Source organism: Chionomys nivalis, chromosome 2 (assembly GCF_950005125.1).
Source record: "Chionomys nivalis chromosome 2, mChiNiv1.1, whole genome shotgun sequence".
Lineage (NCBI taxonomy): Eukaryota > Metazoa > Chordata > Mammalia > Rodentia > Cricetidae > Chionomys > Chionomys nivalis.
This window is the reverse complement of record NC_080087.1, coordinates 94251660-94828375: the sequence shown is the minus strand read 5'-3', so window position 1 is coordinate 94828375 and position 576716 is coordinate 94251660. Positions and strand designations below refer to the sequence as shown.

General features: G+C 40.0%; 1 protein-coding gene and 1 pseudogene across 1 annotated transcript; both read right to left on the bottom strand.

The window, feature by feature from the left end:
• Positions 1-106743: 106743 nt before the first annotated feature.
• Fbxl17 (F-box and leucine rich repeat protein 17) lies at positions 106744-572693 on the bottom strand. Its single transcript, XM_057758272.1, has 9 exons — positions 571312-572693; positions 560831-560953; positions 551350-551607; positions 533276-533407; positions 437973-438080; positions 403743-403873; positions 272888-272964; positions 130688-130830; positions 106744-109411 (listed from the first exon to the last, which is right to left on the bottom strand). The coding sequence occupies exons 1-9, from the start codon at positions 572365-572367 to the stop codon at positions 109271-109273; spliced, it is 2169 nt and encodes a 722-aa protein (XP_057614255.1). The 5' UTR covers positions 572368-572693; the 3' UTR covers positions 106744-109270.
• Positions 534863-535869, bottom strand: LOC130866685 (60S acidic ribosomal protein P0-like; annotated as a pseudogene).
• Positions 572694-576716: the final 4023 nt, after the last annotated feature.

The window sequence follows — 576716 nt, the reverse complement described above, 5'->3', positions numbered from 1 at the left end:
GATATATGGGGTCCTGCTTTTGCTCCTGTTCCCTGGCATTTCCTCAGTTGTGCCGTCTGTGAAATGGGCTGATCTCATATATGGCAGGTTGTATGAAGAAAGTGTGATTCCTGTCATAGAGAGACACCAGATTGTTTGCTCTCAGCTCTGAATTTCATCATGAGCCAAATCTCATTATAACAAGGGGTATCTTTTTAAAGAAAATTTTGGAATACTGTTTCAATATGTGTAACTACCAATAGGAAGCTATAAAACACTGCTCTGTGAATTAGGCCCCCTCCCCCCAACAGTAACTAAAATGTACTTTAAGAAGATTGGGAATAATAGAGCGGCCAAAGAGAGAGGGTTTCAGATAAACTAATTAGGGCCTGGAGAAGTGGCTCGGATCTTCTCTGCTCTTCCAGAGGACCTGAGTTCAGATCTCAGGACCCATGTCTCACAACCACCTATAATAACTCCAGCTCCAGGGCCTATGATACCTCCTCCTGGCCTCCCAGGTACCTACACACAAGCTGCACACATTTGTTCCAACATACACACATACACGAGAGTAAAAATATATCTCAAACTCAGTAGTCACATTTTGAAATTAAATATTTTAGTGTGATCTAAATTTTTTAATAATATATTTTAAATTTATACATATATACAATGTATTTTTAGTATAAACCACCCGCACTCCCGCCTTTAACTCTCTCAACGCTCCAACCAATCCCCCTTCAACTTCAATGTCCTCTTTTTCTCCTCCTCCTCCCTCTCTTCTTCTTCTTCTTTTTCTTTGTCTTCTTCTACAACCCACTAAGTTCAATTAGAGCTGACAACATGTATATGGTTCTGGGGCCATATACTTACTGCAGCCTTGCATGGCTGGAGGGACAGACCTCACGAGGTCCGGTAAAAGAATAAAGAAATTACAGACAGACGGATACAGAGAAAAGGATAGCTGGGGCTGAGTGGACTGGGCTGTCTAATAGAGATGGCCCAGCATCCCAGAAGCTCAGCATCTCTATTGAATAGCTGGACAAGGAGGTGGGGCTATTGCCTATAGCTGAGCAAGGAGGCGGGGTTTATGGTGTACAGTTGGACCAAGGAGGCAGGTTTAGCTAATCTCGGTAGGAGCTGTCTCATAGGGGAGCTGTCTTCAGGCAGTGAACAACCAGGGGGAGAAAGCTACGGCAGATGTTTTCTGCACACACTATCAATATTTGCTTTTAGACCAGGGTGCGGGTTGGTGGGGTGGGGAGGCGCTGCCATTTTCCCATGGGTTGGGGGCCAGGGTCCTTGACAAGGCTGTGCCTCTGTCAAAAATATACATCCACCCAGGACTTTCACTCAGGGCTACCTCCACTCTCTAATACAGCCCTTAAAAAAATGGCTTTCCTCCCCTGCAGCCTTCAGTATCCAGCAAGGGCGGGGCCTCGTGAGTTCCTCCCCAGCCATGGTTTAATCTCCTGTAGATCTAGTCCGAGTAACCGCAGCTGCTCTGAGTTCACGAAAGCGATGGCCATGCCATGTCTAGAAGACACTCCACCCCACCTTCCAGTTTCTATGCTCTTTCCCTCTTCCACAATGTTCCGTGAGACTTGGGAGGAGGGAAATTGATAGATGTCCCAGTTGGGGCTGGGTACTCACAGTCATGTATTCTCATCACTCTGACCAGTTATGAGTCTATGTCTTAACCATTGCCCACTGAAAACACACAGAAAAACCTCCTCTGACTGAGGTTGAAAGCACACCAATCTACAGTTATAAACATAAATATTTAGAAGGCAGTTTGACAACAGGACCATTTAGAAAAACAACAATCACATGTTCCCCCTTAGGGTTTATGTCCTTGTCCTTCCTAGCTGTGGGCTTTGGACCAAGTTTATGGTACCAGGCCTGAATCATACTGTGTGGAGCAAACCTCACATCCAATCAAACAGCATTTGGTAGCCCTATGACATCATATTGTGTGAAGCAAACCTCACATCCAATCAAACAGCATTTGGTAGCCCTATGACATCATATTGTGTGGAGCAAACCTCACATCCAATCAAACAGCATTTGGTAGCCCTATGACGTCACATTGTGTGGAGCAAACCTCACATCCAATCAAACAGCATTTGGTAGCCCTATGACATCATATTGTGTGGAGCAAACCTCACATCCAATCAAGCAGCATTTGGTAGCCCTATGACGTCACATTGTGTGGAGCAAACCTCACATCCAATCAAACAGCATTTGGTAGCCCTATGACATCATATTGTGTGGAGCAAACCTCACATCCAATCAAACAGCATTTGGTAGCCCTATGACATCATATTGTGTGGAGCAAACCTCACATCTAATCAAACAGCATTTGGTAGTCCTGTGACATCATGCTCCTGTTGCACCAATGGGAAACTTCTGCTCCCCAGGCGAGTACTATAGCGGGCAGTGTAGAGCACTGGGGGAGACCACAGATGTCTTTTTCCCTCTAGGAGGCTGCATAGCACCTTCTGATGTTATGGAAGTCGGCCAGCAAGGAAGAGGTTTCCTAGGCAGTCCAGCTTGACCTCTCTGTCCTAAAACCCAAGCAAGTGTTATCTTCAACAGTAGAGCCTTGTTATCTAGTTCTAAAGGGAAATTAAGAATTATGGTAATAACCTGTGTTGTTTTGGGTGCCCCAGGAACCTCCCTGACCCATCCCATACTCGATGCTGAGATTTTTGTTTTTTAACCTGGAACTTCTGGCAGAAGCAGTGTCCATCCCCTGTTCATTCTTGCAGAGTAACTCTATTCAAGCTGCTTTACTTATTTTTTTTTTACTTTTTTATATGATTAGTGTGGGTTAACATTTACTTGTTTACATGCGCTGAACCATTCTTGCATCTCTGAAAAAAAATCTAATTTGTTCATGAGTGATATTTTAACGTGTTCTTCAATTTGGTTGGCAAGTGTTTTGTTGAGAATTTTTGTGTCTATGTTCATCAGGAGATTTGTCCATAATTTTCTTTTTGTTGGTTTTCATCTTTTCTAGTTTTCATATCAGGGTAGTAGTCCATAAAGTGAGTTTTGCTATTGTCCTTCCGTTAGTGTTTCTGTAATAGTTTGAAAAGCATTGGTTTTAGTTCTTTGAGGGGCTAGGAAAATTCACCAGTGAATCCATCTGGGCATGGATCCCTTTACACAGCAGATTTTAAATTGTTGCTTTAATTTAATATATAATGTATCTGTTTAAATTGTTCCTCTCTCCTTGTTTTAACTTCTGTAGACCATACTGTCTTGAAAGGCATCCTTTTTTTAGATTTTCCAGTTTAGTGTGATGTCGGTCACTGTTTCTGTTTCTCAGCTTGTTTTGGTCTTTGGTGACTTGGAACTATCGACAAAGATCCTGGGAGTTGAACTTGGGTCCTCTGGAAGAGCAGCAAGTTCTCTTAACTATGGCACCCCTTCTTCATCCCCGTGGTTCCTTCTTTCCTATGTCTTTTGGGTAGACTTATTTTTCCCACCAGTCTGAAGAATTCCTTCAAGTGATTTCTACAGAATTGACTTAGTGACCGCAGATTCCTTGGATTCCTTAAAATGGAATTTTAATCTTGGAAAGTTTTTGTTTTCCCTTCAATATGACAGATAGCTTTGTAGGATGTATAACCTGAATTAATAGTTGTTAATTTTCAAGACTTGAATATACCTTTCCAGTCTCGTTGGCTTTTAAATTTTTTCGTCAGATAATCTGGTGTTATTCTGATGTACCTCCCTTTCTTTGCCACTTAGTGTTTCTCTCTTGACACTTTCAATAGTGTTTTGATTACAATATGATATGTGTTCTTTTCTCCTCATCTGGGGTCATTAATTTTTTCCTGTATCTGAATTAGCATTTCATCTCTCAACTGGGGGAAATTTTCTGTTATGATTCCTTTTGAAAATATTTTCATTGCTTTTAGAATGTATCGCTGTTCTCTGCAGTCATTATTAATAGATTTGGGTCCTTTCGGAGAGTTACACGTATCTTGAAATCTCCCCTGGGCCTTCCCATTTGCTCTTCATCCTTGTTACATTGTTGCAGATGCTCAGCGGTCCTATGTTTTCTTTGATCCATTCTGTTATTGAGACTTTCCACAGGGCTTTCAGTTGACTTATGCTTATTTGTTTCCAGCCCTAGAGATCAGTCTTTCTTCAGTATTTCTCTTTATTGAATTCATTTCATATCATCCCCCATCATCTTACTTATTTCATAGAGCTGTTTGTGTCTGTGAGCATACTTAAAATGATTATTTTGAGCTCTCTGCCTGTACTGTCTAGTTTTACGTCTACTTGACACAAGTTAGAGTTATTCCAAAGGAAGGCAGCTTCAATTGAGAGAAAGCCTCCGTCAGATCTGGCGGGAGGCAAGCCTGTAGGACATTTTCTTAATTAGCGATCGATGGGGGAGGTCCTAGCCCTTTGTGCTTGGGTCCACTCCTGTCTGCTGGTCCTGGGTTTTTTTGGAAATCAGGCTGAACAAGCTATGAGAAGCAAGCCAGTAGGCAGCACTCTTCCCTGGCCTCGGTATCAGCTCCCAACTCCAGGTGCCTGTTCGAGTTCCTAATCTCACTGTTTTTGGTGATGAACTGTTATATGGAACTGTGAGTGAAAGAAACTGCTTCTTACCCAATTTTATTTTGGCCATGCTGTTTCATATCATGGCAATAGTAACCCCGAATAAGCCAATGTCTGAAATTGCATCTAACTCACTCTCTGTAGATAGCCATTTCTAAAGTGTAAGCGTCAGTAATTTTGGGAGGAATTATCTTGTTTTGTTGTTGCTGTTTTGTTTGTTCTTTGTGTGTGTTTCTTGTATTACAATGTTGGCATTTACGTGTCTGGTGCTATTTTGTTGCTTTTTTTTAAATCAGCTATATTTATTTCAGTTGAAGTACTCACAATGTTCAAATGGAATTTAGATGTAGTAGTTAGGATACTAGAGGTAAAAACAAAGATAGAAGAGATGTAAGAACAAGGGATACGATACAGTGGAAGGGTTTAGTAGAACATCTCATAGAGAAAACTGGGTGAGGAAACCTAAGGAACAGTCCTTATACCTAACCAAGCAATACACAAGCAAAAGTTCTACCACAATGAGACATATGCTAGAGTCAGCGTTAAATAATAGGAAATAAAAAATAAAAGGATACTATGGCTTGAATGGCTGGCAAAGCTGACCCGAGTTGAAAGGTCAAGCTTATAGTTGGGTCCATGAGGTGGTGTGTGCAGGAGAGGGGAGTAAGAGCCACCGGTCTCTGCAGCCTCTTGTTCCTGGGGTTCAGCGTGCAGGGAAAGAAGGCTATAGAGCCTCTTCCGCTAACTTCCTCAGATGCCTGCACTGTACCTGGCCATGGACTGTTATATGTCTGGCGTATGTGAGGGCCAACACTTTCCTTAACGAAAAGAGGACTTTGAAAGAAAGGATGGTCGAGTCTCGTGGGTGTTTTGATTTCTGGAAGCCTGTTCCCCTCTCAGACTCCCTGGCCTGGGAACATGACAGAGTGAGGGCTAACACAGGCAGGAAGCAAAAGCCAAGAGTGTTTAACACACACATTTTGTTTTTGTAACAATTAAAAAACCGTATTCATACTATTATACTTTGGCTTCCTTTGTGTTGATTCTTTTGAGATAGGTCTCATGTATTCCAGGATGATCTTGACTTTCTGATCCTTCCATCTCCCAAGCAGGTGTGTACCACCGCACCGTTGGATGTGTTGCCTTTAAGCCCAGGGCTTTGCGCATGTGCAGGAAACACTCTGCTAACGGAGCGCCAGCTCCAGCCTACTCTCGCATTTTTAAAAGCAAATCTGTTCTGTCATCATGTTATTTAAGAAACAGCATTAGGTTGGTGTAAATGAAAATTGCAGCTTTATGTGGTGAAGAAAAATAATTCAATACACTGTGACTTGTGATGTGACGGGAAGGAAACCTCTCTCTCTGTGTGTGTGTGTAAACCTCGGGTTCATTCAAGAGAGCTGAGAAGCCAAGGCCGACAGCTTCTCAGAGATATCATTTTTTAGTGACTGAGATATATTTCCTTACTGAATGAACAGCACGCTAATGCGACGAGCAAAACATCCCACAGAGTTTTGGTTCCTGAAAAAGGCAAAGTCTGCACTCTGTACTAAGAAAATGTGAAGTCAAGTCCATTGTTGATGCGAACTGAATCTTTTGTGTAATTGTTCAGGAAAACAGGCAAGGGTTTGTTGAGTTAAAAGCAAACAGTCCTGCAGAGCTTTGGCATGGTCAGGGGAGCTGGAATAGCTAGTAACATAGGCGTGTAGCATCCAGGAGACAGACAGGACAAGGCAGAGTCGTATTTGATATAAGATGCTGCATCCCAGAATTGCTTCTAGGCAATGCTTTGACATCTCGAAGGTCACCAATTCAGACGCCTTCTTTCCTATGAAATGAAAGTGACTGAGGTTGGAAGGAGTGAAAAATGAATAGGGAATTGTGGGAAGACGGTGCCTAGAAATGAATGTTTAATGAGAGAAAAATCTGCTTGGACTAGTACCTTATAGAAATGCAAACTACGCTTACCCTATTTGTTTTTAAATAAGAAAGAACAGAGCTAAAGTTGCCTATCAATCTTTCTCCATTTCAAAAACGTAGGAGCTTATTTTAAAATATTTAACTATCTTGAAAGAAAACCCTTGTTTGTAGGCTGCCTCAGTACATGACCTTATTTTCCTTACACAAGATGTCCCTGGTCGAGGACCACCATTTCCAGGACTCTCAGGGAGCCCAAGAACACCTGCTTCTGCCTTCTCTTTCTCAGGGAGAGGCCTACAGGCAGATCTGGCTGGGGTAGATGTTGGCACCACACCGCCAGTTTAAACATATCCAGACTAAAAAAGGGGAAGGGTTCCCGAGGCAAGGCTATAGTGACCGTCCCGTGTGTGCCACGGGGCTTCAACATATATGTGTTGTTTCTACGACACAACATCCCCTGCCCGATCCCAGGACCTCAGGAACAGAACTGCAGCCCCTGCCAGTGGACTGCTTGTTCTTGTACCAGCTGGGCAGAGTCAGAGAAGGTGTGGGTAAGAGATCCGAATATGGCATAATTAGCTTTTCTTTAAAATCCACTTAATTGACTCTAAAGCATTTCCCCATTCTCAAGTGTTCTCGCCGTAATCCAGCCCTTATTTATGTTAGCAAGTTTGTCCTTGAGTGTCCCTGAGTGAGTTTACTCTCTCTCTCCTAAGAGGCAAAAAGAGAGCAAATTCAATTTTCCATAGGCAGAGAAAGGAAAATATTGTCGAGCAGCTTCGGGGCAGCAATTGTGGATGTTTTCCACGAGGGGAATTTGAGAATCTGCTATGTAAAAATGACAAAAGGTTGCTAGCAAGAGTCAACAAACCAGTTTGGAAGCTGATGTCCCATAAAAATGATGGTCACTTATCATGGAACGGGTGCCGTTAAAGGACATTGGAACCCAGAAGGGACCTCAGGTCATGTTTATGATGAAGCAGGCATCCACTTACTCAGAATGGCTTACAACTCATGGCTTTGTTATCCTTATCCCTCATCCCCCTACACCTAACGGAGGGCCTTGCTATTTGAATGTTGAAGTATGAAATCAAACAAACCCATCAATCTTCTTCTGCTAGTCATTTGCATTTCAAATCAGTGAGATCATTTTAAATATTCATACCCTTCAACTTGGTAACACACCGCTCGTGTGAATTTGTTCCAAGGAAAGAATTCTAAACAACAGCAGAAATAAAAATGAAAACAAGTTAAATATTCAATAATAGCAGAACGCTAAGCAAAGCACAGTTTATGTTCTCAGGAAAATGTTATACAACCATTGCAAAGAGTATAAAGATTATGCAATAACATCGAAAATACTTAAGACGTTGTCAGAAAAATCAAGACACAAAATTCTAAATAGGCATGATTATATATTATATGCCAGGCAGCAAGCTGGTGTAGAAAATAGAAGATTAAGAGGAGGGGGGCTCACGGAAAAGTTAACAGTGGCTTCGTGTCGGAGCTGTACCAGTTTTCCCTGCTCCCTTAATTGACGGCACTTTTCTTAAATGAGCATGTATTACTTTATTACGAAAATTCTTAAGACGAGGCTTAAACACAAAGGCTGCAGAAGGTGACAGAGAACACTCAGCATGAAGCAGTCTCCTCAGCAAAGTGGGTTTTGTGTTGTCCTGAGTACGATCATCTAAAGCAGACATTTCCTCTGGTTCCACAATGGTCCAAAAGCAGGGTTTCAGAGGAAGGCAAACAAATCCAAACCTTCCCTCGGATGACTTTGCCAACACTCTGAACAGAATCAAATTAATCATTCCAGGGATGGTTTACAATTCAGAAATGAGGTTTTTGTTATTTTTGTCATAATCTCAGCTAAATCTGGTAGAAGTGGTACAATCAGTCAGAAAATTAACCTTATTAAAATCCACCTACAGCATCAAATTAGGATTTCTATGGAGGCAGATTCAGAAGGCTGAATGAACGCAATGTGAAGTGGAGTTCCCCTTCGTCTCCCCACTCCCGCCCTTCATAAACCTCAGCCCTTCTGCTTCATCAAGCGGCCCTTTGTGCTAGCGCTCTGGGCAGGAAGTGTGGTGCGAACCGATCCGCTTCCCTAACACCTCTCATGGTTTGTGAATATGCACGTGTTTGAATACATCAAACACATCTGCTTCAGGAGAGTCCCGTGAAGTAGTCTCCATATGTGTGATTCAGATACAAGGCAAGCTTCTTTCCAGCCTTCCCCCTATGTAAGACACTCACACACACCATACATACACCACACACACACACCACACATGTACTCACACACCACACACACATACACACACACCACACACACCACACATACACACACACCACATACACACCACATACACACCATACACACACACCACATACACACCACACATACACACCATACACACACACCACATACACATACAAACACTATACATACACATCACACACATACTACACACATCACACATACACACACTACACACACCACACACACACTACACATACCACACACATACACACCACACATACACACCACACATACACACCATACACACACACACCACATACACATACAAACACTATACATACACATCACACACAAATACTACACACATCACACATACACACACTACACACACCACACACACTACAGATACCACACATACACACACACCACATACACACACACCACACACATATACACATACCACACACACACATCACACACACCATACACACACATACGACACACACATCATACATACACCACACACACACCATACACACACACACCACACACATACCACACACATACACACACCCCACACACACTACACACACATGCCACACCCCCCCACACCACACCCCCACACCACATCCCCTCCCCCCCACATGCACAAACACATGCCACACCCCTCCCACACCACACCCCCACACCACACCCCCTCCCCTACACACACATGCACACACACACACTCCACACCCCATACCACACACATACACACACACACACACACACACCACACAATGGTTTTCCAGACAGGTTTTAAAAGTAAAGGAAAATCTGTGTCAAGAAAATGTGAGCACTGTGTCACTGAGGCCAAACCCCCGCTGTGAGTGACACAGCTAGAAGTCGGAAGTCGGAGGAGAGTTCGGAGGGAGCTGGCCTGGGGAGAAGAAAGCAACTCAGGTTTGGGCCCCATGGACTTGTTTTTTTCAAAGCCATTTCCAAGCTGTTTCCGTCTCTGTTATCACCTCACAAGCAGCCTGACTTGGCTGGGCTCATTAGGACTCAAACATGAACTTCTTCTCTTGGTGCTTGTCTTCCTTCTAAAACAAGGTGTTCAGTGGTTACTAGTCCGCTGCTGCTTAGGTTTCCTGAGTGGCAAACGGTGTGAGGAGATGGCCGGGCTATTCCTGCTGACACCATGTTGGCAAACTTTCACATTGGTTTTCTTGGTGTCCGGGCTCCTTGGTCAAGAGTTATTCCCAAGACCCTTCCACAAAGGCATGTATTAACTATGTTTGCATGTATAGGTACTAAATTTTAAGTAAGAAGTTAGTATTACTTTCCTTAATCATTCTCATCTTTTCTTTCTTTCTTTCTTTCTTTCTTTCTTTCTTTCTTTCTTTCTTTCTTTCTTTCTTTCTTTGGCTAAATTAATATTGAATGACTTTGATTGCCACTTTCCCGGTTTGCTAATTTGCATCAAGAGTGCCACAGCTTACCTTGAAAGGGACAGAGTCATGGGGGGGGAGGGGGATGAACATCCACAGAGAGGCTTCCTTTGGCTCTGGAAGCAATCTGCAATTGTTTTCATTCTTCAGGGTGTTAGAGGCAGGGTCCAGCTGCACAGCCCAGGGGGAGCTAAGCCTGCTGCGAGGACTGTGAGGAGAAACTGTTCTGTCTTTAGGCTTTGTTTTACTTATTTGAAGATGCTCTAAAAATAAGGACACTCCCATAGATCTGAATAGACTAGAATTAAGACGCTGGAGAGGACTCACGGAAATTTGCATTCAGCTCATCGTGCAATCAGCAGCACAGGCAAGAGCAGCAGTGAGTGCCCTACCTAACGCCCCTCACAGACCCCCTGCCCTTCCCTTTCCAGCCAGTTTTCAGGTCAAAAAGATCTGTAATTTTACCCTCTAGTTATTTATTTCCTTTAACTTTAAACCTGAAAAAGGGATGAGTGACCTGCCGAACTGCCTTACACAGCTATGCCCACTGCGCAGAGGCTGGCTCCCGCCCTAGGCTCCATTCACTTTCACTGGGAATTTAAACAGTAATACAGTTCCCTTCGTCTACCTGGAGTGCTCTCTTCCTCTTCCGCAGATGGTTCTGCCAAGACCAGAAGCAGTGAAATAGGAACGCTGTTCAATCTTGAGTTCAACAGCTTTTCAGATATCCCAGTAGCCACTCAAGTTTGGTGTGAACCAGAGAGACAAGGTTGCCTGTGAGAGGCTGAGGGATGGGGACCTCTTTGTGGAGTGTCCGCTTAGCATGTCCAAGGCCCTTGGTTGACAAAAATGGTTAGCAGATTTATACGCTAGTCTTAATATTAACTCAATGTAAGCATTCCTCCGTGAGATTCTTTTTAAGACAAAAATAGGGTTCCATAACTACCTACACATGTTGCTAAGAGCATCTCATACGGGGCTGGGAATGATGGATTATGCCTGTGGAGCTTGCACTTTGGAGGCTCAGGCAAGAAGACTGGACTGAGTATGAGCTAGCCTGGGCTACAGAGTGACGGCTAACTGACAAGCATCCCTTCTCAGGACAATAACAAAAGAACATTGTGTATCGTCAGCCCAATTTGGAAGATTTCTTGGCTTCTTTGGCTCCTCAGAATCCCTTCCAGACCTCTGCATTCTAGGAGGAATTTATGGTGTACCCTGCCAGTTACCCCAAATCTTGATTGGTTTTCCATTCTCAGTGATTCTGTAGACATCACCCTCAGAAGCTTTGGTGCTCTCTTTCTAGTGGCGTCAGCCATGCCCTACACAGTTCATCTTCTATGTGCACGTGTATCACGCTGTTGCCACATGCTTGTTCCTCGTCTTTCCCCAGATAAATTCTTCTCTGGCTTCCACACCAAAACACTTCCGTTTCCTTTGATTTTTCAGAGGGCCCACAAGAATATAAAGAGCTACACTGTTTTGGGGAATTTTCAGCGAACGGGTCATTTTCCTGCATTATGAACACCCTTGGTGATAACGGTTGATGAGAGGAAGGGTTTATGATGTGTCGAGCATCCAGTTTTCAGCCCTTAAACATTTTCCTATATGTGCACAGATCTTATTACCCCTGGGAGAGAGCTTATTAATCTCAGTGTCGAAGCTGTTTCAACAAATCTACTGTAATAATGAAAAGTCGTCCTCTCGCACTTTGCTCTCAGTAAATTTACCATCCTTTGATAAGGTTGCAAACAACTGGGAAGTAATTGATCTGTAATTAGTGTGGCCACTGCAGAGGAGAGCCTGCGTTGGAGCCCCATCATTTATCTGCCCAGCGCAGCACATCCTGCTTCAGAGCACTAAATTATTTAGTATTCTTTTCAAATACAAATGGTCTCGATGGGTCCTCCATTATTTTAAGAACTTTCTGAAGAAGAGACTAACATTTAAATTTCTGATTATCTGTCACCAGTGCAGTAGTTAAAGGAGCCGGGACTGGAAGGGGATCATTTTTCACACATGACTTGTCTGCTGAAGCCAGCCCGAGCTATGAATGGAGAAGGACAAGGGCCCTTTGATCTGCACCAAACTTGCACAATTTATCTTTTAAATGCACTAAAGCTTTTGATAAATGTCAATTTGACAATTAAATTCTTCAAGGGCCACAATATATCACCATCACAGTGCCTATTTTTGAGGGTCGGTCAACCATAACGTCTTTCAGCAGGCTACAGCAAGCGCAAGTTAGCCGGGAAATGATAGCTCTCAGGCCTGGCTCTTCTGCGCATGGTATTTTTATCTCTTGTTAAATAAAATAGCTGTGATCTTTTCCTTCAACACAGGGCACAGCTCCAATGCCAGAGTTCATGGTCGGCCTTGCAACCCAAAGTGACTGTGTTTTCTGTCATCTTTCTGATGGTGTAGGAGAGAAAGCAGTCCGTAGGAACCCTTTTCAATCTAAAGCCGTGTTGATTTTTCTTTCCTCATTGCAAAGGTGTTTTCTTGTGTATTTTATAAGAAACAAGCTAAGGCAAGTCTGTCGCTCTCAGAGGCCTCAGAGTCAGCAAGAGGGTCATGGGGTTGCTACTCTGGGTTTAGGGAAGACCCTGGTTATGCTTTGATTACAAGGGTCATTGATTAAGTCAAAGACCAGAGATGGTAGAGTCAAAAGAAATAGCTGGAAAACAGATAGCCGGTATGACTATTTGTGAAGAAGCTTCCCTTTTGAGGCCGTTCCACCTTTTTAGTGTATGTGAACTTCAAAGTTATTTCATGCCCATGCTCAAATCTTCCTGTATCTTTGAGAACAAAAATAGCCATCAGATATGAGGAAGAACTAGCCCCTGCCATCTGAGGGTTTACATTCAAAAGTTCTTCTCTTCTCTGCTCTTTTGGCCCCATTAAAAACTCAACATTAGCCGGGAGAATAGCAATTGTAATGTGACATTTTGAAATGCTTCTCATGAAAGATGACTGCCAACTCCACGGTTACTAAGGGGTTTGCGAAGGGCTGACAAAGGGACAGATCAACGGTGCCTGTGATCCCCTCTCAAGAGATAGTGTCTGCAGAGCCCAACGTGGCCCCACCACCCACGTATTTGGCATGGGATGATGCTATCTTTTGACAAAACTGACATTTCGGTCTGATTGTGAAGAAAATTAAAGCTCCCAGATCAGATAGCCGACCCACTGAAAACACAGACACCTGGTGCTCTTGGGAAGCCTGCATCGCTTCTTTCCTCAAGGCCAGGGGAAGCAGCATAACCCTTAAAATCCCTAAAGAGAAGTGAAAAAGAGCCACCTGACTGAGTGTCTCCAGGGTGTCTCACCATTTCCGACACAGATTAATTTTTTGGATGGGCTATCATGCAGGATTGTCAGTCAAACACTGCTAGAATTGTAATGCGGCATCAGCCTTCGGTACAGCTGAAGTCAAGAGCACTGTGAGGTTTCTCTTTCTCGAAAGGAGATGGAGGTCACTTTTCTGACCTTTATAATATCTGCGCTCTCCGACTTCTTGGGAAGAACTGAGACTAACGGCTATTTTGTAGATAGGGCTGACAGAGGCTGTGTGTCCTGGGCCTAGGATTGTTTCCTCAAGGTAAACCTGGGTGTAAGGATTCCAGAAGAGGCATCGTTTTGACCAATGCCCTTTCAAGACAGAGTTCTAAATAGGCCGGCAGCTCTGGCTGAAGTTTCCTTGCAATCATTATGCCTTTCAAGGGCCTCCTTATAGTATGTAGGTCTTTGTGGTACCATGATCATTAACTTAGGCGTGTAGTTGAAGTATACAGAAGCTCTTTTTTGTGTTTTTCTCATTGTATCACACTATTCTTTATTGGCTATATTTAAGAAATCCACTGATGAATAAACAATGGTCTGTTTTAAATACTGACATTCAGATTAGAATGTATCACAATGTATATTTTAATGTATATTTTTGTGAAGTTGGCAAAGTCCTTTGGGATGATATTGCTCGTGTAATAAGCTTCTTGTCTCACTACGTACATAAATTGTCTTTTGAAATATCACTAAATGAGTCATGAAGATTAAGCATATGGAAATCAGGTTGAGAAATTAAGCCAAAGTAGAGAATTCCATCATTTACACCAAAATAGCACTGGGTAAGCATTTCTACCATTCTCCACATATCATTTGGCTTCGAGAACTACTCCAAACTGTCCCTTTCATTGTCTTTTGTGAATTCTGTGCTATAGGCAAGCCCTTCTCTGACACAGTGGGGTCCGGCCTAGGAGCACAAGGGTAAATATATGTCAAAATATTAAAAGTTATATATTTATCTAAAATAGTAGAGGTAATACATTAAAACTAAAATTAAATGTCTTATTCTTCTACACTGATAAACATATATGGATAAGATCAAAATGGAGTAATAGATATTTGTTGTTGATTCTGTTTTTATTGAAAATTCATACAATATATTCTGATCATGGTTCCCCTCATCTCTGAGAGTCTCCCCACTTTCCCAAGCATCTAACTCCATTTGTTCTCTTTCGTTTTAGAAAACAAACAGGCAAATAAAAAAAGCAAACAAGGCAAAACAATTAACAAATGAATTAAAAAGGAAAAAGCACAAGAAACATACACACAAACCCCATAAAAATACAAAATCAGAAACAATAATATACAAACAAAAGACCAGTGAGAAAAAAAAAAAAAGCCCAAACAAAGCAATCTGAAAAAAAAAAGTCTACGAAAATACTGTTGAGTTCATTTTGGGTTGGCCATCACCTTCTAGGCATGGGACTCACTCTTAAGCGTATTGTTACGAACTCATTGAGACTCTACTGGAGAAAACTGATTTTCCCTTTGTAAGAGATTGTCAGTTGAAGATAATTTCACAGTCAGGGATAGGAGACCACATCCACTTCCTCCTCTCCATGCTGGGATCCTGTCTGGTGGGAACCCATGCACGCCTTGTGCATGCTGCCACAGTGTGGGTGAGCTCACATGTGCATCAGCCCTGTTTGGTCTGGTAGACACTGCTTCCTTGAAGTCATCCATCCCTGCTGGCTCTCACAATCTTTCTGCCTTTTCCATGAAGTCCCTTGAACCCTGTGGAGAAGGATTTGATGACGACATCCCATTTAGGACTCGGTGTTCTACAGTCTCACTCTCTGCATGTGTCCATCTGTGGACCTCTGTATTAGTTCTCATCTGCTGCTAGAGGAAGCTTCCCTGATGATGGCTGAGCAAGGCAATGATCGATAGGTAGAGCAGAATGTCAGTAGGAGTCATTTCACTGTTCTGTTCCTTTAGCACAACAATAGCATTTGGTTTTCCCTTAGGTCCGTGGCTTATCTAGTCTTTTGGAGGGTACCTTAAGCCCAATCAGAGAGTGGTTGGTCACTCCCACACTGTGCCACTATTACACCATCACATCATCCATGCAAGTCACCATTATGTATTGGAAGATTTGTAGATGGGTTCGTGGTTACTTTTCTCCTCTGGTAGTATGTAGAGTACCTTCCAGTACCATGAACACTGGTCAGTAGGGGAGAAGGCTCTAGTTAGGTACCATCTTGACTTTTCCGTGTTTCATGAGATACAAGAGTGTTGCCTTCAGCAATAGGTCCTCACCATCAGTTTGTGGAGAGCAACCAACAGCCTCGGCAATAGCCTGAGTTGTTAAGGCATTCCCATGGGGGTGCTTTTGCCTAACGATATCTATTTGTAATAGTTTGAATAGGAAATGCCTCCAGTAGTTCAACAGTTAAACCTTTGCTTCTCACTTGATAGTTCCATTTGGGGGAGACTTTAGAAGGTAAGGCCTAGCTGGAAGAAGCAGAAGGAAGCTAGACCTCATTCCTAGTCCCCTTACTCTCTGCTGCCCGTCTACCATTAGATGAACAAGCTAGTGCGCATGCTCCTGCCACCCCCTGGGGTCCTCCGCTTCACTGCGGAGCCCGGATCAATAGAGCCAAGGACTACAGACAGAAATTCCTAGGACTGTGAGCCAAAGTAAGTCCTTAAACCTTTACTGATCTGGGAGCCAAGTGAAACAGAGTATCGGTGTCAGGGAAGGCCCCTGCTGTGATTGAACCTGACTATGTGGTTGCTGAGCCTCTGGAAATGGCTTACGGGAGGAAGTTGGGAAGTGGGACAGAGACACTCTAAATGCTGTAAGCTCAATTTAATGAGAGGTTCCAGTATGAGCCTAGGAGACCAGAATGCTGCCAGGAATTCAGACAACGAAGCAAGGCCAGGCTCGAAAGCTTCTGAGCTGAAATAAGAATGTTATTGGGACTCTCACTAGAAGTCGGTCATGTCACATTGTGTCCTGAAGCTTGAGGCTGGATTTCAAAGTAATGGACAGATTAGTGCATGTGTGTATGTGTGTGGGGGAGTGTTTCAATACAAAACAGACCGTGGTTGTTGAAAATATTAGCACAGCTAAAAAGAAACCAAGCAGAGTATTATGGCTCATACCTGTTATCACAGCACCCAGAAGGCCGAGGCAAGAGGATCAAGCATGAGTTCAAGGCCAGCCTGGGCTACAGAGTGAGACCTTGTCTCAACCAGAAGAAAGAATAAAGAGAGAAAAATAAAAAGACTTTGCATCAGGCCAATGGGAAATGGAACTTGACGAAAATTCAGGAATTGGTCAGGCCTCTCCCATCGCATGATGACTCGGAGTATAAAACTTTCACTTATTGAAAACCCTTTGCTTCAAGAAGAGCGCAGCCCTGGTCTCAGGAGGCTGGCTGCTGCTCAACCTGGCAGTAGATCTTCCCATCATGCATGTGATGCCAGTATACAGGCGTGCAGAATAGAAGGATCGTATGGTCATGAGACTTTTACCCAGGTTTCAGTGGATGGCCTGGGAAGCCAAAATACGTGTGGAAGGAACAGAATCCTTCCTGGCAGCCCTTGAGAAGGCAATGCGCCCTGCTATGAGCAGGCAACCTGAGCTGCTGTGGAAATCCGTTGATGGCAGGGGGATGCTGGCTGTCTCCCGAGGAAGGCAGTAAATAGAGATAGCCCCAAAGAGAAGCCATCTGAGCTGCAAATGGAAAGACCATCAGGGTAGGGCTGCCCAGGACCACGCTGCCTTTTGTGTTTCACCCTGTACGCGAAACTACATGGTTTTTGACTTTTGTCCTGCTGGCTTTTAGGATCACTTTAGTATCACCCCTCCTTTCTACACCCCAACATCTCTCTTTTAGAATGGAAATGTTTATTGGTGGCTACATCTCAGAAATAAGAACAGTCCTTATTGCTTCCAGGGCCAAGAGTCTTTCTTAAGTTTCAAAGGGGACTTGGGCTTGGATTTCTAAACAATGTTGGAGTTATTAGGACTATAGTAGGTCGTGCAGATGTGCGTTATAGCAGGGCATGGGCCTTTAGGGCCCGGAGCAGAAGGTTAGGGTTTGACTATGAAATGTCCTGCAGAGACTTATGTGTTGAGCATTTGGCCACCAGCTGATGGTACTATTCTAAGAAGGAGTGGAAACTTTAGGAACCAGGACCTGCTTGGACAAAGTGTGTCCCCGGTGGCATGCCCTGAGAGGTTTCTCAGCATCCCTTGTCTAATCCTCTAGTCTTCTTCCTGTTGGCCCTGAGGCCAATAGCTTTCTCTTCTGCAGACTCCCTCACCATGATGTCCTGTCACAAGACCGGAATCAACGGAGCCGATCACAAAGGGCTGGAATTTCCAGAAGTGTGAGCCAAAGGAAACTCTTCTTCTTTTAAGCTAGCTATGTCATAGTGATACAAAGGTTGTTAGCCAAGACTTATTCCTTCAATCTTTCCCCTGGACATCCTTCTGCAAAACTATATATGCACTCAAAAGTTTTAAGCTTTAGGTTAAGTCCACTCAACATCAAGCGATCAGTTTAGGGGACCTGAACACAGTCACCAAGTCCTGCACTCACTGTACCTGTATTTACAGAACATTTCTGGGACTCTAGAAAAAAACAAAACTATTTTTCAAGCACTGAGTGCCCAGTTCCTTTTGTTTTCAGTCTCTGGGACCTATAAGGAAAATTATATTGTTAATAATTACGATTCTTATAAATTTCTTCCTATTTTAAATCTCAAGTTTAGGAAAAATCAATACATTTTTACCAAAAATTTAGATGAAAAATTAAATAGATATTTTTTCATTTTAAATATGTTTTTGTTTGAAATTTTTTTATTCTTAGAAATTTCATACATATATACAACGCAAATTGATCATATCCACCTCCACTCCATCCTTCCAACTCCTCCAGACCCCCCAAATGTGTCTTGATCATCATAACTACATGTCCCCTTTTGTCTCTTTTTTTGAGATTATAATATAATTACATCATTTCTCCTTGCCCTTTTCTCATTTTAAACCCTTTCATATACTCCTTCTTGTTATCTTTCAAATTCATGGCCTCTTTTTTAAATTAATTGTTACATGCATATATGTGTTTACATAGATATTTTTATATATAACCTGCTCAGTCTATAGAATGGTACTTGTATGTACATTTTCAGGACTGACCACTTGGTACTGGATAGCCAATAGCCGTGCTCTTCCCTGGGGAGGACAATGTCGTCCCCTCGCAGCACCCTTTGGTTGTCTCCAGTCCTTTGTGTAGGGTTGAAGCTTCCTTATCTTTCTCCCATCCACTTCAGCAGTCTATCAATGTCATTTTAAATGAATAAACCTTCATTGTTTTTTATGAAGATAAAAAATATATAACTTTAGCATCAAGTGGCTGAAGAGGAAAAAAGGATGACCTTCCATGAGTAGGAGGAGCTGTGCTGCCTGTCTGCCTTCCATCTAGAACACTGCTTTCGTTGCCCTTAGACTTGCACTGAAATATTGGCTCATCCTGAGTCTCCAGCCTTCAGAATAGAATGATACTTGCTTTTTTCTTGAGTTTCTGGCTTGAGGATGGAGATGCTAGTACTTGGGCCCTTCATACCAGTCTAGGATAATTCCTTATAAGTTCCTTCTTTCCCTCCTGAGTATGGTAATTCTTTTCCTAAGAGATCCTTGTTGTTTTGCTTGTTTGTTTATTTTACATGCCAATCACAGTTCTCCCTCCCACTCCTTGTCCTGCCACCCTCCCCACCCTCAACAAATCCACCATCCACTCTTCCCAACAGGTAAGGGCTCCCTTGGGAAGTCAACAAAGTCTGGCACATTAAGTTAGGGCAGGATCAAGACCCTCCCCCTGCATTAAGGCTGAGCATGGCATCCTCTAACAAGCTAACTCATGCACCAGGGATAGATCCTATCGCCAGGAGTCCCTCAGTTCAAACTTCACCTCTGTCTCCCATAAGGCACTGGTCAACATCCTTAATCATCAGGGAAATGCAAATCAAAATGACTCTGAGATACCATAATCTTACACCTGTCAGAATGGTTAAGATCAAAAATACTGAGGACAGCTTATATTAGAGAGGATGTGAAGTCAGAGGAACACTCCCACACTGCTGGAGGGAGTGTAAACTTATACAGCCTCTTTGAAAATCAGTATGGCGGTTTCTCAGATAATTGAGAATCATTCTACCCAGTGATACCACTCTTGGGCATGTACCCAAAGGATGCACGCTCATACCACAATGACACTTGCTCAACAAAGTTCATAGCAGCACTGTTTATAATAGCCAGAACCTGGAAACAACCTAAATGCCTCTCAACTGAAGAATGGATTTAAAAAAAAAAATGTGTTACATTTACACAGTGGAGTACTACTTGGCGGTAAAAAAAAAACCAACGACATCATGAAATTTGCAGGCAAATTCATGGAACTAGAAAAAACCCATCCTGAATTAGGTAACCCAGACTCAGAAAGACAAACATGGTGTGTACTTACTCATAAGTGGATATTAGCTGTAAAGCAAAGGATAACCAGACCATAATCCACAGCTCCAGAGAAGCTAGATTCAATAACCAATTGAACCAGATGCAGAGATCCACAACCAAGCACCAGGCCAAACTCCGGAAATTCAATCCAAGAGAGGAAAGAGAGAGAATGTAAGAGCAAGGGAGGTGGAGATCCTATGGAAAAATCTACAGAGACAGCTGAGCCAAGCTGAGGAGACTTGTGAACTCTAGACAGCTGTGGGGCCACCATGGGACTGAACAAGGCCCTCCATTGTTCTCTGTTAAATGACATTTTTAGAGTAGTTATTTTGTTAGTGTCATTTGTTTTGCTGTGATCTCTGGAAACAAAGTCATGCCATACATTACAGGCTGGCCTGCAACCTGTGGTATGCTTGCTTTCTCCCTAGTGCTTGGGTTACATGGGGAGAGCGCTACAAACAGCGCCTGGAATAGTCTTTACTATTGGCATTCTTTTCCTCGTGCTATGTTTGTAGCTTCTGCTTGGTTTGCTGAGCGGCCAGCTAAAATCAGGATAGACATTTCCTTAAGTTTCCAAGCCACTTTCTCCCAGTCTTTGCTGAGGAGCTCTGTGCATGTGCAATCGTAACAAGGCACACACCTTCAGTGTTTGGTAAAGGTTTAGTCTGACTAAGCCTTTGCTTCCTGATGGTGCAGAACTTCATTCCTGCTCACACAAACAGCCCATGAACACTGGCCGAGAAGTCTATTCCCAGTTCCACGTAGGGTCCCTTTCTCTGGTTTAGGATGCACAGTCATACATTTTCATGACAAACATCATTCTGAGGTTTTTCAGAGGCCTGGCTGAGCCCTCCACTGTCTCTGGGATTCTCCATAATTTGCCAAATTGTAGGAAGGAGGCCGCTTGTTTGTCCCGGCCGCTCAGAAACAATAATCACACAGAAATCATATTAATTAAATCGCTGCTTGGCTCATTAGCTCTGGCTTCTTATTTGCTAACTCTTACATATTAATTTAACCCATTTCTAGTAATCTGTATATCTCCACATGGCTGTGGCTTACCAGGTAAAGTTCCATCTGGCTCCAGCAGGGTCTTCTTTCTGACTCCACCTCCTTTCTCCCAGCATTCTATTTAGTTTACCCCACTTAGCTCTGTTCCCCTATAGCTCTGTTATAGACCCAAAACAGTTCCTTTATTAATCAATGGTAATCACAGCATTCAGAGGGAAATCCCACATCACCAAATCTTTCTAAAACCCTAAGTCCTTTTCATGATGCCCAAATCTTTAAACTGTTTTCTGTCAGTGTCTCAGTATGCTGAATGAGGCTCTTACAATTTTTAAATTTATTTTATCATTTATTTATTTGAGATGAGAGTCTCGCTATATAGCTCTGGCTAGCCTGAAGCTCTATATAAGCCAAACTGGCCTCAAACTCATCGGGTTCTGCCTGCCTCTGCCTCCCAAGTATTGAGACATGTGCCAGAATGCTTGGCCCTGAAAGGAGTCCTTAAGGGCACGGACAGTAGAGACAGTGCTCTTGTCTCAGTGGACGCTTTCAAAGAGGTCTAACCCTGGAGGCCTCTGGTGGCTGCTATAATCCTTTTCTCTGCTCTGTTATGGCTGTGAGGTGACTGGTCCTCAAGGCGTCTTAGTAGTTGTGGATGGAGAGATAAGAACAGAGAGATCTTTACAACCCACACTATCCCAGGTGGAGGTGACACAGGCCCTTAATGCCAGCATTCTGGAGGCAGAAGAAGGTGGATCTCTGTGAATTCGAGACCAGCTTGGTCTACAGAGCAAGTTCCAGGACAGCCAAGCCTTCATAGAGAAAACCCATCTCAAAAAACCAAAACCAAGAGACGCGGCGGGAGACCGGCGCACGCAGACGTGGGATAGTCCAAACATGAAACAGTGAAGCCCACACTGAGAGCACATTGCCCCACTACAATTAAATTAAGTAGGTTTTTGGGGGGCTGACCTGAAGAGTGGTAGGCCTTTTATTGGTGAGGTACCCTGGCGAACAGGGAGCCTGGTCCTGTCCCTGGAGACCCTCCTGAGTGGGGAGAGTGTTCTTGGCCCGTGGTGGGACCCAGGAAACGGAGCGGGGGGCATTCCCCGACCCCCTTGACTCCCTGGTCAATCTGCGAGGGCTGCTCCCCTTTGCTGGGGCTGCTCCTCCTCTGCTGCGACCTCTCTCTCCCTGACCCATCCCAGCTTGTGCCGAGGGGCCTCCTTCCTTCTCCCTCCCTTCCACAGGGCCACAGGATCACCCAGTTTAGCCTGTTTGGGTGCTGGGTCAGGAGCTCGGGGCAGAGAGCAGCGGGAGTTTCTTTGTTTTGGTGGCTGGCCTGCAGAGTGGTAGGCCTTTTGTTGGCAAGGTCCTGGCGAATGGGGAGCCAGGTCCTGTTCCTGAAGACCCTTCTGAGCAGTGAGAGGGATCTTGGCCCAAGGCAGGAGCCAGGAAACGGAGCAAGGGAATTTTGTAAGTGGGGCCTCTGGCCAGCAGGGAAACCTGATCCTGTTTTAAAAGACCCATTAGATAGCATCAATAGGAAGAGATGGGCAGGTGCCAAGGCAAGAATTCACCCAACAACCTAAAAAACAACATGAAAACAACAGAACCCAATGATCTTACAACAGAAGGACTTGAACACCCTAGCACAGAAGAAGTGGGAAAAATTGACTTGAAAGCAATAGAGTCCCTTAAACAACATGTAAAAAATGTCCTTACAGAAATGGATGAGAAGTATAACAAAACGTTTGAAGAAATGAGTAAATACGTAAATGATACCCTGGGAAACCAAGAAAAAACAATCAAACAGGTAATGGAAACAGTTTCAGAATTGAAAACTGAAATGGAAGCAAGGAAGAAAACATAAACTAAGGACCGGCTGGATATGGAAAATCTAGGTCAACGAGCAGAGACTACAGAAACAAGCATAATCAATAGAATACAAGAGATAGAAGAAAGAATCTCAGATTCTGAGGACACCATAGAGAAAATAAACACACTGATCAAAGAAAACAGCAAAGCCAACAAATTCTCATCACAAAACATTCAGGAAATATGGAACACAATAAAAAGGCCAAACCTAAGAATAATAGGGATAGAAGAAGGAGAAGAGTCACAGCTCAAAGGCCCAGAAAATATTTTTAACAAAATTATGGAAGAAAACTTTCCCAACATAAAGAAAGATGTTCCTTTGAATATTCAAGAAGCATACAGAACACCAAATAGACTGGATAAAAAAACTCCCCTCACCATATAATAATCAAAACACAAAATATACAGATTAAAGAAAGAATATTAAGAGTTGCAAAGGAAAAAGGGCAAGTAACTTATAAAGGTAAACCTATCAGACTTACACCTGACTTCTCTATGGAAACCATGAAAGCCAGAAGGTTCTGGATAGAGGTACTGCAGAAACTAAGAGACCATGGATGCAAACCCAAATTACTATACCCAGCCAAGCTATCATTCACTATCAATGGAGAAAACAAGACATTCCAGGATAAGAACAAATTTAAACAATACATAGCCACAAATCCAGCCCTACAGAAAGTAATAGAAGGAAAATCACAACCCAAGGAATCCAACATTGCCAACACTGCCTACAATAACTCAGGCATCTAGCGACCCTTCACCAGCACAACTCAAAGAAGGGAGACACACAAACTCTACTACCAAAAACAATAAGAATAACCAGAGTAAACAACCACTGGTCATTAATAGCACTTAATATTAATGGTCTCAATTCACCTATAAAAAGGCACAGGCTAAGAGATTGGATACAAAAACAGGATCCAACATTCTGCTGTTTGCAAGAAACACATCTCAACCACAAAGACAGGCATCTACTCAGAGTAAAGGGTTGGGAAAAGGTTTTTCAAACAAACGGTCCTAAGAAAAAAGCATGTGTGGTCATCCTAATTTCTAACAAAACTGACTTCAAACTAAAATCAATCAGAAGAGATCGAGAGGGACACTTTATACTCATAACAGGAATAATTCATCAGGATGAAGTCTCAATCCTGAATATCTACACCCCTAATATAAAAGCACCCACTTATGTAAAAGAAATATTACTAGAACTCAAGGCAGACATCAAACCACACACACTAGTAGTAGGAGACTTCAACACACCTCTCTCACCAATGGACAGGTCAATCAGACAGAAACCTAATAGAGAATTAAAAGAATTATTGGAGGTAATGAAGCAAATGGACTTAACAGACATCTATAGAACACTCCATCCAAATAGGAAAGAATATACCTTCTTCTCTGCAGCTCATGGAACCTTCTCGAAAATTGACCACATACTTGGTAACAAAGGAAACCTCCACAGATACAAAAAAATTTCAGTGTCCACCTGTGTCTTATCAGATCACCATGGATTAAAGTTAGAAGGCAACAACAATGCTACCCCCAGAAAGCTGACAAACTCATGGAAACTGAATAGTCAACTACTGAACCACACTTGGGTCAAGCAAGAAATTAAGAAAGAAATTAAAGTCTTCCTTTAATTTAATGAAAATAAAGAGACAACATACTCCAACCTATGGGACACGATGAAAGCAGTGCTAAGAGGAAAGTTCATAGCACTAAGTGCCCACTTAAAGAAAACAGAGAAAACATATATTGGAGACTTAACAGCACACCTGAAAGCTCTAGAAAAAAAAAGAAGCAGACATGCCCAGGAGGAGAAGACTGGAAATAATCAAACTGAGGGCTGAAATCAACAAAATAGAAACACAGAGAACAGTCCAAAGAATCAATAAAACAAAAAGTTGGTTCTTGGAGAAAATCAACAAGATTGACAAACCCCTATCCAAACTAATTAAACGACAAAGAACACGCAAATAAATAAGATCAGAAATGAAAAGGGGGACATAACCACAGACACAGAGAAAATTCAAAGAATCATTAGATCTTACTACAAAAGCCTATATGCCACAAAACTGGAAAATGCAAAAGAAATGGGCATTTTTAAAGATAAGTACCATATACCAAAGTTAAACCAAGACCAGGTGAACAATCTAAATAGACCTGTTAGTCGCGAAGAATTAGAAACTGTTATCAAAAATCTCCCTTCCAAAAAAAGCCCAGGACCAGACGGTTTCAATGCAGAATTCTACCAGAACTTCCAAGAAGAGCTAATACCTATACTCCTTAATGTATTTCACAATATAGAAACAGAAGAGTCATTGCCAAATTCCTTTATGAAGCTACAGTTACCCTGATAACAAAGGCACACAAAGACCCAACCAAGAAAGAGGATTACAGGCCTATCTCACTCATGAACATCGACGCAAAAATTCTCAATAAAATACTGGCAAACCGAATCCAAGAACACATTAGAAAAATTATCCATTATGATCAAGTAGGCTTCATCCCAGAGATGCAAGGCTGGTTAAACATATGCAAATCTATCAATGTAATCCACCATATAAATAAACTGAAAGAAAAAAAACCATATGATCATTTCATTAGATGCTGAAAAGGCATTTGACAAAATTCAACACCTCTTTATGATAAAGGTCTTGGAGAGATTAGGGATACAAGGGTCATACCTAAATATAATAGAAGCTATTTACAGCAAGCCGACAGCTAACATTAAATTAAACGGAGAAAAACTCAAAGCCATTCCACTAAAATCAGGAACACAACAAAAATGTCCACTCTCTCCATACCGCTTCAATATAGTGCTTGAAGTTCTAGCAATAGCAATAAGACAACATAAGGGGATCACAGGGATTCATATTGGAAAGGAAGAAGTTAAACTTTTGTTATTTGCAGATGATATGATAGTATACATAAGCGACCTCACAAACTCTACCAAAGAACTCCTACAGCTGATAAACACCTTTGGGAATGTGGCAGGCAGGATACAAGATCAACTCCAAAAAATCAGTTGCCTTCCTATACACTCAGGATAAGGAAGCAGAGAGGGAAATCAGAGAAGCATCACCTTTCACGACAGCCACAAATAGCATAAAATATCTTGGGGTAACTCTGACCAAGGAAGTGAAAGATCTATTTGACAAGAACTTTAAGTCTTTGAAGAAAGAAATTGAAGAGAACACCAGAAAATGGAAGGATCTCCCTTGCTCTTGGATTGGGAGGATCAACATAGTAAAAATGGCAATTCTACCAAAAGCAATCTATAGATTCAATGCAATCCCCATCAAAATCCCATCAAAATTCTTCACAGATCTGGAGAAGACAATAATCAACTTTATATGGAAAAACAAAAAACCCAGGATAGCCAAAACAATCTTATACAATAAAGGATCGTCTGGAGGCATTACCATCCCTGACTTCAAACTCTATTACAGAGCTACAGTATTGAAAACAGCTTGGTATTGGCATAAAAACAGAGAATTTGACCAATGGAATCGAATAGAAGACCCTGACTTCAACCCACAAACCTATGAACACCTGATTTTCGATAAAGGAGCTAAAAGTATACAATGGAAAAAGAGAGCATCTTCAACAAATTGTGCTGGCATAACTGGATGTCAATCTGTAGAAGAATGAAAATAGATCCATATCTATCACCATGCACAAAACTCAAGCCCAAATGGATTAAAGACCTCAATATCAGTCCAAACACACTGAACCTGATAGAAGAGAAAGTGGGAAGTACTCTCAACACATGGGCACAGGAGACCACTTCCTACGTATAACCCCAGCAGCACAGACATTAAGGGCATCATTGAATAAATGGGACCTCCTGAAACTGCGAAGTTTCTGTAAAGCAAAGGACACTGTCACTAGGACAAAAAGGCAACCCACTGACTGGGAGAAGATCTTCACCAACCCTGCAACTGACAAAGGTCTGATCTCCAAAATATATAAAGAACTCAAGAAACTAGACCGTAAAAGGCTAATCAACCCAATTATAAAATGGGGCACTGAACTGAACAGAGAATTCTCAACAAAAGAAGTTCAAATGGCCAAAAGACACTTAAGGTCATGCTCAACTTCCTTAGCGATCAGGGAAATGCAAATCAAAACAACTTTGAGATACCATCTTACACCTGTCAGAATGGCTAAAATCAAAAACACCAATGATAGCCTTTGCTGGAGAGGTTGTGGAGTAAGGGGTACACTCATCCATTGCTGGTGGGAATGTAAACTGGTGCAACCACTTTGGAAAGCAGTGTGGCAGTTTCTCAGGAAATTCAGGATCAACCTACCCCTGGACCCAACAATACCACTCTTGGGAATATACCCAAGAGATGCCCTATCATACAACAAAAGTATATGCTCAACTATGTTCATAGCAGCATTGTTTGTAATAGCCAGAACCTGGAAGCAACCTAGATGCCCTTCAATGGAAGAATGGATGAAGAAAGTATGGAATATATACATATTAGAGTACTACTCAGCAGTAAAAAACAACGACTTCTTGAATTTTGCATGCAAATGGACGGAAATAGAAAACACTATCCTGAGTGAGGTAAGCCAGACCCAAAAAGAGGAACACGGGATGTACTCACTCATATTTGGTTTCTAGCCATAAATAAAGGACATTGAGCCTATAATTCGTGATCCTAGAGAAGCTAAATAAGAAGGCGAACCCAAAGAAAAACATATAGTCATCTTCCTGGCGATGAAAGGAGACAGAGACCGATACCCACATTGGAGCGCCGGACTGAAATCCCAAGGTCCAAATCAGGAGCAGAAGGAGAGAGAGCACGAGCAAGGAACTCAGGACCGCGAGGGGTGCACCCACATACTGAGACAATGGGGATGATCTATGGGGAACTCACCAAGGCCAGCTGGACTGGGTCTGAATAAGCATGGGATAAAACCGGACTCGCTGAACATAGCAGACAAAGTCTGCTGAAAGTCAAGAACAATGGCACTGGGTTTTGATCCTACTGCATATATTGGCTTTGTGGAAGCCTAGGCAGTTTGGATGCTCACCTTACCAGACCTGGATGGAGGTGGGTGGTCCTTGGACTTCCCACAGGGCAGGGAACCCTGACTGCTCATTGAGCTGATGAGGGAGGGGGACTTGATTGGGGGAGAGGGAGGGAAATGGGAGGCGGTGGTGGGGAGGAGGCAGAAATCTTCAAAAAAAAAAACCAATAACAAAACAAATACTTCCCTCCACAACACACACACACACACACACACACACACACACACACTGTCTAATATTCTTACCAAAGTCCGGCCTTTTCTTCTTAAAGGCGTCTCTCTGATTGTTTCAAGCCTTTGATTAATTTCCAGAGCAGAGAAAAAGTTGGGTTTTGACAACTTCTGCCAGATTTTTTTGTTGCCTTCACACAGACCAGATTTCTGAATGCCCTTACCCTGCCAATTTGAAAGAACTTCTCTTATTTCCTGAGTTCTACATGTTCAAAACTTTTGTCTGTCGTCTTTACACTTGCTGGAAATAAAAAGTTTGGCTGAATATAAAATCATTGGCTGACACTTTCTTTCCTGAAGCATCTTAAATTGTTGAGGAGCTGGAAACTTCTCTGGAAGCTCTGAAGCCAGCCTAATGTTTTCCTTTTATAGGTGACTTCCCACCTTGGCCCTGCGCTCTCCAGATTGGCAGGGCTTCGTGGGTGTAGTCACACCTCAACGGGGATGCATCCTGAGGATGATGGGAGCTCTGTGTTTGGAACTCACCCAGACACTGCCTTCTGTGTCTCCTCTTTCCATTGATATTCTGCATTCTTTCCTAAAATTTGCCAGGCTCTGAGGATAATCGCTGTAAGCGAGTCCTTCTAGAGAATTAGCAAACCTCATGGTGACTTGGGAAATCCCCCAAGCTTGAAGCTGAATGTCAGAAACAATGGTGGCTCTGTGTATGGCCGTGCCTCCTGACTCGCCATTTGGATCAGTCCTGGAGAGGTTTTAAAAATGAGCTGTAGATATAGCAGGCATGGTGACTCACATCTTTAATTCCAGAACTCAGGAGATGGAGGCAGGTGGATTTCTAAGTTCGAGGCCAACCTGGTCTTCAGAGTGAGTTCTAGCACAGCTAGGGCTACGTAGAGTTACCCTGTCTTAAAAAAAAAAATACCCCCCCAACAAAACCAAAAACTACCCCCAAACCTGTAGATATTACATATAAAGTCTGAATAGAAGCACTTTTTCAATGTGTGCATGTATCTGTCTCTATGTGTCTGTGTATGCAATATATTTGACAAATATTTTCTTTGTGTGATTTGCCCTTTTTTAAAACAGTGTAATTTGACAAGCAAGAGTTTCAATTCTTTACAGTCTGATTCGTTATTATTTTCTTCTGTAGTTAGTGCTTTCTGTGTTCTGCCTAAGGAATCCCCCATCTGCCCTGGTGTCACACGGTATTTTGACATGTTTTCTTTGGCAGCATCATGGCCCTTCTATGTGCTCTAGAATGTAGATGATATTCGTTCCTATCTCTTCACGGAAATGGTGTTGACAGTGTTTTGCTCATTGACTTCGTTGCTCCTAGACAGAAGAAATGCTGACTTTCACTGCCCTGGTTCATACCAGGAGTCTATGGTAATGTCACTTCAATTTTGAAAACCGTCTCAATGTGACATCGACATTTTGGGACATGCTCTGTCACTCAGAAGCAGTGCATCTCCCCGCTGCCGAGGCTCACGGGGAAGCACACTTTGCTTGGGATTGTGGTCACAGCCTGAGGAGATGAGCAGATGACATGAATAAGGCACTTCACTTCTCAGGAGGAGACTATATGCTTTTCTCACAGGGAACGGCTAGGAACCAACATCCTACAGCCATTGGTAGGTTGTAAATTCATTACTCTCCTCGTTGGTGTGACCAAACACCATGTGAAAAGCCACTTGGAGGCCCAAGAGTTTATTTGGCCCACAGCTTTAACAGCCCACCGCGGCTCAGAAGGCAAGGAGCAGAAGGCTGGTCAATCCCATTCCACTGTCAGGAAGGAAGCAGAGAGCAGACAGGAAGTCATCCGCTCCTCCAGCAAGGCTCTGGCCTCTAAAACAGTGCCAGCAGCCCAGGACCAAGCGACAAAACACAGGGGCCTGTGTGGCGCCGCATCTAGGTCAAGCATGAGCATTGGAAGAAACAAGAACAAAAGGGAACCAGGATACGGTTTTTGGCACGAGAATTCTTATTTTTTTCTCAAGAAAAAAAAAAGAAAATCTATAGTTCCTATTTCTATCACAAATGCAAAAACTTCCTTTTGTGAACTTGGAGACTTTTCGAAATGCTAGTCTGATCCAGTTGGAGGAAGGAGAACTGAGTGCGGTTTGCATAGAGAGGGAGGGATCTGATAAACATAACCCAGAAAAAGAAATCAGGATAATGAGGTTGTAAATGCAGAGTGCTAGAGAGTTCACCCAGCTCATCACTAATAAAGATGTGGATGGACTTGAATGCCAGTCTTAGAAGTGAGGGCGACAGTTAGGAAGGGCAGCCGAGGCAGCAGAAGGAATGAATATTTCAGTGGGTTTAACCGTTGCTGACTATTCCAGGCTGAGCTGAGATCATGACAGAGTTTACTGCTGGGGACTTGGGAAGTGCCAGGAAAAATGTTTTGCATAGACATTTTTATTCAAGTATCAACCAAACCGGTACATATATGCATACATATATATGCATGTATATATGCATGAATGTTTGTTATTTGTGAAACACGTTTGTGATTTCTGTCTTCATCATTTCCTGCCCACCAGTCTAGGGCAAGTACGAGGCCTAAAGTAAAGCCAAGGAATTCTCCAATTGTATTTGTTTATTTTCCCATTTGATCTCTCTATGATAAAAGAGATTAATTTTAAAAATAAAGATGTTCTATGATCTATTTGGTCCCATTTGCAAGGCAGATGACATTTAATTTAGACTTTTCATAACATCTCCTTCAACTTCCTAACATGGCAGTCTGAGAGTTGATTAAATATGATAAAGCCTAGACTTTGCTCCTCCTATTGGCACTGAGGTATTTTATGTGGTTTCCTTGTACTTAGAAATCTCAATTTTGCCATAGGTTAGAAAACAATTATTTCCCTTTGGATATCTGCTGAGATCACTGCACCTGACCAACAAAACAAAACAAAATGAAACACACCCCTCACACACACACAAAAAAAAAAACCCAAAAAACAAAAAATAATAAACTATTCAGTGGATTCTTGTTGATGTGAGTTCATCGGGAAAAAAGAACAGAACACCTTGAAAATGGAAAATTATTCACTTTTGTTTTTCTACAAGGTGTTGAGTACATCAGCAAAAGAAAATGAGAGGACCAATGACCTGGCAAGCATGCAGAACGCCCGTCTCTCATCTGAGATCACAGAAACGCAGATACAGATGAATATGCCTTGAGATTTATATTTTGAGATAAAATTTTAACACTGCAATACCCTTGTTCTGTCATAAAATTAAATAACGCTCAGTTTTACCTTCAGTTCTGACGTTATCCTACCATTTATCATTCCTTTCTTACAACAGAAATCTCTAACTCCTAGCCAGGTGAGATCTAGGTCTCACACTCTTCCAGACTACTGCTTAGTACAAATGGTACCACAGTTTCCACCTTCAACTCAGTGGCCATCTACAGTCTTTACCTGGCTTGCATTTGGTTTCTTCCCCATTTCTATAAAAGGTCCTGTTGTCATAATGAACAATGAACGCAAACGAGCGTCACCCATTTCTTCCTGTCACCAAGTCACTTAGAGTTCTGCCAGAACTGCTTCCTGCTGGCTCCACTTCTGGCTCTCCTTTTCCAATAGTTCAAGGCTGTGGCCGCGATTCTGCAGTGGCTGCGGACTGTAAGAGTCCTGCCGGGCAGAAGAGGTCTGCAGCCTGAACCAAGGACAGAGGCAGGAGCAAGCACACCCGAAACGTAGTTAGCTGAGGTCTCCACTCTTTCCTACAGAACTGTTGGGATTTCTCTGGTGCTGATGTGCACTGTGGCTTCCGGAAAAGGCTGTGAACTCCAACGTTTCCCAAGCATTAGAGACCATGAAATCATTTAGAAATACAGTTTTCAAAAGAAGCAAAAAGAAAAAGAAAGCAGGAAAGGAAGAAGGGAAGAAAACAGCTCTAGCCGGTTTCGGCTCCACCCCTTTCTGTGTCAATATTAGAACGGTCTTAAACATATCAGTTAGGGAACAACTGGACACGTTAGATGGCTGCCACATGGATTATTGCACAACTGTCAAGCATAGCCTACTAAAGAGCTTTTAATGGTAGATAGATGTGCTAATTGTGAGTAAGAACAATGTAACTATGGAGAATTTGGCAATTTGTACATTGGAAATTCCTGAAAGGAATAGACACAGGACCTGGGGACTGACTGTCCGCTAGTTTAGATGCCACAGCTATTTCTGTCCTCCTTACATTTCTCACAATTTCTACTTTTCAATAATTAATATGTACTAATTTTATATCATGGCCAAAGTTAAAATTTTCACTCCTTTTGTCTGCTGTGATCAACTTGCTATTCTCTCTCCTTGGAACTGCTTACTTGAACCAACTTTCCCTTCACCCACAATCAGTCATTTCTATCCAAAGTCAGAGAACCACAGCCCACAAGCCATATTAGGAAGCAACCTGGCTGCCTAAATAAAGTTTTATAGGTACACAGACGCCTGCCATGCACTGTCTGTGTTGTTCTCACTTATCGGTGACAGAGTTGAGTAGTTTAGTGTGGCAGAGACCGTGCAGTCCACAAAGGACAATATATTATGTCACTGGGATATTACATCATTAGATTAAAGAGGCAAGAGAGTCCTCGGGTTGCAGAACTGCAGTGATCAAGGCAGGTAAGAGGTCAGTGAAGAGCAATAGTGAACGGTGCAGTAGATGCTGATGACCAGGCCTCTGAAGAGCAGAGTCAGGAAAAGAATGAGCTGCGTTTGAGATTTATTAACAACATGTCTATGAATAATAAACAGGAGAGTGCTGGGGATATGGTTCAGGGGATAGAGTACTTGGGGTATAAGAGCGATAGCCAAAGTTCAGACAGACGCTCGGCACCTACAGCAATGGTTGTTACGGCAACCTGCCTATAACACCAGTACTTGAGGTGAGAATTCAGGAGTTCTCAAAAAAAGCTGTCTAGCTAGACTAGCCCATGTTGTCAAACTCTGAGTTCAAGTAAGAGACACGGCCTGAAGTAAAAGGTAGAGAGATAGAAGAAGACTCCTGATGTCAACCTTGGGTTTCCACTTAGATGTGCACACATGTGACCCATAAACACATGAACATGCATCCGTGCACACCGCGCACACATAAAATAATTTGTCAAAGGAATAAAGATGAAGAGAAGAGGCTAAGGGATTGCCCAGGGTGGAATATGAGAGTAGTAGACTTTGTGAAGTTTGGCCCATGCTCTCACTTCACATGGGTAGGTAGGCTCACACTTGACATACCGGCATCCCATTCCTTAGGTGTCTCAGGTTCAGGAATACAGCCCGGCCTAGCATGATTGGTACCCAGCACAAGCATGGGGTTTGGACTCTTTGGAATCGTGGGGTTCCAAAACCTGTTCAACAAAACTTATGGACAGGACCATTGCTGTAGTGGAGTCTGAAGGTAGCACAAGACAGGACAGTAAACCTGAGAGATGAAGTATTGAGTCAGAGTTGATCAGCCATAAGTCTTAAGGTTGAAAGCAATTTGCCTGTTGACTTTCAGGTCTTACTGGGTTCTTATCATGCTATTCTCCCTTCCTTATAACTTCTTTCTTTTGGGATGAAGTGCTGATCCCGTGCCTCTCATCGTTGTGTTTTGGAACTTATGATGTGTTTTATTTGACATGTTCATGGTTGTAGAAAAATTTGTCTTTCAATGAATTATATTCTGAGTCTTATGCAAATATAATTTAGATGACATTTTTGTGAGACTTTGGATTCAGGTTTTTGACTCCATGCCTGAGTAGTAAGACCTTTGAGCCAATTTGGTGGAAGTTTGCTTTTAAGAAGTATGTTGGGGGGGGCAAGAATGAAATATTTGGATTGGCTATTTATTTCTCCCTTCTAATTCAAATATTGAAATCTTCACAACCAAGTTGTTGGCATAGGTGATAAGGCTTTGGGAAGATGTGTAGGACACAAAGGTAGCATGCTCATGTGTGGGGTCACTATCCTTATAAATGAGACCCTAGAAATGTCCTTGGTCCATTTCACATATGAGAGTAAATCAAGAAGATGCTATCCATAAATCAGGAAGTAGAACTTCATTAGATGCCATATTTACTTTTCTAATGTGATAAAACAGCATGACCAAGGACAGCTTATTTCATTTTTTTTAAGTATTTGTCTTATGGCTTCAAAGGATTACATCCATGATGGTAAAGGCATGGCAGCAGGAAAAGGCAAACACTCACAGTTTGATCTCTAAGAAAGGGCAGAGAGAACACTAGGAATGGCGCAAGTCTTTTGAAACCTGAAAGCCCACACCCTGTGACACACCTTCTGCAATAAAGCCACACCTCCTAATTCTTCCCAAACAGATCCATCAACTGGAGAAACAAATATTCAAACATTATGAGACCAGCAGGGAATTGGGGGGGCATTCTCATTCAAATCACTATAAGACACTGAATCTACTGACACATTGATATAGAACTTCTTAGTCTCCAGAACGTGGAAAATTTTCTAGGTTTTGTTTATTGGGACAGGGTCTCACTATGCAGCTCTAACTGCCCTGGAACTCAAAGAGATCTACCTGCCCCTGCCTCTCAAGTGCTGGATTAAAGGTGCGGTACCACCACACCTGGCCTGAAGTCCTGAATTTTCTTTTTCCTCCCTTTTCTTTTTTTCTTTTCTTTTCTTTATTTCTTTTCTTTTCTGTCCTTTTCTTTCTTTCTTTCTTTCTTTCTTTCTTTCTTTCTTTCTTTTCTTTCTTTTTTGAGACAGGGTTTCTCTGTGATGCCTTTGTCTGTCCTGGAGCTCTCTTTGTAGACCAGGTTGGCCTTGAACTCAAAGAGATCCGCTTGTCTCTGCCTCCCAGGTGCTAGATTAAAGGTGTGAACCACCATGCCTGGCCTGAATTTCTGTTTTTTATGAGCTACTCAGTTAATGATACTTTGTTGTGACATAGCAAGCAGGGCCAGGCCACTCAGGGAAGAACCAGTGTTGGCAAGTACGACAGAAAGTCCCTGTTATTTAACTGTGTTACAAGACCAGCCCGAGATGAAGGTGACACAGGGAACTGTATGCTCAGAGAGATGAAACTAGAGCTGGGCATGCCATGCCTGCACAGCCCATGAGAGTCAGGGATCTTAACTCTGCGGTAAAGTTAATTTTCTCTTTTCTGAATGTGAGTGATGCTACATGAATGAAAGGAATGGAAAAAAAAAAAACTTTACCGCCTTTAGTCTTTCTGAGACAGAGTGTAGCAAAATTGAAAATCAACCAAGAGAGTTCAGTTGCATTAACTGAGATCCACTTGGTTGCAAGTCACAAAAACATCTCTGTTCAAAGTGACTTAAACAATAAGGTATGGTATATTTTATAACTGGAAACCTGAAAGAAAGTCTCCAAGACCTCAGTGGCTCTTAAGTATCAAGAACAGAGGTTTGAGACAGAGAGATGCTCAGACACACTAGCTATAGCCTCAGTTTGATTCCCAGAACCCATATAAAAGGGAAAGTATAGGATCAACTTCCAAAGTTGTCCTCTGAGCTTCACGTGTGTACTGTGGAAGCTATGCCACAAACATCACAGAAGCACGTGCACACACTCACCACCATCAATGATGATGATGATAATGGTGGTGGTGGTAGTGGTGATGATGGTGGTGGTGGTGATGGTGATGATGATGGTGGTGGTGGTGGTAGTGGTGATGGTGGGGGTGGTGGGGGTGGTGATGATGATGGTGGTGGTGGTGGTTGTGATGGTGGTGGTGGTGATGATGATGATGACGATGATGATGATGATAAATCTGGGGTCTTTTCTTCTCCCCACTGTTTCAGCAGCATCAGATTTCATCCATGACAAAGATGCCTGTCCTTTGCAATGGACACTCCCTCAAACAGAAGAGAGTAAGAATGCAGAGTCTAGATCTTTTTCTTGAGTTTAACAGTGTCATGCTGGACCAGCAATATGTGGAATAGATGGCTGTGTAGTAGAACAGCAGGAATAAGATTTTGGAGTGCCAGATATGTGTTCATGTGTACACACATGTGTGTGCACACTCAGCTATATACCAAGTGTCTTTGTCTTTAAGTTCATAACAATGTGAGTCTAATGTATATGGAGACTTCTCATTCATTCCTGGTCACCCAAACCTGAAGTAACTATACAAAAACTGTATTAATTAAAACACTGGTTGACCAATCACTTAAACATATTGCTAGCTAGTTCTTATATCTTAAATTAACCCATTTCTATTAATCTGTGTATCACCATGTGGTTGTGGCCTACCAGTAAGGTTCTGATAGCGGCACTGGATAATAGAAAAAACTTCTGAATTAAATCAGTCGGTGTATTTCAAGGATGTTTTGACCTCACAATGGAAGTCAGGAGATGTGCTACGTTGGGGAAGGTGTTTTGCTCTTGTTTCAACAGGAGAAGAAAAGCTATGGATACCATCAAAATTAATAGAGATTCAGTTTGAAAAAGAGAAACCTCTTGAGAAAGAGAAATGACAGCTCATCCACAAAGGTGACAATCATACAGGTGGTAAGGAAACCTTATAAGGGTTGGGACAGGGTTCTGTTCTTGTCTTTGCAGGAATACACTCATCTTCACAAAGATGAGAGACCTAGAACATCTAGGTGCCTAAAGAAGAAAAGATAGCTATCCAGAAAGAATCACCAAGCAAAGAGAAATCTGACTTATGATGCTGTATTATCTGCACAGTAAAATTTCATTACCTGAACATGTATATATCTCTACTTAAAAATCAAAGCTGGCTTTGGAGTTGGACAATGGTTATACTTCTTAAAATCCAAGCATGTTGTTAAAAGAAAGAAAATCAGAGTTTCTGTCTCATATCATGAGCCATCTGGTATAAGACAGAAAGAAGGAAAAATTTTACTTCTCTCCATTCCTATTTTTGTCTCTATCATACCTTTATTTGAATTTATGTCTACATGAATAATATTTAACTTTTCCACAATGAACAAGAAATTTTCCTGCAGTAGTCTTTGAGATTTCTAGGAAGAAGATGGGGCCCCACAACAATTCCACCTGGTTGATATGACATCATGATGCTGATAGCACTTTACTTTAAGATTGCTTTTGGGTACCAACTGCTCAAGATGATTCCAACTTGGTTAGCTGAAATGGTGGACCTTCTTACAATATTCTGGCCCGAACTTCAAATAAGAACTTCAGAAAAACCCTATTGATTACTCAGAGACTATTTGCAATTATATCATACAGTATCTTGAAACTTAACCATCATTTTACTTTTACAGGATCCCATAGAAAGAACTTCAACCCCATGACTGCTGGAAGCAATTCTAGAAGACGACATCCCTTTTCCCAACAAAGTTTGTCCTCAGGGTTAGGGACTTGATTATATTAGGGGTTGATTATAACAGGTAGAGAGTTGGAGGCCGGGGTGGAAATTATGTAGGCTCAAGGATCTCTTTGGAAAAAATAAGGGAAATTGGTTGGATAATAGGTAGATTAGTATGAGCTTACTCACACTAATAATAAGAGTGAGTAATAGAGTGAATAATTGTGAACTATTATTTATAGACAATTTACATTGGTATAGATTCTTATATATTGATACAAATTCAAATTATATTTGTTATATTGAATATGTGCCTATTTCTGTTTATAATACTTGTACACCTAGGCAAAGTTATTTTGTCATATTGTATGCATGCATGCTTCTACCTCTGCTTAAGACATTTTGTTTATTGATACAATTTTAGTATATATTTATCATATTGCACTATACATTTCTACCTCTAATCAAGATACTTATACATTGTTTACATTTTGAGATCATTGTTCTCATTTGTTGCACAGATGTTTAAAAATTGTTTAATATTCTAATATGAAGTCTTAGTCTTTAAGCTATATAAATATTAAGAATTATAGGTCAATAGTCATACATGTTTGTCACACTTAATAGTTAGACTAATCAGGTTCTTTAGATACATGGAAATTGCATTCCACATATATAGGTAATCTTCAACCACTTCAAAGAACTGTATAATGTGGCATTTAAATAACTTAAGGTTCTATTGACATGAGACAAGATTGCTCCCAGCAGCACCGATCTATTCCTGACAGAATGTTGGGCACCAAAGACACTCTACTTGCAGTTTGTTTTCTTCTTGGCAAAACTGACCATTGGGCAAAGAACTGGCCATGCCTCAACCACTGACAAAATGCATGGTGTCTGGACAGGACAAGCAGAATATAAGAAAAAAGACTGCCAAACCTTGCCAAGAGAGGGTAAGATGGTTTTGAAAATTTTCCTGCCTCTGAAAATGGTCTGTCAGTTACTCTAGAACATAGCCAAAGTTGGTTGCTACAACATTGCAAATGAGACTTTGGGTGATTGCCCAGATATCCAGTTGTCTCTGTCATTTATTGCACATTTTGGAAGTTGCTTGATTGTACTTCCTGTTTACTCAAGGAATATTGTTTCCCTTCTCAGGTCAATGGGGTTGAAGACTAGATAGTCATAGTTACTTTCCTCTCATGACTTGGCCAAGCCATTTTTAATACAAGATTTAGACTCCTTAGAATAGGATAATTATTGAAGCATTTATCATGTTTCTTGCTTGATATTATATATGCTGGTCATAATTCTAATTTTTGTTCTTGATATTTATTCTTATTGTATATAGTTTTGTATTAGGCTTAGAACTCTCTTATTTAGACAAAAGGGGGAGGTGCTGTGGGAACTCCTTCAGCCAATAGTCTTTAAGATACTAGCCCACTTAGGCGTGGTCTCTTACACTATAAATGCAGTTGTAAAGCTTGTTTTCTCTCTCTCTCTCTCTCTCTCTCTCTCTCTCTCTCTCTCTCTCTCTTCCTGCTGGATTTGGTTCCTGTTCCCTGCTCATGCAGAGGATTGTGATCTGTGAGTCTACCCCTAAATAAAGAACCCTTTATTATACTCAATTCTGAGCTAGTGTGGGACTACTTTTTAGTGTCCATCTACAGTCTAATGCACTGCTTCCAGCAGGATGATTACATTAACTAATAATTGCTGAGTGTTACTATGTGCCCAGTGATCTTCTAACCATCTTTTCATGCACTATGCTATTAAAACCCTCACAACTGCAACAGCCTTTTGAGACTATTTTCATCATCATGTCTCTTTTACAGAGGAGCTAACTGTTTTATCATCTTTGACTCATAGAGGAAGCAGTTAAAGACACAGAAGTGTGAAATAATTTGCAGAGTCATACAGCCAGTAAGTATAAGCCAATGTTTTTGTCTCAGCATCAGACAGCTCTGCAAGGCTGTTTGACTCAGTTGTTCCCATCTGTCCAGTCAGGCAAGGCACAGACCTCTGTGCTTCACATTCCATGCAACAGGATCACATGACATCACCAGCCACACTGATCACTGTTCTATGGAGTGACCACCTTCTGATTCCATAATCTCCCAAGGACTCACGGAATAGAAAAGAATATATGTTTTACCTAAGGTAATAGTTTATTATAGAGAAGAGAGATACATTATAATCAGTAGTGGGAAGAGCTATAGGGAGAATCAGGGAGAGCAGGAGTTTTTAATTTACCATCTCCCTGTGGAAACTGTAGATTATTTTTCTTATTGATACCCAATCTCCCTCAGGAAAATCTGAGAGAGCCTGACCCAGCCCTAGGTAGACAAAAGCATTTGCAATAGGCAGAATATTTCAAAGACTTAGAAGTCATCTTCTGAGAGCCAGTAGGGTCAGGCTTCTCCTGGGGATCTGAAGGGTTTGTGCAACTCAGACCTGTGGGCTATCTCTTTATTGTACAGTCCCATCAGATGAAGCTGGTGCTCATTTCTTGGGCCTGTTTCAAGGGAGGAACTCACTTCTCTCTCCTTCACCCCATCCTCACAGCCAGGAAGGTCCACTTAGCATTTCAGGATTTGAAGGACCCAACCAGCCTCAGCACAGCTGACCAGAGTTCAATACTCACAACCCCTTGTTCCATCACTAATATATATCAACTAACTCTTCATCTGCATTTTGGAAAACTCACTTCCAAGACCCTTTAAAAGGAAATAGTCTTCAAAAGTCATAAAACTGATCATAATGAGAAACTATAATGGTTAGGTTTACAATCTATGATGCATCTATCAGATTGTTTCCTCTATAAATGGAATTGTTACTTTTATAATTCAAGAATATGTAGAAAATTGAGATGCTTCTGTTTGGATTCTCTTCTCATAATGATAAAGCCTTTTTAATTGCACACCTATCTAAACTATGCCTTTTCAACACAATTGCTAACCGATGAAATATGTGTGCAAGTACTGCTACGCCTGTACAATGTGTGTCTAATAAATTGTGTGCTCCAGTATAATTCTTGAAAATGAAAACTAAAAATAAATAGAAATTCTAATGCTATCTTATTGTCATACTGTCTAACACTGATCATCTGCAAAATTCCTCAAGGGCGGGTATCAATTTTCTCCACACGATAACCACACCCAATTCCTTACTGGAATCCATTGCACTCCCCAGGTCATTGCTATCATAACGTTGATGTATCAGCGCTGTGCTTTAGAGAATATGATTCAATAAAGCAATAGGCAAAAAAAGGTCTGAATGAAATAACTCAAAGTCACGGAATGTTAAGCTATGTGTGCAGGGATTCAAGGCCATCAAGATGTAGGATTTACTGCATTAGGGTACAGAGGAGGGCCCAGCAAAGAGGAAGGGCTCACATTTCCCTGTAAGATGGATGTGAGTGGGTTGGGAGGTAGAAGTCTAAAGGGAAAAAGGCTGGAAAGGAGGAGTAAATGCAACCAAAATTGTAGGGCGCATGAAGCCAACCCAACTGAAAGGCCCAATCCAAGGCGCCAAGAAGCTCTTAGCCTCTTTGCCCAGGGGTCACTAACATAATTCACCCTGATTCCCTTCTGAACTCAGGGACTCCAGAGGTGGGTGTTGTCTTCTCAGGCTTCATCCGTTGAGGCAACAAATGAAACTTCACAGTTCTGAGATGACAGCTCTCTGTAAACCACTTTCACTAGACTTTGGGCCTCTGGCTGGCTTTCAGGCCCCTTCTCTACACAGTCATCAATCCTAGGCTTTCTCTGAGCCAAGCCGTGTTGAGCAAATGATGGTAGAGGAGACTCTTGGATATGGTGAGCAGCTCATGTTTTCAAGCTAAAGGTTCATCCATAAACTACACGCTGTCTTATTGCGTGTAGCTTTGCAATAAAATTATAGCGCAGTCTGGCGCAAAAATAAGGCTGCCCTGACACCTCTACTTCCTCCCAAAGTTCACGGCGGCGATTGTGCCTTGAGAACCTTCCCATTGATGCGGGTGGATATGAGGAAAGACCTCTCTGAAGCAAGGGAGCCAGGGAGGTAGATGGAGTGGCAGGAAGTGAGCGCTAATGGAGTTAAAATTAATTGGCATGTGTGGGGTAAGAAGGAAAAAGGAAGGAGCAGATGTTGAGGCGATTGCCGGAGAGAGCACTGGGATGGATTGCCTGTCTTCCCGCCAGGGCTCAACGCAAACTCCTGGGAGAAATGGTTTTGCTACCTAAAGGTCTTAACAGAACATTAGTCAGGGCTGTGGAGATGGAACTTCTGCCAAGGACTGTCACTCTAGAGCAGATTTCAGGGAGGCCGCGGAAGGGCAGGGCTTTGCTCCTCTCTCAGACCAGCCATCTCCAGCTTCGGTTTGTGTGCCCTTGCAGCTGCCACAGAGGCGAAACTCGAGGGGATCCTGCAGGCTGCTAAACAGACACTAGATCTCCAGGTTGGGATTCAGATATACAGCAAAGCCTCAGGTCTAGCCCTGCTCTTCATAACATTATCATCTGTGGGAGCTTGGGGCTTCCACACTCAATCCGCAAATCCATCCACTCCTCACTGAGTGTTCCTGCTGTATTTCGTACCCACAAAAACTCTACACTGAAGTCTGATCAATAAGCAAATCAGACGATATTTCCACCTTCAGAGCCAGCATTCCAGTGTATTTGGAAATCAATAAACAATAGATAGAATGTGTCAATCCTCTATTTTGCTAAGAGGGTAGGGATTCTGGTTCCGAGAAAGCTGTATCATGAAAAGGTACCATTATAGTGAAGGAAGATGGACAAGAGGTTAGGGTGGAGCCCGTCATTCAAGGGGGTCGAGAACGTAGATTCCTTAGGGAAGAATATTCAAGATGGTGGGGATGGCCAGTGCCAGGGCAGAGAGTTGAAAAGTTCATTCACAGAGCGAGCAAAGAAGGAAGGGATAGGAAACAAGGTCAAGGAAGAATGGGTCCAGACACAGAGATTACCTAAGGCCTTGCCTTTGCCCCTGGGTGTAATGGAAGCCGTGGCTGAATTGGTAGGAGTGAAGAGACATGATCAGTATACCAAGTCCAGCTGCAGGGCTGAGAGACCCACCTACGCAGCCATCACAAATACAGGAGATGACTCAGGGGCTTCAGAATTCTCTGCACAAGAGATTCTGGGGACTTGGGCTGTGGTGGGAGGAAGCAGTTGAATTCGAGATAGAGTTCTCCAGATTGCCCTCTTCCTGTAGCTGAGTTTCGGCATCACCTCCACCATATCTGGTGCTTGTTCTGACTCTTGGGATTGTTACATACTCACCCAGAGCATCCTGGTAAAATGTTGTTTCAATGCCCAAGCTTTTTGGCAACTGAACATTAAAAGTCAGTGTCTTGGACACAATGTCTGTCTGTCTGTCTCTATCTCTCTGTCTCTCTTTCTTTCTTCTCTCTGTCTCTGTCTCTCTGTCTCTGTCTCTCTCTCTTCCCCCACGCCCGTGTGTGTGTATGCCTGAGTGCATGCATGTGTGTGTGCATGTGTATGTGTGTGTGGGTATGTGTGCATGTGTATGCGTGTGTGTGTGTGCGTGCGTGCGTGCGTGAAATGAGCTAGTCTCTGAAGCAGATTATTTGATACTACATTTTCTCTTGACAACCTTCCTTTGTGCCATCAAATCCTCACGTTCCCTACTTGATCCCCTTCACACACTGGTTTGACTTCCCTGAACCATGCAGGCACCATAGTGAGTGAACCAGTTCTAGAGGGTATGAAGACTCTCATGTTCTTGGAACTTCGAGGAGATGACTGTGTGGTAACCATTTTCTGCCTTCTATCAGGTCCTACGTCGTCCACATTTGCATGCAGGTCTCACTGTCAGACCAAATCTATAAACCTTGGGCTGAGGAACCAAAGTCACCTTTGACCCTTACCCTCTACCCCAGCACTCCCAAGCCAGGAGCTCCAAGAACCAAATTCCTCTAGCTAAAACCTGCATTTGCTTAGAGTTTCCTGTGTGACTCTGCAGTGCCTTGCAATAGTCAAAGAGCTGGTGATGAAGGAAAGAGTCGTCTTTCTACTTAAGGACTATTAGTCCTCAACTAAGTGTGTTTCGTGACTAGAGATGACCCCAAAGTGGCTGCACTCACTAGGAAAAGACAAAGAAACATACTCCCCTCCCCCCTGGCTCCTCTGTTCTTGGTACAGAACATGAAGAGGGAAGCTTCAGCACCTATGTTAGTGACTTACGGGGACAATGTCAAGAAGAGCATTTCTGCTATGGCCCTTACCAAAATCACCACCCCCTACACACACACACACACACACACACACACACACACACGTGGCGATGCTTGCAATTCTAACCTCTGCCTTTCCAAAGTTAGAAATAAGATTTACAATGCAAACAAGAGAAGGCTAAGCTTTCTGAAAAGCACTGTTCCGTATAAGGTCTCCAGACAGCAGCGGCAGCAGAGGTGATAAGGCAAAGATGCTTCAGTGCCCAGCCTTCCACACATGATGGGAATCAGACAACATCCTGGCATTCTAGGCTGGAGTCAGAGGGGAACCAGTCACAGAAGTCTCATGAAGTAGCCTCATCTGGTCCTCCCATCGCCATGGCAACCCACATCTTGGAAAGGCAAGGAACAAAATGTGTGAATCCTGTGATAGCTCCTCAACCTTCAGGCCTTTTGGCATTGTCTTATGCAGCACGTTCGAAGCACACTTCCTGCACGCACTGTGGATTTCAGAGGATGCCCACGAAGAGATGATAACTCCACACAGCATCAGAGACATCCTGTTAGTGGCTAGTCGCTCAGGGCTGTTCTACCCAGGGAAGATGCCACAGTGCATACGGGAAATACGGACTGAAATGTTCATGATCCGTCTAAGTTCACTCCAGCCCAGTTTGGACTTCCTATCTCTAATGTTTTCCTTAGCATGTTTAATTCATACCACAAATACATAGATACAGTTGAAGGAAGTAGTACGCACATTTTACTTCTCGCTAAGGTAGAAATGACTGGCGAACTCTAATTCAGTCCCTCGAATAGCTTTAAATATTGAAAGGGGGAATGAGAAATAAGAGCGCTGGAAAATACTGTGGGTAGAAGTCAACCAAGCACTCAGAAAAGTTAGTAGTTAATAAGAACAGACACCCGTGGAGTAAAGCATTCAAGTAGCTTGCTTTGGGGTTCAGGGATTGAAACGGAGTTTAGAGTAACTTGAGGAAGCAGGGACAAGAGATGGTCTTTATTCTTGGATAGAACCCAAAACGCGGAGCTGCACAACTTTGATCAAATGCATTCCTTATTCTGGTGAAGTAAGGAGTTTGTCTGACACTCTAGTCTCGCAGTAAGACTAGTGTAGTCTGTATGGGTCACAGGTGCCCTTTAGCAGCCTCTAGTCCATGCTGGGTGCCCAGCCTCGATAAACCCACTGTACCCAACGTCATCAGAACTATGGTACATGTGACATATCCGTTTTTCTAAGCACAAAGAAGCAGCTGATGCTAATTCAGGTCTTCAGTCTGACCCAGAGTAGTTGTAGGATCGTCTCGTCTCATTTGTGCACAGATACGTGTGTTACTCTCCACAGCCACGGAACTCTTTCCCCTAACTCCCTGGAAAGCCGAGGAGAAGTTTGGACCTAAATATACAAAGGCTAAGATGCAGTCTGTAGATGCAGACGATCCTGGACCTCCTCGTTGACAGAAGGAGATCTGGCCTAGGAGGTGTCCGAGGCCGAGGAATGCGCTGCCCCTGTCAGAGATGGTTTCTTGTCACCTCAAAACCAGCAGCAAGAAAACAAGTTCCATTTCTCCAGGAATCAGCAGAGGATTGAGTAGGGGAGGAAAAGGGCACGGACAGCTACCATATGGAAGAGGTTTAATTCGAGGAGAAGAAAGCCAAATGCAGGGGCTATTATTTCAGTTCTATCTAGTTTTCAGCCTTAAGTATGTTTTTGCTAATTCTCTTTACTTACGAAGCTGAGAAGACTTTCAGAACGAGAGAGAAACAGGGCTTACATGTGTAATTCCTTTTTCCTTGCACTGCAATTGCACATTTTCATGCAAGATTTAACTAGCTCAAAGACACAGGTGGAAAGAACCTCTCTCACACCAGAACATACCTGCTGAGCAACATATTCAGGCAGGTAAGCCCTACACCCAAGCATGTTGTGCAACAGTGCATGCAGTCACCAGCGAACATTCTAGAAAGAGAAATGCAACCCACTAAGAAGAGCATTCTGGGCTCTTATTAATTTTTACAGAGCTAGGTGACCTATTTCACCTTTTATTTCAGAAGCATTTTCTGCAGAAAACCAACTTAGTTAAGAAGAATAAATAGACCTGATTTAAAGCATTTTTTATTTCTGTACATCTTTGACGGGTCCTGGTTGGTATTTCAATAAATATAATCTCACATGTTCCTAGGGATAGACATATTCATGGAACCATTTTATGAAAAAGTTTTCACACTCCTCTTATAAATATTTTATTCATAAACAATGTGAATGTACTATATTATAAAGTATTTTAAAAATTTGTTTAGGACGCACAAAGTATTGTTTTCTTGGTCTCAAAGAAAGACAAAGTAATAGAAGAAAAATTCTTAGGCAAACACCTTCACCTGTCTATGTCCAGAACAACTTTGTGAGTGTGTGTGTGAAGTATGTGTATGAGTGTGTGTGTGTCTGTGAGTGTTGTGTGTGTTTATGTGTGTGAAGTATGTGCACATGTGTGAGTGTGTGTGCGCGCACGTGTGTGCATGTACATCTTCTGAAAGCAGGATACATTTTAGAGAAAATTTTATTTCTCCTAAAATTTGGCTTAAAAGCAAACCTAACAAAAGGTGCTAAGATGAATCATTTTATCTTATTGATAGTGCTGGCTTTGAGTTTGGTAGTGGTACTACCTTTGAGTACACAGTGTCTCTTGCTGAAGAATTCTCCTAAAGTAGCCTTGCTCTTAGAATTTATGGCATTAAAGTTAAGTGTATACATATGTGACTCATGCATCTATTAGATCACAAACATTTATGGTTTACCATAATCAAGAATTAAGCATGGAGCGGTAAGGAGACTTGGACTTCTCATGATCTGTGGGTTTTGAAGTCTCTTTACTTTCCCCAATTCTTGCCATAAAAGTCAGTCCTCCGGGATGCCCTAAGGAAGTCCTTTACTTCACCCAAAAAGCCTAAGTAGAGTAGGTGCTGGGGTAATGGGGTGGGGGAGGGGAGCGCACCATGACCAGGTGCAGGAGGCCCCTGCTGGATCTCATTGAGCACTAGTCTGAAAAAAACCCCTAGGAAAGTTGAGTGAGCATTCACCAGCTGGTGCCCAGGAGTTAATTAAGCTCCTAAACAATTATTTTAAAAGGTGAATAAAGGACTTGCATTTAAAACCCAGGAGGCTTTCCTTAAAAAAATCCGAAGTTCTGCTCTTCCCACACAATGAGGCAACCTGCTAACAGAGAATATGTGTTCCCACCTGGAAGCGCTGAGGTTGAAGGGAGGAGCCCAAGTTCTTGGGAGGACAAGGGTGATGGTCTGTCCTCCTGGGTCCGTAGGGTGTCTTCACATCCTGCCTGTCTCACTCACCCGACTCCCCTATAACATCTGTAGGATTTTAAGATGGCTCCAACCACGAACTGGGGCAGGAAGAGATGAGATCGTTTAGGCAAATATGCAATGGCAGGAAGTATCTTGGTGCTCTTCTGCTGGCAAAACTGCCTTTGGACTCTTCACTATCTAAGAACCTGCCCTGTTTCTTTTGCGATGAGTCTGGTGTCCTTCTTCCCAGGGGATCTTGCGTGCTTCTAGATGACTGCGCTCTCCACATTGCAATACCACGCTCTCTCAGCATCCTTGACACACAAAGGGCTGTATATATTAATAGGATGGCGGCTACTCTCTGCATATTGTGATAAGCATATCTTCCAAAGATACGGAAAGAGACAGGATTAGAGGCAAAAAGAAAAAAATAAACACTTTGGGATTGAGGAATAGCTCGGCTGGCAGTGTTCTTATCTCCGGCGCTGCCTCAACTTGGGGAGGTGCTGCAATCATAACCCAGCACTAAGGAAGCAAGGGCAGGAAGATCTGAAGGTCAAGATCATCCTCAGCTACACAGCGAATTTGAGGTCAGCCTGAAATACATGAAACTCTATGCAAAAATAAAATCAAAAGAGCCAGGGTAGCAAAATTCCAGTTATGAAGAACAATGAAATAATTTTATGTTCCGGGGGGGGGGTAGGGGGGTCACCACACCATGAAGTCACCACACTGTGAGGAACCGTGTTAAGGCTCTCAGTGTTAGGAAGGTTAAGAACCCTGCTCTACAGCCTGCCAGTTTCAGGTTTCAATGCCTTTACCATGTCCAATCATGTCCAATGGCCTTGCAGAGTAGGCTTACACTACCGAGATAGTCCCAGAGTGACCATTTGCCAATAGGAGCTTCAAGACCAGTTAAGAAATAAAACTACATCCTCCTTAGACAGTGCCTTGGGGTCCAGGCTGTGGGATTTTATGTGTTCTTGTCAGGACCAACGCTAAGGATTTAATTCCCTGATACAGACTTATACCCCTTGGCCTTTCATGGACACTAAATACACCACCAGTGTGGCGGTGTTTGTGAAGTTCCTTCTAGCCATAACCACATAAATCTTACCTCCTCCCCCCACTGCTACGCATTGCTTAGCCTGTAATCCTGAGCAAATGGTTTCCGCCCCTAGAAGTGTTTTTCTAGAAGCTTCCCTGTTCTGGTTTTTGCAGAAATGTCTAGCTGTATGAAGGAAGCTGTTTGCTTATAATTAACAGACTCCTGAAAATAATCCTAGGCTTTGCCTTGTGGTCTCTGGACTAAGCCAGAGGGTGCTTACATTAACCCTTAGGCTACTGAGGGTGGCAGCTGGGCACAAGGATACCCATTTTTGCAAAAGAGATTGGATGGAAAATATTGCTTTTTTGAATCCTAGATAGCTCACCGAGTCCCTATATACTGAGTACATAGACTGTGTCTCATTTAATCCTTACAAAATTTCCCATGGTACTTTTCATGCTTTGGAGGTGAAAAGGGTAGAGTGATGTATCCTACGGGTTATTATCTGAGCAGCAATAGAGTCAGGACACACCCTCAATCACTCTGTTACCTGTCCGTTACCAATCACGTAGGCACGAAGTCCCTCTGACCACTTTCTTTATAGGCAGATCACAAAGCACACATAATTATTTCATATGAATTTCAAGGTTATAATCATCCAGGTCTCAACAAAACCCTCAAATCCACACCCACAATGAATGCCAAACCTCTTTCCAACAGCTTGGCGGCGGGGCAGATTTGTTAGCGTTTGTCTGAGCCAAAGTCTCACTACATAGCCCAGGCTGGCCTTTAACTCACTAATAATTCTACTTGTCCTTGAGTGCTGGCAAAGGCAGGCACCACCATGCCAGGTTTTTCCATAGCTCTCAAAACATTTGGGTTGTAACTTTCACACGTATGTACCTATTGTCTCCGGTTAGGTAAGACCTGATGGAGTCTCACGTTGCTCCTGGTCTCCATGAGACCTGAGAACAACACGTGCCATGCATGCTCAGTGGAGTATATACCGCATACTTACTACCAAGTAAGAACCTGCGTTGATACCAATGTATAAGCATCGGGCAGGGTGAGCACGTTTTCCTTTCCTCTTGCAGCTGGAACAGATGGCCGCAAATGCAGTGGCTTACACAGCACAAACCTATTCTCTTACAGTTCTAAAGGTCAAAAGTCTAGACCAGCCTCACGGAGCTGCCATCAAGGTCTTGCAGGCCTTCTTCCTGTCTAGGATTGGAAAGTAAGGCATTTGCTTGCCTTTGTCCCTGTCTGGAGGAGAACCATGTGCCGTGCCTTGTGACTCTCTCTCCATCCTCAGAGCCAGCCACTGTGCGGATCTCTCCATCCTCAGAGCCAGCCGCTGTGGACCACTCCATCCTCAGAGTCAGCCGCTGTGCGGACCTCTCGTCCTGTCTTGTGCTCCCATGCTCGTGTCTTGAATGATCTTGCAGTTAGATTGGCCCTTTCTGAATAATCCACATGAAGTCAGTTGAATTGCCAGAGGAAACCTGAACCCCCTTGCCACGCTGCATGACATAGTCACAGGCTGCAGGGGTCGGTTTGTGGGCATCTTGGGAAGGACACTGATTGTCCTGACTAACACTCCAACAGAGAGGAGAGGACAGGGACGTGGATAGTAAATTGGTAAAACCCACAAAACCAGAACTCAACAAGACACCTGCTACCACTGCCCACTCTCTGAGCACTTAGGGGATACCCGAGTCTAGACTGAGGGCCGTTGACACATTTTTCTGTACACAATTAAATTCTCAAATTGCTAATTTTTATATTAGTCCTCTTTTCAGATTGGAGGAAGGCATGGAAAAGAAGTTGCATGACTTGCCTGGGGTCCATGGAAGTACCAAAGTAGTGCCACCTTCCCTAGGCTTCCCCAGCCCTGGCAGTTAATCCTAGCTTCTCTCTGTTGTCTGGCGTCTCTCAGCTGTACACTTCTGTAGCCTTTTACCCACCTCTGCTCACACCCCCTCCCCCCCCTGCCGCCCCATAGCTCCCAGACCTGCTTAATTCTACAGTGAGCAGTGGGGGTATAGTGAGACATGGCCAAACCCTCCAGCAGGGCGCTCTTAGGGGTTTGTTTTTCCTCTTATTCTTGTTGTTCAAGAAGACAGACGATAATTAAAATGTCAGAGCCCTTCATGCTTCCCTGATCAAGATAACGACTTTCCCACAGGTGAGAGAGAGAAAGGAGGGAAAATGTCTGCTGTGGGAGGAGGTCAGCCACGACGCTCCAACTGAGCCAAGCTGGGAAAACTAAGGCCCCTGTGCTCAAGGGACAGCGGATTGCAGCTCCAGCTGATCCAGGACAAGGATTCGCCCACCGAGGCCATCAAGAGGCTCCGCCCTACCCCTCCCCAGAGCCCCATCTGGAGCAGCTCCTCAGGAGTCTGCTCCCAGAGGGTCTGTCCAACAGCTTGCTAATTCCATCCAATCTCTTCAATTCCGTTAATTCCCAGTTTCAGAAGCAGAGGCAGCAGCTGTCAGGACCGGCAGCTGTGTTCCTTTCTACCTCTCCCTTCGCCCTCTTCAAGCTAACGAAGTGGATCACATGCAGCTAGAAGGGAAAGAGTAAGGGCCCTGGATGAGAAACGAGGGGAGAAAAAAAAAACCCAGAAAAATAAAATGAACTCACAGGAACACAAAAGGGCCAGGCTTCCTGAAGACAATGGGAGGAATTAATTCCCATGCCCTGGCTGTAAATCGAACTATCTCCGCAACACCTATGTACTCTCTACAGGGTAGTTCTCAAATTCACTCGGTTAAAGAGTCAATATTTTAATTGTTCAAGTCTGTCGCTGACTTGTTAACAGTTCTATTGTGCATGTAGCAACACCAGGCCTGTCTGCCCTATGTCTCATCAAGAGACAGCACACATTGATGTTGGGGACAAATTGCTACTAAAGTATACACACACATGCACACACACACACACACATTATAAGGAGTTATTTGTTCGTGTGTTAGTGCTTGCATGTATGTTTACATACCACACGCATGCTTGGTACCTCAGAGACCAGAGAGGGTGTCGGAGTTCCTAAAATTGGAGTGACAGGCAATTAATTATGAGTCACCGCATAAGTACTGGGAACCACACCAGTGCTCTAAACCGCTAGCCATCTCTTTAGTCCCCACACTTTAATTTCTGTTTATCTCAATGGCTAAGTAAACCTCTTTTAGAGGCCTCTTTGGGAACTTACATTCTATGCAAAGTGAGCCTCACCCGCCTGAGAAGGGAGCAGTTTCTGATACGGAAATAGATGTGGGGTTTATGGCGGTTCAGGGGAGGAACAGTGGTGGGTCATACTGGGTCTCTAGGATGTTCAAGGTTTTATCTTTGAATGAGATGGGGGGTCCGTGTGAGACCTTAGAGAGGGGAGTGTTACAATCCCGCTATATTTGGGGAGCCTGGGATAGAGGAAGGGAGGCTATTTAACTATTGCAGCTATCCAGGCAAGCAGATTACAGGAGCTCATACAAGGGTCCAAGTACTGCAAGGCTGGCAAGAGACATTTGCCAGATGCATTTGTTATTTTTTAAAGCAATCTTTTTTTTTATTTTACACGCCAATCCCTGTTCCCTCTCCTTCCCGCTGTAGTCCCGCCCCCCGACCCTTCCCTCCACCCCATTCCCCATCCACTCCTCAGAGAGGGTGAGGCCTCCCATTGGGAGTCAACAAGTCTGTCACATCACTTGAGGCAGGACCAAGGCCCTACCCCTGTATCTAGGGAATGGGCTCCAGAGAGCCAGTTCATGCACTAGGGTTAAATACTGGTTCCGCTGCCAGTGGCCCAACAAATTGCCTAAGACACAGAATTGTCACCCACATTTAGAGGACAGAGTTGCAGGATCCCCAGCTGTCAGTCCAGAGTCAATGAGCTCCCACTAGCTCTGATCAGCTGTCTCTGTGGGTTTCCTCATCATGGTCTTGACCCCTTTGCTCATAGTATCTCCCCCCTCGCTCTATGACTGGACTCCAGGAACTCGGCCCAGTGCTTAGCTGTGGATCTCTGCAGCCAGAGGCATTTGGGTACCAGAAGGTGGACAGTGTTCAAGAGAAGTGTCAAGGATGATGGACGGGTGCCATGGTTTTGAGCCTGTGTGACACCTGCTGTCGCCGAGTGAGGGAGCACAGCCCGTGAGGGGGGCTCAGTGACAAAATATCAAGAGTTTGATCTTCAACACCTTGAGACTGAAATCTCCACTTGAAGTCCAAAGAGACATAAGAGATGCCGGGCAATGATTGGATGTCTAAGTCTGGGGCATGAGAGAGATGTCTGGGCTGGAATATAAATGGGAGTGTTGTCGATATTTAATGCTATGGGATTTAATGAAATCAGCAAGGTAGTACATTTAGAGAGATAGACACTCTCTCTAAAAGGAGAGAAAAGGAGCAACCAGGAAAGGGGTGGAGGGATGGGGGGGGCGGCGAGTCATGCAGAGCTCAGGACAGTGTGGTCCCCTCAAGGCAGGGGAAAGACGCTTGAAGAGAGAACCTGGGCAGGTTTTCACTTTTCATATTCTATATCTGCTAAACGGGAATATTAATGTTCACATGAGGTTACTATGGGGATTATAAACGAGTTAATCCGTTTAATAAGGACATACTGAATGTGGTCTCTGTGCCAGGGACTTGAATTAGAGTAACAGATAGTTCCCCAGCTCAAGCAGAAGATTACATATTTGTAAAGCACCTAGCCCTAGCGCTTGACCCCAGTGTTGCCCAACATGGAGCTTTTTGCTCGGCGTAGTAATTGCCTCTGAGAGGCCTACATGGATTTACACTCTCCTTGGCTTCTTGAGACCAATTAAAATTACTTAGTGCTCATTAGTCAGAATGGGCAAGCAAGGGAATCTACTCCTCCTCCTGTTTGCAACCTTGACTTTATTGCCTTGATGCTCCATAGATCGTGTGGGTTCCTGTCTTGATTAGGGGGCTAGAAAGGACCACTTCGGGATATAGTAAGATATTATACCTGGGATGCCCAAAGGGCCTTTAGCCCTCACTCAGGGAAGTCAGCAGCCTAGACAAACCATGCACCCAACTCGGTCCCAACGTCCAAGTTTAGAGAGAGGGGCAATGAAGCAAAAAAGTAATTTCAAAAAGCACGGGGGAGGCTTAAAGCAGAAGAGGCAGCCAGAGGCCCACAGCCCAGTGGACACGTGTGGTCTGTGGCAGGAGGTGTCCCTTCCATCTATGTCCTCAGAATACACGCATGGCTTTACGTAAGTGAGATTTACGATCGTAACTAAGCCTTTCTCCTTTGCGTGATTTTCTCTGCGTCTCCCAGAAACCAGAGGCCTGGAAGAAGGCCTCATCGTTCCTGCTCCCCGCATCCCAGCATCCCGGCACCCTGATAGTGTCCTACAGGCTGCAGCTGACACCAGGCTCCACAAGCCATGTAACCAAGGTAACCCCAAACCCCAGAGCCCAGGTGGACCTCCCCGAGGACAGCTGGAAGGCCACAGGCTCCAAGCAGTCAAGGTTGAGTGAATCCCCCAGCTGCCTTGTACCTCCCTTGCCGCTGCCCTTCCCATCTGGGCCGCTGCCGAGGGAGGCTCCCTGGAGCCCCGCTGTTTTCTTTACAACCCTGGGTGACATTGCGCAGGCGATCCAGATTCTCTTACAAACGCCTTTGTTTTGATCTGCACAGCTCTGCCGAGCTTCTTCTGGGCCTTGTCATGTTAACAAAAACAAATGTAATAATATGCACTTAAAAAGGCTCACACGTCTTGATATTTTAATAAGCTTTTGATTCTGTAGGGACCTCTGAAGCTTTTAAAAGTTTAAAGTTAATAAAGAGAGTAAAAGAAAAAAATATGAATTGTTTTTAATTATTCTTGTACAGGATTAACCAAGCCAGTTGTGTATAATTAGACAGTAGCTACCTTGCATCGTGGAGGCAGTAAATAGGCCCACAGGGGGGCTGCCAGAAGGCTGAGGTGTTTACAAGGCACCGGGGATGCTTTCGCCAAGCTTCTAATTCCCGTTGCAGTTACTATTGCTTTTATAATGGATGTGTTCATTACAACCAGAGCCTAATATGCGAATCCATCATCTTCCGACCCCCCCTCCCCCCCACTCTGCACCGAGGATCCTGAAGTGGAGGATGGCAGGGGAGAGTGTGCACTTAAACTTTGGTGGTGCAATTATTAAGAGAGCCCATCCGTGGGCAGGTTGTGGTGGTTTTGTTTTTGTTGCCCTTGCGGAGAGGAATTTTAAGAGGTCAAATAAACAATTGCCGAAGGAGTGATCATTAAGAGATTGCGAAGACGGTTGTTTTTGTTTCCTTGCATGTGTGCCTTTAAGATGCCAGCAATGCCAGTGTCAAAAGCGCGGGGACCAGAGTTCGAGGGCTCGGTTGTGAGCTAGTCCTATGACTGCAGAAAGCTGATTCTCTCTCACTCAACAGTTTTGGTGCATTCCCACATATCTTCTTGGCCTTGTCTGAGGGAGAGAGATAAAACAGGGACTCGAGAAAGATTAGACTTTTTCCCCCAGGATTCGAGACAGGACGCACTTTGGCATCCTTTGAGAAGTTTTGAAACTGTCCTTCCTGGACCCCACCCGAGACTTAATGATTTGGGGTAGCATCTCCAGGGGTACCTTGGACATATAAATTTTGTGCATGTCTTTGGGCTATTCAGGTGGATTCTGACTGGGGGAAGTGAGTCATAATTAAAGGTTAAAATGTGTCACATGCTAGGACACGGGTTTTCTCTGAGCCTTCTGCTCTTGTAAAAATGCCTGTTCTGTATTTCTATCTTAAGGCAGAGCCCCCGGGAAGCAGTCTCCGAGAAGGCTAGGAAGCTTACCCAGGCATGATCTCGGGATAAAACTAGTTGGGGATAAACTAGTCAGCCAATGCCTGCTTCCAGGAGTGGGTGTGGCAATTCTGTCTACTCTCAGCCTTCTTTCTAGGGAGTCGGCGAATGACAGTTATCAGCCACCACCTCCACTCCAACTCCTGGAAGCTGGAGAACAAATGCCCCTCTCCATGTAAGGGGCATCGTATACTACACATCACAGTGTCCTACAGAGATTCAAAATGTAGGTTGAAGAGACTCCCAAAGATAAGAAACGATTCATTTTCTTGTCCCAATCCATAAATAAATATGCTCTTGACAAGGACTTTTGAATGCTATTCATTTTTTGTTATAAGAATCATCTGGTTATCATTGTTGGTCACACAGTGAATCCCAGTGCTGGCTGGATTGCCAAAAATCCTATTCGTTCCCCCAAACCTCTCCTAAACACCATGTCCTCTCCTAAACTTAACGTGGGATGAGGAGTCACAGTCCAGGGAGAGGAGACATTACTCTTGCTAACAAACTGAGAGGTTCCACTCCCTATCAATGATGAAAAGAGTGACTGTTCCTTATTTTGTACTTGCTAAGTATCTTCCTTGATCTTCCCACTCAAGGAGGAAATGTTTTATGCATTCAGTCAAAGAGCTTAAACCCTGTATATCTCTGTCCCGCGACCAGAAATGAAGGAGTTAATCTAAGCAGCTTGCATGGTTCCTCCTGCTCTATGGTTCTACGATTCCTCAAGCCTGCTATTTTGGGTGAGGAGACGCAGACTTCCTTGCAATTAAGGACAGGCAATGCAGGGAGATGTCTAAATAAAAGGCTAGCCTGCTAGAACGGACGTATTACAAAGCTCCTGCTAATAGACCGCACTGTTGGACGGGGACATTTATTCCCTTCGTTGTCGCCTTCTGCCCTTGCGGGGACCCTGAGGAGGTCAAAGGCTTACAGTGGCTGAGGGGATACACACGAGAAGGCAGTGGTAACGGGGAGATGAAAGGACTGGAGACTGAGTAACACATTTGGGGTCCTACTCTGTTAATCTTGGACAAACATCGAACATGTCGTTCTCAAAGTATTTTTTCATGTTCCTGTCTCAGTCAAAAAAAACTTAGGACAGGAAATCTCAATTACCTTTTTTATTTTATGCTTATTCAAAGAGAATTACCTCTTATGAAGCCACTCCATCCTCAGGCATGTTCAAGAATATTTAAACACAGAGCATCCCACAAAACCTAGAACTCTCTTGACTGGGGACCGCAAGAACAAATGAGTTTGCTGGAGGATAGTAAGCTGAAATACAAACACAGGTGGGAGTCTGGGCGCTGGCAGTGAGCTTGGTTCACAAGTAAGAAATGCATCTTCAATACATTCACTAGGAAAACAACCATTTGGTCTTCAACCATGGGCCATTGGGTTGGCCAAACATGCAAACAAGTTTTGTATGAGTACATATTTGCATAACGGGGTCCTACCATTCCTCCCACTTCCCTCTGGAATCAGAGATGAACCTTGCAAGGACAATCTGCTGGAACTGGACATCGGTGATTGATGAAAGCTGAAAGGAGATTTAAGAAATGGAACACCCACTAGGATCTAGGGATGAGAAACCATCTATAATGATGAAGAAATCTAAGAAAAGATTTAATTATTGCTTCAGAGAAGGACTGGCTCGGAGGATGTTAAAAAATTGTCTGACTTCGTTGTGTTGAAAGTAGCATACACACCACACACACAGAGAGACACACACACCACACACAAAGATACACACCAGGTCACACACCACACACCACACCACACACACACACACCAGGTCACACACCACACCACACACACACACACATACACACACTTATTCACATGGCATAACTGGAAGGAGGCATTGAAAGAGAAAAACTTGAGACAGGGATTAGGTATGAGCCAGAACATCCCTATTCCCAGAGGAAGGTGAGCACATTCAAGGCATTTAAAAATTGAGGTTGAATTAAATGCTAGGAAATATTTCCCATTGTCGGCAACAGTTCTACGCTGGCCTGCTGGGACGGTGTACATCTTCTTACAAGACATTTTCATTTCTAATTTCTTTAACTCACTGGAAAAATCCATCTTGATTTCTCCACAAATCTCTGTGGTGTTTACTAAGTGAAATAACTTAGTGCCCTCGACAGCCTTCACTAACTTAGTATCCACCGGTTTCTCCAAATCAATAATAAGCACATTAAATACTATTGGTCCCCAAACAGACCCCAAATGCACCATGCTATTAACCTCTCTCTACAGCAGGAGACCATCAGACACTGTTTCTTGCTGCTTAGCTGATTCCATAAAAATTTGCAGCTGTTGACTGCTCCTGCCCAGTTTGGGAAGACAACCTCCAGGCCTGTTCTTCCCGCATCAAGTCTACTTGGCCACCGGCATGCAGGGCCTGGGGTGATGCCAACCTATGTGATGTGGGAGGGCCAAGAGACTGAGCAAGGGTGGGGAAGATGACAGGGAAACCTGGTTGTTCTTGCTGCAAATCCATTTGCAGTGCCATTTTTCAATTCATTGAGAAATGTCAATGTTCTTTCCAGTCTGGCGGAGGCAGATTTGACCAGGTGTCTCTACACAGAGTGGGTTCTCGCAGTTTGGCTGCGTGTGTGTCATCAAGCTAAATAAGGAGCCAGTTTAGTCCGCCACCCCCCTTTGCTTCTGCCGGCCAGACACACTTCCCCATATGACAGCCTTATAAATAGCTGCGAAGCAGCTGGTCCTCCTCTCACCTCCTGACTCCGTCAGCTTCCCCCACCAAAAGCCCCTGACAGTCATACAGCTGGGATCTCCCCCTTTTCCTCTTTCTCCCCCCGCTACCCTCCACCTCTGGCATGCAACCACTCCCCTTGGCAATGCCCAATGTAACCATTTCAGGATTGGCTTCCATGAGAGGAAGGGTCAGGCAGGCTGGAGGCTGGATTTGACCACCAAAGCAAAGCCGTCACCCAATTAAATAAGGGGAAAGAAGGTTGGGAGATATTGCAGTCAGACACCAGACAGCCTGTAGTACAGGGGCCAGATGGCTGACCCAACAAAATCTGAGAATCATTCCGGAGTGAGTCAAATATTATAAATATCCATGGAGCTCTCCTCTCTCTCTCTCTCTCTCTCTCTCTCTCTCTCTCTCTCTCTCTCTCTCTCTCTCTCTCTCCTCCCTCTCTCTCCAAATACATGTAATATAAGTGCATTATTATTAACTTTTACAAAGTACCAAGTACATGTTCAAAGCTAAAGTAAGGATGGGGTTTTGGATTAGAACACCCTACAAAGACTTGAAGATTTGGAAGCCAATATATAATAAGGAGCGCACAAAATAGAAGTGCTGCTTTCTTCTGAAATTACTGTTGACGTCTATGGAAAGAAAAGGCTCTTGCTCTCAGTGCATCAGAAGTGCAGGAGTATTGAGACTCAACAGATTTTTATAAGAATTCATAGAGCGCTCACCTATGCTGGGCATAGGGTGTACAGTGCTGTCCCTGGACTCATTCAGCCCATTCTGGTGAGCGCTCACCTATGCTGGGCATAGGGTGTACAGGGCTGTCCCTGGACTCATTAAGCCCATTCTGGTGAGCGAGCCAGGTAAGTATATGTCATGGAAGATGCAATGACCAGTTCGCTTTTGGGAAAGAGTCTTGTGGAAGTAAAAAGAGAGGTCAAAGGACCACCGAGGTGATGTGGATAGAAGGCCCCTCAGGAAGATGTGTGAGATCCAGCAGGACAGAAAAGAGTGAGTGGATCCATTGAGTCATGGAGTACAAGCTAGAACTGGTGCGAGCGGACTGGCCTGGGGAATGCTGCTGTAGACACAGAATTATAAACACAAGAAGGCAAGGCCTTTGGATAAAGAGTGTAGTAAAAGAGGCTAGTACTGAAATCACCTATCTTGGTCATCAAGGGACAAACCCACCCATCTTCTGGCTTACCTTATGTAGGCTAATCTTCATGTTAAAACCTACCATAGTCACAATCTGCTATCAAAAAAGCATTCTTGAACTATGGTACCCCAAGAAGAATGTTCTCCAATGTAGGGGCATGTTTTGTGATTATACATAGCTGTGTTCCCCTCTAAAGGACCTTACACTATAGACTATATACACACACACATACATACCTCCTGTCATGTCCACATGGCACAGAAATCCCTCAAGGGTTAATTCATCATCTGATGGTTCCAGGGTAGCACTAAGGGCAGAGGGTGGAAGGACGCAGATTGTTGGCAACTGGCATCCTTTGGACAGGGTTTGGTGCTTGATTTCTGATGACAGAGAACAGCAGCCTTTGTCCTGAACATAGACTTAGCAGGGCTTAGCAGGAAACCAGGTAAATGTATGGACAGGCAGAAACTATCCTAGCTTCTTCTAACGTCAGCAGCTTGTCAGCCTCTGAGCAACCTTTGCAGGCCATTTGCTTTACGTCCTCCTAGAAGCAAGTTAATCCCCTTGCTTCCCACCACCTCATCACCCTGGAATCAGTGTCTGTTTCCCCTTCCTGGAGGACCATCATTCCTGGATGATCCTCTATTTTTAGCACGCTGCCTGAAATACCCCGCAACACCTAAGAAGCTAACGCTTTCTCGAAGGTTCATTGAGAAGTCTATTACCCAACTTTATCTTCAATGCTTACTAATTAGATAAATCACATCATTTTTATGCCTTCTTGTGGTGAGTACACGGAGAAACAAAGATTGAATAGCTGGCCAGATGCTATTTAATGGCAGAGATTGGATCCTAACCCAGAAGCCTGGTACTAAAGCCTGAGCTCTCTCACCTTGCTTGGGCAGACAATGTCTCATGGTCAGACCAAGTGGTAGAATGGGGGGGCGGGGAGTGGATCAGAAGAAGGGAGGCAGAGAAAGTGATAAATGTGGGTTTGGGGGAGATCCTTTTCCCTATTTATGCCCAAGGGATATAGATTTCTGGATCCAGCACAAGATCGCCTCCACTTCAGCTGTCTGGGGAGTATTTAGAACATGAACAAGGCTGGCTATCCTGAGAAGATGCGACCCACCCGCTTGGGGCTGGCCTCTCCAGCTGTTCCCTGATTAGTTCAAGCTGGTAATTACTTCCTCCTCTAGCATCCCCAGCAGCAGGTCCCTTCAGCATCCTCACGGCTTCTTACTGCCACCCTGACCCCAGGTTCTAGTCTTGGGAGAGGTTCCGAAATAGAAGAGTGGCTAGCTGACCGAGAGTTTAAGCTCACCTAGTTCCTGGAACTAGGCAAGATTAGTGCCTGCTTGCTTAAATCGGAAGCGCAGAGCAAGTTAGACGACTTCCTGTGAGCTGTCGCTTCTCTCAAAGCAACAGTCTCTGATGACAGATGAAAGACCAGGGTCAGAGGGCAGAAGGCACTTGTTTGACGTCACCTGGAGAATGAATGAATGAATGAATGAATGAATGGTGGATCTGGGATCAGAATCCTAGATCTTTCTGGCCGTGGAGTCAAAGATAGGCAACCAAAGTTTCCTGAAGCAATAGCCCACTCAGTAGGATATAATATGTATAACTTTTTCCACCTTCGGATTTTGAAGATGATACTTCTTTTGACAGTCTGACCCATTACCTCGGAGGTTAACGGAAGGATTTCTTTCTTAACCATGTAATTATATTGTGACCTTAGTCTCCATAGAAACAAATCTAGAAACCCCATGTTGTTCTGTATTCCTAATTCTGGAGGGCCTGATCCTCACCTCTCTAAAAAGTAATGCAAAAACCAAATGGAAAGTAACACTGAAGAGTTTCACTTTGAGAGTGTGTATGTGTGTGTGTGTATGTGTGTGTGTATGTGTATGTTGTGTGTGTATGTGTGTATGTGTGTGTATATGTGTGTATGTGTGTATATGTGTATGTGTGTGTGTATGTGTGTGTGTCTCTGTGTGTGTTTGTGTGTGTGTCTGTGGGGGTGGGTCTGTGGGAGGTCTGTGTGTGTATGTTTTGTGTCAGTGTATTTGTGTGTGTCTGTGTGTGTGTGTGCTTATAACGGAACAACAGCTTTTGTCTAAAAAATTAAATGTGACAAGAAATTAATCCACATTGTGATCTAATTATTTTTAGAATTATGAGAAAAATGTAAGATGTCTCAACTATTTAAGTTTGAAAAGTGTCTATGGAAATTAACTTTCCTTATCTTCTATAAGGGTTTTCGTTTTCTTGCCTTCCTTGGGAGGTGTTTCCAACAGTCCCTAATTGCTTTCAGGAAAGGTCACTAGCATCTAAAGTGGGGTTCTTTATCTAACACCCAACTTTAAAGAACATGTGACACGCAATATAAAGGCTTATTAAAGATCTAACTACTTAACCTCCTTTCCCACTCCTTGGTTTTGTGAGATAGGGTTTCATGTTGCCCAATCTAGCTTTGGATTCACTAAGTATCTGTGCCTGGCCTTGAACTCACTCCTGATTCTCCTTCCTAGACTTCACGAGCGGCAAGATTATTGACATGTGCTATTCTTCCTGGTTTAACTGTTTCTAAATATTATTATTACTCTAGAAAATCAGACTACAGTAAGACCAAAAGTAATGGAGGATTTGGTGGATAGAGTGGAATTCGCTAACTGAAGGAAAGAGTTTTCATACTGGACTAAACAAATTTGCAATTGTGATACATTCATAATAAATGTTCTAGAGGTGCTAACATCCACAATATTTGTCCCAAAATACATTGCCTACTTAAGTCTTGAATTAGAGCTGATCTTCTAGGAGGACAGATCTTCTGGATCCAGAAGGGGCAATGAAACTTAAACTAATTTAGGGAGAGTTCTGCTCAGGTCTCCTACTCCCAGGGGAGAGGAATTTATTCCACTACTTATGAGAAAGAAGATCACAGTTGAAGTACAAACTGTGCACGTGAAATTACACAGCAGAGAAGGAGCAAAGGGAAAGGAAAGAAACAGAAAGGAGGGTATGACCTTAGCAAGAGAGGCTGCCATTGAGAACCCTTGAAAACCAGTGAGGGAGACCCCACGGAGAAGGAGCTCCATAAAAAGAGATGGGAAAGCCAGAGATGGCTATCGCTCATTTACCCAAAGTTTAGGTAGACTCCTTTGCGTGTTTTATTTACCTGAATTATTTTTAATTAAAACATAATGGTATCAATTCCTCTGTCTAACCCTTCCCATGTCTCCTCTCTTCTTACCTTCCCATGTCAATCTTAGCACATGACTAAACTCTCCTCTCCTGAAAGGTATGTATCAATCTCAAGGAAACACTTGTTACACTTCTTGTTGTAGTTCCTACAGTAAATTTTAAAAATGATGACCGTATCCAAATGTCCTGAAGGTCTATGAAGTGCCATTCTCTATGATGGGAGATGCAGGACGCAGACTCCACTTAGAACAGGGAGGATTTCATCAGCAGAACCACTTAGGCAGAGAAAGACAAATTAATTAGCTTGTCAAATTCTTCCTCTCACAAAGCATGAACGCAATGGATATCAAAACACCATATCCCAGTGGTGCCAAGTTGTCCATTTATTGCCGCTTTTCTTCCTCCAGTGGGGGATTCCAAAAGCACCCCCACATTAGCACGGCAGTCATGACATGAAGCGCAGTTGCTCATGGTACTGCCTGAAACGTATGTATTCACATGTGTGGGTGCACTACCTGCATGCTTGGTGCTACCCTTCACAGGCAGCTTCCAGGATTTCAGCACCAGATGTGCAACGGTTTATATGATAAAATAAGTGGTGAATGCTTCACCAAAAAATGTATCTAGGTTTCGTGTCCATATTTTTTCTTTACATTTTTGATATTTAAAATTTTTAACTTGTATTTCACCATCATCTTGAATATTTTTAAAGTAAATATAATACTTTTAAAAGTTTTGGTGCATGTGTGATATACGTGTTGCATTTTGTGCGTGTGTGCATGTGGGTGCACGTACATGCTTGTGCACACGCATATAGAGCTGGAAGTTGATGATGAGTCTGGCCCTCAATCACTCCCCAACTTATTTGTTGAGATAGGGTCTCTCAGCGAACCTTGGAGTCACTGATTCAACTAGGTTGGCTGTAGAACGAGCTCCCGTGATCTTCCTGTCTCCAGCTTTTGCATGGGTATTAGGGATGCGAACTCAGGTCCTCGGGTTTGCACCGCAAACACCGATGCCTGAGTAATCTTCCCTGCTCAAGTATTGCTACTGTGATGACAGTGCCATAAAATCTACCATCTTAATAATTCGTAAGTGTGTATAACTGGACACTGTAGTAGCTCTAGCTAAATGTACCTAGTTGTGCAACAGGTCTCTAGAAACTTTTCACTGCACAAAATGGAAAGATTATATCCTTTGACATCAGTGTCCTCTTTCCCCATCCCTTAAATTTTACTTTCTACAAAAAAAAAACAAGTGATTTTTTTTGAAGATACCAATTTAATCTATTTTTTTAATTTTGAGCTTTCATTTCCATTCTCATGAAAATAAATTCAAAAATTGGCAACATCTAAGTATATCTTTACCTTACTATTTTAACCCTTGAGATAGCAAGCTCAGCAAAATATCCATTGTACGAACATCTAGTTATATTAAACTAGTGGTTTCGTTAGAGGGAAAGCATCATGGTTTCATGATAGTTTATGAATTATGCATGCCTTTATTTTATTACTCATCCCTGGCTCTTTCAGCAGAATACCCAGACATATGCAATAACAATTAATTCAGTCATTTTTGTCGTTTTGCCAACTTAAAGTCATAGAAAGGCCAACATTTTACTCACATTTTTCAATTTTTGTCTCTATGAAATATGATTGTCAAGGAAGGAAAACAGAACATATTTTGTTTGACAGTTTATTAGCTTTAAGCACTTAGGCATATGGTATGTGGGCCTCTATTTGTACTCTTGTCCTGGTCCCCAAAATATAAGCACGCCTGGTTGAACTGAATGTGTAATTATCTCTCTTCATTGTGCTAGCAGAAATCTTGCAGAGTCAGTTATTTGCTTTATCATAGTATCTCTGGTGGTGGGTCCAATCATGGTACATAATTGACCTCTAAAGAAATACATTGAATAAAACAAGTCCGTCCCCTTCATTGACGACAACTAAGCAAGCTATGGTATGTGAGCCATAGTTCTGGCATCAATGGGGCAAAGATGGATAAGGCACAGGCTCCCATAGGGCAATTGCCATGTGATTCGGAATGTCTCTAAAACTCATATGGGTGTGTACTAATGGTAAGTGTTTCTGAATCCCAGATGTGATTTTCAATATGGAGATTGCAGTGGGATCTACTTTGCAGGGCTGTGGAGATCAGAAAAGTCGATATATGAAATGCTTAAAACTGTCATGGACTTTGATCTGCTTAACGGTGGATGCCGGGGGAAATCCGTCGTAGGAGCAGTTTAGTGGCCCTAGCAGAAGTGGCCACAGTACTGGCGGTAGTCTTGGTAGTATTGATGATGATAGATGTGGAATTTCTGTGCCAGTGTCTATGGGCTCAGAGGGTTGTGAACGGCATCATAAAGAAGAATATATGGCTGTTAGAGTCAAGGGCACTTCAAAAGAATACACTTTTGAAGAGACAAGTCAAGGAGTCTACTCTGGATAAGAAAACAATTGGAGAGACGTGACATGCGGGATCCCGCAGGTCAGGAGAGAGCGCGGTGCGAAATGGGCAGGGGTTTCCTTCACAATGGAGGGGACTCCTAGAGAAGGAAAGTGGGGTGGTTACAATCAAGGCGTAGCAGCAGGAAGCAAAGAGGAGTCTGACCCCTCCTGCCAGCCATAGGCCATGCTGGACTACAGAGAATAAACAGTCGGACTTGAAAGGGCTGCTGGGGATTTCAAGTCATTGGGGAAGACCCAGGTGTCAATTAAAGGGAAGAACTAAGAGAGCGCTCTGGGGAGATGAGTGAAAGCCTTGAGTTACTGGAATCCGGCACCTGCACCTCTGGGAAGCAAGGTGGAAGCTTTGATGGTCCGGAGTTGAGTGAAGATCAGGAAGATGGGTCAGGAGCAAGAGAAAAACAGCCTCACTGGGACACGGGACGGTTAAGGAAGATGTGAGGTGCGGAGTTTCTTTGGCTTATGCCGCTGCACGTTAGTTCAGTTACGATGAAGACAGAGGAGCGCACTGAAAACTCATTTTCACTAGCTTCCTCGGCACAGATAATATATTATTGTCTTGTTGCCAAATTGCACAAAGCATTGATAAGAAATGTCCCTTCCTTCATTTAAAATATCGCTACACTACCCCTGGCCTTGCATGTCAATGAAAATAAAATTTATAAATGGTCAGAGATTAGAAAAGTACAATGGGCTTTGCGAGTCTAAGATATGATTATGACCGGCTGGAGCTCAGTGCAGATTTCAAACACCGCCGTGCAAATCCACAGAGATTCGCTCGCACCAGCTTCGACTGCTTGCTGGCATCATAAGAAACAGCAGCATCTCAGAAGACTGATTCTAAGACAGCATCACCCACCAGCATTTCAAGTCAAGCCCGATGAGGAGGGGCATGAAGAAAGAGCAGACTGGATCATGATCAAGACACCAGGCCAGGCCTCTAGAAGGTTCTTTGGAGTTATGGGATGAGTATAGTCACCAGCATTCCGTTGAGAGGGCTTCTGCTTCACTAGGGAAGTCATGACCCTACTCATGACAAGCAACACAAGGGTCTTGGGCAGGAAACAAAGAACAACTTGATGGAATACTAAATAAATTAGCAGCATGGAAGAATCCCAGTCACATTTAGGTCACAGAGTGATATTATTTTCCCGGCTCTGGTAATATCCCCCACCCCCCAAAGTTTGACTGTGCACAGATGTAGACATATATTTCTCTCAAAAGTTGCAATACACTGTAGCTTCTCATATGTTAACGTTTATCACAGTGGGTGTTGACAGGATGGGCATTTAATTGTCTGAGGACTGCTGTATTTTCATTGTTTCTTAGGTAATGAACTTGATTCTATACCAAAGTATAGGTACTCGCAGCATCTCAGAGACACTGGGGACCCTTCCGTAGGCCCCATGAGAATTCACTTTTCACATACTTCCCGAGAGGATAAATAAAGCAACTGTCTGGAGATTTCGGGAGAACTGCTGAGTCATCTTAATTATCTGGATTTACGTAAAATCTCATTTCAACAAACTTTGCTATCCTAATTATTTTGGTTCTTGAGCACTGTTTGAAAGAAGTGAATTTACCATTAGGGCATAGAACTCTGGTAAATAGGTCGTTACCATTGTAATAATGTGTAGTATAAGATTTAGTGGGATTAAATTAGCTAAAAATTGCTTTAAATGAAAATTTTATTTTTTAAAATTTATTCTTTGATAATTTCATACAACTGTTCAATGTGCTTTGATCAAATCTACTTCCACTCTCTCTCCTCCAACTTATCCCATCCCGTATTTCTTCCTCCTAATTTAATGTATTATTTTGTTTTTAACTCACTAATCATTCAGTGCTGTCAGTATGTGCATGGGAGTAGGCCAGTTCACAGAAGTGTGGTCAATCTACCGGGGCCACATCCTTAAAGAGAACTGACTCTCCTCTCCCAGGAGCCACCAACTGTTGGTATCTCTTCAACTGCTTCAGCCAGGATGGAATTTTTCCCTGCTTGATCTTGTACAGATCTTGTATGCCCAGCCACAGCGGTTGTGGTCTTAGATCTGGAAAACACTGCCTGGTAGCAGTTCTCTGCACACACGGGCTCTGATGACCCTTCCGCACCTTCTCCTGTGATAACCCCTGAGCTTTGGCAACAGAGAACATGACATATATGGCCCACTTGAAGCTGAGAACCCCACATCCTCTCATTCTCTACACGTTTTGAGTATCTGTATTGACCAAATCACTGTGACAGAAGCCCTTCTGATGATGGTGGAGAGCCGCATAACCTACCAGTGCAAAGATAAATATTTAGAGGGCAGTTTGGTACTATGCTTATTTATTCTTTATGAATAGAAGTAGGTCCTTTCCTAAAGCCTAGGGCCAATTCAGTCATGAATTATTGAGCTAACATACAGAAGCAGGCCTAAGTTCTTTTTGAGGGAGCAGACCTTAAATCCAAATGTAGAGTAGTTGGTTATTCTCATAGTGTTCATGCCACGATAGCAGCAATGGGCAAACCTTGCTAGGTTGATTGTTAACGTAACTTTCAGTTGGTGTCTTTTCTCCCTAGCAACCTGATGCCCCTTATGGTCCTACAAAAGCTAACTGGTAGGGAGGAAGTTTCCAGCTTGGTACCAGCTTGATTTCTTCTTGTACAATTCAAGTAGATGTTGTCTTCAGTGATTGGGCCTTCCTTTCAAGTTCTGATGGGTAGACAAGAGCAATGGCAATAGCCTCTATTTTGAGTGATGATCTTTGGGACATTCTTTTCCCTGGTCAACAACTTCAAGACAGGAAACTATGCCTAACATGGGGCTTTTGTTTGATAGTCTGTGACATCTAGGAGAAGTATTATACCCCATGTGTCAGCTAATTCCATTCAAACACTTCAAATGAAACTTTTATTTTTTAAAGTAATAATCTATCTTGAGTAAAAATAAGTAGAAAATGTCCATATTGGTAATATATTTACTATGAATTATATCATTGAAAAATTATGGTTTTAATTCAAAGTTATATTATCTGAAAACCCCTGAACAATGTAACTCAGAGGTTATCAAAATTGTATATATTGTCATTCATTGTTAAGACATCCAATTGTTTGCAACTTTCTTGAGAAACTTGCTTCCTTGCCTTGGGTAGATATCACCTTTTTCTGAACATCTTCCTCCTTTAAGTGTTTGAATATACCTTAAATTGTTTCTTATTAAACTAGAGTTTGCTTAAAAAAAAAAAAAAACCACAAAAAACAAAACCAAACTATGGTTCTTATTAAGCAAAGGGTTCTGAGTTTCGCTGAATGAAAGCAGCAGTGTGTTGGGATTCCCATCCTAACAGGGGCTTTGCGTGGAGCAGCTTGGGCTTGGTAGGGATGCTGTAAGATTTCCATCTGAGAGCTGCTCTGTCTTGTCCTAGCACTTCCTGTGTGGCATACAATAGGCTGCTTTGTCCTGAACTCTGGCCCTTCCTCTGGCCATGCTAGGCACTACACACAGGAGGACATGGAGATTTGCTGCCTAACATTCTTACACTATTACAAAAGCTTTAAAAATATCGCAAGACTATGATATGTTGAATGCCATTATGAAATAGAGTTAAAACACACAACTATATTCCAAGGCCCTACCATGGTGTGTAATGCCTAGCTAGATTTTTACTAGCTAAAGTGGAAGTCACTTCTGACATGCTCCACTCTCAGACATGACTATGGTAATAGAGCTTTCTAAAAGCAATTGCTTCATGCGAGAGTATAGTTTGTTGCAAATTTCCTTTTTCGTTTCAAACTTACATTTTATCTTATTTCTTAAAAGATGTATTTATTGTTGTGGGTACAGGTGTTTTGATGGTTGGGAGCCAATATGTGGGTGTTAAGAACTGAACCCAGGTCTTCTGCAAGAGCAGAAAGTGCTCTTAACTACAGAGCCATTGCTCTAGCACCCCCAGCCCATTCATTATTTTTTTGAGACGGGGGCTCTCTACACAGCCCTGGCTTTCCTAGAACTCACTATGTAGACAAGGCTTGCCTAGAACTCACAGAGATCCACTTGCCTCCTCCTCCCAAGAACCGGGATTATAGGCGTGGAACTCGGCACCTGGCTCCAAACTCATATTTAAAACTATCGCCATCACTACCTTGTGGTCTATTGGCAAATACGGGGCAACTGTTGTAGGAAGGACTAAAATGACTGCCAAGCATCTTGCCTCCTGGACCTCGTACTCTGTGCTCAACCCTTCCTTGTGAGCAGGCTGAACCTGTGTAAGTCACTGGACTTGCTTCTAAAAGACGACTTATGCTAAAAGGTAGGTGTTCCGGATTCTGGGCTTAGATTCCCAGAGGCTCTGGAGTGCCCTACTTGTTGTCTCTTGCCTGTTAGCCTCTTTAAGTCTCCCTTGCTTATCTGGTCCACGAGCCTTCTCTCAAGTCTTGGGTCTGACAAAAACCAGCTGCTGTATGGGTGATTCCAGAAAGAGTTGTAAGAGACAAGAAATTGATGTCTTAGTGAACAACCGGCAGGCACTGGGACCTGATAATAGCCGTGTGTCTGAGCTATGTGAGTTGGCTTCTGGGGGAAACTCACGAGTCAAATCTTGAGGTGACTGCACCCCTGACTGATACCTTGATTTAGCCGGGGGAAGCCTTTGAGCCAGTGACACTCAGCTAACTGCACCTGGCTTCCTAATCCACAGAACCACGAGACAATAAACACCTTGGGTTTCAAGCTAGTTTGAGGGGCAGTACGTTCTGGAACTTAAGTAACCAATGTTGCTTCTGTTTTCTTCAGTTGTAACAGTCTGATGAGTGCTGTCCTTCCTTCTATACCTTACCGCTGCTCACCAAAATCCAACCATTGCCAATGTTATATGTTTTAAAGTTTTAAACTGTTGTATGGTCCTTTTGTGTTCTCAAACAAATAACAACAACAAAAAGCAAAACTCCAAGCCCAGAAACTCCTGTGTTCTTAGTAGTTGGACATTTAATCAGCATATTTTCAATGTCTCCCTGGCTCAGCGTCTCATGATCCTGTCGGGATTTTCTGTGCTTTCACTTGGGGGGGGAGGGGCTACACAAAGAAGTAAAAGCAGAACTTCAGCCACCGTGAGCAACTGTTTTGCCTCCTCCAAAGACTAACCCTGAGTATTAGTAACACTAAAGTAACTACTGAGTTAGCAGGCAGAGGGGTACAGAGTCCGTTTGCTCGCTGTACTCTCTATCAGTAGTCCTAGACGAGAAGCTTCTCTCCACAGTAAAGGGAGATATTAAGGGGACGGAGCAATTGTAATCTTGAGTTGGCAGAAAATATTTCCAGTTTTATGAAAGAAAAAATATTGCCAGGAAATGCATGCGAGGGGTGTGTAGCGTCTGACAAGGCCTTTCCAGCTGCGGGGTGCAGTGGGAGGGGCATAGGCCGCACCCTCAATGACCTGGCAGGAGATGCGACTCTATCCTGGCTGCTGTGTGAGCCTTAGGCAGGCAGGACACGTGGGTACCATCTGTTCGGGGAGGGTGGGGTGGACAAGCCCGGTCTCCCTGACTCATGGCGATGGCTGAAGGAACAACAGAGATAACGCATGTGAAGACAATATTTGAGAGTTGAGGAAAACAGAGATGCATACTGTGTATATTTCTGTGGCTTCCCAGTTAAATAAGAAGTAGCCGGGCACGTGTGAGCACAGCAAGGGAAGCTATAATTGAGTCTGCTTATGTAAATGTGGTGTTTTTCTTAAAAGCTTTCCAAAAAATTCTAAAGGAAGTCATAAGACTAAAAGTCATTTTAAGGAACTTTTTTTTTTCTTTTTGGAGTAGAAAAGATTTTTCATTTTTGGAGCTAAAAGAACACACACACAAAAAAAATCCAGTATTTAGCATGAAGGAACGGAGGAACTAAGCTGCAAGGCAGGAGGCGGCAGCTTCTTCCCTCGCAACGTGAACCTTTGCGGATGCCAGGAGCAGGTACATTGCCTCCTGAGGGCCAGTGCTGCATCTCCTCACAATGGTGCTTAGCAACTTCTCTTCAAAGGGGCAACCCACCTGAGCTCACACCTTCGTTCTGAGCAGATATCGGGGTGGAACGACAAGAAATGGAAGCCTGCTACAGGTAACCGTGATCGCTCAAAAGTACCTCATTCCAACAGAGGAAACTAAGACATGCAAAGAGACAAGCGTTGCCCGCTAGATTATTCTCGAGAGACCAAATCCACTCTTCAGGATGTGGAAGAGAAGCAGGTAGATGTCTGCAATGCTAAGAGCCTCACGGAAATAAGGCAAAACAAGACAAGGCCTTCAGACCAGTGAGAAAAATCAATCTGATGGAAAATTGACAAGCTTGTTTAACTGGGGGCATAGGAGCCAAAGGCCGACCCCAGAGACCCCCACGGCACACGGCACACCAGGAGAAATCCTGTCATCTCCATTAACCTGTTCAATCACGTGACATCACTGCATTTTTTTAAAACTCAAACATCAATTTAAATTAACTTTTTTTTGCCATTGTGTTTTAAGTTCTGACTTCTTTCTCTCCTTTCCTCTATACTAAATTATTAAAATCACCAACTGCTCAACAATTAAAAATATTTCAGAGAGCAGTGATGCCAAATTCGGATCGACCAAAGTGAAATCCGACAGAAGGAAAGATATTTTCAACGTTTCCATGCTTGATGCATTGTTTAAGGATATGGCAACGTGGAATTAAAACCGAAGTCTTGCCTTTCAGCCCTGAAACCAGCACGCATGTTTGGTGCCATGGGAGCCTCGCTCCGATCAGGGGACACCTTAGTGAACCACACTAACGTGTCACAACATACGGGTTTTCATGTATCACTTCCTTTTTGAAGCACACTTGAGTTATTACAGAATGAGATACTAAATTAAACAAGGTTTTGTTTAGGGAACTCAGAATGAAGAGACATTAAAGAAGTTCTTTGTCTCATTTTTAAAGGGATTTTTATAATTTTAAAGAATTTTACTAAAATGCCATAGAGTTGTGCATCCATCTAAAACTGACCTGTGTTATCTCTTCTCTTAACGCCACCTAGTTACACGCTTGCACAAACAGAAGTGAATAGCCAGCATCACGGGGGAGCAGAATTGCAGTTTGCCTCTGCACTGCATCCAGATCATGTGAAGCACCGACTTCCTTTTCCAGTGGGTGGTAGTCCCCGAGCAAGATCTTCCCAGGTCAGGAGGTCATAATCATGTCAGAGAGCTCCTCCCCTCACCCCCTTTACTTTAGGGTATATTTTTCGATTCCATCCAGCTCAACAGCTGGGGTCCAGAAAACTTCCTAAACTTTCACTGTTTGTGGTGCTAAAGATGCAAAGATTGACCTCGCTTTTTAAAAGCCCATGGGTTGATGACTGCTTTCACAACACGGGTCAACATTCTAGGAAGTCAGTGGGCTGTACTTCACAAAGTTGGGGGGTGGGCTAAATATCGGATTGCAAATCGATGTATTTTTTTTTTAAGGAAGCAAACGTTCCCAACGCTGCTGGTGGTTACAGGGCTGATCAAATGAAGGTTTATTTGATGCCTAATGTGGTTGAAATCCTCTATGATGTCCTAGAAGTGTGTGATGAATGGAAACTACATGCTGTAGACATGGAACATTTCAGATCTGAGCTATCCTGGACCAACCTTCAAAGCATGGAGAAGACGTTCAAACATGACCTTGCTTGGCCACATGAAACTTGTTGTTGTCTTAAGTTTTAAAAGTTAAGAAATAAGAAGTGATAAGATCAAGCAAGAAGCTACTGCCTAAGGATGCACTAGTAAAGAAGGAGCAGGTCCAGGCCTGGAACCCGGGCTCCTGACCTGAGGACCTATGTTCTTCCTTCTGGTATATTCTGAGCCTGTCCCTGAAATGTCTCTGGGGTAACAGAGATAGTCACATCTAGGCACTGAATTTTACATAAAGTAGTAACTAAAATGTTCGCCTAGAACTTTGTAGTTTTCTTAAAACACTTGTTTTTTCCCCTGTGTCTTTGAAAGAATGTTGGGTTGTGGACAGGCTCCTCCCATGGTGGCTTTTTGGCAGGGCTGTGCTGTTGGTTAAGCAGATATTACTAGACTGGTTAGTTCTTGGCTCTGTTTCTATGAGCATCTTTAAAAGACTTTCTCTTCAGCGTTCAGGTTAGGAATTCCACATACTGATTAATTAGAAAACAGAAAACCAAGGTACCAGCTGAGGACATCTCCCTGGACACCTGCAAGCCCCTCTAGAGTCAAGTCTCTTGCCAACCCTAAGATGGCTCCCTTAGTTAGGATATATACTTCGCTGCTCCCGTATCCACCCTTCCTATATCCCAACCATCCCAATCCCCCGAGCTCCTCCCATCCTCCCCTTCTCATGTTTCTCATCCCATTTTCCCTTAGCCCCATGCCACCTCACCCGTAAGTTCCCAGTTTTTGCCCGGCAATCTTGTCTACTTCCCCTATCCAGGCGAATGACTATGCGTTTTTCTTTGGGTTCACTTTCTTATTTAGCTTCTCTAGGTGCTGGGAGCTGATTGAGTGGCTGCCATTACAAGATGGCGCTTGGCCCCGGCCTCGCTTGCTGGACAGCTCCATATTAGGCAATGCAGTGGAACGGTGCCTCTCGTATGTGCAGTGACGATGATGTGCTTAGGGCCAATCCCGTGGCCAGGAGCATCGGCAGGCGCACATCGGCCAATCCAGGCACGACTCGTTCCCTTACCCCCTATATAAGCAGCTGCCGTTTGGCGCTCGGGGCCCCTCGCTTCCACTCTCCCTTCAACCAAGAGGCTCCAATAAAGCATGATTTGGGAAGAATCCTCGTCTGGTGGTCGTCTTTTCCTGCTGGTCAGGGAGTTCGCCGCATCTAGGATCACAAATTATATGCTCAATGTCCTTTAATTATGGCTAGAACTTGGGCAACTGAGGAGAGGGAACCTGAAATGACCCTATCCTATACTGATGAATATCTTGCATACCACCTTAGAACCTTCATCTGGCGATGGATCGAGATAGAGACAGAGACTCAATTTGGAGCAACGGTCTGAGCTCTTAAGGTCCAAATGAGGAGCAGAAGGAGGGAGAACATGAGCAAGGAAATCAGGACCACGATGGGTGCACCCACCCACTGTGACAGTGGAACTGATCTATTGGGAGCCCACCAAGGCCAGCTGGACTGGGACTGAATAAGCATGGGTTGAAACCGGACTCTCTGAACATGGCAGACAATGAAGGCTGATGAGAAGCCAAGGACAATGGCACTAGGTTTCGATCCTAATGCATGAACTGGCTTTGTGGGAGCGTAGCCTGTTTGGACGCTCACCTTCTTGGACCTAGATAGAAGTGGGAGGACCTTGGTCTTCCTGCAGGGCAGGAGAGGGAATGGAGTGGGGGGAGGAGAAGAGCAGTGGGGATAGGGGGAGGGGAGTGGGGGGAGGGGGCAATATGTGGGAGGAGGGGGAGGGAAATGGGAAACGGGGAGCAGGTGGAAATTTTAATTTAAAAAGAATAAAAATAAATAAATAAATAAATAAATAAATAAATAAGAAAACCAAGAAGCTGCTAAAGACTGACCCTGCTTGATCTGTGCCCAGGTCACCTGAGAGCTTTTGGTCTGTCTATTGTGCGGTTTTAATGAAGGAACAAACATTCCAGGCAAATTATTAAGTTATTAGTTATGTAAGCCTTATATATTTACCTAGCATTTTAAGCAAAAGCTTAAATACTCAAGAAAGTTAGACCAAAGTAGGAGTTTCTTCCTTTCCTAAGAGAGACCAAATGAGGCTCTAGGAAGCAAAAGTGTTAACAAATGAGTAACATTTACAAAAAGAAAAAAGAAAAAAAATCAATTTTAAAATTAAAATGCCTGGATCCCAGATAGAGACATTTGTACTGCTAGCTGCTAATCTGAGTGTCAGAAGTGAATTCATTGTGACTGGCTGCCCAAAATGCAGCTTCTCTAGTTCTTTCTAAGCTCGTCCGCACATCTTCTGTGTGAGGACCCAGCCTTGCCCTCCCGCCCCACTTGCGTGCACACGTGGCTTATTAGCGTGGCCTACTACTTCTACTTGGTGGGGAGGATATTGCGCTTTCCCACACGTTACCAAGCTGCACTCTTTTGTTAGCTCTCTTGGGAAATTTGTGGCAGTGTGAAGTGAACTTCTGTCACCACTCAATGGATTGCAAAAATAGTTTAGTTCTCGCTAAAGACCTGGATCATAGCTTGAAAGGCTGCACGATCCAATCAGAATCTCTTCAGCAAGATCGCTTATAGCCAGTCTGGTTTCAATGTGTGAAATGGATATAATATGCTTCAGCGTGTGTAGTTGGCTATAGCCTTCCATTTTATGCCTTCAAGATAAGCCCTTGGCGTGGATTTTTATAAGCCCATAAAAAGAAAACAATGCGAAGTGAGTTTGCCTAGATACTGCTGTGCTGTGGGCACGGAGCTGACCGCCATGAGGGCGCACTGAGAAGAGACGGGGCTACAGAGAATGTCTCATTTGGATTCTAGGTCAAGCTGTGCTGATAAATATAAAGGCAGCCTTGGGTAAGCCGCCTCGTCCTTCTGGGCCTTTGTTCTTCTCTGTGCAGATGGAGCTAGTAACGTCTGCGTGGCTTGGCTTGACAAGCACTAAGCACTTAGCAGTACTGTCTGTTAAAGCTAAGTATGTTAACTTGGTTCTGCTCTCTCCGGTCACCGTTCCCTTTCCTGCTCCCTAAGAAAGCTACCACCCGAGAGTGTGCGCACGTGTCTAAAAGCTTGTACGTATGTACGGCTTTTGGATCACTGAATACTGAGCCCAGCATTGGTATTTGCGGTGACTGCCTTTACAAATTTCAAAATAACATTTTTTTATATCATTTGTCACAGGTCATTTTGAGTATTTTGGACAACTATTGTATTTCTGGTGTGTACAATTAATATAAATACTATATTTATAATAAGAATTATGACCCCAAAATATATAAGAGAATTGCAATTAAAAAGAAAAGTATGAAATGACAATATTTCTTAAAAAAATAAAAATATAAAAATGTGTATTTTGAAATTCATTTTCGTATCAAATAAAATAATTGAATGCTAAATGGTAAAAGTTAAAAAGAAACTGTTTTCAAAAGATGTGTCTGAGGATCGAATGGTAGCAAGATTTACTGAAGACCACAGTGTTTCAGAAGGCACAGAAACCAACATGCCTTCAATCAGGCTTATGTGAAATTCGCGTCCAAACTCAGAGTTTTCACCGTCCCTTCACTCAGATCTGCTATGTCTCACCCTTGAGCAAGCAAGCAGGGGTTATTAAGCTACTTTTTTATGGTAAGATAATACTTATTGCTCGATTCATTTTATATTTACTTAAGATTCATTTTGTTGGAAGAACACCTTTTACAGGATGAAAAGCGAAACTGTGATCCTGGCTTTTGTCTCCCCAAAGCCTGGGCTGACATCAATAGATAAAGAGACAAAGAAAATCTAGGTTTGTACACATATTACTGCAACGTAAAAAGAATGAAAAGATGGAAATTCTATAATCTGCAACAAAATGGAAGGGATTAGGGGTTCTTATGGGAAGTGCACTGTAGCGGGCTTTTTATCCTTTTGGGCCAACAGCCAAAGGAGACTTCTGTTATAAACGCTTGGCCTAGCTTAGGCTCATTTCTGGCTAGCTCTTTTAACTTAAAGTCACCTGTTTCTCTGTATCTACCCTTAGCCTCTGGGCTTATTTTCTTTCCTTCTGTTCATCTCACTTTCATTGCTTCTCATGTCTGCTGGCTGGCAGCTGCCTGGCTTCTTTCCCCCACGTGTCCCTTTTTCTCTCCTCCTCTCGTTCTTCTGTTCTTCTCAAGCCTAGGTTTCTCTTCCTATTTCTTCTCTCTGCCTGCCAGCCTCTTTTGTCCTTTCTCCTGCCTAACTATTTGTCCTTCAGGTATTTATTAGACCAGTCAGAGGCTTTAGGCAGGCAAGGTGAAACAGACAAGACACATCTGTACATAACAAAACATACACCTTACATCGTCAAACAGATGCAGCATAAACAAAAGGAACACACCTTTGCACAGTTAAAGTGATATCACACAGCATAAACAAATGCGACACATCTTTATGTAATTAAAATAACACACCACAACAGTGAACTAAGTCAGACACAGAAAGACACACACCGCATGTTCTCTCTCATACGTGGAAAAGTAAACATTTGATCTGCATGGAGAATCGTGGAGGGAGATTGGATAATGGGCACAAAAACACAGCCCATAGAAGAAACACATTCTAGTTTTGTACAGTGCAGGCAGGGTGGGAGTTCACAGCTCAAACAGTCAATGACATATTTATATATATTCTATACTCTTTATTATATAAATAAGCAGAAGGGGGGAGCTCCAGGAAGAGTCCAAATGAACAATAATGAGGAGGTGGAAGTACCAATTGCTCTCACTTGATCACTATGCTTCATACAGTCTTGAAATATACAGTGTGCCTTATGAGCCAATACATTTATTACACATCAATAAAACAGCTTAAATATTCAAGCAGATTAAAGTGTTAACCATTCTAACTGCATCAATAAACTATGTACATGCATATCTAATCATCACACTGCAACCACTAAGCGTGTACACCTGAAATTATAAACAGCAAAGTCCCAGAGCTCAGGACCTTCAGTCTCTTGAAGAAGGTATAGGAATCATGCCTTTGAGTGGAGACAGTCAAACATGTATTCTTCTCTTTCCTTAACTCCGCAGACGAGAATATGCTGGGCTGGGGAACCTGGAAGAGAGCGGGGAAGCATCTGCGAACACAGACAGGGTGTGGGAGGTCGGCAGATTGCTGTGTGCCTCTGACTCCCAGCGGAGGTCGCAGGAGGCAAAAGTAAATTGAAAACTCTGTTCAAAGTTTGAGCCCGGAGCACTCTTTTCCCACAGAGTGAAGCTGTGTACCCCACGACCCTAGAGACAGGGAAACCTCTCGATGGCTTGGGGAGATGCCCTTGCTTCTGCATGGCCCATGATATGAAAGGAAGAAACTATATTGCTGAGCATGACTTCAGGAAGCAGAGAGAGATGTTGACTTTGGTGGGAGGGACATTGAAGAGGAACGAAGGATCCAGGAAGAGACTACTGTCAACCACTCATCCTTCCGCTCCTTCAGTACTCATTGGTGTCACTGTTAAGTCCTTGCAACTGCCACCCCAGAGAAAAGTGAGGCCCAGACTCAGGCTTAGTATAAAACCCACCAGTTCCAAATAAGAAGTAACTTCTAGAGCTATTTCATACCTGGTTAGTGGTGCTCATATACTCAAGCAGAATGAAAAGTAGAGATGGAGCTGTGTAAATGTGAGATGGACAGAGACCAATCTGCCTGGGCTACTCGAAAGAGGGGTAAGACTGGGGCATGCTCAGCTCCCACTGTCAGAATTGCAACCTCCCTCCATCGTCCCAAGTCTCATGGATGGGTCTCTTGAAGTTGGGAAGCTGAGAGGAAAAGGAATTGGCGCCTTTCATGCCACACCCCGCAGTGTTCTTGAGGCAGTCATTCCCAGGCAGCAGCGTTTAGTAATGAACTGCGGCACTTGACTCTCGCGTTCAGGAACTTCAGTTAACGAATTCCTTTCACGTTTGTTCCAAAGACTCGCGTTGTACCTGAGGGGAGCGCTGGGTTTTTCAAGTGTTCAAGGCAGTATTTGTAGGCAGGCACAAAGTTTCCATTCCAAGGTGGGAGCGGTGAGACGGAGCCTGGAGCACATCAAGGGTTTCTTGGCAGGTTTGGAGCAGTGTTGGGGGGCCTCCCAGAAGGTGGCCTCTGAAGAGCTGGGGACTCAGACTCTTCAAATGGAGCCAAAAAGAACCCAGCTCTAAATGGTGTTCACCCTGCTCTTTAAAACGTTGAAAAGCGGAGCCAAAGAGATTCTATCACTAAATCAGAAGAACGTGAGCTTTATCGCGTACAGTATGGCATGGGTGTTGTCTACTAATATTGAGGAAGGCAGAGATGAGCCAATTATATCCCAGGGAGGGGGTCAAATGGGCTGGATTATAACCAAATCCCTTCTGAGGACAAAAACAAACACATTGGATGCTGTCCAAGGGCAAATCCATAAATAAAACGGGAGACACCGCTGCCCTGGTATGGCTCCAGAAGTTAAGATTGATTGCTTTGTATGTGGCATGAGAGTTGTGTGCAACGTACTTCATAGTTGTGCTCCTAATCACACCATTCTTGGCATGTGCCATGGACTCTGATCCCAGGAGCTTGCTGCCAAACCCCGGCAGATGAGAGAAATGGATGCACTCTGGATAGTTGCCCAATCATTTCTGGTCACGACGAAATCACTCTCGTCTTGTCTTAGGCTTCTTCCCCGAGTGAGGGAAGGAAGAGACAAAAGCATCGCCTGGGGCCTGCAGGGTCCTCTTAAACCTGAAATTAGGGGCATGGAGTCGCAGCTCTACCTGGTAATGTTTCAGGGCACCTAGCAGGCTTCTCTCCCTGCCTGGTCTAATTGCTCCCAGGTGCTCGAAATGCTTTTTCAATAAACACGCTTTCCCCTCCCTGTCAGGATTCTCGTATTAAGGGGTGAATGGCTGATGCAGCGGGCTGCTTTCCAGGGCTAGGGTTTGATTAAAGGAACACGCGATAGGTCATGAAGTTAGTCTTGGTAGCTCAAGTGGGCTTCAGGGAAAGGAAGGGGGTGCCATGCTGAGGAGTGGCAGAAAATGGAAAGAAAGAAATTGCCAAAATTGGTCAGTTCGGATTTTTTTTTTTTTTTTTTGCATAGGGCCGTTCTTATCTAAAGTAATGATATGGCTTTGCTGAGCTACATGAGAGTGTTGTCAATCAAAACAACCTATTCGCATGCACGCATGCACGTGCGTGCACACACACATGCATGCACACACGCAACATTTTACATTATTAACCTTGCCATTGACAAGACTCCAAAGAAAACACCTAAAAACATTGAGCTGTTTCCAGCTGTCCTTCTGGATTATGCAGCATCCAGGAAAACAGCCCAAACCTGTCCAAGAAAGCTCAGCGCTGATTCTACAAGACCATGGTCAGAAATTGTTCGACTCTCCCTGCCTGGACCTTTGGCAACTGGGAAGTCTCAAGATGTTCTTGGCCAAGCTGGGAGTGGATGTGGCAGGTCTCTCTTCATTATGAATTCAACATGATCCCCATGAAAGATCCAGCAAGCAGAGTCTGAACCTAAACAAGCTGGCTTTGGAGTTGAAATAGAAAAGCAGGCAAAAAATAACCTGGAAATTTCGGGAGGACAAATGGAAAAGGCAAGGGTGATAGAGATGATCTTTAGCAGATATTAGGACATAATGAAAACTCTGGATTCAAACTCTGTGGAGCTGCCGTACAAACAGACCGTGGAAGAACATAGAAACACAGAGAAGGACTCTAACACACGTGGTGTGAAGGATAGGATGGAAAGCGGCCTTTTGGATGGGGTCGAAACAGCCGAGAAGCATGGGGCAAGGAGGGAAATCGGAGCTGGGCTTGCCCCCATGCGTCCAGATCAGTGCCTTAAACACAGAAGCAAGCGTAAAGAAAACACACGGACAATTCTTTCATGTCTTGGCTTTGGAAGGGTCTTTCTATCTGTGCCTAAAAATTCAGAATCCACAAGGAAAAGATTGATAAATTTGACTATATTAAAAAACGCGCACCCTCTCCATGCAAAAGTTGTGAAAAAAAAAGTCACAAGAAGGGAAAGGATTGCAGCTCCCGTACAGCGCTAATTTCTCTATTTAAAGAACTCATAGAGAAGAGAAAAAGGCTAACAAACCAAATATAAAAATGAACAAATGACACGAGCAAATGCTTCGTAGAAAAAGGAACGTGAAGCCAAGCGTACGTCAGGATTATCATTGTCGCTCATTATAAGATAAATCAATTAAACCACGCAGAAAGGACGCCTCCCTAAAAGCCTGAGTCCACATGGTGGAGGACAAATCCCAGGCGTGAGGCTGGAAGATAAGTCCTCTCATTCACTGCTGGTCAGGGTACCCCCCTGCCCTAGGTCACTTGACAGTGACCTTCAAATTAATGCACACACCAAGTCTCCACTGTTGGCCATAAGAGACAAAAATAAAAACAAGCAATGCTCTCTCACCCTAAGTGATGGAGACAATATTTAGAAGGACAAAATACCAAATATTTGAGATGGTAATCTACAGTCATTGAACGGCAGAGGGCAGGGGACAACTTATTGGTTATATGTGTCAGCTTAACTGAGCCACCAGTCTAGCTAGCTGGGCAAGCATTAGCGTGTGCCCGTCAGGGTGTTTCTGGATGAGATCGACATTTCAATTGGTAGGCGGAATACGGCAGGTTGCCTTCCTTAACGTGAGTAGACCTTGTCGAATCACTTGAAGATGTTAAGAGAATAAGAAAGGCGAGAAACTGAGTCTTCGTCTCTGAACCTCTACACTACCCCACCTGGCTTTGACCATACTGTCTTTAAGCCTGGACATTATGGGTTTATCTTACCTTTGGACATTAACCGGCAATCTGCTTTACCTGGACTTGGAGACTGCTCCTTCACATGTGAGCATCGCTCAAGGTTCCCAAGACTCTGCTTGTCCACTGCAGACACTAGAGGCCTTCCATCTTCCACTGTGTGGCCAGATTCCTCAAACTTCTGGTCGATAGGCACATGTCCTGCTGGTTCCTTTCAACATGTTCTTTCTCAAGAGAGCCCTAATATAACCATGCGCATGACAGCAGAGAAATGAACAAGATGAGCCTACAGTTGCCCCAGCCTTCTGCCTAGAAAGAATTTCTAGGCTACAGTCCAAGAAGGGGACTCCCAACAGCACAGAAGCATAATTTAAGGAAAGAAGTTCAAAATTCAGAGAAGCAAAGAGAGTGGGACCCTCGGGACAAAGTACTGGTGACCTGAAAGCCCAGAAGGAACTTTGGGAAGTCAGAACTCTTCCAAGTTTTGCCTAAGAATTCCTCCAGATTCTGATGTCGGTTCTGGGAGGCGCCTGTATTTACTCTTGACTTTAGATGCCATCTTGCACATGATGGTGCCCCCTGTACCAAAACTACTACCTTTCCTACCACACAACTAGAGAATTACCCATGGCTTTGGTTCTAAAGGCAAGCCTGGCTGTTGGACTTGCTGGCATGTGCGTGGTGACTTAGCCAGGCTCTTTGACTACTTGCTATTTTTACCTGTTGTAGACTTCAGTTTTATTCAAAACACAAATCAATGAACAGTCCGGAGTACTAGAGTTTGAGTCAAGAAGCTTACTGTAGGATTCGATCTGTCCTATAACCTCCAGTTTGTGTTTTCGTCTTTGCAGAATGAAGTCGCTCCTTTCTGTGAACCCTCCTACCCCTTTAGTTCTAGAATTCCATGTAAATTTCTGACGATTGTGCACCACAGTTGCAAAGATTTACAACGCTTCTTGATAAGGTATAATTGCGTCGGTTCCAAAATGTATAGTTACGCTACTTAATTTTACAACGAGATTTAATTAACTCGCCCATCCTACTATCAGAAGCCCCCAGTGAACTAATTGTCTTTGCAAGTCGTGCTGAGCAGTGATGCTCTTGCCTTGGGTCCTCTATCCTGATTTGTTCCTGTCGCCGCGGGAGGGACTGTTGGACAAGGCTATATTCACTGGAGAGAGGGACATAATATTTTTCGTCAGGAACCTGTTTCCAGTCTCCCTCTTTGGCCCCAGAGGCCTCACGGAAGAGCTGTGGCACTAGGCACCAGCTAAATGTCAAGGGGAGTATTTAGTTCAACGGATACATTGTTCTTTCGGTTGTCTCACACAGGTGGGCCCATCTGAAGCAAATGTTACAAATTGGACTTTTTCATACAGCCCGTTGAAATAGCCAGTGTCCCTAGACCTGTGGAGTCAATGGGGAGTTGTCTGAAATAACCACGTTTTTAATCATCTTTTAGCTGAAGTAAACCTTCAAACATAAACTCAAGTCTTCGAGGGCAGGGAGTGGATTTGTGAGCTTCCCTTGAGGCTCTTGGCTCCAAATGCTGGGAATGTGTTATATGAAAAAAAAGTGTCTTTTTTTTTTTGCCATCTGTGAATGAAAAACATTCTTCATATGTTTAACTGTTTCAAATTGCCATATGTGACACTCACACACACTCACACACACACACACACTCCTGTTTGATGGTTCGGATGGAGTCTGTAAGCAGACTTTGGGCCCCTCTTTCAATTCCCTGCTTTTTTTTCTTTTAAGGAGACTAATGGTGAAAAGCTTACAGGTTTATACCCACCCAGAAATAGAGCAATTTTCCTGTTGAGGCTGACTTAGCCAGGGCAGTTTTCTGGAATTTCAACCATCTGCTGTAATTCTCTTCTCCCTCCTATCCGTTCACTTAAAGTGCCCCCGATGCTGGCCTCAAATCACAAACATCTGACAGCCAAACCACAGCAAAAAGGGAACCGTCACGCTAGTCAAATCGCTCGGTTTTATAAGACGACGAGATAGGTTGAGAGAAAGGTGGGAAGAAGTCAACTAAAGGGTGTCCCAACGTCAGCTGCCCCTGATCAGCTCTGCGGGCAGAAGGGACAGACATCTTGCCGAGGCGTTTATTATTTGGTCAGTTAGCAACCCGGAGCTTTTCCTTACTTCTCCACAGTTCCTCATTTATTCCCCTGAACCCCTTCGAGGTGAAAGCAAAATCCTTAGCAGCATCCGCTGCAGGATCCATTTGCCCTCGTCCTTTCACTGTGACTCGGGAACTGCCAACGTCTAGGGTGCTAACCCAGGGACGCCGTTATTCCGATATTCGAAGGAAGGCCTCCGGTGAAGGACCGGTTCGGCAGACACAGAGGAATTGCTCACGAAGTCCTTTCAGGGCAGCCGGTGTCGGCTGCCTACCTACTCCCTTCCAACCGCCTCGCTCGAAGACACAGGTGTTTCTTTGGCTTAGATTCTGTTGATCAAATCCACCTGGGTAAGACGAGAGCAGCGGCTCAGAACTTCTACGCAGGCTGTTTTAGACAGCTTTGCCAGTGTTCCCCATGTCTGGTTTTCTCTACTTGTAGGTACACGGTGGCTCTGTGGTGCCCATTCCTTTGAATTCAGGCAGGGAGACGGTAAAGAGGATGTTCTGCATATCACCCCGGGGCGGCGGACTTAATGGCAGGGTTAGCCTCTTTGTCCACAGTGAAATTTTGAAGACGAGAGCTTCACTTAGTCTGGGTCCATTTGTGAGCCAGAGAACCTGTGTGTGACATGGAACGCAAGCAATGCCTTTACACTATTTGTTACTAATAAAATATTCCGTGCAACATTTCTTCCTCAAACAAACAAACAAACAAACAAACAGGTATAAGATCCTAAAATAAACGGTCACCTTCCCCATTCTGGATTCTACATAGCCAGAGGGACATACTGTAAATCAAAAGTCTACCAGCCCAGACAAAACCTTCAAACAGGGCCCTTGATAACAGGGACACTGAATTAAGAGTCTGTCGCTAGTCTTTATTTGTGAGTTAATAAAAAAAAAACAAACAAACAAACAAAAAAAACCTCACTGTGTTAGTTTTTCTGTTGCAGTGACAAAATACAAAGAAAAATAATTTTTAAAAGGTAACGTGCTTTTTGGCTCGAAGTTCCAGACCAAGGTCAGCCGGCTCCACCCCTCTGGGGGGCAGAACCCTGTGGTGGTAGGAGAGGCTGGCGCGTGGAAGCAGAGGCAGAGAGGGCGGGGCCAAGGACAAGGCCGACTCTTCAAAGGCGTGTTCCTGGCAACTGCATTCCCCACGTAGGCTCCACCTCCTAAGAGCCCATTCATCTCTGAACTTAATGGGGCATTGATTAAGTCAGTCCCTTCACGATCCAGTCACGCTGGCAGCTGGAGACCAAGCCTTCCGTGCCTGAGCAAATCCACGCACTGGTGTGTGTGGGTGGGGCATTCAAAACGTTAACAAACCACACGCATCATTCTTCCTCGCGACCGGGAGTCTAAGGACTAACTGGGATGAAAATCTTCATTTCTTGAGTTTTTTGACTTTTTTTAAAATTTAGTTCTTTGACAAATGTGCTTTCTATGTGTGGCTTCTATGACAGACATAGCAGTAACCACAGGGAGTACCACACAATTGTCAAGAAGGGACAGAGTGCTTTGGCACGGAAGCAAGATAGACAAATCGATGGCCATCTGCGCTCCTGGTCTACCACTGTGATCTGCAGATAGCCCACCAATGGTTACCACATTATCTTCTGAACATCCTCTGCGCATCAAGTCTAGGGCCTATGGACCATGCAAGCAGGCCGTGCCTATCCTGTGTGCTCAACGATTTACCACCAAGGAACCAACCCTGGTAGTTGTTGACCCCCCCCCCAAGGGTGCTTAGAGATTGATCAGAAGCTTCTTCTCAAACCCTGTTCTCTATAACATGGTGTCGGTTCTCTGATTACCTCTACCAAAGACTGATGTGTTGAACAGCGCATTCCCTGCAGGGTGACTTCCAAGATAGTCTCCGCAAGGACTGGAAAACAACCCCTATGACCTTTCCTTGGTACCTCATTCTGGGGCCAAAGATCTATTCAGAGCTTCAGATGGGGCATTGTTGTCTAGAGGTAGAAGCTTGGATTGGTTTTGGTTTGTGAGATTTGCCTTAAAGAAAGGCTGGGGAGATGGCTCAGCTGTGTGTGCTAGGCAAACAAGAGGAGCAGAGTTCAGATCTCCAGAACCCACATAAATGCTGGGCTGACGTGGTGAGCCATCCAAAGACCCAGCCATGGAAGCAGAGAGAGGGGGTCCCTGGAAGAAACTGGCCATCAATACTAACCATATCAAGAGGTTCTGGGTTTGATTGAGAGACCCTGCCTCAAAAGCACAAGGTAGAAAAACAACCAATGAAAGATTTGGGGCATCAACTTTGGGTCTCCACATGCGTTCGAATGTTTACACATACACCTGCACACACACGCACCCACAAACAAGCATGTGTGTAGGCACCACATACACACACAGCCCAAAAGAAGGAAAGATAAAAGAATTGTAAAACAATAGGAAGAAGATGGGGAAGAAGTATTGTCCCGAGGAAGGCAGAGAAAGCAGGACTAGGCAGAGCTAGCTGTTGAGCTGGAATGCAGACCAGCTAAGGTCAGACAACCCAGAGAGTGCTGTGATGGGAACACTGCATAAGAGTGTTCTGTGGTGTGGTGACATGCTCCCTGGGGCCCAACCCAGTCATCAAGTAAGAGCTGCCCTGCAGAGAGTGTGATGTCACACGAGGCAGTCCCCTATAGCCGGAATAGCTCATAACAAAATGGCGAACAGAGTGACTTGTCTCACGTGTGCATGACCACTGAGTGTGCACTGTGACCTGCCCTTTGGGCTGCTAGGCTTACTTTGTGCGTGTCCACAGAACAGCAATGTCAGGCTCTTTCTTCCTAGAGGAAGCAGGGAATAATTGCATCCCTCCCGTGAGTACGGATCTGAGCAGAGTAGTCCACATGGGAGCCAGCAGCCCATGCCACGCCACCTGTCCCCAACACTGAGGCTAGATTTCATTGACCCTCAGGTACCGCATAGTTTGTCTCTAATGGGGCCTAGTTGGCACGCCAAGAGTTGTATTTCGGAGGGGGGCATAATTCTCCAAAGATAATAGGCTTTGCTACAAAACTCAAGAGTTTGTGAAGGCATACTCCCATGAGGAATTTCCTCAAGTCTCTTGGGTTAACCACTCAGAGGTTCATATTCAATGTATTTGGTTCCCACGTTTTCCTACCCTGGGACCTGACCTTAGGTTAGCAGTCCTGTTTGGCTATAGCTATTCTGAGTTAAAATCTTGAGGTTGGCCCTGGCTTTCTGTGCTGTAGAGTTGAAAATGAGATCATCTTGGGCCTACGAGTTCTCATCTCTGGCTTTCTGTTGCCTGTGGCCCCAGTGAGCTATTTATGTTCTTGCTGTGAAGCTTAGCAATAAACCTTCTAGTCCTGGTGTCTCTGTAGCTACATCTTTATGGGTTTAAGGTGCCCTACAGTTTATTTCCCTAGTTTGTTCCCTTGTACCAATCCACCATTCCCAGTCACAGCTGATGAAGGGTTTTAACAATAGGGCCGTGATGTGGAGGGTGTTTGGGCACTACCTGTCACCAGAAAACAGGTGCTAATTGCCAGCCAGAAAGGAAGTGAATCAGCTTCAGCACTGCGACTTCTCACCACCTGCTTTCTCAGTCGTCCTGGAAGCAACTGTCACCAGGCTGCCTCTTCAGAAGCCAGAAGCAATCGTTAACCGATATTTCTTAGAGATGAATACTCACGAAGGCAATGGGGTGGGGGAGGCTCAGCAAAGCCATGGCCTACTCTGTGGGGATGCTCTAGCATGGATATTGCCTACCAGGGTCTTATTTGACTTCCCTGAAGGAATGTGGTGGTGGCGGTGGGTGACATGGTTTCCACAGCTGAGACGCACGCTGAAGCACTGCAAGCATCATCAGCTAGCTCTGCTAGCTGTGGTCAGACCAGGAACTGGTCCATAGGCTCCTCCCTGCAGGAGATCTACAAAGTACACATTGACAGCTACCACCAGCCTCATCAAACAGCTTAAGGGACCTCATAAAGCCATGGTGGCATCAAGTGGGACCTGAAGAGAGGCTACAACCCAAGTCATAGGGTTAAGCTATGTGTTTTCCCACTATAGGGCGAGGGGGAAGATGTCAGGAGGGTACAAGAACAATCATGCAAGTTTAGAAGAGAGAAGGTACTACAGCAATCTAAGGTGCAGCAGCATGAACATTTAACCTTGCCTGCCTAAGGCACCTGATTGGTCTAATAAAAAGCTGAACAGCCAACAGCTAGGCAGTAGAGGGATTGGTGGGGTTGGTGGACAGAGAGAATAAACAGGAGGTGAGAACGAAGGAGACAGAGAAGGAGATGCCCTGGGCTAGCCAGTCAAGCAATGTCCAGCCAGCAAGATGGAGTAGGACATATAGAAGGAAAGAAAGGTAAAAATCCCCAGGGCAAAATGTAAATGAAGAGAAACAGGTTAAGTTATAAGAGTTAGCAAGAAACGATCCCAAGCTAGGCCAAGTATTTGTAATTAATAACTAGTCTCTATGTCAAGATTCGGCAGCTGGTTGGTGGCCCAAAAGAAAGCCTGTTACACTCATGTTTTTTAGACCAAGTCCCAGAATAAGAATCTGCCCAACACTTCCTTAAAAACTTTTGGGTACTGTGGACCCTCAGATCCTGAATTTCTTGTAAACAACTTGTTTTCCTGTGTTTGCAGCTGCTCTGAGCAGGAGACCCTTAGGAGTTCCTGATGGCAAGGGAGTGGTTTCTGGTGGGTTTGGCTGGGACGTGGCTCTCAGTTAAGTGTCCCTATATAAGCTGCCCTGGAACACAATAAAGGGGGCATTCTTGTTTCAAGGATGACCCGTGTCCCCATGTCTCTGTCTATGTGCACGTGTTTTTAAATCTTCAGCCTAGTTCCCAGCTTGCAAATTGTACTATAGTGTGAACTGTACTGTACTGTAGAGCGGAGAACAGGCGGACAGTACAAGTGGAGGCCCCCGGCAAGATAGGGAACCAGGGATCCTCTGAGAGATTGCCCTTGGGAATGGTGATGGTGAATTTAAGGCCTCAAAAAGAATGGAAGAAAAAGAGTAAAATTTCAAAGAGACAGAGTATAAACAGATTAAAAGAGGTAAAGAAATAATAAACCACATAAAAATGGAATGTGCACAGAGAATTCGGATTATGTATATTATTGTGTTTAATTTTTTGACTGGAGAGAGACATTTGATTCTGGGAACTGCTAAGAAAGGTTTCTGGACTTTAAAATATGGGTCTAAGGATTTGTTGCTTTGGAAAAGACGTTCTGCTTTTGTTTCCACAGAGGATGAGAACCTGTGGAATCCTTCCAGACTAATGTGGTTTGATGGACCAAGACCACCTGAAATGTCACTGTGAATACCCCCAAAGAAACTTCACCCAATAAACAGCAGGAAGTAGTATAGAGAATGATGCCCAAATTCCCAAAATTGTTTACTAGAGGTTGTGAGGCCATGGTGGGGTCAGGGGGGATGCAGCGGTGGTGCCAGGAGCATTGGCAACCGTGGCAACAAGTGCTGGAGCTGAGGCAAGCTGGAGCCACTCAGACCCCACTGGCCTGCAGGTCTGTGAGCGGTATATGGAGAAGGTGGCGGTGTTTTCCGGCTCTGTGCTCCTGAGAGTCTGAGGCATGAGCAGCAGGCTTTCCCACAGGACCCAAGCAACCCATGCAGTAGCCCCAAAAGGTCCTCGAGCCTGCCTGCCGCCCAGGCCGGTTGTGGTAGCACACGCTGGTAGGATTTGCTGAAGGAGGCAGAGGCCAGAGGATCTACAGCTCGAGGACAACTGCTGAGCCGTCCCAGCTGAGACTTTGGGATCACTGCTGTGGATTCCACAGCTCGAATTGTCATTAGCCAGACGGCTGCTGTGACTATCTTGTAGCCGGCACCAGCATTTAATACCATTCATGTGGAATGTGGAATGAGCATGTTCGCTAGGGCATTTTCCAACTTATTGCTATCATATTTGTGCCACACCCATGCCAGTCCAGAACACTGGTCTAATTAATATAGAAAAGAGAGAGCTGTTGGGGGCTGTAGACCCCAGACCCTTAATTTCCTGTAAACTTGTTTTCCTGTGTCTGCAGCTGCTCTGAGCATGAGACCCTCAGGAGTTCCTGATGGCAGGGAAGCGGTTTCTGGTGGGTTTGGCTGGGGGGTGGCTCTCAGTTAAGGATCCTTATATAAGCTACCCTGGAACACAATAAAGGGGGCATTCTTGTTTCAAGGATGACCCGTGTCCCCGTGTTTCTTTCTGTGTGTATGTGTTTAAATCTCCAGCCTAGTTCCCGGCTCACATACCATCCTGCAGTGCCAGCACTATAGAAAACCACCCGTCTTATATGTTGAATCTTTCAGGTTTCTCCAGAAGTTTGGATTTTCCAGGTTTCTGCAAAACGGTGGGTCAAAACATGGTTTCTCTTCCTTATATTTAGAAATACAAACAGGAGATGTGGAATTTTTAACCTTTTTGTATGTATACAAGCCAAAGAGTCACACTGCTGGTCCCATTCTCTCCCCTCTCCGCTAGCCACATTGGCCCACTCCATACTAATCACTCTATGAAGAGATGACCAACAATCTCTTCCCCCTGTGTGTGTGACAAACCACCAAAATCCAGCAGCACCTCCCCCTCTCCAGGTCTTCCACACTGCATGTTTTAAAAAAGCTAAGAGCACTTAAAGTACAAGGATTACTCTGGAAAAGTCCCTAATTAATAAATGTTCTACATTTTTATGTGGGAATGTTTAATATTTAATTTTTCAATAATTTTATCATTTATAATTTATTAAATTTATTTTGTGGCTTGTATTTATTAAAAATTGATATACTTCCTATTTCTTTTACTCCAATGTTAGGTTATTTTTATGCACAAAAAAATGAGCAAAAAGCAATACTTTTAAGTCCTAGAACTTTTTTCTTAAAGCCCCTGTTGGAACATATTAAGGCTGTAATATCCTAGGGTTCCCCTGTGATATTTTGCCCAGCATGGCCTTGGTGGCTGTTGCATTTGTGTAGGTCAGGGGATTATCAGTCAACCTTTCAGAACAGGGCTAACCTGGGCTGCTTCTTCCTTCCCCAATGATCTGAGCCCGGAGTGTTCATTTCCGTGTTGTTGGACCGGTCTGAACTGAGAGAAGTCTCGGTCCACAAGTCTCAGACTCAGTCTCAGCATGGATCACTGGCTCTCTGAGACTGACAGCTCAGTGTCTCCAGTCAGTCAGGCAGAAGAAGGGAAGGCCAGCGAGAAGAAAAAAAAAACAACCGAGAAAGAAAAAAATTTACAAGTGGAGTTGGTGGCAAGTGCCCCCATCTTTCATAATCAAACGTTTTCAGAGAAAGTGTCTGATGCCTCTGATCTGGATTCGGTCAGTGTGCAGCACCTAAGAGGAAGGCTTGAGTCTTTGAGATGTAATTGGATATAGAGAAATTTGCCCATCTTGGTGGTGGTGGGGGGGATGCTATTTAGACTTCTTTCCATAGTGGGGTTGTTGAGTTGAGCTTAATCCCAGCTCAAGTTGTGATTAAGGTCAGGAGGTAAAGCAAATCATAAATGGAGAGGGACCCCAGCCTAAAATTCACCCAGCAGACAGCATGTCCAGCTCATTCGCTGTGCAAATGTTTGTTGAGCATTTACTACAGGAGCTACTGGAAGGTCAACTGGAGAGAGAAAGGGCAGGGCTGAGAAGGGCAAGGCAGTACAGTTGGCAGCGTGAACAGCAGTGGGGAGGTGTGACCTTTGCTACCCTCACAAGATAGCTTTAGAAGTCCATCAAACAGCTCTGGAGTGCTGTGAGGTGCTGGGTTAAAAATACGACAGCAAATCGTGAATGTCAAAAGGTACCACTCACCGTATTTGGCATCATTTCATGGCTACCTGCGAGCGTGCCTTCTCGCCCCTATCAGAACTGAGGGCAGAGGTCACATGTGTTTGGGCTTTATTCCTGCCACCCTGCACAGTGCCTTGCTCATGGCAACCCTCATTTAGATGACCAAATCAATTGATGTTCATACCCAGTCCTTCACTCGCCTAGAAGTCACAGGAAGGCAGGTCAGATGTATCTCTCATCAGTGTGCCTCTCAAGGAACCAAGAACAATGCCCAGGGCAGAAGCTGCCGGACCAGTGTGGGTTTTATTGAAGAGGGGCTTCTGAAAGGCAACCAGTTTTTCTGATCCAGGCTTCCCCCCAGTGCCCTTCTTGAAGCCTGGCAATGCTTACTTGGGTCCCCCTCAGTGCCAAATGAAGCTCTTTCCTGTATTCTAACTGCTAAGACTCTTTGGAATTTTGATATAATACATTAAAACATTTCCTCAGCCAAGTGTTTTACACAACATAAAATATTTTTCTATGGTAATGTTTCCTTTATTGAGTTTATTTTTTACAAAAATTATCACACATTCTACAGATATTCAGCAACACTTACTCAACTGAAACACAAAATAAAATTACAGAAACACCAAATAGAGACATTCTCCAATTAACCAGAAAGAATTTGTTGTGACTGAGGAATAAATGCCCTGACCTGAAATGCAGTACAGGCATGCTTTGGGTCTCTTCCAGAACCCATCACATGGTTGGGACACCGTTATCTGCTGACCCAGTCATTAGGACAGAGGACCCGAAGATACTAATGGTTGTAAAAGAGGCCTCAGCTTCAGATACAGAAAAGGCGACAATCTGAACACTGGAGGAGCTCAAACAAATGGGCACAAGGAGATAAATCTCATGTGCAAAGCAGACAGGAACTGCTAAGTCGGGAGGGAGCTGAGCTGAGGAAACTGTGGTTGTTAAACCTTAGCAAGACCCACAGCCTAACAAAAAGATGATGCAGAGATGTTAGAGGTGGTGGCTCCAGGGGTCTGGGTCATCAGGACTTCCTGGGCAAGTGTGTCCAAGTTGGTCAGTAGTTGGGAAAGATCCGTGTAGGGTAGGGAGAGTCTGATCTGGGAACTGAAGCCAAGTTTGTGTCTGAAGTTCAGGAAAGCTGTAGATTAAGTATGCAAAAATTGACTCTTTATCCTTGCCTTTGCCTGTCTAAGTCAGACCACTGCTGGCACCTTGTGAGTCGGAAGCAGAGGTCAAGAAGCTAGCGCCCTGGGGTTAGGGCTCCCAGCACTGCGTGCATACACATATCACAGGGAATTCCCACCCGTCACCCATGAATTGGTCAGGATGTTTGTAATTCCTTCTTGGCAGATGCAGAGATGGGGCATCAGGAAATTCCAGGGGTTTGCACAATGTGATATACAGAGAAGGGGAGACCTGGAGCTAGAACTGACATTTTTCTCTCAGTGACCCACTAGTTTGTGCCTTATTTCCTCTGTACCTGTTCAGTTTTCAGTCTCTAGCTGGTTTCCCTTGATCTCTATTTAGAGCCGTGTTCCCCACCCCATCCCATCATTCTGTTTCCCTGCCCTAACCCTTAACACCACCGGAAAGGCTCCCAGCTGTGTACTTATTTATCCCATGTCCTCCCTCAATAGAAATGCCCCGTAAGCAGGGGGCCTGAGATATTTACTACTGGGTCCCCGAACCTACACTTGTGACCGGCATAGCCTCTTTACGTTTCTTTAAAATCTGTGGGGCCCCGACTCCTCAACCATCTGGGATCTCTTTCAGATGCAGATCCCTGTCTGGGCTGACACCTGCCGTTTTGGAGAGGTCTCCAGGGCACTCACTGCGACGTTTGATCTTCTCTTAGTTTTAGAGGTGTGGGGGAACCGGTCATAGAAGAGGGCAAGCGGGGATCAGAACCGAGGGGATGAGTAAAACCCATCGATGCGGTTTCCTGTTTGAACACATGAATATCTCGTATGTGACTGTTTCTCAGTCTTACTCAGAAAACATTTGTCTTGCTTCTGTCCCACAGCGCGGTAAGAAACCGGCAAGCCTCAGATCCACCAGGCCCCCTTATGACCACATTAGGAGCTGCCCGGCAGTCGCAAACCTGTTTGAATTCCTAAGCAAGACTTGAAAACAGAAAAGCCTCAAAGGCAGCAGCAGCTAGAGAGACCAACTCCCTCAAATAGGGATTTTTCTTTAGGGTCTGTTTGGCGAAAACACATGCGTCTTACTTTGAGGCAGGCCATGTCAGCGGTTTAATTTAAGACATCAAATGAGAAACAATCTGTCTGCTCTAACCTTTTGCCGGTGAAATGAACAGCCTCTGAGCCAGCTCCCAGAGAACACTCTCATTATCCTGGTCTCCGTGACATGGGACATATTGTCTCTTTCCTTGACTTGACCTTAACACATCATTGATGCAAAACATATTTCTAGTTTGAAAAATAGTCATCTAGAAAAGAAAACCATTTCCCTGTCTCAATTCACAGTCTCAGACTCAGCACTGGGGGGAAAATGTGTTTTACTTGTATTCGTGACTGGTTCTAGTCTCTAAAAATCAGGGAAATATTTGAGAGCAAAGTGGTACCCTAAAATTTATTTTTTGAATTTCTATTTTTTTGTGAACAGAATAAGATCTGTGAGATATGGGGGAGGACATTAGCTTTTCTATAATGTTCCTGGGAATTCAGGGAAAAGGGAGGTTTGCTTAGTAACTCAGGTTACATTCAACAAATTGCACACAAAGATAATGTCTCCACAGATCTTTAGAACTAGCCACAGCTAATTCTTATCTATGGTGAGGTCTACTGGAATAGAGAGTGGACATTAGGATGGCTTTGGTTAACATCTGCACAGCCGAGAAGATTTCAGCCCCAGGCACAAGCTGGAAGAGACAGGACTGGGGTTGAGAGCTCATGGCTGCAGGGTAGTGACTCTTTGGCCTCCCCTACTTTCCCTCTCTTTAAGAGTCCTACTTGAGGGATACAATTGTATTTATTGGTCCATGATTGATTTGTGTGAGGCCCCCTTTTGTTTATATCAGAATTAGTATTGGCAACCACCAACAAGGAGACAGTTTATCTGATTCATTAAAAAGAAACATTGTGTCGGTGAGCAGAATTCCAATCACCTTCCTCACCCTGCTAGACGGGATGAGAAGAAGGAGAGCAAAGATCTCCCTTCTGCTGTGTCGTTCTCTTTAAAGGAGATCGCCAAAACTTGCAAGGGTTTATATACTCTTCCCTCACCGGCTAGAACTTGCCTTGCCAAAAGGGAGAGAGGGTGGTATCGGAAGCTGTTTCATATCAAACTGGGCTTCTGGAGAGGGGCTGTGGCTATAGGGGGCGCTGCCTTACAGTAGAGACACCGTTTTGAAAGTGCTGGGATAGCTAAACATGGCCTCTTTGGAATAATACCACAGGAATATGGTTTGGGTAATGATAGATGAGCTTGCACTAGACTAATAGACACAACCATCAATTTCTTATGATGAGAGGTTCCTGAAATAAAAAGAAAGTGGAAGGTATTACAGGGGCTTCAGACATTTAAAGCCAGGAACCATAAGGCTGGGGAGATGGCCGATTGCCTGAGTTCGGCTCTCCAACACCCACATAAACAGTCTGTAAACTAGTGCCCATGGGAGTGGAGAGAGGCAGGTCCCTAGAGCTCACTGACAAGCCAGCATAGTGGAATTGGTGAGCTCCAGGTTGAATGAGAGGTCCCGTCTCAAAAATACAAAGTGGAAGAGCTGGGGAAATGGCTCACTGGTTAGGAGCCCTTGCTGTTCTTGCAGAGAACCTGGGTTTGGTTCCTAGCACCTACATAGTGGCTCACCGCCATCTGTAATTCCAGTTCCAGGGGATCCTAGGCCCTCTTCTGCCTTTCTCAGGCACGGACATACTTGCTGGTATACCCTCACTCATAGACACAAAATAAAATTTAGAAACAATAACGATAAGGTGGAAGGCAATTGAGGAAGATAGTTGATGTTTATCTCTGGACTCCATGTGTGCACATATGTGTGCATGCAGCGTCAGCATCAGAGAAGACAGAGGAGGGAGAGAGACAGACGACAGACAGACAGACAGACAGACACACGGGGGCGGGGAGAGAGAGAGACAGAGACAGAGACAGAGACAGAAGAAAGAGAGAAGCAGTGGCAGCAACAGCGGCAGCGGCAGCACTGGGTGGGCTCTGCCTTTCATGGCTTTCCCGTGAGAGAGCCTTCTCCCTGTCTGCAGTTTGACACAGAGAAGAAAGCTGTTGCCTTCTAGAATTGAAGGTCGAAAGAATGGCATTCAAGGCTGCTCAGGATACTGGAGACGGAGCGAGGAAAATCCTGGAAAGTAAAGAAGCCCCTCCGAGTCTGCACATAGATTCTGCATATCTTTTGCTAAATTTTTTCCATGTGTGGGGTTAAAAAAAAAAGATAAAGAGCCCAGTGAAAGCAAGAATTGGAGGACTAAAGAGATTAAACAATTCTTCAGCACAGCTGACACTGGCAAGAAAGAGCTGGGAATTTAAATCCCTTCAGGTTATGGGAATCGCCTGTTATAGCGCACATGTTTTTCTCTCCTGTTCTTTTCTTATCTTCGGATTCTAGCTGCACATGCATTGGCCGGCTTGCCACGGTACCCCAGCAGAGGAAAGTGCTCTCCTCCTCCCCTCAGCCTCTTTTCTCTCCCTTCTTCAGATTGGGTAGTTTCTATCGATATTCACACCTTTGTCACGTTCTTCTGCCAACTCGAATTCGCTCCTAAGCCCAGATTCAATGAATTTTCTATTTCAGATATTGTACTTTTCAGTTCTAGAATTTCTATTTTTCACTTAGTTTCCATTTCGCTTCTGAGATCCCCATCTGTTCCCTCATTAGGGCTGTTCTCCCACCCCGTCCCCGTCAGGACTTGGCTTTATCGTTGTAACACCGACGTCTACACCGCATGCATCCATGTCAACTGGCCGACTTTGGTTCCCAAATAAGGGTCAGATATTCCTCCTCCATCAAGTAGCTCACCACTGTTTAAAGTTGTGCAGATGACTTTGAAGACCAAGCACTTCGGGGATTAAGATTTCTGCTGTTTCTCTTTGTTCACATTTCTCTTTAAACCCCGGGAAGTGATTGGTTGATAGCCTTCAGTTTGTGGAGGCTTGTGTTTTCTGTTTTGTTAGAGATAAAACACAAATGACCAGTCCCAAGACAGGACAGGAGCAATGTCCCAGACCCTACCACCATTAACAAGATAATAAGGGACAGCAAACAAGCTCATGCCAGCAACTTCCACAGCTCAACAGCAAAGGGACACTAATCCGGCCAGAAAACCCAGGACTGGCCCTGTACAGAAAGTCTAGGTCTTGTGACTGCAGAATTCCTTCAAAATGCTTAAAAATTATTCTAATCTTACATCAATTACTTTAAGAAATAAAAGAATATTATGAGGCCATACTATAACACAAACATGATAGAATTTCTATTGTTATACTAATCCATCTTCCAGAATTACTAGCAGGAAGTTTTTAGGATAAAGAAAAAGAGCAGAAGAAAGTTATATAAATATGAAATAGTGAAGAGAACCAGAAATGTTCAGTGTGGCTGAAATGGGACGAAGACATTTGATGGGATTTACCCCCCTCCCCCACTTATAATAATAAGAAGTGGGTAGAGAGCATGTGACTGTTTTAACTTCATGAATGGCATGTACAAGTACTACCTCCAAGATGATGCTAATTTAGGAAAAGTTGAGGGATTCCTACAGAAGGTCAGACACAAGGACTCCAGTCATAGCTATTCAATATTGCCTTCACCATCACAGCCAGTGCAGTACAGCACAGAAGAAAAACACAAGACACCAATACTGGAAAGAAATAGGCACTGTTTTTCTTTGTAACATGTGGCATGATGTCTTTGAATTAAATAACATGTATACATGCTATTACAAGCAAATTGTGCTTCCATGTATCAGAGCAAGCAGCCTACAAGAGAAACATCATCAGTTCCTTTCATAGAAGCATCAACAAGCGTAAGACGTATAGGGATAACCTAACGGAAACAGCGTGCGACCTCTACTATGACAGCGTGGAACAGTGCGGAGCGTGGAGACTTGGATAAACAGACAAGGCTACAGAGTCAATAAGACCAAAGGGTCAGTTACCTAAAGATGAATGCAGTCATTGCAACAGATCTCAGCAAGGTTTTATTAAGTTTGTTTTAAAACTTGACAATATGATCGTGAAATGAATATCAGAAGAGAATAAAACTGGAAAACACGCTGCTGATGTAATGCTTTACTAGATAGGCATGGCATTCAAAGCCATATAGCATGGTAGTATTGTTCGGAGACAGACAAATAAATGAATATAATACAAGAGAAAATCTCACACAGATATTGGCAGTTATTTATTACAGAATGTTAGCGCAGTTAATCGAGGAAACATATCCTAAAAACAGCTACACTTTATGTAGCTCAAAGACAAACTTCACAAAAGGAGGTCAGGCAAGGACCACACACCCATGAGAATATCCTTGGCATTATTAGTCATCCAGGAGAAGCAATTACAAGCACACTCTACCACCACAAACACTTTTGGAAAGAGCTAGCTTGAAGGACTGATGACAAATGCCAGTGAGGATGCAGGGCAATCTGAGCTGTCACTCTTTGGTGCTAGGACATAAAAAGGCAGCACCTACTTAGGAGAACTTGGAAGCTTCCAGGTCTGTATGGATATACTAGACCCATGACTCTGGAATCCTACCCTTAGGTGTGTTTTCAAGAAAACAGAAAATAGGGCTGGAGAGATGGCTCAGTGGTTAAGAGCATTGCCTGCTCTTCCAAAGGTCCTGAGTTCAATTCCCGGCAACCACATGGTGGCTCACAACCACCTGTAATGAGATCTGGTGCCCTCTTCTGGTGTGCGGGCATATACACAGACAGAATATTGTATATATAATAAATAAATATTGAAAAAAAAAACCGGGCAGTGGTGGCGCACGCCTTTAATCCCAGCACTTGGGAGGCAGAGGCAGGCGGATCTCTGTGAGTTCGAGACCAGCCTGGTCTACAAGAGCTAGTTCCAGGACAGGCTCCGAAACCACAGAGAAACCCTGTCTCAAAAAACCAAAAAAAAAAAAAAAAAACCAAAACAAAAAAACCCCCAGAAAATAGTAGATAACCTGCTAAAGGGTTATGCAAAAATATTAGCTGCTTTCTGGCCCAGGTTTCAAGTAAGCAAATTCCTTTATTTTTTTTAGCTTTAATGCTCTGTGTGTGCATGCGTGGGTTCACTAGTTTTTAAATTAGCATATTTGTGAGTCAAACTGGGTAATAACACACATGTCCATTACCAGAAGGGAATGAGTAGTGCTACAGCTATGCAATGGCGAGCTGCTCAGCAACATTTGATAACCCAACATGGATGTCTTAGTGTTACTACTGTTGCCATGAAACACCATGACCAACCCAAGAAAGGGTTTATTTGCTTTACACTTCCACACTGTAGTTCATTACTGAAGGAAGTCACGACAGGAACTCAAACAGCACAGGAACCTGGAGGCAGGAGCTGATGCAGAGACCACGGAGGGATGCTGCTTACTGGCTTACTCCCCATGGCTTGCTCAGCCTGCTTTCTTATAGAACCCAGGGCCACCAGCCCAGAAGTGGTCCCACCCACAATGGACTGGGCCCTCCCCCATCAGTCGCTGTAGGCTTGCATAATCCTATGGAAGCAATTTCTAAGTTGAGGTTTCCTCAGAAGACTACATCTTGCATCAAGCTGGCACAAAATTGGCCAGTACAATAGATGAATCTCAAAAAGTCATCTGGGGGGAATAATGCATGCTGTATGATTTCATTTATGAAGGGTTGAGTAACAGGCATGATAAATACATGATGGTGTTTAAAAGAACCCTTGTCTTTCTGGGGTGGCATACACATGTGGTGGGAATTCATTCAGTCAATAGCCTTTCAGATACCAGCCCATTAGGGCATGGTCTGAGGTACTATAAGCACAGACAGGGAGCATGCTCGCCCCTTTAGTTCCTTTTGCTTGGTTGGTGGTCGGAGTTCAGTTCGCAACCCCAATGCCCACAGAGCAGAGGAACACAACGGCTTTCTATTGTGAGTGAGCCCCAGTAAACATTTGTTATCCTTTATCACGGGCTCCTGTGGGCCTCCTTTAGTTACACACACACACACACACACACACACACACACACAAAATCATGAGCTTTTACACGACATAGCTCTTGTAGGACACATGTTGCAGCAGATAGTCTTTAAAATTCAGACAGTTGGCTGCATATTTTGCTGTAGGGAGATTCTACCTTAATTCTAAAAGAGGGTTATCGGAAGACAGATGGGCAGATAGTGATTCCCCTGAGTTGGGCATCTGCTTTGTGCTGAGTGGGATCAGTGAAAACCTCTTCAGCATGGCCACATTAGTTAGTTGGTTACTTAATTGGAAAAGATGATTAAAACATTGAAAGGACATATATGCAGATAAATGCTTTCAATATTTAATGTTTCAATAAAACCGTGTGCATGCCCACATGTGCTCGGCACTGTTCTTTTAATGTGTGGCCCGGGCATTTCTCTCTCTCTCTCTCTCTCTCTCTCTCTCTCTCTCTCTCTCTCTCTCTCTCTCTCTCTCTCATAGATTTACATTCTTTTTCTCTGCTCTGCTCCCTGCCTTTCCCTCCCTTTCAGCCCTCTCCCAAGGTCCCCATGCTCCCAATTTACTCAGGGGATCTTGTCTTTTTCTACTTCCCATGTTGATTAGATCCATGTATGTCTCTCTTAGAGTCCTCATTGTTGTCTAGGTTTTCTGGGATTGTGATTTGTGGGCTGGTTTTCTTTGTTTTATGTTTAAAAACCACCTATGAGTGAGTACATGTGATAATTGTCTTTCTGGGTCTGGGTTACCTCACTCAAAATGATGTTTTCTAGCTCCATCCATTTGCCTGCAAAATTCAAGATGTTGTTTTTTTTTTCTGCTGTGTAGTACTCCATTGTGTAAATGTATCACATTTTCCTTATCCATTCTTCAGTCAAGGGGCATTTAGGTTGTTTCCAGGGTCTGGCTATGGTAAACAATGCTGTTATGAACATAGTTGAGCACATGTCCTTGTGGCACGATTGAGCATCCTTTGGATATATACCCAAAAGTGGTATTGCTGGGTCTTGAGGAAGGCTGTTTCCTAATTTTCTGAGAAATCACCACACTGACATCCGAAAGGGTTGTACCAGCTTGCATTCCCACCAGCAATGCAGAAGTGTTCCCTTTACCCCACATCCTCTCCAGCATAAGTTGTCATCAGTGTTTTTGATCTTGGCCATTCATACAGGACACATTCTCATTCTTGTCTACTATCCCCATATTATCTCTGACCTCTAATCCTGATCTCCTTAAGGCAGAGTTAGAAATCAAATGCACTTTTGAAGCAGTCTAAATACAGAAATCCTTCTAGGATTTTTATTCTAGTTTCCCCGCATTTTACACCCTCTGCGCTCCGCGACTAAATTGACAGCCTATTCTTTTTAGTACTTCACACCTTTCTACTGAATTTCCAAAGAATTCATCTTTGTTTCCACAGCGGAAGAACGGCAGCTCTTTCTGTTTTAACCATTCTTTTTTAGCTGGGTTGAGTGCAGTTTAGTTCAACTGCGTCATTGCCACCACCATTCATGCTGGATTGAGGCTTTACTCAAGAGCCCGCAGCTTCTCATTTGAGGGCAGGGCAGCGACACCCTTCCCCACAAGATCAACTAAAACCACAAAAAGGGTAGAGGGGAGAAGGCATTGACTCCTTCCTCTGGAAATCTCTTGATGGTCTCTCCCCTCCTTACTCTCTCCACACAGCGTTTACCTCACAGCTTCAATCCACTGTGAAGCCATGGCTTTTCTCTTTCCCTGCGTGTCCTTTCTTTCCTCTGAAATGTGAAGGGAAACACTGACTTAAAAGTGTTTTTACAAACACTATTTCCTATGTGGTAAATAAATCTATGAAACAGTATCCAGCTTTTTAAATGGTTTAAAGAACAACACAGCCTCAAACCGTGATAAAATGTCACTATAGGGCAAAGAGAATGACACAGGAGGCCACTGGGAGCTTCCGTAACCTTTCGGTGCAAATTAAATTGGTGCAACTCCTTTGGAAGATGCTGTAGCACCCCTTAAGAAAATTAAGGATGTGCAAATATTAGCAATTCCTCTCTTATGGATGTGACCTAGAGGGACACGTGCTTGGGTACAGGGAGACAGATAAGCAAGAGAAGTCTTGACAGTGGGGTCTGTAATTATCCCATCTAAGATCCCCAAAGATGCTGTACAGCGGTACAGTGGATAAGCAGTGACATGGAGATTTTTGTCAGCCCCTCAGCATGCATATTTAATGCACTTAAATCCTCACTGCCAATACTTAGAGGCAATACTTTTAGAAAGAGTGCAGGGACCCCAGGCTCAGGATTAGTGTCCTTATGAGGAGGTGCCAGAGAGCCTGTGTTCTTCTATCACATAATGATACGGCAGGAGCACATTGTCTACTGTTCGGAAAGCCTTCACCACATGTATGGGTCTTTCCAGCCTCCAGAACTGTTAGGAATATTTGGCCACTGTTTATAAGGTATTTTTTGTTTGTTTCTTTGTTTACAGAAGCCTGAGCAAATTGAGGCAATTGCACGACTGCGGGACTGGGAGCAGGACACACAACAAAGTGGACCTGTCCTGTAGAGACTTTCAACCAAAAGAAAGCATAGTAGGACTCTTCCAGGGAAACTTCCAGAACCGACAGAACTGAACTACTTTGCTAAGGACTCGAGGGCCACTGAAGGTCAGAGATATTTTTATGGAGCCAGGAGGGAGGCTACATTTGAAACAAAGGAGACACCTGTCCCTTGATATACGAAGCAGGGACTTTAGTATGCTGACCATACCTGTCTGCTGGCCTGCACAGCCCTTTGGCATGGTGTTTGCCTCCCACGGATCTTAGACCTGTACACCCCACCCCAAGGCTCCCACACACACCTCTCTCTTTGATGGTTTTCAAAGCAAAATGTTTCAAAATGTTGCTCTTTCACACAATTCATTAATTTCTCTCAGACACCAAGACACCTCTCACCTGCCAAAGTGTATCCGAGACCATCTGGAGGTGCGTCCCTAACTCTAGCCTCTGGCTGATTCAAGCGCCAAGTTGAAGAAGAAGCAGGGTTACACATTCAGCAGGACAGACTGATTCCAAGACAAGCTTCCTTCCTGGCGCACGCCTGCTTCAGAACATAGCCCTTACTTAGAATCTCTAGTAATGGAGGTGCCTGTGGCTTAATTTTCACATTAAGCTCAATTATTTGTTATCTCCAAGTGTGCTTCCCAGTGTTTGTCTCTCTACATCCATGAATCCTATATTGTAATCTAATTTTTGATTTACAATTGATGAAACAGTTTAATAAAAGCTCCATTTGAATAGAATTAGGAAGATGTCTTATCCCCACCCATTAGTAAGTGACTCAGTTGCAAGATGCGGCTTAAAAAGACAACAAAGATATTTCCATCACCAAAGTCAAGATTTCAGGCTTTTTTATACCATTTATTTGTATAATTTCTTTCCTTCTTTTTCTTTCTTCTTTCTTTCCTTTCTTCCCCCTTTCTTCCTCCCTCCCTCCCTCTTTCTTTCTTTCTTTCTTTCTTTCTTTCTTTCTTTCTTTCTTTCTTTCTTTCTCTTTCTTTCTTTCCTTCCTTCCTTCCTTCCTTCCTTCCTTCCTTCCTTCCTTCCTTCTTTCTTTCTTTCTTTCTTTCTTTCTTTTTCTTTGTCACTATTGTCTGTAGCCAGTCAGACTCATTGGGGGCAGCATCTATGTATGAGACTGTTCTGTTTAAAAAGCCTTTAGTTGGGGACTTATTTTTCATTTTCTACAATGTTTATTACAGAAAGCTGAATAGGCTGCATTCTGTAGGCATCATTTATGGCTGAATGGTGCATTTGGGCATGCGAGCGTGCATCCGTGGTACACACACACCCCAAGGCACAGGATGGAGAGATCTCAGGCTAGAGAAAAGTTAGCCAGCGCCATCAGCCTGCTTGAGTGTCCCCAGGCCACTTTCCGTCAACGCCTCTCATCTTCAGATCTTTCAAGTGACGCCAAACTGTGGAAAGAGTTTCGGAAATGCATGACCATCTCTTCCATCCTGTAACGAATAGAACAGCTGGATCAAACAAGGCCAGCTCTTTTGGAAGCCTCTCTCTCTCTCTCTCTCTCTCTCTCTCTCTCTCTCTCTCTCTCTCTCTCTCTCTCTCTCTTCGCAAGCCTCTTGCATCCTTACGATTATTAGGAAGCTCACAGGACTGTGTGCCCAAGGGTTACTTCTTAGATGGCTTTAGTTTGGGAAAATGTTTCCGCAGATGGTTGCATTTTGGTGACCGAAGAGTCCTGTGTAGTTGCAATGTGTCTATTAAAGGACTCAGGAAAGCAGAGTTAATTTTAGCAGAATGCCCACTAGAAAGAACCTTCTATTCACTGACAGTCACATGGCTAAACTGTGGTTTATTCATGTGATGAAAGGAGCAGGCCCGACTCTGACTGATTCTCCATTTTAATGACTGACCATCAGATTGCCAGCTGGCTTTGATACATGTTTATCACCCAATTAAAAATGAAGAGGACATGTTATCAGTGTGGTGACACTTTGGTTTCAGTGGTAATGATGAAATACATACGTCACATGAATTCTTTTCTGCACCTCACACACAGGCGTCCACTTGAGACTCCAGTAATGGCTGGACAGACAGGAGGTTAGACAGTGTTGTGCTGAGACCACAGAAGGACCACAAGGCTGTTCTGCCTCCTGCCTTAGACAGGAGACAATCAATGTAACCTGTTTGTCACACAACTAATGTCTACTTCTGTGTGAGTGGGAACTTTGCTAATAGGGTTAACAATTCTTGCTATCCAGTTAATCAGTTTAAACCAGACACAAACCTATCATTTAAAACCTTAGTATTTGAAGAAGATGGAGTTGTTATACATCTGAGCTGTATGCATAGTGAGTGCTGTATCGCTAGACATATGTATTACAAGAACACTGTCTTATGGTACAAAGGCAAATACTGTGGAAAGCGCCTTATTTTAACTTAAGTTCTGTCCTATATTCTCACTCTACTGCCCTCTGCCAAACGCATGAGTGTTTGCCATCACCTTCTTTCTCTGTAAATACACGTGCATATCAAAGGACATATTATTTTTGATTGATTTGAAATTTAAAAAGTGGTGCAAAGTTTTAAGATTCATCCAATATGGAGCTGGAATTTGTTTTCACGAGTTTGTTGCAGTTAATAACAACTATTAGTTGCCAAGCATGGGGCATACACCTTTACTGCCAGCACTTGGGAGGCAGAAGCAGGAGGATTTTTGTGAGTTCGAGGCCAACCTGATCTATATAGTGAGTTCTAAGACAGCCAGGGCTACACAGAGAAACCCTGTCTCAAAGGCAAAACAAAACCCTTATTAATTATTGCTTATGAATGTCATCCCTATGTATCTTCTGCAGCATGCCTTAGGGTCCACATGTGTATGCTTTTCTCTGAGGTACACCCGTGAGGGAGTGGCTGCATGTGTAGTCACCTTTGTAAGATCGGGGGCAAACACGAGAGCTATCTCCATTGCTTTGTTCCCTATACTTAGTCATGCGTGGCTTTGCTATTGGTCATCAACTTCGTATTTTGGGGTTTGTATTCATGAGAACACAGATTGGAGAATGCTTTCCACGATTATTTGGGCATCTGTATTTTCCCTTCTGCTCAGTGCCTATTCACATCTTTTGTCCATATTAACTCAACACTAAGGACCTTTGTATATTCTGGATTCTGTTCATTCGTGAACAACTTTTTGTTACAGATATTGCATGGTAGCTTCTGATCTTAGCAGGGCATGAAGCTTAGTTACATGTTTGTCCAGCATTTGTGAGGACCTGGGTTTCACTCTCAGCATTGGGGATGTTACTCTATGTATTTATTAATAAAATGTTTTGTTAGCTACCATGTGGGTGCTGGGAATGGAATCTGGGTTCCGTGCGACTGCAGTTAAGTGTTCTTAACTCCAGAGCCATTTCTCCAGTCCGTAAGAAGGAGTTTAAAAAGTCACATCTTTCAACTTCGCCATTGATCTAAAAAGATGTAAGTGAACATTCTATTGTAACACTATAGCCAACTAATTCTTAGATTATTTTATTGATTTTAATACATTCCTTTGAGCTTTTCGACAGTCTTGGAAGATACTCTTACTAGATATACCTAACTCAGAGTTTGTTTCTCCCATTCTAGAAGAATCGTCTTATGCTGTCAGCACTCTTCATTTCCTATGCTAAACGGTAATAAAACCGGCAAAAAGAAAACGTTCCTTAGGTTTTGGTTTTTTTTTGGGGGGGGGGGGGAGGTTTGGTTAACAATGCGTCCTATTTGTATTAGTTTCCTAAGATTTTTGTAACAGAAATAATGAATTATTTTGAACATTTTCATTATATCCATTTAAAAACCACTCAGAATTTGTCTTATTTGGTGTTAATGCATACTGTCGTTTGAATGTCTGTGTCTCTTCCAAGGATAATGTTGGACGTTTACCCCAACAGCAAGAACACTGAGTGAGCCACTAGAATGCGACAGCCGGCCATCTTCCCCATGGTAATAACATCAACGCCTTCTCAGACGGGAACAGAGCAGTTTTCTCCCCTCTTCACTCTGTCAGTCGAGGCCATGGTGGTCGAGGTACCTTCTTGGAAGCAAACACTGGATTTGTAGTCACCAAACTTGCCTGTGTGGCTTCCTAATCTCCAGAACTATGAAGGATAGCTTCTATTATTTAATTGGTGAATCTGTTATTATTTTTTTTAAAGAATCAATGTTAAAGCAGTTTACCTGCTAAGTTGTATTTAGGACTTCACTGGCTTATAGATTTTACCTATAATTTTGTGGTTAGACTAGCTTCGTAGAAATTAGACCCACTTCAGTAAGGCTTTGTCCACTGCAAACTATTAAAATTGTACTTATGAAACCTCCTAATGTTTTATCAGTTAATTATTTATTGGTGTGTGTGTGTGTGTGTGTGTGTGTGAGTTCATGTGCCATAAAGCACAGGTGGTCAGACAACAAGAGAGAATTGGCTCTGTTTTTCCACCATGTGGGTGTTAGGGATTAACCCAGGTCTTCAGGTTGGAGGTGAGTGTCTTCATCTGCTGAGCCATCGTGCTGGTCCCAGTGGTCAACTATCACGCCAATCTCCCTCTGCAGCATCACGAGGCTGGATAACTCTGTGTGAGCTTCTAGCCTGAACTTGACTTCTCTTCCTGCTTTCACATGTGCTTTCTCTGGTTTCCTTTGAGGTCTCCTTCTTCTCTCAGTCTCCCTATCTTTGGAGTGTCCAAAAACACAATGCTCACTTAAACCTCTTCGTTCTCTGTCTCAATAACAAATGATGACTTTAGACAGGTCCGTGTTCTGATGACAGTCCCTATGGCATCTCCTGCCCTATTTCCAAGCACACACTCGACATAGTCACTTGGACATCTCCATACTAACTCATCTATGACTGCAGTGCAATGGGCTCTTTCTGAATTCTGCCCGTTTCTACCTATGCCGTACTTCGATTCACTGCGTGGTGTGCAGGCTGATGCTTTATTCAGTATGAGCAACTTGAAGCTGGGAATAAATTTCATTCATCTTTAAATCCCTTGTACCTAGCACGTGGCTGCTACTCACTAAGTATTATATTTATTTACTTGCCTTTGGGGGAAAATGAATAGATGACTAAGCAAATGACTAACCACGTATAAAATGGGATTTTAAACAATTCACTTGTTTACATTTATGAGGTCTGAGTCTTGTTTCTGAATCACGCTTATCATTCCGGATTAGTCAAAGCTATGCAAGTCTGCAGTGAAACACACAAGGGCACCGAAGACCGTGTGCATCCCACCCAGCCACAGGGAGCTCATTTAGTGTCTAAAGTAAAACAAAAGACACGGAGTTCGGTTTCTCTTTTATTGCAACCCATTGCAAGGTCAAAAGATTCACAGAAATATAGAAACTACAAACTGGGTGAATTTTCTTTATCCACTCAAAAGGACATTAAATACAAAGGATCAGACTTTTCCACTGCAGCAATATATTTCATAGGCTTTATTCTGAAAGTATTGTTGACATTTGGAGAGGATAAAAAGCCCCGCATTAAATGTGTTCACATGTATTTATGACAGTCTAAGCAAAAAAGGAACTATATTGCCCAGAAAAAGTATTTTAAGCCTCATTTCAAAGCGTCTAATGAGAGCACATTCAACACTCTCCACAGGGTCACTGAGGTGATGCTTTTCTTGGCTGTTTTTTTGTTTGTTTCTATGAGATTAATACTTTGAGGCTGGATATGATACTTCTACAGAGTTCTATAAATGAGCCAAAGCAGCTTCCCAGTTCTGTTGCACAGCTTTTCTGTATTATCAGCATCTTAGAGAGTAAGTGCAGCCCCCACCCCCAAGCTAAAGCGTGTTAGAGTGCTGGGCTTCAGCATCAAAGAATGTAACATTTACAGAATTCATTCTACCCTCTGAAACCACTGACGACTTCACCAGAAAACTCCAAAGATGATCTCAACTTTGAACTGAAATCATGCCATCTATATCAAAGATGACTTTTCCTTCTTTTGTCCTTTTGTAGCTCTTTAAAATATAATGTGACATATAAAAATTAAACTTTTGTTTATTCATTCAAGCTACTATTACTATGCACATAGTCTTATAAATTACTTTTGGGTTAAAAAGCAGTTAAAATATTATGAAATAACATTTTTAGTAGCGGAGAAATGGATACAAAATGATATAGTTCAATGTATAAGAAGAAATGTAGTTTTCTAGTGGTAAACAACTTTTTCTTAAACAATTTGTGTTTCTTTCAAACTAAACTAGCAACCTGTTTGGCTGTTGAAAAAAAAATTCCTGATACTTGCTCAGTATTTATTTTTAACTGATTGGAATTAAAGCAAAAAAAAGAAAATGCCACATCAGAAGCATGTTGACATATTCGAAGGAAACCACCATTCCTACAGGAAAGTAGTTCTCGTCTGTGAATGGCATTCAGAGCTCGTATCACTTCAGGAGCATCGGGATTTATAGGAAATAAAGTCAGACCTCATTGTAATTGTCAAAGACCAAAGACTACACGAGGGGAGAATAAATAGCAAGTTCAAAGGTCAAGGTTTTGCTTCTCCTACCATGAAAGTTAATCACTCTTTAGCTTGAAGAGGCTCCCTGCCGCCTGATTATAGAGCAGACACAGGAGAGGTTACTGGAGCCCAAGTCCCTACAATGGATTAACTGGAAGGATGTGTGAAATCAAACATATACTCATTTTCTGATAGCAACTGAGAGAACTAAATGCTGGGAATATTTAATTAAACTAAAATACTTATTTCTGGCAAGTGCAAACAGAATCTTAATGAACAGATTTTCTACCTCTCTCCTTAACTCATATATTAGCTAACAGTAGATCTCTGCAGCAGCGTGAGAACTATTCAAAATTATAACATGCATATATCCAAAACCTGTTCTAAATCCCAATGCAAAAGAAATATTCAATAGGAAGATTGTCTACTTACATCTCATTCATTAATCTTCTACCAATGTGACTACTCCACCTCAGAATATATTTTCATAATTACCAATATTGCCAAAATAATGAAATGATCTCTAAAATTTTTAAAATAACTGCACACCATTAATTACATTCGTGGCTTCAATGTGGATAATGTTAAGATGAGCCCCAAATGTCACTAAAATATACCCTGGCCAATAACTACCCACAAAGTAAAAGCTAACAAGGTGTCAATGTAAAACCAACTAAAATATTTATTACTCAACAGAAAAGCATTTACAGAATAATGAATAATTAACTTTTGTGAGCTGGCCAGGGATTGTTGCCTCCATATACAAATTTACAAAAGGCTTTATTTATTCTCTCTAGTTCCTAAGGTACCCACAAGACAGCAAGTTGACCACCTGTGGGCACAGCGAGTCAGTCATTACCACTGGGAATGGCATGCTCCCCCCATGGCTTCCAGGAAGGTGCCTCAGTCAGGATATAACTTATCAAGACATTCACTGAGCATACGTGCACAGACATGAGGGTCCACGAGTGTGGAACTGCAGGTTTGTCTCCTGTTCTGGTATAATCGGAAGTGAACAGCGTATTCCATCACAAAAGAAAGCCTTTGGCTGAGCATCTCCAAGATGTGGCAGAACTTAGACACTCAAAATAATACACCCAGTTTTCTGACTTGAGATTTCACAAAGTCTTTTTTTTAGAGAAATAAACTTTTGGATTAAAAAAAAAGTTTTTATGGTTTTCATAATCTTCCATTTTTAGGAACACAAGGCAGCTCACCTGGGGACATAACAAGTGCACTTATGCTATGCAGTATGCAAACAAGACACAAATAGAACACGGGTCCAGACAGACAGGTGGTGGTTAAAACCGTTACCCCAGCCCCGCCCCCCACTGCTCTGCCCTGCTCAGGAGGAAGCAGCAGACATGTTGGGGGTCCAGCCCATCTGGTAGGCTCTCTCCAAGGTCCTCTTGCAGTCCTGCAGAACGGTGCTGAAGGTGATGTGGGGGTACTGCTGCACCAGCTGCTCAACCGTCACCTCGTTCACCTGGGAGCAAAGAAGAGCCACGGTCATACACAGGGACTACCAGTACCACATGGGGCGTGCAGTGCAACAGGAACTGGGCTCTCCCCTTCCTTTCCGCTTAGCGGCGTGAGGACGTGTTTGCTGGAAACATATGTTTTCCTTTAGTCTGACGCCTCTGATTTCCCAGCACTACATCTGCTCCTATGGATTTTTAATTAAACATGATGTCATGAAATCAAATGTACCTGCTAAACATAAACGACTAAATGACTGTGATTTGCCAAGACCTTAGCAACGACCATTAAAAAGCCAGAGCACGGAGGAAGGAAACAAGGAGGCGGCATGCTGGTGTACCTTTGACTTCCTCACCCACAGGAGAGCCCTTCAGGATGAACGCTTTACAGTGGGCGAGGGGCAGGGTGGCTACACAGGATTCCAGATAGAAGGGCAAGGGAAAATGTTTGTTTTTCTTCCCTTTAAATGTTAAGACATTGCAAACCCCAGTCCCTTTGTGAGATGGGCTGAAATGCGAGGGATCAATAATTAAAACACACATAGCTGGCAGGTCAGGGATGGCCCCAACAGACCTTAGCCGTCAAAGAAGCCACCGTGATTCTTGATTAGACAAGGCAATCAGACAGGCCTAATTAAAACTAACACCTTTACAATTGCTGTGCTGTGAAGGGATTAATTTGTCGATTACTTTTAAGCTGACTGCAGTTCATATCACAGAAGTAGACAGCTTCCTTCATCCTTTAGATAAATAAATGATTAACCTAAGAACCACAACTTATAGGTAGCTTTATTTAAAATCTTTATTGAACACTTGGGCATTTTCGAATATATCAATATTTCATTTGTACTGTGTAAGCTATACTGAGTTAAGTCTGAATGAAGATATTTGTGGTAAACATTTTTGAACATCTTTCTTGATGTTCATTATTGGAAATCATCACCACCGCAAGAAAAACAACAACAACAAAATCCCCAAAGCCTGAACAATCCTAGAAGCCCTAGCTGCTTGTCTTGAAAGTAAGCTTAGAAGTATACCAATCATTCGCTTATTCTCTTATCTGTACTTTTCCTAACAGGTGACTTGAAACTTAGGCAGGGCGTTATTTTTGTCTAATACTGAGAACTGCCATGGTCACTTTGTGCTGGTGACACTTAATCTTCATCAGAGGTTTTAAGACAGGGTCATTGCTATATAACCGGGCTGGCATCAAGCACAAGATGCTAAATCTTCCAAGAGCTAAGATTTTTAGATATGGACCTCCATGCCCTGCTATCAGGAAATTTTTCTAGTTATGACGTGCTTGTTCAAATCCTTCTCTCTCTCTGTCTCTCTCTGTCTCTCTCTGTCTCTCCCTCCCTCCCTCCCTCCCTCCCTCCCTCCCTCCCTCCCTCCCTCCCTCCCTCCCTCCCTCCCTCCCTCCCTCCCTCCCTCCCTCCCTCTCTCTCTCTCTCTCTCTCTCTCTCTCTCTCTCTCTCTCACTGGATTGCTCAGCTATGAAAACAAGGTGAAGAGACTTACACTGTAGACCTGTTGTGAGGCTTAGATGTAATCTTATGCCTAGCACCACGACTGACGCAAGGAGCCCCTTGAACGGCAGTGCCAGTCAGTGCAGCAGGTAATCGATGGAGAGTTACTTAATCCAGGAGTTAACTGGGGATGTGTATGAGATAACCCTCTCTTCCTAGTGCTAATCAGAATCATTCCACTTCTAGATGTATCCGAAGTAAGCCTTCATAAGGGTGGTCACAATGCTCTCAAGAAAACAGTCACAGCAAGGGCAATCTTTAGGGTATACTTCCTAGGCAGGACGACTGTTCTACTGGATGATTTCAGGAGTGGGCAGCCCAGCTTCTTGAATTGTGGACTGTGACCTCCACAAGTTGTATAGATAAATGTGAAGGTTTTAAAGTCTGGTGGCAGGTGGTTTCTGAGCATGCAAGGGCTGAACATTGATTTAAAATTAAATGCTATTTCAATCAGAGATGCTTCTGGCAGTGCTTGTCCATACTGTATAGTGTGAGTTCATGGAGGCCTTTGGTTCTGAACCCACAGCACATGAACTCTGCACTGTGTATGCCAAGCAGCACAGCTCCAGCGAGGAAGGCTTCCTAAAACACATGGTCTCATGGTCATGCAGCTAGGAGCTGCAGTGTTTCTACTGCACATTCAAGGTTTCTGCTCTTAAAGCTACAGAATGGTTTAATTACTAAAAGCAAAGACTTTTGTCTATTTTTCTACCACCATGTAAGTGTCAAATTTAGATTGTGCATTGTTAGAATGTTTGATTTTTTTAAGTTTCATTAAAAATTTTCATAAATGAATTTTGGTGTGGGACAGGACAATCTCTAATAATTTCTAAAATGGCTCTGGATATACCTCTGCCATTTTGAACTATGAATATGTATTTATGTTTCTGGCACAGACAATTATAAAGTCTAAGTCTCAGTCAATCTGAAAAGCACTGAAGATGTTCTATAATCCACAGTAGCTAATACTCAGCCAAGACTGGATTCTTCTCCTAACAAGTACACCCACCTCAGCAGGGTCAACTTGCTTTCATCTTTTAAAAAGTGGTAAGATTGTTTGTATGCCAAAGTATTGTTTTTAAATGAATTTCTCTGTAATCTCTGATCAGCAAATGTTTGATTTGTAGACCTATTTTACTAGTGGATATGCTGGGGTAATGTAACGTTCCGTATGATGAACAGGGATGTGCGTGGCCAGGGTTTGAGAAGGCCTGATCTACGAGGCTTGCGGGTTTAGGATCTCTGTGTCAGGGGGCTGTGTTCCTAACACACTTGCGGGTTTAGGATCTCTGCGTCAGGGGACTGTGTTCCTAACACATTTGCGGGTTTAGGATCTCTGCATCAGGGGACTGTGTTCCTAACACACTTGGATGAAAGCAGCTTCTCTGAGAGAATGCTGGGAAAGGAGAGCAAGATCACACAGTCCAGAAACTTAGCAGGAAGGGACTACTCACTAAAGCAGGCAGAATGGGGGACAGAGCACACTGCACCTCCTTCCCAAGCCACACACGGCAGGGCAGTTTTGTGTATACCGCCGACAGGTAATTTCTTTGGAGAATCAATTTTAAAAAGAAAAAAATACCAGTGTATAACTTCTCCAGAAAGAGGAATGTAATTCACCTTAAGCAAACTCGATACCCAGAGACACAGATTTATGAAATGTATAAATTAAGGTAAGTATTTTTCACATTAGCAAACCCTTTCAAGGGAGGGTTAATTTATTTCATCAGCTCCCCTAATATCACTTCCTTTGATTCAACGGAATTTAATTTATCTGTTTCTTTTTCATGAAATAAGGTAAACCTGTATTTAAGAATAGAGATGCTATCATGGAAATTCTCTGGCTTTCATAGGATATTAAGAACAGGTCGGCTCTGTAGCTGTGATGGCACAAACAACAATGGCGGGCCTCAGCAGATAACGTGCGTCTTCTCAGCAACCCTACTGCTAACTGTGCACTGTGAATTCCAGAGAACGCAGAAGAGAACACGCAGACAAACCATTTTAGACCTTGGCTGGGGAAATGTTACGCAGGGAGAGCGCCGCTATGCTCTGTTTTTACTTACAATGTCTCCGGGTGGTGCTAATGGTAGATTTTATATGCCGTTGTGTTCACTGGCTCCTCAGAAGTAAAGGTGATGCTTACTTCTTCTTGTAGACTCTAAACGTGCTCTTGAGCAGAAGAAGGGCTTGAGCTTGGCGTAAGTCACCAGGGGAAGCCAAGCCATCTTCAGTCTTATACTGACATACACACGCCTGCAGAAATTTTGTCATGTGCCATTCTACTTGCTAGGGTGAAGGAACATTCTCTAACTTATAAAATGTATGTAATATAAATGGGGGAATAAAGGTGTTTTAAACATAATCCCTCATAACATCTTTCCTTCAATGGTAACTAATTTACTTCACATGATATTTTGGAAAATGAAGTGTCTTCCTAAAGAAAAACTCAGAAGTGTTATTTGAAAAAATTACTGTGATTGAAAGGGAAAAAAAAAGCATATGCCCCAGGTTTTTAAAAAGTATACAAGAGAGATTAGATTTTGTCATTCACTCCAAAGACAGCATAACCACGATCTACATCTTCAAGATTATTATAACTCTTTTTAAAGTAGTACAATTTGTCTGGTATTTTAATCTATTTTGAGTTAACATCTATTAGCACTTTTTGAAAATGTGAGGCAATTTGCTATGCTAATTAAGGTAAATCATACCATAGTTTCAGTATATTGCTGCTGCTGTTGCTGCTACAGCGGGGTGAGGAGAGAACCTCAGAGTCCAGAGATCCAGTGTAAACTGCCCTCCAGTGCCTTCCCTTCTTATCACATCCTCATCAACATCATCAACAGGAAGTTCCTGCTAAGTACAAACCTAGGCTAGAATTCAACTATTCCAAAAAATATAAGATCTCATAAAATATGCCAAAGAAACCACAAGCATCGAGTGGTTCTACTTTCCTCATTAGCACAGAAAATGCTTGTTGGAGACAAGAAACCAGCAACTGGAACACATTAGGTCAACAAGAAGAAACTACTCCAAGTGATTTGTTCTTTAAACTTTTCTGACGAATTTTTTCATGTGTGTGGTACATGCATGTGACAGTGCGAATACGTGTGTCTGAGTGGCCTCATGTGGAGGTCCCAACACTGGGGTTACAGACACGTGGAGCCCTGGATGCTGGTGATCTGAACTCATGTCTCCATGATTGCAGAACTAGTTCTTATCTTCATCGAAGCATCTACCTTTCCAGCCCAAAGTGCTTATCTCTTTAATGGAGAAAGTTCTAGTCTAGTTTGAGATAGCGATAATAGCATGTTTTTCTTTATATCCAGACTGTAAGTTCCTTGACAACAAGCAGTACTTCCTTCAACTCTGTTTTCCACTCAAAACACACTGTCTGCTGTTCGCAGCCAACCAAGATGCAGATTCTACAAGGGAGCAGTCGTGTTTTGTTTGGGGCCTGGGGCACACACCTGCTATGCAGTACACACTCGATGTGTATCTGTTGGCTTGGTGATACAGGAGTGATCAGGAGAATTTGTTCTGTGTACACAAAAAGGGAACATGCCAGTACTGTGCCTAGTCAAAGCTAAGTCTTCACCAGACTTTTTAAAGTCTCCATCTGACCTCCATCCCAAGTCCTTTAACTACTGAAGTTTCTGTGATGTGAGATTCCCCTCTGTATGCTGTGAATATATTTATTACCACTGGTTAATAAAGAAGCTGTTTTGGCCTATGGTAAGGCAGAATAAAACTAGGCAGGGAAAACTCAATTGAATGTAGGAAGAAAGAAGACAGAGTCAGGGAAATGCCATGTAGCTGCCTAAAGAGAAAGACACTGGAACCTTACCGGTAGGCCACAGTGTCGTGGCAATACACAGGTTAATAGAAATGGGTTAATTAAAGATGTAAGAACTAGCTAGGGAATACACCTAAGCTATTGGCCAAACAGTATTGTAATTAATATAGTTTCTTGTAATTATTTGGGTCTGGGCAGCCAAAAACAAAAGTGCAGTCTCAGCTTTCCAATGGTGCCCACTGTCTGGGGCATGGATCAACATAAGACCTAAAAGAAAGTTTAAGAAACAAAAGAGGGCTTCTAGACTCACAAAAATGGGAGTCAAGCGCAACTTCTTGTAGCTGCATTTTTTTTTTCAGATAGACTGCGTTTGTGGGCCACAAGCAGAGACGCAGCTCCTTTAAGAAACTAAGGGCATGAATGGCTCTGGCTCTTTCAGGAGATCCTTCTACAGAGCACTTAAGTTTTTTGAGCAGAGTGCTACAAGTTGCTTATTGGTGACATAGACCCGCTACGTCCCTCGAGCTGGGGCAGTGAGCATGGCTTGCAGAGGTGGTAAATATACCTCCTTAAAATAAATATTAAAAAAGTAATAGAGTAAAAAAAAACATGTAAAGATGGAAAATACAACAAGAGTCTAGATTATGTATGTTATTGGGCTTTCTTTGAATTTTTTGACTTCTAATGAGTTAAATGAAGGGAGACATTTGATTGTGGGAGCTGCTAGGCTAAACCAACATAAAGGTGTCTTGACTTCAAAATTTGAGTCTAAGGATATGTTGCCCTGGAAAAGAGGTTCTGCTTTTGTTTCCACAGAAGATGAGAACCTGTGGATTCCTTCCAGGCTAATGTGGTTTGATGGAACAAGACCCCCTGAAAGGTCTCCATGAACCCTAAAAATACTTCACCCAAAATACAGCAGAAAGCAATTTAGATAAAAATACACCCAAATTCCCCAAATAATTGTTTATAAATGTTTGTTTTCATTTAAAAGGGATTAGGTATAAATGGTCACAGTCAATTTCTAAAAAAGATAATAATAAGGGGAATATAATATAGAGATGAATACTTTGCATTGTTATGGATCCTGGTCTATTGGTACAAGTTTAAGGTTGATTTTGGTTGCACTTTGTACATTATTTCTGCTCTTGTTTAAGGTATTGAGTTTATGCAGCTCGTTTAAAAATGTAATGAATAATTAAGAAATGCAGATGAATAGAAAGTCATCTATAATAATCAAACTTTTAGTTATGTTAGGTTTTCTAGATAAATAGAGATATATTTCAGATGGATAGGTATTCTTCAAACCTTTCAAAGAAAGACATAATGTGGCATTTAAAATGTTTTAAAAACTTAAGACTTTTCTCAACAATGAGACATGCCTGCTTTGGACAACACCAATCTACTTCAAGAGGTTGATGGGCATTGAAGAAACTCATTATGAAATTTGCTTAAATGTGACATGAAACTGTTCTTGCCTGCACTGTTTGATTGTATGCTGTACAAACTGGACATGCAGGGTCCACAGAAAAGTGACTGCTGAACTTGCCAAAGGATGGAATGATCCTGCAGGGGTCCTGCTTCACAGAAGAAACTGCCAGACAATCTGCAGGACACAGAATAAAGTGACTGACAAACTGCCAACACAGATAAAACAGACTTTCACATTTCCTGCTTCATGAAAAGTCTGATGGATGCTCTATACTATGAGCCTGTAGGTTGATGGGTGCCTACAATGTTACAGAATAACTTTGGGTGACTGTCCAGGCAGTGAGATTCTAGAACTTTGAAAGTTGCTTACAATGTATTTCCTGTAATATTTTATCCTTCTGGAGTCTTTGATGGAGTTGAAGATAGACAGTTACAGTTTTCTTTAGTTATGATAAAAGATAAACTAGATATGAAACTTTCCAAATACAAATAAACTAAATAATATAAGTGTAATTCTTACTTGATACCTGTTTTGTTATATATAATTTTACTATACTAAAGTTAAAACCTTCCATTTTATTTAGACAGAAAAGGGGAGATGATGTGGATTTCCCCTCTCTATGTTGTGAATATATTTTATTACCATTGGCTAATAAAGAAGCTACTTGGGCCTATGGCAGGGCAGAACAGAGCTAGGCAGGGAAAATTAAACCGAATGCAAGGAGAAAGAAGGCAGAGTCAGGGAGATGCCATGTAGCTGCCAAGGGAGAAAGATGTGGGAAACTTACTGGTAGGCCATACCCTCATGGTGATATATAGATTAATAGAAATAGGTTAATATAAGATGTAAGAGCTAGCTAGGAATATGCCTAAGCTATTGGCCAAACAGTGTTGTTGGAGGATGGTTCTTGTTCATTCCCAGATGCTCAACTAACTTAGACCCGAAATAATCACACAGAAACTGTATTAATTAAATCACTGCTTGTCCCATTAGCTCTAGCTTCTCATTGGCTAATGCTTATATTAATTTAACCCATCTCCATCAATCTGTGCATCACCACATGGCAGTTGCTTACGTGGAAATATTCCCAGCATCTGTCTCAGGCAGAGGATCCATGGCTTCTCTCACTCTGCCCTTCTTTCTCCCAGCATTCAGTTTAGTCCTTCCCGACTACCTAAGTTCTGTCCCATCAACAGGCCAAAGCAGTTTCTTTATTCATTAATGGTAATCACAGCACACAGAGGGGACTCCCACATCACAGTGTTAAAATTAATATAGTCTCTGTGTGATTATTCAGGTCTGGGCAGCTGGGAACGAAAGTACAATCTCTGCTTACATTCCTCCTCATCCTGACTCTTGGATTTTATTGTTTTGCTCCAACACCACCTGGTACTTCTTTACAGAAGCACGTTTCCAAGAGTTTAGTGATTTTGCACTCATAATAGTGGTAGAGAGACTGTTGCCCTTACAAGGCTGTCAGGCAGCTCTATGAAATGACTAAACTGTACTTTGGGTTGATAGATGGCAGCCCTCCTTCAATATCAGTTACACACAAAGCAACAAGAAACAGGTTAAATATCTTGGATGTAAACAGGTTTCCAATACTTTACAAACCCTACATCTTAGAAGATTTGATGATTGCAGCATTGTGGCTTACTTAAGATGGTTAACTCAAGAAGGCCTCATGGAAAGTCTGAAAATTTCAAGACACTTAAGGTCTCTTCTGATGTCAGTTATTTGGTGGTAGAGAGAACAAACAATGCCATCTGTACCTTTTCTTTTGGGGGGAGGGGGATGTCTTGGAACTGATATGGCTTCGCTCCTCCATGAGATAATGAATAGAGTGGTTTTCTCTAGTTGTTGTTGTTGGTTCCCTGTCACTGTAGTGTGACAGGCGGCAGAGAGTACAGTCCCAGGTTAATAGAAATTACTGAATCTTAACAACTGCTCCCAATACTCCCTGCAGATTAGATTTCATGTGCTGGGATAAGATGGAAGTAAGCTCCTTACTGTTTACCTTGGCAAAATATTTTTTTTTTTTTTTTTGGTTTTTCGAGACAGGGTTTCTCTGTGGCTTTGGAGCCTGTCCTGGAACTAGCTCTTGTAGACCAGGCTGGTCTCGAACTCACAGAGATCCGCCTGCCTCTGCCTCCCGAGTGCTGGGATTAAAGGCGTGCGCCACCATCGCCCGGCTCTTGGCAAAATATTTTAAAATGTGTGTTAATCTTTTAACTGTAATGAGCAGTAAGCTATAACAAAAGTATATCCCTGTTCTAGATAGTCTTGTACCCGGCAACAATTTCTCTACCACCATCATGAATGCAAAATCACTGAACTCCCGGGATGGAATCTCTACAAAAAAGGTACCTGGAGGTGTTGGAGAGAAAATAACCTTGTGTGTGTGTGTGGGGGGGAAAGCCATATGATGAACATCGACTACTTTCCAGTTGTCTGCATGCGAACATGTCATGAAAGGATGCCATGTGGTACAGTCGAAATCAGTAGTGTCCAGAGTGAGCCAGTTAGAGTGACCTCAGGATCTTAACACATAGTGCTCTGGCACCTGCCTAACACTGCTGAACATGAAGCGTGAGTCCGACACTCATCTGTCCTGTAAGACTTTCTAGCATTGAAAACAAAGATTCCAGTTGGGATATAAATACATTTCCAAGCACCTGACAATCTCTTCCATAGGGCTGTTCTGACAAATAATGGATGCCACTGGCCTGCAGGGACTACTATGGAGCTGTGCGTGCAAGAGACAACGAGGTATGGTTAAAACAGGGTGAAGCTCAGGGCTATAATGAGGGCCCTCTTGACAAAGCCAGCTTGGGTCCGGCACCCCAAAATCAGAACGGCTTTCTCTCCCTTCTTCCCAGCGAAATGTTTCCTCATGTTCCATAGAGAGAATGGTCGGCAAGATGGATACAGGATGTGCTGCCTTGGAGCTTATAACACAGCAGGAAGACAGGTAATGACTGCAGCAACAGCAAAAGCTGAGAGGAGAAATGCAAGCTGTCACAGAGGGAAGTCCAGAGCAGGTGCTCCAGCATGTTGGGAAATGCCTCCCAAAGACAGGGTATGTGCAGGACTTTCAAAAACAGTGTCTGTCCGTGTGCCACATATATTAAATGTATACATAGTGTGCAGATAAGAAGGAAAGCCTGTTCTGTAGCTAGTCTCTACTTTGTAAACTGCAGTGCACCCCTGGTTCCCAATGGCTCTGCTCTGAGGAGGTGAGAGGTGAAGAAAATAGTCCCACTGTGCAGGTGGGAAGTGCTCATAGCACACACAGCACACTCAGGGCTTGCCTCCTAATTCAGGACTCCAGTTCTGACACTGGTCTGTCACTGCTCACAGACTCCCTGGGCAATGTCACTCAATGCTAACAGCCCGAGGGGCTAACTCCAGGCAGCCCAGAGGCAGAGTGTTGTCTCTGGGGCAACTGACCCTGGAGTCTGCTTCTGTTAACTGGATCTCTGGGAAACTATACTGGACATCCATGGTATTCACTGGGTGCCGGCAAACGTCTCTCTATGCTCACGCTGGTGCTCTTTCAGCTACTTCCCACAGGCTCTGAAAGTGGTGGACAGTTACAGGAAGCTAAGTGTCACTCAAAATCTGCATGTGATGTGATGGCCCATCAGAGTGCAGTTTACGACAACAAGATACTGTTCCCCCTTGGTGCTGGTGGTTGAACCAGGACACACCAGTCAGCCGGGCAAGTAATCCACCATGATTTTCCAGAACCTGCCATAGCTAACAATGTGCATCGGTTCTCTGTGGAATTACAGAGATCTTAATGAATCCATTTCTCTCTCCTTTTAGCAGGATTCTTCATGTCGCCGGTCTAGTGACAAGCCACATTTTACTGTGCTTTCCCTATGGGCAGAACTGGAAACCAGGAATTCAATACCACTTGTATCTCTTTTGTTTAACATCAAGGTGAGTCTTAGAGTCCTGTTCCCAACTGTTATGTAAGCAGCTTTCCCTTTCTCGTCTTATCCAAGGCTTCAGCCAGGAGCCCCACAGTGATGCATACATAACAAACATATGAGACATGCTTCCTGATGTGGAATCAATTAAACTGTGTCTGTCATCAGGAACAGACAAGAACATAGTGGCTGTCATCCCAACTGATTATCAGAACGAGCAGGGCATCTCTTTAAAACCCTGGTGCCAGACCATCTCCCAGGCCACTGTATCAGTCTTTGTAAGGGATCAGTATTTGGAGGCTCTCAAGAGAGTCAGATGCACAGCACAGGTGGAGGGAACAGCTGATTCCTACCACTGGCACCTGAGAGCAAGAAGTAAAAGCAACAAGTACCCACCCCTTCTGTGACGCCCTCCCCACTGCACAGACTACGGGAGCTGGAGAAGGGGACTTGGAGGCTATAGTCATCTTTTTAAAATATTCATTGCTGTGCTGCACAAAAGGTTAAATACACAGGGTGTCTCTTTTCATGCCTGGCATCAGGCCTCTAACTGGTCACTACTGACTTTCCCAGCAGCTAATGGAGAACAAAGGGCCCGGAAATGCAGTTCTCATATGGACTTAGTGCTTCTGCAAGGAGCTATTCAGGGTGCGAGAGAAGCCACCAAAGACTGTGCAGTACCTTTAAAAGAGGAAACCTGTATATCTCATTGGCATCTTAAATGCTGCTTGCTAATCGCGGGGTCAGTTGGTCATGGAGCGCACATGATGCAGTATGTTTCCGACACAAAGCTCCATTTGTGGTTGAGCTCTTTAAAGACAGAACTTGGTTCCTTGGTATCTTAAGACTGTGAAATGCCCATGCAGGAGGGAGAGGGGCTGGGGGAGAGGGAAGGCAGGGCAGGCATGGGAGAAGAAGGAGCAGGGGACAGAGTGAGAGAAAGAGAGAACACAAGCACAGAATTCCTGAGTGATGACAAGCAAAATCCTCATCTAAAAATCCCAGAGCATAGGAAGAGACAGACCCAGAGAATGCAGTGACCCTGAGAGGGGCAGCCTTGTAAATTCAGTCAACTTTGTCAAATGCAGCCATTCCATTTCAGAATCGGCAATGATTGGACGCGCTATGCTAGCTCTGTCAATAGCACCATGGGCCTGGCTTCATGCTGTCTCTCTCCTGAAATGCAGGCTGCCTGTTAACACTAGCGCTGCTTCTATTCACTTGAATTAGCACAGGGAGAAAGCAGGGAAGAACCTGGGAGACGGGGATCACAGAAACGCCTGCAGTGTTAAGTGAGAATTGGCGCTCGAGGACCTGAAGCCTCTAATTAGAGATTAGTGTGACAGGAAGTCCAATAACCTGACTGTCAGAGAAAAAGTTAGTGACATTTTCATCCCTGGTCTCACCAAGCAATCTTCCACCGTGAAGGATGTTTCAAGCTGAGAGCAAGCTTTCCGGCCAGTCTGCCAGGCGTGATCATGGGCTTGATCAATGCTCCGGGCTACGCATTTGCACAGGCAGTACACATGAAAAACCAAAACATGGACGCAGGACACAGGGAGAGCTCGAGTCACCTAGAGGAGTCATCTGTGGTGCCCCCAATGCTTCAGCAAAAGAACAGCGATTTGAAAACCTGGGCCCTAATAGGATAATGAAGGTAGTCATGGTGGCAAGCACAATGTATTTATGGAACACATCTGGGTGTTTCTAAATTGAACTCTTAGAGCTAAGTTGAAAACATAATTGAGGGAGAAAACTCTCTACATCAAAATAAAAAAAGTTTCCTTTTGTACCTAATGGTTTTCATTTCTTATGCTTCTCAGTTTTTAGGTTTTATTGTCATATACAAAGGCTCAGGACCTGGTGATCACCAAGCAAGAGCCTGAGGAAAAGCTAGCTTCCTAAAACTGTATTTTCTGCCAGGCGAGACTGAGAGGTCTGACCTGCTTCCCCAAACAACTGATTATCAGCAAAAATATATTCTGGTTATATTCATCCAGAATCTGGGGGCTGAAGAAATGGCTCAGGGGCTAAGAGCACTGGCTGCTTTTCCAGAGGACCAGGGTTCAATTCCCAGCACCCACACGGCAGTTTACAACCATCTGAAACTCTGATTCCAGGGGATCTGACACCCTCATACCACTGCATATAAAATAAAGTTAAATAAATTATTTTTAAAAATCTGAAAATAAGTGTTTTTTTTTTTCTCTGTTTGGGTATGGTTTTGAGAAGCAGAACTGCACAGAAACCAGAGCATTCCAGGGCTGGACTAGCAAGAAGTTCAAGTGCAACAACACAGCAGGTGCCTGAGCTCTGGCTGGCTGTCCCGCAGGCCACTCCCAGAATCCTCTACATACAAGAAATGGATATTAAACCTAACTCAGCATCTTTTTTATTTGGTTATTTCCTTCAGTCTAGGTACCTTTTTTTTTTCAATCTATCAAATGGTTAAGAGGCAGTGGGTTCTAAATGTTGTCGAACTTGTTTTTAGCTATATAGTAATTTCAAACAGTAAGTCTTGGAGACTTTGAATAAAGACAGCAACAAAGGGCTGCTATGAATGAAGAGACCACATATGATAAACAGAAGGCAATCCACACAGCCACCCAGCCTCTAATACATATTTGTTTAACAAGTGATGTGGGCCTGATGCCTGTGTAGGTGCTGTTTTAAAGAACGAGAACTTTTTGTGTAATGAGGATGAGAAGGGTCAATGCCCCCACCTCAGCAAGTGAGAGCTAAGATTTGCTCACTTCATATGAGGGCAGTCCCTTCCTGAAATCCAGAGAATAGAGACACTGGGGGACAGGAGGGTGGTGGGAGATGGGAAAGTCAGCAGTGGTAATGGGGAAGACCAAAGAGCACCTCCTGGATTGGGATTTGCAATCATTTGATAGTTGCCAGGAGACAACAAAGCTGGAGACAGGGAGGTGGACGCTGTTTGAAGGCATCATATCAGAGCCAGGGTGAGGGTGAAACTGGAAAGAAAGGAGCAAGGAGAGAGCCAGGAGAACTGATCCTAGACAACCCTTTCAGGAGGTTTAACACTAAGGTGCCAGAACACAAGGAAGAGGATGGGGAAGGAGAGGAGGGTGCTAGGGGTAGGGGGTACCAGATGGCGCCAGCAGGGCTGATGCTGGACCAATGTAAGAGCTTTGATTCAGAAGAATCATTTGGATGTTCTCTTAAATGAGTGGACAACAAGTTGCTCAATAATCTAGTTCACGAGATTCAACTTGCCATTCTTTCTCAGGCTCCAGGGGCCGAGGGACGACTTCTTCACGTTTTCTCCTACCACAGTGACTGCAGTACATAGTGAGCCCGCAACAGACATTTATTGATGACTAACATACATGACAGAATTGAAAGAGAAAGGCTCTGCTCTCTGAAAACCTTACGAACAAAAGAAACACGATTCTCAGAGGGTAAGCAGGGCAGGAGCAGACAGCTTGTCACTGAGTGTTGGGACCTCAATTTTCCTTCCCGACTGTAGGAAGCCCTCAGTCTCATGGGCCAGTGAAGCCAGCCCTGTTGGTGCTTGGTCAAGGGTTAGTGAGCTGCCATTACCCCTTCTATAGCTAAATATAAAAATCACAATGCTATCCAGCCTCATTCTTTCATAGTATTACTGAAGCCAATTCAAAGCCCCAAGGCAAATATTGACTGTGAAGCAATGATGCTGTGGAGGTACCTTCAGGCAAACACGGCATAGGGCTACTGACTCTACAGTATTTGGGGGTGGAGGTGGGGCTGCAGACGCTCTTTCAGTTTGTGGAAAATAAGCTAATGTTTTCATTTACATCAAATCCCTAACAAGCAGCTATCTGCAGCACTGACATCTTACAAGATCCTACCAGAAGTCAATCTTCTCCAGAAGCAAACCCTAGTCTTATCTGGATCCTGACTGGCTTTTGATTGGCAGGTCTTTACCCTGCTCAAAACAGAGTCAAACAAATATAAAACCAAGTAGTCCTCAAGGGTTTTGCCTTCCTCTCTTTCCTTTTAATTAAACAGAATCCTGGTGACTGAAAACACATTCTATTATTTTGAAATATTGCTGCATGTGTCTCAGGAGACTGTTTTTTGCTTTTCAGATCTTAGCATGTAGCTGGGTGGTGGTGGCACCCAGCCTTAGTTCCAGCATTTGAGAGGCAGAGGCAGGAGAATCTCTGAGTTCCAGAGTTTGAGGACAGCCTGGTCTACACAGTGAGTTCCAGGACATCCAAGGGCTACACAGAGAAACCCTGTCCTGAAAAAAACAAAACAAAGCAAAACAAAAACAAACAAACAAAAAACAACCCTTAGCATGTGCATTTGTATTCAGAGCTAGAAATTATGATCCTGCTAGGGCACATGATGAATTTGTCATATAAAAGATTTCAAAGTAGGTATGCACACAAAAATAAGAACAATAGTTATACTAATGATAACCAAAGCTAATATTTATTTCTTGTTTATAGTGAACCTGACTTGTGCTCAGTGGTTTACTCTCATTTCAATTACTCTTGTATGACCCTCTGGGGCACAAGTTATTATCATCGTGTTTCAGGTCACTCTCAGGTGAGTCCGAGGCCCAAGATTAAGTTCTGAAAGGTCCTAGAGGTGGCAAAATGACAGAAGTGAAAAGCTAGCAGTATGGCACGGTGATGACCAGTGCTGCCTGTTCCAAGGAGGGCCACACCAGTGTTTTCTGGTTTAATGGCTGAGCTCGGGACAGGAGTGTCAGTGACATTCGGCAGCAGGGTAGATAGGATAGGAAGGAATGGAGATGGGAACACTTGACTGGAAGGAGGCTGAGAGATAACCTCCGAGTCTCAGCCCAAGGCTTCTCCCTATTCCATTACCAGGGATGATCAGGAGAGGGCTGTAAAAGGTATTTTAAAGCGCTCCTATGCGAAAATCCCCTGTGGAACTGTTTCATCAGCAAAAGGAAGATGCTGATGCTTCAAGCAAAGACTTCTGCCCAGAGCTTGGAGCCCCTGCCACCTCTACCTCTCACCACCTCCTCTCGCCCCTTTCTTTTGGCATACAAGGTGGGCTGTGCAGTGACAGGTCTCTCAAGACAGGTTGGTTACACAGGGTAGGTCAGTCACACCACTTCTGCCTTCGTAGAACAGAAAGTAAATTTTTTCAATGTATTTTTTTTTTTCAGCAAGGCATTAATTTTAAATTTTGGCTCAGGGCGATCTGAAACCAGCTGTGCATACGTGGGGGAAAAGGAGAGCCCGGCAGGTACTCAACTTTGTTTCATGGCTGAATTGCTACCAAAACAGTCCTGGACACAGTGCCCCACAAATTATTTTTCCCTTAAACTGATTTTTCCAGTTAGTTCTATGTATTAGTTACAGAACCGTCTATTATTTTCCCCATAGGGCTTTCCTGTTCACAATTCCTAAACAAGCTACTAAAAACCCCATTTTTTTCCCCACAGAAATATTTTGGTTGTTGAGGCCTTCTTGTCCCATAATTGTCTTCTGAGAAAAGCAGTTCAGTGGTCAAATTTTCCTGAATTAACTTGGGCACACAGTACTGGGCCCTCTGTATCTTCCGGCTGTAACCAGAGCTCTGGCAGACTGGTTCCTATCACTTGTTTTCCACATTAGCCATCCCTCTGCCACTTAAATAAGGAATTCTTCACGAGAGTCAGGCTTTCTTATGTCCTAGAGAAGATATTATAGCAAGCGACCTTTATCAAAATATATCACTTATTTCTCTCACCAACTGAGAATTTCAAGAATTGTGGCAGATTAGGAAGATGGTCTTGGGAAGTGAATTTTTGGTAAGAAATGAATTAATTTGATTATTTTCATGCTTTGGCCCAATAAGAGCGAGCCTCCGCTGGGCCCCTGGCCTGCAGGCAGCTGGGTGATCAACAGAGACCACAAAGGCAGCCCTCCTCCCCCAGCAGCTTCCCTGATCTTTGCCTGGTGGACGCTTCACGCCTGTGTAGTTCTAATTTATGTCAAGCAGAAATCAAAGGAATTCCAGGAGGCTTTGGTCATAGGACACTGGAGTGGACCATCACAGTCTATTTATGTCTAGTCCTGGAGTAACAGGGTCCACACAGCCTTCCAGACACCTCTAGTGGTCCAGGAGACAACGACAGCAGCAGAAGGCAGCTACTTGCCTAATGGTGAAGGGTGGGGGGGGGAGGGGCAAGGCAGAGTGGCCTAAGGTATAAACTGGGGTACATTTTCTCCTAGTTTCTAACTCTGCAGGAACATAAGAACTAAGCATTTTAAGTGAAAGCGTTGCCAAGAGTGGCTCCCTCAATAACGCTCTTTAATGATACCCCAGACGCTGGCATTTTCAAATCAAATGAACAGTGTGTAAAATTAGTTCTGCATGAAGTTAAAAAAAAATAGAAAGTGAAAGGGAGCTTTTAAAAGCTCCAGCATTTCTCCATCCAACTGCTTTTCACAAGGGTTTGGCATTTGAGAATTGCTACGTTTATGATGTTATTCACTGCTCATAATTCAGGCCTGTGTCTCCAAACTTTGGTATTAACACACACTGCAGAGGTTTCCCAAGCCAGCCAAGTTGCCTCTGGCGAGGTCTCCTTTTCCAGCCAATGCCATTCCATTGTGCCCTCTCTCTTCTCATCAACCTTGTTACCCCAAACCTTTTTCATTAACCTTGAACATTGCATTTCCATTTGCCCTACAGCTTTCCCATGTGCTTTTTTCCCTTTCAGTTTTGTTCTCTATCCAAATTGCCTTGTAAGAAATAAGGAAAATATCATAAGAAACAGATCTCTAAAGTCTAGAATTTACTGAAGTCGTGAAAACGATTTCTATGAACAAAGTCACCACTGACTGTTTATGGCTGTGGAAGCTAGAGTAAACACATTGCTTTTATTTCAGTCCCATTGATTACCTACGTACTTTTAACTAAGTCACTAAATAAATGTGAGTCAAACTGATAGGTGATTTCAGGTCAGCTCTAATTCCCAAGGTCAAGTAAGTCTTTGAACAGTGACTAAGAGTATAAGCTCCCCCCAATTCATCAAAGCAGTCTCACACAGCGTTTTCTTCTCTTGGTTTTTACAATGCATTAAAGTTTAGGAGATTATGTGGCGTCAGCTTCAAAACCTTTTAACATGCTTATCCATCCAGTCATCGGAAAAGCTACTCAGAGCCTTCTTAATGCACTTCCTAACTTTACAGCTGCGTGGGGAAGGCTCCAGTGGTTGGAGGGTTGGGGGACGCCTCCCCAGGACTCAGCAGTGTTGCAGCCAAACAAATTTACTGCAAATCTACTTAGACATTGATAATCGTGTACATGCTTTTTCAGCTGCAAAGAATATGTTTGATGCTTTGCATCTGGGGGTCAGGAGAGGAGACAGAGAGAGATATTGAGATTTTCCTACAGCAAATAAAAGACATTTTGTTATGATTCTTATAACCTTTTAGAAGCAGAAGTAGGGGAAAGTACAAGTTTGGCTAAATATAGCCTCCAAATTAAATGTAAGTAGTACCGAATGAAACCTATATATGAAAGAAAATGCAACTAGACTCTACCAAGTCTTTCTTTTCTTGAGACAGAGTCTCACTATGTAACCCTGGATGACCTGGAACCAGAGTCTATGCCTCATCTCTGTCCCCCCCACCTCAGTTCTAGGACTAAAGGAATTCACCCCCAATACTCAGCTGACTTTGTGATTTCTAAGGACCAGAGAACTCCAGAACATGATGGAGAGACTTACAAACTCACTGACATGTCTCCCCAGCTCAGGGATCCTGCTAGCCACATTCTTGGCCAGGTGTCTAACTGTATAATGTAGAAGTCTCTTGGCTGGCTCCAGACGGTGTGCCAAACAAGGTGGGGATCGCTAACTAATGACCTTTGTTAGTGGTTAGCAGGACTGGTTGAGCTATAGCGACACAGTGGTATGCACCACTTTGGTTGATGCTTTGTTGGCTTGATGACCAATGTTGGGGACACACAGCAGATCTCCATGCCGTGGCCCTGCTTTTACTGTTTCTTATTTCCACTCCTGTTTGCCTTTATTTCTCCTTGCTAGTTTCTCTACCCACATCAGTGTCTTATGTTCATACTTTCTTCATCTCTGTGCCTGAGCAGATGAGTTAGGAACTTTACTAAATGCAGTGTTCCATGGAGACATTTGTTTTTATCAATTAAATGTGTAGAAAGTGTGATTATTGGTGTCTTTCTTTAGAGCACAGAAGTTTAGATGTGAAAAAACTACAAAGGTATCTTCTATAGTTTGAGTATTTTATTTCCTCTTTAAATTTGCTTCCAAAATGTGATGTGATGTGCATGTGTGTATTATAGTCATAAGCTCACATACCACTGTATAGTACAAGTTACTATGTCATTAAAAAGAATAGTAATTCAGGGTATTTTATATATGATTGACATTATCCTAAGTACTTTATATTCATTAATTTATTTAAATGTTCACAATTCTACAAGATGGGTACTAGGATAATCCTCATTTCACAAATGCTGCAAGAAGCTGTGCTCAGGATTACTCTACTATTAAGTGTGTAAGCCCATATCTGAACCCACGCTCTGGCCCCAGAGGACACTCCCCTTATTATCAGAGTGTGTAAGCCCATATCTGAACCCACGCTCTGGCCCCAGAGGACACTCCCCTTATTATGGGCTGCTTTTCTTCTCCATGCAAATCTTTCTTTGGGTCTTGATGAGAATTTAAAGATGGGTGACATAAAGCAAAATTGGAAATCTGAAAAACTACTTTAGTTTGGATTTTCCATCCAACTTTCTGTTCAATACTTTGCTTGCACGTTGTGTGTGGCTTGGAAATGTCTTCTGTTCTCATTGAAGCCCTCATGTTTGGCTCTGAGCAAAGTCGAGTCTCAGGAAGCTAGACAGCAAGGCTTAGCTCCTTGGGCTGGGCTGAACTGCAGCAGGCTGAGTCCAGACGGTACTGTGTCAGAGGCAACAGACTCACAGAGCCGTCCTCTGTCTGAGAAAGGATGCAGAACCGAACACAGAATAGACTGCAAGCCTTAGGGACATCACGAATTGCTACGACCTCTCTATCTCATTTTGCAGTAATTTGTGCTTTTATTTAGTCTTTTTTTTAAAGTCCAGAATTCTTAAACTTAAAATCAACAAAATGCTGCTTAGCCTAAGGGATGGAATAGTGTTCTAAACTAAGAAACAAGAACATAAATGGTTGTAATTTGTATCTGAAGATGAAGCTAATGTTCAAGGTACAAACTATAAAGAAGACAGGCTAGAAAAAGTGGCTCTAAATGCATTCACTTTGGAGTCCTTGGTTGAGACAGCATTTATGTGGCATAGGTTTTTGGTGGATGCTGAGGAGTTTGCCTATTACTGTTTTGTGTTTCCAGAGATCTCTGCCTACTGCGGACCCTTTAACTGTAAAGTGACAAGGTTAGCATCAGCATTCTCTCAGCCAGCGATGAGTGTTGAGGGAGACTTGCTCCGGTGGGTCTCAGTGCTGTTGCTAAGATACAAAGCAAGTAGCTTTCTGCGCTGGGCTAAGATATAATATAGTCTCTAGAACATAACCAGCAAAGGTCTAGAGCAGTTGAAATTTTAAAACCTTGGAAACAACAATTAGATCTATTGTCAAAAATGACAAAGCACACAATGGATTTGGACCACTGTGATTTTTGCCCCAGATTTGTCTACACTTAGAAAATGTAGACAAATACATGGCCTTTGAGCAACATGTTTGTCTAGTATCAATTCATGTGACAGATTTGTCCCTACTCATTGCAGAAGTGGCACAGACATGTAAACTGGAAAAAGATGCCAGCACTTTGTTAGAGCACATCTCCAGACACACCTTTTCAAAGAAAGCTGCCTCGTGGCTAAAGGCTGCCTCTGGCACGTTTAAGAAATGTTGGAATCAGATGTCAAAGACTTTGGGTACGGACGCTTGTTCAGGTGTCTGAGATTTCTCAGCCTTTACTTGGCATTGCAAATAAAGAACTAATTCTTTGATTTGTTATAGGGAAATCATGGAAGCTGCAGAGGAGAGAACATCTGCTCAGGGCTGAGTGGGCTGCACAGATGCTCTCTGTTTCCTTCTCTGTCTTGTTAAATGCAGTCCCATTCCTAAACTCATGCTCAGTCCTTGACAACGGACGGCTCCATGCCACTTTGGCTAGGCCTCTGGGGACATTTCACAGCATGCAATAGGAGAGACAACCTGATGTGCACAGACTGGCTCCTTCTTGCCTCCAATGGCCGTAACACACACGTGTGCAGAAATGGAACGAACACTTACGAAAAGCCAATTGGACACTTTGCTGCTACAGGAAACTTAAACTCTAGAATTTAATTTGTTAAACCGTATAAATCGCAGTTTGCAGCAGCCTCTTAAATTCTGCTCTGTGAATTTAGGGATAGGAAGCTAAATTCTACGATATTACCACGTGATTGCCTCCTCCCCTTTAAGTACAAAAATCCATTATTAATCAGAAATACAAAAATAATTCCTGAATACTTTAGCAAATCAGGACAAAAACCACATGGCTAGCAGTGTGCATGGGCATGTAGGAAGAGAATATGGCGTTAAGCTAGTTACTATAGCAACTACATGCAGAAAACAAACAAGTCCATCTTACTTTATCACATCTCATCAGTCCCAAGTATCTCAGGGATTTGCTGCTCTGTGCAATCAGGGTGGCTCCTTGATCTGTGATTTCTTTACACCATCCAACGTCCACCGTCTCTATAGTCACGCTGTATCGCCCAATGGCGATCAGTGCTGCCGGGAGGAAGAGAGAAAGCCTTGACGTTAGCAGTGTTAGGGAACCTACCTCCCATCCATGATTGACTAGGGCTCATCTCCCCACTGAACCTGTTCCTGAAATGCTGTGTGCAAATGAATGTTTTATAAACTAAATTAAATTTGAAATGCTTTAAGAAAGCTTGCCCTATGACAAACCCTTGTGTGCGGTGAATAATCATTCTGTAATTTCCCTGGCATTGAATACAGTCTTTACCAGTTCACTCACCTCAAGGTCACCTATACTTTCAAGCATTCATATTTGCAGGAGAAATAAATACAAGTAAATTATAGATGGAGCATTATAAAAGTCCAAGCGTTATCTAAATTTTATTCAAGGTAACTCTAATACTTTTGAAAAGAAAAAAACCTGACCACATAAACACCATTTTGAGGTGTGTTATATTACATGCAAAGTTCTTTATGAATCAGTATAATTTTTTCCATCTGTTCATTACTTGTAAAATATAAGAACATATAATACTTTTCACATAGGTTCTTCTTGGGCTGTTGGGAATTAAGAGTATATTATACATATAGTAGAATTTAATTGGTGCCAGGCTAGAGTGCAGCAAAGGGAATGTATTTGTTATGGCAAATTTCCTTTCCATATCAGAAATCTTTCTATTCATTTATAAAAAGAGCCTGGCATCTGAAAACCATGACATTATCTCTGATGTTCTTGGTTCTTTACCCCTGTACCACTACTAAATGCACATGTCTATACTAGAGTCTCAGAGGTGCTTTAGTTACCCCTGAAAAGCTCCACAACCCACCACCCTGCTGGAGCCACCAGTCAGCAAACGGGGCTCTCTCCAGGGTATGTGGTTTGATAGGTGAGTATGGCTCTAACGTTTATGAAGCATAGAAAACAGATTTTAATACCTGCAGCCAGAATAATGTTAAGATGTATTATCTGTGAATGAAAACCTTGATGCCAATGCCACAGACATTAAAAGGGAAAGAACAATTGTTTGCTAGTTATTTCCTTATTCCGATGACACGGTTTGACTTCTGGAACCATAGAGGTGGGAGGTATTTTCTAAACTGTGCTGACTACATTTAGAAAGGCAGCATAAATTTCTCAAGGAAATAATACAACCCGGGAAATATCTCTTGGCAAGACTCCAGTAACCATCTCAGTGATTTTTTTTTTTTTTTTTTAAAAAAAACAAAACAAAACAAAAAACTCTTATCCCCATACCCAAGGGTTCCTGTAACAAAGTACTTACAGGAAGCCAATGTTTCTAGAACAACAGTCATGATCCCAGTGTTTTCAATTAAAAATACCACAGAGAGTTTTCTTAAGTTCCTCCTAAGATGGTATTCATTAACACTTTCCGATTGAGTGCATGCATGTAACAGTAGTAGCAGCAGAAAGAATATCCTACACTAACCCCACAGGGTGTCACTGGAACCATGCTGTACTGAACCAGCCCTGCCCTTCGCTGGCCCTGGGATAGCTGGCCTGCCCCTCAGGGGAAAGCTGCCCCTACTTACCTTGGGAAAGTGGCCCCACCCCTCACCAGAGATATGTACCTTACCTGGGCAGCACACTACAACTGACCCTGTGGTCAGGGGTGCAGGACTGAAGGTGTGAGAGCAGGAGAGCTGGTCCCTGACCCCAGGCAGTGGCATGGGTGAGGGAAAGATGCCCTCCACCTCTTGCTACCGGTGGCAGGCGAGAAAGCTGGCCCCAGGGTCATCAGAGGGAGAGAGCTCACCCTGTCCCACACCAGCTACAACACACAAGAGGGGCCCTGCACCTCACATGGGCAGCACACGCAACAGAGCTGGCCCTGCCCCTCACATGCCCCTGCACTGAGTGTGTGTGACCTGGAGAATCAGCCCTGCTCCCTGCTGCAGGCTGCACTGGTGAGGCGGCTGAAGCAGTGCTGAAAAGCTCACTTAGGGCAGTGACAAGGAGGGAAGCTGGCAAGTGACCAACCCAGCTGCCACCCAGGCCCAGAACCAGGGCTATGAGTTTGCCCACCCTAACATCCACCACATCTATGAACTGCTGGCACACGTGAAGAGGATGAACCTACAGATCCAAAACTGCAAGGTATCCAGGAGGAGCCCCAGTGAGAGCCCATTATCAGGGCTGTAGCAGAAACCAGAGGCCTAGGGCCAGACCAATGACTCCAATGACTCCTGGTAGTGAATACTTGAAAGTCAAGACGAACGGACAGACTCAAGGTAACCTGTGCGACACAATGGGCAACGCTACAGCTTCCACGACAAGGTTCTTCTCCTTTCTGTTTGTTTCTTGTTATGTTTGGTCTTTGGTTTTTCTTTTAAATTTTGTGGGTTTTTTCTTGGGGGTAGGGAGCTGCTGCAAGGGCAGAGGTCAGATCCGAGGGGACAGGGAGATAAGTGGGATTGGAATGCATGATGTGAAATCCACAAAGAATCAATAAAAGTTAACAGAATAAAACAAAGCTGATATTCTCTGGTATTGGCATCACTTTATTGGTATCCTGAAGATTGCCTCTGCTTAGGGAAGTAGGAGGTGCTCGAACTCCATCCCTCCCAGCACAGCCTGTGCCGACTGTGCTGTTTACAAGATGGAAATGCACAAGTTGAGGGAGGCCCAAGGTCAGAAGATTGTGAACAGCTGTTTCTCTGAGACTTGAGGCTAGAACACAAGAGTCCTGAACTATTCAGAAGAGGGTAAATCAAAAGATACAAGGCACTTTCACAGGTTGCCATACAAGCAAATAAGGAGACCACAGCAGCTGCTGACCTGGCTTGACAGTCACTTGTGTCTGGAGTTTTCCTTTGCTTTTTTTCTCCCTTGTCCAAATTAAATTATATAATAAAGGCAGCAACTGTGGGTAACTCAGGGCATTTAGTTTTGGTTTTGGCCTTGCTCTGTTTACTGAAGTTAGGCTTCAACTTCATTATTCTGACATAGCTCATTTCTTCAGTGAACCTCATGAGTGCTAAAGCATTTCCACCAATGGCTTATAGGTTACCTTCAATAAGTCAGGTTCTGGACTAAGGATTTCTGGCTAAGTATCTGATTTAACCCTCATAGTAAGCCTGTGGAGTCTTCTTATTACCACCTCAGAGGATCAGCAAATCAAGTTACCTAGAGATTGAATAACTTTCATAATGTGTCAAAACAGTAATGGTAGGAACAGGATGTGAAGATGGGAGCCAGCACCTCGTCCTGTGTACTATCAGATATGTCCATTAGAACCACAGGGCATGACGTCATTCTAACAGGAGACATCCCAGTGATGGAACTACCATGTGACGTACTGAGCCTAGGTGCTGGGGATACAGACAGAGCTCAAGGCTGGTTTAGTGGACGTGAGGGTGAGGTTGGGTAGCCGAGAATAACTAAGTAAGCAGACACAGTATCATGTCAATCCATCTTTATCCCTACTTCCTTCTCATTTTCCATATCTCATGTGATCAGAGTCACCGCCCAGTCATTTATTTCTCCTGGATACAGCTTTTACTTATTTGATGGCCTACCTCTCACATTAGAGCAAAGGCCACTATGCAGTGCAGTATGTCTAGTGCCCAGCACGTGCCCGGCACAGAGCAGGCTCTTAACCATGCTATAAATATGCAAGGAACCCTCTGCGGGGGAATGACAGAGAAGCCTTCAAAGAAGAGGTCAGCTGGGTCTTAAAAGACAGCCAAGAGTTCTCTGGAGAAACAAAGGCAGGCGCAATGGCAAGAGTGCTGGATAGGAAAGCAGCCTGTCCAAGGGTTGAGGGATGAAAAGAGACAGCACGCAAGTAAGTCTATGTGGCTATGCATAAACACACTCAAAGAGGCAAGAGGCACTGCAGAAACATTCTGTGAATAATAACAGATGCTGTGGCAAGACACAAAGCCTGCAGAGCAGGGTCCTCAACAGCCCAAAGCTAGTCCAGAACATACAGCTCAAAACAAGCAAACGTGTAAGTAAACTCAAGTCTGTCACAAGTGTTCTACAGAGGTCAGACTGGTCACTATAGGAATCAGTAACGACAAGACGCAAGTGCTGTTGGGATACCAGTTGGACCTGAGGTATTCCCAATGGAACTCTCCTTAATCCCTCCAGGAGCCTTGCAGGACAACGAGCATTTGAGAGAAAAAGAACTCATGTTAAATGGTTCACAAAGGCTGGCTCTACCCAAGAGGCACAACCTCCTCCCACGTAGAGGACATTTTCAATTGGTTGGGATGGAGACTGAGCCTACTCTCTTTGACACTATTTAAGACCTAAATATTATAGCTTAGAGATGGCCAAGTATTTAGCCTCTGTTGATAGCACTGGCTTAATGGAAAAGTCTCTGTGTGTGTGTGTGTGTGTGTGTATATATATGCATCTGTCTTAAAATATATAGCGCCTTTGACAACTTCTTCATTGTAGTTCATGAGCTAGCTGTGAAAATGTAATATAATCTAACTTTAGGTTCACCTCTAGCCACTGTATTTAGTAGATAACTGACCTCAGGGTGAGATTTAACTTTTGTGAAACACAGCTTCTTCATCCAGACAATACAGATATTGACTGTATGTCTCATCTACTTCACAGGATCAAATGAGATAATGCACATAGGACTTTTTGCTACATAAATGTCACAGCTTGTTTGGTGTTTCTGCAAGCCATTCTAGTGAGCAGTTGATACGAAATGGGAAGGCCTGACTCGGGCCGGGTGGTACAGGTCTGAAATGCACGCTGCTTGAGAGGCTTGGTCAGGAAGGCTGTACGCTCAGCCTGGCCTGGCCACATGGTTCACGGTTAGCCTGGACAACTCTGGGAGAGACTACCTCAAGACTGAAAAGGCTGAGGCTATAGCTCAGTGACAATGTGGCTTGCTTGGAGTGAGTGAGGCTCTGGGCTCTAGCCCCTGTGCCACAAACAACGTCGTGAGGCTAGACAAACGGAAGGCTCCGAGAGCATTATGTTCACGCTCTGCGGCGCTGTGAAGTCCTCGAACTGCACACTCTCTACTGCTGATCATGGATGTGTAAATTGCACCTGTGTTCAGAGGCCTGTAAATGTAAATATGTGATTGCTACTTACATCAGGGGCTGGTGACATACTTTCTTGTATTTGTATTGTTGAAAAAATATGCAATACTAACTCCCTAATTCCAAGGAAATTTCAATACTTTTTTAATGTGTTAAATGCAACTAGTCAAGAAAGTTACATTCTAAGAAATTTACACAAATTAGTAAGAACTGTTCAGTAATTTCTATGTTCACAAAGACTAAACATTCACCTACATACCCAGAGGTATATAGACAGCTGACAGATGACTGCAAGACTGAAATACATATGCACTTAATTTTGACAAAGAAATTCCACTTCGAGGGTTCTACCTTGAAAATATAGTTCTGATAATAAAAAACTTACCTCTGCTTTCCAAGTGCTGGGACTAAAGGTGTGTGCCACCACCACCCAGCAAATACCTCTTTTATTTTTTATTTTTTTTTTGATTTTCTGAACTATTGTAGTACTTTACATCATTTCCAAAATAAAAATCAATATGGAGAGCTCAAAGAGGAATACTGTCACAAATGAACCAACTGTACTGAGAATGAACAGCATAGCCCGGGTGAATCACACAGCTACAATAAATGGGGCGAGAGTTAAGAAATAGTTTGCTTTGGAAACAACATTTTGACTGAATATTAAGACAATCAGCTAGCAATTCAATAACTACTTTCTGTGTGAGCTAGGACTGTAAATTATGACAGGCAGTGTTTTACTGTTAAAGCCAGGATTAGAAATAGGGATAGCTGGAAGATGTTTATAATGAAGCTCCTCGCATTGAACTGGAATCTGAGTTATCAGGATGAACTCACGTTTTCAGAATAGGTGATAAGCACGGTGGATGAGTCGCCTGCTTTAGCAAGTCTGTACATATCCTTGGCACTTCTTGCTGGGAGAGCTTAGGAGCTACTGCTGTTGTCTGAATACCATTCATCAATAAAAACAGCTTACAAGAGAGGTGATTTCTTATAAAAAGGATTAGAGAAACTAAGTGTGGAACATCTTATGACATCAGAAAAAAGAATTTTTAAAAAGAATGAAAGTACATCAAGAGGATAAAGTATCTAATTAGAGAGAATAACAGTGGTCAAAGCTGGAATAAGATGACCACAAAAATAAACACAACAGTGTCGACTAATGATTTCTAAAAAATATACCTATAAATCCATAGATATAAACAAATAGGCACAGATGAACAGCCCATCCATACAGAAGAATTGCATATTTAAATAATGTAAATCAATGAGAGAAATACAGAAATATTATTAGGCAAAGACTACAGCAATAGTCATAGGCATGACAGAGCAATAGATGCACAAACCAGTTAGTTACACTGTATAAGAACAAAATACTGGAATAGTGACAAAGGTAGTTCTCATTTACAAAAGGAAAAAACTAACTTTGCAGTGAGTAGTCGATCCAGAAGACAGAGCCTTAAACAATGATCCATGTGAACTTAACTATGCATAACATACACACACATTTGTGTTTCCTGATCATTTCTTCAGTATTCCTGAAAAGTAAACAATTGCTATCTAATCATAAGAAAACATCACACTGTGGCCAGGTGAGATTGCTTGGCAAGTACAGGTGCCTGCTTTGTAATCCTTGCAATCTGAATTTGATTCCTGGAGGCCATGCAAAGGCAAAAGAAAAGAACCAATACCAGAAAGCTGTTCTTCTCCATCTACATGTGTGCTGGTATGCACACCTACACACACACCTCACACAATGATGATGATGGTGATGATGATGATGATAATAGAAAACAACAAAAGTAAACATTGCAACGCAGAAGCCCAGACGAGAAACATTTTACAGATGAACTCAGCAGTATTTATTCATTTAAGGGCCAGAGAAGTAGAAATAAAATCCCAAACAAAGAAACAACAAAGATGAGCACATGGCCACAAATCAGAGGAGACTAAGGATTTTATGACAACTAAGTATAATGCAGAATACCAGACTGTATCCTGGGCCAGACACGGAGATTAGCTTTAAAAGCACTAAGATTGTGGCTAGAGAGATGCTCAGCAGCTAGGAGCGCTGGCTGTTCTTCCCGAGGACGAGGAAGAACAGCCTCACGTGGCAGCTCACTGCTGTCTGTAACTCTAGCTCCAGGGGACCTGACACCTCACACACAGACATACATGTAGGCAAAGCACCAATGCACATAAAATAGAGATAAACAAATCATTTTTTAAAGCCAGTAAGATTTAGACAAGTTTAGTTCATATTCTTTTCAACATTAATTCTCCAGTTTTGCTTATTATAGCTGTATCTGTTGTCAACATTGGGGATATCTGGGTGAATGCTGCACGTGATGTCTACTACTATTTTTAAAGTTTTTGTAAAATTACTATTTGTTTACTATTGTACTATTATTTGTTTCCAAATAATAACTTACAGCATAGACAAATGCACGAAGGACAACAAGTGAAGGAACTAAGCTGAGAACTACAATGTTCTAAGTGAAAGTGGTGTTATTTCCACAGCGAAAGATCTGCTACATAAATGTTAGGACTAAAAATACATCCTCCCTCACGGGAGGAGGGTGAGTCATACAAGCACGCTAACGAGGGCCTGCAGATGCTGCTGCACACCCTTCCCAGCTCTTGCTCCCGCTACAGATCTGGGCGCTTCTAATAAAATCAGAAATGTCCTCATGCTTGAAAGGACAGGGGTTAAAATTTAACAGCAGGATTAACATCTTTCATGTAATACTTGGATAAAAGCCATTTGTAAAGAAATTTCTTGGCACACTTACAAAGAGATAAATATGAAAAAGTGCATGTCTCTGTAGATGTCACAGAGGCTACAGGAACAAAGAAATGACACTTTCAGGGACATTTGTTGCTGTGTTGCCAGTCCCTGACTAGACTCCCCCACCCACAGGGACTACAGTTCACCCTTGCTACCCAGAAGAGTCATAGTCTCCTACTCAAAGCACAGATGCCCAAGTGCCACCCCTGGAGGGTCCGATTTAGAAGTTGCAACAGCTCCTTGGATCTTGGTATGCAGCTGAGGGCTGAGAGCCACTGGATAGATTGACCTACAACTCCGGCAAAGTCAGTCAACTCAAAACAAAGCGCTCACTTTGCCGGATGTAAATAGCACCCATGTTCTGACACAGTAATTCTATGTGTCCTCTCACGTGGCGGCGACTGGTTTATGATCCAACACTTCCTAATCGCTTACATCTTGTCCACCTTACGCACTGCTGTTGTCTTAGTAGCTTAGCAGACACTGACTGCACTCAAAGACAAGTTTTGCTGAGTCTGCTTTTGTAAATATATATACTTTTTACTTTCTTGCACCTACTTTCAAACACAGCATGTAGCATGTCTTACAATAGCGTATCAATGCACCTGTCTGTCTTTAAATAGGTTGTGAGCACTTTGAGGCATTGAATTTGGGCTATTTAGGAACACTGAATCTCTGAAAATAAAATTTTAAAACTTAAATTATTTTTCATAGCTATAAAGCAAGTGTAGGAAGTTTGCATATGAGAAACAGCGTGGCAGCCCTGGTCCTTCCCTAGAAGGTTCACCCTGACTTCTCCATCAGTGGATTGGCCACTATAAGAATTTATACAAACAGAATTAGACAACAATGCACTCTGGCTGTCTAGCTGCTCATTACGTTTGTGAGGTACCGCCACATAGCTGTGTACGCTAAGATGGTATGTTCACGTCACGTTCCCTCCAGTGTGTATAAAGGGTCTAGTTTCTTCACACCGTTGACACTGTTTAACAAATAAGCCCTGACTGTAGCACTCCAGTGGGCACACAGTGGGCGTGAATTGTCATTTCCCTGGGAGGAATGAGTTTGTGCATCTTTCACCATATATAGGATGCCTTTAAATCCTGTAATAGATACACATCGATATCAATTAGGTTAAATAAGAAGAGGGGGAAGGCAGATGGTAACTTTTCAATGATTAGGCTACACAAAAGAATAATCTAAGTAAGAAATAATTTTCAATGTAATTTGAAGGAAATTGTTGCTAAAATAGACTTCTTCTGCTTTCAGAAACACAAATCTTAGAACAGGAGAGTGAAAGGAGAGGGTGAGAAAGGATATAGAGAACACCCCAAAGCTGTGTTACACGCGCGCGCACACACATACACACACACACTTTGGTTAGGGAACCGAGATCTTTGCAAGTCAAGTACAAAAATCCATGTAATAAGACAAACTGCCCGACAATTGTGGCTAACACTGGAATCTGAGAACAGAACTGTCTCCCATTTTAACAGTGCTGCACCTTGAGCCATCAATTTTACATAGCTGTGTGTGGAGTTCAGAGCAGCAACGTACAAGCATGGCTCACCGAGGAAAGCCTGCTGAGGTCTCTAACTTCCATGGCAAGGCATTCTTCTGCCCTTCACATCCTGAGACAGAGATGCAAGAATTATTGATAGGTTGCATCTACTATCTTTCCTTTCAGGTAAACAAGTTGGTAAAAAGAATAAGTTCAAGAGATTTTTCTTTAAAAAAAAGTCTTTTAATGCATGAGAGAAAAATTAATGCTGTCCTTTGATTCATATACATACATCGTTTCCCAGGCAGAAACATACAAATGTGGCTGGGTGTGTAGAAACTATTTCTGTATACCTAACTTCCAGAATGTAGTTAAGTGAGGGGTGCATGTAGATGCCAGTCTGATGCCCTGCCCTGCGCTCCACTGGAGGTATGTCCTGAATAACGAACGTTTGCGAGGATCTTGACTCCTCTTACAATCCTCTATCACATTTTAGAATTCAAAATGAAGAAGGAAAAAAAGAGCGTTACTACTCTAACATTAGCAGAGAATGTAAAATCCCTGGTTCAATAATTCTGCTTTATTCCAACCTTCATAAATACATATATCAAAGAATTATATAGCCTTTTAAAAATCTTGACATTACACTAGATTTCTTCACTTTATGAGAAGTGAATTTAGGTTTAGAGTATGTTAATTCACTAATATGGATAAGAACTTTAATGTCTGCCTACACCTTTCTGAACTGAATTTTCCAGACTAACCCTAAAGACAGAGATATTGGTTCTAAGTAGGCATGAGCTACAAACATGTATGTGACCCCATGTAAACAGAGTACGGTAAGGAGGCATGGAAGTTGGTGCAGGCACACAAGTCAGGCAAACCGCCAACACTAAAGGTTTTCTAAGTAGGCACAGAGGAAAAACAGAGTGAACACATTCTCTTGTTTCTTTCAGAAGATCTCAAAGTAAGTCCCTGTGGTAGCAGGAAGGCTGGTCTGTTCCAGAGGGTGGAGGACAGCTGTGATGAGATTACCAAGATAACAAAAAGACAAAAGTTCAGGGAAAATCATATTACAGGTCACTTGACAGTATTGACCTTGGCTCTAAAGAAAATATAAATCCATTGGAATATATTTAGCAGAGGAATGATGTATTAACTCAAATTATCAAAGGCTGCTCTGGATTCTGGACTGGGAATGAGAAGAGAAGCAGAGAGACGACTGAAGAGGCGGCCACGGCCATTTTCCAGGCAGGAAGCAAGAATGGATGGGCTGCATGGCCGAGCTGAAGGGAAAGGCTGAGTTCTGAACAGACTTCAAGGGTCTGTTGAATGTCTGGGGCATTTGTTGACGGATGGGGAAGGAGATTTTAAGATTGTCAAAAGAGCTGGGTGTGATGGCATATACTTCTAATGTCAACTCTTCTGGAAGTAAAATCAGGAGAATAGCGAGTTTGAGGTAGCCTGGTCTACACAGTGAGTTTGAAGCCAGTTTGGCCAACCTAGTGTGACCCTGTCTCAAAATAAAAGCAAAGGGTTGTGGGAAAAGCTCAGTGCTGTAGTGTTTGCTTAACATGTGCAAGGCCCTGTATTAATCTACGGTGCTGCTAAATGGCAAAAGGAAAAACAACAACCCACAGCACTTAGGCAAAAGTCTTATATGTATTTTTATCAAGTTGTTTCTTGTGTCCATGTGTGTCTAAATGTCTCTGTGTTACTGAGAATATATTGGTTTCCTCTACTACATATAAAGCCCAGAGTGGGATCAGGCTTGGTCATATCAGTCCATCACTGCATAGCATAAAGACTTTGTTTGTTAGCATTCTATAACCTGCTTATTTAAAAACGCACATTGCAATCACATGTGCCCAAGATGGGCTTCGGCATCCTGCGGAGCTCATAGTCAGTCTTCTACATTTAGAGCACTAACCAGGCAGCTTTAATATGTCAGCCACTATGGTGATTACAGATATCTTTGGAGAGATTACAGGGTAACACACAGAGCATTCAACATTAGGCTTTTCTAAAAAGCAAAAGTAAAGGCCAGAACTTAAAGGGTTGGAGCTAAGCAGCTGGCTGAGTTTTACCTGAACACAAAACAAAGACCTCTGCATTCCCTTCAGTGGGTTTTCTGTTGCGTCCAGAGTGCTCCCGACAAACACACTTACTTACTGGTGTCAATAGTCAACCTCTCAAATTATTTGCAATCACGTGGTAAAAGCACAGTTGCAAACAAACTGAAACTAAGCATGGAAGTGCAGCTCAGTTATGTGTCCCTCATGGCAACCATAGCAGCTGTGACTTGGGCTCTGATGGAATGTGAATTTTCTTGGTAATTTCTTCCTTATGGGTATATCTCTGTCGTTAGAAAAACAAAAACATTAAATTTTCTGCATTATCTTTGCTTCTGATTTCTTCTCTTTTTTTCTTCAGAACACTCCCCTTCACTGCTGGTTTACATTCTAATACGTCTGTTTATCTCCCAGTCACTCTCTGAATAGAAAAGAAGCCATTATTGGGAACCCAAGAGCAAGTTTAGAAAAACACGAGGAAAAATAAAAGGCATAAGAGGTTAGAAAAGAATAAACAAGAGGCAGAAACAAAGAGAAAGCATGTGCTGTGGTTAAGAAGTGAGGTGTCCTTGCAAACAGTGCATCCATGGAAGACTTTGCTCCTAGCTGCGGCACTAGTTTGGATGGTTCTGTACGTTAGGAGGTGGGATCTATTGGCAGAAATAGGCCAATGTGGGTGCCTTGCTGGAGGCTGCACTTGTCTGTCTCTCCCTGGTGAGGTGAGCAGCAGTTCTGCCACACCTTGGTGCCACAATGCTCTCCTTCATCACAGGCCCAGGAATGGTGGCAAGTTGAATGGTCTGTGGCTGAAACACCTGAAGCCATGAGCCCACACAGTCATTGCTCCTGTTAGGTCACTAACACCAGGTACTGTGTCATGGAAGTCCAAACGATGCATACAGGGAAGAAGGAGCAAATGCAGAGACCACATGTCAGGATCACAGTCCTGGATCTGCCCACTAGAGTGTTCGTGTGCGAGGATCACAGGAACGGTACATAAACGCACACCTATCCTTGAGCACTAAACCATGGACTGACCTTGGAAATTACATTTTGCATGACCGGGGCCTGGGTCCCAGAGATGTAGACACACAGTAATATATTTCTTTAAATATGTAAGAGTAAGACACTTTAGGATTACTCTTGTAGGGAACACTCCAAAATCCAATAAACTCCAGGGAAGATCTGCAAAACCTTGTCTCATTCCCAAACCCATAATACTCCGATTCTGTGGTCAGGAAACACGTGCTGTGTCTTTTAAACAGTTTTTCCGCATCATCAGATGACTGTGGTCCACAGTCAGGGTTAGAGATCATTGAGCGAAGAGCAGACTGATCTGTTTAATGAGTCCCTCACATCTAGGTAGTATTTTCTTTTTGCTACTTTGTCACCGTTGATTGGGACATAAACTATACAACGCTATGTAGTCTGGAAAAAGCTGACAATTGGCAATGCTCACTTCCACACTGCAGTGATGACTCACACAGCCCTCTGCACCGAGTAATTAACCACCCATTTGTATGGACTGACTGTATCAATATAGTTCTCTTCAACAAGGAAGGAAAGGAATTTGGACAGAACATTAACAGTTGCTAATACCAAGCAAATAGAGTAAATTGGATTTATTAAAAAGAGTATCTGTGTGGATTTTTACCCACAGAGTTGATATAATTTGTCTAGCTTTCTAATTATAGCTGGGACAGAAAATGGCTGAACCCTAGGACCTCTCACGGTATCTAATAAACTCTTACTTACAGGGAGAACATTTCTCGGGCTGGAGAATGACAAATACTTTACTAAGCTTTTCCTGAAAGATAGCGAGAGGTGTCTCACCTATATCCAGCTGATGAATTAGCTTTAGCTAATAATCAGTATCATGAGACAGCAAAGCAGCAGCCTGTAATTATTCTGAAAGGAATGAAGGAACAGATCTGATAAAGAGACTAAATCAGCTAATTTCTCTTGTGGCATACTGAGCAGGAAAGAAGCTGATTTTGCCAGGAGTTTAAGGGAGGCCAAGGTGAGGGACACTGGTAGTTTTTACCTGCCCGGGATCCATTGCGACTTTCTGGTAAAAACAAACTAACAAAAGAACCCAAAACCTCAGTTGTCCTTGCTTTGGGAGGCAATCTGAGGGCTGTCATCCCAGTTTCTCTGTATGTGCCCCAAACCTGAGTTCCTAGTCTTGGGCACAGACATCTAAATCTCGCTTGAAGTGGTGGCTTCACAAAATCCAGAGTCCACCTGTTCTGGAGGAAGTTCCCTAAAGAGACTGTCATGGCAACCTGGAAACCCTATGTTTTTGTTCTTTTTAAAGCTTACCATGCTACGTTTTAGTTTTTATTCTGTGCCTGAGGTGGTTTGAATAAGAATAGCCTCCTACAGGCTCATATACTTGAATGCTTAGTCACGAAGAAGCTTCACTATTTGTGTGGGTTAGAGGGTTAGGAAGGATTGCCTTGTTAGAGGAAGTATGTCACTGGAGAGCCCACACCGGCCAGTCTCTTCTGTTCTCCCCATCTCTCTCTGCCTACAGATCAGGGTATAGCTCTCAGTTACTGCTCCAGCTCCTGCCACGCTCCCCACCATGATGTCAGTGGACTAAACCTCTGAAATTGCAAGCAAGCGCCCAGTTAAATGCTTTCTTTCGTAAGAGTTGCCTTTGCCATGATCTCTTCACAGCAACACAACAGAGACTGATACAAGGAAGGGAGGGGGGTCACCTCAGTTTTGCCAATGCGTTTCTCTGCTCTTGTTCTGTATTGTCTTTCTTAAGTAGGTGCTGTTCACTCACAAAAGATGTTAGTATTTGTAGGGAATTATGAGACATTTAATATTGTCCTTGCTCAGCTTCTGAGGTCAAATGAAGGGTGCTCGGTGTTGAACGGCCTCAGACACCTCGTTCACTGTTTACAACAGCAGGGCCCTTCCCAGCATTTTCTCGGCACTTTATCCACACAGATAAATCAACCAACAAATAGAACCTCACTCAGTATATAACTATATGTGCCTTTAAAAATATATGACTGGCTTTTACTTTGTATCTAGCCAAAACAATGAAACTGAACCACAACAAAAAGATTTCTAGAATTTACAATGAGAGATAATTCTTTTAAAAACCTATATACTTAGGGATGGAGGGCTGACTCAGAAGTTAAGAGCACTGGCTGCTCTTCCAGAGGTCCAGAGTTCAATTTCCAGCAGCCACATGGTGGCTTAACAACCATCTATAATGAGATCTGGTGCCCTCTTCTGGCCTGCAGGCAAACATGGAGGCAGAACACAGCATACATAATAAAATCTTAAAAACCAAACCAAACAAACCAAACAAACAAACAACCTATAGAATTAGTACTGGCCTAGTGGTACATTCCTATAAATTCCATCACTTGGAAGGCAGAGACAAGAGGCTCCTCAGCCTAGGCTATATAATAATCTGTCTTAAAAAGAAAAAGCCTACATAAATGAAAATGTTAAGGAAAATATTAAACACTTGGAATGACTGTGAGCATCCTTCATGTTAATTTCAGACAGATTTCATGATGCCTCTGCAGGACAGGAGGGGAACCTGACCAACTTTTTCCCCTTTCCCATATTTGTCAGTGGTATTATTGTTTGTAAATTGTTGGGTTTTGATGTTCCTATCTGCTTTTGTGATCATAATTCTTATGGCTGTTTTTCCCTGGTTCCCACATTTGGGTGAATTAAATACTAAGTATTTACCATAAGTTTGCTTACAACTTTAGTTTAAAGCTATTTATTTTGATTAATCCATTGGGTAGCTAGATGTTATCATTTAAAGATCTGTTCTAAAGCAAGGCTCCACATATACTCCCTAAGTTCCTGCATGCATGAGAAAGACTCTTGCCCTTCTGCTTAAGCAATAGCATGGCTAAATACTGCATTTGGGAGTCACACCTATTTTTATCTTCGGGGCTTTATAAACAGGTACTTAGTGCTACTGTGCAGAAGCATATGTCTGACCTGATTTCTTCCCCTTCCATATGTGTCTTGCTTTTAATGTCTGGAAGCCATATGGCTTTCCCTTTGTCTCTCAGGATCAATATCTTTATCAAAAAATGTCTTCATGATTCAGTAGTGATTTATTTTCCTGGAACTTTGCAGGCTTCATTTTTTTTTTTTTTTTTTATTCTAAACTCTCGGGCTGCAAGATCTACGTACGGCCTTCCCTCTTGCTTTGTTGCTCTCAGGCTCCTCCTGATACTCACACCCCCAGAAATAATGCTTCCAAATGAATGCTGGGTCACAGACACCACAGAGGATCCTGTGATTGTTCCCTTCAAGGTGTTTCTTCTTTGACTGGAAATGGTTGTCTGTGGTGATCATGGGGTGAGGGGCTCAGTGAGCTAGAGCTGACCACAGCAGCTAATGGGAAAGTCTTGTGTCTGGTGTCTTTGGCAGGGAGCTATCATTTTATTTGTCCTGACACACCCTCTCAGGGTTCTCTGTTTAAGAAGTTATGTGATACTTAATATCAGAACTATTGGGGTCATTCTGAGGTGAATTCTGGAACTTTCTTGCCTTCTCTCTCTTTTATCCACATCATTTCTGGAAATCTCCCCAGTTGAAGGTGGCAGATGACAATGATGGCTACTCGGCATAGTGTGCTCTCCGCTGGAAATCTTTTCTCTAATATCTGTGGGTGGGGAACTGGGACCCAAATGGACAACCCAGCCTCTTCAGATTAAAGACTCTAATCAAGGAATTGTTGGCTAGACTTTTCTCCATGGGGATACCCATTTTTTATGTCAACTACACATATTTCCCAAGATATTTCTCCTCACAAAGTTAAATCAAGTTGATAAAAGTTGAAAATGAAATTATCTGGGAAATTATTGATCTTTGGGTTAATCTTAATAATATTTATTGCATGAGTACTACATATAACATAACAAAGGGGTAAAAAGATCTTTGCCCTCACTTTCAGTAAGAGAAAAAATATTTGAATATTATGACTATGTAAACATTGTACACTTCTGGGTCAAGCAGTATGCTATAAGGAACCTCCATTTATCAATTCGAGGTGGTTTGACTCCTATTTTATTTATGTTGTATTAGGAGCGGCGGGGCTGCATCCCGCCACCTGGTTAGCTTTACCCGGAATAATTACACGGAAACTGTACTCTTTTAAACACTGCTTGGCCCATTAGTTATAACCTCTTACTGGCTAGCTCTTATATATTGATCTAACCCATTTCTAATATTCTATGTAGCACCACGAGCTGGCTTACCAGGAAAGATCTTAACCTGCATCTGTCTGGAGTGGGAGAATCATGGCGACTCCCTGACTTGGCTTCTTTCTCCCAGCATTCTGTCTGTTTACTTCACCCACCTAAGGGTTGGCCTATCAAATGGGCCAAGGCAGTTTCTTTATTATCCAATGAAAGTAACTCCTCCATTATATTTACGTTGGTAAACATTCCCCCAGATGGACCCTTACATTTTGCTTCCTAGCTTGTACACATACCTTGTCCTACCCACTGAGATCTATTTCCTGCATGATAAATATCTTCTCAAGTGATAGTGGGCAATCAACTCTGAGTCCTTAAAGATCTAAGAGCATGCTTTTTCACTTACACGGTGAACACTCAAGGAGTGCACAGGATTTCAGAGTGAAACCACTTCTTCGCAGGGTGGAAGGTGCTGTTTCCCAGTCTCCTGGTTTCCCACGCTGCTGATTTTAGAGCTTGAGCTATTCTCGTCACAGATTTGCACGAGAATCCTGAGTTTTATTTAGGCAGCTTTAGAATTTGCATTTCACTCTTGATCTGAAATGTCACAATGGGGCGCCTCCAGACAGATCTAGTATCACACATGTAGCTGGGCATTTGGGGGGCATCCAACCTGAAAGTATTTTTCTTTCTTCTTTCTTTTTCTTCTTCCTCAAGGATGCAATTTCTTTTTATCTATATAAATAATATTAATGGTGATTTATTTATTTACTGCCAACTACTTTACCACTGTTTCCTCTTGGTTTCATTTTAATCTGTTTCACATCTCTTTTATGGATGTATTTTCTGTCATATGTCCATTTACCTAAAGATATTTTTACCTTATCACCCAGGGTTTCGAGGATCCAATGTCTTTGAAGGCTAGGCCTAGCCAACATTCTGCAGCCCATCTCTGTGTCAGGTAACTATAATTGCTTCAGTTGTGACTTCCATTCTGCTATAACAGTTATAGTGAGTGCCTCCTGATATGTTTTCTAAAAAAAGTGCTAGTATCTTATAATTTTCTCTACCCTTTTCCCTAATGTTTTGTCTTTTAAAAATACTCTTACAGGGTTGGCAGAGATGGCTCACTTGTTAAGTGTTTGTACTGCTCTGCAAAAGACCTGAGTTCAACTCCTAACATATACACAGAGTGACTCACAACCATCTGTAACTACAGTTCCAGGAATTCCAACCCTCTGGGCTAAATGTGGACCTGTATTTATAGGTTAACACACACACACACACACACACACACACTTACAAATAAACCTCAATGGAGGGGAGGGTACTGAAGAAGATGACTGGAAATGGGGAGTGTGTTTCGGTGTCAGGCAGAAACCTGATACAAGGGAAACTCCCGCAAATCTACAATGACAATCCCAGTTAAGACTCCTAGCTATAGTAGATATGTAGCCTGAACTGGTCCTCTCTTGGGATCAAATTGGTTGGTGACTACCCCAATTGTCACCAGAGAGCCTTCATCCAGTAACTGATGGAAACAGATGTAGAAATCCATTGCCAAACATTAGGCTGAGTTCCCTCCTGCTGAAGAGGAGGAGGAAGAGGAGCGAGGGGGTCAAGGACATCACAAGAAAACCTACAGAATCAACTAACCTGGCTCAAAGGAACTCACAGAGTCTGAACCAACAACCAGGGAACCTGCACGGGACCAACCTAGGTCCTCTACATATATATGACAGTTGTACAGCTTGGTCTACTTAAGGGACCCCTAACAGTGGAAACAGGGGCTGTCCCTAATGCTTTGGCTGGCTCTTGGGAACCTATTCCTCATACTGGGTCGCATTTCCCAGCCTTCATACAAGGGAGGTACTTAGTTTTTAGGAAACCTGATATGTCATGCTTTGTTGACATCCATGGGAATCCTGCCCCTTACTGGTCAGAAGCAGAGGAGTGAATGGGGAGGGGAGCGGGAATGGCTGAGGAGGGAGGGGAAACTTCAGTTGGAATGTAAAATACAAAATTAATTACATTTTAAAAATGTTAAAAATTGTCTTATATAAATTCTTGCATCCACAACCATTTTAATGGTTAAGAAAAAAGAGTTCATGAAATATACGGCCTTTCCTAATTGTTCCTAGTTTTAGGAGCCAGGATTTGTTTCCTGTGAAGTTGAATGGAACATGTGGTATGTACTATTTGTTAAAAAAACAAGAAAGGAAACAGGAGGCCTGCCTGGCACGAGCATGAGCAGTGTACTTTGGGAAATAACTGCAAGTCAAGCCAGTAGTTAACCACACCTTCCCAGTTAGTCTGCTGGTTGGGCAGATTTATCATAGAGCCCGGAAGAATGGACAGTTTTAGAAATGTGAATTTTCCACAACTGGGTCTATTTTACTACTTTGTCTATGCAATGTTTTTGTTATTGAATAAAATATGGAACTAAAATCTATTTAGTAGGAAAGTACCCACACATCCTCAACCACTTTCAATAGTTTCTGTAATTTAAATTGTTCCTTCGTAACATATTTGAAGTACATATGGTTTAACTAACACCTTACATATGCTAAATACCTTTATTTAAGGTATTTGGAAACAAACATGAAAACACCTGGTATTATATGGAGGAGGGAATTTTGGGTAAAGAGACTATTTTTGTAAAGCTAAATGTCTTACCAGGAGTTATTTCCTTTGCATTTTACTGGGACAATTCAGTTCGGCTTAAATGCAATAAACTTTTATGAAACAGTCTTATGCTTCCACTTGCTTTTCCCATCATCTACTCACAATATATGTAATGCGCATTAATTCAGCCAACCACTTCTCAGGTCCAGGGAGAGACTCCTTCAAGAGAAGTGACTATGATTGACAGTGTCCTCAAATCAGTAATATCATAAATATTTATACATACAGTTATAAACACACTATTATTAGTATAAGAAATACAATTTATCTCTAGTGATAATAGCTTTGAAAGTTAAAAAAAAAAAAAGCAAGCTCTAAACGATTTAGCTTTCTGAAACGCTAAGGTGGCAGCAAAAGCAAACCTCTCCAGCTGAAGACCAGCAGGTGATTTCCTTCTCCACCAGCTGCTTCAGCACATCTGCACACACATAACAGCCACATGTGCTGGGGGTTATTTCTGTGCATTACACACATCATTTGAAGAAGTGTTCTAATAGTAAGAAGCTAAAGGTTCTAAGCCAAACTCCTGCTCCACAAAGCGACTGTCTAAGTACTATGAATTTATTGAAACTTTGAAAACATAATAATGCCAAGTTTCTTGAGTTGTTTGTATATTTTGAAGATCAGTTCTCTGTCCAATGTGTGGTTGATGAAGATCGTTTCCCATTCTGTAGGCTGCTGTGTTGTCTTGTTGACTGTGTCCTTTGCTTTACAGAAGCGTCTCAGTTTTAGGAGGTCCCATTTATTAATTGTTGCTCTCAGTGTCTGTGTTACTGGGGTTATATTTAGGAAGTGGTCTCCTGCAACACTGTGTTCAAAGTTACTTCCCACTTTCTCTTCTATGAGGTTCAGTGTGGCTGGATTTATGTTGAGGTCTTTGATCCATTTGAACTTGAGTTTTGTGCATGGTGATAGATATGGGTCTATTTTCATTCTTCTACATGTTGATATCCAGTTATGCCAGCACCATTTGTTAAAGATACTTTCTTTTTTCCATTTGATATTTTTTGCTTCTTTATCAAAGATCAGGTGTTCGAAGATGTGTGGATTGATATCCAGGTCTTCTGATCAGTTCCATTGGTCCTCCTGTCTGTTCTTATGTCAACACCAGGCTGTTTCAGTACTGTAACTCTGTAGTAGAGTTTGAAGTCAGGGATGGCGATGCCTCCAGAAGTTCCTTTATTGTACAAGAGTGTTTTGGCTACCCTGTTTTTTTTTTTATATATATACATATGTATATGAAGTTGAGTATTGTTCTTTTGAGGTCAGAGAAGAATTTTGTTGGGATTTTGATGGGTATTGCATTGAATCTGTAGGTTGCTTTTGGTAAGATTGCCATTTTTACTATGTTAATTCTACCTACCCATAATCATGGGAGATCTTTCCATTTTCCGGTGCCTTCTTTAATTTCTTTCTTCAAAGATTTAAAGTTCTTGTCATATAGGTCTTTTACTTGTTTGGTTAGAGTTACCACAAGACATTTTATGTTATTTGTGGCTATTGTGAAGGGTGATGTTTCTCTGATTTCTTTCTCGGCCCATTTATCATCTGTATAAAGGAGGGCTAGTGAATTTTTTGATTTAATCTTGTATCCTGCTAAAGAACAAATAAACTAATAAAAAATGGGGTACAGACCTAAACAAAGAAATGGCTGAAAGACACCTAAGGAAATGCTCAACACCCTTAGCCATCAGAGAAATGCAAATGAAAACAACTCTGAGATACCATTCCTGTCAGGATAGCTAAGATATGAAAAACACTGATGACAGCTTATGCTGGAGAGGATGTGGGGTAAAGGGAACACTCCTGTTTTGCTGGTGGGAGTACAAACCGGTACAGCCACTTTGGAAATCAGTATGGTGATTTCTCAGAAACGTAGGAAACAAGCTTCCTCAAGACCCAGCAATACCACTTTGGGGTATATACCCAAAGGATGCTCAATTGTGCCACAAGGACATGTACTCAGCTATGTTTACAGTAGCATTATTTGCAATATCCAGAACCTGGAAACAACCTAGATGTTCCTCAACCGAAGAATGGATTTAAAAAAAAAAAAGTGGTACATTTACACAACGGAACTACGCAATTTGCAGGCAAAAAGATGGATCTTAAAAAAAAAAACAAAACATACTGGGTGAGGTAACCCAGACCCAGAAAGACAGATATCATATGTGCTTACTCATAAGTTGCCTAAATCAAAGAAAAACAAGCCTACAGTCCATAACCTCAGAGAATCTAGACAACAAACAGGGACATACATGGATCTACATAGGAAGGAGGAAAAGACAAGATCCCTGAGTAAATTGAGAGTGTGGGGGTCATGAGAGAAGGTAGAAGAGGAGAAGAGAAGCAGGAAGGGGAGCGGAGGAATGCCTATAGTTCAATAGGAACAATAAAATTGTAATAATGCATTTAACTCAGTAAATCAAAATATTATTCCAGTATGTAAGAAACATAATTACACATGATATGTGACATTCTTTCTATATATTTTGAGTTAAAAATAAATCTAGTGCATTCCTTACACATGCTGCACTTCTAAGTTGGGATCAGTTGCGTGCTTAGCAGCCTCGTGTGATCGTGGCTGTCCGCTACTGTACTGGCCAGTAAGTATACTACATGGCCAAATGTTTTACCAGATGGAAAACTTCAAATACCATTTAAAAAAATATACTCAGGGAGCTGTTGCTGCCACTAGAGGACTGCTTTTCTGACATGCTCAGGAACTGGGGTTTTATTCTAAGCACTGCTCACACTGGACACAGAGACCTCCACACCTGTAATCCCAGCAGTCAGGGGAGAAGAAGGGGAGGATCAGAAATCCTGAACCACATAATATATAAATGGTGTGCGTGTGCATGTGTAGTCAGTGATATCTCATCTATGACAGACTATACTAGACCATTCTCATTCTAACCTTAAAGTTAGTTCACACTGGTTTAGAGCTCTCTTCTCCAAACAGTAAACAATGCAATGAAACAAACTGCTCACTTAGAAAAAAACTTAGCAGCTGGGCGATGGTGGCGCAAACCTTTCATCTGAGCATTTGGGAGGCAGAGGCAGGTGGATCTCTATTGAGTTCCAGGCCAGCCTGGTCTATAGAGTGAGTTCTAGGACAGACTACAAAGCTGCACAGAGAAACCTTGTCTCGAAAAACCAACCAACCAATCAAACAAACAAAAAAACAGCTTACAGTAGATGTTCAATAAATATCAATAAACAAGATTTTAAAAAGTTACCGTTGCACTGAACAAATAGTCTGTATTTCTAGGATTTCTTTTCTAAAATTCATTTTTTTAAGTTATCATACCAAGCAATGGCGTCACCACAGCCCACACTCTCTTTTCAAGGGACTCCAATAATGGCCACAGGGTGTAGACACAGAGAACAAACAGTGCAATGTAGTTAATTTGAAGAACATACTTGATTACATGTCAACTAAAGCAAGCCTCTCCAGAGACAGCATGACATCCCAGGAGATTACAGAGCTTATATAGCTGCTACCTGCTCATAATGAAGGGCTTATCAACCACAAAATATTTTCAATTATCTCACTGAGAGTATACTATCACATGCATGAACATAAGCTATATTTCGGATGTAATGAAGCATGGCAGTGTGTGCTTTAATTGCTTCTATGAGATTTACATAATATTTACAGCTATGTTCTGTATAGTGTAAATTCTATTAAGTTGAATGGAGCAGTCTCACTCATTCGGTGTTGTGGCAAAGATGGGAGTCCACAGAAGGGAGCAAACAGAAGACACTGGCTATACTGCAGTGCTGCTTTGCAATAAATCTGCGCTTTCCTTCCTTCCTTTTTCCCTTTCTTTCACACCTTTCTTCTCCCCCTCTCCCCTCCCCTGCTATCTTCCCCACCCCTCCCTCTCACCCTCTCAGCAGGACCTTATTCTCTGGAGCATAGGTCTGGAATTGTATGTCGACCAGGTTGGCTTTAAACTCACAGAGACCCACCTGCCTCTACATCCCAGGTGCTATGACTGAAGGCGTGCATTCTTATACAAAGTAAGTTAAGAATTTGAGCAGTTAAAACTTACTCAGAAAATTTCAAAGTTTCTTGTTTTAACTATTTGGGGTAGAAATAGTTAAACACACACACACATGCACATACATATATGCGTCTGCTTCTTCATATATATATATATATATATATATATATATATATATATATATATGCTTTTGAAGAAGCATTTATTAGATTGAGCCTGAGTCAAACTTTTCCTTGACCACAGTTTAATGTGCTGTATTAAAAAGCTGAACTAAGAACTGCAGAATGGTTCCTGGTAAAGACAAATGCCTAAATATTACTAAAGGAAATCAGGGAAGCTACTTTATTGCATTAGTTATATAGATATGCTTGGTCTGCATGTTATACATAGTAATATTTTCCCTCCATAAAACAAAACCACATCCTTGATTCCTACATGATTCAACTTTCTAGGTCCAGTTCCTGCTGTTCACTTTTTGTTTTCAATGTCAGGTATGACAATACTTTGTTCAATTTCTTTGGAGGCAGACTGGTCTTAAAAATAAACAATGCGCCGGGCGGCGGTGGCGCACGCCTTTAATCCGACTCAGAAGGCAGAGACAGGTGGATCTTTGTGAGTTTGAAGCCAGCCTGGTCTACAAGAGGTAGTTCCAGGATAGCCAGGGCTGTTATACAGAGAAACCCTGTCTTGAAAAACAAAACAAACAATGATAAATGACAACCAACATAGAGCCCCAGTGTTGGGGAGATAACAGGGAAGGATGAGGACCATACTATGAACCAGGTAATGCATACTGAGGAACTCAAGTCTAAAAGCAAATGTTTGAGACTTGCACAGTGGCACATGCCTTTAATCCCAACACCTGGGAGGCAGAGGCATTAATATATTCTATAGGAACAAAGGACAAACAATTTCTTTAAAATATTTTAAATTACTGTGTCCAACACAACTCAAGGTATAGGTTTTTAAGAATGCTGTTACTGCTAATACCATTGGCATATTACTGATACAACCAGTACTGCAGTCAGAGGACAGAGGAGCAGCTACAATGCATGGTCATCCTACCACAAGAATCTTTACTAGGGTAGGAATTGTGGTCAAAACTGCTAATACTGTAAGATTTCAAGAAGCTAAGTATGTTAGTTAGTTTTCTGTTGCCGTGCTAAAACACCATACAAAATTTAAGGAAGAGTTTATTTTGGATTACGGTTAAAGAGCTAGGAACCCATCATGGTGGGAGGTGAGGCAGCAAGTTTGCTGCTGGCCAGAGCAGGAAGATGTCTTTGTAAGCAGGCAAGGCTATGAACTCGCAAAGCCTGTCTCCAGGGATATACCCCCATTGTAAGACTGCACCTTCTAATGGTCCCTGTCAGCACCACCAGCTGGGGAGCAGGCATTCAAACACTCGAGCCTATGGGGGACAGTTAGGATGCTATCTCAGAGTCAGAATAGCATGGTACCTCGGAGGCTGCCCTTCTCCTCCAGAAGGCAGAGTGGTGATCTGCAGAGGGCATGCCTTTGGAGAACACCAACAATATTCCTTAGTCTGTTCTTCCAATCCGCCATTGTTAGTTTTTTTTTTTTAAGTTGTTATAATATAAACTTAAGAACAAAAGAGATTTATGAACTTTGTGGTATCTATTTTAATTGCGTGAAGTATTTTAATAACTTTAAGGCTTTTGGTTTATGTTCTAGTTGGAGTTGGTTGATAATTAATCTCCAGACAATTGAAATTTTACTGTATTTTTTTAATATAAAGTCATTTATCACACAGTCTGAATATAAAGAGAAACTTGGTTTTGTCTCAAGTAGTAACTTATCAGACTGAAGAATTTTTCTTGGATACTTTATTGACCTCTACATAATAAGAGTGAAAACTACTAAATCATCTTAATTTTGTCTTTATGATTACAAACTGATTTGTAATATAATATTAAACCAAAAGAAATAGGCAACATGTTTCTGAAAAATAGTTCATATTTTATAATGCTTATTTGCTTGCTTTACATTTTCAATTTGAATGTTTACTTTCCTTGATATTTATACCCTTTCTTTGATATCAATGGATTCTTTGATATCAGTTTCTTTAAGAGAAATTATTATTGCAAAGAGTTAATTGAGATATATGGTAGTAACAGTAGTCAGGAATATAACGGTTATTGAAAAATGTATTTTGAGCATTTTCAAGGCACTTACAAGAATGATCTCATCCTTGCTAAAACAGTACAAAGCATTAGGCTGTACCCAATGATGCTGTGTTGGGGGCGGGGCTGAATTTCATCAGCTTTATGATTTAACTTAGCAGATAGCACAATCATAGCTTTTACTAACTGGAAGCTCACACTAAAGATGGAGGTACTGCAGCTGTTAGGACTCCAAGCTATACTCCTTCATGGGCATGGTGGGTAGTCAAAACAGAGCAAAAGGTAAAAATGAGAGTCCCTTAAACACAAGAGGTTTGTAATTCACTTGTGGAAATCAAAACAACAGAAAAAGTAACCATCAAACACAGACACTAGCATAATATAAATATAGTTGTCTTCACACCAGGAGCTGAGATTATCACTGTTACCGCTGCCTCTCTTTGCTCCCTCAGACCATACATATCCTGGCAAGAGAGACATAAGTCTTGGTCACATAACATAAATATGACAGGGGCAGGTTTCTGTAATACATATAGTCATCTACTTAAAGGAATAATATTTTGACTGTAATATCACTATAGTTCAGTACAAAGCAAATCTTTCTTTAAAAAAATACTCTAAGCTTAAAAAAAAAGACTCTAAGCTTATATACTGCTTTCAGAGGCCACACAACATTTCCCCCACCCCAAGTCTTTATCTGAGTGAAGAGGTCCTCAGATACACACATCCACAAATAAACTTGTCATTAAACCCCCAAATCTATTACATCTCTTTGCATTAAAAAATGTGTGTGTGCATGCATGTGTGTGTGTGTGTGTGTGTGTATGTAGCATTTGCATGTGTGCATAGAAGTCAGAGAACAGCTTACAGAAGTCAGTTCTCTGCGTCACTTTGTAGGTTCTGGACACTGAACTCAGGGTTCAGGTGAGGCAGCAAGCACCTTTACCAGTCCTGCTGACCCCTCCTTCCCATTTGTCATCAGGCGATGGCACTACTGAGTTGGCCAGAACAGAGTTAGCAGAGTCACCCTTCGCTCCTTCTTGTCCCCAAGAATATCAAGGCGAAGCCCTTGTCCAATTAGTGTCTTATCATTGACTTTGTCTCTAAACAGCTCTTCAGTCACCCCAGGCCTTCCATTCCCAAGGCCTCTGCTCCAATTTGAATCCTCGTCCTTTTTTGCTGATCAATGATCCAGTCTAATTGGTTCTCAGCTTCTATTCTGGGCCTACTCCAATTTAGCCTTCCTAGGAAGTTTCTTTTCTAGTTTTTAGCCATACAGTACATGTCAAAGATGAAAATTCCCTTCTTTCCTTAGTTTGGGGCTTGAACGCAAACATAAACACAACTCAGTGTGTTGTGGGTTGGTAACAACTACCGACAGACAGATTAAGCCTGAACACTTGGGCTCTTAGTACAACAGGTACCTATGTAATAATCATATGGACAATAACTACACCCACATTTTCCCATATACCAAGGACCAAATGTCTAATTAAAAAAAAAAAATCGAATTTCTCATATGCTGTCACTGTGGACAAACAGAGCTGTGCTGATTCTTTATTCTCACTGTAGGAGGAACATTCTAACACGATGATTAATAACACAATTTTCTGAACTACATCTTAGTCTACCAATTCCAGAGAGTGAAGAGGAGGGAGGAGGAGGAAAGCTGAGGGAGGACAAGGGCTATCCCAAATCCTCAGTAAACAGGACTCCTAGCTCCTGTTTCCAACCCAGGGCAGTTCATATGTATACACACACATCCTGGCCCTTCAGTGAAATTAATTGCCAAAGGGAAATGATGCTTAAAACAGCTATTTAAAAATGACTGCTTTATCGCCTAGAAAATTTAGAGTGGGCGAAAAAGATTCCAGTTCAATGTATATCTAATTGAGTGTGTGTGTAAAAATAGATTTTACCTAAGGAATCATCAACACAACTAAATTCCTTTATACATACACAACAGCCTGTTGTGAGCTAAGATGTACCGTCTAAGTCTGACAGGTTGACTGGCACCTGCAGCTGTAGGACCCAGATGCTGAGGGGCAGAAAGACAGTCAATTCAAAGCCTGCCTAGGTTATAGAGTAAAAGTGAAACTTTAAAAAAAAAATCTGCTTTTGAAATACACTCACATTTTTAAAAGTATTTAACTCAAACTCAGCACTTGATTCAATAACATTCTATAGTATTTTTTATTTGATTTCTTGCATAATTTATTTCTGTTTCCTAAGTACGGTAACTTTAAAATAAAAAGTGGAATATCCCATCAGATTTTCATAATAATATACTACTACATGTCCACTGTTTCTGGAAAAATAGATATTTAGTGTGCTCCTTGAAAATAACACTTTAAAATGCACTAGGTACATATACATTGTACCGATGATCAGACCCTTAGCATATACGCTTATGTCTTTTTGCATCTTATCTTTTTGAACTCACTCACATTAAAAGATCATTTCCAAGCAATCATGCATCTGGAATTATTTTTGTGATAGAATTTCTTATAATATTTTGGGGTGGAGGCTTGCCTTTTAATGAATTGTGTATGTTTTGCATTTTCTGCGGGCCTCACCTGCCCCAGGCAGCTGCAGCCTCCTGTGGTAATCTATGTGTCTACCTTTGTGCATATGCACCTCTGGGCAACACTGCTTGAGAATGAAGCACGGGATTGCACAAGTATAGGGCATGGCCATGCTGGGAACCAATCTCATATTATGCCCAAAGGACGGAAAAGGAAGAGAGGCAGACTGCTTGCCTAGAACAATTTTTTTTTCTCTCTCTCAAGGAGTTTAGCAAATCTGGTTAAATTCCATGGATCCAAATGTATATTTTGACCTTTTCATGGAAACTAGATGACAGGCTAGTCTAGTAGTCAGAATAATTTCACTAATACAGGGCTTTTGAAAGCATGCTACTTAAACATCACAGGGATTTAAAATGTTCTATATTTACAAGTGCTCACTAAGTGTAAATTAATATATATACAGCATTTACTATCATAAGCATCACACACAAAGTGATAGGAACAGAACCCATTTTATACAAGTCCGAGCAGCAAAGCATCCACTGCTGAGCAAATGAGGACAAGGAAGGGCCGTCTGTGGGCGTTCACTCTGCCATGGACCCTGCTAAGTGCCTCCGATCCCGCTCCTGAGACACAGATGATGTCTGCTTCATATAAACAAGGAAATGATGACGAGGATCTGAAGCACCACGGTTAATAATCGGGGTGTGTATGGGGGGGTCGACCTTCAAGTCTGCCTTACTGTGCCAGATTCCAACATCTCATGTCACATCAGCAGATAATAAAATAAAACTCACAGACATAAGAAAGTAGGAAGGGCTAGGGGGAGAACCCATCTAGGAACATGGCTAACACACGTGAGTTTTCATTTACAGGAAACAAAAGTGACCAAAGAAACACAAAAGCTGCTGAAGCGTAGATTAGTGCTTCATTTGAAGATTCTGAACGAGGCAAAGAAACTGCACGTTCTTATAAGCATTGTGCATTATCGAGGCAGCGTCTAATCCTACTGCCATGTCAAATGGAATCATCTTTCTCTTAGATACATCTCAAGCAAGTTCTCATTCTCCATGGCAAGCAAGAAAATACTGAAATGCAAGGGCAGACATTTCCCAATCAGATTAAAAAATATGGTCCAACATTTGAATAGAAATATCTCAGCAAAACAGATAAAAATCTCACAACATATGCAGTAATTCTTTGATGAATAGATCAAAATACCAACAGCCAAGCTGCACCTCCACACCCTGCTCTCCTCTCTTTTAGTGCGTCCGTCCACTTCTACATCACATGCTTTACCTGTAAAGAGCTCTGTCATCTGGCGACAGCACAGTGAACAGGAAGAGTTTCAAAAGATGGCGAATTTGAAGGCAGTGGCCATGATTGGATAGAAGATACTAGACTGTTGGTTAGCCATCACTCACGTTGTTTTATAGCTGTCACTTGTGCACTGCACATGAAATTATGGGGTGTACACAGTGTGTGCACTCAGACTCAGAGTTCAGCACCAGCAGAATGTCAGCACAGTATCCAGCTAGGGACAGCTGCAGATGACAACTCTTCAAAGCAAGACCAAGCAGACAAACCAGGCATACATGGAATACCACACTACAGGACAACACGAGAAGAGCTCACTCTTACATATTTTGGTAACTTAGTAATAGTTTAATTATTCACTATTTTACCAAAACTCACATACTGTAACCAACATGTAGAAGAATGATTTTTTTTATTCAACAAGTGGTCGTAAATATCGACTATGTACCAGAAACAATTCTGAAATGCTGGAATATAAAAGGGTAGGATACATAAAAAGTATATCATGTTTTCAAGTAAATAAAATGTCTGCTTATTCAAACTTAAAGGAGTTTTGAATCCATCTATCAAAACTGAGATGCATGACCAAAATCAGCATACGACTCTGAAGAGCTATGGACTCAAAAGCAAGGAAAAAACCAGTGTTGCTGGGACAAAAAAAAGACTTTAGGGTGTGGGCTGTGAGCTAAGCTGTAGAACACAAAAGGCTGAGACGCGGAGGAGGAGTGCATTCCAGACGTGGGCCTGGAGACGCATGGGAAAATAGAGTCCACCGGGCAGATCAGGGAGCCCAAAACCAGTGGTCAGAAATAGCCTGGGATGGAGAGTAGTATGGGATCTTCTGGGGGAAGTGTTTAAATGTCAGTTTGGAAAGTAAAAGTGCATTTAAAACCCCACAGCCTCATTCTCGAAGAATGATCTGCAGTGAATCAGGCCTTTCTGCTGAGCTGGTGGATACTCTGCTGGCCCTAGCATACCAAGTGGCTCTCGGGATAGATTCTGCTCTGATTTCAACTATGATAAACTGGACCTGTGATGGTTTTGCTTATAGACTTAAATTAACATAAATAGATATTTAAAACAATCCATATTGAGGTTCTAGGGAAAAATGAACAAAGTTCAACAGAATTCTATAGTGTAAATCAATACAGATTGAATAAAAGCACGGAGGGTGGAGCACTCCCAGCCAGATGGAGCACTCCCAGCCAGGGCACTCTGAAGACTCATTATTAACTCCTTTAAGTGGATCCCGAGACCTTCACAAAGAACAATTGAGCCAAGTTTCTGTGGAATGAACCACAATTTGTGCACAGTGTTTCCAGCCTGTCAAATTAGGCTCAAATAATGATGCCTACTACATGCAGGCAGTGTTTATTACTCAGTGTTACACCAAACTTGCATATTCTTCAGACTAACAGAGCTTTAAGCCATAATTAGCTGCCTTGCCTAATGAGCACAAGGAACTCTCAGAAAGTGGTTGAATGAAATGGTTCTGAAATCCTTAAGTAACACTAAGAATGATGGCAATACGAGGAGCGGCTGGCTATTAGTCCCAGGGCCTTTGAAGCCGCTCTCCTGAACTCCACACTTGTCTAGTACACCTTGCAGTGGAAGCCTAAGCAGCACACCCTTCCTTTCCTCACTAATTAAGTACTTTCTGCCTCAGGGATTTTCCAAGAACACATATTACAAATAGCAGTATCTCTTTACATACCCACCTAGTGAATTCTGAAGCTCTCAATAAAATATAAAGCTCAAATACAGAGACAAGAGAGGTAAGCAGAAGGGCCCAGTGCAGTGATGGGGGAAGGCTGTAAGGTAACTTCCCCAGGGAATCCCTTTCAGAATCCCACAAACATCTGCCTGGAGCCACAGGGACTGAGCCAGAACTATTGTTCATGTCCAAAGGAAGGCAAACATTTCAGAGATAAAAGTCCAACCCAAGGAATACAAACAAGTCCTTTTCTATTTGCACCTTATCATGCTGCTAAATGGCTTAACATACGCTATACATCGGTTTTAGTCTAAGAAAAGAAAGTCACTAAATCGTTCTTGGAGAGTTACATGGTATACTGAACTAAAGTGACCTCACTAGGAGCTGCCCAAATGAATGTGGCCCAGAGCCTCCACTGTTGTTGCTTGCAGTGTGGGATGCAGCGGTGGGGAGGAAGTTAGAGGAGAGTGAAGGGCTGGCCATGGGGGATTAGGGAGCAATCTATTCAAGGAGTTCAAGAAAAGAGCCTGTTAAAGGACAAAAAGAAATAATAGAATTGAGCCTGAGTCTTTTTAAAACTAAGAAAGAAGCAAATGAAGTAAACTGCAAAGTCCACACTTAAAATTTAATGAGTGAAAAAAATATAAAGCAAGAGTTTTTATAAGTACAGAAGGGTGACAGACTTTTACAGATAATTGGGTTGATTTTAAGGCCTGGTGTGGTAGACACTTAAGGGTGTCCACCCGAAACCTACACCAAGCGTAGGATTGAGGACGCAGCAGTGTGAATGACCACTGAGGCCAAGCAAGGACAGGCCGGACCCAGGACCCAGGATGCTCACTCATGGCCCTAGACAATGTCAGTAACCAAGAGAAAGAACAAATAATGACTCAAGGTGATCATGACTTCAAAGAATATGCTCGCTTTCTTAAAAACAAACCAAAGCCATATAGAAGACAGACACTGAAATAAATTACTCAAGACACTCACAAAGTGAGTCAACCACAAGAGGCAAGAAACCAACTGTGCCCCAAATATGAGTAAGAGCCACTCAGAATGAACAAGATAAAGAAAATAAATCACACGGAAAGCAATAACGAAATTATATAGTGTTAAATAGGAACAAACGCAACAGAATATGAGATAGCTTTGTGGAGAAAATTACAAAAATCTATTAACAGACATAAAGGAAGTTCTAAAATGAATAATAGTCAATTTATGGAAAATCCATAAAATCCATTGTGAGATGACATTTCTCTTCAACAAAATCTATACACTCTGTGTAGTCTCCCCAAAAGACCAACAGTCTTTAAATTACGTTTAAGAAATTTATTGTTTTTATTATGAAAGAATAAGTACATTAATGCCAAAAAAGGAATAAAGGGGTGGGGGCAAAGATGACTCTCCAAGATAACCAGTTGATATAAAACAGAAGTAATTCAAATAGTATCAGATTAGTGCCAAAATAGACAAAAGAAATCCCTGACACAGGCCCATAAATATATGAAAATTTTATCTATGAGAGCAGTACTACATCAAGTCAGATGGAAAATTAGATCTGAAAAGATGTAGAGATAATCATGGTCCTCTATTAAAATACACAGATCCCAAGTTCACATATAGAAATAAATTTCAGGAAGATTAAGGACTCAAGCATTAAAAGAAAAGTAAAATAAGATAATTGGGACACTACAGAAGATCTTCTTTGCTCCACGGTGCAGAGGGGCTACTTAATAAGGAAAATTATCCCTATTGTGTTGCCTTGTGCCAAGGGTTTTGCATACACTAATTCCTACACTTGCAGAAACCTAGGAAGTAGATACCATTGGTCTCACTTTATAGCTGAGGAAATGAAGGCACCAAAAGGCTACATTAAGTTGTCTAATATCTTAAATCAGGAACTGGCAGAGGTGGGATTCAAATTTCAACCCTCAAGACTGAAGGCACTTAAGAAACAGCTTGATAAATGTTGTCTCCAAAATTACATTCTTTTTAAAGATAAAGGTATTTGAAGCCACAGTAAATTTAAGTTGCATGGTGAGAAAATATTTGTAGCACATAACAAAATGTATTAGTGTCAAGAATATATATTTAACCAAAGTCTAAAAAAGTAGAAAAATTGGCAATTCCTATAAATAATTTAGAAAAGAAATAAAACTGGCCAATAAATACATAAAAAATATCCACCTTCACTAGTAATCAGGGAGATGCAAATTAAAAGGCTGCCCAGAAGACATTTCTCATTGAGCAGAGCAGCAAATGAAAAAGTTTGCTAATACAAGGTGTGGGCAAGAATTAGGAAGGCAGACACCCTCCCACACTGCTGAGGGAAGCATAAATCCACGCGGCCACTCGAGAGGGCGATTTGGAATACCAATTAGAATGAAAACAAGCACAGCAGCAGTGCACTCTCTGCGGAGCACCGGCTATGTGCGGAACTGCAACACCCAACATATTAATCCACTTAATTCTCATCATGGATATATGATAAGAAGAATGAAATTTAGATTATTTACATAACTTGTCTAAGGCCTTATGTAAGCTAGAGAGCTAAGAACTGGGAAGTAAACAGCAAGATATATTGCTTCTTTGTACCCAGGGAAATTCAATGAAGTAATCATTTATAATACAGAAAAATGAAAAAGCATAATGTTAATAAATATTGATATATACATGCATAATATACATATATAAATGAAATATGGTATATTCATTCCATGGGCAATGAACAAATGTGCTTTAGTTACAACTTGGTTAATAGAACAAACTAGATATATATGAATCAATATAAATGAGTCTCAAAGGAATATTGCTAAATGAATGAAAGCATGCTGTTGGAAGATGTATAAATTATTATTTCATTCACATAAAACAAATCAAAATAAGATATTCTGATAGACACATTCACATGAACACATAGAATAGTCTAGAAGATTGGCCACTTGGAAAGAAGGGAGAGTAGGACTGAGGAGAGGTTCAGTGGGCACTGCAATTACGTACAATCAGAGTTTAGATTCCCCAAATTCTTGTAAAGCCAGGTAGGTGGGACAACCCACCCAGTGCACCAGAGAAAGGGGATTCCCTGAGTAAGCAAGCTAGTCATACTAACTGACTTCATCTAGCCTCAAAATATAAGGTGGAGAGCGATTTAGGATGACATCTGTTATAAACCTTAGGCTTCTGTATGCACATGTGTACATACAGAAACATATATACACACATTTGAACACACATATACACAAGCATACCAACCACATATACATATACATGGCAAAACAAAATTGCAATGCTAAAGGAAGTGCATAGTATGGTGCCCTAAAAGGATGGGTTCCAGTTCTAGTCCTGCCACTAATTTCCTGGCCAAGGAATCTCATACTACAAGGCTATCTATGGGCTTAACAAAGGCCTAAAGTAGAGGTAGATATTGAAAGCCCTATGAAACCTTCTGGAGTCTTTGATGGAGTTGAAGAATGGTTAGTTATAGTTATCCTTAGTTATGATAAAAGATAAAATAAATATAAATATTGTAACTGTAATTCTTGCTTGATAACTGTTTTGTTATATGTAATTTTGCTATGTTAAAGTTAAAGCTTTCTTTTTTGTTTAAACAGAAAAAAGGGGAAATGATATGGGAGAGTCTTCTGTTTTGTGTTGATTTCATTGGTTAAATAAACTGCCTTGGCCCTTTAATAGGACAGAAAATTAGGTAGGCGGAGTAAACAGAACAGGATGCTGGGAAGAAGGCAGTGAGGTCAGTCGCCATAGCTCTCCTCTCCCAGATGGACGCAGGTTAAAATCCTTCCTGGTAAGCTACACAGATTATTAGAAATGGGTTAATCAAGATGTGAGAGTTAGCCAGTAAGAGGCTAGAGCTAATGGGCCAAGCAGTGTTTAAAAGAAAATGAAAAAGGGGGTATCAGTGGTTTGATTTGGTTATGACGAAAAGCAAGCAACGAAAGTGGTCATCCCGGGGTGCAGTAGAGAATGCCTTTAATCCCAGCATTTGGAAGGCGGGTCCAGGTGGATCTCTGTGAGTTGGAGGCTGGCCTGGTCTACATATTGAGTTCCAGGACAGCTAGTGTTACATAGTGAGACCATGTCTTGACAAACACACGTACACACGCAAAACAGATAAATTAAATAAAGTAATCATATTCCACTTACGTTGTATCTTTCCAGTGATGACCTTTTTCTCAAGAGACATTCAATGAATACTTAGTAAGCTGATGAGAGGTTTGTCTACGTGGATGTGTGGTTGTGTCTGAGGAGGACAGGAGAAGGCAAGTGGACCATTTCACTTACAGCCAGCAGAACAGTCAGCAGCAGGAAAGAGAAGGTGGCATTTTACAGCACTGACGGATTGAGAGCTGAATTAGTTGCTGGATTCACTGTGCCGTGAAGGCTGTATGGAAGGGTGTGCTGAGACATGGAGCATGAGAAACAGGCTGAAGAAGCAACGTTACTTCTGATACGGAACAATGGAGGGGAGGAAGAGGAGCCTGGAGGGAGAGCGGTGGTGCTGATGACCATCACACCACCACCCTCTGGTCCCCAGGGCTGCAGAGAGCTCTATTTTGGCACAAAACCTTTAAAGTTCCTCATAAATATTTAAACTGTGAGTGAAACAGGCCATCAGCTTCTACAGCACCCTCAAGACTACAGGTGTAGGTGAAGGCATGAAATGACATTCTAATCCTAATATCTATGGGCAACATTCAAGACTGAGCTTCCTAATGATGACACTGCTCCTTCTGTAAATGGTCTTAGTTGTGGGGGAAAGTTCAAGTCCTAGTAATGGACAAAATGGGGCACTGTTAGCATCACTGAAGACAGCTCACAAACACGCTAGATAGAACTGAAATCGCTAAGTTGGATAATCACGTGTAGAGACGGGAAAAACAGAGGAGAAATACTTCCTCCTCCTCTTTACGCGCGTTGAGCCTGCTTGTTTTGGTACAGAGGCACACAGCAACGTAGAGATAAAGTGCAGCTGCCAGCATGTCACACGACAATTGCGATCTACAGGAATATCCCTTATAGATTCAGCAAAAGGAACTCTAAGTACAAGTGACAGAAAATGTTTTCTGTAGTATCTATTTTTATCTAAACCCTGGAAAGGATACTCTCAAACTGGGAGATGTTTTACACCAGACAGTATAGTCAATTCAAATGGGGTTCACAAGGTCTGGGAGTAGATCCCTCATGTCTGATGACTCATTTTACTTCTTCTAACTGGAGACACCCAAATGATGATGGGACTGTTGAAAGATAAAGGAGATAACGAGCAAGATTAACATCCCTTAACACCAGCTGGGTACCTGTGACTTTTAGACACACAGGTGTAAGTGACACTTGCTGACTCTTCTAATTTTCAGCTACGATTCATTTCCCCTTGTCCTAAAAGCAGTGAGATTTTCCTTTCAGAATAAAATCTCTTTTTTTTTTTTTTTTTTTTGGTTTTTTGAGACAGGGTTTCTCTGTGGTTTTGGAGCCTGTCCTGAAACTAGACCAGGCTGGTCTCGAACTCACAGAGATCCGCCTGCCTCTGCCTCCCGAGTGCTGGGAAAATCTCTGCCAATTTTTCACCAGCATTTAGGTGGGACTGAAGGTGCATTCAGCATTGATGTTAAGCTCCAACAGGCCCAAGCACACCTGTGTATCTCATCCACATGGCCAGTGATTTTCAGGCATCTGACTTGATCCAGCTCCCCGAGTTGCTTCTGGCAGTAGTGCCTGTACACGAATTCTTCTCCCTCCAGGATGATGTTTATGAATTATTACATCTAGAGCTACTATAGCCCACCTCACTACTATAAAGAGTCCATCTAACGATACCACCACCTATACCTAGTGAGACAAAATACAAAGAACTGTAGAGAAATAAGAGAGGGACCTGAGAACTCAGTGGCAGGCATGTCCAACCTTTTGGTATTGCAACAAGATATGACTTGCAAATTTCATGCTCCAGAATGCCGCGACTGAGTTATTTTAAAAATTACAAAAGTATTTTTGTAAGGTATAGGTGACTTTATGATTTTGTGTTGGTCTGCATTCATAGTGAGCCATGGCCTCATGCAGCCCGTGGGCTGTGGGCTGTGCACGCTTACTCTGTGCGGAACTACAACTACCTCTCAGTCCATGTGTCAATAAAGCTGCCCTCCCTTCAATTCTTTCTTGAGCTAGACGAGGTAAAGCTTATATTAATCATAACCAAAATATTTCTAATTGTCAAGACTCCATTTATTTGGTTAATGTTTTAAAAAATTAATATGGACCCACTGAACTATATATTAGTACTTAATGAAGAATAATAATAGTATATCTTGTGTAGATAAAAACTAGTTTCTACTATAATTAGAAATTTTTAACTTATTTGCTTAGACCCAAGTATCTCTTCATTACTTTTGGTACTCCCTAAAATTTATTCCATATGGATTCTGGAGGGGAGTGTTTTAATTCTAAATGAAAAGTCTCAACCATTACAAGCAGCATAAAAACATAAGTATAACCTTTATTGCCAATTTTTATTTGTATACCCTATTTTAGATCTGGGAATCTGACACTAAAAATGGCCTCAGATTTAGTGTTGTTTGTATTCAATCCCAACAACTAAAAATAAAAAGCTAGAAAGACAAAGCCCCTAGTTAACATGTCTTTGGTGGCTGCGGGAGGAATGGTTGATTTTTTTGTGTGTGAAGAAAAATTTCCACAAGTAGCATGGAAAAAGTATTTTCTGTAAGAACTTACGAAAGTAATGAGATTTTCCTCTTAGCTTCCAGGAAATTTACAGTGACCCACACTGTTCTTGTGGAATCTAGTCCTGGGTCATGATTTCAGAACATGCACACACAGTTCTGCATGTAGAAATAAATGTAATTTGGGTACTTACAGCACACCAGCAGATGAACAAGAGGGTTGTTTACACTGGCCTTATCTTGACTTGTTCAGCTACAAACACCTCAATGGAAACCTGACTTTCCAAACATTTCATCATCATTGCTACTTCCTGCTGTCTCCACTCGGTTTACAATCAGGTTGACACCTTTTGGTTCAAAAAACTACAGATTTGACATGCAACAAAGAAAGTGGTACCACACCTCTACCCTCATTGTCTGCACCTCATCTCATCTAAGCTCTTCATCCTCAGCAGATACTGCATCTCACTATGTAAAGGCCAACTTAATACTTTCTTCTTATAGACAATATGGTGCTTTTCTTTGGGGGAACATTTATTTTTCTTTTATGTGTGTGAGTGTTTTGACTGTGTGTGTGTGTGTGTGTGTGTGTGTGTGCGCATGACTGATGCCTGAGGAGCCCAGAAGAGGGTGCTGGATCTCCTGGAACTGGAGTTACTGAGGGCTGTTAGCCCATGTGTGCGCTGGGATCTGAACCCTGCTCCTCTGCAAGAGCATTAAGTGCTGTTAACTCTGGAGCCACCTCTCCAGGCCCCGTTTGCTTTGCCAGAAGGGGAATCTAGTAAGAACTGAAACTCATTAAGGATCAGTGCAGACCTCACTGAATCCACATCTGGGGACATGGGCAGGGCATTAAACGCCAAGTCCAGTCCCCGGTGACACATCCATATTTGGTTAATAAAGACTAGGTAGTTTGGGCTATAATCACAAACTTTTTGTTTTCCCAAGGCTTTATGAACTGTAAAGTCACCTAAGCATGCTGTAAGGTCAAGCTTTCTAAAGCATGAAACAAAATTTTCAACAGAGGATGGGAAGATGCCTCATTAAAACTAAAACTCTGTTAAGAACCCAACCGGATCACACTTTGTATAAGCACAGTGTGCACATGTGTGTGCGCGTGTGAGCAGTGTGTGTTTGTGTGCGAGCACAGTGTGTTTGTGAGAGCAGAGTATGTGTTTGAGCACAGGATGTGTGAGCGGTGTATGTGTTTGTGAGCAGAGTGTGTGTGAGCACTGTGTGTGCAAGCAGTGTGTAATTGTGTGTTAGCAGTGTGTGTGAGCAGTGTGTGCATGTGAGCACATTGTGTTTGTGTGTGCAAGTGTGTAAGCACAGTTTGAGAGTGTGAACAGTGTGTGAACACAGTGTGTATGTTTGTGTGTGTAAGTGAGCAGCATGTGTGTGAGCACAGTGTGTGGGGGTAAGGTTGCCTCGCTCACTTCCTCACTCCAATCTTTTCTACTGTAATCTCCTCTAAACTGTATCATCTTCTGCCTACCTTTCAAATGTAGCTTCCCGATGAAAATGACACCGAGTAAAGTGATCTGGGAATATAAATTTCCAGCAAGGCTATTCTCTCCTCCAAGACATCCAACAATAAATAGGTATTCTGCTTAATCATTTCAAATGGAGTCAAGTCTAAAATTTTCTATTTTTATTCCAGAGCTCATGCTATACAAACACCGTCTTTCTTCTTCTTTTTTTTTTATAGGAAAATAAACAAATGTCTTAAATGAGCTCTTCCACTTTTTTTGTCTGTGGCTCCTAGGCATGAAACAAGCTGTTAGCTACAGACACTTGAACTTTTGTCTTTATCTTGGTGATCTTTCACCACACCATTAAAAAGTTTGTTTTCTGGCTGAATCCAAGCAAGTGAGAAGCAGAGACAGGTGGATCTCTGGGAGTTCAAGGCCAACCTGGTCTACAAAGTGAGTTCCAGGACAGCCAGGGCTACACAGAAAAACCCTGTCTTAATGAAACAAAACGAAACAATACAAAACAAAGAAAAACTTTTCTAAGTTAAAAATATTCAGAATATGGAATCATTTTTCTAGTAACACGCTAGAAATTTAGTCTTTGAGTACAATCAAAGGTGTGTTGATTGCTAAGACACACACCTAGCACCTTTGGAGCCCAGAATCCTATGTAGAATTTTCTATTTCAGTTTTGCAGGGCGTTTCTATGCTTTCCTAAGAATACTTCACAGAAACTTGCAAATGGTCAGTTTCTAAACCTCGAATATGCCCTGCTAACTTGGAAATACTAATAGGTTGCTAGTCCACCACTACAGATATTGCCACTGGCTGACAGTGATTGACAGCTCCCTAGCAGAGAACAAATATGGGGAGGGAGAAGGCGCCCCTATTTTCCTATTCTAACTTCTAGGCTTATTGAGGATTTAAAATGATCTTTCAAGGATGCTGCTAAGAGCAGAGCTGAAAATCCAGAGAGTGAGCACTCTCTAAAACCCAAGGATGAAATAATATCAAAGCTTCCATGAGCTGTGCATCTTCGTCTCAGAGAAGGTGAGAGATGAAAGGGAACGCACCAAGAAACAGATGGTCTTTTTACAAGCTGAACTTCTGCCTTCCACCAGTGTGCTTCTTAATTGTAGCATACTGAGCACTCTCATGCAAATGATTTCAATTGCTAAGCTCACAGCCGAATAAACAGGGTTAGCTCACTGACATTAAATGACACAGTGTGCTTGAAGCTCATGTACTATTTAGTCTGTAAACACTTGATATGCAAAATTGTATGAGGAAACTAGTGCCAAGGCGGTTTAAGATTATAACCAGTGTTCAGTAAAGATTTAAAAGCTTGGCCTTCGTTTTGCTGAAGACGCTCACTTTCATATTTAATCAATGAACTTCAGTTCCATTTTTAGTTCTTGATTCAGAATTTATGATTTTTTTTTGACTTATTCCAAAGTGAATTAAAGGAAGCTGAGAATTAACATGGGGGTAGAGAAGACACCTCAGGAAATTTTATGAGTTAAAAGTAACACTTGCTTAAGATCATCCCAGAAACAAGTTGATTATTGAATTTATCTTCCATCGGGAGGACAGAATGCTAATGGCTTAAATGTGTATTTCTATTTAGCAGAGGCGCACAGGAGCACCAGCAGTGGCCATGGGTGATCTTCTGTCTTCCTCACTTTTGCATGCTGGTATGATGTGCCTCCTCTTCTCTCACTGAGGATGTCTTTCAGTAGGGCACAGGCAGATGCGAAGACCCCAGGAGATGCGGACTGCCAGAGAAGGAAGACCTGTTCTGGCAAGGAGCTAATCTCCCTGGGAGGCTGAGGCAGAGCGCGATGGAGGCAAAGCCAAGTGACTCAAGATCTGTACAGTCATTCCCAAACTTCCCAGCACAGCTGTCACCCTACCAAAAGAGAGTTCTGGTCGACCTAGCACTTGTAGCTATTCCATGACTCAATGCAAAACTTTTTCATGAAATTTTGGCTAATATCTTATCATTAATTTGGATAAAAAAAAAAAACCTTTCAAACTGAACTTCAACTTCATGTGAACAAAGAACTTAAGTAGCCTCCATGAGCTCTTGGTCTGCCATTGCTCTTATTACAGTAGCTAAAGAATTTAAAATTGAGGAGTGTATGGGTGAGTTCATCTTTACATATCTATGCTGTTTATCTATGTACACATAAAACACACAGAGATAGCTATCTTTATGTATTTGCATTTGATACAGAGACGTCTGCATCTATATTTGAACTAGATGTGCTACTGAAACCCTTAGTAAAGAACAGAGCTCCTTGAAGCCCTCTGAGGTATGGTAGGCAAGTACTTTCATGAAACGCTAATGTCCTTATTTTAAAAAGGATGTGATATGCATCATATTTCTTTGTATTCCCAGTGACTGTCCTGCTGATTAATTGTAGCAAACAACTTTTGCTCAGACTCTCTCCAGAATGTTTCTTAGTCTAATGACATCTTGTACAAGTTCTTGCCTTTACTGTTTATATCTCATTCCTTGACTCCCCCCACCCCCACCCCCTGCTTGCATTATATGTGAACTGCACTTTAGGAAAGGGCATCATGTTACAGAGAATTTAATTTGGGAACTTAATTTCAGTAATATTGTCAATATTATTAAAGAGCGTCCCTCTTTATGTTATACAGTTGTAAACTTTCCTGACTCATCCTCTTCATGTTATAGACGGATATTCTCCTTGCACCAGTAAGGAAACAAATATATAGGCTACTGCTTAAATGGAGCCTGGATCCTTGTTCTGCATATCTAACAAAATAACTGGGGCAACAATACCGGTATCCTCTGCACTCCTTCCCTCTTGCTTATCTTTGGTCCTTTAGCAAGTCCTGTTGGCCCTACCTTATATCAGATCAAATGGCTTCTCTGCACTGCCCTGTTCTCTAGGGTCCAAGTTGTGACTATTGATTACTGATTACTGCAGCAGCCTGGGCATTTGTATGCACAGAATCTACTCTGATGGAAAGCTCCAGGGGTCCTTCCACAGTCCTTCTGGTCACAAGCAGCTCATGATCCTTCCTTCAGAGTCACACCATAAAGGCACAATACTTTTGGGACTGTAAACCTCCACTAAAGCTACATGCACATCACCGTTCCACAAGTGACTTCACCAAGATTGCTCTGTGCTTCTTACCTGGCTTTTATGGCCTACAGGGTCACTTTTTATGGGAAGCCGGGCAATCTTCCTTCGGAAGCTTCGGCTCATGTAACCCTCCCCTGACTAGATGCTTGCAACAAATGACACTTGCTTTCACTCCCCCACATCGTCCATTGTTGCACTTCTCCAAATCATGTATCAGTTGACTTTCTTTTTTTACTAGAATGGAAGCTATGTGTAGAAAAGGAATTTAGCTTGTTTCCCTCACTGCTGTATCTACAGCAAGTACGACAAGGCTTGAGAAGCGATACTAAATACAGAGTGGGGAAGTGGGGCTGGTTAGCACAACCCTGCAGTCTCCAAGACCTACCTTTCTACCACAGCTGCAAGACGCATGCTTGAACTTCTACATATAAGCAAAGTTATTTAACATATTTAGCAATTAAATGTTTAAAATGAAAAATTGTTCCTTATATAAAAATGTACAAATTGAGAACAGAAGTGACCAGACCTGTCAGATTCTTGTCTAAATTGCAGGCGTGAACATCAGCACACAATCTGTAAGTCTTCCTAATAGTGGAGGTGTTATCCAATCACCGAAACTCTGAGCTGGAAGAGTCAACGCACTTTCTTGGTGACCACTAGTCACAAAGTGAGGAGGCACTTAAGCTCACTACGGACCTGAGGCTTCGTTCCTGGCCAAGCTGACGGGACAGTGAAGTGATGACATCTGTCATGCACACAGACTCACACACCAAGTTCTGGATTGAACTTCTGAGAAGATTGCATGACTTCTGTAGAGCACCTTATATAAATCTAGCAGGGGCTAAATTTACACCAATGCCAAAGGCAGAGCGGACCTTTCTGCAAGATGTTCCTTATTCTGCAATAAACCTGTTGAAGAGACAGGCTTAATGTTCACCAAGGTTAAGTGTGTCAGAGGTCTCTGTGGTGTAATCTGTCACCACCTTGCCTTAAAGCTTTGAGAGATACCCACTGGAACTAAGATTCTCTTCTCAAAATCATGGTTTAAAATGATTTTTATTTTTATTGAACTTGTTTATAGCTTATTAGAAAATGTGATATATATATATATATATATATATATTAATTGAAAGGCCACAAGATACAGTTGTATGAAAATTCAAAGGGAAAACTATTTAAAAACTAACACAGCTTAACTATAGTAACTGGAGCAAAATGCCATAACACTGTTTAACCTATTGAACAGAAGGTTTCATTTGTGCAAGGGAACTGAATGTTTATCTCCAATCCAGATGAAAGGTTAATTTATTCACATACTAGGAACATACTGGCCATATTATAGCCCATGAAACTTGTTTAGAAATTTTTTTAAAATTAAACACCTACCTCTGTTTTGTGTGCCAAATAAGATAACAGAGCATAATCACTGGATGGATGCATTTCCACACATTCTACAACTTTTCACTCAGTACAGCATTAAGATATCAGAGGCATAAGACCCATAACAAACAGCTCTCCTAATAGATTTTTGGCAGCTGAGGGCAATAGGATGGATATACAGAAAGTAATATGGCAAAAGGCAGGAAGTGTGGCTCAGGGGAGGGGGCTGCTCACACAAAAGAATGTTCACAACAGAGAAAATACGTGGTAACATCAAAGGAAACACTACTCCACAAACCAGGTGGGGAATTAAACCCAGGTCAGCCATTACTCTGCTTGCTGGATACTGGGACGGAGCAAGAACAAGTGCCCAGTTTGAATAGCCCAACCCCTCTTCTTTATCCTCAACTGCTCTTCCTCCTAGACTGCTAGTTGCTCCTTCCTCCATCAAGGTAGCTGGGGAAGGAACAATCATAACCTTTGAACAGGATTTGGCCAAACTTTACCGAACACTGATCCAATATTGATGTCTGTGGAGCATTTTCGGAATACAAAGCTACGTTTCCTCCATGCACCAGGTAAGGCAGTATTGCTGGAGCCAGGAGATTGAAACTTGGACCCTAAAGCTAGGAGCAGAGGCCAGGGTACTGCCAAACACACTGAGAACAATGATGCTTACAGCTGCCTCCTCTACATGGGTACCAAGGGATGCTGGGGAAGCCAGTGAGAGACCAGTAAGTCCTGCTTTCTTCCCCTTTATCACATGAAACATATTTCTAAAATAGATTGAGGTCAGACAGAAATACCAGAAGGCATACTGAAACTCTGAATGTGAATGGCTTGCAATGAGTGCTGTGGGCGCTAGAGTCACTAATATGTATGAAAGTCCAGGGGACCATTTCTCCATGCAATACATTACAACATCTGAAAAATCAATGTCCTAGGGCAGAGAAAGATGAATACAGAGCTTTTCAATTATCTCTTTTCTTCTTTCTAAAAATACTTTCCCTTTCAAAAAGATTCAAAAGGCAATATGAGTTGTTTTCCAGGGTCTCTACTAGCCTCAACCCACAGGGTAATGGCCCAGCAGGCAAAAGACAGTGTAGACTCTGAAGTGCAGTAGGGTCCCTAAGAGCCAGGAATGAGGGCAGGTTTAGCAACTGGCCAGTCTGATTAACAGGACAGCTGTGCCCAATTTCTTCAAGATTGACACAGTCTTTATATATATATATATTTAAGCAAGCATCTTCTGTCAGTTAGTCTATGAATCACAGTTTGTTTGAAAGTAAGATTTCCTATCACATGTTCATCTTGGGAAATATAACAGAAGAAATCCTAAAAGCCCAGTTTCTTCATGTTGAATCAAAGAAGAAACGAGATTCAGCTCAGCACAGCAGTCATAGCCCAACTTTCCATCTCAATTACCGAAAAGGCACAGGGTCACCTGCCACTTTGAAGAAGCAGAAATCCACAGATGTGATACACTGGAAAGATTAAGGTCCAAGACTCCTAACTGCAGGGCAGGCACAAGGAAGTGCTGCAGGGGACGCAGAGCACAGCCATGTTGTCTTGCATGCAGTGTTTCCGAAGCAGGTGTTTCTGCCAAGCGCCTAGAGCACTTCCTACCAGTGTTTAATGAGCTGTGCAGAGGAGGCTTGTCCAGCTTGTCATAGCAGCAGAATCCTTCCAAATAAAGTTTTCCAGGAAAGACTAATAGCACAATCAAAAGCAGAATGACTCTAGCAATTGACATGCCAGGGAGTTGTGGGGAGGAAGAGAAGGAAGGGGATAAGGCAGTCTAAACAGTGCTAGCCAGCAGAATGTGCTCAGCGAGGGCCTGGTAGAACAAGTGGACACTTGTTTCAGTACAAATTGTTCTGGAGTCCCACAGTGCTTGTTTCAAATCCACTCAGCTTGTATTCCTGGTCTAGGTAAGTGGGCTCTGTAACCTGGGAATTGATGGCGTGTTTTAGTTATAAGAAAGCTAGAATTTACTGAGCATTTGATAACTAATGTTTCTGTACTGAAGAATGGAGTTTGAACTCCCGGATTCTTCCCAAACACAGTTAGTTGTACAGCCTCCTCCATTCTGGTTAACATCTTTTTATCCTGGCCAGTCCCTCAGCCTCTGTACCCTTATCCCAGACTCTGCTTTTTGACTCCTTTTCGGATTTCCATGTACTATGGCAGTGAGACACATGAGTTAGTCTTCCCTAAAATACCATGGTGCTTGATATGCTACATTTATTCTCAAGGACACGGGGCCCTTAGCATCTGTCCAAAGATTAACTGGGTACTAGCTACGGAAAGAAGCACCATTCACAACACAGGACTGCAGTAACTGAGGGGGTAGAAGCTCTCTTTCTGGAATGCTGTGATGCCTTCATAATAGGAGCCAGTTCAAGAAGAACAGATAAAGGAGCGGAATCTGAGAGTGATGAGCGCTAAAGAAAACAGACCAGGATGAGGAGTCAGACGCAAGCAAAGTAAGAGGGCCAGCGTCAGCCAGTGTTGGAAAGACAGAGGTGGTTCTGAGCTCAGTGAGAAATGGCCCTTGGAGAGCATTCCTGAGTCGGGTTTGCTGCCTTCATTAGGACTGGGGAGGGAATGAGTGATAGTCCCTATCTGTCTGCACTTGTGCAGTTTTGATTCGCCTAAAAACTGAGCCTCATGGCAGAAAGCCACATGCATTTCTATTTGAGTACAGTCATACTCGAGAAACATTCATTCTATGTAATTTGCTAGCAGTCTACAGAAGGTACCTGGGCATCTGCAGAGAGCTCTGTATCAAATTAATAATCATTAATTAAGGCTCAGATTATTCAAAATAAGCTGCATTGAAAAAGATAGATAAGTTGTCACGTGGGTTTAGCATAGAGACTGTTCGATTCTCTTTTTAATCGTATGTACTACAACATACCTGGAGGCTTCATATACCACAGTTTAGCAATTCTTAACTTAACCAGGTAATTGAAAAGATCTGCCCTGAAAAGATTCTGAAGAATCCTTCTTTTAACTGAAAAGCAATCTCACCCGATGATCTGTTTTAAATTGAGCAAACCATCCATCACAAAATTCTTGAGGTCAATTTAAAAATTCAACAAAATTTCATGTGCCTAATAACACCTGTGCTCAGCTGTAGGGTCGAGCAAAAAAGAGAAGGCATGGAGCTGAGCTTCTCTGGAATCTCTGCATTTTTTGATGGGAATGATGGTGACATACAATGAAAGAACTGCTTTTGACCCTGTAGAGATGACCCTCAAGGACAAAGACTTCACAGTTTTCTGTTCCTAAAATAGATGAAAGATTCAATGTTCATTGGAGAATCAATTGTTAGAATGACTGTGACAAAAGTTTGAAGTTTTCATATAAATATTACATGATCAAATTTAATTTGACAAAGGTGCTAAACAAAAAGTATCAAGCCTTCTGAACTACTCCCCAGAGTCAATGACTTGAGACGCAATGTTTTTAGAAAGAAAAACTCCAAATCCCACTTCAATAATGCAATTTCCATATTAATATTTTCCTCTAGTTCTTTAAGAAGAATTATAAAGCCGGTGTTTGCTTCCATCCTCTCCTCTCATACAGCTCTCATCCTGCCATGCCATTGCCTGATGCTGGGTCTCTGTGTCATGACGAGTATTTCTAAAAGGTTAAGAATTTGCTGGTGGAGGCTCCTGCTCTTTTGCTGAGTTCTCTGGCTCTACAGTATATCTGGATTATGGACAGTACAGCTAGAAATGCCACAGAAATAATTTCCAACATGTAGCCTTTGGTCAAAGAGAGAAAGATGATGGTTGGTAAACATGCTCTGCAGGAGGAGAAGTGTACGCCATGTGCTTCTCACTCTCCCCAGGCTTCTCCAGGGGGAAAGGGCCACGGATTTCTGCAGTAGCCTTGTGATCATTGGTATGCCTAATGGCGACTGATTGTTGGGCTGTGTTCATAACCAACTCCTTACTGGTGTTCATAAATATATCACATGCTTTTAAATCTTGCTTCAGAGGCTACTGAAAATTGGAATGTAAAGTATGCGGTGTGACAGTAATAAAGAAAGCATCTGACGCTCTGAGAATGTGCACTGTGCTGGGCACTGTGCTACTTTACTCTCTATTGACTTCTCCAACAACCTCATGGTATAGAAATGGCTCAAGACTTATTTTACTTGTCCTCCCCCAAATCTACTTCCTGGTTAAAATAACTGTAAAGTTGGGGGTAACCATTGTATTCTCTCCTGAAGAGTTTTTTGCCTGTACCATTGCCTCAGTGAACTAATTGGTAGTTGATGTCATCTAACTACATTAGTTCACTGCCGAACTCCAGCTCCCAGAGAAATGCCTAAGCATATCAGACACCCACAACTGTAATGGCTGAGCCTGACTTTATCAGTGATGTAGTAATGGCTGAGGAAAGTAAGGAATTTGCTGGTGCTTCTACAGATAAAAACGGAAGGACTCAGTCTAGAGTCCCAGCTCCTAATCTCACACTGAACTGAGAACAATGTAGTTAAAGAAAAGGAACAGGGAGTCTCCTTGATTCATTCCAATGTAGCTCACAGGTGCATAAATGATATGTTTCACATGCACACACACACACATGTACACATATACACGCACACACGCATATGCGTGCATGCACATGCACACAGTGCATTATCTGCATGCTCACTGATTACACTAGATACCCTTTTTGCCTGACTTCATCTTTTCTTCCCTTTTCCACACATCTCCTGAACAGGTAAGTTAACATGCTTGCCCTTGCATATGATGAGAAGATTCTAATGTTTAATGATGGCTATGTGTCATAATCTCTCTATGATAAGGTAAAGGAGTAAACATCTCCCCTTTTCTATTAAAAACCAGTATTGGTGAAGAAAAGTAGAAGGGGTAAAAATATTTATTTTCTTGTTCAAAATAAATTGAGTACATAGTATTTCATAAAATACTTTCCAGTTAGTTATTTATATACATTGAATACTTGATTTTTCTTATAAATTAATCACTTAGCCAACCCATCATTGAAAACCTATTTATTTTTACTGGAATGTAGATTTGAATTTTATTTGAAAATAAGGCACAATAAAATGGTTGACTAGACTTTTTTTTTTATAAAAGCAATTAAGGTGGTATTTAAAAACCATAGTCAAATGACTATGCTAAGTCAAATGAAATGCTCATAGGTGAATGAGCGGTTTTTTAAAAAGCCCCATATTAAACTATCTACAGAGTAGGTCTCAGTGGGTATTAAAATGATGCCCCGAAAGACCCATGACTTTTAATAAAAACACTAAATACAGAATAACTACTAATTCAATTTCTCCTAAATATTGTAAATGCCAAAGGTTAATCTATTTTGGCGAACTAGCTATGACCAAGTGACATGTTGTAAATAATAAATGACCTTCAATAATGAGAACTGTAACTACATTACACAACAGCATTATGTAAATGATGGCTCGGAGTCATGCGGATGTGATGGTTCAGTCAATTAACTATGTTAGGAAAGAATGCAATGGCTACCACAACTCTACAGTTACTCTATCCAGCAAGTAGATTTTGCGGATGGGCAAGTAAGTACTTAAGACTCTTTAAAGGGCTTTAAAGTCTTTGATTCTTGAGTGGGCCACATAGACAACCACTGTCAGCAATCACTTGCTTTTATAGAGATTATTAGTCATGTACAGAAAAGCAAAACATAAAAAAGAATTTTTACAGTTAGTAAGTTCTCATAAGCCTTGATAAACACATGGTGATTCTTTAATAAAGTTGATGTAAAGGGAATGTTATCTTTCACAAGATTATATACTTCATTAACTGATTTTCTTCAGAAAAGATTCTTTAATTTTAAAATTTGCATTCTTTGTAGAGAGAAAATATCAATATAACTCATCTTCTTTGTTGTTAGAAGTTTACTAGATTCTACATGTGTTCCAAGAAATTAAGAATGAAGAAGGTTGTATGTGACTTTAAAAAAAGAGTCAGCAATTATTCTTTTGATTTCACTTGCTCATATAACTGACCTCACTTGGCATTTGAATAATAAATACCCAAGTACTTTAACGATGGCATAAATGATATAAAAATGATTCAATTTTCTTACTATCTACAAAAACGTGCTACCATGGAAAAGGTTGTTCTTGGACAATCTCAGCCATAACAAAGGAAAGTCTAAATAACAACTAATATGGGAAAATATAGTTCTTCTTTGAACAGAGGTGTGGAAAATGTGAATACATCTCACAACCTGTTAAACAGAAGCAGCGTGGCAACACACAGGAGAAATCGTGCTCCTCTGGGCCTGCGAAGGCTCGAAGGCTCTTCCACGAAGATTACAGAGGTTTCTGACTAGTGGGCAAAGAAAGACATGCAGTAGCAATTCATCATGCCACTGGCTGTGAAGTGCTTATTCTTTTAAACCTTTATTTACTTAAAAAAGTTTGACTGTCGGATTCAGAACACACGAAAAGCTACTTTTAATTCTTTTTAAGTCAGCAAATATGACTCCTCCACCCTCATTAGATCTTCATTTTATAGAAGCTATATTGCATTTGGAATAATGTTATATTCATATTTACCTACAGAGACTCACTATTATTTCATGCTTGGATTTGAGAAGAGGCAGCTTTAGTTTCCTTATGAATAACGTCTGCATGCTATTTATGGGGCGGGGCACATTTTGAAAACAAAGAAGTAAACATATTAGTATGACTGATACCTGTCATGTTATTTACTATAAACAGCAGGAGACATGCTTCCTGACTCTTATGGGGGAAGGGTCTTTATCTGTCTGAGGGTCTGTCTATAATTATAGTCAACACTGCGAGAGCATGCATCCATTGGTAGAAAAAGCCACTCTTAAAACACTAGTCATGTATACCCTAACTGCCTCCCTAGAAGAATTCCTCGCTAGAAAAGCACATTTTCCCCGCATAAAATCCGACACCAGAAAACAGAAAATATTCTCCCTATGCAGGAGTAAACACTGCCCTGTGTTGCCATTTCACCATTTCCTTTTCCTTACATAGGTCGGCAGCGGGAAATAACAGGAGGCAATGAAAGGTGAGATCTCTCTACCTCAAAGGAACTTGCCATATTGGTACTGAAAAGAAGCTCATTGTTAACAGTGAAAACCATGACAACTACAGAGACACAGCAGACAACGTCTTTGGTGAAGAATTCATTTTAAATGCCCTGTCCTTTTATTTCCTCGTGGGTGGGGTGGTGGCTGTGGACCCAGTTCTTTTGAAAGCCAAATCTAATTATTCTGTGGCTCTTGATTTTTCCTGATGTTACTTTTCCTATCCTAGTCTTTCAACTTGAAAAGAGTCACATTTGTTTGGCATTATTAAGTCTGATGAATTAACCTTAATGCTCTGAAATTTCTTTTACTGTTGCTTAGTGGGAAAACATATTAAATTACAATAAGACAATGCTTGACTTATATGACATGGTATACGCACTGTGCAATAAATAACACAAATGACAGCATTTTAAAGACACACCGGATATCCAGAGCTTCTAAAAGCTTCCTTGAGCCTTACTACCAACTACTTATTGAAATATGAACTTGGAAAAATTAGGATTGGAATCAGATACCAATGAAACAATAAATCCTGCTGCTATCACTGCAGGAGCCTGTGCAAATTAAACAGAAGTTTGTTGGAGATGGTCTCAGTCAGGGCCCGTGAGGACTAAGGGGCAGGAGGACAAGGAGGGTGGGAGAAGCCGCTGCATACCTTCCTACACTCCTACAGCTCTAGACTCTGGATTTATATAATCTTAAAAATGCCCTTAACACCTCCACGTAAAGCCCAGAAGGTAATCTAGATCACCAGACTGTTCATTCTATGACCTGGATGAGCTTTCAAAATTCGCTATTTCTACTCCCAGGGCTCTATCTCCATGTACCATAGCAAAGGGTCCAAAAATGGTGATCTCCCACCCCCAACAGCTATTCTTTCCATACCTGCCCAACCAAAAAATTCTAAACACCAATTCTGTTTCTATGCATAATACCTTTCAATGCTTTCCCACTGAATTCAGAATAAAAACCATCATCATTACCACAGTCTGTGAGCCATGTTATCTAACCCGAATTATCTAATCCCTGTCACTTGGTTCCTTCAACTCACCAAACTCTTTCCATCTGGCAGGCTCTTGTAGTCACTGTGCCTTTTTCTTTGCCTAACCTGTCTCAAGGGCCATCTCCTCATCTTTAGGGTGGGGCACAGAGATTTCTTTCTAAGTGAAGCCTTCTCTAACAATACTGCATGTAATTCAGATTGTATGCTGCTGTTCTCTACCACAAAGTCTTGTCAATTCCCTCAGCCATGGTGTGATTATTGGGTTGGTTTACTTCTAGGGAATGAGTACACTTACTCTAGACACCAGACGTTGTAGATAATGAGCATAATTAACTAAAAGGCACGAAGGAGAGAAATGGGGGGGGGGCACAGAGGATATTTTTATGATTCAGTTTGCTTTGCTGGCTGTTTAATTAGTTAGGGCCTACTATATAGACTACAAGTGTACTGACAACATTGAAAGATTTACTCAGATTACCATGTTCTTACTAAGTACTATAAAACTACACTCAATTATAGAAAAAAAAATTGTTTTCACTTACATCATATCAGTATTTCCTGCCTTGACATTTTCTATTGACTGTTTGAGCATCTTTGAAATTTAGTTCAATTTACCACTTCATTATGGTGATCAACAAGAGCAAACAGAGGCACTTTTTCTTGAGGTTAGGCACTGTGCCTTAGATGACATCAACTGTCACTTCTGGCTGAGCTAACTGAACTGCCTGCCCTAAGTGGTCAGAACAATGGAGTCCAGGCCGCTGTATGTCTGAGACTTTTGACCGTACCTGGAACAAGTGGCCCCGTGATGGCCTCCCCAGGAGCCACCTGATGGTTTCCTAGAAAACGTGGAAGAAGTCAGTATGTCGTAAGTACTTCTGTGGCTGTTCATGCGAACACATTTTTAACTGAGTTGTTTATAAGCATCTTTCTAATGCATTTTCATGGTAATTTACTGCAACTCTCTACAAACATGACTTTACTCTGACGTTCCTAGTTTAAAAAGGGATTTCTAGAAAAACTTATTTAATATCTATTAAAATTCAAAGGCATTTATCCATGAACTCGCTCTGGCCTCTAGTTACAGCCATATGTTCACATTTCCCATTCATTGGAAATGTTTGAACTTAGATTATTTGTCTATCTTGGTTTTATCAGAACAATGAAAGCTCGGGTGTTGTTCTTTTGTTTTCTGTGTCTGTCTCCATGATGTACAACATCTCTACCATCAGCAGCCTCAGAATCTGGATGACGGAAGCCAGGATGCCAGGGTCCCTCCTCTGGATTTTAATATACTCGGCATGACTGGGCGGAGGTCCAAGAGTCTCCACTATTAACAAGTTCAGCAGATCATGTGCGAAGCAGTGATGAAGGCATATACTCTGAAAGACACTGGCTGGCTCTACCTTCCTTTAGAAGGGTTTTATCTAGCTCCTTTCTGTGTCTACTCAGCACTTTGGGAATTTCTGACATGACATACTTTTGCTAAATGGACTAGTCATATGTACAGAAAATTTTTCTTGTAACTTTAGGAGCTGGTAGAATATTCTCATTGGTTTATCTTCTGAATAGTGCTATCATTTACTACTACTTTAAAGGGAACACATCTAAGGAATGTTTACATTTAAAGCTCTGGCACCGGGAAGCACAGTGACCAACAGAAAAGTCCTCCTAACCATTCACTTTATCCTACTCATTCTATTGGAGACCTCTGTCTTCTGAACGCTGAATAAAAATATACTTAATAAAACATAGTTCATTTGTTTTAAAGCATAAATGTATCTGAAATTACTGAGCTGGAACTTTTTTCCTTTTTTAGTATGTGGCGATTGTGTATGTGTGTTAAAGCATCAAAGACAATCTTTAAAAGGTAGAATTAAACATACTAGTTTTCAAAATAAAATCACCTGTTTAAAAAAAACTGGAAAGAAGAAAGACAGAAGAGAGAGAGAGACAGAGAGACAGAGATAAGGACCCACAGGCTATCTCTAAAATAATGTTACTATCCAAATTACTCAAAGCCTGTAAAGTCTATCACTTCCAGAAGGCAACAAGCCAACTATGGGATGGGCAAGATGTCCGGTTCAGAGTGGATGATGAACACAAACTTAGAGAAGGCAGGGACTGGATATCAAGTGATGAAAGCTGTTATGAAAGCGGGAGAAAGGAAACACAATGACAGTGGTTTCAGAGAGAAACAAAATAGATCAGAAGAGGGAGGGGCCACAGTAAACAAAGCAAAGGATTTAGAACAGAAAGATACAAGGTTGAGGTCCACCAACGTGACCTCCAATGTGACCTCCACCAAACCCGTTTCCATTCTCACCTCTTTTAAAGTGCGGGTATGGGAAGATGCAGGGATCTGAGAGATTTATCACTGACTCACTGGCTGACTCTAAGGGCATGTCGCAATCTGTGGGAAAGTGCCTTGGAGTCAGCTGACTGCTGGAATGCCATCACTGAAGCACCAACATAGGAACAATAGGGAAAGGAAAAGATACTGGTAAGTTTTTCAATTTTGTTTCTGTTCAAAATTCACCTCCTTCACAATCATTCCAAGGTACTTTCAGGGACTATCCAGCATGGCAACAGTTACTTATCTTCCCTTTGTTCTAGAAGGATCCTTTTATTGTAAGACTCAGAAACAATACAGTAAGTTAAATGGTTGTTAAGCAAATGAAAATAACCTTCATAAGTGCTGTTTATATCAAGTGAACTGGAAGGAAGAGGAATGGAATCTAAATGTCTGTTTTCTGATTAGTTCAAATACAGAAGGAACTTACAATAAGTACATACACTTTAAACGGTAACTATTTCAATGAATAAGCCCAAAACTAGTCCCTGGAATGCAGCCAGTCCTATTTCCTTTTAACCAATTTGCTTTTGATTTTGCTAGTGCATTTTCACCTCAGCTCAACTCTTGCAGAGTGTGATACAGTGTTAAAGGCTAAAGATCTGTTTATCATAGGAAATGCCTTTCCTGTCTGCTTTCAACATTACATTACATTTTCAATAAATAAAACAAAAGAAAAGAATAGAGAGTGAGTTTTAGACAGGATGTGAACTCATCGTGAAAAGATCAGGTCTAATTCCTAATGCTCAGGAAGCTCCTCTCGGATGTTACCATGTAATGTGGACTCGAGGAGTCGAGCTCTACCCATCCTTTACGGTTCTCCAAGGTGCCGCACCAGGAGACCTATCATCGGCTCTAAGCACTCTACCACTTTTACTTTCTATGACAGCTTAGGAAGTGGAAAGAACTGTGTCCACTGCTGAATAGCATTAATCTAATAGTGAAGTGGGAGCCCCATTGCTACCTCAAAAATGTCATCTAACTATATAATGAACTGTAGATTTCAAAGAGAAAATTTTTATTTAAAACAATCTTTTTTCTCATTCAATATATTATGTGAACATTTCATATAAATTAGGTAATTTATTTTGATGTCAAAACAGTTAATTCAGAATAAACATACATGATGTTTTGATAGTAAATAAGACCTTAACATTACTACACCTATATAAAATTATTGACAGTTCGGTTGAACCTGATCTGTTTGAAGCAGTATGACTTTATCAAAGTTTTTTTTTTCTTTCTTCTGGAACTGGTAGCACATGATCAGCATTCAAGGTTTGTTTAAGCTTCTGTGTTTTGCTTTCTAACTTTCACTTTAATTCTTCATTAAGCACTCAGTTTTTCAGATTCACTCCACTTATAAGACCTAAAACGTAGCCTTGTTGCTCTCAGGGAAAGTGGAGAGGAAGATGCTCACCAATCTACGGAAGCGTTTCATAGAAGCCCTGACACCACAAGCTGTCAAGAGCTGGAATTGCTGACCCTGTTCTGCATTTCCTGTGAAAGTATGCTAATACACTGTAAATTGTTTCACTACTTACACAAACTTTATCACATGTATTAAGGTATTTTGTTAAGTATAAGGTCATCTTATAAACACAGATTCCAAATCCTAGCCTCAAACAATGTCCTGATCGAAGCAGTCATATGTGTGCAAAGGAGCTGTTTATGGTGTGTGCTTGCCATTTGTCTATAGATAGAGGTGGTCAGCATGATGATGCTCAGATCCCTTTATATACAAAGTTGCTATTTGAATACAAACTGGAGGGCTTGAGAGATGGTTCAGCAGTTAAAGAGTTAAAGCTGCTCTTTCAGAGGATCCATGTTTGATTCCTAGCACACATCCCTTTGTAACTCTAGTCCCATGGAATCTGACGTGCTCGTCTGGTCTCCATGACTCTAGGCACAAAGATGATGCACAGAATACATCCAGATAAGACACCCACAGGCATAAATAAACATAAATTTCAAATAAAAACTGGCATGTTTTATGAATTAAGTACTCATTCTTTACAAAACTTGCATAGGTTAGGCAATTGGTCAATGTGTATGAACTCAAGTCTTTGGAAATAACCCATAGCAATTGATTTGGCAGGAGACTATAACAAAGGCACGTACACACACAAAGACTGATTTGCTTTAGTTTTTCTGGGAAGTCAAAACTAGGTAGGTAGGTAGGTAGGTAGGTAAGTGTAGGTGTGTGTGTGTGTGTGTGTGTGTATACTAAGCTCAAAATATTGTGCGTAATATTTAACAAAGAAAAGTGTTGTCCATGGTGATATGATTCTTAAGTACATTTGCAGTGGTACCTAGAATCTTTAAGAAAGTGAGTATGCTTTCAAGGTTTTCCTTAAGAATATTAACACATTGGTACTTTTAGAGACAGTAGAGCAAAGAGAATTATCTCATTACAAAAACTGATAGTGTTGCAAGATGTAAGTGTGTGATCTAGTGTAAAGAAAGGGACACATTTCACTTAATAAATCAGACAGGTATGTGTGATTGATGCACCTGAACAGAAATGCCAGCAGCCGCCTGTCCAATAGGTTCACAAGGCCTCATTCTACAGAATAGACACAACAGGGAAGTGGTGGAAGGGGAAGGAGACTATATCTCCATAGCAACCTGAGAGGGTGGGGGAAAGCAGGGCACTGCACGCCACCTGTTAATCAATTAGGAGAACTGTTTGTAAAGCTGAAGAATTTCCTGGAGAATTCAAGGACAGCTTTAGGGTCAGAAACAGAAAATGTTAATTAGAATCTCTTTTCAACTTAAAGCATTCATATTGTCAACATCTATATAGTAATATTACTATACTTTATATTGGCCACTCTGCTCTATTTCTTATGATAAGAAGTCTTTTTAATGTCATTACTATGATAGCCGTTTACTAAAGTCAATAGTAGTTTTCTTCTTTCCATGTGTGTTCAATGTCAGGGGAAGTTTGGAAGAGAACTTTCAAATATATAATCTCTCCCTAAGACATTATTTAACTTTAATACTGATAAGCCTGTTTATACTCTTAAAATATTGCACACTTCTATCTTATAGCCTATTATATCTTAATAGCTCATAATTTCAAAGCGCCTGCTCTCTCTGTAGATACTTATTTCATGAAAAGAGACTATCTAACTTGTCAAGTGAGGTCAAGGAAGCTTGTGAATCATTTAATATACTATTTGTTTTTTTCTAAAATTCTTCCCAGGGCCCAGTCTCTCTTGTGCTGCTGGCTTCTGGGTGCCCCGGCCCTGCATATGTCTTTGTCTTGCTTTTCTTGAACTGGAGGTATCAATGGTGCTACCTTACGCTGGTGGATGTGTTAACAACAACTCCTGTGCAGGCGGACATGGGATGTGTTAAGCAATCCCTCATTTCACAGACAGACTTATGACAGTTACTGGAAACACTTTCACGGAACACAACATTACAGTCTCTATTCCTGTTTTATGCTGCCTTTTGGACACAGCATTGCACTAGTAAATCCCATGTGTAAACATGAGGCTGGGTGGCAAGACTAGCCTACTAAATATTTACAATGGTAAACTCTTCAGATTGTAATTTAAAACAGAAATAAGATAAACAGCTTCCCACACCACAAGTATGCTCTCTGCACTGTCTTGACCGGTCAACAGAAGTTTCTCTGTATAAAGAAAATCAAAAGAAAACAAAAACGAAACAATTCATCACTGAAAGTAACTATGAATGAGCAAAAGATGAAGAAAAATAGTGTTCAACCTTAGCTTGGAAAACTGTGCCTTAAATTAAGAAAAAGTCAGGATGACCATTCCTATTATTAAGAAAAAAATTCTATAATCTCACATATAAACAGAATGGGGCATGAATTATTTTAGAGACAAAAAGATTCTACAATGTATGTGAAACACCCAACAGTCATCTAAGCATAAATAAGCTAAGAAGCTCAGTCACCAACTGGAGGATAAGGGATGCAAATCAAGCCAGTCTTATTCAATCTATTATGTGCAGCAATTCTCTGGGGTGGAATAAAGGACTCTGAAGCCAGTGTTAGACTGTGATTTTTGTCCTCTGGGAAACTCCACTTAACAGCTCTGAATATCATTAAAAGCCTGTGAGACTCTCATTCAAGGGCTGCTGCTGTAGGCAGCCTGGGGAGCTTTAAAAATGCACACAGAGAAAGGCAGACCGTGATTACAGACTCTTGCTCAACACAACCAGTAGCCAAATGCTGGTACCCAGCTTCCCATGGAATTTGCTATGTGTCCTCTCATCATAAGATGTACTGTCATCATTCCACAATAACACTGGATGCTTCTGAAGGCATAAAGTGTGCTTTCTTTCCATCTCGTGGCATTTTGTGTATTTCTTGGCATATGGCAGGTGTACAATACAAGCTGAACTGATTTATGGCGTGAGATCACATACTTGGCCCCATCAACAGAACCCTACACACCTCTTACTGGCAATACTGAGATTACAGGGGTCACTGGCAGCACTCTGCCTAATGGTGTGCTGACTGACAGAGTAGAAAATCAAATCAAGAAGGCCAGCGTGACCTTTGAGCTGGTGGACAGGGTGTGCACTCACTGTAGCAACAAGGTCAAGATCAAAGTGACAAATGTCCAACCTTCTAGGACATGGCTAGAGACCCGACTGGCCACTTCTGATTATCTGCATGATTTCCTCAGCATCACAGGTGAGTCAGAGCTCGGATCCTGGCAAACAAAGAGAGGGACAAACAGCACCACGAGGCACATTTCCCAGGCTGAAGAAATGCTCTTGACAACAGGTTTCTTGCGGATTATGCAAGCCTGCCGATTAGACATGAAAACAACTGCTTTATGGTGACCTGAAATGGGATTAACATAAGCCGGATGAGTGTTCGGAATGCTGTAAAGACCCCGGTGAAGGGCCATTCAGAAATGATACGGCGAACGCTTTAAGGGGAAAAAAAGTCTTGCAAAACAGAGGAGCTGACATCAGCCTGCTTATCAGCAATCAGGAGAAGGGACAGCTCCTGCTGAGAAAACCTACGTGGGGAACATGATTCTAGGAACCAAAGACTCTAGTTTCTATGACCCAGGGTGGGAGGGTCATTTGTCACTTTCCTGCCTTTTAGTCACATCAGTTGTCACAAGCGGTTGTGAGAGTCAGAATATTACTTTGAAATAACATGGATAAAAAGGAATACAGTGTGTAAATACAAGCCTACTCACTTCCAGGCACTGTAAAAGCTCTGTTAATTGCTAAGAGAGACAGTCAGTAGGTGACTAAGGCATTGCAATTTACATCTGCTTAGCACTGATATATTAGTCAGATCTCCAGAGGGTGTCTAACCTGCCTTCCTCCATATGGTATGCATATGTTATATTTCTTCTTGAAAATGGCCATATGCATCTCTTTCATACCTAAAGAATGGCAGCCTTCCTTTAGTCTTTGTTCGTTATCTTTGCTGTAATGTATAAATATTTATGGAAATAATTATTTTTCAGATCATTAGAATATAATCCCAGTTATATGCATTATTTTCTTTCTTGGAACAAGAAACTTCTTTTAGATATTAAAACTCTCAAGCCCCAAAGTCAAGATATATTGTTATACAATTTTGATCAAAGAGAATTTAACATGGATTTTAGTTCATCACGCAAACGTAGGCTCTTAAATATGCTCTAGAAGCAAAATTTCCCCAGTTGCTGAATGAGTCATGGACAATCATCATCAGTAATCACTATCATCTATGATATTAAATTAACATTTTGTGCTTTGTGGCTACTGACTACATTATGCTAAAGGACACAGCCTGTCTTTCCCTACCTCCTGTTTTTCTTTTTGCAGTGTGAGGGAACACACAGAGGGCTCTTATATGCTAGGCTGGCAGGCATGCACTCTGCCACTGAGTATACTCCTAGGCCATCAGGTTTTATTTTTCCTAAAAGGAAGAGGTATAAACAAATGTAACGAAGCTGGTAGTCACTTGTTTCCAGCCGGAATCTGGTATCATTTGCAGTCATTTTAATAGTGCTTTTGCACACTGGGAACGGGCAATCCAGGGCTTTCAGTTTATAGAGAGTGAGGAAGTAAAGGACAGGAGTCTTCTGCTTAGTTTCCATCCTCTAAGTTACTGCTTCTTTTCCTTTAACAGGCGGAAAGTCAGCTGACTCAGAGCAGAATCAAGACCCACCTGGTTTCCACTAACACCTGCCGTCGGGGGGATGAATCTAGCCCTTAAATGTTAGAAGATAATTGCCCCCTTTTATCACCAGGCTGCCATACAGCCGGACATTTAGTTTCTCTCTACCCTTTGGAGAATCTCATAATTTCTTGTCATATAATGGGGGGATTCCATATTTGAGGGATTGTTGTTTCTTATATTTTCTATTTCTAAATTATATAGAATAATGCCATTCACAAAAAATTTTTGTCACCCCCTTGAGATAGCACAGCCTTTCAAAAGCATGAAACTCTTTCAGTCTACTGACTGGCGTGTGAACATGTTCAAGGCTTGCAAACATGACCCCGGAAGAGGAGGACAGGGAGATCAACTGATCAAGACCTAACTCATGCACATTTTGTTGGCTGAGTTTGACCTGTGTCAAGCTTTGTCTGTCACATCTGTCACCCACAGTTCCATCTGGGCAGAAGTTTAATAATGAAGAGGTAACAGGAGCAAAGGGAGCAGAGGACGGAGTAATGGTCTGCTGTTCTTGCAAAGGACCCATTCGGGCCCCAGAACTCACACCAGGAGGCCACAATCAGCTCACTCCAGCTTGGCATGGATACAACCACTATAACTCAAGTGTACCTCTACTTGAGAGCAAATACCCCCACACAGGAACAGGCCTGGTTTAGGGCATGTCTTTAGAAGGTGACTGGATTCAAGAAAGTATCATCAACTTGAAAAAAAAAGTGCAAGAGCCTTTCTGGGAGGCTGGTCTGTTTTCTGTAGATGAAGGGTTCTAAACAGGGACACACAGCTAGAGCTCCACTTTAAGAGGCAGGAGTTTCCAAACCTGGCTGCACATTAGAATCACCTGGAGAGCATTTACAGCTTTATTGCGAACTTGAACCTGGCCCCAGAGAATCTGATTCTGTCGGTCTGAGGGAGGGCCTGGGCACCATTCCATTTGCAAGTTCCCTGGGTGACTCAGAGACGCAATCTAGGCTAATGCCATGACTTCTAGTACCTGCCTTATGAAAGAATAGGACCTATTTTAGTAAACATGCCACCCAAATTGAAAATCAAATTTTACCTAAATATGGTTCTCAGCTTTGTGTAAACAAAATAAACAAACTAAAACCAACCAACCAACAAAAGCTCCTAATACTGAATGAGTTAAAACAACAACAACCACATTTGGCTTATGATTATATGTCAAGGGTTAAGGGCTTTCTGGCTAGACTGTGACAGAATCAGAGGGTAGAACAATGTGAAAACCCTATGGTATTTAACATGGTAGGGAAAACCGTCACTATCTACAAGAGGTTTTTCTCCTTCCTCAAGCACCACAAACATCCATCAATGCATCTTGGGTGACAATAGGTAAAAATCAGAGCATCTTTACTTTATCCCATAAAATCTTGACTAAATTGCATCCATGACAACTGTACAACATTTTTAGCTGAACTGATAACGGTTGAAAGGTATCCCAGCCCTTGGGTAGAATGGCAATACCCGCCCTTTTCACAGACTGGGCTATTATAAGCATGCATTCTACAGACACCTTCACTAACCTGGAGTTCTGGTGCGGTTTTCTGTGCACGGGGACTTAGTGAGGTTTGGGACGCTTCTCCTGGGTGCTTCAGTTCCTTCCATTAACACAAGTCTTGGCTGAAGATGGATATAACCCTGACTCCAAGCTACACATACAGAAAGAGGCAGTCTTCCATGTCTTCAAGTTAGCACTCTTCAAAAGGTAAGAAAAGCTTTTCAGCATTCAGGGACCCAAAGGCTTTATGAGACACTTTCCTTCCATGAGCTCATGTCTTTCCTTCTCTTTCAAGCAGGGAGTACCAGGCCTGAGGAGCACCTTCAGGTGTAAGTAGCTCTGCAGTGTTGCCTAGTGACCCCAAGCTGGTTTCACAGAACTTGTTTGGAACCTCACTGTTTCCCCCCATCTAGGACAATAATTCTAGTTAACGCTCTGAGCACTCTTACAGCTTCACCATAACCTAGCCTCTCCCCCAGTGGAGGATGCTGCTGCAGATTTATATCCTACACAACATATTCAAATCCATATCCTGCTTTGCTCCATAAGTATGATGAGGATACTGTTTAAAGACTGGTGTGCAATGCACGCCTGCAACACCAGCCTTAGGGAGGCTAAGGTAGGAGGGCAGACAGTTTGAGGGCAGTCTAACCTATATGATGAAATGAGAGCCTGTCTCAAAACAATGAAACAAACTACAAAAACCCATAACTCTGTCCACTTGCATATGTATAGTCCATGATTGCTTTTGTACTATGGTGGTGGCTCATAAAACCTAAAACATGAACTATCTGGCCCTCCAGAGAATATGCCTGCTAATTATGTTACTGCCCAGATAATCCTGATTGAAAATATAAATCTTATCCCATTGCTTTCACATATTAAACTTCGGTAGTTATGCTTGGTGGTGAGGAAGCAGTGTCTGCCAACCCCAGCATTTCTGCTTGCACTGAATCACCCTTTTATTCTGAAGGTGCCTGGCATGCTGATGCTAACTTTGTCGTCTTGTGCTTTTTGCTCTGTGTTATGTATATCATGTCCTTTAAATGTGAATTTCTATGTACCCTCTTAGGCTTGATTCAATGGTATCACCTTGTAGCCTTCTTTTGACTCCTTCTCAAGAGTCAAGTCCTTCACACATGCCGCATTTAAATAAGATTTATACACTTGTCTGTTTTGCGTGTATCACTATTGGTTTTTTCTTTCATCTATTTACATATTTGCTGCTTTGCTAAGTCATGCAGACTCAGCTTAAATATAGGACACTCAATATTTAAATAAAAACAATAGAAGTTTTATGTGCTTTTGAACAATTTCAGGCTGGTTTGGGAATTTTCTTAATGTGTCTGCTTTTAGGGTCACTTTATCCTGAGTAAAGAAATGCCACCATAACCATTACACATTATCATAAATTAAACCCAAAAGTTGCTTTTTTAATTTTCTCAACAAACATAATCTCAAAGATTTTTAATCCTTTCCAAATACCACATTTGCTATTAACAAAAGAACTTTGCAGGACACTCATTGCTAAATTATGTGGAATGGGCTCCGAATACAATTCTTAAAATGAGAATTAAAAAAATATATAGAGAGTTATGACGGCCATCTTGAAATAGCTGAGTACCTTTGTTAGGCTACTGACCTCGCCACAGATGGGATGGCTGATGGGGCTGGGAAGGAACACGGACCACTGACTCATTAAGCAGATATTCACATTTTCAAAAGGCAGCTGGGTACAGATGAACAAAGGATATAAATATAAAAAGAACACCATTAAGGAAAAATTATCTTTATAAATTTTGGATAAAGCAGAGTTCCAGAAGACAAAGATGAGGGAATGAAACAAAATGAAAGTTAACTGTAACTATCTTAAAGCAAAGAATCTGTTCCAGAGGATGGGTGTGAAAAATCAAAGCTCACAGACAACATCTGCAAAGCATCTAATGGTCAAGCAAAGAGCACGATGACTGTCTACAAATCCACAGAAGAAAACTCAATCTTCTAAATAGAAAGGTATGGATATGTGGGCAATTTAAAATACAGTGACGTTTCGAGGTCCAACAAGTATATATCATAACATGCTCTATCTCACTAGAGTAACTGTAAAATAAAATCTCAGTTATATCATTCTACATCAATAGGATTGGCACACGCATGTGCGAGCACACACACACACACACACACACCAAGCAGTATCTACCAACCACTGGCAAAAATTTTAAGCATGAGTAATCTTATACGTGATGGGATTCCAAATTAGCAAAAACTTACTTTGGAGGGCAAATTGTGACATCTAGTAAAGATTATAATTAATCCTATATTTATCATTAGACAGAATATTCAACAAGGCATTTATTGCAGCACCGTGTAGAAACATGAAAACAGAAAAAGTTAAGTTCATTAGTGGGAGAGAGAAATATGTAAGAGCCAAAACGAACGAATTAGGACCATATGCAGCTGGCTATATCTCAAGAACAGAATGCTGATAACAATAAAAAAGCAAGCTCCAAAGAACAGAGTATGCCACATCATACCATTTATATGAAGTTTTGAAACCCACTAAGGAATCTTATCTATTATTCAGAGATATAATCAGATGAATCAGAGTGTAGAGATGGTCCAGGAATGACAGATAACTCCAAGTCAGGAGGGTGGTTACTTTTGGGGGGAGGGCGCAAAACTTAAAATGTCTTTATAAACATTTATTTTGTTTTAGCTAATTTTCGTGACATATCTGATATTTTTACAAGTAAAAAAGTCAACCACTGCCAAAACAATTATTTTTTAGAGGAAATGGTTAAAAAACTAAAACAAAAAATATGCCTCATGTAATAATAATCCAATAGGAGATGTTTCCCGGTTGTTTAAGACAGATTTTTATACTACTCTAAAGTGCTATCCATTTGAGAATTAGAATTTGTCTTTACACTTGGTCATTCTATATGCTCCTGTCTGTAAGGCAGGAAACAGAAGCTATGCCCATTCCTCAACTCCATAGAACTGCCAGCTGCATAAAATTTAAAGTTAGGACCCATGTGCTATAACCACAGACAAAGGGTGTAACCACACAGGCATTCGAAGCAGTACCCCAAATCCAAGCATGCTCTCTCTGAACCACACCTCACCTAATCTCATAAGCACACAGACTAGGAGTTCTGTCAGAGATAGAAACCCCGCATCAGTTTTGGCCTTGAGATGACTGTACAATGAGGAACTGTTCATATTCATGCATGCATGCATTCACTCACTTACTCATTCATTCATTCATCATGCTATTTGATGAAAGCAGTGGGGTCACAGGACAGTATGTATAATAGAGCATGCTTGATGAAAAAGGAAAGACATCAGAAGTATTGTATTTGTTGGCTTGAAAAGGCCGAAAACTATCCACAGAGTGGTTACGAAATCTGGAGAGCGATGAGTAGGAACGGGTACTGACCGGGAGGGACCCTTGACAGCGCAGAGTGACTTTTACTTTGTATTCTTTTGAATTTTTACAGTTTGAACTCTGTAAATGTTTCATTAATTAAATTAAAAGGGAAGTCCCTAAAAGATGTATCAATCTAACTTTACTATATAAAAAGGCATCATTATCCTCATTCTTCAAATGCACTACATTTCCAGCTTCTTTCAAACCTAAACAAGCTTTCCCGTAATTTGGTTAGAGAATGATGGATGGTAACCAGGTCCTGACTGGTGCTGTCTGGTAGTCATCACCACCGCTTTACTGTGGAAGGATAGTCTAAGGGTCAGCTTCTTGTAAAGTAAAACTTGGGTTTTTGCTCCCAGGTTGAAATGCTTGAAGCCCATTTCTTCTGAAACACGGGTATTACATTATGGCAGGCGACACGGTCCTGGGCTTGCCTTAGTCTGAAAGGTGCCTACATTATTCCGTGTCTAGACTGTGCTGGCTCTCTCAGTTTTCCTGGTCTTGTCCTGACATCTAGGCACTCGGATGCTCACTGGTTCTCATCATCCTTCAGTTAGGCCAATCTTCACCGTCTGCTGATGCTCACCAGGGTGTCTATTCTAAGGTCCTACCCACCTCTACTCCGACTCCATTTGCTCATACCTAAAAGAGCGAATTCACATTGGCCCATCTTTTAAACTAATGAGCACTTCTGTCAACTGGAAAGCCCCTTGTACCTTAAATTATAACTTTATATCTTCTTTTATGGTTCTCCTTGAATGTAAAGGTGTCATAGTTAATCTTTATTGGCAAATGTCTGGATTCAGAATTGTCATGGAAACACGTCTCTGAATGGATTTCAAGAAATGGCTAATGGACGAGAGAACACTCACGAATGTAATTAGGATGGGTCAGTCTTCCAATCTCTATGAACCCAGTCTAGAAACTCCCGACAAACATTCCCAGAGGTTTGTCCCCTAGTTTATTCTAGATCCTGTCAAGCTGACAGTTCATATCCCCCATCGCGGTTACCACTTCAAGCTCTATTCCATCTTGTACTTAAACACTTTAAACCAATTCTTAACAGAACACACAACCTTAGAAACATGCACTTATTTAGCTTATAGTCATATATTAGAAAAGATTCAAAAGCCTTGGAAACGTAAAGAAACAAATGGGAATTGCTGCTTTCCAACTGCATCATGGGAAAAGTCTTTTTTTTTAATCCAAAAAAGTCTTCAAGGGACTTCGGTTCTAACAAACGAACAGGACGCATTTCACAAAGGGAAGTAACAGAATTGTTGTAAAGCAGAGCTTGAGCATGTGCCGTCCATCTACTTGCTAACGAGTTTCTAAGTTTTCAAAATCAGCGACCACTTACTTCTTAACTAATCTGCATTTAGCTGTACTGAGGCCAGGACCGCTGTGGTCATCCTAGTTCCCTTACCTCCCTTGACTATATCCACCCAGGCATCCAGTCTCAGGTGCTCAAACTCACAACAGAAGCCTGAAGCCAGGACTCCTCTATGTTCCTTGCTAAGTGCTCTGCAAGCCTTGTGGTAGCATCTCCTGTCTGCATCTTACCTCCACAGAGAGTCAAAGTCATTGTCTTTAGCTCATAAACCTGACTATGCCACTCTCAAGTGGGTTTCAAATTAAATCCACACTCTTTTCCTGGCTATCCAAAAATGTGGGATTTGATTCCTGCATACGTTAAGTAGTTCTGTGAACTCGAGAATGTCACATGATAAATTTCATGCTATAAAATGCAGCTGAGAACCAGAACTTGCCTGTAACATACCTAAGATAGTTTTCAGGGAACTGCAAAAATTAAGCACACTCCCCTCCCCACAAAAAGCAAAGTAAAACAAACAAACAGATTAAAAGAAAAAATAAAAACCTAAAAACCTGGTCGAACAAGAAATGGGCTGATAACATGAACAGGAGGTTTCCCAAAGAAGCACAAAAGGCAAACAAACATTTCAAGTGTTCAGCATCCCTTGTCATCAGGGCAATACAAACTGAAGCTACTCTGAGCAGCACTCTGGCAACCTCATGCAGTCAGAATGGCTATCGTCCATGAATACAACAGCAAATGCTGACCAGGATGCGGGGCAGGGCCCCTTATTCACTGGTGGTGGGAGAGTGCGAACTAGTGCCACTGTTTTGGAAATCAATATGGAGGCTTCTCAAGATTTAAAATCGGAGCCGTATTGTTCAGCTAGACCACTCCTGAGAACATACTCAAGGGCTCCATATCTTATTACACACTTCCACATCCGTGTTCACTGCTGCTCTACTCACGAGAGCTAAGGAATGGGACCAGCCCAGATGTCCATCAACAGAGACACGAGCAATGAAAATGTGGCACACATACACAAAGGGGTTGAAGGATAAAAAGGTAGAAAAGAATATGCTTTGTTTGAAATATAAAATGCACTTTGTTTGAAAGTGAAATAATGATACCTCATTGCTACGTGAGAATTAAAAAAAATCTAAAGACCAATCTTAGTACCCAGCAGGCAGTGAATGAGTGTTAATTGTGCATATGTACAGTTGCACTGAGGATCCAATCTGTGTACAATACTAACATAGGCACTTAAAACCAAAACAAAACAAAAATCAGTAAACACTGACAAATGTTTCTCCCGATATATACCCCGTTTCTCACCACTCTGTTGGTAAGAAGGGGATCATGACATTTAACTGAAAAAGACATTTATTTGGGCTAAAATAACAGTAATGCGAAAATATAGCCTAGTGTATTTTCACAAGTGGGAAGAGACCTTAAGGGCACAGTGAATTGCAAGTGGCTCAGTGTGGCCATTTTGACGCTGTCTTTTTTGGCAATGCATGCACAGAGAACAGCTGAATGAGCACAGAAGCCCTCCAAACCCCCTAGTCCAACAGAACACAGACTTGCAAACAGAAGAATACAATTTATTCCACTGGTCAGGCAATATTAAGTTTAATTGTGGGTTCCATATGTTGACAGAGTTATTTACCAATTTAGAGGAAGTAGGAAGGTATTGGGCCCAGAAACAATATATATGAAACAGTTAATAGAATTCTGGTAATTAGCTTCGAGAAGAACATAAGGCTAAAATATTTTAAACATCTGAAAATATTTTCCATGAAAACTATGTTTTAATGAGCAGAAGCCATTACTTAGGAGGAAGACTTGAATTACCAGTCTCAGAGGTGACTGGGAGAATAATATGGGAGACACTAACAACGGCTGTTTAAAGGGAGAGGGAGAGGTTTTTTTTTTTTTTTTTTTTAGGGTAAACTGAAGGATCATCTAGTAAGAACGGCGGTTAAAGAATTTCATTTTGGCTAATAGGACAGACTAGGCGGTCAAGATAAAAACAGCACCTAGTATTTATTAAGCACTTGACAATGTGCTAAAAACATTACAAAATTACTCATTTAAAACTCCTAACAATGACATAAAAAAAAGCATGGTTTTACTGATGAAGAAATTGATACAAGTTAAGTGCCTTGCTCACAGTCCAGCAAGGAGCAGTTGAAACAAGACTTAGAACCAGAAGAGTGAACTCATCACCCCCATGCCACGCAACTTTTAAAGTCGCCAGCGGACCTTGGAATGTCACCCTCTAACTCTCATCTTAGCACAGCTCAAATCCTTTCCAGTCAATGCTGACCAGTATCCTGCATGCCTGCAACTTCCGGCTACGTTAGCAAAGGCTTTTCTGCAATAATGAAAGCAAATGGTTTTCTAGAGATGCACAGGAATTCAAATGTACAAGAGGCAGTAGTTGGAGCAGGAACAGAATATAGGAATATTGATCTAAGCAAGACAAAGGTAGAGGGGGCTGTAGCCAGAAAGGACCCAGTAAGAATACCTTACTCCTAGAGAAAGAGGATTTCTGAGATCACTTCAGCTCATCAGTCATTTCAAAACACAGTAATCTAGATCCAAGAGAAACAAACACACACAACGCAAAGCATAGCAAACTTCACAAACCTTTTCTTGCTGTTGACTTCAAAAGCTTATGAGTTTAGGGCCAGAGCAAGGTTCAGAGGTTAAGATCACATACTGCTCTTGGAGGGGACCAGGTTCCTGGCTCCAATGCTTAGCTGCTCACAACTGCCTGTAACCAGTTTTTGATGATCTGAGGCCCGTCTTCCTTATGCACCTACAACCATATGTAAACCCATGGGCACTTGTGCACGCACACATACACACAAACAGAGTTCTAAAAAGTTTAATAATTCATGCATACACTTCCTGAGAGTGGGCCCTAGGGTTGCCTAAACATTGCTATGTATCACCATGGGTAGCCCTGAAATCAAGACTCTTCTGTTACAGTCTCTGAAATGCCAGGAAACCCAACAAGCTGATTAAAACAGTTAACTGCAAGAAGTTAGTAAACCTGTAACCTGAAAATACAGTAGTCACCGTCCAATGCTCCAAAGAGTGTACAAACGAAAATAGTTTGGAATAATTGGACCCTAGATAAACAGGGTAAATATATAAGTTAAGGACAAAGGACAGAATTCTATCCCACAATGCACAAACATTCTGTTCTAGTAAAAACTTATGGGTATATAACTATGCTCCAGTGTCTCATACGGTCTCATCTGGCACAATTTTTCAGAGATAGTAAAAAATACAATTTGCTCATTTAGAGCATGTTTTAGAGAAGAGTGAGAAATAATTTCTCTAAATTGAATATTTGGGAACCAATTACAACCCCAACTCTGCTATTAACCTCAAAATAGGTAATTGCAAGTTTGTGTCTAAATCCATTTGTCATAATAGAGCAAATTAAGAGTCACATGATGGATGTGATTAATGTGTGACAGTTATCAGGAGCACCATGAGCACAAACTAATAACAACATCACAGGGAGATTCCAAATGTGATTCAGCCATGAAGGCAAAACGAATTTTCGCATTATAATAGCAACGTCCAGGAAAGCTAATGTTTTCTTTGTGTGATAGTCACGGCTGGGCATCTGGAGAATGGCTGGCCATTAATGTCCTAATAAATGGCAGGCACACACTGGAAAGGCTGTCACCATGTGACGCATGGAGCACAGTGGCTGCTGCTATTGTCATAATGGACTGGCTAGGTGGCAGGTCACAGGGTGCTGTAAAAAAAGGGAGACTCATTACTGGCTCCAGCTCAGGGCCTGGATGTGTGCTAGGGTTCTGACCCAAGCTGCATAAACACAGTTTCAATGCATATAGGAAATATTCTTGCTTAATTTTCATCTTATATTCCTTACCTATTCTTCTGCCAAAAGAACTGGTAAGATTAAACCAGATGATTAAAATAGTAGGGTCACAATAATTAATGCACTTTGTAGATATGATGAACATGCATTTAGTAACCATCACATCGATAGTAAGATAGAAAACAGCCTGAAGATTCTGGCAAAACATGTATTTAGATACATGTCCCTTGATACCTGGGGGAAGTATCTGTTTTGGCAGCTACTGGTAGGCGTAGTTCAGTCATTTGGACCACATCAGGTTAGGCAGTAATTTGACCTTGCTAAACAGAGTCCTATGAGGTCAGGAAGAAAGCTGGTTCATCACTACATGCCAGGCCTGAGCATGGATGGTGCTCTTGCCCAGATGGCCAATCAGCAAAGGGTAGGACAAGAGAGCTAAGTCAGGAGGCTTGCAGTCCTGGCTCTGCCATTAATTAGCCCGTGCAACACAGGCAACTAACTTTAATTCTTTAAGTCTCGTTTTATCTCTGTGAAAAAATGAAAAAGTTATCGAGATACAAATTAATGATGCTGCAGGTAGGACACAGTATGCTAAAAGTAGCTACTTCTTACAGTAAATAGAAAATGCAGCACAAGATGGCCATTTTATCACAGCTCAACAGTGGAGGTGACAGTTCTCTGAGTGGCAAGCAGGACAGATACAGCTTGTACAAAACTAGGTTGTGTACAGACGGCTTTGCAGCACTTACAATGGTCGCATACTCTTCAGACCCCATAAACGTAAGCATAAGCAGGTTTTCTGATTTTAAACATAGAGATGTGTAAAGATATTCAGTGGGAGTTAGTGAGGGGGTGAGCCTTGAGGAACGCTGCAGGTTCTAACCAGAAGACACGGTGGCTGGTGGGTTTTCAGAGTGCTGAGAAGGACCCAAGAGGAGCCGTCTACAAGGGGCTAGAGGAAGGAAAGGCAGTGTCTCCTATGCTTCCTCTAATTCAAATGTTTTATTTTAACAATTACTTTTCAAATTCATTTGTAATCACCTTTCTGTCTTCTTTATGGTAAAAAAAAATGCACTTTTCTACTCTTTATTATGAATATTCTTGAAACTCAAATGAATAATTTTCAGGCGTTGGAGAATTTTCATGCTTGGACTCAGTATGACTGAAACTATCTCAGCATTGTGTTTGGCAAAGAACCTTATTTGTTTTGTGGAGATTTTAGGTATGGAACTGTTAGAAGTTATGAGTGTCTTAACATAATCATTGATAATTAAAGGGTTAAATTTGAAAGAAGTGCTGTTAGGCTCTGAGGATTTTTGTGAAGTGAAGGCCTTCAATGCTTGTTGAGTTTAGGGACCACAAAAGAGACTGTTATTTCAGCACATCATCCACACCTCAAATCACTAAGATTATGTATTTTTTCTGGGGGGGGGGAGTTCTATTTTAAATGGTACAGTTTAAAAATGCAGACCTAGAATAGGTAATCAGACATGAAAGCAAAATAATTTGCAGCATTATTTAAATAGCACAAAGAGTATATTAAAATGCTCACACATTCTAGCTGTACTACATTGTGTATGTGGATATGATTTCACTTAAAGGAGCCCAGCTTTTCTGAGCATAGTAAAGAAGTTAATGTTGCTGCCCCAGTGCTTCATAGGTAACTTGTCAATACGATCACTGTCAGGTAACACTAACACACACACACACACACACACACACACACATTGAAATCCACACAACAGGACACCTGACTCCAGACACAAGCACTGGACAAAGTACCAAGGGGACACGCCCTCTGCTACTGTCATTGTCTCTCCCTGCCTGCTCAGCAGCAGCCATCCCAAGACCTGCCATGCTGGCTCTTCCCCTTCAAACCAGCTTCTCTTTATCGTTGCAACACTCATCTCTTCTCTGTCTTCTTCCAGTTTGAAACCACACTGTCCCTCAAAGTTCAGCGCCCACTCCTTACTCCCACTAAATATTCCTCCCTTCTCAGAAGCGAGATATGTCAAGTCAGCGCTTGGGTGTGCATGGAGACTTCTGCAAGGATTCTTCACGGAGGCAGAAGGAGCAGCCAGTCCCTACTGCACCCCGCTGAGGACACGGTTCTGAACTGAGCAGGCTGGCACGTGCTCTGCTGCAGAGCTACAGCCTCAGTTCTAAGAGTCCACTGTGTATGGGAGAAAGTTGACTTTGGAAGCATGATGCCACTGTCCTAAACTTATTCATATAGTTGTGTTATGGAAGGAAAATAAGACCCCATAGTCTGCTCAGTTCTGTTTTCATGTCTAGCCCTCATGTCTCATCTGGTCTTCAGTACCCTTACCTTCTTGCTGGACATTGCCAGAACATGGTCTAAGACCAGAGCCCTGTGAGGAGAATTCGGACACTTGCGAGAAAACTCCAAGAAAACAAGACACAAGAGTCTTGTGGCCTCAGTTTCTTCAAAACCAGGGAATTATTGTTGGAATGTGTTTTTGTGCCCCTCCTGGGTGTACTAGATAGGAGTGAGTTTACTTCGGATTACTCATTATTGCTTGCTGCTGTTATTCAATTAAATATTTAAACTCTCTTTTATGTGCCTCTATGGTAATTTTTTCTTTTTTTGCCTCATGTGTCTTGTCCTCGTGACTGTACATAGCCAGAGCTCCTGAGCCCTTTACTCATGTGACCGACCATTCTTAACCCACAGAGCATACACTGTCTGATGCTCTGAATAAAGTCGGCTGTTGCGTGGGAATTCAGTCTGCCTCATTTTTAGACTCCCCTCCCCCAGCCCCCACCACCGCAGGAGCAGTGACAGACATCACACTTCAAAATGACCAAACTAGCTTTGTTACTTTCTCTCTCAAGCCAGGCTGCATGACATCTTTCTCCCATAATGACACCTCATTCCCCCAAGTTATCCTTGCATGAAACCTGAAAAGATCCTTGTCTTCTTTTCCTGCATGTAAATTAAATCAATAGAAGTCTTTGGTGTGGCAAGTATACTGAAATTGTGCCCATCTTTCAAGGACAAGTGCAAATACCAGATCTTTTCAAAATAATTAATTCACATTGATTTCCCTTTCTTCTGAAATAATAGAGCATTGACTGTGTTCATCAATTATTCTGATACTTAATCATACATAATTCTATTGTTACTAATGACAGAACTGTAAATTGTTTTGTATTCTCATAAGACCTTTCATACACATACACACACACACACACAAAGAGAGAGAGAGAGACAGAGACAGAGAGCTAACTTAAATTATCATTATTTTGATTGTTTCTATGTAACTTGTTACTGGCATATCTCTGAAAATAAATGAGATATTTGTCACTTTTATATTTCAATACTAAAAGCAAGGAAACTAAGTTCTGAATAAGTATGCCTTTAAGACATTTTATTCAATATAATATTTGTAAGTAAGGAAGATAAAGACTAGTGATATACAGAATGAAATGGGGGCTGTGGGTGATAGCTTGCCTTGCAAGCATGAGGACATGGACTAGAACCCCAGAGACCATAGTAAAACAGCTGGGCACAGGGCCTTGTGCTTGTAACTCCGTGGTATGGAGGGAGAGGCAGGAGAATCCCTTATGCTCTTTGACTATACAGCACAGACTACTTGGTATGTTGCAGACCAACAGAACGGTGACTCAAATAAACAAACAACACAAACATGTGCACTTGCACATCTACAAATAAACACATATAAAATAACATTAAGATGGATATAAAATAACTGTAAGATATTATATACTTTATGAAATGGGGCAATTTGAATACTTTTTCTGGCACAGAATCACACACACACACACACACACACACAAATTTAAATTAGTAATGGCTGTAAGGGACCAAGGCTATCACATTAGGAAGTATGAGTTCAGAAACTAGGCTGAATCACGAATGAAGGCAGAGGGCTTGAAGGCGTGGAGGAAGAGCTGTTTCAGAATGCAGGATTGTGAGAAGGAAAACACTCTATTTCAATTCCCATCATCCAATTTGAGGACTCATTAGTAGGCAAAGACAGCTGATTTTAATTGTTTAGACTGGTACACAGGGAGAATGACAATCTCTAAAGTCAAGAATCTCTCTCCTAATTAGACAAAGAAAGTTGGCATACCATGGCATATTTATGAGCCTACAGGAGAGAAAACATTTTAAAAGGAGAGATGAATGAAAAGAGAGCAGATGGAGAGAAACTGTATTTGATCACAGATGACTCAGAGTAAAGGGAAGTTGAGATAAACTAATATTAGAAGGATGAAATGGCTAGGAAAAGACTAATAAACATGAAAAGCAGGCGAGACACAGGAGGTTAATTATAGGAAAACTGAATCTCACAGTTTTATCATCCATAAATTTAGGCTCGAGAATTACAGATAGCATAATTTCTGCTCTGATCGAATAGAAGACTTTCAAGACAGAGCTTCAGTCTGAAGCCCCAGAGTAAGCTCACTCATCAATTCATGACACACTTGAAAAGCTGTCCTGTGGACCGCACGATGCATCTGGAAAACCGCCTCCTTACTATCACCGTGCACACTATAGTAGACTGTAAAGGATTTCATCCTCTGTCCTATTCCCTGATTCTAGAACTGTCTGCAATAAGTGGAATACTTTAAATGAGTAAAATTCATGCACTGATTGGAGAAAATGCAGGGCAAAAGAACTCATCATTCAATACAGTCCACAAGGTGCTCTGCTTGCCTGAACACATCATGGGCTCAAGAAAAAAAAAAAAGTTGAGTTGTTACATGGATAGTATCAGAAGTGTGTGTTGGAATTTTTAAAAAAATCAAAACAAATAACAAAGAATGAATGACTATGAACATGTTTCAACATATTTCAAAAGGGAATAACTAAGAAAAACCACAAGTGTCCTTCCTTCACTTGACAACAATCTGACTCTGGAGCCTCCTAGAGGTGGGCTTTACAGTAGTCATGCTGGCAGCTTCAGGGCCACTACAGCCGCCCTGACAAGAAGGTCCAAAGGAGATAAATGAGATCATCCCACCGACTGCAAAATTAATCTGAAGCAGACTATAAAAATGTAAGTAAATGCGGCAGCACTTTAGTGATACCAACAGCCCTTTTCAATAAAAATGAACCAAATTATAGAAACCTTACTTCATAAACTAAAAATGGTATCATAACAGTCTTGTTTCACATATTTTACTACTCCAATTCATTACTACTTCTGAGATAGAGGGCCCCAAAGTAACCTATTATATTGCTGGTTTCCGAACGGTCGACCTCTTCAAGATTTTGGATCTATTAATTTAAATTAACACTTAGGGCTAACAGAGTCAAAAGAAAGGTTCTTCAACTGATAGGTGTTAATCTTAAATTCTGATCTCATGAAAATGAGAACAACTTTAACAATATTTGAATTAAACAGAGAGAGAGAGAGAGAGAGAGAGAGAGAGAGAGAGAGAGAGAGAGAGAGAGAGAGAGAATATCAACTCTCGTTTTCTTGGGATGGAAACAGTGGACAGAAAAAGACTGACAAGTATGCAGATGGACATAAAACTATCAAAAACGTGAGCAGTCAGTGGGAAGAGAAAAAAATTTTGTTCATCAAGAGAAAGTTATTTTGAAAACACTCCCTGATATTATAAAATGGATGAATGAATTGAAGATGGAAATGGTATTTATACCTTTAGAAACTAATTAAGTAGAAATCTATTTCAGAATTTTAGTGTGCTCGTTAAAAGTTCAAGTTCCTGGAATCCCTGAGGGTACAACAAGAATCTGCAATTCTACTGTGCTTCTCCCTTGATCAGTTCTACAGTAAGGTTTCAAAGCTCTCCTTATGGAAGGTTGGTCCCTCCAGTCTACACAGCATGGTGTTGGAACACCAGGTTTTCTTTCCAAAGGTATAGGTATAGGGGTTAGAAGTCAGAGACTTCTAACATACTAAATATGGCTCTGCCCTTGGCAATCTAAACCAACTCAACACTTGGCTTCTTCATCTGAAAATAGGGATTATAACACTTTATCCAGGTGCTTTGGAGAGTCTAACACCCAGAATGTTCTGGAAGATAGTATAATTAGTTCATTCCCCACAGTGAAAATTAACTTGTTCTGTAGCTGATCTGCTGAAAATGTCTCACAAAAAAGAAATGAGTGACTCTGGAATCGCGTGCTCTTAGCATCAAAAGGAGATGTGACGAAAGCCCCGACAGTTCTACTAAAGCCGTACAAAATCAATTTTGTTGGGGTGGGCAGAATTTTCTGTTTACTAGATAATTTAGAAAAACAAATTAAGATAAGCAAAGAAAGTAATTGACTCTGAGATAAATTTTGGTTTGTATGAGTAATCAACTCCAGGCACTGACAGTGTTGAGAAAGTGTTAAACGAATTTGCATAGATTTCACAATTAGGCCGTAATTTGCAACTTTCACAATTCCTTTTATGTTCACATGGTCTTAATGTGTGCTTAATGCAGTCACTTCTTTATTAGTCCTTTTTTTCTTTAATGTTTTCTCAACTTTCTAGTGTCAATGATTAAGACTCCTTACACCAGAATTATGTATAAGAGGACCTGTATATAAAGAGCCCTGGTTTGATTCTAATCCAGGTGAGGGTAATGGGACAGACCCAGGAAGAAAGGGTGTGAACATCATCTGCTCCCACAGACTGTTCACTAAACTCAGCCAATTAGTGCTAGCAGGAAGTAGCGGACTAATAAACAGCTCTAACACTGGAATAGAAAGAAAGGAAGTCATCCCCCCATCACTGGTTGGAAAAAACTGGTTTCAGCTAAATTAAAAATCTAACTCAGGAAGAAGCCTTAATTATTCTGCAGGATTTACATTTAGAAGTATAGCATGAGGAGGAAGACATTCACACCGTTTTTCATAGCTCTGTTCATGGGTGATGTACAACTCCTAAAGGGGCTTGGGACAGTTTTTTACCTAGCAGAACTATACAGCTCTCTCACAGATCCCCCAGGTCCAGGCTGAGTTGCTTTTTATGGCCAAACTCCATTGGAGTGCACAATAAAGTTCAAACACACACACACACACACACACACACACACACACACACACCATCTTGATTGCCCTTTGGCTGCACAATGCATCTTCATGTTAAAACAGTGTTGCTGAGGGGACGGTTCAGAGAGCAAAACACTTGCCACACAAGTGTGAGGACCGCAGTTTGCATCCCAGAACCTGTGAAAAAGCTGGGCAGTTGTCACAACTCCTTGTAACACTTGCAGATACCAACACTCAAGAGGCAGAGGGAGCTCCCCAAGGCAATCCTGAGACTAGCTGGAATGGACAAGTTCAGAGGTCAGTGTGAGACTGTCTCAATAGACGAGAAGTTGAGAGTGGCTGGGGCCTTTACATGCATGTGTACACACGCCTGCACCCTCCCACATGCAAAGATGAACGCAGGTATACTCATACACAGCCTATACGGCCATATGTGTGTGTGTGTGTGTGTGTGCAGATTTATATGTGAGTATATGTAAGTATATAGAAATGGTGATTATAAACTTTCTATTTAATAAGTTTTTAAATTGAAAACGAATCTTTGCTCTCCATATTCATGGAACAGTTTTAGGATGATCTATCATTCCCATGGGTGACAGGGTAGTGATCAATATGTGGAATATATCCTTCTATAGCAATTTGTGTCTCGAGCATACTGTACATAGCTGAAGGTCTTGTGCCCATGCAATACATTCTAACTACTGATGTGGTAAAGGTACAAGCTGAAACAGTTCAAGTCATGATATAAAGGTAGAAGACATAATTCTCCCCCTCATGGCTATGACTTAGCCACATTTTACAGAGATGGGGTCTTGTAAAACATTGTAATTTGGTAAAATAAAGAAGGGAAAAGACAGCATAGGCTGTGTTAGTGGCTCTCGGCACACACGGGCATAGGACTGCTGCGATATGTCTGCCTTTCCCTTCCTCCTCTGCACTGGGAGAGGAGTCTCTACTCTCAGGAATGAGGAAGCTCTGTGATGGACAATGCAGTGAGCGGCACTGCTGCCAGTTTACAAGATTAGAGAGCCAGCACCACACAGCTCTTCTTGTGAAAAGGAAAATCCTAAATTACCTTTCCTTCTATAGCTGTGCCAGCTACTGGTTGTCTTCACAAAGCACCGTAACACAAGTCAGTCAGCTGTTTGATCTACAGATACCTTTCATGTGTGCCCTGTCCCATGGAATCACTTCCTTAAGGGACAGTGCAAGGGCTCTAAATGAATACTTACACAGGTGTTCCTGGCATGTCCGCTAAACAGCCTTTACCTTTTGGCAAATAATGTGGCTGCCAGCTAACCCTCCATAAGCCATTTTATGTACATATGTTGTGATATGTCACACACACACACACACGGCAAACTAGCATTTTTTTCCAGAAATATCTACACTTAAAGAATAACATTAGAAATGATATGTAAAATAACCCTGCTTTAATACTAAAAGAACTTTAAAAAAGGATAATTTGCATCATCATTCATATTTGTATGGATTATTGCAATTTTCAAAAATCCATACCTTTAATTTATGAAAAATAATAATAGATGAATCTTTTTCCTGGTGTCTGGCACATTTGAGTTGAAAATGTCAACTCTGGTCAAGGTTCTGTGGAAATTAGTAGACATGAACATCAGGTGCTTCAGCATCAGGAAGTGGTCTCCATGGTAACAGCCTTGGTGCTTACATCAAAGAGCACCTCTTACATACACGCCATCACAGTTCTGATGAATGCTTGGGCCATGAAACTGTTCCCCTACACTGGGGCCTTCGTTGTAAGGGCTCATCATTAAATTGCATTTAAGATGCTGATAGGTGAAATTATCACCCACAGTCTTGGTTTTAGCAGAGTATAAAAGGTACTTTCTATATAAAGAAGTATACTTAGAAGTATCTCATATATTCTCAACATTTTAGTCAGTTACACAAAAAATTTGTATGTTGAAACATCATGATCATTACATAATCTTGTAATGGTAATGGCCACATAGGGCTATCACACAAACATGCACATACACACATGCGCGTGCGCGCGCACACACACACACACACAGAGGAGAGAGAGAAAAGGAGAGAGGAAGAGAGAGTCAGACACACATACAACACACACACACACACAGAGAGAGAGAGAGAGAGAGAGAGAGAGAGAGAGAGAGAGAGAGAGAGGAAGAGAAGAAAGTCAGACACACATACAACACAGAGTGAGAGAGAGAGAGAGAGAGAGAGAGAGAGAGAGGAGAGAGGAAGAGAGTCAGACACACATACAACACACACACACACACAGAGAGAGAGAGAGAGAGAGAGAGAGAGAGAGAGAGAGAGAGAGAGAGAGAGAGAGAGAGAGAGAAACTAACCATTAGGATAAACTTTATGCCAAATATGCTGGCACATACCTTTAATCCCGGTATTTGAGATGCAGAGGCAGATAGATCTCTGTGGGTTTTGTGGCCAGCCTGCCTAAGTTCCAGGCCAGCTGAGTCTACATGGTAAGACCCTGTCTCAAAATAGAAGATGGATGGGTCAGGTGGTGGTGTTGCACACCTTTAATCACAGTACTTGGGAGGCAGAGGCAGGTGGAGCTCTGTGAGTTCAAGGTCACCTACAAGAGCAGGTTCCAGCACAGGCTGCAATGCTGTAGAGAAACCCTGTCTCAAAAAAAAAAAGATGGCTGGATTTCTGTGCCTATACTCTGATGTGTCTCACCAACCTCAAGCCCCCAATCACTCATTCATCAAACCCACACGACCACAGTGTGAGAAGAATGTTAAACAATCTTGTCTTATATTTTAATATAACACTTGGATCGTGCCAAAACGTTCATATCCCCATGGTACAAAGTTTTATAGTACATCTTACCATTACGGACTAAGTCTATCATTTATTGGCAAAATTAACTCCAGTTTTCATGTCCTTTCAACCTAGTGAAGATTAAAACAGGGTAAAGTGAACAGTAATTTGCTGAAACTGTGGCTAGAAATCTGTCCTAATCTGTCCTGAGTTCTCTGTGTCCTTTATTTATTGCTTATTCATCTCTGGATTAGCATGGTTTTACAGCAGCAAGGAAAGCTCTCAGAGGGTACTCAGCACTTTGCAGTAAAATCCATAGTTACTGCAGGGAAAGTCTCAGTAGATCTAATCCAGCAACTAAAATTAATCTATGAGCCTTTCTTCCCATTTCACAGACAAGTCCCTGGGCTTTATGTGGCTGCAGGAACTGATATCCAGATTAATCAAAGCCAGGACTGGTGTGGCCAGGGAGGCACACGCAGAACTCGGTGCCTGCTGCTGCTCTCGGTTCCTCTGCATTCCTGCTCACCTAGACGCTGGGGTTCTCGTGTGTGCCACAGAGTTCATCTATGCGCCAGGGGCTCTGGGGCACCTCATGTGTACAGCTGTTCATTCCCCTAGTCTCTTCCCCAGAGTAATATCAAACTCCACTGAATAAACAGAAGTATAAATCTAGGCATATAAATTGCTTGAGTCTGGCAGGCTGACAACAACAGAGAGATCTGAATGTATAGTTTCCATTTCACAATACTTAGTGACTGACTGCCTCCTTCTCGTATTAGACACAAATGTCTTATAATCCAGATCTTAAGAAACTCCAGACCTAAAGGAAGCCCAGAGGAAGCACTTTCAGCAGTGTGATGCACGGTGTGAACAGTCTGCCCAGGAGGCTGTGTGGAGAGAGGACAGACAGCCTTTCTACCGCCAGAGCTGCTCTGCGCTCTAAGCAGGGACAGCAGGCACCAGGCTGGCTACAAAGAAGTACCAGTCCAAGGTGGGCAAGAACCCTCAGTACATACATAATTAAAAATACACACAAGAGACACAGACACCGGATTCCAGAGGCAGTAAAGTTCTGATGAAGCACACAGAGGTAGGAAGCAGGCACAAGGGCTGGGTAAAGACAGAGGAAGTAGCCATTGATGATTCAGACTTGTGGCTAAAGCAAAATGAACCAAACCTTGACAAGATGAGAAGACCATGGAATTAGTGCAAAAACTTTTTCTCGATAAATATTTCATTTTTTAACATTCCAGATTTTAAAATGCTTCGAATTGTTTATGCAAAAGCCATTTCATCCTTGTATAGTTTTCTCACCTAAGCTTTTCATTTCATATACTCACAGGCTGGGGTAGAAGCATATATGAACTAGGAGGAGCAGACAATGAGGGCTCTTGGGACTTGGAGAAGCAAAGATGAACATCTTTATTTATTAATCACATGTAGTAAATATCACTCATTAGATAGTGAAATGCCTTTGTATTTATAAATGACAATATTATATACACTATAAATATGCTAAGTAAATTATTGTTAACTTTTCCAAAGGAGGTAATCATCTTAAAATTAAAAATAAAATACATTTTCTACTTGGAGTGATTAAAATTTTCTAGATATAGCGGTGATGGCTGAACAACATTGTAAATACATTAATGCCACTAAATTGTACACTTAAAATGGCTACAGCAGGAAATAATGTAAATATTTTTATCAAAGTAAAAAAATAACCAAGCCTAACAATTTATAAGACCTTTTTTTTTAAATGTAGTATAGAAGCATTAAGGACAATTGGTGATCTGTGCTTCCACTGAGTACCAACATCCCATTGTATGACTGACTATCCTGAGTGTGGCAAATTATACCCATATCATTTTTGACACTGGGAGCATTCTCACATTAAAGAAAGGAATACCGCTTACTTGCTAAATTTGGAAGACAATTAATAGAGGTTATTGCTATTATTCTGATGCCAAATGGTATTTTATCTTGTTTCTTACATCATTAAATATACTGAAGATATCTATGAATTTGTATCTTTAGAATTAAAACACTGGGAATTTTAAACTTTAAATGCTAGAAATTTCTTAAAAACAATTTTGCTAGGCAAGTGAGATGATTCATCAGGTAAAAATACCTGCTCTGCTATTCTGAGTTTATTCCTGGGACCCATGGAGGAAGAAGAGAACAGGCTCCCAGAAGGTCCTCTAATATTCACACATGTTCACATTTACTTACATGCACCAAACACACACACAATTATAATACTAATAATAATACTGTTGCTTTATTGGAAGAAATATAGATACATAAGCTAACTATATTTTTCATAAATCATAACATGAATTAATTGTATATCAATGATTTATATTGTTTTATAAATTTCTTGTAATAACTTCAGCTATTTCAACATCTATAAATGAATGTTAATGATGGGCTGGCATTTGGCAAAGTGTAACACTTACATGTGAACAGTTATTTTATTTATTATACTCCCAGTATGTATTATTTATTATACGTTATTATTTACCCAGGGCCTTGTGTATGCAGGCACACCCCCGTCCCATCATCATTATTTTAAACTATGAAAGCTGTATGAATAATTTCTTCTTTTCTCTCTCCATTTTTAGACACGGGTGTACTCTGTATCCTGGCCTAGCCAAGAACTCATTATATATGTTTCCCAGGCTGGCCTCAAAAAGTCCTATTGGTACTTCTGAGTCAGTCTCTGAAGTGGTCGGATTATCCTGCTGTGAACCACCACACTGTGCTCATCTGAACATGAAACCCACAAACTATTAGCATAATTATCATCTGAAGATGTGAGTTACAAGTTCACAGTGAGAAAAAGCCAAAAACCAAAGATCAACAACAAAGCTCCAATAAAACCCCCCAAATAAAAACTTCTAAGTATTTGAAAGAACAGGAATTGAACTATCAAAGAAGAAACAATTGTCTTATTTCTAAGGCACCTAATCCTAATCTTTTACTAAGATACACATATTTTTACAAATGAACATGAGTTTTACCTGAATATTTAAAGGTTATCATTGGAGTCAGAAGTCTTTTTGGCTGTGGTACCGGCACACCCATTCCATCTTCCACCTATTAAGGACCTACTGTAGGCAGGCTTTGTTAGGCACTGATGGAAAACACAGACATGCCCCCTGTCCAAAATGGGCAATAAAAAGTTAAACAAAAGGGCTGGAGAGATGGCTCAGAGGTTAAGAGCACTGACTGCTCTTCCAGAGGTCCTGAGTTCAATTCCAGCAACCACATAGTGGCTCACAACCATCTGTAATGAGATCTGGTGCCATCTTCTGGCATGCAGGCATACAGATAGAACACTGTATATATAATAAATAAATCTTTAAAAAAAAAAAAAGTTAAACAAAAAACAAAAGGTAAAAAAAAAAGTGTGCATGCGTGAGTGAGTGTGTAAAAAATTGTGCATGGGTGTGTGTGTGAAGTATACCTATAGTACAAATCATATAAAAGCAGAGGCCATTATCACTGCAGTCGTCCCCTTTACTCTCTCTACAGTATAAATACCTAGCGTGAAGCATGTTTTGCCCTGGGATCACAGATTTCACCTTATTTCTATATTACACCCTAGGTCATATTCAACTCAGCACAAAAATGTCAACAATTTGATTTTCTGGAAATTCCTTCTAGGCTTTAAAAGAAAGAAAATTATGAAGGGAGAGTCCTTTCTAATAATTAAGAATCATCAGGTAATTCACAACATCTAAAAATCCAGGAAAAATCAGTCTTCCTTCCCACTACAAAGGAGACCAAGCACACTCGTCACTCAGGCAAATGTCCAAAGCTGGGGAGATGGTGAGTAAAGTCGAGAATGACTTTGATGTCTGCAGAAGCATTTAAAGAGTGACTGTGATTGCACCCTCGCAGACTCGTGGACTCAGTGCACAGCTGCCGACTTTATTTCACTTGTCTAGGGTCAACCCGGCGCCATGCAAAGGTTCCCACTTGCTTTATCTGAATGGATAATTTTGTCCGAAGAAATCACTTTGTCCGATGAGCTTTTATGTGGCGAGTTTTCTATGATAAAACAGCCACAATAAAAAAGCACAGAGAATAGAGTGCATGGGCTCTGAATTATGCCTGGGGTAAATATTGTTACTTAGAGAATAAACACCATGAAATTAGTGATTATCTGTTCTTTCAGAAAATTACTCAAAGTGAGGAGTAATGAAATGTAACACAAACACCCTACCTGCATCCTAACCACACAAGATGATGCTGCTGAGCCTAGGTCTGTACCTGCCCAGCTCCCATATTTTATCTTAATAAAATGAATTTCCATTTAATGCTGTGTCATTATCATGAGTACACAGTTAATACTTTATATAGAATGGATAGCTTCATCTTCAAAGCTGTTTATAGGCTGCTAAGAATCGAGACCCCCAAAGACCTCAATTTCCATAAGAAGACGGCAAGGCTACATTCACTCAGGTACACAAATCACAGCCACACAGACAAAGGCTCTAAGAACTCATAATCTCCTCTTTGTGGATTTGGTCAGGGATGGCTGGCTAATTGGAGGGACTCATAAAAGCACCTTACAATCCAATTAGCACTTCAGTGCAATTAAGTGCTAGAGACTTCCCTATTCTACAGAGACAGGCTTTGATCTCTCAGTGAAAAGTGTCCTTCCTTAAAGCTGCGGGTTTGATTTTTTTCTCAGTAATTAGTGCTAATTGTAAACCCAAGCCTGACCTGCTATAAACAGAGTGTTTTACCGCATTTGACACAAGGACCTTAAATCAGTGTTCTCTTTTGTCTATATTGTACTTGCTTATTAGAAGCCTGGCTATTTTGCTCATCATTTGACGCACAATGGATAAGTACACACTAAAGTCAGCTGAAACAAATGCCTTGATCGTAAGAGCTTGTGTGGGTATTTTCACTCATGTCTTTAAGCCTAGTTACCACAAATTTAGTTGACTGAATTTCATTTAAGGAATATACTGTAGTTTTTCTACACAAAGAATGACTATTCAAAGGCAGTTTCTAAAGAGGTTTAGTGACCCTTGTATGTTTGGAAATAAAAACAAAAGAAGAAAATGGTCTTTTCATGGGAACAAAGAACTGCACAAATCAACTGCAGAAGTCTGATAAAAAAAAACTTATTATAACAATATCTGTTAAATCAACTCATTGTTGGGATTCATAAAAATGAATTAAAATATAGGGCAATGAGTGTGTAGACCAATAAGATATCTCTACATGGAAATGAGATGCTGCAAAATATAAACTCCCAGGCCCCCACTAAGGCGTAGATAAGATCCTTTGAAATTAGCAGGCAGTTTCTATGCAAATGCAAAGCAGCTGGGTGCTGGATGGGAAATTTCTCCCTCAGACAGTTTTAAATATACCCCATCCCACTGTTTAGTAAATGATTTCTTCATTGAAAAAAAAATAACACAAATGGAGCCAAGCATGAGAAGCTGACACCAGACACTGAATTAGGACTGATTTAGTGATCTGAAGTAGAAATAGTCTAGTGTGTTCAGACATATAATTATTAGAGGAAAAATATATCTAAATACATACATTACACAGAAAACGCAAAAGCATCAATTAGCAGCCAGAGAGGCGGATATATTTTTCCCTTGAGGGAAAAAGAAAAGGAGGTTAGAAACAATATTTTTTCAAAGGATAATATAGTTAAAAATGGCTAAAATAAACAGAAGGTGTGATGAACACTTAGAAATTTTCCCTAATTTTATGCTCTTTAGATTTATTAAGCCAGTTTAAACCAATGTATTGCATCCATATGGCTTACAGTCAAATAGTAATGAACTACTGTGATGCTTCCCCAGAGTTTGCTTTAGAGGTATGTCTCTCTTCTTTGAGCCATTTTTTTTTTTTTTTTTTTTTTTTTTTGCCGCTTTCCCACCAGAATTTCCAAGCAGCTAAGACGTCCTGGTTGAGTGACTAAGAGGGATATCTTTCATAGCTCATCAGGAGAGGAGGTGGTACCTTATGTTAGGACCAGGCATTCACCTTGGTTGGATATGGTACCTTGTATTAGGAAAAGGCATTCACCCTGGTTGGATATGGTACCTTGTGTTAGGACCAGACATTCACCTTGGTTGGATATGGTACCTTGTGTTAGGACCAGGCATTCACCCTGGTTGGATATGGTACCTCACCCTCTTCAGGCTCTGCAGTCTCTATGTCTAATCTGCTCGAATCTATCTTTTATTAACATCACCTCCAGCCAGGATGGATGTGATGAGGTGGCTTGATCAGGGATAGTGGGCATTTGGAATCAATGGAGATTGGGAGATGGAGCCACATTTGCAATCAGCCTTGTCGTCATTAATGTCACTTTCTTTTATTACCCAGTGTGATGGTTTGAATAAGAATGGTCCCCACAGGCTCATATATGTGAATGCTCAGTCACCAGGGAATGGAAATGTTTGAAAAGATTAGAAGGATTAAGAGGTGTGTCCTTGTGGAAAAGGTATGACCTTGCTGGAGGGACCCCACACCAGACCATTTCTCACTCTCTCCTCTCTGCTTGCTGCTCATAGTACTAAATCTCTGAGCTACTGCTGCAGTGCCTGTGTGTGGCCATGCTCCCTGCCATGATAATAATGGACTAACCTCTGAAAGTGTAAGCAAGCCCCTAATTAAATGTTTCCTCTTATAAGAGTTGCCTTGGTCATGGTGTAGCTTCACAACAGTAGAACCGTGACTAAGACACCCAGCCTCCAATTTATGAGACCTCCTGAGGAGACAAATTGGATACTTGCTCTCGGTGCTCTTGAGCCTAAAACATTTTCTTTGACTTTACTCTTTTCAGTTTTTGTACCTTCTTTAAATTTCTTTCTGAGAAAATCTATATAACAAAAATTTACTATTTAAACTGTTCTTAATTGCACAGTCAATACAAAGGCAATTCATACTGTTTTCAATTGTCACCACTATTCACCCGCAAAACCTCCTTGCTGTCCATCTTCATCTATTTTCTGGCCGCAGGTTGTTTCCTGGAGGCTATAATGATCTATAACTCAACTGTATGTGTTTCTCTTTTCCATGCATGGGAATGATTTCCCAAAGAAGGGAGCAGTTTGTTACTTATTCGTGGTCCAATCCATATCTCATCCTCTTAAACGAGAAAACAACTACTGTGAAGAATGGCCAAGTTATGTGTTCTTGGTATCAATGTGACTTGGTGGCATGACAAGATTAGGACCCAGTTTGCCCAGTCTATTCCTCATCTACACTTCGCATGTCCTTCCTGGGACTTTGTGAGTCTGCATTTCCCTTGATTACTCTCTCATCTTTTCTCCTTTCTATGCATAACTACACATGCCTAAGAGATGGGTAAGACTTTAGATGTTATTACAATACCAACAGTTTGACAGGTGCTGGTTAGGGAGCTAGATCTTTCTAAGCTATGCACTGAATGGAAGAACAATGTAGAGAGCTGAATTTATATCCCTTTACAGATGAGTGCTGTGGAATAATCCTTCTGTACATGTGAATATGTATTGCTCTCCGTGGCCAATAAAAGAGCTGCTTTGGCATATAGCAAGGCAGAATATGGCTAGGTAGGAAAGCAAAACTACAGAGAGGAGAAGGGCGGAGTCAGAGATTGGAGCCAGATGCAGTGGAACAAGATGTTAGGGGACAGGTGAAGCCACGAAGTCACATGGCAAGATGTAGATTAATAGAAATGGGTTAGGTTGTAAAAGCTAGTTCATAATATGCCTGAGCTATAGACCAAGCATTCTGTAATTAATATAAATTTTTGTGTGATTACTGGAGACCAGGCGGTTGAGACAAAAGAAAAGCTCCTCTCTGTTTACAGATGACCCTGCAGCCCATATATTAGGACCCATGAACTATACCTGTAATACCTAACATAGCATGCATTCCAAACTCAGTGGAAATAATACTACTAATATTTAAAAGTATGACAACAAAGTATCAATGTTTCCTATTATTGGAAATTACTTTTTGTGATACATTCTAATTTCCTATACTTCCCATATCATGTAACCACCTATTATTTCATGAAAGATATGCTTCAATGATGATTGAAAGGAAAAGGGTCTCTACAAGCCAATATAACTTAAACAGCACAGTCGGTCTTATTTTTAATATTTTTTCCAAGTTTACTGAATTAAATTTAAGAATAAAATTTGAATATACATCAGATAATGTTTTGGTTGAATGTTAAGTTTCAAAATCTATAATTTTATCTTACATAAAAGCAAAGAGGAATAATTAGGGTAACAATGTCACTGCATCAAGAAAGCACCTCTCAGGCAGGTGTCCTCGTGTCTCTATTTTGTGGAGGAAAAGCCTGGAACTCAGAAAGATGATGAATCTACCAGAGACAAAGCCACTACATAAACTCATAGCCTGTGCTTTCAGCCACTAAGCTGTATGTGTAGACTACGGAGCTCCTGAAAACTCAGAACCAAGTTACTGACACCAACAGAGTAAACTGGGGAGTAAGCATAAAAACTACAGTACTACTGATCACGGCAAGGGCAGGGCAGCTTCTTCTCATCTGAAAAGGCAATTTAGCTGCTTCTTTTAGAGAAGACACATCTGTTACTCGTGATAAACTATTCATAAATATGGAAAACACTGGACGAGTCACACTATACCAGGCCCATGAAAAAGTAGTTGAAACATTTGCTCTTGATTTTAGATGAATTTGATGAATCATTACAAAAATTCATTGAGCCACAACAAACTTGTCTTAACACAAAACTTACTTGATACGTCTGCAATTTGTTCAATAACTGAGAAACAAATAAAAAGGTCCTTTGAGCAAACACGGAGAAGAACACCATAGTAAATGCATGGTATGCCTTTGCAGCAGAAAGCCCTGGTTCTTACCTGGGAGCTCAGTGACTCTGATTTTGGACATAACTCTGACAAACAAGGTATTGTCCCCCTCCAGCAGTGCAAAACCGCAAAGCAGTAAACAGAAAGGTGTATTACAAAGCACAGGAGCAGAAGGACAGCAAACACCATGAGCTTGATGATCTCCTCAAAGCTAACTCTAGAAAAAGGATGGTGCATGCCAGTGCTTCGGAGTAGAGCCTGCAGGAGGAGCTGAAACCATGCTGGACTTAAGAAAAGCTGTTACAGGAAACCAGGCATGCCATGTGCGTGGCCTGTGCCTGCTTCCAGTGTAATGGCAGAGTGAGCAGAGCTAACAGTAGCCAGTGTCTTGTGAAACTGAAAATATTTCCAACAGCCCCTCAACCTCCAGGTCTAGGCCATGGAAAGCATGGCCCGATAGCAGCCAATACCTCGCTAGGTCCAGTGAGCTGGCATATTTGAGCCACTCACTTGGTGTACTTCTCTATAAAAGTTTGCTGAAGCCTTGAAGAATACAAAGTGTTCTTAAAAAGCCTTCCAGGGGCTTGGGCGATAACTCGGTTGCTCACAAGCCAAGCTGGAGGGTAAAATCTGGATTTCTAATGCCCATGCAAAACATCAGGTACAGCTACGTATTTCAGTAATCTTGGCACTGAGAGGCGGAGACAAGAAGATCCCCGGGGAGTACTGGCCAGATTCCTAGCTGATCCATGACTTCCAGATTCAGTGAGGATTGTCTCTTCAAATTATTTAGAACCTGGCTGAGGAGGACACTTGATGTTGATCTCTAGGCTCTGCTTGTACACCCAAACGTGTGCATGCGCATGTGCAAGCACATGCACACACACATGTGCACGCGTGCACACACACACCAACACCCACAATCTCCAGAAATAATTATAAGCATGCATCTAAGCAGAAACCCATTTACAGAACACTGAAAGAAATGGCATTTCTTCCTAATATTGCCAAAACAATATTCAGAAGTTGAGATCTTAAACTTACTCATTTGGCATAGGCAGATGAGAAAAGTTAAATAGTTTCAGATGCCCTTGCTAAAACACTTTTCCCCTCAAGATCAAAGTTTGTGGTCTGATTTCCTTCAGGTGAGCCCGCCTCAGGCCTGTAGGAAGCCTGTGCTCCCTACACTGAGCTCGCTGGCAACCCTGATCCCAGGCAAGGAAGGCAGCATGTTTGAAGAGTGCTGCTGTAATTTAAACTTCTTAATTTTTCCCCCAAAGCGTGCTGGAGAATCAAGTTTCTGTAAAACCTTCTGACCCAATTGGTCCCGCATAATATGGACAGTGGGGAATAAACGGGTTTGATCAATTATGAATTTATATAATATGTCAGTCAGCCATTCAGACTTACTCCTACAACTCAGTATTTTGAACACTAATGCCATGCTACCTAATTTTAAAATGCTGCATTTCAGAAAAATCTTCCTAAGGAATATTTGCATATTTGGAAATCTAATTAACCCAAGCATATTTTAAGGCTTTCAAGAGAGAACATACAATAACATTTTTGTCAGCTGAACGTTTGCTTGAGGCTATGTAAGGATTTTATCATCTGGCATAATTTAACCCTTCAGCTCTCTTATTTGTTTTATAAAAAGGCTGTCCAATCAGGACAGGAAGCTTCCACCTGCCCAAGACTGAAGATTTCAAACGGAGGATTCTGGCCACTTTAAGAGCAAACCTAGAAGCTGGGCTATGCTGCTTATAATCCCAGCATGCAGGCAGGAGGATCCTGAGTTCTGAGCCAGTCTGGACTACATAGTGAGACCTGTCCAAAACAAAACAAAACAAAACAAAACAACAATGTCTGCCTGGGAGCATAGTGATGACTGTGTCAAACCTCAACCCAAGATCCTCTTCTCCCTTTCTTTAGTAAGATTGCCTTTCCCCAGGACACTGGAATTAGGTCCTAAGAATTTCCATCGTAATGCATACATAGCAAAACACCCTCATGTTTTTTATGGAGAAATATTTACAAGGACAGGTGCCCAGAAAATGACACTGCCCAATCTGGCTCCTCAGTTGTTACCTTCTGTGTCCTTAATTTCCACTAGTGGGGCCAACAGGGCAGTTCATAGGACCTCTTGGCTCCCTACGAAAGGGCACCTCTGATTCCTACATGAATTGTGTATTTGGTAGAGAGGGCTAAACCATGGACAGGGACATACTCTACCATGTCTTTTCAGCTTTGGTCATTCATTTCGATGGAGTGAAGGCAGACCAGGGCTCTCTTCACTACTCCTCTTCAAAGATTATTGCACACACAGAGTCTCTAGCTACCAATTAATTAATGGGATTGCCCTTGTATAGTGCTCAGCTGTTTATCCAAGTCCCTGGAGATGCTCCCGTGACAGCAGAGCCCAATGTGAGATGTACGTATAGAAGAAATGGAAGCTGTAAGGATTAGTTAGGCAGACACAGGATTCATGAAGACTCTGGTATGCCCAATGGAATCTGGATAACAGTCTACTGTAAATCTCAGGAGCTAAAGTAAACTCAAATAATGAAAGGCTGGGCACATATAGCTAAGTCTAGAGCTTGCCCACCACTCCTGAGTGGTCAGGTTCAATTTCTAGTATTGAAAAGACCCAGGAGGAAGGGGAGAAGGAAAAGGAAGTGGGGGAGAATTATGAAATAAAGTTTTTTTTAAAAAATATGTAGTCGCCGGGGGGTGGTGGTGCACGCCTTTAATCCCAGCACTTGGGAGGCAGAGGCAGGTGGATCTCTGTGAGTTCAAGACCAGCCTGGTCTAAAAGAGCTAGTTCCAGGACAGGCTCCAAAACCACAGAGAAATCCTGTCTCGAAAAACCAATAAATAAATAAATAAATAAATAAATAAATAAATATTAAAAAAAATAAAAAATATGTAGTCAGTCCTTCAATAAATCTGTTTCCAAATCACAAATTTATTAGAAAAGGATTGATATATTAAGGAACTATCTGGGAGGCTGCAGAGATAAGCTCAGCAATTAAGAACACAAGCTGTTCTTGCAAAGGGCTGGAGTTTAGTTCCCAGCACCCGGGTCAGGCAGCTCACAACTGCTTGTAACTCCAGCTCTAGGGTGATCAGACGTTTGCATTACAGCAAATCAAGGAAGCTGGAAGTGAACAAAGCAGATGAAACACGAATCTGAAACATCTACCAACTACTGCCTTTCACCTGCGTGCCACCACCCAGGTGTGAGCTGAGTTCAACAACAACTGGGGTTCATCTTTCTGTCTGATCCCAGACAGCCCCATCGATCACCACAACTATCATTACTGTTAATTACCACACTAATACTCTGCTTGCGCTGATCCTCCCTCCCCACTCCCTGCTCCCACCTCTCACCTGGAGCCTTCTCCCTTTCAAGTCACATCTTTTATTACCTCCCCTTTTCCTCTTCATCTGCCTCTACAGTTTCATGAGCTGTAGCCGCTCTCACTCCCAACACACACATACATAAAATCAGAAGCTAGCATCCACATATGGGAGAGATGATATACTTCTTGACTTTCTGAGCCTAGGTTAACTTATTGCATAATATTTTTGAGTTCCATCAATTTGCCTGAAATTTTCGTAATTGTATTAGTTCATGGCTAAATAGTTGCATTGCATTTCAACCACAACTTTCTGATGTCAGCTCCCACAATACACACACACACACACACACACACACACACACACACGTATTACTATGTAATTATTAAACATTTGAAGCATGTAAACCTGTAGACATTTTGATCATTTCCTCCTGGTTCTATTATCTCATGAGACAAGTTAGTGTATAGAGCAATCACTTTCAGAAAAGTATGTATGCCGGACTGATGAGCGGCTCAGCAGGTCAGAGCACTTGCTGCCAAACCCGATGACAAGAGTTCACCTCAGGAGCCGTGCAGTGGAAGGAGAAAACGGACTTCCCCCGCAAGCTGTTCTCTCATCTTCACTCATGCCTTATGGGATGCCCCTCCCCACACAGTGAAAAAAAGTAATACGAATTTTGAGAAGCATGTATGTCACCTCATAACAGAGGTCACTATAAATAACATTTTATTGTTGTATTAAAGATCAAAGAAAGGGCAGAGGATAGAGTCAATAGCATTTTAGTGGATAACTGAGACAAATGCTTGTATACACTTCCTGCTAGCATGCATCTTGTTGGGTAAAAGCAATCAGTTCATATGGCTGTTGGTGCTTTAGGCTGCCATCCCACCCACACCAATGACACTCACATGGCATCTCTTCCAAACTTGTTCCAGTATCCACTGCTGCACCCACAAAGCCAGTGTTTCCACTGCCTCCCAGGATCCACTGCTGTACCCACAAAGCCAGTGTTTCCACTGCCTCCCAGGATCTACAGCTGCGTCCATGATGCTAGTGTTTCCACTGCCTCCCAGGATCCACAGCTGCATCCACAAAGCCACTGTGTTTCCAACTGCCTCCCAGGATCCACATCTGCACCCATGATTTCATGGCATTGCCATGATCTCCCAGGATCCATAGCCATCAATGAGGGCACAATGTTTCCCTGGCCTACTCATCTTTGGCACAGGGCTTACTACTTCACACTGCGATTCTCTTTACTTACAATCCTCATTTGCTATATTTTGAGCAATTTAAAACCTTCTTTGTACAAGGGTTAAGGTTCTGGATGTGTAGCATACTGCCTAAAATAAGGGAGGTGCCCAGAAACTGAAGTGAGGCAGAACAAAGGAATGCCATTTCTGTCCATCATCACTCGCAGCTTGAGTAGAGTGCTCTGCATACAATGGGCACTTAAAAGGCACTTCTTGGGTGAAGAAAATGGAAAAATAGTGCGCATTCAAGAGATAGGAAGATAGCATGCAATGCTATGTCTTGAAATGTTAAAGTCCTTGCCTAAATAGCATAATCTATATCCTAAGATGTACACAGAGGGAAGATAGCTATGCTAGTGTATAACGAGGATGGCACTGTTAACTCCAACAGATTTTCTGATTCCGCAAGTCAACTCTTAAGTCTTCTAGCAAGGCTCTCATCTATTCCATTTTGAGCATCTTCAAAGATTATGACTCTGGGTCGATATAGAAAACACTTAATATTTTATAATTAAGAAATCCCTTCATGTAAAAATAAGTTCTTCCTTGCTATTTCACAGTAATTCTCTCTTTTCTATATTATATGGAACTGGTAAATACTGGAATGGCAAGCAGCTTCTGTTTACTATTAAGTCTTAAATTGTCTCTTGTCTTTTCCTTTTTAAAAATATTTCTCTGTGACCTTTTACATTCCAAAATATTTCTGCTTTTCTTTTACAAACCTTTCCCAATTTTCATGCTTCCTCTTAAAATGTGGAAGTCAAAGTCAAACAAATAGTTTAATAGGAGCTTATGTAATGCCAAACACATCAAAGAATTATTTCCTAATTCCCTAAATCCTAGTATCAAATGAGTTTTACAGCACACTTTGCTAAAAGCTAGCAAGCCTTGAACACTTCCCTGCGCCTGTTTCATGTGTTCCCTGAACACTTGGTGTTTGAGGGGCGCCATCCTCTCTGGTTCACATCACAGTACAGAGATGCAACACTGGGCATTTGGATCTGAAGACTATTCAGGGTGCCCCCATCAGAGCTTCCTGTGGATCTCACCACAAGGGCTTATGTGTACTGACTGCAAAGCAGAACCACTCAGGAAGCCTTGTTTGCAAACAGGCTCCACTGTTCCCACCACCCCAAATTCATGGTCTTCTGGTCATGTCCGGACTGCAGGATCTCAGAATAACCTTGAATCTGTTTCCTATTGCTCAAAAGTGATTTATATAATTTGTTACCATGATTGTGAATTCCAGTTCTAGCTTTCCACGTGTTTGTGGCTTTGTTATCTTAGGGTAACCTCCAAAATGTATAAGGACGCCTTTAATTCTGTTGCCTATGCAAAAATGGCAATGCAGGAAGAAACCCATCGGCAGCACTAGGACAGAATCCTGATGGTCTGCAACCAGCAGGCTCCTGTGCTTTATGGCTGTCTAGTGGGTGTCTAGTGCTGTGACCAAACAGCAAGTTGGGGAGGAAAGGGTTAATTTGGCTCACACTTCATCATTGCTGTTCATCACTAAAGGAAGTCAGGACAGGAACTCAAGCAGGGTAGGTCCCTGGAGGCAGGAGCTAATACAGAGGCCATGGAGGGGTGCTGCTTACTGAATTCTTCCCATCATTAGCTCAGCCCAACCTTATAGAACCAAGGACCAACAGCCTGGGATGGTACTATCCACCATGGGCTGCGCCTTTCACCACTGATCACTAAACGGGAAAATGCCTTACAGCTGGATCTCATGGAGGCAGTTCCTCAGCTGAGGCTCCTTCCTCTGATGACTCTAGAGCTTGTGTCAAGTTGACTCACAAAACCACCCAGTACAATGATAAAGACTTTGGGGGAAGGGTTATATTTACCTAATTATTGAAGGATGTAGTCAGACAAAAATAATATTATCTATCGTTAAGTATGGCAATTTATGGAACTGAGTTAAAGGTGATACTAATATGATAATGATTTTATCCATTGTTATGCCTGTGTAGGTTACATTTCATCAGAGAATGAAGTTATATCACTCCGGGCATTTGCAAAACAGAAAAACAGAATTGTGTGTGTGTGTGTGTGTGTGTGTGTGTGTGTGTGCATTTATGTATTTATTTTAGGCTGTCATCAAATCCAGGAATTTGCCTGCCATTCAAGTGTTTGCCATCAAGCTACACCCCAGTCCTCTATGGAACTTTAAAAAACCTCAATGATTGGAGTGGGGGAGATAGTTGAGTTAGTAAACTGCTTGGCTAGTAAGCTGGAAGACCTGAGTTCATCCTCCAGTAAAATTGACAGCGTGTGCCTGCCATGCCAGGGCTGCAGAGAAGGACACCAGAGGTGGGCAGCAGTCCTAAGGCTGACACTCGAGCTTGTCCTCTGGTTCCTGACTGATTAGTTCTCATCAGACACTCGGTCGTGGGTGCTGCAATACTAAGAAACAGAAGTACCACTTCTCTGGACAAAGGATGCAATCAATGCCCTTTAGAGCATTCGGCCAACCGGCAATATTTACTGGTTCAAAGTTCAACTGCTTTAGGGAGTTTCCTAGTTGATTTCTTTAAAATTTCTTTCCACTCCAAGTTCAGTTATTTTCAGATTACCACGTTTCACCATGCCACTGCTTGTTACGTCTTTACTAAACTACACACAAACAACTCCAGGGAGAATTAAAACAGTTCATTGCAACTGACTCAGGTTTACTGGTTATTTGACAATGGGATATATTCCAATAGAAAACGGAACCTATATCAAAAGAAGGAGAGAAAAATTGAGCTCTGATGTTCAGCAGAGTTAGTGAGCTGACCTTGGAATTGTATAAACACACATTTCTTTCCCATTTAGCTTTCTGCTGGCATAGACAGTTCTGTCTGCAATAATGTTAATGCATCATTTATTTATATCAAAAGCCTGCCCTAGACGAGAGACCTAAAAATACAGTAAGATGACAGTCTTTGTTCAGAGAGTAAAAGCACCTGAAAAGGTCTCATTCCTAAATATGTTATTCTTCTATGAAATTAGTGCTCCAATATTCTGCTTCCAGTCATTGAGCCATGAGTTGCCTATAAATATGCTCAAACCTACACCTCCTCCTTCCTCTTCTGCATGTATTGTCTCTGACTGTGCATTAGAACCTCCAAGAAAGCAGAGATGGGGTGACAAAAATTACCAATTAATGAGACTTCCTATAAAATTTGGGAAATTTACTTTCTTACAGAAATTTGATTTTTCATTGTAATTGTTGCTTGCAAAGAGTTTAATAAGATTAAATCAATGCCACATAAACAGATTCTGTACAGAAGTACTGTATTTTCAATTCAAATCTAGCATCATTTCATAATCTATTTCTACTAAACATCTGATGCTTGTTTTTTTTCTATGTAAGATTCAAGGTTAAAGATGTAGGTAAAACTATACGTTTGTTTTGCCACCATGTATTATGTTAAAGAAAACCTTACTATGTCATTGCCTGGGATTTTCATTTTCTTTACTCTATGATGGCTTTCATTTAGGGATTTAGGATTGTGGATCATGACTAAGAACTGGAATGGACAAGACAAGCGTCCTGTGTCTTTGTATAAGACAATTCTGGGAATGCAAAGGAACGATGAGCCACAGAATCTAAGTTCATCCAGACGTTAGCAATCCACTTTCATTATGGTAACTCACATTTTGAGATAACAAGCCAGCTGATAATATCAAAGCTTTTGTTCTTGAAGTAAAACGAGGAATCCTGATCTTACCCCTTGCTTTGATTCTCCCAACTCTGATTTTTTTTTTAAAAAAGGAAACCTAAATATGGTTGATTGAATATGGTAACATTAAGTTTTATTGCTTAATCTTTAACTGTGAAGTGGTTGTATATTATCAGAATATACATATGTGGCCGGGCGGTGGTGGCGCACGCCTTTAATCCCAGCACTCTGGAGGCAGAGGCAGGTGGATCTCTGTGAGTTCGAGGCCAGCCTGGTCTACAAGAGCTAGTTCCAGGACAGGAACCAAAAAGCTATGGAGAAATCCTGTCTCGAAAAATCAAAAAAAAAAAAAAAAGAATATACATATGTGTATATATATACAATATGAATATAAATATTAGTATGCTCAAACCCTTTGTCTGAATGTAGTGAACAAAAGCAGTAATTTCAACCACAAGATTAGAATGATAGCTTGTTTGAATGTTGGGATTTTCAGTTTCATCTTCTATTTCTAAATCTTTCAGCTATACAAATGGATGTCCATTTTAACAGATAAAATCTCTTAACATCTAAACCTTTAAAGTCAAATGCAATTCTGAGATTGGATTTCTCTCAGTATTCTCCAAGGGAACATAAATCCTCAGATGTTATATATGATGCATGCTGACATCTTTTGTAGCTGACATATGGCCACTGGAAAGAATCATGACTTTACTTTAAAAGTCTATCTCATATCTGCTAGTTATGTGAAATATAATGAACATTTTAGATATTAAGAAAGCAGAACTATCTAGGTTCCTTTGTTTTAGATTTCTCTTCTCATTGTTGGATTTCCCCCAGTATCAACAAAAGAATGAAAAGATACTGCTTGAACTGTTGTGCCTACTTGAAACTAATATGTATTAGTTAATCAACCAAGAGTTATCAAACGACTTTGTTAATTTCATGAAGTATTACAGATTATGCAAAGGTGAAGACAAGAGGCACGGGAGACTTCATCTCCAAAGTCACTATGCCAATTAAGGGTAGGCGACTATTCATGATTTTCTATGATTATTTACTTTAGGCATTTGCTTTGATTATCTGGAAATACCCATTTCAGAAAATAGTGAAGAAACTATCATAAGGCATTTTAAAAAAATGCTTTCATGGTAATTCCCCTCTATTGCTTTTTGAAACATGTCATGATATGACAACCACCTGCAGAAAAACGAAAGATAAAAGATATGAAACAGAATTCAACATAAGTATTTCTACTGGGACCTCAAGTTACACTAGCCAGAAATAAGAGCTGGGTTAGTCTCAAGATTGTGTGTGTGTGTGTGTGTGTGTGTGTGTGTAGGAGGGTGGGTGAGGGTGGCTATGGGTATGCAGGTGGAGAGCATTATAAATTTTAGAATATACTAAGACAGTAAAAAACATTCCAAACTCTCTTCACTTTCACTCTCTCCCCATCTCCTGTTTCAGCTACGACTGAGATGGTTCTGGAATCTACTGGAGAAGGGGTTGGAAATTTAAATGGTAAAACAACAAAAATACTTTGCCTTTAGTAATAACAAGGGACTAGAATATCTAGTTGTGTGTGGGAAAGAAAGGGTATATGCCTTGTTTCTCACAGGGGTAGTAAACTTTCTGAGAATGTTTTCGAAGAGTTCTTCAGTAAAGGCAGGAGTCAGTAACCTATACTTGTATTTACGTGAGAAGCAACTATTACTATGTTTGAGTTATTTTATTAGTGGATTATTGTTCATTTTCTATTTAATTTCCAAAATGATACAGGGCATTTGAATCTGCAAGCTTTCTCTCTCTCTCTCTCTCTCTCTCTCTCTCTCTCTCTCTCTCTCTCTCTTGCTCACGTGTGCACGCGCGCACTAACAGTACCCAGATGCAATGCCAAGAAGCTTTCATTTACTCCAATCATGCAAGATGAATGTCTTATTATCTATTCCTTATTTACAAGAAAAGCCAAACCAAACCATTGAGGCTCAGATTTGTCTTACATATGTGTGCTGTGGAGGGTATTTGTGAACTTGGGAAAATCCCAGCATTCTTTACAGGCATTACCGGACAGTCCTCACAGAGAGATTATAACCATGCAAGGGATTGGCTCCAGGCTAACATGATAAACACATTCCACAAAGATTCATACACTGGCCACAACTTTCACTGGAAAATAATGAAAATATTTGTTCCAGAGGGAATCATAGTATAGAGTTTCCTGTTTGACTAAAGTGAGATATTTCTTGAATGTTTAGATTCACTAAATACAGAACGGTAATTAGAGGAGGGGTGTAGGTGACGGGAGGAGACAGACAGTGGCTGTCTCTTCATGCAGGTATAGGCTGGGAAAGCTGGATGGAGACCTCAGCTTGAAGGAACAATGGGGGTCAAACCTCAATGCCAGCAGAATCACCTGGGGCTGTGAGCACAGACTGCTGGCTCCTAACCTCAAGTCTCCTACTCAACTGGGCCACTATGTGGTCCAGATACTTGCATCTCCCCATTTCTAAGTAGTGTTCCTGCATCAGGCTGGGGCACCAAATATCAGGTGTGAGAAAGTTTTGGGCCCAGTGGGGTTTAAACCCTATGTCTTACTAAATGTGGGATTGCTAACTGATCCACCTCTCCCTGGCCCCAGTTGCTAATTTAGGAGATGGAGGTGACTGTGTTCTGTGAACACTACATAGGACAATGTAGTTAGTCTGGTGTCTAACATACATGGACAGCTCCAAAGGCTCTCACCATGAACCACTAAACTTTTATACATAAAGCATACACCGTTCTCCTTGGATTGAATGGAATTACATACATAGAAATAATTCTCACAAGACAGGATAATACCAAAGCAAGTTGGATATAATGCAGCTGTAGTTGTCTTTCAGAGGAATTACGGAGTCAAGCCAACACTATCACTAATATCTTCTTAAACTCACAGTGATTCAATCATGGTTGACACATCAGTGTTAAGGGAATCCATGGTAACCACAAAAGTAAACACCCCCTACGTATTAGTGCCAGCAATTATTTGGCATTTGCTACATTAGTTAAACTGTGTAATAGTATGTGAGATATCACTTTTTGCTTCCTGGACCTCTGGAAGGCCGTTCTTCTGGCCCAGTCTCCCTTCACCCTCTGGAAGGCCGTTCTTCTGGCCCAGTCTCCCTTCACTCTCTGGAAGGCCGTTCTTCTGGCCCAGTCTCCCTTCACTCTCTGGAAGGCCGTTCTTCTGGCCCAGTCTCCCTTCACTCTCTGGAAGGCCGATTTTCTGGCCCAGTCTCCCTTGTAGGGAGTAGAAGCTGACAGCTGTGACTTGAGGCACTGGTTCTCTCACAGGCCCTTTGAGAAATAAGGTAGTAAATATAAAAAGTATTAAGAATCTATTACCAGAGCTAGATTATTAAGAATAATCATTTTTATTTAGAAGAAAACAGCTAATTTCTTTCATAGGTAACAAGTATTTCTCATGAACACAAAACTAGGCTTCAGAAAATACCAATTTTAGGTGCATGTGGCACAATAGGAAAAAAAATGAGGATTTTTCATTTCAAGAAATACAATTGTTTGCTTTTCATTGAGATTTATACAGAAAAGCAAAGACCTTTAGAAAATAAATAATCTTGAACAAGAATAGCATTAAATGCAAATGCATCTTGCATGCTCTGACAATCCTTAAATTTAATCCTTTTCTGGGGGCCCTGGAGGATAGTCTTAGTTGAAGCACACCAAGAGATATCAATCAATTGACACAGCTCAGGTATGAAGCAACAGCAAGATGAAGTTGTCAAATGAATCTAAAGCTACATGCAATATCAGAAAAAAAAAATAAACATTTCCAGTTTTATTCTGAAAAATTCAGAAAACTTCAATCAAAGTAGAGTGTGAGGGCTCCTAAAACAGCAGATGATGGTGTCTCCCGGGTGTGACCTCCACCGAGGCCATGTGCTCATCTCCTTCTATGGCAAAGGCATTTGAGGGGAGGGGCGAGGATAAGGAAGTCATGACACCACTCTACTGGGCTCCAAGTATCCCACTGGTGTAGAGGACTCTTTGTCCCTCTGCCCTGAAGAAAGCACAGACATCTTCCTTAAAGACATCTCAGCTGGCAGTGGCAGCTTCTCTGTTATAGCCCAGCAAACTGTGGCACAAGGACAGGAACATCATATAATACAGGCACCCTTGCTGTTCTTGTCCCGTGTGAAGGGGAGAAAAGTCAGTGAACACACAGTATGAGCATGCATTCATCCCAAAGTCTCACCCAGCCAATCTCACCTCCCCACTCCACCCTCATGAAACATGGTTGCTTATGGGGGAAACCAGGCTTGAGCTGACCTTCATTAGACAAAATGAACAACATAATTTTCTAAACTAAGGCTGATAATGAAAAATATTTTACATGACTGCCAGCTCTCTGTGCAATGTTTTCAGTGTAACGGGATGTAGAGACCCAACTGTAATTATAGCTGAAAGAGGAGTTTCATATAATGTTGTTTGGAAAAAAAAATCAATGAAATGCAAAGATGAACCTTATTATAAAGAGATAACATATTTGAATATATGATGTTCTCTGTTTAATGTCAGAGAGAGAGAAAAATACATACACACAGAGAAAGAGAGGGAGAGAGAGTATTTTTCACTGATAGGTGAATAAACATAAATGAATTTTCTTTCTATTGCAACAGAAAGTTAAGGAGGTGTTCGTATGTTAAGGCACACTAGGGCACACTTTACAGGATTATTGTACTGGGCCATCAATGCCTTTTCTATACAAAGGACTTTTATATTAGGTTGTCAAGGAAATTCATCAGGTTCATAAAAATACAAATCCTCCAACATCAATAACATAAGTATCAAGTGAGTCCTCGGTGCTGTCATCCCTCCCCTCGCTGCTTTGACAGGTAGAATTCATGGCAATGAACTTGTTGTAAAACAAGTGGAGTTCAAGAGGAACCTTTCTGCTGCTGAGAACCCGAGGTAAACACACCCATTTGCTTCAAAGTGCTGCCTGGCTCTACTTCATTCACGCAGCGTTTAGGTTTAATTGACAGAACACATGGGCATGGTTTCCATAAACCCTTTTACTGAACATATATCCTGACTCAGTGTCACATTAAGAAATGGCAGGCAATCTGTCTTCATGTCATATTTAATAGATTTCTAGTAAACAGCCCACAAGTGCTCTTCCTAACAGGTGATAGGTTCTATTAATGTCCTGTTGTCCTTCCATAATTAAGGGCCTGGCAGCCTTTCCATTATAGTCAGGACCCCGGAGAGAGAGCAAAAGCGATGGTTTCCATGTGTCTTGGCCCTGGCAACAATGCCTCTCTTTGCCCCACTGACTTTACAGGCCATGGGGATCCACTGACAGTTTGTCTAAAAGCAAAACAAAGAGAAAAACCACAAACAAAGCAAAACAAAACCTGGAATGCTGGTTTTCCCCATGGTAATCTTTTTTTACTGGTTCCTTTTTCCTAGTTTGTTTTGGTCCTTCAGTCAGCCCCTGTGCCTACGTTTACTTCTCTGTGAAATAATACAGCTGCAGTTCTCACTAACACTATCTCTACCCGCATGTGGTGTTGGCCTGCTGCTTCTTCCAGGTGGGACTTGCCTGCCTTTCACGTGTATGTTATCACTGTTGGGTTTTGTTGTTGTTGTTTTGAGGCAGGGTTTCTCTGTAGCTTTGGAGCCTGTCCTGGAACTAGCTCGTGTAGACCAGGCTGGCCCTGAACTCACAGAGATCCACCTGTCTCTGCCTCCAGAGTGCTGGGATTAAAAGCTTAAAGGCATGTGCCACCACCTCCCGGCTTCAAGGTTGTTTTTAATTTAAAAATCAACATCAAAATGCCAAAGAGAATCAAGATACTGAAAACAGTAAACCTCTCTCCACAAAACAAATGCAAGCCCACCAGAAAAATCATGGGACAAAATTTGAACTTCTAGAGTGCATCCCAGAGGCACACTTTCAAGAACACAGCAACATCCAACCCAGCATCAGAGGACAGAGTCTAGGCTATGTTTCCCAATTCATTTTGCAGGGATGTGTCATACTCTAACTGCACCAGTCCACACCAGGAATGGAAACAGAAAGGACTGGGCCTACTGTAGATTAGCGGGTCCAGGGAAGAGAAAGGAGAGAACCGGCACGAGAAATGAGGAGGTTTTGGGGCAGGCTCTGGATTGCCTTCATTTGTTTGAAAGGGAACAAAATGAGTTTGGATTACCAAGAGAAGAAATGAGAGTCCTTTCTGGACCTGCAGTGTAAGTGCTTTCCGTAAGCTTTGTTATTTCTGCCACAGTGTCCCGTGAGCAAATACATTCTTAGTAGTTTGTGTAAGTAAGGTTTTGAATTCTCAGCTTTCCCAGACTGAACTAGCTGTATCTAAGTAGAGAAGGTAGAGGGAAGAAGTTACACAGGGCAGCAGATCAGCACCCCACAGCTGTTCTAAGGGTTGACTGAGGAACTGAAAATTCTTTCCAAGTGTCAGGGTTCAGTTTCCACTCACTCAACTTTCAAGCTATTGCATCTTATGAATTTGTAGCATGAACTGCACTCAATTATTTTGTTCGTATTTGCACACTGTGTGCTACTGCAAACAAACGGGTGCTTGCTGCTCAAACACCAAAGCTGACAGGGTCTTCAGAGTTAGGTTGTGTCCAGTTCCAGGATACAAGAAGCCAGCGGAGAAAACAGTTCTCAGGCACCCGTGGGCTTCTGGTTCTCACGTACTTTATTGCACACCAGCAACATGCTTTATTTATAAGTACAACCTTCCATTTATTGGCTGTTATTATTCAAGAATGACTTCCTTTCCTGCTAGCAAGAGAGCCTAGATAGCGGGTGAGTCAAAGTCAATTAAAAACTAAAATGTCTATCAGGTCATCCACGTTCCTACCTGCTCTACAGTGGTGTTAGGTTACCCTGTAAGAACTAGTTAAGTACTGAGAAAGATCACTCGGGACACTACTATTCACCTCAGCATACAATCAGGGCATGTGCATAACTTCATCAGCGTGCATTTGGGGGCAAAGAGAAGAGTATTTTTCTGCTGAAATTGTATGTACTTTCCTAGAGTAAAAACTTTATCCTAACCTTTTGTAGAAAATCAGAATGAATTAGCATGGTGTATACAATAACCTGCTATGCCATCATGCCAGGAGTTTGACCAATTCCCTTTCACGGAAGCCTGAAAATGTCAAGTTCATTTTCAAACCCATGGCTAGTTTCATCTACTTTAAACAAAACGTGACAAAATAGGAATTGACTGGGGTAAAATTCTGCTAGCCACTGCTCTTAATATTTGATAATCCATGGGAGGCAGGTATACCACACACTGCTGTGACAGAACAAAGATGACAGATAAACTCCTGTGACCAAATTAATTGGAAATAGATGCCTCAGTCTTGTGATCCCATTTCAGGTTTGGAGAGAATTATATGCATCTTCAGAGCACGCCATGTCTAAAGATGATTAGTCTGTGCTTCTGGCATCAGGCTGACATGGCTGGCATGTTGCCAAGGGTCTCAAGAGAAAGCTAAAAGTTCAGCGGAGGTGCTGCAGACCATGGAGCTGTTCCAGAATTACCTCAGAGAACATTCTGGCTTTTCTGTTGAGAACTCATCAGGTTGAGAGCTATTCCCTTCGTGCCTGGGCTGTGTTTCCACACTGCTCTAAGCAACCCTTCTTAAACTGGCCTCTTGTTTTCTTCATTTTCATCATGCAGCTGACAAACAGTCCGCTTCATGGCTGCCGCTCATTGACGTCTACCCACCTTTTCTGCCCTTACTATTCTCACAGACGGCGGAATGGTGAAGGAGGGTGACAAATTCCGAAGGGAATTCTTAACATTTCCCAATGGTGTGAAACACCACCAGCATGCGCAAGAGGCAAATGGCAACCAGCTAGAAATCGCAAATACCGGAGGAAAGAAGAACAAATGTCAAGCACAGCCCCAAAGCTGTTAATTAAATGACCACATATGATACAAGTTGTTAATTGTAAATAAATCGTTATCTTCGGGGGATTTGCTCTGAAACAATACAGCAGTGTTTATGAGGAGAGCGGAGGAAGGGAAAGAGGAAACACTTGGCGCCCATTGTCTCTGCTGAAGTTAAAAATAGGAACAGCAGACATGGTTGCTTTTGTGGAGACTTTAACACATAAAACTAATAACTTTGGAAGACTATAATAATGCCTACTGAGGTGAAATAATGTTGTGTTTCTGCTCAGAAATATAAACTGAACGCTTATCACTTGTGCTGCCCACTCTACAAAGTGACTGGAACAAATGTGCGAGAGGAAATACAGCTGCAGCAAACAGTCCAGGGTCTAAACAGACCTGTGTTTGTGTATGGATTAAAGTCCTTGCCTCGACAGAGCAGCTTTGACAAAGAGTACAAGAAATGGACAACTGTTTTAATAGATGTTTCTTATTGGCATGTTTGGTTTCTAATTACAAATGACATCAACTTTTACAAATTAACCACTGTTTTCAGGGCAAAGGAAAGTATGAATTAAATATAAAGGAAAATATAAAATCATGTTAAAGTAAATGTTAGAGCAACAGAATGGGACCTGGAGAATATTTCAGATATAGCTATCACTTTATCTGCAATATGAATAATATTATAAATATTCCCTTTTAACTCAATACCTCATCTTGTAGGGGTATTTTTATTGTTGATGTATTTTTGTACTTGATATAAAAATAAAAGCCAAATAAGTAATGAATATTCAACTTCTTACAGATAATATTAATTTTTAATTTATATTTACTATTGTGAAATAGAATATTTGTTTAACTAAGTAAAGATGTGTTGCGTTTGTTTAACCTTGCCTGTCTAAGGTTCCTGATTGGTCTAATAAAAAGATGAACTGCCAATAGCTAGACAGTAGAGGGATAGGTAGGGCTGGTGGGCACAGAGACTAAGAGGGAAGAGGACTCTAGGCTTGAGAGAAGAGAATGAGGATAAAGAGAAGAAAGCACCTGGAGCCAGACAGACACAAAGGAGACAGGAAAGTAAGACATACAGAATAAAAGAAAGGTAAAAAGGCCCGAGGAGAGATGTAGAGGAAGAGAAACAGGTTAAGTTATAAGAGCTAGTGGGACAAACATAAACCAAAACTGAGCATTCATAACTAATAATAAGTCTGTGTCATGATTTGAGGGCTGGTAGTCCAAGAACACCTGCTAAAATTACTCTGTTTTCTTCTTTTTTTTTTTTTTTTTTTTTTTTTTTTTTTTTACCATTTTGACATGTTTTTATTTATTTGCTCAATGGGGTATTCATAGACTACTATTCCACCCACTTCAAAAATGTGTCTCTAGGTTCTGAATCTTTCTAAGAGTCTAAGTAATTTACTCCGAAGAGCAGCAAAGCACATGCATTTTGTTATCCAGGCCCTGAAGATACACTGCTTTGGTTCAAACCATTTATTCCCTGTTGATCTCAGGCAAGCAGTCAATTATGAATCTAATACTGCCTGGCATAGAGCTGGCAGCACAGTAGAAGTAGTTACAGATGGCCCCATACCCAGCTGCATGCTTGGTGAATGTTCAGCTCACATACTTTTAGACTTTGAAAAAATCTACCGATATGGATCAACTACCCTTGTACCCACTCCCATCCTTTTGTCTTCATGTATTTAAAAAGCTGGTCCTAGATCCTTACTATAGATTTAACAATATTCTGAGAGGACATTGAACTAAATATACATTTTTTATATCCATCTTTAACTCTGGTTCAGTAATGAGTGCTTCAGTCTACTGCTCTCTTACACTTGACACAGATACTCGAATACTCACCTGAGTAGTCTGCCTGTCTGGAATGTGAGCATCTTTAGGAAACGGCTTGCTTTCCAGGTATTCATTCAGAGATGTGTGCTCTGTTGATGGTATCTAGTCAAGGCACTGCCTGACAAACATCTGTGCTTCTCAGATCTTTCCTCATTTCCTTGATCTATAGTTACCCTCCCAACTCCAACCTAAAACGACACTTCTTTTCACTCTTGATGTTCAGGGTTTGTGAGATATCTTCAGACAAACAGGATTTTGTTTGTCAGAGGCCAAATTCCATTTTAAAGCTTTTAATCCTTTCCAGCTTTTATCTGGAGCACTCACGGGTCAGGGCAACATCATTTTCTTCTGTTCCTTTCTTCAAATTCCCTCTTCCGACTTCCGCATTTATCTTCTTTGATCTTGCTTCATCCATTCTTTAAAAGTGGACGTTGCACTTTGAGTGATGTTTTTACAACACAGCTTGATGGTATGATGTAAAAATATTATGATATGGTATATGATAATAATAAGATGATGGATGAGTTTATATTAAACTCAGTGGAAATCAGCTTAAGTGGGGAGATACACTCCACCAGCAAGACATCACTGTCTGAGGAGACATGAGTTTCTTTCTTGTTGCTAATATAGGTTTTTTTAAATTTTTTTTATTGTACATTAACAAAACATTCTAATTTTACCCTCATTGCATATCGTTTCATGTTCTTTTTTTTTTTTTATCATTTTTTTTATTCTTTTTTAATTAAAATTTCCAACTGCTCCCCGTTTCCCATTTCCCACCCCTCCTCCCACACATTGCCCCCTCCCCCCACTCCCCTCCCCCATCCCCACTCCTCTTCTCCTCCCCCCAGTCCATTCCCCCTCCCTCTCGATACTGAAGAGCAGTCCAAATTCCCTGCCCTACAGGAAGACCAAGGTCCTCCCACTTCCATCCAGGCCCAGGAAGGTGAGCAACAAAACAGGCTAAGCTCCCACAAAGCCAGTTCATGTATTAGGATCGAAACCTAGTGCCATTGTCCTTGGCTTCTCATCAGCCTTCATTGTCCGCCATGTTCAGAGAGTCCAGTTTCAACCCATGCTTATTCAGTCCCAGTCCAGCTGGCCTTGAAGAGCTCCCAATAGATCAGTTCCACTGTCACAGTGGGTGGGTGCACGCCTCGTGGTCCTGATTTCCTTGGTCATGTTCTCCCTCCTTCTGCTCCTCATTTGGACCTTAAGAGCTCAGACCATTGCTCCAATTTGGGTCTCTGACTCTCTCTCGATCTATCGCCAGTTGAAAGTTCCTGTGCCATTCTTCTTGGCCTCTCGTCAGCTCTCATTGTCCGCCACATTCCGAGAGTCCGGTTTTATCTCATGTTTTTTCAGTAGCAGTCCAGCTGACCTTGGTGAGCTCCCAATAGATCGGCCCCAATGTCCCAGTGGTTGGGTGCACCCCTCATGGTCCTGACTTCCTTGTTCATGTTCTCTCTCCTTCTGCTCCTCATTATAACCTTGGGAGCTCAGTCCGGTGCTCCAGTGTGGGTCTCTGGCTCTATCTCCATCCATCGCTAGATGAAGGTTCTATGGCGATATGCAAGATATTCATCAGTATGATTATAGGATAGGTTCATTTCGGGTTCCCTATCCTCAGGTGCCCCAATGAACTAACTGGGGACATTGCCCTGGGCATCTGGTAGCCATTCCAAGTTCAAGTCTCTTGCCACCCCTTAGGTGGCTCCCTTACCTAAGGTATGAGTTTCCCTGCTCCCCTATCCAACCTTCCTTTATCCCCAATCACCCCGATTCCCCCATTTCCCCTCATCCTCTCCTTCACACTTTTCTCTCCCCATCACCCCTCATCCCCATCCCACCCCACCCCCAAGATTCCAATTTTTTGCCCATCAGTCATGTCTATTTCCCATAGCTGGGAGGATATCTATATGTTTTTCCTTGGGTTTACCCTCTTGTTTAACTTCTTTAGGATCACAAATTATAGACTCAGTGGCCCCTATCCATGGCTAGAAACCAATTATGAGTGAGTACATCCCATGTTCTTCTTTTTGGGTCTGGGTTACCTCACTAAGGATCGTATTTTCTATTTCCATCCATTTGCATGCAAAATTCGAGAAGTCATTGTTTTTTACCGCAGAGTAGTACTCTAATGTGTATATATTCCACAATTTCTTCATCCATTCTTCCATTGAAGGGCATCTAGGTTGCTTCCAGGTTCTGGCTATGACAAATAATGCTGCTATGAACATAGTTGGACAAATGCTTTTGTCATATGATAGGGCATCTCTTGGGTATATTCCCAAGAGTGGTATTGCTGGGTCCAGGGGTAGGTTGATCCCAATTTTTCTGAGAAACCGCCACACTGATTTCCAAAGTGGTTGCACAAGTTTGCAGTCCCACCAGCAATGGATGAGGGTACCCCTTTCTCCACAACCTCTCCAGCAAAGGCTATCCTTGGTGTTTTTGATTTTAGCCATTCTGACAGGTGTAAGATGATATCTCAAAGTTGTTTTGATTTGCATTTCTCTGATCGCTAAGGAGGTTGAGCATGACCTTAAGTATCTTTTGGCCATTTTAACTTCTTCTGTTGAGAATTCTCTGTTCAGTTCAGTGCCCCATTTTTTAATTGGGTTAATTATCCTTTTGAAGTCTAGTTTCTTGAGTTCTTTATATATTTTGGAGATCAGACCTTTGTCTGTTGCAGGGTTGGTGAAGATCTTCTCCCAGTCAGTAGGCTGCCTTTTTGTCTTAATGACAGTGTCCTTTGCTTTACAGAAGCTTCTCAGTTTCAGGAGGTCCCATTTATTCAATGTTGCCCTTAATGTCTGTGCTGCTGGGGTTATACATAGGAAGCGATCTCCAGTGCCCATATGTTGTAGGGTACTTCCCATTTTCTCTTCTATCAGGTTCAGTGTGTTCAGATTGATATTGAGGTCTTTGATCCATTTGGACTTGAGTTTTGTGCATGGTGATAGATATGGGTCTATTTTCATTCTTCTACAGGTTGACATCCAATTGTGCCAGCACCATTTGTTGAAGATGCTTTCTTTCTTCCATTGTATACTTTTAGCTCCTTTATCAAAAATCAGTTGTTCATAGGTTTGTGGGTTAAAATCCGGGTCTTCTATACGATTCCATTGGTCGACTTCTCTGTTTTTATGCCAGTACCACGCTGTTTTCATTACTGTAGCTCTGTAATAGAGTTTGAAGTCAGGGATGGTAATGCCTCCAGAAGTTCCTTTATTGTATAAGATTGTTTTGGCTATCCTGGGTTTTTTGTTTCTCCATATAAAGTTGATTATTGTCCTTTCAAGATCTGTGAAGAATTTTGATGGGATTTTAATGGGGATTGCATTGAATCTATAAATTGCCCTTGGTAGAATTGCCATTTTTACTATGTTGATTCTCCCAATCCAAGAGCAAGGGAGATCCTTCCATTTTCTGGTATCCTCCTCAATTTCTTTCTTCAATGCTTTAAAGTTTTTGTCAAATAGATCTTTCACTTCCTTGGTCTCTGTTTTCTTCTTAAAGGGAGGGAATAGGTATCAGAATCCTCCTTTGGTAATTAAGATGAGAGCAGTACAAAGATTGTTTTCCAAGACTGTATTATGTGTATTATTCTAATAGGAATAATAATAAACAAAAAACAGATAATCATGTAGGTAGTAGAGTTTTTCTGTAAAACCAAAACCTATACTATAAAAAATTTTTTTTAAAAATTTCAAACGAAAGGAAATGCTCTGAAGCAGGAGCTTTGTGTGAACTCCTTCATGTGCTCTCTCCTAGATATTTCAATGGCTTCTTCCACAGTGGTTCTCAATCTGTGGGTCACCCCATGGGGTTGAATGACTCTTTCACAGAGTTGCGGAACACCTTCAGAAAACACAGACACTTCTATTATTATTCAGAACAGTGATGAAGTAGCAATGAAAAGAATTTTCTGGTTGGGGTCACCACAACATGATGAACTAACTATATTAGAGGGTGGCGGCATTAGGAACGTTGAGAACCACTGTTGTCGATGAAGATGACTAAAGAATCTCAGAATATAATTTAGTGAGTCCTGGTAGCATGACCCGCTCTCTGCTCATTCTTCTAGAACACTATGTACCCAGAAGATACAGTGTGTTTATGGATTATGACCTTGTCTATTGTTTTTAAAAAGCAAGGCTTTAGGGTGAAGATATTTAAAGGCAAGAAATTCAGCATACATTAGCAGATCTTAAACAGATGCCCTGCAATCACGGCTGTGAATGAAAAAATGAGGAAACAGCCTTGGAGGCCCTTCGGCTTGACCAGGAAGCTCTTGTGAGGTCAGACAGTGACCACTTCCATACCTATTCTAATGATAAAAGAGAACACTTACACAGTGTTGAATTCATCACAGGACACATTAGAAGAACTGGAACTGCTGCTGAGAGGATTTCTGTTAACTAATTATGTCTGTTTAAAAGAATAAAACACTAGATTTATATATGCATGTTTCAAAAAAGCACATAAAAATCTACCAATGCTAACTTAAAATTATCAACAAAAATAGAAATGACTTTTTTAAAAAAAAAACCACAGGGAAAGTTTTAATGTATTTTTCATTATTTAAGAAAATAATCTTAATAGGACCCAATGACAAAATCTTTAGAAGTGATCTTCATAATATGCCCTGTAGACAAAACATGCACGTATTCTCAGCTGCGTGACTGATCTGAAACCAAGTAGCTGTATCAGGAGCCTAGCAAGGTATCACCTTTCTTTCGATTCATTACCATGTATGCTTCTGCAGTAGAAACAAGTTCATCTGGGAATTTACTGGTCAGCACTTCCCACTTCTGCAATTTAAAAGTTTTTTTCAGTCATTTTCCCTTGAAGATGTCACCCAGGGTACTGACACATTCATAAGCATAATCAACACCTTTGGAGCAACAACAACAAAAAAATTGCTATGAGTTGAATCCATAGACTGATACAAATAGTCTTTTTTTTCTAAGAAGTTTAGTTTTAGGAGACTTTTCTCTCAAGGGACCAAAGAAATAATTCTCTTAAAGCACCAGAATATAATTAAAGGTTACATATGAATGAAATACCACAAAAGCAATAAATGAACACTATCAATAATAGAGAAAATGTGAAATTGTTACTTATACAAATTAAAATAATTAAATTATTCATCTTGATATGGTACTATATTTGATTTTTTAATTTAAAATATAATGTGCTAGAGAGATGGCTCAGTGATTTGAACTTTCATAGAGCCTAAATTCAGCTCTCTGTACACCTACCACGTGGCTCATAGCTGTCTATAATTCCAGCTGCAAGGGATCTGATGTCCTCTTCTGTATTGCATGCACATGCAGTTAAATGCACAAACCAACACAGAGACATGCTTATATACACATGAATAAAAATAAAATCAATCTTTGAAAAAAGATAAATATCACAACAATCCCATGTTTTGTTTAGCTTAATGAAGGGAAGTTTTCACACTGGAATTTAACATCAGGATTAAAATTTCCCATAGCCAAGAATGAAACTGGTCAGCATTTGTGTCATGCGGTTAACTCCTGATGCCATGACATTGAGAAGGACAGCACCATGTGTCTGTATGTGCATGGAGTTGTTTACCCAGAACCACAGAGGAGGGGAACATTTGGAGTTCATACTGTTCCTAGTAACTCCTGATTCCATGACACTGAGGATAGTACACGTGTCTACAGGTACATGGCTGTCTTCCTCAAACCCCAGAGGAGGGTACAGTTGGAGTTCATACTGTTCCTAGTTCTCCCTGAGCCAAGAGGGAGAAGACAAAAAGAGCAGTTCATGTCGCTTCTAAAGATTAGAGTTCTATTAGATTCTGGGCCACATATGGTCACCATCACTTAACAATGACTAATTGTTTGGTGAGGAAGGATTAATTCTCTAGAAATTGGAATTATGGCTCCATCATGGAAAGCTGCATTTCGGGTTTCTGTGCCTTAGTTTCCTCATCTGTGAAACAGAAGTAATAGTCTATAAGCAGGTTATCAGGATTAAGTTCATAAAAATGAAGCCTTCTTAAAGCAAAACTGTCACACAGCAATAGGTACTTGGTGAATAGAATTTCTATTACTATTTAATGTAAGAAGTTTGGTAGTTTCTGTAGCAAGCAGGTAAGCAAAGGAAAGTATAATGTAAACATGAAAGATGAAGGTCCCTGATTCCCAAAGACTGTCTTTTGGCATCTTACCCATACATCGTCTTAAATTGGCTAGGTTTTGTTTCTGATGTGAAATGTCACAATAATGATCAATTTTCATTATAGAATATATATATCAATTTTATATCTATATCTATATATCAATTTTCATTATAGAACACTAGTTCTCAAAATGTGCTAGGTCCACATTTAAGGCTCACTGGCTAAATCTCCCAATTTTTTCCAAAGAGTTAATGTTATAAGTAATATTATGATTTTAGTCTGGCTTATTGACAGAGGGTTTCTGGAAATAACTTCCCAAACATGAAGTAGGATGTAGCGGCACATAACTGGAAGCCAAAAAAACAAAAGAGCAAAAGAGCTGGTCTTTCTCTTGGCTCACCATGTGTTTTTTCAAGCCTAGCATCTCACTTTTATAGTCTGTTTTGTTCAACATGACTACACATTGAATGGGCAGACAGTGTGGGCAGGGAGGAGGTGGAGCATGCCAGTGGTCTTTCTGAAAGCAGAAATGGTGGTACAAACAGCTGGTTCAAGGTGTACAGCTGAAGCTTCTCTTTTACTGGAGGTCTGAGCAATGTTATGGAAAACACACACACACACACACACAGAGTCCTGTGATTTTTAAGAAAGTTACCTTATCTTGATCAGTGATATATAAATCTAACCAATTATAAAAGCCACCAGAGGAACAATAAAAACACCTGGAAAACACTGCAGAGTTCTGGGCCAATACCTGCCTCAGAGCTAGCTAGCCTGCCCTCCTTTCTGTCTGCCATAAAAGATTTAGTAGGTCTGATATAGAGGTGAAAACCTGTACACCCTGTTCTTCAAAACCATCAAGGAATTGACTTGTAAAACACTGAGTGCCCTAGCCGTGATCTGATCTTTAGATACCTCCTTGTCCCAGCCCTCCACTGAAACCGACTTTACCATTCTGGCACAGGACCAGAAGGTGGTTGTTTGCTTGTTTTTCTAATTTAAATTTATTCTTAATATGCAGATTACATTTATAATAAAATGTTATTTAGTATATTTACCTTTAAATCAGGCTAATTAAATATACCACTTCATATACTGACTGGTTTTTCATAAAACATGTAGCTTGAATTAGACAATACAGGCTTTATTCAAAGGCATTCTTGAAGTTTACTATAATCTGTCTGATCTCTGTACTTTAGAACACACAGCACATTCCATTGTCATTACCATGAACGTCAGCACAGAGTATGGGCATTAACACAGCTTAGAGTATATAACCAATGATGGATAACACCGAATTACATATGACACTTCCAGAAAGTCCATGCGAAATTCCACGAGATAACTGTCAGTTAAACATCACTGTCATAGGAGGACGGGCTGAAGAGGGCAGCACAGTGAGGCTGCTATTTGTACTGAAGCATTTGAGAGTCAGGGAACAATTCAGGACTTCTCTGAACCTCAGAGGATACTTCCGCAGTCCTTCAGGAACAAACTGGAAGATACTTCTGAGTTCCCCCACTTCCCACGTTCTAGCATCATGCCCGCATTGGGGGGCCACATGTGCTGGGAGAGACAAGAACAGCGCACAAAAGCAAGCAGAATAACCTCATGTGGTGCTCACAGAACCCAGCTAGAAACGTGCCTGGGGGACTCGAAGCTAATGCCAGCTCCAAAGGAGGAGAGGAGCATGTAGACTTCGGACACCGGACTATCTAATCCCTGGGACTACCTACCTCTCTAGAGACATGCACAGATGTGACTAGCTAAAATGCCAGAGGCCTTGGGAAGGCTACCTGTCATTAGGTGAAGGTTCTGAGGGGAACTGAGCAGATACTGGGGTAGTTCACCATGGAGATAAGCACACAGACCTCAGTAATCCTAGACCACTATTTAGTAAAAAGGGGCTTTCAGTTTCATATTAGCTGACAGGCTTGGACTGGCTGGCTGGTAGACCCTCTTGGTTTGCAAAGGCAGACTGTCAGAGCCCCTTAAAGAGCACTTGGTACTGTCTTTCCTTCAGTCCCTGTTCGTTCATGGTTGATGCAGCTCCCTTCCTAACAAATTCACAGGTGAGTGCGGTCCCAGGAGTCAGGGAAGATGACTGTGCTGGTCTTGGCAATTTACTGTGTTCTTGCCTGGGTGAGGCTGTAATATATAGAAAAGGGAAGGCAGCCATTATAGGCAGACTGGCTATACTTACCTCTCCGGTTCCCCAGAGTTAACTTGCTTCTTCAGATCTGTTTTTCCTTCTAGTTTATCTCTTTCTGTCTTAAGCAGTTAGAAACTATTTATTTTGGGAGAAAAAATAATCTCTGAACTGTTTATCAGTTATTTTATAATATTCTTTCCTCGGCTTGGAAAATGAGGAGTCAATGTGACTTACTTTCAGGGTTACTGTGGATAAAACACACTTTTACCACACATAAGTATATCATTCCAGTGCTTAAGGTTGGCAGATTTAATCTAGTACTTAGTGAAATAGAATCTGCTGGACTCAGAATATCAGAATTTCTTTTAAATGAAGTCAGAGGACAGATGAAATATGATTTTACCTCTTCCAAATGTCCTTGGCTACATAGTGAGCTTGAGGCCAGCCCAGGACTTTACAAGCCCTTGTTTCGAAAAACAAGTTTAAAAGCCAACCAATTTCCTAAAATTACTATTTCCTAAAAATAAAAATTATACACACACATACAAATATAGACATATATAATGAAAACCTCTCTATCTGTGAGGCTTTTAAAAAATAATATATTGGGGCAGGTCTATAGGCCATTGAATTTTGAGATTTTTCTCATAACAAATAAGAACTGGGTAAAAATTCTTTTTCTTGCACCATAATGTTACATGATGATGAAGTCACTTTCTGTATGAAAGCATAATGTCTCACCAAATACCCTGGACTGACATGCAAAGGACAGTGTTAAATATAGAATAAAACAAGTTATTTTTTTAAATTTTCTATTATGGTTTATCGAAGGAGGCTAGGACTTTTCCAATTTCTATAATTATTTATTTAATATGTGAAAATCTTGCCACTGCCAAGCAGATTCATCTCATTTTTCTACAATGAAAAAGTTAATCAACTCTATAGAAATATAAAGACTTGCATATGTCAGTTCAGTATGTTTTGGCAGACAAAATTCTAAAACACAAAAACACAAGAAGTAAGGAAATAATGGTAACTTTCAGGTAACTGTTATCTGGCCAAATTGATTTCAGCAGTTGGCCCTAGCCTAACTTGGTATATGCCCACTCGCGCACCTGCATTAAGATACATTGCTACAGCGGCTTCAAAGCAAACCATAAACAGCATGCTAACTAGTGCTGGTCAGCATTTCATCAAGCCATTAGAGCCTGCATCTGAAAAAATTAGTATTTTTCTTTTTCAAGATCTATCTCTTGTATTTTTCTCAGACCCATTATTTTCCAAGTTTTAATCCATGCCTGCACCTGCTGGAAAGTGGAAGGAGTTTCTTAGACAGGTTAGGGAGACGGCGCAAGACCATTCTGTTCTCATCTGTGTGCTCCTATGTGCTCTGCTCTTCAGGACTATTAAGTCAACCACCAGATGAGAAATGAGAGACACTGGCTTTACTAATGCCCCACAGAATATGTTCATATGCAAATATATTTAGGCGAAACCTCTGCTGTCACAGACAACGCCATTGTCAGGCTAGCTTCTACTTTCAGTTTAGCCTGCTAAACAAGAATTTGGGAACAGATATGTTTCTGGTGTATCTAACAGACGTCTGGTTGTTTGAAATGAGAACATTTCTTAAATTTTCTCCAATACATAATCTAATATATATTTTTTCCTAGAATTTTTTATTTTTACACTAAAAAATAAAAAAATAAAACACTTCCCTTTGAGGTAGCTAACACTGACTGTCAACTTGACAGAATCTAGAGTAACCCTGGAGAGGAACATCTGGGGAAGCCTGTGGGGGAATTTATAGACTGGGTTGAAGGACGTGTGAAACTCCACCCTAACTGTATAAAAAGAAGTTTGCAAGTGAGGCACCACCAGGCACCTCTCCTGCTTCCTGGAGGCTCCTCTCCATGAGTGGCTGTATCCCACAGAACAGAAATGAAATAACCTGCTTTCGGAAGTTCCTTTTTGTCAGGCATGTTGTTGCAGCACTAGGAAAATAGCTAATACTCTACTCCACTGAAAAGGACAGAACATGTTTTATTATTCTTACTCAGAAATCTTCTGGTCAAATCATAATTTGTTTGTGTCATGGTGCTACCTAACATAAAATATAATAAGTCTAAAACAAAATACTGTATTTTATATCTGATAATGTCATACTGGATCAGTCTCAGTGAAGTATTTATCCTACTCAATCAATCAATCAATCTCTTAGACTAACATCCTTCCAAAAATATGTGTTCCCTTCTGCACCCGCGTCAGTGCCACGGTAGATAGGTTTAAGAAGTAGTATGTTCAAAAGTATATTAAAATCATACTAAAGATATGATTAATTATACATATTTAAAATTAAAATTTCAAAGTACGATTGTGTCTCATTAATCAAGAAGGCATGGAAAATACAGCAGACATATTGGAACAAGCTAGACTATTTCTTTTGATCATCACAGGTAGTGACTCGCTCCATGAAATGTTAGAAGTAATCAAAAATACTGTTCTGAAAAGAAAATCCTCCACTTAGATGTCAAATAACAATTTTTTAATTCAAAAAGATAATTTTTTCTATTAATATATTACTGTGAGTCATAAATTTTCCAGCAGGTATAAATCTTTTTATGGTGTATATTTATGTAAGTGTGTATGTTCATGTCTGTGTGTGTGAGATCAGCCTCCTGCCCATGTTCGCCCTTTGAATGTACACAGAGGGTATATGTTTATAGATGTGTGTGTCAAAGGTAGTCTCCTGCACTACCCTTGAGATTGTGGGTAATTAATGTACAGTTACCTTCAGGTTTAAATTTGTACTAGAACTGTATTTTTTCATGCAATGCTGAGGCCCGAACTCATAGCCTTGGGTGTGGAAAACAAACATTCTATTATCAAGTTACATCCCCAGCACTAATATTATAGATTTCAAACAGTTAACTTAAAAGGAATAGTCTACCACAAAGTATACAGAGAGATTCCTAAGATGTTTTATGTTAAAAAATAAGCAGAGAAGACAAACTTAAATACTGCCCACTGGAATAGGTAATAAAGAGCAAGGGTACAGGAGGACTGACACAAATTTGAAATGTTTCTTGATCTGGGAGCTGGTTCTTGGATTATGTTCAGTTTAAAAAGTTGTGTGTTTTTAATAAATGTAAATTTTCTCCATTATATATCATACACAAATAATAATTTTTGAAAAATTAAAAAATAAAAATTATCTAGACCATTATATAGGTTACTTAGAATATTCTACTCTTGATGTATTTTATATATTAAAACAATTAAAAGAATATCATATTCTTAGATATACACAAAATGTAGAGGTTTATCCTGTCAGTGCAGTGTAAGACTAATTATTTCACATTTAATCTGGTGTGTTTAATTATATGTTCCTATGAAAGAATAAGCAACAACAGTGCCTACAACTTAGCTTCCAATAAGACTTAGGTACGGCTGCATGAACTGTTTCCTAAGGAACATTTAAACTATCAGGTGAACAAAAACCCTGGGTGTATAAACTCCAGTGTGCTTTATTTGAGAGAAGACCAAATTCTCCTTTCTTAAAAACCAAATGTCCCTGGAGATGTGTGTACATCAATGTAACTAAAACCTAATAAAATTTCTGAAGGCTTTAATAAATTATTCAAAATCTTTAAAATACTTACTTTTGAAAAATGATATGAATTTCATACTAAGAAGTTCAACTGATCTGGCCTCATTTAAACTTTAACTTAATAACATTATCAAATAAAAATAAATACTATTAAGTTAAATAAATAGCATTATATCAATCAGCATTTAAATTAGTTCTGTGAAACCTACTTAAAGGCTTTTTAAAAAGCTAAACTTCTGTTCTTAAACAAAGTACAAGTTCAGGATATGGAATGTGGAAAAATAAAGATATTAAAAAAAAGAGGCACTGAAAGGTTAAAAATAATTCAAAAACAAGGGCGATGAAATACAGTGTGGACCCGAGTTTATAATCTCCTGTGTGTGGAGACAGAGGAAGCTCTTCTGCTTTGTGACCTGCTATGGCCCGCACCTCCACATCCCAGACTGTAGAGATGCCCACAGATCATGAGGAATGACAGGTCGTCCTATGCACCGCAGCCCAGCTCATCTTTCATCACAGACTGACAGTCTGACTGTGAAGCATTCCTATCCAAATTTTATCCTTGCCACACTGTACGGCATTTCATTTATATTTTAGTAAGTAAAGCTTGCCTGAAGATCAGAGACTAAAACAGCCCTCCCGCTCAGCCTTTCAGACCAGACCGTGCTAACGCACACCTTAATCCCAGTGACCACTAGTTGTCAGAGAACCTGGGAGGTGCACGCCTTTAATCCCAGCCATAGTGAGGATTATAAAACGGGAGGAGACAGCTCTCAGTCACAGTCCTATTCTGAGATTCTTGGAGGCAGGATGGCTCTTTCAAACTAAAGTAGAGGTAAAAGCCAGTGGCTGGCTGTTTTGCTTTTCTGACCTTCAGGTTGAACCCCAATTTCTCTCTCAGAGATTTTGTTAACTGTGCTTCACCACACCAACCTAAAATTCTTCATTCTGAAGTCTCCTCATCACACCCCAGTTTTTACTTAATTTTCCTTTTCAGAATTGCTATGATATTAGAAAGATAGCTTTAATAGGAAAGACTGTGTTACAAGTTCATCTTTCATTCTTGTTTGATGGGGTAAGTAAAGGGCAAATTATAACTACTGCATTTTCCCACTGTATCTTTACGACAGTCTAAACAATTAGCTTATCTTCCTTCATACACATATTTAGAAGCAGAACCTGGTTCTGAACTCAGGCCTTACTTACTCCAAAGCAATTAAACCTGTGCTTTCAAGCACACATGGATTTGGAGAAGAATATGATCCTACTGCCTGAAAACCATGTAGACTTTCACACATTCCGGTTAGTGAACAGAGCTGAGGCTAGAAACTGCCTCCTGAGAGCTCAGAACTGTTGCTCTAACCCTCACTGAAAACTGAAGTCAGAGCTTCTGGTGATGAACATGGTCACTACACTGCTAGCACAGTATTGTGGAAAGGGCATGGTTAAGGGTCAAAAGTGAAGGCAAATTTAAATCATGCTCCTGCTATTCATGTTTTATCCTTAGGCAACAGAGGGCATGCTTCTGTTCCAGTGTAACAGTAATAACAGATATTAAAAGTCTACAGGGCTGGAGAGATGGCTCAGTGGTTAAGAGCACTGGATGCTCTTCCAGAGGACCTGGGTTCAATTTCCAGCATCTATACGGCAGCTCACAACTGTCTGTAACTTCAGTTCTAGGGGTTCCATAGCACCAGGCATACATGTGGTGCAGATATCTGTGTATGCACAGAAAAAACATACACATATATAATATTATAAAAAAGAAAGTCTATAATTGTTAATATAAAATGAGTCTAGTTAGCTAGACTAACAAAGATCATACTTAAAACTAGTCTCATGGTCTCCCTTACAACCAACTGATATGTAACCCTGAAACCCTATATTCTAATTATTCTCCATCATTCCACAAACAGATTCATCACAAAGCAAAGTCCACAAGTACAAGACGAGTGTCTGTACATCCTTCACAGTGCATTTAATCTCTTTAGGCATCTCTCCACTATCCATTACTCTAAGAGTGTCCTGGCAATGACACCCGAGAACACCAAGAATTCATTATCACCCAAATAATACAGGAGTCACTACAAGAGGGCAAGAACTTATGACGCCCTTTCCTTCTGTCTGCCTTTCCTCTAAGGTATTAGACGAGCAGTCTGCTGTATTTATAAATGACAGCACAGCTGAGAACAAAAGGAGATTATAAAAAGAAGAAAACCTCAGAAGGGTGAGGCAGGAGGTAAACCTCAAGTCACTGCCTAGGTAGATGAAGGTTACTCCAGCCACCACCATAGTTTCAGTGACTGGTTTCATATTTGCCACAAACAAAAAGGCTCACAGTCATTTTCACATTTTATTAAATTTATAATGAACCTATTAAAGGTGGTGAATGTAGACAGAAGGCTTTTCTCTGTCTCACCTGGTCCCATTGAACCAGTTTCTCTCCACCCGCTGGGTCCCCTCACTAGTTCTCCCAGCCGCTTATGAAATAACCACTCTGAGGCTTATAGTCAGTTACAATTGTTTGGACAGTGTCTTAGGTTTCTTACTGGCTAGCTCTAACTATTAAATTAACCCCTTTCTATCGATCTGTGTATTGCCACAAGGCTGTAGTCTATGTGTGCGGCATGTTACTCCTTCAGTGGCTACATGGTGTCTCCTCAACCCTGCCTACTCTCTCTGTATCTTTGTTTGGACTTCCCACTTAGCTTTACTCTGCTAAGTCATTGGCCAAAACAGCTATATTCATCAACCAATAAAAGCAACACATAGACAGAAAGACATGCCACATCAGGCAAATCTAGAGCCACCCTGCCCAGCAGGGCATGCAGTCATGGAGCACCTGAAACACGGGCAGTCCTACCTGAGAAGTGCTGTAATCAAAGAGAGTATGGGAAAACTTTTCATAAGTAATATAAATCGACTATTGGCTAAAGTGGCAGTAGTTTCATTACACTGCATTAAATATTACTTAAATTAATTTTCAGCGTGTCTGTTCCTTTTTTGTCAATGTGATAACTAGAAAAATATGAATTACTTATGGAGCTTGCATCTGTGACTTCATTGTATTTCTGTAGGACAGGGCTGGCTTACAGTGAAAACTAAACATATTGCACACAAATAGCAACACATAACAATTACTCTCTTCAATTTAAACAGAAAGGGCTGGATTTCATTAAGAATCTTACTGGAAAATTGTAATTGAGAAACAGATGTTTATGTAATGCTAAGCAGAATGTAATTAGCATGTGAGAGAGCTACATTAAACATTTTTACCTTTTAATATCAATGCCCACAGATACACAATTTAAAGAATTTAATTACAGGGGTACGAGGGCTGGGGAGATGGCTCAGCAGATAAAGTACTTGCTGTGCAAACACAAGCACTCAAGTTAGAATTCCAGAGCCCTCAAAAAAGCCTGACATAGTGCCAGCACGGTGACATGGTAGCCTGTGTCTGTAGTACCAGCACAGTGACATGGTAGCCTGTGTCTGTAGTACTAGCACGGTGACATGGTAGCCTGCGTCTGTAGTATAGCATGATGACATGGTAGCCTGCGTCTGTAGTACCAGCATGGTGACATGGTAGCCTGCGTCTGTAGTACCAGCATGATGACATGGTAGCCTGTGTCTGTAGTGCCAGCATGATGACATGATAGCCTGTGTCTGTAGTGCCAGCATGATGACATGGTAGCCTGTGTCTGTAGTGCCAGCATGATGACATGGTAGCCTGCGTCTGGACTACCAGCATGGTGACATGGTAGCCTGTGTCTGTAGTGCCAGCATGGTGACATGGTAGCCTGTGTCTGGACTACCAGCACGATGACATGGTAGCCTGTGTCTGGACTACCAGCATGGTGACATGGTAGCCTGTGTCTGGACTACCAGCACGATGACATGGTAGCCTGTGTCTGAACTAGCAGCATGGTGACATGGTAGCCTGTGTCTGGACTACCAGCACAATGACATGGTAGCCTGTGTCTGGACTAGCAGCATGGTGACATGGTAGCCTGTGTCTGGACTACCAGCACGATGACATGGTAGCCTGTGTCTGGACTAGCAGCATGGTGACATGGTAACCTGTGTCTGGACTAGCAGCAGGGTGACATGGTAGCCTGTGTCTGTAGTACCAGCATGGTGACATGGTAGCCTGTGTCAGTAGTGCCAGCATGGTGACATGGTAGCCTGTGTCTGTAGTGCCAGCATGGTGACATGGTAGCCTGTGTCTGTAGTGCCAGCATGGTGACATGGTAGCCTGTGTCTGTAGTGCCAGCATGGTGACATGGTAGCCTGTGTCTGGACTACCAGCATGGTGATGGAGGAGATAGGTGACTCATCGCACAGTGTAAGCAGAAGAGCGAGCTCCAGGCTCAATGAGAGATTTTGTCTCAAAAAAAGAAGGCAGGGAGTGACAGAGAAAGATGTCTGAAGTAGACTTCTAGTCTCTAAACATGTGAGCACTAAAGAAATTGTGTATTTAGGGGATATAGCTTAATTTTTTAAAAAGTATATAGATTTTATTTTAATATAAATTACTCATTCTAAGAGTTTCACAACTGAGTTATTTTGACCTTGAAATATAAATCCCAAGTAACTTACAACAGTAGCTAGGTGTCAATAGAATAGCAAAGTACAACATGTATATGCACACCTAGGAGACCTTTCTCCGAACAATTATGTATCACCCTTGCTTGGTTTCCTTGCTAATCTATTCTCAGCAGCACCTATTCCCACATCAGTGCTGACTCTGTCTTTGGAAGGTAAACTTGTCTTTGCACTTTCTGCTTGCACTGTCAGTAACTCCTAATGTCTGTAGCAGAAAGTCTAACTCTAGCAAAGCTGTTAACGAGGAACTGTAAATTACCTATGCCCGCCACTCCTGAATTTGTCAAGATCCATCCTATGTGCTGCAGGTGAATGCCTGCCCCTGTGAGGGGAGCTTGCTTACAGCTCTGCACGGAGGCTAGTAATATGGGGATGAACTTCTCTATACTATCCAGGTAGCAGACAGATATAATCAAAACTCCCTCTCATCACATCATAGTGCATATGTTTACAGCCTACTGGAGATCATTTTGAGAGCAAGTAGGATAAAGTTGTGTAAGTGCAAGCTACACAACTGCAACATACAAGCAGAGTGCCTAGGTCAGTCCCACGCAGGCTCCCTGGTCATGGGTTCAGTCTCTGTGAACCCTTGAGTCCAGATTAGTTGATTGTGTGTCTTCCCATGGTGTCCTTGACCCCTCTGGCTCCTATACTCCTTTCTCCTCCTCTTCTGCAGGATTCCTCAACTCCACCTAATGACTGGCTGTGGAAGACTCACGTTTTCAAACCAAGTGACATGTTCCAGCATGGGTGAAATGTCTTTAAAATATGCATGTAAGTATAAATACATGTAGTATGTTTGTATGTAGGTATGTATTTGCTTATTTATTCTGGTGGTGGGGACAGAGCCCAGGGATGACTTTTGTTCCGCAAGTGGTCTACCAGTGAACTACATCTCCCGCCCTGTGTTTACTTATGCCAGATAACATATGGATAATGATTTCTGAAGAAGCCGAACAATATAATCAGCAGTTCCATGGTGAATTCCTTCTCATCCTCAAATCTAAGTCTCCTAAACTGACCATCTGAAACTTAGCTTTCTTGATTCTTTCCTTCATTCTCAGATTTCTAACTATACATATTCTCTGTCTCCCTTCATTCTTCCCCCCTCTCTCTCCAAGCAAAAGGAAGTAGGTCTATTCCTATTTCCATGACCTCCAAACCCTTGTTCTGGAGGACTTTACTCACAATAGCCATGCAGTACACACCCTTTTAAGAATGGGCATGTGCATGCACATGCTCTTTGGGACTTGAGTGTCAACTGTTGAAGAACCAAAGCAAAGAATTACAATGGCATACCAATTGAGCCCCAGCTAGGGGAGGGTGGAAGACAGGACATGAGGGTAGCAAACAGGAAGTCTTCACAAAGTCAAAGATCAGAGTACCCCTGACACAAATACCACGTGGATGAATCTCGAATCTGATAGCCCAGGCTCTCATCTTAGTTCAGTGATCTTGGATAACTGTACTAAAGTAACCCACCTTTCAGTGTCTCAGTTTTCTTATCTGTAAAGAGGATCTAATGTTCTCTATATCCAGGTCTGCTGGGTCTTATGTGATCTCAAAATGAGAGCTTCATTATTACTATTCAGCATATGCAAAGAACATTAAAGCGGTAAGCACCTGCCAATGTTGAGGGCAGCCTGACTTCTGAGTGCACCAGAATCTTGACATCCACTTGGCACTGAGACTTTAGCAGGTAGGGTGCAAAGTGAAGAAATGGTGTCGCCTGGCAGTGGCAGCTATGCAAGGCCGAGGAGAGGAGACTGGACAGGAATCCATTTGCTGAGAGTGCAGAGACCTGTGTGTTTGCCTCCGCTACTCTATCAAGGAAATCCATATCTCTTCTTCATGTGGACACTTACTCAGAAGCTAAAATAGTATTTAACAAATATCAAAGACACCTGATTGTTGAAATTTAACATTATGTATTTGGTGGAAATGTACATATCATAGCATCACCTGCTAACAGAATCATTCCACTGAATAAAATCTCTACCTGCATTGTCTTAAGGCAGTAAAAAAGATATTAAGTACCACATGCTGAACTCAATTTCAGCTTCTCCATGATGCTTGACTGTATTGATGTCTAGAGATTGGTTAAAAGCACTTAAATAAGACTCCTAGTCTTAAAATGTTTTATGAGTGAAACTAACACCGATTAAAAAAATCTTTCAAAAATAATTTGATGTGAAAAAGTACAACAAATTATTAATGCATTTGATAGCAACGAGATATATGACACAGGCTACGATTCTCCCGCTCAAACACACAAATGACCACCTCCTCTTATTTTAGAGAATGAAATTATAAAATTTGTGAACATAGTTTCATTAAACTAATTTGCAAATTCAAAGCCTCCAGGCAGCATTAGAGTGTTGATCTCAAATCCATACACCCTCCCTAAGGATAGAAGGAAGAAGAATTCTCTTCACATGTAGTGGCAAGTTTAGTTAATTTTGAAATTCTGTTTTTTATAACAACTACTAAGAATTTACTAGCTGGTATCCAAATTAGAGAAAATAAAATGATTGGTTATGAAACAAAAGTAGTTTGTATTGATGTTTCGGCTAAAGCATTATGTTAAGAGAAATATATTTTTCACTTAGTCAAATATTTATATCTATACTACTAAAATCTACATTTCCTATTTTAATGAGAATTCACTTTAAATTCTGTAATAATGAGTCATTTAATTTGAAATGAATTTCATTTTGGAGATTTGGTTTTGACTTGTCTTGTTTATTAAAATCTATTATATCACAGAAATAAAATTATAGAATATTACATAACAAGGCTTACTTGTACAATATGCATATTTCCATCATTTCAAGACTGGATAGTTTCAAAAAAAAAAAAAAAAAAAACAGCATGAATAAGAGGATGGAGGGAAAGGACCACAGTTAGATAGGGACAGGAAAAGTCTCCCAGCCTGAAAAAAACGGTAGTGTGGAGGCCCTGTTTGCCAGTTCATGCATATAGAATACTGGGGCCTCAGAGGACCCAGCATTCCCTAAGAGCTAGTGAGACTGGAAAATCTTCCAGCTCCACCCTGACAGATGCCACCAAAACTTCTGTCCTCCATGATCTCAGAACTGGGAGCCAAGCTAGTGAGAAATGCTTCTTGTAGGATCTGCAGCTTATCATGTGGGATTCCTGCAATGGTTTCCACTACTACTTTTATGAGCTAGAAGATTTTGATTTTGATGCTTCCTTCTGGCCCTAAGAACGTGGTACCACATACAGAGATTTTGAAGAGTTTGCTGAACTGAACACTTTTGGTCTAGAAGAGTTCTGATTTTTTTTTTTTTTTTTTTTTTTTTTTTTTTTTTTTTTTTTTTTTTTTTTGCTGGGGGTGGGGAGATGCTGGTTAGTGCTCTGCTGGGCTACCCAGTGGAAGCAGAGCTACAATGTAAACTGTCAAGGACTTTCTCATTTTGGAGACCAGACTGATATAGTAGGCAGAAATGTGTTCTTGGTGATCCAGCTGCCTAGTAGTGGTTGTTTTTTCCTCCCACATCTTAAAATAAAACGAAGGAAACCTAAAGTGGTGTGGTCCTGCGTATGAGGCCTCAGGCCATAGCCCACCCAGTCCCACTTGCATCACACGCTGTAAGAGAGTTCAGTGTCATCGTCTCTGTCTCTCTATCACAGGCAAGCAAGCACGACTTCTCAAAAGTAAAGAACTAGGCATAGGCAGAATGGGGTTAAATATAAGTCTTCCAATAACTACAGCATTGTTTTCAAGTTAATTCTGAAGCTGATTTGAAGCTTCCCATAGTAGGCAAAGGACTTACCGAGCCGAGCCTTTCTTTCTGCACTGTCTTCTGGCTAACCCCCAAGTCTGTCCCCATGAAGAGGAAAGGAGTGTGCTGATTGTGTCCCTGAGCAACCCCGCCTGGATGGAAACCAGCCAAAGTGTGGCTGAGGACACTGCTCCATCAAATCCTCGGGGCTGAGGTTTTGTCGCTGGAAACAAGAAGCCATGTACTGGCTTGTGAGCCGGCCTCCCTTCATGGGCTAGGTGAGGAAACAGGCATATCTGACTGCTGGGGCCGCTGAGGCATGGCGGCTGCATGCTCCTCAGAAGTGGACTGAAGGACAAAGGCCTCTAGTAGGCTGACTCCAGCCTCCTAGTTCTGAGTGGACGGTTCCAAGGGCAACCAGTAAGGGCTAATAAGGCCTGAGGGTAGTCAGGGCACCTGAGTGTTTAATTTTTAATATTTCTTTTGGTTTGGAGGCAAAAATTCCTTTCTTGCCTTTCTCTTTTGTCTTTTGTTTCTAAAAATAAAGGTTCACTATGTAAACGCCTGTCTGGCTTCAAAACCGGGATTCTCCTGCTTCTACCTCTCGAGCTTTACAGGTGTATATTATGGTAACTAGCCTAAAACAATATATTCCAAAAGGCACAAACAATTAGAAATATTTATTCACCTGCAAAACAGTTTTAGAAAGTTCATTATAGGTGTTCTGCGAAAGGTTCTCCCTCACTACTGTCTATATTAGATGGAAGGTTTCCAATCCTCACAACCCATTAGCAACTCTGATTAGGTGAATACGGGGTTTAAATAAATGTCTGCAATTCCGACACCCATTTTTCTTTTTCTAAGAATACACTATGCTGGGTTGGTGATGGGACAGCTGCTGCATGCCAGTCTGATAGTATAAGACAGAATGGCATGATCAGAGGAACAGAGAAGATAGATGCCTGATGGATATCAATAGAACAACTTTACTGAAGATATATTTTGTGAACAGATTCAGCCTGGCTTGGTCATGGTAGCAATGAGAGGTATGAAGGAAAGTGAGGCACCCAGGATACCCAGGCTTCAGCTGAGTAAAACCATGAATACTGAAGCACTTTCAGAACCATGTGAAACTGGTAATGGCTAGGAAGACTTTTTAAAAAATGCTGAAAGCAAACGTTCTACTCTGCATTTAGATTAACCCACTGAAAAGGAAATACTTCCACAGAGGCCAGCACAGGGAAATGACGCTTTGACAATCGTGGTAATATGGATCCAGGTTTATAATCAGTATTACACACCTAATTCCTGTACAGGAAGCAAGGGTGAACCAAGAAGAAACACTAGGCAAGGCAGGCGCAGTGTGAGCACGAAGCACATCATGTGTTAAATTGAAACAGCCTCAAAGTTCAACTTCCTTCCCTGTTCAAGAAGAAAATCTGCTGCTATGAACTTCAGGATAAAGGATTTGCAACTATATGGTGCTTGAGAAATATGCTATTGCTGTAATTTAACTCACTGTATGTGGGCTTCAAGATGCACAGTGGCATTCCAAACCAACTTTTAAAGAAAATTGCATGGAATTTTTAAGACATCAGGACCGTTCTTAAAAGTTATGCAGAGAAAAACGGATTTTTGATAGTTACGAATTACATTTAGTGCAGCCAGATTGTAGAGAACGCTCTTTTTGCCTCAGTATGGTTAGAATTACTGTTGACAAAGATTTAATTTAAATTTTTAAGGGTTTAAACTGGAGAATATAGGTCACTGAATTTTCATTCACTGTATAGTATCAGCACTGCAGAAAGCAAGCTTTGCTAGTGAGGGACAAATTCTGGCCCCAGAATCCATCGCTTCTGTAGTAGTTGGGGCTGAATGTGTGTTAGTGAGAATGATTCGGTTCCCAGTCAATCAGCAGCCTGAACATTCACAGCTAGAAACATGCCTGGCATGGAAGAGAATCTCAGGTCAGAAAATACTAAATGCATTTGTGAGACAGACCAGAGTCCACAGAAACCATTTATTTGAATCACAAGCTGGAAGAGAGTCCATCTTTCCTAGCAGGTTGCAGATTTATATAGATTTATAATAGTAGAAAATATACTACGTAGCTCCAAAGTATAATTCTATGATTGCTAACTGGTTTCCTATAGCTGAAAAAAAAACTTGTAGGATTTACCACATGTAAAAACATTTAAAAGAACCTTTCTGTACACCTAAGAAACCATGAGAACTAATAGTAGCTTTCTGATTTAAATACTATGTCATAAAACAACAGGTTTAATAGTATATAGCATTAAAATGAATACCACTTTCATGAATAGAAATTTTAAATTTGTAGTTTTCATAAACTGAGAGAGAGCCGATTTCAAATTAATAATCTATCAAACAAGAGATGAAATTTTGTGCAGAAAGCTACACAGTAATGTAAAGGATCTACCCTTCCACACGTCTGCACTGTGTGAGAAAGTTCTTGCTTCACTTGGATGCCTGGTGCTCACTGTTCTGAAGGGACCTCAGCTCTTCTGTGAGTCTATCCTGCGCAGACTAAGGAATGTGATGTGTGCAGGATGTAGAAACATGAATGTATGTGCTAACTGTACATGTACAGCACATTTCCTGAATTTATTTTGGAACAAGTATTAGCAAATACTGAATGTAACAGAAGTCTAGGGGTCGTGTATTTGAGTCAAGGTGGGCAGGTTTCCAATAGTTTCTTACACAAATATCTTAAGGAACCAATAATCGTTTACAGTCATAAGTACTAGATACTCAGAGTCTCCCATGAGGTAGAGCAACAGATGATGGGTGAATTTCACCAGCCTGATGAACTCATCTCTTTCACCGAAATTTAGGAAAATATTTTAATCAGAATACGAGAAGGAAAAGATATCTGTACTAATTTATAGTATTTTAGAAAGTGAATCATTGCAAGCCTTGATTGCAAGGTGTGTGTAGTGGAAAGACAAAGTTGAAAATGAGCACTGTGAGGATTTCGCCCAATTTCTTATGTAAACCAGAGCAGACGGCATGATTCTCAAAAAAGCCAAGTACATTTGCCTCACATAAAATAAGACTGATTGAATTTCAAGCTTTTCACTTATTTTATAGAGCTAAAAATTAAGTTCCCTTTTGTTGTTCAAGATGGGCAGTGTGACTCATGTGTGTGTTTGATATGCATGTTATTATAACTTATTTATATATCATATATATAGCATATATATCACACTATTGTTTTTTCATGTAACAGGTAGTTCATGCTATAGAATCAAAATAACTTAGAATTTTGAATATTTGCTCCTTGTGCAAGTTCAGGGCGTCCTTGCAGATGAGCCTTGCCCATGACCTGTCCCCCTGCAGAGTGTCTGCTCCTCACGCTAGAACAGCACTCAGGGACTCAGGCTTGTAAACATAGCTTTTCAAAACTGACTGCAGAGGAATTTCCAAAAATACAGAGGACAAGGAAGCGGCTGGATTCTATTAGGGGATTATTGTGAATTTTCAAATCTAATAGTAGAACAGAAAAACTTTATGGGAGGAAATAGTATACCTTCAAAGCAAAACTGTTTTCTTGGAGAAGCTCCTAAAGCCATATGTGAGCAAAAAGGAGATAGCAGAAAGAAAGAAAAACAAGTCATGTGGCATAAAGGAGATTTGAACCTAAAAAACAAGGGTGTTTAAAAATATGCCTGTATCAATCATCAAAAAGAATGTATATGACCAGTTTTCTACACATTTTCCTTCTGCACCAAAGAATTATTTACCATCTGAAAACACCATGACCTGTAACAATTATCAGTGAATATTAGTCATTCGACAAGGATAGATATTTACTACACACACAAACACACACACACAAGAAAAGCATCAGGCATTCTTAAAGATGGTGTGAGTTTTGTTTTGTTTATCTCCGTTTCTCAGTTTTTAAAAACCTCCTCTTCTCTGCTCGCTCACAGTCACACCTGGTGACAGTCAAGTTACTTTCAGGATGAAATGTGTGGCACATGGCACAGAGGCTGCATCAGCCATGCCAACTCAACTCAATTGTTAGCAAAGTTGAAAAGTTCAAACTATTTATTAAATGTCATGCGATAAACCCTCGAAGAGAAACACATATGACAGATAAATTCTGGGTGATTGAGTCTTAAGAGAATGTTTCAGAATAAGGGTTAAAATGAACAGTTGAATACCAGAGTTAGAAGTAAGTTTGATTTACTTAATAAAGTAAACTTGTAAGCCAGTCTTTCTGCATATGAGGAAGTTCTGTCTAACATCCACACTAGAGACATCATCAAGAGGTCGATGAATTATCCCTTCTTGCTCAACACAGTTGAGCTTGAAAGGGCTGAGACCATCTACCTCGCGACACACTCCATGTGACCCCACTGTAATGAACTGGTTTCCTGCTCCTGAACAGGTCATTTACAGACAGGCCCAGTACGTCATCTATACTTTGGAGAAAGTAGAAATGCACAAGACCATTGGTGCTTTCAATGATTAAATTTATTGAGTCATAGTCATTGAAGGACAAGGAATTTGAAGGCCTGTGTGGGAGACTATGGAAGATTACATAATTCATGCTGGGCGGGGGAGGTGAATGACTTGAATCCCAGTACTAGGGAGGAAGAGGCAGGCAGGTCTCTGTGAGTTCGAGGCCAGCCTGGTCTACCAGAGCTAGTTTCAAGACAGTTTCCAAAGCTACAGAGAAACCCCATCTCGAAAAAACAAAAACAAAAAAGACTACATAATTCAAGCAACTTTATACTGATTTCCAAGAGGTTGGATCCATAAATTCCAAGTAAAACCTGAACGGAATCAGAAAGTTGATGGAGTAACAAAAATATAAAACCATCTTTCTTTTTTGTTTGTTTGTTTTTGTTTTGTTTTTCAATACAGGGTTTCTCTGTATAGCCTTGGATGTCCTGAAACTCACTCTGGATGGCCTCAAACTCAGAGATTTGCCTGCCTCTGCCTCCCAAATGCTAGGATTAAAGGTGCGCACCTCCAGTGCCTGCTCTATCTTTCCTTCTTACGTCCCCTCCCTTCTCCAGAAGCAGGGACTACAACTGTGGATGGAGAGAGGGTGCTGTGTATTCTCAAATGATGATGCTTTAAAATTGATTTTTGCTGAGCTACAAAGGCTGTGCCTCTTGTGAGGAACATGCTAGGTTTTAGGCTGAACTTTCTAAGCAGAAAACCAACAATAGATGATTCAGAGTACAATTAGACTTGAGAAATTCACTACATAATCCACAGATTTTAGGAAAAAATTGTCTGATCCATGTGTTACTCTCAAAGTGAGTCCCACAAGTCAGGCCTATCTGCATATAATGAGTCCATGTCCAACTGACAGAGGAACCAGCGCAAAAAGCTTCCACTGTCAAAGATAGGACTGTCTAGATGTCAGTCAGGGAAAACAATGTCCTAGTTTAAAATGATAGTGAACACTAACTTATTAGTCACATCTCAAAGGTAGAATAAACAACTCAGCATTTGAAAAACTGCTGAAGGGAAATGGTGGTGATGACTCTGACCTTTTCTCCACAAAAACAAGGGAGTGTACCCGGAGGAGAGCGAGCAGCCTGGCGCTCTACAAGGAAGCACTGCAGGGGCTTCTGCTCCCCCTTCCTTCTTCCTCTTCTTATCTCAGAAAATGAGGAGCACTAGTATGAAGGAAGCAAAAACAGAGGGCAGAGCCACACCAATGACAGATTTCATTTTATTAGTGTTCATCAATGGGGGCAAATAAGGCCTACGAGCCTGTGAGTCTCACGCCTAAGAACTACAGGAAGAGAACAATTAGCCATTATTTTTCATGGCATAGTTACGGGTTTCTAAACAGTATACATCCTAAAAAAAAGTGATCAATTATCCTGTTATCAGAAATTGGTTTAAAATAACCAATTTTATTTTAAATGAAGAAATAATACCTGCCTGAAAAGCTAAAAATTCTGAAAAGTTACCTGCTGTCAGACGCCAGCAGTGATGGTGGCACTGACTGATTAAATTCTGCCTGGTTTCAGTTTGATCGTCTACTGAAAAGACATAATGCTTCTAGGTCTTTCACAAATTCATTACGGTGCTTTCAAAAAAGGGGAATTAAAATTTAATTCATTAAGATTTTACAACATTTTATTCATTGACTATTGTGCGTACCTGCTCATGCATGCTGTGTCACATGTTTACAGGTCAGAGAACAAGGTGCTACTGTTGGTAAAGGGCAGTCCTGAACAATGGAGTCAGGTCCTTGGGCTTTAGGCAAGAGCCTCTACCTAGCCAGTGCAGTGGTACCTCATTTGTATTTTAATAAGTAAGGCCAGCCCGAGGATAAGAAAAGTACAACAGCCACACTGGACAGTCTTAGATACCAGGCGGTGCTAACACACACCTTTAATTCCAGTAGCCATACTAGTTTGCCATAGAAACTGGGTGGTGCATGACTTTAATCTCAGTGGTGCACGCCTTGATTCAAGCCCTAGAGAGGAATATAAAATGGGAGGAGATAGCTCACAGCTTCATTCTGAGATTCCTGGAGGCAGGATTGCCATTTTTGGACTGAGGTTGAGGTAAGAGCCAGTGGATGACTGTTTTACTTTTCTGACCTTCAGGTTGAACCACAATTTCTGTCTCTGAGTTTTTATTAATTGTGATACAAGTGAGATATGTCATGGGCTCCAGAAAATTTAATGTATAAGAAAATTATACAAAAAATCTGAAGTTAAGAAAATAGCTGGGGGTGTAGCTGAATTGTACGGGGCATGCTTAACATGCATGGGGGTCTAGATTTGATTCCAGGCATCAAACATACCAGATAGAGTGCAGACAACTAATTGTAACTTCAGCACTATGGAACTGCAGGCAGGAGAACCAGACGTTCAAGGACATTTTCACCTACATAGTGAGTGTGGGGGAAGCCTAAGCTACAGACTCTGACTTAAAAAAAAAAAAAAAAAAAGGAAAATATTTAATACATCAATGAGTACTAAACAGAGAGTATTTTTAAGTAACAATAGTCCTGGGCACCATTGACCTATGAGTAATTATATAAGAAGTTACCTTAATACTGAATCCATAATACTGTAGTTTATAAACCCTACCCAATCTCAGTTTCCACATCTGTAGCTCAGGTATTAGCAATAACTCTTAAAATGGAATGTTTAAGGAATTAAAGCAATGCCTACAGAAAATATCACACAAACTCCAAATAGTTTATCATTATTATGATGAAAATTTATATTTGTTCTCAGTAGATTTATATATATTATTAATAGTTATTACCCAACATAATGTTTCCCTCTATATATGTTAAGTGAAGCTGTTGCCATGGGAATGATAAATTTGACAGGATAAGTTGCAACAAAAATTGGAACTTATTCTGAATTTTTAAATAGAATATTTTCATGAGGTTCTTCATTTGCCTGTATGCGCACATCATCATTTGGGATGACTTCTGTTCTTTCTTTAGATTAATCAATGCACACAAACTCATCCATTCAGACACCTGTTTATGCTCCAAGTCTTCGCATAGCATCTACCTCAGATGCCCCCTTCTGCTACCTCTCCCACAGACCATTCCCCAGCTAGGACAGTCCATGACGATTCTGTCTTTTCATACACCCTATACCTCACAGACCTGCCTTCTAAACTGACACCATCATATTGCTTAAAGTGATGGAAAGTTTATTAATATCTGACTATTGCTTCTTATCCAAGTTCTCTATTTTTGGATTTTCCATAGCATCTCACCAGCAGAGTGCACACATTAAGAGTAAAGCTTTGCTGAATGAAACAGTGCTGAATAAAGCCTAGGATTAGAAAAGGATTTAAAGATCATATATGACAACTGTCTTGTCAAGTTTCCATCCGCCTAACTCTTCCTCCCAGATTTTCTCTGCCTATATAGATCTTTCTGTACCAACCAAGAAAAGCATTTTCAAGAAATTGTGAACATCAAGATTTCCCTTTATTTTTTTTCATTGAATAAAGTGAGAAGCTAGTGTGGTGTGGGAGAATGCTCTTAAACACAGTAAATATTTGTCACTTGTATTGGTTTAATAAAACAATGATTGGCCAGCAGCCAGACAGCAAGTATAGGCGGGGAAACCAGACTAACAGAATTCTGGGGAGAGAAAAGGCAGAGACACAGTCACCAGCCCGACACAGAGGAAGTAAGATGAGAATGCCTTCCTGAGAAACAGTACCAAGCCATGTGACTAAACATAGACAACATGGGTTAATTTAAGATATAAGAGCTAGTCAGTAGTAAGTCTGAACTAAGAGGTCAAACAGTTTATAATTATATAAGCCTCTGTGTGCTCCTTTGGGACTGAATGGCTATAAGAGGAGGCAAGATAGAAACTTATGTTTACAAGCATAGTGTTCAGTGTAGGTGTCGCAATGCCACTAAAAAACCACTCAACACTCCTATCACACTGATGAGGAACAATCATGATTCTATTTGTAGTCATGCTTAGAACACAACAACAATAATAATAACAACTAAAAATGCTCAGTCTGCATAGTGGAAAGCACTAAGCAAAGAACTGTCAAAGTGGGCATGTGGCAAAAAATGTACTGTGATTTGGGGTAAGTTTTCCATATCTATAAAAGGAAACTCCTTCATTAAGAATGATGTTTTAAAAAGCTAATAAAAAATAAATATGGTACTTCTAAAATACAAGAGTAACGTAGAAAAGGAATGCTGAAAAGTTTGTAATTTAGATAATGGCTATACTAAATGAAGAATTATAACATTTAGTCATAAAAAGTTAATTAAGAACAATTGTATGCATGTATGTACTTGGAGGTATAAGATTATTCATGCACCATAATTATACACACAGGTTTATTTATCTTGAAAATATGGGTTAGGCTATTTCTTAACTTAAATACTAGACTAAAGGTAGAGTCAAAGTTAAGTTGGCTATTGTAGTAATTTTTTTCATAGAGAATGTTTAAATTTTTATTTTAAAAGATAAAAGATTTAATAAGTAAATTTAGCATGACAGAAAATACTGAGTCAATACACAAATATTGCCATTCTGTGCATAAGAAAAATCTATTAAAAAATTCTGTATGCATTTAAAATAATAGCAAATGCATACAACATACAGAGGTAAACTTAACTGAAAACCATAAAGTATTACTGATATAAATTGGATAAAAATGAATACTACACATATGTAAAAGGATTCTTAATATTGTTAAGATGGTGGTTCTCCCTTAAACAGCAGTACTGTTTGAAGAAATATTTTTAAAAATTCTTCTTACTAAATCTACATTATTTAGCTCATCATAGCAAATGGCATAAACACTGTCATTGCTGAATCTTTTATTTCAAGGGGAGCTAGCTTGTGGTGATGTACTAACCAAGGAAGGAAGTCAATTCTTTCTAGCAACCAAAAGTAGTTAGATAATGTATAATTAAATATATCAGGGCAGCAAAATGTCTCAGTAGGTCAAGTCTTTGCAAGAGTTTGGTCATATGGACACAATGGTAGAAGGAGAGAACTGACTCCCACAAATTGTCCCTTGTACACTGTAGTAAACACACACATGGGGGGGGGAGTAAATTCTCATTCATTCATATTCCCTCATTTTCTTCTAATAAATAAATGTAACACACACTAAATTTCAGGTGAGGAATCAGGCCCATTATTTAGAAGACAAGAGATCATCTTATCTTCTAAATGCAGCAGGATGGAGAATAAAGTAAAGTAGGAACAGAGAGAAAATTTTACATAGACATATAAAAATGAGAATTTGCAAAACAGAGTTCAGCAGAATAGTACTATTCTGCAAGCAACAATGAACGCTATTTATATTTAAATAATAGAATGGAAAATGAGAATAAGAACAGTAACCAATAAAGTATTTTTTTTGACTTGCAAATATCCGTTCTATAGTTCCTTTCTGTCACTTCCTAGCTATTAGAGTCAGGCCTGCTGACAAAAAGAGGGGAATCTTACCCAGCAATCCCCGAGCATATTCAAAGACAATTTAGAGTGAAACAAAGGGAAAGGCTAGAAGGTTATTTCAAATGCAACATCACTGCAGGTAATACACACCCAATAATGCGAAAAATGAGATGAAAGAATAAGAATAAACTGATTTTGGTTGTAAGACTTAAGGAAAGAGAAGTACTTTGGCTGCAGGGCTTGCAGTCCTTCTTTGGATTTCTTGTGTCTCTTCAACAGAACGGCTTACTTAATGCATCCCAGATCCTAATCTGAGTGGACTAAGAGCAAAAAAGATCCAGGATCCCCAGAATGGCTGGAGAAAGTATAGCTCATTAATCATTTAACAGTGGTAGGAGGTCGATATGGCAAGGGTAAAACATGGGTTATAACAAAGCAAAGATTAATCTTCCCAGACCACCCCTACCATTCTTCTTCCTGGGAGAAAGAGCTGTATTACTACCCCTAGCCTCAAGCCATGCAGGGCAGCCCTGGCCTCTCAGGAATAGAGAAACTACCTCTCCCCCACACACAGGGTCTTCCATGGTGGATGCTGACTTTCTATTCTACAGAATGAACATGTCTCAGGCCTGTAACTGTTGGGTCAACTGAAATCACAGCTTCCATGATAACAATGCCTGAAAACCCAAAAGTCTGTGTCATGACCTTGTTTTAAGCTAAAATATCCCAAATTAGAGAAGCAAAGTGACCAAGAGCAATATTTAACAGGAAAGACGTGGCTCAGGAGAGCACTCCTGGGCTTCTGAGAGCAGCAGAGGAGCTTGGGGAGTAGCACCAGGTGACTGCAAAGCTGAGGTGTTGTTCAGCACTAGTCAAAACCCTGGGCTCAACTCCAGCACTGAAAAAACATGTCAAAACACAGTGTCCCGGGGGGTGCTAGTGATCTTGTAGGGCCCTAAACTACAATGTCGGTACGTAAGTGTTTACAGTCCTCTTTAAAGGTTACTTGACAGTTTGAGAATGGAAACAAAATGGTATTTCTAGAGCATCAGTCTAAGGGTCCTCCGGAGGGTTAAAGTAAAAAGAAATGTACTAACAACTCTCGGGTACCCTGGGCCCTGACACAGGGTCACACAGGAAAGACTTAGTATCGAGACTCCAGTGGAGATGAGAGCTTTCTTCATACACTCCATTTACTGTGTCTTACGACGCTCTGTGCGCCAGGATAGCAACTGCTTCTGACCTCTGTAAACCTGGATGGTACAGAGTGATTCCCACTCTGGGTTCCCTTCTTAATTACAATAGACACGTCTCTGAATGAGAATTTTCAGAAGTAGTCATTAAAAGAAAGCAAAAAGATATTAGCTGACAAACTATCCTAGGAACATAGAAAGACATGCAAAAAACCAAGAGTTTCTAGGAAGAAATACAGAGACGAAAGAAGATAAAAGTCAAGATAGTGATGGGGCTTAAACACACTGGACTCTGTTGAACCTCTCTTCCTCCTTGCTGATGGAACGCATGTTCCGTACAAACAAGAGGCTATATGTGAAGGAGGAGAAGGGTTGTGTGTGTGTGGAGGGGGCAGTCTCTAAGAAATAACCATTAGTGACTGTCCAATATACCAGTGGGTACTGCACAGGTAGTTTTTATTCATCTTTACTACCTCCTGCGGAAAAAGTTATGTGACTTAACAGAGGGCAAAACTAAGAAATTAAGGACTATGCTTAAGAGTGATGAAGAAGAGACAAGAGTAGAATTGTCACCTGACTTGCTATGCCCCCCTCCCTGCCCCAATACTTCCTACAACAATTGTCCACTGACAGAGGAGCGACTGTATTGACTTTTCTCTAGGGGGCAATTTCCCAAGGCTGTGTTTTCCATTTAGATGGTTCTGACTTAGTGATTTGTTCATAGATTGTTATCTTTTACCATAAAGATCTGTTTAATTTGAAGAGTTAGGAGCATATTAGTTTGATGGCTTTCTGCATGACAACTGTGTCATGTATCAATTTTAATGAAGATAACTTTGGAACAGCCAGGCTAGGTGCTGCACAGCACTGTAGCCACATTCAACACCTGTGGGAATTTTGACAAAAATCATAAACGATAAGCCTGGGGAGCTGCTGCTTGTGAGTCAACTCACCCTGCAACACTGTTAAAAGTATCATTGTTCCCCAACCAAAGCATGTCATACCTAGTAACACAGAAAGAGGAGAAAAGGAGGAAACTGGTCAATCTGAACATGGGTAAAGCAGAAATACGTAGTAACCAAAAGAATGACATCCCTTAGGAATAAGGTGGACATAAAAATGTCCAGTTTTAAATTGACTTCAAAGTCAAATGGATTATATCAGCTGTTTCAGTTTGGTTGTATATAATCATCATTTATGCATGATCCCAGACTCGCTGCTCCAATCCTGCCACCTAGAAGTTCTGCTTTAACTGGCCTTGAATATGGCTCACACATTCATGGGCTTTTGAAATTCTGCAGGTTTTCTAGTATGCAGAGGGGACTGAGAACCATATCTACATAATTCAAAGACACAAGTAAACCAAGATGTGGTGGCAAGGTTATAGTGTGCTAGCACCACACTAGGAGATAAATATTATTTAAACCCGAAATACAGAAAACAATATCACAAAGAAAACTCCCAGGACCTAGGACAAGAAAGCAGTAGGAACATCACCAGCAAGCTTCATCTCTAGCTGTTCTCCAATAGAAACCAGCTCACTAGACTACTTACACAGAGGACTTAATTCTCTACTTCACAAATGAATAATTGAGTCTCTAATATGTGAAGGTACTTCCTAAAGGTCAAAATAAAAATTTAACGCTAAGATGTCCCAGGCTCAACATCTTTTCTCTTCTCTGAACCTTCTGGAAAGCTATCTGCACATGCCAAATTAACAGTTACTGGACAAAAGCTTTATCGTTAAAATAAACTTCCCAAACACAGTGTAACTGTAGTGACATTTTTCACTGCTGAGCTTCAGCAGAGTCCTCAAAAAGAAGAAGGGATTTAATCCATAGCTCTTGGCTATTAGTAATGTGACGACTGGCAGAGCTTGGAGAAGTGAACCACGTGACATGACTGAAGGAAGAGAGGGAGGGGGGTCTTAATAACTAATCTGCTATGAACATGAGTTCTCCATATGCATGTGGCGAACAGGAGACTCTCCAGGGACTGGACAATCATGGGCTTCATGAGAATCTTAAAGTCAGGTATGTAAGTATCAGTTTAACATGCCAAGAGAGTCAAGAGACTATAAAAAAGGAAAAGAAATCAACACATCTTTACAGGGTATAATTAGGAAAAAAACAACATAGAAACAGCATTTTTTTTTTAAAAAAAAATCTTTATCTATAAAAGGTATTTAAAATCTGAATATTTCTTGCCTTTTGTTTTGACAGAGTAGCTATAAACTAAGCATAGACTCATACATATTAGGTAAATGGTGTGTCAATGAGCTACATCCCTAGACTCCATGTTGTCCTGTTGTGGCTTTATTAGGTTTTCTAAATGGCAAACTTGGGATGTGACAAAGTACTTATCTCTCCGGCAGGGCAGGGCAGCATGACACTCTAGGATTGAAGTGAGTCATGGCAGGTATAAAAGCTAACGATAAAAGATTTAATGGGATATTAAGTTCTCTCAGATGGAAAAATTTCAGATTTAAATAAATAATTCAAATAATCAGAAAAAGGAAACAATTTCTCCCTCAGAGAATGACAACTATCAGGTTAAAACTATATATGGGTCAAATACATGCTGCTAGGAAAAGAATATAAAGCAGAACAAGATAGGAAAGGCGTAATTATTTCACCAGGGTGAGCTCACACTCTATATGACAAGGTGGTTCTGGCTGTTCTCAGATGATTCCAGACAACACTTACAATGCGGATGGGAATGGACGCCGCTGCTTCCTATCTCTCTCAGTGTGGATACAGATCTGCTAGAGCCGCTGCTTCCTATCTCTCTGTGTGGATACAGATCTGCTAGAGCCTCTGCTTCCTATCTCTCTCAGCGTGGATACAGATCTGCTAGAGCCGCTGCTTCCTATCTCTCTGTGTGGATACAGATCTGCTAGAGCCTCTGCTTCCTATCTCTCTTAGTGTGGATACAGATCTGCTAGAGCCTCTGCTTCCTGTCTCTCTCAGCGTGGATACAGATCTGCTAGAGCCTCTGCTTCCTATCTCTCAGCGTGGATACAGATCTGCTAGAGCCTCTGCTTCCTATCTCAGCGTGGATACAGATCTGCTAGAGCCTCTGCTTCCTATCTCTCTCAGCGTAGATACAGATCTGCTAGAGCCGCTGCTTCCTATCTCTCTCAGCATGGATACAGATCTGCTAGAGCCTCTGCTTCCTGTCTCTCTCAGTGTGGATACAGATCTGCTAGAGCCTCTCTGGCACTAACAAGGCTTGCCATTACAACACCAGACAAACACTTTACACAGTGCTAGTGTGAGCAAGAGACCTCAGTGCACTGACAGTATTATTCATGTTTATGAGATCAGAAATTTAATCGACCAAAAAATTATTTTCACGCCCTTCCTCTTCAACCCACATTCTTTAGTTCAGTGTGTTAGGAGCATATATGGAGCTGTGTGTCACCGTGAACTCAGGCACGCATGCATTCTACTATGGTTTTTAGACTATGATTCCTTTTCCTTTATTTTTGTTTAATCTGAATTAGCATAAATGAACACAAATTGTCTAAATCAGTTCTGGTATATCTTTAAATAATTCTCAATGATTTTTAAGACTTTATTCATCTAAGGGTAAGGATTTAGGACAAAGGATCATTACATACCATAATCAGTGATTTTACAGGACACCAAGTACAGCTCTTTCAGGTTTTGTCCCTCCTTTGCAATGACCTCCACACACCTGAAACACACAAAGTGATGGTGTTACACTAACGCATCCCATTTAAATGAGCAAGAATCGGGCCACGCATCCACAAGAAGAGGTCAAAGGTCAGTAGTGCCAGAATGCCCCAGTCCTCTCAGCTTTCAACACCTCATTCAAGGTATCCCAGGGAGTCTCTCATGTTCTCTGCTTCCAAGTGAAGTGCTCTGTTCCTGAATGCTCCCATTAAATCCTTGTCTGATCCAGGAGATACTCCTGTAAGACCACTGTGAATTTGGGTACGAAAAGCTGATTAAACCCACGTGGTATAATCAATGTATCACATATAAAATAACTAAAATTGCAGTATGTAGGTGACAGTTATTTTGAAAGAATGATAATTATTCAGAGTCTAATTTTTTAATTCTGAAGTTTGATATCATTAAATGCACACTTGCAGAAATTTTACTCAACATAAAATCGGAAATTGTAAAAATCTATAACTGATAAAGGATATAAAACCAGAACATACAAGAACGATAAAACTTTCACTTTAAACATATTTCATTTTTAATATTTTAAATAAATGGTTATATAGACTATTAACTATACACAGTCATATAATATTTTAAAAATCTTTTTTTTACTTAAGTTAAAAGATTTTTCAATACAGCCTGAGCAGCACTAGAGTAGAGAATTTAATGAATTTTAAAAATACTGTTTAACCACGCTACCTAATTCATAGCTCAGTTTGCTATACTCAGAAAGCTGGACTGTCAGACTGACATACAGGTATGGGTGCCCCTTAATGCAGTCCCTGTTTTAATCTGTATAGATAGCAGTTAAGTAAAAGGGTAAAAAGCAAAAGAGTCATTAACCTTTTCTAGGAAGTAAGGATCAAGCAATTTGATACCTGTGTGTACAATCTATCAAAACTCACTTGACATCCATCTCTGTCTTTTGGATATTTCATTTGCTGCCTAGCTTATTTGTAAGTATCTTCATAAAATGTCAGGGAATTTTATACAATTTTATCCCTTATAATTCATTATTGAAGGTTAAATTAGTAAGAAAGACATATTTTTCTTTTAAAGTACTTTTATAGAATTTGGTCCTAATGGAATGATAAACATTTCTTTCCCAAGGCAGCCAGGCAAACATGCTTCTTTGGCTATTTTACCTAAAAAATTCATGATTAAAACATGTTTTTCCATAACTATAGCAGAGAACTTAAAACACAATACAATTATGATTGACACAGATTATTGTGAAGGCAAACTTTAAGCCTAATTTCATATCATTTGGCTTTAATGTAGCATTTTAATAAGTTCATAAAAAGAAATGCTAAAAAAGAAATGAAACAGTTCAAGCAAAGTCCACATATTACATATGACTTACAATAAATTTTCTCATGCTAAGAATAAAAAATAAAAGCCACAGATTACTACAAATCCTAATCATTCAAAATTTCCTAAAACAGTTTCTGCAATATCAAAGATCCTTTTTTTATAATCCTTAATTGGATTAAAAAAGATAATTCAATATGTTGTGGCGACAATAAAAAAAGTAATTGTATTTTGTTCTCATTCTTCATACAAATACATCAAAATGTCTGATTTATGATTGACTGTGAGAGACACTAAGCAAATGCAGTCTCTTGTTGTATCTGTTCATCTTCAATCTATACTGGATACGCCACAAACCCATAAAAACATTACAGACTCACAGAGAGGGCTGGAGGGAGAAGATAACAGAAAGAATGCTGCTATACCAGAGAACCAAACACTGCTTCATAACAAAAGAACCAGCATGTATTTAAAACAAGACAACCATGGATGATGATTGCCCCCCAAAACAGCTGAATGACAGGGAACATTAAGGTTTCTCACGCCCCTCCCCCCGAAAAAATGACGAAGAAATGGACAGGATGTGTAGATGATTATGAGTAGATACTGCAAAACCATGCAATCTGCTTGAGAGGTAATACATTAACAAAAACAAACTATTTCTTGAAGGGATTACAGCAAAAATTTTAATTTTAAATCGTCCGTTGATGAGATATTTGATGACAGAATTTTCAAATTCTATGAATCTAGACAGAAATTTTCCCTTTGTGAGAGATGGCTGAGATAGGCCTTTTCTGTGTATCTTTGGCTGGAACTCACTATGTAGACTAGGCTGGCCTCAAACTCACAGAGATCCATCTGCTTCTGTCTCTTGAGTGCTGGGATTAAAAACATATGCCAACACCTCCAACTGAAACTGAAATTCTTAATACAATGTTAACACAAACACAGAGTTGAACAGTGAAAATAAGCAGCTAAGGCAGTATTATTGATATGTGAAAATGGAGTTGGTTTGTGTTACTCTGCTATTGTAAACTGGTAGAAATACCCAGCACCACTCATCCTTGGCTAGTTTCTAAAGACTTGTAATTCTGCCAAGTGCAGCTTCTCAGGCGGCACTGGTACCGGTCTAGAGGAGGCCAGGGTAGGGACAAACCTTTTCCCCTTACACTTTTAAAATCCACCCTGGAACACATTGAGAGGAAGCACTACATTGTAACACGTCAATGAAGCACGCTTGCCTTGTTTTACACAGAACACAGAGGAAGCACTACAGTGTAACACATCTATGAAGCACGCTTGCCCGGTTTTACAAAGGTTCTTGGTATGAACACACCCACCTCATTGTACAATATGCAAGTAGAAAAAAATGGCAAATAATACAAAGGATAGAAATTTTCATGACAGGTACTTATGAAAACTTTGAGGGGTATTTTCAAACACTTTTGAAAGATAAAAATGCTTTCCAGGTGATAATTTTTGACAGTCCTGAGCAGTGTGACTGAAACATACAGGGCATTTAGGACCTATGTGCCTCCATTCCTATCCCCATTCATATATATCACACAACAGAACACTCTCTCCAATGTGCCCCCCCCCCCAAAAAAAATTACATTGGTTCACAGAGGCAAGCCACGAGCACCTATAATCAGAATCTAGAATTTAAAATGTTTCCACCCTGGAATCTTGTCTACTTCCCCCTCTCCATGCGGATGACTATATGATTTTCTTTGGGTTCACTTTCTTATTTAGCTTCTATAGGATCACACATTATATGCTTAATGTCTTTTATTTTATGGCTAGAAACCGATTATGAGTGAGTACATCCCATGTTCCTCTTTTTGAGTCTGGGATACCTCACTCAGGATAGTGTTTTCTATTTCCATCCATTTGCACGCAAAATTCGAGAAGTCATTGTTTTTTACTGCTGAGTAGTACTGAGGTGGCATGGGGCAAAGGGGAAATGGGATGAGAAATATGAGAAGGGGAGGATGGGAGGAGCTCGGGGGATTGGGATGGTTGGGATATAGGAAGGATGGATACGGGAGCAGCGAAGTATATATCCTATCTAAGGGAGCCATCTTAGGGTTGGCAAGAGACTTGACTCTTGAGGGGTTCGCAGGTGTCCAGGAATATGTCCCCAGCTGGTACCTTGGGCAACTAAGGAGAGGGAACCTGAAATGACCCTATCCTATACTGATGAATATCTTGCATATCACCTTAGAACCTTCATCTGGCGATGGATCGAGGTAGAGACAGAGTCTCAATTTGGAGCAACGGTCTGAGCTCTTAAGGTCCAAATGAGGAGCAGAAGGAGGGAGAACATGAGCAAAAAATCAGGACCACGAGGGATGCACCCACCCACTGTGACAGTGGAACTGATTTATTGGGAGCCCACCAAGGCCAGCTGGTCTGGGACTGAATAAGCATGGGTTGATTCCGGACTCTCTGAGCATGGCGGTCAATGAAGACTGATGAGAAGCCAAGGACAATGGCACTAGGTTTCGATCCTAATACATGAACTGGCTTTGTGGGAGCTTAGCCTGTTTGGACGCTCACCTTTCTGGACGTAGATAGAAGGACCTTGGTCTTCCCGCAGGGCAGGGAATTTGGACTGCTCTTCAGTAACGAGAGGGAGGGGGAATGGAGTGGGGGGAGGAGAAGAGGAGTGGGGATAGGGGGAGGGAAGTGGGGGGAGGGCAATATTTGGGAGGAGGGGAGGGAAATGGGAAATGGGGAGCAGGTGGAAATTTTAATTAAAAAAGAATAAAAATAAATAAATAAGTAAAAAAAAAAAATGTTTCCACCCTTTCTATACTTTGTCTCCATCATCCCAAAGGACAGATCTCTGACTATTACATGACAAGCATTCTACAAAGATCCAGGAGTTCTCATAACAATATAGGAATTAAAAAGAAAAAAACACAAACTCCTTAGGGGAAGTAGTGAGATTATAAAGGGTACATTCATAACACAGAAAAAAAAAGACATAATAGACACCAAAAAAAAAATCAGAAACTGTTAAAAGTATTCCATGCAATCACACCCAGTTAGGGCATGACACCCTGCTCCTGGGCTCTGAGAGCTCACCAGGAAGCATATCCTTAGCGAGAGGAAGGAAAGGCCAAAGACACATTCCCAGCCGCATCTGTAAAGGACCAAGGAGCAGACTCCTACCTTCCTTTGAGATCTTAGATCATTTGCTTCAAAATGAGGCTCTGTGTAAACATTTTCTTCCAGATCAAATGTATTGGGTTCACTTCGATATTCTTTAGTTTATTCTGAATTGACTGCCCTTAGATTTTCTTCTTGCTTTTAGACTTCAGCAACGATGTGAAGAAAAAAACTTTAAAGTCTTACTATTGTAAATTACTAAGTAACAGCTATTGAGAATGAATATATATATATATATATATATATATATATATATATATATATATATATATATTCTTCTTTTTTCTTTTAGAATGAAGAAATGTGCCAGAAAGCCTTCTCTAAGATAGTCAGAGTCCAAAATTATTTTTGATAATTTTACACTCACTTGCTTTTAAGAATGTCTAAAATACACCTGAAACATTTTGTAAAATTTAAAAACTGAAAGGTTATTTTGTGAGATAAATAAGGTGGATTTTTTCTTTTTTCTTCTTCTTTAAGAAAGTATTTCTCAGTTTTGTTGGAGAAAAAAAATCTGTCTCCTTAGCAATAGATTCCTAACCACCTGATTTATGTGAAGGGTAAAGGTTAATGAATTAAGCTGTGTAAGCTTCCACATTATCAAAGGAATTCAAAAAAGTCTTGAATTATGGAAAACAATGACCCATTCTACATACATACCAAGTTTTTATGTTTTTTTGTCTCCTACTCAAAAGCCAGAACATGGCATTAGTGACAATTGAAAAGAACTAATGAGGAAATATGACTACGCTGTTTGCAAGAGGAGTGTCCTAGGAGACCTTGTTACTGTTTGTGATGTACTTGAAACCGAAAAGAAGCTAATTGGAGCTGCCAGACACTGGTTTGCAAATCTTACTTTAAAGGACAGGCTCAATCACCTTCGAGGTGTGAAAAGAAGTACCCCATTAGAGATGCATTAGCGCGGGCTTGGCGGAGCTCTACAGACACTTCAGGATGCTCCCTCCAAGCCGCACTCCTGTTTGAACAACAGACATGGCTATAAAGAGAGAAAACTGCAACAAGACAAAAACAACCCCAGAGATTAAAAAAAGAAGATGTACAGAGAATGCTGTAAAGAAGTTGGTAAATACGTACAAAGCTCGGTGTGTTTAAGGTTGGATAAACATGGAGCTGAAACCTCACAACTCAAAAGACACCATAGAAGTGACCTACATGAAGGTTCTAAAAACAGAGCTGGATTTCTGAGTAAACCTACGTTATATGGGCTGTCGATAGACAAACTGCAGTACACGTGAACGTACACCACACACACACCTGAGAAAGGAATTGACAGTTTACAAGCTCTAAACAGAGTAGCAAGGAGGAAGCAAGCGAGGCCTCCTTGTTGAAGGATGCCGTGCTAATTCACAGATGGGCTACTTAAGTGATACCAGAGGTTGCCAAAACATAATTTGGCATCTGACAAAAAGCATAAAGACATCTGATTGATTTTTTTTTGAAGTCTGAAATCGAGTTCTGCTGAAGAATAATCTAATCGCACCGATTTACAAGTGCACCATGCTTTTAGAATATGTGGAAAGATCGCAAGGTTTAAAGAAAGGAAAATTTATAAAAAATTTATGTAAATTCAAGAATTTATGACGAGTTCCCTTATTTGAATAAAATCTCATCTATGAGCATTCTATTTGTAGGTTCTTTTTCTAGCAACAGGATATCTTAGCCTTATAGAAACAGACTAATATAATTATTTTGTCTTTAGGTTAATCAATTGAACTTGGTGGACAAACAAGATTATTTCAGGAATTTGGCATATGATACACTGAGAACACTTTGTATTTCTCCATGTCCTTTCTCATAAATGCTCTTCTATGCAACACCAATAACTGCAGTTACCAAATACAAAGTCACGTCTAACTTTCATGAACGCTTGTCAAGATATTTTCATAGAAGATATATAAGCTGATTTTTTAAAAGATTGATTTGCAATTAAAATGCTAACTCATTTACTCAAAAAACATTCTTAATATACCACAGGGGTAGAAACTACGAGTGACATGCAAAATGTCACCAGCTCCACCAGTTAGCAACAATTATCTTGGGACACCAATTAAGTTCTCACTTACCAAATGTCATTCTCTAGAAAGCCAGTAACTGATTAGTGAATCTGAGATCTATTTAGGCAGACATTTCCCACTGAAACGGTAGCAGATTCATGCCCATTCTATCCCACAGAAAGGTTAGAAAATGACCATTGTAGAAACTTGTTCCTGTGGTTTTCAAACAGGAAAAGCATCTCAAAAGGCAGGCAAGACTTCAGGTCCCTGAATTCGTGGCCCTTCCTAGGGTTAGAGACTTCTGAGGAGGAGAAGGCAGAGCTCATTGGTAACTTTCTTTCCAGGCACTGGTAACTTGCCCTGAAGCACTCTCAACATCAGCTAGGTTCTGCTTATGAGTTATGGAACTCAGTAAAGAAAGAGTAACACGACAGCAAACAGAGTTTCTCTATGTAGTCATAAGTGTCATCGTGAACAACTCACATGGAAAATTGTTCTCTCTACCCATATATCAAATCATGCATTAATTGAATTTGAATGCTTAATACAATATTTAAAATGGTCTTCAGGCGGAGTAAGGCTTACATGTAAATGGCACATTTCTTTGACCTACCAAGAAACAAAATACCTGAAGTTTTTCTAAGAGGCAGAAAAGGAAACTTAAACTAACAAGTTTATAATAAATTTGAGTCTGGCATTAATGCTTTGGGTATTTTATTCAAAATCTTATTTCTAATTTAGCCAGTGCTCTGTCCTTTTTACCACAAGTTCATTAACAAACTATGCTAACTTTTGGGGAGCATTTCATAAGCCAAGCAAGAGGGCAGAAAATATGCTAACTTCTATTTATTTAATATCAACATTTTTATCAAATGTAAAATACGGTCAAGGTACATCATTATATAATGATGAACATAAGGCTGGTGGATCAAATACTATTTACTTTTGTTATTAATATTAGTATTCATAACCATGAATACAGAACTGTAAGTATCTTCAGAATTACTAAGATTCAAATATAGGCAGTCATTTTTAGGGTGAATGGAAACACTAGGAATCGTAAGACAAAAATGAAGAAGAGACATCCACTAATAAGGATCCTTCAAATGCTTAAGTTTTTTGTCACTGAGAGAGAAATATGGTGGTTTGGGAATAGTTACTGCTAAAAACCTTCTGTGATTTACTGTTGTTTGGGAGGCTCCATCAGTTCATCTTCAATGATTGAGGGGCGTCCAGACACTGTACAACATGGATAAAGCTAAAACTGGTGCTGTCCTTTGGTATCCTGACAGTTTAATACAGAGAGGAGATGAAAAGATCTTATCGGTCTATGCATTACACAAATTTACTGTGCGGAGAAAAGCTTAGACACTTGTAAATAACAGACATTAGAGAACAGTGTAAACATGAGCACTGAGATCCACCGTGGTGAGCTGCAGTCTAAACATGAGCACTGGGATCCACCATGGTGAGCTGCAGTCTATAGGGAACATTTCTTTACTGCACAAAGTCAGTCAGGGATAATCCTGGCCAGCTCCCACCACTTCTACCACTGATAATAAGTACTAACGATTATAGTAATGCCAGCAATATTTTAAAGGTATCTGTCATACTTGCCAAAACAAAAAGTTTGATGTCTGTGTAGAAGCAGGGTACAGAACATCTGACTGAGGACTTCCCCTTCGTTCTCTACACAAACCGCTGCAAATGCTGATATCAAAGTCTTGTCCACATTGTACATCAAACAGATATTTTATTTTTGACTGATCTTTAATTTAAAATGGCTGATTATATTATTTTAGTGGTTGATTCAGGATATGAGAGTTCAGGCTTCATTTAAGAAAGAGCTAAGCACGTCCTCACCCCAAGACACTCTGCTTCACAGTGACTAACTGCCTCTTCACTTCTCTCTCTGGGAGTCGGCCCGCCCTCCGCAGGAGCTCTGTGAAACAGCCGAAGACTGACGTTCAGCACAGACCTCCCTTGACCCTGTGTGATCAATGAGGCAACTGGGACAACACACTGACAACGGGTTTCCTTCTCCTTTGAGAAGGCAGAGTCTCAGAAGACTACAGAGCATGGGAGGTAAAAACAAAATGTAAATATTAAGGAAAGGGTTCCCCACTTCAGCTAACAATAGTTTTTAAATATCCCAAAACACTACTCAAAATTTTCTTTGAGGAAGCAATTGTAGTGATATGAAAAAATAATTTAGTAGTGTTGAAGAGAAAAGAAGAAAACAGTAATCTGATATTGTTGCAAGCTTGTAATTAGATGGCCCGAACCAAACACAAGGGAAAGTGGGTGAGCGCGTCCCCGTGCGTCCCATTGCTTGCGCACTTATCCTCAGGAAGGCTGCACTTTGCCACTAACTTTTAAGCCTCAGTTACCCTCTGGCCTGCCAAAAAAACCAACAAAATAATTCTAAGAAGAGATTTTAAGTAGAGATGACATACATGTAATTAATTCTGCAATTATGAGAACATGAGATTCAAGTCATCTTGGACTCTAAAACAGAAGCAACAGGAAGACTGTCTAGACCAGGCACCGGGAACAAAACAATGGACACATCTTTCACAAAGAGGAAGGAGAAAGGTAATGCATATGGCACAAATTTCACCATACTGAAGTACAGTTAGTTTGAACTCAGACTTCTGAGGCTCATCCACAATCACTGCTGAATACAGGGACTTGCATCCGAGACTCTGGACCACAACAGCTCTGCTTCCTGGCCTTATGATATTACCTTCCAATGTTCGTGTCAGGGGTGAACCATCTTTGCTCTAATATTTATAGAGAAGAAAGGCTGTAGGTCAAGTTTGGTTGTTTTAGCCATTATATTGACACAACCATAAACAATTTTACTTAAATAACAATTACATTTATATTAACTGCTCATATACTTCTATTTCTATGAGTGACGATAATAGCCTCAATCAAGAATTTTTAGTAGCAGCAATATAGTTTGTAATTTTTAAATACCAAAGGATGATAATTGATTTAATCTGATATGCATTTGTTTGAAGGGTGGAGGAACAAAGCCCTCTACACTTTCTTCTTAACATGGAGTCAGTACAGAAGGGTAGGGTTTAGAAACGCCAAGACAGCCTCTCCAATCTTCACTTCTTTGGCTATTGTGGTAACATCCCTCATGTCCCACACTCCACTGGCCTATACAATACATCTAAAGATTTTATTTCAAACATTTAAGTTATTCAACTATGCAAAGGCTAGATTATAAATGAAACCTTTAATTGAGAGGAATAAGTTTTATATCTGGTACTTATATTTACATATATTTATAAATATAATTTCTTTTTCTTTTTTATTTTTCTGTGTATACGTGGGGTTTCAAGATAGGATTTCTCTGACTGTCCTGGAACTCACTTTGTAGACCAGGCTGGCCTCATACTCATAAATTCGCCTGCCTCTGCTCAGTGCTGTGATTAAAGGCATGTGCCACCACCACTCAGTGAAATATAATTCTTTTTTTCTTTTTTTAAATATATTTTTTTTAAGATTTATTACATATATAATACACCTCTATGCCAGAAGAGGGCACCAGACCTTATTACAGATGGTTATGAGCCATTATGTGGTTGCTGGGAAGTGAACTCAGGACCTCTGGAAGAACAGCCAGAGTTCTTAACCTCTGAGCCATCTCTCCAGCCCTGAAATATAATTCCTAACAAATGTATGTGTCCATAGTCAACACTGTAACTAAATAACAAATCATAATTGTGCAGGTACACTAGACTGAGGAATTTAGCAACTGAAATACCATAATCACTAAAATTCTTGTGGCTTTGTCTGGACTAGTCATTTCCCCCAAATGAGAAAAAGTTGCAGAAAGCTGATGAAACTAGCTGTTGATAGAGACAGAAACCATAGCAATAGTGGGGGAAAGCTACCCATGATCTCGCGGCAACTCACAAAGAAAAGGCAGTGAAGAAACATGGAGAAGGGAGAAGGCACCTTTCACTTCTGCTTCAAGACAGTGGGGCTCTCTGCTGAAAAAGCAGGCTGGAGGCACAGGAGGAGCAAGCGACAGTCACGGGGAAGTACTCTGTTATTTTATAAAGGAACAAAGTCTAGGAAAGCAAATCTCCAGTGAACTCTCTATGACCAACTACTGGTTTCTACAGTCACTTTCTATGTCGACAGCCGTGAAAAGGAATAGAACCACAGGGTTAGGGTAGGTAGGTAGGTTCCTGCCCTACACAGGAACACACTTCTCTCAGGATCTAACAATGTAAACCAACAGGTTCAGGCATTCTGAGCAAGTGGGAGGGGTCAGGGGAAATAGGTTGTTACTTTCAAAAGTTATTAGTGAACAAAGACGTGACAACAAAGCCAGACACTGAAAGGATGTCACATAAGCATGCTTGGAGTCCGTTTCATGCTCCTAAAGACCCCAAAGAAATATACAATTTATACCCAGTAATGCTGGAAAAAATTATAGGTGTGTGTGTGTGTGTGTGTGTGTGTAAGCGCGCACGTGTGTGTAAGCGCGTGTGTGCGCACACTGGGGGGGTAACTGTGTATTGAAATGTAAGTAACCCTCATCACATACACAATATACTTAAGGTATCTGACAACTTTAGAGAATCTGGGAATTCAAATCCATGCCATAGTTCAGAAAAGAGGCAACTATGAAAAGGTCTTGTTTAATGCAAACAGTGCTACATCCAGGCAAGCATTAGCTTGAATACTGGTTTGATTTTAGCTCCTGGAAAGACTATATAAAGAGGAGCAACAATGCATTCACAGACCCAACAGTTACTGATGGCTCTAAATTAATTAACTGTTTATTTATATACAGTAATATTCTAAAAAGTATATAGAAATCTGAAAGGGACCACACAGGTTTAAAATAAAGGCAAAGAAGTGTAGTCTGAGAGTTATGTAATTCAGACGTGAAGGTTTCCACCCATGGGAGGAGACTAGAATAAGCTTTTGAGGAAGCACAAAAGAGAAAGAACATGAGTATGTATAAGATTCACAATACAGGTGCATTTCTAACAAGACCTGGTAGTCAGGACACACTGCAAAGATAGTAGGTGTGCTTACGATGTTCCCGAGGAAAGGATGCTTTAAAAGTATCAAAATATCCCGTCATTTGCAGAATTTCCTCCCATTCCTTAACACAGCTGTGTCCTTGATTGTGAGAAACTGACCCCACGGAAAAGCTATGGGGTGGGGAGGACGACACTGAAATACAACACAATGATAAAATAGATATTTAACGGCACCAGAATTTTATTAATTTCTAACGTTTCATGTAGAAAATCTATGAGGCAGAGGGACGGCTTAGTAAAAACACTTGCCATGAGCCTGGTTCCTTGGGCTTAGTCCCAGGACACACACAGTGTAAGGGGAAAACCCTCTCCTGAAAGCAGTCCTCTGTGTTCCACATGCAGACAATACCAGTCACTGCCTCCCCACTCCACACAGTAATGAACAGACCTGTAAAAAGGGCTTTGACAATCCTGGCTATGGAAAACAGACATGTTTGCAATGCTCAGCTATAGCCCCCGTGTCTGTGTGCCTGTTAACAACACAGTTCTGAAACCAAGATGGAACTTAGATTCCAGAAGTTTCTTCTCTAAGGCAAAAGTCACAACATCAACCTCCAAGGATTTAAGGCTGCATTTCATGTTCACAAAGATGCTTTTACTCACACAATAAGGATGTCCAAACACCAAAGTTTTCATTAAGTATGTGAATCCAAAGATGGATGAGTCTTTCCAGGGGACCCTATCTTATCCACTCCCACATCCGCCACAGGAGTAAGATGGTGTGGTTTACAAGGAGAGAGTTTCCTAAAGCACGTCTCTCAGAGCACTGACACTGAATGAGGCCTCCCCACTTTTAGTTTTTGATTACTCTGAAGTTTTAATAGTTGTCAAACACAAGAAAGAAATGCATGGTTTAGTAAGTTTATGTAAATTATGTCCATCCCCCAGTTAAGAAAATAAGTAAAATATATACAGTGTGTGTATAAAATATTATATAATATATATAGCAATATTTAGGAGACAGTAGGCAGTTAAATGATAAATACTATTTCAGTCCTTGCACAGCATCTCAGTTCTAAAAATGTTCACATAGCCTACAGATGAAAACTTACTCTGTATTCTACAGGCGGGTCCTACTGACCAGCAGAAGGGCACCTACAAGCTGGGTGGCAGCAGCATACAAGAGGAGGCCTCACCACTATGGGGGCAGCCTGCAGGGGCACAGCCTGCAGGGGCACAGCCTGCAGGGACACAGCCTGCAGGGACACAGCCTGCAGGGACACAGCCTGCAAGGGGCACAGCCATGTCACCATGCTTGCTAGCGGACACTGGAAACCAAGGGGAACATTCAGAGGTAGACTGACACCTTTTCTTCAGCTCAGGGAACACGACTTGTGTCCATCTATTGCCTACAACTGTGAGAGAATAAATTTTATTTATGTTTTAAGCGATAAGTTAGTAATCTGTTATATAGTAGTGAGAGGAAACTTCCCAGGTTCTTCCTTTCTCTCTTTCTGCTTTCCAACATCCATGAGATGAAGAGTTTGCACCTCTGCATGTTCCTCGCCAATGGCTCCAGGTGGGAGCTTCTGACAACACGAAAACCCAAATTACCTTTCTTCCCTACCCACAGAGCATTAAAAATGTTATTAATCAAGGGATTGTGCATATGGAATTTTTATTTATAAAGGTAACAACCTAGTGATATTTAATTAGACATCACAAATTTTAAAGGATAATTTAATTAGATATCACAAATTTTTAAAGATGATTTAATTAGATACCACAAATTTTGGTGCGGGAGGTCCTTTTGTATATGTGTTGCTTTTATTGTTTAATGAATAAAGCAACTGCCTCAGCTGTTGATAGGGCAGAGTAGATTAGGTGGGGAAACTATACTGAGAGAAAGAAGGTGGAGTCCAGAGAAGCATGCAGCCCGGTGTAGACAGACTCCAGACAGAACCTTGCTGCTGAGCCACATCCACATGGTCATGTACAGATTAGTAGAAATGGGTTAAATTAAGATGTAAGAGGTAGCCAATAAGAAGTTAAAGCAAGTAGGCCAACCAGTGATTTGTTAATGTAGTTTCTGTGTGGTTATTTCAGGGTTGAGCAGCTAGGAACGAACAAGCAATCTACTTACAACAAAAGATGATTTAATTAGATATCACAAATTTTAAGCTGTGATTGAGAGAGAAAAAAAGGAAAAATATGCATCTTCCATTTTAAAATAATCTCCCAAAAGTAATTCTTTTATACGTTTTAGAATAAACACTCATTTCTGTCAACACTTTTAGAAAGAAAATTTCAAAAGTTGAAGGAATTCTGCATTGATAATCCCACTACTCACCACTTAATTCTGTAAGTGACATTTTGATAAGAAGCATTCGGCTTTCTCTGTCTGTACTTTAATTCATGGATTTATCTTATTTTTATGCCTCGTAATGCAAGTGAAAACTAATCACTCTTAAACACTATAGTATATATCATTAACTGGAGTTCAAAGTCTGCTAGAGGACCTTTTATTTAAAAAAAATTAAAACGAGACGTACCTATTGTTCAATGAATGAATCACAAATACTATTAGTTTTAGCATGTGTGCACCTTGAGCTGCTACTGAAGTTTAGCCCTCAGTGAGTTCTCACACTTTCTGGGCCAATGCCCACAAATCCCATTCCACATACACAGTCAACTACTTTGTAGATGCCCTTGTAATTATGCATAACCTAGTCTGTTCTAATACGGTATTGCACTCTGTGGTGAGAGGCTTGCGTTTTCCATTTTTAGATTATCCTTCTTTCCTTCTTCCTTCCCCGCCTCCCTTCCTTCCTTCCCTCTTTCCTTCCCCACGTCCCCTTCCTTCTTTATCTGAGTAACTCAGGTACAATGTAGTCTAGGCTTGCCTCAAACTTGCTGTAACTTCCCTGCACCAGCTCCCAAGTGCCAGGAGAAAGTAATGCATAAGCATGAGCAATTTCCTGCTTGTCTCTTTTTAAAAAGACATCTATGTTGGGCTACAGATGCACAAAGTGGCAAACAAATCAAACGAACATAGCCAAGCACACCACAGGGTTTTGTATCTGAGAATTTCTGCTATGTAGGAAAGATTATTTTAGTGTAGAATGTAAAAGTAAGGAAAAAATATTTGGCACATTACTATACATGTCAAATTTCCAAATTCTAGTAGTTAAAGAGAGAAAAAAAGATATACTATTACTTCTCAGCTGTGTAAAAACACACTAAAAATTCTATGAGTCACTATTTTATTTTTCACAAGATTAATATTTAAAAATGTAAACCACTGGGAATAATTACAAAATTATTAACTGTATGAAAGCAATTTATACTTTTATATTACTCAATAAGGACATGCAAATTTCAGACCATTAAAGCTAATTGTTTTTAAAGTACACTTAGTATCATCTCAACACAGGCCTTGTTAACAAGGAGGTCACTCCATCGTCTCTCGGTTCTTTCTAAGCTTTGGCATTTCTAAGCAATGAAAATGCTATTTTTAGGTTCGCTCTTCCCAGTACATTACCTTCCACCCTGTTTCGGCTAAAGATATAATTTTGAAAGAGACACACAAAGTGACTCAAACTTACCTTTCACTTTCAAATTAAAAAACTGAGGATACTTATGCTTATACTTTCTTCTAAACTAATTGTAAACATAAAAGTCTACAAAGACACTAAGATTAAGGGTGCACTTACTGCAAAAATTAATAAACTCCAAATGTGAATGTGATAATATCCCACGTAAGTGTAACTAATGTCAGAGAGCAAGAAGCGCAGCTGTACTTGGAGGAAGTACTTCCATGTGGCTGGCAGAGCATGTATTCACACAAACGGAGTGGTCCATGTGCATTACTGAGCCTGCCTTTTGATGCCTATTCCCAATCATCTGGAGTCTGGCTCTAGGTGAACAGTAATCTCTGCAGCTTGATATCTGATACTTTGCTGTGTGATCCAGGCCACAGCAGGTGGGAAGAAGCCACAAAGTCCTATGGAAAAGGATTTTCCCTCTCATCTATAATTAAATTAACAACCACAAAACATTAAAGCTGTAGAATTAGCAAAGACAATATGAAGTCTTCATTTTTCCATGGAGAACTTTTTTCTATTTCTGAAAACAATGGCATGCCTTGTATGTCCTCTACAACTCCTGCACGGTGCTCATCTTGCAAGCAAACTTCTGATTGTCAATCTGCACAGACTGGGTAATACAGTTCACCTATTTATACTTTCATGTTCACTTCTCTAAGGACTGAGCACTTGTATCTTTTTAGAATGACTGTTGTCTTCAGAATTCCCTCTTTCTGCTTTGACCACTGGAGCAGTCACCATGCTAACTTGGTTTCAAGTTCTGCTGGGAATGTTTTGCTCATATTTGATAATATGGTCAATCAGGTTTGATGAATGAATGAGAGAAAGAATGTCGCATGCTAATAGGGCAAGTCATGCCACTTTATCAAATTAGCATTTGGAAAACCCCCCAAATTTATCACTTTTTAGTGAGACTATTTTGGCAAAGTAGTGCTTTATTTTTTGAATGATAACTCAACTACATGTAGATAAAAAGACCCATGTAGAACCCTTTTAATAATAATGGGAATTGAACTAAATAGCAACAAAATATAAAGGGATTTAAAAGGAGAAAGAAAAAAAAACCATGTGAAAACCACCAGCACTAAATATATAAATAAAACAGGAGGAGAAGAACATGGATTGGAAACACACAAATAGTTCTAAATTTCCCCCAGTTAAAATTCCTTCTGATGGAGAAGGCACAGTAACATTCACTAGTGTAACAGACAAAGAAAACCTAGTTTTTGAAAATATTATGGCTGCTAAAATTTATAAATTGCCATTAGTTTCAAGAAGTTCATTTTAAACTTCTTCAAATCAGAAAAGAAACATTTCTATTTAAATGGAAATGGTTTAAAAGAAAATAAATTTACTTCACATGAAATGCTCCAATGCAGGAAAAGGAGAATAGACAATTTGTGAAGGTGACAGTAAAGACCACAGACAAAAACAGGCTTCAAAGGGCATATCTTCCAGAGAAGGGAGATGGGGTAAGCAATTTATAATTCAAAAGTGCTTTCTATCACTTTAACATTTCTTTGCTTGAAGAGTCAAGACAGTGCTTTGACTGGAATGACTTGGACCATGACTGTGCTGGGATTCAGAAACGCCCACCTTCCGGAGGTAGAAGAGCTACCAAACACTGCATGTACAGGTACAGATGAGAGGAATAATTTATTTCTATTATGTGTAGACATTATGCACTTCCCAACTTACTGCAGAAAGACATAAGAAAAGGACATGATATTTCAGCACTATCCTGCCAGTACTTAGGAGGCCGAGGGACCAAAAGACGAGAAAGAGAAGAAACAAAGGAAAGACAGAAGACAACTAGGGTAATTCATGGAATACTTTCCTCCAAATCTGGAACCTAATATTAATTATCCCAAATTTACTGATCCATTTTAAGGAAATAAAAAGACAAATAGCAGGACATACTGAGTGGCAGCATGAGAAGACAATTAGCTAAATCTAGAATGTAAAATTTCTTGTCAAAAGAATGATTCACATTCTTTAACAAACCAACGACATGCAAAGGAAGGGAGGAACAATGTTAGTCATTAAGAGCCAGCGTGGATTAACGAAATGAAATCTTTGATCTCATCTTGATACATACTCAAAGATAAAAGGGCTGTGCATATGTTGTATTATAGTTCTTCAATGCCAACTTTTCTAAATTTTAAGAGCTAAACATAAAGTATAATAATAAAATATTGTTGTGGTGATTTGAAGGAGAATGGCTCCCATACGCTCATATATTTGAATGTGTAGTCCTCTGTTACTGGAATTTTTAGAAAGGATTAGGAGGTGTGGCCTTGTTGGAGGAAATGTGTCACTGGGAGTGAGCTTTGAGGTTTCAAAAGCCTATGTCAGGCGCAACTTCTCTCTGCTGCCTACTAGTGAGGATGCAAAGCTCTCAGCTACTGACCCAGAACCACAGCTGTCTGCTTTCCACCATGATGGAAATGGACTAATTCCTTACAGCTATAAACAAGCCCCCAAATAAATGCTTTGTTCTATTAGAGTTGCCTTGGCCATGGTGTCTCCTCACAGCAGTAGGACAGTGACCTAGACACTTGAATACTAAGTGGATCTAGAAAACTACAGTTGATGGTCACAACCATTATTTGGGTGCAGCCCCCAAACACAGGGTCACACATCTGTGATCATTTTAGTCCCTCTGGAAAGAGCTCAGTTAAACAAAGGCATCACTGATTTTCCCATCAGTTTTCTTGGGTTGTGTGGGAAGGATCTGAAAAGACATGTTAAAATGGCACATGCCGACAAAATCAGTGGAGAACATGGCCTATTACTCCTTCCTAAATTTATAGACTCCTGCAGTGGCACACATCACCCCCTTGGGCCAGAATCCCCAAAGACATTATCCCAAGACAGAACACTAAAATCCTGAAGGACTGAAATCCTCAAACCTATAATTCTGAAAGATCAAATTCTTTAGAAAAAAATTTAAAAGTATTAAAATAAATTCAATTGAATTTATGAAATTTGCAAACAGCAAACAGAGCTTCTTAAGTCACTTTACAGAATAAAATAGGCGACAATAGCACACATATTTCTGGACGTATGAGCATGCATACACAGTTGTATGATATGAAGGTATGAGAAAATGTGCAGGACTAAAAGTGAAACACGGATGAAGACGAATATGGTTGGCGACTGTGGGCACTCAGCTTTGTCACTTTGTCATGTTTACCATGGCTGACTACCTATGTCCTTTAACGTCCTAGATCCAACTCCACATGGCATTACTACTGTGGAGCTTTCAATGACAAATAGCCTCCATCCACTCATGTCTCTGAAGGCTTTTACTCAGCTTGTGATGCTGTTTGGGAGGACACGAAGGCTCCCTGGAGCAGCTATGTGACTGGGGCAGGCTCTAAGGCTTACAGGTTGGCCCCACTTCCAGCTCACTCTCTTCTGCTTCCTCTGTGATCCCTCAGCTCCACCACCATCATAGACATCTAGCCCTCTGTGACCACACGCCAAAACACACTCTCCCTCAAGTTGCCTTTGGTCACAGCATCTCATCTCAACAGCAGTAACAAACACAGCTAAAGGACAAGATCTTGGAGAACACTCATACTTCACAAACGCGAACATTTAAACAGGACATCTCTGTTTTACTGAGGAAATTTTGTTTTCTTCTTTCCTTTTTTATGCTTATTTACTGATTGATTTTTTGCATGTATATATGTGTGTTGGAGCATGCAGCTGTGTAGGTTGTCAGAGCCCAACTTGTGGGAGTTCCTTCTCTCTTTTCACTTGAATTTTGGAATCAAACTCAGGTTATGAGGCTTGACTGCAAGCACCCTTTGCTGAGCCATTTCACTGGCTAATTCTTAATGTTTTTATTTTATGCACAATGCTTATATATAAGATGGTATTTTAACAATGTATTATCAAGGAATCTAATCCGCAAAATGTATTAAAGAAATTAGAAATTTCTAAAAATCTTGATACTGCTTATACCTCCAGTTCAAGATATGAAACTAAGAAGAAATATATATTATGGTGAACTGTAAAAAACAACTGGGCAGAAGACAACAGCGAGAAACACCTATGAAAGGCAACTGACATAGAGGAAAGTGCATTACAGGACGAACTCAAGGCAATGACATGGAGGTAGTCTCTAAGAGCTGCCTGCTTTCATGACCATTAGCTACACTTTGACTGAAGTCTAGCTTCTTGATAAAACTACTATCCCCGCCCCCCCACCCCCCCACCCCCCCACCCCCACCCCCGGTGGGGTCCAATTCTCCTCAGGGAACACAGTTCCTTTCACTCCCTAACACGTGGCAAACCTTCCTTGTCTCCATACTCAGCTCACACACTCGGCTCCTCTGCACACACACCATGCAGGGCTTCGAGGTCTTCTCTGCACCTAACATGACACCAATCCCGTGAATCACCAAGGACACACTGACCCATTCCTCTAAACTGAGAAGTCTCTGCATTTCACAGATTTCTTTAGTTTAGGTATGTGTGGCAGGGGATGGGGGGGTTAGCATTTCCACCTTGGGTATTTTGGACTTCAGGGTGTAGGGACCATGATCTTTATGATCAGTCACAGAGATGTTGACTGGGGAAATTTTAACACTAGGGATTCAGCATTTAAGATTGTGTCTTTGATTATTGTCCTGGGAGTATATCTTTTCATTCTCTAATTTTTTTACATGGGATTGTAAATATAAATATATGAGTGTCATAAATATAAACATATCAGTGGTAAAGTGTTTGCCCAGTATGAGTGAGACCCTGAATTTTATCCTCAGGTTTTTGTTGTTGCTGTTTGTTTTTAAACTTAATTTTGCTGACTGTTTACAAGTTTTCCTTTTATGGACATGTTTTTATTTCTTACTGTCAAGTCTAATAATCATATGCATAGCCCATGATACCTAGTTTTATATTAGAGATCTGTTTTATAATTAAGTGGTTCATTTTCAAGTAATTATTATACAAAGTACGTGATTTAAGTTGAAGTTCATGTTTTTTGCCTGATGCTCAAGTTTTCTAGCCCCCGTTTTTGAAAAGAACACATTCTCTACGGAATTGCTTTCACAATTTGGTTAAAAATTCAGGCATGGAACAGAGAGCAGAGGACCTGTCTGGCAAGCACAGTCCTAGCATAGGAAACAAAAATCAGTCGTGAGGGCGGAGGAGGTAGTGCAGGCTGGCAGCCTGAGAGACAAAGAGCTTGATGTCTGGGACTCACATGGAGAAGGACCCACCTCATCTCCACACCCTGCTTGCCTCTCCCTCTCCCAGACACGAGATGGTAAATGAAAAAAATTCAAAATTCAGTTGTGAGTCCATTCCTGGCTCTGCTTCCTCAGCCTATTGCTGCACCAATGTCATATTTTTACCAGTAGCTACTTAGTTTTAAGATTGAGAAATGGGTGCCACCTTATTATTTTCTTCTATTAGTTTTAGCCATTTGAGTTCTCGGACTTTCCATCTATGTTTTAGGGTAATTGCCCACATGTATAAAAAGAACTCATCAGGAGTTTTATATAGGAATTTTGTCAAACTCATATTAATTTTGGAAATTCTGTTGTCTTTACGAAACTGACTTCTAGTAATTAAACAGGACGTTTCTCTGTACTTAGAGGTGTGTTGTCATTTATTCTGTTTCATCTCTGAAGTTCTGGCTAAACTCAGGACTCCTTGTGTGCTAGGAAGTGCTCTACCACTGTGAATGCCCCATCCAGATTTTTATTTTTAAGGGCTGTGGAATACTGAGGTTGTGATCATGAGGCATATTTTGTTAGCTTTACACTTGAGAATTTCTTCCTTTTTGTCCTTTGTAGTGAATGTAAATGATCTGGGATTTAATTTTGGTATCCATATGCTCACTACTACTTTGTAGGCAAACAACTGATTTTTGTATACTATTTTGCATTATGAAATCTTGATTATTAATGCTAAGTATATGTTATACATATGTAATTAGGCCAACAGCAAATAACTGTGGATTTTTTTTTATTATTTGTATGCTTTGGAGACATTCTGTACGTACTCACTGTTACTACTAGATTGCCAGCTTTCTGAGATCTCAGGGATATACCCACATTGTTTACCAGGTCCTAAGGAAACTGACAGGCTTCTCTTTCTCCACCCTTTGGCATCTCTCTGTGAATGTTTCATACACTCTTCTTTAAAAGGGGTGAGGAGCCAGGCATGGTGGTGTATATCTTTTATCACAGCACTCAGAGGCAGTGAGATCTACATACTGACTTCAAGACCAGTTAGTGTTAAATAGTGTCATCCTGTCCCCGACGAACAAGCAAGAAAGCAAGCAAACAATAAACCCAACAATAAAAAGGAACAAAAAAGTGTCTCTACTCCAAAATGATTTTTAAACTTCGGGTTTATGACACCTGATTTTGTTTTTTAAATGAGCGAGATTCAAAAAAAAAAAAAAAAAAAGGAAAGAAATGACATATAAAAAAGTGGTATTTAACATATATAAAAGAAAATCACAGGGTTGGAGAGATGGTTAAGAGTACTGGCTGCTCTCCCAGAGGTCATGAGTTCAATTCCCAGCAACTACATGGTGGCTCACAGCCATCTATAATGAGATCTGGTGCCCTCTTCTGGCCTGCGGGTGTACATACAGATAGAGCACCATATACATAAAATAAATAAATCTTAAATTAAAAAAAATTAAAGTTACATGGTCTGCAATGGAAGATGAATTTTAAAATTGAGAACCGGGGCTGGAGTTGTTGCAGACAAGTGCAGAATGCTTCCCCAGAATAAATTATGTAACCAAATAAACATTATTAAGTAAATAAAAATTGAGATGTGGACATGTAGGTTTGAAATTGTGTCACTATCTTTTCTTGGAGAAATCAAATGAACCTTAGTAAGCAGTCCTGCTCTTTTAAAAGATTTTCATAGGTAACTATCTCTTTGTAGGGGGTGGGGGGGACATGATACATGTTTGTTTTGATTTTTGATCTCATTTTCGGCCTGAGTTTGAAGTAACAATTTATAATAATAAGATAATGCCCATGATGATAAGGAACCTAAGACCCACTGGGAATGATGTGCCTTTATTTAACTGGCTCTGACCCTGACAGCTTTCTAAAATTATTTACGTTTATTTTCCAAAATGAATGATGGTCCAAGACAAAATAAACTCATTATAAACTTCCAATGTGTTTAGGGACATAGCTTAGGGGCAGACCATCTATACAGCACGTGGGAATTATCAGGACCCCCTGCTATGCAAACACACTGCTCAGGCACACGGGTGATCTCACTACTCCCCGTCATGCAAACACACTACTGCTCGCACCCAAGGGTGAAAGCCATTGCAAAACCTATGATGGCTTTCTTCAGCGTGTCAATGCTCCGCCCTTTCCTGGAAACTGCCCATCAAGAAAGGCCAGAACCTCTGGCCAGATACTTGATTTTCAATTGCTGTAGAGTATATGAGGATAGTGTGAAATTGCACTAAATTGGAACACTCAGGTTTTGTATTCCAGAGAATACAAAGTAAATTTTCTATAATCAGTTCTCCTAGTTTTGGCCACTTCCTTTCTGTGCTACTTATCTGCACATTATCAATTCCTAACATGATCCTTGGTGTGAGTAGTGGATTTGTGCTGTCTAAACTCCAGTCAACACATGATGGGTTTACAAACACACAAAGTAGGCAAGCCGTTAACACACTGAAGTACCTAAGAGACCTTTCTCACTGTGACAGAGGCAGTTATGGGACTGAGATGGTGTCTTGCAAAACAGAACTTAGTTTAGAAACCCCAAAATAACCTTCTAGAAAACCATCTAAAATCCACTACCATCACTCAAGGCCTGAACATGGATACTGATCTTCTGCTGTGTCATCAATGTAAGCACATCTAACATGGGACACTGATTTACATGCTTGGAAAGAAGTTTTCTTTCACTTTAAGGGTTTTCTATTATAAGAAGAATCATAAATCTCCATTAACTATCCCCACGTGGTGTGCAAACAACAGGCAGCTTAACAGACAGAGTAAGAAGTCAGATTTTAAAGGTGGATGGTTTGCGGCCTAGATGCTTAACAAAGAGACATGCAAACTGCAAGCATCACAGTATCATTCTGAAAAGGCTTTCAAAACTACCAGCCTGCTTGAAGAAGAAAACATAAATAAAAATTTGGGGCAAAACACATTTGACATAACAAATAAATACAGCATATCTCAAAATAAAGATTTTAGTTTGCAAAAGAGTCTAATGTTGGACACAGTGGCATATACCACTGTGATGACAGGTTGAGGCAGGAAGACCATGACTGTGAGATTAGCCTGGGCTAAGTAGTGAGTTCCAGACTAGTGGACCATAAACTGAGACGCCATCTAAAAAACAAAATGACTATAATTTTAACACTTTTTTGTATTAAGCTTTTAAAATTCCACAAGATACTAATTTTAATGAAATGTTGCTATTAACAGCATCTTTGCATTATAAGATCAATAAATTTAATAATCATAGACTTCAAATATGATAGGGAAAAAGGATGGCACTCCAAAGGACCTGGAGCTCCCCAGTATTCTGAAGTGTAGCCTTGTAAGCCTCAAAAAGAAAACAAACAAGAAGAACAAAAACCTCAGTTTTCATATCTCCCATTTAAGGATTGCCAAGATTTATAATTTTTTATTCTGTCTCCCAAGCTCACTCTGGAGCACTTCTGAGGCATGAACTTGATCTTTATACAACTCAGCTGAAAACTTAAAAGCTCTATCTTTTATACAGTTATGTAGTTAAAGATGAAAGAACTTGTGCCCAATCATCGAGATGCACGCAAACCTCCCCTAAAGGGAAATCAGGAGGCTTAGGGTGCCTTCTCGAGTTCATGCTAAGGGATTACGCTAAAAATAACCTATGTCAGCACACCCATCTAGACAGATAAGTAACTCAGAACAACAAGTTCTGCTGTAGCATTGGTATCAGGAATCTCTTGACTCCTGGTCGTATCAAGCACAATCAGCTCACATAGCTCAATCTGCCTAAGTTAACCACATATCTGGTAGTCAGTTTATCCTATAACTCCACCCAGTTGGTTTTATCTTTATCTGATAAATGATTAAGCTAAACAGAGATTTGCTCCTAAGGGGAGAGATTTATATTAGTATGTATTTAGTATGTATATTAGTATGTAGTTAGTGATGAGCTAGCACCGGATGAAGAGCAGACTCTTTGCTGCCTAGACTCAGGAGTACCTGCTAGATATATGGAAACAGCAATCAGCTGATAGAACAGAAGCTTCTCGACTTGCCAATATTTATCTATGTAACCACAACTCTACTGGTTTACCTTTCCTCTCCTCTTTCACAATCAAGGGCACAACCTGATCTAATAGTGACCGGGCTTATTATCTCTACTGAGAGGAAGACTTGGGCATATTACAAAACGTGTGGACTTTCCCTGAGTGAAACAAAGATAGGAATAATCGAAAAGCTGAAAGGTGCACCTCTTTCCTGTAATTTGTCCACACTCTTAACTTTTTATACAAGAAAAAAAAAGAAAAGGAGGAAGAGGAAAAAGAACAAGGGGGTGGCTAAACAGTACCCACTAATTACCTAACTCTGTAATGCCTTCTGCTCTTCCTATATGTATCCTCAACCCAGATTTTATTATAGCCCCTGACTCTCGAAGCTGAAGTAAATTACAAACCCAGCATTCAGTGTATTTGATGACTGCTTAGCTGACTATATTGTGAATAGATTGAGAACAATCAAAAATGACATTTCCATAACTGGAGAGCCTTTCAACATAATAAAGGGAGCTTCACTCGAATCCCGTGGAAAACCCCAGCTATTCTAGGCCTCACAGATTTGGGCCACAGCGGCACGTGCACATGCACAGAGAGAGCTGAGGGAACTGCAGGACGAGAGCGCAGTCCCTGGGTGGAGCCCGTGTTCACTGAGGCAGACAGATTGGTACTCCCTGGAAGAACTCTGCACATTTCAGAAGTCACCAAAAACAGACAAGGACTCAAGAACTGCAAACTGGGGAATCGGGAACCAGTGACAGCTTCTGACTGCCACACTTGACTGTGGTGACTCGGGGACAGAAGCTCAGACCCGTCCATCCTACATGGTGGAATTCTCTGCTGGCCTGGTCCTGGGCTACTGGGGAGAAGGTGAAATGAGCATAGTGGTTAATGAAGAATACTATCTCAGGACACTCTGATTCTGCCCACTCCCTCGCCCAAAGGGAACCATCTAAAACATCATGGTCAGGCTGCAATTTTGAACACGAAATGCTTGTAATGGGACACCATATAGGTATCTAGTATCCTGAAATGTTCACATGTCTGAGCAAATTCACAACTTCTACAAAATTACTGAATTGACAGGCATATAAAACATCTAGGGGTATGTATAAATTTAACAAGGAAAAACTAAGGGAAAAAACAAAAATATTCTCATCATCCTTATATAAAGACCTATTGCAAAGTCTGTATGTATATTGGGACTTGGGAAATCCAGTTTCTAAATATTTAGTAATATACTAACTATATATTTATATGTTACCTAAACATTCCTGTATTCATATAGTTGTTTATAGATAGAAGAGCAAATTATATTGATTGGTACTAGTGAATTCTGATCATGTAATTCTCCATTTGAATGGAAAAGCAAGCTTTTTCTGTAGTGGTGACTCGGCAATTTTACAAAGATTTAATTTGGTTTAGATGCTAAGCTAAATAGTGTGATATGTGCAAGTCCTTCTGGGGTTCAATCCAGCGTTTGATTTCACTTGTTCTCAGCTGTCCACTGCTAATGACTGCATGGGAAAATACCCTTTTCATATGCAAAGTCCTATGCCAGTGCCTTTGGCAATCTTGCGCCTGTTAGTATTGCAATCATATAACCATGTAGATATATTCTTCTAAAAAAAGTCCTTCTCATTAACCTGTATCCCAAAAACCCCTGCTCACAGGAAACCACGTGCTGTGCACTCTCCATCCTCCCCTTCCCGTTCTCCACTGCATCCTCTGGGACTCAAATGCCCCTGGCTTTAATTGTACTCACTCTCCTACTGCACTTCTTCAGTGGAAGTCACGGTCACACAATCCTTTCACACTCACTTCCACGCACATTCACTCTAAGAGTGAGTATGGAATACAGACTTTCAGAGTCCCCATACCTTTAAATTTATAAATCCTGGAAGAGTTTCCCATTGACACTGTGAAAGGCAGGTAGAAACCACACACTTATATTCCTACGACTTCAGAATAATGTGTTTTCTTACATTAAATTTTTATTTTTTAATAGCTTATTGCTTTTTAAACAATATCCATTTTTATTTAATTTGCACTGATGCTTTGCCTACATGTATGTCTATATGAGGGTGTCAGATCTCCTGGAATTGGAGTTACAGAAAGTTATGAGCTGCCATGTCGGTCCTGGGAACTGTACCTGGGTCCTTTGGAACGTTAAGAGCAGCTCCCAGCCCCCTCTTACTTACATGTTCACAACTACTTATCCACAATTAATTCTCTTACATTAAGATGGTTTACCCTTGGCAGAGAGGAGAACAAGGTGGGGGAAGTCTCCTTCCTACAGCCAGCTTTTCTGCTGCCTGACTCAATCCCACCCATCGGATAGCCTTTCTCTGGTCTGCTCATTTACAGTTACGTGATTCCTAAAAATCTGACCCTGAAACTTGTGTTTTAAATCCCCAGTCTAGTTACTTTACTAATTTTCATACTGAGAGGCAGTAAATGAAGTCAGGTTATTGAAATTCCCTGGAGTTGATTTTTGCTGCTATTCCCCTAACAAGGCTATAATAAGAACATGCTAGAGCCATCTCTGACTGTCCACACCTTTGCTATTCTTCAAGCAGAGCTTAGAACTTGAAATCCAGGTCAAGAAATTGAGTATGTTCACTGAACTGTATTTAATTAAAGTCCTAGCTTTTGTTGGTGCAGGTGTGGGCTTCCGAGTCATCCAAGCTCTCTGGGCTTCGTGCTTCCTCTTTAAAAGCCACAGGAAATGCTCCTTATGCATAAAACACTTGGAGCTCCCAGATGAAAGCCCACGTGTGAGTGTGCTGTGTATCTATTGCCTCTGTGCTGATGAAAAGTGGCAGCCTTCCGATAGAAACGGGAGTAGAGATTCGGACTGCAACAGAGAAGAGGGGGGCACAAATGTCTAACAAGCCATTAGAATAAATAAAATTGAGAAGAAGGGGAACAGTACTTTTACAAAGGAAACATCAGTTACGAAACTGGTGGTTTAATTTGGTATGCTTTCCACTTTTAAAAAATTGAGCTCAACTGCATGTATAATGAGCTACAAGCAGAAGGTACATTCAGTAGTACATGAATAAAAAATGACCTTTTCATTTGCTCTTCCGTAGCTTGGCATTCCTATATTATTAAAATATAATGTATTAAAGATTAAGTAAGCATATTAGCATACAGACATCATGCTTCTATGACCGTGGATATGATGGTTAGCCAATACAAAGCTAGAAATCCATCCCTATATTCATATTTTAATAAGGTAATCATTTATTAAAATGAACACAAGGTCTTCTAATAACAATTAAAGTCAATTATTTCATTGGGTATGGAAAAGAAGGCAAGGAGAAGCGACTATCTTAGATAGCCACATATAATAATCACAAAATATTTCACATTGCAGAAAACAATTAAACAGATAAAGTCCCTGGCTTAGTACAATGTAACATTCTCAGTCCAGAAATTAAAATAATAAAACAATTTTCATAATAATTTGAAACTCATTTATTAATTTCTAAAAAATAAGTTTATTTTCCTGTCACTTAAAACTATACAGTAGAGAGATGTACAGTGTTAAGAGAGTGCACAGGGAACTGCAAAAACACATGACATAAAATTATCAAATTGCAAAGGCCACATTTCCCTCTCACCTCATTACAAAAAAGCAAAGTAGGTTCAGAACAGAAAACACAGAATTGGGAAAAAGGAACAAAGGGAAAAGTGATGCTATGGGTTTGGTGCAACGGCTGTCGGCTATGTATCTCCCTCCTCTGCTTTCCTACTTTACTTTCTTCTGTGATTCTGCCTCCTTCCTTGTAGCTCCCTCATTGTTATACTGGAGTGGCACAATGCTCCATCATGCTCTCTTCAGCCGTACATCAGGAGTATTTTAAACAGGTACATCTCTCCTTTTCATTTAAAGTTCTTTGCTTCCCCCATCTCCAAACTGCTTCCATCTCTCACAATGGAAAGATGACTGCCTTAGCGTACAAAGAGAAAGTTCTGTGGGACCTAGAAATCTGTCACTTGTCCTACTATACAGGACACACTGCAGTGTCTGAGTGGCTGACCGTCATAAAGCACTCGGACTTCTCCAGGCCAAATACCTAAGATTTTAGCCCTGTGTTTCCACCACTAGAAACTGTGTGGTGTGACGAAGAATACCCTAAAAGCTAGTCAGTGATCTTCATGGTGGTTAGCTGTGGAGGCCCAGAGCTGTCCACTTCTCTCAGTGTAGGCCTTCTCCATGCTCAAGGACCCTCAGCTGACAACCCCAATGAGCAATGAGACAAGGGACAGTCTTTAAACGGCAGCTCCTAGTTTGCCACAGTCCAAAGGAAGGGCCTATAAGAGAATATAGAGTGTGTACTAAGGAGAACAGAATTCATTCATAAATGAAATTATTAAAATAAACTAAAATGTTGCTTATGTTTTTTAAAACATAGTTAAATGGAAATCATACAAATAGCATATACTAAATGAAATCTAAGGTATGTATGTGTGGTGGAGGCAAACACTTCTTTTTAAAATGATATAAATTTGAACAGACCTTTATCATACACATGGCTGCATTATGTTCTCTATGGTTTCCCTGGATGAACACATAAATGACTTTATTTTTAAAAATCAGTTTGCTATGAATAAAATTTATCATATACTGATGCATTATTTCTCAATTTCTTTTTCATATTATCTCTTGGAGATAAATGGCAATAACAGAAACATTAAAATGACACTAAAAGCAGCTTTTTATAGTTTTAATTATTTTTTCCTTTTTGGTAATAAAAATGATGGGGTGTGTTTGCATGTGTTATATATTGAGAAGCTAGAATACTGCTTAAATATTCATAATTGTGGAAATAATTCTCACTTGGTATTTTGAAAATAAAATAGATTGCTTCTGCTCCCTTAATATTATGTCCCTTTATTAATGCATATTGTGGGCACACCTATATTGATGGCAATCCATCACTGACTGTGCTTCATATTCCACCCTGACTAATGCTGCAGAAGGACAATTTTCTTTTATGAGTTCATTAAGCTTCACTTTTCTGAGAAATAATTCCACAATTTGGAATGTAGGTAAAGAGTACTGTTTTTGGACCTTAGCAAAGCCAACCATGTGTTCTTATCCATGCAGTCTCCCCTGCCCTGGAGTTTCTCCTGAGAAATAAAACCCACACAGATGAACCCACACCCACAGTGATGGGGCCCTCTGAAGGCCGCGCTTCAGAGGGCTCTCCAGTGAGGTCACACTCCTCACCTCTGCAGTAAGAAACAACTTTATAACACAGAAATGGAGAAAGGCCCACGAAAGCCAAACTAATTTAGGTGGCAATACCGTAATGAGAGCTTCGCATGTAGAAACTGACAGTACAGTGTCCACCCGTGGATGGACACTGGCCCCCACCTCAAGGGACTGGGAATAATCTCAGTTCTTTACCAAGCAATTCAGAGAACTTTCTGGTAAATTCCTTTACTCTTCATTATCTGAATCTTTTCATTTAATTTTAACTTAATTTTAGCTATTTCATTTTTAAGGAAATATTATATAGAAGCTACCATAGTGAGGCAGTCTACCTGTCTCCCGTGTCACCTCTAAATGTGATCTCCTCCCATGACGTTTATGTTATGGGAAATTTCTTGAAGAAACTTCTGAGGATAATTTGTAAACTTATAAATGAATGCATATGTACATATCTATGTATGACAGTTATGAGTGTATACATGCAGAAACACAATTTGCCTTCAAATAAGTTACATCCTGGCAGACATGCTTACTTTACTTAGCACATGTGAGGCACTGGGCTAATCCCCAGACTCAAAAGGAAAGAGGAGCCTTTTCTAAGACATACGGAAAAGAACACATACTGTATGGCCGTCCCTCTTACACAAACGTAAGTATCTACCAGTGAAATTTTACATTAAAGGGTATTTACACTTATTACCTGAAAAGAACACCTAAATTGATTTATATATTTTTCAATGCTAAATTATAATAACAAAATATCAATTAATATATAACACATTATGAATGCAAAGTGATTTACTATGAATTTTTATATGAGGAAAAAATTCAGAATAAATAAATTTGATTCTAATTGCCTTTCTATTCTAATAATTATTCTAATAATTCAAACTATATGATTAATTACTGATTCCTAGAAAACAAGACCATCATAGGGAATAAATTCCTAAACAGATAAACAAGAAATGAGAAAAATGTCATACACCCAACATCAAAATGTTTCAATTTGTTATTAGGGTGCAGTGGTACATGTGAATGTGTCTAGACTGGCACAGAGGGTCACTGGAACCCAGAAGTTCCAGGCCAGTGTGGTAACAAAGGGAGAACTTGTCTTGAGCAGCAGAAACCAGTTTCGGGGCAAAGCCTTCATAAGCACGAGATGGTGGGGGGAGCAGGAGTAAACTAAAAGCACCATCAATGACTAAGTTAGAAACCAGTTTCCAGATGAGGTAGGGATGGCTGTCACACACTAACATACTCAGGGCAGACAGCATGCTGTTAAAGTCAGGCTTCTATCTGGATGGACGCTCATTCTTGGTTCAGATCTCCAAGTAACAAGGGGAAGGGAGGAGGGAGGAAGAAAGGAAGGAGGGATGGGAAGAGAGAAGGAGGGAAAATGGGCAAAACTAAGCACTGAAACTTTGGACTACCAACGCAAAATGTCTTCACTGGGGGCACAGAGCACCATGACACTGACCAAGACAGGTTACTACATGGAAAGGAGAGCTCACAAACAGCTAACAGAAGCTTTAATTAACTCAACAACTCTGTTGGGTTAAACAACAGGACATTAAGCATGCAACCCAACAGTAACTAACAGGACATATAGACTAGATACATGGTTACCCTGACATTTTCTAGAAGATTTCTCAGGGCCGTGCTGCCACTGGGGCACTGGTGTCATCCAGATCTAGCTGCTACATAGGACCATGCCTGGGTCTGTGGTCTTACTGCAACCAGAGTCTGTAATTAAATCTGAGGCCTGCATTGCCACACAGAAGCCCGGGGTCAAGGTCTTTTTGGTATCCACGGGCCATGATCTGAGTGGCCTGTGCTTCCACCCAGACCTAGGATGTCATCTGGGCACAGGCCAATGCCGAAGCTATGTCTGGGTCAGTGGTCCTGCTGCATCTGGGGTCTGTGTTGATGTCTGTGGTAAGTGTTACCACAGAGGATCACAAGAAACATGCATGATGAAATCAGAGGGCCATGCAGAGGTGGCCCTGTACGTTGCTGGCCCTGCCTCTCACTGGACACTCCAGAGAGATGGTCTCCTACCATGAACAAGAGAGAACTGACCCTAATGACATGGGCTTAGAGGAGCTGGCTCTGCCTCTCCTGATGGGGCAACCCTAGTGGCCTAGACTAACCAGTTTAGCTACCACTCATGACCACAAACTGAGTGGGGTTGATCCACCCTAACATCTACACCATCTAGGGCCTGCTGGAGTTCATGAAGGGACTGGTTCTCTGGAACAATACCTGCAGGGGCTCCATGATTCTGAGAGGCTGTGAGATATCTGAGAGACATTTCAGTGAGGATCCAGTAATGATGATGCAGCAGGAACCAGAGGCCTTGAACCAGACCAGTGACTCACAGCAAGGAACATTAAGTAAAGCTGATCGGACAAAATGATACCTGTGTGATACACTGTGGCTCCTAATGCCACCAGAATAAATAAAGAGGTGTTGGAGAAGCGGGAAAGATGGAGGAGCAAAGAGATTTTTTTTTGTATGCTTTTTGTTTTTGTTGTTTTGTTTGCTTATTTGATTGCTTCATTGGTTTGATATTTTTAAAATTTTCTTTTGGGGGTCGCTGCAGGGGTAAGGGGAGGTTATGGAGGGACCGAAGTGTGAATGCAATTAGGGTATATAATATGAAATTCCCAAAGATTCAATAAAGAAATGTTAAATTAAAAAAAAGAAACACAAAATAACACACACACACACAAAAAAAAGTCTGGAAGATTTTGCTGTGTGTGTGTCTGTGTGTATAATGTGTATTTCACTCACTGCCTTCTAAGACTTAACATGGATAATAACAATTTCAATGTTAAAGAACTCCAAATAGTTCACATACCATTCTTAAGAAAAACAGCATCTCTTAATTAACTACATATGAATTTCCCAAAATAAAGAGGAATCTGTAAAATATGTTTTAGTTGTATAGTTTATAGTTACAATTTGAGAGCACTATCAAATATTCAGATTTCTTTTCCTTATATATCATTTTAGGAAGAAAATTGCTATAATGTTCCTCCATTTTATGACTTTGTTGTTTAGATAAACTTGCATATTTTCATAAAGCTATAGGGCTTGTTTTATGATTAGAATGTAAGAATTTCTCATTTGGGCTCTCAGTTCTTCAAAACAGAACAGATATGGCTTTAAAATATCTTTTTTTCTCATTTTTTTTATTCTTTTTTAATTAAAATTTCCAACTGCTCCCCGTTTCCCATTTCCCTCCCCCTCCTCCCACATATTGCCCCCTCCCCCCGCTCCCCTCCCCCTATCCCCACTCCTCTTCTCCTCCCCCAAGTCCATTCCCCCTCCCTCTCGATACTGAAGAGCAGTCCAAATTCCCTGCCCTACAGGAAGACATATCTTATTGTTATAAAAAGTAATTTTGACAATTATGCATGAAATAAAGTATAACATTCATATCTTGAAATTAAATGTGGAACATTTAGATTGCAATGGCTGAGTAACAATACAAATAAAGATATATTACTAAGGAAAATTATCTTCCAAAAATGAATTATTTTCTTCTTATATTCATGATAAAGAAAAATCATGATATGACATAATATTGATTCTATATTGTATTTTATATGAATGTTTTAAAAGAGACCACTAAAATATATCTTATTTTTGTTGAGTGAATAAAAATTTCTGAAATAAATATGATGCATGCCATTAATAAATTATATAACATGGAAAGCTCGATATATGACAATATGAATTGTGTATCATATAAGTCAGGTGAAACAGTTAATAAATGTCTCATATTAGTTTATTCTTATATGTATATATATTTTACCTCCTTTTTGGAACAAAAGCAATTTTCTTCTATTAGTAAGTGTTCCCATACATAGTCTGAGTTCAAACATTATTGGATGAATAGGCAAACATGTGAAAACATTCCTACAGGAAGTAACAAAAATTCTTTAAGTTCACTTCTATGCATGAGTGGGAAGAAATGTAAAGGAATAATTTAATTCTCTAGGTAGCTCAGTTAATATTGCCTCTCTCTGCTCCAGTGGGAAGCTGATCTTAGAAGCCACACACATGCCAGCAAAACACTCTTAACATTAGGCTTATCACCAGCCCTCAGTTTACAGAACTCACTCACTTGGTCAAAAACATTCAGAATTTGTTATATTTCAGCTACTTAAAGACCATATTGAGAACTAAATTTCCTATTTGTAATTTTGTGCTTAATTTTGTAAGGATAGAGAAAGGGTAAGTATAGCAATTTATAGGCCTCAGAACTTAGATTTGCTCCTCTGCATTTCTTAATAGAGTAAGCAGACCTTCACATAAGAGTTAAAAATGATGGATCATTCACACAAGAAAAAAAAAACTCTTCATTTACAATGGTAAATAACCTGTCACTTGTGGGGACCATAAGTAAGGTCAGTGGTAGGCTGTGGGCTAAGTATATAGTTCTGATGTACAGTTTATGATCTTACAAATTACTAGGGAGTTCTCAACTATGCACCAGTGTCTTCTCCAATGGTATCCTCTTCTATTGATCATGCTTGAACACCCCTAACAGTTAACAGCTGTAGTCTACGCTGCCTTGCTTTGTGAGCTCACATTTCACATTCATTCATAATCTCAGACAGCCTAAGGAACTCGAGGGCAACAAACTGGATTGCATTTTGTAAATTCTTTACATTTTATTCACCATGCTAAAGTATCACATAGTTGTTGCGTTTTGGCTGTATGACCTAACATGTTCACTTAAAAATGTGTATTAATTAAAGTACCCATAGAACATTTGATTTTCAATTAAATATTTTGACAATTCATTCAAGAAACTATGTAAAGTCAATTATCTTGAAACACTTTTAAGTCAGAGATGTTTAAAGCTAGCAAAACAAAGCTTTTCTTTTGAACACCAATAAAATATAAATAGTCTTAATTGTTAGCAGGTATCTTCTGACAAGTCCTCACCCAAAACAAAGGCTTATGCTTATATGAGCAATGGGTGTCTGGGAGAAAGATTTACAGTGGAAACATCGGCATGACCCAAAACAAAATCAACAAAAAAATATTGACCATGGGCACAGGTGGCTAACAGGACAGTAAAAATGCTCTCAGTATCCGAATACTTTAACAACACCTGATCATAAGTTTTTCAGCAGACGGCCAGAACCAGTACCTGCACAAACACAAACAGTCGGTACATACATAGCTTAGCTTTTTATGCTCTCAAACTTTAGAGGCAAAGCTACGAGAAATAAAAAAATACACATATTCTATAATTTATAACTCAAATCAACTTTGGTAAAATATTAATTTTACTAGGTGTTTCTTGTTTCTTCTTTTTGTGTGATGGTATATCTGCATTGAGTAAGTGACTATCTTAGGTGATATTAGGGGCTTTGGAATGAAGCTTTGTAATAGCTTAGCATTTAATCCCTAACACTGACATTTTTGTTTGCTTGCTTGTTTTAAATATAGGTAAGAATCAGAAGTTGAGCTGGTGCCTACTAAGAGCCTTCACGCCAAGGAAGCGACCAGAGTACTGAAAGGTACTCACTCTGCATGCTAACGAAGGAGAAAAGTGAACATCAACCCAGCCACAAATTCTTCCATGTACAATGATGTCTTCCTGCAAGATGCACTAGAAGCAGTAGTGGAACAAAGCTTGTGGGAGTCAACTTCATGGGAACCCATCCCTGACACTGCTCAGGTGGCCAAGAGGCTCAGAGCAGATAGGCTTCCCATCTAAGATCAGTGTAAGCCCCATGCCTAGCAGCAGATGGCCAACATGTCTTTGGAAATTCTTTGTCTCATAATGTTTTGTCAGGCCTTTTTTTTTTTTTTTTTAAATAATCTCACAAGTCCTTTGTGTATATATGCTGACTTTTGGTTTTGTAATTTTATGAGACGCCTGGGTGTATGTGAATATCTGTGTCTCTGCTTTACATACGCTTACATGTGTTTCTTGAGCTTTTTCTTGCTCTTTTTGTTTGTTTTATTTTTTTTTTCTGACTCTCTTTTTTCTTTGTGTTTTTAATCTTTTTTTTTTAAATTTAATTATTCTTTCTTGAGTGCCTATTTATTTCCTGAGGAGAGACGGAAAGAAAGAATGTGGCTTCTGATGAAGGAGAGGGTTTATAGGATGAGCATGCCTGGATTATACACAATTAATGGCATTCAAGGCCAAAAGTATAATTGTTAATAAACAGGGGGCAGGGAGTCTAGAACTATCACCAATCATTCCTTGTTATCCAAATGAACTTTAAAATGTTATAAATTATTTTTATGTATATTCCTCAAAACACACATTAATAAAATATTCAGTTTATAGGCAGAAAAAAATTAGGAGACCTTTAGTTAATTTAGCAAGTTAGCATATGTTTATGTCTAGGTTATCCAAGAATACATATTTTATTTTGAAAAAGGAATGTGAAAGACAGATCTTATTCAAGTCAAAGATGACAGTGAGAAATAATTGAATGATGTATGTACATAAGCAAACAACAAAGGGACTTTTTAATTTTTGGAGAAAAGAATTCTTAAAGGCTATATTTTGCTATATCTATTAATAAATTTTATGTATATGCTTTGTGCCACAGTATGCATAAAAAGGAAATACAAACTCACAGGCAACAAAGGGAATCATTTATATTAGAAAACTAGACTCTAGGAACTGTATGTCATTCAGGTCTAAGACCTGCCCCAAAGGTTATAAGGTAAACCAGACATCTCTTTCTCCTTTGGTTCCCGAAGATGCCATGCCCCTCACAGCTGGAGGAAGAAGAAATGAGAGCTGATGACTCCTAATGTTGCTTGTTCTCATTTCAAAACTTGCCACATGCAGATGCCTGAAGCCAAGGCCCATAGTACAGAACGGCGGTTTCTCACCTCATGTTCTTAGCTGGTACCTTCAGCCATTTTGAAGATAGATAACATTCCCTTGGTCAAACAAGAAGGCTAATCTGTAGAAACCATCTCAAATAGAGATTTGTACATCTAAGTTAGTGCCTTTATTCTGCTGCTGGTGTCTGTCTTAGTCACTGTTCTATTGTCAAGAAACACCATGACCATGCAACTCTTAAAAAGAAAAACATTGGGGCTGGCTCACAGTTTCAGAGGGTAAGTCCATTATCCTCGTGGCAGGGAACATAATGGCATTTAAGCAGACATGGAGTTCTACATCCTGTTCTGATGTGGGATTCCCCTATGTACGTTGTGAATACCATTGGTTAATAAAGAAACTGCTTTGGGCCTATAGCAGAGCTATAGGGGAAGAGAGCTAGGCAGGGAAAACTAAACTGAATGCTGGGAGAAAGAAGGGTGGAGTCAGGGAGAAGCCATGGAGCTGCTGCAGGAGACAGACCCGCTGAAACTTTGCTGGTAGGCCACGACCTCACAGTGATGCACAGATAAATACAGATGGGTTAAATTAAGATGTAAGAGTTAGCAAATAAGAAGCTAGAGCTAATGGGCCAAGCAATGTTTTAAATAATATAGTTTCTGTGTGATTATTTTGGTTCTGAGCAGTCAGGAAACCCACAAGCGGCCTCCCAACAACACTGAGGGAACGGGGGGGGGGGGGGGAGGAAGAGAGAAAAAAAAGACAGGCAGGCAGGCAAGCTGGGACCGGTGCCTCAAAGCTCACCCCTAGTGACACTCTTCTTTCAATAAAACCACACCACCTAATCCTTCTCAAAGGTGCCACTTTTTGATTTTTAAGAACTCAAATATATGAGCCTATGGGAGCCATTCTTATCCAAACCTCCACACTGTACCAAGCTCTTTTAATACATGGCATATATATTTCAATTAAAATATTTGTAGAACACCATTTTAAGTATAAGTATTTTCTCAATGTGTTGAGTTGCAAATGAATCTATCAATATTAGAAATCTTTTCAGAGGGCCAAGACTATATGTAGTTCAGTGGTAAATCACTTTCCTAATGCACATGATGATCACAGTACAATCTCTAACACCAAACAGAAAACACACACACACACACACACACACACACACACAAAGAATACTATTACTAATATTAACACTAATACTAATAAACGAAAACCACTTCATCAAAAATTAATATTCACTGTGCCATTCCATTGTATCAATTTGGTACTGCACAAGAATCTAATGCTTTGATTAGGTTACTGTTGGTTTTTGCAAGGACAATGCTCATCTCTAGAAGTGTATAAAACTCTTAAGAATACTACAATGAAAAAAAAAGAATACTACAATGTCCAGAGACATTCATTCTTAAAAGATATTTAAAAGACTGTCTCTATTAAGAATTTATTTTTCATGCTGGGAAATCTAGGGACCTTTTCATGACTGTATGTAGAAAGAAAATTCCATGAAAAAAATGGAAAAATTATAGTTTTCAAGTCAACGGACTTTACTTAATCAGGACATACCGTATCACTACAATTGCTCGAAAAACATCACACAAGAAGTATGTGCTTATTCTCCTGTCATAGTTACTGAGTAAATCAAATAGAACTCATTAGGATAAACAGTCAGGACATACCAAACCTCAATTACTAAGGTCTCAGCACTTCTGAAAACAGAGTTATAGCCATGTTAACGTCACTTAATTGAAAGTAGAGAATTTGCTTTGGACAGTTTCCTCTAACCCTGGTCCTTATTATCTGGAAGAGTGAGACTGAAATAATTCAAAGGTGACTAGTTCCAGTGTGAGCAGACCATAAAGGCTTCCAAAATAGAGGCCCAGATGTAGACACCCACAACCCTGTAAAACCACTGGCAATTGTAATTTAATTTGCAGTACAGCTTTAAGGAAATACCTTCATGAAAATAAATAAAAGGCAATCCTTTAAAACAATCCAGTTCTATGAATCCTTTAAATTCCATAATTTTGCTGAAAAAACAGATGGGAATGTCTGAAGCATTTTATTTAATAAATCCAGCAACTGAGGTTTCTTAAGAGGGAAAAAGCTGTCTCAGTTAAATAGAACCTTAAACACCTAGACTTAGGACAACATTTAACAGAAAGATGACAGAATTACGTTACAGGAAGCCAGCGCCACTATTGGGTGATCTCAGTGCGACCTCACTGCATTCTCCAAGTATGACCTGTGGCCTGACTGCCAACACATGGGACTTCCCAGTGTGTTCCCCAAGGAAGGAATGAAGGTCTGAGGATGCCCAGTTCATGACATCTTACCCATCCTGATGACTCTCTTAGGCATAAAGTCATGAAGGAAAAGTTGTAATATTTTCTTACTATTCATGTAAGAACAGAACAATTGAAAACAAGAAACTCCATTCATGTTCTATAGCTTGTAAGTATGTTTCAAATTAGATAAAACACAGAACTTTGTGATTGAGGTCTTCACCTGTGAGGACCACGAATAACAACATGCTATCTTAATCTTATTAGATCAAAATGATGCCAATTTACTTCCAAAGCACTCCCTTCCTTTTCTTCCCCCATCTTTCCTTTTCCCTCTTCCCCTCCTTTTCTTCCTTATGCCTCTTTCTCCCTCACCTCTTTCCCCTTCTTTTACTTTTATTCTCAAAACTTATTTCATAAGTTTTTCTCTGCATCAGGGAGAGACTACTACAGGAAACCACAAATAAAATGCAGAGTTATACAGCCAAATCCCAATGGATATATCCATGAAACACTCCCATCCCTAAGGCTCAAATAGGGGAGAAAGGTCCTGAGAGTCAGAGGATCAGGGACTTTGCTGTGCATTATGCCTCCTAGTGACATCAGAAGCTACACCCATATTCTCACCAACCAGACCGCCTAATGAGAGCTGAACGAGGACACTAACGAACATGTCAAACTGGATGGAGATTAGCCCATGAGGCCTCATCCCTATACAAACTACTACAGGCAACTAACTGAGTGTGGTGGGGGAGCAAGAGGGCTGCTCCTCTCCATGGAAGACCACACCAATTGGATGTCCAGTGCCAAAGAGTCAGCTTTAAAAACATATATACAAGTAACATTATATAGATTCAACAGGTATATTTGAGAATATGTGTGTGTGTGTGTATATGTGTGTGTATACAAATACATAAATGCATGCAATATATAGTAAGTGCTGAAGAAAGAGGCTATGGGTTTGATGGAGAGTGGAGGGGGTGTATGTGAGAATTTGGAGGGAGAGTGGAGGGGGTGTATGTGAGAATTTGGAGGGAGAGTGGAGGGGGTGTATGTGAGAATTTGGAGGGAGATGGGAAATGTCGTAATTAAATAACAAACGATCTCAAAATAAATAAAAAAAACAAAAGAACTTGCTTCCTAAATCCTAAAATGTAGTGATATTTGTTTCTGTTTTAACAAATAAAACTTGCCTGAAGAGCAAAGTGTAGAGCTAAGCCACTAGAGGCCAGGGAGTAGTGGCACACGCCTTTAATCCCAGCACTAGGGAGGTGGAGACAGGAAGGGATGTGGCTGGGCAAAGAGGAATAAAAGGCAGGAGGAGACAGGAGCTCAGATGCATGCAGTCTGAGGTTTTGTAGGAGGTGCAGTCTGAGGAGGCAGTCTGAGGACAGGATCGCCCCTTTCGTCTGAGGACTGGTAGAGGTAAAAGGTCTCTAGTGGCTGCCTGCACTGCTTCTCTCATCTTGAGCATTAGTACCTATGTCTGACTCCAAGTTTTTATTAATAACAATTAGAATTCATGATACATTAAGAGAAACTCTCCTCAAATTTGTGCATGCCTTTGTGACTACGAACTAAGGCATTCAGCTTGCTGCCTTTTCTTTCCTATCATTTATTTTTTCAATTAGTACATTAAATATCAAATTCTGGGGGCTAGAGAGATAGCCCAGTGGTCCAGAGCACTTATGTTCCTCCAAAGGACCCAGTTCCAGTTCCCAACACTTGCACACTGGGTCACCACCATCTATAACTCCAGTTTCAGGAGATCTGACCCTGACCACCATGGGCACCAGGCACACATGTGCTGCACACACATACACATGGGGGTAAAGACTCATATATAAAATATTCTAAATTTTAATTCATATGTATAAATTCTATATCCTACATTTTAGAGTATAACTCAGCTAAAGTTGCCTAACTAACAAGATTTCTTAAATTAAAGGCAAAGTTTGGGCTTTCATCCTACACAACTTCTGCAGAATCTGAATTTGCCAAATTTCTCCTACACGAAGCCATCTTTTCCTCTGGCAGCCTCAGGCTGACTCCATGATTGCTTTGTGCTGCCCTAGCACGGTGTCAGTAAGCCAGGGTAATGCCCAAATACATCCTGGATGCTGGTTCTTATCTTAATCTTGATGTTTGTTTCCAAGCACTTTAGTTTTCAGCTGGAATTTCATGCGTTTAAAAGGCAACATCTTTATCATTTCCTCCATGAATTTAGTTTTATGCATCTTACTTTTAAAAAGATCATTTGGCAAAATATAAAGACTACAATTACCATAGAGCTTCTTATAAAATCCCTGAAACTCTTACAATATAATGTTTGAATGAGAAAGTTGTTAAAACTCAAGTATGAGCAATAGCAAGCTAATCAAAGTCTCAAGTTGCAAACTGCAGAAGTGTTCCAAGAGAGTCTAATAAAGAAATCCTCACTTAGAAACAGAGTGGGACACTAACATGTGGTTGCCCATTTATTCGTTTTTCATTTGGCATTTATCCACTGTGGCAGTTTGGATGAGATGTCCCCTGTATCTTGGACAGATGAATACTTGGTTCCCAGTAGTGGTGCTGTTTGGGCAGGTTTAGGATGTGTGGGCTTGCTGGAAGAAGTGTGTCCCTGGGGGCAAGCTCTGTAAGTCTTGCATCATTTTTTAATTTACTTTTCTCTCCTTCATGTTGTAGTTTACCATGTGAAGTCTCAGCTTCTGCAGACTCCAGTTGCCATGCCTGCTCCTGCTGACTCTACCCCACCTCCATGAATTCTAACCTTTGGAACTATAAGTCCCAATAAATTCTTCTATAAGTTGCTTTGGTTGTGGTGTTTTTTCACAATAGAAAATGTCACTGACACACCCAGTAACTACCACACTATGTCGAGAAACAGTGAAGACTGGACCTCTTGCTACAGAGATAAGCATCAAGCAATGGGCTACTGGGAATTCTGTAGGGTTGAGTACTATGGAAATGTAGGGAGACATACCTAACCCAGTCAGTATCTGCTGAACGCAAAAGAAACCCCAGCTGAACTAACCATGAATTAGTGTCAATGGACTGGGTTCCACAAAAAGGAAAATGCATTCAGAAAAATGGGAAGCAAGGATCCTGAGTTCTACTTCTTCCTGCATTTTTCTAGTCCTACACTGGCTTCTCTCCCAACCTGGAACCATGAAAGTTCTCTCCATTCACACAATCTGGTCTTCCACTAGACTACCTCTCTTGATCTGTATTACAATTACTAATGGGCTGTGGTGATCTGAGTAAGAACAGCCTCCACGGGCTTATATGTTTGAGTGTTTGGTCCCAGGCTGGTGGAAATGTTTGGGAAAGCTGAGAAGGTTTAGACTTGTAGGAGAAAGTGTGTCACTAAAGCAGGCTTTAAGGTTTCAAAAGCCCATGCCATTCCCAGTAAGCTCTCTCTGTCTACTGTTTGTGGTCTAAAGTAGAAGTTGCTGGCTATGCTTGTTTACAGCTATGCTTCCCACAATGATGGTCAGGGACCCCAATGGACAATGAGTCTCAGATCAAATGCTTTCTTTTTTTTTTTGTCTCTGTCATAGTTTTGTTGTTGCTCGCTTCTCTCTCTCTCTCTCTCTCTCTCTCTCTCTCTCTCTCTCTCTCTCTCTCTCTTGTCATGGCAATAGAAAAAATACTTTAAAAATGTAACTAAAACATGAGCCATATCAGGAATATTACCTTAGAGATCTGAGGTTCAACACCTTTGCTATCGGAGGGAATAGTGAAACATGAACAAAAGAGCATACGTGGTTAGACACAATCCAGCAGGAGTTAACTTTACTGGGCATGCCTACTTGAAATTTGGATAGGTCCTCTCATGAGACCAGTGGGCTCTCTTGAAAATTTGACCACGTTGTGGAAAAATAACTCAGATAATGATGAGGCAAAGTTATTCTAACAGTCCTTCACAGAAAGCTGGTCATACTCCTGGGCTATAGACAGTTCAATATATGACTGTTGACTCCTAGTTAGAAACAAAAACAGAATTAATGTATGTCGTGTGATGAAAACCACTGGGTGGAGCTTATACTCTGTTAAAGGGAAAGAGTCCTTTACTCATTTCTATATAATCTCAGTAATATACAAGAACCAGAGAAGGTCATTAGAGAAAAATAAAATACCTTCAAACTCAAAAATCCCATCATTATTAACCTCTGCTTGAAAAGTTAAATGTGTAATTACAGGCTCTCTGGGGAAAACAATAACCAGTGTGATTATGTGGAAAAATGCATAGTTATTTGTGGGTGCCAGAAATGAGGTTTCAAGGATTATCTCACAGGGGGTTAGAAGCAGCAAACCTGTGACATGTTTGAGGCTGCAGAACCCAGGCTGGAGCCTTGTTTACTACCCAGCAATCGCAACGGGCCTAATTTATACAACAATTACTTAGAAGTAATTCCTTTGAAATGTGTTGTGTGATTAATTGACTGGGTTCCAGGAATGTAATGTTGTTCCCACAGTGTTGTTCACTTCAAACCAATGCCCCTAGAGCACAGATCCAATTAAGAAACAAGGTAGGGAAGCAGATAGTAAGCATGGTATTTCTATATTGCACAGCACTCTGAAAACTGAACACCACCACCTACTGTCTGCCGGTCATTCAACAAACCTCTGTGACAAAGTGATGTGGCCATGCAAATGAACAAACAGGACTTAAAGCAAACACAATAGAGAAAGCGAAGTTAATAAATGTAACTACTAGTTAAATATAGGAGGCTTAAAAAAAGGCCCAACTATATTGGAATGTTATATTTTCCTATAGAAATACAATGGATGCACTTCTCCATACTGACTTTTTCACACTACTGTCCATCTACAGGAGCCACCCCACCCCCATTCCCACCAGCCTCCATTCCTTGGGGACTCCACATCTTGGTGTGGATCCAGGGTTTCCCCTTACCTATTTCCAGGACCTTCTCAGCTTTCCTTTCTTGCTCATCTCTACTCCTCTGTGTCAGCTGCTAGTCTGCAGAAACACTTTCTACCAAGGACCACCCAGTGCTTGCACTGGGCTGAGATGCACAGCAATGCTTTTCTCAACACACATCAGAAAAGTTTCTTTCAGGAGCTGGGAACTGACACAGAGTCCCACAGCTGAACAATGTGCAGGGAGTGGGAGACTATAGAATACTCAGACCTAAATGGGATGCCTCCATCAAAGTCCTCCCGGCTGGCCCAGGGATCCATGGAGAAGAGGAGGCAGAAACATTGTAAGAGCCAGAGGTGATATACGATGCCAAGGAAACAGTGCCTTCTACACACCACAGGACTGCCACACATAGGAGCCAACAGAGACAGTGACAGCATACAAAAGACCTGACCAGGTTCAAGCCAGATGGAGTCCCAGCACTGCATGGGGAACCAGAGACAAAGGATCACACCCCTAACCAACAATCTATCTGCAATTAATATCTACTATCAAGGGGAAATTTAGTTTTTTCTAATTGAGTATTACTGGGTATATCAATCACACTCCAGGGCAGGCCCATGTCCATGTCCAGTGTATTTGGCCAACATGAAACAAGCTCATTGTTTTTTTGTTTGTTTGTTTGTTTTTTGATGTTGTGGTTTGGTTTCTTGCTTTGTTTTGTGGACTTTTTATTTCATTTTGCTTGTTTTTGTTTTAATTGGTCTTTTTGTTCTGATTTTCACTATGTGTATGTGTTTGTTGGTTTTATCTTTTTATTTCTTTTATGAAACAGAAGGATGAAGGGAGGGCTGGAGGGAGAGAGAGAGAACACAAAGTTTGATGGGGCGTGAGGAGGGGAGGGTCTGAGAGGAGCTAGAAAAAGAGAAAACATTCAAAATATACTGTACGAAAGTATCTTTTACAAATAAAAAAAGAAGAAATATAAAGAACAACCATTTTCACAGGCAAGAGTTGCAGTTTTGACTGATAGCATTTAAAAGAAGTCTATAGTTAGTTGCAGAGGCTACCGATTTCTCTAAAAATTCACAGGAATTTGAGTTCCATCCTCTTCCATTTATCCCTTGAGCACTCAATAGGCTCAGTTAGTTAGGGGCTATCAGATCAAAGCCAAAGAGAAACCAGTGGGAATTTTTTAGGCATGTAAAAGCTTTTTAAGAAATCATCCAAAAAAATTAAAAGGAAGGAAGGGAGGGAGGGAGGAAGGGGGGGAAGAAAGAAAGAGGAAAATAAAAATAAGAATACACAAGGATAAACTGGACATGAAACAGGAAATGTCCAGCAGCTAGGAGCACTGTGAAAGTCTGGCATGACAAGCCTGGCACACTTCCCCTTTGAGTTTGAGCTCTGCTTTCAGGGACCCAAGATGCAAGGTAAACATGGGATGCTTGATTCTTTAAGAGCCAAGAACTTTGCATTCTACTCCATCTGCCTGCACATGGTTCAGAATGTTTCTCTCCTCCTTGGATATTGATAATGGCCTGATTTGTTGACAATCAATGACTAGTTCCGTTTAATTCCTCATGGAATTTTCATGAGCGATTCCAGTGTAACTGTGAAACGATGATGTGAAGGTGAAGCCCAACAAGTTCATAGGTGAACTTCCAGTAATAACTATGTTTCTAAATACATGCTTTGGAAAATTGTTTAGAAATATCATTTAACTTGAAATTGTGGCAAATAATAGATATTTATTAAATATGTGACATCCTGATTGATTTTATTTTGTCAACTGACCAAAAAAACAAAAAAACAAAAACAAAACAAAAAACCAGACATATCTGGGAAAAGGGAATCACAATTGAGAAAATGCTTCCATAAAACTGGCCTATAGGCAGGTTTGTGAAGGCATTTTCTTTATTAGTGATAGATGTGGGAGGGGCTAGTCCATTGTGGGTGGTGCCACTCCTGGGCTGGATATCCTAGGTTGTATAATACAGGAACGAGCAAGTTACAGGAATAAGCCAGTAAAGGACATTCTTCCATGGCATATGCTTTAGTTCCTGCTTTGAGTTCTTCCCTAACTACTTTTGACAATGAACCAAATGTGAATTAGAAGTATAAGACAAATAAAGCCCTTTCCTTCCCAAATGACTTATAGTACATGTGGACTCCTTACTAGACTCCACCAATGCCTTCACGGCATCAGTAAAGGAGTCAGCCCCTACGCAAGGGAATGGGGAAAAGCAACTTGGGAATATAAGAGTTTTGGATTATTCTCATTAATCATTTCTACTTAGCAAAGAATTTATCTTTCATATTCTTTTTTTGTTGTTTTTTTTGTTTTTTTAGTAGAATCTTGAAAGCATTTCTCTTCTGTCATCTTAGTCTTTTTTTTTAATTAAAAAATTTCCAACTCCTCCCCTCCTCCCATTTCCCTCCCTCTCCCTTCCCTCCCCCTCCTCCCCCCCCTCCAGTCCAAAGAGCAGTCAGGGTTGCCTGTCCTGTGGGAAGTCCAAGGTCCTCCCTGCTCGATCCAGGTCTAGGAAGGCGAGCATCCCACAAAGACTAGGCTCCCACAAAGCCAGTACATGCAGTAGGACCAAATCCCAGTGCCATTGTCCTTGGCTTCTCAGTCAGCCCTCATTGTCAGCCACTTTCAGAGAGTCTGGTTTGATCACGTGCTCCGTCAGTCCCAGTCCAGCCTTGGTGAGCTGCCATTAGTTCAGGCATACTGTCTCAGAGGGTGGATGCACCCCTCACGATCCTGACTTCCTTGTTCATGTTCTCCCTCCTTCTGCTCTTCATTTGGACCTTGGGAGCTCAGTCCAGTGCTCCAATGTGGGTCTCTGTCTCTATCTCCATCCATCGCCAGATGAAGGTTCTATGGTGATATGCAAGATATTCATCAGTATGGCTATAGGATAAGGCCAGTTCAGGCGCCCTCTCCTCAGCTGCCCAAGGAACAAGCTGGGGACATCTCCTTGAACACCAATGATAGCCTTTGCTAGAGAGGATGTGGAGTAAGGGGAACACTCATCCATTGCTGGTAGGAATGCAAACTTGTGCAACCACTTTGGAAATCAGTGTGGCAGTTTCTCAGGAAATTCGGGATCAACCTACCCCAGGATCCAGCAATATCACTCTTGGGAATATACCCAAGAGATGCCCAATCATACTACAAAAGCATTTGTTTATCTTTCATATTCTTATAAAGTGGCTTTCTTCTGCATTATCAATAAAAACTGAGCGCTGCCCTTCTTCCTGGAAGGTTAAACTGCTAACTTCTGTTTGAAAAGCTGGAGTGCCGTTTCTCAGAAGAACCGCTACATATATGTGCCTCGAGCAATGAGAAAGAACACATCGTCTCTCCGACCCTTCATTAGGAAGAGGATCTTGGCAACAGCGATGCTGCCTGTACAGGGTCTCTGCAGGAAAAACTGTTTTCAAAGGTAACCTTGCCAAAGGCTATGTTCTGTCTTGGCAAAAGGAAGCAAATTTTACTTTTCTACCATTCGGTTTGCTCTGCATGAGAAACAGGTGTTAAAGGTATGAAATGGGGCTATGAGTAGAAGCAAAATAAAACTTACCCAAAATAATTTTCACGTAAAAAAAAATAAAAAAAACCCCACAACTCTGAGAGATAGTGAGCCTGCAGGGCCGACATGTTTTTGCAAAATGCAAATCATGAAAAATGGTTAAGGGATTAAATGCTCTTTTGCAAAATGACCATGGAGATTATAATCATTAATTAAAATCATGTAAATAATTTTCTGAAAGAACTCTCCCTTTTTATCTCATAGGTTTCAAACAGTCTAATGGTATAAAGGTTTAGTCTCAGAAGAGAGTCTCTAATTAAAACTAGAAATCTGGTATAATTAATAAGTGTCAGTCTGCAATCTTAGCCATTTAGTAAAGACATGGCAGTCAAGTGCTGCTGGTTCACAAAACTGAAGTAAAACAGAATCTCCCCAGAAAGCAAAGCTTTCATAGGGTCTACTTCCCATCAGCACAGAAGGTGCCCAGGATGAGCCCGGGGCCTTTGCTACAGCGGGTTAAGTATCTTAACTAAGGCAAGTCCACATGTGCAAGTTTTGTTCATTTTTCTTTTCTCCTTTGAGTTGCAAATTGACCTAAAAGTCAGCTTTCAGGGGCTTAATTTGTGCCAAAATTTTGAATTCTCTAAAACTCATTGATTCCTCATTATTATCTTCACCCAGAGGTGAACCAGAACTAAAAGAATAAGACAAAAGTCAAACATATCAATTTCAAATTTTGATTACCAGTCTTGTACCATTCTTGCATCCTGTCTCCTTGCAGTGGATGCCCAACTCTTTGACAGTTTCACAGCTAACAAGTTTAAATTTACCCCCAAGCAACAGCTCACAGAACAAGGAGAGCCAATTACTATGAGACAGCAGCCGCACAGCCAGGGGCATTTATCACCAACCCTCTTATCACAGGAATTATTGGTATCTTTCTTTCCCTAGTCCACAACCCCTGGCATCTACCTGCAGGCCATGGGGACCTAGTAAAAGATGAATCCATCCTAGGACCAAGAGTAGAGGGCAGAGCCTAGGTTCAGCCCTTAGTTCTCTCTTCCCCTGCTGCTGTACCACCCTACATCAAGGCTGAGTTCACAGGACTGCCTAACAGCACATCCTCCCTCTGGCTACAGACCACAAGGTGTGTAGAGGGAGAATCATTGCACCTGATAACACCAGACAATAAGGCCTACTTATCATAGAGAATTAAGTCAAGCAAACTCCAGAGGGTGGAGCTGGAATTGTAGACATAAGAAAAATCTGAAATCTATTCAATTTGTGAGATTTGTTTACAAGAGCTAGTTAAGTCCTAGACTGAATGAGTGTGAGTTGTTCTTTGCTGCTTGTAATACAGGTAATCCAACTCAAAATATGAAAAGCATTCAATCAATTATGTACAGGATTACAATACACTGGGATGGAGGTAGATATGCATTCTTGCTTTGAGCATGGACTTCCTACTCACTGAGCCAGGGGTAGCAGGTAGCCTTAGCTGATATCTCCTCCAGGGTCAACGTTATCTGCAGGGAGCCACCTTACTCCAGCAGTAACCACAACAGTGTTGGAGCCATGGGCAAGTAAAAGGAAGTCTATTTCGCCAGAAACAATACACTGACAGACAAAACTGCTCCACAAAATGCTTAAAAATAAATCAAACCAAAAGAGAAAAACATTTAATCCACTGGAGGCAAGGTAAAAACATGTTGAAAGGTTATGGTGATGGCAATTCATGACGGCCAGGAGACAGTAAGAGTGACAGGAAGAAGCCAGAGGTGAGGTGTAGAATTCAAAGGCATGTTTCCCATGAACTAACTACTCATTCCAACCTGGCCCCTCCTCCCACCAGTGCCTTCAGTATGGAGTAGCCACTGATGCAACAGCACCCTGACGGTCAAACAATCCTTTAGCGGCACCACAAGATGAGAGTCGAGCTGTCAATATACAAGCTTTTGGGGGTGATATTTCATATTAAAACCACAATAAGGAATCCCTGTGCCTGTATCATTTTGAATTTTATCTCTACCCAATCATTCTCCCTTTACGATTACTCTCCTAGACGCTGATTCCTAGTAAGACTCCCCAGTCAACCGACTTCCACAGATAGTCTCTTTCCATTTTCACATCGTAACAAGGTAAAAGAAGAAAATCAGTTAAACATAGAAGAAAAAAACTTCACTAACCTCCTATGACCAAACTGTGTAACCCTGCTTTCCACCTCAGCTCTCCCAACCATCCTTTAATAGCACCCGAGACAGAGGCCTATTTAACAACAGTAGCTGCTGAGACCATCCTAACACAGGCAAGGCTCTGAGGGGTAGGATGGTCTTCATAAGTCACCAGTTTTGCAAAAGTAATTTTAAAAGTAGCAATAAATAGTTCTTTGTTTTTCACAATAAAGAGACTGCATGTATAATTTAGGTAAGAAGTTTTGGTGATAAGGGTTTTGAACCAAAATGTGCTGTGCTGCAATTGTGTTTTAGGAGAGCCCCATTTTAAAAGAGTATAGTAAAGATGGTAATCCACTTAGCAATAAAATGCTAGTGATGTCAGTTTTCTTGAATATAGTTAAAGGAAATAGAAACTTTGATGAAACAATGATTTACACTTTCTATCCTCCTCATCTCATTAGGGCATTTCTTGCTCTAGTCTGCAGAGATATTCATGTCTCAAGACCCATAGACGCTCATCAACTCCTCCTTATTGACCTCTTCAAAACAGTCCTATGCCCTCAAAACTTCTGTCTTTGATTTTTACCATGGAGAACACTTGGCCCCTTTTCTGTGGACGCTAGACTTAGTCTTGTCTCTTTTATTCCTTTCCCCTAATCACTCCTTGAGCACCTTCTGGCATTCATAACCCTGCTCATGACTCTAAAGCAGTACCTTGTGTAGACCCTATGACTCTGCAGTACCTTACTGTAGCTGTGTAAGATGAACACAGATCCCTCTTGTAGCAGGACTGCCTCAAGAGACCTCATTTCTCTCGTGCAAAACTGAACTTCTCAGAGGCCTCTCTCAAGTCTCCTGCCTCTGATGTGTGACACTGCTATTTATTAAAAAAAATAATAAGTAAATGAATTAAAAACTAAACCCAAACCCAAGGGCCTGAGCTGATACTTCCTTCTCCTTCCATCTTCCTCAATCCAGTTCTGTCAATTCCTGATGGCTCTGCCCCACAGAATTTCTTGAATTCAATCCCTTCTCTATTCTTACTGGTAGAAACCATCCAAAATGTCCTCCCTCCTTTAGACTCCAATACACTGGCCTGTCTGGTTCTTGTTCACAATTCACAACCCATCACCACTATTAAAAGATATTTCAGGGAAACCACTGCTCTTGAGATAATGGCAAAATATCTTACTATGACTACAAAGCACCTTAAAGGTCTGCGTTCCTTGTTCTCGTCCCATACTGTGCTCTTCCTTAGGCTGTCCATGCCTATCACCTCAGAACCCGCATCCCCTCCTGAATCCACGACTCACCAGGGTAACCCAGGTTCCTCCTTCAATTTGTTCTTTAATTACCCTCTTTTTATAAGCTCAGATCTTTTATATCAATTAAAAGCTTTACTAGCGTAAACCTATTTCTGCTTGTGAACACTTGAGAAGTGTTCTTCGTTTTCATAAACTATTTGTTAACTTGGCTTTGGTCATCATTACACCTACAGCTCTTTATACAGAACATAGAAGACACTGTATTTTAAAAGTTATTCCACATCTTTATGTTTGATTATGGCATACTAAATTGGAATCAATCACCATCCTCCAAATTTCTTTATATTATCTTTCCTGGGTGGAAATCCCTGAGTCTAAGCACACAGCCTAGATTTCAACCAACTCTGCTAGGATGCCGTGCTAACTTTGGCACTCACTGGTCCCTCTCCTTTCAACCACAGCATTTCTTAGAGCAGAGGGTGGTAAACATTTTCTGTAAGGGTCTATTAATAAACAGTTTATGTTTTACAGGTCACATGCTCTCCATCACAATGACGAATCTGCTACTAAGACATGAAAGCATCCCAGACAACAAGGAAATGAATGACCATGGCTGTGTTCAAATAAAACATTACCACAGACAGTAAGTTCAAATTTCATGATATTTGTTCATCAAGAAAATTTCTCTTTAGAACATTTTAACTCCTGATAATGTAACAACCAGTTTTGGTGCTGACTCCACCAGAATGGGTAAGGTTGTCCAGGCCTGGTTTACGAATTGGAATCTGGCTCCACCATGCAAAACACAACAGGGGTACTCCAAGTGCACTCTGGTCGGAACACGGCCCAAGAACAGAGTCCTGTGAGGAGAATTCTGAAGGCCTGTGAGAACACTCCAAAAATTATCAAGACAAGAGTCTTGTGACCTCAGTCTCTTCAAAACACAGAATTTTTCTTGGAAAAATTTTTCCATGCTCCTACCAGGTATAGTGGATTCAATTAAAGGTTTATATACTTCTACGGAAAGCCATGTTTTTTATCATGTGTGACTTGTCCTTGTGATTGTACACAGCTTGAACTCAGGAGAACTTTACTCAGAGAATAAATTATCGGAGGTTCTGAATAAAAACGGCTACTGCATGAGACTAGCGCCCACTGCCTCTAGAACAGTGACACGTGCCTTGCAGTTTTATTATGTGAGGGCTTTTGGTAGCTGGAGTTTTCAAATACCCTGGTTTTATTTTGTAGGCAGTTGAGCAATAAAACAATACCATATATTTTAGCTTTATCCATACACTAAAATAACCTGTGAATTAACTGTGTCTCCCAAGTTTTACTTTTATTCATTTTCTTAACATGGAGGAACATTTAAAACAAAGAATATATAGAGTTCACTGAAATTGCCACAATGCAAATTAGAGAAGAAAGCTACTAAAACCAATTAAACTTCAGTGCAGACGTCTTACCATCTACAGCGACTTATTGGCAGACCACACATTGTTCACCCTGCAATGTAAAACCTGGACAAAAGAAAACAACAACAACTACACTTCTGAAAGTCGAGGCTCATACTGCACGGCAACTGCCACCGACAGTACACCACACACGACGACTACCAGTAACAACCGTAATTAACATTTATTGGGGCCTTACCACATGTTCTCCAGCAAGTCTGCTATGCCTTTAAATGACCTCTTTCTTGAAGAAACTCTTGGGTAAACGCTACATACATTTTAACTTGAATGACAAAATTACAGCCATAAAAAACCCATTTCTCTGTCTTCAGCTGCTGTTTTGCATGCACTTCAATCTGTAATGGGAGGTCCGTTTGGTTTGTTTCATTTAACACATCCCCCACTTGCAGACCTTCATGTGTGTTTCTTGTTATTATCTGTCTCACTGCTATTTGTTTCATGCAAACCTTACTTGTTCTCTATCAAGTTGTTAAACATGAGCTTTGAGGACAGGATCAGGTATCATGGCTTTGACCCATACCTCATACACCTTCACGCTGGTGGAGGAGGATTAGTACACAGTGAGTGCTAGGAATGATCCACTGCCAACAAAGGTCAATAAATCCTCTCCCTCTGTAATTTGATTAAATGTGTTTCTGTTCAAGTGGGAACTATGTAAGAATTCTTGTAACTTTTTAATGTATTTTCTATTCAATACAGTACAATTTAAATGTATGGTTGGCAAAATAAAATCCTTATTTTAGCAAGAGTAAAAATGATTTACAACAACTTGATTTCTTTTGTTGCTTTAAACACTACACACCTCTGCCTAAAAGATGGGCATACACCCCTCTGTTCATATGGGACACTGGCTTTGGCTGCTTTACCATCTGCTAGGCTGAGAAAAACTGTGGCTTCAGACACTGTGGTTCTGAGTCCCATATGTTTTTTCAGACTAAAACTTATTTGAATCTAATGTTAATTTCTGGTTTAAAATTACAGTATATTTGCTGTGGTTGAAGAAAAGACAAACTGTACAAAGTTTTTTCCTGATACGTTTGAATCAATCCATATCTTGTGATGTTTTCTGAGGCTCCTTAGTGAGGCGGGCAGGAGGGTGCAATGAGAGGCATTAACAACCCCGTAACAAAGGGGGACTCTATACTTATATAACTGTAAAACTATTCTATCTACTTCCAAGAATCATTGACAGGTCTTCCTACAAGATCTTCCTAGCACATATCCATGGGATGACACAATGAAGGTAGGGAGTAAATATTGTTGTGCATATTGTTAGGATTTAGGATGTATCTTTTGAAGAATTTGATTATTCTTGTTTTGCTATGAAATAAGAAAAAACTATGAATTGATATACTGACTATAATATCATTTATCTTATCTCCAAATTATATAAAAATATAAGTAATGTGAGATACATATTCTGGGAAACAGCAACAGAATTCCATAGGGACGTTCCTAAACTATATATTTAGATTGACAAACTATTAATAATTTAAAAACTAATCCTAGTCATAAACAGATTTCTTTACTAACTATTGTACTCTACATAAATTCATCATGCATAAGTCTAAACATTCCTTCAAAGAAGTTACACTTGAAATTCAATTTTGACAATTTGTTGACAAAATTTTAAAATATTTCAAATTTTCATTACTTTAGACTATAAAGTCTAAAGTAATCTTTAAAGACATCTAAATGATGTCTTGTGATATTGTTTCTATTTAAAATCTCAATCTACATTTTAAAGAAATGAAATTCTATGTATTAGTGGACTAGTCAGTTTCTACTGAGTGACCGGCCCACTTTCCACGACCAGAAGCACTCAATGACTAAAGATTTCATAGGGCTCCCAGTTAAGACTCGCTGGGAAAAGCTGAAAAGACACTTTCTACCACAGCACACTCCCTAAGGGTGGCCAGTGGGGAAGTCAAGATCATTATTATTAGGGCATGTTTGGTATCTTGGAAGAAATTCTTTTCCTGCCTTCAGGTTCACAAACTTACACTGCCCATTTTCTTTTTCTTTTTTTTTTTTTAACTCATTTTGTTTCATTTCTATCTGTAAAGCTTATATGCAGACCTCAAAAATTAAGTGGGTAGATCTAAGAGTAAGTAAAATACAGTAAGATCTGAAATCTTTAACTCAGTGGACTTTCTCTGTTTTATTCTTTATTTAAAATCTAATGTAAATATCTGATTTTTTAAAAGACATTCGATGCTTTGAAAAGCACACATTCAGGACGCTGGCCCCACAGTCCTTAACTCAAGTGAACACATGCCCCTTTGTCAGTCCTGGTCACTTGTTCTAAATTGCAAGCATAAAAAAATCTATGGTTAAAAATCAAAATCTGTACTTGCTTATGTCCTCTGGAGGTAGCACATTAAGCTTTGGGTTCCTAATTTCTGACTGATTAGTTGACTGGGGGCAGGAGCAAGCCAGCAGCCCTGCCCTCAGAAGTGCATGCTTTGTCACCACAGTCTGTACAAACTGAGCTCCTGTGGCAGTATGCTGAGGGAAAATACCTTCTATGAACACCAGTCATCTTCTTTCGATTGAAAAAATAAAAATTAATTACATCTCTCTACATATTTTATGTCGAGAACCTTGCTGACTACCTGTGAATGTGGTAACAATGTAAAGGAAGGAAATGTAACCTCATCAAGCTTCTAGGAGACGGGGAAAGGGTATATAACTGTGTAAGCAGTAAACACTGTCAAAAGAAAAGAAAGGACAATTTCTGCTGTACTTCATCTCACTTTCGTGTTTCTTTAAGGACTATGAAAACTACCTCTGAAGTTCTACTTATCCAGAAGGACAATATTTAGAAGTTCCTCCTTCAAGTGGAAACTGGATCGCCGTTCAGAGCACAAAGTGGCAGGGGTGCTACTGCTGGCAACTTGCATGAATTTAGAAGCTCAAAATTTTAATCTTCATATCGAAACGGACAGAAGTAAGGATGGAAAAGTCTCTGGTAACCTGTCTGCACACGCTGGCTTTTAAGAACTTTTCAGAACATTTGAGAGCCACTAGAAAAATAGCTCTGCCAAACGTCACAAGGCATAAAACAAAAGTTCGGGCTTCTTGGGCCAAATACAATGTAATATATATCCAGTTTTGCTCTAGCACAGACAAGAGGGTACCATTTAAAAGTAAATGCTGTAAACCTGGCTCCTGCAAAGTTCAAGGTCAGTTTAGTTTACACAGCAAGGCTTCATTTGAAAGGTGTAATGCCAGCCAATTATGGTCACTCATATCTGTAATCAAGGCACCCATTAGGCTAAAGCAGGGGCGTCGCACACTCTAGGACAGCTGACTATGAAAGCTAGATCTGTCTCAATATCTTAGAACAAAAACATAAACAAAAATCATACCATCACATGTCCACAGTGGATGGAGTGAGCACTTTTCAAATCAAGGTTTTCAGGGTGCTTACCAGACCCTACTTGGGATGACCTCCAAATAACACTATATACTAAGACAGCAAAGATGCTGCCTATACGAAAAAAGATTGAGATCAGAACTCAGAGTGGCAAGTTTTCTATCACAATACATGACATTTATTTAACATTTTCTACAGTGTTAAAAAGAAAAGGATTAAAAATGCCATTTGTGCCCTTTATGTGGGGAAATTCAAGTTACATAAAATTTAAGTAAATTATTTTAGTAAACAATTCACAAAGATACTAGAGAAGTCTCCCACAGTCCTAATCCTCCATCTCACAGAGCACAGATAAATCGTAGCTAATGAACTAAACAAAGGTTATGTAGCAATTGTCTTAATAATTTCCTGGTAATTTTTGTGTTATTTCAAACAACCTTAGGAACATGATATGTTAGAAACCTCTTTTATACAATTCGGCCCTGATTTTATCACTGCCAAGCTAATCAATAGCGAATCTTGCCTTATTTTATTCACAATAAGAGCTGATGTGACAATAAATGGCACCATTCATAGAGTTTTCTCCTGCTAAGTCAGATGCCAGGATGAAGTGACACGACTTCAGTAGCTGGAAAAGAACTGGGACTTTATGAAAAGAACTGTCTTTTTACAAACAAGGAAAACCGGTAAGTCGATTTCCTGGACAGGTAAAATCAATGGCTGACATGGACAAAGCCTCCAAACCAAAAATGACTTTAAAACTATAGACAACATTGGTTTTGAAAAATTATAAACTCCAAGGAGCTGAACTGCTCTAAAACTAAGAACAGCAGGGTTACCACATCAATCTAGTTACTGGCTTAACATTGCTACACTCAGTTACAATTCCAGAAAGCTAAGGAGTCTAAATATCAGGAAAAGAAAAAGGTAAAACAACAACAACAACCGGAAAAAAAAAAAACCCTCAAAAAAGTCATGAATAATTACCAAAACAAAAAGCATTGTATTTGATTTTATTCATAAATGTCCAATTCCTTTTACATACTCAGTGAAGCACTGACTCAGCGTCTACATAGGATACAGCTCGGAAGAGAACATCCATTTGTTATCAGTAACACTTACCATGTACAAGGGAAAAACACAGCGTTTTTCAAAGGTGTACAATAGATCTTAATTTACCCAAACAAGAGGACCTAAGTGTTACAAAACCCATTTGCCCCTAAAATATCTTTGGTAACTTTTCAAAATTATCATAACATACAGAAATTGTCTCAAAAAAGGACTACTAAAAACACGTTTATGGTCGTTACAGTGAAAGAAGATGAAGGAGTGAGGCCAAGTACAGGAGGAGACAGAGGAGAACACAGAGTTCACATCCAGCTCTGAGTATCAGACTGGATCAGGGTTAGTCCCAGGGAAACAGGGAGTTGGCACTTGAAGGCAGAGAAGCTCTTATGTCTTTCTTATTTGATGCTGCGAATTAGGTTGGTATGATGAGTAACCAGGCTAGCTCAAGAGAAACAGGAATGCTTTAATGGTTAAAGAGGGGAAACTTACACTATAAGAACGGGAGTTCTGAAATCCGATAGGTCCGGGGGGCACCGCAAAGACAGAGAGAGCAGAGCACACCTGCATCCCCAGGTTTTTCTACCTGGGCTCTAGGTGGCCACACCCTAACTAGATGTGACTGGCTGAAACTATCAGTTGACAGTTTCCCCATCAATTTGAGAGTAGGGAGTGCAGGCAACAGTGTGATTAGGTGGCTCATCATTTTGTAAAGAAAATCAGGAAGAGCTACCTGCACAACCAAGGATTTTACATAGTTCTGGGAGAGAGTCAGTCTCACATTTCATCACATCACGCTATTAGGATTGTTGTTAATACATCTATACTGACAATTGGATTTTAGTTTGTCTTTCTGTGGTACCTAAATGTAAGTTTCATATGATAGGGCACTTACATATCTTATTACCACGTGGTCTCTTAAACTCAGACACACAGAGTAAGTGTGAGCTGAAAGAGCGTGTGGGCACCTGTAGGGGCAGATAGACGGGTAAACTGCAACTCCAGGAGGGGTTCAGTAAATATGAAATTACTACTTACATTCTGAAAAGGACTAGAAATTTATAGTGGCTACTACGTATTACAGACCCATCTATGAACTCAGAGCAGAATTGAAAACTGTTTTACATTTTATGTCAAGTGTGCCACATTGTAGCTGTAGAGGTCAGAGGACAACTGCTGCAATGGCCCTTTCCTCGTGCCCTGCGGGTGCAGAGCCTGTGGACTCACTGTGCCCATCCTACAGTAGGGCAGCTTTCAAAGGTCTTGCTATGTAGGGGTGCAATGTTGTTAATTTTTGGAGTCAACCTGTCAGGAATTGAGTGTTGATTTCTAAGTATACTAAAGGAATGATGCACGGGGGTGGGTGGAGTGGGAGTGTGTGGATACCATGGCCTATATTACACAGCTAAGGGGACAACTTGCTAGAGTTTGCCACTCTTCTGCCATATGGTTTGGGAGTGTGTGTGGGGTTGTGGGTGGGTGGGTATGGATCAAATTCAGGTCTTCAGGCGTGGTGGCAGGGACTTCTATCTGCTAAGCCATCCTCCTGGCTTCTAGGCTGACAACTTGAAACAGATTTCTCTTGGCCTCAACTTCTCATCTTTAGTGAGAATGTTACTTCCCTTCTGGTATGGGCAGGGCCCGTTTTGCACAGGAATTTCATCTCTTACCTAAACAACAAGAAGGGAAGTTAGTTACAACTTACTGCACCTACAGTTTGTCTAATTCTTTAATTTCAAATTAGGTAAAATTGCAGGATGTATATTTGGAGATGATAAGTACCTAATGCCATCATCTTCCCTTCTCTTGATGCTACCTACATTAACCAAACATGTCCACAATGATCTGACTCACTAAACATGAGGACTCAATGACTTTCATGAACCCTTTACACAGAGATGCATGTGTCTGATATTGGTTTACTGGTATATGTTTCAATATACTGACATTTTCTGTGAATAATCTGTAGGACATTAAGACATTCTAATTATTTTTAATGGCCTAAACATTTCAGGTACCAAACTAATCGGCAGTATGATTTTAATATCCCCACTTGTAACGAGTATTCTACATCTTACAAGTAAAGAGTTGATCATTTACATCTGTAGCCTTACCTTCACAGCATAATTTAAAACTATTAAAGCATTTTAGATTTTTCACATTTTATTTCTCTAAGTGGAAAACATTTCATCTTGTGGAACTGTGATTTGGGTTTTTTTTTGTTGTTTTTTTTTTAACAATCCAGAAAACACCTTGAAACATTTTACTAAGAAGAATTTCAAACTACTAAATAGTAGAAGAAAGACTATGGAAGGCTGTGTGTACCAATACATTATAGAGTGATGTATGTATCAATCAGGTCAATCAATTTATGACTAATTTTGGTTGGCCTGCTTCCCCTCCACCAAACTGTTTTTAAATAAACAGCAATAGTTATTTCATTATATTTCTATTTCAACATGTATTTCTGGAACATCAAATTAGTTAATATTTCAATAATGAAGATTTTCATGGTTCTATCTATTTGCATCCTGACAGGATTTTGTTTTAGAACGCAAGATTAAAATATTTTAGATGCACCCGTCTTGATAATTTACATGTCAACGTTAAGAAATTCTATGACTGAAATGTGCCTGAATTCAGGTTCTTTCTGACAGGCTCTAACTATGAAATTTACATTCCATTTTTTAAAATTGAGAATGAGAAAAGAAAGGCAAGTTATAATGTCACATTTAATCAGTCTTGTGAGCTGAAAAATTCCTTCATTTCTTTGCATTCAAGGGGGAGCTGCTCATAAGATCAACTCATTCTTGGAATTGAGAAGTACTGAGACAAATTTAAACCTTTCACCACAAATACAGATGGAGCTGTAAACATAAAAAGTCAGAACATCAGAAGTTCCACAGCAAAAATCTGTGATTACCACAGCTTTCAGGGGGAGGCATTTTGAGGAGAGAAACAGTGAGTGTCGGCACTGCTCTCCAGTTGAGAGAGCTGGTTCATGAAGTCTTTGCTGTGAATTTCGGAGAGCTATCAAATAAAAATGTAGGGTTGTGCCATTTTTACATCCGCTCCTTGTTTTTGGGTATACTCAGAGGAGGCGTTAAGGAACCTCTTCAGAGCTCTGCTTTAAAGGTCTTGTGAATGGAATACCATAGCAGGAAGACAGAGAAGTCCAATGTGTGTACACAGACCTCTGTTCATGAGCCAAGATTTTATTTTCAAAGAGACACAAGGACTTCTTTTTGAACAATGCCATGGTTAGCTCAGCATACTGACACAGGGCCTGTGCCAGGGCATTTAAGTCTTTGGATGTTATACTATTCATTACTCCAAATGATGCTTGCCAAAGACCATACTGAATCCATTCAGTACAAAGTTTGCAATGAGCACAGTTAAAGGAGGTCAAGAAAACATGAACAAGTGTTTTGTATGCAGAATCCAGCTCCTGGCAGTAACTCTTAGTGTAAGGGTTCCCAGTCAATTCCTCTCTCTTAAAAAATGGCTTCTGCACTAAACTGAGTCACACCTTTGCTGTACTCCAGCATCAACTGATAGGAAAGGAGAGACATATTTGCAGTAGTCACTTCAAAACACACTGACACTAGTACAAAGTATGTGTACTAGTACAAAACTAGTGCATGATACTAGTTTTCCACACGTGCTTTTCCCAAGCTTCTCAACTGTACATGAGATGGTGAAAGCACCAACTTCTGCTCACGAGATAGACCACCCTGGAGCCTCTAATCTAACAAAGAACATTCACCAAAGTCACTAACAATACTAACAACATAGAACTGGGGTTTACTGTGCATGTCACTTCAAAGCCAGGAGAAATGCAGTGGTTACATGCATATGGGCGCACACACACACAAAATTTCAAACTAGACATCAGAAAATCAAGCACCCCTGGGAAAATGGCACATCTAAAAAAATCTATGTGAAAGGGCATGCAAGATTCCAGGGTGGATACATTTCAGGGGTGCAACACTCTGTGTGGTGCAGACGACTACACAAGTTGCTGGGGCTCGAGTGAGATGAGCTAAATCCATTTGAGCAGCCTGCATCGTATCCCAAACAAGGATTAAGCACAGCAGTTTTTGTTTTTTAGTTTACTTTTCTTTGAGAGGTGTCCATTACAAATGAAAGACTGAGGTTTGAGGAGCTGAATGGAACATGGAAAGCTGCATGACAGTATTAAACATCCCAGTCCCCAAACACACAAACTCAGAAGTAACATGTACCATTTTTAAATAGTAAAATTGTTAGCCCCAAATCATTTCCAGTTTCAAATTAGGAAAATAAGTTATTACAAGTTTAATTTCATTTGACTAAAATAGCTCTATTTCGCCCATTTTTAGAATCAACGCAACAAAATCAAGAATGTGGTGAGTAAAAAAACAGCTTTCCAATCAGATAGTAAACTAATCTTGATTTTACCACTTACTAGGACTTAGTCAAGATATTCAAATCTTTCTGAACAACAGATCACATGTCTGAAAGAGAATAATGCTTCCATTGTTGATTTGAATTTGAAGTGTGTAGGGTGAAGGGTGAGCCATCTTCCGACCTCAGCCCCAAGCAATCTGGAGACAGTCACTGGGTACCTACCTGCCCTTATTCAAGTTCATCACTGTTCAGACTGCTAGTGTATTCTATCAACAAGCAACACTCAGAAAATTACAACCTTCATGAGAATATATAGTTCAGGCAGAAAAATACTCAGGGATAAATGTTCTCTGGGTGTCACTAATGTTTAAGTGTCTAAAGAATACACAGCAGAAGAAATGTGTAAATAACACCTTTTCTAAGATAGAAAAATCTTATGACAAAGCAATTTTCTCATGACATTTTTCTGTCAATGATATTTACCATTATGAGGAATGTAAAGCAGACTTGAGAGAGTAAACGAACACCCTAACATTTGCTAATAGGATGTGATAAAGTATGTTGTAAATACCGAGATGAAGCCAATGGGGGGGGGGTATTTGCCTTCGAAATTACTGTGTACTCTACAAATGCATATAACATGTTGTGAAGAAGGGTAACTACTTCATTTTTTTCCGTCTCTAATGGCTTTATTTTATGTGAGCCAGTTAATCTGTCCATGTTCTGCTTAAACCCATCAGCTGTGAATTCACTTGGGTAGAATTCGGAAAGCAATCAGAGCAAAGGAGAGCCATTTCATCAACTTACACGAGTATGCTGAAGGGAACCTGTATTAAGTAGTTCACTTCCTGAGACTTCAGCTACTCCCTGCAGTTTACAGTTTGAAGCTTCAATCTCTCCACTCTTCAGATTCAAACAGCTTCAAAATTTAAACACCTTTCACTGGAAAATATAGAAAGCCAAGGCATGGCCTCTGTTTAAAAACGGGGTATTTGTTGCTGTTCTTGTGCAAAATTTTTTTTGATAGGTGATCTATGACTCACTTTCTTCAGTATAATCTTTGTCATTGAAGAAAAAACAAGGAAAATCAGAAGTATACAAATCTGGTGAGAAAATATCTTTTAGCTTTCATGTTAGCTGTATATTTTATCATGCAGTTTGTGCTCTTTCAACTGTTTCAGGACGAAGAAGCTATTTTCTCCTCTTTCCTACAGTGCTTCTCTCTCTGATGGCAGTGTTTTGGAAGTCAGTTTGGCTTCCTCATAGTTAAGAGGATAATACAGCCCTTGGTAGTGTGCATTGGCTGTTTGTATTTTACCTCTCAAAAAGTTCTTCATTCAATCTTGCTCTTGCTCTCTGACCAAGTCACTTCTATAGTTTTATCCTGTTGATTCTCTCTTTTTACTTCCCTTCTCTGATACCCTTTTCCTCCATTTCACAAATTGAAGCGTGTAAGCTATGATGCCTATAATAGGCCTTCCCCTTATTTTGTTCATCAATTGGATCCACTCCCTCCACTCTAAATATTAATTTACATGTAATTGTATTGCTCAATGTCACTTTCATTAGAAAGATGACCTGTGTTTAAAATAAAGAAATTAATCAATCTTCTAAGACTGCTGCATTTGTAGAACATCAATCTAAGCTACAGTTTCAAAATGTCCAATTAAATGTGCAATGCTTATTGAGTGTCTCCCATTACTCGCCTCTGTGAATCTCTGATAGGGAAGAAAAAGCTAAAGAACTTAAGATACAGTCTGTGCCTTCCACGAAGCTTATTTTCATTAGAAGACTAAACTAATACACATGAAAAGTTAACGGGGAACAAAATAACAGATGTGAAGAGTAGTGTCCACTGAGTTCAGAATATGAGGATCTGCAGTCCTACAGCAATAAATAAGTGCACAGTGCAGGTTGCATGGCCCTGTTTGTGTGAGTAGTGTATTTGGCCACATGCTACAAATAAGCAGAAGGATGCTCACAAGAGCTCTGTGCAGCAGAAAAAAACGCTCTCTTCACAGAGTTCTATTTTTGTTTATTTTGTTGTTGTTTGGGGGGGAAATATTGGTTTTTATTTATAATGAAAAGTAACAGGAAATAAAAAGAGTGGAGAGAAATTTCGTTTCATGGAGCAGATTGGAATGGACCTTGGAATCTAGGTAGAGAGGAAAAGGACAGGACGGTGATTCAGAAAGAGCAAATCAGGTGGAAAGAATGTTGCTGTGCCTTTGAAAGACTGTCATCATGCCAGCTTGGCTTCGAAAGATGGATCACGATCATGCAAAGCTGTAGTAGGAAAGTCTGGCTGTTGTGAACTGGCAAGGGCTTTGACGTTATGCTGTTACTGTGACATTAGACCTTGCATATGTTCTCAGAGTTGCCTCTCACAACAAAGAAGGCACAGGAGAAAACACTGTTCTCCTTGGATACATACCCAAATTCTAACTATAAACAGGAAAAATGTGGGCAAGGGCTTTTAAACGCTAGAGAATAAAGAGTTATGTTCAACCCAAGTATCTGTGAAATACAGTCTCTACTTCATCGCTCATCCTAGATGAACCACAAAATTCCTTCGCAAAGGGATAGGGCAAAATACCTTACTTTTCACTCTTTTCTGTTGGCACAACCACTTCTAATGTTAATCAGTGGACACAAAGGAAGAAGGGCCAATGAAAACTCTATGCTATTTTAAAAAGCCATCAAGTGAAAATTACTATTTCTTACTTACTCTAAAACTGTTCATGATTAGAGTAAAAAGGCCAGAGATGGAAGAGGAAAGTGAGTCTGATGTTCTCTGACGTTCTAATAGCGTTTCCATGGCATCTAGGGATCATCACCAGAAGCAAGGGAGTGATGGTGTTTTTAAATGTGGGAGATGGGTTCAGAAAAGTGAGGAGATGGATTTACTCATAATCGCTCAAGCAGAAAGGATTCAGTCAGAACTCAAAGCCAATTCTAATTCCAGGGTTACTTTCTCTACTCCTTAACTAACAACCCTACTGTGGTACACACCAGAGCACAATGGGTGTGGAACACACTTCAGCTAGGGTCAGCCTTAACTGTGCCAGGCATCCAGGGACCAGGAAAAAGAGCAGGATTGCTGACCTTTCTGAGTTTTTTTTGCTGCTTTGCCTGCTACACTGAAACTACTCAAATCATCCTCTTCCCCTTTGGTTAATAACTTTGGGATTTCTAGTTCTTTTTTGTTTGTTTGCTTGCTTGTTTTTAGCTGAAAACTGAACTGAGGGACCAACCAAGTGTTCTATCACTGAGCAAAATCCCAACCCCCTCTGCCTCCTGGGAGAAGGAATGCTGAGGCCATCCCCAAGGGGAGAACAATAGGCATCAGAGATAATCCACAACTAAATGGAATTCTTCCTAATTCTCAATTTTCAGTTCTTTTTTATTCTCTTTATATGAGTCCTTTTTAAAGTAATCCTTTCTCCAATTGACACGTAACCGTCAATCATTCCCCACTGTCCTACTTAGGAAAGGCTCTATGGAGCAGAAAAGAAGAAATATTTCTAAAAGAATTGATCTAAAATTTTGAGTGTATGTCTTTAAAACAAAAACAGTGAAATTTTCTATATTTATTATAGTGACAAAATAGAAAATTCTCTTTATATTCAGAATTCTGCTACATAGGAACACTGCACTATATATAGTGATATTGTGTTTATGAACTAGTAAATAAAGCTTGCCTGAAGATCAGAGTGCAAAGGAAGTCAGAAATCAGCCATACAGGCCAGGCAGTGGTGGCACACACCTTTAATCCCAGCAGCCACACTAGTCAGCCACAAAGGCCAAGTGGTGGTACCCACCTTGAATCCCAGCCCTAGAAAGAAATACAAGGTAGAAGGTAACAGGAACTCCTTCTCTTTTCAGTCTGAAGATTTCATAGTGCTTGCCTGCTTTGCTTCTCTGATCTTTCAGCTTGAACCCCAATATCTGTCTCTTGTTTTTTTATTAATTACACCTGTACCCATTTTTCTTTTTTTCTTTTTTTTATTAAATTTTTTTAATTAAAAATTTCCGCCTCCTCCCCGCCTCCCTTTTCCCTCCCCCTCCCCCCACTCCCCATGCCCCACTCCTCTCCCCCCTCCCTCTCCAGTCCAAAGAGCAGTCAGGGTTCCCTGCCTTGTGGGCAGTCCAAGGTCCTCCCCCCTCCATCCAGGTCTAGGAAGGTGAGCATCCAAACCGGCTAGGCTCCCACAAAGCCAGTTCATGCAGTAGGATCAAAACCCAGTGCCATTGTCCTTAAGGAAACAGCAAAAAATAATGAGCCAGAAAAATTTTACAAAGTATATCTTATCTAGGTTCTGAAACAAAACAAGCTTGGAGAAAGACTTAGCACCTGAAACCTTCATTGCCTATGTCCCATGGGGAGAAGCACCTCAGGAATGGAATATGTACCAAGACAGGCAGCTTCATCTGACCCTCCCTCTGGTCTCCACACTAATCTAGCAGCAAATGCTCCTGGCCACATCCTCAAAACACATTCAATCCAACCACCTACCCTAATCCTTGCTCCCACCACCAAAATCCACATTGCTGCCACCTCTCAGCAAACTCAACACTCCCTGATTTCTTTGCCTCCATCATTTACCCAATACTAGCTGCTCACCATATATCCTAAGTGATAGATCCTAATGATAGCCCTAAATAATTCTTGTGAGGTACACATCAGACTGTGCCATGTTCCATTCAAACCCTTTCTATAACTTCCCATCATAGCAAGAATAAAATCCATACGTTTTGATATGACCCATGAAATCCAAACTAACCTGCCTCTCAGACAGGACTAAAACATTATTTGCTCCCCACTTCTTCACCAACTCTGCTCTGGCTGTACATTGTCCCCTATATTCCTCACCAAGGCTCTTTCGTTTTAGGGATGTAGTTAGCCCTTGCTGTTTCCTTGTTTATTGACATGGCTCACTCCTTGCCTTTACCCAGTGCCATCTCTTCTACAAAGGGCAGTCGCACCATCCTTTAGAAGAACTTAGAAACTAGAATCTTTAGCTCTACACCAAATCCCTTATAGCCACTCAATCTGATCACCTTTTCTTACTGCTACCTAGTATTAAAAGAGTCCTTGCTTGTTCACTTACATCCATCCACTGTACAATAATTCCCCAGAGGCAGGGACTCTGTTTGCTTACTGGGGTATCTACAGTGCTACAGTGAGTGCTATATTTAGAAAGATCACAGAGTATTTGCTGAACAAATGCGTAAATATTCAAATGAACTTCAATGGGAGTTCTCAGAGAACTAGGAAGTGCAACTTTTTGGACATAGTCACTCATATAGCCTTTGAATTGAAGAATAAGTGGAACCAATACATATTCTGGTAAGAATTAGATGTATATCTTTAAAGGAAGCCACGAGTAAAGGCTAGGAAAAGCTTAAAACATCACTGAAGTTTCCTGCTGTAACTTGTTTTTTCCCATTGAGTAGAGAGGGCTCCTTAGAAATCCTAGGTCTGTGTCTTGAACTCAGACAACTAACTTATAGGAAGTCCTATCATTTTGGCTGGTTTCCCACAAACCTAAAGGCACAGTCCAAAACATAAAAGGGAAAAAGGGGAAGTACACAGCATCATTTGAAACAGAGGGCACAGAACTCTGGGGTAAACTGATGTACCTCAGAATGTATTTCCTCAAATACGGAGCCTTCATATCTGAGCAACAACCAGAGCAGATGGTGTCTTTTATTTTCCTCACCCACTTCTGTTCAGAAGCACATCACAAAGCCAGAGAAGAACTGCCCCGACCTTCCCCTGAGTCGTCCTGACCACTGCGAGTAAACCCTCCCAATCTCCAGAGAAAGCAGTAATTCTTATCACTGAAGATACAGAGACACCAAAAAGCTTCTGAACAAATAGGTTTTGACAAGTTCCCCCAAGCTGGTAAATGATGGTCATACCTCCTTTCCACTCAACTCCATGACTATCTTCTTATTCATCAAACCCCGCAGAAAAAGAACACATTGCTTTTCCATTTTCATAGGGCTTCATTTCAAAGGCTGCTATGCTGCACAAAACCTAAAATACTTTTCTCTTGCTAACCTGTCTCCTGTCACAAAATCCTCAGCTGTAAATGCAGCAATAGATAGGGAAGGAAAATATTTATTTCCCCTATGAAGTAGGATATTTCTATCTTACTGCTAAGTTTCTCAGGCATGCGGGGCTAGTCAATTAAAACTCTGTATATACTAAATAAAACAAGTTATATAAATACAAGACTAATGTATGATTGAAATGTGTTTCTTTACCTTTGATAATGTTACTACTTTTATAGAAATCACTTTCCTAATAATCAGTTCATTAAACCCATATGGGCGAGGGTGGTGGGATTTAAGGAAAGAACCCACTCACTCTAGTGAAAAGAGAAAAAAGGACTTCTTGTCTGATAGTAAAGATCTTTGTCTAGTGGGCTTTCGGGTGATAGATTTAATGCCTTTATTTTCTTCTGACTTCCAGGTCAATGAAGCAATAAAGCATCACTGGTCCCAGGTATGAAGGTGTGACTGTGTTCCCATCCAGCTCTGATGCTGAGGCCCTAGTTAAGGCTGGCTCCCTGCTCCCTGGCCAGCCAAGCAGAGCTCTCCTGCTGCTCTATCAGCTCATTTTCACTCACTCGTTTTAAAATTCATATGAGAGAAGCCATTTGATTCAAGAACACCCAGGCAGAACCTGAAGCATACTTTTGAATTAATCTCTTATATGGTCCTTTCTTTGAGTTTAATTTGAAATAAATTCTTCAATAATACATGATATTTGTTTTTGTTTTTAAATGCAGAAAATGTATGTGTATTAATAATTGAAATAGGCTAAAACAGAGTATTTCCGAATAGAGAACTTCTGAAATTTCTCAAATAGGTACTAATAAAAATGATTATAGTTCATTAGAGCTATTATTAACACAACGAAACCTATGAATTAATGCATGCATTTGATAATGAGAATTAATTTTAATTAATGGGCCCTTTATCGAGTTTGCTTAAATGTAGGTACCTGTTTAGCATGTTCATTTCCACACAGGATAGGAAGGTATAGGGTTGAATAATTTCACTTTTCAAAATCTGAATAATGAAGTTTTTTTCCAAAGTACTGTTCTTTTTCTTGTTAAAAGGTTTGTCATTTTTGATGAGAATCATCACTCATCAACCCTGTATCAGTCTTCTACCCTTTTATAGTATTTTAGTCCACTAAAAGTAGCAGGTGTGTGCAAAAAATATTTGATAGTATCACTGCTGACTATACTTAATCATTTAAGGAAAAATAATCCTCCAGCATCTTAATGAAGATGAGCTTCTATGTTCTTGTTATCAGCAAGTAGTTAGCAAGAATGTGCCAGCTGCTGTTAGCCTCGGAGCCTCAATTCCCCTTCCTCCCGAGCAGTGAGGATCCCACAATCAGTAGTGCCGAGTGAGTCTCTTACTTGGACAATGGCAACAAGAAATCTTCAACAAGTGCTGTCCCGACCCCTTTTCTTTTGCTTCAGATCCAGCTGAGCAGCAAAAACTGCTTGAAATTCAGCAATCACATTTCTCACTGTTCCAGAATGACCTATTTCGCACTAGAGTGAACCAGTGAATTCATACATATAAATAACTATCTACAGACACTGTGTTTCAAAATATGAACAAGGATAACTTCAAAGAAATAAAATATAAAATAAAAAGACAGAAGAAGAAAAAAAGAAAAAGAGGGTGAAAGGTTGAGGAATATATTTTTAAGGGTTGATTAAATCAGCATTTTTAAACTTTTAATATGATAATGGTGAATAACACAGATATCAACACTACAGGAGAGTACTTTGGAATTTTCTGTAAATATATATACGACAGTACATGCAAATACAGCGTTTACAGCCAAGTATTCCAAATGTCATGTATATAAACTGCCTTTTCTTGATAACTAAATAAAAATGTGTTAGCAATTCTCAACAGAATATACTAACAAATTACTGGATGAATACTATGGATATCAATAGTATTTACTGAATATTTTTGTGTACAAAACTCAATTATATGCCAAATTTTGCAAACCACTTTTCTAAAACTTTCTGATCCCTCAAAACTATTTTTAATTTTAAACAATCTCCCGGTATATAAAAATGCACATGCTAGTGTCCTCACTACACTCTGAACCACTGTCCACTCATGTACAAATGCACACTCTAGAGTCCTCACTATACTCTGAACCACTGTCCACTCATGAACAAATGCACACTCTAGTGTCCTCACTACACTCTGAACCACTGTCCACTCATGAACAAATGCACACTCTAGTGTCCTCACTACACTCTGAACCACTGTCCACTCATGAACAAATGCACACTCTAGTGTCCTCACTACACTCTGAACCACTGTCCACTCACCACTGTTTTTAGTGACAACAAAAGATGATCACATAGTAAACTCTCAAGCAGTATTTGTCAAGTATTTTTCAAACATGACCCTGTGGTTACAGACATTTGGGCAGTGTGTGAAGACCCACTGTGTGCCTCACATCAACACTGTGGCATAAACCTGCTGTCAGACAGTGAACAAAAGCAGATGAAGGCAGGATCTCAGAGAGGGAAATGAATGAAGAGCACCCTTCATCTAAGTCAATACTCACCGACTGGAGAATATGCAAATACTGCAGAGGGAGAGAGATCAGAGCCCATCAGTCTCAGCTGAGAGAATAAGAATACTTGCTACCATAGCTTTAGATGTCTAAGCTTACATGTCGATATATAACAAATTCAATCATTGCATAGAATTGAAAAACAACCTTTTGGGGGATAATTGTATTTTCTTAAATTGTGTTGTGTGCAATGTTTCGAGGGTGGGAGTAAATATGAATGGAGGCGAAAATGGAAGTCAGTTCAGTAAGCAGAAGAGACAAGGAGCAGGGGAAAGAAAAAGATGGTCCAGAACGAGACGTAATCCTCAGGAGTGAGATGACCACTGAGGAAACCCCGACAGATGCCAAGTCAGCCTTTCAGAGCTGAGCTGTCTCTCTGAGCAATATCCCACAGAATGAAACACTCAACACTTTAAAGGTTTTAACTCTACCTCCTCTAAAACTGGGAAGTGTTTTCCCAAGTCATTCTATTCAGTGTTTCCTCACTCTGAACCAACCCTGTAGAAAAATCCAGTCCAGAAATGAGGCTCTACTCTGCTGCTTTCAGAAAAGTGATTTTTTCAAAAGAAAAAGTACAACCAAATTGTGGAATATATATAAAGTAATAAAATTTAGTTTGTGATTTTACAGCTTTTGCAAATAAAAGACATTTGGAATTCTTATTATCAGTAGTCACTTAAATAAAATACCCATCTGCAAGTCTTTACACCTATAGAAACACACTTTGGCAATAGGATAGACTTCAAACAGCAACCCTGCATAATATATACGGAAGTCAAAAAGCTCACCTTGAATGTTGTTCTCTGTAAAACACACACACACACATACACACACAGCACCTACACAAAGTTTCTTCTCCATTTTGTGAAAATAAAATTTGCCCATTTCACATACTGCAACTTCCCAACTTTCACAATCAATTATGAATTTATTGTGAGTAGTGGGGATCTGTTTTGTGTTCTTTCTGTCTGAGGGAGCACCTTAAAATTCACTTTTTCTAGTTTCCAAATTATTATAAATTTGATATGACATCAAGCACAAATCATCATTTATATTAGTTGAATGTTGTCACTGAAAGACAATTAAGCACACATCACTAGTATGTGACTGAAACAAACTAAGCAGGAAAATAATATTATAGCCAATAATGAGAAATAATGCTGTATGTTCATGAACCTCATGCTGTTTGTGATAGTGGAGTGGGCTAAGTGACTTTTATATTCTTATGTGGACATTTGTCTTTCAAATCGAGTACATCAGAACTACATTTAAAGCTGCATAACTCTTCCTGGGACTGGGTGGAGCACACAAATGCTTGGCACATTGCAAATGTTTCACGTTGGGTAAGCTTTCACACGCCTGAGAAGGAAAGTAGAGGCAAGCTACCGAATGCTAATCACACTGCTGCAACTATCCAGCACATTTAAACACTCACAGGAAACATATTTGCCATGGACTTTGATACTACATCACTTTTTAATATTGCTCTCACACTGTTGGATAGAATTTCATGTCCTAAGCCCAGAGAACCACGGAAAATGACAAACACATTGCAGATTTCTTTTCTTATCTGGAATATTAAAAGAGTGCCTCTAATCTTATACAGAAATACAGAAAAAAAGGGGAGAAAGCCATTTTAAGCTAGCATGCACTTGTTGAGGGTAAACGAAGTCATAATCCCTAAGCAATTGATGATTGCATCAATCACCTGATAATTGGTAAATTTAAGAAGTATGTGAAAGAGCTGGGAGTAACTATTAGAAAATGTATGAAGCTATCTAGAGTATCCAGGTGCAATGCCCTGATAGGATGGGAACTCTCAAGTGACGTAAACAACGTGGTTGCTTCTTCCTCACACCAAGAGTAAAACATGAAAGTTTGCAGTACAGGGGAGAAAGATCTAGGAAAAACATGTGTGTTTTCAAATTCTGATAGTTGTATGTGTTGTTCTACATTTTAGTAAATTTTAATTTTTTTATTTAATTACTTAGCTAACATTTCCACAGTCACCACTAGAGTCATGTGCCTATGCCCATCTCACAGCAGTCATTACATACAAGCCATGTGAACTAGCATGGATGGGAAAGAACAGACCCACCCAGACAGACGTAGCCCAGAAGTTGTTAGAGAAATGTCGGCATGAACAGAGATTTTTCACCATCTTTCTATTTCTAAGGGGGGGGGCAAAAGTAAAATCTCAGGTTTCATATTTTTAGCACTAATTAAACACAGAAAATGTATTCCTTTGAGCAGTTCTACAAAATGCCCCAGATTTCTAGATGGCATCAGTGAAAATGCACTAGAGTAAGATGAGAAGGAAGAACTGAAGCTGTCAGAGGCACAAGAGAAGCTTCCATTGTTCCTCCCCACATAGCTCCACACATGCAGATACAGTACCTGACTAGTATAAAAGCTGCAGGGTAAAGTGAGCTTCACACACACACACACGCACACACACACACACACACACACTACACAGCAAAAACAGCACAGCAAATCTTCCAGGACTGTTTTGGTTTATTTTCAAGTTAAATAAACATTAGCTTAAATTTTAATGAATCAGACATGGCTTGGGGGGAAAAGATGGAAAGACAGAAATCATATTTAAAATAAAGATGCTAATGAATACAACTGGCCTAGAAAAAAAATGTGTTTCACAAAAGAAAAAAGGGGAACGATGAAGGAGGAAGAGAAGAAGGGGGTTAAAAGTCAACTAGAGCAATAGCAAAGTTAAGAAAGAAAGAATATGATGGTGATCATTACAAGGACCTCGGACGGCTCTAAGCACAGTAGTGAGAACAGAGTACTGGAGAAAGACAGGAGAACAACACCCAAATGAGTGGCAATCAAGTTGGGTAATCCTTTAGGGATAGAGAACTCCACAAACTCAAACTGGACAATTAGACAACAAGTAATGAAATGAGGGATGCAAGATCCAGTTTTCAAGAAAAAGTTATAGCAATGAAAACATACTATCCGCCAAGAAGCACTTCAGGCAGAGACACAGTGGAATACACCAAGCTGTTCAATCCCTAGTTTTAGGGCCAACCCCGCACCCATGTCTTTAGCATGGCTGACATGATAACTCTCAGGCCTCATCAGGTGAACAACCCTGCCTGCAACTTGAGAGAAAAAAACCACATGGAATCAAGATGTAGACCAAAATAATTCTTTTCATACGTTTGAGAAAGCTAGAAATATTTTGCCCAATATTTACGATGTTTGAAACATTTAAGAGGAATCTTACAGAGGAAATCTGATATTTTCATTTTTAATTTAAAATAACTAAAATAAGCTAACTAATGGTAATTTGTTATATTTAAGGGCATTTTATTTTGAGTAAGGTATGCAGTGCTTGATAATACCCGAGTAAAGCACAATTGAGACCTTTTCAGTCCACAGTAGTGTTCAGGAGATTTTGGTTAGATTTATAAGGCTGCTTTATAAGGGGTTAAAAGTGTTTGAGAAAATGAAACATATTGGTAAGGTTTAGTTTGGAATAGAAACAAATTTAATCAATATGAAAATATTTGAAATGTTTAGAGGAATTTAATCTGTCAGTTAAATAAGCTGATTTGATTACCCTGGAAGAAATAAAAATGTTTTACATATATCTCTGATAAATATATTTACCAATGTATATTTTGTAAATTCAGCTTAAAGGCTTATAACTATCCAGCTTTATGATTTAAGACTATTCAAAAAAGATTACTAATTATGATACTGGAACTGCTATTTATCTATCTCACCTATCAAAGACACTTAGAGATTAAAAGTTCAAATGACTCAGTGAAACCACTAATTTCTCCAATCAAGAGATGAGCACAATTCAAAAGGCAAGAACTTTTGAAAGATAATCATCTAAGAAACCTGAGATATCAACATTTTCCATGAAGCTATGAATGTATTATGTAATCTGGAAATTCCCCACATATACTACAGGTCTGTAAGAAGCTTTATAAGCTAAAAACGTGTTTCACTCATTTGTTTCCAATAAGGAACTTAATGCTCACAAACACATTACAGAATAGAAAATGTTAAAGAGAACAGTTTAGGTACTGCTGTATTAGAGAACTGGACAGAGATCCTTTTCAGGATGCTGAGCACCTTTAATCCCAGCACTCGGGAGGCAGAGGCAGGTGGATCTCTATCAATTTGAGGCCAGTCTGGTGTACAAGAGCTAGTTAGTTCCAGGTCAGAGTCCATAGCTACAGTGACACCCTGTCTCAAAACAACCAAAAATGAAAGAAAAGAAAATGGTTGTAGGTGACCGAAATTTCCATTACTTGGTGGTACCACATAACACTTGACAAAAGGCTCCCTTAACAAGATGGAATATTCCGCCCCATGACATTTTGAGGGTCCTCAGAGAGACAGTTTGCATTTTTCTCATAAAAATATTCCCTCTTAAAACCCCAGGCACACTCCTGGGCTCCACTAATTCCTAAACTCATACTCAATATGTATCTACCAATCAACTACTCAACAGAAGCTAGCACAGCTAAGAAGATACTAGGTCGGCCTGCCTGGCAGACACTGGTCCTGCCATCGAGTTTCCATCATGTTCACACACACTACAATGTGGGCAGTTTGCTACTGCACAAAACCTTCCTAATTGTGCTTGTTCTCTCTTGCGCTCTCTATCTCTGACTCATTCTTTGCATTTAAGGAAATCTTATGATTGTATTCATTCTTTTTCTTCCACTTCTTTCTCAATTCCTCCATGTCTCCAGATTTTTCCTGCCTTAAGAGCAAGCTATTGTTTCCTGTTTTATTTCTATATTGCATATACATTCTGCATATATTATTAATTCAAAGAACATATGTGTACTAAAAGAAAACATTCTAAAACTATTATTTTCTGATTCACACACTAATATCTTTAACAACTCACTGACTTAATGGATTTTATGAGGCAAGGCTCTCGGATAGATGCAAAGGAAGACATAGTATACATAAATTCAAGAGAGACTCTGACATTCCAGCCAACCCTATTGCTCTTGTTAAGTGCCCAGGGTGAAAATTCTACAAGGTCAAATGGGAAGATCCTACCTGACCCTGGTGTGGATAATCATGTCCTGAGGTTGTGCACGGGGAATGCCACTAGTCCCAAATCACCAAACGTATTCTATGCAGAGCCTGGAATAAATTGAGCACTTTGGGGAATGGAAACTGCCGTTCTCCCCAGGAAGAACCACAGCTCTATGAACAGGTCACAGTGCCTGCCTTGGGCATGTCAGGTGTCCAGCCGGCTGTGAAGTTCTTCCTAGCCCGTCTCAGCTGGAAACAGCATAATAGGGACCATTGTTAACACTGAGAAAATCAAGACCCTCAACTTCAGAAAGAGTTTGTTTCCCTCTCACCAAAGACTAAATGCAGAAAGTCCTGGGATACAGACCCACCAGGATTAATGAAACTGCATCATTCATATTTTTGTCAGACAATTAAATAAAAACACCTACTACTCTAATGAAGAAGAGTTGTCTCTCTCATAAGTTGTTTCTTGAATTAGGCATTGTACAGAAAGCTCTATGAAACAGTGGAGCCAGCACAGTCTATTAATTCTGAAATTAATTGACCCTCTCCATTATAACAATAGAAGCAATTTCTTATCATATCAACGTGTTTTTCAAGTAACTCTTGGGACCAAAATTCACTAAAAATGATCCCATGATTTTGTTTCCATGGTATAAATATCCAGGAAACAGAAATTTGACGAGTGCCACTGGCTCCAAGTATGGCTTGATCAGGTTCTGGCATTCACCTTGCTTCTAATTGTGTACTTGCCATTAAGTCTCTGTATTCTTAGCATATGCTGCACTGCGCTACCAGTGCTGGGATCACAATTAACATTCATGTACCCTTCATCTCATTCCAAAAGCGATGGGGTAAATGAGGGCAACTGACTTGAACAGCACCTTAAAGCTTCCTACGGGCAGAGGAGGGTCGAAAGTGTCCTGTTCCAGTTCCTTCGCCTTTTGGAACAAAGAGGGTGACCAACAGTGTGGTGCCCGGCTACAGGATAAAAGATCGGCAGAAGCTCATTCACGTCATAGAGAGCAGCACGTCCACGACCTTCAGAAATTTTTCTGAATTTGTGCTTCCTCAAAATCAGCATTCCACAAATGTAGTAAGCCTAATCCATCTACCAATGTGTTTAGGCTTGATTTTGTAAGGTATACAGCAACAACAGCCTACTTGGGAATCAGGTGTTGATTACAGAAGGAAAAAAAACACCCCAAAAGATTGGTACATAGATTAAACAGGCCTAGCTGAATTCAGGTGCTAAACATTCCTTATTATCCAAGGTGGGCTATATCATGGTGGAAATCACATAAGACCATGTGGTTAATCTCACTGTTGTAAAATATGCTTCAAATTTGACCACTGCATTTAATAACTAATTATTTCACAGACAAGAATAAGAACATTTTAAAGACATAACATAAATAACAGCCCTGTGGATTCAATGTGTTCTTTGATCTTATTAACGATGAAGATCAACTGGGAACGTAGCTCAGTTGGTGCAGTATTTGCCTAGCATGCAAAAGGCTCTGGGTTGAATCTTCAGTAACAATCAAAAACTTAAGAGCATGAAATCCCTGTAACACAGAGAAAAATAAACTTCTAAGCTAACGATCTCATCCAAAAGTTTCCTCAACATATCCTTAATGTCTGGTGGCATAAAAATAAATTAAAGAATAAATCTATCAATGCCACAACTTTTAGGTTTTTTAAAAGTGAGAACATAAGCCATTACAAAAAACAAACCCCAAAGTTTAAAGGATTAAAGAATTTAAATTCAGCTCTTACTTGTTACAGTTTCTAAATAAATGTAGTACATTAGGAGGATGCAAGGGGCTGGGAATCAGCAGAAGCACAGCCCTTCCTTTCATTTACACTGACCTGGCTTCAATTCCTAGTCCTACAAAGAAAATCGTTCAATGAAATTTGACAACAGGAAATATGACGTGATGGTGACGAATGCACAAACTGCACTCCAACCATGAAGATGTATAAGCCATCTATACCAACTGTACATTAACACACACACACATATGAACATACAAGCACACACAAAGGCATTACAGTAACATATATACTGTTGAGGACCAGCTTTGACAAAATTACCACTTACCAAGCTAGGGGCATGGGGATTAGAAAAATAAGTAAAAAGAATGAAGATGTGAGTGAAAATATAACAGAAACATTAGGAGATTACCAGGATGGAGCTCTAGGGAATACTGAAATTCACCTTGTTCAATTTTCCATACACTTTTATACCCCAATACAACAGGGGAAAGAAGACAAAAGACTGTCTTAACATGATACAAAGGACAACTTGAACAGTTATTTGCTTCAATACTTGAGACATCAAGTCATTGATCCTTGAGAAAAGCACTCCATTGGCTAGGCAGTGAACCCACCCAAGACCAAGTATCCAAAAAAGGCAGCCACTCCCAAGGTCAAAACCTCTTAATTCAAAAGAAGGAACAGAAGTTTGCCTGAATTTTGTGACCATTGGTCAGGGTGGAGGGGATCTACCTGTAAGGGCAATCTTAATGTCCAAAATACCAAGTAACCACACCCTAGGTCAGGGTGTGTAGCCACACTTGTTGTCAACAACTCTGAACAAGCAAAAACTCTCTGACATTCAGAAAAGATAAAAATAGGCTCACATTTTTGGCCCCCACAATACACAATGTCAATAAGGCAATACAAGTAACATTTTTCATGATACCCACCACAGAAAGTGTTATAAAAAAAAATGTCCACAAAGAGCTGTCCAGAAAATACCACCTCTGCTACTCCTTGGGGCTTCCACTCTGAGAGAACACAGAAAGCACATGGAAGGGACTGTGTCCCTAACAGCCCCTCTGGATGCTGGCAGAGCTATCACACTCATTAACCTAACATCCCCTTCTGAGCATCTGGTTCCAGCACTCCCAACACATGACCTCACTTTGTGGCCAAAGGTCAGAACCCAGGGGCTCCTGCCTGGCTGCTTCTCACCTGCCCTCTGGCTTTACTCTCAATCCGGTTGCCATATCACACTGCATCTCTTAGGAAAGACTTTTTGTGGTGGTTGTGGCTCTTGTGTGCATGTGTTTGGGTAAGAATTTTAGGTTTTTTCTTTTCAAAATTGTCACCATATAGTCTGCAGAAATACTTCTGCAGGAAAGTCAAGGCTGACACTATTAAAAAGGGGAGGAAGGAAAGGTTTTCTAGAAACTGCTAATAAGCATCTATGTGAAATAGCTTTTTCCCTCCCACACAGGTGAAGCTACAAAGAAGAACATAACAACAGCTGAGGAAGGCAAGGCGGCCTACCTTTACAAGGGCAGTGATGTCTTATCTACCCACAAATTTAAAAATAAACAGCAGTGGATGTACTAAAACATTACCATTTGATAACTTTGATGTAAAAACAAAACAAAACAAACAAACCAAAAACCCTACTTTCCAGGATTTTCTTTTTAAAAGTGAGATTGTGTTATTTGGTAAAGGGGGAAGGAAAATGAGAATCTGTGGTCCTAAAGTGCTCAAACTCAGTCTGTATACACAGAATGTAACATGTTACTGTCCTGTGTACCACAGTCTGGTTTTGCCTGCATCTAGCCTACAGAGCACACGCTAATCAGCTCCCATTTGAAACCACATCAGAGGATGAACCAAGCCAGTCAGAGTCAGCGACAGCTTGCTTATTTTGAGTAGAGAATCACTTCATGTTCCTAATGCTGACATCACTAAACTGCTTTAGCACAGTAAGACAAACAACGCATTTGTTTACTTTTTGTCTTTGTTTTCAAAATTCTCTTCACTTAAGTGCTTTAGATTTGTCTTAAACACTGGAGGTTCTGGGTCATATGGAGGCTAAGTGTGAGCTAAGAAGGAGAGATATCTCTATTAGTTGAATGCACTTTAAACACAGAGGTTTATAAGATATGAGGTGTACCAGAAAAGTAGCAAAAAAGCAGAAAAAATTGAGTTTCAGTTCCAAACATGCAAATTTCTAGGTCTTTGACCTTGACTTATTAGTTAATCCCTCCAAGCTTCAAGTTCTTCACTGTAAAATAGGAAGGCAGGCTGTAAAACTCTACAGTTCCTCAACACTGACAAACAATACACTTAAGCAAATGTATCTGAATTGTAAAGGACAGACATAATTACAGGTATTTAGGTGCTGCAGTGACTGAAATAGCAATGCTACAATACGTAATACTACGGAAAAATATTTCACTTTGACTCAAAATGCTGCACTTTATTAAGAATGCTACCCAGCTACTAAGCAAATACCTGTACACTGAAAATATTTTTACAGCAAGCATAAACAGTTTGACAGTAATTTGTATCATTCTCACGGGAAAATAACTTCTCCAATCTCATCTTTCTAGTCTATGTAGCAGTGCCAATTTATAGGCATATAAAATTTGAAATCTCTTCTGTGCATCAATTATAACTTACACAGCTCCCTGAGCAGCATTTAAAAAGCAAAGAAGTGCAAACAATATTCTGCTTGCTGACATAGTAAAAAATTTAGCTAACATTGCTTTAGAACTTCACAATTTAGCTGCAATCAAATATCCTGTTTTTGAAAAAAGAGAGCAGTTAGGGTAATAGCTTAGGTAGATTTTAAATTCTACATCCAACTAACCTGTAATTACCCAGCTCGTCACCTAAGGAAATGAGCAATGACCTGAGAACAAACTAACAATCATTTCCTTCTAGTTTCATGGGTAGTAAAAGATGCAAAACTCCTAAATTTTATTTTTTAAAGCTATGTTTCAAATCTCAGATCTACAAACAATTAAGAAAAATAAAATGTAACACAAGATACATAAGTGATCTTAACTTCTGGGGATATTTACTGCTCGGACTAGAGAGAAAGAACAGATAAATCTATACAAAAATAAACTGAAAGTTTGTGAAAGTTCCTAAAGAATCAATAAAGGGAAATCACATAACAAATAGCACACACTAATTGGAATTTAACTTAGAAAGAAAATGTTCTAGATGTGCTGTTTAGAGTTTATATGTAGCTCCCGTGACTACCGGTGAAATAGGAACTGAAGAGGTTAATGCACCACCATATTAGACCTTTTACAAGGGCAGATGGCTGTAACTGGTGGAGGTAGCTTTGGTAGGCTACACTTAGACATTCTGCTTGATATTTGCATATAACATTCATTAACATAACTAGAGCCTGGTAAAAATTGAAATGTGTGAGGAAAGGATCCTTTATAAACTGGGAGAGCAGAGATTTGTAACACAACGCTACCATTCAAAGGGCATCCAAAGCTCAGGAGTTAGAAATTGGGTTTCCTTTGTCCAAACACGATCTTCTGTCTCCCCAAGGCATGAACCCAAATGAAACACGACACCTGCAAGTCCTCACAGTCCAAAACGTCCAAAGAGTCAACATAAATTCTGAAAGCCCATGAGTAAAAATTCCTATTTCTCAACTCCCTAATTTTAGATTGCTCTGATGGAATGGGATTTTGAGAATTTCCCCTACAGCAATCATGGTCAGTAACAAGAGATGCAGAGGCAAGCAGCTTCTGGCCAGCTGTGGACCAGAGATAGTACTAGGGTGCCGTGTTAATGGAACATGGCTTGACTATAGTACAGAGCATAATTTAGCTTCTAATTTGATCAGTTTTAAAATCGGGTTGAGGGGGGTACCTTGGGCTCTAGGCTAGAACTTGGCATATGAGATATGAGCCCAAGGGCAAATTTCCTTGGGGACTATCTGGGTGTTCTGAAGGGTGAAGCAAGGTAAGATTCAGCACATCTCTCTTCACATTCAAGATTTGGTCTCCTGTGTTAGACCACTACATATTCTTTAAAATGTAGCTAATAAAGGAATAAACCTGAAATCTTTACCCAATTTAAATCAGAATATATATATCTTCATATTAAAAGTGAATTTTAGTAACTTTCTAGGGGGCTACACCACTAGAAAAAACTGCTGGTCTGTATTACGCCAATGGTCATGGGTAATATTCTATGTGTATGTCCATCACTGATTCTCATAGATAGCCATGGGCCGTCTACAGGATGAAGAGGGTTGTCAGCTCTACAGTCAAGGCACGGAATTTTACATTGCCAGGGTTAGTATGGTCTTCAGCTCACTGAAAGATTTATTTAGCTAATAATAATAATAAATACCTTAGTATTTAAAGATGTAACAAACGGTCAAGGAGTCCATTTGAGTTCACTGCAAGTCTTAGAGTGCCAACACCTTCCAAACAATGCAGTTTCCACCTTTCTCACTGTACTAGGCTCTTATTACTGTGTACATGTGTGTTTTGTTTGCTTGTTCACTTCCTTACACTAATAGATGAAAAAAAAAAAAGCAAACATGAACTGGTAGCTCTCAGGCTGCATCCTCTCTGTAGTTCAAGCAAAGACTGCAGTGAGGCCACTGCCAAGTTCTGACAACCAAGGTCTAGAATGATGACCAAACTGTTCCCGAAGTGTTGCCATCATACTGTCTGAACTATAATCGCTGGTATATCTGGGCTGGCACAAGCAGACAGAAATGTCCTACTCACTCTTACCGGGGTGAGTGAAATGCAGAACAGAACTGGCTTAATAGGAATGGGTTTCTGAGGTTAGTGAGGCCTAAGGATGGCTGCCTTGGAGAAATGGAGACTTTCAGAATCCTGAAGAAGGCAAGAAAGGAACACTCAGGACTGCTGGAAATTTAAGCCAGGAAAGAATTCCATAGAAAGTATTAGGGAAAACCTTGGATGACACTTAGCAATTTTTTTTTTAAGTTCAAGAAATATGTGGAATTGAAAATACAGTTTGTAACACCTTAAAAGTTTGCTTAAAACTAGTTTATTTTAACAAAATCAATCTAATAAAAAAAGAAAAATGAATTAAAATGGTTTTGAAGAATATGCCATGTGTAAATGCATCCACACAGTGAGACACGTTTGCGTAATAGCCCTCCTGGGGTTTTTCGAGAGTTGTCAGTTTTCATCAAACAATCCTTTTTCTTTTCTCTGCTTAACCGGTTATTAAAAAATTCTCCTTAAAACTTGATTACCTCAAAACTGTAATCATCCATCTATGATTCTTTGTCTCCACTGAGTTTCCCACTGTAATAGAAAGCCATATTTTATGTTCTTCATTGCAGATACTGTTTTCTCCAATATAATAATCACTTGAAGCAGCTTCACAGCTAACACCCACGTACACACACATACATGCACACATACATACACACACATGCATACATACATATACACACACACACTAAAAAAGGCAACGAAACAGATTAAAAGTGAAAGGGTTATTACACTGATAATAATTTGTCACCTTGCATAACTAACAGCTTAACACAGCACTTCTGAGGGTTTGCCATGATTACAGCTTTAAATAGCAAAAATCAACAAGCAGTTAAAAATTATATGGAGATCTATACTACAATTTTATTACAGGCAGTTTTAATTTTTAATGGTATATAGATAACACAACAGTAGCTACAGAAAGCAACTCTAAAACACAAGGGACTAAAGCTACCAATGTAGATTTCTACGTGACAACTACAGGGAAAGTAGTCTTGAGATAATATAGATAATTTCAACAGGAGCACCTGGATATTAAAATATCTACAATATTATAACACACCAAACCAAATTCAATGATTATTTTATGTTCATAATATATAGGGATTCTTTCCCTATCTGACTAAATGGAATCTTCTAGTTGATATGATTTTTAAGTGGGAGCAATTGAAGCTAGGAAAACTGCATTCTCAAAGAACTGCAGCAAAAAGATTAACTTTAAAAACTCAGTCAACAATCTTGATTACTGTTAGTAGAAAACTGTGGTTTAAGTATATTCTTTCTACTGTAAGCCATCAATCTACTTTGATTGCACTCTGATGGAGCACATAGTTAAGAAAGAGAAAACCTGAAGAAAGGCTCTTTTTAGCACCGATTTTTCATGAACTAGGATTTCACCAATTTGTTCTGTGGTCATATAGGCTATCAAGTATTAAGAAATCACCAATTTGTTCTGTGGTCATATAGGCTATCAAGTATTAAGAAATCAATGCGATGTCTTCAGCTGCAGTCACGGGGTGGCACTACTGGAAATTAAGGGAACACATCTTCAAGCAGAGTTGCACATACATATTTCTAAGGAACCCATTTGCAGTCTTATTTATGCTCTTAAAATAGACAACCTACCACTATCTGCTGAAAGTTCTCATGGGTATGAAATTATCTAATTGAGTATCATTTTCTTTTATAATCAAAGTACATTCACATTTAGCTTCAATCACTTGAAGCTTTAACTTTAATATTTTCTATACAGTGAAAATGAGTCAAAAGACTTCATAAATAATCCCAAATAAGATTATTTCTTTAAATATGTCTCTACTGGGAGGAAAACTGAGTGAAAATATGTCATGGTTACATAACCCCCCAAGAGTTTAATAAACAACATGCTTGGAGTAGTAATTCATTACAATGATAGATCGCTAAAACTTCTCAAAACTCGGAGTACAACAAAGGTTTTCAAAGGAAATGAAAGTAATGATGGAGTGGAAAATTATCATTCTTTATATATAAAGTAACCTTCCTACAGATCTTAAATAAGGTTTTCCGGAGTGTGCTGCACATCTCTGTTAACCATATTTACTCAATAACCTAATAAAAGCGACCAAAATGGGTCAGTACGAGTTCTGGTAAGTTCACATAGAAAGCCCATCATTGTGGTTGCTTATTAAAATAATATTACTACAGGAGAAGTTCGTTTAAAAGGAAGAATACTTATGTTGTGTAGGGTGCTTATTTTTCATGTTTACTTTAAGGCTTTGCCCTTTATTTTATATAAATATATATATGATAAACATAACTTATGATTTTATTATGTCTAAGAAAAATATTAAAAAGGTTTTAGTGGAGCCAAAGCTGAATTTTTAATTTGGAAACACATAAAAGGAATTAAAGCCGGGTGATGGTGGCGCACGCCTTTAATCCCAGCACTCGGGAGGCAGAGGCAGGCGGATCTCTGTGAGTTCAAGACCAGCCTGGTCTATAAGAGCTAGTTCCAGGACAGGCTCCAAAGTCACAGAGAAACCCTGTCTCGAAAAACAAAACAAACAAACAAACAAAAAAAAAAGGAATTAAAAACTCTATCATATAAACACATGAAATGAATTCTAACCTCAGAATCAGAAGCATGAAATGATCAAAACAAATCAATAAAATCCCACATATCTTCATAGTCAAGGAGCTTTTATTAAAAGCAGAATTTTAAAAAAAAAACATTAGTATTTGAATTATACAATTTGTGGAGATGGCCTAAAAGTGCAATGGAATGACTATCAGGCCTCTGGTGACATGCCAGGATCTGAGTGCGTACGGATTCAATATAAATTAAAAAAAAAAAAAATGAGAATCTGCTCAAGATTTAAACCAAGCAGGAAAATGTCAATGTGTGCATGCGCGTGGGACAAAGACACATATACATGTATGCACGTGCACACGCGCGTGCGCACGCACACACACACACACACACAGGGACTGGGGTGAGGCAAAACCAAGTCTTCTCATAAAGACATTTTTTGTATGTTCAGTATTTCAAGTATTTTTTCCATTGCTACCACATAGAGACATTTATTAATGTCTATGTTCATAAGTATGAGAGAAATTTTACTTTGCTTTTACATTAAGTTTAAAAAAATCCATACAGGCAGTCAATTGTGTTCTGACTGCACACTAAGATTTACAGGCTTAAAGACGGCATGGTCACATTAGCCAGGTGTGCAGAGAAGAGGAGAGCACTTATAATTGAAATTAATAGCATTATACTATGGTAACCTTACTTCAAAGTTCAGTACTTGTTTTAACATATTTCTCACACTTTTATTTCTGAAAAACAAAAACTAATCTTTTTCATTATTCCAGATAGCAACAATCTTTCTAAACCTTCCAATTTTAAAAAAAACTGTAAAACTCAAGAAACATGCAAGCCACATAAACCTCTATGTAACTCTTTACTTTGCTTCCAAGATACTGTTCCAAACAGGAACAAGAAGAGAAACAATTTTCCAGGTTAAGGTCTCCTATTATACTACTAGTTAACGCTTGTTGTAACAGAAAGTTCTCGATTAATGTTATTTCTGATGCCAGTAAATTACTTCCCAGTCCAATAAAAGACTCTTAGATGATAACTGTCTCTTGCCTACCCACCAGTGGAGGTTCTAAATCTTAGTCACAATAAGCACAATAGGTTATAATATTTTGTTGTAAGAGTGATTTGTCAAAAATTTGTAATTTGTCCAATAATTCAGTTGCTAAAATACCATACAAACAGATGCACAGTCCTCAAGAATGAGCATAAATGATTTGGAGTTGAAGTGAGGAGGATGAATCTATAGAAATGCAACTTGTATGTACATTATTGGTTTTAATAGTAGAACACAGACCTTTGAAGGGAAATCCTAATAAAGCATTCCATTAGGAAAAAAGGAAGGTGGATGTATTCCTTAAAAACTAATGACTACTGTGAATTCTCTGGTACTCTATGAGCAGCAATAAACTGCATTCTTATCAAAATATAAATCTTCACTACTGAGGGAATTTAGAATAATGGTGAGGAGAAATAATTATTACGATATATGTTATATCATGAATGTTAATTTTTATATGGCTGCAATAATTATGATTCCATTACAACTTCTAGTTTTCTCTTATGATTTCTAAAATTTATCTCAATAAATATAAAAGCTAAACCACATGAATCTTTCAAGAAATCATTTCAGTTTTTAAGAGTAACTGGTATATGAAGTTTCATGTACAACCACATTCAGCCTAGTGTTATACTACTAGGTTGATTATGTGTCTTAGCAAAAGGATTTTATATGCATCGTAAATGAAGACAGTGCCCTTTAGGATATCCAGGTATGACCACACGACTCTCTAAATCTAGCATCTCTTAAATACAGACAACAATGACCACTATTGTCTGAAGTATGCACCTGTTCATGTTCAGTAAAAACGCATGAAGTACAGGCACGCCATCTAGATACTAGGGATGCTGAAACAAGAAGATCATAAGTTCAAGACCAGGCTGGGCAACTCAGTGAGATGCTGTCTCAAAGCCACTGAATGAGAAAGGCTATGATATAACTGAATAAACAACACTGGCCAGTATGAACAAGGAAGGCGCTGGGTTCAATGATCATTCCACAAGAAAATTACAAAAATCTTTAATTAAGATCTATGTTCATATCAATTCTTTATTAATAGATATTAGCCAAGTAGATATTAACTAGGAAAAAGGTAATTTTTTTAAAAAGGTATATGCTATACTTTGGTTGGAAGTTCTGCATAGCCATCCTTGGATGCTGTCTGGACAGAAGCATTCTAAAAACCAAACAAATATTTTCTCTTTAAACATTATTTTCCTAGACTTAAAGAGATTTTGATGAATAATTACAAAAATGTTTGTCTTTAGCAGTCTTTTAGTCAAGTACAGATATCTACAAAATAGCTTTCCCTTCACTGTCTCTTTTTTGGATACTTCCTTATTAATGTCACCTTATACAAAAATATAATCTGGAGGCTCAGGGCAGGCTGCAGAGGTATTATTGGTTTGTGTCTTTTTACAAGTCACCAGATGATATGTTTGATGATGTGTTTATCAGTTTGCCTCTAACTCATCACGCAAACAAAGAACCATTTATTTAAAAAAAAATGTTGCTAGCAGAATTACATTAAGAAAATTTAGAAATAGTTTAAAATGCCTTCCAAGAAGAACTAAAAGAACAAACACCTACTTCCTCAGAGGCAACGACAGGGGCACAGTGTAATCACTGATCATGACTCCAAAGATTCTGGAGGAATTGTTAGAATTCAGGCACTGCTCAAACTGTACAGGGTGATTGCCATTTGAAACACTACCTACAAGAAGTGGTGGGAAATCACAAAATTAAAAAAATACTAGGGTACATTTTAACCTTCTCTCAAGTAACTAGCTCCTCCCTAAACTACTGCCTCTCTGTCTGTCTCTGTTCCTACATTTGTATTTCTAATGCCAACTGCTGTTCTTCTCTGAGGGGGTATCCAGCAAGGACTACTGTGTTCTAATAGTAGAAACAAACTGTAAATTATAACTAAAATAGAAAATCCCTATTTTATGGCTTCAACTTGTCACGCATTTAGTCATTCATTTAGAATAAAAGAATACCCCATTCTAGAAACTTAAATATTACTGTTTTTATTTCATATTTATGTGTACCTGCCTGTGTCCGTGTGTGTGTGTGTGTGTGTGTGTGTGTGTCCATGCTCCAAATGTGTGTGGTGCCTTTGGAAGCCAGAAGAGGACACTGGCTCTCCTGGAGTTAGAGGTATAGGAGGCTGTGAGCTGCCGAACATGGGTGCTGGGAACTGAATTCAGTTCCTCTAGAAAAGCAGCAAGTACTCTTAACTGCTGAGTCCCTACACACAGAAGTCCCTACCCAATAAGAGCAACACTGAGTCAGCTCTGAGAATCTGGACAGGAGAAGAACAGAGAGGGAAGGATGGGGAGAGAGGGAGAAAGCGTGCAAAGGGATGTCATCTGTGTGGAGACCTAGAGAAAAGACAGGAAGAAAAATAAGACAAAAAAACTGCCTCAGACTGTATGGTCAAGTACGTCAGTTTGAATCTACTCTCACTGGCTACAAAGTCTTTGCACTCAAACACTTATGGTCCCTTTTCCTGGTTCATAAAAATAGATGGAATGAGATGGCATGTAGAAACATTTTGCACAATTCCAACATACAGCAAAGATTTAGTGCATACCAGCACCTTAATAACACAACATACCTTCAACCATCAACAATGTGAGCTTTGAAAATCATCTCTCATATTCCAGTACTACAGCGCACTACACTCCAGGCCTTCTCGTCAGCTTACTTCCATGTCTATTCATATATTTTAAAACAACGGATAGATGTAATTTCAGAAATGACACATTAAAAATGCAACTAATTTTCTCCTCAAACTACATAACTGAGCAGATAGCTGCAGGTTTCTTTCCAGGGAACAGCGGGCACAGTATGGCGAAGGAAAGAACAGCACAACTGTGCCAACACATAGCCACAGGGTATGAATAAAGCGGCAGGAGTACACTCCCAAATCTATGCGTGACGGAGTGCATGAAAGCCATGCAAATGTGCTAAGATGTTCACCACACTGATGCTTCGCTGATGTCCCATTCAATTCTAACAGCTTCCTAGCTCCTGACCTTACCCTTGCTTCTGCAGTTAAGTGGGATCCTTGGGTCACAGTGCCCTGTCCTGTGCTGCTGCTACACACTCAACTTCTTCCGCAACTTGTCCTCTCTGTCCTGCAACCCCACAATGACCCTCCCCACAAAAAGCCATGAATTCAGTCATGTTTAATGTATTTATACATTAATAGTAACATCATCACCTAGACAGGTCTTAATCACCTTCTGTTTAAACAGAAAACAATGCTGCTGTAGAGAATGCTCTTGTATCATGTAAAGATTTGCCACTCATGTTGGTTTAATAAAATGCTGATTGGCCAGCAGCCAGGCAGGAAGTATAGGCAGGGCGTCCAGGCTAAGAGAATTCTGGGAAGAGGAAAGTTACCAGCAAGACACAGAGGAAGCAAGATAAGAAAGTCTTATTGAGGGGCTGGAGAGATGGCTCAGCGGTTAAGAGCATTGCCTGCTCTTCCAAAGGTCCTGAGTTCAATTCCCAGCAACCATATGGTGGCTCAAAACCATCTGTGGTGAGGTCTGGTGCCCTCTTCTGGCCGTCAGGCATACACGCAGAAAGAATGTTGTATACATAATAAATAAATATTAAAAAAAAAGAAAGTCTTATTGAGAAAAGGTACCTACCCACATGGCTAAACATAGACAAGAATTATGGGCTAATTTAACTTGTAAACGCTAGTTAATAATAATCCCCAGACAACAAGTCAAACCGCTATAATAATGTAAGCATCTGTGTGTTTCTTTGGGACTGAACAGCTGCAGGACCTGGCAGGGAAAAAAGCTTCTAACTACACACTGCTGCTATTTTTCTGGGAAAAGCCATGACCATGAATATACAAACTCAGAGGGGTAATAGACTACATATCCAGTGACAGCCTCAAGTATGATTACAGGTGGAACCAGGGGCTGACGATGGTGAGCATCTCATTGCTATGCGGGTACAGTTGGTTTACAGCGTTGACATGCTGTCTTTGAATTTAGTATAAGTTTATAAGGGGAAATGGAGTGTGGTTTGGAGGACGTTGGACCAGTAATTTTTTCACATTTGAGAAAAAAAAATTGAGAGAGATTATTTAATGAGGAGAAGTGAGAGGTGGAATTGTAGGTGGGATGCAGAGGAACACTGATGCACAATATGCTGTCTTCATTTCTGGGCCTTTAACCTTTACGTTTGAAAAGGGAGTGATGCTGTAAGTACCTGCATCCTGGTAAAAACCTGGCTGACTTAACACACTTGCAATTCAAGCCATGTTCCTAAGAGATTTTGTGCTCCCCTAAATATCTTAAGTTCTTATCAGCAGTGAGGTGAACAAGTCTAGTTTTTTCCCCAGTATCTATCTTCTTTCATAATTATCACACTGTGTAGACAATAAGAAACTGAGCACCTAGGCTATGTGTGGGAGCTAGGGGCTGGAGGGGGAGGGAAGACAGAGGAAAACAGATAAAAAAAATCCTTTGTTCTAAATGGTAATATTTGTTATCTAGTATTCCTTTCCTGCCCAAATACCAGACTTGGGTGGTGAGTTTAATAGCATACAGCTCTATTTCCTCTCTCAATCAGCTGCTCTGATTTCTACAATAAATGACACGTCTGATCTCCCATATAAAAATGAGATTTTGGATACCTGTCTTAGGAAATATTACCACAGTGGTAAAAAAGTAAATTCTAAACTAACCACTTCCTCTCACACCATCCAGACAGAAATCAGTACTTCCAGCATAGTTCTTTCTGAGCCATGGCAAGCATTAATGAAAGGACTAGCAAATATAAGCAAATGGTTACATCATAGAAACACGGCCTGTGCTGTTCTGTGGAAGTTTCTTCATCCTCACCCCTTCCAATAGTTATGCTAATACCGAAAACAGATTCCTTAGAAGAAAGCATGACAATAACAGTGAACTGGTCTTGTGAACAGTGTGTCTTTCTCAGCTATGCACCTTCTATGAGTGGTCACTGTTAGAAATGTGGTCTAAATGCCGGGCGTGGTGGCGCACGCCTTTAATCCCAGCACTCGGGAGGGAGGCAGAGGCAGGCAGATCTCTGTGAGTTTGAGGCCAGCCTGGTCTACAAGAGCTAGTTCCAGGACAGGAACCAAAAAGCTACGGAGAAACCCTGTCTCAAAAATCCAAAAAAGAAATGTGGTCTAAAGGCACCAGGAAACTCATGTTCCTAAATTAGCATGAAGAACTGATTCCATCATCCCGTATTTTTAACACAATAAGAATAGTATTTAGTAAGTCTAGGATATTGTTGATATTGTTTTGAAGCCAGATTTTTATTTGTTAATTACTTTGAAAATATGGCTAAAAATAAAGCTGTGGCACTGTCTCCTTTGGGTTTGTTAAAGCCATTTTCATCTTGACTTGGAGTAGCCCTGATCAACTGCAGGAAACACAAGATCTGCCCTCATAGCACTCTCTCATGGAGGGCCAGGGGAGGCTCTGGAGACCGACAGGTTCCTTCCAACCCCAGGCCTTGTAAGAGGTAAACAACTAACTGTGGAGGGAGAAACTCTTGGACGTGGAGCTGCCTATATGTCACCCTTGGGGAACTTGCAGTGTGCAGCTGCCATGGCTTGTCCTTGAGGAGGTGGGACTCTCCAGTGGTATACCTATTAATTGGCTAGGGGACCTTTAAGCTCGGTGTAGCTTGACAGTGAGTCACCCAAGCTTCTTCTCTTTTGTTCCCTAAGTTAGCCTGGATAGGAATCCTGTCTTTGGTTTGCCAAGGCCTTACCTATCTGATGTAAATAGAAATAGATGAGAATAGGCAGAAGAGACGGTAACACTCATCTAATATTCCAAGAAACTGATTTTGATACTGAATACTATCTAATCTTTTAAACTAAGAGTAATAGAAGCTAAAAAAAACAGTATCACAAATATACCTATAGTATTGTAAAGTTATTTCAGCTTATTTTCTATAGACTGAATACAAAATTAATCAATAAAACTCTTGAAATGTCTTTTCATATTTAAAGAAGGATAATTATTTTCAGTGTAATCTCTTCCAAAAATACTTAGCTTTATTCTATGGGAATTGGTTGTATGTGTGGTGTACGGTAGGTGTTGGCAGCCTGAGGTTGGATGTCTTAGAGTGAAGGATTCTGAGAAGCAGCCAGTGCTCTCTTCTGCAGACATGAAGAGCCTCTCCGTGCTCTTTGGCTCCATGCGGTAACATGCTGCCACATGTTTCTCCACTACCACACTGGCATCAGACACAGGATCCACAACCCATGAACCTTGACAAATTGGCACAATCACCAGCTGGTAGCCAAACATGAGAGGAAAGTGGCATGCCAGCTTGGAGAAAGCTGCTGTAGAGGACAACTGCACACAATGAGAATAATTATTCCAGAACTGATTACTGCCCAGCAATTATCAGAAAATGCACTGGACTTAAAAAGTCCTCACTGCACAAGGACGTTCTGATGTCAGTTTAAAATACAAAATTTCCGAAGGAATTTTAGTAGAGCACTTTGTCTTTCTCAGAATAAATACTTCAGTATATCCACATCCACATTTATTTCATATAAATCCTTCAGATGAAGTGAAAAGTCAAAACTGGGGAGAAGTAGAACATCACATTTGACTCTGGTCCAGTGAGAGTTGGAAATACACAGAAACTACCTCTGCCTAGACCATTGATAATCCAAGCATAGCATGTCCACAATAAAAACCAGACACTATTAAAACTATTTTCAGTGTTGTCCTTGTCAACTCACATTTGGGTAATCATGATGGTGAGACTTTATGAGAGTAGTTTCTGATACCGCTTAGAGATTACTATGCAATCTATGACATCACTACACAATCTCATAGCAAATTCCCTGATCCTCTAGTTCTTAAAATCTTTCCACCCTCCTCTTCTGGAATAGACAAACGGGGAAAGCTGTGTGCAGGAGACGTGGTCTTCCCCACAGAAGAGCACAATTGACTGTCAAGTGCCAAGTAGTCAGCCCAAAAAACACACATACAAATAACATTATACAGACTGAGCAGGCAATATTTAGAAGTATATATTTATATACATACATGCTTGCAATAGAAATTGGTGAAAATAGAGGCCATGAATTTGAAGAAGAATGGGGTAGGGTGTATATGAGGGCTTGGAGGAAGGAAAGGGAAGAAAGAAATGTTGTAATTCTATTATAGTCACAAAAAAATTTAACTATTTCTGGGGTTGGGAAGATGTATTGGAGAATAAAGGTGCTTGCTGTGCAAGAATGACTTGGGATTTCCAGAATCCACATTAAAAGAACCCATACACATCTAAGACCCCAGAACTGGATAGCGCAAAGGCAAAAGAAAGGATCACAGTGGCTTACTAACCGTAAGCACCAGGTTCAGTGAAGATGCCAGTTGCTCTTAGCTATGGTTTCTATTGGTGTGATGAAACACCATGACCAAAGCAACTTGGCAAAGAAAGGGTTTACTTGGCTACATATCCTGAGTCACAGTTCACTGATGAATGCCAAGGCAGGAGCTCAAACTGGGCAGAAACCTAGAGGTATGAGCTGATGATGCAGAGGCCTCGGTGCAGTGCTGCTTACTGGCTTACACATCATGGCTTGCTCAGCCTGCTTTCTTATAGAACACAGGACCACTGAACCTGGTACTAGAACTTGCAGCAAGTCTTCTGCCTCTGTCTCCCTAATGCTGGGACTACAAGCATGTACCATAAAACTTGGCCTAAGTCATGAGTTTTTACAGAAATTTTCTGTCCCTTTTAAGAAATAATTAATTCCTAAAAATATTCTTAAAAACAGAATTTAAGTGTGTCAATTCTTTGACCACCAGTAATAACCTGCTTCCATGTCTCTAAGAGTCACTTTATATCTACGTACCACTCTGTTGGTTATAACTTTCATCAGACAAGAGGATGAAATAAAAGTAAATAAAAAGAAGAATGACTAGACCTCACTGCTTGTCCTAAGGAACCCTAAAGTAAACAGAAATTGCAAAGCGTTATGGTAACTGTGATATGTGCAAGGCCTATAAAAGGCTGCAAGAACAGACAGAGATAAAACATCAGGCTGACCATCGAAGGGGACACACAAGTTTCTACAGAGCAGGTCACATAGGTAGCAGGCACTGAGAGAAGAATTACCTCAGATCTATCAGCTTATGAGGATGAGCATGCATCTCCTTCCTGATTGAGAGATCTCTAATATTGAATGAAATGATACAATGGAAACAAAGAAGTTTCCAGGCATAAACCAGGCACTGGGAGATTTAAGAACATAGCACCGGGTATATGTGGGTGGTAGGAGAGAAGCAGATGACCATACACTGATGGTGTACAGTATTGAAATATCATACCTAGGGCAAATGGTGTGGGAGGAGAGAAGCAGGTGCCTAGGTGTTGATGGTGTACAATATTGAAGAACCCAAGAATGTTCCTGAATAGTAAACAAGCTGCATGCACTTAGAGACACAGCATTTGCCAAGTGTAGAATTATTCCATCTATTCTGTCACCTACAAGTTTGAATTCACGGAATATGGTAGCTGACTTACAACACCCTGATTCACGATACCTTCAGGTTCAGTTTCAATCAGCGTTTTCTGAGTGCTCACAAGGAACTGCTGAGCTCTGCTGGAGGAAATGCAACAGTGATGTGGACTGCTGCCATATCAGATTTATGCCTTCCAAGCTCGCAAAACCACTCAGCAATTCTACATTCTGCCCCTCAGCTCCTTCTGCCACTTCCCATAGGGTTTCCAAATTGTAACTCCTGACATGAGGGCCCAAAACAAGCCTTTCTCTGCCTCAGGCTTTTAACTGGGAACTTGATTAGCTACAAAGAACAATTAAGGGCCATGGGCCTGTACTGTCTTGGCTTCCTGTTCTCTACAAGTACTGATGATTAATCCGCTCCCACCTGCCATCTCAGAGCATGAGAAAGTCTTCTCTTCCACAATAATTCTTCCCAACAATCCCTTATTTCTACACGTGCCTCCCAATCCCACTGCCCCCAATGTCCCCTTCTCCTTACTCGTATCTCTCATTTTTCACATCACCTTTGCCTTGGCCTCTGAACACCTTCAAGTCTCTCCCTCTTTAAAAAGTAAAACATAGCAAAGCTCCGGACACAGCAGCCTGGCCTCTGTCACCCATTTTAGGTGGCAGAATGCTAAGTCCAAAGTGCCCCCCTGGGTCCTCTGCCTCAGGTGATCTCTGAAGCTTCTGGCATTTTCTTGAAATGCTCCCTTCACATTTTCAAGGACTTTCATTTTCTTCATTACGTCTACTTCCTCTGCACACACATCAGCAGTGTTTCTCGGGACATGGTCTAGGCCCTCAAGCACCTTGATCCTGACCACATCCAACCAAGGAAGTAACAGTCACCTATATACTGGCATTGCCTTAATATCTGGCTTAAATTTATCTCACAACTTCTAATCCTACAATTAAATAGCAAAGCAGATACAAACTCGAGGGTAAGTCTGTACCCCATCTTATTTGCTGTGACAACCACGCAGTGATACACATGAGAAAGCTGTTTGTTCTGATGTCCTAGAGCAAATCATGAATTGTACCTTCTGTTAAGAGTCCTTAACTCCCACTCCCAATTCTCTATTTCTGCCTCACCTTAAACATTATCATCTCTTACTTGGACTATGTCCCTCTATCACTTTTCCTAAACCTTTATCATGAACTCTCCCACCTGTGCGAACCTGAGGTAACTCCTCTATTCAGCACTGGCTGCTGTCCACCTCTCCTACATCACCCCTTATCCTGTGTGCTCTGGGAACAATGAGCTTTGTCCTTCCAGAAGTGTATTCCCTCCTAGGCCCATCTTTCAGAACACTACTTTAACAGAGCAGTACAAAAACTCTGCAGGCCTTCAACTATCAGGCCTGGTCCCCGCTATGTGACCCATCCTTGGGTTCCTCTGCTTGTCCCAGCACACGAAGACTAAGATTCTGTCAGAATGGCTGCTGTCCACTTAGACTCTACAGACTTCCTGAAATATTTTTGCTTTATGACTCCAGCATCTCAAACCGTGCCCAAGTCACTGTAGGAAAGAATCAATATTTCTTTTTGATGAAAAATAAAAATAAAATAAAGCCTTCACCTATTTTCTTTCCAACACTGTCCCACACATCGACATTGAGCTCTGCTTCTAAAACCAGACCCGTTCAAGTTACCTCCTCAATCAATCTGAAGTCAAGGAACAGTTCTTGAGGGAATTTCTAAACATGACCAAAGCAGTCTATCCAGTCACTTTCTCCTATTTACCCTCAAACCAGAGGCAGCAAAAGCAACAGACCCTACAGTGCTTTAGGCCTCAAGGCATGGACTCCTGGGTCTGCATTCCCTCAATGCACAGGGGAAACAGCCTTCCTCATTCAAGCCTCTGCTCTGACACCACTCCCCTCTGGAGGAGATCTCAACCCACCACTCCCACCAAGGTTGCATTGAATAACCTGCCTCCTGACATATTCTAAGGTATCTTGTGAGTTGCAAAGTCTCAAGAGTTTTAATTATTTGTTAAGTGTTTCTCCTACAAGAATCTCAGCTCCTCAAAACAGAGGCTGCTATATTTATCTTTACAACACTGGCACTTCCATGTTCAAGTGCTAGTAGAATGAGCAAGGGGGTAATCATATACAAACACAGAAATATAAACACATTCTTATTTACCTACACTTAAAATATCCTTTCCCTCCATTCTTATAATTTTCACAGGCACTTTAGGAACCAAAAAGGCTACACTTGAATTATAATTATTTTTGAATTCCATGTTTTGCTTCCCCTGTAATCTTTTTTGTTGCAAACAGTAATTTTTCAAAGGCTGTTTAGGGAATTTTTTCCCACTTTACTTGAAGCAATAGAAGGTGTTTGATGAGCTAAATCTGCACGACACAAAATGATCTGCACAGAGGGGCAGCTGGGCCTGAGCTTCCAGAGACTTCCTGCTATCCATCCTCATATATCAGCTCATCCACCATCGCAAACCATCTTTCTTTGGTACAAAATGCTCTCTGCTTCTCAGTAAATACCAGTTTTCTAACTCATTTTTCCCCTGAAGTGTTTGTAACAGTAATAATTAATACTAATCATTACATTTGAAACTAATTAGAAATAAGGAAAATCACAGGGAGAAAATCTTGATGAGGACGAGGAGGGAATTTCGTTTAAACTGTAAAACCCCTTGTAAAATGAGTTCCATTGCCCACTGAAGAAAATATGACATTGCAGACATCACCACACAGAACTCTGAGATTCTGAACACATTACCCAGTGAATGCTCCATCACAGCAGCATTCACACACATACAAAGGACACATGATTGATAGATTTGTTCACTGGTAGCAGTGCTTTCTGGAGAATAAGAAGTGTAACCCCAAATATCTCAAGGCCAGGCTTTCTAAAATACTTATTTAGGCAAAATGAATCAAACCTTACCCTTATAATTATATGAGAACCTCTTCCACATATTTTTGCCAATGTCTATACCAAAATTCCCCACATTTTATTTAGATAAATGTTTAAGTATATTTTGAAGTGTCAACAGTCAGAGCCAGCAATCCCTCCTGGGCTGAATGAAGTGAAGGCACTTCCTTCTGCTCTTCGTGTTTGTGAACTCGCTTTCTAACATGGGGTAGGTGGGCAGGTGAGGAGGTGAGGAGATTAGCAAGTAGGTAGGTGATGTGGGATTTCCCTCTGTATGCTGTGATTACCATTGATAACTAAATGAACTGCTTTGGGCCTATAGCAGAGCTATAGGGAAGCAGAACTAGTTGGGGAAAACTAAGCTGAATGCTGGGAGAAAGGAGGCGGAGGAAGAGAGAAGCCATATAGCTCTGCTGGAGAGAGATGCCAGAACTTTAGCTGGTAAGCCACAGCCTCATGACGATACACAGATTAATAGAAATGGGTTAAATTAATATGTAAGACTTAGCCAATAAGAAGCTAGAGCTAATGGGCCAAGCAGTGATTTAATTAACACAATTTCTGTGTGATTATTTTGGGGGAAATGAACAAGCAGCCAAGCAGCCTCCTTCAAACGACAAGTAGGCAGATGAGCAGGTAAGCAGATGAGCAACAATGAAGGTAGGCAGATGAGCAAGAAGGCAGGTGGGCAGGTGAGCAAGTGGGCAGGTGGGCAGGTAAGCATCTGGGCAGGTGAGGAGGTGAGCAGATGGGCAGGTGAGCAGGTGGGAGGTAGGCAGGTGGAAGGTAGGAAGGCGGAAGGTGGGCAGGCGGGAGGTGGGCAGGCGAGAGGTGGGCAGGTGAGGAGGTGGGAGGTGAGCAGATGGGCAGGTGAGCAGGTAGGAGGTGGGCAGGTGAGGAGGTGAGCAGATGGGTAGGTGGGCAAGAAGGAACAACACTGCTTTCTCAGGTCCAGACTCATTCTGTCTATGGTTGCTTTTGCAAGTTGTCTCCATGTGAATTTTGGGCCAGAAAAATGTGTGTGTGTGTGTGTGTGTGTGTGTGTGTAAGTACATGCGTTTGTATGTATGTATATCGGTGGGGGGTATCATAAAGCCTTTAAGTCCTTAAAAGATAGAAAAGATACGGGGAAATAACAAAATAATCCCAAATTAATGGAAATAACTTCAGATTGAAAATCATAGAAAGACATTACAGAAGTGCCTGATTTACAGCATTTAGGAAAGAGTCCTCCAATTTGTGTTTCTGAAAACACAGGCCGAGCTGGTGCACCTTAGGAAGCCACTCCTTGTTCTGTATTTCTCTGGCATTTGTAACAAACTACATTAAGAAGAACCAAAAGCAAAATGAAAGGCTTTCTTTGCGCATCTTTAAAAACAGAAGAAAATAGTTTCTTTCCACAGTACACTCCAAGCCCCTCCAAGCACTAACACACTTGCTTCTGGGGAGGGCCATGTTTGGAAGATGTTTAACACACTAATTCTATACAGACTCAAAATGATATGATAAATGGGCTTTAGCACACGCGCACACACACGCGCACACACACACCGCATGCACAGGGTGGGGGAGAGGGGTTCTAACAGTGAAACACCCTTGTTAAATGGTTTTGTCATTCAGAGGAAGCAATTTTCCACAGCTAAAAATATTTTTTGAATCTGATATAAGAATAAAATTACATTAAGAGGCCAAGATGCATGGGTTTGGTAACTTGCCAAAGGTAGATGCCGACTTCTGCAGATTTCTATTTCAAAGATAATACCAAGCATTCCAACATTTCTAATTTATAATCAACTGCTGCAGGCAAGAAGACTGTTCCCAGTAATCTGTCCTGCCATATTTTAACCCATTCCACACACAATCATATAATACTATGTCTGAGAGACTCTGCATCTCTTTCTTAGCAGAAATCTCTGACACAGATAATCTACTGAAACTTGCTAAATAATTAAATTCAAAATATGACTAATACCGACAAAAATTTTAGTTGGTCTATTTTACCTCAACAGCCCAGTGAACTGTCCTCACATCTAATGACAATAAACACAATTAACAATTCAAGTAATTCAACTGATCACTGTGAGTGTGTGTATTTTAAAAAGCAAATGTGGTAGAAAAAACACTTTAAACACATTGTTCTAAAGTTGCACAGTTTTAATTCAGACTCAGTAGCATCAAGAAACAATGGCACCAAAGAAAATAGCTGCTTTGTTAACAGAGTTTCAAAGACATTTTTAATTTAATAATAAAACAAGACCCAATTTTCTGTAAACTGGCATATTCTAATTAATCACACTGTCGATGGCGGATTCAAGACTATAATTTGTGACTAGTAAAATGTATCTGAAGTTCAGACGGTCTGGGCTGAGTACTGTAGCCAAAGTGCTCATGCGGTAAACATGAAGATGCCAGGCTCAGCCCCTGAGGAGGCAGTGGGAAAGACGACAAGGGAGAAAGTGAGAACACATTCCTTGTCGGACAAACACGATACAGAGCAGCTTATTAAATGCAAGTAAAGGTTCCAGGGTGACAGAGAGAACTGCATTCCTAGAACAAGTCATGGAACACTTCATTCGCACAAGGGTTCGAGCCAGACAGAGCCTTGAAGTTCATTAATCCCTTATCAAGACTCCTGTTATCTCCTCACCACACCAGGTTTAACAGCTGTAACTTGCCGGCCCTCTGCTGCCCCACTTTCATTTGTGAACATATGGAAATATTAGTACCTTACAGTAATTACTATAGGAAAATCAAGGATATGGAGTAAGCTATACTTTAAGTTCCAATTCTACAAAGTTTATCATACAGGTAATAAAAAGGATTGGAGGAGGGGAACAAACCTAAGCGATCAGCTTGATTTAAAGCGCTATTTGAAATCAAAATTGTAGGTGCCTCCATTATCAGTATGCAAAGGAACTGCATGGCTCAAGGAGGAACAGCACTAAAGCCGCCATTCCCTAAACTAAACATGTGCTCTTCACAATTTTGAAGGCATCACTACCAACCTCAAGAGGGAAACACACACATACGTAGTAATGTTTTCAAACTCAGGGCCATAACCTGTGCCCAAGCAAGCTATGCTGGGCCTCCTGTCCTCAATAAACCAATTAAACTGCCAGTGAAAAGCACAAAATAGAGATCTGTTTGACACGGCAAAGGGAGAAGTGCAGAGGAGTGTCGGCCCCCGGCCATCTTCAGGGTTCTAACAGGAGACAGGGCTAGTAGTTGTGATAATGAGATGGCCAGCGCCTTCAGGACGCCGCCCTTCCTTCCCAGGCTTCCGACAAGATCAGATTCCCTGCACAGTGAATGGACTGACTGACACACTGTGAAGCTCCCTCCTGCAGATGAGTTCCATCTCTGCAGCTTTCCTTCTCTTAGTGGGAATTTCCTACGCAGGTATCCATTTCTTGGAACCCATCACTTTAGTCGTCTAAAGGGGGAAAGAGGTGGGTGGCATGAATCCTTTGTCCATTCCTCCCAGGCAGGCTGCAAAAGGGACAGTAAGACACTGGGCTCCGATCACCAGAATTGATCCACAGTCACAATCTCCATTATACTGTCACCTCCGTGGTATACAGAAAGGGTGAAGGTCAGGGGACTTGTAAATTCTCGGAGGAGGGTTAATTTAATTCATGGCCCCTAAAATACCTCTGGGGGTCCTTTCCATTCCCAACACACAGTCACTTTAAGGCAAGTGTTCCCCTACCTCATTCAGTTTCTGGATTTTTTTTTTCCTTGCTGATTTTTTTTATTAATTAATTAATTTAATTATTAAAGATTTCTGCCTCTTCCCCGCCACCATGCCCTTTCTCTAGTCCAAGTGGCTAGACCCAATCCAAATCACTGTCTCAGAGAAGCAATCATAGGAGAGCAAGAATTAAAGTTCTTTGAATTTCAGGAACTCAGGCTTTGTGTTACAATAATCGGTACTTAAGTTTAGGAAATGGTAAAACTAAAATTTAAATATGCCTATTTACCTTCCAAGGAGTCCCTTGGGAAATTGACCATTTCTTTTTCGCTCAACTATCTACTTTTTCTACCAGAAAAATAAAGAAAAGAAGAGGCTGCATCCTGTCATGGTCCACAAGAGAATAAGCTCAAAACTGCAATGAATGAGGAAGAAAAATAACCCTGGGGGGGCGGTAGGGATGCTAGAAGAAATTATATGCACAAGTTTTGGCAAATACATAGACAAAAATAATCACCAACTGTGTAAAACTGTATAAAAGATTAATTCCTACTGAGAAAAAGTATTAAGTGTGACAAAGCACACTTCATTTACTTTATGCTAGCAAATGTGAGAACTGACAGAAGGACAGCAGCCACTGGACAAACAGAGGTGAAGAGACAGAGGTAGGGACAGCACCAGAACAGAAGTAAACTGGGAACAGTGTCTAACCAGAGGAAAATGATCTAACATCTGATGTTATAACAGTTAATCAATTTGAAAATGCAAAATAATTTCATAAAATTAAATCTTGTATATTGGAAGTCTAGTGTATTGGAAGTTCCCTAAATGCAAAAAAAAAAAAAACTCAATGGGAGGGAGGGAGGGAGGGAGGGAGGGAGAGAGAGAGAGAGAGAGGGAGAGAGGGAGAGAGGGAGGGAGGGAGAAGAGAGAGTCCTAAATAAACGGAAATACTTGAACCCAACTCAAAAAAAAAAACAAAGATTAAAACTGATGAATTTTTTTCTACTTTAGTGATTTGAACAGTTTAAACCAAACCAATCAAAAACTGACGCAAACGAGGCTATGGCTCCACCTTACTCAGATTTCCTTCTTGCTTCCACCTTTCACCATGGAACACCAAATCACTGGCAGCCCAAGCTGCCTGATTAGAAAGATGTTTCAAAATTTTAATAAACCTTAGTATATATTTTATCAAGTAAAACAGGTCAAAGAGCAGATGAAGTATGGTACCTCTATGTAAATAAAGACAAACTGTATTATAGAGAATTACGCCTATAGGTGATAAAAATAAATTAAAAAATGTCAGAATGTTTGTGGTGACGTAGATCGTGGCAATGTGAAAATTCACATTCTAAGGATATGAACTAGTGTCTCCGGTAGGTCTCAAAGGACGGACAGACAGACAGACAGACAGACACACACACACACACATCAATTTCAACTTTTCTTTACGTAATTCTTAAGACTGCCACAAGGTGGCAGGTGTGGTGCAGGCTCTGGATACGACAGAGCATTGTGAACTATAAAATGAGAGTCACAACACTCTCCTGTTGACATAATCTCTTAAATAGGAAGTTATGTGCCTGCCATTGTCCTTCTTTGAACATTATGACTGAGGCAAAGCAAGAGCTTCTTACTTTGCTAACAATAAAACCAAAACTCAGCTACTGTAATAAAGGGATGTAATGACCCTCTACTCTCTTCCCATCATTAGCTGTGGCATATAGTGTTCCATATATGCTGACGATGACTACAGACATCCTTATCTCACGTCACAGTACACAGATACCCTGAGGATGGGATCTGTGTCCTATGTACCATTGTTGTATCCCGTAAACTAAATGTCCTATTACAGGTGCTTTACATATAAAGTAAACACTATTTTTGATAACTCCATTTATGAATTAGAGTAAATAAGGAATATTCTAAAATAAGGGAAGGCAGGTTCAGCAGTCCAGGATCAAATCCCACTGCAATACACAATTAATGTATACCTTGAGAATGCCAGATAATTTGCATTGGTATGCTTTTATAGAGGAGAAGATGATTTTATTAAATAGATAAAACAGCTAGTAAATGGCTGGTTAAACATTATTGTTTCATATAAACATTCAAATAAAGTACACCAGGTGAAGAACTGTCATGGCAATAGACTTTTTCCTTGGAACAAAACTCTTGTTGATGTCCAGGTCCTTCGTGTTGATGTCTCAATCACGTAAGCTGACCTAACATTTACTTCCTTAGGCTTGACTATGAAGATCACTGCACACCTGGTAAGCATAAAAGAGCCCGAATATTCTTGCCTTTGATGGGTGAGTCTACAGACAGGCCATGGGAGTGACTTCCTGTAGTAGCCTGTTAAGCACCTCAACTTCCATACCAATTCCAACATCACAATCCACACTTATTTTTTACACATGACACCGTTCCTGCTTATGCTAAGATAAAATAAATGATCTATTAATTTAGAAGGAATGGAAAAGAATAACTAATGTTAAGACATCCTACATCATCTAAGTGCTCTTTTCATGAAGCTTGTATTTTTTTTAAAAAAATATTCCTTTTTGCCTTGAATATTTTGGGGTGTCAATCAATGTTCAATGTTAGCTGATAGCCATTCACTGTTTTCCCTTGAGTCTGGGTCCCTCAGTTTTTGATTTTGCATGTGCTTGAGACCTTATGTTTGCTTCTTTCCTTTTTAATTTTTAATTATGAAACATTTCAAACATGCAGAAAAGAGGTTTTTAATGTATACCCCTGAATCTCTCACTGAACACATCAATTATTAATGTTTCACATCATCTCCTTCATTGTTTTCTCAACATGTATGTATGAAAATAAATTTCAAACACCCTGCCTAAGTACTCAGCATTTATCGACTAAAAGCATTCTCTTAGTGAGGTGCATTATACATCACAATCACGGCCAAGAAAATAACTCTGACATGATCTTTTTACATATATTTGTATTTCCACTTATCCCTATCATATTTTTCAGAGTTTTGTTTGTTTCGATCCAAAAAGCAATAAATAACTACACAATGCAAGTAACTGTCACGTTTCGTAAACTCCTGCTCCTGCCCCACACACCGATCATCCTAGAGTTCATCTCACTGGTCTTACAGGATGCCTGTGGTCACGACTGCTCTGACTGCACGCCTGAGACTCAGTGCACACCGACCATTTTGTGGAAGAACAACGGAACAGAAGCTGCACTTGCCCAGGCTTGCCTCTGATGGTGCACACTGTCCATTACTGGTGATGATGCTTGATTATCTGATTAAGGTGATGCAAGCTGGATTTCTCTGTTGAAAAAGTACTATTTAAACCAGGTATGGGGTAAATGATAGGAATCTCAGCACCTGGGAAGTAGAGGGGGAAGAATGAGAAGTTCAAGACCAGCCTTGGCTACAATAGCAAGTATGAGGGTAGTCCGAGTTATATGAGTGCCTATCTGAAAAAAGAAACAATTTATATATCATATATATCACATACATATTACTTTACATAGTGGTTACCTCCTGACTTCTAGCATATATTCTGGTATTGCTTGCCTTACTTTCTATTAAAAGAAAGAGGGGAAAAGACATCCAAACACAAGCAGAACTATAATAAGCCTATAAAACTTGAGCCCATCTGTCTCACTTGCTAATAAAGAAAATTCTCTTTCCTTTGCAAAATTATAGGGAAATCTGTCAATCAAACTTAGCTTGTCTCCTACAAGCTCTGTACCAGGTTGTCTGTCACATCTCTAGTTTCTTCATTTGTGTCAGATCTTACTTCATCAGCACTAATGAAGCAAACTAGATAAGAAGGTGAAATAAGGTTTCGATCAAAATCCTAATTCCCAAATCAGCAGTCAAGGGGGCAGTCAGGGAAGAGTAAAGCTATCTGCAGACACTAAGAAGAAACTTTGCTATGACAAATCATTATGAGAGTGGAAGTCTAAAGAGAGTCACTGTGACCTAGGCTCAAATGTTACTTATGAAACTCAAAACTGATCTTTCCGTTATGCAAAACAGAAAGGCAATTTAAATGCAGGAGCTTATGTTTCCATTTACATTATTTCTTTTGTACAGAGATGGTCAGACTTTTTTACTAAGTCATCCAGGAAAGACCAAGAAGCATGAATGCACCCAATAATGAACGCAGTATGCTTCAATGGCATGCATTTCAAGAACTTTGATTTCAAGGTTAAAAAAAGGGGGGGACATAAATTCTTCTAGAAGATCTAGATTTTAGGTGTGCCTGCAAGTAGAACTTCCTAATTTCCCAGTTCTTCATCCATAAACTAATTATTTGTAAATAAATAATTTTTCCTGCAAGATTCAGGTGTTAATTGGCACCAGAATAATTCATGACTTAAGAAAACAATAAAAGTTCCTAAAAACTATGAACTTTACACATTTTCATTGTACTTATTATAATTCTTTCTCTGAATTTTGTTTTCTGAAGTTAATTCATAGTGTACTAAAATGACCTGATACTTACACTTTTCCTATAGGTTGTCATTGAAAGAACAATGAGTAAACAAGGAAGGAATTAAATGAAATTAAACTTCAATTTAACAAGGACAATCTAGAGTTCTGATTAGACAAGTTTATAAGGTATTAAAACATGGTATAGATATTTGGTATTTAATAGGTTAGTATTATTAAGCTGGTATTATTACTTTTTGTAACTGCTATTAAAACAGGCACAAAGTTATGAGATGTTTATGGATTTTTAATTTTCTCTTCCCTCAGTTGTGGCAATAAACAAACCAGGCCAAGCAACTACTTGATTAGTTTATGTTTTTGCTACCAGCGGCTAGTACGTGTAGTGCTGAAATTTAACAGGGTCACTTTACTTGTGAGTTTGCGTGTGCCTCTATTTGTGTTCACAAAGTTAACTGGGAAGAAAAAAATCCTTTATCAAAAAGAAAATGCACACATATTTATATTAAATACAAAACATATATCTTTAATATGAATTTATAATTTCTATAGTAATGTAACAAGGATAGCTCGGTGTCTATTTGTGTATCATTGATCCATTCAAGGGGGGAAAAAATCTTTTACCTAACTTGGAATTTAAAATTTTCTGCTCTAAAGAAGTGTCAACACTTATGAAGAATTGCATTCTACCTGAAATCAATGCACTCCCTGCCTTTAGCTCACTTAAAGCAATAATAAATGTGTTGCTATGAAAACTTAGTATCAACCAGTTTTCATCCACTTTCATAAAAACATGTTTTGAGATTCATTTTATAATTCTAACTAAAATGAGCTTTTCTTAAAATATACTTCTAGCTTTACATATCAAATAAAGAACAAAACACAAAAAAATGATAGCATCAATTAAACTCCTATTCTAATCTGAAGTTCCAAGAATAATAATTTGCTTCTAATGCAAATATGTTAGCTCTTTTGCTTGGAAAATAGACGTTGAAAATTTAAAACAATATAGTGCAGGACAACAGAATAATTTGAAGAACTAAACTAAGTCTATTATGAATATGTTATATACTTTCATTTCCAATCATTTAAATGAGCCAGGTTATTTAAATTAAGAATTTCAAGAAAGACTGTTATTTACTGAATATAACAACAAGGATCAGATTCCACTGTTAGATATGCAAATGCCCACATCTGACAGCCCGCCTCTCCGGGATTCCATTTCCGGGATCATGCTCTTCTGTGCATGGCACCTGGCAAGCAGGACAGAAGAACAAGTTGAGGACAACACTCACGTGAGGGATAATTAGGGGAAATATTTTCTTAAAAGATCATTGGAAGGAGGAAAAGTTTCTCTTCAAAAGACTTTTCCATTCCAAATAGGTAATTTTGTATGGCTGCAGGGTACTACCGTAATTCTGATGAGAAATGTTTTCACATTCTAAATGACAGCTAAATATAGATCTAGTCATGAAAATACGCAAGTTATCATTACATGAAGGCTCTGGTTTTCAGGAAAAAAATACAAAACCTGGGGAGGGGGGGGATTTACTTGAAAAAATATCTTTTTTTATGTTAAGAACAGCCTATGAAGAGTAGACAAAGAATAAATTTAGTTTTCATTTTCCTTTAAAATAAAATAATTAAAAGTAATAATGAATCACTAGTTTAAGCATATTGCAAACAAAATAAAATTCATATGTAAGAAGTACCATGTTTTAATACTGGCTATTGAGCAAAAGAAAAGATAAAAGACAAAAACTCTGAAAGCAATGATTTATTCGTGATCATGAGAAAAAAACTAAACCTAGTACAGTTTAGTATGTCAAGGCTTAGTGTTAGACAGAACAAATGGACCAATTATTTCTACATAAGACCTTCTGACCCTAATTACAGACAGGTACCTTTCATTAACAATCACTGCGGTTATATTGAACTTAATATACCTGCTTTAAAAGAAAGGTTAAAAAATAAAAAGGGGAAAGTTTGCAATAAAATCGCAAAGTAGCATTAAGGAAAAAATTCCCTAAAGTTCTAGGAAACACAATTAAATATATTAAATAAATGAAGGCAAAGCCCCCAAAGCAGAATGTTTTCAAATGGTGTAATATGAATTCTAACTTTAAAATCCTAGATAATCATCTGTACAATCATCACAATTATCTAAGTTCAGAGAACAAACCAATTATGAAGCTAACATTCACAATTATATTTAAATGTATAGAAAGCATAGTCAATTATCAGGAACTAATTAGAAAATACTGAGGCATTTGCAATACAGATAAAATTATTAGATACATAAAACTACATTTAACATCCATTTTAAAGAGTTTTTAATTAAAAAGGAAAATCACAAAAGAGGGCCTTAAGCAAATATGAATTTTATGTCTTCCAATATTTTAATCATACTAAATTTCCATAATAAAACTCAAATTTAAAGCACTAACATAGTAAGGTGTGTGTGTGTGTGTGTGTGTGTGTGTGTGTGTGTGTGTGTGTGTGCATAAAGAAGCTTTTTGGGTCTGCTGAGGACTACAGAGGTGGCAGTCAGGCACTGCCCAAGACTATTTCCGTGATTTTAGTACTCAAGACTAAAGGTCCTAAGCAATTCAGTCCCACACGTGGTTCTGTAGGTCAGGATGAAAGTCAGGGATCATTCCCATCAACGTCAATGAAGAGTCTAAGCACTAGCAAGACTAGAATGCACCAGATCCACAAAGAGCTTTGAGTAATCAAGTCTAAAAGACACAGATCAGAGAATTAAGACAAAGACATCTGGAAGCCTAGACAAGAAAGCCTTGGTAAATAATGTCAGTCTTATAGTTTCCTGAATGTAGACAGCACTCGAGGAGGCAGACAGAGCTATATAGTTTCATAGTCTGTAGAGTCTTATTGATAATAGAGACATACTAGCAAAAAGTCTGTATACTGACTTATTGAATCAAGGAACAAGGACCAGGAAAATAGGGCAGTGCCTGGCAAATGAGTGGTGGTATTTCAATAATTATCTTCAGATTCATGATGTTAGCAGAGAATAAAGATCAGCATATCCTCTGCCCAAGATAACGAACAATGACCCTGAACAGAAAAATCTACAGTGTTCTCATGTCCCTGCCATTTAGGCCAAACTAACCCTACCCTCCCGTACACCCTTTTCATTGATTCAAATGACTAGTAAATTTGATGGAAAAAAAACCATACTAAAACAAATGATGTGGGAGGATAAAAATTCCTATTTCTAAGAACCTACTGAGATGAAACACATCAATCTCAGCCTTGCTTCGGTCTGCATATTGTGATCCTCTACCAGCATCTGGGAGCTGTAGGTCACACAAGCAGAGTACAGAATGGTACCCATGGTCTTATGGGGATGGGGATCCTTTACCTATCACTTTAATGGGTAAGGATGCAGAGACAATATACCAGCAATTAGCAAGGTTGGGGTTGTCACAGACTCAAGTCTGGTCAGCCCTCTGATCATTGACTTTCTCTCCTCCAAAAGTCTAAGAAATTTGTAGTTTATAGGACACCTAGCGTATGGTATTTTGTTACAACAACCCATGGACTAAAATAACATATAAAGATACTATATGGAAAACGAGGTTGAGACAAACTTTTCATAGAGTGAAATTAACAAAAGCATTATATTTTCCATTATATCTCAACATGCTACACACATGTCTTTTTATGAACAAAAGTAAGTTAATACATGAAGCTAAATGTAAAGACAGTAATGATAAAATCAGCTTAGGTTCTAGGATTACTTTCTTAATCAGGACAGGAAAAGCTTATACTTTCTACTTCTCACATATGAGAAACATCACAGCAACGAGACTCTTAGACTACAAGAAAATAAAAACATTTTAAAATTGTAAATCTCAACAGGCCCTTTCACTTTGTCACATAACCGCTAAAAGAGTGACCCAGTGATTAGGTCTGCTTATTCCCACCACAAAGAAGTTCCACAAAACCCAGGTAGGTCCTAAGGTGACGATGAGTCAGAGTGATAAGGCACCACTCACTAATCTGAGTGACCTGCAATACCTTCATTGCAGCACCAATGGTCTGTAGCAGGTTAAGAACACTGTAATAGAAAGAGCAGATTTACACATCCTAGGAAACAGTTACATGCTGATGAACAGCGTTAATTTGACATAAAGGATCCTAGTGGTTATAAATGTACCTTCTCCCTACTTTAATTGGCAATGACTACCCTGACCTTTCACCATAACTCTAACTACAGCACAATAATTAGACAAAGCACTACTTTGCTTGTGAAATAAAAAGTAGGGGAAGAAGCTCCCATCATTAGCTTTGAGAATATAAAACGGGCCAAGTGAGTTGCCAATCAGAAATATATACGTGTGTGTGTGTGTGTGTGTGTGTGTGTGTGTGTGTGTGTGTGTGTGTGTGTATAGTTGACTATCCAACCACAGGCCAGAATACCTGGTATTCTGAAGGTAGAGGCAGTTCCTACAACTAGAGAAGAAAACTAGACGGAAATTATAAGTCCAGAGAAGAAAAAAAGTCTGGTGTTTGGACAGCTGTAGAGAAAAAGGAGACAAGTTTTACTTCAACGGATTAAAAAATGATAACTATAAATTCCTAACTGTGATACACAGAAAAACACCTGCCTTGGGTAAAGCCATAGAGAAGAGGCAGCTTCCAGATACCCCTGGAAAATCACCCAAGTTCTTAAGACCCCCAAGAGCTCTAATGACCTCTCTATCCTGCGCTGGGCCAGAAGGAGTCAAATAGTCAGACTCAGGCAGGTCTTTCTGTCACCCACCTGGGAAATACTGGGTCTTGGAGAAAAAGGAGCAGGTTTTATAGCAGCCAAGAATGTGCCTAAGTGGTGGCATGCTGAAGACATCCTTGGGAAAGAAGCGTGTCATTAGAAAAGAAAGGATAACACAAGCTCAACCTTAGGTCCGTTTTCACATCACAAATTGCAGCCCACTGACATCCCTAAGACCTCTGCAGAGGTCACTCTTTTCTCTACCCACTGCAGTACTTGGAAGGTCATGGCACTGAGTAATGATAACTCAACTCAGAATCTAGTATTTTTTTCTCATTAGCATAATAAAAGCTTATTCATTTTTCTATATGTAAGAGGAAATACGATAACAGCAATTCTAGTAGTTAAATAATAATTCATGTTCATCACTGAAAGTCAGAAAATCTAAGTGACAACAATCAGTTAGAGTATGAAAATCACGCACATAAAAGGCTTTTTGAAGAATTACTCTATAACATGTGAAAACCTAGGTTATACAAAATATATCACGCTGTCATTAAAAACTGTCCAGAAATCCAAACGAGAGATCTAACAACAGATAACTATTGGATAAAGAAAATAGGGTATAAATAGATCATGGAATTTTCTTTAAGCTTTAAAAAAGAATAAATTTATTTCATTTGTAGAAAATGGACACAAATGGAGGTAAACATATTAAGCAAATTAATCCAGTCTCAGAAAGAAAAAATACTATGTCCTTTTCTGCAAGATATTAAACAGATTCTGAAAATCGGGGCACAAAGGTAGACGTAAAACTGGGAAGACAAAGAGTGAGAAGGGAAAGGTGACATGGGGAATATGCACAACATCTAGTACATTTGTTTTAGAAAATGATCTTAATGTGTAAGGGCATATAGAAACTGTGAAGATGTATACTGTATACTATACAATAAAAATGAAAGAATACAAAAGAAGGTAAGAAGACTCAATTGATAATCTAACACGAAGGAACAGACTAAGTTATCAATAGTATTTTCTTTCCTCTCTCATATGACCTACTGTGATACAGACAAGCTGTCCCTTACCAAAAACTCAACAAATGAGACCAAATCTTGAACTTAGGTTCAAAACTAAACAAACAACATTTTTATGAAGTACCCAGCTAAGGTATGTTCTTATAGTAACTGTGTGTGTGTGTGTGTGTGTGTGTGTGTGTGTGTGTGTGTGAGCTACTACAGCAGGTCGCCATATTACCCATCAAACGGCCCTTAGTGTTAGTCATCCCTCCCCAAAGTCCCTCCTTTATTCTCTTCTTCCCTCCTTGTCTCTATTTAGTCCTCCCACTCCAGTCTTCGTCTTTCTATAACGATATATCTATTTCTCCTTGTCCTAGGCACTTACTCTATACCTAACCTCTGTAGTTAGATGGGCTGTAGTATGCCTAGAGGGTGTGTAGTTGGATGGGTGGGGATATGGGAACAATCCGGGAGAAGATAAGGAAGGGGAAACTATAACTGGACCATATTGTATGGAAAAAATATTTTCAATTAAAAAAAGAAAATTCCAGAAGAAACAAAAATAAATAAATCTTTTAAAAAGTAAAGATTACTGCTGTCCCATTTTACAGATAAGAAAATAAGACACAGGGACAGCAGTTTGCCCAACAACAAACAAATAAGAGGAGGCAGAGCTAGGATTCAAATACAGGCTTCCTACTCCAGTAGCTGTGCTATACTCTCTTAACGGAAATCCATGTATGCGTCTGAGGGATTTACTGCACTGTTCCTTCCAGTTCCTCAATGGTAATACCTTCTGTCTTTTATTTCTGAGATTGACCCTACGACCTCACACATGCTGAGAGCATATAATGTGTGATCCTATAGAAGTTAAATAAGAAAGTGAACCCAAAGAAAATCATATAGTCGATACCCACTTCAAATGATCCAAAATACCATCTAGTACTGCTGTGGGCATAGAGACATTCTTCTGTAAGGATGCAAAAGGGCTGGCATTGTCTTTCCTTGAAGAAATTAGGCAAGATGTGCAAACAAGCAGGTTCTTAGACACATAAACACCTTTAAAGAATTTAATTGTTGGACCGGGCGGTGGTGGTGCACGCCTTTAATCCCAGCACTCCGGAGGCAGAGACAGGAGGATCTCTGTGAGTTCGAGGCCAGCCTGGTCTCTAGTTCCTGGACAGGAACCAAAAGGCTACGGAGGAACCCTGTCTCGAAAAATAAAAAAAAAAAAAAAAAAAAAAAAAAAAGAATTTAATTGTTAAGAGACTGAACTTTACAAAGATGGATTAACAATGTTTCCTCACATGGCCACTACTAGGACTAAAAGTCAGAAATAATTAGAATGCCCACCATTGATAGAAGAGTTAAATATAATGTGCTGAAATTTTACTAATATGAATGATAAACAAAGGATTCTGAAACAAATGAATGAGCATTAGCCTTAGACTGTAGTACATTACACACAGTGCAAGTGCACCACATATGTGGGTACGTGCACTATCAGAAAAGACACTCTCCGAAGCATCAACAGTGGAAATCTCTAGTGGTGTTCTACGTGGTTTTAGTTTTCCTTTCCAGAGTATTTACAATGTGTGTGGGTTTTTTGTCAGTCAAAGAGCAAAAAAAAGAAACACAAGACCCCATAATCCAGGGAAACTGCAGTCAATTCTAGTTCAGGACAGAAAGTAAGAGAAGGCAGAAGCTGAAGAACATAGAACTTGCAAACTCACTCGTGTGTGCATGGTGGGTGGGCGCACCCAGGACAACAGCACTTAGGTTCCATTTTTAGCACTATCCAACAGGAAGAAAAATGATGAGCCACCAAATTACATTTGAGTCTAGGCTTCAAAACTGCAAAATGAAAGAGACAGACAGAATGACTGTCCTCAGGTTCTTTACAATTCTAAGCGCCATACTGACAATTTTGAGAAGGAGTAGGCAGAAGTACAGTAACAGCTTCATCCTCTGCCAATCTTGAGGTCTACCAGCTGACATGTCACTCAGTTTGTGTGAGATCTGACATAGAAAAGGAGCCCCCAATGCTAGTCATTGCAGTCCCAGTTAGTGCTCAACAGAGATGGCAAAGAACACTAAGGCAGGTGCCCATGTAAGGCACATCGCTGTCCCATGAAGAGTTCAGTTCCAAATAGCTAACAGTTCCCTTGCAACATTTAACTTTACACAGATTTTTAAAAATGCATATGATCTATCTGACATTGTGGTACTTCCATTCCTCCTGACAAAAATCCAAGGGAAGAGCCAAGGGAGACTTTGATATTACATTGCACTGTTATTCAGATATATCAATAATCAAATCTGGGGAGCTGCCAATAAAAATAGAATAAACATCATTAGCATTTTAATAAACCTGCAAGCCACAGGGCAGGAAAGACAGAGCAAGCAGAGCAAAGGGAAATCAGCATATGCCAGGCTCACCTCTAGCAGTTTGCCCTCTGGCAGCCCGCTGTGTCCTGCCAGCACCATGCCCGCACCACTCCAGGGAGACACCTCTGTGTTTTAAATTCTTTCAAAGACCTCTCCATGCTCTCCCTGTCTAGAGGGTATGGTGTGGTATTTTTTTTTAAAAAAAAAAAAAAAAGGCTGGGAATAGATAACCTAATTTTCAAACTACTTTGGGAAAGTGCTGATCTGTTGGTTATATATAAGAAGCACTCTGAAGTCAGAATATGATTTTATATGTTAGCAAACTGGACCCAGATGACAGACGAAGAGAACTGGTGACACGTGAAAACAAGCCTGAGCAAAACCCACCCACTAGACATGCCAGGCTCTTGTAGGACAATGGAGAAATACGCTGGTCTATGATATCACTGATGACCAGCTCCCAGGACACTTGACATACGCCAAGCTCAAATTTACACGGAAGCAGAGTAAACAGTTAATTAGGATATTTTCTCAACCAAATTGGAAGTTAAAAATTGTGCTTCCTGGAAGGAACGTTACTGTTCTATTAATTTCATCACAATTGTGTATATGAGTATATGTAGAGAACCAAAGCGTATTTTTAAAACAATTCATTAAAATATATTCCTCTGAAAAATCCATGGAAACAACATTTTACGAAGTATATAACTATATATAAAAGGGTTTTAGTCAATATAAACTTAAAATATAAAGAACATTCCTTGTTTGCAAATCTTTATTCATGAACTGAATTCATTTCTTGTCATTTAATTTGAAGAAAAAAGTAGATGTTTACAGAAGCATAATAAGCATACTGTAGTCATCATATCTTCCTAAGATAATTCAGTGTTACCATACGTTAAGTAATAAGTAACCTTCAAGAACCTGCTGGTGTCTTTATGAAGTGTGTGATTTAAGGCCTTCAATGTCCGTTCATCTTCAGGTGACCACAGGCTAGGGTGGTAAGAAAGGACCGATGACGGACGATGCCATGCAAGATACCACTCTCATAATGAACTAATGATTCATGCTCAAGGTGCCTTTGAAACATGATTAAGCCTGCAAATATTACACTGAGGTGGGATCCCATTTGAGTCATTAAAAATAACTCAAATAAGTTTACCAAGGTTAGACAGTAAATGACCCCATATAAAAACACTGAACAAAGAAACAGAAATACAAAGGATCCCCTCCCTCAATTCCCATTGTACACTCAGTCCATTAGCATTCAGAGAAGACTTTCTGGGTAATCTATTTCCTTGTACCAAGTGTATGTGACCTTCTCTGGTGGCCACTGGCAAGTGTTTGCCAAAATGTCACTGACCAAAAACTGCCTTACAATGCTGGGTTTTCTGAAATGAATATGTCATGGATCAGATGAAAATGTCATCAGTGATACTGACAATGAAAGAAACCATTCCACAGAAAGAGAAGAAGATCCAAATTAATGGAAGAAAATTACCAGAGAAAATGTCAATAGTGGACATGGACAAAAACAGTCAACAGAATATAGCTTTTACAAAGAGAAGACGCAGCTTAAAGAGAGGGGAACAAAATCAGCCAAGAAGCAAAGCTATTTTACTGAATTCGGAGAAGAAAGGCTGTTTTTACAAAGGCTTGTCTTCTGGAAAAAGGACTCTCTTTAAGAGATTAGACTGTTGTTGTTCCTGGGAAAGGGATGGGAGGAAGGAGGTAGGAAAGGGATGGGGGAGAGGAGGTAATATGTCTAAGCATTGAGGAGGAGCTCCTCACATCTGAATCCCAAAGTTATTCATTTACTCATTTGCATGTCAAAATGAGTGATATAATTTGCAAATGTCAAAAGTAGTTACAGAAAATTAAATAGAAATTGAATAAAAAATTACTTATTGCTGCCCTTAAAAGAGAAAGTCAAAAGTTGTTGATTTTCCCACTGTGCAGTCTCAGAAAGTTTCACTTGTACCAACATTTCAAAGAACCTAAACCTAACCAGATACATTCATTCTTTTAGAATTTAAAGGGGAAAAAAAAGGCCTCACTGAGTCTTGGGGTCTTTTTCAAGTGGACCCTGTTTGTCAGTGTCATCACTGAAATAAGTGACTACAACTCATTACTGAAAAAATGTAGTTTATATTCTAGAGCTTTTATCTGAGTATGACTGGGGTATCCTAAAGAAAGGCTTTATTAGAACCTTGAATATAATACATGTGGAAAGCTACTTCAAAGCTGTCTGAGGGTTAAGCACAGTCCACACCAAGCCTAAAACAGTATGATCCACCTAAATGCTCTAAGGACAGCACTCCAAAAGCGACTTGGAGGGAAATCAATGCTAAGATGAGCATTAACACATCAGTTCCTTGCCTTTGAATTATTGTTCAACAGTATCCTCAACACACACCGCAAGAAGAGATCTATAAGGACCATCACACATTCTTAAAGTGAACACACAGAACCAGCTCAGACATGAGATACAATATAAAATCAACAGTGACAAATAATTAAGATAGAGTAACAATTATTTACACTAAAATTACAAACATGCTGTCAATGGGACAGAACTGCAAACCCAATATATGTGCATACCACGCACAATAGGAGCTTGCCATGATAAAGCTGCTGTGGCCCCGCCCTTTTTAAAAACAGGGACATTTTTCACAAATGAGAGATGACCATCAAGTACTAAGGAGGTCTGTGTGGATGACTAAAACTCTCTCAGAGATGACTTGGTGATACATCACATTCTTCTCCTGTTACCACTGGAGAACAGCTGCTGAGAGAGAACCCCAAAAAGCTTCTCTGTAGCATAATGAGGTCTGCTTACTGTGAAGAAACTTGTGAAAGAGAAATTTTAGACACGAAAAGATGATAGGGATTGGCTTAAAAATATGAACAGCTTCTCATTTGTAGTTCTAATAAGGTCACAATATTCAAGATATTAACTATATGGTAATATGCATTTATTCAAAGATAATCATATCACAAATATCTAAAGGCCAAAGAAAGAAACGTTACAGGAAAAAATCTACAGGGGTAACATATGGTCAGGATGAAATTGTACCTGTTTCCCTCACACATACACCACCATTCTATCTTGGAGGTTGCCTCTTTAATTCTTCCACTTCAACTTCAGAGCACTTAAAAGTCACCCTTCAAATTAACTATTCTGTTCATCTTAGGTTAACAATCTATATTACCTGTCCAACACGAGTAGTTCTTTATTTCCTTTTTATCTGGAACAAAACTCACTAGGTTTGATCACCAATCAATCAATCGTTCAATCATTGATCAAGAAGCAGTTTCTGAGATTCCAGCTAAATGTTTGGTGCTTTGGCAGAATCATAATTCTTGCCAAAGATTAATTCCAATGCTGCCATCTACATGATAATATATGAAACTTAAATCCATTTCCATAAAAATTAAAACTAAAAGAAAAAATACTCTTTTACACTTGTCCCAAAATAAAAGAATATTTACTTATTCATTTCACTAATTAACTATTAATTTATATGGGTGTATATTTGTGTGTGTGAATGTATGTGCATACTTGCCATGCATGTGTGGAAGGACCCAGGATATCATAGGATGGCCCCAGATGTTGCTTCTTGTTTTGAACCTTATCTGAGGCAGGGTCTGCTGCACAGGTCAGGTCAGCCTGCTGCCAAGAATTCGCCCTCCACTCCTCTCCCACAGGACTGCTGGCATTACAGATGCTAACACTACTGTCCTGAACTTCTCGTGGGTTCTGAAGATTCAAGCTCAGGTCATTATGTTTGTACAGTAAGTACTTTTACCCACTGAGCCATCTCCCCAGTCCAAAATTAAAATTCTCAAAATAGATATGCATTTTTAGCAAAGTATTCTTATATGTGGATGTGTGCACTATAATAAAATACTGCAATCATTGGTAATTCATTAGTGAAAATTAATTTTCACCTTAAGAGAAAAAAACCAACAACCCTGGAAACAGTATCTCCTAAATAAACTAAATTTCCACAATATCATAAAAAATTACATAGAAAAAAAAAGAGAGAAAAAAAAAAAGAAAAAAAATTACATAGAAAATGTTCCAAGGCTGTAACCTACAAGAGCAAAGACTTACAATGATCCTTAAAGATGATGAAGGATAAACATGTAGAAACTTTCTTCACGCAGTACGAAATTTTCGGCATAGGACAACCAGAAAGTATCTTTACCATGATATGCTGTGCAGCTTGAATAAAATTTGTCATTTGTTCTCAACTCTGCAGGTCAGGCATCTGAACGGGGCTCATCTGACATTCTTCCACTTTCCATACGAGACTGTAGGAGTCTGAAGGCTGAGACCACATTGTCTAATTTAGCTTCAGTTATAAGCTGGCAGCTGGCTATAAATGTTGGATAGTCGTCCTTCTTAATGAGGTCTCTCATGATCAGAGAAAGTGGTCTATGCCAGTGGCTTTCAACCTTCCTAATGCTGTGACCCTTTAATATACTTCCTCAAGTTGTGGAGACGCCCAAATAGAATTGTTTTCATTGCTACTTCTTAACTGTCATTTAGCAACTGTTATGAATCATGGTGTAAAGATCTGATATGTAGGATATCTGACCCATAGGTCGAAAACTGGTCTTTGCTACATACATGTTAATGGCAGAATTCCAGAGAGGTGAGCACGGAACTTCTAAGAATTCTACGAATCAAATCCTGAAGGTCCCACAACGTAAATTCCACTGTAATCAGTACAAATCATAAAGTGGTAAAGACATGCATTCCACTTCTTAATGGGGAAACAGGTCGTGTCACATTGCACTTCAAAGTGCACACACAGGTGGCAGGAGTCTGGGCTTACAGTTTGAAGAATCCAGGTGAGCTTTAATAGCTCTTCCTGGATTATCCCTCCCTAGCTTCCGGTGCTCAATGACTGCAGGGTTTTGTTCTGAAGAGGAAATGCAAGTGCTAATGTTCATCCTCTGCCATATGGAGTTACAAGACTTGGCTGCTGCGCCAAGGAGTTTCAAAGCATGAGCCACATCCGCACCAATAACTGATACTACCGTTGGGTTGGCTGGTTTTGGAGGTGGTGGGTCCTTTCAGGTCATAAAAGTCTTCAATCTTTTATGTTTAATCTAGTGAATAATATGTTAGTGTTTTGATTGTTTCTCATTTTTATGTATATGGGTGGGTACTTTACCTGATATATGTCTGTGCACTACCTGTGTGTCTACTGCTTGAGGACGCCAGAAAAAAGCATCAGATCTGGAACTGGAGTTACAGATGGTAATAAACTGCCACATGGGCGCTGAGAATCAGATTTGGGCTCTCTGGAAGAGCAGCATGTGCTTTTAGCCCCTGAACCATCTCTCTCGGCACTCCTGATTTTTACTTTTAACAAGCAAGCATTCAAATTGAACATTCGACAATAAATAGCATCAAGAGAAGAAATCCAGGTTACATATATAGCACTTCAACAAATTACAAAGTTCATAAAAGAAGGAAAACATACCATTGTAAAAATTAAATATACTTCTATTCATTTGTAAGATAACCTGTGGAGAAAGTTTCCATTTATATTGTAATTAACTAGCTGACCTGGAAATCCAGTCATACTGAATTATGAAGAGTTCAAATTTATTACACTAATTTTTGTTGTCTAGTAATAAATAAGAATGTTTGATTAAAAAGATGAAACTTTAACTTACTCCACAAATTCTCAATTTCTCTCATTTCACTGAATATATTTCTGAAATACCCAAGAGAGTCACAGAATGCCACAAAATGATAATTGCTACCTAGAATTCCTTGAACATGTTTGTCTCTAAAATACTTATTTCTATAGCCACGGTGCACTGTGATATGTCTGCTCTGGACAATTTCAAAGGGTAAAATATGCCACTGAACACACCACACAATCAGAACCTTTCCTTAGGGGAGGAGAGAAAGGAAATCGCTACTTGCTGCTTCACAATATGGTGAACCAAGAAGCAGTCTGAGGAAGAGCTAACGCCCACTAATGGCATCCCTACCATTCCCAATGAGGAGCCGGTTCCTAGAACTGCAGCTATTTTCGGCTGAGGATCTGTTACACAGCAGTGCTGCACAGAGACGCAGTTGGACGCATAAGAAGTGCAGAATTTCAGACAAACTGGTGCTGGCAAGATGATAACACTCGGTAACGAGGAGCATCTCATTGATATGGAAGCACTGATCTAATATTTAAGCCACTTTAATGTTTTTATTATAAGAGGTCAAATAATGCTCATCCAGAGGGAATGCCATTAACCAAGTCATCTTTCATAGCTAGCTTTTTCTTTCAAAGCAGTCTGGCATGATTTCCAGAAATCAGACAATTCTAGTGATTATTCAGGATTAACAATATGCCAGTGCCACAGTCCAGGAACAGGTGATCTACTTCTCAAATGACTGTGACATAAAAGCTGTGTATGTGTCTAAAATAACCTTCAAAGTCTTACAGCCTGGTAGGTAAACTATATAGTTAGCAGAAAATGGTAACTAGTCTAACATATTTAAATTATCTCACTTACTCTTCTCTTATGCTGGATCTCAAAAGACAGTTCCAAAGTGCACCTTGAACAAACAGAAAAGCAATTAGCCTGAATTAATTGCTCCATGCAGAAGGCATGCTTGTTGGCCTTGACGATCCTGCCACTGCTTTCACAACCTGATGCTCTGATGATAACTGCTGAAATGTGAGCTTAGCCTTAATCAGTATGTTTAGATACATATTAGCAATTAATCAAATATTAAATATTCATCGGAGAGCAGCACAAGAAGAACAAGAGAAAATGCATGATTTTCCCCTTGTACAGCCATATTGTTCTCACCAAGAAGCAGAGAAAGAACTGTAGCTACCTTTCTTACTCTTTTCTCAGTTAATACTGGCTACCACCATACACAAAATACAAATTAGTTAATAGTTCTTCACATAAAAAAAATCCCCAAAATATAAAAGGTAACCCTCAATAACTGAACACTAAAACTCTTTTGAATAAAAGAGAGAATATGACTTCCAAATAATAGCATGAAACACATAAAGCTCCATCTGTATTTAGACAATAACATTAAATCATTTTGGTATCAATTTTACTCAGTAAGTCTAGAAGGAAGAGGACAGTGGAACCAATTACCTGATTGTTTCCAAACTTTGAGTCAAACGTGAAAGTACATTTATTCACCCTAAGATAAAAATCAATATTCATAATTCTCTTAACACACATGAATAAATCATGTCTCTGAGCAGTGTACAATGTAAAGGTGATGGAAGATGAAGCCAGAGACCCAAGAATGAGGAAGACAGACGACTGATTTCCTTACCCAGAGAGTCATCAACAAAACAGCAGAAGCCACACAGTTGAGGCCACCAACAGGAACGTTCTCTGTATCCTGATGGACAGGAATGTCATGGTGGGCTTTTTGGTGTCATTTCATCTTGTCTTAACTACAAAGCATTCTTGATCATGTTAAGAGAAATTATTAGTACCCCTACAACTATAATTGTTAATGTAATCGTGTGCTCTCTTTTTTAACTTCAGTACGTGAAGACAGTTCACACTATCTTAAATAAAATATTTTATCAGCTGAGGAACGGCATGCATGAAACTTTTCCATTTTGCATGTGGGAAAAGGTTCAAGCCGAAGTATTCTGTCATTTTCATGTCTTCAGGAAACACCTCCCTTTCTTAATTTCTGAAAGGACTGTCACACAGAAAATAGCCCAGGCACGCGCAGTGTCAGGCCTGCCATTTTTAATTATTACCAATCAAGTTACAGCAATTTCCTCTCTGGTTAAACATGTGCGTACCTATCTTCGAAAGTATTTCTTTATGCCACTGTTCATAAAACATTTTAGGATGAAGGAAAATCCCCTGCACTAAATTAATAACTAATCACAGGAGATATTTATCATCTCAAGACTTTTACAGAGAAATTGTCAGATTTAATCACCTTGCCCATATTTTCACTATTTACTGGGCTTCATTTATCATACACTTTAGATTTTGACAACAGCGAGTTATTTTAATTACAACTTCAAGTTTGAGTGACTAAGAATAAGGCTATTCCTAGGAGACATGGGGGTGGGGAAAGTGGAGAAGTCATCTGAGGAACCAACAAACTATCACTTTCATGAATAAACCAAGGTTTTCTTCATTGTTAGAATTGAAAAACAGGCATGAAGTAGGAAACCACCAAATCATGGGCCAAATGACAGTACTGCATTATCATCATTCAAAGTGTATCATTTCTGCTCGTTCCCATGATATGATCATTAACTGATTTCTTAACATGGAAAACATTTTGTATGCCACAAATCTAGGTCATGGTTCAGTGGTTAGTGACAGAGTGCATATTTATTATGAGTAAAGCCATGACTTCAATATCCAGCACATACTTCCCCTAAAAAAGAAGGATAAACCTCACAGACTAAATACCTATTTTGTATATTTAGCCTTCCTTCTATAGCTTAAAACATAAAACAAGAAACTGTATTACAATCACACATTCAGAAAAATTCATGACGGTTAACTACAACTACCCTTCTATGGGCAGGGAGGTAGACTGGTGACTCAAATGCTTGTCGTGTGAACATGAAGACCTGAGTGCAGACCCCACCTACGACTGTATAAAGAGCACAGCATGGCAGTGCCTGTAACCCAATTCTGAGAGACAGAGCCAGGAGAACACCAGGGGTCATGGCCAGGCAGTCTAGCAAAAACAGTAAGCTAAAGTTCAGTGAGAACCCCCATCTCAAAAATTAAGATGAAGAAGCAAGTAAGGAAACTATCAAATATCAACCTTTGGTCTCTACACTTGCCTGCATGTACTCATGCACACAACATACATACACACATACACATGTGCATACACACAAAGAAACAACTTTCTAGAGATGATCTTACAAATAACTATTCCAGTAAAACATATTTATTCTTTTAAAAAAAAAAACGATTACATAATATTCATGAAACTATTCAGTGGGTTATGTAAGTAGTTTATGACAGAATTTTAAAATTGCTACATGAAAATGCCTATTATGAGATACCATGTGGCAGGTTGAATGAGGCTGGCCCCCCTAGGTCCTTATGTTTGAATGGTTGGTCCTCAGTTGGCGGAACTGTTTGGAAAGAAATAGGAAGCATGCCCTTGTTGGTGTGTCACTGAGCATGAGCTTTGATGCTTAAAAAGCCCATGCCATTCTCTGTCTGTCTGTCTGTCTGTCTGTCTGTCTGTCTCTTTCTCTCTCTCTCCCCTACCCCAACCCTGTGACTGCTGCTTTCAGCTACTGCTCCAATGCCATGTCTTCCTACAGGCTGTCATGCTAGAAAGGATGGTCATGGATTCTACAATATCTAGAATCGGGAGCTCTGATTAAATGCTTTCCTTTAAAATTACCTTTGTCGTGGTATTCTATAATAGTGAAAGAAAAGTAAGACACACTAGTATCCAAACTGTTCCACATCCTAGAGGAAGACTAGCAGCAGTACAAACACTACCGCATGGATGCCACAATGGTTAGCATCAATTAACTAGTTTCCGAAGAGATGAGACTGGCTGGTGCACAGGCTGGTGTGAGACTCTTTGGCTCAAATAAGCTCTCTGCCTTATCTTTCCAAGACACTGGCACTACACACAGCAATGGCACATTTTTATCTCCTTTTATTTCTAAGTTTCCAGGCTATGAGAGAAGAAAATTGCTCCAACTTCCCAATGTTCCAAGCTGAAAAGCATCTACTCCTCCAAAATGCTTAACTTTAATAGAAAGTAAAATAGTCTCAAGCTCAAATTCAACCATGCTAGCTAGGTCTGTCCCCTTGGGCAACCTTTAAACCTCAGGTTCTATGAGAATTAAGTAATATTAGGGGATTGAAATGAAATAAAAGTCTAAGTCCACTGTGACATGGCATTCACTGGAAGATGGTAGATTATCCCCTCAGTCCTTGAGCACTTATAAATACAATATATAACATATGTTCACAAAACAATTCTTGGAAATAAAACACAATGGGCACTCAGCAAATATTTTATACCACCAACACCTGCTCAAATCCTCTCTGAACTTTAATTCTAAATATCACTGCTTTTTATTGAATCAACGGAAATTTGAAAGAAGAAACAGAATAAACATCCAGAGATGATCAAGGGAGTTAGAAAAATCTTTATATAAAAGCTCATTGAGTTTTACATGAGCTGGGTGCTGTCAGTATCACTGAGAGGTGTACTGTTGCATCTGTCAATCTACAATTTTAAGTCACATAAACTCAAAAGCACTACAAAGGGATTTGTTGTTTTCTGTAGGAGAACAGAGAGAGAAGAGAGAAAAGAGAAAAAAGAGAGAGCTAGGACTTGATGCTAATGGCAAAGGAACCATGAATCAAATCTAAGCAATACCTATTAATTCTCTAAAACAAACAAGCAAACAAACCAAAATCCACCTAAAATGGCTGTAAACAAAGGATGTAGCTCAGTGGTAGAGCACATGCCCAGAATGCATTAGACAATGAGTTTAATCCCAGCACCAAAATAACTAAGTAACTCATAGCTTTGAAGCTGGAAATAGTTTAGAAGAGTAGTTCGTCTGTGCCAACAATCCAATAAATAGTTTTATAATAGCCCTGCTTACTTCCCAAATTGGAAGTCTGCTAATGAAACAAAATATTCACCTATTAAAGCTGAATTGGGTCTTCCTCTGTGTCTTCCACCTGTTGGGCAAAGTCCTGATGTCAGAGATGACAGCAATAACAAGGAAGAACTAAACGAGGCAAAAAAATCAACTCTATTAACTGTTAATGTATTTATTAGGATCAACTTTCAAAGAACTATTTGATTTAATATATGATATAAGAATCTATAAAGTTAAATAATATCTTTTAAGTGTATGTGTATCTCTGTCTATGTAAATATGCAATACATTTGGGCAGGTGCCCACAAGACACTGGATCCTCTGAAGCTGGAATTACAAGTAGTTTAGAACCAAACTCAGGACCCCTAGAAGAACAAGAAATATTCAGAACCACCAAGTCATCCCACGGGCCTCTACATTCTATAGTTTGATAAAATCAGTTTCTAAGATGACTAGGATAAAGACAAATAAAATATGTGGAAGAAACTGATCAACAGACCATTCTCACGCTGAAGACATTACTGATAAAAAGATACGCTAATCCAAAACTTACAAGGGAAGACTAGAGTTCGGAATTTTCATGTAAATTATCTTAAAGAAACAAAACAAAAACCTTACTGTATACCACATAGAAAGTAGACATAAGAGAGAAGATATAAAAATCTCCATATCTTAAGATTTATTTATTTACTTATTATGTATACAATATTCTGTCTGTGTGTATCCCTACAGGCCAGAAGAGGGCACCAGACCCCATTACAGATGGTTGTGAGCCACCATGTGGTTGATGGGAATTGAACTCAGGACCTCTGGAAGAACAGTCAGTGCTCTCAACCTCTGAGCCATCTCTCCAGCCCAAAATCTCCATATTTTAGAGTAAAGCCTTTTAAGGAAATAAAAGACTAGCCTAGGGCTGGAGAGATGGCTCAGAGGTTAAGAGCATTGCCTGCTCTTCCAAAGGTCCTGAGTTCAATTCCCAGCAACCACATGGTGGCTCACAACCATCTGTAATGGGGTCTGATGCCCTCTTCTGGCCTGCAGGCATACACACAGACCTAATATTGTATACATAATAAATAAATAAATATTAAAAAAAAAGACTAGCCTAACAAGCTATGGCAATGATAGTTTGCTTCAGCAACCACTGCTAAGGTTTGGGTATGACTGAGAATGTCATCCATGTTAGCAGCTGAGTTCTTAGTGTGCCTGTGTTGAACCAGTGGACCTTTAAGGCTAATGCTAGTTCTTGCCTGGCCTCTAATCTTTCTCTGACTTCCTGGCTTACCATGTGATCTGTTTCTGCCTTTATTAGGCATCCATTTAGAGAACCTCACCCAAAGTCAGGCACATGCGCCATTCTCCATTGGACTTTCGACCTCCAAAACCATAAACTACATAAACCTCCTTTCATGACATGCTACCGAATAGAGAGTAATCTGTTATCACAAGTGTTGAGCCTGGCTTTGCTGTACCTTTGTAACATTGGTTAGTAGCTGCCAGACAATCATTCATTTCTCTCACATTAATTACTTTACACTGTTTTCATCAGCAACATAGAGGACTGCCAATCAAAGGGTCATTTGATAAATGAAGATACAGATCACGAGAATGAGACTAACGTATTCTTTAGGACCACTGTTAAAAATTTAAAATAGAAAAATTACATTTTTGACATTAAATATTTAAGTCAAGGAAATTCCTTTTAATATTCTTGTGCACTGTAAAGATTTGTCATACATATTGGTTTAATAAAAGACTGACTGGCCAGTAACCAGGCAGAAAGTATAGGCAGAGCAACCAGACTAGGAGAATTCTGTGAAGAAGAAAGGCAGATATGCAGTCACCAGCCAGGTGCAGAGGAAGCAAGATGAGAATGCCTCACTGAGAAAAGGTACCAAGCCACGTGGTTAAACATAGACAAGAATTATGGGTTAATTTAAGTTTTAAGAGTTAGTTAATAATAAGCCTGAGCTAAAAGGCCAAACAGTTTATAATTCATATAAGCCTCTGTGTATCCCTTTGGGACTGAGCAGGTGCAGGACAGAAACTTCCATGTATAAACTATTATAATCATATTGCTATAAGAAGCTCAGAACCATTCAAATTTTTATATATTACCCTTTTATACCTAAATGTGCAGCTTTTGGATTCTGCGTCAGTTACACAAAAAAAACTGGAAAGACCAAACTGAATGTAAAATAACAAAAGATTTATATCAAATACAGATAAATACTTCAATAAGCTTGGAGTCAGAAAGAATAGAGAAGACATAATAACCAGGTGTTTAATTTAAATCACAGATACAAGTAGTTCATATTCTCTTTTCATAGACCACCTGGATTGTATTTGTATTTAACAGCAATGATAAATGTCAAATAACTACTTGACCATCCTTCTGACTTATAGGAAATCATGCTGTGCAATCTGTTCAATGCAAAAAGTGCTTTTAGGAAACAGCAAAGAAAGAGAACAGCATGTTTTAGTCACACAGATCAATTTCAAGACTACATAATGCTAAACTGTAAGCGCTGGGATGTGGCTCAGTGGCAAGACTTTAATGCAACACCTGTGAAACCCCAGATTTAATTCTACCACCACAAAAACCCAACCAAACAACAAACAACAAAAAGCAACCAGAGTGCTTAATCATTATACAATTTTAAATGTTTAGCTTTTTTTAAAAGAAGTCTCAGACAAGAACTTTAAATGTAGAAAAACTAAGACCACTAAAGTTTATTAACCCAGGACTGCACTGAAATAGTAATAGGGTTTTTATATAGAAATACATAAATAATATCTAAGGCTCTAGAGCAGTTGTTCTCAACCTTCCTAATGCTATAGCCCTTTTTAATACAGCTCTTCAAGCTATAGTGACCCGAGTCATTGCATTACTTTGTTGTTACTTGATAACTGCAATTTACTGTTATGAATTGTGAATATTTGATATTCAGGATAACTGATATGTGGTCCCCAAATGGATAATGACTCACAGTTTGAGAACCACTGTTCTAAATCAAAGAAAATAATAAGTTCTTACCAAAAACATAAATATAAGAATTTTCCATATATTAATAATGGGTTAGTTCCATCTATGAAATAGAAAACTAACGGATGATCCATTAACATTTTCTTGTTTGATCTCATACAGTTTTCATAGTAACAATTATAGAAAACACATTAATCTAAAATCAAAAAAAAATCCAACAAATGATCTAAATTTAATAGGAATAATTTGGCCTTTCCTTGAATGAAAGATGTTGAAAGGCTTAAATGAGAATGCGTGTAAAGCATCTATCAATTACCTGTGCAATAAAAGTTACATTCCTCCACTCTATCCTTATCAAACTCATTATTAATGTGAAGTCTTATATCACCTAAAGAAATGGATGACCCTTACAGCAGAACAAGCTCAGCGCCCCATTTTTTTGAGACATAGCACCAAGTACTTAGCACTGCTTCCTGATTTACTAAAGTATAGTAAGAATGAACAAATGTAAAACAGAAGCTAACTGATAGGCTAAATGCATTAGTGCACTCCAGTGCTCTCTCTATGAAAGGTTACTACCCCATCTCAGCTAAGTGCTGAAATCATAATTAAGTCTGATGGGAAGTCCTAGATTTATACCAATATAATTACAAATATTACTTAGCTTAGTAATACAGTATGGCAAGAACAATGAGATGAGTAATTTAGATGATATTGCAAAGTGGGTTTTAATGTCTGAAACTTCTATTACAGTACACAGGATAAGTGCAAGTAGTGTAATTAAAACTAAAAGAGTCTGATCCTTATAACTCTACTGCTCGGCTCATTAAAATGCATGTTTTCTCAATTAATCCAAACTTTTCCATTAAAAACATAAAAATACGCTTTCATTCCTTGGAAATAAATCTCCATGGTACTTATTATATTTAGAATCAAACACTAAATAACCATTACAGATAAGTACAAAAAAAAAAGATAGGGAGCAAGAAGTTGTGCCCATAAAGCCTGACAAAGGAAGAAAAAGCAAATTAAAGGCTGCTTATTTTTCCCATATAAGTCCCCAGTTTGGGCAAAGTGTTTGAAGAGCTAGAAGATTAAGATCCCTGAGCAAACCTATGTAAAGTGTTCACTTAGCAGATAATTCACATATCACTGACAGATTTCACAATATTTATGACTTACAGGATTCTCTGATTACTGATTCTCTTGATTTATATGACACCTCGGTCATGTGCACAGAAAACTGTGGAATAATCACATTGCTGCAGAATGACTGCTCTTTCTTTTAATTCAATATATTACTAAGAAACTTCTCTAAATATTAAACAGATAGAAACACACGATGTTTGTATATTTTATTACTTGTCATAAAAAGTTATAGAGTATGTTGTTATTAAATTGTCTACAAATTAGAATATTGATAATAGAGACACTTAACTTTTAAATTGATATCACTCAATTTGATTTAAATATTTAGCCTACTTTGTAAAGTAAATATTATCAGAAACAACAAAAAAATTTAAAATTGTTTGACTCTTTATAATTCTTTAAAAGGCCATTAGATTTTTAAAGAAAAATTGAAAAAAAATCAGTACATTTTAGGAGAAAATTGACTACATAAAGATGTAAAAGGGAAAAAAAAAACCAAACCTGTGAAACAGAAATAAGAAAATGGAAAGGGGCTTTATGATGCTGCACTAGGGAGGTGTCTGGGTAGACTCCAAAAGTGCAGGAAATGCAAGCAAAGAGTGACCAAGGAGATTACGTCCAACTGAAGCGTTCCACACAGCAAAGGAAACATCAGAGTGAAAAGAAATTCATAGACTCGGAGAAAGCACTCAAAAACTGTATATCACAACAGGGAAGGAACCCAAGTACATGTAACTCAACAACAAAACCCAAATAGCCTGGTTTTAAAACTGGGCAACAGACCTTTTTATAGACACACAAAGGGAAGTTAAACTGGTTAAGCCTCACTAATTGTCAGTCTCAGACAGAACTAGACATCGTGAGCTATGCCTGTAATCTTCGCAGTGAGCAGGACTGGGAGTTCTCCTTCAGTGGGAAGCAAAATAACCCCCCTATGTTACACACTTAGTAAAAAGGACTACTAAGAAAAAAGAAAGTAAAAAGATAATCTCTGGCAAAATCACAGAAGACGTAGGCTCTCCATGCATGGTTAGTGGAAATATAATTACACCAATTAGGGCAAGCAGAATGGTGCTCCTGACGAGCCTACAAATGGGCGACCACAAGCTCCCGTGATGCACTGCTGGACACTTGTCCAATGAAACCAGGAAAGAAAAGCGCACTGCGCTCAACATGTTTGTTATAATCAAGAAAGGAAGCAATCTCTGTATCCTTCAACCCAAATATAGAAAAAAAAATCTTTAAGCTTTTAAAAAACAGTACATTTTTACAGTGATATACTACTAATCACTCCCTCGCCCCACCCCATATTGCCTGCAAAAAGGGGTGGGGATATTGGTCAGTGATAGACTACTTAATCAGCATAATGGCACAGGTTAGTGACCTCTCATAGAGAAGGAACTGGAATGAACCTCACTTTGCCTTTGAAATCCTGTCATAGAACAACATGGATAGAACTGGACATCATGTTAGGTAAAGTAAGCCAAGCAAGAAAGACAAGAGTTGCATGCTCTCCATCATTAGAGGAAAATGCAAAAACTTGCCTTCTAGAAATTAAGAGGACCAAAGTAGCTGACCATAAATTACACAAAAGTCAGATGCTCAAGGCTCTGATGGTAGACAGCAATACTGTACTGTGGTATTTTTAAAAGACAAGAAGAATAGAGTGTGGCTGTTGCAGTTTTGCCTTTTTTTTAAAAAAAAAATGATAAACGCTTTAGGAGACATTTACTAACCCTTATTTAAACATTACATCATTTAAATATACATTAAAGCTTTACAGAAGACCCAATAAATATATTTAATTGTAACTTTTATGTATCAGTAAAAACTTTTAACTAACAAATAAATGCTAGAAAAATTACTTCAAAAATTTTATTAAAAATCACATGGAGACTATTATATAACTTAAAAGAATAATTTAGGGCAATCTAAAATTATTATAACTTGCTATAATTGGGAAAATGGAATCTATATCACTTTATTTTTAAAGAATAAAAAGAAACTGGAAAAATAAGAGGATAGAGAGCATTGCAGAATAATATTTTAATCTGGGTTACATTTGTTTAATGATGGAAAAAGGTGTTGCATTTTTTTTTTTTTTTTTTTTTTTGGCTTTTCGAGACAGGGTCTCTCTGTAGCTTTGGTGCCTGTCCCTGAACTAGCTCTTGTAAGCCACAGAGTAGGAAGTAGAGAAAGAAATACAGAAATAAAAAAGGTAAAAGCCCAGAAGGAAAAAGTAGACAGGATAATTCAAGGAAAGCTGGCTAGAAATAAGCCAAGTTAAGGCTGGGCATTTGTAAATAATAAGATTCCATGTGATTATTTGGGAGCTGGGTGCTGGGTCCCCAGAAAGCAAAGAGCAAAGAGCCAAAAGAGTAAAGAAAAACCAACTACAGAAAAGTCTTAATTTTAAAGCATTATTCGATTAAATGAGACATTATTTCTCCAACTTGTAAAACATTTCTATATAAATAGTCACTAATTTTAGATGGAACAGAATGTTTTATTCTGAAAGCAAATTTTCTGTAATGGCCTATCTTGCTACACAAAGATTTATGTCTCAAATAACAACAAAACAACAACAACAACAACAACAACAAAATCCCACCTGTTCTGAAAAGTTGGTGGATGGTGGGACCAGGCTCCAGTCTCATGACTGTACTCACACGCCTGCCTCCTCAGCATGGGTGGGGCCATCACACACTTGTCTGCATTATCAAAGTCTACTTGCAAGAGGTATGCTTTATCAATGTGATATTTTACGAGAAAAATGGGCTTACATTTATTTAAAAGATTTCCCATTTTACACATATTATGTATTAAATTGCTAATCACATGAATCAATTTAAAACAACTTACATTTATAAGAAATGTAAATTGTAAGTCAGGCGATAGTGGAGCGCACCTTTAATCCCAGCACTCGGGAGGCAGAGAAATCTCTGTGAGTTTGAGGCCTGTTTCAATTACAAATTGAGTTCCAGGACAGCAAAGATTATTAAACAGAGAGAAACCCTGTCTAGAAAAAAGAAACAAACAAACAAAAGAAAACCCAGAAAGAAAAGAAAAGAAAACAAAAGAAAGAAAGAAAGAAAGAAAGAAAGAAAGAAAGAAAGAAAGAAAGAAAGAAAAAATGTAAGTTGTAAGAAATACAATCATCATCATTAAGAAGAGGTCAAATGCTCAAATGTTTGAGGTAATTCCTCAGAATCATGGGTAAGGTAAACCATAACAAACAACACAAAACTCTCAAGACATTAAAAAAGACAAACAATATATGCTTCATGAATAACAAAAACGAGTTAACACAACCACTGTTGTATCTGTCCAAACACGCCAGTGCGGAAGCACATAAAAACCTGGCTGCACTTAAAGCAGCGAATGCATCAAAGTATGTGTCTAAATTTTTCTCCACACTCTAGCGCAGCAATTCAGAGACACAGCTGCATGCCGCTACACATGATACTGCATGTCTTGTTACAGTGATAAGCGTATCTGCCCGGCTTTCCTCTGGACACACGTCTAGATGTTCCAATGTTACCTGTCATTTATGATCCAGTTCAGACAGAGGTTCAGAGAGCTAAGATTTTTGCACCTCTTGACGATTTCCATCACAGTTTCATTGTCCAGTTCAGTGATATGACGGAGATCCAAACTGGAAAGGTTTCTCAGCTAATGACATAAATAAAATGAAAGATAAAAAAAATAAGTGCCAAGTTAATTCTCAAAAATTATACTATCATTTCTTATGCAGTAGGAATAGCACCTCTGCTGTACATGAGATAGTCTAGCATTCAATTAAATATCAAAGTATTTTACAGAGAATACTTTAAATAAGCATTGAAATCTATAATGTATATATGAATAGGCAAAACATAAAAAAGATTTTACTGAAGCACCATTAAAATGAAGAACTAGCAACCTGTTGTATAATAAGTAGAGAAGCTGCCAAACACATCACAGAAAGTACCTACAGCTGATAACTTCATGCAATGTTTATCTTCACAAATTTCGGTGTTTATCTTCAAGACTAAAACATCATTTTGTACAAGTTCTCTCATTTTATTCTATGAAATACACATAATCAACTCAGAGGTGTCCTGACAATACTCTCTGAATTGGGACTATGAGAGTCACACGTTTTACTGTACCATGCCAACCCCTACTGCCTCATTTTTATGATCCCTAGTTTTCCCTCATGTACAGTCTCAGAAGGTAAATTAATAATATTTACATAAAGGTGGCAGGATATTGATTATCCACTTCAAATAAGGTACGGTTTCAAAAATTTTTGCTTAGTAACAAACAAAAGAACTAACATGAAAGCATGTGTGTATATACGCATGCCTTACTCTGCCACCTTAAGGCAAGAGTGACTTCACAGATGCCATTAGAGGGACTGTCCTGAAATAGAGAGACGGAGCTAGATTATTCAACCAGGTCCAATTTAATTGGTGACTCCTTCTAAATGGAGAATCTTCTCTGGCATCAGAGAGATGTGACCGAAGCTACAGCAGCATCTGAATCATGAGAGCGGCACAGCCTGCCTTGCCCAGGAGCTGGAAATGGAGAGTGGGGACTTTGTACAAGGGGTTCAATGCTGGGAAAAGTCATGGCCCTTGGCTGACAGTCATGAAAAGTAAGGATAAAAACCTACAGCCCCAAAGGGCTTAATTCTGTCAATACCTGAAGAAGCTCTGTCATTGAGCTTTCACAAGGCAAACCAACCCTGACCACACCCCGACTTTACCTGAAAAGACCTGGGACAGACAGACATCTAATTTAGGCAACAGTGGAATGATAAATTTGTGCAGTTTAAGCTAAGTGAGTGTTTAAGCTAATTCGCCACAGCAGCAGTTAGAAAGTAGGACGCAGAATTTACACAACTTGAAGGAGCTCTCCTAGGACTAGTTTGTCTTCTCTAGACCACCATCAAATTGTTCTTAGGGGAAGGTTATCCCTACAGGAAGCAGAATTTTAAGTTTGACCCAATTGCCAAAGGCCTCATAGCAGACAAGTCTCACCTATGTCAATTCAGCTTAAATCCCCCGAAAAGCAGACACTAAAGCCATGGTAATGGTAATACACGCGCAGCTGCTGAGCAATTTAAACATGACCAGGTTTCCGAGACCTAAGTCTTCAATTCATTCATATTTTGATTTTTGTATCTGTGTATAGTTGGTGGCTACTGTGTTGTCACAGTTCATGAAAAGTCATGAAGCAGTTGGGGAGGAGTCAGCCAGGCAGCTCCCAAGCTCACTTTGTATCTCAGATCACATGAGAGAAGCTACACACAGAGCTGAAACACCATATGCAGGCTGCATAACTGCGGGAGAAAAGAGAAATGGAAAACCGGTCTCTGTGGACCCAATCCAGAGGCAGAAGTTTCCGCAGTGGCTCCTTCAAAGGCCATAAGGTTTCCTCTGCAGAGAAAAGCTCTTAAGAAGCCTCTTTGCAATCTGCCTGTCAGGTCAGACATTCAGTGAAGTGGAATCCAGCACAGCACCAGACCCAGAAATATCAAGACTGCAGAGAGAAGGCAAGAGCAGGAAAGAAGGGAGTTTTGAGGGGTTCCTGTCTGGTCGGCAGAGGCTGAGGGCCTCACTACCAGAAGCACATTATGAGAAAAGAGACTCATGGTCGCTGGGCCAATTCTGCACAGTGCTGCATGCAGTTAATTAAAGGTGTCACACACCTATAAGCCCAGCGCTAGAGAGGCAGCAGCAGATGACTTCTGTGAGTTCCAGGCCAGCCAGGGTTGTTTTTCGGCCCTATCTGAAAAACAGAATACCACCAAAACAAGAACAACAAAAATCCTTTGGGCTATCCAAACATCTCCAGGCAGCTGACCAGTCAAATGTCATATAGCTTCTCTAGTATCCCTTCCTTCTAGGGACTCCTCACTACAACCATATAACCAATACACCATGACAGGCCCCACATGGGAGCTGTCACCTGCAAAATCCTAACCTTTTGATCCTCGACCCTTACCTCTCTGCAGCTTACACTGCTGGGCGGTAAACAAAACAAAGGAAAAACTATATAAAATACAAGATAGAATCCAGAATCTATAAATCAATTGAAATTCAGTAAAATTCCAAAGGGCTCACACTCGTATTTCTGCGATGTCTGCACGCCTCCCAATACCTGACATCTTTCCATGTGGCAACTGGAAATTAGAGCAGCCTGCAGCAATAACCTGGGAGCAAGGTGCAAAGCTATGGAGACGTGCACTCCCTTTATGACAAGTGAACATACGAAGATTGCAATAGAGTCAGAGAGGACAGTATGGCAAGGGGACAAAGCTTTAAGTCCCAGCGTTTTCTTCAATAGACTGGCTACCATTTTTCAAGACAAGTAGCATAGTAATGATTTATAAGAAACTATGGGCAGGCAACAAAGAAAATTCAGCCCCCATCTTCTCAGTCAGAAGCACACTTGGAAAATAAACATGTGTCAGAAGCAGAATCTAAGCCCAGTGCCTGGGAAATGTCTTTGCTCTCACATATGAGAAGAAACTCTAAGTAGGAGGGGATTCTCCTTAAAAAGCAAAGGTGAAAGGATTCTGCAGCTGTAATCATCGACCAAGTGAATCAAAAGGAGAGCATCCTGGGTAGAACTGACCTGCTCAGCAGAGACACTGAGAGCCTTCGGTGGTCATTACAAAGGTCCTTTCGAAGCTAAGATCAGTTCCTGGCTATGGCCAGCAGGAAAGTAGGGCTATCAGTCCTATAGTGCTAACAGCTGATTCCTTCCAGTGAGTACACTCAAGTGAACCCAAGCTCTATGAGGAAATGCAGCTCTTTAGTCGACAGAAGAGGTACGTAGGCTATAAGAGAACTCCAGACAACTGTCAACAGTGAGGTGGCATCCATTCTTTCTGAAGCTGCTAAATTAATGGTTATGTATCACATACAAATAGAAGAATCCTGCATGTAGGTTGCAGGAGAAACTATATTTGAAAAGAAGCCAGGGTTGAATACATTAAATTAATGTAATGAATGCCAAAGAAATAAGCATTTTAAAATAGTTAAAATGGTAAATCCTTTCAATTTTTTTGGTAAAATATATTTTACCAAAATCAGAAGTCATTTTCAAAAAGAAGATATTGAATATGCACATAAAAATTGTTCAAAAGAAAAAGAAAAGGAAGAAAATATCCACTCGTTTGTACTAGTACTTCCCTCACAGCAATGAAGGCCTTGAGAATCACAAAGGTCTAAGCAACTGGTCAAGATGGATAACAGACTAGGAGAGAGATGTTAGCAAATCCAAACTATGTTACAAATGGTGCGGGACAATTCTGTATTCTGTCAATTATGTTTCAAATAAATGCTGATTGGCCAGTAGCCAGGCAGGAAGTATAGGAGGGACAACCAGACAGGATGAAGAGGCAGGGAAATGAGAACAGGAGTATTCTGGGAAGAAGGAAGGTCTTTCCACAGTCCTGGCCAGACTACAAAGAAGCAAGATGTAACCTACCCCACCCAAAAAGGTACTGAGCCATGTGGCTAAGATATACTAGAATAATGGGCTAATTGTAAGTTATAAGAGTTAATAAGAAGCCTGAGCTAATGGGCCAATCAGTTTATGATTAATGTAGACTTCTGTGTATTCTCTTTGGGATTTACTGACTGTGGGAACTGGGCACGACAGAAACCCCAACAAGCAGGCCATTATGTTACATACAGATTTGTAAAAATCCAGACATCCCATGGAACTAATCCACAGCAGGAAAATGCAGCACCAGGGCTGAGCTATGGGTAACATAAGTCTTGTTTGACTGACTTTTGAACTCTCCACATCCAAAAGATGGCACTGGCCATCTGTGCCTGTTACTGCCTAATGTTCATGATCCTGATGTTACAAGTTTACAGGTATACCACCTACAGGCTCGCACACCAGAGCTTTGCAGGACAACACAGAAAATTACTTGACCCATTAAGGCTCATTCTTTGTGATCTGGCAGTTCCTGACTGGCACGTGTTCACAGGGCCTTCCTGATGAACATTTTGACCAATACTAGTAGAAATATAACAATATCCAAAGTCAGCTGCAGAAATCTAAGCCCCCGTAGATCATCACAAGATGGACCCAACATCTATTCAAAACTCCACAAACAGCCCTGTCAAATTCATCACATCCATTTCCTTGATAGGGAATATTATAACAGTGCCCTCCAGTGTTTCATAAAAAGCTACCTAAAATAATCCCTCATAGTCTGAAACAGATAATTAATTTAGAAAACTGATATTTTAAAAAACTTGCTTTCCTTATAATTCACCAGTAGTCTTGGGTTATACAAATCACAAAGGATCTGAGTCAGTAGGGCCTTTTTACCAGGAACTTGTGAATGCCTCACTCCCATTTTCAGACACGTCATAAGGAAAAAAAAAAAAACCTAAGTCAGAATGTGGATGAAAGTAATCACAACAATCATAAAAGCATTGTTATGGAAAAAATTGTATCTATTTGCATAAAAGAACAAAATTAATCAATGATCGGCATGGTCAAGTCTGTACTTAAATATAAAATGAGATACCCAATCATTACCTAGGTAACATGGAATGAGGACTATAAAGATGTCTACAATGACTTCAAATTTTTCTTAAGATAAAGAAAAGATGAAAGAAAAAGAAAGAAGAAAAAAAAGAAGGGGTGGAAGTTGTGGAGGCCCAGACAGGAGGATCAAAATACATACCCAAGAAGGAAGAGAGAGAGAAGGAAAGGGTGGGAGGGAGGGAGAAACGGGGATGGCCGCATTATACAAGCTGACACAATAACTGCAACGAGTAGACTCAGGCTGTTGTCGCAAAGCCAAATGGATGTCCCACTCTTTTAGGCTGATTCAGTGGTTTGAGCCAGAATGTGCCCCATAGGTTCACATTTTGGAATACTTGGTCATCAGTTAGTGGAACTGTTGGGGAAGGATTAGAAGGTATGACCCTATTGAAGAAACTGTGTCATTGGGGACAGACTTAAGATTTCAAAGACGGGTGTTATTTTAGTGTGCTCTCTAATAATTTTTGAAAAGAATAAAACAATCTGTTTGTATAAATATATATAAATGACAATTAGTACCTAAATAACTCCTAGCTCTGTCACATTAGATTTATTAAGAGTATGTTCCTATGCAATCAGTTATAATTGCTGGGGAATAAAATCAAGGTTAAGACCGGCTGCCTGACTAATGGCATTGGTTCTGAAACTTCAGCAATCACACAGCCAAACTTCCAGAAGCCTGTAAAGATGAAAACCAGGCTGAAGCCCAAAGGCAAAGGCAGAGAGGGCTAGAGGAAGGCATCACGAGGAAAGAAATAAGACTGAGTCACAGATCTTGAAGAGTAAAACCACAAAATGAGAAAACTCAGAATGCTGGGAATAGAAAGGAGAAAACAGAAGCTGTCTATCTGGAAAACAGAAAGAGGTTCACACTGACCAAGTCTGACAGGTGCACAAGAGAAGCTGATGGACAGGGGCACCCTTTCTGTGCAGCACTTTAGTTCAAGGATGGCAATGCTATACACAGTAATCAAAAGATCCATACGTCACATTTATGACATCAGACAAATCCTTCCCGTGACATCATGAAACTGGAAGCACGACAGTAGAATTGGGATGTGTTTAAATCACTTTGAAGCATGGCACAAACAATAAGACCACTAATGCTAAGTATTAAAACAAGAATTCTAGAATCTTGTAATCTAGGGCAAGTCCACATTAGTACTCAGGCATGTTTCTATGTGTTCCTTCTATCCTCCTTCTCCTCCTCCACCTCCTCCTCCTCCTCCTCTGTTTCTATATGTTCCTTCCGACCTCCTCCTCCTCTTCCTCCTTCCCCTCCTTCTTCTTCTTTTTGTGGTTTTTCAAGACTAGGTTTCTCTGTAGCTTTGGAGCCTGTCCTGGAACTAGTTTTTATAGATCAAGCCGTCCTTGAACTCACAGAGATCCACCTGTTTCTGCTAGGATTGAAGGGAGGAGCCACCATACTCAGCCCTTTCCAACATTCTTTTAAAGTTATTTTTGATTATTATAGCTTTCTTTTTTCTTTTATTTTTGAGATTATAATATAATTGCATCCTTTTTCCTTTCCTCCCTCCTTCCTTGCTCTTTCAAATTTATGGGCCCTTTTTCACCATTAAATGTTGCTACATGCACACTTAATGTTTATATTTAGAAAAACTTATATATATTTAGGAATGTATGCATATGTTTAGGAATAATATCTACTTAGTAAATATATAATATAAGTTATTCCTAAATATAAACTGCTCTGTCTTTATGTTTTCAGGGCTGACCATTTGGAGAGAACCTACAACCACCACTGTACTAAATCAGCATGATCCCTAACTACATTCAAACATTCTAAACATTTATAGCCTTATATCCATAGCTAAGTGTGGTTCTTTCATCAAGGAAATGTCTCTTTGCAACAGATGGAGCCTACTACAGGAAACCACAACCAATCAAAATGCAGAATTGTAGTGTCCAGTACCAATGGCTACATCTACAAAACACTTCCTCACCTAAGACTGAGGGGACATTACAGAAGAGGGGCAGAAAGATTACAAGATTCGGAGGATCAGGGAGTTTGTTGTGAGACTGTCTCAGAAGCTACACCCATAATGTCTCACCAATATGACCACCCAAGTTTGTGCTCAACAAGGAAAACAATACACAAGCAAAGTGAATGGGGGAAAGAGCATGAGGTCTCAATCTGACACAAAGGACTACAGGCAGTTAAGGAATACTGAGACTGAGAAAACAGTCTTCTCCAGGAAAGAGTACACTGATTGGCTACTTAGTCACCATGACCTTCTGTCTCCTGCAGGTTGGGTTCTGCCATTCTCCTATCACATCTGAGATCTCTCTCATTTGATTCAGCACTCTGGTTTGCTTTTTAGGATACTTTACCACCCTGCTTCTCCTCAGAGCTGTCCCTCTGACTCTTTCTTGTATATCACTGTTCACAATGAACTTTCTTAAATCATTTTACTGACATCTCTCTCTCATCATATCCAAAGTCTCTAGGAAAGAAAAGTCCTTATGCTGCCTCCTTTAGTGTCTATGCCCTACCATTTTCTAGAATCAAATAAACTAACTCAAACTCCCCCCTCCCCCCAGCAAACTTGAGTGCTTGTCCCTGTGCCTAGTCAACTGTGGTCACTGCTTCAGGCTGGTCTCACAGGACTCATTTGGGATAAGTTGAAAATGCTGCTTCTTACTCTCCTATTATTTAATTATCTGCGTCAGATCTCATCTTCTCTGTAGGTTCTTGGTGACTTTAGGGAAAAGAAAAAAATGTTCTCAGAAAATATACTTACCTTAGCACAAGTTTTAAAGCAAGCAATTTCTAGTCATTTATGCCCTACGGGAGGAGACCACTGGCTGGCATGTTTCTACTCTCAAATACTCAGCACCCCTCTGGCTGCTCCAAACCTCCTCCACTTCCCTTCTCTGTACTCTCCCTCCCTCAAGCCCTGGCAATGCTCATGAGCAATTTCTCACATACACACATCTGAAATCAGCTTACTCCGCTCTTAGACTCTTTGTTGTGGAATGTTAACTGAAGATCTGCTTTTGCTATGGGGCATTTGTTTAATGATGCAAAGATGTGTTGCATTCCTTTCTGTTGCATTTGTTTAACTCTGCGAAGCTCTGTTACTTTGCCTGTCTAAAATACCAGATTGGTCTAATAAAGAGCTGAAAGGCCAATAGCAAGTCAGGAGAAAGAATAGGTTGGGCAGGCAGGCAGAGAGAATAAATAGGAGAAGAAATATGGGAAGAGAAGCAAGAAAAGAAGGAGAGGAGGACTCCAGAGACAAGCCACCCAGCTACACAGCAAGCCACAGAGTAAAAAGTAAAGAACGGTATACAGGGTGGTGGTGGTGCATGCCTTTAATGCCAGCACTCAGGAGGCAGAGACGGCATATCTCTGTAAGTTTGAGGCCAGCCTGGTCTACAGAGTTCCAGTACAGGCTCCTAAAGTTACAGAGAAACTCTGTCTGAAAAACAAAACAAAAGAATAAGAAAAAGAAAACAACAACAACAAAAAAAGGTATACAGAAATAGAAAACGGTAAAAGCCCAGAGGTATAAGGCAGATAGGTTGATTTAAGTTAAGCCAAGCTAAGGCTAGGAATTCATATGAGAGAATAAGCCTCCATGTATTTATTTGGGAGTCGGGTAATGGGTCCCCCACAGACTCCAAAACAAACAACTCTGGTCCATCCAGCAGTCATGGTGTCTTCTTCTCATCCTCTTCCCTGACACTGTTTAAAAGATTCTTTACATCTGGCCTGAACCTTGACTATACATTAGGAGCAGGTGGAAAACTTTAAAAACATTCATATGATCAGCTTCTCCTTAGAAATAAATATAAACAAAACACAAATATAAATATGTAACCACAATTAATAAAAAGAGGGCATGAATTTAAAAGAGAAAAAGGAAGGAAGGGTATATGGGATGATTTGGAAAGAGGAAAGAAATGGGAATGATGTGACTACGCTGTAATCTGAAAAAAATTGTGAAAAGTAAACTATGAAATTCTCAAAGAAGAATATTGTATTTTTAAAAGATATTTGAGGGAAGGTAATAAAGGCATTCTAATATTTTATGTCTGAATGCCTAGATACTCAAAGAACAGACTGAATAAATTTAGGCGTCATCAGTCATAAAAAAATATTTATGCTTCTAAATATAACATCTAACTGTATAAATTGTGTGTGTGTGTATGATTAAATTAGTTTTGTACAAACATTAGCTTAGCATTAATAGTGAATAAAATGCACTGATGTCTAGAAATGCATAATATAGTAATAAAACAAAATACATATATCTGTGGTGTTAAAGAGTGATTGACAACTTGACATCATAGGAGACAAATACCAGAGTCGCTCTGTGAGAGTATCTCTATCAAGGTATAAGCAGTCCTAGTCCATGGCTGAGGTTCCACACTGAATAAGAAAAAGAAACAAACTCAATTGTTTTACTATAAAAATGGTGGCAATGATGGCCCAGCTCTCTGGGGCAGGTACACAGGGCCACGCTCACACTTCACTTCCTTGGCTAGCACACGCCCTTGGAGGCAGAACTCAGCACAGAAGCCTGGCTCTATGCAAACCCAGCAAAAGTCTCATTCTTGCACCAGTGTGCACCATGTTGCTTTACGTTCGTATCTAGTGACGTATCTGCCCCAGCACAGAAAAGCATAAGCTGCAGCTCAGCACGGAGCACTGCTGTGCTGTGCTACCTATGCTTGACACCACAGCACACAAAGCACCAACACAAGTGTGTTTAAATGAGTAAACAGGATAAAAACGCTAGAAATCTCAAATTCTGTCTAGAAAAAACTTGCTTTCATGTTATTTTAAAGTGTTCTATACATTAACTGAAAAACGATTCAGACAAAAAGCAATGTAAACTATAAAAAAATACTTTAAAGATAACTTCTCTAAGATTCTGGAAGTCAGATCAGGTGCTCAATGTTTTTAGCAGCTGAAAACAGGTGTCACTAATGTGTAAACATTAAATAGTAAAAACCAACATTACCAAGCCGCACAATTAACAGCCATTTCAGAACAAGGAGTATAATGAATTCTCTATTTACATATTTGTTCTTAAAATGCAGAACATTAAGAAAAAGTCTCTGTAAGCTGTCAAGATTTTGATATGTGTGGTAAGAATGTTGAGTTCTTCACCAAAATTGCAATCACGGCCTCCTGCTGCAGCACGTGAATTTGTTAATTGGGTCTCTGCTCAGTGTATGGTTCAGAACGGATGTGCTGCTCCCTTAGTTCTGGCAGGCGGTGCAGTCATAATTGACTTTTTCTAGGCCTTTTCTTCTTGCAAAGTCCTTTTCTTTCTCCATATAAGGCTTCTGGAGCTCAGGATAAACTACAAACAGCACCTACAGTTACAAGTGTAAAGCAACCCTGTCACTTTACACACAGCGGGGGCTGAGAGTCAGGATCTCTCCTCAATTAAAAAATAACATGTTCACACAATTTCTGTTAAATAAAAATAAGGGAAAGCAAATGAAGGGTACTTCGAGTCAGATAAACTAAGGAAATTGCATCTTCTAACCAGAAACCTGTATTCTTCTTTCATTCATTTTCTTCTAACAGGCACAGAGACATATTAATTTAAAAAAAAAAAAAAAAGGAAGACATGGTTAATGAAATTCTGAAGCAACTTCAGTCGTGAGTCACACTTCAATAGGGTAAAAGTTTTCAAAATATATTCTAAAAGAGAAGTTTGGATTCTTACTTTTTAAAGTCGTAAAATCACAAAAATGCCATTGCCAGAGACAAACACTAATTACACCCAGAACCATGACTGGTGCGTTATCTGCTGGCCCTTACACTGCCTACTAAAGCAAAAACTTCAAATGATTTTATACTTTATTTCTAAATGTGTCAAGCTGAAAAACAAAGAAAGGAAATTAATGATTTTAAATTAAAGGACCATTCTGGCAAGCAGTTTTATTTTGGACATTCTAAGAATGCAAAAGAGTTATATATGTGTCTAAAATAAGATATAGTTCAGTGATAGCGTGTAGGCTTAGCAATACAAAATCTAGGTTCAATCCTCAACATCACAAAATTTAAATAAATTAGGTTAAGTGTCTATTTTTTTTCTTTCCTGGTTTACAATAAACACCTAGAGCTCATTTGACATCAAAACAATCCATCTGATTCATGACTCCACCATAAAGCCAGAGCAAAAAGCAAATAGAGCTGCCACTCTTCTTTCAGAAATGGACTGTTCTATTCTTGACTGCAGCCTAGGTCGCAGGCACGAATGCAAGTTCCACCATTTATCCTAAAGCTTTGGTGCACAGAACCTAACAGCTGGTGGAGCCTCCCCACCCCAACATTTAACACCACAAAAAAGGTTTCACAATATGGAGGCCGAAATCAGCAGGTCCCCACAGCTTCTCTTCACTTCACCAGAGGTCTGGAATCCACTACAAGCCAGATGACCAAGGCATTATACAAAAGCAATAAGCAATAATACATAAGCAATAAGCCACGTTTATCACAATAAACATGTCATCTCTTTCTCTCCCCTCCCTCCTTCTCTCCCATCTCCCTGTCTCTGGCTGTCTCTATATAATTTCTTATTTCTACCTTTTTCCAAAATCCACAAAAAAAATAGTAAATCTGATATTACCTAAAACTGGAGTATCAGACCACATATCTAAATGAGCAAGGAATCAGAATGTCTTAAAGAAATCTCAGTTCAGATTTAGAAATACTGTTTCTTAGACAAATCATATCTACTCACTCATAAGTGGTTTTAGACATAAAGCAAAGAAAAACATACTACAAATCACAATCCCAGAGAACCTAGACAACAATGAGGACCCTAAGAGAGACATACATGGATCTAATCTACAAGGGAAGTAGGAAAAGACAAGATCTCCTGAGTAAATTGGGAAAATGGGGACCATGGGAGAGGGCTGAAGGGGAGGGGAAAGGAAGGGAGCAGAGAAAAATGTATAGCTCAATAAAATCAATTTAAAAAGAAAAAAAGAAATACTGTTTCTTCAACCACTTTGAAATTACATTCAAGTTAAACATTAATGACTCTTACCATACTCCCAATCACCTAGCCATGAATACTTAAGGAGTGAACACCTCCAGGGGTTTTAAAACAATGCCTTACAAGAGCCAAATGCCAAAAAGGCTGGTGAGGAGTCATACTCCAGAGCACTCAGGAGTTTTCCAAATACTGACTCACATCTTTTTACTTAGCTTCACTATTCTACAAGCAGTTCCAAGACGCGACAATGTTTGATTCAGAAAGTCTTTAACTTAGGAATTAGTTAACTTTTTATTGGTGACTCTTCTCATTATACTAATGGTAAAAGCTCCAAGCAAAGAGCTAAAATTCCAGCATAATGACTGTGTGGTGAGTAGTAACTCAGTTATTTTTTTTTAAAAAAAAAACTTGCTTTCTATAGTTTTATTTGAAGCAAATATAATAAAATTGAACTATATTATCATTAAAGTAAATAACACAAAGTTTCAAAATGAATTGGGGAAATGTATAGCATTGTATAGAAACCTACTTTCTGACAGAAGTAACTGTCCATTGTGACTCCTAAACAGTCAATTAATGAAATGAAACTTAAAATAACAGTATCTAGTAAACATCTAAAGTAAAACTTTATCAAATTGATGGTTTACTTTGACAATTGTTCTGAATCTTAAACCTTCCTCTTATCTGTAAAAAGCAATGACTTTTGAAAACAGAAGTACTGAAATGGTATAATCTATTTTAATTACCAATCAAAGTCATCCAATATATAATATCAAATAACTGGCAACTAATAACCAATAGCACACATAAGTAGCTTATAATAGGTAACGTGTTGGCTGGTTTTCTTACATTTGCCTTTGTAGTCTGACATTACAAGTTTCAGCAATTAAAAAACACTTCATGTTTGCTCTTACTAAAAGACTATGTTAAAACCATCCTTCTATATTTAAAACACCATCTACACTGACACCCCCGCTCCGGAATTTCATAGCTTCATTATTCATAACTGTCATGTAAACTGGCCTGTCCTTATCTCTCCAGTACAGATTCAAGTCAGCACTACAGGCAGTGCTAGCATAGAGCAGTGTCAAATCTGAGTTACATCCTACGTCCAATCCTCTATTCCCTGAAGAAAAATAAAAATCAGTGCAGTCGTATGTGCTCTCATATAAGAAACCTAGCTGGATGCAGAGTTTAATCAGAAAAAAATTACTAGTAAGTTCATGTTACATGAGGGGAATATCAGTAAAGGAAAGAGATATTCTAGAAAAAGAGAAGTTCAATAAACTGGACTTGGCAGTATATGACTGAGAATTAGCCACAGCAAGAAAGTCCAACCACTGCAAAGTCAAGGGCAAAAGGGAAATTGAGCATGCCTGGAATCCACAGGCCATGTTAACATAGCAAGTTAGAGCTATCCAAGGGAAGGACACAGAGGAAAAGGGCTGGGACCAATGTCGGTACTAAAAACAGTGGAACACAGACAAATGTCATAGCCTCCCTCTTTCTTTTTTCTGTTCCATTAAATATACACTGCAGAGTGAAGTATAATGTACAGGTATAAAAGCATGTGCTTAGAAAAGATTCGTGTGTGTGTGTGTATGTGTGTAATATTTTTTATGTTAAGAACTTCATACCTTTTTTGATCACATTTACCACAATCCACTTTTCCTCCTAACTCCTCTCAGATCTAACCCTACCCCCACTTTTTCTCTTTTTCTTTATTATTAGTACATGAATGTATGCATATAAGTATATAATAATTATAAATATATAAATACAACCTGCTGAGTATGTTTAGTGTTGCTTGTATGTATCTGATTTTAGGCTGGCCATTAGGTATTGGAATACCAAGTAAGGGGCTTACCCCTGGAGAAGACTCATTAACTGCCTGTGGTCTTTACCTGGGGTAGGACCCCAGGGGATTTCACCCATCCACACTGCCATGTCAACTAGTATTATTATGACTCAGGTCTTGCTGAGTAATATTGGGCTACAATATTGTTGAGATTTCGTGGGTGTACACAATCTTGGAGCAGATGTGCTGGTCCTTTGGGTCCTACAATTTAAAAGGAGGATTCTAAAAAGCAAACAGTTCTTGGAGCAGCACAAAGCAAAGGACAAGCAGGGGAAAGGGTGGGGGTTTGCAGCAACAACAAAAATGAGGCCATCTATCTATGGAAGTTCTTACGGCAATCCAGAAGTGGGATGATTGCAAGGATATTATTGTATCCTGCCTAAAATCCTACAGTGCTCTTCTTTGAGGCTGCAGAAAGTATAAAAGTCACAACTTGAGCAGTTTTCTTGGGAACAAGTGTGCATGCTCCATTGTTAAGCTCCAAGATTAAATGCCAATTTCATACTGAAATAAGCACCTCTGATCAAAACAATCACCAATCATTTCTCTAGCTACATTAGGAAGCTGTTCCTTGGGTAGGTGGAGGGATGTGGTTTGCCAATCACCCATTGCGCTACAATCAGTTGAAAAAACTGAAAAGACATTTATAATGAGGAAAAATCTACGTTCGTAAAGGTTTTGTAAATACAATGATCAACAGCTTCTGTGTAAACAACTGAGGCAACACTTGGCTGCCAAGCAAACATTCAAGAAGCACAGCTGCCTTACAGGGTTTCTCTAGTGTGTCTAACAAACAGTAATCTCAGGACCAAATGCAAACCAAAAAGTCACAGTGGATAATGACAGAGGCCAAGATCTGGTTAAATGTTAAAGCTTTACATAGAAATGTCTGAACATCCTACTCTTCTATATAAGCTAACTTCTGAATCACAGGGAGACACCAAGGAAGGTAATTCTCATTTTCAAAGAACAAAAGAGGCACAAGGTAACAGCTCTTTTAGTGTCCAGGAACTCTTTCAGAATCTTGGAGTATATTCTAGACAACCATGATAAACTAAACATAATGTTACAACGATAAGAAATACATGATCCTTTGGGTTTTCAGTGTCTCAAGACTAGCATGGGGTGTATTGTGAAAACTTTTATGAGTGCATATGCAGCAAGTACACAGGGAGGAGCTTCTCTGCACTGACAAGCCTGCCCCAGATAACAATGTATTGCTTAAAAATGAGACAGTGGACTATAAAGAGAATAAATACTAAAGACAAATCATCAAAACTATCAAGTGATTGCCAATACTTTAATAAATCATCTTTTAAATTAAGTAGAATCTATTTAATTCTATACTCCACAATGTTTACTTGAAAGTAATAAATATATTCACCTTTATCTCAATAGTACATTTCCTGACTACATTACTAAGTTGCTATCAATGAGCCCTAAGTCTGATTACTTTACGCAGGCAGTTATATTCTACTGATTTATAAGTGGAACTTGATGCATTTCAACACCACTACTTTATAAGTCAAAAGAGATATGCAATAGAATCACATTGATCTACAAATAAAATTTCCATCACAACAGTATGAACTAATTTTAAAAGATAAAAACTGGCTGGAAGTAATACCTCACAATACATTTTTGAATAAAGACTGACCTTGTGTTTGATAGCTAATGAAGTAACACTGAAATCCTCTTTGTAAAGTTATTTACAACAAAATTCAAAAGCGTGTGATAAAAATCCAAGGAGTGAATGGAAGATAATAAAAGCACAGTAAAATAATATTTAAAGTGTAACTCCAAGAGTTAAGCAAAGCCCTTTCAAAAAGACCCATCAGCTCTTCTCGTTTTATGTCATGTATTTCTATTAAGCCTGAAGTAGCAACTGTATCACAGAAGAGGTTCCACGGAGAATCTCATTTGCTCATTTTATTTGTTAGAACTTTCATAGGTCAGTCATCACAAAGACAAACTCATTTATTTTACTGGTGTCACACTGATACATCTTGCTATTTCAATGGCTGAAATGAGAATGCAGCACAAACAAATAAATATATTAGAGCTAGAACAGGAGTAGCAGAGCTATGAAATGCGAAGAGTAGTCCCACAGAGAAGGTATTTCCCACTTAACAGTGACAACACTAGATGTGACAAATTACTGAACCTTCCTGGAAAAAATAAGTATCAGTCACTAATTTGGGAAATAAGAAGAAGCTAGAATAGTAAATCCTGTTTGTATATCACTATAGGACAATGCATGTTGAATTATTTTTAAATACTATCTCATCTACTCACTGTTAAACAAATCATCTTTAAGGGATGAGCAGAAAAAGAAAAAAAGCATAGCTCTGAGGAGCAACAGTCATTAATCTTAACATTCAGCAGTGACACTGGGTAGAAAACAAGACAAAGTTCTGAAGTAATGTTTGTCTTAAAAATTATTTTACTCTTTTAATATAATAGCTAGCAGCTGGAAGTAGAGTGCTAAGAAACTTTTGTAGGTCATTGTAAGTTCTTTCATTTTATCTAATTTTTAAATTCTTTACATAAATGGTAAGCATTCTTTCTTATATAATATAAAGTAGGTAAATGTCATTGTCATCACCAGCTTGCAAAGGAGGAAAGCAAGGCAGACGGATGAGATGTCCTGCCCAGTGTGGGTAATCAGCAGCTATAACATTAGCTTTGATGACAGAGAAAAATAGTTTGCTGTCCTTTGCAAGCCTTTAAGAAAAAAAGTCAATTAATAAATCTTATCAGATCTAGAGAACCACCTCCATCGTCTCGAACTCAGCTTCTGTCTTAGAAGGGAAAACATGGCAAGCCAGCGGACACCCTTTCTAGCGTTCGCTGGGTGACAGGCACTAGGGCATACTTCAAAGCAATTGAAGAACGTATTTTCTACATCTTAAAACATCATTCAGGCACATATAACTTACCAGAAACAAATGAAGTAATCATCTATGACTAAAAGATATCATCACCCTCTAAGTACTGAGGCAGTACATTCTATTTTTAGAAAAAGACACTAAAAGTGACCAGTTATTTGGAAACTTAAAAAGGCAAGAAAGTTCATCTTTCATTTCTGGTCTCTGAATAAAAAAGAAAAGGGAGACAAAAATTGAGTTAGCTGCATGACTGATCATTTTTTCCATTACTTATGTTAAATCGACTGAAAAAAATCAATTTTATTTTCCTTTAAGAAACAGTTCATATTTTCAACCATAAACACTTTTAAAAATAAGTATTTTTTATTTTCAACTTCTTTAAATATGACTGTGGTTCTAGAAAATTTCAGAAGTTTGGGCATTTTCCTTAGATTTTGAATATCATCTCAAGGAAAACGGGCTTTTAAACACAAACAACTCAATGCATACCTAGCAAGTCCCACAAAATTAACCAATGTTATTAATAAAATGAAAAACTGAAACAACAGTAAGACATTAAGTAATAACCAAACACTATCTTCCAACTCTAATATATATCAACAATGTAAGAAGAAAATAAATTCATATTTCCAACTCATAGAGAACACATAATTTTCTTTTTTTCTTTTCTTTTTTTTTTTTTTTTTTTTTTGGTTTTTCGAGACAGGGTTTCTCTGTGGTTTTGGAGCCTGTCCTGGAACTAGCTCTTGTAAACCAGGCTGGTCTCGAACTCACAGAGATCCGCCTGCCTCTGCCTCCCAAGTGCTGGGATTAAAGGCGTGCGCCACCACCGCCCGGCGACAAAATCCTTCAATATCTTCCTTAATGTCCACTGCATATCAATGAGTGCCTAAAGTCATCTGTGAGCTAATCGTTTCACTGCGGGTCTGTGATATACACTCTGGAGCCCAGGATCCCCAGGTTGTACTCCAGGCATATGCTGACAGTTCAGACTCTATGGAGACAGTCAATTAATTTTAACTTAATCTGTATACTGATACCTACTTTAATTATCACCCTACACATTTTCAGGTCATTATATAGTCATTGAAAGTATAATCTTGATTAGAAAAACTCTGTAATTTTAAATTATCACCTGAAGTTTTAATTTTATGACATAATTTATTTTACTATAGAAAATTTCAAATACAAACAAGCATACTAGAAACAAATAATAACGGCTAATTTTATTTAACTCAGCTCAATTATTACTACTTTATCATACTTATTTCCTTATATACCTAACCACTTCTTTCTTCTTAATCTCCTTATAGGTGGTGGTTCCCTAATTTCTTATCATTTCACCAATACTCATGTATTCATCTCTTAAAATTAAAAGTTTTAAAAGCATAATATAAAAATCATAAAGCTAACAATAGTCTCCTCCTATTCAACAGGCAGTTAATATCTGAGTTTTCTCAGTAAACACCGATATATTTTCAAGCTGTTCTACTTCAATGAAGACCCAAGTGGATCATTTACTCAGTCCTAAGTTTCCTGAAATTATTCACCCAATCTTTGGGGCCTTTGGTGAGCATCTATCTGATAGCTCTAGACTCGGTTATCTACAATCTACTCCCTAATTTTTAGTTAAAATTTTGTAGATTTCACTGACAAATGAGAAACAGTCTCTCTACTTAAGCTGGGCTTATTTTACTTAATAAAACTTTTTCGAGACTCACCATGCTGTCAGAAATGAATCTATGCCCTTTTTATTGGCTAAATGAAATTCTACTGTGAATATGTATTACGGTACCCTTTTGAAAATTCAACTAACTTTTTTTTCCCAAAGCAGGGTTTCTCTGTTGCTTTAAAGCCTGTCTAGGAACTAGCACTGCAGACAGACCAGGCTGGCCTCGAATTCAAACAGATCAACCTACCTCTACCTCCCAAGTATTGAAATTAAAGGTTTAAATCACATTCTCCCTTCGCTTTTATTCCTCCAAACTCTCCCATATACACCTCCACAACTTCCTTCAAATTCATGGGTCGTTTTCTATCAATTCTTTTTGCATGCATGCATGTGTGGATACACATTAATGTTGAAGAATACAATCATCTGTGGGTATAAATTTCCAGGCATGGTCTCCCTCTTACTGAGCAGAGACAGTGGTTACCACCAAAGTATGTGCACCACTACTGTACCTGTAGGGTTAATATGTCATATTAGTCACTGATACAGTTCAAAGATGTGATAGCTGTATGAGACTATTGTTTGCTTTCCTCCTTTGATTCTTTCATGGCGCCTTCTGGTACCATAAATGTTTGTCCTCATGGAGGTGGCATTCATGTCAGTACCAGCACAGGGAATTCTAGGTCCTGTTTGAAGTACACTGTGTGCTCAGCAATAGGATTTACCTTTCACCCCTTGGGGGATAACCAAGGGCAACGGCAACAGGCTGCATGTTTCGGATGTCTCTTAGCACTGACCAACAAACAACTCAAAAGTGGGCACCTGGTACTGAAGTGCCATCAGGCCAAATGAGAAGAGTTCGTTTAAACTATGTATATTTATACACTGAACTATATGTGTTTTATGTTTCAGGGGAGGTTATGTGGAGGGGGGATTAAGAGAGAGAGAGAGAGAGAGAGAGAGAGAGAGTTAATAAATAGTTACTGGTATGAAACTTTGGGACTTTTTCACACATCCATACAGTTATTTAACAGACTGCCCACCTCCTGTATTTACCTTTCTCCCCCTTCTCTAAGGAGCCCTTCCTTTGCCCGTTTTCCCCAGTCAGATTCCTTGTATCCTGTTATTCCCCTTTATTCCCTTCCTCCTTCCTAAGGAGACCCTCTTTTGCCAATTCCCTTTTTATCAGACCACTTATACTCCATATTTGCATCTGTTTTCCTAACTCCCTCTGTCCTAGTGATGGCCTCATTTTGAGTTCTGTGGCTCATGCTACATCTGCAGATATGGAAACAGGAGCCTCCAGGAAGCGAGAAGATGTGACGCTTGTCTTTCTCCGTCTAGGTTACCTCACTCAATATGCTCTTTTCTAGTTCAATCTATGTACCTGTAACGCTAATGATTTCGTCTACTCCACTGCTTAGTAGTATTCCACGGGTATGTGAACCATATTTTCATTCCCCATTCATCAAATGTAAGAAACACAGGTTGTTTCCATTTTGTAGCAATTGTGACTAGAACAGTGATGAACATGGCTGAGCAAACACCTGTGGTGTGTAATGTCATGTCCTCTGGGCATTGTAAACGGAGACTGTACTTTCATTTCTGGGCCACCCAGATCCAAATAATAATACAGAAACTATATTAATTACAACACTGTTTGGCCAAAGGCTTGGGAGTATTTCTAATTAGCTCTTACATCTTAAATTAATCCATTTCTATTAATCTATGTATTGCCATGTGGCTGTGATGTTACCTCATTTTCTACATGACTTGTTTTCTTGGCGGCTACATGGTGTCTCCCTGACTCCTCTTTCTCTCTGCATTCACACAGTTTTCCCGCCTGCCGTGGGCGAAGGATCAGTGGTAATAAACATATTCATAGCATACAGAGGGGAATCAGACATCAGGGCATGTGCCACAAAGAGAAACAGCTGGGTCACATGACAGATTTATTTTTAGCTTTTTCAAGCTTTTCCACAGTGATATCCATAGTGGCTGTCCCAGTTTACAATCCCACCAGAAGTGAATAAGGGTTCACTTTTCCACTTCCCTCCAGCACATACTGCTGGTTGTTTTCTAGAACTCGGCCATTCTGACGGGAATAAGATAAATTCTCAAAGTTGTTTTCACTGGAATTTCGCTAATTGCTAGCGACCATAAATGTTTTCTGAGATATTTCTTAGCCATTGGTTTTTTTTTTTTTTCCTCTTTTAAGAACTCTCTCAGCAGGTCACAAGTCCCTTTTTTAATAGGTTATTTGTTGAGGTTTTGTTTCTTTTGACCTTTTGTTTTTTTAATTCTTTGTATATTGTGGATATTAAGCTTCTGTCAGATGTCTAGCTGTCAAAGGTTCTCGCCCATTCTCTGGGCTACCTCTTCACCCAGCTTTTTTTTTTTTCACCCAGATTGTCTCTTTTGTTATGCAGAAGCTTTTTGGTTTCACAAAAATCCAAATATCAATTTTTGGCATTAATCCTTGGTCAAATGGTCTCCTACTCAGAAAGCCCTTTCCTACATACATCATATGTTTCCTTCCAGCAGTTCCAGTGTTTCAAGTTTCACATTTAGGTCTTTGATCAATTTGGAAGTAGCTCGGTACAAAGTATTTGATACGGGTCTAATATTCTTCTACTTGAAGACATCCAGTTTGTACACCATTATTTGTTGACGCCTCTTTTTTCTGGCGTATATTCTTGCTGTCAAATATTAAGTGTCTGAAATTAGGTGTGGTCACGTTTGGGTCTTTGGTTTGGTTCTACTGATCCAAAGGTGTGTATGTAAAACACCATATTGTTTTTTTATTACTATGGCTTTGTAATATATCTTAATATCTAAAATTATAATTCTTTCAGCATTTACTCCCACTCAAGATTTGTTTTGGCTAGTGGGGTCTTTTGTGGTTCCATATAAAATTTATAGTAGTTTTATTTCTGGGAAGAAGAAGATGCAGATTTTACTGGGATTGCACTGAATCTGCCTATGGTAGGAATGGTCATTTTTATACTGCTAATTCTACCAACCAATGAACATGGGACATCTTCCCATTTCCTAGTGACTTTCTGTTTCTTCTGAGATTTTAAGTTTTCATTGTAGAGTTCCTTCATGTCCTTGGATAGATTTCTCTCTAGACATTTGAGGCTACTACGAATGAATGGCACTATGTCCATAATCTCCTTCTCTGCATGTTTGTTGTTGGTATACAGAAAAGCCGTTGAGTTCTGAAAGTTGATTATTTACCCTGCTACATTGCTGAATTTATCATTTCTAGAAATTTTCTGGTAAAATTTTTATGAGCTCTATTATAGGGACAGTTTGACATTTTCTTCCCGTTTGTAGCCCTTTAATTTTCTTCTCTTGCATCACTGTTCCATCTAGTACCTTGAGTGCAATGCTGAAAAGGAGTGGAGACAGTAACCATCCCTGTCTAATTCCTGACCTCGGTTGAACTGTTTCAAGCCTTTCCCCAATTAGGATGAAGTTGGCTGTGGGTTTCTTGTATATAGCTGTTATATTGACGTATGTGTCCTCCAATCCTACATTCTCTAAGACTTTTATCCTTTAGGCATTTAGGCCTCGTAAGGCCCAATGTAATTTCCTGAGCCTAACTTGAGTTGGCATAGTGTAACTTCCTGAGTCTAGGTAGATTTTGGAGATCTGTCTCTGGCTACTCAACCTAGACCTGCCTCTGCTCAGCCACTGCTAGCATGGCAGAATCTTGATGGCCCTAGTTCCTTACTCTGCCTCAACCTATCCCAAGTTTCTCCACCACACAACAACCTTATATAAATCCCTGCTTGATACCATCAAACAAGATCCTGCTTTGACAGATTCCTGACTCAGTGGGTGTGTTTCTCCTGGGGCGAGAGGGAGGATGTTAGGGTAGCTGGGTCGTTCAACATTCACCATCCGGCTCTGTGCCACCCCCCTTTTCTGCCAGAGAACCCGGTAAGGTCGTATTTTATCAATGGCTTTTTCTGCCTTTATTGAGGTGATCAAGTAATATTTGTCTTGAAGTCCATTTATAAGGTTTATTCCATTTATTGACTTTCAGGGCTAATGACAACTTTGCCATAATGGATAAAATTTCTGATATATGTCTGTATTCTGGCTCCAAGTATTTTATTTGAGTATTTTTGAGTCTATGGTTCACTGGCAATGTTAGCCAGTAATATTCTCATTCTCTCTCTCTCTCTCTCTCTCTCTCTCTCTCTCTCTCTCATGTGTATGTGTAACTGGTTTGGATATTAAAGTAACACTGGCTTTATAGGAAGAGTCTGGGAGTGTTCCTTCTGTTTCTTTCTTTTAAAAAAAATTTTAAGAAAGAATGGCTGTGGATATTTGAATTCCCAGTAGAATTCTGCTGTGAATTCATCTGGTTCTAGACTTTTCTTAAATAGAAGCCATTTTTTTGTATTATTTCAATCTACTCATTGAGCCTGTTTAGGCTGTTGTATTTGTCTTGGTTTAATTTTAGTTGTTTACCTAAATCTAGAAAATCATCCAATTCTCGTATATTTTTCCAGTTTCACGGAACACACATTTATTTGTGCTTGATTTCATTTTTTAATGTAAACACTTAGAACAAAACACTTCCCTAATACGACAGCTTTCGACAAACCCCGGAGAGTGTTGTGTCGTGCTTTAATTTTTATTTAGTTCCAGGAAAGTTCTTTATTTTTCTTGACTTCTTGTTTGACCTATCCACCATTTAGTAATGAGCTGTTTAATCTCCATGAGTTTGTGTATTTATGAGAGAGCTTTTTTATCCAAACTTTAAGTTTTACTGCACTGTGGCCAGATTAGATACAGAGCATGTTCTCAATCCTTTGAAATCTGTGAAAATTTGTTTAGTGTTTCATGATGTTATTTATTTCAGAGAAGCTCCCATGTTGTGCTGAGCAGAATATGTATTCCTTGGTATTTGGGCACAATACTAAATTCATTTGTTGTATGGTGTCAGTGAATTATGATTTATTTATTTTTTGTCTAGACAACTTGTCTATTAGACATAGTAGGGTACTGAAGTAAATGTTGGAACACAGTCCAAGAATGGAGTCAACAAGAAAACTCAAAAAAAAAGACAAGAAGAGTCTTGTGACCGCTGTTTTATTCAAAATCACAGAATTGATCTCAGAATGTGGTTTCATGCTCCTCCCAGGTACAGCAGAAAGGTGTGAGTTTGCTTTATGCATTACAACTGGCTATTGCTATGTTTGTGCCTCTTGTCCTTTTGGCTGAGCACTTTACTCATGTGACCATTCTTAACCCTCAGTATAAAGTTCTGATGCTCTCAATTTAGTTGCCTATTGCATGAGACTTTAGTGTGCCTCATTTTTATACTTCTCTCTCCTAGGTTCATAATATCAACTAGAGCAGATGTTTATCTGTGTTTTAATTCCAGTACAAGATTTTAATTAAATTGGGAAATCCCGAGTTTGAGACATACAGGTTTAGAATAGGAATATCATCTTGATTAGCTGTCCCCTTAATCATAATGAAATATCCTTATTTATTCTCTTCTGCTTAGTTTTATTTTGAAATCTATTTTGTCATATGTTAGGATAGCAATGTCTGCTTGCAAACTGGTCCCATTTGACTAGAGTACTTTGTCGACCCTTTCACTCTAAAGCAGGGCCTATCTTTAAAATTATGCTGTTTCTTGGAAGCGGCAGATAGATTCTGTTTTCTGATCTATTCAGTAACTCAGTGTTTTTTGACTGGAGAATTGAGGCCACTGATATTTAAATATATTATTGAAATGTGCATGTTTGTTGTAGTCATCTTGTTGTTGATTAATGGTATTATTTGTGCTCTTAGTGGTATTCTGTTTTTATAACTATGGCTTCATATTTCTTCCCACAGTTTCTGTTATGCTCAATCTTTCAAAATAATATTTCCTCTATTTTTCTTAGGTTTGGTCAGATGGATATAGATTTAGGAGGATGTTTATGTCATGGAAAGTGTCTTTCTCCTTCAGTCACAGAAGATAATTTTGCTGGATATATTATTTTGGATTGGCTGTCACTGTCCTTTAGGATTTTGGATGCATTGCTACAGGCTCTTTGGCTTTCAGTTTCCTTTGAAAAGCTTAGCCTGTTTAGACGCTCACCTTCCTGGAAGTAGATAGAAGACCTTCGTCTTCCCGCAGGGCAGAGAATTTGGACTGCTCTTCAGTATCAAGAGGGAGGGGGGATGCTGTGGGGGGAGGAGAAGAGGAGTGGGGATAGGGGGAGGGAAGTGGGGGGAGGGGGCAATATTTGGGAGGAGGGGAGGGAAATGGGAAACGGGGAGCAGGTGGAAATTTTAATTAAAAAAGAATAAAAAAAAAAAAAAAAAAGAAAAGTCATCTGTTATTCTGATGGGGTTTCCTGTATATGTGATGTGTTATTTTCAGAGCTTTCAATACACTATTTTTGTTATATATAGTTACATTATAGTTATTATATGTGGAGATTTTGTTTAGGGTCTTGTCTATTCAGTGTGCTGAGTGCTTCTTGTATTCGTATAGGTATGTCTTTCTCTTTACTTTGGGGGACCTTTCTTCTATGATTCTCTTGAAGATCTGGCCTATGTCACTGACTTGGGATTCTTCTCCCTCTTCCATGCCTATAATTGGAAGGTTTGTTTTCTTTATGATGTCCCATATTTCCATGTGTTCTTTCCCCCCTCCCCCCTGCTCTGTGTGGTTTTGTTTTGTTTTTAATTTTTCATGTTCTTTACTTATATGGTCTAGATTCTATAGTTTAGCTTCAAGTCCCAATATTACATCTTCCTGATTCATTCTCTTTTAAAGGCTTTGCTTTGAAATTTCTAAGTGAGCTATTGGGGTTTTCTTTCTTTCTTTTTTTTTCTTTTTTTGATTTTTCGAGACAGGGTTCTCTGTAGCTTTTTGGTTCTTGTCCTGGAACTGGCTCTTCTAGACCAGGCTGGCCTTGAACTCACAGAGATCCGCCTGCCTCTGCCTCCCTCCTGAGTGCTGGGATTAAAGGCGTGCGCCACCACCGCCCGGCTAAGCTATTGGGGTTTTCAATTCAGTCTTCCTTTCAGTTGAGTCCACTTCAATGTTTCTATCTCTTTATTGAATTCCATGCCCACTACCTGTATTGTCTTTAATTTCCATCGAACTTTAGTTTGTGTTTTCTTGAGCATCACTCACATGTTTATTCTCCTTATACTCTTTCTTCTTGATTTCACTGAGTTATTTCTTTGTGACTTCTTTAAACTTTTTGAATTCTTTGGCAAAATGTTTCATGTATTTTAATTATGACTATTCTTTTAACTTCTGAATTCTGAGGTTTCTCTAGGTGATTCTCATTGGCAAGCATTTCTGTAGAATTGGTAGGGAGAAAACTAAAGGGAAGATGCTGCTTGGTCATGTGCTGGTGTTCCTGTGGTGAGAAGAGGACAGACCCTGGAGGAGCATGGCAAGTCTGGGCACAGAGCAGGGTGGTGTGCCTCTCAACACCTTTATCCTTCCATCTGTTAACAAACACTCACGTACTTCCATGCTCTGGCACTGTGAATAATGCTGTAATGAATATGGGGGTGGGACGATCTCTTCAGCACACTGAATTCAGTTGTTGAATAACTGGTCACGTGGTAACTGAAATATTTCCTTGAGATACCTCCATATATTTTACAGAATGTTATACTAATATAAATTACCATCAATAACATATAGAGTTCCCTTCTCTCCATAGCTCACCAACACTTGTTATCTTTTAACTTTTACATAATAACCATTATGGCAGGTATGGGATAATATCTCATTATAATTTTAACAAACATCTCTCTGATGATTATTAATAATAAACATCAAATCTTTGGCCATTTATGTGTCCTCTTTAAAATATTCACTCAGGTGCTTTGCCAGTTTTAAAACTAAGGTTAATCCTTTTCTTACTTCTGAGCTTTTATAAATTTTGGTGTTAATCTTTATTAAATGTGTAATAGGTATTTTTCCAATTCATTTTTTTTATTTGTTTGTTTTTTGAAACACAGTTTTAGCCATGGTTGTCTTGGAACTCTCTCTGTGTAGACCAGTTTGGCCTCAAATTTGGGGACTTCCGTCTCTGTCTTCTGAGTGTTGGGATTAAAGGGATGTGCCACTAGACCTAGGGCAATCTCTATTCATGACAGCGACATGCAATATTCTTAGCTTGTAATGTCTTTATCAGATTTTCCTACGAAGGTAATGATAGGCTCACCTCTACAGTAGTCATGATGAATTGGTTTCTTCTCTCTTAAATCCTTTGTAGAATTCACTATTGAATCCACCTACACTTGGAATACTCCTAGCAAAAAGCCAAGTAAAAATAGAACTTCTTTAAGAGACAGAAAATTCTGGTTATTCACAGCTCCATTTTTCTCCTTTATAGGAATGATAGCCTTGCCTTGTAGACTAGTTGGCACCCGATTCCTGGATTCTAATGATGCTGTGTCACTGACCAAGGTAGCGAGGGCTGAAAGCGCACACTGGTGTACCTTCCTGGGTAAGCTTTGGTACTTTGTGCTTTCGGGTAAAACTTTCCTCGACATTGTCATATATATATATATATACATATATATATATATATATATGTATATACATATATATACATATATATATACACACACACACAATTTATTCATAACAACACTCTTTTTATTCCCTTAATGTCTGCACCACTTGCTACAAGTCATGACATCAGCACTTTCATCTTTCCCTTTTCAGTCAATCAGACTATACTTCATCTCCCTTACCAAAAAATGAGCTTTTCCCAAGTCCAGCTGTCAGTACAAGGCACAACCTTGGCTGCTTCTAGAACACAGCTTCTCTGTGCACTCAGGAATCACTTCCCAAAAGATTTCACCTCATTGATGCTGGTCTCTTCTTAATCACTGCTAATTTCTTAGCTCCAGCCAACCAGCATCAAGTATCTCAGGAAAGCAAAATTTTGCTTTAGTAGTTCTGGTATCTTATTAATCACGGCTGACTCTTCAGGGGAACCAGGGGATCTTAATTCAAAAGAACAAATGACACTGATAGAGCTTTAAACTTCCCTCTCAAACTCTGCAAGCCAGGCTTCCATCTTCTGCACTTCTCTTAACACTCCTATCTTCCAAGTTCTTAAAGAACACGCCCACTACCCCTCACTGAGCTCTTAGCACTCAACAACCTTCCATAATCCTCCCAAACATGTCGGGACTGCTACAGCAATACTCCACCGTGCTGGTACCAATTTGTCTTAGGGTTTCTATTGCTGCGATAAAATGCCATGACTAAAACGCAAATTGGGGAGGAAAGGGTTTATTTGTATCACACTTCCACATTGCTGTTCATCACTGAAGGAAGTCAGGACAGGAACACAAACAGGGCCAGATCATGGAAGCAGGAGCTGATGCAGAAGCCATGGAGGGGAGCTGCTTACTGGCTTGCTTCCTCTACATTGTTCTGCCTGCTTTCTTATAGAACCCAGGCCAACAGTCCAGGGATGGCACCACCCACCATGGGCTGAGCCCTCCCCCACTGATGATCACTAAATGAGAAAATGCCTTACAGCTGCATCTTAAGACGGCGTTTCCTCAGCTGAGGGTCCTTCCTGTGATGACTCTAGCTTGCTTCGAGTCGACACACACCAGTCAGTAGTATCGTTACTGGTTTTCTGTTTTGTTGGCTTCCATTTGCATGTTTGCCACTTTCTTTCTTCTGTGCACTTGGGATTCCAGTCTGTTCTTCTCTCTCAAGTCCTTTAAAGAAAAACTGAGCTCACTGATTTGAGGACAGCTATTTAGTTCTACTCATTCTACCTAAGTAATGAGTTAGCAGCATCAGAGGAAATCTGAAACATGTGGTTTTAATTTCATTCAAACAGTTGAAAACACTTGCCAGTTTTCTTTGCTGCTCCTTACTCATGGACTGGGAGAGGCGGGATGAGCAGAGGGCATTCACACAGATGTCTGAGTTCTCCGTGCAGTTCTTCCACAACAGTGCTCCCTTCTGAAACTCATGACCTCCTCAACAGTTGGTTCTGTCTTGTCACCTCACATAATCTATTGGGTCTTTGTATGTCACCCTTCACTTTGCTGCCATCTGGAAATCCTTCAATGAAGTCCTCTCAGATAATCACAGGTGTTTTCTTCTTAGTTTCTCAAATCTTTTTTTTTGGTTTTTTTCGAGACAGGGTTTCTCTGTGGTTTTTTTTTTTTTAATTTTTATTATTTATTTATTTATTTATTTATTTATTTATTTATTTATTTATTTATTAAAGATTTCTGCCTTCTCCCCGCCACCACCTACCATTTCCCTCCCCCTCCCCCATCAAGTCCCCCTCCCTCATCATCCCTAAGAGTAATCCGGGTTCCCTGCCCTGTGGGAAGTCCAAGGACCACCCAGCTCCATCCAGGTCTAGTAAGGTGAGCATCCAAACTGCCTAGGCTCCCACTAAGCCAGTACGTGCAGTAGGATCAAAAACCCATTGCCATTGTTCTCGAGTTCTCAGTAGTCCTCATTGTCTATTATGTTCAGCAAGTCCGGTTTTATCCCATGCTTTTTCAGACCCAGGCCAGCTGGCCTTGGTGAGTTCCTGATAGAACATCTCCATTGTCTCAGTGTGTGGGTGCACCCCTCGCGGTCCTGAGTTCCTTGCTCGTGCTCTGTCTCCTGCTCTTGATTTGGACCTTGAGATTTCAGTCCGGTGCTCCAATGTGGGTCTTTGTCTCTGTCTCCTTTCATCGCCTAAATGTTTTTCTTTGGGTTCACCTTCTTAATTAGCTTCTCTAGGATCACGCATAATAGGCTCAACGTCCCCTATTCATGGCTAGAAACCAAATATGAGTGAGTACATCCCATGTTCCTCTTTTTGGGTCTGGCTCACCTCACTCAGGATAGTGTTTTCTATTTCCGTCCATTTGCCTGCAAAATTCAGGAAGTCATTGTTTTTTACTGCTGAGTAATACTCTAATATGTATATATTCCATACTTTCTTCATCCATTCTTCCATTGAAGGGCATCTAAGTTGTTTCCAGGTTCTGGCTATTACAAACAATGCTGCTATGAACATAGTTGAGCATATACTTTTGTTGTATGATAGGGCATTTCTTGGGTATATTCCCAAGAGTGGTATTGCTGGGTCCAGGGGTAGGTTGATCCCGAAATTCCTGAGAAACCGCCACACTGTTTTCCAAAGTGGTTGCACAAGTTTGCATTCCCACCAGCAATGGATGAGTGTACCCCTTTCTCCACAACCTCTCCAGCAAAGGCTATCATTGGTGTTCTTGATTTTAGCCATTCTGACAGGTGATCTTAGGGATCACTGTTCTCTGTTGCCGGATGTTCATCATCATCACCATCATCATCGTAAGTCTCTCTACTTAGCCCTGACTGTCTGCCCTGGTACTATGCAGACCAGGATGATCTCGAACTCGCAGATATTATCTTCCTGGTCTGTCTGCCTCCTGAATGTAAGAATTAAAGGCGTGTTCTACCATGCAGGACTTGAACTATTTTTTCCTTGTTTTGTATCTGTTGAAGAGTTGGTCCCTGCTGTGATGCTTTAGCTGGAAGGACCACGCATTGTTTGTGCCATTATAAACCACAGTGTTTACATGTTTGACTTGTTTTAAACCCTTCCCTTAAAGTGAGCTCTCTCTTTTTTACTCTAAGCATTTGAACTTAAACCCATGGCAGTCGTTCCCTGTGACTTCTGAGTGCTCTGATTTGTTCCTGAAGTTGCTCTAGTGACAAGTCATATAGAATCACTCTACCTGAGCAGGAGGGAGTAATTGTACACTTTCATTTGCTAATTTGTAAAAGGAGCAAGAAAAAGACATTTCATAGTTACAAGCAGGTAGAATAAGTGACAAAACCCTACAGTGGCAGAGGCCAGTTCTGCTAGAGAGGAGTTGGTGACACTCAACTCTCACAGGAGCCTCGGCTCTCACCTTACATAACTGGACATTTAAACACAACCCAGTGCACCAGGCTTTCTCAACCTGCCTCTCACTGACCGGATGAACAGGTTTAGCAGTGTTCGAAGGGATGATGTTTGATGTTTAGCAGAATCTCCTGAGTACCAGGCATGGAAACAAGAAGCATCACAAAGGAAGTTGAGAGTCAAGTTAAGACGGAGAATGTCAAAGTGGAATTGAACCAAAGTGAACGAACGAGGTAGTAGGATAACAATACTTTTCCATCTAGTACCAATCTTTTGCCCTCTGGCCCTTCGCTTAAGTTAAAGAAGTCACAATGCTCCAATTTTCTTTACTAATGTATTAATATATTTGCCATTTTTTTAGTTTAGCTAAATAACTTAACAGTCTCCCTGGCCCAACAACTTCAAAATCCTTTGATTCTTTAAGGTACAAGAAATTTTTAATCTAAGAATAGATCATTTAATTTAAGTGTGTAGTTTTCTACACATACAGACATTAATGTATAGCAATTTTATGCCATTTGCCTTAATTTTTAAAATGCAAAACCATGTACTAAAAGAAATTTTTTAAAATCATGTAAAAAGTAGACATATTTTAGGTGACTACTCTGAACACTGTATTTTACGTGTCCCTAATCATTTCATTAAAAATTACATAGTATAATGATAACAAAGAAAACACAATTTAAGGGGCACTTAGTATATTTAAACAACATTTTGTAAACATTTTAATAACTGGTTAAAAACACTGCAGAAGGCAAAGATTTTAAGTCTAACGCTTCAGTTTTATAAAACTTGACATTCACAGCTTTACAAAATATTTGCATGCTTATAATACAATGCCACCTTATTCTATCTGAGCACAAGAAAGTGACCATCATTATACCACAAGCAACTTTTCATCTAAGTGAATATACTGTTATGGAGAAATATGCAGGTTCAAACTCTGGGCTAGCTTTGATATGAGTTTAGAAGTTTTCACCTGTTAGCAGGTCACACCAGAAGCTCTTGCCTATCAACTTCAGAAGAGCCTCCCCAGCAAAGGAAGCTTTGTACATACATTTACCGCAGCTATTATTTCATCACAGATAATGGATCTTTTAAATACTACTATACCAGAATTTGGAGTCATCTCAAATGCTCAGAGGGTACAGTCATGTGGAAAACTTGTTTTGTCTTTGGTGAGCAAATTTTGAGTGATCATAAAAAATCACAAACATGGTCATTGTAAGAGTTTTGCCCTATCTATTTATCCATGGTATTTCTAACGACAGCATTAGAAGGCCAGAAAACACTCACCTCGAGATTTTCAGGTCAAGGTTACAGGGAATGAATAAAAATATGTGGTTATAGATGGTCTTGGTTATACTAGATGCTTTAGTAGATCGATAACTAAAATTAAGAATCCTACCTTTTCCTCTAGTGATAGGCTCCAGTGCTCAGAATCCAGGCAAATCTGATCTCTTTAAGATACACTGAATAAGAATGGTGACTTGAGAGTGAGAAACAAGAAAACAATAATGCTTGGTGCTATATCCTTCTTATGTTGTTACAGTGTGTGTGAAAAGAAGTCTCGGTTTTTCTTTGATCAGTTTTCTACCTTATTGAGCTTTCCAAACTACCAGTGCCCAGCCATGCGGAGCCCAACATGGCCTCCTGCTTTTCTTTCTGCTTTTATTTACTTCATTTTGCCACTTTAAATGAAAGTTTATTTAACCTTTTGTTTTGTTTTTGCTTTGTTTTTGTTTTTCTAGAACATCTTAACCTTGACAGTGAGCTTATTGAATTTCAGGTTTTTTTTTTCTTTTCTAAATTAAGAATAGTCTCTTGGGTTTATTTCCTGTAAAATGCTAACCAATCTATATCTGACAGGTGATTTTCTTTGAATTCTAATTATTTGCTATGATTTCGTCAATGAACTTATTAAAGTATAATTTGAAATTTCAAAAAAAAAAAAAAAAAAGAATGGTGACTTGATTTTTTTGAACCAAAGCTTACAACTAATTTTCTAGCAACTGGCTTAGAGTAGAATTTACTTTGACAGCAAGAATGACAATTTACTTCACTCTTACTGTGGTCTTAATACTGAGGAAATCATTTGCCATATATTGCCTTAGCTAATAAACTAGAAAGTAATTTGCACACTTAAGTTACTAAGTAGCAGAGCCAAGGACCAAAATGGAGCTAACAAAGGAACCAGGACAAAAACAGAGGTGACGAAAGACTCGGGCACCTACTCACTGCCCCAGCAGCACAGACTTACTGTAATTCAGAAACTTTTGTCCTTTTTCTGGAAGGAAAGCAATGTTACTCACTAAGCTGCAACCTTGGAGAGACCCAAACAGATCAAGCATAAAGAGAGCTGTGATCTTCCCTACTTATTCCAGCATTGTGCTGCCATCTAAGAGCTTTGTAATCATTATGAGAGAAAGTTGAAGGACGAGGCTATTCTGTTTTAAGTCAAAAAAGGCAATACCAGCACTCCTTTTCCAAGTACAGTGTGGTAAGAGTTAAAAGCTATACAATGCACAAGCGAGGCAGAACACGAGTTAATGTTATAGTAACCTGTTTGAAATGCTATCGCAAAGAAGCAAGTACCATCATCATTTCTAAAATACATGTTTGGTTGTAAGTAAACTCTGAGCGAACAGCAAATTTTCTCATTTCACCTTATACATTCAGATTAATCAATGAAACAGCCACATTCTCTTTGTAAGCTAATGCTCCTAGGACACAGTGAGAAAAGAGTAGTTCACACTCAATGTATCATCTATGTGCAATGTTTTCAGTTGAAATTTAAGTCAATCTTGTCATGTATCAGTTTCTTTAACTCATGTTTTTATAAGTATTAGCAATGAAAATGTAAAACACAAACTACTTTAAAATAAGGATTCTGTTTCAGAAAAAGGAAGTAGAAAGTTTTCTAAAACTGGTATTTACTTTATCAAACACTAGCCGACTCCTATAGTTATCCAACTATTCCTCATCAACTACATTTAGCAAAACCAGAAAGCCAGGCACAACTGGAAAATGTCCACCAGCCCAGCTACTCAGGAAAATGAGGCAGAACCTATGAAGATCCAGAATGAGGTGGATCCAGAACCTGTGAAGATCCAGAATGAGGCAGATCCAGAACCTGTGAAGGTCCAGAATGAGGTGGATCCAGAACCTGTGAAGGTCCAGAATGAGGTGGATCCAGAACCTGTGAAGATCCAGAATGAGGTGGATCCAGAACCTGTGAAGGTCCAGAATGAGGCAGATCCAGAACCTGTGAAGATCCAGAATGAGGCAGATCCAGAACCTGTGAAGGTCCAGAATGAGGTGGATCCAGAACCTGTGAAGGTCCAGAATGAGGTGGATCCAGAACCTGTGAAGATCCAGAATGAGGTGGATCCAGAACCTGTGAAGGTCCAGAATGAGGTGGATCCAGAACCTGTGAAGATCCAGAATGAGGTGGATCCAGAACCTGTGAAGGTCCAGAATGAGGTGGATCCAGAACCTGTGAAGGTCCAGAATGAGGTGGATCCAGAACCTATGAAGATCCACAATGAGGCAGATCTGGAATCTATGAGGTCAAGAGCAGTCAGGCAATAGAGGAAGACACTGCTTCAAAACAGCCAATGAACTGCACACAGGGCAGCAGGTCTGTGACTCCTGCGAGTCAATGGCTAATGCAAGAGGACCACAAGTTCAAGGATTTCCTGAGCTACATACTAAGTTCAACGCCAATCGTGCCGCAAAATAAAAAGTAAAAAGATGGGTTGGGATATAGATCAGTGTTGGGGTGCCTGCTTAGTAACTGGAGGATGGCTGACAGTGACAATACTATGGCCTGTCACCTTCATAATACTCAAAAACATCAGGAAAATGAATGAAGCTGTGGCGCTTACCTTGGTTAGGTGAATGACTCCTTTGGAAGTAACTGAACAACCCATGAAGCCAACATACTGGAGTTCAGGGCAGTGCTCGGCAAATGCCTTCACTGACTGGTCTGTCACCTAGGGGAAGATATGAGAAAGTTACCTGAGATGGTATCACAGTGAACTCATGTCTTTTTCACAGGGCTCGTTAATCTTTCCCTTTCAAATGGGTCACTTGAATCAGCACACAAACATGCTGCAATGTCACCTGTGTGACTAAGAATTACTTCCTTGGCCACACATCCCTTATACCCATGTTTTAATACTTCTTTATAGAAACAGAAGATACTGACAAAAGCTACTCTGTAAACAGAGACTGCGCTTTTGCTTCCCAATCACCCAGACCCAAATAAACACAAAGAAATTACATTAATTACAACACTGTTTGACCAACAGCTCAGGCATATTCCTAGCTAGCTCTTACATCTTAAATTAACTCATTTATATTAGTTTATATTTTACCACGAGGCTCATGATTTGTTATCTCACACCTTGCTTCTTGGGTGACTACATGGCATCTGCCTGACTCCACCTTCTTTCTCCCTGAATTCAGTTTAGTTTTCCTGCCTAGCTCCATAGGGCAAAGTAGTTTCTCTATTACCCAATGATAATCAAATGTATTCAGAGCATATAGAGGGGAATTCCACATCACTACTCCACTTCCTGTCCTGTGTCTCTTCCTCTCTCTTCTCTTCACATTTTTTTTAAAAATTATGTATTTATTATGTATATAGCATTCTGCCTACATGTATGCTTGCACACCAGAAGAGGACACCAGCTTTCATCATAGATAGTTGTGAGCCACCATGTGGTTGCTGGGAATTGAACTCAGGACCTTTGGAAGAGCAGGCAGTGCTCTTAACCTCTGAGCCATCTCTCCAGCCCCTTCTCTTCACATTTTATGGATACTATTTACATGCTATAGAATTTACCCTTTAAGGGTTCAGCTCAGTGATTAGTAATCTATTTGTAAAGCTGGGCTGGATCATCAATACCTAATGTCACATAGTTATTCCTACTGTCCTCTCTCTGGATCACTGTCTTCCAACTGGGAAACTGTCTCTCCAGCCTTCAAACTTAAGACTTTCACGACCATATGCTCTGCTTGGTCCCCAAAATGCCAACTATAGAGTTTGGCACTCTTCAATCGCAGAATCATGCAGGACTTTCTTGAAAGAAAAAGAGAAAAATCTCCTAATGGTTTTATTTCCCTGGAGAACCTCAATGTAATGTATACTGAAATCTTTTGAGAACTCTTTTGCAAACTTACAACTGAAAGGGATAGGACCCCAGGGTCTGTATTTTTAATAAGCCCCAAGTGACTCTCAAGTCATTCAAAATTCAGAGGCCCCAGTGATGCAAAGAACTTACAGTATTAATTCTGGATATTTCTAGCTAGATCTGCTTTAAAAATGAAAGGCAGAATAAAACTATTTCTTCCCAATCATATCTAAAACTTTTCTTCACAGATATAAATTTTCTTTCTATAATTATGTGAAATTTTTAAGATTCAACTTATAAAAATCAGTCCAAACACAAACACAAAACACAAACACAAAAACATTTCTGTTAGATTTCAGACATCAGTGATATCCACTGTTTCTACATTAGTTTTTAGTATGGGTGACTCTTATGTGTATCTTCTTTATGTTCTACAGACAGTGGGAAATCGAAGGACGTGAATAGCATTAATTCTAAGACAACCACAGGGACATTTCCCTAAAGTAATGAAACCAACAGCATCCATGGCAAGCCTGATAAAAGATTAATTCTGCCTTCAAAAGTAAAGTATGCTTAAGCATATTAGGACTGAGGGTGCCATTGATAAATTAAAAATGGACTTGCCTTACACTCAGTTTTCTAAATACATTATGTTAACATGGAATACAAAAGGCACTAAAATCGCTGGAAGCATCAATGAAACACAATCTTTAATTAAAAACCAAAAAGAAAGGGAACGGGGTTAAGTACATGGTCAGTATATTAAATGCTCTGCTCAATCTCAGACTAGCATCAAGTCTTTTTTTTGAGAAGGTTGGAAAGGAAGAGGAACTCAGATAAGGATAAAGAACACAAGAAAACTCAGGTCCCAAGATCCTCAGCTTTTAAAGAGAGAGAAAGGAATATTCAAAGTCCCTGGTAGGCTTTTCTATTTTAACTGAAGCCATTAGTATAAGACAGCTTGAGAGGAGCCTCTAACATCAACAGAGCCTGCCAAAGGGAGAACAGAGTGAAACTCTACAAGTACAGAAACACTCTGATTGGTTATGTTTGTTTTAGAAGACTAATAAAATAACCTTCAAATGTCAGAGGTGATTGATTCTTCTCCTACAAACAGAAGATCAGTGTCGTAGGGTTTCTATTATTCCAACAAAACACCATGACCGAAAAGCAACTTGGGGAGAAAGGGGTTTACTTGGCTTACACTTCCACATTGCTGTTCATGACTGAAGGAAGTCAGGATAGGAACACAAACAGGGCAGGGTTCTGGAGGCAGGAGCTGACACAGAGGCCATGGAAGAGTGCTGCTTACTGGCTTGCTCCACATGCCTTGCTCAACCTACTTTCTTATAGAATCCAGGACCACCAGACCAGGGGATGGAACCACCCACCAAGGATTAATCCCTTCGTCACTTATCACTAAATGGGAAAACACCTTACAGCTGGATCACATGGAAGCATTTCCTCAGCTGAGGCTCCTTCCTCTCTGATGACTCTATAGTTTGTGTCAAGTAGACACACAATAGAAACCCTAAGTAAGATAGTCAGTGAGAGACCTGGGGCAGAAGTTCTGACATAAACCCAAGTAGAGATTATAGGAAGGCAAGTATTAGTGGGTCTCAGCTTCTCTCAGAGCCTTGAGTCTAGGTGCCTCACTTTAAATCTCAAGTGAATGTCCCATCCCTTTGTGTGATTATTTAAAATAACTTCTCTGTATTATGTCTATGTCTAATACTGAGAATAAAAATGGTACTCACTTCACACAGTAAAATATGAAAGGGCAAAGACAATGCAAGCAGAACACTTTGAACAGTGAGAAATCATAATTTCTCAATAGTGGTTAAGTAGTATCATCACTCTTGATCACACTTCTGTATTGTGATTCACAGCCAGAACTAAGGAGCTGATGGGTTGAAGAAAATAATAATTCAAAACCAGCAGAACTAAAGGATGCTTCTTTATTCCTCCATGCACTCTGGAGATCCCGGTCACTGCCTGGGAGCTCTAATAACAAGTGGAACTGTGATTGAACAGTGACAGAAACAACTGAAAATCCATTGCTGTCACAGCAGACTCAAAGTGAACTCCTGGTTATCTCGGGCTAGAAACCCACACTGTTTTACTTTAAAATAGTCCAAAGCTCAGGTTCTGGTTAAAAAGGTCCAATGGACCTTCAACAAAGTCTGATTCTTCTGACAAGCTTTATTGTATCATCCTCATCTTGAAATGTGCTCAGACTGCAGAACCTGGGTCCTACTAACTATGTACTCAATCCCAATAAGCACTTAGTCGAATCTTCAGGTGACTGTCATGTACCTTACAGCTTAAGAAAAACTGCCCAAAGGATGAAGATTCTCTTTGGGGCTTAGAAGACACAAACCTAAATAGCTATATCCTAACCCAAATAATATGATGGATTTTGAAATCACATATTGAGGTACATTTTCCCCATTTTAAAATTAAACTCGGCATGAAAACACTGAGAAACTTACTTACAATGTATCATTGTGCTGAATAAATGCACTTTGTTTTAAGTGATGAAGTATAACTGAGTACAGTTCCTATCATTTTAACAAGATAATACCATCATGCAACCAATCCCCTTTGCTCTTTTGTGAGCACATCAGTCAAGCACTGCTCCACACCCAGACTCTGACAAGTACTGCAACACTTTCCTATCTTTATACCTTCACCTTATCTAGAAACCTTCCTATAACTATGAAACCACCATAAGTAGCCTTTTGTGTAATTCTTTCCCTTGTAAAATGTTTTTGAGACTTATCCATGTGTGCATATACATCTTTATTGGCAGAACTGTTACTGCTGTACAGAATTCCAGTATATACAATACATCTGGCCAGGTAATAAGTACGTGAAATCTTTCTAATTTAGGAGTTTGAAAGATGGTGCTCCTTACATACAAGTCTTTGTATGGAACTATATTTTTAGTTCTTTTGAATAAATGTCTATGAGTAGACCTGATAAATGAAGTCAGTATAAGTCTATATCAGTTAAAGAATTAAAATGTCTTACTAAATTGAAGGAGATTTTACATATTCTAAATTCAAATCATTTCCTAAGCTATGCCTTGTCTTTTCATTTTCTTAATGTTGGTATCTGTAGTATCCAAGTTCATGATGTTCTCTGCACTAATATTTATGTCTGGTGTGCAGTATGGATAAGGATTCACGTTTAATATAAGTATGTCCAATTATCTCAGCATCTTTGTCAAAATCACTTTACATCACTAAGGAATTTTACGTTTCCAACCTGTGGTTCATTTATTTGGAGAAGACAGACTATGGAAGATCAAGGTGGAGAGTGGGACTTAGTACACAAACACAAACACGACTGCATTGTGGAAGAATAAAGTCAGTCTGCAAATCAGATGCTGAGGTTTGAGTCAAAGCTATTGTGAAAACAAGGGGGAAGACGCCAGATTCAGCATGATTCACATAACATAGGTAGAACATGACTGGCCTCCTTTGCCAGACATGCTAATCAAACAAGCTAAGTTTGAAAAGGACATGGGTTCATGCAGTCTCCATCAGGAAAGTCCTGCTGCTAAGAATGACTGCTGTGCCCTCTTCAGTGAAGAGGAACATGATAATAAACTTCTGCAAAAACACTGGCAGGGCTTCATTTCAGAACCCTACAGGGACTTTGTGATGTGGGATTCCCTCTGTATGCTGTGAATATCACTGGTTAACAAAGAAGCTGCTTTGGGCCTACTGCAGTGCAGAATAGGGCAAGGCAGGAATTCCAAGCAGATAGAGGAGGAGAGAATAGGTGGAGTCAGAGAAGCCATGTAGCCACAGCAGTAAGGTATAACAAGCTGTGCTGGCATTCTTTTTGAGTCATTACATATCTGGCAAGAAGAGCAACCTGTAGCTGCATTAGTAACTTTTCCAAAGTGACTTTGGAAAAGAGTGGGTTCCAAAGGCCCACCATGGTAAGACAGTAGGCCACAGGCATGGCAGCATGTGTAGAAAGCTGAGGTGTCACATCTTCAACAGAACAAACTGGACATGGGGCTATGAACTCTCAAAGCCGACACCCAGTGCAAGCAAGGCTGCATCTCCTAAATCTCTCCAAAATGTACTACCAACCAGGGACCAAATGCTCCAACACCTGAGCATACGAGTCTTGTACAAACCACCAGAAGTATTAACTCTAAAAAAGTGGAATAATCTTTAGAGCTTTATACATAGCTGACAATGAGCTACTCTGTAAAATCCTAAATTGAGAGAACCAAATAGTAAAACAGCATTTCTTGCCCCTGATATAAAAACTGAAAGAAAAAAAAGTAAGACTTAGGAGACCTCCTCCTCCAATTTCAGTCCATATACACAGTTCTGGAAGCTGACCTAATTATAATTATTGAATCAGTCTAAACCCAGTAACATGAGAGAATCAAACTACATGTTAATACTGAATACTAATACTGAACATGGCCTTCAGAATATCTTGGGATCATCTCTGCTCATTCTACTTCACCCAATGAAATCCAAGATATACCATCCCCCCTCCTCTGAACATCTCCAACAGCCTACATATAGGACCCCATACTGTAACTCATGACCCTATCAACCTAACCTTTACACATCAAGCCACAGTGACTTTTCAAAACCATAAATCAAATCAATCCATCTGCCATGGAGAATCTTCCAAAGACACCAATTATTCTTAGAATAAAATCCTCCCTATCTCATCTACCTCATTTTAACCCAATATTCTATCTCTGTGCCTATATGGATATATCACATCTATACCATTCACTAGTCTACCCCCATGAATGTCTTTAATCCCAGCACTCAGGCAAGCCGATCTCTGAGCCTGCGGCCAGCCTGGACTGTTGGCAGAGGCTGCTTGTTAGTTTCCCGACCGCCCAGAATTGAAATGACCAAACATAAACTATATTGATTGCAATACTCTTTGACCAACAGCTTAAGTGTATTTCTGGCTAATTCTAATATCTTAAATATACCCATTTTCTTAATTTGTGTATCACCACATGGCTGTGGCTTACCAGGTAAAGGTCTGTCCAGCATTCGGCATCTGTCTCTGACAGGGCTACATAGCTTCTCCCTGACTCGACCATATAGATAAATAGATAGATAGATAGATAGATAGATAGATAGATAGATAGATAGATAGATAGATAGATAGATAGATAGACGAGAGAGAGAGAGAGAGAGAGAGAGAGAGAGAGAGAGAGAGAGAGAGAGAGATGTCTTCAGCCTGGCTATACTCTGCTAAGCCAGTTGGCCTTATTAACATTCTTATTCATTAACCAATAAAAGCGAAAGCAACACATAGAAGAACTTCCCACACCAATGGACTACAACATGAGTTCCAAGACAGCTAGAGAGAAAAAAATGTCTTGAAACTCCCCAAAAAAGAAAATGATTCTATAAATAATTTAATAGAAGTAGATTTCTTTTGAGCCACAAATAAGAGCATGGTCTTTCCTGACATAGATGTCAGGCAGGTAGTATTCTGTATGTCATGAACAGGACAAATGATTGAACCCACAGAGCTTGTGAACCAGAAGGGGAAAAACACTAAGTATTCATTTCCAGAGTGGTATTTCCACTGAGGTAAGATCACAATTTTCAGTGGTCAGTAATTCGGTGATTTCTTCATATCCCATAATTATGTGGAAAGAGACAAGAACATGACTAAAAATCATACACAATGTTCTGCTCAAACATTTTAAGTCTTAATTATACAAATGGTAACACTTCAGAGAAGAGCTACCATAAGTGTCACTTTTCCACAGCATGAAAATTAAAGACCTTTGAATATATTTCCTAATACAATTTTTAAATTAACACTATGCAATTATTTCATCAAGCAAATAAAAAACAGTGAAATTTTACCTTTTAGTCTCATTTAAAATTTGGAATAAGCAAAAGTAAACAAAACTACAAATGCACCTCCATATGCTAATCTTGTAACTTTGGTAATTATTAGTTTGTACGCAATGCTATTTTACACATAGGCCTCATACATGTACAAAATAACATATTAATCTCTTCATATCTCTTTATAGTGATACTACTTAGGCAACAACATCCATGTGAAATAATATGACCTATGTACAATTTGAATAGGAACAATCTAACAGTGAAATAGACCCTTAACAAGGGCACTGGAATTCAAAGCGAATCATTTACTAAAAGTTTAGAATCGCATTAGTGTTTAATGAAAATCTTATTGTTCATCTGACCTTTCATATTTTAACTCATCCTATCTTATTTGTTAATCTCTCTACTGAAAAGTTGGGATAGCTGACTTTTAAAAGTTTATAAATCCCAGGATGAAGAATTATAAAAAGTGAAGACTAGTCTCTTTCTAATGGTGTAGGTATCCATCTGTCCTGATTTTAAAAATCTTTAAGTGTAACCACTTTCTTTCAATTTGCTAAGTATCTTTAATACTGTTTTTTGTTTTGTTTTGTTTTCTGTTTTTCAAGACAGGGTTTCTCTATAGCTTTGGAACTCACTCTATAGACCAGGTTGGCCTTGAACTCTCAGAGATCCACCTCTCTCTGCCTCCTGAGCTGGGACTAAAGGTGTGCACCACCACCATCCAGAGACTAATACTGTTTTAGTTAACCAAAAGTTAATACTTGTATGATATAAATGAAATAGAAAGTTAGACTATTCTGGGTGTGTTCCTACTTGTGAAATGGGCATTCTAAGATATAATCTATGAATACAACTGTAAGGTACATACAGCAGGAAGAATTACAAATACTTGAAAGCAGGCACGTACATTAGCTTTGGAGATCAAAAGGCAGGTAAGTTCCATTTGATATGAATGAGCAAAGAGTTCAAGTACCTGCAAATAATTCTGTGGTTTATCACAGGAACATGCTTTAATTATATGAAAACAAAGGACTCTTTTTCTATTCTGTAAAATGTTATTTCATTGTTAAATAAACCTTTAAGTTAACAGATACATTCAGAGAACTCATTTGAAAAAGAAAAAAAAATTCATGAGCATGACTGAATGTTAAACTAAATCTGCCATGGAGATCACTTACAAAGCTAGGTTTTTTGTAAGAAAACAGGAAATGTGGTATAAAAAACTTGAACTCTGCATCAGCCATCTTTGAATGGTGCTTCTTCCTAAAACACAGAAGGAAGGAAAGAGCACAGAGAGTGAAGCTGTCTAAATGGCAGCAGCACTAACAAGTACTTCTGTAGGGATGCTCAAAGCCATACAGCAAATGGTTCACTTCTTGTCTGTCCTCCTCCCCTGGCCTCTGCCTCTTCTCCTCTCCACCTTCCCCTACCCTTTCGCCTCCCTGCTTCCTTCTGTCACCTATGTCCTTCCCAGGGCTTAGTGATTCCACATGGTCCTTGCAATCCTTCTGCCCCCTATACCACTCTTCTTTTGCTGACTGTTCATAAAATGGAAAGAAATCCTTTTAAAAAGTGTTATGTTATTAATTTAAAATATTAGACATTTACAATAAAGTTTTAATTACAAATAGATAAAATAGTGACAAACCTACTTATCTCAAAAAGAAATTTAAGATTATATAATTTTGCAACATTATTGTAATCAGACTGCCTAGGTTATAATCCAGCCCTAACTCTTTCTAACTATCGAAGCTTAAGTTATTCAGTATTTGGGGGCGAGGGGGACACAAACCCAGAGGGATCTCAGTATACAAGATCCTCCAGGAAGCACACCACTGCTCAGTGTGCAGGCACTCACTCCCTTTCCCAGATCCAGGATATGGTATTTTAGACATTATTATACAAAGCTACCTTACTCCTATAATTTGTACTCAGGAGAACATATATAAGCAGTTAATAAGAAGGGTATGCTATATAATGCCATACCCTCTCCCATGTTAGTAAATATAGAAACGTCAACCACTTTTTGTTCTATACTCAGTCTGCATTTATACATAAGGGGAGTGGGGTGATATGTATAATTGAAGTTAATAAAATTAATAAAGAGCAATTTTAACTATATGAAACAAAAAGGCATGTACTTTTCCATAATGCATGGAAAAGCCCCAAAAGAGACTGTCTAGTGGCTTTAAACACAGGCCTCCAGGAATAACAATGACAAATTTTCTTATTTCTGAGGGAATCATGTAAGGCAAGTTTTCAGTAACATGTTCAATTTACATGTATGAAAAGATGATTGAAATGTACAATATTTCATAACAGCAAAGACCACACCCAACTCAGTAAGTCCGACATGAAATATCAAAAGGGAAAGCACAGAAACACAACCTTCAAGAATCATCTGAGCTGAGAAAATGTTTAGAATAGACTTTAATATTTTAGCAGGTAAAGGTGCTGCCCAGGACGGACAAAATCTAGGTGAGGTATAAAGCCCTAATAATCTACGTTTTAATCATAAATGAAAGGCAATAATGACTTGCTTAAAAAATAATACACACAATCTGGTGTGTGAATATAGAACATTTCTTACATATTCATGTTAACATTCTTTAAACAAGAAAACCCATCATCAAAAACAAAATTTAAATTAGGTTATTCATTTTTCATCATGTCAGACAAATACATTCACAGCTCACTAAAAGTTCTTCCGCACATTTTAAACAGCTTATAAAATCTCACCTACTTTAAGTAAGGTGTCAACAATAAGGAGAGAGAGGATAAGTCTGCCATTTAGCCCAAACCAGTATGATCAGCATATACACCCTCCCTCCTACAAGGAAGTCAATTATAGAAAAGTAGAAAAAAAAAAAGGATTATGCAAGCTTCTCACATTTTAAAAATTAGAGACCCAAAAAGGACAAAGCTCATGATATCTGTGTCTCTGGACTGCGAGGCAAGTATGTATAGCTTCTTTCTGAGACGGGGCTCCCAAGTCCAGCTGCACATGTACCAGGAGCACAGGCCCAACAGACAGTCAGCACTCCATAAACACCGAAAATGCAAAGGAATGAATCAGTCCAGGCAAAGCAGTCAATGGAAACAGGGTATCACAGAAGCCAAACCCACTAATGCAATTCAGAATTAGTGCCATTAAGAAGAAGTGAAGATCTGAGTGCCTGCTTGTCAGGCATGATGCTAGATTATGTTTATTTATACAACAGTGCATCAGTCTTAAAGAACTATATACACTTTGTTTGACTCAGAAGTGCATTTAGGGATTCCTATGAAGTATGCTAAGCAAGGCAGTAGAGAGATTTGCACATCACAATACTCAATGCAATATGACTTACAGTAACAATACTTTAAAACAGGACATGGCCAAACAATGGTATATGTGGCCAAAAGGCTATTTACTAAAAATATTTATTAAAGTGCAAAAATAGATGCAACCTAAAATGAAATTAAATGGTGTATAAGTATGATTCTATCCATTGGTATCCATACATAGTGAATAACTCAGGTGGAATATTAAAAATCTCTTCACAGAGGAGTTACATACTTACCTTACCTTCCTGTTTACCTTCTGCTTTGTTCCACAGAACTCTACTATAGTGCTTAATGTCTGCTTCCCTTCTGGAGGTTCTGGATTTAAACCAAGAACCTCACACAGAAAAGCAAACACTATAACTAAGGCAAATTCTCAGCTCTCTTCTGACATTTCATTTTAGGCAAAGCCTCAACTCTCTTTTCTCAGGATGACCTTGAACTCACTCAGAAAGGCCTTCAATTTGTAATCCCAATTCAGCTTCAAAGAAGACATGAATACACACTTGCATCAACTTGTAATCCTGATTCAGCCTCAAAATAGACATGAATAGACACTTGCATCAGCTTTTGCACTCCCAGTCACAGAAAACAAAAACAAGAAAAAAATGCATGGCAGGAAATATTTTCAAATTTATCTCCTCTTGAAGCCTGACTAATTTCTATCAAACCTTAGAAAATAAACAAAATAAAATGGAATGTTTTATAAATTAAAAGATTACTCAGCTTCTAAATATTAAATAAAACTCAGTATCATGTTATTACTTGGTCTTTATTCTTTAAAAAAAAAAAAAAAAAAAAGAAGGTGGGTGGCCCACACCTTTAATCCCAGCACTCTTGAGGTAGAGGGAGGCAGATCTCTGAGTTCAAGGCCAGCCTGGTCTACAAGAGCTAGTTTCCAGGAGAGGATCCAAAGCTACAGAGGGACCCTGTCCCTTGTTTCGATAAAACCAAAAAATTGGGGGAGGGCTTCTATAAACCACAGGGAAAGAACATTATACAAAGCAATACACATGAAATCTGATTCAGCAGGCTATATCAGGCCAAAAGAAAAAAAGAAACCCACATACATTTTAAAAAGTCTGCTTTTATTTCATATATATTGAAAGTTTTTTGGTGTGGGATTCTACTCTGTATGTTAGGAATACCATTGGTAATAAAGAAGCTGCTTTGGCCTATGACAGAGCAGAATAGAGCTAGGCAGGGAAAACTAAACTGAATGCTGGGAGAAAGATGGAGTCAGTAAGAAGCCATGTAGCCGCCACAAGAGACAGATGCCTCTGCTGGAGCCCACTGAAGTTTGCCAGTAGGTCATGACCTCATGGTGATGTACAAATTAATGGAGATGGGTTAATTTAAGATAGAAGACCTAACTAAAAATACGCTTAAGCTATCGGTCAAATAATGATGGAGGAACATAGGTGGGTGGAGTAAACAGAACAGAATGCTGGGAGGAAGAGGAAGTGAGCTCAGACTCGATAGCTCTCCTCTCTGGGGCAGATACGATGAAGCAAGCCGCCATGTCAGACATGCTGAATCTTTCCCGGTAAGACTGGTGCTACACAAATTATTAGAGATGGGTTGATCAGGATATGAGAATTAGCCAGTAAGGGCTAGAACTAATGGGCCAAGCAGTATTTAAAAGAATACAGTTTGTGTGTTGTAATTTTGGGGCATAAGCTAGCCAGGCGACCAGGAGCTGGGGCGGCAGGAACACAGTCCGCAGCTCCCACAACAAAATAATATTGCAAATAATATAGTTACTGTGTGATTATTTCGGGAATCTGGGCAGCCAGGAAACAAATGAGTAGCCTCTGCCTACAGTTTGTCTTAAAAATTAAGGAATAAGAACAATACCATACTGAATTAATTTGCTAGTTTAAAATAAAAATATGAATGTGGATACAAACCACAGTCATCTAGTTAGAACCTATTATTAAAAAGCATTTTTGGGTGTCTGAATATGAGACATTGAACTGAGAGGCTCACCTGGGAACTTGTCAAAGCAGCTTCCTCAATGACATGGTAAGAATAGGCTTGAACTACACAGCTACTCATTCATACCCAGGCTGAAGATAATGCACATCAGATATTCCCCAGACTTACTGATATCAAGTAAGTGACCTACTCAGGGAGCTAAATTCCTGTTAGCCTGCCTCCTGGAAATCACATCTCTAAATTCCTTCCACAGTCATTTCTAAGGTGCCATCTTACTCCTGCTCAGCGCCCATCTTTTGGTTGGATCCTCTACTCGCTCTGGCTGAAGAATACCCCTATCTGCAACACCAAAGCCACTTGATGTCTTTTCATGTCTCCAATGTCATGGTATGATATCCTACAGCAACCAGAGCCTCCAATCTTTCAATGCCAGAGGGCTTCAAATGTGTATGCCTGGACCTTCCTTTTACTACAACTTCCTAGTCTGCACTAGACTTCACCTGAAACCCAAAGCCTGTGGTAGGGCCAACCACTCACAAATGCCTGTCTCTCTTACATACATTCTTTTTTTCTAGTTCTAACCACAAAAATTAAAACTCAAAAGAAGGAATTAAAGACAAGGGCCAAGGAATAGATAGTATCTTCAACTTGTACTTGTTTTCTTTAAAAATAAAATAAATTTCTTCAAAAAGTAATCAATAACCAAAATGGAAGTCACTGGTTGTTCTACACCACTGGTTCTCAACCTTCCTAATGCTGCAACCCTTTAATACAGTTTCTCATGTTGTGTGACCCCAACCATAAAATTATTTTCTTTACTACTTCATAACAGAAATTTTGCTACTTTTATGAATTTCAATATAAATATCTCTGTTTTCCAATGGTCTTAGACGGCCCCTGTTGAAAGGTCTGTCAAACCCAGAGGGTCATGACCCACAGGCTGAGAACAGAACAATGAAGGCAATTCAGGGGGAAAAAAATCTGCGGACTTTAAGACAGAGAATCAAACATAGCCCTGGACACATATGGCGCTGTAGCAGAGGCTGTCACATCATTGCCAAGAGTATTTTAGAATGAATACAGGAACTAAATCGATATTTAAAGAAACAATAGCAGAATTTTTCCAATTTGATGAATGATATGAACCTGCAAATTAAGATCAGTAGTTCCCAAAGAGAGAGACTCATAGAAATACACATAAAGATACCACATAATAATAAAAAAAAAAGATACCACATACTGAGGTCCCTAATACTAAAACAAAAACATCCTGAAAGCAGTAAGACTTCTCTGCAAATTAAAAGGTAATTTGAATGGCATTTTTATCAGCACCATAAGAATAGGGCAATACTTTTAAATACTTTGAAAGTATTAAAGAAATTTATATTTTCAAGCCAAAACTCTAAATTTAGCAAAAAACATACTTCAGGGATGAATATGAAATTAATTTCTCAGCCAGCCAGCCTGCCTACCAGAAGAGAACAAGAAGGGACATTCTTAACACAGGAAAGGACAAGAAAGGCTCTCATGAAAACTCATAAGGAGCAAGAGGAAATATAGGGCGATGGATAACACAATGGGATTCAGTTCTACCTGCAGGTTTTCTAAAATACCTTTGGAACAAGTAAGACAAGAGCAGGATAAGACACACAAAGCCACAAACATGCTTTGTAAATGTAGCGCTGGCATTTGGGTGGTAGTCAAAGCTCCCTTTCTTAGTTCCTTCTTTTTTTTTTTCAACTAATAGTAGATAGCCAAAGCAATGATGCCTTGGCCCAGAAACCTCTCCAACGCCTCTGACCGTGCACTATATTAATTAGCTCTAAGTATAGCCCTTATCCCACTACAGCTTTAATAGGAGGGATACTTCTGTGCCTTATGTAGGGTGGAAAAAGGAGCAACTGAGAATGCATCTGGCTAAAACCCCTCTGCCCATGAATTCTAATCATGAAGCAAGAAGTGGTTAAGAAGAAAGTTCTTCATCATCTGGCCAAATACAAGCGAACAAACTGCCCTATTCTGTGTCAACGTGTTTATAAACACACAGCTGTAGTAGTGCTGCATCTATCACCATGCAGACATCATAGTAAGTCCACCACCTACCACCACTGACAGGACCTAGACATACAGAGTAAGTAAGCCTCTTCGCGCTTCCTGAGTGTAGACTCGGGAATGTTATCTCCTCTAGCTTCAGTTCACAGTCCACGATTCCAAGCATGACGCCACAAGGAACAGTGAGAATAAGAGAAATGTGATCTTAGTCTCATGGGCATGCTATCTGGAGCCTGCGAGCCACCATTAGACATTTTACTAATAAAATGCAAATGTAGAGGACGCCCCACTGGAAACCACTGCATTAGGGTGGAGAAATCTTTCTTTCACCCACAAGTAAACAACAGTGAGTGAAGGCGCTGCACAACTGCGAAGAGGAGCGAGCTGGCATTTTCCCGCCCCATTTACGAAACATGTTTTTGGCATGCAAGCAAGGAATGACCTTATTATTTTTTAAGAACTCTTTCAAATCCAAAAGTCCATATAAATCTCTTCAAAGGTTTTTTTAAGGTTTAAAAGCCAGGGAATTTGGATGTTTCAGCACCATTAAGGCTAACCTTGGCACTGCAACTGCTACCAATCAATTTTTTTTCCTTTTAGAAAGAATGCATAATTTTGATGAATGCTATTGCAAATTACACACTGGAAACATAATTTTTCATCTGAATGGGGCCAATGTCTCTTGGCACGCTTGTCACCATCACAATATAACTGCTAATCTTCAGATATAGTTATTAACAACTTCAAAAAAGCATTCCGAAGACCAATTCTCCTTTTAAGGTCAATGATTGCCAGTTAATGACCAATTGGCTCGAACCACTGCTGTCCTGACCTTTACATCATGTTTTAAAATACAAGACAACAAATAACTATTAATAATGACCTATTTTGAAAACATAACTGCTTTGTGTTCATATAATCACTCAGTCGATTGCTGATGTTCACTTGTTTTCTCTTTGCAGCTGGTGGTGTCTGATCATTAAAATGGAAATAAGGGTGGAAGGTGAGGAGCCTGAAAAATCTGAGATGAGCTCAGTTGGCACTAAGCGGTGTTTTACTGGTGAAACGTACTGGGGTAGATAACAGGGCACTAAAAGGTACAAGATGAAAACTAAAGGCCACCATCTTCATTCCCAAGGACCTCAAAATGTCCCGGACAGATGCTTTCACACAGTATATTCATCTGTTTAGTTTCCTTCTGATTTCTATGCAACAGATTTATACTCAACATGTTTGAAACTGGATCTTCACTCACAGTATCTCAAGTCCCAGCCACATTGGCATGCACAGTTTATCTCATTTACTTAATAGTTGCACAGTATTCTAATCTGAAAGTAGGAATTTAATTACTCCTTTATTGAGGCACATCGAAGTCATCTATAGTTATGTGTTTATTTTGTTCTTATATTGCAAGCAATGTTCCTGTGGACATCCTAGTAAACATCTCTTGGGGAAAGTACACCAGGTAACTACAGTAATTCTCTGTAGTCTGACTTGTGTAAGAGGACAGTGGCTTTTTAGTGACAGATTTTGTTAGACTATGACTGGAGTGACTAAGACAGGTACTAGAGAGAAAGACTCCTTGGCAATACCCAGAACTATGTACAGGGAAACATGCATCAAAAAAGCTCACACATGAAGCATTTCTTTAATGACAACAGGATAAAACTCGGATATCTTCCCTCAGAAACAGTGTTTTTAAATTTACTCTGCTGTTCCTATTTAGTTGCCACAGAAAAATCAAGTTTGGTTGATTTATTCAGGGACTGGCTCACAACAGCTACAAACTTAACAGCTGTCTGCAGTCAATGACTCACATACCAGATTAGGAGATTGAACTGTTGTGCAGACAGACTGTGTTATTATGACAGACTCTAATGCTGCTTTTCACAAGCCACGAGATTCCTGAAACTGAGCCAAAAGAAGCTAGCAACACCACAGAGCAAGCGAGTCACACAACATGAGCACAGCACGGAGTCAGTCTCCTACAGACACAATCACAAACAATTTTCTATGGTGTTCTACTAATATACATATCTCCACATTCGAGAAAGTTTTTGTAAAACTGAACAATTCTATCTATATCTTCTTATGTTTTATGGGCTTTTCTTCATATATTTGTATTGCAAACCCTTCTATAATCAACTTTTATCTTTTTGTCTGGCATTATATGAATGAGATATAAGCATATTTTCATAAATTTTAACCACTTCTAATACATAACATGGTAACTTGCTGGCTTACGGTATATTTTACAAAGTTGCATCGAATGGCTCTAACCTTGCATCTGTTTGAACACACCTAGAGCATCCTCTATAAAATATGCATGTGTGCATACACCCAGAAAGTGTAATTATGAAGGTTAGGTTCTGGAAAGGACAAAGAGGACAAGCTATTCGAACACACACTGTCATGGGCACTTAAGACAGCGATGTGGAGGTAGACATCTGAGTTTCCTCCTCCCTAACTATGAACCCTCCTCCCTAAGACCCCTTTCGCTCTTGTTATTTATCAGGACAAACTGCTGTGATATCAAATATAAAACTGGCTTGGGTCGCATGTACTACAACTGGGCTCGTGCTGCTGATTTATGACTACAGAACATCCACAGTGCAAAAATCAAAAGAGCAACAGATTTGTTAAATACTATACTATGTTGATAAGAATAAATTTTGATAAACCTGAATACTAAAAAATCATTATTTAGTTTTCTCTACAGTATTTCTAGGACACAAAATTAATAAAACCAAATACAAGCATAGTAATATATTTACTGTGGATACAGCAGCCAATTGGTTTCTGAAAGCTGATATTATACAGATATATGCCTGAGGATTTAGTAGCACTTAAATATATTCTACCATGCAGAGAAAAACACATGATGCATACATAAGACCATGCCTGACTTTAACTCAAAGGTTAAAAGTCACATAAACCACACTAGAACAGAAGAGAATTTTATAGGCATAAGCTGTCCCAATCACAGAGAACGAAGAATTGTTTCATCAATTAAAAACTCTCAAATTATTGTTGTGCGTGGCAAATCTGCACTCAGACAGAATAGAAAGGCATGAAAAATTAGAAGACCATGGGAACAGAAAGGAAGCCTTCACTCTAGAGTCTGGATGAAGCTCTTGTCAGCTGAGTCAAAAGATCCAGCACAATTAAGAAAATGTACTGTAAAGATCCCTGATATAGAGTCAATATTCCTTTAACACAGAGATATTTCAAATAAGAATGACAACATAGCAATGAACCATGCTTGAGCCCTAAGCACATACGGCCTTCTTTCCCAAATGCTAACCTGTAATTTTCTTTTTTTTTTTTTTTTCTTTTTTTTTTTATTTTTATTCTTTTTTAATTAAAATTTCCACCTGCTCCCCATTTCCCATTTCCCTCCCCTCCTCCCAAATATTGCCCTCCCCCCACTTCCCTCCCCCTATCCCCACTCCTCTTCTCCTCCCCCCACTCCATTCCCCCTCCCTCTCGATACTGAAGAGCAGTCCAAATTCCCTGCCCTGCGGGAAGACCAAGGTCCTTCTATCTACGTCCAGAAAGGTGAGCGTCCAAACAGGCTAAGCTCCTACAAAGCCAGTTCATGTATTAGGATCGAAACCTAGTGCCATTGTCCTTGGCTTCTCATCAGTCTTCATTGACCGCCATGCTCAGAGAGTCCGGAATCAACTCATGCTTATTCAGTCCCAGACCAGCTGGCCTTGGTGGGCTCCCAATAAATCAGTTCCACTGTCACAGTGGGTGGGTGCAAATTTGAATCTAAAACAAGCTATAATTGTTTATGGGGTTGGGGACATGGCAGTGTCTTAACTCCTTTGAGCAACCCCGTGTGATATATTTTTCTTCTCTGTTGTAATCCTAACCATCGCATCCCAGGAATCATCCGATGATCTCATTTATCAGATTTAGAAAAAAAAAAGTTCCTTTGCAACACTTTGATATGTAATCAGAATCCACCAAAATAGCATATTTGGCTGCTATAAAAATGTAACACGTGACTTTCTCTTGAAAAACCCACACCCACACTTGGGTAGGAACTATTCTTTTCTCCATAGTGTCTCTTTTATTAACTGCACACTTAAGTCTGTTAAAATTTCCTCTTAATGAACTCCAACTCTGCCTACACCCACTCCTGAATTTACTTCTGAAAGTGTCAGAAGGACTATCAAGAATTTGGCTTCACTTGAATGGAGCTCTCTGGAAATTCCGAAGGATGCTCAGAGGGCAGTGCTGAGCTGTGCCGCTGGCTACTGACAGGACCACTACCAGAGGAATCCAGCACAGTTACTTTAGAAAAGTGTTTAAAAAATGGGTGAGTGTGTCCCTGCATTTATAGAAAAAGGGGCTCTATCAACGACCTGAGAGAATGAGCATGGCAAGCACAGCAGATCACCTAATCAACAGAGTACTCTGGGGGAGGGGGACCGTCTAACTTTGGCTGCATGATCAAAGGAACTGTAAAGTAAGTGTAGAAAATCTTTTCCAAGTTGTCCCAGGACATTTTCCTTTTATTTAAATCTGGCTCCATCAATTCTAGGAAGGGTTTAGCTTTCCCTGTTTTGTTTAAAATACCCAATCTGTGCCTCTGCAAGTGTTCTGAGAGTGAAGTTCTGGTATTTACATAAAAAAAAAAAAACCTGCCCTCTAAAGACTGTCTCCAGATGATTCAAACCTGCTAAATCTACTACTTTAAATTTTCATATTTATTATTACCATATGTTTATGGGCATGAATACCAACTGAGCATGTGGGGGACATGTCAAAGCACAACTTGATTAAATCAGTTCCCTCCCTCAACCTTTCCATAGTTTCCAGGGATTGACCTCAGGTCATAGCAAGCAACATTTACCAACAGAGCCATCTCACTCACTGGCTCTAAATCTCTATACATTACCAGCAATACTTTCCTACTTGTTGAGGCTATAATGTCACCTCTACATTCCAAGTCCTTCAGTCTCCCAAAACTCTGCTGGTCGGGTAAAAATCCACAGTCCTCCAGACACACTGTACACATTACTTAGTTACAAGATTCAAACTAAGTTCTGACTAAAAATGAAATCAAGAATGTACTATTGCAAGCATCTTCTCCAACTCTGCAATGTTGAAGAATAGGCTCCTATTTAATTACCTTCCAAAGTGATTTAAAGTGCTACATTTTTAAAGTGACACAAAATGATTTCCAGTAAGCCATAATTTCATAAAAATACATTTCCTCCATAGAGGTAAGAGATGTAATAATGATAAAGGGACAAGGGATGGTTCTGTCTTCTGCTTCCTCGAGCAGTGCAGCCACAGCACAGCATGATGCTGTCCAGGAAACCACTGTAGGCAGCTAATCTTTGTACCCTCCTCCTGTTAGCCTATATACACAGGCTACCGGATCACAACTTGTTGCAATAGAAAACTATGTAATCTATATATTAATCCATTGCTTTATATACCTATATATTAAATAACAATCCATTTTACATGGCTTTAGTAAATGTTCAGAGGACTTACACAACTACCTAAAAAACAGTATTATCTCCATCAAAGAAATTATTCAATTGATGTAGAAAAAGTGAAATACATGTATATATCACAATGCATATCTACAGTTTATTCTCTGATATAATAAAATAGTTTCCTCAATTCCTGAAGAATTTATCTTAATAGATGAAAAAAATCATGGCAGAACATATTTATTCTAAAACTAACAGTGACCAAAAGCTTATATAACACACAGCATATTTTAATTCATACACAGTATAAACAAATGTTAACCTTATTCATTTGTTTGTTCATATAATCTTTTAAAAGTTATGTTTTACAAAATCCTGATTCTAAAACTAATGCATTGTTTTATGTTTCTTCATCAATTGCTACATATTTGTAGACTCAAAAGTAAATTCATTTAAAAAAAAAAAAGGAAGTATAGGTTCCAGGTGCTTTTGTTTTTAAAACAATACAATAATTTATTTTTTGCTTATTAGAAATAGGTTTTCCTGGTTGAGGCAATTTAGAAGAATTTTGTTAAAGATTAAGATCAACCCTAGAATTCTTCAGGACTATGTCCATGCAAAGTCTGACTTGGCTCTATGAATGTTCTAGTCCACCTCCCAGAGTACAAAGGCCAGAGAGCTCCTCAAACGAGACACATTAGATATTGAACTTGGAGGCTCTGTCCACATGTTGCACTGTTTCACACTGACTGAAAACCAGACGAAGATGTAAATCCAGATGATAATGTAAATCCTTCCAAGGGTTTTATAGATGATTTACACCTGCCTCTTGAAAGACAACTCTAGACAAATCACTCAGGAAAATGGAGCTTTGAATGTATCTCTACAAATAGATTCTAAAGTTTTTGTAGAGTTGTTAGTAGGAAATGGAAAGTAATAAAGGTTGACTATTCTTTGTATAAAATCCTTAGGACAAAAAGGGCCTTAAATTTCAGAAGGCCTTTGATTTGGGGCATGGTTAAACATTCCTAATCTAAAAATCTAGAATATGAAATACTCCAAAATCTAGCATTGGGAGATTAAAGATAAGAAACAAGTTCCCATAGTGCCAAAGTTAGAAACTATGAGAAGAGGGTTAGCAAACTCCATGATCCTGGTAAGCATGCGCAAACATTAAGGAAAGCTTGACATATTGGCTTCTCTGTTGATTCTGAAGGGAGCCTAACATGTTACACTCAGATAAACCATTGCTCCTATATAGGTTCATTTTCATATATAAAACTGAACTCCTAGCCGGGCGGTGGTGGCGCACGCCTTTAATCCCAGCACTTGGGAGGCAGAGGCAGGCGGATCTCTGTGAGTTCGAGACCAGCCTGGTCTACAGAGCTAGTTCCAGGACAGGCTCCAAAGCCACAGAGAAACCCTGTCTCGAAAAACCAAAAAAAAAAAAAAAAAAAAACTGAACTCCTAGATTCTAACCCATCCATGTGTAACAGTCTGGGACTCAAAGGACATGTAAAGAAGACAAGCTGAGAAGGGACCCGGTTTCTGTATCACCTAAGAGAAACTTTTCAATGCCTCCATCTCTGCCCCATTGTAGGTTCTTAAAGAAAAATGTCAAAAAAAAAATGAAGATGCATCTCTTCTGACTTGAGAAAGAAGAAAATTAAGAGTTAAAAGTAGAACTACCAATGAAGGAGTTCTGTTCCTATCTATTGAATATCTCTAACTTGGCAAGTAACTGAGCTGAGTAAGCCAGGAGGAAACAGTCAAAATCAACAAGACTGGAAACAGATTAATACCTGAATGAGACCAAAGTAGCAAAGCCACAATCCCTGGAAATAGGAATTGAGCTGTTCACCCAAGGGCTGAGGCAAAGCTCAGCGTCAGGGCCTTTCAGAAGCCTGCTATCCCAGCAGGGATACTGTAAGAACTTCCATGGAGAATATTTGCATATCTCATCTCCTAATAGGATCCTGGCTTTCCTGGAAGCAAGGATTATTGTCTCGTTTACATTTACATCCCCAGCTACATCCAGCATACATTCATTTAATATTAGGCAAATTAATTAAGTATGACGCCTTCTCAAGAACTCAGTTCTTATCTTGACATTCAAGCAAAGCATCAGCTTGAGTTAAAGTCAAAATATTTATCATTAGGCAAGTATGTTTTTTCTTTATTTTAGCTTTCATTTCATTAAGACACATGTGCACATGGTTTTAATCATCAAATAACTCCAGGCTTATTTAAAAACATAGCAGAGTAGTCTTTCCCACATCATCCCACCATTTATCTCCCTTCCAAGAAGTAAGCATTTTCAGTTCCATCAGAAGATTAATCCAGAATATACTTCCATATTTCCAAATGCCATGACAGCATTTTCAGTTTTCAGTATCAAGTTTGGATTATCTAATGACAATAAGACTTGAGCTCTGTTTGTCTTACTTAGATCCAGTCTACACAGACTCCTTGACTTATTCTGTGGTCATTTACATTGGGTTCTTATCTAGCATTCACATAATCACAACTATATAAACAGTTCAGAATTCAGCCATCTTATTACTTCTTTCCAAGCACAACTTTTGTGTTGCGGGAGGTCCTTCCGCTCCTCCAGCCAATAGCCGCTGAGATACCAGCCCATTTGGGCGTGGTCTCTCTCCCTTTAAAAAAGCAGCTACTTCCCTCCTCGCTCTCTCTTACTTCCTGCTCCGCTTCTTCCGGCGACTAGACTCCCTTCCTGATTGCGCAGAGGGCTGTTGTCTGGGACGGTGATCTGTAAGTTTTTTCCCCTTTAAATAAATAACCATTATATTAATCATAATTCCAAACTAGCGTGGGATTGTTTGTGACTTATGCGTTCGCCTTCACTTTTGTTTATATGAAGTTAATAAGTGTTTGGAGTTATATTTTGTTGCTTTGTGTTTTCCTGGCTTGTGTTTGCTGTCTAAGTGTGTGAAAGGAACTGCATTCACAACAATGTCGTCTTTACTAGGTAATATCTCCTAAGTTCTACTGTACATTATATCTGTTCCCCTTTGGCATTTTAAGAGAAACAGAATGCTTAAACTGTTTTAACAATGTTTCACTTACCAAGGTCATGTTTTACTCAATTGGAGGCTGCCTGGGTTTGTTTATTCATTCCAGACATCGTGATATTACAGAACTTTCCACTGACTAAATGAAGAAAACAAACTGAAAAGCTAACAGAGCAAGACACAATACCTGTGACCCCAGCATCAGACAGCTTGGGGAGAAGGATCATAGATTTTAAAAAAAACAAACAACAGAAAACCATGATGATAAATTATTTTTGATGTGACACAGTGAAAGGAGCATGAGCTACAAAGACAGGTCTCATAGCATCCTGGCTTCAGTTTTCTTGACCATCAGTTTCCTTAGCTGTAAAACGGAATTGTTGGACATACCGCAGGTAGATTTCTCATAAGTATCTTGTAGAATAATTTAATAACAGTGAGATGTTTTAGAACCTTTACAGGCACACACCTACTAAGAAAGGGCACAGAATAAGTCTTCAAGGTCCTAAATAACAGAAAGCATAACTCTCAGATATGCTACTTAGAAGTCACATGTTAGAAACATTTAGATCATAAATTACCCTAAAAATAGTAAGTTTAGGTGATAACAATCATTATCATTAAGTGAGTATTTTTAATGGGGTTCTGTCAGGTAATATTCAATATCAGCTATTGTCAGAAGTACAATTCACCAGTGAGAAACTGAGGCATTAATATATCTATACCCACAAGTACCACTTGGCAAAACCAAGATTCAATCCAAGACTTCTAATAATGCCTGCCATAATCACTTGAATATAAAGTGATTTAAAATTACTCACATGGAAACTTAACTTTTAAAAGAAAAGACTCCTGTGACGCCAGTTCTTGCTGTAAGACTGAAGCAAGTATGGGCTACAAGGTGATCTACTCTCGAAAGACAGACAGAACAGTGGAGAAGAGAAGGAGAGCCTGGGTGCAGGGTGATAAGAACCTGGAGCAGAGCCACGGCAACAAGCATGAGAGCTGGGTTTTGTCCAAGGGAGCAGAAGAAGGCATGCTATATCAGCCAGACTCTCCTTGGACTGGTCATACAATGGTCTAGCTGTCTAATCACCTTAATAAGATAAGACAATAACTGTGAGGAATGCCATTCAAATCAAAAGTTATGATACAGATGCCACAGGATGGACTGAGTTGGGTCTCCCTCAAATTCATATTCTGAAGCCCTAACCCCCTCCCCCAAATCACTCTCTCTTGAGATATGTCAATAATAAGTTTAACAGAGCTCATATTCCCTAACCCAAGGACCACGACTCTGCTGTGAAAGGAGAAGAAAGGAGCCATCTGAAAACCAGAAAGAGCCCTCACCAGAAACCCAATGCTTCCAGGCATGCTTGGGTGTCTCCCCTCCAAACTGTTAGGAAATAAAGATTGCTGTTTAGTCACTTCTTACAACAGCCTGAGATAACAGACAATAAACTTAGAACGGATTTTGAATACTAGTTCTCTTTCTAGGCATTAATGAAACACACTATTTAAAAGAGAAACATACTAAAGATTGTGGTGGAGAGCCAATCATGTTGGTACATGCATGCCTTTAATCCCAGGACCTGGGAGGCAGAGGCAGAAGGATCTCTGTGAGTTCAAGGCCAGTCTGGTCTACATAGCAAGTCCCAGGACAGTCGGGGGTCCATAGAGACACCTTGTCTCCAAAAAATAAAAATAAAGACTGTTGTGCAGTTTACCATCCACTGATATTAAGAACCGCAGTTGGGATGAGAAAGTCTAGCTCTGGGATGATACAGGACTTTATTCAAATCACTGAACCTTTCAGCTTCTCTATACAAAGCCAGGAAGTTGGGGAGATTATCCTTGTCTTCTGCAAAACTCAACGGGAGCCTATTTAGTTGCTAGAAGAAGCTAACAGAATCTCTGCCCAGGATAATCACTGCACACTGAATTTAAAACAAAATCTTTGGATATAAATTAAATTCTTATAAACAATAAAAACAAATGAATGTAACAAAATAATGTGATAGATAACATTCAGACCCCATATATTTCCAAGCAGTTTAGAGCTCATAAAGAAAGCACTTACACGCATCCTGCAACTTGACAGATATCTGCTCCTATTGGCTGTTCTGCTATTAGCAGGATCTGAGTTGGAGAACAGAAACCACAAATACAGCTCTGAGCACTGAGAGTTCGGTATTTAAGAGATTTAGTCCAAGAAGTTGTCAGTACAAAGAAAGTATGTTAAAATTTCTAACAGTCAATATTAAATTGTGGGGTCAGGGATTCAGAATGTGATTTCTATATACAAGATTCCTCCAGTTCAATACTCAAAATACATAAAGATTAAAAAAATCAATAATAAAAAAAAGAAAAAGAAAAAAATTAAAAGGAAAAACTGTTCAATGTGGAGTTGGGGTGCTGGAGCCTACTTTGTGAAGAAATTTGAGAGAGGTTTCTGCTCTGGTATCTTCTAACGATGAGCAGAGAATGGACCATCACCATCATACCACAGCAAAGGTCCAACATCAGCAGGCAATGTGAGACCTTTTTAGGCATCTGATGGAAGGAAGGTGACCACCTGTGTGGAAACCAGCAGCAATTTCAGGGTGCCCTTCAGCCATTCTCCATTCATATTCCCGTAGAGAGTGCCTATACAATGGGAATCTGAACTGATCTAAAAATCAACTATGAAAAACAGCCACCTAATCATGTAACATTGGCATCCCCTTCTGGTAGAAACAAGGAAAGGGCAGAAGACAGTAAAGCCATGCCATCTTTAAAGAAGGGGTGATCTCCTATGACCATATTTCTCCCAGTCAACTGCTCCAATCAGGCTCACTAAGCAAGAGACAACAAAACAGTGTCTAAAACTGCCGCTGATCTCCTGAAGCTCATCAATGAAAACTAAATTTAGTTTGTGGAAAATAAAGCCAGAGGCTAAATGACCACTAGATGGCACCAAACCATGGCCAGGACCTGGACAAATTCGTTTCTGAGACAAACAAGCTGAGCTCCTAGCTAGTACACCACAGACATTTCCTCCAGTCATGTTCTTGTACTTTTCATAACTGAACACTGTAGGTTCTCACTGTCTACTACAGACTGTGGGACACAGATACTAATACTTTAAAATATAGTATATCTACAACAACAGCAATGTTTTTCAAAAATAATAGAAGAGATAACCGGAAAAATACAGCTAAAGGGCAGGTCAATGCCCTCAAGAATCAAGCTGGGGGCTGGAGAGATGGCTCAGAGGTTATGAGCATTGCCTGCTCTTCCAGAGGTCCTGAGTTCAATTCCCAGCAACCACATGGTGGCTCCAAACCATCTGTAAAGAGATCTGGCGCCCTCCTCTGGCGTGTGGGTATAAATGGAGGCAGAAAGTTGTATACATAATAAATAAATCTTAAAAAAAAAAAAAGAATCAAGCTGGATCCTAAAAGGCAGTAGGAAAGGACCATATAACAAAATGGAAGAAAAGTCAAGGCACTTAGCTGTGTCGACAGCTCAGCATCCTGGGGGGAAATGGAGAAGTCAGGAAGGCAGGTAGAGACAGCATAAACTCTGGATGCAATTATCAAAATAAACTCCCCAAAACTACAGGAGGACAAAAGACCTTAGTGTGAAAGGAATGACAGGAAAAGGAGGCAGAAAACTGTATAGTACCACACTACCTTGTGTTTAGAGCAAAAACATTCAGTTTCCTAATGTTTTCAGAGAGAGCTTTGAGGATGTTCACAGCACCCTTTAAAGCACAGGACAATCTGCCCTGGAGGTCTATGGCCTTCACTCCAGGACTCAGACAGCTGGGGAAGAAGACTGCCATGATGTCAGATTAGGACAGAATGAGTTCAGGACCAGCCTAGGCTACCGAATGGGACCCTGTCGAAATCAAGAGAGGAAGAGAGGGAGGAAAGAAGGAGGAGAGGCAGGCAAACAAATAGGTTCCTTGATATCCAGGGCTACAAGAGATTTTTCTTAACAGAGACCCAAATGGGAAAACAGCTGTGGAAAGAGTTTTCAAATTAAAAACAGGACTAGGAGAGAAGGGGTGGGCTGGAGAAATGGCTCAGTGGCTAGAGCACTAGCTGTTCTTGCAGAGGACCCAGATTCAATTTCCCATACCCACATGGATGCACATAACCATCTGTAACTCCAATTCCAGTGAATTTGAAGGTCCAATGCACCTTGCTCTGGTCTCAGAGGGCACTGCACTCACAAACACAGAGATTAATACTTAAAAATAAGTTTAAAAAAACTGGATGTGAGGGATCAGAAAAATAGCACTAACATATTTGATAAAAGAGTTACCAAATATTTTACCTGTTACTACTTTAGAGCCAAAACAAGACACAATGTAAAGAAAAACCTGAAAATCAAAATTGCTATACCATATTAATAGAAATGAGAAGCAAGGAAATAACACAAGCCAATGAAGTTCCAGGCAAACTAATAGAAGAAACTGACTAAAGTTGCTTCTCGAAGACTAAAAATATGAAATAATATTTACAAACATTTCTCAAGACTCATCAGAAACACAGAAAAGTGTGGGTGGGATTTAAAAAAAAAAAACAGCAAAATACCGAATTAAAGGGGGAATATAAAATATTAAATAGTTTACATGAGATTTTAAAAATATCTAATTCAAAAATCTAGAACAGAAAAACAGTTCAGAATAATAAAACATGACAAAATTGTCATAAATAAATACTTTAAATGAACAAGATTACAAACCTCAAAGTCAACGACCACATAGTGATATGTGGGTTTAAATATTTAAAAACATTAATAATTATCTAATACAGCCTAAACCAGCAAAGTGGAGGGCAACAAAACTGCTCCATTTGTTTTAGGTCAACACAATCTTAACTCTAAAACCAGATAATATAAGGAAAGAAAATATGGCTTCATTTCACTTACAAGGTAGATGAAAGAAAACAGACACAAGCACACTCTGGAGGTTTGAATGGGAATGGCACCTACAGGCTCAAACACTGAATGTTTAGTCATCAGGGAGTAGCACTGTTTGAAAGGGATTAGGAGGTGTGGCCTTACTGGAGGAGTGTGTCACTGGGAGTGGGCTTTGAGGTTTCAAAAGCCCAAGCCAGGCCCAGTGGTTCTCTTTTGCTGCCACTTTTCCAGCACCATGTGTGTCTGCATGTTGCCATGCTCCCTGTCATGATGAAAATAGACTAATCCTCTACAAATGTAAGAAAGCACCAATTAAATGCTTTAAGAGTTGCTGTAATCATGGTGTCTCTTCGCAGCAACAGAACACTAAGAAATACACACCTCACACACATAAGCACACTGCAACAAGATAATGCCTAAACATAAAGCCTAAGTAATTGATTACCCATTACAGAGATAATCGCCCAGCCATGTTCATTGCCACGCTATCACAATAACCAAGATATGGACACAACCTAAAAGTCCTTCAAGTGATGAATGAATGAATGATGAAAATATAATACACATACACAATGGAGTTCAATTTGGCTGTAAAGAAATATAAAATTGTGAAATTTTCAGGGAAATAGATAGAACTAGAAAATCAGGTCTAGTAACCCACACCTAAAAAGATACTGAAGGTTCTCTCTCACTTCTAGACCCTCGCTCTAACACAGACACTGCAGGTCCTCTCTCACTTATAGACCCTCGCTCTAACACAGACACTGCAGGTCCTCTCTCACTTATAGACCCTCGCTCTAACACAGACACTGCAGGTCCTCTCTCACTTATAGACCCTAGCTGTGCATCATTAGATGGAGCATAAAACTTGAAGCAGATGCAATAATCAGCAAAGTAAGAAGGCACCATGGGGGAGGGAGAGAGGACCTTTAGAGAGGGAATATAGTAGGATATAGGTACTATGAGAAAGAAAGGGGTGGGGAGGGAGGTTATTAACTGGGAAAGAAGGTGAGAGGGTAATACAGAGAGAAAGTAGGAAGGAGAGATAAGTAACACTAAGGATGTTTGGAACAGCCAAAGGGAAACATATCATTTTATAAAATTACCTTGAAAACTGACATAAATGTGTTTAATATATGTGTGTGTATATATGTATACATACAGAGTTTGAATGGAGTTATGTGACAAAGGGTGATAATATTCTCCCCAGGAGTCACAGACTACTACAGAGGTATATTATTTGTGTTTTAATAAAGTCTGCCTGATCATCAGAGGGCAAAGCAGCCATACTAGTCAGCCATACATATCAGGCAGTAGTGACACACAGCTTTAATCCCAGGTATCGAGAGACAGAGACAGATGGATCTCTGTGAGTTCAAGGCCACCCTGGGCTACACAAGATTGAATACGTCTAAAAAAAAAAAAAAAAAAAAAAAAAAAAAAAAACAGAGTTCACACAAAGGTGATCCCAGCACTTGGGATCCCATGCCTTTCATCCCAGCACTAGAGAAGTGGAAACAGGAGACAGGACAAAGAGAGGAATATAAAGGGGATGAGACAGGAACTCAGTGGAAAGTAGAATCTGAGATTGGTGGACAGCATTGCAGGATCGCCCCTTTAGTCTGATGATTTGGTAGAGGTAAAAAGTCTCTCCAGTGGTTGGTTGTTTTGTTTTTCTGATCTTCAGAAATATCTGTCTCCAGGTTTTTATTATTCGTGCTACAGACCTAACAAAAACCCCAGTAGGACACTAGAAAGCTCCTTTTCAAGTTGTTAGTAAGTGGGGTCCAAGAAACTTGCAAAACAATATAGGCTATTGTCGTGGTCCTTGGTTGCCTCTCAGAACTTGAAGGTTAGGCCCATATTGTTGAAGACAAGACACATTTTAGATACAGGACTCAGAAAATTAAACCTGGAACTAACCTGAAAGCCTCCTCCCTGAGTACTAACTTTGCAGTATCTGAAGGTATAGAAGATTCTAAAGAACAACCAGAAGTCCTAATGACCAAGCACCAAGTTATTCCTAATGATGCTATAGTGGCACTTTTATCTTGTGAATAACCACCAGCTACATCATTAGACTTAAGGCCCACTCAATAGGTAAGAATTCATACCTGGTACTGTAAGCCTAGTAAACCACCCACGGAAAGAGGTCACGAATTCTCAAGAAAAGCATAAGACTGACGTTTGCTAAATCAATATAATCCCAAACAGTATTCTAAATATGTATCCTTTTATCCACATCTAAATATAACCCTTCTCCCCTTATCAAAGAAGTTTCTTTTTATAACAGATGGAGGCCACCACAGAGGTCAACATCTGCAAAGTGGAGAGTAAGTGACCAAGTGACCCAGCCCAATCAGTCATCTATATCTAAGACTCAGTAATCGTTACAGAACACAGACTCTAAGAGCCAGAAGACCACAATGCTTGCTGCCAGAGAATGTCTTTCGGACTTAACAGGGAAGTTGTACCCAAGAAATATCAACAACATAGTTGACAAACATAATAACCACACCATTCATGTAAACATAGATAGGAAAATTTCACAAGGAAATTTTAGAGGAAAACAATGGCAGCTGAAAGAAGTGCATCTTCTATCTTGTTAATATTAAAAGCCATAGATCCTATCTCAGTAAATGAAATCTGAGCTCCTATATTTCTAAGACTTGTTTTGTTTCTAAAGTACTTTATAGCCTCTTAAGTTTTGTTTACATACTTATAGTACACAATGTGATATGCCAATAATGGCTATACCAGTTTGACTGGTACATCCATTACCTTAAATATTTATCATTTCTTTCTGTTGGTAACATTTAAAATCCCCTAGACTAGATATTCTGCAATACTCTCAACTGTTAACCACAGGCATCTAGTGTTACAGAACATCTGAAGGGTTCTTCCCAACCAACAGCGTCTGTTATCTGTTATCCTCTCTGCACATCCCTGACACCTCACTTGTCTCAGACTTGGGAAACCATTTCTCTGCTCTCTCCTAAACTGAGCATAACTTTTGGTCTTAGACACATAGAAAAGATTATGTGTATTTGAACATCTGTGTCGCAATTATTTCACTTAGTATAATATTAAATGTCCTCAACTCATCCATGTTGCCTTAAGTGTTAGGAGTTCACTAATTCTTTCTTTTTTTTGGTTTTTCAAGACAGGGTTTCACTGTAGCTTTGGAGCCTGTCTTGGAACAAGCTCTTGTAGACCAGGCTGGCCTCGAACTCACAGTAATCTGCCTGCCTTTGCCTCCCGAGTGCTGGCATTAAAGGCGTGCACCACCACCACCCAGCTAGGAGTTCACTATTTCATAGCCAAGTGTAGATGTGTGTGTCCTTCTCTTTATTATTCTTTCATCCACTGAGAAACAACTAAGTTGATTTTGTATCTTCCAAGCAAATCCAGTCAAAGCAAAACCTCACGGAAGTGTACCCTGAGCTTTCTTCTGGACATGTATACAGCGTTAGTTCCCTTTCTAGCCCTCTGAAGAGTCTCATCACTGTTTTTCACTGGTAGCTGGAGTAATTTTTTATACTGGTCCCTAAATACTCACAATACTCAGATCATACTCTGAGTAGCAAGATTCAAGACAAAAATTCCATTCTTTACAGAAAAACAATAGGTTTTTCATATAAATAAATATTATGTTCCTTATACTCTTTGTTCAGGGTACACATACTATCAGTTGATGCCTAAAAATCTGGATAGGATCTAACCTTATATATAATCTATTTTTATCAACACACATATTTATGGTAAGTTTAATTCATAAACTATGGTTAAAAAATTAATAAAAAGAACTACAAAACACATTATTATAAAATTTATGTGCCTGCTCTTTTGTGATATGAAATGACACGATCAGAAATGAGGCAAAAAAAACACAGCAACAGTGACGTGGCATTAGGCTACTACATACGAAGACAGTGTGATAATGCCACAGCACATCTGATAGCCACAGCAGCTGCAACATGTATAAAACGTGAGGGATGGTAGTGAGGGAATCTATCCAGACATGCTGGAGGAGGGCTCATTCAGATCACATGGGAAAAGGGACAGGAACTGCACACGATTTCATCTGAGAAGTCATTGCAGCAAGCAATTTAAAGCTTGCTTATTTCTGGAACTATCCACTTACTATTTTCAGACCAGTACTGATCATAACTGAAGCTATGAAAATATGAAAATATGGGAGGCACTACTCACTTAAGGTATTACTCAGCATGCACTCCACATGGCTCTTACCTTTGAACTTTAAAATGTGATCAAACTGGGGCAAATTGTAAAATATACATGAAAATCTTTTCAAGATTTAAAAACAGCACTTTAATTAAGGACCAATAATAAATTTGCTGAGATTATACTACTAATTTTAATTTTTGAATAATGAGAAATAATTTTAACAATGATTATTAAGTTTTACTATTTATTTTACAGAGTAAGTTGCAACTAAGGTCCCCACAAAATTATTCAAACATTCTTTTTTTAAAATATTTTATTTATTTTTTTATTTATACAATATTCTGTCTGTGTGTATTTCTGCATGCCAGAAGAGGGCACCAGACCTCATTACAGATGGTTGTGAGCCACCATGTGGTTGCTGGGAATTGAACTCAGGACCTTTGGAAGAGCAGGCAATGCTCTTAACCACTGAGCCATCTCTCCAGCCCCTCAAACATTCTTTAAACCATTAAATATATTTAACATCTAGATATGAGTAAAAGTTACAAAAACTGGCATAATACATTCATGATTTTCCAGAAATGAGTAATCAGGAAAATGATTTACATTATTATTAGATATCTAGCTGGCAGTTAAGAATCAGCTTCTCTGTTTTAAGAGAATAAAAAATTTGGATTTAGAAAAAGGCTTTCTAAACCTCTATATTGCTTATTGCCTTAATACTTACAAGTGTTCATTTACAAATACTCAAAGAAGTTCCAGAAAAAAAACATTCATAATGTATGCAAACTCCTTTTGCTGGACTGGATAGGCTATAAGCTCATCAGACTATACTGGCAAATGTAGCCTTGAAAGTACCTTGGGTTTGAGAATTATTGTCAAGTCTGTTTACCTTATTGCTATTTAATGTTTCTAACTTTACAGAAGCAAATCTAAATTTCCAAGTATTTCTATACAACAGAAAATCTAACACTTGTAAAACAACTATCTGTGGAATTCTCTAAATATAGCCAAGGCAATATTTCAAGAACATGTTTTGGAACATATTTATAAAACAGGCCAGGTTTTTACTACTGGACTAAAATTAAATTATCTCTCTCATACAGTTATGTATATAAAAATTATACATAATCTCAAAATATTCAACTTCTCATATGCCAATAAACAAATTTAGTAGTGGTAAATTTTTAATTGTATAATATTCAAGACATGCATTTTTTATTTTTTAAATTTTTTATTGTTTTTACTGAGCTATATATTTTTCTCTGGGTCCCCTCCCTTTTGCTCCCCTCCCCTTCTACCCTCTTCCATGATCCCCATGCTTCCAATTTACTCAGGAGATACTGTCTTTTTCTACTTCCCATGTAGATTAGATCCATTAGGGTCCTCACTGGGATTGTGAATTATAGGCTTGTTTTGTTTTGTTTTTTTGCTTTATGTCTAAAAGCCACTTATGAGTGAGAACATATGATATTGTCTTTCTGGGTCTGGGTTACCTCACTCAATATAATGTTTTCTAGATCCATCCATTTGTCCACAAATTTCAAGATGTCATTATTTTTTTCTACTGTGTAGCACTCCATTGCGTAAACATACCATATTTTCCTTATCCATTCTTCGGTTGAGGGGCATTTAGGTTGTTTCCAGATTCTATAAACATAGTTGAGAACATGTCCTTGTGGTACGATTGAGCATCCTTTGGGTATATACCCAAAAGTGGTATTGCTGGGTCTTGAGGTAGGTTGTTTCCTAATTTTCTGAGAAATCGCCACACTGATATCCAAAGGGGCTGTGCCAGTGTACACTACACCAGCAATGGAGGAGTGTTCCCTTTATCCCACATCTTCTCAAGAATAAGTTGTCATCAGTGTTTTGGATCCTGGCCATTCTTATAGGTGTAAGATGGAATCTCAGAGTTTTGATTTGCATTTCTCTGATGACTAAGGATGTTAAGCATTTCCTTAAGTGTCTTTCATTTTAGATTCCTCTGTTGAGAGTTCTCTGTTTAGGTCTGTATCCAATTTTTTATTGGATTATTTGTTCTTTTGATGACCAATTTCTTGAGTTTCAAGACAAACATTTTAAGATGCCTGTGGTGTATCTCCTATACATTCTGTTGCTACTGTTTGACTTTGGTTTTTTGAGACAGGGTCTCTCTACATAGTCCTGGATGTCTCTGAACTCACAGAGATCCACTCGCCTCTGCTGCGATGAAAGGTATGCACCATCACACCCAGATCCTCCTACTCATTATTAATGTTGCAGAGGTAAGTTATGTTTTTAAGTATTAAATCTATTTTCATACAGTGAAGTGAGTTGCCCCATGTTTTATTCATCATAGATGTTGGGATTACCCATTCCAGCTCCTATCCTCTAAATGAAAACTCAGACTAACACATATAGATTCAGAGACATGTGATGAGTGAGCAGAGTTAAGTACCGTGAAATCAGTTAAAGGAAGGGAATGTCTACAGCTACTATACAGAATGGGAAGACTAGAAAAAGCCTCTACTGGAAAAGACATTTTAGTTGAGAGCCATCTCTAGAATGTTATATAAAAAAAGTAATGATACTGTCTATCTTGCTTCAAATACATTGTCTGAGTTTTCTCTTTAAAAAATCAATATTCATTTATCTGTAATAATGATAAGCAGAGATGGTATTAACAACTAAGTGCCAAACATAATTTCCAAGTTATTTTGGTATTTAGTTTAATAACTACTAACAAAGAACAAAATGGTTAACTTAATTACCATCCAATCTCTGCATGGCTCACCCTGTAGTATGTTTGGTACCAAAAAGCTGTTAATGGGGAAAACCTGAGAGCAGAAAAATAAGAGAAATTAAAGCTCTGGTTCGTCCTGTACAGACTGAAGACATGAGCACTGAGGTATGGGGGCAGTTGCTGCTGCAGAGGGAGGGAACGGCCAGAACCATCAGAAGAGCCCACAGCATGGAGGAGAAGTCATAGACTGAACATGGTCGGCAGATTAGACTAGACGAAGAGAGGAGAGAGAAGGGGGAGAAGGAGGAAGACAGAGAGAGAAAAGGAGAGAGGGGACCAAGAGAGCAGATGGCTGAAATAGCAGGTTTATAGGGGAATGAGAAGCTGGGGGTGGAGGAAGGCCCAAGACCTAAAGAAGTTTAGAGTAGAGGGGGGCTGAGAAGAGCTGAGAGGAGCCAGGATGCTCTGCTATGCTCATAGGCACCACAGCCAGCCAGCCAGCCAGTTTCTTTTGGATCTGACAGATCCATACACTAAAATCTAGTGACCAGATACTCAATTCACCAATTAGACATAAGTAAATGGCATTTCTATTCTGGTTTTATTTCAAAGAGGTGACCACTTTAATGAGGGAAAGGAAACATACCCACATACCCATGTGCCTGCATTTGTGCCATGCTTTCTTATTTTTTCCTCTTTTACTGAAAATAGATTTTTTTAATCATATATGATTTGGTTTCCCCTCCCTCTATTCTTCCAAGTTCCTCCTTAACTCCCCTATCATCTGAATCCATCCACTCTCTTTCTCTTATTAGAAAACAAACAGGCTTCTAAGGGATTATGATATACTATGTTATGCAATGATATGATATGATGATATGATATGATATATGATAAAACAAAAACAAACACATCAACAAATCAGGATAGGCCAGAACAAACAGAAGGAAAAGTGAAAGAAAGGGCACAAGAAACAGATACAGATGCAGAGATCCACTCATTCACAAACTCAGAAACCCTATAAAAACCAAAACTGGGTAGCCTTAACAAATATCCAAAGAACCTATAAACAAACAAACAAACAAACAAAAAAGATAAAAAATAAAAAAGATAAAATGTTTAAAAAGAAATTTAAAAAAAAGAAAAGAAAAACTGACATGATATCATGAGATAAGGGCCTCCAGAAATGCTGCTGTGCCTGTTTTCAGTTGGTCACCTCCTGCTGGGTATGCAGCCAACCTTTAAAATGCATTTGTTGCCCCCAGGAAGACTCCCCTGGAAGAGCTAACTTTTCATCTGCAAGTGGTAATCAATTGGAGGTAGATTCTGGGTTAAGAATGGGAACATTCTCCACTTCCTCTTCATCTGTATGGACCCCCTCTGATCCAGACCCATACAGGCTCTGGCATGCTGCCTCAGGCTCTGTGAGTTGATATGTGTGTGGTTCTGCTAACTTTAGAAGGCCCTGTCTCTCTGGTGTCTTCCATCCTCTCTAGTTCTTTGCACCTCCACTGTGCAGGGCTCCCAGCAACCTGAGAGGAGGAATCTGATGAAGACACTCATTAGAGCTTAATGTTCCATGGTCTCTCACTCTCTGCATACTGTATGACCAAAGGTTTCTGTATTTATTTCCATATGCTGAGGATGGCCATTATTCTGTATTTGTTCCCATATGCTGACCTACTAGCATAGCAGAATTTCATTAGCTGTCATTTTATTGCTATATTCCTTTAGGACATAGTATTTGACTTAACCCAAAGCCCCAGGAATTATAGTCTCGGGTTCTTGGTCACCCAGGCAGCATCAGGTATGGGGTCCATCCCATGGAATGCCTTATCTCAGTTCTCATATCGGGTGGTGACTCCCATGAGTGCTGTGTCACCACTGTACTCACATATCCTGAGGCAGAACACCACTGTAGGTCAAAGGAGCTGGAACTGGTTTGGGGTTTCCATTTCTTCTTTGGTAGCATTCAGAGTCCCTCCAGTACAAGGAACACTATCCCACAGGGGTGAAGGTTCTATGTAGGCACCAGCTAGTTTCCACAAGCAATGAATGAGTGCTCCCACTGTTCCACACTCTCCAGTACAAGCTGTCACTTGTTTTATTTATCTTAGCCATTCTGATGGGTGTAAGATGAAATCTGAAGGTGGTCTAGATTTGCATTTCTCTGACGAATAAGAATGTTGAAGATTTAAGTGCTTTTTGGCCATTCAAGTTTTCTCTTTTGAGAATTATCTCTTTAGATCTGTTCTCCAGGGGCTGGAGAGATAGCTCAGAGGTTAAGATCCGTACTCCATTTTTTAAATTTGGTTATCTGTTTTGTTAATATCTAGTTTGAGCTCTTTATATGTTTGGATATTACAGTTTTTATTTTTTTTTTTTTGGTTTTTCGAGACAGGGTTTCTCTGTGGCTTTGGAGCCTGTCCTGGAACTAGCTCTGTAGACCAGGCTGGTCTCGAACTCACAGAGATCCGCCTGCCTCTGCCTCCCGAGTGCTGGGATTAAAGGCGTGCGCCACCATCGCCCAGCTTACAGTTTTTATTCTTAACATCATCCAACACTTCCCCTTCTTACTTCCAAGTACTTTATGTCAGAGTGTAAGACTTGCAGGCAAATTGCTGAGAAGTGGCACTGGCTCACCACTACTGGAAAAGGGGCAGAAAGCTGGGCTATACAAACATTGGTGTGTGATGCTGAGATGCATCAGCTACTTGGCACAACGCAAACGCCTGCTTCTTCGCTCCTTCCCTGATAAACTGTTCAACCAGAACTATGTCAAGTAGAGTCTGTTTGGAAAGGGGAAAAAAAAGCCAGAATTCCAACCCTGAAAAGATGGTAGGGTAGAGGAAAGTGCATTTTAAAAATACATATATACTACTCAGACATTAAGCCAGTTTTCACACACTGTGACATTTTTATGGAGTCCTTATTAAAGGACATTAGGATTTATTATATGTATTAAGTGATCTTACAATGAATTTTAGGGGAAGCAAAAGCTTTGCACTCCCTCTTAGGAATCATTTAACTAGGCTTGAGAATGAAGCTGACACAAGGCAGGATCCAGAAGGGAAAGCATAAAGTTCAGCTAACACAAGTTTGATGTGCCATAAGACCCTTTTAAAACATTTTAATTTTTGAGAATTTTATACATGCATAGAATTTTGATCATGTTAACACCTCATTCCTAACTCCTCCCAGATCCATTCCTCATGCCCATCCCAACATCATGCCCTCTCGCTCTCTCCCATAGCCCACTGATCCTAATTTGTGCTATCAATGTCTTCATGGGGGTAGGGGCATTCACTGGAGCATGGCCAGGACCAGGGGCCTCGTCCTTAAGGAAAATGATTCTCCCTCCCCCAGAAATAATCAATTATCAATAACTCATCAGCTAAGGATGAGTGCTCATGAGCCTCCCACCCCACACTGGAACAAGCAATGGCTAGATCTTGTGTACATCTTGTGCAGGGACAGAAAAATAAGTCAGAGAAAAGGACAAGGAAAAGGCTAACACTAAGGTTATGAAACAGTCATATGTAAAGTTACTATTTTATAAGATACACACACATGTGTATTTATAATCTGTCATATAAAAGAATTTAATTGGAGTTACCCTATATTGAAGCCATATGTTGACAAAAAGACCAGTGCCAAGTATTCAGTACTACCCTTGAGTTGGCCAGTGGTGTTCAAGAGACGCCCCTTGAATTGTTCTTGATTACCCACCAACACTTACTACTAAGACTCTCTTTCTGAAGACACGGTGCACTTTGGGCAAAAAACACAGAGTAATAAACTTGCTACTGATTAGGAAACTCCTTCCCTATTGGCTATGTGGGATGTGTGTGTGCGTGTGTGTGTGTGTGTGTGTACACATGTGTATATGCATATATATGTATACACACATAACCATCCTTCTATAAGGTAGTGTTATACAAGCTACTAAATGTTGTGGAGTGCCACCAAGAGTCCTACACAACTGTGAATCCTGTGAGCTACAATAATGAGTGGAATTAAAAATATAGCCATGAATGAAATAGTGGCACAAATGTTAAGCTGCTAACCAATAACTTTCTGTTTGGATTTAATGATAACACTACATGAGGAAAACCATGTCTGCCATCTAAATATGGTCAAGAATCCATGGCTGTGGAGCTCACACCTTTAGATGACTCTACTATTACTTTGCTAAACTGACATAGTATCAAACTGCCACTCAACTCTTATCTCTACCCATCAATAGTACATTTCCCAGACCTCATCAGAAAAATTTCTTTGTGTAGTGTATGGAAGTTAGAGCAGAAAATCCTAACTAATCAAAGTGCAAAGAATAAGTATCTGTAGAGTGCTCATCTTTACAAGGCTCGGAGACCATTGTAGAAAGGGAGTGGAAATATCGCTAGGAGTAAGAACAAAAAAACAGTCTAGACACAACTAGACTTCTGCAGTCATGAATTCACAACAGGGTAGGAACCTGTTAAATGACACACAGAGGTCACTGATTACTTAATTAGAAACAAATAATGCTAGTACTGAAAACTGATCCCTCCCCCAAAAAAGCTCACGCTTCAACTATCATAAAGTATTAAGAAATAAGAGTTTTAAGAGATGATGAAGGCATGAGTGTTCTTTCCTTACAAATGGATTAGTGCCATCAGTAGAGTGATACATTAGTTATCACAGTGTCCTTCAGTGAGCATCGATATCCAACTATGCACACCAGCTTTTCCTTCTGCCACATTTCAATACAAAATAAAGACCCTTTATCAGGAATCAGCAATATGCTCTTAGTCTTCCTAATACTGAGGACCATGAGCCAAAAACACTTCTATTACTACAGTAGTAGAGATAGTGGTAGCAGACTAAGACAAGAACATCATGGAAGACGACACAGGCAAAGGGGCATCACTGAACACAATGAGGTAAAGAAGCAACTCAGAAGATGAAGGATAGTTTGATAAGGATGTTTGATTGTTTTGTACAGATTCCTGCTTAGTCTCAACAAAATCACTTTTTTTTTCTGATACACAGAGGACATCTTTTCTGTAAGAATTTAACTTTCTAGCCAGGTATCGGTGGTATTCACCTTTAATCCCAGCACTCGGGAGGCAGAGGTAGACAGATCTCTGTGAAGTCTACAAAGAGGTCCAGGACAGCCAAGGCTACACACAGAAACCCTATCTTTAAAAAAAAAAAAAAGGAAGGAGGAGGAAGAGGAGGAGGAGGAGGAAGGAAGAAGGCGGAAGAAAGGAAGGAGAGGAGGAGGAGGAGGAGGAGGAGAACAAGAAGAACAAGAACAAGAACAAGAAGAACAAGAAGAACAAGAACAAGAAGAAGAACAAGAACAAGAAGAACAAGAACAAGAAGAACAAGAAGAACAAGAAGAAGAAGAAGAAGAAGAACAAGAACAAGAAGAAGAAGAAAAAGAACAAGAACAAGAAGAACAAGAAGAAGAAGAAGAACAAGAACAAGAAGAAGAAGAACAAGAAGAAGAACAAGAACAAGAAGAAGAAGAAGAAGAAGAAGAAGAAGAAGAAGAAGAAGAAGAAGAAGAAGAAGAAGAAGAAGAAGAAGAAGAAGAAGAATTTTACTTGCACTTTCTGCTCTCAAAGAAGGAAGACCCTACTGATCATCTTCAAGTGCCTTTGCAACATGGTGACGAATCTTTAATTCCTTTCACTCTCCTGGCCTCCATCTGCAACTTGCGATGAGAGTGACAGTCAAAGTGAAAGCTCTGAGACTGTATCTCATTATTTCCTGAGATACAGTCCAAGACTGCCGGAGCCTCAAGAACTTAAAGGAAATGTACACTGATACAATTTCAGCAAAACTTAGCAGTAGAAGATATTAACAAGAAAGTGTGGAAATTCCCACATTATTTTTTTTATTACATCACTGGATCAATGTGATAATAAAACTGGCTAACGAAAGAATTCTCAGGGTCCACACTTCTAATAAGTCTTAGATTAAGGAACATTATAATATGGATAAAGTATCATCCTCTCCGCCCTCTCCAATCACAGACTTTGGGGATACAAATTACTGATTTTGATATCACTAGCATCTAAGATAGTGCTACCACAAAACATTCAAATGACAATGTTAGTGAAAATGTTCCATAAGAGTTATATCTTTGCAAGGCCTTTTTTTTTTAATGGAAACACCATATAAAACACAGTGACTGCAATGAAGTGCATTTTCACCTACTGCTGCTACAAGTATCAGCAAAATGTGATGCTGACAGATTCCCCTCAATTCAGAGCAAATAGTCTCCAACAACTTTGGATTTCAGTTTCCAAGTGTGTATTAAAAGGACTAGAGCAGTAGCCCACCATGAGCATGTGGGAAGCAAACAAGAGGCTCAAAATGAATGCCATATATGTTCCCTTGACATGAAGTCGCATTCTGTGAGAATGTTGGCTTTTTATAAAAATGAAAAGTAAACCTTGAATTTGGAGACATTCTGTCAACGCTACAAAAAGGGGGCAGGTGGGAGGGTTTCCTTGCAGCTGTTTTTTTTATTATTTATTAAAGATTTCTCCCTCCTCCCCGCCACCGCCTCCTATTTCCCTCCCCATCCCCTGAACAAGTCCCCCTCCCTCGTCAGCCCAAACATCAATCAGGGTTCCCTGCCCTGTGCGAAGACCAAGGACCACCCATCTCCATCCAGATCTAGTAAGGTGAGCATCCAAACTGCCTAGGCTCCCACAAAGCCAGTACGTACAGTAGGATCAAAACCCAGTGCCATTGTTCTTGAGTTCTCAGTAGTCCTCATTGTCCCCCTCAATATTAGTCCGAACACACTGAACCTGATAGAAGAGAAAGTGGGAAGTACTCTACAACCCATGGGCTCAGGAGACCACTTCCCACGTATAACCCCAACAGCACAGACACTAAGGGCATCATTGAATAAATGGGACCTCCTGAGACTGAGAAGCTTCTGTAAAGCAAACGACACTGTCACCAAGACAAAAAGGCAACCCACTGACTGGGAGAAGATCTTCACCAACCCCGCAACTGGCAAAGGTCTGATCTCCAAAATATATAAAGAACTCAAGAAACTAGACCGTAGGGCTGGAGAGATGGCTCAGTGGTTAAGAGCATTGCCTGCTCTTCCAAAGGTCCTGAGTTCAATTCCCAGCAACCACATGGTGGCTCACAACCATCTGTAAAGAGGTCTGGCGCCCTCTTCTGGCCTTCAGGCATACACACAGACAGAATATTGTATACATAATAAATAAATAAATATTTAAAAAAAAAAAAGAAACTAGACCGTAAAAGGCTAATCAACCCAATTATAAAATGGGGCACTGAGCTGAACAGAAAATTCTCAAAAGAAGAAGTTCAAATGGCCAAAAGACACTTAAGATCATGCTCAACTTCCTTAGCGATCAGGGAAATGCAAATCAAGACAACTTTAAGATATCATCTTACAACTGTTAGAATGGCTAAAATAAAAAACACCAATGATAGCCTTTGCTGGAGAGGTTGTGGAGAAAGGGGTACACTCATCCATTGCTGGTGGGAATGCAAACTTGTGCAACCACTTTGGAAAGCAATATGGCGGTTTCTCAGGAAATTCGGGATCAACCTACCCCTGGACCCAGCAATACCACTCTTGGGAATATACCCAAGAGATGCCCTATCATACAACAAAAGTATGTACAACTATGTTCATAGCAGCATTGTTTGTAATAGCCAGAACCTGGAAACAACTTAGATGCCCTTCAATGGAAGAATGGATGAAGAAAGTGTGGAATATATACATATTAGAGTACTACTCAGCAGTAAAAAAAAATGACTTCTTGAATTTTGCATACAAATGGACGGAAATAGAAAACACTATCCTGAGTGAGGTAAGCCAGACCCAAAAAGAGGAACATGGGATGTACTCACTCATATTTGGTTTCTAGCCATAAAGGACATTGAGCCTTTAATTCGTGATCCTAGAGAAGCTAAATAAGAAAGTGAACCCAAAGAAAAACATATAAGCATCCTCCTGAATATTAACCTTCATCAGGCGATGAAAGGAGACAGAGACAGAGACCCACATTGGAGCACCGGACTGAAATCTCAAGGTCCAAATCAGGAGCAGAAGGAGAACAGGAGCAAGAAACTCAGGACCGTGAGGGGTGCACCCACACACTGAGACAATGGGGATGTTCTATCGGGAACTCACCAAGGCCAGCTGGCCCGGGTCTGAAAAAGCATGGGATAAAACCAGACTCGCAGAACATAGGGGACAATGAGGACTACTGAGAACTCCTTGCAGCTCTTTACAGTGTGCGGATGAACAGGCTGCTTCCTTCACACATCTGCAAACCTCATACATTTAGCACACACTGCAATGAAAAGGAATAGAGCTTTAGGTTTATTTCAAAAATATATTTTCTGAGGAAATAATATCTAGTAAGATCAAAAAACAGAGCACGTAACATTTTGTCTCAGCATAAAATTTTTACAAAGTTCTGTTATTCAAGAATTTATCTAGTTTTTTCCTTTATAATACTGTGGTAATCAAAAAAATTGAATACTGCAAGATTACTGAAATTAGCCGGGCGATGGTGGCGCACGCCTTTAATCCCAGCACTCGGGAGGCAGAGGCAGGCGGATCTCTGTGAGTTCGAGGCCAGCCTGGTCTACAAAGGGAGTTCCAGGACAGGCTCCAAAGCTACAGAGAAACCCTGTCTCGAAAAACCAAGACTATCTATTCACAATAAACATTCCCCCTCTCTTCCTTTCTCCATTCCCTCAACCCCTCAACCCTATGTATACATTCAATGTACCTCCATTTCTGATAATCACATTAAAGAGATGATAGAAATGATTACGACAAATGACTTAATAAGTAAAGACAAAAAATGAAATAGTCACAAGAGAGGATTATAAATATAACCTACACCCAAGAAAATCAGGAATAAAAACCACTCTTCTGAACCAATTATTAAAAGAAAGCACAAAACCAGAGCGCCCCCATTTTCTCCCTTGAAGGGCCATATTCTCTACTAAACTTCCAAGTCCAAATGGAATTTACGTGGAAATTTCTCCTCCCTCTACTTCACTCAACTCCTCACCGATTTTTGATGAATTAAGAAAATTACAAGCTACAGAGAGCTTTTACCCACCTATCTATGTTTACTTATTACATTTGAGTAATCTCATTCTAAGTCTCAAGCTCTCAGTTTATCATGAAAAGGATCATCCCTGAGGGAAAGAGACCTGTAGAGAGCAGAGGTCAACTACCCCCATAAAGCCAGTAACCTAACTGAAAAGTCATGTTATAATTTATAAGGGATTATGAAAATGAAATCATAGCTAACAGCTAACATTTAAGTACATAGATTATAATATTTCACTGGAACCAGAAACCCAAATAAGCATATTATTATATCCAAATTATAATAATATAATTATTATAGAGATGGAGAGCAGAGAGATCAATTAACTGCTCAATTTTTCATGAACAAAGGCAACTAAGAGAAATATAAGGGGAAATCTACATAAACCTTACACCAGAGCTCCAAAGCAGCATATATGCTGCCTACACTAGTAACATGAACAGTGATTAGAAAACATGTGTAAAACTCAGTTACGCGAGGAAATTCCTTCATCTAAGACAACAGTGATTTTTTCATAGCTAAGAGAACCTAGAACAAAAGACTCCAACAAACTACTCACTAAAATAGATAATTTAACAGTTTTTTAATTAGGCTTCACTATGCAAATTTTCAGATCAAATTTGGTTTTATTGTTTCTCTTCTCCTCTTACTCTCTCACATCCCCTATCTTCTTGTGCTTTCCTATCTCTAGTTAGCCTTGTGATTTTCTTTACTGTTAAGACAAAATACTTACATGAATTAAGACAGCTTTTTGAATGCTGCAACTTTACTTTTAGGCAGCCTTGGTCTCAAATTAACACTCTATGCTTTGAAAAATCTTCCACTCGAATATAAAACAGAAACCATGGCCTAGAGCAATAGCTCAACAATTGAGAGCACTGGCTGCTTTTCCAGAGGACCCAGCAACTACAGAGTGGTGGAGTTAACCATTTGTTATGTCCATTATCAGGGTATCGAATGTCAGATTCAGGTCTCCACCAACACTGTATGTACATGGTTCACAGACATATTCAGACAAATATGCTTGCACATAAATTTTTTAAAAATCTCTGAAAATTTTAACAAATAAAACAGCAATTCTGAATGTCTTCCATCCATCAATCATTATCATCGCTAACATTATCAAGGTTTTACTCTCTTTGCAATCACCCAGAAGATGCAGGGTGGGTAATAAACTAACATTTCTAAAGTATCAATTAGTACCAAAAGAATAGAAAGGCCTGTCTTAGGGTTTCTACCACTGCGAAAAGACATCATTAGCACAGCAACTCTTACAATGGAAAAACATTTAATTGGAGTGGCTTACATTTTCAGAGGTTTAGTCCATTCTCATGGTGTGATGATGGCACACAGGCAGATATGGTACTGGAAAAGGAGCAGAGAGTCCTTACATCTTGACTCAGGCAACAGGAAATGAACTGTCTCACTGGATGTGGCTTAAGCATAGATGAGACCTCAAAGCTCACCTCCACGGTGACATACTTCCTCCAACAACACCAAGCCTACCCACAAAAGCCACACCTCCTAACAGTGCCTCTCCCTTTGGGGTCATTTCCTTGCAAACCATCACAGTCCCTTATCAATTAATTTTATAAAATTAATCCTTACAACCACTATATGGCTTGTTATAATATTGTTCCCATCATACAGATATGAAAGTAGAAACAGGAACTAACAACTTGACAAAACATACATCATCCAGTAACAGTTTGAAAGCCAAAGCAACTCTAAAGACTATTCAACTAGGTATTCAAGCACTGTGTTCTGCCACTCTCTGCAAACACATAACGCTCTCTCTCTTGGCTAATAGCCAACTCTCAGCAATCCTCTCTACTCATGATCCCAAAAGCACTGATGAAGGATCTGGGGAGAAAAGAATCTACACACAATCTTGTTCTATCTAGAACAAGAAAAAGTATTATGCAGAGAGGCCAAGTCTGCAGAAAATTTTCATCACTGTACTCAAAAACAAAAAAGTAAATTCTATCAGATACATAAATTATCTGCCACGTACATACTTGTACCAGATGCTGAGTCAATCATCTCAGGGGGATAATTACTTAATTCTGTGCATGAAATGAAATGTTACATGAATGAAATGGAGTTTTCTTGCAATTCCTAACTTTTTAATCCTTTAAATTTCTGAAACTTGAAGAGACAAATGGTAATCTTAAATACTTGCTTTGCTACAATATAAAAACATTACTTCCTGGAGAAGCTATGAAATGACCTTGATGATCTGCGCAGCGTTCATTACAGACTGATAAACATTTGTGAAAATCCTTGCTGTGATGATTGATTGCATTTTTCCTTGCTTCACTTACCTCAAACTAAATTGCCTGTCATTAAAATGATGACTTTCGTCAATGTGGCTCCTTAATCCTTCCTCAGTCCTTTCTAGCAATGACAACCTTAGAATAATGTATTGTAAGTCTTTACGGATCAATAATGCTTAGAATAAAACTCTACAATCTACCACCAGGATTTTTATCCCCCTATTTATAATCATCTCTGACAAGCTAACTAGCAGTAAAATTTCTTACTAAGGAGAGAAAAATTTAGACATCTAACAAGTTGAGCACAACACTATAAACAGCATATGCCAATCTAAACAAGTTAAGAATTTTGAGTAAAGCTTAATGTTAGCAAAAGGCTTTTATCCTGAAGTAGTTAATGACTGAGATGTCATTTGCAGACTGCTCAAGAAAAAAATTATTACTCAGAATCTCAGACATGTTGAGATGATTTATGGGATGTTATTTATGTAAAAAGACTTTTCTACAATGTCAGAAGCAGAAAGCTTTCATTTACAAGCTACACAAGCCAGTATGCATACCCTAGGAATTTTCTTTGCATAGGCAATTAGAAAAGACTTTTTTCTCATTTAATAGGTATTTAGATTATACCTTAGATATATTTATGTAAGAATGCCATTATGCTTGCTTTAAAACACTACAATTTAGATACTTTCATTTAAATCAACATCACTTAAAATAAATGCCACCAAGTGAATAAAAGCAGTCGTGACACCCTTTACAATTGACTTTGTCTCTTCTAGGAAAGGACTACATTAACTTCAACTTCCTTAAACCTGCATATTCCCTCACAAAGCAAACTAGATGCACCTGAAGTCTTTGCTAGCACTAAATGAAGGGGACTCTTTTACTCGCGAGCCATTCTCTGTATTCTTCCCCAAAGCACTTACATGTTGGATAAAAAGGAAATAATTTGAAGTTTTCTGTTTTGCTTTGATTTTTGTTTTTTTGAGACAGAGTTTCTCTGTAGCTTTGAAGCCTGTTCTGGAACTCGCTCTGTAGACCAGGCTGGCCTCGAACTCACAGAGATCCGCCTGCCTCAGCCTCCCAAGTGCTGGAATTAATGGTGTGCGCCACCACTACCCGGTTGGAAATAATTTGTTTTTAACACTAGGTATCATGAAAAAAAAGATTTGATTCAATTTATAGGAGAATTAAGTCCCACAGCTTTGTCAGTTTAAAATAAAGTCAGGGAGAGGCATCACTCTTGTGCATTCTTCTCCAAAAAGCTACTGGAAGAGGCATCGACACTGAGGACAAACACCAGACACATAGGAATATCACACTGAAAAAAAAATCTAAGGTCCCCAGAGGAATATCACCAAAAAATAAATAAATAAACTGGCACTACATTGACCATAATTTAAAAAGAGGGAAAGAGAGGAATATAGAGTTTTTGTTACAGTTAGGAATAAAAACTGGTAATTAGCACAAGGAAAGCCAAACAATCAATCAATGAATCAACCAATCAATAAATAAAAATGATCCCCATAAACAAAAACAAATCATCACGGGGAAGAAAACAGAATACATTATAAAGATCAGCTTATGGAATACTACAGTCAGTAAAGACTATAGTAACATGGACGGAGTATGAGAACATTAGCTTACGGAAAGCAAGCCAGACAAGAAGGGAGAAATGCACATACTGTAGTATTCCACAAGCTAGTATGCTCACACTCTGTCCATGTTACTATAGTCTTTACTGACTGTAGTATTCCACTGTATTTTACACTGATTTTAAGTGGACTCTTCATTTGAAATTTATTAAAAACTATTTACAAAAAAAGTGTCCATCTAAAAATTAAAAGGTATTCTCAAAATGGAAAAAAAGCAAAATTGTATTCCTAAAAACCATTTTTGAATAGTTCCATTTTCTCTGTGATCTATCTATAATTTAATGCTCTTTTTGAAGCATACAACTTTTAGGGAGTAAGTACCAATATAATGTATAATACAAAATTTATAACATATATACAACCAACAACTCCTATCTCCAACAGAAAACCTTTCATTATGAATGCCACCTGCTAGGAATGGTAGTAGTACCCCACTAACCATATTCATAAATAACACAGAGACACAGAAAGAAATTTGTAAAAACACTGTAAGTACATGCCTCTAAATTTAAGGAAGTAACTCTATACACCACAAAGGAAAATGATAAACTGCCAATTCAAAAGAATAATATTCAAGGAATTTACTGATAGACAAAAGAACACATTTGGATAATTCAATGATATAGAATTACTCAGTAAAAAGACAAAGATGATAAAATAAAACCCATCATAAATACTAGATTTAAAACAAGTCAATAAATAAAATGAAGAAACAATATGATTGATCAAACAAAAGAATGCTGAGTCTGAAGATGCTTTAAAAAATGAATAATAATTTTTAAAAACTCTATGAGACTTGCAGGATGCTGTTAACAAGCAACACTCTTATCTCTCTCTCTCTCTCTTTTTTTTTTTTTTTTTTGGCATGAGAGTGCCAAAAAGGATGGGAAAGGCATAAGAAACTATAGCAATGAATTAAATGCTGAAATTTTTCATTTTCCAACTTGTGAAAAGGATAAACACAAATTTAGGAAGCTCAAAGGTCACCTAAAGGATTTGATCAAAAAATATTGTCTTAGGGCACAGTGTAATCAGTATCAACGGGAAGCAACAAAAAGAATCCTCAGTCCAGCAAGAGAAGAAAATGACTTACAAAGGAAACCTTACTAACAGCATAAACTTCACAGGCTAGTTGAGAAGGGATGGCATACACAGTCCAACAAGGAAAAGAAAATGGAAAAATTAAAACTCAAAACAAAAAAAAATTGATCAATACATCACTATGAAACTGGGCCTCTGAGAAAAGGGAAGAATGGCCTCCATTAGAAATAAAAAAATGATAACTGGCATCACAAAAATACACAAAACAGAATTTCAACAGAAGAACAAATACACAAAAGGGAGAGAGAATCAAACCCTACAACAGAGAAATCCACAATGAACTGCATTGGTCAAAGAAAGTGACAAAGATATACAAAACACCTAGAAAAAGGTGTGTAGTGGGGGTCATCCATGTGCAACTACAGGTGGACATCAGTGTCTTCTTGGTTGCTCTCTACCACACTGTTTGAGACAGATTCTCTCTCTAGACCTGAAGCTCTTTGTTTCAGCTGGACTGGATGGCCAGTGAACACTTAGCCCCTCAGCTCTGGGCACTCTCGCGCTCGCTCTCTCTCTCTCTCTCTCTCTCTCTCTCTCTCTCTCTCTCTCACACACACACACACACAGACACACACACACACTTTTGAGTATTTAAAGGCACAAACACAGGTCCCATGCCTATGCCACAGACTTCACCCACTAAATTCATCTTCCCAGTCCCAGAAGTCTCACCTATAATAACCGTGAGTGTAAACAGACTAAAAAAAGACCAACAGTGATGCCTGTAAGGAATTCATTTTACCAGTAAATAAAGAATGAATTGAAAGTCAAAGGTGGAAAAGGGTATAGCACATAAATGTAAACCAAAAGCAAGTTCAATTATCTACTTAAACAGGTAAGTTAGACTTTAAATCAGAGACAGCAAGAGAAAGAGCTCTCTATGTGGAAAGAGCGAAGAGTCCTAGAGGAATGTGTGTGCTTACATGAACTGGCCATGTGAAAGACCCCAGAGACTCAAATCCATGAAAGAATGGCAAATGCCTTCCCTGCAGTGAGGTTTAGAGGTAAAGCAAAGCCTTCTTGAGTACTTAAGTTGGTTGAACGCTGACTTGGGAACTGAGTACCCAAGTGGCTTTCTCCCTCCTAGATGTTTACATCCTGAAGACAGTTCTCATACAAAGACAGTTTCTACCATCATTAGCTAAACCTGTCTCCTTGATCCATCTGTATACTATAATCCCAGCATCCTTCTTTATCTGTATGTAATAACCCTGCCTCATTGTTTGCCTGTATGTAATATTCCTGTCTCCTTGTTCAACTTAATAATAAACACCCTGAATGAGAATGCAGGGTGCTGCAGTTTCTCCAGCAGAGAGCAGAGATCACCGGATCCAAGCTTTCTGTCTGTGTATCGGTGTTTGTCATTTCTTCACTCTCTCACTGCCCCAGTTGGTTCATGCCTTGAGTTGTGTTGGATGCGGCAACTGTGAATGATGAAAGGACCAATTCAAAAAGTGGGAGGAAATAACAATTATAAATACAAACGCATCCAATGATGAAGTATGCACAACAGAAAGACAACAATACATAGCTCTAAAGGGAGACAAACAAGCTAACTGTAGCTGAATTGCTTTGTGACAGTTAATCTTGTCAACTTGATGAGATCTAGAATGACCCATGAGAAGAATGCCTAGGATGCCTGTATGTCCAGGCTACACTATCTAGTGTAGGAAGATGAGGAAGACCTACCCACTTTGGGCAGAACTGTTCCATGAGCTAGAGTACCAGAGTGAGTAATAGAAAGTAGAAAGGAGCTGAGCACAAACATTTCCTCTCTGTTTCCTGGCTAAAAGAAATGTGAGCACTGCCTCAAGCTGCCATGACTCTCCTCCATGGTAAACTGACTGTACTGTAGTTTGAACTATGAGACCAAAACCAAAAACCTTTCGTAAGCTGCTGGGGATACTTTCTTACAGCAATGAGAAAAGTAACTAATGCCAATGTCAACACCCACTTCCATAAGAGACAAAGCAAGATGACAAAGGTCAGCATAGAGACAGCAGAGCTAAACTAGGCTGCACATCAAACAGGTCTACGAAGTATTTACAGAACGGCTGCTCCAACACATGAAACAGTCTTCCTAACAGATGAAGTTACATGTTAAGTCCCACAGTACATGTGATCACTAACCATACTAACAACGGACTAGAACTAGAAATCAACACAAAAAGATTAGTAACTAAACAAAAAAATGGGGAGACTCAACAATGTTCTCCTGACGCACAAGTCATCAAAGTGAAAAAGAAATTTTAAATTGTACTGGAGAAAACGGACATGAAAAAAAAAATCAACCAAAACCCATAGGATACACTAAAAAGTGCATAAAAGGAAAAGTTTATAGCAATACTATCTACCTTGACAAAAATTTCAAAGATTTCAGTAAGTAATCTTGGTTTACCTTGAGGAAATGGGTAAGTGAGAAGAAAATAAAACCTTCCGTGAGTTGCTCTGGTGTGAGGAGAAATGGAGAATGTGAGAGAGCCTGAGCAGGGTCTATTTAGGAATTTAGGGCGGGCATGCGTGCGTGCATGTGTAAATATATGTGTGTCACAGGAATTAATGAAAAGAGGAGCCTTGACTTTAAAAGAAATCAAGTAGGGGTATATGGGAAGATTTAAAAAGAAGAAAGTAAAAGGGGAAATGATGTACTTATCTCAAAAAAATAGTAATTTTTAAAAGGAAAAGAAACAAAAAGAGCATACCAGAAGAAAAATAAACATCAGAAGTTATTTTGAAAGAAGAGGTAAGATTGCCACCAAATTACAGATAACAAAGGCAGCATTCATAATTGGTAGAGTAGTGTAAAGGATCATAGAGACTACTAGAACAACAGTGTGCCAACAAATCAGATAACCTAAAGGGAGTCAATTTATGGACACCTACAAGCTGCCAACGTTAAATAATGACACACAGAAAACATGAACTTGGCATGAGCAATGAGGGAGCACCACACTGGTATGGGGAGTCCCACACTACTATGGGGAGTCCCACACTACTATGGGGAGTCCCACACTACTATGGGGAGCCCTACACTACTATAAGGAGTCCCACACTGGTATGGGGAGCCCCACACTGGTATAGGTGAGTACCACACTGCTATAGGGGTGCACCACACTGCTATGGGGGTGCATACTCTGGAATGGGGGAGCACCACACTACAATGGAGGAGTGCCACACTGCAATGGGAGAGTGCCACACTGTAATGGGGAGTTCCATACTGTAATGGGGGAACACCACACTGCAATGGGGGAGCACCACACTGTAATGGGGAGTCCCATTCTGTAATGGGGAGCCCCATGCTGCTATTGGGGAGCACACTACTAGTCACAAGCAAATCTGCTTTTGCAGTGTACCTCCTTTCAGGATGACTTACTTCAGATTATCTCATTGTTGGCTTTTCATGCTGTTTTATTACAACAGTTAGCCCATGTTTGGAGGGAGCAAGAAATCAGTGAAGAACCACAGCTCTCACATCAAAGAGGAAAGAGATAGTTACTCTTAAGCCAAATAAGAGTTGGCCATACTGTGCCAGGCTTCTTCTTTGGGGCCACCAACTAGCTTCCAAATCATGACACAGAGACATATTAATTTTGAATGCTTGACCTTAGCTTAGCTCGTTTCTAGCTAGCTCTTTTAACCTAACCTGTTTCTCTTTATCTATGTTTTATCTCAGGGGTTTTTACTTTTTCTTACTTTCTTGCTGTCTCTTATGTCTGGCTGACAATGGTTGCCTGGCTTCTGGCCCTGGGTGTCTCCCTTGTTCTCTCATCTTCCTTCCCCCTGTTCTTGTTTTTTAATCTAGATTTCTCCTCCTATTTTTTCTCTCTGCCGGCTAGCCCCACCTATCCTTTCTCTGCCTAGCTCTTTATTAAACCAAACAAGTGCATAAGGCAGAGAAGGCGAAACAAATCCAACACATCTTTACACAGTTAAAGTAACATTCTTCAGCATAAACAAATGTAACACATATTTGCCTAATTAAAATAATATTCCACAATACCATACCCTTTGACAACTCAATTCTAGTTTAAATGTGATAATTTTCATAAGGCAGGAATGAATAATGAACTACTAGAAGAAAAACATAAACTTTAACAAACTTTGTGCCCTACTTAAAGGTTTTAAAACGTTTAACATAGCATTTCTTATATTACTGCTTTGTTACTTTTAAAATATTAAATATAACAGCATTTATTATGTTGTAAACACATTACAAATATAAATACATTTAATTTTCAAAACAACCCTTGAAATAGGTACTATTATAGTCTGCATTTTATGGAAAAGAGAGCCGAGGGTCTGAGGAACTAGTAAATTGTCTGAGGATAGAAGATAAAGAGTTAAAAAAAAAAACTAAAACTAAATAAAGAAAGAAAGATAAAGAGTTGTTATCTGAACACAGAAAACCTTGGTCCAGAGTGTAAGCTCTTTAGTTAGAAAATTAAGCAACCATATACATGTAATGGATAATCCTGGGAATTGGAATTTATAGACCAAGCACACAAATAAACAAAAACTAAATTGTTAATACTTCCAAGAAGTTACTAGATGTCTATATATATTTTTTAAAAGAAGCTTATGATGATGAGATCTGTTAATATCTCAGGGTAACAGGTAACAAGCAAGTATGATTGATTCTTAAAATGACTTCAGGTTTGGCCTATACATAAGGCCTCTAGAATGGGAAGAAGAAAGAGCAAAGGAAACTGGAAGGGTGGACTGGAGCCAGACTGTATAGTCCAAGGAGCTCTGTCCCAAGATCAATTGTGTGATAAGCAATGAAGAGCCAAAGGGAAATCTTTAATATGGCCACCCACATGTTTCAGGAGAAAAACAAAACAAAACCAAAGAACTCTAAAGTACTCAAGGCAGGGTATGACAGTGCACACCTTTAATTCTAGCACTCAGGAGGACCAGGCTGACAGATCTCTAAGTTCAAGGACAGCCTCGTCTACGTAGGCAGTCTAGATCAAGTAGGCCTACACAGTAGGAGTATATCTCCAAGAAAAGGAAAGGGGAGGGTGAGGGAGGGAGACGAGAGCGAGGGAGGGTGAATGAAGGGAGGGGGAGTTCAGATAGGATAGAATGGTAAAGACATGACAGTAACAGTTAAGAGAGAGGAAGTGTTGTACCTAGGAGAAGGAAAAGATGCAGAGTCATTTCAAAAGCATAAAATCTGAAATTTTAGAGGAAAAGAGAGATATAGGGAAAAATCAAGGGGAAGTCTCAAGTGTCCAGCTTAAAATACTAAGAAGTAATGGCATCAAATGGTTTAAGAAAAGAGTACTAAATAAAATCAAGATGTATGATTTAAAACAATATAGCTGAAAGTGTCTTTTTATATTAAAAAAATCAGTAACCTTCTGATATGAAATATAAAAATACCGATCTGGGTTTCCCAAGCTTGTTTCTTTGCCTTATTTATAATACTCTTACTAAAAATACTGCCAACAAGCATTGAGCAATTCATACTTAGAAATAAGACCTAAAATAAAAAGCCCGAGCTCCCCAAGCCCCAGAGAACTGATTTATTTACTGTGCATTACTAATGTATGAGGGCTAACACTTTGATAAGCCCCAGAACTCGCTTTGATGTCAGAGCAGAAAGACACACTGGTGCCTTCTACACCTTGGAGTCTGTCTTCTCTAGACCATTAAACCTAAAAAAAAAAAAAAAATCATAAAGTTCTAAAACAAATAAGTTAATATACTCTTAATAAAAACCAACATATTCATTAATATATTACTGAAATTACTATTTTAAAAATCAATGTTGTTTTATTAGTATCTACTTGAGTTATAAGTATTTAAAATACTCAATACAGAAGCTTAAAATTATATAATTATAATAAAACTAACTCTTTTTAATACAAAAATTCATAGCTCAGAATCATGCAATTTGCCTTTTAATTTTGGATACTAAAGACAAAGTACAAAACACTCACACTTTCTTACCCATTCTAAGTAACAGTGTTCTGGTAACAGAGAGCTGATGGAACGGTGCCTACGACTTGGTCTCAATTTGCTAATCACAAATTTAAACAAGCAGCTCTCAATGGCTGTGGAAACACGGTTTCCTTCAACAAAGAGTGTGACCTTTCCACCTGTTCAAAGGCTGTTTTAAAACTCAGCAATATAAAACAGGAAAACAAACAGAAAGCGGAATGAGCATAAATCATTTTATATTTATCGCAGGGACAGCCACATGAATCTGATAATAAATATAGCTAGACACAATATCTCTTGTGACAGAATTATAGAAAAGATGATGCCCAATTAAAAACATGAGTTGATTACTTTGGGCAGGTTCACAAGTGAAGATACTTCAGGCTGACCAATAGGTGGTGCTCTATCTCCATTTTTAAAAAAAGTACCTCCTAGCAGTTCCCACAGAAGACATTTCAGACCAGGTACCAATTTAAAGACTAATGCCAGAAAACCAACAGATAAAATCAAATTAGCTGTTCTTCTGTGTAGAGGAAAATAATCCCATCTACCTATCTTTCAGAAGAATCTCAACACGGCACTGACTAACCTGACACTCTGAAAATAAGAAATGTGACTCTAAACCCTAACGTCAGCACTACAAAAACAAATGCTAAGCGACTCAGAAGCAAACGTCCTAAAACTGGGCCATTGCTAGAAATAAGTTGTGGAGCAGGTGAAGTCATTTTATTCCAACTTAACTCACGCTCTAGAATTTTAAGAACTTAGCATCCTAATCTCCTGATACGAAGCAGTTTTAAAACACAAAAACTAAACTCAAATCTGGCACACATATATTTCTGCAATTTCAGGCTTCCATATAGCACATATTACCCATTAGTAAAAGCAGTTTCTGACTCAATTCTAAGTGTGAATTCTAAGTGTGATCTCCCCTCACCAAAAGCAGTAGTATTACTACTTTTTCTCAGAATAATAAAATAATTTTACTCCTAAATTCCCAGAAAAATACAAATAGAGCTTATGTAACAGAACTTTATTGTGGGTTTTCTTTTTCTTTACCTTGGGGTAAATCATAGAAATTCTTGAAAATATGAGTGCAGAGGATAAAAAAAAATGCCAGCAATAATGCTGAAGTCTACTCAGACAGCAGTGTTCCTGCTTGTTAAAGACAGAGTCCACCCATCATTTCCCTTCTAGAAGACCACAAGACATACAGAAAAAACTAATAAAGAACTGTGTTTAAAAAAGGAGCTCTGTATCTGGTCCATCAGTCAAAGAAGGCCGGTGAGCAGCACAGGCTAGAGGAAGCTACAGTCTACACAGGGTCAGGGAGCTCCGCGGGAGACACTGGGAGCCTGCGCTGTCCCTTAGAAAAGGTAAATGACACCAAGGAGACATGGAATTCGATCTGAGAGGTGGAGACAGAATTCTAATCCTAGGAAATAGGAATGCTATTTTGAATAACAGTAAGTATAAAACAGTTCCTCACTGGACAGCACCTCCCTCCACAGAACAGCAGAGAAGTCTTGCAACTTCTAATTCAAGGTATTCATGTCACTTTGAACCCATGTATACTCATGCCATAATTAAAGAAAACCCTAATTTATCAAATATTTTTAAATAAAAAACCCTAATATTTAATCATTTAAATATATATTATTGAAGTTTATAATGAGCTTTTTTCACCTGCATTCATTTAATATTGTTGCATTAAGTATTAAAAATTAACTTTTGGTTTTATATAATATCAATATTCAATTAAAATAATTTTTAGCATTTACTATATCATAGCAATAGTTTTAACTAGTACACATTTGAAAAAGCAACTCTATAAATTCTTGTTATTCCTTTGAAGTCTGATATCCAAATTTCTTCATTTTTACAACTGTCAAAAATGACTTCAGATCTGTAACAGTGTTGGCTTAGAGTGGAGCTGGTCCCTTCCTCTTTGTGACACACACAATGAACTGTCTGCAACCCGGTTGAAGCTTCTTGAGCAAGTCTGTCTTGTACTCCTTATTAACCCTGAAGCTATCACTGCACTTCCTCCAAAAATCACTGAAGTACACTTTGAAAACAAAAGAAGTCATTTCAGACTGTTTTCCAATCTACCAAAGAAGGTTAAGATCACAAACTATGTACCATAAACTGAAACTACACGGGTAGAGCGGTCACAATGTAGGTTACTAAAAGGGGGAGCCCTTAAGTAGGCTGTTGCCTGGTAACCTCTCCCTTTTAGAGCAGGCTAGGTGAGTCTAAAAAGGCACACTGGTTTTCAGTTCCCAGGAAAGCTCTGTCATGAACGCTGCCGACCCTAGAAATATCAGATAGGATGAAATAAACGAAGCAGCCTGGCCCTGGTCCTGGCCACTTGTGAAGAGGCCTAGATCCCAGGTAAGCTCTCCCTCTGCAGGGGCTGACCCAGGCAGCCCTGTGGAATTTGAAAGGATCCAGAACTAAATAAAGAGGCTCCAACAGAGAAACGCGATAACCAGCAGCTGAGAATCTGAAAATAAACTGCTAGACGTCACAGAAAACTCATCTTGCCAGAATATCTAAGGCAACGGGTAAATGAACCTAAATGTTCACATGTAGGTCCCACATTTAAAGGCTCCAGACAATTCCTTTCCTAATGTTTACAAAGAATATGCCCATCCTTAAAGAGAACTCTAGCGGAACTGTCAGGTTGTATAGTTCACACTCACTGAAAGCAGAAGTAGATGGCCACACATCGGCATCTTAGAGATTTTTAAAGCTCTAGAATCATTTGAATCACTGCTTGTGCTAACAACTGGGTGATTTCGTACTGGCATCCTAGAATCGAAAATGTAGGAACTAGAATGCTAAATTCATTTTTTAAAATGCTTCATTCAATTATTCCTACTATATTCCTTTTAGTTGATTAAACAGCAGAAGGGAAAACATAGATGCCTTTAACATTCAACGATATCAAGGATGTGAACTGGAGGATTTTAATATACAGGCACTCAATTTCTACCTTTAAGGTGTGGCTACAATTATCTATGGATTAAATGGATGGCTTTTTAAAATCAATGACTATAGAAGATGCCCCTTTCATATCATGAGGACTTCTTACTAGGAACACTCTCCACATAGAAGGAAACTGTTTACTGTGTTTCACTTCCGCTTAGTTTGACTGCTACACTCAGCAATTTGAGAAAACCCAGAGAACAGCTTGTAGTCCTAATAATTATTCAGTAGAATGAAATGAATTGGGCTCTTTTACAGGCACTTACAGAAAAGTATCTAAACAAGTGGGGGAGAGTAAAGCCTAAAATAAAGACCTACATTTGTATAAAGTGCTAATTTTATATCATCATGAAGGTCTATATGAAACTGTTTTATATATGAATAAAGTTCTGCTGTTCTAATACAAACTGACTCAAAAATACTTCATAATTAAAACCAAAGTAAGAAAAGTGTGTATATATTCTTTAAAAGTGTGAAAACAGAGTAAAATTGTCTCTTAGTTCAAAGAGAGTAAAACATAGTAAGAGACACAGATACACATACAACGTAAAACCCAACAAACACACACTAGAATATCTTCCTATGAATGCTGACTCACAGAGCAATAAACTACAGCACTGTAATGATTCCTCTGGACATGCTCCTGTCCCCTAAAATAACACACAGAAAGGGATCTCACTTTCTGCTATTCCCACCACTTTTTACTTCTGGGAATGCTGGTTGCTTTGTTGCTCTGCTTTCTCTGACCAGGGACGCACACATGCACACACGGCTGAGGAAACTGACAAAAATCTAAGCTGAGTTGCAAACTTTAAAACTCAAGAAACAAAAGAGATTTAAGACCAGAGTAAATCCATTTTCAAAGAGGACAACTGGTATTGTCTGATTTTTAAAGTAATTTAGTATTAATTTTGCCAAGTTACTTTTAATGTGTGTTTTCATAGGGGGGAGATTCTTACATCTGTCTTATGCTGCATTTGAATCTTTAATTTATAAAATGTGAAACTATAAATATTATGGTAACTACTATATGAACATAATGGACATGAACTAAGATTAAGTTTGGGTTTTTTTTGTTTTGTTTTAAGTTGCAGTATCATACACATAAATTCAAAATAAAACAAAAAGACTCACTGGAAAATTAGCTTATTTCTAACATGTAATATAAATGATAAAACTTAACCACTTCTGAAAAGTTGTTATTACCAAAACCAGATTATGTTTAATTATCCACAAAAGACAGGATTTTCTTAATTAGGAGAAGAACTTTAAAAGATTTGGAATACCCAAAAGTTTGGCATATTTGTTCCTATAATGATAATTAAACATATTTTCAAACACCTATCATAATATTTAATTGTGACAGTAACAAAACCTAGTCACCATGTTCTATATTCTATAACATAATAACTAACTTTAAGACACCTCTAGTAGGACAGGCAACCCAGCCATTTCTCATGACTTGATTGGAACGTGACATTCCTGTATGGCAGCCCTTCATATGTCTTTCTGAAGAACATGCCATAAATCTGAATCAATAAATGAGGTCAAACTCACAGAGATCGCCCTGCCTCTGACTCCTGACTGCTGGGAGGGAAGTTTTTGTTAAGTCTTTACTTAGAAATGTCGCCACTTGAAATTCTGCCTGAAACCCAAAAAATTCCTGTAACAAAAATTGTTAACTAAACTTCCTGATGAACTTTAAGTTTAGTTGAACTGCTGACGAAATACAGTATTTCATTCTAAATAATTTTACTATATTTAAATAATACCTAAAATTATGCATTGACTTTGAGTGGTTATTTTCAGCATTTTTATATATTTTTTTTATCGCTAATATATTTTCTATAATATCACCAATTGATGCACAAATACCTATTTTAAGTAAAACTTACATAGAAAGACACATTACGAGCATCAAATAACTTTTCATTTTATTAAATGACACAAGTCATTAATATGTAGATTAATGTGCAAAAGGTTATTTATATTTGACTTCTCTCTTATTTTTCTCATGATAGGGACTAAATCCAGGACTCATGCACGCAAGGCAGATACTCGACCAACTGAGCCATACCCCAGCCTATATTCATTTTGTTCCTAAACATGAAGCTACACATACTAGCACTGTAAGACAGTAACTGCACAAGAAATTCTATAGCTTCACCATTACTTATTTCAAATCTAAATGCTGTTAATAACAAAAAAAATTATTCTTAATAAAAACATTTCCTAAAACTTAAAAATCGTAATACTCTCTCATATAAAAATTTGTTTTAAAAAATAGCCCCTATAGGGGCTGGAGAGATGGCTCAGCGGTTAAGAGCATTGCCTGCTCTTCCAAAGGTCCTGAGTTCAATTCCCGGCAACCACATGGTGGCTCACAACCATCTGTAATGAGGTCTGGTGCCCTCTTCTGGCCTGCAGGCATACACGTAGAAAGAATATCGTATACATAATAAATAAATAAATATTTTTTAAAAAATAGCCCCTATATTAACCAAGGTCTCTACATTACTGGGTATTTGGCTCAAATAAGTTACATGGTAAGTCATAAAACGTATGGACAAAACAACAGAATGAATCCATGACCACCATCAAATATCAACTTAACAGCCACGTAGAATGTATTTCTAGTTTCAGCTCAACTGCAAGCAGCCAGCTTATTTCCCTAAAACACTTTGTCTGTCTGTCTGTCTGCCTGCCTGCCTGCCTATCTATCTATCCATCCATCCATCCATCCATCCATCCATCCATCTATTTATCTTAACATCTACTCCTGTTCTTCCATGTTTTTGTCCTTCCTAATTAAGACCAAATGTAAATTCAAATTGCTGTCTTACACTCTGGTAAATAATTCTGAATTCAAGAGCAATAAATTTTCTACACTGCCATAGAAAATACATACATATTCTTAAGACAATTTTATGACTTCAGCTGAAAGCATCTCTCATTTAAAGGGGTTCAAAGTACAAGTACAAGGCATTTCAAGGTTGACCCATAAATCATCAGCTGAAGCCTACCCAGGTTATTAGAAGTCCAAATAAATGTTAATACTAATATAAAAATACCTTGCTTGTCATTCTACTCTCAACCTCTGAGTATGTAATAGAACCCCACCACATGACATTTGAGCACAACTCTCAAGAAAGAGTGTATGCCTAGATATTCAACTCTCTCATTTTAAGTTTAAAATATTTTTAAAAATCCCAAATGCAACAAATATAATCTAAGTTTCTTCAGAGTCCAAACAATTTTGCAAATCTAAGTAGGTCAATAGATCTGCATTTGAGAATCAATAAACTAGAAAAAAATAAGGTTCCTTCAATACTGCTTTTGAGGGTGTATGTGTATGCATGCATGAATGTCTATGTGTATGTATTTATATATATGTATGTGTGTGTGTGTGTGTTATATATAGAGAGAGGCCATGTGCCATCTTTATTTCTTCCTACTAGTTTATCTTTCATATCCTCAAAACATAAAACTGTTCATTTTCATTTTACTATTATAAATTCAAAACAATAACCTACAGTGATACTATACAGAATTGATACAGATATTTGAAATAAATTTCAAGCAAATAAAATCCCCATGAAAACATTCATTTAATACTTTATATTTCTTTAAACAGTTTATTTTGAATGGTAATATTAAAGAAAAACTATTATAGTTTTAATTTGAGTTAATGGTTTTAGTGATTGTATCTCAATGCTGTTATTTAGTATCTCATTCAAATATTTAAAGCTCAATTTGAGTTTATTTAACATTTATAGGATAACCAAAGAACTGAATTAAACTAACAATTATTTTATGAAGAATTTTCAGAATTCTAATCAAAGTGATAAATCAATCTGTGGGAAGAAATCACTCTTTAGCAAAGACGCCCTCCACTTAACCAAAACTCAGGCCAGTAAAAGAACAAGTATGAACAGGCTTCACAAAATTCCACGCAGATGACTTCAGAGAGCCTCTCCCAAACATGGAAAAAAAAGCACAGAATGAAAAGCCCAAGGCAGCTCCCTCACTCTCTCACATTTCTTTTCTGAATGTGTCCTCCTATCTCTGCATTATATAATCTAGAAAAACATAACTCCCTCTCCAGGAAGGGAGCATCCTCCTGATCCTTGTCTACAACCAAGAGAGACCACTAGGTCTCCCTAATGTCTACAATAAAACTAGTTTATTAGGAACTGATTTGTTAATATCTTCATTCCCAAGAGATGGCTCTGACTTGATCTTAGGACAAGGAATACACGTGAATTCTCAACTTTTCATCTGGAAAGTGGGGAAATGGACCTATCTCATAAATCTACAAGACATTAAATGTGGATCTGATGAAGAACTTGGAAAAAGGAAAACTTTTGAGTGTAAGAACTGAGTTTGGAAAAGCATGTGGATTTAGTTAACACAGGATGAGTTTGTTAAGGCAAGGCAGAAATGTAGTTTGCTAAATGGAAGTAAGGCCAACAGGGACACTGTCAACCATCCTAAGAAGAACAATGAAGGATTTCATCAACGAATAACACAGAAGAAAAATATATTGAAGGGGGAGATCTAAGAATTCAGATGGAAGAGTTTGGGCATGATTAGTCTGAACTGAAAACGAAGGTGGCAGGGTACTTAAAGAGAAGACGAGAATCACTCCAGCAGAGGCACTGGCACTCACAGCTGCAGCAGCTGTGTGGTGGTCCTTCGAAACCATTTAACCCGTCTTGACAACATTCACCTGTTTCATCTAGCTGGCCCTCCATTTCCTCTGTAATCCACCCACACAGCTTCTATTCCCTTAAAGTTATTTTGAGTTGAATAAATGTACATAAAATTCATTAGTGGATTTAATACCCACAGAACCCAGAAGACATAGACAGAGTACTATTTTTGAAGCAATCTGAGCAAATTCCAATGTCCAAGAGCTCTGACATGTGGATCTTCACATCCTATGTATTTATATAGAAGGAAAAATACAACATCTATGTATTTTTAGGGACGTTTTACTTTGAGGGTAAAGTTCTCATTTGGGGGATATGGGGAATGGATAAATGGATGATTTTATTCTTTAAGCAGTTGATACACATGAAAACATTCAGCAGCCTAAGACTTAATCCATGGTGCAGTGAGAGAACTGAGAACAACAGTGGTGTAAGTCCGTCTGCCACTGCTAATAGCTTCCAAGACCTCTGCAGATATCAAGACACACAAAATACTCATCTTTCTGTCAAGTGACACAATATTTGCACGTTCTCAAGAAGTTTGCGGGGGGGGGGGCTGGTAGTATTATGGAATATAGCTCTCCAAAAGCAGATTTTACTGCATTTAGTCTAAAACATCAGATTGACCACTCTTGCTCCAAGAACAGTGGTTCAAAGTCAGTACTAAAAGGAAGAATTTTATGCTGTCCGACCCCAGTTCCACCCGTGGGCCTGAGACTGACTAGCCACCATCCTTTTGTGATTCAGTCTCCCCATCTGCAAGACACTATCCCTACTCCACAGAAGAGCGGGGCAGTTGCACTTGGTGGAGTATGCAGTGTTTAGAAAAACCCCAGGTCAAGTGTCAGCTGTCATTGCATCTTCTCTTGAACCTTACTTCTGTCTAGGGAAGACAAGCTTTCCCCACGTGAAATGACATAAGGAACAGGACTACTGTCTTCCAAACTCCTGAACCAGTTACAGAGCACACAGCTGTAGTGTTTTCAATTGGGTAGAATTTGACGGCATTATGTAAAAAGAACTTGAGTCTTCACACTTCCCTTTTCTGAGACTGACTTGTCTGTAAGGAAACAGATGCAATGGTATCTGTAAATACCGACAGTAGCAATACCATGCAATACATGTGTTGATTTACTGTAATGAATGTACGAATGTGTTGTTCAATCTCTGCCATTAATTGGTCCTCACACCATCTACATTTTAAATCATTTATTATTTTTCTGTGTTCATTAGGAAACTAAATAGTGATATCTGGAAGCATTGTCAGACCATGAATATACTCTCACCCCTCCCAGCTGTTCCTTATGTTAACAATGTATCCCACATTACTGTTATTGGCAATTATTCTGATATCTAACAATGCACCAAGGAAATTTGTATTATACTAATGTGTTACTTTAAGACACTAAAAACTTGCCTTTAAGAAAAATATTAATTTAAATGAGATGTGGCAAGTTATCTGCACTAACACTTTTGTGGTATAAATATTTTATTAAAACTGCTTTATCTGATTATATTTACCATAGACAGTTCCAGTTCTAATAGCTGTTGTGTGTGTTTAAAGAGGAAAACAGTGGTTTTCATTTAAAAAACAAAATAGTAATATCTAAAAACACTGTTGTCAGCTCAAGCATGGACATCAATGAATATTGGAGGCAATATTAATTCACCAATATTTGAGAAATTCTATATAGGCCCTATCCATTTAATGATGAACAAACATATAGACACACACACACCACCTTGATGAATGTTATATTGTATACTCAATAGATGCATGCATATACAAAATTTAACAAATGATCTGCTACTATAGTCTTAAATATCAGCTGTTTTATTCATTCATATTGTAACATAACTTAAGAATTGTAATTTTTATTTCACCGAAGATCCCTGTGGATCAACAAAGAAGATAATTTATTATTTGGGATATCTTGTCTGATACAATTTACTATGAGCATATTAGCAAAATATCTTCATGAAAGGGTTGTCTAGTAATACTGGAATCATCTATGGTAAAGATATTAAACAAATAAGTATGCAACAATAATTAATAGACTATAACATATCCATATAATGGAATAAAAAGTATCTTTTAAAAATGCTATAATCACAAGTGGTCATCCCTGTTCAAGGTGTGTGTGTGTGTTGGTAAATAACATATATAACAACAATTAAGGAAATAGAAGCCATAGATTTGAGAGAGAATGGGGGGGTGCATGGGAAGAGTTAGAGGGGAAAAAAGATAGGAGAAAATGATGTAATTATATTTTAATTTCAAAAATAAAAAAATTTAAAAAATGGCTAAAATCAAAAACACCAATGATAGCCTCTGCTGGAGAGGTTGTGGAGAAAGGGGCACTCTCATCCATTGCTGGTGGGAATACAAACTTGTGCAACCACTTTGGAAAGCAGTGTGGCGGTTTCTCAGGAAAGTCGGGTTCAGCCTACCTCTCAACCCAGCAATACCACTATTGGGAATATACCCAAGAGATGCCCAAACATACAACAAAAGTATATGCTCAACTATGTTCATAGCAGCATTGTTTGTAATAGCCAGAACCTGGAAACAACCTAGATGCCCTTCAATGGAGGAATGGATGAAGAAAGTGTGGAATATATACATATTAGAGTACTACTCAGCAGTAAAAAACAATGACTTCTTGAATTTTGCATACAAATGGACAGAAATAGAAAACACTATCCTGAGTGAGGTAAGCCAGACCCAAAAAGAGGAACATGGGATGTACTCACTCATATTTGGTTTCTAGCCATAAATAAAGGACATTGAGACTATAATTCGTGATTCTAGAGAAGCTAAATAAGAAGGTGAACCCAAAGAAAAACATATAAGCATCCTCCTGAATATTAACCTTCATCAGGCGATGAAAGAAGACAGAGACAGAGACCAACATTGGAGCACTGGACTGAAGTCTCACGATCCAAAGGAGGAGCAGAAGGAGAGTGAGCACGAGCAAGGAACTCAGAACCGCGAGGGGTGCACCCACACACTGAGACAATGGGGATGTTCTATCAGGAACTCACCAAGGCCAGCTGGCCGGGGTCTGAAAAAGCATGGGACAAAACCGGTCTCGCTGAACATAACGGACAATGAGGACTACTGAGAACTGAAGAACAATGGCAATGGGTTCTTGATCCTATTGCACGTAATGGCTTTGTGGGAGCCCAGGTAGTTTGGATGCTCACCTTAATAGACCTGGATGGAGGTGGGTGGTCCTTGGACCTCCCACAGGGCAGAGAAACCTGCTTGCTCTTTGGGCTGAGGAGGGAGGAAGACTTGATTGGGGGAGGGGGAGGGAATGGGAGGTGGTGGCGGGGAAGAGGCAGAAATCTTTAATAATTAAATAAATTAATTAATAAAAAAAAATTTAAAAAACACATCTATCGTCAGTTAGGCATGGTGGTACACATCATTAATCTAAGCCTTCCAGAGGCAGAGGCAAGAGAATCTCTCTGACTTGAGGCCAGACTGGTCCACATAGCAAGTTTCAGACAGCCAAAGACCCTGTCTCAAAAGAACAAAAGCCACAATCCATAATGACTGACATAAAATAATGTATATGGGGTAGTATGAAAAAGCAAAGCACTTCTTAGGAACCATTTGAGAATTAAAACATATTTCTTTATTAAATATAAAATAAAATTGACCACTTAACAGTGTGTTATATATATATATCAAAAACTCCAAAACACTACACTTTAATAAACACTCTTTTGTACTAAATATATATGTCTATAAATAGGAAAAGAGGTGATTATCATTTTTCAAGATCCACAAAAAAAAGTCAAAGAACCTACTAGATGCATATGAATATTCATTAAAGCACAACATAAAAAGCAATTTTTAAAAAGGAAAGTAAATAAATAGAATGAATCTCTACCCTTATCTACTTATACTGGATATATGAAATATTTTATGTCTGATACTTTACAGAAAAAGTACTGTACATAAATTAAGAGAACTGGTGTTTGTTTGTTTTCAAGGCAGAGTTTTTCTGTGTTGCCCTGGCTATCCTGTAGACCAAGCTAGTCTCAAACTCAGAGACACACTTGTCTCTGCCTCCCAACTGCTGGTATTAAGGATGTAAGCCACCACTGCCCAGCAAGTTTTTATAAAAGACTGGAGAGATGGTTCGGTGGTTAAAGCACTTGTTCTTTTTTTTTTTTAATATTTATTTATTTATTTATTATGTATACAATATTCTGTCTGTGTGTATGCCTGCAGGCCAGAAGAGGGCACCAGACCCCACTACAGATGGTTGTGAGCCACCATGTGGTTGCTGGGAATTGAACTCAGGACCTTTGGAAGAGCAGGCAATGCTCTTAACCTCTGAGCCATCTCTCCAGCCCAAAGCACTTGTTCTTAAAGAGGATCCAGGTTCAGTTCCTAGTACCCACCAGCTCACAACTATCTGTAACTCCAGTTACCGGGGTTATAGTACACTCTTCTGGCCTCTGTAGGTACCAGGCATACAAGGGTTACACAGACACCGAGGCAGGCAAAACGTTCATACATGTAAGCTAAAATACATAAACTGTCACTCTTAAAACTCCATATGTAAAGTTCTTTGCAAAAGACAGCAGACTCATGTGCATGAAGAACTACCATTGAATTACTGTTTGAGGTTAATCCAAAGTTTCTGCAGATTTTCTAGCATAAGATTTCCTATGTACAACCACAGTCCCACAATTGTGAGGTCCCACAGCTGCAAAAGGATGGGTGGCATTAAGAAAGAAGCATGCCACCGGCTCTGGTCAGCCAGCCTATCTAGTAACTGGTCCTTCTCTAGGGAAGTATTCCCTAGTATAAAATGACAGCCAGAGACACGCAGCCTATGGGACATCCTGTCCCCAAATTGGCTATCATCTCTGTGATAATTCTGCCAAGTTATCTTTATATCCCAAAATATTTGTCAAAAACTGCTCACATCAGCTGTGTAGCTTAATAAGCAACACAGCTGAGGTCACAATGTAAATAATTTGAAATATTTTAGTAAATTACTCACACTACAATTATTTTCCATTAAAACTTTGAAATACTTCTGAAATGTTTCAGACACTAATTTGAAGACAGCTACTTAACCAGTAATAAACTGTGAGTTACAGCATTTGTTCAAGCTGCATAACCCTTCTCCCATTGCTGTATTAGAAAAATATCACTTCAGCTTTATAATCTGAAATTTAAGCACAAGGTGCCATTGGCTTTGCAGATGTCACATATATGAAAACCCACAGGTAATTTTCCTACCCTGCAACTAATGCCAGTGAAAACTTTACCACCTTCTACCTGCCTGTTACCTTTACACAAGCTGCTGGAAACCTTCAGATAGTTGTAGGCATTGCCACTGCTACAGAACGGAGCGCAGGAAAGGAGAGCACCCTGAAATCCCTTCATCCTACTTCGGTCCACTGGAAAGTCAACCCACTTAGCTGTCCTCTGATACACTGCGATGCCAGATTTTCTACATGTTATTTCCTCTAAACATGCCCTGCTGAAGCCTGGGCGTTTTTCCAATATACAATAAATGACTGTCAGACTTTAGGCTTTTCCTGAGAATTGTTTCACTTTTCTCCAAGTCTCCATTCATTATTTGTATATGTTCCAGTAGCAAGAAGAAAGGTGTTCTTTCTTGTATTAGTGTTCTGTGTCTCACTAAATAATAGAAAGTATCCACATCACAAAACAGGGTGTGTGATAATGGAGTCCACCAGAGGCAAGAGTTGACTGCTGCAAGTATTAAAGCAGAGTGCTGCCCGACCAGACCCTGATACCTGTGACCTCTGGTGTCAAAGTAATGGAGTTCTTGTGCAACCACCATCAGAAGACAGGCATGTTTCCTTCAGACATATTAAGCTAGTGTTTGAACAGTTGTGATATAAGTATTTTTAAAAATCTTTATATTGAGAATTTCACACAGTACGGTTTGAACATGTTCCCCTCGATTTCTCATCATTCCAGCTTCCCAGTTCTCTACCTGCCCAGTCAACTTTAAGATTACTTTTTTTGCCTGGGTCTTATAGCACCCCCAGCACAGCAGACCACTTTAAATGCTACTGCAGACTAGAGTAGGACCATTATACAAAACACTTCTACAAAGAGTAAGTGTTCAAGTCCTCCAAAACCAATTCTGCATTGCTCACTTGCATTTAATGGGGATCTACATTTTTATATAAAATCCAAAAGTATTATACCAATATTTCCATGTAAAAAAAAATTTCATCTCTTCCTAGAGGGAAAAAGTCCCAAACATTTCTTTTTCTAAAGCTATGTAGCTTGAGTAGCAGGCTAGCTGCCTCTGACAGTACAGTCATTGCTGAAGGCAGCCCATAGTAGGATGAGTGTTCTATATAAACACTGGCATGTTGTGACATTGTCCAAACAGCAAAAAACTTTTATAAAACTAAATTCCACTCAAGGAGACCTTAAATTTAATGAAAATGCCTTAAGTACTCTGATTCTGAATCAGTTAGTTCAAGGTATGGTAATCCTGCACTAAAAACAATTGCCTATCCCTGCAAGTACAACTATGTGATATTTCCATGCCAAGGACACTGACATAAATCTTATCCACACTACCTGCATGGCACAAATGGCTATTCTTTCTCTAGTCCTCTAACTACAGGGCTCTAATGTGGACCATTTCTAAGACAGAACAGAGTCATATCAGCAGTTAAAGCATATTGTTCCTCCAATTCATCAAAGGGTTAATGGCTAGCAGAGACTCCAACTTCCTACTTTTACGTTAGAATAATGAGTACTATGAAATAATACTTGAAGTCAATGTAAAGAGTGGCTACCTCAATCTATGTGATGATTTCATAAGTTCTTTATGAGAAGGTGATTTTTATTTAAAAAAAAAAAAATCCCAAATGGCCATTTCTAAGGTTTGAAGTGATGGGAAAACCCCACACTCAGACTCTGCTTTACTCTGCACTGCCCACTGCTCCTACAGCTCCATCTCCCTTCCGACACCTACTTTCAGCTCTACACTGTTCATTACTGAGAAAGATAATTACAAGATGTGAGGATTAAAGCTGAAAAGCACATTGTTAGACAAATGATTCCCTGGTGAACCTTCAGCTGACTACCAACCTTGACTGACAGAGATGCAGGCTCCCTGTTCAGAAAGCAGAAAGGAGTCCAGGCTGCAGGACCACCAAAGTCCTCCCTGCACTCTCTGCCACAGCCCCAGAGGAGCACCTGCACTCCACAGCATCCTGGGGACCAGTTACTTTAGTCTGGAAATGGCAGGTCAGGATTACTAAAAAACAAAGCCTTATAGCCACTTCAATTTGGGTCTACCTTCTGCCTCTGTGTTGAAGGGAGAAATCGGACCCAGTTTTCTCATTCACTTCTAACAAGCCAACAACTGCAAACTAGGCCTTCGTTGCTACTTAACAAACTATTTGTTCTTTTACCATCTAAGAATAGGTGTATTTACACGTGATAGAACACTGCAAGGTTGTCTTTCAACTGCCTATGTCTAGACGTCACTGTGTTTTCTATTGTTCTTCTCCATACTTGGCAGTGACGATGAATTCCACACACATGCGCACAGGTGAATACAGCCATCTGACACTGTGTATCTCATCACCTAATGCTTTTTAGTTCTAGTCCCAAGATGCATCTAAAACTTACTTTTGAAGAGTCAATAAAAATATTGACTTTACTTTCCACATAATGGAAGGTTTACACAACACAGCTGAAGAATTCTTGGTCTTGACAACTCTAGAAATGAAGTTCTTAGCAGAGGTGGTGGCACACCCCTGTAATCCTATGACTCAGAAAACAAAAGCAGATGACCTCTGCGCTTTTGGAGTCAATCTGGGCCACGCAGTTGTTCTAGACCTGCCATGGCTACAAGGCAAAACTAAACAGAAATTTTAACTAATATGAACAATTAACTACTGGGTCTTAAGGGTTAAACAAAAACCATTTTGAGATTGGAGCTCAGTTGATAAAGTGCTCGCACAGCGTAGATGAAGCCCTTGATTCAAATCCCAAGACAATGCCCTGAGTTTAGGGGCACACGCCTTCAATCATGGCACTTGGTGCCAGGATCAAGACTCCAGTGTCATCATCAGCTATCTGACGAGTTGGAGGCCAGTGTAAGATAAATGAGATCCTGTCTGGAAAAGAAAAGAATAAAGGACTGCTTTCACCACCAAAATAGAAGCTAAAAGGAAAGATTAGGTTTGGAGATTTTAAAAAAAAGTTTTTAAAAATTATGGTATCTGTATAAAGAACAAACAAGCAAATTTTATGATTTCCCCAACACTTTTTTATTGAAATTACTGCAAAATGAATGAAAATTAACTAAAATAAAAGCCAGAGATTATTTAAAGCATTTTCTTTGATACTCTGAATATTTATAGGAAATCAGGCAGACTTAAATGCTAACATCCTCCCATATTCTTGTGAATAAATTTTCTCCTGAACTGTAATTTAAAACAAAGAAATTCAATTAAGCTCTCAAAAAGTCTTTATATTGTCTATATATACATTAAAATAGCATAATCAAGGGGTTTTAATTATGTTTATAAACACTATACAAATAAGAAAAATGAATTCTCTATACTACAAAAATCCTTAAGACCCCTCATGAGCAAGTTTACAAACAAGCATGAGAGAACCAGTTACAATTCCAATCATATGGTAAACGTGTGCTGAATTGTACACTGTATTAAACATATCATCTGAAATCTATTTATAGCTTGAATACTTCTTCCATATTAAAAACTGAATTCAAACTAATACAAAAATTGAAGGTTAAACAACCTATACATAATTCCTACTAATTATGCCAATTTAGAAGAATACACAAAAATGAGCAAAATGCAAAATTATTATTTATAAGAGTTACATGATTATTTCATTATAATTACCAAATTCCTGTAATTCTCAAACTCATTTTTATGTATTTTTGAGCTTTTCAAAGCACTTTAAAACCTTTAATCTTATTCTAATCTCAACAAACTTTGTAGGTTAAAGATACAACACCAATTATGTAATAAGTTTTCTACATACGTGATATCAAAACCACTTTGGGGAGTTAGTTATGCAGGGGAGAAGGAGAGAAGAGCAGAAAGTGTGATCATTAGAATCACTTTTACACATGTATGAAACTGCTAAAGAACAGTAGAAATTTAAAAAGAAAAAGGTTTTCCCCCATTTTTAACAGTTTTTGATACAACAAAAAAATGATAGGCAGTTTACCATTATATTCACTAAGAACATATTCTAGAAATCAATTAAAATAACATCAATCATTTTAGAATGGATCAATCAACAGGCTTACAAAAGCACTGCTAATTAGAGGGAAAATAATAAAAATTCAGGAATACAACATTTATTGAGTCCACTTTATTAACGACACTTTAAAAATTAATAAAATCACACTAAAAAAAAAACCCAATAATCTTCTTGTGTCTCTTTAGACTGTCTTGGGTCCATGAAATGCATCCAAAAGAACGAACTTGACAATCTAGTCCTACTTCTGCTCTGTTCAGTGTTTGCTGTTTAAAACAGAAAAGATCCCAGGAAGACCATAAAATTCTCTCATGCATAATTTAATATTGTGTGCTTTTTCGTAGTAGGCAGAAATGGGTACCATATTTATAAACTTGGTAACATTGAGTAAATACAATATGCTAGTATACTACAAATAAATACACCATCTCAAAATAAAGATGATAAGCTAAAATAGCACCCTAATTTACCTACAAACTCATCATTTCATCCACATATAGAAGTATCATCTTTCAGTGTTTCTCTTTCATTTATAACATAATCAGAACCCTTATTTACTCTTTGCTATGAACTTCATAAAAATGTGTTAATAAAATGTCAGTCACGTGCTCACTTATCTTCAGCATCAGTCAGTCTCATAAACACCCAAAGTAGTTCCTGAAATTATGCTACTTGGCCTCTATCACTTAATAATTCAATTAGAATATAAACCAAACATTTTACAGATGCCTAAAATATAGAGACTATTTAAAGATCCATGAGCTTGTCACCAGGCTAAATAAATCGCTACAGAACTGATACTGTTGGGAAGCATCATCTTTGAACTAGACAACTCTAAGGAAGTGTTTCCCTCACCCCATCTCTGGAGATTGACTGCACCCTGCCTGACCAGCAGCAGCATTGACCAGCAGCAGCATGGGCCTACAGAGTACGGAACTAGAAATGAAGTCCACTCAGATGGCTTTTGAACACTAGCTAGTATGACTTATAAAAAATAAATATTGGAATCCAATGGAACTCCGTCCTTGTGAAAGTCTCAAAAAAAGCAATATCCTCTTGTGTCTCTTTAGACTGTCTTGGGTCCATGAAATGCAGACTAAATGGAAACGAATGAACTTTACAATCTAGTCCTAGTTCTGCTCTGTTCAGTGTTTGCTGTTTAAAAAGAGAAGATCTCAGGAAGACCATAAAATTCTCTCATGCATAATTTAATATTGTGTAAAGTCTCCTCACTTGCCAGATGATTAAAAACCTTAAAGAATGGGAAGAAAATATGTGAATACTGTTCTTAAAATATTTGCCAAACAAATGTTTTTAAAAGATAACTAACAATGGAAAATTAAAGTTTAATTCAAGTATTTTAAATAACTCACGAAATAGATATTTTTTAGGTGAGCAATTAAACCTCAAACCACTTAATATGTGATGAATGAGCGCATATCATTCAGAATTCTACTGCATCATATAAACATATAAGCAGGTTCTCAAAAGTAGGTGTATATACATGATAGCTATCTTTGAATAAGAACTATACATTTTAACTATTAAAATATGGAAAGGGGTAGAGAAAATACAACTTACCTCCTTACTAATTATTAGGCAAACTAGAATCGATTTTAGCTTGTCAATCAAGTAATCATATTTAAACAATATAATAATGTTATAAATAAAATGAGCAATTCAAAATTCAGAAAAGAGCATTTAAAAGGTCCTAGACACTAAGAAATTAGGCTACTGATTCTTAAGATTTATAGTCATTAAATTATAAATTATTAAATGATCAGAAAACAAAATTATCCTAAACCAAATTAACTTAAGAAATAACCATTTTTAACCCTGAGCCAAACTTCTACTTCCTAAGCTTTTTAAAAGCATTACTTGTTTATATCCTACCACATTAAATTATTGATGATAATTTCAAAGTATACTCAGGAGAGTACACAAAAGAGAGTCAATTTCTAGTCCTAAGTTGCATATATAGCAAATACAATCAGACATTAATTAATTAAACAAACAAGAAAAATATTAAATGTTATATATTTTCTACAATATATTTTCTATTATATGACTCTGGGTTCAATACCCAGCACTACAAAGGCACAAAAATATTTCTAAAAATTAGCAAAACATCAGCATATTAACTTTCTAAAAGTCAAGACTATGCACATTCATTTGTTGAAAAGATATATCTAGAACTTTGGGCATAAGTTTTCAAACTGCTATAAGAGCACTTTACATGACAGCAATTTTTCTACAAACTAATAATATACTATAAAATAATATCCTGTACTATGGTTAAAAAGTGAAGACTGCTTATACCAAAGGTTAGCCACCTAGAGTAGAATAAGAAAAAAAATCTCCAAATGTTTTAGTCTTCTAAATTCATAAAGAAATGATAACAAGCACATAATACTTATATAAAACTATTATAAAGACCTATATAAGGCCTACATTAAATTTGAGCTGCTAATGACATGGAATAGATTACACTGAATTATAATAATTTTATACTTGGTATAAAATTATAAATCTAATATAAAAATCTATACATTCTTCCTATAGACACGCCTACAAAGAAAAACCAAGAGATTTAAATGTCTGTATTAGAATGCACATTTATCAACATAAAATATGTAACAGAATACTAACTATAAAATTATACATGATCTTGACCCAAAGTAACTTATATAAAACAGTTCAAAAATCACTTCAGTGCCTGATGGAGAGCTGTAAACCGTGAACATCTCCCTACCAAAGGAAGGACTGCTAGGCTTCGTAAATAGGAGGGATAAAACAACCCAATTACAAAACAAAGACATCTGCTAAGCCGTAATATTTGTCACTTAGTTTAATAAGCATTGATATTAAGCTATATGCTCGGTACATCGCATCATACTCAATAACGAAATACTCAGTTACTAGTGCTTTCTACATTAGGGTTTTAGCCTTGCTCTATACAATTGTGCTGGAGCAGTCAGGATCACATACAAATATTAACCCAAAAGTATTTATTAACCTTTATCATATATTTCGCAATGTGTTCCCTATTAATATATGCCTAATTAGTATAATTTTAATATTTTGGGGACAGAGTTTCACTATGTAGCCCTAGGTGACTTAATAATTTTTATATTTTAAAAAAATGTAAAATAGCCAAATATTGTTTTAACATAGGCACATATGGAAAAGGTCACTCAATAACCAATATGCATAAAAATTCCTGAATTCTGAAGCAAAATGAAAAAAGAATGATTTAAAAATTTACTAATTTGTACCATTTAGGTTATTTTACTATTTATACACAATATCGTAATATAAAATATTTGACTCCCCCATCAAAACTGTGTTTAATTGTCCTAACACTGAATGGAATCATAAATAAGAAACAACTGTGTAACCTTTAGAGGCTTGTAATATTAGTATACAAAACAGTCCACAAAATAAAGCTGCATGCGATGTTTTCAAAAAACGAAATGTTCATCTTTCTATCTAAGGCATTCAAACTATAAGCCAGAAAACAGTTATTAAAACAATTCCCTACGCTTCATTATATTTAGACAGGGAAACTGCAATAGGAGTTCTGGAAGTACTTTTTAATTTCACATTCTAAAAACAAAAATCACATGGGAAATTTAAAATTTATTTTAAAAATAAGTCATAGCACATCCCCAAATCAAGGCCAAACCCAACTTTAATCAATCCTGACTGTTTCACACAGCTGGGACATTCTATTTTGTCTACACTCCCTAAAATGCACAGCAAGGACACTGTTCTGCCTTCCAATGGCTCTAAATTTAATTAGAGCTTGCATATAACACCAAAAAAGACCATTTTAAATAAGCCACTATTTATCCTTGTTCTGTGTAAAAGTTCTAAAATTATAGAATCAGTCTAGTTGTTAAAATTAAGTGCAAAAAGGGAAATATCAGCAATAAGAGAACAATACACACATCACCTTTACTAAGGCACATTTTAACATGTACCTTCCTAGAAATTTTTCCAAATATGAAAATTATTAATATGGCATTATACCTACAGCACAACAAAAGTGAAGGGTTTACTTTCTGAATGAAAAAATCTGCAATTTGGCTAGGAGAAGCAACAGTCATCTATTACATACCTAATGAATTTGCAGTGCACATTCTAATGCAAAATGTACCAAGAAATGGAACAACTTTAATTGTGTTTTCAGCAGAATCCACTAAATAACACAGCTAAGATAATGTGAGTACTTTACTGACTTCTTCGCAGAGATATCTCTAAAATAAATCTGAAATTAGTCATTTATTTGAGCTAAATAAAAACTAAATTTGCAAGTTATATGCACCCCTAAAAATAACTAGAAAAAAAAGCAGTAATTGCTTTGACTGGAGTAAATTATCTCTCAGGGGAAAAAAAATGTATTTTGAAGTAATAGAAAACCTTCACCTTTTGGGCTTAAAATTGTACTGTAAGTAATCTCTATTATGACTACTGAATTTAAGGCAATTATTCCTACCTCAGTACACACCTCTAAAAGACAGCAGTAGTGTTTTTCTCAAATATATGTACTTGAGATGTATGTGGTAAAAATAAGTTTATCAACATGGGTTCAGATGTTTACTAAAGTCTAAAATTGACTACTGGCCAATTATTTTCATATGAAAATTCCCAATTTGATAACTTCTTAAAAATAACCATTGTCGTCCTAAAACAGCACTCTCCAGGAGGACAGAGAGAAGACATGGGGCTGCAGCCTTTCTGTCCCGGCACCTGGGCTGACTGGAGCCGGTCAGAGGCTTGGTGCCGGCTCCTTTCTGCGCCTTCCGGCTTTGTTCCTGCCCTTACCTTTGCTTTTCAGGCCTCCTTTGTTTGTGTCTTTTCATATTTCATTCGTTCTTTATCCAGTAGTACAGAACCAAAATGGCCCATGTCACCAGGCCCGATATAGCTATGAAAAAATACATTCTCCCTAATTTAAGAGATAAAACTAAGCCAGTTATCATCTTGGAGAGGAAGAGGGGTTTTAGGCACCAGACAGGCAGCCCAATAAAACTCAGACTCGAGCCACTGATTATAACTTCGCACGCATACACACACAGAGCTCTTGGAAAGCATCCAAGTTTTTTTTTTTTTTAACTCTTCTCTTCTGTCTAGGAAAGGGAACTAAAAAAAATTGAGCTATAACAATGCAATCTCCTTAGCAAATCTATTGAACAAGAAAATAATAATGAAATCTTTGTAATCTACAACTTTTGACAATTTTTAGCTTCACTTAAATATTTAAATCTGAAGTCAGACTGAACAGTTTCATGCTTCTAACAATGTTGGCTCTGACTGATGAAAATATTAGTTACTAAATATATAATCACTGGGATAGGAAAAAAATAACCAAGTCATTTGATAAGTCTTTAAGAAACTGACTTCCAGGATGTCATCATATTTGAGTCAATTGTTCTCAACTTTTTTTTTTTTTTGTTCTCAACTTTTTAATGGATTAGCTAGTATCAATTTTCACTATATGAGAAAAAAAGCAAGAAAGCAAATGTTTTTTTTAAAGCACAAGCTTAAAGTCTATCCGCAACAAAACTGAAACTAAACATGGGCAGACAAATGATGAAGAGCTGGTTCCACTGAGATAGAATTTCCCACCATTCATCAGGGCAACCCAGTAACAATTACTGCCATGCTACTTAAAAGCTGATGCTAATCAAATGTATTCTTTTAAGATTTTCATACTTACTGTAATATGCCTATAATAATCTAAAGTAACATTCACATTTAAAAATTTTAATTACTGAATATGCAAAAATATTAAAACATCAAAATGGAAAGAAACAAAATATCAAAAACAATAACAGAGATATCTATACAACTTTAAGGTATTTATATTGTCACTTCTATGACGAAAAGTAACATGACTTCTGCCTTGTCCTGATCAAATCAGTGGTGACCAAGCCCATCCATAAGAACATCAGGTCTTTCTCCACCTTATAAAAGGCTCACTGGCAACTGTGGCAGAGGCCTGTATCAGGGTAGCAGGAGACTGAGGTTCAAGCCAAAGTTCAAAGTTAGCAAGTTAGCCTGCCTTTTATACAGAGTTTTAGTTCATACTGGGCTGCCTGACACTGTCTTTAAAAAAAAATTTTTTAAAAAAGAATTAGAAGAAGAGATGCACTTACAGATACATAATAATAGTGTTGAAAGCCACCCTGTAACAGTTCATCTGCACACCGTTATCCTGAACACGCTGCACTTTTCCTGCCATACATCAAGTTGTGAGATTTAGGTTACAACTGTTATTTCTGGGGGTGTTCATGTTCACTCAAAAGGTCTGCTTCTGCCTTTTCAAATTTAAATCCAAATTTAAAAACAAAACAGGGAAGAGATAAACATAGACAAAATTTTGAAACAACACCAAAAACAAACATAAAAATGGTAACTATTGCTACAGAAAAAGGTTAAAAGATGAAAAAATGACAAATGCTGTGTCACTTTTATGATGCAAAGGATAATGCTGAAGAAAAAATTAGGAACTCCACAGAAAAAATGGGCCAAGGTTGAAGAGACACAGAAGAATTCAAATGGCTTTTAAACATGCAGCACCACTTCCGATTCATAATGGAAGGCCAATCACAACTAGTTCAGACACCATCTCTCATCTATTGAAAGAGCAAGAACTGAGCAGTCCAATAGTTTAACATTGATAGGAGTGTAGGTATGATTTTCCCGACAACTGCTTAATGAATGTGCTCAAACAGGATGAGGGGTTACCTAGTGCTTTGTTGATGGCTTTACTGTCACCAGAGACATTAAAAAGTTATTAGACATAAGGCCCCTGAGGGAAAAAGCGTGGTATCAATAAAGCATTTGTCACTTTGCCGCTGAACAATAATACTGGCTAAAAAAACAAAGACAGTGAAGCATAATGGCACACAACAATAATTCAGCTCTAAAGGAGCTAAGGAAGAAAAATTACAAGTTTGAGGCTATCCTTTGCTACACACTAGTTCAGTGCTAGCTTGAACTATATAGAAAGACATTGACTCAAAAAATGAATATACAAACAAATAATTATGATATAAAAGGCCCACAGCTATCACTGTTTTCTATGACAGAAGACCAAAAGGCTTTTCTCTAATGTAAGACAGAATATAATTTTAGCTCATGCATTTATATTAAGAATAGGACTACCAAAGTCCTCACCAGCACACATAGGACAGAAAAGAAATACAGAACATCCTGCTTGGTTAGAACACCCTTAGTAGTAGAGTGCCTGGCCTAGCCAGCATGAGCCCTGGCTTCAATCCCCAACAAAAGAGGAGGAAACAGAGAGAGCGAAGTGGAGGGAACAATGAGAAGGAGGGGAGAAGAAGAAAGAAAGAGGAGGAGACACAGAAGGAAGAAAAGAAGAAAGTAGAAGGGGGCAGAGTAGGAAAAAAGTAATTCTCTCTCTCTCTCTCTCTCTCTCTCTCTCTCTCTCTCTCTCTCTTACACACATACACACAGAGCTGCTAGAATATATGTTAGCAATGTTATAAAATAGTAAACCACATAATAATTGGGTGCACTTATAAACAATAAACAACAAACAATCAGAAAGATAAATATTGGAAACAGTTATATTCACACAAACATCAACAGAAGCACAATAGTTAAGGGGGAGGGGATTTAGCCAGGGAACTGAAAGACTTTTATAGTGAAAATATATATTTAGAGAGCAAAATATCTCTAAAAGAAATTAAAGAAGATAAAAAAATAAAATGAAATATACAAGACTTGGCATTGTTAAAATGACATTTTTACCCAAAGCAACACATAGATTTATTTAAATCAGTATAAAAATCCCAAAGTCAGAGTTCTGCAGAAAAAGAAAAATATACCCTAATATTCAGACTCTCAATCAAATGGATTAAGCAATACTGACAACTAATTTGAAAGCTAACACTATTTTTCATCGAAAACTTACTGCAAAAGTGTACTAATGAGAACAGAAAAATACTGGCACACAGGCTAACACTGAGGGAGAAAGCAAGAAGCATCTAGAAATAAATTCTTGAGCACACCATTAAGCTATTTTGACCATAGACTCAAAGACCTTTCAACAAGCAGGGGGCCTGCCTGAAAGTATTGAGAGTACAGCTCAACACGGTAGGTTTTCCCAGGATGTGCAAGGCTGCAGGTTCAACCCCAGCACAAAGGAGAACAGAGAATGGGGGAAGAGGGAGGAAGCAGTGAATGAAGTTGGCAAAAAAATGTCTGAAAACTACATTTGATATCTTGTATGATAACAAAATCAAAAATGATATATATTAAGACAATACAAAGTTTGAAATTTCTGCACATCAAAGGACACAATTAGAACAAAAAAATAAGCTACAGGTTGGGAGGTACAAAATAATCAACCTAGAAAATAGCTAATATGCAGAATAGAATATATAGTACATTCCTACAACCCAACAAGAATAACCAAAATATCCATCTTAAAGATGGACAAAACATTTGACAGATATTTCTCAAAAGACGATATAAGCCAGACTTTGCAACACATGGCTTTAATACCAGCACTAGGGAGGCAAAGACAGGTAGATCTCTGTTAAAAGGACAGCCTGGGACACACACTAACACCCTGTTTCCAAAAAAAAAAAAAAATGCAGAGAAGGGGGAAGCAGATGGGGAAGAAGAAAGAAATTGGAGAAGTGAGCCAAAGGAAGGGGAAAGGGAGAAGGGGGGAGAGAGAGGAAGGGGGAAGAGGAGGAGGACAACAATGATGAAGAAATAAATAAAATGGCCACAAAAACATATTTTACCTGGGGAGGTAGAATATACAGTACCAAGAATTTTAGAAGTATTTTTCATCATTGCTTCATCTTTTTAACATTGTATTTACGTATTTTATTTTATGTATGCATTTGTCTCTGTGAGGGTGTTGGATCCTGGAGTTTCAGACAGTTGTGCGCCACCATGTGGGCGCTGGCAATTGAATCCAGGGCCTCTGAAAGAGCAGCCAGTGCATTTAACTACTGAGTCAACATCCATCCAAACCCCATTTCTTCATTTTTATCCCTGCCTCAAAATGTTAAAACTATTTGATAGTTTCAAAAACTACGGCAAGCAATGTCACTAATAATAATAAAAAATACTAGGAACATAGATAAAAGAAAGGTTATACAAAAGACAATATTGTTTTTATCAAAAACTATCAAGTTAAAAAGGGGGCACACAAAATATATTCTGATAGAAAACAACTGAGCTTATGGGCAAAATTTGTTATGAGAAAAATAAATCAAGAAGAACCAAAGTGTCCATCAATATTCAAGTATTATAGATAGGAATATTTAGTATAATTTTAAAGAGACACAGATATGTTAGTATGTGCATTAAAAGTTTTCTGAAAATAACAACAAGGGAAATTGGTAAAATGTGTTTTAATTCACATTCTAATTTTCTATATTATAAATGCTTTTAGCTAGTCACATGTATTTTTATGAGAACAAGTTACTTAGGCCTCTTTTTTATAGTTCTCAATATATTATATTTTTCAAATAAATGTGTATATATATTTTAATTCCAGGTGTCTTCAATATTATCAACATTTCTATGGGCAATCATCTAAAGGAAAAACTATACAGATCATTTAATATGTGACTACCATGTTTATGTAAATTACTTGTTTTTTTTTTTCTAAATGGATCACCTTGATTATTTTCATTCTAAAATACCAAAGAAAAGAGGGGGAGAACTCTTTATCTCTTTTATAAAATTAGTAGTTTAACTGTAATAAAGGAAATCAATTGCTTTAGAAACCTACTTTCCCCTATGCTGAGGCCAAAAGCAATTAGCTACTTAAGTGTTCCCAGAGAGAAATCTATAAGACATAGGATAACGGAATTCTAAAAATAAAGGTAACACCAACCAATCAGTAAAACCAAAACTCAATTTACTGTATTTAATTCTTCTTCAAGTCCCATTTCCTACGGAATGCCCAAAAAGTGCTATACACACTTCTAAAAAGCCTTTACAAAGTGTCTGCAAAAGATGGTCCTCTCCAGCAGACACCTGAAAAATAAACACGAGAAAGAAATTAAAAGCTGGCAATGGTGTCACATGCCTTTAATCCCAGCACACAGGGAGGCAGAGGCAGGTAGATCTCTGTGAGTTCAAGGCCAGCCTGGTCTGCAGAGTGAGTTCTAGGACAGCCAGGACTACAAAGAGTAATGATGTCTTGAAAAAAAAAACAACAACAACAAAGAATGAAATTACTCTATTACTTTGCATCTCTGTAAGATGGACTGTCAAGAACTATGCAAAGGATCTGAAATCAGTTATCCTGGTGTAGTGTGCATTCAACAAATGCTTAATGAGTTAGTTAACAACATGAGATTGGGCTTAGAAAACTTAATTCATTCATACACCTAATGACCATAAGGAGCAAAAGATCATCTGTCTTACAGGATTATCAGACCTGTAATAAGCATCAATTCACTTTCCACTTTTAAATACATACCTCTAGGACACAAAATATCATACCATTCACTAATTTTCAACCTATTCTTAGGATCTGTTCTCACAAGTATCAAATATCAATAACCACAAATCAATGAATGCTGTTAAACCACAAAATAACTTTTGCCCAATAAACTGTCCCACTGGAGTCCGGTGGTGGTGGCAAATGCCTTTAATCGCAGCAATCAGGAAGCAGAGGCAAACAGATATCTTGTGAGTTCAAAGCCAGCCTGATCTACAAGAGCTAGTTCCAGGACAGGCTCCAAAGCTAAAGAGAAACCCTGTCTCAAAAAAAAAAAAAAAAAAAATGTCCTATTGGGTGATCTACACTAAAAAAGCCAAAATTTTACTGTTTTATTTTCATGAAACTATCTGACACAAGTGATTATTGTTTTATACCTCCAAGTGTGTCTCACATTAAAAATACTGAATAAACCAACACAATCAACTGTGTGAAGGAATCAACTGTGTGAAGGTTCACAAAATACACTGCCAAAATGACATAACCATCTACGAGGCCTGAAATACAATATGTAAAATTTGTATCCAAGTTTGAAGGAGGAAAGCCCAATAAGACAACACTTAACTGGGAGGCTGGAAGTCTGTTCGCCCCACAGCAAGGTGGGTGAGCGGGCAATGACGAAGGTAAAGCATGCGTGTAGCACCCCACCGCTCAGGTCTCTACTGCACTCACAACTGACTTGATGGAAGATGTAAGTTGTAGATGCACTCACACACTTCACCGAGAACAACGGTGTCCCGAGCTTTGCTGAGGGGACCTACTGTGTACCAAACCTCATCAGTGTGCACCATTACAATTCTAGAAAAGATGTGACTAAAATTACAACTAGGAGCTTCAGAAATGGAGAGTTTGGTGACATGTAGAGCCCAACTACACTGTACTGAGACTCATTTAGCAGAGCTCTCACTAAGCATACAGTGCCAACAAAGTGAGCAGCTGCAGCTTCACTGTGTTGTTCAACAAAGAATGACTTCTATATACATCTAGGTAATAGGAATAAAATATTTAAACAGCCAAATTGCCCAAGAACTAGGAAGTAAGGATCTTCTGTACTACAGTTAAGCTTCCATTCTGACTTGTAATTCACTGTACATCAAAGAAAATCAACTCGCCCTGACACGGAAGGACTATTCCCTCCAGTGACGAGGCAGGTGTTGAGGCCAGAAAGAGAGCCTGTTTTCCACAGCCTTTTACCTTGTTTGATCACTGGCTACTTTTGATCTGACACTGCCCTCTCTCTAGTAATGACTTCCCCCTCATAGACCCTACCTCACATCTGTCAGGAAGAATAAAGGGCATCAAACTGAGACCTGACAACGCCTATGGGCCATGCAATGTGCTGCCAACAGAATGTGCCCCGGCTCCCACCATTTTCAATTCAGTTTCTTTTGTTCTGGGAGGTACAGGGTTAGGGTGCCAGTGACAGCAGAAAGGATTATGCACCAACTGTGAAACCAAGCCGTCTTGAATGTGTATCTTTTATCTTTGATTCCTCATCTTCTTAACCGCTGCAAACTTCATGGTGGTTTGCATGCCATATTCATATGAATACATATTCAACAAGTGCAAAAGAAAGTTTGTTTAAATTCCTTTCCAGGACAAAACAAAAAATACAATGTATTGTATTTCAACTCTAAATCTAAGGAAAAGGTTTCAGAACCTCATGTGAACTTAAGACAGTCGTCAAACAGCACATTAACAGCAAATGAAATCACCCAATTTCTAGGGTTTTAGTAAATATGGTCTTAATGGTCTAAAAAGCAAAAACATCTCACCTAAAACAATACATACATCCACAAGAGGAAATCGATCAGACTGTTAAAGCATCCATACTCATACTAATTTGGTGTGAGAATAGATCAGAGCTTATTTAAATGAGGTAGAAGTTTCTTTAAGACATTAACAACAATCATTTCTTTAAAATGAGCAGTAAGGAAAAATCATCATTCTGATAACATCTTACTGATAGATAATTCTTCAACTTCCATTAAAATATTTTCTAAGTTCTTAAATATAAACCTCTGTCTAACACACACACACACAATTATACAGCCTGCACTAAAGGGAAGTGCAGGAAATTTAAAGATCTTCTAAAATCACACAAAGTTAAAACACCATCTCTTTTGTCTTTATGAAGAAATAGAGTTTTTCTTAACTTTAAAAGAGTGGGAAGAAATGTATGACCCAAAACAAACCAGCAAATGTAATGTCAATGTAGTATGGTACTATAATGAACACAAACGAGTGTTAACATTATAGATACACAGGGAAGAATCTCAGGATTAGAGGATAAGCATTAAAGTCGTTTTAAATTGATTCTGATAAATGGGAAACATTACCGTCTATAACAGCAAAAGAAAGGTGCACGAATTTACAGAAAAGGGAAGGTACCCAGTACTAAAAAGTCAACTCAAAAAATTAGGAAAATGAACCAAAGAGACTAAAAGTTATTTACTACTATGGAGGGCTAGAAGGAAAATACTCATATTCTTATACTATCAGCAATTAGCATTATTAAACTCTTATAAATAATGTAAAAGTTATAACTCATTAGTACATTAATATGAGCATAACTCTAAGTACATTAGTAAAATGTGATCATTTTCACTAGATCTTAAAATATAAAAAAGATGGCTCTTACACACTTGAACTATAAAACAGGCTATGGAAAAGCTACACAATGCAACTCAATTATAGGATAAGGAGTACAGTGTGGCAGAATCTGGCTGCCCTGCAACACACTCTGTAGACCAGGCTGGCCTCGAACTCAGAGAGCCACCTGCCTCTGCCTCCCGAGTGCTGGGATTAAAAGGCATGTGCCACCACCGCCCAGCTTCAGAATTAATAATGTCTTAAGAATTTTCCCCTCAAGTTATCCAAATGTCATTTTATCCGACACTGAGAGAAAGAGAGAAAAGAAAAACAAAGATGAAAAAAATCAAACATTATTTTACACAAAAATATCTGTTTATGTGTTGTTTGGGTCATTCAATTCTCTAATAATTGATTCTCCAAAACTATTAGAGTAAATAAGAGGGGGGAAATCATAGTAAGCTTTTTAAATTATAAAGAACGGATCTAAAGATGGCACAGCGGAGAGGGGCATTGTTGCTCTGCCACAGGACTCAGGGTTAATTCCCAGTACCTACAATGGAAGCTTACAATCATCTTGAACTCTAACTCCAGGGTATCAATGTACTGTACTGGCCTCCTCACACACAAGGCATGTATTCAGCTACAGACACACATGTGGGCAAATACACACACACACACACACACACACACACACTTGGTTACAGACAGACATCTGGGCAAAACACACATGAGCCAAAAATAAAAATAATGACTAAACTAAAAATATTCTTTAATTTTTTTCAAATATTTGAAGAATATTCTGACTCAGATAAAGTGGTATCTCTGAGTGTTATAAATGTGAGTTTCCCCCATGTCTAGGGAAATTTAACATTTTTAAAAATAGTTACTGGCCAGGCGGTGATGGCGCACGCCTTTAATCCCAGCACTCGGGAGGCAGAGGCAGGCGAATCTCTGTGAGTTCGAGGCCAGCCTGGTCTACAAGAGCTAGTTCCGGGACAGGCTTCAAAGCCACAGAGAAACCGTGTCTCAAAAAACCTAAATAAATAAATAAATAAATAAATAAATAAATAAATAAATAAATAAATAAATGTAGTTACTGGCCTCTTATGCTCCTTTTGAAAACTGTGCAATTCATTAGCTCACCTGTTGACTGGCAGTTTATTCCCATGGTATTTAATTTCTTTAATTCTTAGTTAGCAAATGCACATCCTGTTCTGTGGATCACCTCTGCTGACTGTTTCCTTGGCTGTGCAGAAAAGCTTTTAAGGGCGCAGAGTCCCATCCACTGGTATCTGGGCCAGCTGCTGGGCTTCTAAGTTCTGTTCGTCTTTGATCCATTCTGAATTCATGTTTAGTGAAAAATATAGAGAGTTTCATTTTTCTGCAGATATCTAATTTTGCTAGCACTATTTGTTGAATAAGTCATCTTTGTTTCCACTGTGTGTTTTTGCCACCTTTATCAAACGTAGGTAGCTGTAACTTTGTTGGTTTATGCCCAGATAATCTGCTCTATTCCATTGGTCTCCCTGTTCTTACCACCTAGTGCTGTAGTAAGAACACATGTTCTTACTTCTTAGAATTACTTTGGCTATTTGTGACCTTTTTTGAGTCCATGAAAATCCTTGGATTTTTTTTTTAAAACAATCTAGATTTGTGAAATAAAACATCAGAACTTTAATATGTTCAGCTAGCTAATTTTATGTCAACTTGACTCACACTAGAATCATCTGAAAAAAAGGAACCCCAATTAAGAACATGCTCCAGAAGACTGGGCTGCAGGCAAACCCACAGGGCATTTTCTTAGTGATTGGAGGAGAGCCCAATCCACTGTGGCTGGGTCCACTCCAGGCTGGTGGTCCTCGGTTCTAAAAGAAGCAAGCTGAGCAAGGCAGGGGAAGCAAGCCAGTGAGCAGCAACTCTCCATTTCCTCTGTATCAGTCCCTTCCTCCAGGTTCCTGCTATTTGAGTTCCTGAGCGGACTTCCTTCAGTGATTACTGTAATGTGGGGGGGAAAAAGCCTTCCTTCCCAGGCTGTTTCTGTCATGGTGTTTCATCACAGCAATAGTAACCCTGAATGAGGCCTATGTGTTACATTAAATCTGTAAACAATTTTGGTAGTATAGCTGTTTTTACACTATTAATTCTGCCCATCTAGGAGCAATGCAAACTCTTTTCATCCTCTGATACTGTCATTTCTTTCTTCAGTGTCTTCAAGTCTTCATTACAGAGGTCTTTCTTTTCTTTGGCTGGGTATATTCCTAGGTGTGTTGTTGGTTTGCTCTTTGGTTTTTGTTGTTATTGTTGCTTTTAAGCTATTATAAATGAGGTAGTTTTCCTAATTTCATTCCCTAAGAGTATACTGGTGGTTTAATATGAAAGCTACTACTTTTTTTATATAAATTATATACCCTACAATTTCATGTGTTTATCAGAGCTAAGGGTTTTTCAGTAAGTATTAAGGTCTCAGGTATAAACTCATGTCATCTGCAAATATTAACAGTGACTCTTTCCTTTCCCGTGTTTACCTCCTTATTTGGCTATCCTTGTTTCACCCCTGATGTGAGAGGAAATGCTCGAGTTTGTCTCGAGTATAATGCTGGCAAAGGGTTTGTTGTACAACTGCTGTTATCTGGAGGTCTGTTCCATCTATTTCTAATATCTGGAGGATTTTTATCAAAAAAGACAGGATGAATTATGTCAGATGTGGAAGATTATTTATACAGCATATTCCATTTATTAATTCACATATGTTGACCCAATCTTGCTTCTCCTGGATGAAGCCCACATGGCCATAATGTATGACCATCTTAATGTGCTCCTGAATTTGGTTTGCAACTATTTTGCTTAGAATTTTTGCATTTATGTTCAGAGACATGCACATCTAGGTTTATTGCTGCCTTATTCAATACAGCAAGAAAACGGAAACAACCTAGAAGCCCAAAACATGAACAAATAATAAAAATCTGGCACATACATAAAAGGGAATTATTATTCTACTCTAAAGAAAAAGGAAAACCAGTAAACTTGTGGATGGCCTTATAATATATAATATTAAATGAGGTCACCTAGTCTGAGAAAACAAGATCCCATGCTCTCTTCCATATGCAGATCTTAGCTATAATAAAAACATGCATATATGTAAACAGCTGTAATTATGGGTAGAACATATATGAGAAGAATAAAAAAGGTACTATTGGGTGACGATGGACAGAATGCAGAAAAAAGAACAGGAGTCATAAAAGAAGATAGGAAGCTAATTGTTTTATAGTTTCAACTCTGTTGTCCTTTTTCCTTGCTTGTGGAATATAAGTCCATAAACATGAAATGGACAGGAAATTTACAAAGCTCAGTTAAACTTAGACTTCAGAATTATTTCTGACTTCCATGACTTCAGAATGGCTATTCTAACTATATAGAAGTTCAATAATATAGATTTTGAGACTGGGCAAGTATTTGTTTGAATAGTTGCCTAAACCCAAATGTATGTTGACTGTATTTGTAAAAATTCACTACACTAACCATTTTTATTTTAAAAAGCAAAGACTTCAAACAAGAGCAATGTAGACAACCTCTGTAAGATAAGTAGGTAAATCCGCAGCGCCCACAGCGACAGCTCCACCCACAGCTTTGCACGGGGACGTAACTGGTACAGATTCTGGAAGAAGACCAGATATGTCAAAAGCCAAGCGTCAGAGTGTTCACAGTTAAACGTCTTTTAAATAATAAAATAAAGGAAGAGTTGTAAATTATGAATCTGTTAACCAGATTAAAACAGTTTGTAAACTACATTTAGAGAGGTAAATTTTAAGGAAAGAAAGGGGGAAAGGCAAAAAGAAAAAGGCGAAAAGCTAATTCTCCAGTTCTTCTGTCTAAGCCTAACCACTAAAATAAGGAATGAAGTTAAGCCTCAGATAACCTCAAACCTTAGCACCTCACTACTGTGAATAGAGAAACCATTAGCCAACTTCCACCTAGATCCCAATAATACCTCTCGTTTGCTGACTGGCAAGCTAGACAGTAGATGGGGAAAACAAGTGCTCATAAATGACAAGCTTAATGTACTCCCAGCATCCCTCTGGCACCCAGCCTTATAAATTTCTATCTGCCAAGCCTAATGATGTGATTCTTTATCTTAACACACTATCTCCTGGCACCAGCATCAAATGCAAAGCCCAAACAGCACTTTCGCTCTTGTATCTCAGAGATAATTTGATTTGCTCACATCTTTTCAATTTCTTAAAATATGCAATCCTAAGAAATAAAATAAAAAGACTTAAGAGCATAAAAAATTTTAAATTACTCATCAAACAAACAAGAGACACAAGTAGGGACCTCCAACAACTAGGAATTATCTACTTATAACTGGAAATTTTAAACTCAAGGGAGTAATCAAAAATTTGACACCAAAGTTATTTTAGAAAAAGAATATAAAAATAGTATATATAGTGTCCTACTTTGAGCATAATCCACCATACACTTTCCACACTAGGTTGTCTGTATCCTAACTCTAAGTTAACTTCCTCTGAGGTTCTGCTAGTATCTGGACATTTCCATCATCAGCTGATGAGGTCCTTGAGTTTATCGAATAATTTTAATATTATTAAACAAATAAAGACAAGTAAATCTGCGGGGTAAAAATATTAATGCACTACCAAAAAAAGTTATTTAGACATTATTCAAGTCACTGCCTGTCCTCCATACAACACCGGCACACAGGATACGTAGAAATAGACACATATTCATTCTTGTTTTACTATGCATTTAAAATGATAGACTAAATGCATTTGTTAATAAGATATCTGGTATATCAAAGACACACTCAGATATCAATAAACTGAAAAGAGAATGACAAGACCTGGTAAAGAATGCCGAAGTAAACTGATATCCTGTTAACTAATTTCTACTTTCAATTATGTTCACCTTTCAAATACTATAAAGCCAATTAATTAACAGAGCATACAAGTCAGCATTCTGACAAGAATTCTTTAGTCTATTCGATTACAACTACATGTGTTCTCCCTCCAAATACTCCCCAACTTCACTGAACAAAAATAGCCCACAAAAATTACATCATTGGGATGGTAACTAAATTAAAAGAAATTTACTTGTTTCTTTAAAATAAAATTCCAAAAACTGTTGATTCTGCATCTTTAAACTATATAGCTATTATTTATTTGTTCAAATGTATCTTCTTTTTAAAAGCATATTCCCAAAGTATTTAAAGAAATATATTTGGATAGCATGTTCAATTCAGCAGTAACCCATATATCACTAAAGCATTATTGACTGAATCTGTTTTATGTCTGCACTTGGAAAGGAAAAGACAGAAGGTGAGTAGACACTCGCTGCCCTCAAAAGAAAGGACAAGCCATTAGCAGGAAGCACATCTAAATCACTTTACTTAATGAGAGTGACCTAGCATTTAGTAAAAAGAAATTGAAACTGAACTTGTCTTTGACCATGCAGAAATGTTTTCAATAAGCACAGCAGACTCACCCACAGATTTTGCTGTAATATTGTCTATAACAACAAAAATGCCTGGCACAATATAAGTGACTTCAATTAAGAACAGATAGCAGGAGGATATAACAGATAAGTAGCAGTTAAAGAAATGAATTACATAGCCTTTGTGGCTAGACCTCAACAATTAAATTAAATACCAAGAAAAGGCTGACCATATATTATGAGATCAAATACTTAACCACATGACAAGAGATATAAATTACATGTGAAGACAATTAAACACCATGTTATTCACGTGGGCGTTAAAATACTTTTTAAAGGTCATTGTTATAGCTCCCTTTAGAAAAAGAAAATGGGAAACAACAATGCAAGATGGCAGATATTTAAGCAGCCTTGCTTTATTTCTTCAAAAGCAGCAGAAATTTAATATAGTATTGACAATTTCTGCGTGGTGGGAAGATTTCCTACTCTTGTACTTTGCATCCTCCCGTTTCCTTCTCAGATATAAGAACATTCACATCTCCTTCTACTTCACATGCAAAGACAATTTCAATCTGTAGCATTCCTCATGCAGTTAGTTTCACATGACACAAAGAGAACTATCCCCACTAATACCAACTGAAAGACAAAAACTTTAAATGAAGCCTCACAGCAGCATCTTTGTAGTTGCATCAAGGATGAAAAAGCTCTGTCGGTGAAACAGATACCGAGACAATGCTGCCATCTAAAGGCCAAATGAAAGATGTGTACAGTCAACTGCAGTGATTCCCAACTGCATAGGAGCTCCAGTAGTCTTGGAGAGCAGAGTAAGAGTTCATTCGAAGGCTGATCAAAGCACCAGTCAAACTCTATAGCATCCTGTCTGGCACAGTGTTCCTTCTTAAGTACATCTATTAGTAGTTAATGTAATTGGCAAATGAGCAATAGTACTTGTCAAAACAAAAACAGTTGACTACTTACACATTTCAGTCTATTACACAAATATGCTTAAGTCCTATGGGAAGTTAGCTATCTGTGATTCAATCATCCAGCAGCACTCAATGAGTTCTGAACTTCCTTCCAGGAACCTTAGTGAGAATTATGTTGGCTTCTCTTTAAGGTTTATCGCAGCACTTTAAATTCCTCATGAAAACCAAATCCAGATCTTACATCCTTCGGATTTAGGTATATGGCACGTTATCAATGCAAAACAACATGGACACAAAAGTAAGAAAATAAAGTATAACCTCCCAGCATGAATAGCGCCCCCTTTGGAAGGCCATCGGCTAAATCCTGAGGTGACAACAGAAGTACTCCTCTGTGCTTTCCTAACAGGAAAACAAGTGTCAGTCAAGGCAACAAATATTCCTACTAAAGACTAGAAAATGCTTAACATAGGATTAGTAACCTTTAATTTATGTTGTGTTCCATAAAAATGAAAGCTTAGTAAATTCGGCTATGACAAAATATGAATTACCTTACGTTCCTAGTATATCTTATGGGTCAGAATTTGTACTAAGCAATTTGTGAGTATTTGTTATGACATTTAATCTTCAACTATAACCTGAAAGACAAATATTAATATAACATCATTAGCAAATGAGGTTTAAATGATCGTCAATAATTTTACACAACTGAGGAACAAAATGTCAGTCTATCTAACCCAGAAAACCTAACTCTCTATAAGTTCATACACTCTCAAGTGATTACTTTCATATCTACTTTAAAAGGAAATGTGAGGTGTTTTTTATTGTGTATTTTCAAGGTAAAAGCATAATTTGAGGTAATAAAAGCACTTAATTTAAGCCATAGTGCTTCAATTTTTAAGTAGTTTTTAAATAGTGTCATCTCAACAGACAGGTGATGCCTGAAAACTCCTTCCACAACTCAAGTTCGTACATGTAAAGCATTTTATTACATTCACAAAGAATGGGTCACTGTTGGGACCAATTGGAGTCCTGGCTTTCAGCTGCTCTTCCCTGCTAGAGCCTTCTGATTGGAGTTACTAGAAGCTGTGCCTTGAGGATCAGAGGATGGGCTTTTCACCTATTGGCCCACTTGACTGCTGGGTATTTAAGCCTCCATTGTGCTATGAAAAAAAGGGCTTTGTACCAGTGATTAGACATCCGTGTGTCTGTCTGTCTCTGTGTGTGTTTGTGTATTTCAACCTCCAACCCCTTGCTTGAAGCTCGCAAACTGTATTGTAGCGCATAGAGCGCAGACGGAGACACGGGGGTGGGGGGGTGGGGGGTGCGCAGCAGGTCACCTTTGAGCACTAGCATATTCATAGTGCCAGAAAGCACCAAGAAAGCTTCAAAGGAAGGAGACAACCAACAGTCCTACCCACTTAAGACACCTATGAACCACATCAATGACTAGCATGCCATGATAACCCTAAGGGTGCAGTAGTGACAAGCATACCTTGGTGGTAACCACCAGATCTCATACTGGATTTAAAACCTGGTCAGTAAAAGGAAGACCAATCCTGTCTGGTACTGGAAACCTACCTAACTATTCAGTACAAGTGAAATCATGGTTCCTAGAGGAGAATCTGCAACCATTAATTTACTAAGCTACCAAAATCCCTAACAACAATCCATAAACATTTGTCTTTATACCCACAGATAAGTGGTCTTCACCACAAGGAAACTTCTCTTTGCAAGAGAGACCACTACAGAAAACCAGAATGAATCAAAAGGCTATTGTGAACCCCAGTCACAACGGCTAGATCTACAAAGCATCCCCTCACCTAATGCTCAGGGAACACTGCAAAACAGGAGGCAGGAAGACTGTAAGAGCCAGAGGAGCAGAGAGTTCGCTGAGCGACGGTGTCTCCTAGTAACTTCAGAAGCTACACACATAAAGTCTCACCAAAGTGACCACCCGAGCATGCGCTTAACAATGATGACACCAAAGACTTGCCAAACTGGATGGGGAAAAAGCGTGAGGCCTGAACCATACAAAAAGAACCTCAAACAACTGAGGAAAGCTGGAGTGGGGGAGGGGCTTCCCCAGGGAAGAGCGCACTGACTGGTACCAAAAGGTCAGCTCTGAAAACACAAACGCAAATGACTATACACACTAAACAAGTCATTTTCAGGAATACATATGTATGCAATAACGATTAGAGAAAGAGGCCATGAATTTGAAGGAGAGTAGGGAGGGGTATATAGGAGGGTTTGAATGGAGAAGAAAGGCAAGAGGAAAATGTTACAATTATACTATAATCTCAAAGTTTTTTTAAATTTAAAAATTTTAAAAGCCGAAAAGGACAACAAAATGTCTACATTTTAAGACGTAAGTTAAAAGCAAGTCTTTTTTATAAATACATTATTTCCTTTTTTTAAATATTTATTTATTATGTATACAATATTCTGTCTCTGTGTATGCCTGCAGGCCAGAAGAGGGCACCAGACCCCATTACAGATGGTTGTGAGCCACAATGTGGTTGCTGGGAATTGAAATCAGGACCTTTGGAAGAGCAGGCAATGCTCTAAACCTCTGAGCCATCTCTCCAGCCCCTAAATACATTATTTTCAACACTGGAAACTCCCACTAGCTCCTCCCAAGTGATAATAGTTTCTGGTAATTGATATGATGTCCCTATCAGTTAAAACTAAATGGCTTTGCGTTTCATTCAGCCATAATTAGGACTGAAATTCAAATACAAGGTACATCATGGATGAACCTAGAAAAAGACACAAAAGATCACATACTATGTAATTCCACTTGTATAAATCATATAAAATAGGCTAACTCATAAAAACAGGAAATAAATTCGCAGTTACCAGGTGCTAGAGAAAGAGAAAATGGGGAGTAATGGATGGCTAAAGATCAGAGTTTGGTCTAATAAAGAAATGTTATATAATTAGATATTGGTGATGATTGCACAGCTTTATGTATAGTGATATATTATTGGTGTCTTAATAAATAAAGCTTGCCATAATACTCAGCCACACAGGCCAGAGAGTGATAGCACACACGTTTAATCCCAGGACTCAGGAGATAAAGACAGATGGATCTCTTGTGAATTTAAGGCCACCCCGGGCCACACAAAATTGCATCTGTTTAAAAGAGAAACAATGCTCACATAAAACTGATCCCAGCAGTTAGAATAACTCGCCTTTAATCCCAGCACTAGGGAGGTGGAGACAGGAACAATATGGCTGGGCAGAGAAAGGGATATAAACGGGGAGACAGGAGCTCAGAGCAAAGTGGAGTTTGAGGATTCATGGAGACTGGATCTTGCCCATTGTGTCTGAAGTCTTGGTAGAGGTAAAAGGTCTCTAGTGGATGGTTGCTTTGCTTTTCTGATCTTCAGGTTGAACCCCAATATCTGTCTCTGGGTTTTTATTGTTCATGCAACATTATGGATATAATAAAAACAAAGAATCTTATGTGATTACATGTCAATAAAAGAAAATGGAGTAGAGCATTAATACATGTAAAACACATATGTATGTGCTAAAATGTAACACTTATGGAATTATCAAGATTATCTACCCAAATTTATTAGATCCTATCTTTTCACCATTCTAAGCAAAATGTTTTATTTATAAATGTATACATTCCTGAGCATTAAAATATCCTTAATCTAGAATTGTTATAATTCCTAGAGGGACCACAGAAACTCCAATAATGGACAGGTTTTGCTAACAAGTTTTATCTATTCCAGCTGACCTGAGGTAACTCACTGTTGGAATTCTTTAAAGACACAATAAGCAAGTTAGTGAATAATACTTAACAACCCAGAACCACACACAAGCATCTATCTGCTTAGACGAGCGCACGGTAAAAAGGTCTGGAAAAGATTTCTGCTTTTCAATAAGTAGGATTTGCCACTAGATAACCAGAAGACAATTTGTAAATAAAATCCAAGGAATTCAAAGGGCAACAAACGGAAGAGCATGAGTGAAACCAAGTACTTACCAATTTGTTTTCCTGCATGTATATTCTTTGTAACTTCAGGCAGCCCTTAGCTATGACAATCATGCCTTCATCTGAGATCTTGTAACACTGGCCAAAGTGAATGTCTTTGAGTTCTCTGCATTTTGAGCCCAGCTGTAAACAAAGACATTTGAATCAATGCTCAGAAAATGACAAAGGCAGCGTATTTCTAGTGCGCAGCATTCTGAAGTAGCTATCCCAAAGTTAATGATTTATAAGTTACTTTTAAAATAACATAAAGCAGTATTTTATAAAAGCATCTACATTCTAACAGTCCTATTTCATCTACCTCATAGTACACCAAAGTACACAGACTCCTTAACAGTTTAAGCTTACACTTTTACTTCTATTAAGTCTTAATAGAGTGGTAGATGGGGGAAAACCTAAATAAACAAATTACAGTATAATCATAAAAATCAGTATTATATGGTCATTAAAATCTCAGGAGGCAGGGGCAAGCTGATCTCTGTGAGCTCAAGGCCAGCCTGGTCTCCAGAGCTAGTTCTAGGACAGCCAGGGCTGTTACACAGAGAAACCCTGTCTCTAAACATATGAAAATGTATACACTTTTATAGTATAATATGTATGTGTTTAAATGAACATGCACATATACAAAGAGACTGAAATACATACCAACATGCATACAATTAGCTTTGATTAATGACAGCATAGAGACTTATTCCTCTGACTTTTTATTACTTGCTCTTTAAATTAGCACATCGAGTACTGCTTCATTATGGTATTTTCAAGGAAAATTTGTTATGGCTTATTCTCCTGCCCCATCACCTCCCTTTCCTTCATCCCCTCCCCCTATACCCTACCCCTCCATCTTCCCACTCTCCTTTCTGTTTTCATGTCACATGGATAACCTTGTCTGCTCCTTCCTCAGAAAAATTGCTCTCTTGATCTCCTAATTTCTCAAGTTTTGCCCATATTCCTCTCCCCAGTTTGTCTGTCTCTCTGTCTGTATGTTAAAAACTGAAATTCCTATATAAAACAAAACATGCAGTCTCTGTCTTGTCTGGGTCATTCTGCTTTAAAAACTGTACAGATCCATGTGTTATTCCTGCAAATGTAACAGTTTCACTTATCTTTACAGCTAAGCAAATTTTCACTGTGTGTCGGGTTTTTATTATCCAGTCATCTACTAATGGGCAACTAAGCTTGCTTCCCGTTCTGCCACACTGAATAAATCAGCAGGAACCAGGATGCACAAGTACATCTGTGCTAGGATGCAGTCCTGTGAATACAGGCTCAGAAGTGATGCGGCCAGGTCACAGGGTAGACTGGGCTGTATGCTCTGAAGACCCTCCACACCAGCGTCCATAAAGGCTAACACTAGCTTACACAATCATCAGCTGTGAGCAAGGTCCCCTCTCCCCACACCCGCACCATGATTTCCTGTCATAGCTTTCTGACTGGGATGAGATGGAATCTCAAAGTTATTTTAATTTGCATTTTCCTGACGGCTAAGGACACTGAACAGTTCTGTAATTTTTTTTAACAGAAGTAAGCTTTTATTTCCATGTTTCTTGGATTAAGTTGTCTGAATTGGTTGCTTTGAGAGGATTATTCAGAGAGACCAAATCCCACATCTTCCATCTGATTCCTCCAACTCTTCCTTGGCTTCAGGCTTTGCTGGGGCTGCAGCAGCAGCAAGAGCAGCAGTGGCGGCGGCAGCCACAGGGGCAGCAGCCACAAATGCAGATGGATCAGTCAAGAAGGCCTTGACCTTTTCAGTAAGTGGGAAGGTGTACTCAGTCTCCACAGACAGAGCCAGAACCCGCTTGTCCCCACTGATGATCGAGTGTGGCACCGAGCAACAGTCGGGTAGCCGATCTGCAGACAAACACTGGCAACATTCCGGACACCCTCTAGGAAGCGAGAGTGCAGAGCCTGCTCTGTGATGTCAAGCACTTCTGGTTTGTAAATGCTGCCATTGTCAAACACCTGCTGGATGATCAGCCCAAAGGAGAAGGGGGAGATGTTCAGCATGTTCAGCAGCGTGGCTTCACTGGCTCCTATTTTGTCTCCAGTTTTTATCAGCTGCACATCACTCAGAATTTCAATGGTGCCCCTGGAGATTTTAGTGGTGATGCCTAAAGCCTGGAAAAAAGAGGTCTTCTTGGGCTCCAGACCAGTGTTCTGGGCTGGCACAGTGACCTCACATGGGGCAATGGCACCAGCACGGGAAGCAGCTGGCACCTTATTGGTCAGCAACATGTCCCTAATCTCAGTGAGGTCCTCCTTGGTGAACACAAAGCCCACATTCCCCCGGATATGAGGCAGCAGTTTCTCCAGAGCTGGGTTGTTCTCCAGGTGCCCCCAATGGCCTTCCGCATCATGCTGTTCTTGCCCATCAGCACCACAGCCTTCCCTCACAGGGACATGCGGATCTGCTGCATCTGCTTGGAACCCACATTGTCTGCTCCCACAATGAAGCATTTTGGATTATCATCCAAAAGTTGGATGATCTTAAGGAAGTAGTTGGACTTCCAGGTCACCCTGTCTTCCCTGGGCATCACGGCGGTGCATCAGGAATTGCCACGCAGGGTTTAAAGACGATGTCACTCCAACGAGGATGCCTGGCGAGAGCCAGTTCTGTAAATATTTATTGACTATTTTTGTTTCTTCTGAGAATTGTCTGTTTCATTAGTTCATTTCCTTTCATTTTAGAGGAACTATTTAATTTTTGCACTTCTTCATAAATTCTAGATATTGGTTCTTGTCTGAAGTACAGCTGGCAAGGATTTTATCCTCTTTTGCAAGATGGCTATACATTTTGCTGATGCTTTTAATTTTGTAAAGTTTCATTTGATAATTTTGGGGGTTATTTCCTATTCAGAAGGTTCTTGTCTACATTCTACCTTTAAGTGTATTTTCTGTTTTGTTTTTTTGTTTTTGTTTTCAGGCTTTACCATTAAGGTCTCTAATCCACTTGGAATTGTTTTGTTTTTTTACAGTGTGAAAGACGTCTGTTGAATACTTTGTTTTTTTAATATCTATTTATTTATTATATATACAATATTCTGTATGCATGTACACCTGCAGGCCAGAAGTCAGAAGACAGCACCAGATCTCATTACAAATGGCTGTGAGCCACCACATGGTTGCCGTGAATTGAACTCAGGACCTTTGGAAGAGCAGGCAATGCTCTTAACCACTGAGTCATCTCTCCAACCCAATACTTTGGTTTTTTACCTGCAGCATGTGTTGGCACTTTGGTCAAGCATTACACGGTCAGAACTGTGTGGGTTTATCTCAGGGTCCTCTCTTCTGTCCCACTGGTTTACATACCTGATTTTTCTGAAAGTATGTTTTGGTCTTGACACTATAGGTGGGTGGTAGGCTTCTGAGTCAGGTATTAGAATACCTTCAGCTGTGTTCTATCTCCTTAGGAATTCTTCAGCTATTCTTGGTTTTCTACATTTGATATAAACTTCTGGGCTGTTTTCTAGTTCAGTAAAGAATGTCATTGGAATTTTGACGGTGATTGTATTAAATCTGTATATTAATTTTGATAATATAACCATTCATAACTTTAATGTTGCTAATCTAGAAGCATGGATGATCTTGCCATCTTCTGGTGTCTTCTTTGGATTCTTTTTTCAGTGTCTTCAAGTTTTCAATGTAGAAGTCTTTCACTCCTTTGGTTTGGTTTATTCCTGGATACTTTTAAAGAATATTTTCCCTGATTTCTTTCTGGAAGAGTTTGCTTTCAGTATGTAAAAAAGTCACTAACTTTTGCATATAGATTTTGTATCTTGCGACTTTGCTGAAAATGTTTACAAATACTTTGAAATACTTTCATTACCACTACTATTCATCATGCTCATTAATATCAACCGCCAAATCCCATGACTTCATCAAAAGAAGCAGGTACATTTCTAGGACTCACACTAAGAAAGCTGAACCCAAACCAGTATTACAAGTCTGAATTGGTTCACATGTGTCTGACAGAGATAAAAACAGGACTATTCAAAGTCTGCTAAGCACCACTTAACCCTCAGACATCTCCATTACTTGCGACATGGTCCTTGGTCCTGGTCCACAATGGCAGGAGACTGCTTTCCTGGGCAAGAGAAAATACCGGGGCTCTGAGTATTTGGGAGCAGAGCACAGAGTTTGACTTCTGGCACTAAGAGCAGAGGAACATTGCTGATAAATCTGAGATTACATGGAAGTTCATACTTGTAGAACTGGAGGAACTTTTAAAAATCTATTAATGTTCCAAACTGAAAAGGTTCATCCACATTCTAGCACAGATGAGCAAAACAGACATATCAGCACACAAATCATCATGCAATTTCACAATTCTAGTTATGAAGAAGATTCTCTAGGCTTCAAACAAAATTTAGATTCACACAAAGGAATGAATGAAGAATGCCTCAAACTTAACGTTAAAATAAAGCCACAGAGCAGTATCATCAAATCTTGAATGACTGAATTTCTAGAGCAGAAATCTGCACCCAAAACTTGAATGAAGCCTGAAAGTAGAACTAGAGGTTTAATGGGGGGGGAGGCCTGTTTTATTTGTTTTTCAGACATGTAAGTTCTCAAAAAATTATCTCCCATGTATTTTTAATAAGGATGGTATTTTAAAAGGTACCCTAAACCTGATAGTGATGGCACACACATTTAATCCCAGCACTCGGGAGGAAGAAGCAAGTGGATCTTTGTGAGTTCAAGGCCAGCCTGGTTGACAGAGCTCATTCTAGGACAGCCAGGGCTACACATAAAAACTTTGTCTCAAAAAATAAATAAATAAATAAATATATATATATATATATATATATATATATAAAGAAAGAAAATAAAGGTACTCTACAAAGCATGACACTATATCAAAAAAAAAAGAAGACATAAGAACTAGGTAAGGTAAATATAATAAAAGCTATTTACAGCAAGCCGACAGCTAACATTAAATTAAACGGAGAAAAACTCAAAGCCATCCCACTAAAATCAGGAACACGACACGGATGTCCACTTTCTCCATACCTCTTCAATATTGTGCTTGAAGTTCTAGCAATAGCAATAAGACAACATAAGGGGATCAAGGGGATTCGTATTGGAAAGGAAGAAGTTAAGCTTTCATTATTTGCAGATGATATGATAGTATACATAAGCGACCCCAAAAACTCTACCAAAGAACTCCTACAGCTGATAAACACCTTTGGTAATGTGGCAGGATACAAGATCAACTCCAAAAAATCAGTTGCCTTCCTATACACTAAGGATAAGGAAGCAGAGAGGGAAATCAGAGAAGCATCACGTTTCACGATAGCCACAAATAGCATAAAATATCTTGGGGTAACTCTGACCAAGGAAGTGAAAGATCTATTTGACAAGAACTGTAAGTCTTTGAAGAAAGAAATTGAAGAGGATACCAGAAAATGGAAGGATCTCCCTTGCTCTTGGATTGGGAGGATCAACATAGTAAAAATGGCAATTCTACCAAAAGCAATCTATAGATTCAATGCAATCCCCATCAATATCCCATCAAAATTCTTCACAGATCTGGAGAAGACAATAACCAACTTTATATGGAAAAACAAAAAACCCAGGATAGCCAAAACAATCTTATACAATAAAGGACTGTCTGGAGGCATTACCATCCCTGACTTCAAACTCTATTACAGAGCTACAGTACTGAAAACAGCATGGTACTGGCATAAAAACAGAGAAGTCGACCAATGGAATCGAATAGAAGACCCTGACTTTAGCCCACAAACCTATGAACACCTGATTTTCGATAAAGGAGCTAAAAGTATACAATGGAAAAAAGAGAGCATTTTCAACAAATTCTGCTGGCAAAACTGGATGTCAATCTGTAGAAGAATGAAAATAGATCCATATCTATCACCATGCACAAAACTCAAGTCCAAATGGATTAAAGACCTCAATATCAGTCCGAACACACTGAACCTGATAGAAGAGAAAGTGGGAAGTACACTACAACACATGGGCATAGGAGACCACTTCCTACGTATAACCCCAGCAGCACAGACACTAAGGACATCATTGAATAAATGGGACCTCCTGAGACTGAGAAGCTTCTGTAAAGCAAAGGACACTGTCACCAAGACAAAAAGGCAACCCACTGACTGGGAGAAGATCTTCACCAACCCCACAACTGACAAAGGTCTGATCTCCAAAATATAAAAAGAACTCAAGAAACTAGACCGTAAAAGGCTAATCAACCCAATTATAAAATGGGGCACTGAGCTGAACAGAAAATTCTCAAAAGAAGAAGTTCAAATGGCCAAAAGACACTTAAGATCATGCTCAACTTCCTTAGCGATCAGGGAAATGCAAATCAAGACAACTTTAAGATACCATCTTACACCTGATAGAATGGCTAAAATAAAAAACACCAATGATAGCCTTTGCTGGAGAAGTTGTGGAGAAAGGGGTACACTCATCCATTGCTGGTGGGAATGCAAACTTGTGCAACCACTTTGGAAAGCAATATGGCGGTTTCTCAGGAAATTCGGGATCAACCTACCCCTGGACCTAGCAACACCACTCTTGGGAATATACCCAAGAGATGCCCTATCATACAACAAAAGTATATGCTCAACTATGTTCATAGCAGCATTGTTTGTAATAGCCAGAACCTGGAAACAACTTAGATGCCCTTCAATGGAAGAATCGATGAAGAAAGTATGGAGTATATACATATTAGAGTACTACTCAGCAGTAAAAAACAATGACTTCTTGAAGTTTGCATACAAATGGACGGAAATAGAAAACACTACCCTGAGTGAGGTAAGCCAGACCCAAAAAGAGGAACATGGGATGTACTCATTCATATTTGGTTTCTAGCCATAAAAAAGGACATTGAGCCTTTAATTCATGATCCTAGAGAAGCTAAATAAGAAGGTGAACCCAAAGAAAAACATATAGGCATCCTCCTGAATATTAACCTTCATCAGGCAATGAAAGGAGACAGAGACAGAGACCCACATTGGAGCACCGGACTGAAATCTCAAGGTCCAAATCAGGAGCAGAAGGAGAGAGAGCATGAACAAGGAACTCAGGACCGCGAGGGGTGCACCCACACACTGAGACAATGAGGATGTTCTATCAGGAACTCACCAAGGCCAGCTGGCCCAATCTGAAAAAGCATGGGATAAAACCGGACTTGCTGAACATAGCAGACAATGAGGACTACTGAGAACTCAAGAACAATGGGAATGGGTTTTTGATCCTACTGCACGTGCTGGCTTTGTGGGAGCCTAGGCAGTTTGGATGCTCACCTTACTAGACCTGGATGGAGGTGGGTGGTCCTTGGTCTTCGCACAGGGCAGGGAACCCTGATTGATCTTTGGGCTGACGAGGGAGGGGGACTTGATCGGGGGGAGGGGGAGGGAAATGGGAGGCGGTGGCGGGGAGGAGGCAGAAATCTTTAATAAATAAATAAATTTTAAAAAAAGAATAAATTTTTTAAATCCTTTTTAAAAAAAAAAACTACGCAAGGGGCTGGAGAGATGGCTCAGAGGTTAAGGGCATTGCCTGTTCTACCAAAGGTCTTGAGTTCAATTCCCAGCAACCACATGGTGGCTCACAACCATCTGTAATCGGGTCTTGGTGCCCTCTTCTGGCCTGCAGGCATACACACAGATAGAATATTGTATACATAATAAATAAATATTTAAAAAAAAGAACTAGGTAATAGGAAATCAAACCCAACATCAAGATGAAAAGAACTAATGGATTACGCTGAAGACATATTAAGATGGCGTTGCTGCAACAGTATACAAGAAGCCCAGGCTACAGTCTCCAGGGTGCCCTAGCTAAGTTTAAGAAGGCAATTTCGTTCAACTGCAAAACATAGTTGCACTAATGCAAGAAAATCTTTGAGCTCCACTAGTGCTGAATATAAAACTGAAGAAGGTAGAAAGACACTAAATCCAATCAAAGCAAACTACTGTAGAGAAGAATGTAGTACATCATTATAAAATGTGAATAACAACACTCATTTAACAAAAAGCACAACAGAAATTCTGTCACAAGGTGAAAGGATAAGAGTCAGAGAAAGCTGTGTAAGAGTGCTGAATTCTGGAAAAAGAAAGCAGCTGTCTAGCTGAAATGGATAAGCAGATAAGCAAGGTAGAGAAAAGACTTCCTCCTTCCAGAGGAAGTAAAAATGGTTGCACTCCTAGAGGGTACACTCATCCCTCTATAATTAATAAAGGAGAAATGCTCATCTCATCCCTACACTCCTTCGCTTATGAACAAACTGCTCCCAAGAAGCAAGCGCTCTTGACTGCTCTGAGTGGGACACCTCAGTTGGTCTGTTTTATCAGATAGCCAAATGCCAGAGTCATGTTAACAAGCTCACTTAGCTCCAGGAGAAACAATATCATCTACTTAAAGTTTCTGAGAATTAATATGATATGATTTATTCCAGCACTGTTTCTTTGTTTTATTCTCAAACTATTTGATTCTGGCCAAAACAGGACAGGCCTCCCTGTGACCTTAGCAATTATCGCATCAGAAAAAAGACTGACAAGTAAAACAATTTACATACAAGGAATGTCTAGGGCTTTGGTGATAAGACTTCAGGCTAAGACAAGATATTTAAGTTGATTGCATGGAATACTAACATTTACAAGTGATTCTGATGGTTTTACCTACAAGGAAATGACATCATGGCAAGGAAAAAGACCAACTCATTCTGTTAGGTCAAGCTAGTTATTAGAGAAGAGCGTCTCAGGAAGCAAGTTAGTGTGACTCACTACAAAAGGAGTAAACATCAGTTAACGGCATGTCATTTATGGTTACTATTTTAGACAACATCCCCCACAAAGTAGAGGAAGTCTGATTGAACTGATTATCATTATTTTATCCATAAATGTCCCAAGTTCTAGACTTGGGTGCTGTCAATTTTACATTTTATTTACATTTTACAATTTACAGTACATTTTATTGACATCCTTCAAATCTCTCAGTGTTGTAATGTGGGCCATGGCCCACAGTAAAACACTCGAAGAGAATCAACCAATCCTTGTACCTTTCTCTGTATGTTTTCCCAAGTCTCACCCACAGAAAGGTCTTACAAGTCTTCTAAACACGGGATTCTCTATCGAAGAAGATACTAAAGACAATGATGCTATGACCCTGCCAAGTGTAGAGATTTCCATTAGATCTCTGCCAATCAGTTGAGACACACACAAAAACAGGTCGTGCCTTAAAAATAAGATATATCCCTGTCTGAGTCACTGTTCTTGCTGTAAAGAAACACCACGACCAAGGCAACTTGGGGAGGAAAGTTTATTGGCTTACACTTCCACATCACTGTCCATCATCAAAAAAAGTCAGGATGGAAACACAGGGCAGGAATGTTGAGGCAGGAGCTGATGCAGAGGCCATGGTGGAGTGTTGCTTAGTAGCTTGTTCCTCACGGTTTACTCAGCCTGTTTTCTTATCGAATTCAGGGCCACTAAGCAGGGGTGTCCCCATCTACAATGAGCAGTAATTAAGAACATGTTTTACAGGATTATCTGCTTACATCTGGAGGCATTTTCTCAACTGAGGTTCCCTCCTCTCATATGTGTCAACCTGACATAAAGCTAGCCAGCATAACCAGTAAACAAGGCTTCATCTAGACCATCAAGTAGAAGGATCTGGGAAACACTGTGAACTTTCCACAGATGCACCAGAATGAACAGAAAACAGAGCATATGAGAAATAAGTTGATCACCCAGGAATCACTACATCCATTAATGAAACAATTTCTGTTTTCTAGTCTCCTGTTTCCTAACGGCGTAAAAAGTCAACAAGCTCTAGAAACAAGAACACAGGGCAAACTGCTACAGAGGATCACCCTTTACCAGAACCGAGACCTCCTGCCTCACTACACACACACAACTGTACAAGCCTCACTGACATAAGTTTCCAGATTTATCAGAGAAAAATCCTTCATGATTCTGGCCGTGGAAGAAAGTATTCTGATTACACCAGAAAATTTCAGGTTGTCTTGTTTCACTTTAAGACAAGGTCCAACCATGTAACCCTGGCTGGCCTAGCAATCTCAGAGATTCAGGTGCTGGGATTAAAGCTATGTGCCACATGCCTTGCAACGTTCCTTCCTTAACAGAGATTGTCCTCAGGAGAAACCCTTCACCTGAGCCTTACAGGCTGGAGTTTGTCAAAGCCAAATCCCCTGAGAAATCCTTTTCCTTGGGACATACCTAACTCTAGTCAGCTGTGCTCATCCTATCCCACCTAAGGCCGAAGAAAAAATAGAAGCACCAGGGGATTTTATTTTAACACTGCAGGTACACACTCACCAAAAGGTTAAAAGCCCTCATCACAGGACTAGCGAAGACTCCCTCTACCATACACAATCCTTCCCACACTCTACTGAAGGCTCATTTACAGAAGTACCATTTGTCAAAATAGAATATTCACAAAGTATATTAAAAAGTACAGATGAATACCTAGAAAGGGAAAAGAGAATTAAAAATCATTAGAACCAGACTATGACAGATCTGGAATGCTGAATTATTAGACTAGGATTTTTTTAAATTATGTCTATTATACTGAGGGCTTTAATGGAAAACATAGGCTACTATGCACACACATAAATAAGTTAACAAATAAATTTATTAAGATATGCACAGTAACCGGGCGGTGGTGCACACCTTTAATCCCAGCACTCAGAAGGCAGAGGCAGGCGGATCTCTGTGAGTTCAAGGTCAGCCTGGTCTACAAGAGCTAGTTCCAGGACAGGCTCCAAAGCCACAGAGAAACCCTGTTTTGAAAAATCCAAAAAAAAAAAAAAAAGATGTGCACAGTACATTCAGAAAACTTAGAAGCATATTAAATAAGCATATTTTATTAAATTTTCAATTAATTTTAAAAGGACCTGAGTGTATATTGAGGGTTTTAAGTTGAGACAAAAAGAAAGTACTTCAAAGAAATGATTCAGAAATATAGGAAAAAAGATATCACAATTATTAACTTAAAAAAAAAGCTTAGAATAGTTATACTAATTTAAGACAGGACAAACTTCAGTTTAAGAAATTAACCAGAGCCGGGTGGTGGCACGTGCCTTTAATCCCAGCACTTGGAAGGAGGCAGAGGCAGGTGGATCTCTGTGAGTTTGAGGCCAGTCTGGACTACAAAATCTAGTTCCAGGAGAGACTCCAAATCTACACAGAGAAACCCTGTCTCAAAAAAGTCAAAAATAAATAAATAAATAAATAAATAAATAAATAAATAAAAATTTAAAAAAAAAAAAAAGAAGTTAACCAGGAAACAAATAATGACAAAGGGGACAAAATACACCAGGATGCCATAATAATCAATGACAGAGTATGCAAGTAATCATAAAAAGTGAGAACGTGTGAAGCAAAAGCTAGCTACAAGAAAAACAAACAAATCTATCATGGTGGTTATGGATATTAATATCCTACTGTCCCAAATTAGCAGATCTACCAGACAAGACAAAACAAACAAAAACAGTAAAGATAGAGCAGAACTGAATTCAACTACATAATCAATTGTCTGGATAAAATGGGTATTATAGACCATCTCATTCATTAAGACAAGAATATAGATTCTTGAAAAGTTCGCAATTATTCAGCAAGACTGACTAAATTCTGGATCATAAAAGCCAACTTAACACAGCCAAAAAAAAAAAAAAATAGCAAGTATACACTGTTGTGAGACCACAATTAAATGAAAAATTAGTAACAGAAACATCATTGAACTTTTCATATATTTACAAATTAAACAATGTTTCTTTAAATAACACATGAAAAGCGGAGGGAGGGAGGGAGGGAAAAAAGCCAAGCCTCAAGAATCACTTGAAAACATTCTCAAGTAAATGAAAGTCCAACACATTCAATTTTACAGACCAGATCAAAAGCATTTGTTAGAGAGGAGATACATACATAATTTGGATGCTACTGTAAAGAGTGTCTGGGTTCTGTTTGACTTTTTTAATCCTGGTACTTCACTAAAAATTTGCCTAATTTTTTTAATGTTTTCTATAAACAAAAGCATGTCACCTCAAACAGAGGCAGCTTCGTTTCTTTCTTTTCATGTTAATGCATTTCCCATGTTGAACCATGCTTAGATTCCTGGGATTAATCACATTTGTTCATATCAGGATATTATTTAGACATCCGCTGAATTCTGCTAAGACCTTGCTAAGAACTGTTACAAATGCATTAAAGAGATCCTCTGTTGCTTTGGTTGACTCGCTGACTGGCTAGATGGCTGGCTAGTTATATTTATGAATAAGCTGCCTCAAAAGATTAGTGTTAATTCTCCTTTAAATGTTAAAAGTTACCAGTGATTAATTCTTCAATAATTCAATCTCCTTACTTATTTTAAGTCTGCAAACTTTCTAATTCTTGGATCAGTTTGTAGTTTTATTCCTAGGTATTTGTCCATTGCTGGCTAATTTGATTGTGAAGCTACTCATTTTTTATGTTTTATGCAACTCAGTAGCAATGTCCACCTTAGGATTTAGTAATTTGAGTCTTTTCCTTGCCCCTACCCCCACCCTTACTAAACAAACTTAAAGTCTGTCAATTTGAAGGCTTATTTAAAGGAATCTGTTTTGGTTTTGCTTTTTCTATAGTCTCCTGCTCTTGGTTCTATGACTGGTTATTGCTATCTTCATCCTTCTGCTAGTCCTCGGGTAGGCTTGCTCTTCACTCATGAGCCTTCAGATACACAGAGGCTAATGATGTGAGGTCTAGCACTGTTTAGCGGAAGCTGTGAAACTCTAAGTGACCACGCTGACTCTCAGACATCTTGCTGTGCAGTATTTTACTTTTACTCATCCCAAGGTACTTCCTAAACTCCTTTGTGATTTCTCCTATGAGCCATGTGATTTCTCATATGAGCCTATGGGTATGAGGTACATTGTTCAATTTCCAAACATTTGAAGATTTTATAACTGTTTAATTTCCAGTTCATTCCATCATGGTCCAGTAAAACTACTTTGTTTAATTCAACATTTTTAAGTTTGTTAAAAGACAGTCTATTTATAAGAAAATTCCATGTGTGCATAAAGATATGTATTCTTCAATTTTCTTATTATTTATACACAATTTTCATTTTCCATTACTGCTTTGTGAATGATTTTCCTCAGCTTTTTGCGTATACTTTAAAAAAAACTGATTTAAATGTTTATCTCAGAAGTCCACTGCTTAGGTTTCCTTAAGGATGGAGTCTGTCCATTGTTTAAGATCTTTCAGTGTGCTACATTTTCTATTCTTGCATGCCTTGTGACTGTAGTCCAAAATTATTCGAAGGGCTAGAAAGATGCTCAGTGGTTAAGATAAGTTGCTACTTCTGTAGAGGACTCATATTCAGACATGAGCATGAGCATCCACGATGAGCAGCTCATAAACACCTATAAATCCAGTTCTGGGATCCAACGCCCCTGCTGGTCTCCATAAACTTTTTTACATAGTGATGCATTCATATCCACTCAGGCACACATACACAAATAAATTAGGTAGGGTAATTTGGTGACTTGGGAGATTTATTAACTCTCCTCCAGTCCCTGGGATTTACTGTTTTGGCAGCAAGGATTTCACAAGAGGTTTCCAGAAATAACAAGTTTAAAAGCAAAACCATCTGCCCCCGCTACACACACACACACACACACACACACACACTCTGCCTAGTCTTTGCAACCTGGCTCTGTGATTGGCTACTACCTTAACATTCTTCTTGCTATGCCCTGCTTTTTACTTTCTATACGAACTAAGTCACAGTTCTACAATTCATTATTTCTTTGAGTTTTAGTCAACCCTTTCTTGTTCTTATTGGGAGCAGGCATGGGGGGGGGGGTGTTTATGAGACAGGGGTATCACTATGTAGATGCATGCAATGATGAAAACTTACGGTCTTGGGTTTTCATAAACATGTATCCTGACATGAATCCACATGACTTTCCAAACTTTCCTGTATACAATGATGCTCTGACTGCCCTGATATTTCTGAGATGACACTAAAAATTAAAATGTCTCCCCCAGACATTTTATCTGAGACCTCAGGAAGGCTACTGTATAGCTTCTCATATGTTGTACAAAGCAACTACAAGATTTCTTTTCTATTTACCTTTAAATATTTTCAATCTATGTCTACTGCCTTTCCATCATAAAAAGTAGGTTATATATATATATGATACCTGCATCACTCCTTCAGGTAGCTCCCCAATAGATTAGATACACGCACACAAACAAACACAGAGTAACCTCTAAGTAAGATCTGCACTATTCCCTCTGGGACCAGGAACCTGCGCCTCACACTGGAAATGCAATTGCTATCTTTATGATTGCTGTCAACCAAGGAAGAAACTGGAACACAAACTGGGTTGTGGGAGGTAGCTGTTTGTTTTGTTTTTGTTTTTTGTTTTTAAGCCACAATGCTATATTCCTCTACTCTTACTTGGCTTTTTTTTGTTTTTGTTTTTGTTTTGAGGCATTGGTTTGTTTTGCTTTTTGATGTAGTTCTGACTGGCTTAGAGACCTCTCTGTAGACTAGGATACTAGCATCTACTCCAATGGGTTGTCTCTTGACAATCTATCTTCCCTTACCTGCTGTGGCCCTTTGTTTCCACTGGGAACCCAGAAGATCCAGCACCTCAGCTGCTTTTAAACAATTCCACAGAGCGTTATAGCTGCCTGTTCAAATATTTTGCTCATGGACTGAGGTTTACTGATTGTTTCTGTTTGTTTGTTTGTTTGGGCAGTGCTAGAGATAGAATCCAGGACCTTGTGTAGTCTAAGCAAACATCCTACCACTAAGCTGTATCTGTAGCCTAAATATTTATTTATTTATTTATTTATTTATTTATTTATTTATTTATTTATTTTTATTCTTTTTTAATTAAAATTTCCAACTGCTCCCCGTTTCCCATTCCCCTCCCCCTCCTCCCACACATTGCCCCCTCCCCCCACTCCCCTCCCCCATCCCCACTCCTCTTCTCCTCCCCCCAGTCCATTCCCCCTCCCTCTCGATACTGAAGAGCAGTCCAAATTCCCTGCCCTACAGGAAGACCAAGGTCCTCCCACTTCCATCCAGGCCCAGGAAGGTGAGCATCCAAACAGGCTAAGCTCCCACAAAGCCAGTTCATGTATTAGGATCGAAACCTAGTGCCATTGTCCTTGGCTCCTCATCAGCCTTCATTGTCCGCCATGTTCAATATTTATTTTTTGAAAAATAAAAAACTCATAGCACACAGAGACTGAAATTTACTGATGATTTAATTTTAGGTACTATTTTAATTTTAATAATTTAATATGGAAAAAATCTACAGTGGCTTATTTTCAGAAATATCTGAGTTCCATGATTCAAACTGGATTGTGACTGTCACATAAAATAGTAACAATGTATATTATTTCTTAAGCTTATTTTAATGATTTGAATATTAACAATCACTTCCTTGAAAACAAATGTTAGATGATAAAATATTAAGAAAACTAGATGATAAAATATTAAGAAAACTAAGATAGCTTATTACTCTTAATTAAATTGCTCCTTCCCCCAGATTCATGACTATAGTCTAAGACAACAATGATAGAGATATAACATACTCATAAAATTTTTCCATTGGTAAGATTATATGGCAAAATTTCTATGGAGATACAACTATCAGTATTCAAAGAATGATACTGTATAAAGAAGATAATGTTCAGTCAAAATAGCCCAACTTCTTGGCAAGGTAAATCAGCAGATAAAAGTGCTTGCCACCAAGTCTAGTGGCTGGAGTTCAATCCCTGGGACCCAGAAGAGAGATGGCTAGAGTTGACTACTCCAAGTTGTCCTCTTCCCTCTACCTGTACATCATAGTATGTGTACACATATACACACAACGAATTTACAGGGGGGGGCAAGGTAGCCCAATGGGTATAGACACCAGCCACTAAACCTGACTACCTGAGTTTGAATCCTGAAACCTACACAGTATAAGGAGAGAACTAGCTACCTCAAGGTGTCTCTAGCCTCTACATGTACACTATGGCATGTGGACACACACACACACACACACACACTAAACGAAGAGAAAAACTTTTTTAAACAGCAAAAGTTTTAAGTATATCATTATAGTCTGAAAAGCATTATCAAGCTTTTTTTATTTGAATTCAGTACTTTAAATATCATAGTCTTGATCTGTTAAAGCTTTAAATTGAAATGCTTTAAGTAATTGTTTGAAAAAATAACTCAAAAAACATATACATCTCGTGTTTGCTAAAACCAGTGAAAATTGTAGCACTTATGAAGGAAAGATAGTTCAAAGACATTATCAATAAAAAGCACGTGTGCATTTCTGAACCACTTGTCAGTTTATTGTCAGAAGTGAGGGGTGAATCAACAGAGTCAATTAACTGCTAAATTAAAAGTATTGGTTTACTAAACCAGAATACACTCCAAGCACAATTATCAAATTATCAAATATATCAAATATATTATAAAATTAATTCACCAGGTGGGTCAAGGGCAACATTTATTTAACACAGTAATATAGAATAAAAAAGGAAACAAAGGTACAATGCACACAAACCCTTGCTTGTGTATACATAAAATCCATTCTCTCTCTACTAACCTAGTACGCCAGTTTGTCAGTCAGAGCAATCTATATAAACAGCCCAGCCTTGGCCACACCTTGCTACAGCACAGGTAAGAATGGGAAAAGGGTACCCTACACTACAATAAGATTCCTATGTGATTATTCAAGAACAAAATTAGCTATGGAGGAAATAGACAACTTTCCTACTTCAATCAGAATACTGCATTGTATGAAGCTTCTTCATAATCTGTCCCTTAAAAAACTTGCTAATTTCCCTCTGCTTCAACAACTCTGACTTCATTCTTTTTCACACGTATTACTCAGGACATCCCCATGAGACTGCTAATGTGAAGTCTTTTGTGTTATATGACACTTAAATATGCAAAGATAACCCAGCTGTTAATACACTGACATTTGAAAAGTTTCTTTGTGAACTATGAAATGCTGAAAAAAAAATCCCATAAGAAATAAAATCATGCTACATCCATTAAAGTGTGTATTTCTCCAGAAAAGAGCAATTTAATTGATTTTAAGAATGCTGTAAAATGCTTTACCTATCCAAGGTAGAAATGAAATCAGAAAATATTAAAATAGGAAAACTGTTACTTCATAGCATGCCTGGGCAATGACACAGGCTCCCTTCCTTGCATGCTGGTGACATCTTTAATAAACACAAAGCGTAGTCATACTCAGTAGACTCCATTCAAGACAGTCTTCCCAAAGTTCTCCTCATTCAAATTTCAAAACATTCATATATAATACTTCTATGAGTAAGCCACTCTGTCAGGAAATGTTAAATGCTATTCCAAAAGGAAGCATATAAAAAGGAAATGTAGGGCTGCAGAGATGGTTCAGAGAGGTTTAAGGGCACCAACTGCTCTTCCAGAGGTCCTGAGTTCAATTCTCAGCATCCACATGGTGGCTCATAACCATCTATAATGAGATCTGGTGCTCTCTTCTGGCCTGCAGGCATACATGCAGTCAGAACACTACATAATAAATAAACCTTTAAAAAAGTGTAATATTGAGCTGATTTAATTCCAATTATTAAGTCAAATACATGCAATTACCATTTTTTTCTTATTTTATGCTCTTCAATGTGAACTTCCATTTATGCTTTAAAAAACTGGTATTTTAAACCATGTTTAAAATATGCCATCTGATAACATAAAAGGGAAATTAAAAGTTAACTTTTAAAAACTTATTCTGCCCAATTCAAATACTGTAACTTAAAGCAAAATCTGGTATAGATCAACTTAAAAAATAAATACATAAAAAGAAAAGAAAAATTAAAATTTAAAAAGGAGTTAATAAAATGGTTGGTCGCAGATATTAGGCACTTGGTGTAAAACACCACAAAATTAAAACATCTGACCATCACCACCTGCCTAAGCAAACAGTCATCACTGCACAGAAAAGATGGCTCATCATTTGTAATGCAGCAACCATTCAAACTGTTGCTGCGAAAGGTCTAATTAGTGTGTGAAAGCACTGAATACATGCCATTAGTTACCTGCTTGAGTCCTTCATCAGTAAGTTTGTCCTGGTTGCCTACGTGAACTTTCTGCAGTAAAGGACAGTGAGAGGCAACTGCAATAATGGAGGTGTCGGAAAGCTGTTTACACCTGTAGGCTGTATACCTAAGAAGTCCAGGACACTTAAATGCTAAGACACACACGCCAGTGTCAGACATACTGCGACAATCAGAAATGTTGATTTCAATTATATTCTGACTTCTCGATGCAATTTTTTCCAATAATTCATCAGTAACCTAAGGGGGAAAAAAGAATAAATTAGACTTTGCTCAAAGGGGAAAATTACTTCGTATAATTTCTATCAATAAGTAATAATTGTATTATAGTATGGAAAACACAATGAAAAGAAAAATTTTCTTCTAAAGTATATCAGGAACTGTGGTATAATAAACCATATATATTTTATATACGCATACATACACACTTTTTCTTTGTTCCCAGTTTCCAGTACAATTTCCTAAAACCTTTGGAAGTTTTTGAGTGTCAGAGTGTAGCACAAATAATAAAAACCCAGAGACAGATATTGGGGTTCAACCTGAAGATTAGAGAAGCAAAGCAGTCAGTCACTGGCTATTACTGCTACCTCAGTCCAAAATGGCGACCGTGCCTCCAGGAATTCTCAGACTGAGACTCAGCATGAGACCTGTCTACGTCAGTCTTATATTCCTCTTTAGTGCTAGTATTTAAGGCGTGCACCACCACCACCTGGCCTCTCTGGTTAACTAGTGTGGCTGCTGGGATTAAAGGTGTGTGCCAGCACTGCCTGGACTGTATGGCTGACTAGTCTGGCTGCTTTGCACTGACCTTCAGGCAAGCTTTATTTATTAAAACATAAGTAATCTCGCTCCCTCTCGAGTCTGAAGAGCAGTCAGGGTTCCCTGCCCTGTGGGAAGTCCAAGGTCCTCCCCCCTCCATCCAGGTCCAGGAAGGTGAGCATCCAAACAGGCTAGGCTCCCACAAAGCCAGTTCATGCAGTAGGATCGAAACCTAGTGCCATTGTCCTTGGCTTCTCATCAGCCTTCATTGTCCGCCATGTTCAGAGTCAGGTTTTATCCCATGCTTATTCAGTCCCAGTACAGCTGGCCCTGGTGAGCTCCCAATAGATCAGTTCCACTGTCACAGTGGGTGGGTGCACCCCTCACGGGCCTGACTTCCTTGCTCATGTTCTCCCTCCTTCTGCTCCTCATTTGGACCTTGGGAGCTCAGTCCAGTGCTCCAATATGGGGAATGGAGTGGGGGGAGAGGGAGAAGAGTGGGGAGAGGGAGAGATGAGTGGGGGGAGGAGGAGAAGAGAGGGGGAGGGGGAGAGGAGTGTGAGGAGGGGGAGGGAAATGGGAGGCGGGGAGGAGGCGGAAATTTTTAACAAAACAAAAATAAATAAATAATAAAAACAAGTCCATTTCTTTTACATTTTCAAAAAAACAAAAAAAAAAAAAACTAAGTAATCTACCACTATTTCAGAGTCACGTTACTCAGAAGAAGCGTCTGAGCCTTCCTGAACAGAGTAAAGAGGTAAATGAGACTGGGGCTCCTTACAGCTTTGGGATGAAGTGTGGTCACTATACAGACTACACAGGTAGCACTAGAGACGAAGTTCAGTGGAAGAATGCTTACCTGGCATGCAAGAGTCCTGGGTTCAAACTCCAGTAAGGAAAACAAACACTAAAGAGCTGATCAGAGAGTAGATCTGTCATCCCTCTAACCCCCTAAAGAGATTAGACAAGTTTGCTGGAGATTAGGTTATAAAAACTCTTCAGCAAAAGTTAATCATCAATACTGAAGGGCTAAAGACTGGAATATCCCTATCTTGACTTGTAACTTTTCCATGTGGATGTTTCTGATTGTATCCTTAATTATAAATCAGAAAACAGAAGTAGAATCATGTCCTGTGCTCACTGGAGAGTTGCAATTACTTACCAAGCCCAAGGTGATAGCTGGGGCACCAGAGCTTTCACTGTTTGCTAGAGAATGACTGCCTCCTAGGATCTGCAAGTGACATACGAGGGCAGGCAGGGTTACAGGGCCTTAACCTATAGGGTCTGTGGCTGTTGTATGGAATAAACTCCATGGATCTGGTCCTAGATGTGCTACCAGAACACAAGGAGAATGTGCATTTTACTTTTCATTAGACCCCTAAAAATCAATCATTTGGGGGCCCATTTTCAACCTTCAAGCTCACCAAGAACTACAGAAAAATCCACATGAGATTTAAAATGTTTGAAAACTAAGCAATTATTACATATAAATCAGTATGATACACAAATTGGTTTCTGGTTTAGTTTGGTGTGTTTTTATTTTGCGGGGAGGGTGTCATGGTTGTGTTTTCTGGTGCGAGGAAAACTGACCATGGGGCCTTGCACATAGCAGGCAAGCACTCTACAACTGAGCCATATTTCTAGCCCCATGAACTGAGTATTTATACTTGGTATCCAATGACAGCACAGTTTGCAAACTGCAAGTTTTACTGCTACCAGAATACCACCTTGCAGGTAATAAATTCATAGCTGAGAAAATGCATTACTGTGTAGCAAAACATCAAAGGCTATAGGATTGTCCTTTTAAAAAAAAATCTTTACTCATAAGATTCAATACTAAATACAAATAAAACATAATTCATCTGGCAAAAAACTCACATGGCCACCTAATTTAAAATAATAATAAAATGTCAACCATACATGTTCCCAGCCCAATCACCATATTTAAAGAGAAATCAGAGTTATGTTATTCAAGTTCTTTTGACAAAAATAAGGAAAAGAGAAATGCAGATAAAGCTTAAAATGCAGAAAGAGAAAACTAACTTCTGAGTGTGCTGGGAGTGAAAGCTCTGAACAGGGCCACCTCTGGGGGTGTCTGCTGAGTGTGCTGGGAGTGAGAGCCATGAACAGGGCCACCTCTGGGGGTGTCTGCTGAGTGTGCTGGGAGTGAGAGCCCTGAACAGGGCCACCTCTGGGGGTGTCTGCTGAGAGGAGCTTGGCAGCTGATTGGTGTGAGCCTAGAGGAAAGAGCTGAGTTAGGAGGGGGTCAGGGGTCACCTCCTACTTGCCTGACCTCCATTTGCACCATTCCTGCTACACAGATAGTTCAGGAACCCAAGCAAGTAGGCAACTAGCTCTGTAGCCGTCTTAGCCTCTTATCAATGAGGAGACAAGACAGAAAGGCTTACGTATGAATGATCTGGAACTTGCTCAATCTATTAAAGTGTGGTTCATACACAAACTGCCAGTGGTGTGTCAGCACTTGCTTAGACCACCTCACGAAAGCTTACTATATGTGCATCCTAGCAGCATAAGGCATGGTGGGGTTAGTCGGACTCTAATAATTAGCAAAGCAAAGGTTACAAATCTGCTTCTTTTTTAACAAAACCTCTGTCATCAACAAATTCCCAATGCACCAATGATAAATATCATGCAGAATTTAGAGCAGTTTAGGATTCCAATAAAAATAATAGCTTTATTGTATGTTTTCATATATTTCTAATGCAAAATACCAACTATCATTTAAAGAATGAAGCCAAAAAGTCTAATAAACTGTCTGCAATCAGCACTATAAATTTCATCTCTCTTCATAATCTATGACACCATGTAAGTATACTGGAACAATTAAACAATTAGGAAATTTGAAAACTGCCAAAAGGAAAGTTGTCTGTTTTCAAAAAGATTATTTTAGCCCAATTTACTGCTATTTATCCATAAACAGGAAATAACAGCATCTCCTACTGAAGTTGAAGAGAGAGCCATGAATTCTTAGGTCTAAGCCTGTGGAGGCCATGGCACAGGACAGATGCCTGTGTACCAACATTCGCTACTATCAAACTATTAGGATGCAACCTCCCTAAAGGAAAAGTTCAGTTCCTGGTTTTGAAATGATGATGATAAAGAGAGATACAAAAAAAGACTACAACACAGAGAAGAGTCACAGCTACCAGTCTACATTAGAAATTATCTTTTCCAGCGGATCCAGACCAGGGACATTTACGGAAGCAGGACTGGGCCAGAGACCTAGGCTGGAACAAGCCTGAAGCAGCGACCTAGCCCAGGGCCTGAGACCACAAGCTCCACAGAGCAGGAATGGATCCACACCAAGGACGTTTGTGGAGGCAGATCTGAGCCAACCTGGCCCAAAGCAGACCTGAGACAGTTAACTGCACAGAAACAGGTACAGAGGAGCAACTGCTGAGCTAGTGGGCCAGAGCCAGAGCCCATTGCAGGTTCGGGTGTGAATCTGTGACCTTCGAGGGAGTAGACATGAGCCAGTACCCCTGCATCGGTCTGGACCTCCAAGGGAATAGGCAGGAATCAGAAACCTTTGCGGGTCCAGGCCTGAGCCAAGTCCTCTGCGGGTCCAGGAGCACCCAAGTCTGGGACCTCCAAGGGAGACGATAGGAGCCAGAGACCTTTGCAGGACCAACCCCAAGCCAGGGACCTCCGCAGGAACAGATCCAGACCAGGGACATTTACAAAAAAGGTCTGAGCCAGCAACCTAGACCAGAAAAGGCCTGAGACAGCAAATTCCACAGGAGTGGAGCAAAGCCCAGGAGCACTGAGCAACATCCAGGAACACGGAGTGACCAATGGGATAACTAGAATCCTGACACTGACTGTTCCACGAGGAACAACCATCTGAGCCTTGGATCCACTGGTACCTAGAAGATGAATCACCAGAGGCACAGAGAGCCCCAACCACACCAATTAGAGGAAAAGATGAGTAGACAAGGTAAGAACACATGCAACACCACAATGAGCAACACAACACCCGTAAAAACCTAGAGATCCTTCAACAGCAAACATCAAACAACCAAATAAAGGAAAACTCCAACCCAAGTTGGCTACATCACCAAAAACACAGACAACTGATGATCTCACAGCAGCAAACCCCAAAGGGGAAAAAACACAAATTAATATCGCCATCAACAAAATCTAAATTAACAGGAGATAGCAATCACTGGTCATTAATATCCCTTAATATAAATGGACTCAACTCACCTATAAAAAGACACAGGCTAACAGATTGGATACGAAAACAGAATCCATCCTTCTGCTGCATACAAAAGATACACCTCAATTTCTGTTGAAGGAGCCACTTGTTTGTCTTGGCTACCCAGCTAGCTTAGCCCGAAATAACCACATAGAAACTGTTTTAATTAAATCACTTCTTGGCCCAATAGCTCTAGCTTTCTATTGGCTAAATCTTACATTTTAATTTAACCAATTTCTATTAATCTGTGTGGCAGTGGCTTACTGGCAAGATTCTAACCAGCGTCTGTCTCAGGTAGAGGATCCATGGTGTCTCTCCAACTCTGCTTTCTTCCTCCCAGAATTCAGTTCTGTTTTCCCTGCCTACCTAAGTTCTGCCCTATCAACAGGCCAGGGCAGTTTCTTTATTCATTAACCAATGAAAGCTACACATAAACAGAAGGAACTCCCACACAAAACCTCAAAGACAGACACTGCCTAAGAGGAAAGGGTTGGGAAAAAAATTTCCAATCAAATGGACCTATGAAACAAGATGGTATAGTTATCCTAATATCTAACAAAATAGACTTCAAACTAAAATCAATCAAAAGAGACAAAGAAGGGCATTTCATATTAGTCATAGGAAAAATCCATCAAGAGGAAATTTCAATACTGAATATCTATTCCCCAATTACAAGACCACCCTCATATGTAAAAGAAACACTTCTAAAGCTTAAATCATACATTAAACCACACACACTAACAGTGGGAGACTTCAACACTCCCCTCTCACCACTGGACAGGTCAGTCAGACAAAAAAAAAATGAACATAGAAATAAGAGAACTAACAGATGCTATGACTCAAATGGACTTATCTATAGAATATTCTATCCAAACACAAAAAAAATACTTTCTTCTCAGCATGTCATGGACCTTTCTCAAAAATTGACCATATACTGGGTAACAAAACAAACCTCAACAGATACAAAAAAAGAAAAAAAATATGATATAACCCCATGTATCTTATCAGATCACCATGGCTTAAAACTAGAATTCAACAACAATACTAATTCCAAAAAATCCCACCAACACATGGAAATTAAACAATGATTATCTGAATCATCAATGACTCAAGGAAGAAATAAAATGAAATGAAAATGACCCCACAACATACCTAAATTTATGGGACACACTGAAAGCAGTGTTAAGAGGAAAGTTCATAGCCTTAAATGTCTACATAAAGAAGCTGGAAAAATCCCACACTAGTGAATTAACAGAACAATTGAAAACTTTAGAACAAAAAGAAGCAAACTCACATAAGAGAACTAGACTGCAGGAAATAATCAAATTGAGAGCTGAAATCAAAAAAATAGAAACAAAGAAAACAATACAAAGAATCAATGTGACGAGTTGGTTCTTCAAGAAAATCAACAAAATAAACAAACCTTTATCCAAACTAAACAAAAGCAGAGAGATAATATCCAAATTAACAAAATCAGAAATGAAAAGGGGGCTATAACAACAGATACAGAGGAAATCCAGGGAATCATCAGGTCATATTTGAAAACCTGTACTCCATAAAATTGGAAAACTTAAAAGGAATGGATAACTTTCTGGATAAATATCACTTACCAAAATTAAATCAAGACCAGATAAGCAAATTAAATAGACCTATAACTGCTGAAGAAATAGAAACAATCATCAAAAGTCTCCCCACCAAAAAAAGCCCAGGACCAGATGGTTTCAGCTCAGAATTCTACAAGATTTTCAAAGAATACCAATACTCCACAAATTGTTCCACACAATAGAAACAGAAGGAACATTGCCAAACTCTTTTTATGAGGCTACAATTACCCTGATACCCAAACCACATAAAGACATTACTAAGAAAGAGAATTACAGACCAATCTCACTCATGAACGTTGATGCAAAAATACTTTTAAAAAAATACTGGCAAAAAGAATCCAAGAACACATCAGAACCATCATCCACCATGATTAAGTCGGCTTCATCACAGAGATGCAGGGATGGTTCAACATACGAAAATCTGTCAACGTAAACCACCATATAAACAAACTTAAAAATAAAAACCACATGATCATCTCATTAGATGCCGAAAAAGCTTTCAACAAAATACAACATCCCTTCATGATAAAGTCTTGGAGAGAGCAGGGATACAAGGAACATACACAAACATAATTAGGGCAATATACAGCAAGCCAACTGCCAACATCAAACTAAATGGAGAGAAACTCCTAGCGATTTCACTAAAATCAGAAACAAAGCAAGGTTGTTCACTCTTTGCACATCTATTCAATATAGTTCTTGAGGTCCTAGCTACAGCAATAAGGCAACAAAAGGAGATCAAGAAGACACAAACAGGAAAAGAAAAAGTCAAATTCTCACTATTTGCTGATGATGTGATAGTTTACATAAGCGATCCAAAAAATTCTACCAAGGAACTTCTACAACTCATAAACACTTTCAGTAATGTAGCAGGATACAAGATTAACACACACACACACAAAAAAAAAAAAAAATCAGTAGCCCTCCTGTGCACAGATGATAAATGGGCTGAGAAAGAAATCAGAGAAACATCACCCTTAACAATAGCCACAAATAGCATAAAATATCTCAGAGTAATTCTAACCAAACAAGTAGGAAGACTTGTATGGCAAGAACTTTAAATCTTTGAAGAAAGAAATTTAAAGAAGACACAAAAAAGTGCAAAGATCTCCCATGCTCTTAGGTAGGTAGAATTTAACATAGTAAAAATGACAATCTTACCAAAAACAATCTACAGATTCAATGCAATTCCCATCAAAATCCCAGCAAAATTCTTCACAGACTTTAAAAGAACAGTACTCAACTTCATATGGAAAAGCAAAAAACCCAGGATAGCCAAAACAATCCTGTACAATAAAAGAATTTCTGGAGGCATCACAATCCCTGACTTCAAACTCTACTACAGAGCTACAGTACTGAAAATAGCCTGATATCGAAGACCCAGATTTTTGACAAGCAAAAAATATCAAATAAAAAATGAAAGCACATTTAACAAATGGTACTGGCATAACTGGATATCAACGTGTAGAAGAATGAAAACAGACCCACATCTATCACCATGCACAAAACTCAAGTCCAAATGGATCAAAGACCTCAACATAAAGCCAACCACATTGAACCTCATAGAAGAGAAAGTGGAAAGTACACTTGAATGCATTGGCACAGGAGACCACTTCCTAAATACAACACCAGCAGCACAGACATTGAGCGAAATAATTAGTAAATGAGACCTCCTGAAACTGAAAAGCTTCTGTAAAGCAAAGGACACGGTCAACAAGACAAAACGACAGCCTACAGAATGGGAAAAGATCTTCACCAGTCCCACATCATTGAGAGGTCTGATCTTTAAAATACACAAAGACCTCAAGAAATTGGTCATCAAAAGAACAAATAATCCAATAAAAAAAAAAATGGAGTACAGACCTAAACAGAGAACTCTCAACAGAGGAATCTAAAATGGCTGAAAGACACTTAAGGAAATGCTCAACATCCTTAGTCATCAGAGAAATGCCAATTAAAACATCCCTTAAAACTGTAAGAATGGCCAAGATCAAAAACACTGATGACAACTTATGCTGGAAAGGTTATGGGGTAAAGGGAACACTCCTTCCTGCATTGCTGGTGGAAGTACAAGCTGGTACAGCCCCTTTGGATATCAGTGTGGCAATTTATCAGAAAATTAGGAAACAACCTTCCTCAAGACCCAGCAAAACCACTTTTAGGTATATACCCAAAGGATGCTCAACCGTGCCACAAGGACATGTGCTCAACTATGTTCATAGCATCATTGTTTGTCATAGCCAGAACCTGGAAACAACCTAAATGCCCCTCAACCAAACAATGAATAGGGGAAAATGTGGAGTATTTACACAACAAAGTACTACACAGCAGAAAAAAATCATGACATCTTGAAATTTGCAGGCAAATGAATAGATCTAGAAAACATCATTTTGAGTGAGGTAATCCAGTCCCAGAAAGACAATTATCATATGTACTCACTCATAAGTGGTTTTTAAAACATAAAGCAAAGAAAACCAGCCCACAAACCACAATCCCAAAGAACCTAGACAATAACGAGGACCCTAAGAGAGACATACATGGATCTAATCTACATGGGAAGTAGAAAAAGAAAAGATCTCCTGAGTAAACTGGGAGCATGGGACCTTGATAGAGGGTTGAAGGGGAGGGAAGAGCCAGGGAGGAGAGCAGAGAAAAATTTAGAGCTCAAAAAAAATTAATAAAAAAAAAGAAATTATCTTTTCCACCGTGAAATGTAGTTTTCAATTAAACTTATATATACACTGTGTGTGTAAAACATTAAATTTTTGAAAAATTGTTTAAAAGCATACCATTGTAGATTACAGTCTTTTGAAAAGAGAATAAAGATGTTTATTCAACTGAGTAGAGCAAATAAGGGTTTTAATAGAATTCATCTCCATACCTGCTGACGACTGCTAAGATCCAGCTGCTTCCAGAACTGGAAATCCAAACAAAGGTCACGCCAGTACTTGCAGACCAATGATGCAGAAAGGCAACGTTCATCCAGGGACAAATTGGAAAATATCTGTGAATTACAAAAGGAACCATGCATGTGCTTAATATTTTCCAAGGCATAGCAATATAACAAACTTATAGGCTGAAGGACAATATTGAAAATATATTGAATACAAGTGAGCACCATCGAAGTCAGTCAGAGACTATCCTACAGAGCAAAAAGTGTGATGACAGAGGGGCCAAGAACAGGAACTGGCACTATCTTTTAGGTAAGGAGAGAAAAGAAAACAGAATGATACTAATGTCTGTATTTTTCTCTTTCCTTATAGTAAAACATATTACAAGGACAAGCCAACAACAAATGAAAAACTGCCTAGGCTAATGGAAGAGGAGAGACTAGGGAGTAAAGACATAGAGAGTCCTCTGAAGCTTTTGCCTGACCTTGGGAGCATAAGAACTTTTAGACACAACTTAAGAAAACTCAGAAGTAAACCATATGACAGGTAGTGTACCTTATGATACCTCCTAGACACTCATAATCCCTGCCTAATGCTGAGAGATACAAATCTAATGCTGGACATCCCACAAAACATCTGCTTGAGACTTCAAAGGTTCAAGGTCATGAAAAAAACAAGGAAAGATGAGAAACTGTTATATTCCAGAAAAGATCAAACAGAAACAGGTTCTAGTGCAAACACTGAACTGGATCCTGGACAAAAAAACAGGAAAGAACATTATCTAAGAAAGTGATCGAATCAAAATAAAGATTAATTTGTAATTATGAGTAATATACCAATGCTGGTACCACAGTTTTGGCAAAAGTACTTGCGGAATGTAAATCAATAAAGTTAAGGGAGACAAACTGAGTGCAGAGAGGAGGGAACCTCTGCTGTACTGTCTTTGTACTTTTTCTATAAATCTAAAATCATTCCATAGAATACACAGTGTATATCTTAAATAGCGCAATAAAAATAAAACTACTCCAAGGTGCAGACCTACTTTAAAAGAACTTAAAACTCCTATCAGGAAAGGAGTGCTGGAGCCAGGATTAGGGTTCAGGCAGGTCTTTGAAGATGTTGGAGACACGTCAACAAATAATGGTATGTAGGAGATACTGAGTTGGACCAATTATCAGAAACACTTCAAAGCCAATTGATAACAATGGAAACCAAGCAGATGCTAGACGATATAAAGGAAATTAGTTTTTACTTTTCTATATTATAATTATATTGATATTTTATTGTCTTTTTTATTCTGGTGCTTATGAGAAATTCAATCGAAAATTATGTTTTTATAGTCAATGAAAATTTTTTGAAAAGTTAAAACAAGATAAGCATAATATTGCTGAATTCTGGGTGAACAATATCCAAAGGGTTTGATTTACTATTCTATAGTGACATTTCATTTGTATTTTAATAAATAAAGCTTGCGTGAAGATCAGAGAGTAAAGGAGCCCCACTGGTCTGTCTTACAGACCAGGCAGTGATGACACACACCTTTAATCCCAGGAGCCACACTAGTTTGCCACAGACACCTGGCAGTAGTGGTACACACCTCTAATCTCAGCCCTAGAGAAGTATAAGATGGGAGAAAACAGCTCTCAGGCTCAGTCTCATTCTAAGATTCCTAGAGGCAGAATCACTATTTTTGAACTGAGGTTGAGGTAAGAGCCAGTGGCTGGTAGCTTTGCTTTTCTGGTCTTCAGTTTGAACCCCAATATCTGTGTCTGAGTTTTTATTAATCATTTTTCACTATTCTCTACTTTGGCTCATATGTAAAAATGTTCACAAAAGTAAAAGTTTAAAACAGACTTTTAACACAAGTCCTTACCTTTAGGCTTGAATCACGGCTTTACCATTTATTATGGATGTAGCCTTGGGTAAACTGCTTAACCTCTTGAACATCATTCTTAAAATGGGAATAATATAGCATTTATCTAGTAGGGTAATTACGAGAATTAGAAAGCAAGGACAGTTTCCACACTGTTGTCTGAAATAAGGTAATAAGTATATAAACCGTTTCTGCCATAGCTTTGTCCTAATAACTTACCCCTGAACAACCAAGGGCTGTAGTCTCCAAGCTACACTACACATCTAAAAACACCTCGAGCCTGGGGGAAACCACTGTCGTGGCTGTCACAAGCATTGTGCGTTCCACAAAGGGTGTAATGGAAAGCACGGAATATGCAGAAGTATCTAATGAATGTGGCTCCAACACCAGCAAAGAAGCAGTAAGCTAAGCTCCTGCCTGAGCTACTTAAAACTATGAATTCCTTCTAATCTGCTTTCTCTGTATGCCATGTTTTCTGTATTGGCTTTCATTTCCTTCAACTCACGATGTTTCCAGTATTCTTGTGATGTCTTCTTGAGGAATGGTTGGTTATACAGAGGTATGAGATTGTTAGTAAAACCTACTGACAGCAGCTGAGAGCAACTACCTCAAGACTAAAAATTAAAAATGATAGAATGCAGAGGAAGCAAAACTAGGAAGGGGCTGAGTTTTCTACTTGTTTGGTTGGTCTCTGAACCTTTTACTCTTCTGCATGGGAATGAGTGGCACCTGTGTAGACCTGCACAGTAGACAACAGGGAGAAGGCTGTCCTCTTTCCAGCCAGAGGACCCAGAAACCCGGCCTGCCACAGAGTGCTCGCTTTTCTTTCTCTTCTCCTTCATCCCTACTGCTCAATCCCAAGAGCTGCCTCTGTGGCCAAGCTGCAACATGACAGCCATGCAGAATCTTAATACTCCAAAAGGAGCTGTTTCTAGCCAAAGAACCAGAAGAGAGAACTCTCTTACCTAAGAGTTCTGTGGAGCCACAAAACTAAATTCATCATGAACGCAATCTCAAGCACACAAAACTATACAACAAGCCAGATCTACAGCTCCGGCAGAAACTCCATCTTCCAATCCACAAAAGTAAGTTTCACTGGCACACAACCCTGCACACACACTGGCACACACACTTAGTAAGACTGTGTAACAATAAAATTTTATGAAACTTGGCAGTAGATTTGCCTTGCCCCCGACTGTGTTTATGAAACCCATGTTATAGCACACATTCACTTAACGCTATGAATTCCTCCTACTCTACATTAGATGTATCCAATAATGTTTTCTGCACTGATTTTCATATCCTTCAATTCACAATATTTCCAATACTCCTGTGATGTCTTCCTTGATGAATGGTTATTCAGAGGCACAAGACTGTTAGCAAAAAATGATAGAAAAGTTCAATCCAAAAGTCTATTCCCTCACAAAACCTGACAAAACTGTCAACAATTCTATTAAAGTTTAGTAAACTAGTAAGCGGTTCATTTTAAGCAAGGAAAAAAGGCAGCAAAGTTTCAGCATGAAGGCATCTCTGGCAGATGACTACTGAATGACTAACCTAATCAGAAGCTTCAGGTGCTATACACAACATGGAGCCGTGAGCTCAAGAACTACTTTGGAATAGTCAATAAGAAAATTGGCAAGCACAAGCAGCAACAGTATATACTAAAGGGGAGGAACTCTACGTCTCAGAACTGCCACATTAGAATACTCACACTGCCAACTTTAAATATAGCACACAATCAAATATAAGCAACGTGATAAAATACATCTGTATAAGTGAGACATCGAACAAGAAAAAAAGAGAATCACTGGAAACTGCACACAAAGAAGCATAAGACAAACACAACAAGTCAACAACTAACATGTACCCAAAGACCTAGGGGGAACCATGAACAAAGAGCTAACAGAGAGCTTGGGATGGGCCTCAGTGGTAAAACACACGCCTACTGTATGTGAAGCCCAGAGTTCAAGACTCAGCACAGTAAAAACAGAAAAAGAATCAAAGTTAACAAACCCAGAGATGTCCCATCAGAGAATACTAATAAAAAGTAGAAATTACAGAAACAGAAGGAGATCCTGAAACCAAATTACATCATAACTGAAAGGAATATTTCATCATGAAGATCAACAGGTAACAGCAGAGAGAGCTTCAGGCAAAGCAGCCCCTGCATGACCACTTCTTCACCAGGACTTATTAGCTTAAAATTCACTTGGGATAACTCGAAATGTTACAAACAAAACTGCCTTCAAAGAGGCCAGAAATGAAAATTTAACCATCTTGAGACTACTGCTTGCTTGCTTTGCAGAGTCTGTGACACCTGTCGCCTATTGATGACATAGGATCTTTGAGTTCTAGTAATCAAATGACTTCAAAAATACTAGCTTGAAAATGAATTTTTAAAAAACCATCTTAAATTATTCTATAAATTTGGGAATAACAAAGCACTTCCTAACTCAGTTATGATATCAAAAACAAACCAAAAACAGAATTTTTCTTTCTGGAAAAATGTATAGACTAAAGTCCGTCATGAATGTTGGTGAAAAAAAACTTTTTTAAAAATTAATGAACTATGTGACTGGAGAGGTGGTTCAACAGTGAGAACATGGTGCTCTTTCAGTGGAGTCAGGTTTATCTGCCAACACCTACATGGCAACTCACAACCACCTATACATAACTCCAGCCCCTGCAGGGCCTCTGAGTGTGCCAGACATGCATGTGATACAGACTTAGATGCAGACAAAATACCCATACACATAAAATAAATAAATCTGATTCTAAGAAACCAGATCCAGCAACACTGTAAAAAAGATCGCATAGACGGATAAAAGACTTTTTCTAAGAAAGGATGGGCCAACATCTGAAAAAAAAATCTATATAACATACCAGACCAATAAGATCAAAGCCTAAATAAAAATAACTGTCCCAACTCATGCAAGAAAAGGCACTTACCAAAATAACACTGTTTCTCGATTAAGACAGTCTACAATCTAGAAATAAGAGTGCTTTTTCAATTTGAAAAATGAGCTCCGCATGGCCCCACCAAGCTGATGTTACACCTGAACTGTGAGATTTCTCCCAGAGGTCAGGAACAAAACAAGGATGTACATTACCACTTCTATGTAATACTCCGCTGGAGTTTCTGGCCAGGCCAAATGAAGCAAGGAAAAGAAATAAAACTATCTGTTCCAGAAGGGAATAAAACATTCAGTGGCTGGAGACATGGACCAGCACCTGCTGTTCCTCCAGGGGACCACGGTTCAGCTCCCAGCTCCATTGGACCTAACACCCTTTTCTGACCTCCACAGGTGCCTGCACATACACATGTTACACACAGAGAGACAAATAAATAAAACAGAAAATTTTTAAAAAGTTATCTAAGTCGGGCGGTGATGACACACGCCTTTAATCCCAGCACTTAGGAGCAGAGGCAGGTGGATCTCTGTGAGTTCGAGGCCAGCCTGATCTACAAAGTGAGTTCTAGAACAGCCAGAGTTGTTAAACAGAAAAACTCTGTCTCAGGGAAAAAAAAAAAAAAAAAAAAAAAAAAAGTACCTAATCACAGATGTCATGGTGTTAAACAAAATAAATCAAAGAGAAAATAAAAGCAAAATTTGGGCTAATAATCACATATTTTTGATACTAGTATTGGAAAGAAAGAATTAAACAGTTTGTATCTACAATACATCAAAGAGAGTAAGATTCATACCTTTTCTTTCATTATTGATATTTCCCAATATCAATGTGCCAATATTCTTCTCGAAGCATATGAACATTTCTTTTCCTTCTTTCATTCACATTGTTTTATTTTACTCACTGTAAACCATTTATAATGGTCTTTTTGAGGTCTTTGTAAGGTCTATTTGGAGCCACTTAGAGTCAGTTTCTCCTGCTTTCTTTTCCCTCAGTCTGACTCACATTCTTTATATTCTTCACATATCTCAAAACTGTTCAAAACTAAGTATTTCAGGTAAGATGGTAGCAATAATAGAATTATACTTTTTGACCTTTTATTTCTAACTTGCCTGTTCCTTATCTCTGGTCTCTATGGTACAGGAGTCTGAGTGGTTAGTGTCCTCGTGTCCTTTAGCTTGGCTTTCTGGGAAATCAGTGTCTCAACAGCTGTTTCAGTATCTTGGAAAGTTTGCTGAAAACTCTCTAGCCTGCTCCTCAATCTGCTTATGGGTAAAAAGGCTCAACCAATGTGGTCTTTTGTTTTTTGAGATATGGTCTTAATCATGTTGGCCTCCAATCTGATTCTCTGACCTCTGCCCCGCAAGTGCTAGAATTACTAGGATAACTAGCTTAGCCAATTTCTCCAGCTACCTTGATCATTCCTTCCTGCCAGTCCTTCATACATTCATAGTTTTACAGTAAGCCAGGATGTGTGGAAAGATTATGTCCGCACGGTTCTCTCACTCCCACGGTCTACTTCTTCCATTTTCAGCTCCTTTCCCACTCCTCCGAGTGGCACTACATCTTCAGGCCAGCATTATGTGAGCTTCCCTTGGATTGCATTTTGTTTTTTCCTACCAAGTTCTCTGCCTTTAGTTGACAAGTCCCAGACTGAGTTAGCCCTCTGGGTAGGTCACACGAGGAGCACCACCCTACATGTTACAGAATTCCACTATTCCTCTGACTCTTTAACAGAGTTCCCTGAGAATAAATGCACCCCAGTATCTTTCCTTTATTTAATTCTAAACCTCCAACAATTGGGGCAATGTTGTTCTTTTTTGGAAAGGACACACTGCACTTAGCATGTCCCTCTAGCAACTAAGTTATATGGATATTTTTAAGCTCATCCCCTCACTTTATAGATGAGAAAATAAAGACTCAAGGAGACTAAGTCATCTGTATAACGTTGTAAAGGGCTGGATGTTTCGTTTTTCACATTTCATTTATGGGGGGGGTAGATAGGCACAAGAGTGTACGTGCACAAATGTGTGTGCGTGTAGGTCAGAGGACAACCTGCAGGAGTCCTTTCCTTCTATCACGTGGGTCCCAAAAACTGAACTCAGGTCGTAGAGCTAGCACTTACTCAGTGCTTTTACTGGCTGAGCCACCTCAGTGGCCCTGACTCTACGGTTTCAAAGGACTAATTTGCTCTTTGCATGCTCACAGGTGCCAAGCAGCACCTGACTGGTACTTCTCCAGTTTTGTCTCTTGTAAATGACACTTTTGATACACACACCATTGACTAAATACATGTGGATTTAGGTTAGTTTTGCTTAACAATGTGAAAAGGAATTAATAGGCAGATGATAAAAATAAAGGAGGATACCTGGGGGGGGTTGAGCAACTTCTTTAGAGTCTACTATGCTAATGTGGGGTGCTTCTTAATCACCCTTTCTCCCCCATCTTTTCTGCAACCTGAAACTCAAGGCTCAACAAAGACTAGAAGGCCCTCTGGCAGCGTATAAAACACAACTGTCAGAATTCTTCAGGCTACTGCACCTTCTGGTAGGCTGATAACTTAAGACCACCTAGCACACTTCAGAAAGGAAATATGATAAACCTGGCTTCCTAAAACCCTCCAGCTTTCCACCAGAGAAATGTCTGCCATGAAACTGCCTTGACCACAAAAGCAGCCCGCTGGTAATAACTCTACTGAACTAAACGTCCCCTCCACTGACACGAGAGTGAAGGGACTGCAGAGAAGGTCTTCTAGTGGTGGAGAGGCTAGGTCTCCTGCTTCCATTTCGGAAAGGAACAGGCTTGCTAACAGAGCAAGGTAACAATCTAGACCTAAAGCAAACAGTACCTCTCATATTGAGCGTGTATTTCAAGGTAGCCATTCATGCAAAGAGAAAACATGTCAGGAAAATTGCTGCACAGTGGTTACAGCATACAAAGAGCAAGCTGTGACTTCAGTATGCAGAAGGGTTTGAAGTTGCAAAGGCAACGAGTAGCAAAATCCAAGGCTAGTTTGATTCAAAACAATCCAGAAACCAAAGCTCTAAGAAAACTGCTATTCCCAAGGGTGACCTTAGAAGAGCCAGGCTCTGCTTTGCACATGTCTTATAAAGATCACAATACAGCCCCACGCTGTAATAAATCGGCCTCAGACTCAATGGCTTACAAGGTGTCTGCAATAAGCAAACAACTCCCCTATTCAGGAATGCCTTCCATAAACTCCGTGAGAGAGAATTCAAGTTCTCATAACAGTATGTTCAAAATCTGTCTACAGCGGAAAACACACTAGGCTGCAGCTCAGGGTCTGCCATTCGCTGAAATGTCCTTGGATGAGACATTTCTCCTATGTTTCTGTATTTATTAAGGGGTGGGAGTGAACAGAGGGTCTCAACAATCACTTCTTGTTCCTGACTTACCAAATTACGATTTCCAGGAATGCTTACTATTTCAAGAAAGAAGTTCCATTTTTTAGAGCACCAATTGTTACCAAAGGCTTCTAAATTGCCAAGCACATACTCTTTAACCCGGAATCCCACTTCCTTGAAACCTAGCCTCGAAATTATTTCAAGGGGTGTATAGACAACATCTGCACACATTGTTCTAGTAGAAAAAATAAAGCCGGAAATGTATCTCTCAATAGAAGGCAATATGATAACTATGGGAGACTAAGCGGTAGTTTAAAATGAAGGAAACTAAATGATTCAGAGAAAAAAAACTTCCAAATCCACTAGCCACAAAAATTACAGCACACGGGCATGGGGGAGGGGTCGTGTACACAGCTCTTTCTGCAATAAAGGGAACATCCTAGACAGCACAGTCCAAAAGAGGAGGCACTAAGGACATGTGACTATAGATTTCTGAAATCTAACTCTCATAATTGAAAAAGTGAATTTTAAGTTTTACTTAACCATTGCAAATGTCAATGGATGGTATGGATCTAGAAAAATAACCTCAGGTGTTACCAGTGGTCATTCTACCTCCGGGAGACAAGATGAAATGGCGGGATAGAGCTGAAGCAAAGCAAGCTCTGTCTTAGTTGGCAATGCTGGAGCACTTCAAAAAAAGGCACAGTCAGCACTAAAATAGATAAATAAGAGAGTTAGCCTCGTTGATGTGGAGCCTGTTATCCCAGCACTGAAATGCCTGAGGCAAGAGGAGCAACAGTCTGGAGGCCAGCCTGAGCTACACAGTGAGACCCTGTCACAATAAACCGAAAAAGACAAGAAATAAGTAATTTATTATCTTTTCTTCGTGATATAAGAGCCCAGGTAAAATGAGAAAAATACCCAGTTTGTTTCGGTTTGCATCTACACCTGTCAAAAGCAGCAATGAGAGAAACTTCTACTAAATGTTTGTTGATCGTTTATTTATCCATGGCAGCCAGTGATGTAAGGACTCGGGGAAGTTCCCTCTGCCCTAAAGTGCATCCCCTGAACACCCACACACAGTAATTACTCCTCTAACCTGCATAATGATTAAAGCATTACACTTGACATAGGGAATGGTAAACTTGCCCACTCTTTTGCTGTCTTGTTCACAAGAACATCGAAGTCCCAGGGAAACTGATCCAAACACAGAAGTATGAATGTGCAGAAAGTCTAATCAAATAAGGGACACTGATGTGACAGTAACAACTGAAAGTCACAGCAGTCACCTCAGCAACAACAAGAGCAGCCCAATTCTCATGAAGGTTATTTCTGGCTAGTCTCATTTAAATAGCATCCACACTGAAAGAGGCGTGCTGCTAACAAAGACAGAAAGCAAGGGGGGAAAGAAGAACTTAATACAAATTCTATCACCAAGTTTGTCCTTAGCACTGACAAAACTGGAACTTTTTACTTGGTGATTTAAAGTGGCACAAAGTTCCCAGCAGGCACTTCTACTCTTCACTCACCCAACGCTCAAGGAAGGACTTCTGATTTGTGGTAACCCTTGTTTGTATAGGAAGGTAAAGATATGGGAAGGAGAAACAGCATAAACAACAGGATGGTTGGGCTTGTTTCAAATCAAGCTAGCCAAAACTCCCTAGTTCACGACCCAGATGTGTCCTTCAGTTTACGGGTGTGACCTTGAAGGAATCAGGCAACCACTTCAAGTCCAACTAGACTGTTAGCTTCACAAGAGAAAAAAACCAAACTCCTGTACAGGCAAACCAATGTACGCCATCTGCTCCAAACCACTGAAACGTCAGTTTCTTTTTCTTATAGTACGTTATTAACAGGACTTATCTCACAGTATCAACCTGAGAAATCCATGCACAAAGCTCGCAGACAGTGACTGGTCACGGTAAATGCCTCCCAAGTTATTGCCACTTAGGAGCAGCTATCAAATTGCAAACTTTTAAACACCAGGATGTAAAGTCGAGACCCACTACATACAAACTGCTCAAGAATGCACGTATGTTCCACAGAAATTTAGTAGTTTCTCTACCGAGGGTTGCTAATGCAATCCACGAACCACGAGTTGTAGATAACAGACCTAAGCTACTACAAGGCATTCAGCAGACTCCAAGTTTCTCTACTTCAAAACTGGGCTGAAAGCTCAGGCCCCACAGGCTTTCCAGTCTCCCCTTCCGGCGTCCCCCGGCTGTCAGGGAACCCCCCCTCCTTTGCACACAGGGGGAGGAGAGAGCGAGCTAGGCGGGGGGGACAAGCGAGCATCCCTGCGCCACTCGCCCAGACCCACCTTAAGCAGGATGGACGGCGGCAGTTGGTTGATGTCTGGGATTTCGGGGGGCGGCTCCCTGTGACAGTCGCAGGGGTTTCCGTGGGGCTCCTGACAGTCCGCGTCGCCACTTTCTGGCTGCTGTTGCTGCTGCTGCTGCTGCTGGGTGGACGAGGGGGCGGTGCCCCCAGCACGGACGGCGTCCCCGGCGGCCTCGATGGGGGCACACTCGGAGGCGGGAGAGGCGGGCGCGGGGCAGAGCGGCAGCGGCGGCGGCGGCGGCGGCGGAGGCTGCTCCGGGGCCTGGCAGCAGCCGGCATCGGGCGGCCGTGGCGGCGAGGCCCCTCCCCCCGCCGGCCCTCCCCCGCCACCGCCCCCACCGCCGCAGCCCCCGCCGCCGCCGCCGCCACCGCAGCGGGGCTGCTTGCAAGGGGTGCAGGCGGGGACCCCGGTCCCCTTCCGCTTGCAAACCATCTCGAGGACCGTAGGGGACTCGGCCTGCGGCGGCGGCGACAGCGGCCCCCGGAAGAGCTGCACGGCGGCCGACGGTCCCAGGAAGCGCACCGGCCCGACGCTGGCCAGGAAAAGGCCCGGGCCCTGCTGCTCCCAGGCGGCGGCGGCCAGCCCCAACTCCTTGCAGCAGGACGCGGGCGAAGAGGAGGCGGCGGCGGCGGCAGCGGCAGCGGCGGCCGAGGACAGCAGGAAGCGGCGGGCGGCGGCGGCACAGTCCTCGGCGGCCAGGGCCGCGTAGCGCCGTGCCAGGTGCTGCGAGGAGGCGGCGGCGGCAGTGGCGGCGTAGGCCCCGTCCCGCGGCGGCGGCGGCGGCGGCGAGAGCGGCAGCTCCTCCTCTAGGCCGGCGGGGGCGGGCGCGCCGGGGCTGTGCACGATGAAGCAGAGCATGCAGGGCCCGCGGAAAAAGCAGTCCCGGCTCCGGGGCGCCGCGGGCTGCGGGGTCGCCTTCGCCGGAGTCCGGCGGGGCAGTCTGAGGAGAGGGCGCCGGCGGCGACACCAGCTGCAGCAGCGAGGCTTCTTCTGGCTCGGGCGGTTACGCGGCTCCTTCGAGAGAAGGTGGCCCATATAGAAGGCCCCCGAGGAGGGCGAGCGGGACGGGGCGGGAAGGAGGCCCGAGGGGCGGGCTCCGGCGGCGGCGGCGGGGCAGGCCGCTGGCTTGGCCGGGCCTCTTGCCCGCCGCGGGGTCGCCCGCGCTGCGCACCCGGCACACGCGACGGCGACGGGGGCGGGGAAGAAGGGAGGGAGGGCGTCAGCTGCGGGCCGCCGGGATTGCCCGACGCGGGCTACATGCTTGGCCCCGGGGAGCCGGGAGAACGATGGGCGCGAGCTGTGGGGACGCGAGGGAGGGAGCGGGTCTGCCGGCTGGGCCGGCCGGTTCAGTCAGTCAGGCAGCGCAGTGCCGCGGCGGGGGCGACGCCGGCCCGCCTCGGACCATTTTAACTGCGGCTCGGCCGGCGGCGCGCGCGCCCGCGACACGACTCGCTGCCGCAGGAGCGCGCGCCTTCCCCCCCCACCCCCAGCTCCGGGAGGGGGGCGGAGCCGGCCGCGGGGGCGCGCGGGGGCTCACCCGGGGCGGGCGCAGCGGGGGAGGAGCGGGCCCTCGCGGCCGCGCGCGCGGTGACGGGGACGCGCGCCGCTCCACGCGCCTAGGGTGCTCTGAGGCCTCGGGGTGCACGCCCCTCTCCAGAGGCGGGCGGAGACGCTTCCGAGCCAGCTGTGTGACATCCGTTTCCCCAGCAGCACTGACGTCCGGAGGTGTAAGTTCAAGATCTTCCATTGGTCGGGCACGGCTTGGCTCTTCCCCCTCACTTCCCACCCCACCTTCAGCCCTGACTCGAAAACTGAGGCCAATTGGGAACCCGAGTGCCAGTTCTCCCGGAAAGGCGATGGAGAGCCCTGAGAGAGTGACACATGCTCCGCCATTGGGTGATGGGCAGGACCCGTTAGTTGGATAGTTGTGCGACACCACCGGTTCTACTCATTTGTCTAGGTACCTGTTGCGCACTGGTGCCATTGCACCCCGAGGCAACATGAAGGCATGGATCAGGTTACCTATACAGGCTGGAAGGTATTTTCTCGAACACAAATAGTAATCCAGCATTGCAGACTTCGAGCTCAATGTACTGTTGACACATTGGAAATCCAGTCTGGCCAGTATAAAGAGGTTAGTGCAGTGCCCGTATGACAGACGTTAGTGACCAAGGTGGGAAAGTAAGCTCGCGGCTGACCCTTTAGAAATCTTAATTACACTGATGCTGGACAGATACGGTCGTAACAGGTTCGCTGGTATGGAGTGGTTAGTTTTCACAAGGAGGAAGTAGGGAAGACTGTCTTAGTCTCTCCTGCGATAAGGATACCATACACTGGTGAAATTGTAAACAATAGTTTATCTGACTCCTGGTTCTGGGGGCTTTGAAAAGTGTGATAACATCGCACAGTGAAAGCTAAGTGGCAGGACAAGAGACAATCCGTCGTTTGTATGAGGATCCTGCTAGTCTCGTGGCAATCCGTTCAGAGGGCAGAACTCCAATGTCCTCATCACCTCTTAAAAGAGCCGCCTCTTAGTTTGTTGCATCAAACTGTTGCAATAGCAACTTTCAGTGTGAGTGTCGGAGGGGACCGTGGTAACTAACGACTCTAAAGCGGGAGGTCCATGGAAGTGAAGAGGAGGAGAGACTTTGGGAGGAATGTATTCGTTGTGACTGGAGGAAGGAGGAAAGGGAACAAAGATTGGAAAGGGATAGGGTGCCTTCTGTTTCTGGCAGTTTCTACTTTGCACCAAATGAAGCCCCACCAACTGCTGAAGAAAAATGGTGGCGTTCTTAAAAGCTACCAAGGAGTAGGTTGGGGATTTGGTTCCACCCAGACATACCCTCAGATTTTTTTGCTAGCAATGGTATCTTTTTCAGAAACCAACCTTTTAAATCTTCATATTCAGAAATCCCACTTCCAGGGCTTGATCATAATGAGATGGAACTTCAAGAAACATAGAGACAAAGATTTGTGAATGAGATTTGCATACCTATATTGCAATCGGAAGAGCTGCCTGAAGTCCTCTTCCCTATAGCTGTACCCACATGGTGGTAGTGGGTAATGGGGGAGGGGAGCCTTCCAGGACATCGCCAGAGCTTCACTGGTGAGAGACAGAGTTAAGGCCTTTATAGCTCCTTTCTTGTCTCAGCTTGGCTATTCTTTGAGCAAAGGGAGCTGTTCTAAAACTGTTGAAACTTATGGCCCTGTCAGTTTCATTCAGTCAAATACATACCTCCCCTTTGACCATCAGTCCCACATCTTGGATTAGCCAAGAGAAATAAAACCCTACCTCTACAAAGAGACTTTACAGAAATGCTCATTTCAACTGTACTTAGGATAGCGAAAGCCTCAAGGAGCCCAGATGTCCGTCAGTGGGAGAGTAAGTTGGAATATTCATCCAATACAACTCTACTCATGAATTAAAAATAAAACAGAATATGAATGAGTCTCCTGAGTGTGTGTTAAATCAGACTGGAGTGAGAACCCAAGTGTCTTCCTCGTTTTAGCTAGTCCTTTACGGGGAACCTGGCCCTGGGCAGGCCTATCCGAGCTACATGTGTGCAATAACTCCAGCTTTCTATTTTTAGAAGTGAACTGGGCAGATGAGTGTGAGGCTTTTAAAGCTTCTGAAATTGACAGTAGCTATTTTATTACAATTCCTGAGCCAGACAGCAATGAACAGATTGTCTCTGGTCTGCTAGCTGCCCTCTGCCCATCATGAGAAGTGACATCTGTGTTGAGAATATTCTGTCTGTGCTCACCACCTCCCTACACCTGCGCAGATCTTCTTGAGGAAAGAGAATTCCTCAGAGTTTCAACGTTAATCCCCTAACTCTTCGCTGCACCCCAGCTCTCAGTTTAGGGGTTCACACCTGTGATCCCAGAACTGAGGATGAGGCAGGAAAACAGCCACAGTTCAAGGCATGCCTGGGCTACAGGCACTCTTAAAAATGGGGGTAGGGAAGGTAAATCGCTATTATTGTCATTGTGGTTAGTCTCAGACATCTGAGTATTGGACCCCAGTGGTGTTGCTTTGTAGATTTTTGGAGGCTGAAGCTTGATGATGAGGTATGGGGCAGGTCTTGAGGTTTCAGAACCTTACACCATTCCCAATGCACTCTCTGCTTCCAGCTTCAGTGCTGTGCCTGCACTTTGCCATCAAGGACTCTAATCCTTCTGAGACTGTAAACCCAAATAAACTCTTCTGTGAGTCACATTGGTCATGGTGTTTTTATCAAAGCAATGGAGAAGCAAATATAGTCACCAAAACTGTAGGAACTCAGCACCCTAAAGAGTCATGCAGATAAATTTCCAGGAAATAAAACCATAAGCAACAATTATATACACTGCAATTAGAGATTGTTTTGGCTGTTGAATATTAAAAAAAAAAATTAGTAAACCCCATAATCCCGCAGAGACAGAGACTAGGCTGGCCTTATCAGCTGACCCTTGGTGGCTAGCATTGTCGGCTAAGTAACGTATTCTCTTGAGTATACACAACCACCAAACATCAGTGTCACCTATGACCACTGTGGCCATGGTAAGGTGAAATAAAGAAGCCTCCACAGTCATGCCTGAATACATCATACACACGAGCATCCTCCAAATGGGCAGGAGAAATGAATGGAGACACTTTTTTTTTTTTTTTTTTTTTTTTTTTTGGTTTTTCGAGACAGGGTTTCTCTGTGGTTTTGGAGCCTGTCCTGGAACTAGCTCTTGTAGACCTGGCTGGTCTCGAACTCACAGAGATCCGCCTGCCTCTGCCTCCCAAGTGCTGGGATTAAAGGCATGCGCCACCACCGCCCGGCTTGTATCTATATTGTAAGGACACATTTGTACCTGATACTGTAGAAAGGAACCTGCACGTACATGCTTTTAATGGGTTTTTAGGCACTGCTAATGGCTTGTTCTGAGTTAATCCCTGCCCCCAGCCCAGAGACCTGTAGAGGAGTACAAGGTTAATACCCAAGATACATAAGATTGAGCATTTTCAAGAAGTACCTGGAGCCAGATGTTCATAAAATGAGAAGGACACGGGGCAATAATGAGAGATGCAGACATCACAAGGCTCAAATCTGGGTGACAAAGGGGAAAAAAGATTCCTAAAGGAATGGCTATGTACCCATCCTTCAGCACCTCCCTATGTATCTGCTGGCTTCTAAAGTGTTGGTGTGCTGCCCTCTCAGATCGCTGGCTCTGAACAAAATGCAGCTTAAATGTTTGATTCCTAACTCTGCTCATTGGCCTTTATGGTGATGGGCATAACAAACGCTAATATTCAAGGTTTCTCAACCACAAAGCTGAACATTTTAGCGATTGTAGGTGACTCCTGTTTTCTGACCATTTACAATGACAGCTTTACACTATCCTTGTCTTCTAGA

Coding starts and splice junctions, on each gene's coding strand:
- Fbxl17 (XM_057758272.1), bottom strand. CDS start 572,367: ATGGGCCACCTTCTCTCGAAGGAGCCGCGTAACCGCCCGAGCCAGAAG. Junction 560,954..571,311: donor CGCCGTCCATCCTGCTTAAG/GTGGGTCTGGGC, acceptor TGTAATTCACAG/ATATTTTCCAATTTGTCCCT. Junction 130,831..272,887: donor CTGTAAAATCACTGATTATG/GTATGTAATGAT, acceptor TCCTCCCGGCAG/CACTGATCGCCATTGGGCGA.